Genomic DNA, 576,716 nt, shown 5'->3' with positions numbered 1-576,716 from the left:
AGTAACAATTGGGTCTGGAGCAGTGATTCTCAATCTTCCCTTCCCATTCACATACCACCTTAAGTAATCCCTTAGTAATCACAGAACACCGATGATATAGGGATTGCTTAAAGTGGAATGTGAGTTTAGGGGGGCAGTTTGAAAATCATCGAGTTAGGCACGCGAACAAAATCACTGGTGGGAGTAATCTACATGCTTCTAAATAATCACATTACGTGGCACCATGAAATATCTGATGCATGTGAAAATGAACAGCATCGTCATGGGAGACTCACTTGCACATTGACTGGACAAATCAAGTCAGTTGAGGTAGGCTTGAGGAGGAGTTCGTGGGAAGTAATTGCAACAGGTTTTTTTTGGAACAGCATGTTACAAAACCTACAGGGAACATGGTATTTTTGATCTGGTCCTGTGTAATGAGACAGGTAAAATTAATGATCTCATAATTAGGGACTCACTCAGAAAGAATAATTCATGGTATGATTGATTTCTCGTACAAATGAAGGTTGAACTAGTGAGATTTAAAACTATTGTTCAGTAAAATCCCTGGTATCCAAAACTATTGTTCAGTAAAATCCAGCACCTTCAGGGATTGCAAATGCTGGATATGCAAATTTTCGGGTTGGCTGAGATACGCTCCTACAATGCCTAACGAATGCACCTGCATTAAGAATAAACAGTTCAAAAGACGTACAAAATGTCAAGTAATTTTTTTTTTAAATTGGTATTGTAGTCCTTAATTATGTAAAGTTCACTTCAATCAAGTAATTCCCGTAACTTACAAAATGTAAATTCGAACCTGGTTACTGGCGCTGTAACAGCATTGTGCTAAACGCTATGCTATCCATGCCACTATCATAATTAATACCCCCTCCCCAAGGTGGCACAGTTGGTGTAGTGGTTAGCTGTGCCAGTGATTGGGACCGGGTTTCAAATCTTGTGCTGCCTGTAAGGAATTTGTACGTTCTCCCTGTGTCTGTGGGTTTTCCCCGGGGGGCTCTGGTTTCCTCCCACCATTTGAAACATACTGAGGGTGTAGGTTAATTGTGTGTAAATTGGGGAGCACAGACTTGTGGGCTTGTTACCATGCTGTATGTCTAAATTTAATTTTTTTTTAAATTAAAGATAAAGCCTTAATCAATATAGTTAATAATATACTACTAAAGACTCTTACTAGACAGGGATTGGGAGGCACTTTGGAAGAGTTGCCCCAGCAGCATTGGCCTGGTCCTGATTCTGAGTGCCGCCATTTTATTCAACTTTATTGAAACTTTATTCAAATAGCTGTTGCAGGTGGGGCACAAGCAGGGGGGTCCGCTGGCTAAATATTTGCTCCCATCTTCACCAAGGGGTTGTGGTTTGCTTCAGAGAACATTTACTTTTACAATTTTTAAACTTTTATTTAAATTTATGTTAATTTAAAATTTCATTTATTTCCTCTTTTTTTTGCCGGTTGCTTGAATTCTGGAAACCAGGGATTTTACTGTATTGTGCTTAAACAAGGAAGCGTACAAAGCATTGTGGGAGGAGTTGGCTTACATTGACTGGGAGCACAGACTCTATGTTAAGGAATAGTGGAAGACTCTCGCAGGGCTCAGTAAAAGTATATTCCAGTTAAAAACAAGGAGAGTAATGGCGGGGAGAGCCAGTTTTGGATAACTATGGAAGTAAAGAAAGACATCAAATGAAAAGCTCATACATACAACGTCAACAAGTATTTGGAAAATTTTAAACAGTAACAAAACTAAAAAAAACCATGAAGTGAGCATAAAGAATGTAAAGATAGATTATGAAAGTGAACCAGCTCAGAATACAAAAATATATAGTAAAAGTTGTCACAAATATATAAAGCAGAACAACTGGTGAAAGTGATCATGGCTCCCTTGGAAGATGAGAAGGGAGAATCAATGTAGGGTCATGTGGAAATGGCCAAAGTTTTGAATAACTATCTTGTGTCAGTCTTCATAAAGGAAGATGCAGATAACATTGATGTTATGGATGTGTGGGCGACAAGGTCCTCGATATGATCAGTATCACTAAAATGAAAGTGCTGGGCAAAGTATTGGGCCTAAAGTTAGCTCCAAAGAGAGATTGCCACCCTCTGAAGCCGGGAAGTTGTTTCCACTGGTAGGTGAGACAAGAGCCGGGGACAGAGCCTCAAGATGCTGAAGAGTACATTTAAACGAGATAAGGATGAACTGCTTCTCCCAGAGTAGTGAATCTGTGGAATTCTCTGCCCAAGAAAGCAATAGAGACACAAGTGTATAGATTTGTGCATGGTAGGGAAACTAAGGATTACGAAAAGGTGGGTAGGTGGAACTGATCTTGTTCAATGGTGGAGAAGGCTTGAAGGGGAGGGGGGGTGTGGGGGCTCTCCTGCTCTTATTTCCTATGTTCTTATGATAAGTAGGGCAATATCTTAACTACTGCATATAGATTTAAATTTCAAAATACAACCTAGTGTGTGAAACCTAAATTCCAAATGAAAGGGGAGAAATCGACAGGGTTCAACATGTGGATTTCCCATTTGGAAGTGTCCATCATACACCTGTCAAGTGGATGTTTCAGGCTGCAAAGTCCAGGCTTCTTTTGGCACTCTAAGTCAACTAAATCCCACCCTTAGCTAATGCATTAGAGAGGATGTTGATTATTGTGGTCCAGAGACCAATTTCTGCAGGCAGACTTTATTGACTACCATAATACAGGGGTTAATTTTCCTTCACTTATCAATAAAGACTGTAAGTAGAGTTTGCACCAGTACAAGGAGAAAAAGACCGACAGATTCAACAGGCCTGGTCCCCTTCAGTTCATAGGAGGTTGGTGACAGAATTGGACAAGGCACGCAAAAGGCTGACATACTGGTAGTTCCATTCCTACCTGGCAGTCTAAAAGAGGCCAAACCTATGCAGATTTAGATTAGTCTGGTATGAGCTGATGGAGCATACCACAAAAAGTAATCCAGGTAATAGCACCATCACTGCCACAAATCGCCGTTACCCTTACTAGTGACCAGTGGGACCAGGTATCAAGAAACTTGAATCTGGAAAGCCATATCTACCCGTGAATTTGTCGCCCAGAGGCTTATTAATCCATTGCAGATGATACTACCCACCTCACAAGGATGGAATGGGGCACTCCAAAAGACACAAAGGGTCCCACAGAGTCTGTGAAACTGAGTCACCTCAGCCAGAAATGGGAATTAGGCCTTTCTTATTTTTATGGCTTAGGTTCACATTTAACTAACTTAAACCTAAGTAAATCATCAATACAACAAGGAGTGTGTTAAATGAAGACAAAAAAAAAAATCATTATTCGGTTTATCCAATCACATTATTAGTAGCTACAATAATTTACAGAAAGAAAAATATGCAGAAACACGAAAGAACAATCCAAGACTTTCCCCACGGAGGATTGTAGATTATCAAAGGCACTGTGTAATAATTACATTGACAGTCAATACCTCAGGTCATACATGAGTAGTCAACCTACTTTTACAATTTTCCTATTGTTCTAATCACTCCTGTATGGAAATATTCTCACTATTAATTAAACAGTTGCCTGAAATAGATGTTAAAAACCATGTTATTTCATTTTTCTTCTGATTACCTTGGTAATATTTAAATATGATAGAAATATCTGTCATTCTGGAAACTGCTCGGACTGAGTGACAATATTAAATGAAATAAGCACCCTTAAAATATTCTTCCACAAACATGCTAGAAATAAGATTCCTGCTTTTAAGAGCTGAGTGAAAAGCAGGCAGAAGAGCAATAATATTTGACAAGAAATTAATTTAAAAAAAGGGTTTAAATTGGTTTAAATTGAATCTAAATGAGAAAATGTGACAAATGTTCCCCATGTTCTCTACTGATTTATGATTATTACAACCATCTTAAAATTTTCCAATTCGTATTATTTATTATACTCATTTCAATAAAGACTTGTAGAAACAGTGATCGCAGACCTTTAGGTGCTAGATCATGGGCTCAAGGACAATTTTATTTCTTGAATATAATTTTTAGAACATAGAACATTACAGCACAGTACAGGCCATACAGCCCTCAATGGTTTGCCAACCTACATATTCCCACCAAAAAAAAAACCAACCCTTCCCACCTCTTAACCCTCTATTTTTCTTTCACCCATGTGCCTGTCTAAGAGTTTCTTAAATGCCCCTAATATTTCAGCTTCTGCAACTACCCCAGGTAAGGCATTCCAGACACTCACAACTCTTTGTGCAAAAAACATACCTCTAATATCTCTTCCAAACTTTCCTCCCTTCATTTTGTACAGATATCCTCTGGTGTTTGTGACTCCCACCCTGGGAAAAAGGCACTGGCTATCCAACTTATCTATGCCTCTCAGAATCTTGTAGACCTACATTAAGTCTCCACTCATTCTTCTTTACTCCTCAAAAAGTCCAAGCTCTGCCAACTTTGCCTCATGATTTATTTTACAATCCAAGCAACATTCAAGTAAATCTCTTCTGCACCCTCTCTATAGTTTCCACATCCTTCTGATAACAAAAGTGACAAGAACTGAATAATACTTTAAGTGTGGTCTCTCCAGAGATTTGCAACATGACCTCTCAACTCTTGAACTTAATCCCCCAACTAATGAAGCCCAGCATCCCATAGACTTTCTTAACTATCCTTTCATCCTGCGTGGCAATCTAGAGAGGTGTATGGATTTGGACTCCAAGATCCCTCTGTCCCTCCACACTAAGTATTTTATCATTAACCACGTACTCAGCCTTCAAGTTTGACCTTCCAAAATGCATTGCCTCACACTTATCTGGATTGAACATCATCTTCCACTTTTCTGCCCAAATCTGCATCCTGTCTATATCCTTTAACAACTTCCACAACCTTTATAACATTCGCAAACTTATGAATCCATCCTTCCCCTTCTTCATCTAGTAAGAGATTATTTAAGGTGGTAAGTGACCGGAAAGAAAAAGGGTTAAAAACCACTGTTTTAATCATAACTAATTGACTCATTATGTACAGTTTCATAAACTCCAAAGGAAATGGGTCAATAACAATTTTTCTCAGGCAAAATATTTTAGTAATAATTGGGTCTAGAGCAGTAGTTCTCTACATTTTTTCCCCACTCACATACCACCTTAAGCAATCTCTTACTAATCCCTTACAGAGCACCTATGACATAGGAATTATTTAAGGTGATATGTGAGTGGAAAGAAAAAGTTTGGGAAACCCTGATTTAGGTATATATAAAAATTATAAAGGGTAGTGGTCCCAGAACAGATCCCTGCAGAACTTCACTTATCCAACATCAATCTAATGTCTTCATATTGCAGTCCTGAAGAATTTATTTTGGAAATTAGGAAAACCATTACAGCATTTTTTTTTGCCCATTGATTATTTCTCATTAAGCATATTTAATAGTCTTTTCATTTTTCTGTGTCCACACTTCTGCTGTCCAAGGAGCTGCCAAGTGTCTTCTGCAATACCTTGAATAAAATTCCAAACATAAAACTTCTAATCATTGTGGTCTGTTGACTAGACTGGATTATCTTGGGGAATTCATCTTCCCTCCAATTGCAAAAGTAATAATCTCAGGATTATTACCGGTGCCATGAGCTAGCCAGAGTAGAAATAGCTTGAACGGTGGTGCGGGAGGGAAGACTCAGTTTCTTGGGGCATTGGAACCAGCTCTGGGACAGGTAGGATCAGTACAAACTGATGGTCTAAAATCTACATCTTGGCAGGGCCAGGATCAATGTCCTCGGGAGATTGTTTGCTAGTGCTGTTAGAGAAGGTTTAAACTAATGGGATCCTACAAAGATAAAATGAGGAAGGTGGTACATAGACAAAGCTAGAGTTAGAAAAGAGAAAAAGAAAAATAGAGGGCAGAAAAGTTAAAGCAAAAGATGCAGAGGTCACTAGATTCTAAAAGGACAATGAGCATAAGGGAACTTTATCTGAATGCCCATAGTATTAGAAACAAGGTTAGGGAACTTGAAGCGCATATGATTTACTGGCCATCACAGAAACATGGTTGCAAGGTGGGCATGATTGGGAATTAAATATTCAAGGGCAGCGCGTAATATGAAAAGATAGACAGAAGGGAAAAGAAAGTGGGGTGGCACTCTTAATTAATGATGAGATCAGGGCAATATGGAGAGATGATATAAGATCTAAGGAGCAGAATGTCGAGTCTGGATAGAGATTAAGAATTGTAAAAGGAACAAAATCACTGATGGGAGTTGTCTATCACCTACCAAATAACAATAGCACAGTGGAACAGGCAATTAACCGTGAGATAACTGAGGCATGTAAGAATGGAGGACTTTAACTTCCTTGTAGATTGGGAAAATCAAGTTGGTCGATGTAGTATGGAGGATGACTTCATAAAATGCAACCATGATAGCTTTCTTGAACAGCATGTTAAGGAACCAACAAGGGAGAATGCTACTTTAGATCCTGTATTATGCAATGAGAAAGGTAAAATTAACAATCTAGTAGTTAGGGACCCTCTTGGAAAAAGCGATCATAGTATGATTGAATTTCTCATATAGATGGAGGGTGCAAAAGTTAGATCTAAAACTAGATCTAACTATTATGCTTGAACAGGGGAGACTACAACAGGACGAGGGAGGAATTGGTCAGTGTGGACTGGGAGCACAGGCTAGTTGGCAGAAAAGTTGAGGATCAGTGGAAGACTTTCAAAGAGATTTTTCACAGTGCTCAACAAAAAGATATTCCCGTTAAAAATAAGGGCAGTAAAAGAGGGAAGAGTCAGCCTTGGTTAACTAAGGAAATAAAGGAAAGTATAAAATTAAAAGCTCGTGTACAGAGTAGTCAAGAGTAGTGGGAAACTGAAGGATGAGAAAACTTTAAAATGCAACAAAGGACAACTAAACAGGAAATAAGGAAAGGGAAGAAGGATTATGAAGGTAAATTAGCACAAAGTATAAAAACAGATAGCAAAAAAATTTATAAATATATAAATCAGAAGCAGTGACTAGAGTCAACATAGGTCCCTTGGAAGATGATAAAGGCAGAGTGATATTGAGTAATGAGGAAATTGCCGAGGGATTGAACAAATATTCTGTGTCAGTCTTCACAATGAAAGACACATCCAGCGTATGTTAGGGATGCGAAAGGTGGTGAGGACCTTGATAAAATCATTGTTACAAAGAGATAGTGATGGGCAAACTAATGGGACTGAAGTTGGACAAATCCCCTAGTCCTGATGGGATGCATCCCAGTGTACTGAGGGAAATGGTGCACGTTTTAGTCAATGTGTTGGTAGTCATTTACCAAAATTCTCTGGATATTGGGCAGGTTCCAGCAGATTGGAAGACAGAAAATGTCAAGCAACATTTTAAAAAGGGATGTAGACAGAAGTTGGATAACTATCGACCAGTTAGCTTAATGTCTGTAGTTGGAAAGATGCTTGAAGCTCCCATTAAGGATGAAATAGCGAGGCATTTAGAAAAAAAGGGTTCCATCAGGCAGATGCAGCATGGATTCAGAAAGGGCAGGTCTTGTTTGACAAACTTGCTGGAGTTCTTTGAGGATATAATGGTTGATAGAGGGGAACAGGTTGAGGTTGTATATTTGGATTTCCAGAAGGCATTTGATAAGGTGCCACACAAGAGACTTATCAATAAGATACAGATGAATGGATATGCATGGTGGATTCCAATATGTAGGAGAGGTGCCGTTGCTGTCTTGCCAACCAAGGGTCCGAGACCTTGCTCAGCACGTTAGTCAAGGGTTTGTGGCCTGTGTCGGGGAAGTATATTGGCATGGATTGAGGATTGGTTAACTGACAGAAGGCAGAGAGTCAGGATAAATGGGTGTTTTTCTGATTGGCAGACAGTGGTAAGTGGGGTACCATAGGGGTCAGTGCTGGGCCCACAACTGTTCACATTGATGATTTGGAAGAGAGGACAGAGTATAGTGTAGCCAAGTTTGCAGATGATACAAAATTGAGTGGAAAAGCAAATTGTAGAGAGGATGTGGAGAGGCTGCAGAAGGATATAGTTAAGTTAGGTGAGTGGGCAAAGATCTGGCAGATGGAGTACAATGTTAGTAAATGCAAGGTCATCCACTTTGTTAGGTAAAATAGAAGAGCAGGTTATTATTTAAATAGTGAAAAACTGCAGCATGCTGTAGTGCAGAAGGACTTGTGCATGAATCTCAAAAAGTTGGGTTGCAAGTTATTAAGAAGGCAAATAGAATGTTGGCCTTTATCGCTAGAGGAATTGAATTCAAGAGCAGGGACGCCATGCTGTAACTATACAAAGTACTGGTAAGGCCACACCTGGAATACTGTGTGCAGTTCTGGTCTCTATACTTGAGGAAGGATATACTGGCCTTGGAAGCAGTACAGCGGAGGTTCTCCAGGTTGATCCCAGAGATGAGGGGGTTGACCTACAAGGAGAGACTAAATTGCCTGGGATTATACCACTCAAATTCAGAGGAATGAGAGGAGATCTTATAGAAACATATACATTTATGAAAGGGATAGATAAGATGGAGGCAGGAAAATTGTTTTCACTGATAGGTGACACCAGAACCAGGGGCACAGCCTCAAGACTCAGGGGAGTAGATTTAAGATGGAGATGAGGAATAACTGGTTTTCCCAGAGAATAGTGAATCTATGGAATTCTCTCCCCAGGGAAGCAGTTGAGACTACTTCATTAAACATATTCAAGGTTCAGTTAGATAGATTTTTACATTAAAAAAAAGGAATTAAGGGAATATGTGGAAAAGGCAGGTTGGTGGGGTTGAGTCAAGATCAGATCAGCCATGATTTTATTGAATGGTAGAGCAGGCTCGATGGGCAAACTTCTGCTCCTTTTTCTTATGTTGTTATGTACTGCAGACAACACTTAACATTGCTACTGTCCAACTTAGAATCTGAGCATTCTTCTACTGAGAGTCAACATTTCAGTACCATACGAGTTTATCACTGTGAATGATATTGCTTCTATATTTGCATACAGCAGCTTATGTTATCAAACTTTATCACATTAATTAAAAAAAGCTTACAACTTTTTATTTCACAAATATTACTCAAATATTTCCAGTTACAAAATTCATAATGCAAATGTTTTGGTGAATTGCGAAATTTATGAGTTTACTCCACATTGTGTAACTGTAACGTCTGTCAGAATTGCTGATGACCTGCAAACCTGAGGTTGTGCAATTTTCAGTTAGCAGAAAAATATAGGAAAGAATTTTTGATTAAAAGTGTTAATGAGAAGCACAAGATAAATGCAAACAAATTAAAATAAATCATTTCCAACAGAAGCATCTTATGAAGTTATGTACTTTATTGATATGATACCTATCTGTTATATAGCCCGAATGCACCCACTGCAACCCATCTTCAGCCTTCATTTCTCTCTGCTATTTGTGCAAATTGAACCACTTCTGAGTTTACTCTCTATTCTAGCATTATCAACCCCAAAAATGAATAACACCAGGTCAAAGATGATCAATTACCTGGTGGCTGTGGCAAATCAAAAGAATTCCTTATAGGGGGCACTTTGGACCATTTTAGCATCATCCCTTCATCCATCCATTTTCTGCAAAATTTATTTCTGTTAATGATTACCAACAACAGGATTGTTGACTGGGGATACAGAATTCCTGCATGTCAAATGAAGCATAATACATTATTCTGACCCCACTCTTTATTTTATTTCTAAACCTTGCCAATTCCACATGTACAGCGACATTAATTGTCAAATAAAGCCATTTGCGTTCACACAAGGGAATTTGCACCTTATCTCAAATACCAGCTGCAATAACTATTGAAGAATACTTAATTTAAAACAACAGGTAGGATTGCTGAATTTTAGCAGCTTATTAGTTATTCATAACATCTTTAGAGAGAAACATTAATTAAATTCACCACTAAGTGAAGCTCTCAGAAACCAAGTGTTTGTTTAGTTTATCTGCCTCAAGTTTAGAATGTGAACACAGAGGTTTAGGCTGACATTTCAGATTAGCACCAAGAGATTGCTGCACTGCCTGAGTACTGACTTTTGGATGAGACATTAAACAAAGACATTGTTTGCACTCAGGTGAAAAGATTCATGGCCCAATTTTGAAAAAGAACAGAGGAATTATCCTGGATCTCCTGGCTATTTTTTAAAAATTCCCCACTCAACATTACTGGAACAGATTGCTCATTTTCCCATTGTTGTGTGAGTGGATCTTGCTGTGTTCCTACTGTCACATTTCTTATCTTACAAGATTGGCAAACTTCAAAGGTGTTTCAGTGGAACTTTCTGAAAGATAGGTGGATGTCTACATTTGTTTAATTGATACATAGTTAAAATTGAAGCCAGTCACCAAAAGTTGTTTGAGTCCAGTCGTTTGAGTTATCAGCCTCTGACGAACTTCAATCTCAACACCCAAATCAACAGTTTGCTTTGGAAAGAATGTCCCCTTTGTTCATTACATCTTGCTCCCAATCCCTTGATTTATGCCATCTTAAAATTTGAAGTTATCTTTTCTTTTTAAGTGTATATAAATTTCTCAATCATGTAATCACATTTTATTTAATGTCTCAGTGTTGATCTCCTGACTTGAGTGTTACTTTGAAAACACACCATTATATTTCAGTCCTTCTACACAAATATGATAGGAGCCATAGGAAGTGATGGCAAGAGTAGGAGAGCCAGAAGAACAGTTTATTTCCTAGTGCTGCTCAACATTCAAGTGGCAAGATCAAGGGGAAGAGGTGTCAGGATCTAAATTTAAATCATGTACACAAGTCTGAAAAATATTACAAGCCTACAAGCTTTGCAAGCAGAATGTAAGGGAACCTCTAGATTCCCGCATGAGGGAAAGTGAAATATCCAGGGGGATAAAGAAACCAAGTTCATGCAATGCTCTGACAGTTGTTTTGATCGCTCTAGGCTTAGCAAAGGCATTGAAAATCTCCAGGATGCAAAACATTTTCAGAAGTAGGAGCAATTATGTTGTTTTAATCTTTATTACAAAGCAACACATCAGAATAGAAAAAAATATTAACTTCTTCAATCCAGTTACCAATGCAGGTTCGAGTAATCTCAGTCCCTCAGCCATAAAGTAATATAGATATCCTTTGACTCCCTGTCATTTTCTGTAAACATACGTGGTTGTCTGCAATTAAAAGGGAGTCACTGTTATCTATGCTTATCCATATTTATCAGTGAATATTACAGTATTATTGCATCAAAATGATGAAAACCATATATTTCAGAATATTAATTTGCACAAATATATAATCCAAAGATAGTTTATTATTGTGAGCAACATATTGCTTCTAATTTCTTGGAAAAACCAAAAAGAAAATGGGAAATGCAGAACTTATTAGGAAGTGAGTGCTTACAATGTCATAAAAGGCTATCCCTACTTAAAGATGCAGGGCAAAATGGTGAGGATATTTAATGGTTTTGCATCTGTTTTCTAAGAGAATGGTGAGAGCATAGCAGTAGAGGAGGTGGTAGAAGCAATGGGTGAAGTGTGAATTGATTAACAGGATGTACTGGAAAGATTAATTCTGTTTTGAGTGCATACACTGCCCAATGCAGGTGGCTTTCCTCCCAGATTGCTCAGGGAGGTGGTGATGGAGAGACCAGAGGGACCTTCCAACCTTCCCCAGAAACAGGGGAGGTGCCATACAATGGGAAGTGGTGCACATGAATTTGTTGCGTTTTTACTAACACCGCTAATTAAGCAGTCCCTTGGAATGAAAGGTGACTTAGTTCCACCCCATTCATGTGAGTTTGGAGATGGTCAAAGGGACTGATAGGTAACATGGGAACCAAAGATGCTTCTACAAGTTGGGCAGGAGGTAGGACTGTTGGGAAGAGTGGGTGGGTAGGTGGTGGTGCTCTCCTGCCACTTATATAATGGGCCTCGATGTGCTTCTGATGCACTCAGTTCTAATTTTCATACTAAATCCTCCTCTATTTTGAGAAGTCATTGTCAGTGGGATATTTCTCTCAGTCCATTTTTTAATCCCCTCCCATGATAGATAGCGCAGAGGTTAATGTAGCGTTCTTACAGCGCCAGTGACCTGGGTTCAAATCTAGTGCTGTCTGTAAGGAGTTTGAATATTCTCCCCATATCTGCATGGGTTTCCTCTGGGTGCTCTGGTTTCCTCCAACATTTCAAAACATATGAGGGCTTAGGTTAATTGGGGTATTTGGGTGGCATGGGCTAGTTGGCAGAACAGTTGAGGAATATGGAAGGCTCTCAAAGAGATTTTTCACAGTGCGCAACAAAAATATACTCCCGTTAAAAATAAGGGAAGTAAGAGAGGGAAGAGTCACCCTTGGTTAACTAATGGAATAAAGGAAAGTATAAAATTAAAAGCTCATGGGCACAAAGTAGCCAAGAGTAGTGGGAAACAAAGGGATTGGGAAAACTTTAAAAGGCAACAAAGGAGAAATAAGAAAGGGAAAAAGGATTATGAAGGTAAATTAGCACCAAATATAAAAACAGATAGCAAAAAAATGTATAAATATATAAATGAGAAGAGGGTGGCTAGAATCAGCACAGGTCCCTTGGAAGATGAGAAAGAGAGATTGATATTGAGTAATGAGGAAATGGCCGAGGCATTGAACAAATATTTTGTATCAGTCTTCATGGTGGAAGACACGTCCAGTATGCCAAAGAGTGGTGATAGGGATGCGAAGGGAGGTGAGGGCCTTTTTAAAATAATTGTTACAAAGAGATAGTGATGAGAAAACTAATGGGACAGAAGGTGGACAAATCCCCTGGTCCTGATGGGATGCATCCTAGGGTACTGAGGGAAATGGCAGGAGTTATAGTCGATGCATTGGTAGTCATTTACCAAAATTCTCTGGACATTGGGCAGGTCCCAACAGATTGGAAGACAGAAAATGTCAAGCAACCTTTTAAAAAGGGATGTAGGCAGCAGACAGGTAACTATCGGCCAGTTAGCTTAATGTCTGTAGTCAGGAAAATGCTTGAAATTGTCATTAAGGATGAAATAGCGAGACATTTAGAATGAATCGGATCCATCAGGCAGATGCAGCATGGATTCAGAATGGGCAGGTCTTGTTTGACAAACTTGCTGGAGTTCTTTGAGAATATAATGGATGCAGTAGATGGAGGGGACAGATTGATGTTGTATATTTGGATTTCCAGAAGGCGTTTGATAAGGTGCCACCCAAGAGACTTATCAATAAGATACAGTTGAATGGAATCGGGGATGTATATTGGGATGGATTGAGGATTGGTTATCTGACAGAAGGTAGAGAGTCAGGATGATTTTTTTTCTGATTGGCAGACAGTGGTAAGTGGGGGGCTGCAGGGGTCGGTGCTGGGCCCGCAGCTGTTCACCATTTACACTGATGATTTGGAAGAGGGGACAGAGTGTAGTGTAGCCAAGTTTGCAGATGATACCAAATTCAATAGAAAAGCAAATTATTCAGAGGATGTGGAGAGGCTGCAGAAGGATAGAGTTAAATTAGGTGAGTGGGAAAAGATCTGGCAGGTGGACTAAAATGTTAGTAAATGCAAGGTCATCCACTTTGTTAGGTAAAATAGAAGGGCAGGTTATTATTTAAATAGTGAAAAACTGCAGCATGCTGTAGTGCAGAAGGACTTGGGAGTGCTTGTGAATTAATCACAAAAAGTTGGATTGCAGGTACAGCAGGTTATTAAGAAGGCAAATGGAATGTTGGCCTTCATTGCTAGAGGAATTGAATTCAAGAGCAGGGAGGTCATGCTGCAACTGTTCAAGGTACAGGCGAGGCTGCACCTGGAGTACTGTGTGCAGTTCTGGTCTCTATACTTGAGGAAGGATATACTGGCCTTGGAGGTAGTCCAGAGGATGCTCACCGTTTGATCCTGGAGATGATGGGGTTGACCTATGAGGAGAGGCTAAATGGCCTGGGATTATACTCGCTCAAATTCAGAAGAATGAGAGGAGGTTTTAGAGAAACATATAAAATTATGAAAGGGATAGAAAAGATAGCAGCAGGAAAATTGTTTTCTCTGGTAGGTGAGATCAGAACTAGGAGATACAGCCTCAGGATTCAGGGGAGTAGATTTAAGACAGAGATGAGGAAAAACTGTTTTTCCCAGAGAGTAGTGAATCTATGGGGTCTGCACCCAAGATGGAGGTGCCTATGTTCAGCAGCACCCATGAGGGGATGCAGACTCCGGGGAAGCAGAGGACTGGTACAGGGCACCAGAAAACAGGGAGGACACCCACTGTTAGAGAAGGAGAAGCAGAGGAGACAACCCAAGGATGGTGACAATGGTGGCGGACGACTGAAGAAAGCACAGGCAGTAGGCTTTTGGTGACTCGAGGCGAGGAACCCCGCGCAGGCTGCGGGCGACTGCGGCCGAGGGATTCACACCAGGCAGCGGTCAGCTAGGGGCTGGCTTGAGACTCACTGAAGAGGTATCGGTTATTGGAACAGGGACGCAAGCGGGTGGCAAAGGCACTGAAGGTTTCCTGATAGTGTCAGAGGTTAGGATCTGGAGCTCATGCTGCTGATGGTTTGGACTGGACTGCGGAATCTGCAGCAGCGCTGGAGGCAAATCCACAGACACTCAGTGACTCTGAGGGATCTCTCTTTTGCTTCTCTTTCTCTAACTGTAAGAGGCGCTTCAGGCAATATTTACTGATGGTGAATCTGTCTGCCTTACAGCAGATGAAAGCAAATTCCATGTAATATTTTTATTGTTTCCATGCACTGTTTTTATTACATGATAATAATGGAATCTTGAATCTTCCAAAAGGAAATTGGTAGGCATTTGAAAGAAATAAAATTTACGGAGCAAAGGGAAGAGGGAGGTAAGACTGATTTAATTACTCTTCTAGAGGTTTGCATGGTCTCAATGAACCAAATATGTTGATATGCTGATGTGAAAGGGACAGTTCAGGTACTTGTTAGAAAAATAATGGTGGGTTCATAGTCACCACCAATTTTGATTTAGATGAGTAAACTATCCAGCAATTAGTGGCAGGATAAAATAACCCACAAGCTGAGGGCTCTGACAACTTATGGATATCTCACACCATTCATGTTAACTCCATGAAGATGGGATCTCACTACCAATGTCCAAATTATCATCAACAAATTGCTACCTTTGCACCGTAGGTACAAACAAATGTCATCACAGACAATTAGGACTAGTATTTCACAGGGCCAAAGTAATAATATAATTTACTAACCAGTCACAACATTTACCCAGTAATGGAATTCAATATCAGACTGTCACAGTCCATACAGCATTCACAAGTGCAGTCAGTGAATTAAAAAAAAAAGCCACATGATAATCCTAAACCATCTTATCTTGACAGGTCAATTCATATCTTTGACCTCATACAATGAGAATGTATGGCAGGGAAGCAATGACAATAGATGACTCCTACTTACTAAAGGCTGCTCTCTTGGAGGATACACCTTCTGCAGGATCCAGGGTCATCATCATGCTTTAGCTTTAACTCACACAGTCAGGTTTGGCTGACAAGACTGGTGTTTGGGTTGTCCATCTAGTGAACTACACATCACAGGAGGACATCAACTGATAGTAGTGCATGGAGCAGCAGTGAAAAGTTTGCAGAGGGAACAGGACTGTTCAAGCTCTGTTCAGCTGAATACAGGTGCTGAACCTTGGAGTTCAATCTCAAACAGGATACTCTTTAAGCCCAATTGTGCATTATCCCTGTGCATTGGAAATGTTTTCAAAGAGACTGATGATACACTCCATGGAAAGATCGGCCATCTTCATGGAACATTCATGTAAACCTTGAACAAGAGCGGACACGTATTATCATGTTCAACTTCACAACTATTCAGCAAGCAATTGGCCTGCAACAAAGTCATGCACAATTCATTCTGACAGGAAAGTGCAAGAGGACCTCAAGATAGAAGGCAGTGTAAGAGTCCACAGAAGAGGGATATTTACTCAAAGCATTTCTTCTTAAAATTACTCCACCTCAGCCATATGCTGTTTAATGGTTTTTTCTGAACAATTTAGGTAAAGCAATCATGGTGAGGTGCTCACAGAAAGGATGTCATCCAAAAGCATCTCACCAGCCTCAGCAGCCTCCCTCAACCTGTGATGAAGCTGTAGAGGCTGTACTACATCAATGGTTTTCAAACTGACCCCCCCCCCCCACTCACATTCCACCTTAATTATTCCCTATGCCATAAGTGCTCTGTGAGTAGTAAGGGTTTGTTTAAGGTGGTATGTAAGTAGAAAGAAAATGGTTTGAAAACCACTGTTTTAATCGTATCTAACTGACTCATTATGTGCACGGTTTCATAACTCTAAAGGAAATGAGCCAATGCCAATTTTTCTCAAGCAAAGTATTTTAGTAACAATTGGGTCTCGAGCAGTGGTTCTCAACCTTTTTTTCCCCCACTCATATACTACCTTAAGCAATCCCTTACTAATCACAGAGCACTTATGGCAAAGGGTTTGCTTAAGGTGGAATGTGAGTTTAGGGGGGCAGTTTGAAAACCACTGTACTACATTAATGTTTCACTGAGGAAAAGTACAGTACATGTTGTCATTTGCACAAGTTATGTGCATAGGTTTTTGCCATAATCTGAAAGCATTAAGTTACAGTTATTTACATATTAATTTTACTTGCTCACCTCACTCCTTATCTGAAACATTTTTGGATAGAGTCTATAATTGGCCTTTTAACTGGAGGGCAATGGCAAATGAGCAAAGGGTGCCTGCGAAATGGTTTGGCACCCCTCTGTGAGAAAGATAGACTAATGGAGCCTGATAAAACATGATTATGATGGACACCTCTCGGCATCCTAGGCAGAATATGGTTCATTCTTTACCTGCTCAACATTTATTTTCTGTCCTCCTCCTCCTGCATCTCAATTGTTCTCTTCATCATCTGAGGAGTTTGTTGTTTCACTACTGGGTCTCTTGCAGGTCCACATTATCTATTTCTCAGTGCTGTGTATAAACATCCTGCCATTCATGAGATCCTAGCAGGTATATATCAAAGAACATCTCCATATCTATTTGGACAGACAAGGTTTATTTTTAGCAATCTGGTGGCTTGTCAATGATACATCTGACTTTTCCTATACCACTTCTAGGTTTCATTGCTGCTGTTCCATAAGATATAGGATCAGAAATGGGCTATTCAGTCTATCAAGCCTGCCTCACCATTCAAACAAGAGCTGATTCACATTCCTGCTTAACTCCACTGCCCGGTCTTTTCCCCATAACTTTTAATGCCCCAGCTAATCAAGAATCAATCTGTCTTAAATACATCCAATCACTTGGCCTCCACAATCACCTGTAGCATAAGATTTACCACCCTCTGGCTAATGCATTTCTGCTCTAACTCCTGAAGTTGTGCCCTCTTGTCCTAGACTCTCCCGCCATGGGAAATAACCTTTCTACACCTACTCTATCCATGCCTTTCAACATTTGAAATGTTTCAATGAGAATCTCCCCTTCCCCCCCATTCTTCTAAATTCCTGCCTTTTCCACACAGCCGGAATGATGAGGCGAGGCCTACCAGTCTAGGTATTGTACATCAGTGTACGGGTACCTGGGGTGATTTGGACATCCTCTAGTCAGTGAGTGCTGTTCAGTACGCAGGTATGTCGGGGTCTGCTTGCCAGTGCTTCAGCCAGTGTCATGTAGTCAATGCCTGGAGCGGGGGCATGCACCACTAGTATGGCCGGTCATAATAGAGCTTTGGCTACCACGTTAGATTTGCCGGCGATGTGCTCAATGTCCATTGAGAATTCAGACATATAGGACAGATGCCACTGTTGCCTGGCTGACTACGGGTCTGAAGCCTTGCTGAAAGCAAAAGTGAATGGTTTGTGATCTGTGAAAATTTTGAACTTCCTGCCCTCCAGGAAGTAGCAGAAATGCTGAATTGCCAGGTATAGTGCTAACAGATCCCTATCAAAGGCACTGTACTTGAGCTCTGGTGGCCTGAGATATTTACTGAAAAAGGCCAGCAACTGCCACTGTCCGTTAACCAGTTACTCAAGTATCCCCCTGACCTCTGTGCTGGAGGCGTCCACAATGAGGGCAGTTGGGTGCACAAGAAGGGTGGCATTGGCCAAGGCGTATTTAGCTTCCTGGAAAGCTTCAGCCGCCTCCTTTCAATGTTCTTCTTGGGCCATAGAAACATAGAAACATAGAAGATAGGAGCAGGAGTAGGTAATTCGACCCTTCGAGCCTGCTCCACCATTCAACAAGATCATGGCTGATCTTAAAGTTCAGTACCCCGTCCCCGCCTTCTCTCCGTAACCTTTAATACCCTTATACTGAAGAAATAGATCTAATTCCCTCTTAAATATATTTAATGAACCTGCCTCTACTGCCCTCTGTGGCAATGAATTCCACAGATTCACCACCCTCTGGGTAAAGAAATTCCTCCTCATCTCGGTCCTAAATGGTTTGCCTATTATCCTCAAACCATGGCCCCGGGTTCTGGATTTTCCCATCATTGGAAACATCCCATCTGCATCCATTCTGTCCAGTCCTGCCAGAATTTTATATGTCTCTATGAGATCCCCTCTCAATCTTCTAAACTCCAGCGAGTACAATCCCAATTTGCTCAATCTTTCCTCATAAGTCATTCCTGCCATTCCAGGTATCAGCCTGGTGAATCGTCTCTGCACTCCCTCCATTGCAAGAACATCCTTTCTTAGATAAGGTGACCAAAACTGCACACAATACTCCAGGTGTGGTCTCACCAAGGCCCTGTACAGCTGCAGTAAGGTATCCTTGTTCCAATACTCAAACCCTCTTGATATGAAGGCCAACATACCATTTGCCTTTTTAACCGCCTGCTCTACCTGCATGCTCGCCTTCAGAGACTGGTGTACAAGTACCCCTAGGTCTCTCTGGGCCCTGTCATGAGGGGGACTAATGGGCTCATGATGCAGGCCACTGCTGGTATAAAGCGGTGATAGAAATTGACCATACCTGTGAACTCTTGCAGGCCCTTCACAGTCAATAGTCTAGGGAAGGACTGAATGGTGTCCACTTTTGCAGGTAATAGCCTGGCCCCATGTTGGTCAATGAGATGCCCCAGGAAATCAATTGTCTCTTGGCCAAACTGGCACTTGGCCAGATTGATGGTTAAGCCAAACTCACTTAGTCTGGAGCACAATAGTCTTAACTGAGTGGTGCAGTTGTGGCTGGCTACCAAAATATCATCTAAAAAAATGAAGACGAATTGCCCTGCATCCATTAACCTCTGGAAGGTTTAAGCTGCATTTTTTTAACCCAAAGAGCATGCAGAGGAATTCAAACAAACCAAAGGCGATTATAATGGCAGTTTTTGGAATGTCATCAGGGTGGATTGGGATCTGATGATGTCCACCTTAGAAAATATCCATGCCCCTTGCAGGTTAGTGAAGTCCTGGATATGGGGCACGGGATACCTGCAGGTGGTGGTGGCCTCATTAAGGTGGTAATAGTCTCTACAAGGATTCCAACCCTCTGCTGCCTTTGGTATCATATGGAGGGGAGTGGAGGCCCATGGGCTCTCAGAGCACTACACAATGCCAAGTCCCTCCATCTTGTGAAACTCCTCTCTAGCCAGGTTGAGTTTCTCAGGGGGAGGGCTCTCTGTGACAATTTTGTGCTTCACCACATGTTTTGGCTCCACCGAGATGAAATGAGGTGTAGTGGGAATGAGGGGAATTCTGCTAGGATTCAAGTTAATTCATTATCGACAGTACTCACCAAGACAATAGACAATAGACAGTAGGAGCTGGAGTAGGCCCTTCGGCTCGTCGAGCCAGCACCCCCATTTTACAGATCATGGCTGATCACTACTATCAGTACCCCTTTCCAGCCTTATCCCCATAACCTTTAACTCCTTTGCCCACTAGAGTCTTATCTAACTCTCTTTTGAACATAATCAGCGAATCTGCCTCTACCACCCTCTGTGGCAGACCATTCCACAGATTCACACTTCTCTGGGTAAAAAAATGTTTTCTCATCTCCGTCCTAAAGGGCCTACCCTGTATTCTTAAACTATGCCCTCTAGTCCTCGTCTCCCCCATCATTGGGAACAAGTAATCCGACTTCACCCTGTCTATCCCCCTGATAATTTTGTATACCTCAATCATGTCCCCCCTCATCCTTCTAAATTCCATCGGATACAAGTCCAGTTTTTCTAGCCTTTCAGCATATGTCAACCCCGCCATCCCTGGAACTAACCTTGTAAATCTGCGCTGCACACCCTCTATAGCTAATATGTCCTTCCTCAAAATTGGAGACCAGAACTGGACGCAATACTCCAGGTGGGGTCTCACCAGGGCCCTGTACAACTGCAGAAGGGCGTCTCTGTTCCTATACTCCAATCCCCTCTTTATGAAAGCCAACATGCCATTTGCCTTCTTCACAGCTTTCTGAATCTGCATGTTAGCCTTCAGTGACCGGTGAACAAGTACACCCAGATCCATTTGCACCTCCCCACTCCCTAGCTTGTCTCCATTTAAATAATACTCAGCTTTCCTATTATTTCCCCCAAAATGGATAACCTCACATTTGCTCACAAGTGCAGGTGAGAGGCAGTAAGTTCAGTTCCACTGAACGAGAGGGTTTGGAAAGTCCGAGCATGTACCAGCCAATGCTCGTTAATGTCCACCAGCAAGGAGTTGGCCCTGAGGAAGTCGGCGCCCAGTACCAGTTGCTTCACGGCCGCCACTGTGAACTTCCATGTGAAACGTTCATCCCCGATGTAAAGGGGAATTGTGCAGGTGCTGAACATCTGGATATTAGAGTCATTGGCCACCCATAGATTTTGGCCCACCTTCCCCCTGCTTGCCTTGAAGCTGGATGGGGGATGGATGCTGATTTGGGTCCTGGTATTGACCAGGAAGCAACAGCCCAATAGGGAATCCTGGCTCTGTAGTTGGCCACTCATTGCAGCCATCAATGATGGCCGGCTTTGGCACCTCCCTGGAATGTGTGGAAAAGCAGCATTGACTGGCTTCGGGACTTCACCGTTGAATGTAAAAACAGTATTGCTCACCAGTGGGGTCTGTCGCTTGTGTGGTAGGTTGGTTGGTGGGTTTCCTGTCTGGTCGCTGCTGTCAAGGCATCTTCACCTGTTCCAGCATAACACAGGCGTCTCTCTTTGCCGCCCATAGCATGTCCACTTGGGCATCTACCTTTCTGGGGTCGTTGAAATCCTCTTTTGCCATGAGCAGCCTGCTCCAGAAAGATCTGCTGAAGCAGTGGGCAAAAGGTGTGGCCATTGTTGAGATCAAGCATGTCGCTCATGAGGGCAGAAGAGGCCCTGTCCCCCAGAGGAACTGCACCACTTTCTTCCCTACATTACACAGAAAGTCACTGAGGATCCTCATGGTGCTCCTGAGATCCCAGCTGTTTCAATCATGGAATTCTTTGACTCCAAAGGAAGGCATCCTAAATGATAATTATGCTGATTTGGCAACAGAGACTGTCAAAACTTACAAGCAACATGACATTGTTTTCAAACTTCTCTCTCGTGGCTATAAAAAAAATAGTTCCAGTGTTTTCAAATCTTCCATCTGGAACAACTTCTATGAAGAACCATCTCACAACATAAAGCATAAAAATCGTATGGAGATTGGATACACCACGGCCCATCTTGTGATACACTTTCTGCATGGTTTCATTGATGAGTTCCAGAAAATCTATGTGCTCTTGGGTAAAGCTCCAGGCTTCTGTTAATATTGTCCTGAATAAGAAATTGTCTTATTGAAGTGGACAACTCACTCTTTCCCAGGATAGTAGGTTGACTTCAGGCTTTCATTGTGGTGTTATTTTTAAAGCATTGAACTACCCCAAATCCATGAAACCACCCTTTCCTTTCTCTTTAGATGTCCAATTCAACTTATTGATTTTATTCATCCTTAACTTAGTTTCTGTCCTAATTTAAGAAGATAAATCTTTGGATGAAGGTGGCATGGTTGGCATAGCGGTTAGTGCAATGTCTTTACAGCGCCAGCAATAGGGACCGGGGTTTAAATCCCATGTTGTCCATAAGGAGCTTATACATTCTCCCTATGTCTGTGTGAGTTTTCCCCAGGGGCTTGAGTTTCCTCCCACCATTTGAGATGCACCGGGAGTGTAGATCAATTGGGCAGCATGGACTCATGGGCTGAAATGGCCTGTTACTGTGCTGTATGTCTAATTTTTTTTAAAATCCTGAGGGTAAACTTGTAGGTTGAGTCGGTGGTGAAGAAGACAAATGCATTGCTGGCATCCATTTCAAGAGGAATAGAGTACAAGAGCAGAGATGTGATGTTGAGGCTCATTTGGAGTTGGTGAGCAGTTTTGAGCTCCTCGTTTAAGAAAGGATATTCTGATGTTAGAAAGGGTTCAGAGAAGGTTCACAAGGATGATTCCGGGAATCAAAGGGTGATCATATGAGGAACGTTTGAAGGCTCTTGGCCTGTACTCATTGGAATTTAGGAGAATGAGGGGAGAATCTTATTGAAATATTTTGATTGTTGAAAGATATGGACAGAGTAGATGTTGAAAGGTTGTTTCCCATGGTGGTGACTTGTACGACAAGAGGGCACAACTTCAAGATTGAAGGTGTCCACTTAGAACAGAGATGTGGAGGAATTTCTTCAGCCAGAGGGTGGTGAATTTGTTGCCACCGGTGGCTGAGTCGGCCAGGACATTGGGTGTATTAAAGGCAGAGATTAATAGGTTCTTGATTACCCAGGGTATCAAAGGTTGTTGGGAGATGGCTGAGCAATTGAGCTGAGTGGGAATATAAATCATTTTATGATTGAATGGTGGGGTAGACTCAATGGACTGAATAGCCTATTTCTGCCCCTATGTTTTATGGACATCCTGACATCACAGTGCCACAATCAATTCCAGTTTCCAGCAAATTACACCTCACAAATAATGCCATCCAATGGGAAAGAGAAAAACAAGACAAATGGATGACACTTCTCACAAGATGAGTTTTCTTCTTGCTTTGAGTTGAGTGGAGAAAGAAGGGCAAGATTTTGGCGAAAAACTTCAAAGGTTGTCCTCTACTGGGAACGGGACCAGTTCTTAAGTTCTCTCTGGTCTTCTGCCTCTTTCTTACTGTAGGTTACATACATTTGGGTTGGGGAACATAAGTCTTTGATAGAAAATTTCCAGGAGAGGAAACAATAGTTAACTCTAAGACAAGAAAGAAAATATTAAGAGCATTGGTTGTGACTTTTAGTTTCATTTTACAACTACCCAAAGCCACACAGAGCTTTGTTCATGTGCATATCAAACTTTGAGCATGAGAGAATTTTTTGCTGTGATGCCACTAATAATTACTGTAAAGATTTGATCATGTGCTACAGCTCATTGTAAAGTGTTTAGTCCATAGAAGTGCAACAATTTTACTGGCGAAATTGGTGATTACACATTAGCCCAGAGTTGCAGTTACAACGATAGTGTAATTATTAGTACCCACCAGTGAAATTGTGTAAAATTTATTGCAACTTCTGGCATCCATACCAATACAATTAATGCACAGATCCAATTATTGCCATCAGCAATCCCACCTTGCTCCACAGGGAATACAGCTGAAATCATGGTTCATGTGGTTGATGTGAACCTCACCTCTTATGCAGTCTCTTGAATATATTATCCCCCAGGGATTCAGATTGTTTAGTAGTACAGAGCTATTACTGCTTTATATCAGGCAACCTCCCCTAGCCCACCCCTCTGTCATTGGCACTAAAAATGATCATTCTTTCTGAAGGAATTCTATGATTTTTTTTTTTAATTGTCAACTGCAAAAATGTCTCAGCCAATGAGGGTATATTTTTAGACTCACAGCAAATTGTCAATTGTAAAGCCAAAGACAGTTTATTCAGAAAACCGTGTCCATTCAAAGAAAAGAAAAACTACTGACAAAAATTAAACAATCCTAGCCTTAAACAAAAAGCAATTTCTTTAAGAAAATGCAATGAGTGCAATAGTGCCTTATAAATAGGAATTGTGAACAATTTTTTTTTACTCACAGAAATTAGGTCAGGCATGATCGACAGAGCAATGAGCCAATCTTTCCCTGCTGCTTCATATTACCAAATTGCCATATTTAATCTTCCATCTTCATCCTATTAGCATGCACCAACCCTTAACTTGATTTCCATAAAACAATAATATGAATTATAATCCATGTTTTCTACATCTGGTTTGCAACTTGTGAGATTTCTTCACTGTATTAGAGGGGTTCTCTGTTCTGCCAATGGATGGTTAAAGTCAAAGTAATTTGAATTAATGAAAATCTATGCTCCAGAAATTGCTAAATATTTTCAGGCAGCAGTCAGTGAGGTGAATGTCAACCTCGGCTCTTAACTGTAAAATCTGAGCTATAGACAAATCATAAAAATATATTTATGTTTTTAATGTGATTTCCATGTTCTCAGTACACCCCAAAGTGCTTCACAATCACATAATTACCTTATTAACTGAATTGGCTTGGAGTATTTTTAGCCTATATAGTTTCCACTAAGTTCAACAAACACAAATGACCAGGATATTTAAGCTGCCTTGCTGGCGGTCATTGAAATCCCTGTGCTGACTGGGACAATAGCAGGATACCTTCATCTTTTAGTTAGGTGACTACAAGATGCACTGGCACCACATCACTACATTCAACAATTAGACCTAATAAGGCAGCAATTCCACTATGTTACAGTACAATTCACTTAAAGCCTTGTTTTGCACATAAGCAAATGGAAACGACTGCCTCGGTGGGCAAGGTCAACTCACTGAACCAATCTTCCGTAACTTGTTTCCCCATCCAAGATTGTCTGAACATTTGTTTAATATGTACCATTTCATTTGCCTCCACAATCCAGAATGAGATAGGATCTTAAAGAAACATATAAAATTATGAAAGGCATAGATAAGATAGTTAAGTTGATTCCATTGGTAGCGGAAACTAGAACCGGGGACCTAGCCTCAGTATTCAGGGTAGTAGATTTAGGATGGAGATGAGGAGGAACCGCTTTTCCCAAAGGGTGGTGAATCAATTGAATTCGCTGCCCAATATATTTAAGATAAGGTTGGATATATTTTTACAAGGGATAAGGAGAAAAGTCAGGAAGGTGGAGATGAGTCTAGCTTCAGATTAGCCATGATTTCATTGAATAGCAGAGTAGGCCCATCCTGCCCCTATTTCTTATGTTCTTAGGTTGTTATACCCCAATCAAATCTCATCAGTAAACAATTAATTAAACATTCAAATTGATAAGTCTGCAACATATTGTATCATGCGTAACCTCATGTTTATTGTATTTCTCATAGTTCTGGAGCATAGCTTTTCCCATTTTTCATTTTTTTATCTTTATGACACACCAATGGCATCATGAAGAAAGCCTCTACTTCCTCAAAAGTTTGCGGAGGAGCTAGTGGAGTTGTTCAAGTGAACCGGTACGGACTGAAGGGCCAACATGGCCTGTTTCCGTGCTGTAAATGGTTATATGGTTATATGGTTATAATGTAATGATTTAGAATTTCATCCCTACTTGGTAAGCTCAACTATATATTGATTAAATATTTCCTTGACAAGGCCAAAAGACAAACACAATGAAGGCAATTAATCAATCATGAACACAAAAGCTCAAATAAAATTATTTGTGATCTGTACACAGATGTTAAAGCTCAGTTTTAAATATAAAAATAGTCCAGAATAGCATAATGCAAGGAGGCAAAGACATTCATGTTATTATAGCATTATGAGGAATGGCCACAGTGTGGAGGCAAAGATACCTTCACACAGACAACATCCTCCATTGTTTTATGGGACTATTATATAGTGCAAGTAGAAAACTTTCAGAACAGATCTGCCAGATCTGAGGTGGTGTTGACTATCTACATTAGCAGAAAAATATTCCACCAGAAACTGTAACCTGATAGCCTAGCATATCCCTCACTTGCCATGACTACCAATCTGGCACAAGGGGTGCAAAAGACATGCTGGGGCCAGCATTTGACTTGTATCAAAATAAGATGTCAAGCTGGTGAGGCAGAAGCAATCCCACCACAACTGGATGAGATAAAATTCTGCCAGGCTGTCACTTCCCTCATGATTTGCACTAGAAAATAAAACAGCTAAAAGGAAGAGGAGGAGAAGTCATCGAAAACATCTGTACCCTGAGTGATCGTAAAGGCCAATACCTGAGGGCTAAAGAATTTGCAACTATGTTCAGTGGATAGATGATCCATTGCAGTTTCCTCCCAAGATTCTCAGTATCACAGAAAGCAATCTAACACCAAGGAACCTTGGTAAAACTTATGGACCCTGGACAATTTTATTTTTGGTCCAGGGACAGGACTGAATCTATGCAAGGAGAGAGAAGATCATGCGCTGCTGTGAAGCACTGGGAAAACTGACAGCTGTGTGGAAGCGCTGAAACAGCACTGGAAAAGTGCGCCAGAGCCACACTCTAGAAGCTGGCGAGTTTGCAGAGAGTGTGCCTGCGGTAGTCAACCTCTCTCTACCAATCGGGAGAGCTGAAGACAGATCCTGGGCCAGTTGAAGAGTCCAGTGCACTGAGTTTTGAACAGGTTAGTCAGATGGCCGGAGGGCAGTCAGTCAGATGGTCGGTCTGTGTGTGCATCCTCAATCAGAGCTTCAGCAAACAAAAGGCTGTGTTGCTTCATTCACTAGCGCTAGCACTGCTGTCCGTAAATGTCTGTCAGTGTTGTCACCCAGTAGTTTCAGTGGGAAAAAGGTGACTGAGCTATTTGTCTGTGGGTATCAGCACTGTTGTACTGAGAGCAGTTTGCGACATTCCGATATCTAGAGAGAGTGTGTGTGTGAGAGAGAGAAAGAGAGGGACCTGGGCTTCCCCAGTCCCCTTCCAGGAGTAACTTGATGACCCAAGACAGGGTGTTTAGAGGGGAAGACTTCTGTGACAGAAGGTCACTTGTTAACCCTAAAGTGGGCTTTGGAGGCGTGAACCTCGTGTAGTGACTAGGAGGTCACTGGGTGAAAATTCCCATGTGAAGAAATCAAAGGTAGTTGTTGCCTCATTTGAAACTTAGGAAAGTCATAAATCTACAGTAATCACGGCCATCTGTCTCCACGTCCAGCTAAAAGACCAGCGTGCAACCAAACTAAGAATCCCAAACCTAGAGACCAGACTCTGCAAGCTGTTTCTTCTTTGACTGACGGACTTGACGTGACTGACTTGAGGTTTTGTTTTGGGAGTTTTCTTTTGGGGCATTTTGGGCTTGGACTGTAATGGTCTGGGGTTTTTTTTCCCTCATACATCTGGTGTTAATGTAGAGTTGCCATAAAGGGTTAGGTTTGGGAGTTAAGTTTATTAAAGTAACTCTATTATTGTTCATTTGCTAATAAATTTTGTGTTAAACTTAATTAATCTGTTTGTACATCTCTTAATTTCTGCTGGTGAGGTGTAACAAACTAAAGTCACTGGGCATTGAGAAGAAAACACCTCAACAGTTTCAATGGATGGAGGAGAAAATGATTACAAATAAAGCAGATCATGCCTGCAAGACTTTCTTTATTTTTGAATATTTTATTTGAATTTTTTGTCCATACATGGAGTCAGTTACAAAATTGAAAAAATACGAATAGAAAAATTATAAATCCATTATACACTTCATGGTCCCCCCAAACCCCTCTCACCCTAGAAATCCCAAAAGTAAAAAGGAGGAGAAAAGAAAAAGGAAAGAAAAGACAAGAATGAAAAGGAAAAAAAAAGAAAGAAAATCAAGGAGAGCAGAAAATATTTCTAAGAAAGTGCCACTCACCACATAGATCTGCAATATTTATTCCATTTAATTCTTTGGAGAAGGTTAACACAAGTACCTAAAATTCAAAGATCATCTAAAAATTTATGCCTGAAATTTGTAAATATGGGTGCCAAATTTGCAAAAAATGTATCATAATTATTTCTTAAATTATAAGTAATCTTCTCAAGGAGAACACAACTATGCATCTTGGCATTCCATCGTGCCATACCTCAATGTGAATCAGATTTCCAGGTAACTGCTATACATCGTGCCATACCTCAATGTGAATCAGATTTCCAGGTAACTGCTATACATTTTCATGCCACTGCTAATGCTATTTTGACATGTTCAGTTTGGTATTTAGATAATTCAATTTAGGCCTCATCTCTACAATATTCCCTCATAAAAATAGTTCTGGGATTTTGTGGAAACTTAATTCCTGTAACCTGTTCTAAAAAAAATTCCTAAATCTGTCCAATAAGGTCTTATCTTGGGACATGATCAAATTCAATGTAAAAAAGTACCTACCTCTTTGCCACAACTAAAGCATTCATCTGATAAATCTAACTTCGACCTATTTAACTTCTGTGACGAGATACAATTGATGTAAAAAGTTATATTGAACCAATCTGTACCTTACATTTATTGTATTTGTCATACTATCCTTACTCAGACCAGTTTTGTTCATCAATTCTAACATTTAAATCTGATTCCTATCTCTGTCTGGACATATGAACTCCCTGTTTAGGAGTTCCTATTTGAAGTAGAAGATACATAGCAGATTCTTTATATTTTGCTTTTGAACCAGTACATTTGTAGTATATCACTACACTTGTAGTAATATTGTTGGGTCTAATTTATCCCTTAAATACACTCTTAACTGAAAATAGCAAAAAATTGTGTTATTAAGTGTTCCATACTTATTTTTTAATTGATCAAATGACATCAAGGTCCTCCTTTATAAAAATCTTCAATATCTCTGATCCCCTTACAAGACCAAATAACTAAAAATTGATTATCCATTGTAAAAGGAATAAGACTTTTTCAACATCGGAAATGATGAGCAACATTTAGACTGATAATTTCCAACAAGAGAGAATTCTAGTGCCTATCTTTGATAATCTATGACATTACTTTGACTGAGTTCCACCTCCTCTTCCCCCCCACCCCCCAACACCACTAATATTCTGGGGATGAGACATTCACAAGAATGTAAAAAAAGTCAAACCACATAAATACTTTGCCAAAAAGAGCACATTAGAAGTTGGTATACCAGACTGAGCAACATGACTCCTGACACCCCAATGCATGCCCACCATCTACAAGACACAAGTCAGGAATATGATGAATAACACTTCCAGAGGTGGAAATCCATTTACCTGAATGAATGCATTTCAACAACTCTGAAGAATTGCAATATCATACAGGCTAAAGCTGCCCACTTAATTGCCATCTAATCCAACTTAAGTGTTCACCAACTCCATCACCCTGGCAGAAAAATGTATTATTTTCAAAATATAGAACAATTACTCATCTAGTTCTTCACTGCAGCATCCTGTCCTGAGATCTCCACAAGCAAAAGGGTCAAGGGTAGCAACTGTACTGAACAGCAGAGTTCCATTCTTACATGGAATAGATTGACAATTCTTCAATCTCCAGGTGCATACGCTGGAACTTCCTCTTCAGCAGCCATTCTCAACCTGTTTTTGGCTAGAGCCCCCTTAGGACTCTACTCAAAGTTTATGGGCCCCCTTCCCTGTGAAGCAGTCATTTAATTGGTTTCTTCCATATTTCTCTCCTACCAACTACATAAAAACAAAAAAATAATTTATGATTGGTCCATACACCCCCCCCCCCCACCACCACCACCACTAAATATGCTGTGGTGCCACAGTGGTGGCAAAGGCAAAAATACAAATAAATGTAACAATGTATAGCGATGGAAATTAATGGATATGAAACTAAGGGTGGGAAAAGACTTTGAATGGTTTTTCTTTTCTAAATAATTTATTATGAATAAAGTTGGAGCTGGGTTTGAAATACTTCAGGTTGCTGTGGGAAGGGAGGGAAGAGATAGCAACAATCTTTGTCTCCTTCTTGGCCACAGGGGAGGATTAGATAATGGCAAATGTGGTCCCCTTGTTTAAAAAAAAAGATAATAGGGAGAATGCTGGAAACTATAGACCTTATAGTCTTACACCAGTGGTGTGCGAACTATTGGAGAAGATTCTTAAGGACAGGATTTATGAGCATTTGGAGAAGTACAGTCTTCTCAGGAATAGTCAGCATGGCTTTGTGAGTGCAAGGTTATACCTTACAAGCATAATTGAGTTTGTGAGGTTACATAAAAAATTGATGAAGGTAGGGCATAGATTTTAGTAAGGCATTTAGAAAGGTCCCCCATGAGACACTCATTCAGAAAGTTATGAGGCAATGGGATAGTTGGAACCTTGATTGTGTGGATTCAAAATTATCTTGCCTGTAGAAAACAGAGAGTAGTAGTAGATGGAAGTATCCTGCCTGGAGGTCAGTGGTTGGATACTTAACTGTGGGAAAGAACAGAAGGACCTTGGGTTCCAAATCCATACACTTCTCAAGGTTGAGATGTAGATCGATGCGATAGTTAAGATGGCCTATGGAATGCTGGGCTTCATTTGTAGGGGATCGAGTTGAAGAGTCGAGAGGTCATTTTGTAATGCTACAAATTTCTGGTGAGACCACACAGAGTATTGTGTTCATTATTGGAAGGATTTTTGTTGTTGTTAGATATGCAGCATGGTAACAGGGCATTTTGGTCCACAAGTCCATGCTGCCCAAATTAAACCCAATTTCAAATGGTGGGAGGAAACTGGAGCACCCGGGGAAAACCTATGGAGACACAGGGAGAATGCACAAACACCTTACAGATAACACAGGATTCAAACCCCAGTCCCGATCGCTGGTGCGGTAAAGGCATTGTGCTAACTACTATGCCATCTGTGCCACCCCTTTTATTTCTGTAATAATACCAAAATAATGTGGAAAATATGGAGAGGCTGCAGAAGAGATTCCCCAGGATGTTACCTGAATTGGAAAATAAGTCTTATGAGGCAAGATTAGCAGAGCTGGGACTTTTCTCTTTGGAGCATAGAACAATGAGAGGAGACTTAATAGAGATCTATAAAATTCTGAGAGGCATAGATAAGGTAGTCAGCCAGCATTTTTTTCTCAGGGCAGAAGTGGCAAACACCAGAGGATATCTATGCAAAGTGAAGGGAGGTAAATTTAGGAGATATATCAGGGGTAGTTTTTTTTTAAACAGGGTTGTGGGTGCCTGTAATGCCTTGCCAGGGATGATGGTGGGGAATGGGACATTAGAGACATTTAAGAGACTCTAAGACAGGCACATGGATGGAAGGAAAATAGAGGCTTATGACTTAGATAAGGGTTAATATACTTTTGGTAGGAATGTACAGGTTAGCACAACATTGAGGGCCAAAGTGCTCCAGATTGAAGATACCATGACCTTTTCAGGAACACTTATGGGCAGTTAATTAAGGAAATCTTTTAATACAACAGAAAAATGAATATCAATGAATATTAGACAAATAGTCATTTAAAATTATTTTTTAAAATTAACTTCAGTAGAGGAAAAGCTTTATAGATGCATTATAGAAGCTACTTCAGGGAACCTAGTCACTGTTCAGACAGGGACAAAAAATTGACCTTTGTTTTCCAGTGGAAGGATGTATCTGGAAGTGTTGCTCATTTATTTATTCTATATGATTACTGACGCCAGTTTGCCTACCAAGAAATTAATAATATTTATGTGATAAGGCCAACAAATGTACTTTTATTCCTTCCTAGTGCAAAGAGTAAACAAGAGTACAGAGCTAAGTAATTGGTTAGTATAAACATGACATTTCACAATAGCAGGTAAAACTATTCTATTCAGAAATGACAATCATCCATGGAAGTTCAAGGATTGCCTCCTTATTGGGATTCCCATCCGACAAGTCGAAAGGGGAATTATAGAAACAAGAACGTGCGCATTACCATTACTAATATAATAGCTTTCTTTTTTTAAATATCAGATATGACCCACGTTACATCTGAGTTTACTTCATGAAAAATAGTGGTCTTTAAGTTCTTCAAATCAATTGATTTAAAGTATTATAATTGTACAAATATTACATTTGATTAGCTCGCAATATTTCCCTCACGTTAATTATAGGGAGTTTTTTTTTCCCCCCACCTGTATTTTGTCACATTTGCGTCAAAATTCTACCGGCCAGTCAACGTTAAACAATTCAATAATTTAATAGAGAAAACAAAAAAGAGGAACATGATCAATATATAAGCATTTTCAGAACTATTAATGCCCATTTTCAATGGTATTTATAACTGGTCCCAGTTCTTCTGGGCATCATCGGTGTTCGCGATAAGGTAACCCTGCCAGATATTCAAGACAGTTACAGCTCATAGTTATTCATTACTTTTTGGAACAAGCCTTGCTAAGCTGTAGATGTATTTACAGCTATCTATTTTATTTTGTATTTTCCTGCAGTTGCCCATGCAGAAAATATGAATGTACAGATAAACCAACATGAAATTTCTTATGTAGGCTACATCAGTCATAGAGCGCGATATGGCGTCGCAGAGCTCTGGATGGGATGAGGAATGGAGGGTGGGAGCCAACTACAATGCGCACGCTGTTCTACTTAGAGTCTCTCGGCCACAAGTTATCAGGTAGGTCATTGCACCGAGTTTAGGCCAAGATTTCGGTCTCCAATAAATTATAAGTATACTAATTTGCTCAGCGATGTTAACATTCAGCTTGCTATGTATCCAGTAATCTTCCTGCTAGGTAAATGGACTCGCGAGTGCGGAGCTGTGTGGCAAAACGTATCCTTCTGCTCACTCTTTTTTAAAACTTAAAGCTGATGCTAACTGCAGTAATAAGGCAGAGGGGATCCCCCCGTTGGAACACCGTCAAATATGTCGTGTTGACGTTAATATCCATTTACATTATTCGTGTAAGAACATGAAAAATATTTTATAAATTAAGACAATCTTACCCGCTCAGAGAGGATCTAACCATTTTTAGATTACTGGTGTTACAAACTCGACCTGCCATTAACCTATTATTGGATAAAGGCGTCCATCAAATCCAATTATTAAAAGCCAATGGCTTTTAACTAAAACAACCTTGATACCTGGCAGAAAATTATTTAATATTAAATATTCAGACTTCTCAAGAAATTTCTAATATGAATCTAATCTTCCAATTCTGTTTAATTCACACTAGGATAATGAATGTATTCGATAATCAAGTGCATATTAGCAATAATTGATCATATGTTCTTTACAAAATTAAAATTTGCCATTTTAAATAACAGAAGAGATATTATTTCAACCTCAAAAAGTCATTTGGGGTCACTAAAACACAAGGAAACAATCTGCGTTGAAGAAGGTTTCCACACGACATTTCGTCCTAAAAACAATAAGTTTGTCCTAGTCTATCGTTGTACAATCGCATCTCAAACGGGGAAATCATTTTTCCTTCGACTTTAGATATACCGGCCTTTAACACCGTTCATAGTTAAAAAAAAATGCCTGTCTAGGAAATGTCTATATTTTCCAAATGGCGAGGAAACACGGGAAACTATTTCACTGAATATCCTTCCTTAACAGCGGCTTTGTTTGGTTACATCGGGGGGGGGGGGGGGGGGGAGAGAGAAACGAAGAGTCCCGTAGATGCATTGAATTCGTCATTAAAATTAATTAAAGGTGTTACCAATTTAATAAAAAAATGGGATAATTACCACAAAGAAAACATATATAAATTACAATTCAGGTAGGCAGGCAAGACCATTTTGCTATTCTGCAATCTCTTTTAGTGCCATAAAAAAATCTATATAAGGTTTTTATGCCTTGCGTTCCAAAGTTATTCCTATGCATATCCATGCAATATTTTTCCGCTTTCCCTCGATAAAATTGCCAAATAATAATGAATCATTTCATAAATAATGGCTTGGCTGTCTTATCTGGGCAGGGCGGACAGGGCTGGTTTCTTATCTCGCCTGGCCACATTGCTGTAGTGTTCCGTTCTCCATACTAAATAGGAAATCGAACGTGATGTAAAATCTACTCCACTCTCCAAGGCATAAGCTGCCAAAAAAACTTAATACAGCACAAAGATCAGTCATGGAGGGGGTTGAAAATGGCTGCTAACGCTTTTCTAATAAGCAAGGACGGTGAGTAGATTTCTGGTTACCATCCCTTCATGGTGTGTTTTATGCAGGAAGAGTATAAAAGGTCGAATTATAACTGATTTCGAATAGTGTAAATAATTGCAACATCAATGTACTTTTCGAAAATTGCAATTATAAAAAAAGCATGAAAATGGCTGCAAGCATTGTTTGCAGTAATCCCAGGAGTGAGGAGTCTTTCTTGAGATATTAATTGCCTAATGGATGAGGTAATAATGAAATCTTTAATATTTTAATTTGGTTTCTGGAAGTCGGGGTGATTTTGCAAATGGAAAGAGAAATAGATAAAGCTTCCTTAAGTTATGATCCAATAATTTCTCACAGTCACATTTCCCGATTTGCGCGTCTGAAGGATTTTTTTTCCTGGTGATAATATTTGCCGCAACAAGAATTAATTAATAAATAGGAGAAAGAACAGTAGCGACGTTCATATACAGTTATCTGGCTCATTTCAAGATGCGACTGCAATAAATTCGACGATAGTTTTTGCCAGGTTTCGTTCCAGGAATGTTTTGTCCGCTATTCATGAACCCACTCGGAGAAATGAGAACAGACTATCGTATATTTAATTAGATTGGGGGAGGGATTTTAACAAATGGCGGTGTGAATTCTTAAAGGTGATTTATGCCTGTTTCATTATTGCAACAAGTCCGTACAAAATAAAGTTTAAGTGTAGACCATTGTCCTAGCTCAGATTTTCCTTTGCAACATTGGGTGGTCTCCTTCAAGCCAAATTTATTTGGATAAAACCCAAAGGAACTATAAAATACTGTAATGACGATGTAGAAATATTAGTAACAAGGGCTGGCTGCCCTTGAACAATCAGACTGCCCTCATTTCGCCCCATTGTGCTTGGCGTGTTTATTTTGTCCTTTCCATTTTGTTGAGGCCGCATGCTGGGCATGGACACACAGCCCGGAACTGCTAAATGCGGCACCGTCAGACTGTATGTCTTTTTAATGGGACACAAGTTAGTTCACCGCATATCTGAAGGATTTTATTTAAACTGAAGCAACTACGTGATGGAAACGCTTTCTTTCAAAGGGATATTTGTATTAACTTGCACGATGTTGACAGGCAAGCTCCAAATTTTGTCATATAACGTGGGTAATTATAATGACTGATGTTGTGTCATCCTGCAGTTTTCGTTTGAGGATTTTTTTTTTCTTATCCTTGCTGACATAAGTGTGCGAATTACAACCAAACGCATTTTATGCTAAATACATTATGCGGTGGAGCAGTTTGGTCCCAACGTACAATTACAGACGTGTACTTCTGAGCTCGTACACAATTAATTTGAAAAGATTATAACGTGCCCGCAGCCTTAGCATCCAGAGGCGATTTAAAGCTTTAATTGATCAACTGTTTTAAGGATGTTGGTTGATTTTCCATAAATTGTGGAAAGCTTAATCCGCCCAAGAAGCTTTTTGCTTCTTGTGGAGAATAAAAGGGCACGAATGATGCCGGCTCTTTAGCACAAGAAACGAATCGAGTACTCGGAAAAAAACAGTAGCCCAGGACTCAACGTGAGTGTTTGACTTCGGGTATTCTAAAGGGAACAGGGTTCCATAAATGTGAACGAAAACGACTTGGCTGCAATACGATATGGATTAAGTATTCCTCAATTAAATGAGATGAAACTTGTAGCATTTCTTCCGGTCGAAGATCATCAGAAACTCCTTATTAGAGTAAAACATGAAAGAAAGTCTGCAGACGCAGTCGCCTTATTTGAGTCTTTTGAAAGACGCATCACTCGATATAAAAATAAGCCGAATTGATATTGAGAGCTCTGCTGCAGGCAGAAATAAGCTCGACTTCTATTTGCCCCTTTGAAAGCAACTTGCATTAGTTAATACCTATATTGCATTCGCTGGTACAGAAAGTCGATGGGAACTTTTAGTGTCAGATCTACATTTACAACCCCATGAAGGCTTGATGAATTGAGTTGAGCCGGTGGTAATATTCAGGTGATGCCCAATGAACTGAGACCAAACTATCAAGTCATTGCCAAAGTCAGGAGAGCGTTTATTTGATTCTGTAAACCATTTGATTGCGAGCTCGGTTGATTTTATTGCGAGAGCTGTTCTCCCCTGTGTCTTACGGCAATGTTTCTTGCAGATGAAGTTGCTTCGGTCTTTCTTCCAATCTCTGACGCGATATCAGTCAAGACGTTGACCATTTCCGCGTCTCCACACGATGATGGGAAAGGTCGGACTGGATCATGGGGAAAATCGCAGCGATGACCTGAGCCCCGCTCAGAAAGATTCCCCCAGACAAACACCGGAAAACACGAGCGAGCCTGCAGACCAGTCCGCTGAGGGACACCTGGTCCAAGCCGAGGAACAAACTGCGTCAAATGATGAGGTTTCCAAGGAAACGAGGCACGACTCCCCTGATCCCCTATCGGAAATGCCCGTCATCAACCTGATGCAAAGAGGGATCCAGCCTATAAATGAGAGTGATCAGAAAGGCACGTTCACTCATTCAGTGCCGACCACTGAGCTGTCAAGACCCCCGGTGCCTCTGACTCTGCAGAGCCCAGTCAGTGAGAATCGGATGGTCCAGTTAACGGCAGCTCACCTCACTCTGCCTGCAGCCAGAGCGATGCTGTACAACAGCACGCCCCAGTATCAGACCCTGCCTCTTCTAAGCAGGTCAGTCTCGTTATGGTTAAATTAAGCAAATCTGTTTTGTGCTGTTTTTAGATCTGAGTGCAATACGACCAGAATTAATTTTGATGGCTTCAAACTTGTTTCCCAATTCACAGTTAGCATTTGAGTTAAGACAAATTGTGATTTGTAAGATGCTATTGTTTTAGTCATTCAAAAACGACTGCTTTAGCCGCGATGACTTCTTCGTGGATCAATACAAGAAATAAGAACGTATACCATTAGATTTCATTTGCTCGAAGCATTCTTTGAAATGACTGTCGATGTTTAATATGCAAGATTCCAGATTTTCTTCACTAATGTCCCTTTCTTATTTCAATGGCTTCATCTCAGTGATCCAGAACCATTCAACATGTTCCCCAGTAACAGAGTAAAACGAAGACCAGCTCCTTACGAAGTGGAAGTCACTACTGGTATGGGCAATCAATCTTCGAATTCACTGTGTCTTAAACCGTACCCATCCATGTCCGGGTGTTGATAAGAGTTTCTAGGTACCCGATTGCAATAATTTAGCAAGTATCTACGGTACTGATAGGCGACACCTATTGTGGCCTGTAGTCATGCAGTGCAAGGAGACAAGCGTGCATTAATAGAATTGAAAAGTAGTTCAGTTAGCTCAGCAGATCTTCGCGGGTTCATGCTTCACGTACAATCACGGGGACTGTCCCGTGGCCACGTGCGTGCGGTACAGAAACACGACAGCCCCCTCCACTAGCATTGCTTTTGTTCCACGAGTTCTCTAACTGTAAGTCGCCACAACCATTTCCACGTGTTTGGTTATTTGCCCCCCCTTTTTTTTGTGCATCCAGGGGGGACGCAGCCTAAAATCGTCCGGAGAATCTTTACAAACAGCAGGGAGAGGTGGAGGCAGCAAAATGTCAACGGGGCCTTTGCCGAACTTCGAAAATTAATCCCGACACACCCACCCGATAAGAAACTGAGCAAGAATGAGATCCTGCGCCTGGCGATGAAATATATCAATTTTTTGGCCAAACTCCTTAGTGATCAGGAGCAGGAGGGCGAGCAGCGAGGGTTACAGATTAAAGAGGCGGACAGTACCAGACTGGCCAGCGATGACATCCAGGAGATGTCTCCAGACTCGAGCTGTGGAAGCTGTTTTGATGGAACAGGAAGCCCGGGAAGTCTAAGCGAAGAGCACGATCACCTCGAGTCACGACACGGAAACCACCATCACTCTATACTTCCTCCAGATGTCAATGGACAACGGTGATATCCTTGCAAAAAAGCGCCGACAGGGAGAATGGAAAATTGCAGCTAAAGATAACACGGACTATGACACTTACCACCGTCTGCCGAATCGATTAGCGTTTTAGTTTCATTATTTTCTGTATCACTCACATTTTCAGGTACAAAATAACTAGACAACTGTCCTTTTGGATTTAAATTAATCTGTTACCGGAATTATTATTGATTCTGTCTAAAGGCAGAATGTAATCTTTCCTAAAATCGTGGTACATGTAAATATTGTACGAGCTTCGAGCGCTGTATATGGAGGGAAAGGGCGCTTCCGTCATGGAAAATCTAAGAGGACCAGGATTAGTGTTATTTAAAACAGTAACATCCCCTCCCCCCACCCCCCCCCCCAACAAAGAGATGCATGTTAGACTTTCTATCAGTCCAAACACTCCAGCCGGAACACACTAATCATTTATCAAAGAAGCACTGAGTAGGAGAGGTACTTTGTTTTACATTAAAACTTGGGTTCTCAAAAAGGGATCCCAGAACGTCAAACGTAAATAAAGAAGCTCATAAATGTTAGAGGAAACAAAATATAAAAAACGCCCTTGAATTGTTGAAATATTGCAATTTAAGTAAAAGACTGAGGGTTTAAATCTTTGAAAAAAAAATTAGATTTCCTAGGATAACTATTTTGTATATTTTCGTGGTTTGAACCACTTGCTGTGTATTACCAGGATTGTTGCAGCTATTTACAGGTCCTTGTTTTCTATTTCTTATGGAGAAATTATTTATTCCATGTGCTCAATTGGAACATCTAGAATATCAGGCGTTTGTATGGGTACAGATTGTGACATTTTTCCTTGTACTTTAACATTCTGCAAAGAGAAACAGATCATGTATTTAATAATTCGATGGACAACGTGTTGTTAATTTTTAAACTGTAAAAGGCATGGTACATTCCTTATTTTCCCCGTTCGCTTTTGCCTGCTATATGTATTGTGAATACCATAAGATATAATTCACGCTGCACTTTCAGTACATTTTGCATGTGACTTTTTTTCTGCGTTTGCAGAGATTGGGTAACGAAACCTGTTAATTATTACAATTACTGACAGGGCCATTCTCATTGGTATCCTTTGTAAAGTCGAGTGAGGCTGCAAAGTTGCGTGCAGTATGTATATCACGTATTGTTGTAAAATATGCAATGTTATATTACCAAGAATTTACTTTTAATAAATTGTATACAATTTAAACCAGTAACCTCCTCTGCCTAGTTTACTATTTTTTTTTAGTCCCATTTCTAAGTGATTTTGCTCAAATAAGAAATGGATCACATCATTTATGAGTTAAGAGTTTTAAAATTTGATTTTGGATGTTTATGGGATTTAAAAACGTATAAATAACCAGTTCCTCATAACAAGTAGCTATAGCTTCAGTTCAAGATATTATCTATGTTGACGTTTAGAAAATACCAACACTTACATCCCCATCACAGAATGTAGACATATGTACTGTACGTCCGCACTGCAGACTAATATAGCAGGGAGACATGTTTCATAATTTTTGGTGGACAACATACTACAGCAGGGGAGTCTTCTTTGACAGCGAACACATTTATATGCCTGCACTATAATATAGATAATACATAGAAGGTGTGCAGATGTCTATCATTGTCCATTGATGTATGTACCATCCCCCTCCTAAATATTTAACTGATAATTAAACCTAACGTTTGCCTGGGGAGTGGAGATGAGTTGTGTGGTTCCACCATCCCCACTGCCATCACTCCAACTCCCAAAAATTAGCGAACGTGTAAAGCTTCCAAATGAACCTATACTAATATTTCAACCCTGAGAGGTGATTTCATAAAGGCAACGGATATCTTGCCGTTAACAATAGTTAGGTCATTGTATCTGGTTGATTTGATTTTTTGCATTTTTGGAGAGCAGTCATCAAAATGACCCGAAGAGTTGTTATTACTGAATTGTGGCTTTCAGAATAAGTATATAATATAAATATTTTTATTCTGCGCTTTTCAAGAATGCTTCTGAAATTCTCTTGCGTCATCTCTGATTCAATAATCCGTAATTGCTTTTCCGAGACAGTGCACAACAGAGTGAAATCTCGATAAAGCAGGCACTTGCTGGGATTTGCTACGTATACGTTGGTACATCCAACCAAACATATAGAAATGTTCCATTTGAAATCACATTATGATATCCGGTGTACGATTTCAATGAAAATCTTATCAAACAGCAAAACAAACCGATCTCTATTTCACATTCTTTCCGACCATCGCCCCTGTGCCACATCAGGTTAGCCCTTGGGAATCTAAGCACGGAATTCAAGTTGTCTAATTATGTAAATTCTTCCAGGGGATCAATCCCTATGGAGTTCTCCCACTTGGAAACTGGAAAGTATTACTCCCTAGCAGCCCAACCCTTGCCCCACCACCACTCTGAGCGGTGAACTTTCATTCTTAAGGGCATAATGTAACAGGATGGAAAATGCAACCATAAAAGTATTGACAAAATGCATACGAACATTACATTTGAATCAAAAATCTCAGGAATACTGAAATCTTTATTTTTAGCCCCCAATATAGTTCATTATTTTACTCTGATCAATTTTAAACAGTGATAAAGAATTTGCAGAGTAAATGCCAAATGCTCAAATAGAATTCATACTTTCTCTCCCAATATTTCCCTCTTATATAACCATATAACCACTTACAGCACAGAACAGGCCAGTTCGGCCCTACTAGTCCATGCCGTAGCAAATCCCCACCCTCCTAGTCCCACTGACCAGCACCCGGTCCATACCCCTCTAGTCCCCTCCTATCCATGTAACGATCCAGTCTTTCCTTAAATGTAACCAATGATCCCGCCTCGACCACGTCTGCCGGAAGCTCATTCCACATCTCCACCACCCTCTGCGTCAAGAAATTTCCCCTCATGTTCCCCTTATAATTTTCCCCCTTCAATCTTAAACCATGTCCTCTAGTTTGAATCTCCCCCTTTCTTAATTGAAAAAGCCTATCCACATTTACTCTGTCTGTCCCTTTTAAAATCTTAAACATCTCTATCAAGTCCCCTCTCAATCTTCTACGCTCCAGAGAAAAAAGCCCCAGTCTGCACAACCTTTCTCTGTAACTCAGACCCTGAAATCCTGTCAACATTCTCGTGAACCTTCGCTGCACTCTCTCTATTTTGTTTATATCTTTCCTATAATTTGGTGACCAAAACTGTACACAGTACTCCAAATTTGGCCTCACCAATGCCTTGTACAATTTCATCATAACCTCCCTACTCTTGAATTCAATACTCCGATTTATGAAGGCCAACATTCCAAATGCCTTCTTCACCACACCATCTACCTGAGTATCAGCCTTGAGGGTACTATTTACCATAACTCCTAAATCCCTTTGTTGCTCTGCACTCCTCAATTGTCTACCATTCAATGTATATGACCTATTTAAATTTGCCTTTCCAAAATGCAGCACCTCACATTTCTCTGTATTAAATTCCATCAGCCATTTCTCAGCCCACACCTCCAGCCTTCCTAAATCACCTTTTAATCTACGGTAATCTACCTCACTGTCCACAACACCACCAATCTTTGTGTCATCCGCAAACTTGCTTATCCAGTTTTCTACCCCTACATCCAGATCGTTAATATATATAACAAATAATAGTGGACCCAGGACTGAATCCTGAGGAACTCCACTAGTCACCGGTCTCCAATTGGACAAACAATTTTCTACCACTACTCTCTGACACCTTCCATCCAACCACTGCTGAATCCATTTCACTACCTCCTTATTTATACCTAATGCTTTCACCTTTTTTCCTAACCTCCTGTGGGGAACTTTGTCAAAAGCTTTACTAAAGTCCAAATAGACAACATCCACAGCTTTCCCTTCATCAACCTTTTTTGTAACCCCCTGTTAAATCTTTGCACCTTTCAAATGTACAACATAAAATCGATGCTTTGGGTTTCCAGTTGATTTTAAATCCGAATCCTATCTCTTTACAGAGAGAAACATGAACTTGTAAGTGGAGCCCTGGTTTAAATCTAATTGAAAATAAATGATTAAAAAGATACCTAAAACATTTTTATCTGTGCTTCAGGAAAATGTATCTCAACATAACAAGGGAAATCCTATTTGAGAAATTGGGAAGTAATATCTGTTGCCTAAAGGCAATACAGTGCCTAAAATTTCTGAAATAGGGGCAGAGTGAGAGTTGGGGCTGTGATCATTTTCTCCATTGGCTGAATCGTATCCTGATGCAGAAGATTGTTGACACAGTATAGAACTGTATATAAATTCCACTGAAATTAATGGGAATGATAATTAGATATTACAATGAGTTCAACAGTTAACATCCTGATAAAAGATCATCGATTTCAGAATCTTCCATTCCATTATCCACTATCTGCAGGATTTTGTTACTAATTAAAATCAAAACCGAAGATGTGTAATACTATGAAAGTGAGGGCACAGCACTTTTAGGAACTACTTAGAATATAGAATTTTCAATCAGTTTGTCTGAAAGATTAATAATAGGGTTCTCAGAGGAACAGAAATGAAAATGGTAACAAATAATGGATTTTAAAGAAGGTTATTGTAATTATTCCACATGCTGATTACATTAACAAGAATCACATTAACACTCATGCATTATTTGATTATGAATACTGTGTCATCATCAATGCTCCTGTTCTTTATTGGCTGTTCTTTAGTTGGGAGTCATGCAGGAAATTGAGCTCCAATGATATAATTTCAGATTTATTGTTAGAGTACTTACATGACATCACATACATCCCTGAGGTTCCTTTTTCCTGCAGGTGTGGTAGAATTACCACTAATTGGTAGTGCAATAAATAAACTGTACACCACTTAAAACATTTAAACAAAGAACTGTAAGCAGACTGACTGTGCAATACAGTGAGAACCAAAAGAAAATCAATAAAGTGCACAAGTAAGAGTCCTTAAATGAGTCTCTGATTGAGTTTGTCATTGAGGAGTCTCATGGTGGAGGGGAAGCAGTTGTTCCTGAACCTAGGGTGTGAGTCTTGTGGCACCTATTCCTCATTCCTTATGGCATCAGTGAGAACCGAGTGTGTGCTGGGTGGTGAGGGTCTTTGATAATTGCTGCTGCTCTCCAATGGCAGTGATCCCTGTAGATGTGCTCAATAGCGGGAAAGGTTTTGCCTGTGATGTCCTGGGCTGCAACCACTACCATTTGTTTATTTTACATTCAGGGACATTGGTATTTCCATACCAGACCATGATGCAACCTGTCAGCACACTTTCTACCACACCTCTGTAGAAATTTGCCAGGGTTTCTGATGTCATACCAAACCTCTGCAAACTCCTGAGGAAGTAGAGATGCTGATGTGCTTTCTTCACAATGTCATTGGTGTGTTGGGTCCAGGAAAGATCCTATGAGATGGTGACACCCAAGAACTTAACTTTGCTCCCCCTCTGGACCCCCAATGATGCCTGGATTTTTTTTTTTTACCTCTGGCTTTCCTTTCCTGAAGTCAACAATCATCTCATTAATTTTGGTGACATTGAATGTAAGGTCATTTAATCTCAGCCTGCAAGCCTTAACAAGGAAGATTACCCAGATTGTTATGAATTATTGTTGGGAGTATGTGGTGGAACATGGTACTGCAGGCATGACCTCGCAGGACTAGACAGGTTGGTCTGCTTTCCATACCTGTAGCTCCTCCCTGTAAGATTCCTAATAAAGGCTGATAGCCCTAGTCTCCTCCCTCCATACCTGCCTTGGACATAAGCCAGCAGCATTTAGAAGCATGCCAAGGTTTTCTGGTTAGTAAAACCTTTGAGTACTTGCTTTGTGTCTGTGGGTGGTCATTAATTGTGCCACAGAGTGCTGTAAATTCAAATTTCGTATATAGTAATGCATTCATTGGAAGAATGCAATCCAATGAGAGTGACCAATATCCCCAACACAAAGAGTGAAACTGCACTTTGTCAGCTCCATTCGGAGATCACACTGTTTGAATGCCTGACATCAGACACCCAAAAAAAAACTCTGTTCCAAGCTTTATTATAGGAGGAGGGGTGGAAAAGTTCAAGAATGTGCTCAAATACCTTTGATAAGGGGAAAACATCTCCGCTGACCTTTAGGAATTTGTGGCACACCTACCAAAATCAAGAAGGAACATTTGGGATAGCAGCACACCACTTCACATATTACCAAATCACCTGCCCTACTCTGTGGAAGAGTCTGTGGTTCGCACATTGATCTCATCAGTCACCTCCTAACCCACAAAACCAGAGTGCGTGTGCTCCATCCCAGGAGACTGCTTAAGATGGTGAAGATAGCAAGATACTGCTACAATCAGTCAGATTAAAAGGGATTTAATAATTTTGCCATCATTTAAGATTGGATGTGTTACTGATGTATAAATAATTGCCATTGATTTTATGCACAATTTATATGCAACTAATAATCACATTTCTCTTTTTGTGTATTTTCCTGTATTTGAGAGAAATTACCCTAGTTTGTTTCTGCTCTTTTTTACTGAATAAATTTACTCTGTTTGCTTTAACATTGGCTGTTTCTAATGACCCACATTCCCCAGCCCATCTCTAACTGCTATTGTTGTGGTTATAAATAGTCTGAAAGGCAAAAGCTGTCAAGAACAAGTTCAATAATCATGGTCAAATTTCAGACACTGTTATGTACAAATATCCTCATATTGTTCTGCAAAAATTAATTGATCTTAACAGAGCTGCTATGATTAACACCAGCTCCTGTGGCATCTTTAGCCTCAACAGTCACAGATCTGTTTTCACTTCAAAGACAAAAAGACAGCAGATGTTGGAACCTGAAACAAGAAATAGAACACAGGAAGTACTCGGCAAGTCGATCAGCATTTGTGGAGGCAAAAGGTAGAAGTCAACTTTCTGAGTCGAGACCTGGCCCCAGGATTGGAAGGAAGTAGGAAATATTGCCAATATGTGGTGGAATTTAGGTTGGTTGGTTGATAAGTGCAACTATTTCAGGAGGGGTTGATGGCTAGATTGATGGGGAAGGGGATGGGATAAAAGCTGGTAAATGATAGGGGGAGTCAAATAGAGAAGGGTGGCGGGCAGATAGAACAAGGCTCAGGAGGGGATGTGGAGGTGTAAAAAGGGAGAAAACTAGGTGGGCAGATGAGTGCATGTGGAGGATATCGTTGGGGAGATGGGTTACTCTACAATAATGTCCTTCCTATAGGTGGTCTTGGTGGAATAATACATGATACCATGGACAGATGTGAGTATGGGAGTGGGTTCCAGAACTGAATGGAAGTCTTGTATCCTATATGCCTCCTTTAGCACTTTATTTCCCTGTACTGCCACCTTTAGAGATTCGTGGACGTACACCAAGGCCTATCTGTTCCTCAATATCCCCTAGGACCCTGTCATTCATGATGTATAACCTATCTTTATGAGACTTCCCAAAAGGAATCACCTCGTACTTATCAGAATCATCAGCCATTGACCTGTCCAGATTACTATCTGATCAATTTAATTCTGTAACCTGACAATCCACCTCACTGCCAAAAAAAACAGAAATTATAGATTAATCTTCATTCATATCCTATTTTTTAATGTATATGACAAATAGTAAGGGTCCCAGGACTGGGATTAAACAGATCCCTTGATAAGAACAGGAAGGGTAGGACCATATTTAAGAGGAAAATCAGAAGTGCATTAAGAGGTCATAAGATGGATCTAGCTGGCATGATAGAGGAGAATCCCAAGAGATTTAAAGAGTGGCTGGAGAGAGGATTGGTCCTATTAAAGATCAACAAGACTGTCTTTGTGTGGAGCCACAGGAGATGGTGAGTTTTTTTAATGAATACATCTTACCTGTTATGCTTGGTGGATATCAAAGAAGCCAAGGAATTGGAAGAAAAAAGTGGTGCAGTGTTGAACCATATTGGTACTACTTTGGAGAAGGTGTGTATTAAAATGGATTAATCCCCAGGGCATCATTCCTCCTAGTAGAAAGCTCAGGGAGAAATTGTAGAGGTCCTTGTTGAGATATTTTCATCATGTGTGGTCTCTGGTGATGTTTCAGAAGACTTGGTTGTGGGGGGTGGGGGTGGGCGGGGAGTGTGGGTGGCCGATGTTCTGCTGTAATTTAGAATGGGCAGCGAGGTCAATCCAGACAAGTACAGGCTTTATGACAGTGGTTAGAAAATTGCTGGAGGGGATTTTGGAGGACAGGATCTACCTGCATTGGGATGGTCAGGGACTGAGTGGAAATAGTCAACAAGGATTTTCTTGGCAAACAGTGTAGCATGAAACTGATTGATTTTTTTTTTTGAAAAGGAAGCAAAGATGGTTGTTAAGGGCAGAGCGGGTGATATTGTATATATGGACTTTAGTAAGGCCTTTCACAAGGTTAGACTGGAGGATCAGATTACTTGGGATCCAAGGGAAGCTGTTCTACTGTATTCAAAATGATTTAATGGAAGGAGCCAGCATGTAGTGGTAGAAGGATATTTTTCTGAGAGGAGCCCTGTGACCAGAGTCGGTACTAAGATCATTGCTGCTTGTCAACTATATTAATGATTTGGATCACACTGCAGATAATTGGATTAGTAGGTTTGCAGGTGACACCAATTTTTGCTGTTGAGGGCAGTGAGGAAGGGGGAAAACTGAGTTTACAATGAGATCTTGATCCGTTGGATGGGTGAAATTGAATTTCTGACAAATGAGAGGTTTTTCACTTTGATAAGTCAAACCAGGGTAGGACTTGCATGGAGAATGGGAAGACCCTGGAAAGGGTTGTAGAACAGAGGGAGCTAGGAGTACAGGTGCATAGTTCCTTGCAAGTGGCATTGCAGGTGGATAAGATGGTGAAGAAGGCATTTGGCTTACTGGGTGGGGTATTGAGTATGAAAGTTGGGACCTCAAGATTCAGCTGTACAAAGCATCGATGAGACAACACTTAGAATACTGTCTATAGTTCTGATCACCCAGAGTAGGAAGGGTAACAATGAATTGATGGGGTGCAGAGGAGATTCACTGGGATGTTGCTGAGTCTGGAAGGGTTGGGATATAGGGTGAGGTAAGGTAGGCTGGGTCTTTATTTCCTAGACTGGAAGAGACTGAGGGGTGATCATACCCTCGTTCCCTCAGGTAGAACAATAACTCACTTTCCACACCACCAGCCTCCACATCCAACACATATCCTCCAACTCTTCCATTAACTTCAGGGTGATCCCACTAGCAGGCATACCCTCTCAACCTGATCCACATTTTGCAGGGATAAGTTTCACCAAGTTTCCCTAGTCCCTCTTCCCTGCCTACCCACCCTTCCACCCCCTAAGGCACTTTCTGAAGAGATCATAGAAAGTGAAAAACCTGTCCCTACATCTCCTCCTTCACCTCCATCCATGGTCACAAGCAGACCTTCCAGGTGAGGCAGAGGCTTTAGTAAGACTTAATCGACGGCATTTAGGGTATCATCCCTTCCAGACTCAAAATGTTGACCGACCTGCTGAGTTCTTCCAGCAATTGTTTGTCACTTCAACTACTTGTCTAGTTGCATTTCCTAAGATTTGGTCCAGTGCTTTCCCTTCTCCAAATGGAATGGCTGTCTGTGTACAAGACATCAACCTGAAACATTGTGTATCTTTTCTCTGCAAAGATGCTGCATGTTCCATTGAATTCCTCCGGCAGCTTTTTTTTTGCATCGGATTATCTATATATTGGCTCAAAAAGTTCTCCTGGATACTCTTTAAAAATTTAGCCCCATCTAGGCTTTTCATAATTGGGCAATCCAAATTAATATTGGGGAAGTTGAAATCCCCTTTTTACCATAACTCCATTCCTCTTATAGCCTCCACTGTTTTATCCTCATATGAGCTTCTCTACATCCTGGGATTCCTGTAAAGTGGCAGAGTTATTGCCACTTCTTTATTTCTAATCTCTACTCGAATGGCATCATTTAAAAAGTTTTCACGGATATCCACCCTCTGGCCCTCGAGCTTAAGTGGCTCAGTGGGGAAACTGATGATGCAATTTTACCCAATGGTTTGACACAACTCCTCACTGCAAATTGACTGATGTTTTCAATATCATTTTTTTTTAAATGGTCTTGAGATATAGAAAGCCACAGCCATTGACAATGGCCTAGCATCAACAGAGTTGGTGCCAGAATCTGGACAGCTGTATCAACCTTCCTGGTGGAATAGAGTCACGGGTGTATGCAGGATTTTAATTTGACCACATTCGGAAAATGCTTTAAACATGTGTATACCGTGCTCGTGGACCCAAACGCGTAGTGTATTTAAAGATAATTGGAGATGTGGGAAGGTAGGGAAACTGCATGATGACCATGCTAAAAATAACCCTGACAATATCTCTGGGCAGAGCTTTCTCACTCCCTCACTACCCCTCAGGTATCTCTCCTTGTCTTATATTCCCCCTCCTCTCTTCTTTGGCTTGGCTTCGCGGACGAAGATTTATGGAGGGGGTAAAAAGTCCACGTCAGCTGCAGGCTCGTTTGTGGCTGACAAGTCCGATGCGGGACAGGCAGACACGATTGCAGCGGTTGCAGGGGAAAATTGGTTGGTTGGGGTTGGGTGTTGGGTTTTTCCTCCTTTGCCTTTTGTCAGTGAGGTAGGCTCTGCGGTCTTCTTCAAAGGAGGTTGCTGCCCGCCGAACTGTGAGGCGCCAAGATGCACGGTTTGAGGCGATATCAGCCCACTGGCGGTGGTCAATGTGGCAGGCACCAAGAGATTTCTTTAGGCAGTCCTTGTACCTTTTCTTTGGTGCACCTCTGTCACGGTGGCCAGTGGAGAGCTCGCCATATAACACGATCTTGGGAAGGCGACGGTCCTCCATTCTGGAGACGTGACCCATCCAGCGCAGCTGGATCTTCAGCAGCGTGGACTCGATGCTGTCGACCTCTGCCATCTCGAGTACTTCGACGTTAGGGATGTAAGCGCTCCAATGGATGTTGAGGATGGAGCGGAGACAACGCTGGTGGAACCCTAACCCTAACCCCCTCCTCTACACAATTTAAAAATAGTTAGTTCTTCAAAAAAGAAACCAAAAAAAAAAATTTTTATTTTAAATGTGTAAACTCTTTACTTTGCAGCTGCCGATCTCATTCCTTTGCAGCGTGATTTTCCTTGTCCACAAATTATAGAAAAACAGGCACCTTAAGTCCACTATTGGACTTCTCACTCTGCTTAAATTAGAAAGTTGTGCTAAAAAAAATTCCTTTCAAGTTGTCAAAGAAGGTGAAAGCAGTAAAGCAATATAAAGCAATTACTGTCCTTTTCCCTAAAATCTTAACCAAATAAAAACTTAGTGCATTTGCCTGTCATTCTTCGAGCTGCTACTTAAGCAAAACTGTTTTTTTTATAACTCATACGGCTTCCACCTCTGCTCAAAAGGAGCATCGTGCCATCATCTGCATTCTCCTGTACGTCAACCATTCTTTTACTCCCACTAATGCCACTTGACCTGCAAAGTTCCTCCAGATGAGAGTGTTTAGCTTCAGATTCCAGAATCTCCTGTGTGTCTCCTTATCTCATTCTTTCTGCCTCAGCCACTTCCTCAGTACCCGTGAAGTTCCATATTTCATTCTTCAACAAGAAATCCGAGGGATTTCTTGAACTGAGGTCCCCACAGGCCGAAGACTGAAAACCTGCACTATTTTCACTGATCAACAATACCAAAAAGTAATGCAAACCATTGTTAGTTTCTCGAGTAGCTTGATGATGGTTGATGAGAGAATGACACATAGTGTGGTCTTCTTATTTATAAATTATTGGAAAAAAAATAGCATTATTCAAGAAAACAATGCATGGGCCGATGATTTCTTGAATATAAAATATTTTAATTTAAATGATAAAATAATTGTGGAAGTCACATGCAAGATTCCTACTCATATTTATTCTCATAAAATTTGATGTGTAATACCAATCCTGGAATAATGTATTAATTGAAACCACTATTACGTCCAACCTCCTTTTCTTCAACAAAGCCTTTAAACATCTTGCTGATTCGCAAATATGCCCTGATCATGCCCAGAGCTCTCTGCTGAAGGCTCTCTAATCAGGTTTTCCCAGCTGCCACAGTCGCAAAATGGCTTTGATCATTGCCATGGATGAATTGTTTGTGACCGTGGTGAAGCTATCCTTCCTCATTCTTCTTGCCTGTCCATAGTGTTTGACGTGGCAGATTGTATTACCCTCCTCTAATGCTGTTGTCCAACAAATAGAATCAGCAAAATTGACTTCAGCACCAGGTCAATAACCTTTATTTTTGGTGCTTCCTAAGGATCTATCCTTTGCACAAAATGGAGTGGAACAAGAAAATCTGCAGATGCTGTGATTGTAGTTAATACACAAAAATGCTGGAGAAAATCAGCAGGTCCCTCGGTGTCCATAGGAGGCAAAGATATAGTTTTGGGCCTGAGCCCTTCATCAAGGTAAGAGCAAAGAGCAGGCAGGTGCTTGAATAAAAAGGGGGAGGGAGGAGGGAAGAAGGGGCAGGGGAGAAGCACAGGCCAGCAGCCAAGAGGGCATAATTGGACATGGGTAGGAAGGAGGGCAGGAGAGAAAAGCTGAGAACTGATTACAGGAGGTGGTAGCTCTCTGAAAGCAGAGCTGGAGTAAAGGAGACAGAGGGAAAGAGAGAGAGTGAGAGATAGGGAGAGAAAGAGAGGAAGCACTGGATGAAAGGAGACATAGGGATAGGGAAAGGGAGGGAAGTGGGGGCCTAACGAAAACCAGAGTTGATGTTAATACCGTCTGTTTGGAGGGTGCCTAGACAAAATATGAGGTGTTGTTCCCCCAATTTGTGGTGGTCTCATTTTGCCAGTGTATGAGATCGTGGGGAGATATCTTGGAATGGGGATAGGGCATATTACCTCCATCATATGAACAACTTCTCTGAACCTGACCGCCTCATCTTCATCATGGACATCTAATTGCTATACACCTCTATCTCCCATACCGAAGGCCACAATGCCCTTTGTTACTTTCTCAACAACTGACGTGAGCAGTCCCCATACTCCCACACTCTCCACCCTCAATAACTTCTCCTTTGCCTCATCCAATTTTATCCAATTCAAAGGGGTAGGGATGGCTATCTGTATGGGCCCCAGCTATGTCTTCTTTTTTTGTAGGCTATGTGGAGCAATCCATGCTACAAACCTATGCAGGCAAATCTCTTCCTCCACTACATTGATGACTTCTTTTGTGCTGCCTTGTGCACCCATGAGGAGCTCATCAACTTTATCCATTTTACTGCCAACTGGCAGCTAAAACTCAAATCCATTTGGTCCATCTCTAGCAACACTCTTCCCTTTCTCAATCTCACTGTCTCCATCTCGGGAGACAAACTCTCATCAGGTATTTTCTACAAACACACCAACTCCCACAGTTACCTAGACTATACCTCTTCTCACCCTATCCTCTATAAGGATTGTATTCCTCTCTCATAATTCTTCCATTTCCAACACATCTGTTCCCAGGAGGAAGTTTTCCCATGTGAGATCATCCGAGATGTTCTCCTTATTTAAAAAACATGGCTTGCCCTCTACCACTGCAGCGGCCCGCAACTGCAGAGATTGGGGCGGCACATTGCACAGCAGCAGACACAGACAGAGATCACTAAAGTGACTCCCAGAACAATGAACCAACGGGGGTAGAAGCTGGGGCAGCATCAGACCAACAGCCCTAAAATGGCGTTGGTCAAGCTGCCCAGCTAACTCAGCAGAAACAGGCTGGGGAAGAAGGGCATTCATATGCATGGATGTTCCTGCCCGCTATTGTTATTCATGTGGCTGACTCAGTCAATCAGCAAAAGTGGCGGGAACTTGCACAGTATAAAAGCAACCTTTCCAGCCCTAATAAATGAGTGAGCTTAACCTGCCACATTGTCTGTGTGTTTTCCTTTGTAGCGGTAGGCTACAATTGGTGACCCCGACAGTTTAGAACGAATCTAAACCTAGCAATGGAGAACGAAGCAGCAGTCAGCGCAGTCGGCCTGAAGCTCCTGACCTTCTGGACAGTTCGACCCGGTGTGTGGTTTGACCAGGTGGAGGTTCAGTTCCAGATTCAGGGCATCACAGCAAAGACCACCTGGTACTACCATGTGGTCAGCACCTTGAATTCGCAGACTGCAGACAGAATGGCTAACTTTATCCACAGGCCATCATCGAAAGGCACTTACATTGCATTCAAAGAACTATTAACTGAGACGTTTGGACTCTCGCTGTGAGAGCGAGGAGCACATTTGCTTCACCTGGATGGGCTTGGAGACAGATCCCCGTTGGCACTCATCAATGAAATGCTGGCCCTCCTAGGAGATGAGCAGCCCGGCATCATGTTCAAGCAGGCGTTCCTGGAACAGATGCCTGAAGACATCCAACTGTTCCTGGCGGATGTGGATTTCACCGACCCCCGGAAAGTCGCAGATGGGCAGACATTCTGTGGAAACAGAAAAAGAAGTGCTCGACTACCATGGGGATCATAAAGAAGTTCCGTAATCAGACCAGACCAGTCCCAAGCAAGGAACAGCAGTCGAGAGGCAGAAGCGAGTATAGCAACAGATGGTGCTTCTACTACCATAGATGGAAAACTGAGGCCCGCCGATGCTAGTCCCCCTGAGAGTTCCAGGGAAATGACAAGGCCAGACGTCATTAATGGCCACAACGGCTGGCCAGCAAGAGAGCCTCCTGTATGTCTGGGACCGCCTGTCCGGCAGACGCTTCCTGGTGGATACAGGAGCAGAGTTCAGTGTGATACCCCTGACAGGGTTGGACACTAGGCACAAGCTAGCTCGACCCATATTGAGGGCTGCCAACAACAGCAGTATACGGACCTATGGCACTCATAGGGCCGAGCTGCAGTTTGGGGGCAGTCACATCTCGTGGGAGATCACACTGGCTGCAATGGAAAAACCATTCCTTGCAGCGGATTTCCTGCGAGCCCACAGCCTCCTAGTGGACCTTAAGGGTAAGCAACTCATCCACACAAACACCTACCAGACCATCGCACTGAGGGGCACTAGGTTTCTGGCAATGCACCTAGACGCCATCCACAGCTCGGAGGATGAGTTCTCCAAGGTGCTAGCGGGATGCTGGGTAATCCTTTCCCCTCAATTCACAGTGGAGACGCCTCAACACGGCATCAGACATCATATCCTGACCAAAGGCCCACCTCTCCATGCAAGGGTGAGACGACTTCACCTGGAGAAGCTCCGACTGGCCAAGGAGGAGTTCCACAGCTCGAGGAGTTGGATGGTCAGACAGCCCATGGACCTGTCCCTGCACATGGTGCTGAAAGAAACTGGGGGCTGGGAGACCATCTGTTGATTATCACAGGCTCAACGATGCCACCACCCCGGACCGTTACCCCGTGCTACACATCCTGGACTTTGTGGCAAACCTGCGCAGGGCAACAATATTCTCAAAAGTGGACCTCGTGCGAGGATATCACCAGATCGCGGTGCATCCTGATGACATCCCTAAGACGGCCATCATCACTCCATTTGGGCTGTTCGAGTTCCTGAGGATGCCACTCGGGCTCAAAAAAGCGGCACAGATATTCCAGCGACTGATGGACGCAGTGAGCCGAGCCCTGGACGGCACTTTTGTCTACCTCGACGATATCCTCATGGCAAGTAGAACCCGAAAGGAACACCATCAGCACCTCCAAAATCTCTGTAGTCCTCTGCAGGAGTTCGGCCTCACCATCAACCTGGCCAAATCCCAGTTTGGCCTGAACACTATCGACTTCCTGGGCCACAGGATTACAAAGGACAGGGCCACACCACTGCCTGACAAGGTAGAGGCCATCTGCAGCTTCCAGAAGCCCAGTATAACCAAAGGTCTGCAGGTGTTCGTGGGGATGATAAACTTTTACTGCAGGTTTATCCCACCAGCTGCTTGAGTGATGCGTCCTATGTTCATCCTTATGACCTGGGACAACGAATCTGCACGTGCATTTGTGGAAACCAAAGAAGCCCTGGCCAAAGCTGCACTCCTGACCCACCCCAGACCAGATGCACCCACGGCACTCACAGTCGATGCCTCAGGAACAACGATTGGTGGAGTCCTGGAGCAGCAGATAGAAGGAAGTTGGTACCCACTAGTTTTCTTCAGCAAACATCTGCGGCCCCCTGAACTAAAGTACAGTGCTTTCGATAGAGAGCTGCTGGTGCTGTACTTGGCCATCAGCCTCTTCCGGTACATTATAGAGGAAAGGGCTTTCACGGCTTTCACGGACCACAAACCACTGACTTTTGCCCTGGATAAAATCTCCAATCCCTGATCAGCCCACCAACAGAGACACTTGTCTTACATCTCGGAGTACACCACCAATGTCAAGCACATCTTGGGCAAAGACAACGTGGTCACGGACACCATGTCAAGACACAACATCCACTTCCTGATTAATGGTCTGGACTTCGCAGTACTGGCAGAAGCACAGCAGCAGGACGATGAGATCCCGCTGTACAGGACCACTGTCACAGGCCTTCAGCTTCAGGATGTTCCTGTCGGCACAGGTACTCCCACCCTCCTGTGCAACGTGGCCACCGGGCAGGTTCGACCTATTGTCCAAAAGGCATGGAGGCGACAAGTTTTTGACTCCATCCACGGGCTGGCACACCCATCCATCAGGATTGCAGATACAAGTCCCGGGGTGGGCCAAGGCGTGTATGCAGTGCCAAACAGCCAAATACACCAAGTTCCCCCCACTGCCTTTCGAGCAAATGGAACGCAGGTTTGACCATATTCACATGGACATAGTGGGACCTTGCCCATCTCTCAGGGTTTTCTCTACCTGTTCACAGTGGTAAACCGCTTCACCCGGTGGCCAGAAGGAATCCCCCCTGGCCGACGTATCCACCAGGTCCTGTGCCAAAGCACTCCTCTCGTCCTGGATTGCAAGATTCGGAGTGCCGCAGCACATCACTTCTTTCTTTCTTTTTCAATCTTTTTATTATTATTATAATTTATAAACACATACAGTTCAAAGAGATATAAAAAAATACATAGTAAGTAATGAATTAATACAGAGATATTAAATAATAATATTACAGAATAAAAATATATCATAAAAAAAAATTTTGATCAGTTTAGGGTGTGAACTATCTCTAAAAAAAAGATATAATTAATAACAATATATGAAAAAAGAGAGAAAAAAACCCCAAAAAAGAAGAAAAAACAAATCTGAATTAAAAAAAAACTTTTTAAAAAAAACTTAAAAAAAACCTACAGATATAGCTAAACCACGCCGATCACTCCGATCTCATCTTACAGCCCAATTATCATACATAATCATAGAAAGAAAACAGAGCCAGATCAACTCACTACAAATGAAAATATTGAATAAATGGTCGCCAGGTTAACTCAAACTTAGAAGGGGATTCATAGACAGAGTTTCTAATTTTCTCTAAATTTAAACATAGTATAGTTTGGGTAAACCATTGGAAAACAGTGGGAGGATTTACCTCTTTCCAATTTAATAGTATGGATCTTCTAGCCATTAGTGTAAGAAAAGCAATCATACGATCCGCAGGAAGAGATAAATAAGTCAAATCTATCATAGATAATCCAAAAATTGCAGTAATGGGATGTGGTTGTAAATCAATATTCAAAACAGTAGATATAATGGAAAAAATTTCCTTCCAATAATTCTGTAAAGAGGGACAAGACCAAAACATATGTGTAAGGGAAGCTATTTCCAATTGACATTTATCACATATAGGATCGATATGAGAATAAAAGCGATGGAGTTTATCTTTAGACATATGAGCTCTATGAACAACTTTAAACTGTATTAGTGAATGTTTTGCACATAGAGAAGAAGAGTTTACCAGTCGCAGAATTTTATTCCAATTTTCATTAGAAATATGAAGGTTGAGTTCTCTTTCCCAATCATTTTTAAACTTTTCAAAAGTCCCAGAATTTATTTTTGTAATTATATTATATAATTTAGATATCACACCTTTTGGAGGGAATTTTGAATATAGTATATCCTCTAAAACAGTCGTAGTCTCCCGATTGGGAAAAGAGGGTAAAGTCGAAACTAAGAAACTCCTAATCTGCAAATATCGAAAGAAATGAGATCGAGGTAAATCATATTTCATGGATAATTGTTCAAATGACATGAAAGAGTTATCCAAGAATAAATCCGAAAAGCATGTTATACCTTTAACTTTCCAGAGTAAATAAGCTTGATCAATTAGAGAGGGATGAAAAAGGAAATTTAGTACAATAGGAGTTTCCAAGATAAAATGACTTAGGCTAAAAAATCTCCAGAATTGAAACCATATACGTAGTGTATGTTTAGCCATTGGATTATCAATTTGTTTATATAATTTAGTAAGAGTAAAAGGGAGAGCAGCTCCCAAAATAGAGCTAATTGAAAAATTTTGTATCGGTTTAATTTCTAAATTTACCCAATGGGGATTTAGAGATAATTCTGAATAATTCAACCAATACCTTAAGTAACTAATATTAATTGCCCAGTAATAAATTCTAAAGTTGGGTAATGCCAACCCTCCCTCTAGTTTAGATTTCTGTAAATATTTTTTCCCCAATCTAGGATTCTTGTTTTGCCAGATATATGAGGACAATTTAGAATCGACCTTATCAAAAAAAGATTTAGGAACAAAAATAGGTATAGCTTGGAAGCACATCACTTCTGACCGAGGCGCACAGTTCACTTCCAGTTTGTGGACCGACATCGCCAACCTGTGGGGTGCTCAGCTACACCATATGATGGCATACCACCCGCAAGCCAACAGCATGGTGGAGCATTTCCACAGGCACCTCAAGACCATCTTAATGACCAGACTCAAGGACCCCAACTGGGTGGACGAGTTACCATGGGCACTACTGGGCATACGAACAGCGCCGAAAAAAGACCTCTACACATCCTCCGCTGAATTCATCTACGGAGCCCCACTCACAGTTCCCGGGGATTTCGTTCTACAGGCCAGAGGACAGGAGGAGGAGACAACCACCTTCCTGGACAGTCTGCACGAAAAGGTCATTAACCTGGCTTCGATCCCACCCTCCAGACACGGACAAGCCAATTCCAACATCCAAAGAGCTCAGGGACTGTGAGTACATGTTTGTATTTATGAGGACCCCACCGTTCACCACTGCAGAAGCCATGCAAAGATCCCTTTCTAGTCATCCGGAACAACGGAGCCACTTTCAAGCTGGACATCAATGGTAAATCAAAGGTCTTCACTACAGATAGACTCAAGCCTGTCCACACAGACCCAGCAGAACACGTGGAGACACCAACACCTTGACGCAGAGGCAGATCACAAACGACCTTGGGAACTATAACTACAGACACTATAGACTGTAACACTGGTACTGGGGTGGGGAGGGGTCATGTGGCGGCCTGCCATTGTGGAAATCGGGCCGACACATCATGCAGCAGCAGACGCAGACAGAGATCACTAAAGCGACTCCCAGGACAATGAACTGGTGGGGGTAGGAGCTGGGGCAACATCAGACCAACAGCCCTAAAATGGCATTGGTCAAGATGCCCAGCTAACTCAGCAGAAACAGGCTGGGAAAGAAGGGCATTCATATGCATGGATGTTCCTGCCTGCTATTGTTATTCATGTGGCTGACTCAGTCAATCAGCAAAAAACGGCGGAAACTTGAACAGTATAAAAGCAGCCTTTCCTGCCCTAATAAAGGAGTGAGCTTAACCTGCCATACTATGTGGGTATGTTTCTTTGTAGTGGTCGGCTACACCACCATCAAATCTGCCTTCACCTGCATATCCTCCATTTCCCACACATCTGTCCTGGCCCCCTCTATCATCACTCACAAGGACAGGATTCCTTGGTGTTCCAGCCTTCACATTCAACATATCATCCTCTGCAATTTCTGTCACCTAGGTCATAATCCGACTACCAGTCACATCTTCCCCTCTTCTGCCCTCTTTGCCTCATGCCTTTATGGTTCTCATTCACTCACCCCTTCCCACTAATAACTCCCTTGGAACCTAACCCTGTGTCTGCAGGAAATGCTCCACTTGTTCTCACACCTCCTTCCTCACTGCCATTCAGGGACCCTAACATTTCTTCCAAGTGAAGCTTGTGAAGATTCACTTGTGAATCTGCAGGAGTCATCTACTGCATCCGTTGTTCCCATTGTGGCTTCTTCTACACCAGAGAGACTGGACATAGACTGGGAAATTGCTTCGTTGAGTACCTTCATAGTGCCTGCAGTAATAACAGGGATCTCCCAGTGGCAACCCATTTCAATTCCCTGCCCCATTCCCATGCTAACATGTCTGTCTATGGCCTTGTGCACTGCCAAACTAAAGCCACCCACAAATTGGAGGAACAACACCTCATTTCCTGTCTGGGCACTCTCCAACCAGATGGCATTCACATTGTCTTCTCCAGTTTCCGTTAACTACCCCCACCCCTCCCCCTGCCCCACACCATCTCCCCCCATGCATCTTTTCCTCTAGTTCTGACTCTCTCTTTCTTTCCCCATCCCTCTATCTCTTTTCCTTAACTCTGCATTCACAGAGCCAGCCTCTCCCCAATCAATTGTCAGCTTTTCTCTCCTGCCCTGATGTTCATATCCACCCAAGGCCTCTTTGCTGTTGGCTTGTGCTCCTCCACCTGCCCCTTTTTCCTACCTCCCTCTGTCTTTTTATTCAGGTGCCTGCCTGCTTTTTGCTCATACCTATGGATGCTATGGGATCTGCTGAGTTTCTCCAGCACCTTTGAGTATTATCCTTTGCTCACACCCTTTTCTCATGTAAATGCTGTCTTTGGTATTATCATGATTTCCACATGTCTGCTGACTTTCTAACTTCTCCACTTCCTGCCACATTTCCATTGTCTAGGTTATTGTATATTAGATAAATATCCACTAACTATTAAGCAGAAATGACCTCTGACTGAACATTGTGAAGAACAAAGACAGTGTCTTTTGTCCTTGTCACAAATGATACTTCCCCACTTCTAATTCCAGCTTTCACCTCGACAACTGAATTTTTTAAAAAAACAAGAAAATGCTAGAAGGACTCATCAGGTCGAGTGACATCTGTTGAGGCAAAATGTGTGTGTCAACATTTTGCGTCAAGTCCTTAAAAAGTTTTGATCGAAGATGATGTGATATATATGTCTCCACAGATATTGCTCGACCCATGAGTTCTTCCAGCATTTTAATTTTTATTTCCGTTTCCAGCATTTCCAATCTCTTTCGTCTTCCTTTTGCCAATTCACTGAATCGGAATCAGGATATTATCAACCTTCATTCTATATGCCCCTGTTAAGATCTCATAATCATGCCATAATTGGGTTATTTTTCATACCAACATCATCCGATTCCATGTCAACCTCAGCTCATCTCCATCCGGGAAACATGTTCATGCAACAGCTGTTGTTTGGAAGGACAGTGTGAAGAGCTGACCACACTCCCAACATAAGGGCCAGCATTCTATTCATCTCCCTGTGTGTCAGCTGTGGTTTAGCTGCCAGTTTTTGTATGTGAGTCAGTTGGCTGTGGATTTGAGATCTGTTCCAAAAGTTGAACTCAAATCAAAAATCTAAGTTGACACACAATGTTATTTACATTAATTATCTCAATCAAGAATAGACTAACTGCTGTGACTCAGGATTTTTTGGGTCCAATGGGTATTATTGGATCTGATGCACAGTTTATTAAAGGAGTCATTAATCCACATTTTGAACCTTTGTATTGCCTCTTGCCACCCCAGAATTCATTAGAGTACTGCTTCTGCCCTTCCACTAATCACATTTCTCAATTAACCAGGCTCCAGATAATGGCTCAGCTCTCTAAGTTCTAAGCCAGAGATTTAAATAGCCCAACCTTGCAATGGCCCTAGTGGAGTCCTCTATCTCTACCCCCCAATAGCTGATCCTGATCTACTGAAAGCACCAATTGCAACAGCATGCCCCCACCCCGCTCCCAATATCTCTTCCAGGTCCTGATTCTTGGTAGCAACTCTCATCTTCAGAACCTCCTCTTCAGGTAGATAGGTCCTCTTCACTTCCACCCTGCTCTCACCACCACTAGCAACCCAATTCCCCATCCACCTTAGATCCAGCCTAAGATCTTTTAGAATAGTTTCCTTTTTCCATCTAGAGTAAATGGCAATATAATATATTTGTAACAGTGCATTACCATCTTTAGGCCAGTAACTTTTCATTTAAGTCGAGGATAAAGTCTATGAGAATTTCTGTCAGATTCTTTAATGTAATGTGGGTATTATTAATGGCACACAACATCAGAGAAGCAAGAAACCCTAATGAACTGTATCATTCCTTCTGCTGCTATACCACCATACCAAAGCTAATTCAATGGTGGACATTCCAATTAGACAAATTGATAACTGTTTCTCAGAGAAAAGCTGGTTCAGAATAACATCTTCAAATTAATCATGCAGTGAACACCATGAAGAATTTATGGAACATGAAGATAGGGGAACTTATCAGATGCTTCTCTGAGCAGTCTGTAAACATTATTTGGCAGAATGCCTCATGACTAGAACTTTGAAACAAGCTTCAAGACATTGTTTGGTAACCGGTGACATGGTCTGTCCTTGTCAGATCCTTAGAGCATAGCCAGATCTCAATATCCTTGTATATTGTCCTCAAGATGCTTGTGATGTGGATGTGACAGTCCTACATCTCCTCGTGGAAGAAGGTCGCGAAAAGTAGACAAGGTCTATCAGTGATTATGAACCAGCGGACCATGGCCATGGATATAGCATGTCTCCACATCGGCTTCTAAAAATGTTAAATAAGATTCTTTAAATTAAATAAAGATGTGTTTCTTACAGAGCTGCCTTTGACTTGAATATATTGCTAGTCATTGCCACTAGTGGGCCATGGCAGGTTAGGCAGTGAGCCAGGTGTTGCCTTTGACCAAAAAATGACTGAGAACCTCTGAGTGGTTGTGCAACTTTGGACTCTGTGCTCTGCAGACTGTTCCCCAGCTGGATTAACATAAACCTGGTGAAAAATGCCATTTGGCGATCCCAAAATGTCATCCAATGTTAGGAGTTGTCTGCAATTGAATGATGCAGCCTGGTATATTTTAAGGTATTTTCTGATGGACACATTGAAGCTTAGGATAGCTACCACATAGACTCCATCGCCACAGTTCACAGATTGATGAACTTATGTCACTGGTCTTGTGTGTAGTAACCTCCCAAACGTATCACGTGGATTACTTGGGAAAGAAAATGTTACATAATGTAAATCTTGTAAATTAATAAAATTAAATGCTTGGTGCAGTGAATGATGTTAGATGAAGGTCCAGAATTCCATCATCGTAAATTTCATGATTTTCTTTTGGGGGGCTGGTGGGGGGGTGGGGGGGGGGAGAATGAAATATCAAAGCTATGTAGCTCAGTGGGATCTGTTAAAATTAAAGGAAATCAAAAATGAAGCATGAAAATCAGCAGGCAATTAGATATTGTGTAACTTCCTAAGACAATCTTCATCTCCTGAGACTAAGTAGCAGCATCCTCAGATATATTGAAACCTGCTCACTTATGCCTAAAATATAAACAACATTGAATGCAAGGAGTCCGTCTCTCAATTCATCCGGACATAAACTATTCTAGCTGCTGTGGAGCACTGGGCATATCTTAGCACCCTCCTATCTCATGCACTCCAGACCAACCACTCCCAGTACAATGGAATTTTACAATTCACAGGACAATATTAAAGTCAGTTAATTTCTATCACACAGCATCCTAACAATTCAGTTCATTTTCTAATTTCTGCAAGAGTCCAAATTCTATGGACTTCATAATTGTTACAATTCCTTGTTAAATATATATTTGTGAAAATAGTAATTTTTGTGTGGTGTAAGTCTTGATGTCTATTAGTTTGAAATTTAAAAGTAGCTATGCCACCGGTTGGTTTAGTGGTCAGTGCAGCACTTTTACAGGGCCAGCAATCAGGACTGCGGTTTGAATCCCATGGCATCTGTCAGGAGTTTGTATGTTCTCCCCATGTCTGCGTGGGTTTTCCCTGGGAGCTCTGGTTTCCTCCCATTGCTCAAAACATGCTGGGGGTGTAGGTTAATTGGATGTAAATTGGGCGGCATTGACTCGTGGGCCGAAATGGCCTGTTACCATGCTATATGTCTAAATTTAAAGTCGACTGCAATGATTGTCTTGTATATTGGGCGTGATCGTGTGAGCCCCATCAATCGAAAATGAGGAGTGCAGGATATTGTGCTCATGTTCTCCTGTGCCCTGGTCCAACCACAAAGCAAAATAAAACGTGGAGATGCTGGGATTAAGTGCAATACATAGAGTGTTGGAGAAACTCAAAAGGTCACACACACCATCCTTAGGAAGTAAAAGGCAATCAACGTTTCGGGCCTGAGCTCTTTGTCAGGAATCTGAAGAAACAGGTAGATGGATAAATAAAAAGATGGGGTGGGCGAGGAGGAGAGGAGAGTAGGGGAAGGGAAAAGGGGAGTTGCACAGGCTAACAGGTAAGAGGTACTAGGTGGATACAGGTGGGAGAGTAAAAAAGAAAGAAGATTTTGCTTTTTATTGTTTAACATAATAATCTTACATGCAAAGTTTACTAATACAACAAAAAGCATGTCATATCATATGTAGATCACAAATTATTATAAATGTAAATTGAAAAAAAATCCATCCATATTTGTTAATTTGACATTGTTTCCTAAAAATAATTCTGGATAGAAACTAATTGAGCCAGATTATTCCAACCCTTGGTCAAAACCAAGTAATATCTTTCTAATTTGATAATATGATCTGGAAAACCGTAATTAAACTGGTAAGAAAAAAGCAGAGAAGTTATAAGGGCAGAGGCAGATGAATAAAAAGGGTAGCTCTCTGATAGGAAAAAGAAGGGAAAGGGGTGGGGACCTGGAGGAAAGGATCCAGTGGGTTAGGGAAAGAGAATGGGTAAGGGGATTAACAGAAATTGGTGAAGTTGATATTGATGCTGTCTAGTTGGAGACTACCTAGATGCAATATAAGGTGTTCCTCCACTTTTCGGGTGGCCTTGATTTGGCACGAGGCCATGAGCAGACATAGTGTGCCATGGGATGTGGAATTAAAGTGGTTGGCCACTGGGTGGTCCTTGCTGTTGCTGTGGGTGGTAAATTCAGATCCCGTTCAACCATCTTTAAAAAGACTGTGGCTGCAACACAACTCACTCCTTGGATTTGGCTCTCTGCTCAAGAATGGCAAACTTGAAAACACAGTGTAATACCAAAGTATAACATAAAATACATAAGATCATAATGAGGGTGAATGAGGTTTAAATCATAGAACTGTTTTGGACATTATGGTGTCCTGAAATGAGGGACTATGTGTAAAAAGTGCTGTAATTTCTACATGGTCAAACCAAAATGTATACAAATAACTGAATAAAATCTGGAATATGGACTTTAATTACATGTGATTTGTTTGATTATAAATTTAAAACTGTAGAGCACAGTGGCAAATAAAGGAAAAATGTTTCTTTGTCCCAAACATTATAGAGGGCACTGTATGTCTCTTTCCAAGTGCAAATCAGGAGTTTAATAGCTACTGTATTTTTGGCCTCCTTTACAAATTAGAATTTTTTGGGGGAATATTTTATTTTTTTCAAAAAATATACATAGTGACATTTTAAATATACAATATATTAAACTTTTTCTCACAAACACAACAAACAAAATCAAAAACAAAAAAGTCCCTCCTTCCCTCCTGCCCTTCCATACATACAGATCCATTCACTGTCAGAGCTTACGCATATTTTAAGTATATAAGAGTACAGTTTTTGTATATATAATAGTTACTTGTATACTCTTTTTTTTGTTCCTTTTTATTACTGTATCTGGGCCCCTATGTGGTGTCATATTTATTCTTTAACTTGTATGTGACTTTTCCCATAGGTATACAGCTGTTCATTTCCACAGACCATTGTGCTATGAGTAGAGGGGATTCGGACTTCCAGGTGATTGAGATACATTCTTTTGCTACCGGCAGTGCTATTTTTATAAATGAGATTGATATTTGGTCAATTTGTTGCTTATTTCCATGTAATTACCTAATAGATAGAGCTTCAGGTCACCTGTGAAGGCCACTCCTGTTATCCTGGTTAGCTTTTCTGTGATTTCTTGCCAAAATGGCCTAAATTTGAATATTTTTTGAAAAAAAATGCTTCAGCCAATGATATTAAAGTGGAGAGGATGTATAACCATATAACCATTTACGGAGCGGAAACAGGCCATGTTGGCCTTTCGAGTCCGCACCGGTTCACTAATTTTGTGCGCCCTCTTCAGGCATTGGTCCCGGTAGATCTTCATTCAATAACGATGGGCGAATTCAATATCCAGACCATTCATCATCCTTCCCTTTTTGAGTATATTCAGTGACTTGGCCTCCACTTACTTTTGCAATAGGGGGCTTGGTAACAGAAGCCAAAAATTGTTGTCCACAATAGAACTAATGACATAGGGAGAACGAGAAATTAGATTTCCCTCAGGAATCTTAAGCTAACCAATAACACACTTTTCATTCTTTAGCAAATAAACCCTGTTTTTTCATAAAACATATGTTTAAAAGGAAACAGTAACTACAGCAGAGTTGCCCAATAGAAGTAAGGTAATTTGTTTAGATAAAATGCAGCGAGTGGAGGGTAGTTCAGTGTAAATTACTTACATTAATCTGGAGTCAGTTATATTAGTATGGTCAGTCACAAAGCTTGATTTTCAAGAGAATTATCACTCTGGCAATCACATTATCACTGTTTAGTTAAATCTGAAAACAATTGGCCAGGTATTGCTCTAGGAGTACCTGTCGATTTATTCAGGTACAATGCAGTCAAACTTTGGTCCTTGATAGGAGCCAGGGCTGCCAGCTGAAAGGCAAGTTTAAATTATTTGAGAGTAGAGTTGTTCCTTCTGAATTTATATTAAATGGGCAAACCACAGCTGGTTACCCACTGTTTTCTTCCTGCTCATGGACTCAGATGACCCTTACTGCAACATTTACACCCCATCTGCAATGGTGAGTTAGCTCTGAGCTCACAGTTGACTGATTAAGAAAATTAGGCCAGCCATCTGATTTGCTACTTTTCTGTCCCATTAGGCATAATATCATATGCATTATACTCTGACACAGTTTCAATATATCAGCCTTAAGATTCTGAAAATATGGAGTGACTCGCCCACCAAATATTTGCGCCTATAGTTGTAGAACAGGAGACTGCCATGGAGAGCAGGATGGCAAAGAAACTCAGCATTGCAGTGCTCCTCTCACCATATTTAGAATGAGGTGTTGCGTGATTTCACCCTGAAAGTTCAGTGCAGGATATAGGGCAGTATTATTTTGCCATCAGCACAAATTAATAGAGGTAAGAATTCATAGCGTGTCAATGGAACTAAATATGTCTGCAACCAAAGGAAACAAATTCATTTTCACATATTCATTCACAAATAGGTTCTTGTTGTTAAATGATAAAGTACGGTTAGTTGTGTAGGGACAGTACATTTAAACATTCATTGCCAACTCTGAGGTACATTAGCAGTTTCAGTTTTACATTAGCAAACAGAGATTGTTGCTGCAAGAATAATTTACAGCTGTCTAAAGTTATCGTGGCTTTCCTTCTTACTTGCCATTTATCAGCTAGTAATTTCCAAAAGTGAATATTCCCAGCAAAGGTTGGGAGTTGAAACAAAAGTAACCTCCCCTCTGGTTCCAGGGTTGGGGGGGGGGGGGGGGTTCTGTTCTCAGGGAACGGGTTTTCTCAGAGGTCTTTGACTCCTGTTGCCCTTGAATCTATTCACAGGAGGGCATGGATGTTCCCAAGCTGATGTGACAGTGGAGATTGCTGCTGTTATTCAGCCCATTCTGCTGAGCTCCCCTGGGAGGATGGGTCCTTGAAAAAGCATCATTTCAGATCCTCGCTCTCACACTCAGCACTTGGCAAGTGTGTTACCCAGCTCAATGATGGGGAACTTTTTAATTTTCTTTTAGTGTATAGTATATTTTTAATTGGGTAGATAATCACCTCGGAAGCCCCCTAATGGCCATATTGAAATGCATTCAGTTTTGCTTGTCTGAAAAAAAATCCTACAACAAAGAGACTCGAAGTGATTATGTAAAACAGAATTTTATGTGTGTGAAATTTAGTTCCCATCACCTGCATCTGCCTTCTTGGTGCCTGGCCAAAGAAATATGACTTGAGTTTTGTTTAGTTGCTTGAGTTAAATTAAAAGTCCACACCTATTGTAGATTTTATTTCTTCCAGGTTAAACAGCAAGATTGTACAATTTCTTTTTCAACTCCAGTTCCCTGCAGTGTGTTATGGTAATCAGTATGGCTATTGCCAGTAACCAGAGGCAAGCTGCTTCATCAGAGTTTTAGCTGATAATTGGGGGGGAGTCTGAGATTTTTTTTGTTAAACACTTGTTGTGCTTGAAGTACCCTTGTGAGTCGAAAAGATGTGGGGTCTTTCCTATTGAAATGGAGTGAAGTATGGCTATTAGATTTTGTAACACTTTAGGCCTCTATTTTTGCATTTGAATCAATGATAGGATTTCTTCATGATGCTTTTGTGTAAGCAAAGGCCATTTAAATACATTTATACCATCATGCGAAAAGAAGAAGGAATATACTATTCCCCACCACCCCCCCCAACCCGGGTCAAAAGATACAGAAGAAAAAAGAATGACAAAATTACAGGAGTAATGATGAACTAGTTCATTTTGAGTATATTCTAAGTTAAAGATGCCAGATGAAGAGCAGTAGAAGGCTACTTGGCCACAGAAACTTTCAGTCAATAATTATTACCTACCTCTGCCTTAAAAATATTCAAATACTCTGTTTCCACCGTCCTTTTGAAGAGGAGAGTTCCAAAGATTAAGAAACAAAAATTTGCCTCAGGGAAATCTCAAAACACTTTTAGTGCATTAGGTACAACATATCTATTCCCTATTGATTGCTCAAACCATCTCATCTATTTTCTTTTCATTTAGACAAACCCTTCTTATCTCCAAATACCCTTCTTCTTAGACTTCCCTCAGAATAAAATAAAGTAACAGAGATGAGGCTCTGGTGCAGGATGGGGCTCTGGATGAGCCAGCAATGTGGACTCGGGAAAGGCCAGCAACTCTCATTGGGGGAAAAAAATACACTCCTCTTTGCTGGCAGTTCCAAAGAGAACCAGTAAATGCAGCAAGTGAGGCAACTTGTTTCTGACTTCCATGCAGGTTTTTTTTTCATGTAGTCATAGATTTCTACACCATGGAAACAGGCCCTTTAACCCAACTTTTGCATGCTGACCAAGCTGGTCCCATTTGTCAGTTTGCTGTCTATGTAACGATCTAAATTGTAACTGTTGAAACAGTTTTTGAATAATACAATTGCCCCTGCTTCTACCCTGCCCCTGAGAGCTCCTTTCATATTCCCAACTCCCTCTGTGTGAAGTAGGTGCCCCTCAGGTCCATTCTTGTCTTAACGCTACGCCTTGTAGTTTTAGATTCCCCTCATCTGAGAAAAAGGCAATGAAAACCTCACTGTTCTCACTCTCTCTCTCCCTGTGATGCCAAAGCTGGAGAACTTGTCTTCTTTGGCTTGGCTTCGCGGACGAAGATTGATGGAGGGGTAAATGTCCACGTCAGCTGCAGGCTCGTTTGTAGCTGACAAGTCCAATGCGGGACAGACAGACACGATTGCAGCGGTTGCAGGGGAAAATTGGTTGGTTGGGGTTGGGTGTTGGGTTTTTCCTCCTTTGTCTTTTGACAGTGAGGTGGGCTCTGCGGTCTTCTTCAAAGGAGGTTGCTGCCCGCCGAACTGTGAGGCGCCAAGATGCACGGTTTGAGGCGATATCAGCCCACGGGCGGTGGTCAATGTGGCAGGCACCAAGAGATTTCTTTAGGCAGTCCTTGTACCTCTTCTTTGGTGTACCTCTGACACGATGGCCAGTGGAGAGCTTGCCATATAACACGATCTTGGGAAGGCAATGGTCCTCCATTCTGGAGACGTGACCTACCCAGCGCAGTTGGATATTCAACAGCGTGGATTCGATGCTGTTGGCCTCTGCCATCTCGAGTACTTCGATGTTAGGGATGAAGTCGCTCCAATGAATGTTAAGGAGCCCATTCAGAGCCAGCTCTTCAGCGCTTGACGTCCTGTTTTGCGGAAACTGCCAAAATGTTTGGCCTGGAAGTCAGCCTGAAGAAAACTGAGGTCCTCCATCAGCCAGCTCCCCACCATGACTACCAGCACCCCCCCCCACATCTCCATCGGGCACACAAAACTCAAACAGTCAACCAGTTTACCTATCTCGGCTGCACCATTTCATCAGATGCAAGGATCAACAATGAGATAGACAACAGACTCGCCAAGGCAAATAGCGCCTTTGGAAGACTACACAAAAGAGTCTGGAAAAACAACCAACTGAAAAACCTCACAAAGATAAGCGTATACAGAGCCGTTGTCATACCCACTCTCCTGTTCGGCTCCGAATCATGGGTCCTCTACCGGCATTACCTACAGGAGAACTTGTAGAGGCAGAGAGTATAACAGAGCAGAGAAACACACTCAGAGCATGACAACCATCAAACACTTTTTTATATTGATCCCCACATTCCCATCTACTTCTTCCAGATTCTCCATTCATCCACAGACTGTGGGTAATTTACAATGGTTAATTAAACTACAGATCTGCACATCTTTGGGATTCAGAGAGAAACCTACCTCATCACAGAGAAATGTTCAAGCTCCACACAGACAGCATTAGAGGTCTGGGTTGAACCAGGGTCGCTGGAATTGTCAGGCAGCAGATCTGCCCATTGCACCTCTGACTCATCCAGAAAGTTCCCAGCAATTCAAAGTGCCTTGCACACTGGATACCTTTGCATCACACACACGCACGTGTGTATATATATATATATATATATATATATATATACACACACACATGCTTTTAAAGAGGCATTTCGTATCTATTTATTCTCCTCATGACTTAGAAGGAACTAAAGTTTTGAGGACTAACCTTTTCTTCTAATTACCACTGTACCACATATTAGGAAAAAAATATTATCCTGGCCATTGATGCCCAGATGCTTTGGAAGGAATAGGTTTTAAAAAAAACCTATTACTATGTAAGACGATGAGCTCAGGCCTGAAATGTTGCTTATACAGTATATCTTTGGCTCCCATAGACTCTGCGAGACCTGCTGAGTTTCTCCAGCACTTTTTTTTAGTGGGTGAATTTGTTTTTGATGCATGTATGCAGACAATGCATGCTGGTTGAGTGTGGTCAGGAACAAACGCATCATGAATCTTATCCTATTGGAGCACATGAGAGTAATTCCATAGTCAGGGTTTGGTAAACTCAAGGTGAAGCTCCTGACAGCAGATCTGTTTTGTAACTGATACAACAAAGTGAAAGGTCAAGGTCTCTAGTTCAAATGGAAAACATTGGCAAAGACAGGATCAGTGAAGAAAGAATAGTTAAAATTGTCCCAAACTTCCCTTTTAAAATGCTGTAATTTGTAATATGGTCGAGGAAATGAACGGAGCGAGAATGTAAAGGACGAGGGCCTAAAAACAAGACAGAAGCTTGGAAGAAGAAGAAGTGGAGAGAAAAATCTGTTCTCATTCAAATCGAAGACTAGCACCAGTAACATTGCTACCAAAAACCTGTCAGGAAGTTATATTCCATTGCAGGATAATGTGTTTCATTGAATGCAAAAAACAATGTGCTGGAAAAGTCAGTGGGTCAAGCATCATCTGGGTTTTATTGCTGTCTGTGCTATCATTCCATCTTCCTGTCCAACATTAATGAAACAGATTTTTGCAGTGTCCCAAATCATATAATTGTAGAGTGCTGGTTATAGGAAATTAAGATCAATATTTTGAAATAGGTTTTGAGGATTTCTCAGTGCTTTCAAAGACACAATGTGAGAATGAAAAATAATTAAAGTGCATTGTACAAGTTTACTTTCCTAGGTTAATACAGGGAGACAACAGTGTGAAATTGGCAGACGGGTGAAATTAATCTGCTGGTTGGCGATTTCTCCCTTCTAACATTAAAAATTGTTGTCAAGAAGATGTCACACCTGGAAATGTCAGATTAATTTCCTGATATTAATGACAGTTTGTTCAGTACAACCAACTCTGTAGATTGATACAGACACTTCTATTGCCAGCACAATGTTCAAGTGGTATCACAGGGAAACATAATTGGTATTACTTTCTAATTAGTACAGTAAAAGTTGAAAAATCTGGGCCACCCGAGAATCCGGACTTCCCAAAAACGTTCATACTTTTAAAATTTTGTGTACGTGCATGCATGCATAAGCACCACAGGTGCACAGAAGTCGTGGAAATGAATGAATACTTTTTTTGTGCTTTGTATTTTATATGAAAAGATGTTTAATTAATAAACTATCAAAATTTACCTGTTCATCTCTTCTTTATTCTCCCTAAATTTGAATTTCAAAAGTACTGCCCGAGAATCTGGAAAATCTGAACAACCCAATCCCCGAGTCACCTGGATTTTACTATATATATGTGGCAAGTTGCACATGCAATTGGTGCAGCATCCAGGTACAAGTGACTGAAACAATATTGCCTAAAAGCTAATGATATGTAAAGAGTCTGATGGAACAAATCAGTTCAACTCACTCCAATCAAGCAACTTAAAAATGTCTATTTAATTTATCAGAGTGTTACAAACATGTTTTTTTGGACAGTGTTACTGTATAATAATAAAATGGTATTTAGTTATTAGGAGCCACCACTGAGTCCACTCATCTACACCAGCATTAGAATGTGGGAAACAATAATTAGAGAGAGCACACATAATATTGCCTTGTTAAATGCGAAGTAATTTAAATTGATTTTTCCCCAGAGTGGAAGAAGCTACAATCATCTGACCTTTCCCTTTCTTTTTTTCTAATGGACTGGCATCAGCAACTGCTGGGTGAATTTTTATTGGATTGTGCCTCCGAGGTCAAAGGCAAAACCAATTTCTTCTCATGGGAAAGATATATTCAGGTTCCTAGAAATAAGTAACTCAGAAGAACTGATAAAAATTATTGCAAATTGAAATAAAGGTTGTGGAACAGGTTAATTAATTGCATTATTTACCGTTTGGAACATCATCAGTTGCTTGAGATCATTAAGGTGGAAAACATTCATCTTTTATCTTTCATAAGAATTACATTAAAACTAGGAGGATTGGATCAAAAATTGACAAAACAAGTTGATGAAAGAATTCTTTTGTACTGAATGTGTGAAAAAATGGGACAAAAGGTGAAGGTGAACAACAATCTTTTACTTGCCTGCAGAATGTCATTATCATTATAAGTAGACCTACAATTTCCTACAAGGACATGAAAGATGTCACAGAATGTTACCCATGGGTTTCAACTGCATTCTCACTGTGGGTATCCCATAAAAAAAAGCAGTACCAAAAATGATCGTATACAATTATTATCCATATTATTAATTTCAGGTTTTCTTCATTAAATTCAAATATCTTTACTGTCATTTTGGGGGAGGCCTTTAAATATTGCTTTGCCCAAATACATTTATTTATAAGAGTAGCGACTGTACTTTTTAAATATAAATTAGTTTGAGATGTGATCTGGCATTAAATAAATGCATTTTTTAATGGCAATAATGCATTTTATCTTCTCAATTACTTGTTTTTGCTCTGTTGTAATACATGTTAACATACATGATTTATCAGTTGTGGTTTTCTTAGGATTAGTTATGAATTTGAATAATTTCCAGAGGTGAATAATTTCCAGAGTTTCCTCTCTCCCGAGATGGTAATTTTCTGAAAAATAGCAAAATGTTTTTGATCACAAAGGACTCTCTTTGGATTTAGTCAGATTTTCAAACAGATATATTTGTTTACATTACACTTCATCTTAGTAAAGACAAGAACACAATTTTTCCTCCAAATTGAGAAAACTTTGAAGAAAGCTAAATTCCTAGTTCAAGATTTTCTGTCCATTTAAAAATTATAGAGCAATTACTTTTACAGGAAGAAAATGAAGCAGCAATGATTATTAACTCATAATCAAATGGGAATCAATTTTTTTTTACAAAGTATGCTGGTTCAATTAAGATTTAAGTGTTTACCTGCTAGGCATTAGAACCTTGATACAAAATATGTTGACATGTAGCATTCACGCAACGCAGGCGTGGTGAAGAACCACATGCACACCAAAGCCTTGAAGTTGAGACTGATTTATTGCATTTATATGGGCCCCAAGTGCTGATGTCATGGCACTGTGTTCCTGCTATAGCTCACTGTCTTCCTGCTGAGTGGGAGGTCACCTAGACGACACCCACTGTCACCACCCCACCCCCCCAGGTCCACGTGGTCACTGCATTCGTTGGCCAGTTTGTGGGCCAGTCCATGTCTCCGTTCGCAGGCTGCTACAGACAGATATTTACCTGATTAAATTTATTATATATATATATATATATATATATATATATATATATATACGTCATTTCTTTTGTTATGCACCATTGACAAAGAAAAGGGTCAATTGTAGAGTCTGCGGCTGAAAGATGGCATACTGCTGCCCTCTGGAGGTGCACATGAATACAAGTCAGAGGTGATGTGGAGGAGAACAAAAGTGGATGCAGATTGATCTGAAATGCAAATAATCTCATCTTCATTTCTTGTTACACTAAAAAATAATTGTCTACAAACTACACTTTTTCCACCTAATCTTAAAGTATTAATCTCACTTAAACAATAGTGAAGAATTCTCTTGAAGTTAAACAAGATAGTCTGCAGAAGCTGGGATCGAGTGGAATACACAAACCTGCTGGAGGAACTCAGCAAAATAGGAAGTAACCAGGCTTCAGGCTAGGGCCCTAAGTCAAGGTATATCTTGGAGAGATTACCTCACGCTACTGTCTATATATTGCCCTAAATGGGCAAGAGCAAAAAGAACATATTTTTTAAAAAGCTACTACTTGATTCAATTCTGGCACTAGTTTTGATTAAGGATCTAACTAGGCTCTTAAAATAATTAGCTCATGTCAGAATGAGTGTTGAGTAGTCGAAGGAATGGCAATGGACTGTGGTCACACAGGGAGAGAGTATTTTCTCTGGCAAGCCTTCCATACATTCTTGCCTCCATTTCCTGAGTCGTTCCAGGAATGCCTGACACACGGGGCTAATCAAAATCGAAGCTGTTCATTGCATTCCTTTCCCCGTTCTTTATCAACGAACTGTCAGCACGTCTTCAGTGTTGGCTCATCACCAAAGCAAAGCTCCGCAGGTCTCCAATAAAAACATAAAATCTCAATGCTACTCATCAGCTCATGCAGTACCTGTGAAGAGGAAATAAGAGTTTATGTTTTATGTCAATGAGCTTTCAACTGAACTGGAAATGATTAAAATGGGCAACATTTTTGTAACAACAAATGAGAATAAGGAGGTGGGCACCATAGAACAAAACATAGTGGTTTGTGATGGATTTGTGGACTAAACGATTAGGCTCTGGTGTTGCAAAGTAAAAAGGTAATGAATGACCAGATACTGTATACTAAGAGTATACAGAGTATACTAAGAGTAAAATTAGAGTGGAAGAGACAGATGAAACCATTGAAAATATGACAGAAAATGATGCTTCAGTTGGTACGAACACGGCAGAAGAAATGTAATTTGATCCTATGAGCCATTCATGGCTTAAGTACTGACAGATGATTCAGTTCCAAGCATAGCTCACACCTCCACCTCTTTCAGAGGATCTGGTGCAGCAGCCTCCTGTTCAAAAGAAAAAAAACTTATGCTTTAAAGTGCTAAGACATTACTAAGATCAGAAAAATGTAATGGGCGTGGTTAAAAGGAAAGTTCCTGTTCCTCGAGTTGTTGAACTTTGGATTTCGAAGTCCATGCTGGATGTCACAAACTGCCTAAATCTAGTCCTCAAGTGAAAGTGATATGTTGCTCTCCAAAGTACAAAGCCAAAGTTGGAATTTATTTTCAAAAGACATAACATGACATACATTCTTTTCCCTGCAGGCCAGGGAGAATTTCTACTTATCGGTAACTGTAAACTGTACTCAAGACTAAAGATAAGTACACAAAAGAGTGAAATATAAACAAAGAAAGAAATGGTAACAAGCTGATTGTGCAATAGAGAAAAAAATTGAATATTTAGGAATAGATAATGTGCAAAGTAGAGTCTTTAAATATGTCTCTTATTCAGTTTGTTGTTGAGCAGTCTGATGGTGGAGGGGCAGCAACTAATTCCTGAACCTAGTGGAGCAAGTCTTGTCGCTATTTCCTGAATCACTTTCTTGGTGATGTATTTATTGACTCACTGACCAATTGAAAGGCTTTATTTTGTTTTATCTTATTAGAATTAATTATAATTATAAATTTCTCCATCAAATCTTCTTAGAAGGGATCTAGGATTGTTCAAAATTGGACAGAAAAGTAAGATTTACATTCTAAACGTGGATATGATGGTCTAAAAATGGCTGCCGGCATTCTTTCTAAAAGGCCCAGATTCCTCAGGAAAGGTAGGTGAGTATCAAATGCTGATCCTTGCAAACCTTCTTGTTTCACACTGCCTCTTTGACTAGTTTTCTCAGTGAATTCAGGATAACAGCTGGTGGCATTGATGCATGATTGACATGTCCTCACTGATCTGGAGAAAACCTCCAAATAGTTTGGAAAAACTTTCATGATAATCATTTTGCAATCTACCAGCAGCCACCATGCTTTTGACAGCCATTCTCTACTGGCAAGGAAACCAATTGGCCAGCATTAAAGTTAGCCTGCTCTGTTAAAACTAGATTGCACCTCTTAAAGGAGGCACCCTGTTATTGAGTAGGTGGGGGTTGTCATGTGGAGGTGATTGATAGAGTCTCATGGCATAACATGGGAGCCAGCCAGCTCCTCAATTCTCAGATATTCCACCAGACAAATGGTGTCAAGTCCATGACGGACAGGAAGCCCTGCTGACACACTCTGAAAAAGGGAGGAGCCAAGCCACACAACTGACGGCAGCACCAGCTCTCTGGCTGCATCCACTTACTTACCTGGAGAAGGGGTTTCTCGCTGTAATTAGACGTGGTGACCAAAGATGGGGCTGAGACCTGGAAAGGGACTGAAGTCTAATACCTAAAACTTCCTCTCACGTCTCACCTACTCTTGATTCCACAATATCTTCAAAGTTGCAGTTGGCATATGGATGCAGCATTTTCTTTGCTCCCCTCTGCTCAAGCACCTCAAAGTTTACATCATCAAGTAGGGGTAGAAGAGCAAGAGATACCAACCCTGTATTACCTTTCCACTGCCTAAGTCACCCAGAGGCACAGCCCATAGATCTGATGCCTCACAGCTTCGAAATGGTAACCTTTGGTGCTGGTCAAAATAGAGTTTGCATGTTCTCCCTGTGACAGCATGAGTTTCCCCTGGGTGTTCTAATTTACTCGAATATCCTAAAGACATGCAGATTGATAGCCACTCAAACTTACCCCTAATGTGTAGGTGAGTTGTGGAATCTAGGGGATTTGATGGGATTATGAGCAGAATAAAATGAATTCATGCAAATAGTTCTGGATGATCCATGTAGATACAGGGAGCCTTGGAGCCTGTATCTGTGCTCTATGTTACTCTGACACCATAAGAGATTACTGCAGATCACCTCTCAGTTTGAAACTCTTGCCATTGTCTCTGCTTGGGTGGCTCCTGCTGGCATGTGCATGAGTAAGCTGATGACCTAAAACTCTGTTACTCTATCCATCGAGAAACTGCCTGATCCACAGAGTGCTTCCAGTATTTTCTGTTTTTATTTTAGACACTTTAAGTAAATGGTTACATGTTCTGCTTCCAAGCTGCTATCGTAATCATTTTAATGGTTGATCTATGAAATGTGTTGGTTAGAATTTAATGCTAAACGCACACGGGAAGGTTGGACATTAAACTTTGTATTTAATGAACCGATTGACAAGAATGAAACAGTTTTTTCACTCACAGAACCATGAATTAACTATCACAACCTGCCCACAGAAAAGGATAATCTGTCAATACAAGAAGCTCACTCATAAGAGTGAAAATCAAGGATGAATTTTTAACCTGAAATGTTAACTATTTTTCTTTCCACAGATGCTGCCTGAATAGTTGAGTTTAACCAACATTTTCTGACTTAATGCTTCATAAGAGTTTTTTGGAGATTAAAAGGAAATCTGTGAGCGAGATTAACATTGAGGCTGCACTAAGTTCTTTTATGTTGTGCTTGCTTTTAAAATAATTACAGGTATTTTGAATAAGTGGGCACTTAAAATATCTTCAAGTTGAATGTTCACAGTTGACTGTTCAGTGTCTGTTGGTTTAGAATCTTTCTGCACTACCATGCCCCTAAAGAGTGTATCACTGAGAGCAACTTCTATATAGTGCACAGTGTGCACACTTTCAGTTCTATTTTGCTTCCCTTTGGAAAAGTATTGCTTTGCATAGTGATTCTGTCCTTTGCACTTTAATGTCCTTTGATCTTTTTATTGTTTGTTATATCTCGTTTTTTTGTTTATGTGTGCGGACACATACTATGGCTATGGCTAAGCTTTCATTTTCACTGTCTTCTTCACTCTCACCAAACTTTTCCATGTGCTGCAGAGCTATTTCACTGGCATGGCATATCTTCACAACTCCAACTAAGGTCTGTCTCTTGCAGCAACCTCTCTCTCATTTTCTTATCAATAATCCCAAACACAATTTAATCATGGATCAATGAATCTTGCAGCAATCCAAAATTGCATGTTCTTGCTTCTAATTTCAAGTTCATTAAAAAAGTATTAAAGCTCTCTCCCTGCAGCTATGGGGGTGAGTGAAACACGTACCTCTTGAACGTTTGATTTTTCTTTGGTGATCAGTGCTCATCAAATATCTTGATAACCTTGTCGAACACTGGTCTTCTGTAAAGGTTAAAAACTTGCATTTTTTAAAATCTTAATTAATTTTGTGCCTATCTCTTTAAAAGACTATTTTTTGTAGTGTTTCCATATTGACCATGATATAATATGTCATAATATCCACCCAGACTAACAATTTGCTCATTATTCAACAACATATAGAGGAAGCGTGAGCATGAGAAACATTTCATTGAATTTTTTTGTCTCTTTAAAAATCATTATGTATCTCTTTAAAGTTTTAGCATCTTTATATATGTTTTATATCTCTATCATACAGTAAATGCTTTGCTATACCTTGTTATGAATGACTTCTTGTGAAGTTATGCAAAATATTTATCCTTTTTATCAATGAATTAAAGTTACATAAAGCAGCAGTCACAGAGTTGGATTTATTGGATTAAAGAGATTGAAATTCAGAATATCTTAGCTCACACTTTTGGAAGATTATACTTTGAAATTAGGATATATTACAATAGGGAAAGTGTCATCTATATTTTGATTCAAAGAAAAATTTAATTGTGAACTTTGTTTGGAAGAAAGGCTCATAAAATTTGTCCAAAGAATTAACAGCTTAATTTAAAGCAAGAGGCATCTACACTGTAATAATAGAATATTCCAGAAATCATGAGAACCTGTCTGTGAATTGCACAGTTTGAAATTGAGCCAAGGTCTAGCCAGACCCATGCGACCTTGAAAAAGAAAGCCAGAGCTTTGTCTGGAAAAATTGGCAGCAAGTCCAGGAAATTTATTGTAAACAACACAGATAAGAAAGATTGTGTGCATATCCACAAACAAAATTCAGCCAGCACCAATTCTCCTAAAGGGACCACGTAAGACACAAATTTGTTAACAGTTCCCAGGAACCAGGAGGAGCAAAGGAAAGCCAGGTTGCAGTGTGAAGAACCCAAGATGGATAAGAAGAAGTCTCATTGGGCTAAAGACCTAGAGCAAACAGCTCCTCTCAAAGAACTGTTTGGTTGTTAGTTGAGCCAGCAAGGCAGACCAACAATGCTTGGCAGGAAGTTGGAGCCAGTAGCCAAAGAAGAAGTGGCCTCAACTACCAAGCAAGAAGAAAACTCAGTCAAGGCACTGCAGGCCTCATTAGCTGGCTTAAAGGTTAGTGGAAATGGAATAGATGAATGTATGTTGCAAAGTCCCACTGGTGTTTTCCTAAGCGAAATGCAGAAGATAGAGACTCAATCAGCAGTATCTGAAAGTTCAGATGTGAATCCTGATAATAGTATTTCCAAGTTATGAGTGCAGGAAGGTCTTTAAACTCCTCAAAGGCATTTAGAGCAAGTACTGCTTCATGTGCTTCAAGCACATCAGCTATGCATGCTAAGGTGCAAGCAGACTTGGCTACTGTCTGTACACAACAACATTGGTTGGAGAAAAGATGTGCTTTAGAGGATGGGGAGGTTCAAATCAGGATTCAAGAAGCTGAAATCAAGAAACAGCAAGAGAACAAAGTGATTGTTGAATAGAGAAAAGACTAGATCTTGAGGAACAACCTGCTTTGAATATGGCCAAAGTGAAAGCATTAGCTCAGGCTTCTGAAAGATGTGTCACTCAAAGTGACATACCAAAGGGCTGGCACATAACCTTCTAGCAGAGCAATGGGTAACATAGTCAAGAAACAAATATACTATGAAGCCACAGGTGTCACTGCTAGTGCTCAAAAGACAATGACCAAACCCATGGAAAGAACTAGTGACATTCAATCTCTCCAGAGCACAAAATATATGGATCTTCCAAACAGGAGGATATTTCAGTAAAGTTCAACCATGTAAATTGATTATACTCAACCATTGATGTCTCTTCATGTTGCTGGAGAACCAGCTACAAGTCAAGGATCTCCACCAATGCCATCACTTACAACCCAAGGATTCCCTTCTATACCATCACTTAAAACTCAAGGTCCTACTCCTATGGCACCAGTTCAAGATCTGTTCTCTCCATTTCCCTTAAGGTACCCTGTCGCAAGCCATGCTGGACAAAACAATATAATATCACTCACAGGAAAACAAAATTAAATCACTGCTATGTTAGGGCAGCAACAAGGTTCATTTGGTTTACCTAAGAAGGAAATTCCAATTTTTAAATGGAGATCCATTACAATATCTGACGCTCATGAAATCCTTTGAACCTAACACTGAAAGTAATACTAAAAACACTAAAGATTGTCTGTATTACTTGGAACAGTATATTGGAGGGCAGGTGAAGGATTGAGTCAAAAGTTGCCAATATATGAATCCAGAACAAGGTTTTAAAAAGGCAAAAGAATTATTGCATCATTATGGAGATGAACATAAAATCACAAGGGCCCACATAGACAAGATTCTTTCTTGGTCAGCAATAAAATTAGAGGACACAAAGGCTTTACAGCATTTGCACTCTTTCTGAGAGGAAGTTGTAACACAATGGGAAGTAGTGTATATTTGAAAGAGTTGAATTTGCTTGATAATTTGTCACTTGTTTTAAACAAATTACTTTATAAGCTGAAAGATTTATGAAGAGAACCAAAGTTGCAGAGATTAAGATTCTTCCTGGAAGTCACACCACTTTTGAGGATGTTGTACAATTTTTGGAATGACATGTGCATGTTAACACTATACCAATATTTGGAAATATTAAGGATACTTCAATAGTTCCCAAAGATGTAAAGACGTCTAAGTCATTGTCTCAACAGAAACCAAAGGGATGTACATTTGTTACTGCTGTGTTAGATACAAGCACAAGAAAGAACAATGAAATAATGGAAAAAGAAGATCAGGCAGTGCAGGAAAGCTGTTTCATTGCAAAGATAAGCATGTTTTAGAAAGATGTTCACGATTGGAGAAAAAGCCACTTGATAAAAAATTAACCTTTTTAAAGAATGTTTTGGTTGCTTGTGTAAAGGACACATCAGCAAAACTTGTAATAAGTGACTCAGTTCTGTTATATGCAATTTAAAGCATCCCAGGTTACTGTATACTCATCAAAGTAGAGAAGGAAGTCAAACAATCCAAATTCAGGACTAAAGACACAGTCAGAGAGGATGCTTCAGCTTTGGTTCAGACATTCTTACAGGGACCAGTGACAAAGCCCTCTCATTAGTTCCTGTGCAGGTTAAAACTAAAAAGGGGAGCTTCATACTGAAGACCGACACATTTCTTTATGCATCATTTTGTACTGTTGAATTAATGAATAAATTTAATCTTCATGGAAAAGATCACAGTTCTTATTAAAGACTATGAATGATGAAAAGAACATTGAAACTAATATAGTTTCAGGTTTACAATTGCTGGATTGAATAGCAATGAATTTTGCGATCTTCCCAAGTGTATATACTCAGAAGACAATGCCTGTGAATAAAGAGAATATTCCACATCAGGATGATATCAGACGGTGGGCTCATCTAAAAGATATTTGTTTACCTAAGATTGATGCCAAGATTGAGATGTTAATTGGATTAAATGTACCAAAAGCTCTCAAATCTCTAGCAGTAATTGGAGTCAAAATGATGGTCCTTATTGTGATGAATGTCTGCCAAGCTGCCTGTCTCCTCTCTGGTAAACCTTGCTGTACTAACATTAGCTGTGCATTATCTCTACTGTTAAGGACACTCCCCTTGGATATAACTGTATATGCACCTATTGTCTTTCATTATTGTACCATGAGTTTCTGCTAATAAAAGCCATGATTATTGTTTGACCTCATCGTCTTTGTCTACTTCATCAACTGGCACTTCAATTTTATTAGCAGAAATGGATGCAGTGCTCAAGCCAGAGCGGCTGATAATTGACCAGTCTGCCCCGAGGGCCAGAGAAATTTTCAACCACTGGATTGCCTGTTTCAATTGCTACATGGCTCAAAACAACGTGGTCGATGAGGCGATACAGCGGGGCCACCTGAACTCTCTGCTGGGTGAGGTCCCTTTTGCCGCAACGCAATGAGCTACCACTCTGGCTATAGCCCGGGAAAGTCTGACTGCTTAATATGCAGCGCCTTGGAAAGTGGTTCAACACCAGTTGCTGACTAGATGTCAGAAACCCGGGGAAAGTGATGCTGCCTATGCACTGGCCCTCGACTCACTGGAAAACGAATGTGATGTTAGAGCGGTCAATGTGCAACAACACCGCAATGCATTGAAGCTGGATGCTTTTGTCAATGGGATTGACTCCAGTTACATCCGACAGAGGCTGCTGGAGATGGGGCCCTTAACCTATGACCGGGCAGTCACTCCAGCCAAAACACTGAGAAGTGCCATGCGGTCCAGTGAAATGCTAGAAACCAAAAAGGAAACATCCAGGAGTGGTGGAACCCCAAAGGAAAGAAAAGGGTGAACTCCTGAAAAATGCTACTTCTGTGGTAAGAGCTGGCACCCCAGACAGAAATGCCCGGCTCGATTTGCTACCTGTAGCTATTGTGGGAAACTCGGCCACTTCGCTAAAGCGTGTAAGGCAAAAAGTACTTCCACTGATAAGAAGAAGAAGAGAAGCACCATGAAAATGCATCCGAGAGCTGTAGGAATGGAAGTCAACTGTGAAAAGGGGGAATCTTCAGACAAGCAGGCTGAATCGACTTCAAGTGACGGCGAGGTGAGATCCCCTGTGATAGTTCAATTGACTCCAAAGCTTGGGGGATGTTATGGACTGGAATGGTCAACTATGAAGGGGGAGGTGAATGGTGAGACTCTTGATTGTCTAATAGACTCAGGGAGTACTGACAGCTACATCCACGAGAGAATTGCCAAAACCTTAAATTTGTGGAGATATCCAGCGAACCGAAAAATATCGATGGCTTGTAGTGAACTTACAAAAACTGTACGGGACAAGTGTAAAGTTACTTTAAATTTGCAGGGACATTGCCTGGCTGATGTGTGGCTCTTTATTATGCCAGAGCTCTGTGCCCCTGTGGTACTGGGGTTAGATATTCAATCTGTAGTGTTAAATTTCGGTGGGCCACTACCCACACTTACTATCCCCCGTGCTAGTTACAGCGGTCTGTACGCGTAAAAGATCAAAGCTCCTTCCCTTTTCAGTGATTTATCCCGAGTGTCAGCCGATTGCCACTAAGAGCAATTCTTACAGCAAAGAGTTTATCAAAGCTGAGATCCAGAGACTGCTTAAAGAGGGAGTAATTGAACCTAGTAAGAGTCCGTGGCGGGCCCAAGTAAGAAAAGGGAATGGCCCTATACGGCTTTTGAGGCTGATGGGGGAGGGTTATACCAGTTTAAAAGGGTCACTAATAGTGTGTCCGTGTTTCAGAGGGAAATGGATAAGATTGTTAGGACGTATGAGTTACAGGTACCTTTCCCTATCTGGATAATATCTCTATCTGTGGGAAAACACAGGCTGAACATGACAACTAAAAGAACTCAACTTTACATTTAACGAGGGCAAATGTATGTTCAATGCGACAGAGCTACCCATTCTGGGCTACATTGTCCGCAAGGGCGAAATCTGCCCCGACCCGGAAAGAATGGCCCCCCCTGAGAAGTTACCCCCAGACTCAGCAAAAGCCCTTAAAAGGTGTATCGGATTCTTTTCCTACTACCGGAAATGGGTTCAGGACTACGCCACGAAGGTATGCCCTCTGTTTGACACTAAATCTTTTCCTCTCTCTCCAATGGCCTTGAAGGCTTTCGAGAGATTAAAGCTGATATTGCCAAAGTTGCACTCTTGTCCATTGATGAGGATGTCCCATTCCAAGTGAAAACTGATGTCTCAGATTGTGCCTTGGCAGGAACCCTTAATCGAAAGGGCAGACCTGTGGCATTCTTCTCCCGCAGATTACACGGACCTGAACTTAAACATCCTGCCATTGAAAAAGAAGCTCAGGCTATTATTGAAGCTGTTCGCTACTGGAGACACTTTCTAGCCAGCAGAGAAATTACCCTTGTCACTGATCAGAAATCTGTAGCTTACATGTTCAGTACTAAACACAAAAGTAAAATCAGGAACGATAAGATGGCACCCTGGCAAATAGAACTCTCAACTTATACTTAGGAGATCCAGTACAGATCAGGCAGATTAAATGATCCCTCTGACGCATTGTCACGATCTGCTGCTGGTGCTCAGCTGGAGGGGCTAAAAGAGATCCATAGCAGACTGTGCTATCCAGGAGTCACGAGATTCTTCCACCACATAAGGGCTAACAACCTTCCTTCTTCTCTGGAAGAAGTCAGGAAAGCTGTCCTGTTTGCGCAGAATGCAAACTGCAATATTTCAAAGCTCCAGAGGCCACTCTCATCAAGGCAACCCAACCTTTTGAGAGGATTAGCTTAGATTTTAAAGGGCCGTTACCTTCCAACAACAAAAATGTATATTTCCTTACTTTAACTGACGAATATTCCAGGTTTCCCTTCGCGATACCCTGCCCTGACGTCTCGTCACCATCTGTCATTAAGTCACTTGACAGAATTTTCAGCATTTTTGGTTTTCCCAATAACATTCACACCGATAGAGGCTCAGCATTCATGAGCGCTGAACTGCGGTGAGCCCTGCTATGAAAGGGGATTGCCACCAGCTGTACCACGAGCTACAACCCGCAGGGCAATGGGCAGGTTGAAAGGGCTAATGCTACAGTCTAGAAGACTGTTAATCTTGCTTTAAGAACACATGGTTACCCTGTTACCTAGTGGCAGGAGGTGCTGCCTGAGGCATTACATTCTATTTGGTCTTTATTGTGTACTGCAACAAATCAAACACCTCATGAACGTATGTTTGCCTTTCCTAGGAAATCAGGAAGTGTGATGGACTGGCCAGCCTGTTTATCTGAGACTGGAGCCGTGCTGTTGAAGAGCCACGCTCGGGTGCGTAAAACAGACCCCCTAGTCCAACCAGTTCAGCTACTGCATACTAACCCCAACTACGCTCATGTCAAATTCCCAGACGGGAGTACTGACACTGTACCCCTAAGAGATCTGGCCTCGTCTGGTTTGCCCCTTCCTCGCACCCCTACTCAGAGTGAGCCTGAGAGGTTGGACTCACCCCCCCCCCTCCCCCAACCTGTGACCCCTAATAAGCTTTTAGATGGCCATGCTGAGGCTCCACTGCCTCATGCTGGTGATTCTGGAGCGGGTCCAGAAGCCAATCCTTCCCACACTACAGACCCAGGACCTGTACCAGTTCCCAAGGTTCCAAAGGAGCCACCTGTTTTGAGATGAAGCACCAGAATTGGTAAACAACCTGATAGGCTGACATATTCATAAAAAATCTCATTATATTTCGATTGCTTGCTAGATATTGGCGTATTTTGGCTGTTAGATTATCTCAAGGCCAAACATGGTATCCATGTATCACTTGCTTCAGTCTTTCCTAGCAGCTGTCCTTTTAATTTTAACCCTTCTTCTGCCAGGGGGAGACACTGGTGAATGTCTGCCAAGCTGCCTATCTCCCCTCTGGCGAGCCTTGCTGTACTAACTTTGGCTGTGCATTATCTCTACTGTTAAGGGCACTCCCCTTGGATATAACTGTATATGCACCTATTGTTTTTCATTATTGTATCACGAGTTTCTGCTAATAAAACCCATATTATTGTTTGACCACATTGTCTTTGTCTACTTCATCAACTGGCACTTCACTTATTCTGAGAGAGCATCGCTTGAATGGACAATTAACGGACCATTAGGAGAAAAAATGAATAATGATCAGGAGATGTTGTATGTGAATGTCAACAGGAATTTCCATTGTGAAACTTAATGATCTGTGGGATCAACAGTTTAAAATTGATTTTCCTGAATGTCTCAAAGATATTCAATAACCTTCAAAGGAGGATAAGCAGTTTCTGGATTTAGTTTCAAATTCTGTTAAATATGTTGGTGGTCATTACTGTATCGCATTACCTTTGATGAAAAGAGAAATTTGTATGCCAAATAATAAAATAATAGCAGAGCAGCAAATGCTGAATTTGAAGAGAAAATTAAAGAGAAATTCTTCCTTTCATTTGGAATATACTAATGTAATTTTAGACATGATAACTAAGGATTATGTAGAAAAGATATCAGAAACTTACTTGGAAAGATAAAAATATATTAACTTTAGATAAATGGTATTTGGAGATGAAATTTTGTTTGACTATGGAAAGGATATCTTTTTCAATTCAGGATAAGATGTCTTTTTATAAGTTAAAGTGGACTCCGTTTGCTAATTATATGCATTTAAGTTTGATTTAAATATATGTTTAAGCGTGATATTTTAGTATTGATAAAAAAATTTTTGTTGTTAGAATTTTTTTTAGGTTAAGTTTTATCTCTTTTTTTGTAAGTGGGTATTTTTTTCCATATATAATATTGTTAATTTTATTAACTCTTCACTCTTTATTTTGGGCGGGGGGAGAGGGCTGGACTAATTTTAAGTTAGATTACTAATATTGTGTTACAATTAATGGGGGGGTTCTTTTGCGTAGTTTTCTGATGTAATATTGTAATCATACCATTTTAATTTTTTTTTATTTTTCTTTAAATGTAATTCTCTATTGTATTCATGTTATAAAATTTTAAATAAAGTCTTCAAAAAAAAAGATATCAGAAGATATCTTGGAACATATTTACCTCTTCATAGAATTATACATCACAAAAGGAGAAACTGTGTGTGTTATTTGATTGTGGAGCATCATTTCAAGGAGTTTCATTGAATTCTACAAGGGGCAGATGTAACTAGTACTTTAATAGGTGTTCTGATAAGATTTTGTAAAGAACCTATTGTAATTGCTGCAGATATTGAAGCGATGTTTCATCAAGTAAAAGTACTATTTTTTTACGATTGTTATTGTAGCCTAATTGAGATTACAGTAAAGACATGATTGAATGCAGAATGACTATTTGGAGCAACTTTGTCACCAAGTTGTGCAAAGTTTGCTCTCAGGAAGTGTGCTGCAGATAATGAAGAGCGATTTAGTTCTCAAGCTATAAGCATGATCAGAAGTAATTTCTATGTTGATGACTGTCTTACTTCAGTAGTTTTGGAAAAAAACAAGCAATAAATCTTTATCACAAGTTGAAAAAGATCTGTAATAAAGGAGGTTTCTTCCTTACGAAATGGATTAGCAACTGCCAAGATGCGTTGGCTGTTATTCCTGAGGCAGAAAGAGCAAAGGAAATAAAACATCTTGATTTGGATTGTGACTTTATACCCATTGAAAGAATCCTAGGAGTACAATGGTGTGTTCAATCTCACGTTTACAAATTCAAAGTTATTTGGAAAGAACAAGAAGAAGTATTCTTTTGATCATAAACTCAATATATGATCCTTTGGGAATATTGACACCAGTAGTATTAACAGCCAGGAAAATTCTGCAAGAATTGTGCAAAAGAAAATTTGGATGGGATAAAACTATACCGGATTCCATTGCACAAGATTGGATGATTTGGATTGAGAGTCTTAAAATGTTAGAAAGTTTTGAAGTCAACAGATGTTTTAAACCAACAGACTTTGGAATTGACATATTTGCTGAGTTACACACTTTGCTGATGCAGGTGAAGATGGTTTTGGTCCTGTCAGTTATTTAGTACTGCGAAATAACCAAGAGTGAGTACATTGTGGATTTGTAATGGGAAAAAACATAGTGGCTCCATTAAAGTCAGTCATCATATCTCGAATGGAATTGACTGCTGTTACTCTGGTGGGCTAAATGGACACTATGTTAAGAGGAGGTGGAATTAGCAGACTCTTTGTTTTGGACTGAGAGTACATCAGTGCTTAAAGACATTAATAACAAAACCATGAGGTTTCGTACATTTGTGACTAATAGAATGAATGAAATTGAAAAGGTTTTGCATGCTAATCAATAGGGATATGTTAAAACAGTGGATAATCCAGCTGATATGGCTTCACGAGGATCAAAAGTTCAATCTTTTCTGAAAAAACCAACACATTGGTGTCTGGTCCTCAATTTCTTTCGCGATCTCTAGAAGAGTGGCCTCAAAATCCAGATGGGTTAAAAGAAATTTTAATGCAGTATCCTGAAATCCAAAACATTAATGTAAATATTATTCAAATATCTAATGAAAATGATCTGATCGCTCAATTAATTTGCCAACACTCTTCATGATTTCATTTGAAAAAGGTGATAGCATGGATTCTTAGGTTAAAAAACATGTTTTTAAATTGTATCAAGAAAGTGAATCTGAAGATTCAAAAATGCTGTTGCCTAACAGTTGATGAGTTGGCAAATGCTGAATTGGAGATAATTCATTTTTGTTAGAAAAAGGTGTTTGATAATGAGATATCAAAATTGAAGAAGAAACTGAATGTTACAACAACAAGTTATGTTTACAAGCTAAATCCTATTCTTGTAAATAATATATTGAAAGTAGGAGGAAGATTGGAAGAATACTGCCAGAAGTGAAACATCCAATTATACTTGCTAAGGAATATCATATTTCTGATTTGATTGTTCGAAAACAGGTCATGATGGTTGTAATCATGTGTTATCAGAACTGCACCAGAAATATTGGATACTTGGTCATTTTCAGATTTATGTTTCAGATGTAATAAAGAAAAATGCTCTTTTATACATTCTACTTGGCTTTGTCCAAAAGTATATATGTTTTGGTCTAAAATTTTTAAAAATTGAATAAAGTATTAGGAGTTACACTCCCATAGGATCCTGTAATATTGTTTGCTAGGAGATATTAAAAATACTTTTATTAAATAGGGATTAATTATGTACCAAATAGAATGTTTGTGAATTGCTTTAGATATTCCAAAGAAATGCATTGCTACTACATGGAAATCTAATGTAGGTTTGTGGTTAGAGAGATGGCACACAGAATTGTGTTCAAGTATTCCACTTGAAAAAAAGTACTTATAATTTATGTAATAAGTATCATTTCTTTTTGAAAACATGGAGCTCATATACAATAAATGTTGGTTTAAAAATCTCTCAATATCTAGTCTGAGTGGTGAACCTGTACTCCACAATTAAATCAACTTATATTCAGGTTTATATTTTTAGATTGACATTGTCTATATACATTATTTTTTAATCTATCCATCTATCTATACACACACACACATACAATTTATCTTTTTATAATCATTAGATTAGGAAAGAGGAGTGTTAGGGAGGAAAGTTGGGAGTGTTGAAAATATTCACATGTAAAAAACTCACAAAGATTAGCATATGCAGAGCCGTTGTCATACCCACACTCCTGTTCGGCTCCGAATCATGGCTCCTAGAACGCTTCCACCAGCGTTGTCTCCGCTCCGACCTCAACATTCATTGGAGCGACTTCATCTCCAACATCAAAGTACTTGAGATGGCAGAGGCCGACAGCATCAAATCCACGCTGTTGAAGATCCAACTGTGCTGGGTAGGTCACGTCTCCAGAATGGAGGACCATCGCCTTCCCAAGATCGTGTTATATGGCGAGCTCTCCACTGGCCACCGTGACAGAGGTGCACCAAAGAAAAGGTACAAGGACTGCCTAAAGAAAGCTCTTGGTGCCTGCCACATTGACCATCGCCAGTGGGCTGATATCGCCTCAAACCGTGCATCTTGGCGCCTCATAGTTCAACGGGCAGCAACCTCCTTTGAAGAAGACCGCAGAGCCCACCTCACTGTCAAAAGACAAAGGATGAAAAACCCAACACCCAACCCCAACCCACCAATTTTCCCTTGCAACCGCTGCAACCGTGTCTGCCTGTCCCGCAACGGACTTGTCAGCCACAAACGAGCCTGCAGCTGACGTGGACATCTACCCATCCATAAATCTTCGTCCACGAAGCCAAGCCAAAGAGGAGATATATATATATATATATAGAGAGAGAGAGAGAGAGAGAGAGAGAGAGAGAGAGAGAGAGAGAGATATAGAGATATATAGAGATATATAGAGATATATATGTGTGCGTGTGTGTGTGTCTTTCGATGGGATTTCAAGTTTTAAATAAAATATTTTAATAAAATCTGAAATCTAACTGGAATCTGTGTTTGGAATTGGATTAGTTAAGTTTGGTTATTGTTATATGTAGCAAGGTGGGGTGATAGAGGTTGTTTTGTGAGTTAGATAGCATACGAAGTATTACAAATGAGGCACAGTCCAAAAGTGCAGAATTATGAAGCGAGATTAATTGGTATGGAGGAAAGGCAACATAATTTTACTATTCTGAAGTACATTCAGGAACTTGTTAATGACAAAAAATTTGGTCCTTGTATCTGGCAGTGTGTAATATCATACTCATGAACCTTCTTTCTGATAAGAGTAGGGTGAAGAGAGTGTAGCTGGGATGAGATAAGTGGCTTCTCTTCCAGGGCAGGGGTCGATGGAGAGGTGGAAGGGCATGTGTGAAGTGCATTCACAACCTTTTGCAGTTTTGGGTGGAGCAGTTACCATACTACGCAGTGTTGGATTATGAAAAGCTTTCAATGGCGTCTTCAGAAGTTGTGAAGGGAAGATTTGGCTCCAGGGACTTCGACGAGCAGGGGCTGAGAAGAAGCTCCTTATGTGGAAAGGTAGTTTTGAAATAACATATTTATAGTAAGAAAGGAAGAAATGGAGTCAGTTGGGGTAGTTAAGTGCTCCAGTTGTGGGATTTGGGAAGTCAGAGACACCACAGCTGTTTCTGACGACTACACTTGCAAAAGGTGCATCCCGTGTAGGGAGCTTGAGCTGCAGTTGGATGAACTGAGTCAGTGATAGAGAAGAGTTACAGGGAGACAGTCACCCCCAGAAGGCAGGAGTCAGGGAATTGGGTGACTGTGAGGAAAGGAGGGAGAGTGCCTGTACAGAGTACCCCTGTGGAAGTGCCCTTCAGCAACATGTATTCTGCATTGGATACTGCTGGGGGGGGGAATAGCCTATCGGGGATGAGTCGTGGGGGGTCAGGTCTCTGGCACAGGGGCTGCCCCTGAGGTTCAGAAGGGAAGGAGGGATAAGAACAGGATACTTGTAGTTGGGGACTCATTAGTCAGAGGGACAGATAGAAGGTTTGTGGGACGAGATCGGGGATCCAGGTTGGTCTGTTGCCTCCCTGGTGCCAGGGTCAGGGATATCTCTGATCGAGTTCACAGCATTCTGCAAGGGGAAGGAGAACAGCCAGAAGTCAAGGTCCATGTGGGGACCAATGACTTGGTTAGAAATGGGGATGAGGTCCTGAAACAGGATTATGTGGAATTAGGTAGGAAGTTAAAAAACAGGACCTCCAAGGTAGTAATCTCTAGATTGCTGCTGGTGCCACGCGCTAGTGAGGGGAGAAATAGGAAGATGTGGAGGATGAATGCGTGGCTAAAGAGATGGTGCAGGGGGCAAGGGATAAGATTTCTGGATCATAGGGATCTCTTCTGGGGAAGGCCAGACCTGTACAAAAGGGACGGACTCCACTTGAACTGGAGGTTCAAGACCAATGTGCTGGCAAGCAGATTTGCTAGAGCTGTGGGGGAAGGTTTAAACTCGTTTGGCAGGGGAGTGGGGATCAGAGTGTGAGAGCAGTGTCAAGGGAGAATAGCCACCTAGATAGGAATAATAACGATAACAAAGGTAGGATGGAGATTAGGGTAAAAGGTAGAAAAGAGAATATAGGTGAGGTTCATTCTCTGAAATGCATACATTTTAATGCAAGACAAAGTGAACAAGGTAGATGAGCTTAGAGCATGGACAGATACTTGGGGTCATGATATTGTGGCAATTAGTGAGACCTGGCTACAGGAGGAGCAGAACTGGCAACTTAATATTCCAGGATACATTTGTTTTAGATGTGATAGATCAGGGGGTTAAAAAAAAAGGGGGAGGGAGTTGCTCTGCTTGTTAAGGAGGACATCACTGCCGTGAGGTGGCAGGATGGTCTGGAGGGATCGTCAAGTGAGGCTGTTTGGGTGGAATTGAGGGGTGAAGGAGGCATGAGGGTTCTAATAGGGGTGTATTCTTTGGCTTGGCTTCGCGGACGAAGATTTATGGAGGGGGTAAATGTCCACGTCAGCTGCAGGCTCGTTTGTGGCTGACAAGTCCGATGCGGGACAGGCAGACACGGTTGCAGCGGAAAATTGGTTGGTTGGGGTTGGGTGTTGGGTTTTTCCTCCTTTGCCTTTTCTCAGTGAGGTGGGCTCTGCGGTCTTCTTCAAAGGAGGTTGCTGCCCGCCGAACTGTAAGGCGCCAAGATGCACGGTTTGAGGCAATATCAGCCCACTGGCGGTGGTCAATGTGGCAGGCTCCAAGAGATTTCTTTAGGCAGTCCTTGTACCTTTTCTTTGGTGCACCTCTGTCACGGTGGCCAGTGGAGAGCTCGCCATATAACACGATCTTGGGAAGGCGATGGTCCTCCATTCTGGAGACGTGACCCACCCAGCGCAGCTGGATCTTCAGCAGCGTGGACTCGATGGTGTATTACAGACCACCAAATGGGCCAAGAAAATTAGAGGAACAAATTTGTAGGGAGATAACGTATAAGCGTGAGAATTGTCAGAAATAAAACTTCTCACACATGAGTCTCTTTAAAACTGATGACACGACAAGCTTTATTTACAAGTCTGCAGAGTTGGACTCAACTGGTTTCTCACCAGTTAAGCCCCGATACATACAGTGCATTGATTTTTATACCTTTATTATTTGCCCTTCCCCTTCTTATTAATACTGTTTTAATTGGTTAGTATTACAAAAACATTCTAAGTATAACTGCATTATTAATTATCACGTTCGTTACGTACGCTGTGAACTCTACATTCATTGAATTCTGTTTCTCACACTTCTTATCAATCCTTTGTCTCCTGCATGTCTCTCACTATGACCATGAAAAGATAGGTTTAAAAAAACATATTCAGCAGCTCCTTCTGTCCTTGACTGCTAGTAAACTCTCTGTCCGTTCTGGCTTCCCTGTTTATGATTAATCATCACATTTTAACTTAAGTCTTTTTAACCTAAATTTTCTATATCACAATCCACCCCTTTCTCTCTTTAAAATGTGTTCAATATATGTATAGATATGAATGGGGATTCTAAGCTAGGGAAGAGAAATGTTTTATGATACATTAATCTCACGCTGAAATAAAAGTCTTACAGGGTCTCCCATCCACCCTGGTTGCATAGCTTGTTCGACCATGGAAATCACCAGGCTGCGTAGACAGGGAATAATACAGGGCAAAATAAGTAGGAGGAATAAAATACCTCCGATGACCCACAGGAAGGTACGCCACCAGGTTCCTCCAAACCATTTGTCCATCCAATTAAATTGTGGGAAAGGATGCCAGGTTTGAACCGGTACATGGGACAATGTACGAATATTATCAGCGATTTTACGAATGGCTTTTCCATTATCATCAATCTGTAAGCAGCAGTTAGTCAAATTAAGTTTGCCACATACACCTCCTTCCGTGGCTAGGAGATAGTCTAGGGCTAGACGGTTCTGATATATAGCAGAGCGCATTTGACCTTGCTGGGATGCAAGTAATTGCAGGGCTATAGCTGTTTGATTTGTAACAATTTCAAGCACTGCTTGTAAGCGAATTATGCGATTTAACATATATATAGGAGTACGATAACCCCAAGATCCATCTTGAGCCCATGTAGCGGGACCATAATATTGAATTATGCGCTCTGGAGGCCAATCATCTCTCCATTCTCCCAAATGTACCGTGGTAGAGCGGGGTTCACGATGTAATGTATCAAAGACCTTCACGCCTAATTTATGACCGTGATCGTGGGGTAGAAGGAAAAATTCTGGGCGGATTATTCCTAGGAAACAAGTTCCACTCCACTGTGAGGGAAGACGAGTATAAGCTTTATTACCACATACCCAGAATAATCCATTTGGGGATACTCCATACCCCCTTTCCCAAACTCTTTTAAGAACAGGATTTGATTGGTATGGTCCTGTGATGGTGGAAGTGGTACAATTCCAAAACTGAATACTGCTATTAGACAGGGGTAGGCAATTAGTTTTAAAAACAGTGGATAAGAACCAAGTCTGAGGTTTAGGAAACCAAGTGAAAACACCAGGCGAAATGCGAATCCATACAGCCTTGCAGGGACTTTCTCCTACTGGGTATTTGCCGGCTCGTGAGAGACAATAAAAACCAGAGGGGACGTTAGAGAGAGACCAGGTTTCTCTTGATCTCGTTCGGTTAGTTGTCCAAATGCGGGAAATCATGGTCAATGAATTGAGAGGTTCTCCCCACCAAGGCCATTGTTCTGACATCCGTGGACCCCCGCAGACCCAACAATTGGTTACATTAAAAGTTCCTGCAATTTTAGTTGCCAGATCTACAAAAAGGTTATCTCCCCCAATTGCATTACCGAAACTTACATGGTTATTTGGATGGACTCGAACTAAGTCCGGCTGTCTTAAAGGGACAGGCAATTTCGAGTGTGGAGTGTAACTTCTCATTGGAACAGTACGTTGGTGTATGCAAAACCAGAGTCCATCAGGGCATGGTGGGCTTGAGTCACCTTTCCAACCGTTAAGAGGGAAAGGAGTGGTATTAGGAATCTGTATATAATGGCCCATATTATTTCCTTCTTTTTCCACACAAGGGGTATATGGATGTTGGGTGGTATTTTCTGCCCAGCATTTCTCAGGAACTGAGGTATGGGAAATGAAATTACCTTCCTTTCTTCCCCAAATGTGGTCCTGAAACAGGACCACTGTATCTCTGCATTTCTTACATTTCACACCTGATAAAGACATAGGCAAACTAAGAAAAATCAAAGAACATAACAATAACATTGTGAATTAAGTCTTTTTGCGAAATCGTAAGGTAAGAGGTTTTTCTCCAGGAATACAAGTCCAATCTGAGTTCGTATCAGGGTCCTGTGGCGCCTCTACAGGTCCCTTAAATCTGGATGCGTGTGTCCACCCCTTCTCTCTTGTTCGTGCTGCAGCTTCTGTAGTTAAGAGAACTTGGTATGGACCTTCCCACTGGGGCTGGAGTTTTTCAGTCTTCCAGGTCTTGATAAGAATCCAGTCTCCTGGTTCCACTTTGTGTAAAGAAAAGTCTAGAGGCGGTGTTTGTGCCAATAGTCCTCTCTTTCGTAAATCTGTAAGAGAGCGTGACAGTGCCTGTAAATAGTTCCTAACAAATATATCCCCTTCCCCCAAGGTGGGACACCCCTCAACTGTACTCCAGAAGGGAAGCCCAAACATCATTTCATAAGGGGACAGCCCTACATCTTTTCGTGGGGCAGTACGAATTCTCAATAAGGCTAGGGGCAGACACTTTATCCAAGGCATTTTAGTTTCCACCATTAACTTTGTCAATTGGATTTTTAGTGTTCCATTCATACGTTCGACCTTCCCTGAGCTTTGTGGATGCCAAGGGGTATGTAATTTCCAAGAGACCTGTAATGCATCACAAATCAATTGCTGGATTTTTGAAGAAAAATGTGGACCCCTGTCTGAGTCTATAGAATCCATTATACCATATCTGGGGATTATCTGCTCTAGGAGGAGGCGAGCTACTGTAGAGGCTGTAGTATTTATTGTTGGGAAGGCTTCTACCCATCGGGTAAAGTGATCTATTATCACCAACAGATATTTCCATCTTTGAACTTGAGGTAACTCTGTGAAGTCGATCTGGATACGTTGAAAAGGGCGTATGGCTAATGGTTGACCTCCCATGGTCCCTGTCCTCATTATCTTCTTATTAATTTTTGTGCATAGGTAACAATTTTGCACCTCTTGTTGGGCCAAGGTGTAGATTCCTTTACACACATATTCTCGAAGCACTGTGTCACATAAGGCTTGGGTGCCCCAGTGGCTCTGTTGATGCAGGTGTTTTAAAATATTGCGAGTTATTTCTTTATTTAGAACAATTCTTCCATCTGGTGTTTTCCATGTTCCATCAGGTAACTGGCTTGCGCCCAGCTGATCCATGTTCTTTTCTTCCTTAGCAGTGAAAATGGGAGCTGTCTTTATGCCTTGCCTTATTGGGATTAAAGTCAGCAAACGGACTTCTTGTTGCATGGCTGCTCTTTTGGCTTCTTCATCAGCCAGTCTGTTTCCAATTGCTGTCGGGTTATCTCCCCTTTGATGGCTTGGTATGTAGACCACTGCTATTTCTTGGGGTAATGTTAAGGCTTCTAGAGTCAGAGTAATCATCTGTTCGTGTGCCAATTCCTTTCCTCTTGATGTAATTAGACCACGCTCCTTCCAGATCTTACCAAAGGTATGCACTACTCCGTATGCGTATTTGGAATCTGTGTAAATCGTTCCAATTTTCTTTGCCAGTATTCTGAGGGCTCTCTGCAAGGCATATAGTTCACAGGATTGTGCTGACCAGCTTCCGGGTAGTCTCGTGGATTCTACTACTTTCCAAGTATTTCCTTCTATTATAGCATACCCATTTCTTCTCATTCCGTCAACACATCTGGCGGAGCCATCAATGTAGAATTCATATCCTTCTCCCAGCGGAGTATCGCAAAGGTCTTCTCGGGTCTTGGTCTGAAGATCTGTCAACTCGACACAGTCATGCTCCACCTCTTTCTCTGTTTCACTGCCGTATAAAAATTGAGCTGGGTTGCAGCTATTAATTTTTGCAAACTGTAAATCTTCTCCAACCATTAAAATGGTTTCATACTTTAATATGCGAGAATCAGTCAGCCATCGATGGGCAGTTTGTGTTAATAAAACACTCACAGAATGGGAGGTGTACACAGTCATCTTTCCTCCAAAAGTAAGTTTACGTGCTTCCTCTACCAACAGAGCAGCAGCCGCTACTCCCTGGATACACGTCGGCCATCCGCGAGACACTGGGTCCATCATTTTGGAAAGGAAAGCCACTGGGTGTCACTGACCACCTTTTTCCTGTGTTAAAACTCCCACAGCTGTTCCTTGGTTATGAGTGACAAATAGCTGGAAGGGCTGTTTTAAAGAGGGCAGAGTGAGCACTGGGGCTCGTGTTAGGCGATGTTTCAAGTCCTCGAACCATCCCTCCTCCTCCTGGGTCCATTTCAATGGATAGTCATTTTCATTTGTCAGTTTATCATACATAAACTTCACCAAAGCTGAGTAGTCGTCTATCCATAACCTACAGTATCCTAAGAGTCCCAGGAATTGTCTTATTTCCTTCTTATTACGGGGTAAAGGCATTCTAGTAATTCCCGCAATTCGTTCAGGGGTAATCCGTTTCTGTCCTTTACTTATCTGGTGTCCCAGATATATCACAGTTTTCTCAACAAACTGTAACTTGTTTCTGGACACTCGTAGACCCTTTTTCCCCAGATAATTCAAGAGTCTAATGGTCTCTCTCCTCATTTCTTGTTCCTTGGGTCCTGATAATAGTAAATCATCCACATACTGCATTAGTTGGGAATCATCAGATTGTGGATAGTCCATCAGGATTTGTTCTAGCATTTGTCCAAACAGGTTTGGAGATTCAGTGAACCCTTGGGGCAATACAGTCCACCGAAACTGTCTCCGTCTACCTGTCCATGGATTTTCCCATTCAAACGCAAACATATCTCTACTTTCCTCTTCTAACGGACAAGTCCAGAAGGCATCCTTCAAGTCGATAACACTAAACCACTCATGGTCTGGGGGAATCCGACTCATAATAGTATAGGGATTAGGCACCACTGGGTGGCGGGTCTGAACAATAGCATTCAAACTTCTTAGATCCTGAACTAGGCGATAGGATCCATCTGACTTTTTTACTGGGAGTATAGGGGTGTTATAAGGTGACATGCATTCTTCTAATAGTCCGTCTCGTATTAAAGTCTCAATTACCGGCTGTAGCCCTTTTCTCCCTTCCAAAGAAATAGGATACTGACGTTTCCTTACCGGCTGATGACCTGGTATTAATGTGACATGTAAAGGTGGGATGTCCAGACCTCCTCGATTTCCCTCCTTATACCAGACTCTCTCGTCAATCTGCCGTTCATCCTCTTCCTTTAAAGCGCAGAGGTGGACTCGCACTTCTCCGTCCACAGGGAGAGCACCCAAACCTAGGAGAGCCTGTAAGTCCCTTCCTAGGAGGTTAAATCCAGCCGAAGGTAATAACAAGAGGTCTTGTACCCCTTCTCTTTCTTCCAGTTTCACTGTTACTTGGGGAATTATTGATACCATTCTGGGAGCCCCTTCTATCCCAGAAATTGTCAAATTACTTTTTATAGGCTCAGTTCCGATTGGCACAGTTATTACACTACTTCGTTCCGCTCCTGTGTCCACCATAAACACCACCTCTTCTCCCTTGGGACCAATTTTTAGTTTTACCAGGGGTTCCCTCTTATATTTGGTCCCTAACATTTGGAACCCCTGACACCCCTAATCTTCTTCCATAAGTTCGAGGGCACGCAATTCCCTCTTGTATCGGGGGCATTCCCTCTTAAAGTGTCCTTCCTCATTGCAGTAATAGCACTTAACGAACCTCCGGGGTCTTCCCTCTCTTGGATATTTTGGATTGTTTAGAGGAAGGTTTTGTTTTCTTTCCCCTCTGGATTCAGCATTCATCTGTCGGATAGTCTGTACCATAACCTTTGTCGCCTTCTTTTGATCTTCTTCTTCTCTCTGCACATATACTTTTTGTGCCTTTTTTAACAGTTCACTTAGGGGTTTTTCACTCCAGTCCTCCTCCTTTTCTAGTTTCTTTCTAATGTCTTGCCATGATTTGGAAACAAATTCAATTCGAATAAGCTGTTCACCCATTGGTGTACTAGGGTCCACACCAGCATACTGTTGGACATTCTTTCTCACCCTCTCCAAAAAATCAGTAGGGGACTCGTCTTTCCCCTGGTGGTTCCCAAATGCCTTGGTAAAATTGTGACCCTTTGGCCCAGCCTCCCGTATCCCTTTAATTGTCCACTCTCTATATTGTCTCATACTTGCCAATCCCTCGGGTGTTCGTTTGTCCCACCTGGGTTCATTTAGGGGATATTTTTGTTCATGGGGTCTAGGGTCCCCAGGTTGTTCATATTCCCACATGAGGAGGGCAGCCCGTCGAATCATCTGCCTCTCCTGGGGTGAAAATAATGTTCCCATTATTGCCTGCATCTCTTCCCACGTATATGTGTTTGGTCCCAAGAATTGGTCAAGCTGTTCAGCCAGTCCTATAGGATCTTCCAATAACTTTTTCATTTCTTTCTTAAATCCCCGCACCTCTGTACTAGTTAGGGGAACATTCACATATCCCGTTCCCCCTCCCGGTCCTCCCATAGGAACTTCTCTCAGGGGATTTAGGTTTATTGAAAACTTTGATGGTCCTGGACCAGTCTGGGATCTTGTCCAGGGTCGGTTTACCGGTGGAAGTTTAGGGTCCGACTCCCTTAATTCATCCTTTTTATCCCGGCCCCCTTCGGGGCAATCAGATTCATCACCTTTCCCCTCCGGTAATAAGCTTTCCTCGGGCGCAGTAGGCACCGGGGGAATATAAGGAGGGGGAAGGTTGTCCAGAGGTTCCCATTTCTTTTCTCCTGCCACTCTCAATTTAAAACATTCTGTTAAGGATCCTGGCCAGGGAACCCAACAAAATGCATATGCTGACTCTTCTTGATTCACCTTTGGTCTCGAATTTACATATATGTTTAATGCTTGTCTAACCCAATCCTCATCAGATCCAAATTTCGGCCACCAGACCGAGGAACCTTTAATAGGTTGTTTTGACCAAAGGAGACAATATTGGACCATCTTTTTCTTGTTTTTGTCCCGATATCTTTTACTATCCCAATTTTCAAACATTCTCCCCAAAGGGCTGTCAAGGGGTACTCCCAGGAATTGTCCTGAATTTTCAGACGAGCCCTTAGATTTTGATCCTCCCATTTTCCCACCTAGATCTGTTTATCGTTGCTGAGGACCCTCTCGTTCTGGACCCTACTCCCTTCCTCTCAGACGCCTCGTCGGAGGTGCTGTCCCTCCTTCGGTTACCGCTGAGGTTTTCCTGGGGTTGACCCCTCTCTTCTCGGCACTTCGTCGGAGGTGCTGTCCCTCCTTCGGTTACCGCCGAGGTTTCCCTGGGGTCTATCCTAGAGTCCCGCGACAGGGTCCTCACACAACGACAAAAGATCTATACTTAATCTATTCCGTTAGGTTTTTATCCAAACAGGTGTATCCCGTTACACCTGTTACCCAATCCCCACACCACAATCGTAAGTCGTCACTTACCGGTGTCTTCCCGGGGATTGAACCGTCACCCTTCTCCTCTCCGTCTTGTCGTGTCACCCTGTCCGGATACCACTCGCTCAAGCCGCCCGAAGCAACGAGCAAGGGACTAGGAGCCGCTGAACTCAGCGGGGTGCACCGCCTCCGATGTCCCTCTTCTCGCCTCCCCTCACGGCCGGAGTGTAGATCCCGGACGAGCCCCCATTTGTCAGAAATAAAACTTCTCACACATGAGTCTCTTTAAAACTGATGACATGACAAGCTTTATTTACAAGTCTGCAGAGTTGGACTCAACTGGTTTCTCACCAGTTAAGCCCCGATACATACAGTGCATTGATTTTTATACCTTTATTATTTGCCCTTCCCCTTCTTATTAATACTGTTTTAATTGGTTAGTATTACAAAAACATTCTAAGTATAACTGCATTATTAATTATCACGTTCGTTACGTACGCTGTGAACTCTACATTCATTGAATTCTGTTTCTCACACTTCTTATCAATCCTTTGTCTCCTGCATGTCTCTCACTATGACCATGAAAAGATAGGTTTAAAAAAACATATTCAGCAGCTCCTTCTGTCCTTGACTGCTAGTAAACTCTCTGTCCGTTCTGGCTTCCCTGTTTATGATTAATCATCACATTTTAACTTAAGTCTTTTTAACCTAAATTTTCTATATCACAAGAATCATAAGGTCATGATCATGAGAGATTTTAACTTCCCTCACATTGATTGGGATACCCATACAGTTAGAGGGCTGGTTGGGCTAGAGTTCGTTAAATGTGTTCAAGATTGTTTTCTAAATCAATTAATAGAAGAACCGACTCCGGTAGTTGTTCAAGTGAACCGGTACAGACTTGAAGGGCCGACATGGCCTGTTTCCGTGCTGTAAATGGTTATATGGTTTAATTAGTCGAGGGGGGTTTGGGAGAGGCCAGGTACAATGGAACTCGATGAATGCTGTTCTTTTTTGCCTCCAGCGGAAAGTAGGTGGAAGCGTCGCTTCACTCAAAACAGTGAACGAGTCCACAAGAAACAAAATACATTTCCTGCAAGGACTTGGCACAGGTCGGGAGCTGCGTTATCCAGACCTGGAGAAAGCGCAAGTTCCTGACCAAAGAGCGCCAACAGAGTGAGATCTCAGGCGCTTGAAAGTTTTCCCTTGGTGTCTAAAAATTGTTAACCGCATTTGCCGCGAGGTGACACCGCGGGTTCCGTGTGAGGGGCACTTCAACTCTCCGCAGTGAAGTCCTGCACGGCTTGAGCCGTGTCAGCGGGAGGAGGCGTGGTGAACAGACCGGGAGCGCAGAGCGGAGGAATGTTGACTTTCGGCCAGTATCCAACTCCGCAGCGAGAGTCCGGAGTCCAGGGCTAACTCACCATGTTCCACAGCCTTCGCATATGCTCCATTTTTTTGGCGCTTGTCTCCGTCCAAGCCCAGAATGGTAAGTGAACATTCTTCTTCCACATCACCCACAAAGCCCGAATATTAACTTTTTTTAATTGAAACTCCGAATCCAGCTACTGGACCAGGGGCTTCACCAACAACGCAACGGTGACTTGAGACAACAGATAAATCAGCCAGAGGTTCCAAATAGGTGACACTTTACAACTATCCCCACTTTAAAAAAAAACCCTTCTAAATGAAACGGTCGGCAATTAACAGGCAGAAAATCCTTTCTCTCGCAACACGGTTCTTTGAGTTTATTTTGCGTTCAAGCCCTGGGACGGGCAGTGTGCAATGTCACCGGCGCTCTCAGGACTTCTCTGGACAAAAGGGCATCGGAATGGCATGTGGAATTGAATCCTCCTTTCGACATTTAATACTTGATCTCAACAGCAAGTAATCTTTTAGAACCAAATACTAGGGGAAGTTTCAGTCTCAGTTGGCACTGAGTGAACTCTACTTGCGAAAGCCTCACCCAACGCCAGAACGTGTAGATTTGGAGTCTCTCGCCTCGTCGCTGGTTCAGTGCTTGGTCCAACAAGACTTCGACCCAACCCACTTGTACGTACGCGGGGTGGGGGACGAGGAAATATTCCCCCACAAACAGCCAAGGCAGCATTAAAACATCAGTGGCTAAGGGCAAGCAAGAGTAGTGCCTGCTCTCAATTTCTTTCGGATTATTGCACATCAATCCTAATCCCACAGCACAACTCTCGTTATAATGGGGCAGGCGGTTCTCAGAGTGGTGCAAAGATCGCAGGAAAGCCGGCAACGCTCTGGAAAGAGCCCGGTGGGGTTCCGCCCTCAAATGTTTCGCCGTGTGATAATCTCAATGAAGGAAGAGCTGGTAAAGCTTTTGGGCGACTTGTGTAGTTCATAATATTTGGCTGCCCTGCCTGTGGGTCCCAGAACTTTACCCGCTAAATTCATGAAGGAATGTGTCGTTGAACCTTTTATTAATTGAAACATGAAACGAGCACTTACCCTGTGCGAAATTTGATGATTATAATTCGAGCATTGAGAGTTGGCGAGTCATGTGCAGCCATTCCTTTACATTCCGGAGGGGAGAAGCCACTGAACTTAAATGAGTTAAACTGGACGAACCAACCATAACACAAACCTGTGACTGAACATTATTTATTACATAACAAATATATCCGTAATCAAGAAAGGGAGGGAGAGGTGGGCACATGGACTCGCCAACTCCCATTGCTCGTATAATAATCATCAAACTTCGCACAGGGTAAGTGCTCGTTTAATGTTCCATTATTCTTCGCCAACTTGAGAGCTCGTAGCCCAGTGGCTTATCCTCTTCGGATGGTCTGACGGACCATAATCAGGTCAACGGTCTGCAGCCTTTGTCTGTCTGCCGTGTGTAGGATGGAGGCCATGAAACTCAGGTAGAACCTATTAAAGGTGCTCTCATTACTCCATCCCGCTTGCTGGAGGATATCCCATATAGAGACCGCGGCCCTACTGGCAGTCGAGGATATCGCCGCTCTTGTTGAGTGGGACCCAAACTGAGTAATATCCACAGCCATCTGACCAACGGCTGGCAGGTAGCCCGCTGATGCGGTATTCTAATAACATATAAAAAGGTATTTCTCATTTCGCCTTTGTACGTGCTCTTATTATGCTCTTTTTAAACAATCCAACACACATAACCGTTTGTCCTCTCCATATGCATACAATGAGAACTTTGTCCTAATTCTCCCTTGCCTGTTCCATTTACACAGACCTCCTCCCAATAGATATTAGGCACTTTCAGGTGGCCAATTGCCCCGCATGTTTAGGCAACGTGCGGGTGTTTTGAGGCCACCTGAATGTGCAGGAGGCGCTCTTGAGGCAAGCTACATAACCCTCCTCTAAGAGGGATCCTCAGCTCAGTGGCTCCCCCAGCCACCTGAAAGCAGTTGGCTGAAAGCGGATGTTAAAGGGTCAGGCTGCTGATCACAGCTGACACTGGGCAAGAGCCAGAGTGCGCTCAGAGCCGCATCCTGTGCAGCTGTGTCCTTCAGGTGGCCAGCGTTGAGCTTTAAATGCTGCCACCTGAACGGCAATTAAAGCCTATAGTCCATATGAATACAAGACAAAGTTTATACCCTCTGGGCTGATGTCAAGGCCACTAACATGATCAACATATGGGACAGGCTACGTCAGTCCAAACTGGAAGTTGACAACAATAGTCTTAAATAGTCCAAAACAATCTATATGACCCAAATTTCTTTATAGCTGTGTACCAGAGGACACAAGTGAAACATTCCTTTCATGAATGTTTTGATCAGGGGTTGGTTCAACATCACATGCTCCAAGGCCTGGTGCATCAAGAAAGCGGTCAATGCACTCTTTGCTGTATTCACCGCGCTGTAGCTGGCCCCCTGCACATAAAACATATTAGGAAACCTGATACACCTCCGATAGAGGCTGACTGTTCATTCAGTCCATTTTGGGCACAGTACTTTCTCCATTTCCCCACATAGGAGGCGTACTGTTTCTGTGTAGACTTCCTCCAAAACGTCCAGATTTCTAGGCTGCAGAGCATTTATGTCGATCCTCACTCCTATTTTGCAACCTAACAAACTTAAGTGAGACAATGGATGAGATATCTTTGACACCAGTTGGATTAGCAGACCTTACTTTTTTTGTGAATACTAATGGACTCCCCACCATAAGCCTTAGGATATGGGGAACCAACATTGGGAAGGCCAATTTGAAACTACTAGCAATCCCATGGCCCCATCCTCCTGTATCTTATTCAGGCATTTCACCTGAACGGGGGGGGGGGGGGGGGGGGCGGGGGCGGGGGCGGGGGCGGAAATGCATAAAAGTTATATTTAGCCCAATCTAGGGTAAAAGTGCTTGGGATCTGGTAGCCAGGACACATTCCTTGGAACCTGAGCATGCAGCCGGGATGCGAACAAATCTATCTCTGGCATGCCAAAGGTGTCTGCTCACAGTTTAAAGTATTTTTTCCCCAGAGTCCACTCCATGCTATCATTGCTTTTCCTGGACATCAGTTCTGCCTGGATGTTTATCCGACTCGGCAGGTAGGTGGCTGTAACCCAAATATTTATTTGAATGCACCAGTGCCAAGTCTAAATGGCTAGCTTGTTACAGAAGCTCATTCCTCACGTAAGCCAACGAGATATTGTCGATTCACCATGCAAGATTGGATTTGGCCTCTGGTTAATCTCATAGGACTGTCAAATGCCCCCTTTCCAGGAACCTGTAATTTAGTGGACCATATTGTACCGCTGGGAAGGCCACCACCAGTTTTCCATCAACCAACCTACCTTTCTTATGGAGGGACGATATGCTATCATTAGCCCTCTGCAGGCAGTCCTAGTCTCTGCCACTTTATCCTCAGGCAGGGTTACTTTCATGGCTTCAATATCAATAATGAAGACAAGGAATTTTAGCCTTTTAGTAGGTACCAGCACTGATTTCTCGGGGTGTATAAGAAACCCTACATGGCTTAATAATCTCAAGAAGGCTGCTACTGCCCTTTTTGTTTCCTCGAGCAATCTGCCAAAAATAAAGGTATCATCAGGTAATGCATTACCATGGGCCCCTCTTTCCTGCGCCTTGCAAACACTGGCTTCAGTAACTTGGTAAATGCCCTGGGTGCCGATTTCCACCCAGCCGGCAAAGCCTTATACTGCCATAGCTCTCCCTTCCAGGTAAATTTCAAGAATTTCCTGTACTGTGGGCAGATCATGACTGAATAATATGCATCTTGCAAATCTATCGAGGCCATGTAATAGCCATTACATAACAGCAGTATCACAGAATATATGTTATCCATTTTAAAATGTCTGTACAAGACATATTTGTTAAGAACCAATAGATCCAGTATCACTCTAGTACTGCCTCTTCTTTTAGGTCACGTGAGGATGTTCGATACAAACTCATGTTTTTCATGACTACAACATTCAATAACGTTTTTCTTTTTTAATGCCATGATCTCGGCACGTGCAGCCTCCATCAGTTGCGGTCTGCGTATGTTTGTATATAGACCCTTCCTCCTTATCGGAAGGAATTTCTAGGGATCAAATTTGATTTTATAGCCTTCACTCTCTGCCGAATAGAAGTATCAGTGGTAATATTACACCATCTGTCATAGAATAGTGTTAATCGACCGCCAACCATTAATGCCTTGCAATTATCAAGTGTACTCTACTGTTTTTGCGTAGTGTTCACTTCCTCGACCTGCCTTGTCTGCGGGCTGGTGCATTCTGGGCCCACTTCTGCGAAGCACTTTGAGTGAGAAAATTCTGCTGCTGCTGTCTCCACGGAGGGCGTTGCCTGAAAAATAACTTGCTGGCTGTAGCCATTTGGTGTGGGAAGCCACCTCGGGTTACTCGCTTAAATTCCCCTGCATACCTGCAATAGGGGTGAAACATAACAGGTTTTCTTGCCTGTGCTCTAGAACTCTGACAACACCAGCCGCTGTCTTCTGCTACTCATTCAAGTCATTCACCTGTTTGCTGAGATCTTCACCAAATATAAATTTTGTTACAGGGTTAGATGGTCTGCACAAATGAGCATATCTTACATTTAGGTTGGACTTAATCAGCTCCTTCCTGTCAGCATTAAGTTCCCTGTGACCTGAGGCACATGGCGACACCACAACTTGCAAACTCCCCTCCACATCACATCTCATCCTGACTCAGAACTCATTATCTCTAGGTCTGAATCCTGGAATACTCAAGCCAAGAACTGTGGCAACATTTCCACCAGAAGGACTGCTGCAGTTCAAGTGTATACAGACTTACATATTACGAGCCAGAGTGGGCCACTTGGCAACCAGCACAGGTTTAGGAGGAAAGCAGAGAACCTGGAGACATACTGACATACAGATAATGTGCAAACTTCACACAGGCAGCACTGATTATTCAAACCTGCACTGCTGGAGCTGGGAGGCAGCAGCTCTACTTGCTGTACCACTCACCCTATTCTGTTGAGCTTCCTGAGTGTTTTTGGAACTGTCATCATCGAGGCAAGTAGAGGGTTCCATCACATTTCTGGCTTGTGCCTTGTAAATTATGGAAAGGTTTTTTAGCAAATGTGGGTATGCACCAACTTGTATGTCTACATCTTCAACACAGGCCAATCAAACACATTCAGCATTATGTTCCTGAACAATTTGTACTTCAGGCATATCTAAAAAGCTGGTAGTTGCCAACAAGTGTGAAGTAGCTCTATTCAATACACACAAATCAGAACAAATCTCAATCAGGCTGGCTCTCAACCATCAGCTAGAAGGATGCTCATTTTGAGTTCTGCCATGCTTCAACATGTCATCAATCGAAATATGGATTAAAAACTGCACCATCTAGTGGTGAGGAGAGAATAAATCAGAATTTATTGTCATGAAATTCAGTGTTTTTGCAGAGGCATCACTGCAAATATTAATATTTTAATCATCTTACATCATTACTAGTAAAAATATTAAAATAATAGTTCATGAAAATTAAGGCAGCGTCTTTGGTTTATTGATTATTCAGGAATCTGATGGCAGTGGGGAAGAAGCTGTCAAGGTTAAAAACTTGTTTTTTTAACTCTTAGTTAATTTGTGCTTATCTCTTTAAAAGACTATTGTTTGTAGTGTTCCCACAGTGACTATGATGTAATATGTCATCTGCCCAGACTTATGACCTTGAGCAAATAGCTCTTCTCAAATAACTATTTGGTTGCAAGTTGAGTCAGCACGGTGGACTGACAACGGTTGGCAGGAGATTGGAGCCAGCCACCAAATTAGGAGCGGCTCCAACTACCAAGCAAGAAGAGGACTTTGTCAAGGCACTGCAGGCCTCATTAGCTGGTTTAAAGGTTAGTGGAACTGGAGCCAATGAGTGTATGTTGCAAAGTCCCACTGGTGTTGTACTAAGTGAAATGCAGAAGATCGAGACTCATTGAGCAGTATCTGAAAGTTCAGATGTGAATCCTGGTTATAGTATTTCTAAGTTATGAGTGCAGAAATGTCTTGAAACTCTTCAAAGGCATCTAGATCAAGTACTGCTTCAAGCTTATCAGTTATGTATGCGAAGGCACAAGCAAACTTGGCTACTGTCTGTGCACAACAGTGGTTGGAGAAAAGATGTGCTTTAGAGGATGGGGAGGTTCAAATCAGGAATCAAGAAGCTGAAATCAAGAAACAGCAAGAGAACAAAGTGATTGTTGAATAGAGAAAAGACTAGATCTTGAGGAACAACCTGCTTTGAATATGGCCAAAGTGAAAGCATTAGCTCAGGCTTCTGAAAGATGTGTCACTCAAAGTGACATACCAAAGGGCTGGCACATAACCTTCTAGCAGAGCAATGGGTAACATAGTCAAGAAACAAATATACTATGAAGCCACAGGTGTCACTGCTAGTGCTCAAAAGACAATGACCAAACCTATGGAAAGAACTAGTGACATTCAATCTCTCCAGAGCACAAAATATATGGATCTTCCAAACAGGAGGATATTTCAGTAAAGTTCAACCATGTAAATTGATTATACTCAACCATTGATGTCTCTTCATGTTGCTGGAGAACCAGCTACAAGTCAAGGATCTCCACCAATGCCATCACTTACAACCCAAGGATTCCCTTCTATACCATCACTTAAAACTCAAGGTCCTACTCCTATGGCACCAGTTCAAGATCTGTTCTCTCCATTTCCCTTAAGGTACCCTGTCGCAAGCCATGCTGGACAAAACAATATAATATCACTCATAGGAAAACAAAATTAAATCACTGCTATGTTAGGGCAGCAACAAGGTTCATTTGGTTTACCTAAGAAGGAAATTCCAGTTTTTAAATGGAGATCCATTACAATATCTGACGTTCATGAAATCCTTTGAACCTAACATTGAAAGTAATACTAAAAACACTAAAGATTGTCTGTATTACTTTGAACAGTATATTGGAGGGCAGGTGAAGGATTGAGTCAAAAGTTGCCAATATATGAATCCAGAACAAGGTTTTAAAAAGGCAAAAGAATTATTGCTTCATCATTATGGAGATGAACATAAAATCACAAGGGCCCACATAGACAAGATTCTTTCTTGGTCAGCAATAAAATTAGAGGACACAAAGGCTTTACAACAGAGATTCCCAACTTTTATGTTCCTCTGTACCCTTTGGGCATTTTTATAGGTTCCGGTGTACCCTTAAAAATTAAGGTTAAACAAAACACGACATTGTGCAATCTGACTGCAGATTACAACACCATGTATTGTACAGTAGTGGTTATTCTCTCAGATCCAATGTACCCCTGAAAAGTGCAAATGTACAACTGAGGGTACATGTAACCCAGGTTTGGAACCCCTGCTTTACAAGCATAAGCAGTATTTCTGAGAGGGTGTTGTAATGCAATGGCAAGTAGTGTAAATTTGCAAGAGTTGAATTTGCTTGCTGATTTGTTGCCTTATAAGCTGAAGGATTATGGAGAAACAAAGTTGCAGGCCTTAAGATTCTTCCCGGAAAGAAAGCCACTTTTGAGGATGCACAATTTTTGGAATGACATGTGCATGTTAACACTGTACCAATATTTGGAAATATTAAGGATACTTCAATAGTTCCTAAAGATGTAAAAAATGTTTGTCATTGTCACAACAGAAACCAAAGGGAAATATCTTTGTTATTGCCGTGTCAGATAAAGGCACAAGAAAGAACAAGGAAATAATGAATAAAGAAGATCAGACTGTTCAGGAAAGCTGTTTGTATTGCAAAGATGACCATGCTTCAGAAAGATTTTCATGATTGGAGAAAAAGTCACATGATGAAAAATTAACCTTTTTAAAAAGAATGGAATATGTCTTGGTTGCTTGTGTAAAGACACATCAGCAAAATGTAATAAGTGACTCAGTAATGATATATGCAGTTTAAAGCATCCCAGGTTACTGCATATTCAACGAAGTAAAATTGAGAAGGAAGTCAAACAATCTGAATCAGAGAGGACACTTCAGCTTCGGTTCAGATAAACAGTCTTACTGGGGCTGGTAACAAAGCCCTCTCAATAGTTCCTGTGCAGGGTAAAGCTAGAAAGGGGAGCTTCATACTGAAGACCTACACATTTCTTGATCCAGGAAGTGCCGCATCATTTTGAACTGTTGAATTAATGAATAAACAATCTTTATGGAAAAAGATCACAGATCTAATTAAAGAGAATGAATGATGAAAAGAACATTGAAACTAATATAGTTTCAGGTTTGCAGATTGCTGGATAGAATAGCAATGAATTTTGTGACCTTCCATGTGTATTTATGCAGAAGACAATGCCTGTGAATAAAGAGAATATTCCACATCAGGATGATATCAGTCAGTGGGCTCATCTAAAAGGTGTTTGCTTACCCAGTATTGATGCTAAAATTGTTATGTTAATTGGATTAGATGTACCAAAAGCTCTTAAACCTCTAGCAGTAATTGAAGTCAAAATGATGGTCCTTATGCTGAGAGAGCAACGCTTGAATGGACAATTAATGGACCATTAGGAAAAAAAAAATGAATAATGATCAGGAGATGCTGTATGTGAATGTCAACAGGAATTTCTGTTGTGAAACTTAATGATCTGTGGGATCAACAGTTTAAAATTGATTTTCCTGAATGTCTGAAAGATAATCCAGAACCTTCAAAGGAGGACAAGCTGTTTCTGGATTTAGTTTCAAATTCTGTTAAACATGTTGGTGGTCATTACTGTATCGCATTACCTTTGAAGAAGAGAGAAAGTTGTATGCTAGACAATAAAATAATTGCAGAACAGCGTATGCTGAATTTGAAAATTTGAAAATTCAAGAGAAATTCTTCCTTTCATTTGGAATATTCTTCTTTGGCTTGGCTTTGCGGACGAAGATTTATGGAGGGGATAAATGTCCACATCAGCTGCAGGCTCGTTTGTGGCTGACAAGTCCAATGCGGGACAGGCAGACACGGTTGCAGCGGTTGTAGGGGAAAATTGGTTGATTGGGGTTGGGTGTTGGGTTTTCCTCCTTTGCCTTTTGTCAGTGAGGTGGGCTCTGCGGTCTTCTTCAAAGGAGGTTGCTGCCCGCCGAACTGTGAGGCGCCAAGATGCACGGTTTGAGGCGATATCAGCCCACTGGTGGTGGTCAATGTGGCAGGCACCAAGAGATTTCTTTAGGCAGTCCTTGTACCTTTTCTTTGGGGCACCTCTGTCACGGTGGCCAGTGGAGAGCTTGCCATGTAACACGATCTTGGGAAGGCGATGGTCCTCCATTCTGGAGACGTGACCCACCCAGTGCAGCTGGATCTTCAGCAGCGTGGACTCGATGCTGTCGACCTCTGCCATCTCGAGTACTTCGACGTTAGGGATGAAAGCGCTCCAATGAATGTTGAGGATGGAGCGGAGACAACGCTGGTGGAAGCGTTCTAGGAGCCGTAGTTGATGCCGGTAGAGGACCCATGATTCAGAGCCGAACAAAAGTGTGGGTATGACCACGGCTCTGTATACGCTTATCTTTGTGAGGTTTTTCAGTTGGTTGTTTTTCCAGACTCTTTTGTGTAGTCTTCCAAAGGCGCTATTTGCCTTGGCGAAGCTGTTGTCTATCTAATTACTAATGTAATTTTAGACATGATAACCAAGGATTATGTAGAAAAGATATCAGAAGATATCTTGGAACATATTTACCTCTTCATAGAGTTATACATCACAAAAGGAGAAACTGTGTGTGTTATTTGATTGTGGAGCATCATTTCAAGGAGTTTCATTGAATTCTCAACTTCTACAAGGGGCAGATGTAACTAGTACTTTAATAGGTGTTTTTCTGATAAGATTTTGTAAAGAGCCTATTGTAATTGCTGCAGATATTGAAGCGATGTTTCATCAAGTAAAAGTACTATTTTTTTACTATTGTTATTGTAGCCTAATTGTATGCCAAATAATAAAATAATTTCAGGACAGTGTATTCTGTATTTGAAGAGGAAATTCAAGAGAAATTCTAACTTTCATTTGGAATATACAAATGATACATTGGACATGAGAGCCAAGGGCTACGTAGAAAAGATATCAGAAGGTATCTGGGAATGTAAAGATGGCAAAAAAGTGGTATTTACCTCACCATGGATTTATACATCCACAAAAGAAGAAACTGTAGAGGTTAAAACCTTGTGTTTTTGATTTTTAGCAATTTTGTACTATCGCTTTAAGGATTAATTGTTTTTGTCAAGTTACCATGGTTACTATGACATCATATGTTGTAATATCTGAGCGGACAAGGAGCTCGTTCTCATTGGAATAACCATGGAAGGAGAGTAAGCTCACTCAAGGAACTTTTCTTTGAATTCATCATTATTATTCATTATTAATCATTTATTATCATTTTAATTCATTTATATTTGTTTGAAGTTGAGTATCATTATCATTTATAATAGGCTTTGTTTTACTCATCGTTATGAAGTGCAAAACTATAAAAATGTTTATTTGCTTTTATCAATGAAAAATTAAAGCTTACAGCTGCAATTACAAAGTTTGATTTGTGTGGATGAATAAGATGCAGTTCAGAATATCGAGGATTACGTTTGCTTGAAGATGATATATTTTGATATATTTTGAGATTGGGAAATATTAGAAGCTGGGAAGTATCTATATCTTTTATTCAAAGAAGTGTTTTATAAAAGTGTGAATTTGGTTGGAAGAAAGAAATTAACATTTAAAGAAAATCTGTTACAAATTCTGGAAGCTTCTATGAGAATATGTCTTGAATTGTACAGTTAGAGCATATCCGTCTGACTGTAGACACCTGTAACCTTGAAAGAGAGATAAAAGCTCTCTGATTTGCAAGAAGCTGAATGAAAAAACAACAATTCCAGCAAGAAGAACAAAAAAAAGATTATTTAATAGAGAAAAGCCTGGAGCTTGAGGAACAACATGCTATGAATATGGCTGAAGTAAAAGCATCAGCTCAGGCTTCTGCAAGATCTATTTCTCAATACCCAAGGAGCTACCAGCAGAATAATGGGTACTGCAGCCACAAGAAATGACTATACGCGAGCAAAGAGCCACGAGTGGCGCTGCAAGTTCTCGAATATCAATGATCACAATTTATGAATCTTCCCGAAAGAAGAGCATTTTTCAGGTTCAACCATGCAAATTGATCATCATTAATGTTTCTTCATGTTGCTGAAGAGCCAGTGATAAGTTAAGGATCTCCCCTATTGTCATACAGTCATACCAAGGAACCACATCAATGCCATCACTTACATGTCAAGGTCCTACACCTATTGCACCAGTTCAAATTCAGCCAGTACCATTGACTACAAGACAACCAGTTGCAAGCCATGGTTGTCAAGACAATATATCATCACTTGTAGTGAAACAAAATGAAATTTCTTCTATGCTAGTGCAGCAACAAGGTTCATATGGTTTACCTAAGAAGGAAATTCCAGTTTTTAATGGTGATCCATTACAATATCTGATGCTCATAAATTCCTTTGAACATCACATTGAAAGTAATACTAAAAACACCAAAGATCATCTGTATTACCTGGAGCAGTATGCTGGATTTAGTCAAAAGCTACCAATATATGGATCCAGACCAAGGTTTCAAAAGGCAAAAGTATGATTGCATCACCATTATGGCAATGAACATAAAATTGCAAGGGCCACATAGACAAGATTCTTCCTTGGCCAACAATAAAATCAAAGGATGCAAAGGCTTTACAAGCATATGCACTCTTTCTGAGAGGGTGTTGTAATGCAATGGGGAGTAGTGTATATTTACAAGAGCTGAATTTGCTTGCTAATTTGATGATTATTTTCAATAAGTTCCCTTATAGGTTGTAGGACTTATGGAGAACAAAAGTTGCAGAGCTTAAGATTATTTCCAGAAGGGACGCCACTTTTGAGGATGTGATACAATTTTTGGAATGGCATGTGCACCATACCAGCATTTGGAAATATAAAGGTTACTTCAATAGTTCCTAAAGATGTAAAGAAGTCTAAATCATCAACTCAACAGAAACCAAAGGAAAGCACCTTTGTTACTACTGTGTCAGATACAAGGACATGAAAGAACAAGGAAACAATGGAAAAAGAAGATCAGATAGTTCAGGAAAATTGTTTGTATTGCAAAGATAAGCATGTTTTAGAAAAATGTTCATGTTTGGAGAAAAAAATCATATGACGAGATATTAACCTTTTTAAAGAAGAATGGTATATGTTTTGGTTGCTTGTGCAAAGGATACATCAGCAAAACTAGTAACAAGTGACTCAGTTGTGATATTTGTAGTTTAAATGAAGTAAAGTTGAGAAGGATGTCAAACAATCTGAGTCCAAGACTAAAATCACAGTCAACAAGAATGCTTCAGCTTTGTTTCAGACAAACAGTCTTACTGGGGCCGGTAACAAAGCTCTCTCGATAATTCCTGTTCAGGTTAAAGCTAAAAAAGGAAGCTTCATACTGAAGACTTACACATTTCTTGATCCATGAAGTACCGCTTCATTTTGTACTGTTGTATTGATGAATAAACTTAATCTTCAGGGTAAAAGTTCACAAATCTTATTGAAGATAGTGAATGATGAAAGGAATATTGAAATATATAGTTTCAGGTTTACAGATTGCTGGATTGGACAGCAATGAATTTTGCAATCTTCCAAGATTATGCCTGTGAATAGGGAGAATATTCCATCTCAGGATCATATCAAACATTGGGTGTTTGCTTACCCAATAGTGATGCTAAAATTGAGATGGTAATTGGATTAGATGTATCAAATGCTCTCGAACCTCTAGAAGTAACAAGGAGTCAAAATGACGGACTTTATGCCATGAGAACATTACTCGGATGGAAAATTAATGGACTATTAGGAGGAAAAATGAATAAGGATCAGCGGTTGTCGAATGTTAATGTCAACAGAATTTCAGTTGTCAAACTCAATGATCTGTGGGAACAACAGTTTAAAATGGATTTCCTTGAATGTCGCAAAGATATTCAAGAACCTTCGAAGGAGGATAAACAGTTTCTGGATTTAGTTTCAAGTTCTGTTAAACTTGTTGGTGGTCATTACTGTATCGCATTACCTTTGATGAAAAGAGAAATGTGTATGCCAGACAATAAAATAATAGCAGGACATCGTAAGCTGAATTTGAAATGAAAATTCAAAAGAAATCCTTCCTTTCATTTGGACTGTCATGTCAGATATGATAATCAAGGGTTATGTGGAAAAGGTATCAGAAGATACCTTGGAACATAAAGATGGTAGAAAACTCATCACAAAAGGAGAAACAATGTGTAATATTTGACTGTGGAGCATCATTTCAAGGAATTTCACTGAATTCTCAACTTTTACAAGGTCCAGACTTAACAAGTACTTTAATAGGTGTTCCGATAAGATTTTGTAGAGAGCCTATTGTGATTGCCTAGATATTGAAGCGATCTTTCATCAAGTGAAAGTACCATCAGAACATTATGATTTTTGATGATTGCTATGGTGGCCTAATGGAGATTACAGTAAAGACATGATTGAATACAGAATGACAGTTCATCTATTTGGAGGAACTTCGTCACCGAGTTGTGCAAATTTTGCTCTCAGGAAATGTGCTGAAGATAATAAAGAGCAATTTAGTTCTCAACCTATAAACATCATCAGAAATAATTTCTATGTTGATGATTGTCTTACTTCAGTGGTTTCAGAAAAAGAAGCAATAGATCTTTATCACGAGTTAAAAGAGATCTGTAATAAAGGAGGTTTCTTCCTTATGAAATGGATTAGCAACAGTTGAAATGTGTTGGCTGTTATTCCTGAGGAAGAAAGAGTAAAGGAGATAAAGCATCTTGATTTGGATTATGATGTGCAACGGTGTGTTCAATTTGATGTTTTCAAATTCAAAATTGTTTTGAAAGTACAGCCTTTAACAAAAAGAGGTATTCTTTCAATCGTAAACTCAATATATGATCCTCTGGGAATATTGGCACCAGTAGCTCTGAAAATTCTGCAAGAATTGTGCAGAAGAAAATTTGGATGGGATAAAACTATACCAGATTCCGTCACACAAGATTGGATGAATTGGATTGAGAGTCTTAAAATGTTAGAAAGTTTTGAAGTCAACAGATGTTTTAAACCAACAGACTTTGGAATTGCCACATTTGCTCAGTTACATCACTTTGCTGAAGCAGGCGAAGGTGGATTTGGCACTGTCAGTTATTTAGTAGTGTGAAATAATGAAGAGCGAGTACATTGTGGATTTGTAATGGAAAAGTCAGAAGCCAGAGTGGCTCCATTAAAGCCAGTCACCATACCTCGAATAGAATTGACTGTTAGTACTATGGTAAGAAAAATGGACTCTCTGTTAAGAAGAGAATTACAGATGGAGACAGCAGGCTCTGTTTTGGACCGATAGTACATCAGTACTTAAAGACATTAATAAGAAAGCCACAGGATTTTATACCCTTGTGACTAACATAGTTAATGAAATTGAAAAGATTTTGCATGCTTATCAATAGAGATATGTTAAAACAGTGGATAATTCAGCTGATATGGCTTCACGAGGATCAAAAGTCCAATCTTTTCTGAAAAGAACCAACACAGGGATGTCCGGTCCTTAATTTGTTTTGCGATCTCAAGAAGAATGGCCTCAAAATCCAGAAGAGTTTAAAAGAAATTTCAATGGAGGATCCTGAAATCCAAAACATTAAGGTAAATACTATTGAAATATCTAATGAAAATGATCCAATTACTCAATTAATTTGCCAACACTCTTTATGGTTACATTTGAAAAATGCAGTAGCATGGATTCTTAGGTTAAAAAATATGCTTTTAAATTGTATCAAGAAAGAGAATTTGAAAACTCGAAAGAGCTTTTAACAAACAATTGATGAGTTGACGAATGCTGAATTGGAGATAATTCATTTTTGTCAGATAACGAGATGTCAAAATTGAAGAAGAATCTGAATGTTACAAAAGCAAGTTGTGTTTACAAGCTAAATCCTATTCTTGTAAATGATGTATTGAGAGTAGGAGAAAGATTGGAAAAAGCAGTAATGCCAGAAGATGTGAAACATCCAATTTCATTTTTCTGATTTGATTGTTCGACATATACATGATAAAATAGGTCATGGTAGTTGTAATCGCATGTTATCAGAACTGTGCCAGAAATATTGGATACTTGGTGCTTCAACTATGATCAAAAGAATTATATCAAAATATGTTCATTATGATACGCAAGTACTAAACCTGGACAGCAACAAATGGCAGATTTGCTACAAGGCAGAGTTTCACCTAATGAATACCCATTTACATATTTATTTTAGAAAAGATGGATTAAAGAATCTTTCATTATTACAAGAACAACAAAAATGGTCTAAAGCTAAACCCAATTTTGTATCCAGAGATACTGTGATTTTCATAGACAATTCTTCACCAAGAAATTCTTGGTTGCTGAGGAAAATCGTGGATGCAGTTCCGAACAAGAAAGGTTTTGTTCGGCAAGTGCAGATTAAAACCAAGACTTAAATTTAGACCTATTACTAAAATCTGTCTTTTACAAGAAGCTGAAAGTTTGATTTCTAATCTTATACTTCTATATTTACTTTGTGTATCTGTACTAGTAATTGTATATTGCCCATTAATGTCTATAATAATAATTAGTGGCTGGAATATAAAGGTTAAAACCTTGTGATTTTTTAAAAAAACTCTTAATTTTGTGCCCTATCTAATCAAACCATTGTTTGATTATTCGACAATGTAGAGGAAACGTGAGCATGAGAGATTTTTCTTTGAACTGTGTTTCTTTTTAAATACTCTTTTGTCTTTTAATATCATTATGCATCTCTTTAAAGTTTGAGCTTCTTTATATATGTTTTATATCGGTATCATTATACCGAACTGCTTTGTTATTCATCATTATGAAAGTCTTAATAAGTAGTTATCCAAAATGTTTATCCATTTTATCAATGAATTAAAGCTACATAAGGCAGCAGTCACAGAGTTAGATTTATTGGATTAAAGATATTGAAATTCATAATATCATAGCTCACACTTTTGGAAAATTATACTTTGAAATTAGGATATATTAGAATAAGGAAAGTGTCATCTCTAGAAGCTGTCCTTGTGCCGCTGAGTGCTCATCTTTAGGCTCCTGTACCTTTTCCCCGATGGTTGCAGAGTGAGGAGGGCATGGCCTGGGTGGTGGTGGGTCTTTGAGGTTAGAGGCTGCTTTTTAAGACACCGCCTCATGTAGATGTCCTCGATGGAGTGAAGTCTGGTGCCTGTGATGTCACAGGTCGAGTAACCCAGAAACTCCAGAGTTTCTTCTTGCCCTGAGCATTGGCACCTCCATATCAGACAGTGACGCAAACAACCAGATTGCTCCCCACAGTACATTTATAGAAGTTTACGAGAGTCTTCAGTAATATACCCAATCTCCTCAGACATCTTTGTGATTGCATCAACATGGAGGCTCCAGGGCAGATCTTTGGAGATGTTGATACCAAGGAATCTGCAGTTTTTGACCCTCTCCACCTCAGAGCCTTTGATGAGGACTGGTTCGTGTTCCCCTGACTTCCTCCTGAAGTCCACAATCATCTTTGTTTTGCTGATGTAGAGCGGAAGGTTATTGTTATTACACCACTCAACAAGATGATCAATCTTCCTCCTTTATGCTTCCTCATTACTGTATGTGATTTTGCTGAAAACTGGTGTCATTGGCAAATGTGTAGAGAGCATTGGAATTGTGCCTGGCCACCCAGTCATGGGTGTATAATGAGTAGAGCAGTGGACTAAGCACACATCCTTGGGGTGCACCTGTGCTGTTTCCAATTCTTACTGACTATGGTCTTCCGATGAGAAAGGCAAGTATCCAGTTGCAGAGGTGGGTACAGAGGCCTAAAGTTTGTAGCTTCTTGACCAGCACTGAGTTAATAATGGTATTGAAAGACCTTGACATCAAAGTATTTGTGGAGTCAAAGGAAACCAAGGATATTTTATTCTGCTTGCATGAGTTAGACCTGGTGCAAAAAAAGATAGACTCTAGTGATGGAGTTCAATTAGTCAGCTATGGACAAATCTACTGAAGTTTTTCCAGGACAATATGTTAGGTCCAACCATCTTCAGCTACTTCAGTGTTTTTTCTTCTATCAAAGATCAGAAAAGAGCTTACTGGCCATTGTCTGTATTACATTCAGTTGTAACCCTTTGGATAAGGAAGCAGTCTATGCCCATGTGAAATAAGACCAAAATAACATGTAGTCTTTGGATGTTGTGTCAAGTTGCCTTAATATCTCTACATACCCTGTCATCGTCGAATTCCTCATTATTGACCAGATATTTTTCCAGACTATTAACATGAATATTTTGGGCATGAGAGGTGATAAATTCCCTGGTAAGTGATGGTCATGTCTGTCCACACTGGCTCAGGAATGAGTGCAGCAGTATTCCCTTTAAGTTTCAAAAATGGCACATAATATTTCATAAAATGTCCAGTGGTTTGGAATATGAGACACCAAAGAAGACTGTAAAGGAGCTGGATGAGGTGGCATAGCTCCAGGGATTTGAGATCGACCCTGACCTCTGGCACTGTGTGTGGGGAATATGACTATTGTGCCAGAGTCTGTACATTGCTCCTGGGTCACAAAAAGTGGGAGGCTCATCCATAAAATAGTCACTCTAAGTTGAATCCTGGAGTGGGTGTTCGGCAGGAGAATCAGTGTGGGCATGTGATAATGAACTGGTTACAGGGAAACAGCTGGTATATTGTAACTGATGGGGTTGTTCTGAGACCCTGCATTGGCTTGATCAGTCAAGGGGCTTCTTTTGCGTTCCAGGAAAACATGAATAACAACATGTTTAGAAATGCTACGTTACAACATCAACTGCACAAAAGAGGAGAACTATGGGGGTGAATAATGCTGTTTTGACAGGTGTTGCAATGGTAACTGCCTGGATTTGAGCATTTATATAGGTATAAGTTGTAGATTGCTGGAGGGATTATGAGGGATTCTAGGCCTATGGATTAGGAGACAAAGTTGAAGGTAAGATGCTTTTAAATTATTTAACATGCTTCAGGTGTTTTAATTTTGTTTCAGTTTAATATTTTTAAAATAAAAATTAAAAAAAAAATTTTGTATTTCTTATTTCATTTGTAAATTTTTATGTCAGTCATTTAAAAACTTTTGGAGTGACAGATTTCACAGGGGCAAAGCTCCAAATCCAACTCTCTGATCCTTTTCGCCTTCTGACCCACACACTCTTTTCCTGTATCCAAACGTTAGCTTTTGCTGGCTGTGAAGTCACAGGTCATGCGATCATGGCCAATGACTGCAGACAGCAGGCCCAGTGAGGCATGATTTGGCCCATTGCATGGAATAAGGAGCACTGCATACACTGATTAATGCTTTTCTTTTTAGATATCTACAAATTCTTTCATGAATAATTTTCAATATAGGTGGTTGAAAAACTGATCTGCTCTAAATATACTAATGTTTTGGTGATCTTGCTTTTGTCTACAGGTGAAACCAAAGAGCATTCAAAGAGAGGTTTGCAGCCTTGGCTTACTGCGATTATTGCAGTGGTTGTGTTCTTGAGTCTATGCTTTATTGGATTTATTGTGAATAAAATCTGGTGCAAAGATTCTGAGTAAGTTACTGATCTTTATGACTGCATGAAGTTATATCTAGAATGGTTTTGGAAATATTTCTGGAAATTGCAGGTATTTTTAATGCTATATTTTTCCTCCTTTTGCTGCTCTCTTGAATAAGGTGGAGGTTCCATGGGATTGCTCCTCTGCCTCCACCAGTGCAGTTCAGAGAGATGCATCCTAAAATGAAACCTTCAATATCTTCCTGAGCTCAGTCAACAAGATGGTCCATACATTCAATACTGATCTTTACAATTAGTTTTCAGTCTTCTTTGGCTTGTACCCCCACTCACTGAGCTAAAGTGATGGGGGTGGGGGGGGGGGGGCGGCGCAGGAAGTTTTATGCTGTGAAAATTTGCCTGAGTTGTCAAATAAGAACAAATAGTCACAATGGCACATTTTCCTCATGCCTTGGGCCAAAGCCACAAACCCATTTTCAAATTATACATTTAAACCAAAAAAAGCAGAATGGTAGCATGTTCTGCAAGAGCAATAGCATCGAGAGAGAGAGAAAGAGAGAGAGAGAGTGTAAGTGAGTAACCTTTTATCAGGATGAAGAACTAACTGGCATCCAATGGAAAAACATTGACCTAAAACATTATCTCTGTTTCCCTCCTCACATATGTTTCCTGACCTATTGATTACTTACTGCATTTTTAGACATAATAAAGAAAATATGACCAGAAACCAGTGAAAACCTCTTGGGAGAGTCACTGGATTCTTTACCATGAATTGGTCATCATGAACCACTTTGTACACACTTTAATCAGGTGTCTCTGCATAAATGAAAGAATGTGAGAGACGAAGCAGGACTAGATTATTTCAGACCGCATGTTTGCACAATTCAAAAAGTTCACAGCTGAACATTTACATCACCCAAACACCTCCCCTAAATTCACCCCATAACTCCTTATTTCTTGTTTAAAAATTCTTAATTTAGACATACACCATGGTAACAGGCCATTTTGGCCCACGAGTCCGTGTAATAAAATTTTTTTTAAAAATTCTGCCTTGAATATCTTCACCAAGTCTCCACAAGAACCCAATGGAAACTGCAAATATAAAGTTTTTTAAAAAAAAACTTGATGATCTTAAAATTAAAGTACATAAAGGTTTAAAAATTCTTAATCCACCACTGGTGTCATTTGGTGAGTGCGGATGGCACCAGGTGACACTAAAATGACCGTGTATAAAATTTTTGTGCAGTTTCAGCAGAAATTTATTATTTTTTTATAAAAATATTCTTATAGTTACTTAAAACAAAAACATTTTTCTGTAAGCCATCATTATACCTACAAGGCTAAAACTCGATGCTAATTTACTTTTTGTACCAACTAATGCACTCCTGTCAGATCTGTCATTATTACCCAATTGCAATGATGCTTTGAATCATGTGGTTTCGCTGCATGCACTACAAGCACACGCTGTTGTTTTCATGGCTGCTTGTGTTGTTTTAGTAGCTGGTTTAGTCAAATTTTCTGGTGTTTTAGCTAAAATATTTGTGGTAATTGGGATTTGTGAACTCACATACCACTTTAAATAATCCCTATACCATCAGTGCTCTGTGATTAGTAAGGGATTTCTTAAGGTGGGATGTGGGTGGAAAGAAAAAGGTTGAAAACCACTGTTGTAATCGTACCTAATTGACTCATTATGTGCACGGTTTCATAACTCCAAAGGAAATGGGCCAATGACAATATTTCTCAAGCAAAATATTTCAGTAACAATTGGATCTAGAGCAGTAATTCTTAACCTTTTCTTCCCACTCACATCCCACCTTAAGCAATCCCTTACTAATCACTGAGCGCTGATGGTATAGGGATTACTTAAAGTGGTATGTGAGTGGAAAGAAAAAGGTTGCGAACCACTGACTTGTATCAATCACTTTTTTGAGAATAAAGGAGTAATTAAAGGAAAATAAGGATAAAAATCAAAAAAGGGCTTCTGCTCAGTTACTAATAATGTTTTTACTAATAATGTAATTCAATGTAGAAAGATGATATTGTAATTTAAAGGTGTAATTTTAATTTTGCTAGTTGTTTATCTCACTACTATTGCCATTACATTCAGTGATATACGGGAATTACGATTTACAAGTAGCATTAATACAAAAAATATTATTAAGGATTCTGTAAGGAGCTTTATGGGGATGGGGGTGTGTGACACCATTAGTTACTGCACTGGGTGAAACCATCCCTAGTAACGCCACTGTAATCCATTAGTAATTAAAAATAATGTGAAACATTTAAAGGAGTATTTGCGAGCTAAGATTTATTTTTTAAAATACAAACACCTACCTGAGTTTGGAAGATAGAGTGTGGAGTTTTAGTGAGGTCACAAACAGATACAAACACTTCAAAATAGATCTCATCTTAAAATGCAAGAGTTGTGCATAAGGTGGTGCCTAGAAGTCTGCAAAGATAATAGACTCCTGTGCTGGAGATTTTCACAACGAGGTACAAATGGAAGGGCCCATCTCAGGAAACTGATAAGATCTCTCAGGAATTGATTTTGGGAGTCAGCAAGCTGTTTTGGTGGGGTTTGCTGTTTTAGGAAGGTCATGTGGTTTTGCAAGCAAAGAGAGTCAAACAGGTTTTTTTTCTCTCTCAGTGTGACGGAGAGAGAGAGAGACTGTAGGTTTTCTGCTGTGGCTTTTGGAAGCTTGTTTGAAACCCCATTTTGGAAATGGGTTGTGAGTTCTTAGTTCAGCCTGTTCAAAGCCCTTGTGGTCCATACAAGAGGAGATGGCTGGGTGTATAATGTTTTGCCTGAGATAAGGGAAACAGAAAAGGATTTCTGTGGTGACCTGAAAGAAAGAGGTTATCATCTGGAAAACCCTGATGGAGCAAGTTTCTTTGGCAAGATACTGAAGTGGCTGATCAGAAGGAATCAGTTTGTGAGTGTCCAACGAATAACAAATCTCTCTCTGAAAACCAACAAGAACCTTTCTGAATGGTAACCATTTACCTTTCAAGCATCAAAACCTGGCGAAGATTCGTAAATGTTAAATTCTGTGTAAATACAAGAATTGCCTAATACCGGTGAACTTGGAGGAGTGAGAAGTGAGATTGGACTGTGAATCAAATAACTTTTCTGAACTTATACTGTAACAATATTAATATTTGGGGAGAATTTATAAGATTTAGAGTAGGTCACATACATTCACACATTTTAAAACAGATCTTATTTGAAAGACTGAAAAATTCACATTGCAGGATCTCTGAAGAATGTAAGCACCTTTCACAAGCAGGTGTTAATTGAACTGACATCATAAAATGCTTGACCATTGTCTTGCTGGAGTCATGCTATCTATCAGTTCCCTTTCTGCAAAGTGCTCATAGAAAGGTCACCCCTGGATTTTGTTTATCTAATAACAGATGGAAGCAGAATTAAAAAACTCCTGTTGTTTTGCTGGAGAAGGTGGGGGATTTTGCAAGACATGAGTCACATGCTCTCTTTGGAGTTTCTGTTGGAAAAGAGAGAGAGAGTTGAGTTAACAGCTCAGTCAGTCAGTCAGTGTGTGGGACACTGACAAGTAACTGAAAAGTGGAATCCAAGAAAAACTGTTTGAAACTGATGAAAGCAAGTTCCAGAGCAGTAGATGGCTGGAAGTGCTATCTGTCTGATGTTTCTCTTGAAATATAGGAAGGAATGGATCTCTGTGGTAGCTTGAAGAAAGAGGTTACCATCGAGAAGACTCTGATGGGGCAAGTTTCATCAGCAAGACCCTGAGGTGACTAGTGGTGGTACCTCAGTTGTGGAAATCCTGGAGCAACAAATATCTCTCTCTACAAATATCAAACCCTTCAAGAATCTTCCTGAGTGGTAAACATTTACCTTTCAAACACCAAGCCTGGTGAACTTTATACATGTTAAATTCTGTGCACAGTATGGTGATTGCCTGCAACCAGAGAACTTGGAAGAAGGAGAAGTGAGATTGAACTGTGAACCAAAGAACTTTTCTTGAATTTACACACATATTACATACATGTGTGCTTAGAATTAGAAGGGGGTTATTTTGTTTAGTTAAGTATAGAGTTAAGTTAAAGTTTGATTCTACTTTCATGTTTGAAGTTGATTAAAAATAACTTTTGTTTTAAAAACCACTTGTCTTGGTGAATGTCTATTGCTGCTGGGTTTTGGGATCCTTTGGGCTTGTAACAAAACATACATTAAATACACATGTGCTTAGAATTAGGAGTGGGGGGGGGGTTAAGTTAGGTTAAGTTAATAGTAATAAGTTAAAGTTTGATCCTGTTTTTATGTTTAATGAAAATTAAAAATAACTTTTGTTAAAGTAACCATTTGTCTTGGTGAATTTCTATTACTGCTGGGTTTTGGGGTCCTCTGGGCCCATCACACCTTCTATTCAGCCTGCATTTCTATGTATGCAGACAAAAATACAGAAGTTCTTGGTTACATGGGGGGAGGGGGTGGAGGGAGTGCTGGTTAAAAATAGGGGAGCATGAATTTATTAGATGCGATTAAGATATGGATTTTCTATATACACATATAATATTAAAATTGACAATTTTATAAACAGAAGATGCTACAAATATGAATGAAAAACAGAAAATGTTAATGGCAGATTTTTGCCAATCTTCTAATTTGAGGAAGGATATACTGGCTTTGGAGGCAGTGTGGAGAAAGTTCACATGGTTGATTCCAGAGATGAAGGATATACTGGCTTTGGAGGTAGTGTGGAGAAAGTTCACAAGGTTGATTCCAGAGATGAAGGATATACTGGCTTTGGAGGCAGTGCAGAGGAAGTTCACAAGGTTGATTCCAGAGATGAAGGATATACTGGCTTTGGAGGCAGTGCAGAGGAAGTTCACAAGGTTGATTCCAGAGATGAAGGATATACTGGCTTTGGAGGCAGTGTGGAGAAAGTTCACAAGGTTGATTCCAGAGATGAAGGATATACTGGTTTTGGAGGCAGTGTGGAGAAAGTTCACAAGGTTGATTCCAGAAATGAAGGATATATTGGCTTTGGAGGCAGTGCAGAGGAAGTTCAGAAGGTTGATTCTAGAGATTAAGGGATTATTTTATGAGGAGAGAGAAAGTCACCTGTGTCGATACCCAGTGGAATTTAGAAGAATGAGTGAGGACATTATAGAAATATATAAAATGATGAAAGGGATAGATAGTGGCAGGAAAGTTGTTTCCACTGGTAGGTGAGACTAGATCAAGTCTCAAGATTAGGGCAGTAGATTTATGACGGAGTTGAGGAGGAATTGCTTTTCTCAGGGAACAGTGAATTTGTAGAATTCTCTTCCTTTGAAGAGAAATAGTAGAGGCTGCCTCATTGAATATATAATAAGACACAGATGATTTTTGCATATGAGAGGAATTAAAGATTTTGAGGGAAAGGTTGGTCTTGATATTATAAAATGGTGGAGCAGGCTCAAGAGGCCAAATGGCCTGCTCCTATTCTAATTTCTTATGTTCTCTTTCTACAGATGCTTCCTGACCTGCTCAATATTTCTGGTATTTTCTGCATTTATTAAACGCTCTGCATGGTACTGCACAGAATACACTGGAAAAATCTGCCATTACCAAGAGCTGCAAACAAAATGATATAATGATTTATTGAGTTGAAAGTGGAATGTTTTATGAAATTATAGTGGAATTCCAGAATTTGATATTGATGCATCAGGGCCCATCTTGCAAAGTCAAATCATTTAGAAAGGAGTTTGTGACACAGAGGTTGAATATTATTTAACTCAAATTGTAGTGTAATATTTGAAAATTTTTCTCACTTGTTACAGGGTTAGCAATCACGTGGAATCACCGCCAGCAGAAACTGATCATGTAAATGTTAATGGCACCCAGACTACAGAAACCTTGACTTTAAAAGATGTGAGGTGAGCATCCTGTTAATATTTTACTAAGTGTTTTGAATTTGGCTTTAACACAATCACAAGGGCTAAATAATGTAATTTACAAAGAAATGCCCATCACAGGAGGTTTAATGAGTAAAATAATTTCAGGCTTTCTATTGCTGGAAAATATTTATGGAATGATTTTCACAGAAACTTGACATATTTCATTTACCTTTTGTTTTAATGGTGATATCACTCTGGGCTCTCTATCCTCCAGCTTGTGAAACGGGACTGTGGTTCCTTCATGCTGTCCTGACATAACAAGTCATTATTTGCTTTTGTTTCAAAACTTGAATTAGTTATCAGTTTTATTGTATCTTTAGTGCTATATAATAGATGTTATTTTTACATGAATGGACCTGAAAATATTATGATATAGCAGGTTGAAACAAAGGGATATTCTCAAGGTCCCAGTTTACAATTTTTCCCCTGAAGGAATTCACTCTCTTTATTACTATTAACCCAAGTGGAGAGTCCATTGTGATTGTCCAAGACCCAGATTTAATTTCCAGTCACAAAGTGGGACTGTAAAACAAAGTGAACTGACTGTGTGGCTATGGTTATCAAAACCCTTCAGTATCATAGAAGATGTGTACCGTATATTTTGGCACAGAAAACAACCTTCAGATAAGACAAGTCCTCATTTTTCAGCCTAAATTTCATATCGGGCATATAAGACTATCCCCCAATTTTCTGCTCAACGCCTCAGGAACGTGCAGGAGATGGGTGTCCAGGGTCCCAGCAACTAGCTAAACTTTGTTACAACACACCAATCACCAAGTAACAAATCTGTAAATTAAGCAAGCAAGTGATTACAATAACAGTGGGGGTGGGGGTGGGGGGAGAATCCTTTTTACTTGTGGCCATGAAGATGCCAAACAGTGTGGTGTCCAAGTCTTTAGCATTGGCTGCAACCGGAGTCGGTGACAGTGACTCCATTCTCTTTATTTTTGAAGATTTTATTTTTCAATTTTTCCAAAACAGTATCACATCTGAAAAAAAACAATATTTTTAAAAGTATTTACACTTTCATTTAGTATAATGCACTTCTCAGATACAAACCCTATATCAGCTTACTTGTAATTTCATTCTCTCCCCCAGAACTTTGAAAATTAAACAAATAAAGCAATTAGTGACAGAAAATGATAAAAAGAGAGAAATTCAGTGTTCCGTCAGTCTTTATAATCTGCTTCCACTCTTTGAGGTGCTTCATTCCTGTTGTCTTTATATACTTTGTTAGCTTTTTAGAACTGTGGGCTGTTATAGCTGTGTGCCAAAGTGCTCTAGATAAAGTTGCCACATTTTGGCAAAAGTATCATATTTATTTCTTAAATGAAATGTTATCTTCTCCATGGGCATCTCCGTGATCCATCAAATGATAAGCAGGGGGCAGTCGGACTTCCAGCTGATTGCAATGCATTTATTCTTGCTCCTGACAGGGCAATTTCTACAAATTTAATTTGGAATTTAGTTAATGTTCTGCCCACACCCTCTAGGTTTCCCAATAAATACAGCTCCAGATCCAGCGGGAAGTCTGTTCCTGTAATTTTAGTTAATATATTAGATAATTCCAACCAAAAGCCTCTCACCTTCACACAGGTCCATGTGGAGTGTATAAAGGTACCAATTTATAACCCACACCTGAAGCACATTTCTGATACCTTTGATTTTCCTTTGTGTAATTTTTGTGGTGTGGGGTATAACTGGTGTAAGAACTTATATTGTAACAATCTGGTGTTGATTACTGATGTTACACTTTTCCTATGTAAATCTGACCATAGCAATTCTCAAAAGTTCAGATCCCCTTTCGAAGCCAAATATCCAGAATTTTGTTACCTAAACTCATAGACATCAGTTCGTTACATATTAAGGGTTCTTTTAGCAATATTGCAATCTCTTTAATCTCCTTCCAGATTTTTACCAGATGTTTTAGGATGGGGTTATCATTCTTTTATTTATTGATTTAGTTTTTGTTTTGTAAGTTAAATCCTTTGCCACCCCTCCTCCATACTATGTAATCCTATGTTAACCCATTTTGGTGGTTCGCGACTCCATTCTCAACATCAGGTGTGGTGCCGTACTCATCAATAAAGTTGCCTTGCTGCCCAAGTGTGCAGGAACCATGGCTATTTGTCAGCGTTGGGGGGCGGTGGGGGTGGGGACTCTGGTTCCCAGGTAGGACCTCAGGATCTCGGGCAGGAGCAGGGACCTTGGGCTCTACAATTGAAAAATGTCTGGGTGGATTATGGTGTCATTTGGGACCGGCAGAACCAGCAGTGGGAAGGTGTCACAACCAGCAATGGGGAGGTGTCGGGATTGGCTGTGGCAGTGGTGGGGAGGTGTCAAGGACTGGCAGCGGCAGTGGTAGGTGGTAGGGACCAGTCTGCGTTTCTGGCCAGAATTTTAGGGTCATGTTTTTGTATCTGACCTATAAGACGACCCCTGTTTATGGCATGTTTTTTGGGTGCTTCAAGGTTTGTGTTCTACGCTAAAATATATGGTACTTATAAACATTTACATACAGCTGAATTCTTGATCTTTAGCAGCCAGTGAAATTTCATAGTATAGAAAATAATGAATTGAAATATATGGAACTTAAAGCCACCAGATATTGAATCTTTGTGTCTTTATTAAACTAAACCAGCTGTGACTGTCCTGGAACAGATGTAGATTCCTGGCAGCGTGAGTTCTGCTGCAGCTGGCAAACTTTGCATTGCAGTAATAAAAGAGATCATGTTGTGTCTGCACCAAATATAGAGAATAAACAAGGCATGGAAAAATTCCATGTGTATAGAAATTTTAACAGGGTTTGAAATAGTTTGCATTGTCACCTGGAATTCTGAATGGACTTAAAAAGGATATTTGCATTCCAAACCAGAGGAAAACTGCGAACAATGTTAAAGCCCAGCAGGAAATGAAAGCTGGTGTAATTCAAACAAACAATGCTGTATTATGTACATTGTTCATTTCAGACTCATGTTTTTAATCATACCTCGAAAATCCCACAATAAGCGTATGTATTCTGAGATATACATAAGCAGAGATGCTTCTGCCACATTCCTTGATCTGGATAGATTGGGAATAAAACCATCCAATAAGTGTGAATTGTTATTATAAATGAAACCGAATTATCCTTTGGCACAATGGTGATTTACTTTTCCCATTTCCTTTCCTCTCCACTAACCTGCTGACTCAGATCACGAGCCATATCATCTCTGGATGTTCAGATTCTGTATTTGAACAGGTTATTCAAATAGTGTGATCAGTTTTGCCAAACACTAATCTGCTCAGATGTGTACATTCCATTAAAACCCCTGAAAACCAATTAAATATAGAACCTATGGCCAATTACAAACATAACCACTAGAGAACCATAGAATATTACCACACAGAAATAGGCCCTTTTGGCCCTTCTAGTCTGTGGCGAGCCATAATCTTTTCCTGCACCCAGTCCGTAGCCCTCCATACCTCTCTTATCCATGTACCTGTCCAAATTCTTCCTAAATGTTAAAATTGAGCCCACATTCACCACTGCAGCTGACAGCGCATTCCACGCTCCCACTACTCTCTCCCCCTAAACTTTTCCCATTTCACGCATAACCCAGGTCCGCTGGCTTATATCTCACCTACCCTCAGTGGAAAAAGCCTTTCTACATTCCCCTCAATTTTGAATACCTCTATCAAATTTCCCCTCATTCTTCCATGCTCCAGGGAATAAAGTCCTAATCCGTTAAACCTTTCTCTGTTAATCAGCTTCTGAAGTCTGGGAAACATTTTAGTAAATCTTCTCTGCACTCTTTCAATGTTATTGATAGTTTGTCTGTAGTGAGGTGACCAAAACTGCACACAATACTCCAAATTCGGCCTCACCAATGTCTTATATAACTTTACCATAACATCCCAACTCCTATATCAATAGTTTGATTTACTAAGACCAATATGCCAAACGTTCTCTTTACAACCCTATCAACCTGTGACACCACTTTCAAGGAATTATTTATCTGTATTCCCAGATCCCTTTGTTCTACCGCACTCCTCAGTACCCTACAATTTATCATGTATGTCCTTTCTTGGTTTGTCCTTCCAAAATGCAACACCTCATACTTGTCTGCATTAAATTCCATCTGCCATTTTTCACCCTATTTTTACAGCTGGTCCAGATCCCTCTGCAAGCTTTGGAATCCTTCACCATCCACAATACCTTCAACCTTAGTGTCATCTGCAAACTCGCTAATCCAATTTGCCACATTATCATCCAGATCATTGATATAGATGACAAACAACAATGGTCCCAACACCGATCCCTAAGGCACATCACTAATTATAGGTCTCCAGTCTGAGAAGCAAACATCCACCATTACTTTTTGGCTTCTCCCGTCCAACCACTGTCGAATTCAGTTCACGCCTTAACTATGAACACCAAGTGCCTGAACCTTCCTGACTAACTTCCCATGTTGGACCTTGTCGAAGGCCTTACTGAAATCCATGTAGACCACATCCACAGCCTCTCCTTTGTCAACTTTCCTGGTAACCTCCTCAAAAAACTCTTTTCAGATTGGTTAAACACAACCTACCACTCACAATCAATGTTGACTATTGCTAAACAGTTTCTGGCTATCCAAGTAACTGTATATCTGATCTCTTAGAACAGCTTCCATTAGTTTGCCTACTGATGTCAGACTCACTGGCCTATAATTTCCAGAATTACTTTTAGAGCTTTTAAAAAAAAATTGAACAACATGAGATACCCTCCAATCCTCTGGTACCACACCCATGGTTAAGGACATATTAAATATTACTGCCAGAGTCCCTGCAATTTCTGCATTAGCCTCTCTCAAGGTCCAAGGGAATATCTTTGAGGCCCTGGGGATTTATCTACCCTTATTTGTTTTAAGACAACAAGTACTTCCTCCTCTTTAATCTGTTTAGGTTCCATGCTCTAACTGCTTGTTTTCCTTACTTCCAACAATTCTGTGCCAGTTTCCTAAGTGAATACTGATGAAAAAAATTATTTAAGACCCCCTCTACCTCTTTTGGCTCCACACAAAGCCGACCACTCTGATCTTCAAGGGCAGCAATTTTGTCCCTTACTATCTTTTTGCTCTTAATAGACTTGTAGAAACCCTTTGGATTTTCCTTTACATTATCTGCTAAAGTGACCTCATTTCTTCTTTTAATCTTCCTGACTTCTTTCTTGAGGTTTTTCTTGAATTTTTTATACTCCTCAAGTACTTCATTTGCTCCATGTTGCCTATAACTGTCATACACCTTCTCGACCCTTGAAAACCAAGGTTCCCGATGCTTACTCTCCTGTCAGGAACATACAAGCTCTGTCCTCTCAAAATTTCACCTTTGATCCTTCACTTTCCTTGTACATCCTTGCCCAAAAACAACTTATCCCAGTCCCCCCATTCTAGATCCCTTCTCATTCCCTCAAAATTGGCCTTTCTCCAATTTAGAATCTCAACCAGCCTAAACTAACATTCTCCATAATTAATTTGAAACATTATGATCATTGGACTCAAAATGTTCCCCTACACATACTTCTGTCACCTGTCCTCTCTCATTTCTTAATAGGAGATCCAATAATGCACCATCTAGTTGGTACCTCTATATATAGATTTAGAAAACTCTACTGAACACATTTGACAAACTCCAAACCCTCCAGCCCTTTTACAGACTGGGAGTCCCAGTCAATATGTGGAAAATTAAAACCTCCTACTATCACAAACTTATGTTCCTTGCAGCTGTCTGCTCTCTCTCTACAGATTTGCTCCTCCAATTCTCATTGACTATAGGGCAGTCTATAATACAACCTCATGAATGTGGTCATACCTTTCCTGTTCCTCATCTCCACCCATATATTATTAATAGATGAGCCCTCTTATTTGTCAAGTCTGATCAAGTATTTTCCCTGATGAGCAATGCAAATCCTCTCCCTTTCATCCCTTCCATTCTATCATGTCTAATGAGCTGCCCATCCTGCCCATTCTGCAACTAAGTTTCACAAATGGCCACAATATCATAATTCTACCTGCCAATCCATGCTCTAGGTTCACCTGTCTTTCCTACAATACTCCTTGCCTTGAGAAAATTTCCAACACATAAAACCCATGGACTTCTAATGTGCCTGCAAGTTTCACATCATCTTTTCCCTCCTCCAGTCTTTTATCTTCTCGGGTACTCATTGTGGTTGGGACTAGTTCAGATGCAAACTGTCCATTGGAACAGGTTGCCTCTTCCCTGGAAGAGTGCTCAATGATCAAGAAAGCTGAATCCCTCCCTCCTGCACCATGTTATTTTGCCACGTGTCAAGCTACAATATCCTTCTATTTCTAACCTCACTAACACGTGGCACAGGTAGCAATTCTGAGATCACAACCCTGAAGGTCCTGTCCTTCAGTCTAGTGCCTAACTCTCCTTGCAGGACCTTCTCACCCTTCTACTCACTTCATTGGTCCCTATATGGACCACAACACACTCCCTCTTGAGAATGGCGTGAATGCCATCTGAGATAGCTCAGCACCAGGGAGGTAACATATCATCCGGCATACACAACCTCTTCCAAAGAACCTCTTATCTGTTCCCATGACTATGGGATTCCTATCACTACAGCTCGCCTCTTCTCTTCTCTTCCCTTCATAGCCACAGGACCAGGGTCCATGCCAGAGACATGATCACTGTGGCTTGTCCGTGGAGGGTCGTCCCCCCAACAGTATCCAAAATGTATACTTGTTATTGAGGGGAATGGCCCTGCACTGCCTGCCTCTTCCCTTTCCCGCTCCTGACTGTCACCCATCATTCTTATCATCTTCTTTCACGAACATTCACATTACAGTAGTATCTGGAATTTAAGCAATTAGCAGGCTCAAGCAACCAGCAAAACAAAATTGTGGAAAATATATAGATAAAAAATAGGGAAGTTTAAAATTGGCACACCTTGCTGTTAATTCACCAATCCTGCAAAATCAAACAACTGGAAAATTCACTTTTCTGGAATGTACTAATCCCCATGGGTGCTGGATATCAGTGGTTTTACTGTACTATCAGTACACCTGTCATTTGATATGTAACATAAATTGAACATTTTTTAACCTAACACAAATGAATACAATAATAGTATTGTGATTGAAGAACAGATTTTTATTCACATTTCACTATTTAATCTTTCCTGTGACTACAGATCAAGTGAACATCCAAGTGCTTATGAAAATATATACGAGGTTCCCAGTGATGAATCACCGAAGATAACTGTAACTGCAATGTAATCTTGTTAATGAGACTGTTTTCCCAGAAGATCTATTTGAAGTATTGGGTTGATTTCATGATGTTCAGCACATTCCTTTCTTTTGTTTTGATTATATAAATAGAATAGAATATATTGTAGGAAAATTTTAATGCCTTTGAGTTTTTTGTGTAATTTGAGTCATACCTTTTGATCTGGGTGCTTCACATAACTGAAATTTTATTGTTTCTTTGAAGGTAAATATTATAAAGATTTTCTCTATATTTTTCTCACTGTTCAGAGGAACAGACCGATGACCTGTTCCTGATAACACTTCAAGACTGTTCAATCTCTTTCATTCTGTGTGAACAACTTGTGCTATTCTCAGTGCTGGATTAAGGTATTGCAGCGCATGCAGCATTTATTTTAAAGGGAGCCCTAAATAGTGCCAGCTGCCGCATGCATGGTCCTAAATATTGCTGGCTGGTGCATGTGTGGTGAGGGGGCAGTGTCACAGTAACACACAAAGTGCCAGCTGGTGTATGTGGAATGAGTTGGAAATGTGACTGTGGCGACGTTTTTGGTAAGTTTGGAATAGTCTTAATTATTTTTAACAAAATGTTGCTAGCTTTCTCAGTTCACTATATATTCAGTGATTACCAGTGGCATATCTAAGGAACATAGTGCATATGGCAAGCACTGAAATTGCATTCCCCCGCCCCCCCTCTCTTGTTAAAACTTAATTACACATTTTGTTCTTATATTTACACTGAAATTACAATAACACTGAAATTGCCCCCCCCCCCCCCACCTCCCCTCCCATCCCCTATTAAAACTTACACATTTTGTTAAAACAAAACTTACTTACAGCGGCAGCTGGCTCAATGCGGGATCAATGGCCATTTTTGTTACCCATAATCCCCCATGCACCTGGAACCACTCTGCTTTTCACATTGTTATCGGCAACATGCAGCTCCCCTGACATGTAAATGAATGAAACCAGCCAGCTGACTGAGGGGCTGAGGAGAGGATTATTTTTTGTTCCGCTAAGGCAAGTTTACATTTACATTTTCATCTTTGTGCAGCGGCTATGAGATACCGATTAAAGGTGATAAATGACTAAAATTGCTAACTTTTAAGGTTAGCGATTTTAGCCAATTATCACCTTTAATTGTGGTTATTAACACAGACGATCAGTGTGGTATCTCATAGCTGCTACAATGATGAAAACAAAAAAAGTTTCTCATAATTCATAGTACATAAATACAGGGCCCTTGAAAATCCAAGGCCTGTAGCATGTACTACTTTTGCTACTATGTTAATCCGGCCCTGGCTATACTAAAATCAAGCTTTGAACCCATTGGATGAGGCCTGACAGCTATTGCAAGCAGAAAGTGTGCTTCCAAATTTTGAACAGTACTGTTGTGAACCCAGCCACTAGGAGGTGCACAGACACAGCCCAAAGTGATTGTGAGAAGATGCAAGTAAACACACAGAAATGTGGGAGGAACTCAGCAGGTTTCGCAGCGTCAATAGATGTATAAAACCAGCTTCAAAGCATTTCAGGCAACAAGATGCTTAGAATTTAAAATCAATCAATAATAACAATCAACTTGTAACTGGTATTACAAAAACATTTTTTCCTGTACTTTAGTTATACTCTGAAAGTTTATTTGCTGGTAAGCTTCATTGTAACTTGAAATGATTTTGAAATTTATCCAGAAACATCATACATCAGCTTAGAAATCAGATTTTATTCTTTTTGGTGAGCTAAACCATTGTTGCATTTTGCACTAATTAGGTTGCCTGAGTAAAGCTATGAAGATGACTAAGAATACATTCAAAACAGCTTTAGGATGGTTTACATCCAGAAATATGCATCAATACCAGAGCTGCATTGTTCTAGTTAGGACATGATTTCAGTCATTGTGCTGCACATTAATCCAAGAAGGTGCATTTACCCTCAAAGACACTTTCTTCATGGTTCCAACTCCAACAATACACTGGGGAGAGGGAGACAGCTCCCACATTCATTCAAATGATCATTCAAACCATGGTAAATGAGATGCATGCAGAAGGGTGATCACATCTTCCCAGGGCGCAGGGAAAGTAGAAAGGTCTAGGCAGGAAGTTGTTTTATTTATTGGCTCATACTTCAAAAAGCCAGTTTTAACTTAGCAAAGCACAGTTAAACCCGTTGCCCTGACAAGAGATGCCAGGCTGCGGTGAGCTGCAGACCAGCTGTAGTGAACTCTTTCAATAATTGGATCAAGGACTCATTTACGACATATCAGTGTAGGCGAATCTGAAAAGTAGGATGTGAGGGATTATTCAGGATCATCTTGGCTCCTCCACTGGATTATTGATGAATATGGAATAGGCCACTCAGCTCCTAAAGCCTGCCCTGCTTTTTGGCTCACCTGGAGCAGGCCCTCAACACCTGTTCCAGTTCACTACAGTCCCCCCATTGTTCCAGCCTTCATAATTCTCTGAGGTAGAGAATTCTAGAGATTCATGCCCTCTGTGAGAAGAAATTTTCCTTCTATACACTTCACTTTTAAATAATAGTCCTGTTACTTTGTAACCATGTCCCCTTGTTCTAGACTCCCATTTGTGGAAACATTTCAACATTTACCTTGTCATTCCTCCTTTTCAACAAAATCACAACTCCCTTCTCGGAACTCATCAAGTTTATTGTCATCTATATTGATTGTACAAGTACAGCCCAACAAAACAGTGTTCTCTGGTCCTCAGTGTAAAACACGCAGTCACACTACCAGACATAACACACACACATACATACAGACAAGCATTACATATGGAGGACAAGTATTTCATCTATACAAATTTTTAAAAATATATTGTTTTGTACATATGAGAGTCTTGGATGGAACTTCACAGTATACAAGTTTTTCAGTTGGTTGTGATACCATAATCTAATAATTAGCCTGATGAATCATTTTGGAATGACTAAAATGATATAGTGTCTCAAATAAGGGACCAAAACTGTACACAGTACTCCAGTGTGGCACTGACACCCTTTACAATACTGCCTCATTTTTATACGCCAACTTCCTAGTATTAAAAGCCAGTTTGATTCATGCCCATGAAAACATAGATCCCTCTGTACTCCACTCACTTGCAACCACTCCCCATTTAGGTAATAATCTTTTTGATTCCTCCAGCTAAATTTTAACTCTTCACAATCCTGTTGTGTTAAAATAAAGTCAATGTCTCATTTCCAATTCATTGACTTGGATAATCGATTGACATGTCAATCCATTTAAGATGTCAGAGAATTATAGGTTTAAATTCTGCTCCAGAGACTAGAGCACATATTAGGTCAATGGTGCAGGAGCACATATTAGGTCAATGCTGGAGGAACTCAGCAGGTCAAACAGTGTATTTTATACACCACAGTTTATACACCAACGTTTCGGCTTGAGCCCTTCATCAGCGTATGAGAGAAACATAGACAGGTGCCTGAATAAAATGGTGGGGGGAGGGGTAAGGGGAGGAGCACAGGCAAGAGACAATAGGTGGATGAGGGAGGAGGGATAGGTCTCTGAATGGAGAGAGAAGGGGGTGGAGTGCTGGAGAAAGGGAAACAGAGGGATGGGGAAGAGAAGGAGAATGGATAGTAGTTCAGCAGAAACCGGAGAAGTCGATGTTAATGGCATCTGATTGGAGAGTGCCTAGGTGGGATATGAGGTGGTGCTCCTCCAATTATGGGTGGCCTTGGTTTGGCAGTTCATGAGGCCATGGACAGACATGTCGGCACTTGAGTGGGGCACAGAATTGTAAGGGTTGACACTGGGAGATCCCTGTCATTGATGTGGACAGAGAGAAGGTACTCAGTGAAGTGATCTTCCAGTCTGAGACTAATCTCTCTATTGTACACAAGTCCTCTTGTATTAGCTGGAACTGCTGTATTTCAGATTGGATATCAAAATAAGTCTCTTCCCATTGGAAATTTTAAAAAACTATGAGGAGAGTAGAGAAAACCAACCATTTACCTCTCAATGAAAATTGCTCACATAGAATATTGACATCCTTGGAATGGGTGTGTAAAGATCATGGAGGGTACAGACACATCAAAAGAGGGTAGCTGTTCCTGTTGGAAATGTCAACAATTAAAAGTTGTGGATTTAAAATTAAGGCAATACAGCCACTGATCATGAGGGAAATGCTTTCGTAATGTGTGTTGTTATGATCTGAAATTCATTGCCTGAAGAGTAGCAATTCCATTGATTGTTTTCTAAAGGGATCTAAATAAATACTGCAGCTCCTTCAAACCATGTTAGGAAATTAGAGCTCGAATTGGATGAACTTTGGATCATTCAGGAGGCTGAACGGGTGATAGATGGGAGTTACTGGGATGTAATCATACCAAGGAAGCTGAAAGAAGGTAGCTGGGTGATAGTCAGGAGAGTGAAAAGGATCAGAATGGCAGTGCAGGGTACCTCTGTGGCCATTCTCCTCAACAACAAGTACACCCCTTTGGATACTACAGAGTGGGGTGACCTAACTGGGCAAGGCAGCAGCCAGACCAATAGCATTGTGGTTGGCTATGTGTCTCAGAAAGGAAGGGTGAAGTCAGGTAGAGTGATAGTCATAGGGGACTCAATAGTCAGGAGAATCTGTGGCTTCTGTGACTCCATGATGATGTGTTGCCTCTTGGGTGCTCGGGTCCAGGATGTTTCTGAGTGGGTGCACAATATTCTGAAAGGGAAGGGTGCGCAGCCAAAGGTCATGGTACATATTGGTACCAATGATATGAACAGGAGTGGGGCAGAGGTCCAGCAAAGTAAATTTAGGGAGTTAGGAAAGTGGCTGAAGAGCAGATTCTCCAAAGTGGTAATATCTGGATTACTCCCAGTGGCATGAGCTAGGGAAGTTCAAAACAGGAATATAGCAGAGGCAAATGAGTGGCTGAAGAGATGGTGGAGGGGGCAAGGTTTCAAGTTCTTGGATTATTGGAAACTTTTCTGGGAAAGGAGTGACTGTGCGAGTGGGATGAGTTGCACCTGAACTAGAGGGGAACCAGTATCCTGGGAGGGAGGTTTGCTAATGCTGTTGGGTGGCAGGGTTGGGGTGGGGGGTTTAAAGCAGATTCAGAGGGGGGTGAGAACCAAAGTGAAGAAGCAGAGGTAGAGGCAATTGGTGCACAAGTAGGGGCAGCTGATGGGGAGTATGTGTGGAAGGATAGGCAGATAGGGCAAAAGTGCTGCCTTTGAGATAAGTTACAATGCAACAGGAACATTGAGTCAAATAAAGTAACAAATACGGGGATAATGGTTTTGTATTTAAATGAGCACAGCATAAGAAAATAAGTGGATGACCTTGTCGTACAGCTACAGATTGGCAGGTATGATGTAGCCATCACGGAGTCATGGCTAAAGCATGATGTCATTGAGAACGGAATATCCAAGGATACACAGTGTATCAGAAGGTAGGTAGGTGGAGAGAATGGCATGCTCTGTTGGTAAGGAATAACATTAAATCATTAGAGAGGTGTCATCGGATCAGAAGATGTATAATCATTATGGGTTAAGTTAAGAAATAGCAAGGATAAAAATACATTGTTGACAGCCATACACAGACTTCCAAACAATGGCTGGGATGTAGACAATGCATTACAACAGCAAATAGAAAAGGTGTTTTAGAAGGGCAATTGTATGGTAGTGAAAGGAGATTTTAACATGCAAGTTGATTGGGAAAACTAGGTTGGGACTGGATCTCAAGAGAAAGAATTGTAGAAAGCCTGGTAAAAATCTCTTCTATATGTCCAACATTCATTAATCTAATTCAAAGTGGTGCATTGTGTTCACGTGTCCAAAGATAAATTGGCTAGTATTTTTTTCTAATATTAACATTATTTGTGACAGATGAAAATCTGAAATTGCAACATTGACACATAGGCTTTGATCTTGTTCATCCTTCGAAAACTATTGGAAAGAAATTTGCAATTTCTTTTCAACTATACTCCAGGTGGAGCTACGGCCCAATCCAATAACTGTTCTTTTCGGGGTTATTGACTCAGAAATAAGGAGTTTTTCTGTACCTGTTCAATGGGTTGTGGCCTTCTCTACATTGTTGGCTTGAAGAGCTAGACCTCCAATGTTTCAATGGTTTTCTCATATTATTGCCTTGTTTAAGTTTAGAAAAAAAGTAGATACTGTATTATGTATTTGATTCATAGGTGAAATTTGAAGATATATGGCAACCTTTTGTGTCTTATTTTCAAATGATGTAAATGTTTCTGATGTGATTAGATGTATTAACTCTTACAGATGAGATATATTTTATCTCATATTTACCAATATGAGATTTGTTTTATTTTTGAATTACGGTAGGAATCAAAAACTAAAAAATATAGGTAACTTTCAGGATAAGGCTGCTCAACTGTTTTTGTTAGTTTTTTTTATTAGAGTAGGTTAGGTGGGGGGTTTTAATACAATACTTTTGATTTTTCATTTTCACCCCTTGCAATGGAGGGGGATCGAGTTTATACAGTTGAAGTTTTATATTGATCTATATACTTACACATGTGATACTGTATTTGCAGTTTTGTTCCCTTTTCTTCATTCTATTGTATTTCCTATAACAACCAATTAAAAAAAAGATGGAAAAAGAAGAAAACCTGTGAGATTTCTTTTTAAAGCATTTTTTTGATGAGTATTTAAAAAGGGGAGCAGAGGAGGGATTTGGTCCATTGTAATTTCAGAACCATTCACTGGAAGAGGAGGAGCGAGGGACTTAGGAGAGCTGTGAGTGTTAAGGGAGGAATGGGACTTTGAGGCTTTGGCAAGCAGAGAAAGAACTTGTTTTTAGTGGGAAGGCCAGGTAAGACCTTTGCATTTAAACAAAGATTGTTAATGGAGGCAGCGACAGTGATAGACAGGAGCTTCAGGGAAACAGTCACCCCCCCCCCCAAAAGTCAGGAGGCAGGTAGCTGGGTGACTGTTATGAGAAGGATAGTACAGAGCATCCCTGTAGCCATTCCTTCAACAATCTATGCTGTTTTGGATATACTATTGGAGATGACGATCTACCAGCGACAAGTCGTAGTGGTCAGAGACTGGCCCCTCAGCTCAGAAGGGAAGGTGTGAGAAGAGGAGAGCAATGGTGATTGCAGACTCTTTGGTTAGGTGAACAGACAGAAGGTTCTGTGAATGAGATCAAGGCTCCTGAATGATATGTTGTCTCCCAGGTTCCAAGGTCATGGACAACACCTCTGATTGAGTTCACAGTATTCTGGGGGTTGGGGAAGGGGTGGTGGTGAGCATCCAGATGTTGTGGTCCACTTGGGGAACCAATGACATAGATATGAGTAGGGGATGGGGTCTTGAAGTGGGAATATAGGGAGTTAGGAAAGAAGTTAAAAAGCAGGATCTCAAAGGTGGCAATCTCAGGATTGTAGCCTGTGCCACACGCCAGAGAGAGTAGGAAAGGGAAGTTGTGACAGATGAATAAGTGACTGAAGAGTTGGTGCAGGGGGAGGAGTTCAGATTTGTGGATCATTGGGATCTCTTCTGGGGAATGTTTGACCTGTACAAAAAAGGACGGGCTGCACCTGAACTGGAAAGGTACCAAAATCTGGGGTATAGGTTTGCTTGAGCTGTTATGGGAGATTTAAACTAGTTTGGTGGTGGGGTGGAGGGGTGGGGGAAAGGATGGGAACCAGAAAGTGAGTTCAGGTCAAAAACATGATGATAAATCATCTGAGTTTGTGAGGAAGGACAGACAGGGGACAAAATATAAATGTAGTCAGTTAGAGGAGTTGAAATGTGTCTATTTCAATGCTAGGAGTATTAGGAATAAAGGGGATGAACTTAGAGCATGGATCAGTGCGTTACAGAGACTTGGCTGGAGGAAGAACAGAATTGGTTGAAGCAGGTACTGGGTTTTAGGTGTATTAAAAGGAATAGAATGGGAGGTAAGAAAGGGGAGTAGCATTACTGGTCAGGGGTAGTTTCACAGCTATAGAAAGAGAGGATGCTGCAGATGGAGTGTCCACTGAGATGGTATTGGTGGATGTCAGAAATAGGAAGGGAGCAATCACTGTACTAGGAGTAGTCCATAGACCCCCAACTAGCCTATAGGTCACTGAGGAGCAAATAAGCAGCCAGATATTTGGAATGGTGCAGAAAATACAGGGTTGTAGTTATGGGAGACTTCAACTTCCCTAATACTGACTGGCTCTTCCTGACTGCAAGAGGGGTAGATGGGGCAGAATTTGTCAGCTGTGTTCAAGAAGGATTCCTGGCACAGTATGTGGACCAGCCGACGAGAGGAGGTCATACTGGTTCTAATTCTGGGTAATGAACCTGGTCAGGTGGCAGACTGCTTGCTGGGTGAACATTTTGATGAGAGTGACTACAACTCTCAGAGCATAGCTATGGTTCAGGATAAAAGCAGACAAAATGGGAAAGTGTTTAATTGGGGAAGAGCTAATTACAATGGGATGAGGCAAAAACTAGCAAGAGTAAATTGGAAACGAATGTTCAAGGGTGAAAGCACAGAACAAATGTGGAGCAAGTTTAGGGACCACTTGTACTTCGTTCAGGGAAAAGATGTTAGGAAAAGGGAACCATGGATGATGAAAAGGTGAGGCTGCTAGTCAAGAGGAAGAAGGAAGCAAGAAACAGGAAGGGCCCATAATAAATCTATGGGAGCCAGGAAGGAGCTTAAGAAAGGACTTAGGAGAGCTCAAAGTTGGCATGAGAAGGTCTTGGCATATAGGATTAAGGAGAACCCCAAGGCATTTGATGCAAATGTGAAGAACAGAAAGATGACAAATATGAAGGTAGGGCTGCTAAAGGATAAATGAGGCAACATGTGCCTGGAGAGGAAGGAGGTTGGGAGGTCCTAAATGAACACGTTGCTTCAATATTCACAAGAGAAGAGTACATTGGTCAGGGTGAGGTCAGAACAGAACAGGCTTATGTGCTGGACAATGTTGAGATTAAGGAAGAGGAAGTGATGGACCTTCTTAAAAACATTAAGATTGATAAGACCCTGGGGCCGGATGCGATATACCCCAGGTTGCTGTGGGAAGTGAGGGAAGAAATAGCTGGGCCAGTGGCTATGATCTTTGAGTCCTCTTTGTCCACAGGGGAGGTATTGGAAGGATTGGAGAATGGCAAATGCAGTCCCCTTGTTTTAAAAAATATAATAGGGAGAATCCTGGGAATTATATACCGGTGAATCTTACGTCAGTGGCGTGCAAGCTATTGGAGAGGATTCTTAAGGACAGGATCTATGAGCATTTGGAGTTTCAAGTTAATTATAGATAAGAATGATCTGGTCCTCAAGTTGAGATTCTAAATTGGAGAAAGGCCAATTTTGTGGAATGAGAAAGGATCTAAGAAGAGTGGATTGGGATAAGTTGTTTTCTGCCAAGGATGTGTTCAGTAAGTAGAAGGCAAAATTTTGAGAGAGCAGAGTTTGCATGTTCCTGCCAGGAATAAAGGCAAAGTTAACAGGCATGGGAAACCTTGGTTTTCAAAGGATATTTGCAATCTGGTTAAGAGGAAAAGAGAGGTATATAGCAGGTATAGGCAACATGGAGCAAATGAGGCACTAGAAGAGTAAAGAAAATGTAAGAAAATAATTAAGGAGGAAATGTGGAAGGCATAAAGAAGACATAAGGTTGCTTTGGCAGATAATATGAAGGTAAAGCTGATTGGTTGTCTGATGGAAATTATAGACCTGTGAGTCTGATGTCTGTGGTGGGTAAGTTGATGGAAAGTGTTCTGAGGGATGGCATTTACAAATATTTGGAAGAACAGTGAATGATAGGAAGTAGTCAGCATGGTTTTGTCAGAGGTAGATCATGCTTAACAAACCTTAGAGTTTTTCGAGGGGGTTACAAAAAAGATTGATGAAGGGAAGGCTGTGGATGTTGTCTATTTAGACTTTAGTAAAGCTTTTGACCAAGTTCCCCACAGGAGGTTAGGAAAAAAGGTGGAGGCATTAGGTATAAATAAGGAGGTAGTGAAATGGATTCAGCAATGGTTGGACGGGAGGTGTCAGAGAGTACTGGTAGAAAATTGTTTGTCAAATTGGAGGCCGGTGACTAGTGGAGTTGCTCAGGGATTGGTCCTGGGTCCACTATTGTTTGTTATATATATTAACGATTTGGAAGAAGGGGTGGTAAATTGGATAAGTAAGTTTGCAGATGATACAAAGATTGGTGGTATTGTGGACAGTGAGGAAGATTACCGTAGCTTAAAAATAAATATAGGAAAGCTAGAGGTGTGGGCTGAGAAATGGCTGATGGAATTTAATACGGATAAGTGTGAAATGTTGCATTTTGGAAAGGCAAATCTAAATAGGTCATATACATTGAATGGTAGACAATTGAGGAGTGCAGAGCAACAAAGGGATTTAGGAGTTATGATAAATAGTACCCTCAAAGTTTATACTCAGGTAGATAGAGTGGTGAAGAAGGCATTTGGAATGTTGGCCTTCATAAATCGGAGTATTGAATTCAAGAGTTGGGATGTTATGATGAAATTGTACAAAGCATTGGTGAGGCCAAGTTTGGAATACTGTGTGCAGTTTTGGTCACCAAATTATAGGAAGGATAGAAACAAAATAGAGAGAGTGCAAAGAAGGTTCACGAGAATGTTGACAGGATGTCAGGGTTTGAGTTACAGAGAAAGGTTGAGCAGACTGGGGCTTTTTTCTCTGGAGCGTAGAAGATTGAGGGGGGATTTGATGAAGGTGTTCAAGATTTTAAAAGGGACAGAGAGAGTCAACGTGGATAGGCTTTTTCAATTAAGAGTGGGGGATATTAAAACCAGAGGCCATGGTTTGAGATTGCAGGGGGAAAATTATAAGGGGAACATGAGGGGAAATTTCTTCATGCAAAGGATGGTTGGGATGTGGAATAAGCTTCCGGCAGAGATGGTTGAAGCAAGGACGTTATTTACATTTAAGGAAATACTGGATAATTACATGGAGGGGAGAGGATTGGAGGGGTATGGACCAGCTGCTGGTCAGTGGGACTAGGAGGGTGGGATTTGTTCTGGCATGGACTAGTAGGCCCAAACTGGCCTATTCTGTGCTGTATATGGTTATATGGGTTTTAACAAGTATGTTAAGAATAAAAGGATAGTAAGGGACAAAATTGGTCCCCTAGAAGATCAGAGTGGTTGTCTATGTGTGGTGCCTCATGAGATGGGGGAGATCTTAAACAGTTCTTTTGCTTCAATATTTACTCAGGAAACTGACATAAAGTATAAAGAAGAAATGGAAACAAGCAGTAGTGGCATGGAACATATAGAGATTAAAGAGGAGGAGGTGCTTGCTGCCTTACAGCAATCAAAGGAAGACAAATCTCCTGGGCCTGACATGATATTCCCTCTGATCTTAAGGGAGACTAGTATAAAAATTGCAGGGGCCCTGGCAGATACATTTATAATTTCCTTAGCCATGATTGAGGTGCCGGAGGATTAGAAGGTAGCTCATGTTGTTCTGTTGTTTAAAAAAGCACCAAATGCAAACTAGGAAATTACAGGCCGGTGAGCCTGAAGTCAGTGGTGGGTAAATTATTGGAGGGTGTTCTGAGAGATTGGATATACAATTATTTGGAGAGCCAAGGGCTGGTTAAGAATAGTCTGCATGGTTTTGTGCACAGTAGGTCATGTTTAACAAATTTTAGAGTTTCTTGAGGAGTTTTCCAACAAAACCACTTCTCCGTGGATTGTCTCCTTGTCATGGTGGAGAAGCTTGTGTGGTCCGGTGACCCCGAGAGTGATCACATCTGGATCTATGCTCCTGGTAGGGTCACCCATGGCAGAAAGATCGAGGGTGAGATCCCTGACAAAGAACAATCCAACCAAGTCCTCAACAGTGGAAAAGGCAGGCAAAATTACTCTGAACTCAATGGCTGTGAAGGCAGATGAAGGCTGTATCAAATCTATGAGCTCCAATCATCATGCTTTTCATGCCATTGGAATTAATCATTTATTTGTGAAATATCGTGTGCAACATCGAGTACATATTTGTTATGAACTAATAAAATATTATTAGTACTAACACAGGAACAGTAATGGAAAATTCACCCGGCAATGTTAAATTCAAAATAATTTTTATTACTATTTAGTAACATTTATTACTTTTTAATTTTTTTAATTTCTTGCACTATGAGTCATATCAGTAACAACATCCACAAATGATCATCATCAATATATACATCGTGACATTTCTTCTTTCTCCTGCCCCCCTCCTTCCCTCCTTTCATCCCTCTCCCCTTCTTATTTGGGCTCTGTCTAATTTTAGTCCTATTTGGAATAGATATTCCACTCATGGGAACACATTCATTTTAATACAATTTACTCTTCCTATTAAAGTTAACGGCAGTTCTTTCCAATTCTCTAAATCTTCCTGTATATTTTTAAATTAATGGTTCATAGTTTAATTTGTATAAATTTTTTAGGTTGTTATCTATTCTGATACCAAGGTAATGTATTGCCTGTGATTGCCATTTAAAAGGGGTTTCTTTTTAAAATTCCGAATAATCAACTTTGTTCATTGGCATCACTTTGCTTTTATTGGTGTTAATCTTGTACCTTGATATCTCTCCATAATTCTTCCAGTTTTGAATGTAGTTTTTTTATTGACTTATCTGGTTCAGTTAAATATACTATGATGTCATCTGCAAAGAGGCTGATTTTATTTCTTTCTCTTTTATTTTTATTCCTTTTATCATAGTTTCCTTCCTTATCAATTCCGCCAGTGGTTCAATAACCAAAGCAAACAATGAAAGGGACAATGGGCATCCCTGTCTTGTTGACCTGCTTAATTTAAAATGATCTGATACATATTCATTTATTACTACCTTTGCTAACAGTCCATTATATAATGCTCTAATCCTGTTAATAAATTTTTCTGGTAGTTTAAATTTCTGTAAAACTTTAAACAAATAATTTGACTCTACCCTGTCAAAGGCTTTCTCTGCATCTAACATAATAGCTACCATTGGCATTTTATTTATTTGTGCTGCATGAATTAAATTGATAAGCTTACTAACATTATCAGCTACCCATCTTTTTTTAAAAAAAATCCAATTTGGTCTTTCCTTACTAGTTTTGGTACACAGTCAGTCAGCCTGTTTGCTAATAATTTTGCTATTAATTTATAATCTATATTCGATAATGATATTGGTCTCTATGATGTTGGCAATAGTGGGTTTTTCCTTCTTTCGAATTACTGTGATTATTGCTGTTTTACATGATTCTGGTAAGTTTTGGGTCTCTTCTAATTGATTCATTACTTCTAGGAAGGAAGAGATTAATAGATTCCTAAAAACTTTATAAAACTCTATAGTGAATCCATCTTCACCTGGTGCTTTATTGTTTAGTATTTCATTAATATATCTTGTATTTCTTCAGTCTTAAAAGGTTCTGTCAATTTATTTTGTTTTTCTATTTGTAGATGTGCTATTCAATATTAGTTAAGAATTTGTCAATTTTGTAATTTTTTCCTATATTTTCAGTTTGGTATAATTGTTTATAGAATCTTTTAAAATTTTCATTAATCTCCAATGTGATCTGGTTATCATCTTTTCTTGTTGCAAGAATGGTTCTTTTAGCTTGTTCTGTTTTAAGTTGCCAGGCCAATATTTTGTGTGTTTTCTCTCCCAGTTCATAATATTTTTGATTTGTTTTCATTATATTTTTTCACTACTTTATATGATTGTAATGTTTCATATTTTAATTTTTTCTCTGCCAGTTCTCTTTTTATCTGTATCTTCTCTTTCTGATAATTCCTTTTCTATGATTGTTATCTCTTTTTCCAACTATTCTACTTCCCGATTATTTTTCTTTTTAATTTTAGTCATATAGCTAATTATTTGTCCTCTAATAAAGGAGGACCATCGCCTTCCCAAGATCGTGTTATATGGCGAGCTCACCACTGGCCACCATGACAGAGGTGCACCAAAGAAAAGGTACAAGGACTGCCTAAAGAAATCTCCTGGTGCCTGCCACATTGACCACCGCCAGTGGGCTGATATTGCCTCAAACTGTGCATCTTGGCACCTCACAGTTTGGCGGGCAGCAACCTCCTTTGAAGAAGACCGCAGAGCCCACCTCACTGACAAAAGGCAAAGGAGGAAAAACCCAACACCCAACCCTAACCAACCAATTTTCCCCTGCAGCCGCTGCAACCGTGTCTGCCTGTCCCGCATCGGACTTGTCAGCCACAAACGAGCCTGCAGCTGACGTGGACTTTTACCCTCTCCATAAATCTTCATCCGCGAAGCCAAGCCAAAGAAGAATAAAGGCCTAGAACACTTCCATCAGCGCTGTCTCCGCTCCATCCTCAACATTCATTGGAATGACTTCATCACCAACATCGAAGTACTCGAGCTGGCAGAGTCCGCAAGCATCGAATCCATGCTGCTGAAGACCCAACTGCGCTGGGTGGGTCACGTCTCCAGAATGGAGGACCATCACCTTCCCAAGATCATGTTCTATGGTGAGCTTTCCACTGGTCACCGAGACCGAGGTGCACCAAAGAAGAGGTACAAGGACTGCTTAAAGAAATCTCTTGGTGCCTGCCACATTGACCACCGCCAGTGGGCTGATATCGCCTCCAACCGTGCATCTTGGCACCTCACAGTTCGGCAGGCAGCAACCTCCTTTGAAGAAGATCCCAGAGCCCACTTCACTGACAAAAGACAAAGGAGGAAAAACCCAACACCCAACCCCAACCCACCAATTTTCCCTTGCAACCGCTGCAACCATGCCTGCCTGTCCTGCATCGGACTTGTCAGTCCACCAACGAGCCTGCAGCAGATGTGGACATACTCCTCCATAAATCTTCGTCCACAAAGCCAAGCCAAAGAAAGAATAAAGGCCTTCATTGAGTCCCATAAAATGAATTTATCTTTTACTGATTCCATATTTATCTGAAGTATATTTTAATTCATTCTATGCACCTAACAAAGAAGATTAGGAATTTATGCAAAACATCTTCCTAAAGATAACAGATACACAGGGACATATCTTGCTAGGAGGGGATTTCAACTTCAACCTGGACCCAATGATAGACAAAACAGGGAAGACAATTAACAATAAAGTAACTAAATTTACACTAAAATCAATGCAGGATATGAAACTAATCGATATATGGAGGAAGGAACATCCAAACAAGAGAGAATATTCACATAAGACCTAGTCAAGGATAGACATGTTTTTGTTATCAGCACAGATCCAAGGGAGAGTTTAAAAAAATTGAATATAAAGCAAGATTATTATCTGATCACTTTCCCTTGTTATTAACAATCGAATTAGAGGATGTCCCACCAAAGACATATAGATGGAGAGTAAACCCTACAATGTGAAAGAGACAAGATTTCAAAGAATATACTGAGCAGTAACATTTCTTACTTTACTCTAAACTTAACTCTATCTTAAACTCCACTATGCGCAAATGTATGTGTGTGTGTGTGTGTGTGTGTGTGTGTGTGTGTGTGTGTGTGTGTGTGTGTGTGTGTGTGAGAGAGAGAGAGAGAGAGATTAAATCCCAAACCATTACAGTTTAGGCATAATTCTGTAAAGTCCTCTTTTAAATTTCAGAATCAAACATCTTATGTTGAACTTCAAGATTTTTAAATTGTAGTTCAGAATAATTATGGAGCATTTTGAGACCTCTTTAAAACTCACAACTTTCTTTTGTAGAGCCGTTTTCAGAGCAATGTTTCTTTATACAAGTGATTTCAAAAGTCCCCTCCTATCTTTCCTAAAAGTTACGGAGTCTATTTTCACAATGATTTCTTTTTTAACCAAGAGAGACCTTTATTTGCATGGACACGAGGCTGCCCTCTTTTCTTAGAGGCAGTCGGAGTGGCTATTTCTTTTAAAATACCACTTTTGGTGTTCCTCCTTTTATTAAGGAGAACACAGGCAGCCTTCCTTCATTTAAAGGAATTGATGGCTGCTTTTGCAATCCTGTCGATACAAGACGGCCTTCCCTTCTTTATCTGATCCAAAAAATGTCTGATTTTGATAATATATTCCATCCAGATCTTTCATGTCACATGGTATGACATCACATCAGCCTTTGAAATCCTTCTGAACCTTTAAAATCTTCATCCTAAAAAGCATAATTTAATTTTTGTCTTCCCAAACTTAAAATCAAAGTAAGTATCTTTATTCTCTCCTGCTTCCAAGTAGTCTAGGATTGATCAGGCAAATGCTTTTTAAGTATATCAAGAACCATCATAAAATCCTTCATCTCTCTGCTTCAACTGTCATCACAGCAGACTTCTGTCTCTGAGATGATGTCAGCTGCCATCTTGAAAGTATCTCTCTCTCTCTCTTTTTAAAATGCAAATGTGTTGCCTTTGTGCCCCTGAAACCAATCCCACAAAATAACCTTACCAAGTCATATGAATATGAAATACAGTTTAACATTAAACTAAAGATTAATTGTAGCATTTTTGTCACGTTAAACAAACACATACACAGGCATCTTCACTCTGCGGATCAATGGAACGAAGGCCATCATCTTAGACTATGAAGGCTAGTCACAACCAAGAAAGTAGTTGAATTTAAGGCTATGGACATTGTCTACATGGACTTTAAGGCCTTTGACAAGATCCCACATGGGAGGTTAGTTCAGAAGGTTCAGACACTAGATATCCATGGAGAGGTTGTCAAATGAATTTGAAATTAGCTGAATGGGAAAAGACAGAGAGTGATATTGGATTATTGTCTCTCAGACTGGAGGCCTGAGATTAGTGGTATGCATCAGGGATTGGTGCTGTGACCATTGTTATTTGGTGTCTATAATCAATGATGTGGATGATAATATGGTAAATTGGATCAACAAGCTTGCTGATGACACTAAGATTGGAGGCATTGTGGACAGTGAGAAAGACTTTCACAACTTGCAGAGGGATCAGGACCAACTGGAAAAATGGGCCAGAAGATGGCAGATGGAATTTAATGCAGACAAGTGTGAGGTGTTGCATCTAGGTAGGATATATGAAGTAAATGGTAGGGCCCTGAGGAATGCAAAGGAATAAAGGGATCTGGGAATACAGATACATAATTCCCTGAAAGTGGAATCACAGGTAGATAGGGTTGTAATGAAAGCTTTTGGCATCTTGATCTTCATAAATCAAAGTATTGAGTACAGGATTTGGGATGTCATGGTGAAGTTGTACAAGACATTAGTGGGGCTAAGATTGGAGTATGGTCGCCAATTTACAGGAAAGATATTGGTATGTTTGAGAGAGTACAGAGAAGATTTACTAGGATTTTGTTGGGTCTTCAGGAGTTGAGTTACAGGGAAAAATTAAACAGGTTAGGACTTTATTCCTTGGAGCGTAGAAAAATGAGGGAGATTTGATAGAAGTTTACAAAATTAGGAGAGATAAATATGAGGACATGGTTTTAGGGTGAAAGGAAAGTTTAGGGGAAACTTCTTCACTCAGAGAGCAGTGAGAGTGTGGAAAGAGCTGCCATCTAAGGTGGAAATATAAGCTTATTCTTAAGTTCTAAGAATAAATTGGATAGAAACATGGATGGGAGAGGTCTAGAGGGTTATGGACTGGGTTCACGTCAGTGGGACTAGTGGAATAATGTTTCAGCACAGACTAGAAGGGCCAAATGGCCTTTTTTGGTGCTGTCGTGTTCCATGGTTTTATGGTTCTAGATATGGTCCATATGGATTTCAGTAAGGCTTTTGACCATGACTCATTCAGAAGGTCCATGACCTTGGCTATGCGGATATAAAAACAACTGCCTTGCATGTAGAAAGCACAAAGTAGTATAGGAAGGAAAGTATTTTGCCTGGAGGCCATTGACTAGTGGAATTCTATTCTGGGACCCCTGCTCTTTGTGATTGTTATGTGATCCAGATGAAGAGGCAGAAGGATGGGTCAGTAAATTTGCAGATGATACAAAGGTTGGAGGAGTTGTGGATGGGGTTTAAGGTTGTTGTAGGTTACAAAAGGATATAGACAGGATGCAGAGTATGGCAGAAAAGTGGCAGATGGAGTTCAATCCTAATATGTGTGAGGTGATGCACTTTGGAAAGACAAACCAGAAGGCTGAATACAGGGTTAATAGTCAGTTAGTTAAGAGTGTGGATGAACAGAGGGATCTTGTGGTGCAAATTCATACATCCCTCAAGGTTGTCGGACAGGTTGATAGGATAGTTAAGAAGTCTTATGGGATACTGGACTTTATTAATAGAGGGTTTGAGTTCAAGAGTCAAGAGGTCATTTTCCAACTCTCCAAATCTCTGGTGAATCCACATGGAGTATTTTGTTCAGTTTTAGTCACCTCATTATTGGAAGGATGTGGAAACTGTGGAGAGGGTGCAGAGGAGATTTACCAGGATATTACCTGGATTGGAAACAAAATGTTATGAAATAAGGTTAGCTGAGCTGGGACTTTTCTCTTTGGAGCATAGAAGGATGAAAGGAGACTTATTAGATGTCTACAAGATTATGAGAGGCATAGACAGGGTGGAAAGCCAGCAGCTTTGTCCCAGGTCAGAAATAGCAAATATCGGAGGATATAAGGACAAGCTTAAGGGAGGGAAGTTTAGGGGAGACATCAGGAGTAAGTTTTTCTTTACACAGAGTTGTGGGTGCCTGAAATGCCTTGCTAGGGATGGTGGTGGAGGCTGAATCATTCAGGCATTTAAGAGACACTTGGACCTGCAGATGGATGGAAGAAGAATAGAGGATTATGGTGTACTTTTTTTAAAGGAATATATGGGTGAGTACAACATTAAGGGCTAAAGGGCCTGTATTATGCTGTAGTGTTCTATGTTCTGTGAGCCCACTAGGGGATCAGCTGCACTGATTTAGGTGTTGGGTAATGCACCAGAAGTGATTAAAGAGCTTAGAGTAAAGGAATCCTTAGGGGGTATTGATCCTAATATGATGGAGTTTAATTTGAGATTTAACGAGGAGGAACAAGTAAGATGTGGTATTTCAGTGGAGTAAAAGGAATTGTAGTGGCATGAGAGAGGAAGTGGTCAAAGAGGATTGGAAGGGGCTATGAGTCAGAAAGACAACAGAGCAGCAATGGATGGAGTTTTTGTCAAAAATGATGAAGATGCAAGATAATATATCTCAGATAAAGAAAAAATATTCTAATGGAAAAATGTCACAATTGTGGTAAAGAAAGGAAATCAAAGCTAATGTAAAAGCAAAAGAGAGTGCATGCAAGGAAGCAAAAATTAGTGGAATAATAGAGGAGTTGGAAGTTTTTCAAAATTTGCAGAAGGTAACTAAAAAACTCATAAGGAGGGAAAAGATGAAGTATGATAGTGGGCTAGCAAACAAAAGCATTCTTCAAATATATAAGGGGTAACAGAGAGGAAAGTGTAGATATAGGACCACGATATCTATAGAAAATAATACTGCAGAAATAATAATGGGAGAGAGGGAGATGGCAGACAAACTAAATGAGTATTTTGCATGTGGAAGACACAAGCAGTGTGGCAGATGTCAAAGGGCATCAGGGAAAAAAGTGAGTGTAGATACTATTTTAAGTGAGGTGGTGTTCAGACAGCTGAATGGTCTAAGGGTGGTTAAGTCTCCCATACCAGATGGATTGCACCCTCAGGTTCTGAATGAATTAGTGGTAGAGATTGGTAATAATCTTTCAGAAATCAATATGGTCCCAGAAGATTTGAATATTGCAAATGTCACTCCGCTATTCAAGAAGGGAAGGAGGCAGCAAAAAGGAAATTATAGATCGGTTAGCTTGATGTCAATGGTTGGGAAGATGTTGGAGATGATTGTCATGGATGAGGTTATGGAATACTTGGAGGCTCAAGACAAGTTAGGCCAAAACCTGCATGGTTTCCTCAAGGGAAAATCTTGCTTGACTCTTGGAATTCCAGAAAGACATGACAAGCAGGCTAGATAGAAATGCAATGGATGTTGTGTATTTTGATTTTCAGGCCTTTGACAATGTGCTACACAAGGCTACTTAACAAGATAGGAGCTCATAGTACAGGAGAAAACATGCTGGCGTGGGTCGAGCATTGGCTGATTGACAGAAGGAAAGAATCAGAAGCAGGGATGATATCCTGATTGTCTTCCAGTAGCTAGTGGTATTCTAAAGAGGGCATTGTTGGTGTCACTTCTTTTTCTGTTGTATATTAATGATTTAGATTATGGAATTAATACTTTTGTGGCCAAGTTTGCAGATCTCACGAAGCTAAGTGTGGAAACATGGAGGATGCAGAAAGGCTTAGACAGATTAGAAGAATGGGCAGTGAAGTTTCAAATGAAATATAATCCCAGAAAGTGTACAGTCATGCACTTTGGTAGAAAAAAATAAACAGGCAGACAATTTTCTAAACAGGAATAAAATTTAAATATACCCAGATGCAAAGGGAACTGAGAGTCCTTGTGCAGGATAGCCTGAAGGTAAACTTACATGTTGACTCACTGGTGAAGAAGGTAAATGCAATGCTTGCATTCATTTTAAGAGAAAGAGAATGTGGATAGGGCTTTGATGTTGACGCTTTGTAAGGCACTGGTGAGACTTGGAGTATTGTGTGCAGTTTTGGGCTCATCATTTAAGAAAGGATGAGCTGACATTTGAGAGGGTTCAGAGGAGGTTCACAAGGATGTTTCCAGGAATGAAAGTGTTATCATATCAGGAGTGCTTGACATCTCCTGGCCTGTCCTCATTGGAATTTAGGAGATTGAGAGGGGTATCTCATTTAAATATTTTGCATGGTGAAAGGTATGGAAAGAGTAGATGTAGAAAGGTTGTTTCCTGTGGTGAGAGCGTCTATGACGAGAGAACCCATCTTCAGGATTGAAGGGCATTTGCTTAGAACAGAAATGCTTTGGAGTATTTTCAGCCAGAGGGTGGTAAATCTGTGGAATGTGTTACCACAGGCAGTTGTGGAGGCCAAGGTATATTTAAGGCAGAGATTGACATTAGTCAGGGTATCAAAGGTTATGGGGAAAAGACTAGGCAGTGGGGCTGAATGGATCAACTCGTGATTAAATGGCAGGGCTGAATAGCCTATTTCTGCTCCTAAGCCTTATGGTAGGGGTGGCCAAACTTTTAATTTTTAATTTAGACATAGAGCACAGTAACAGGCCATTTCAGCCCACAAGTCCATGCCACCCAATTAACCTACACCACCGGTATGTACTTGTGGGCTGAAATGACCTGTTGCCATGATTTTTGTCAAAATCAAAAATTAGAAGGTTTGCCATCCCTGCCTTATACTCTTATTGACAGAAAACTATTGGACTGTGAGAAAAAAAAAGTTTGGAAACTGATTAGATTGACGTGGAGATCTGTGCACTTGAACAGTTTCCTCTGACATGTAACAATGCTCAACAATTCAATAACTCACAATTGGACAGTGCCAGCCTCTTTAGGTACGCTGACTGCAACACATAACTATGATGTGGGAACAATCTAAAGTCTGACAACAGGTCAGCTTTTTTCATAATGTAATTGTTGTTTGTAAGTGTTCCTTACTGATCCATCAAGTTAGTGCTGCGACTGAGACAGCCATACTCCTATTAATCATGGGAATTAAGTTTGTAAGCACATGTCATCTGATATCTTTTGAGCAACTGATTGAGTAACGAACTATGTTATGTAGGATAATATACAAATAACTAAAAAAAAGTACAGTAGTCATGAGTGAACAGAGAGAAGATGGAGGGACTCAGCACATTAGACAGTACCCATGAAGATAAATGTCAGTCAACATTTGCTCCACCATTTGGTAGAGCAGCATCCAAGGGCCTCATGGCCTGCTTATGCTCTTATTTCTTATGATATGTGAACTTCCAGGCATTTGAAGGTACTAACCTCCACCTCCATCCCATCAATTAAGTCCTAAAGTCTGAATGCTTTTGATGAGCTAATAGTACCTTCATGATGAGGGATGTAAATGATTAATAATTAGTAGGAAAAATGTAAAATGGTCCTACTTTTAGTGGGCACCAAGGTTGGCGTAGCAGTTAGTGCAACTCCTTTACCGGGGTTCAAATTCCACACTTAATGTTAAAGCCTTTCAAATGAGGTCAGGGACAGGAATTTAAATCTGGGAAATTTGTATTTTAACATTGTGTCAATGTGTGCCTAATCTGAATCAATCTAAAATGTTAAGTGTGTATCCTTTAGCTGGTGATCCTTAACTTACTCATTTCCAGCATCTACAGTATTTTGCTTTGATAACACCTTCTTTGGCCACATTAATGCGAGACACAAATCATGTCTACATGAAACCCATTGTGAGACAGAATACAAAATGGCCCAGCTGTTTTCATAAAATGATTTCCTCCCAATGGATTCTGTGCTGTTTTGTTGTTTTTGCATCTGTCTTTACACCTTCTGCTGCAGGGTTTCTTTTTTTCCCACTCATGTACATTAAAGTTGTTGCTGTAGAATCCATAGCCCATTCTGAAACATTTGGCAGCTACAGGGTTATTGCTGAGGCCTGAAGACTTCTGCCATGGATTCTCAGACTGCTGTCATGGAAACCTGGCACTCCACGAGCAGTCTCTTCTTGCATTCAAAAACTTGGGAACTGGTTACAGAGAGCCATCTGTTAGGGCTAATCTGATATCATTACATCTTCTTCTTCACAGATCAGTGACAAGGAAGCAATTCACCAACGTGATGGTATTCTTCTTTAGAATAACAGATCTGTCTTGAAAAAGATGATCACAAAGTGTCAAGTTTATGTGTCCGAACATTGTGAATACGTATCGATTCCATTCACCTGTCCATGGTGTCATACTCCATCCTTGGCCATTTACAAATACTTAAGTAAGTTTTCATTCATGGTAACATTTGTGAAAAGTATAACTAAATGGAATTTTACCCAAGTGCACTCTGGTCGAGAATATTTTACTTACCCCTCATCTGATCTCTGGTCTCCTCTCTGGCTCTATTTCCTTAACATGTGTGAATAACAAAATATTATTTACTTAATAAGGGTAGGTTTAGAAAATATAAAAAATTAGTTGAAAAATATATGATCAATACAATATTGAATTTTATATTGTTACAGGTCCAGAGGACCCCAAAACCCAGCAGCAATAGTAATTCACCAAAACAAAGTTACTTAAACAAATGTCATTTTTAATTTTCTTTAAACATAAAAATAGGATAAAACTTTAACTTATTACTATTAACTTAACTTAACCCCCTTATAATTCTAAGTGCATATGTATATAATGTGTATAAGTTCAGAAAAGTTCTTTGATTCACAGTCTGATCTCACTTCTCACTCCTCCAAGTTCACCGGTATCAGGCAATTCTTATACTGTGCACAAAATTGAACATTTATGAATTTTCACCAAGCTTTGGTGCTTAAAAGTAATTGGTTACTACTCAGGAAGGTTCTTGTTGGTATCAGAGAGAGATTTGTTGCTCGTTAGATGCACACAAATTGATTCCCTTCGATCAGCCACTTCAGTGTCTTGCCGAAGAAACTTGCCCCATCAGGATTTTCCAAATGATAATCTTCTGCAGGTCACCACAGAGTTCCTCTTGTTTCCCTTATTTCAGGTGAAACACTGTAGCCAGCCACTTCCTCTTGTATAGACCACAAAGGTTTTCAACAGGCTGAACTCAGAATTCACAACCTGTCTTCAAAATGGGGTTTCAACAAGCTGCCAGCTTGTCATGACCGCAGAACCAGTTCTCTCTCTCTCTCTCTCTCTCTCTCTCTCTCTCTCTCTTAGAGAAAGCCTGTTTGATCTCCCCTCTCTCTCCCCCCGCTTGCAAAACCACATGACCTTCTTAGAACAGTAAACTGCAACCAGACAGATTGTGGTACCGGACCCAAACTTCTGAGTTCGTTCATCTGCTGTTTTCAAAACAATAACCCATTACTCCACAGTATGTCCAATTGTGAAGACTCTATAGGCATTCTTGGAGCCTGGAATGTCTGGTTTTAGCAAAGCTCTGGCATTTTAAATCAGATCTGTTTTGTGAAGTGTTTGTGTTTGCTTGTGACCTATACTACCCCCACAATCTATCTCCTTCAAAAACATATAAATATAAAATATAATATAATCTGTCACACTCTTCCCCTACAAAGGAATTTTAACTCTCAAGTTAAAATTCAGTTATAACTAAACTGACTTTACAATCACTACAGTGATATCATACTGAATATATGTTATTACAATGTATCCCAATGTTGAGAGTATATTTCTTTGCATGTTCAATTTTAACATCTTGACAAACAATTTGCTATTAAATTATTTGTACATTTAAAACAGCATAATGGCATAACATCTTGTTTATATTTTCTATAGCTCTCTGACAAACTTTAGTCAACACAAATCTCTCCCCTTTCTTCAAAAGATTAATTAAAGGAAGAGCAACATTAGCAAAATTTCTGCAATATTTCCTATAATATCCCGCCATTTCTAAAAACTTTCTCATCGCTTTCTTGCCATTGGGAAAAGGAAATTCAGATATTGCATTTACCTTATACTTGACCTAAATATGTCACAATAGCATGTCCAAATTCACTTTTTACTAAATTGACAATTAAGTTTGCTTTGGATAATCTTGCAAACAATTTGCCCAATTCCCTCATATGTTCTTCCCATGTGTCACTTTTTTGTAATGAAGTCATCAATATAAACATCTGTATGTGTCAACTCTTGGATTACTGAATTAATCATTCTTTGGATTGTTGCAGGGGCATTATTCATGCCAAAAGGTAACACATTATACGTATAAATCAGATGGTGTCACAAAAGCAGAAACAATCCTTCCTCTGTCACTGAGAGGCACACACCAGTAACCCTTCAACAAATCCAACTTAGTAAGAAATTTAGCTTTCCCAATTTTATCAATACAGTCACCTGTTCTCAGAATAGGATAAGCATCTGTTACTGAATTAACCTTCCTGTAATCTGTACAGAATCTAATTCCATCTGTTTTAGGTACCAGAACACAAGGAGAACTCCAATCTGAGTTTGAAGGTTTAATAATATCATTTTTCAACATATATTCCACATCCTGATCCATGGTTTTACTCTTCTGAATGTTTATTCTATATGGGTGTTGACTTATGGGACTTACTTTTCCCATGTCCACATCATGACCAATCACTAATGTCCTTTTTGGCACCTCAGGAAACAAATTTGGATATTTCAAAAGTAACTGCTTTAGCTGCATCTGTTCTTGTGACTTAAGATGGCCTAACTTTTCATTCAGATTTTCCAAAATTGCTGATTTAGACAGGCACACAGGAATCATGGTTTCTTTAAAGTTACCCTCTCAAGATTCTGTTTCCATATTCTTATGATCCATAACGTCCTCAACCCTGTCAACAACTAACACCCCTGATACAGACTGTTTTCCTCTATCTTTATCCTCATAATAAGGTTTCAACATATTTATGTGACAAACCTGAGTTTTATTCCTATGATCTCAAGTGTTTATCACATAATTAACATCAGTTTGATTTCACTTTGTATGGACCAGAAAATTTAGCTCTCAAAGGATTGTTATGTGTTGGAAACAAAATTAACACTTTACATCCAGTCTTAAAATTCCTCACTTGAGCATTCCTGTCAAATAAACATTTCATTTTACCCTGAGCCATTTCTAAATTCTCTTGAGCTATAATGCACACTTTTGTAACCTATCTTTAAATTTAGAAACATAATCCAGTAAGTCGAACTGCACATCCTCATAAACCCATTGTTCTTTTAACAACATTAAAGGTCCTCTCACCTGATGTCCAAACACAATTTTAGAAGCGCTGAAACATAAAAATAAGATTAAACTTTAACTTATTACTATTCACTTAACTTAATCCCCTTCTAATTTTATGTGTGTAATGTGCATAAGTTCAGAAAAGTTCTTTGATTCACAGTCCAATCTCACTCCTCCAAGTTCAGGCAATTCTTATACTGTGCACAGAATTGAACATTTATGAATTTTCTCCAAGTTCTGGTGCTTAAAGGTAATTGGTTACTGCTCAGGAAGGTTCTTGTTGGTCTCAGAGAGATTTGTTGTTTGTTGCACACACACAAACTGATTCCCTCCGATCAGCCACTTCAGTATCTTGTCGAAGAAACTTGCTCCATCAGGGTTTTCCAAATGATAACCTTTTTCTGCAGGTCACCACAGAGTTCCTCTTGTTTCCCTTATTTCAGGTGAGACACTGTAGCCAGCCATTTCCTCTTGTATGGACCACAAGAGTTTTCAATAGGCTGAACTCAAAACTCACAACCCATCTTCAAAGTAGGGTTTCAACAAGCTGCCAGCTTGCCATGAATGCAGAAACCAGTTTCTCTCTCTCTCTCTCTCTCACTCTCACTCACTCAGAGAGAGCCTATTTAGTCTCCTCTCCCTCTCTCTCTGCTTGAAAAACCACATGACCTTTTTAGAACAGCAAACTTCAAGATTGTGGTACTGGACTCAAACTTCTGAGTCTGTTCATCTGTTGTTTTCAAAACAATAACCCATTACTCCACAGCATGTCCAATTTACACCTAATTGTGAAGTCTCTTTTGGCATTCTTCAAAGATTTTGCAAAGGCACTTGGAGCCTCCACTATCAGGCTTGAGCAAAGCTCTGACATTTTAAATGAGATCTGTTTTATGAAGTGTTTGTGTTTGTTTGTGACCCACACTACCCCCACAATCTATCTCCTTCAAAAACATATCTATGTACAATATAATATATAACATAATCCATCACAATATCGTTACCAAAATAAACTGCTAAATTGTAGGAATTGTGGCAGTTACTGAGTATGGGTCAGGCTGGCAGTGTTCTTGTTAGTTCATTATTCAGAAGAATACATGTAAAATGATCCCTCTTTAAGCTGAAGATTGGGGTAAATTGTGATGCTTATTGATTGAATAACAAAATGTTTTTTTTTTAAACTGCAAATGTTGGAAATCTGATAGAAAACAAAAAAAAAATGTTGGAATACTCATTGGATCAGGCAGCATCTGTGTAAAAAGAAACAGAGCTAATGTTTCAGGACAAAAACTCTTAGATCCTGTGAGCTCTCAGTGTTAGTTGTAGAGTGATGCACAGGAACTATTTGATGCTCTAAAAGATATTTCTGGGATTGCACATTCATACCAGACATCAAACGTGTCAAAGACATTGCATTTACTGACATATACTACTCTGATTGTCCTTTTAAAAGAATAAAGATAGTTTTATATTAATAGTAATGTTACCCAATCTCTGTGTTTTGAATTCTCATCCACTGATGTTCCTTCTGTGAATTGGGAGTCTCAGCAGATTTTGTTTTCATCTAGCATTTGTCTCTGGTCTCATTAAAGATATCACTTCTTGACTCTCTTTCAGGCATGTTTTGTGTCCTCAGTTTTTCTTTTGTTGGGTTCTACAGGTGTACTGTGGAAGGTATGTTGACTGAATCATGGCCTGGTTTGGAAACTCAAATGACAGGAACACATAAGGCCTGCAGAATGTCCATCATAGGCACTGATCCATCCCTGATTCCATTGAAGACACACATGTGAGGCATTGCTTCAAGAAAGCCGCCAACATCATAATGATTTCCATCATCCTGGTCATGATCTCTCTTCACTGCTATCTTAAGGCAGTAAATGTTGAAGCCTCAAGCCTGGCACCTTGAGGTCCAAGACAGTTTTATTTAATATTCAAGATTCAAGTTATTGTCATGTAATAAAAAGTGTCATGTTACATGAAATTACTTTTGCCTGCTGTAAAGCAGATTCACCATTGGCAGAAATTGCCTGAAGCGCCTCTTACAGTCAGAGAAAGAGAAGCAAAAGAGATTTCCCACCAGAGTTACCAAGTGTCTGTGGATTCACCTCCAGTGCTCCTGTGACCTTCCCAGCCACACAGAGTCCAGTCCAACCATCGGCAGCCTGAGCTCCAGATCCAATCCTTTGTTTCAATTAGGAACCCTTCAGTGCCCTCAGCACCCTCTTGCATCCCGATTCTGATACTTGTTACCTGTTCAGCCAGACTCGAGTCATTCTCCAGAAATCCTCAGCCTTGTGTGAATCCCTTGACCGCTGCCTCCAGCCTCTGTGGGTTCCTCGCCTTGAGTTGCCACCAGCCCTCTGTCTGTGTGGTTCCTTCACCCACAGAACCCCCTCACTGGTCTGCTGCAGTAGTCAATGTTCTGTGGGTCGTCTCCTCTGCTTCTCCTTCTCAGACTGGGGCGGGGGGGGGGGTGGGAGGTGGTCTCCCCATTTTTTTCTGGTGCCCTGCGCCAGTCCTCCTCTTCCCTGGAGTCAGCAACCCCATGTGGTTGTTGCCAATCATAGGCTGTCAGCTATCCAACAACTATCAGGCTCTTGATCCTTCCTGTACCATCATAACCATAACATTACTCCAGAAGCACACAAAGCCTGTCTGCACAACTGAAACATCACTTTTATTTTAGATTAACTGCAACTGAGAATATTTAACTAACTATCTATTTTATCATTTTCTGTTTCATGGCATATTTTGGCAACTTACTTTATACAGCACATTGTTTTAATATCTCATGTACCTGTGTAGGTGCAGTGAATAAGAATTTTGGTGTACCACATATTGTTTATGACAATAAACTCATTCTTGGACTTTATTCAAATTTAGTCCACACTATTGTTCTCTTAGACATCTCATACAGAGAGCACATAGCTCTTGTGAACTTCTATTATACATCAATGCTTGGAACAGCATATCACCACAATCTTTTTAACACACAATTTTGTCATCTCCAACATGCAGGACTTAGCAAAGGAACCCTATCACGCAATCTGATCCTATGAGGCATGTGTTTGATACATACTTGATTTCTACCATTTTTCTTCATTTTCAGCTTTGGCTGAACTGCACTCCGATAGCATTGTAATCTTCTGTGTATCAACATTGTTGCCGATATGTACCTGAAGTAGAAAGGTCCATGATTTACAGTTCAGAGAAAACTTGTGGGTCAATGCTTCACAGTGATACCTCATTTGCCTTCACGTCTTCGCTCTTTTAGTGCTTTTTTCATTATATCTAATTCTTCAACTTCTGAGACAATTCTAGAAAGGAGTTAAGAGGCAATGTTTAATTCCTTTTCATTTCTCAAACTGAAATGACCTGAATTCCAAATAATTATCTGATTTAATCTCTGCAGGAAGATAACATGCTATATAAATGGATCAGAGTTCTTCTATGCATTCAGTGACGATTCATATACCCATGTGCTATTCCTAAGACTATCTCTTTCTTCAAGTAGTCCATGTGGAGGTCATGCCAATTACTTCTAGACCTGGTGCTCTCAACAATAGTGGTCTGAAGTTCTGGTAACTTGCACACTAGCTTGCTTGCAGGTCCTGTCCTTTCCAGGCTGATTGATAAATCTATTGCTGCAGTTTTGTTTTTAATAATGCGCCAATATTCTAGGTGCAGATTTTCCTTGATGCCACTTCATAAATCTGTAACCCCATATGATAAAGCATTAAGTTGTGATAGAAAGATATATTCTCATCCAAATGTAGTTTAATTAGTCCAGCCATTCAAAGTGAGCTCATACTAGGTTCTTCTACATAAATTTTGCTTCGTCCATTGCTGTTATGTGAAAATAATTTTTAGCTTACAGGATGTATTTTCTACATTGGGATCTGCATTTTCCTGACGCAAAGCAGTGAATGCATCGGTTGTAGAGCTCTGTATTTAGAAACAAAATTATATTTGGACAGGAGGCTGATCCATTGCTCCATTGTGGACAATGTTGATTGGTGTCAAGAATGGCCAAGCATATGCTCATTCAGACATATCAACATTTTACTTGACAAGAACTGGTGTAATCCTTTTATCCAAAGAAGACTGCAAATGCCCCCTACTCTATAGCAAAGTTTGTTGTTTTGTGGTGAACATGATGCAAAGACAATACGTTATCCATTATTGGCTACATCACAAACTAAGACAAATCCAATAAAAATATGTAGATGTCAGAAATCTGAAATGAAAACATGCAATGCTAGAAACATCTGTGAAAGAGGAAACCAAGTTAATTTGTCAGGTGTAACATCCTTTATCAAAACTTTCTAATAAAACATCCCAAAACTGGATCTTTGCTGCTTCCCTTTCCTGACTTTGCCGAGTTGCTTCCAGCAATATGTTTTTATTTTGCATCATACCGCAATATGAGAAGTCTAACCAACTGCCTTTGCAAGAGGTTGGACATCTTTGTGCCTCCTTTCATGTAGATATAGCAGTGTCATCTTCTTTGCGAGGTTCAGTGACAGTCAGCTTTACCTGCTTTGATGTGCCCTCATCTTTTCCTTGACCAATTGTGGTCCATCCATGTAAGGGAGGTGGAGGAGTACTCTTAGTTAAAGATAGTATCATATAAAAGATGAGATGATACAGCTCTAAGAGCAAAATGTTGAATCAATTTGGGTAGAGATTAGGAATATTAAGGGGAAAAAGATATTGGTGGGAGTATCTGTAGGAAACTAAGTAACGACATTATGATGGCAGAGGCAATAAATAAAGAAGTAGCTGACACATATAAGAACAGAATGGAAGAGTCAAGAAAGATTTTAATCTACATTTTGATTGGTTAAATCAAGTCAGTTGAGGCAGCCTGGAGGAAGAGTTAATCTGTGATTGCTTTCTTGAACAGAATGTCACGAAACCCACGAGGGAGCATGTTATGTTTGTCTAATGAGACAGGGAAAATTAATGATCTTGTAATTAGTGATTCTCCTGGGAAAAAATGATCACAGTATGGTTGAATTTCTAATACACATGGAGGGTGAGGAAGTAAAAATCCAAACCAAAGGAGACCACAATGGGATGAGGGAGGAGTTGGCTAACGTAGACTGTGAGCACTGGCGGTTTGAGACCAATGCTCAGCAAAAACATATTCCAGTTACAAATGAGGGGATACCCAACAATGAAATTAAAGAGAGGCATGTGGACCAGGGAGTGAGTTCTGCCCCCTCCAGAAGTCTATAATCAGCTCATTGATCTTGCTGAAATTGAGGGAGAGGTTGTTATCCTGGCACCAACCCTCAAGCCCCCATCTCCCTCTTTTGTTCTCCATTTCATCTTTGTGAGTGACCCGGCCTATGAAGGTAGTGCCATCTGCGCATTTATAAATGGAGTCGGAGCTGGGTTTTGCTCACAGTCATGGGTGTACAGGGAGTATGGTGGAGGACTGAGTACATAGCCTCGTGGTGCCCCAGTTTTGAGGTTGATTCTGCAAGAGGTGCTGTCACCAATCCTCACTGATTATGGCCTTCATGTTAGAGAGTCATGAATCAAATTGCAGAGAGATTACTGAGACCAAAGTCACATAGCTTGAGGTGAAGCTGTAGTCAATAAATAGACCGACATGGCAGTCTTTTTTGTCCAGGTTTTCCAGGAGTGAGTGTAGATCCAGAAAGATGGCACCTGCTGTTAACCTGTTTCTAATGAGAATGTGACCTGGAGTGGGTCAAGAGTGTATGTCAGAGTTACAGGCTGGTAGTCATTTTCCTTTGGCACTGGGATGATAGTGGACTTCTCAAAACAGGTGGACAGTTCAGCATGTTAAAGAGAGTGGCTGAACATGTCCATAAATACAGCACAGGCTTAAAAGATGCCCAGGGGATCCATCCAGTCAGGTTGTTTTCTGCAAGTTCCCTCTCTGGAAGGCTAATCTGATATCAAAATCAGTGTCTGTGGGTACTGGTGTGCTTGAGCAGGGAGAGGTGTGTTTCACTAGGCCACTTCTTGAAGCGAACATGTCCAGGAGGGAGGCACTGTTGTTTACTATTCTGCCTGGCTTTGCTTTGTAGCCTGTGATGGCATGTCTTCCCCACTCTTATCACCTGGTATTCATGAGGTTCCTTGGGGCTTAAGTCTGGTTCGGCAACGCCTCTTGGCATCTACAAGACCATAAGGAGCAGAAATAGGCTGTTCAGCCCACCGAGTCTGGCCTTTACAGGTGGTTGTGAAGTATTGTATTAAATCCATCTTTTCAATCCACCTTTAAAGCTTTCAGCTCATCAGTCTCCAGCAGAGTTTGTCTATTTGTGTTATAAGAAGTAGGTTCAATTTTTGATTATAGGAAACTAAACATTACAGCTAATCTACAATTGTTATTTCTTCAGTGTCATTTTGCCAAACATCTTGATGAGCATATTTTTGTCCATAATTGAGTAATCAGCAAATGTATCAATGTTTGTATCAATATACTAGTCTTAATAGGCAGCTTCCTCCTTTGAAGAAGACCGCAGAGCCCACCTCACTGACAAAAGGCAAAGGCGGAAAAACCCAACACCCAACCCCAACCCACCAATTTTCCCTTGCAACCGCTGCAACCGTGTCTGCCTGTCCCGCATCGGACTTGTCAGCCACAAACGAGCCTGGAGCTGACGTGGACGTTACCCCTCCATAAATCTTCGTCCGCGAAGCCAAGCCAAAGAAAAAAAGAAATAGTACCACACTTACTATTGTTACCAAATGGCATATAAACTTCATTTGTCAGTCTGTTCATCAGTTTCAATGCTATACAAGCCTTTTCTCTGTGGCTTTCTGTTATCAGTATTACTTTTAATCTGACAGGTAAGATATATGATGTTCTAGATTCCCATTGTGTGTCTGTCTTGTCTGACACACATGCATCATTTATTTTTACAATTAAAACATTTCTCTACTCGAACTTGACCATCTCCATTGCTGCAGCAACATATTTTCCCACCTATTTCACTTTTCAGGCTAAACTCACTAATGTGATGCACAAGAAACTGCAGATGCTGTAATCTTGAGCAAACAATGAGAAGCTGTGGGGGGCTCAGCAGTCCAGGCAGCATTGTGGAGAGAAGTCTAGCATAAAAGGTGGGAGGAAGGGGCCCATTAGAGGTGGAGTACAAGACAGATGAATGTGGAAAGGTGAGGCAAGCTGAGGAGTAGGGGCGGAGATCACTAGGGGCATGAGTGAAAAGTAAGTACTGGAATGGGCTGAAAGAATGGCAGCAGATGCAGGACTGATGAAAATAGTGGAACCAGATCATGGTGGGAGCTACCTGGAATTGGGAAATTTGCACAGTTGAGTTGTAGGCTACCCAAGTGGCCCATCCCCCTCCTTTTTAGACTGGTCATCTCCCCTTCCCACCATAGTCTCAAAAAAGAGTCCCAACCCATAACATCCATTTTTCTCTTTGACTGGCTAAGTCCCTCCACCTTCTCTTTGATCAACTTGTGATTTGGGCTTCATGTCACTTTGCCACTGCTGTATGCTGATGCCATGGATGAACATGGACATTCTGTACAAGTGGAAATTGTTTGATACTTTAAATCCATCTCCACCAATGTAGCTATTTTATATGCAGATCCATGTTACATCTTGCAGATCTGCTTATTTGCTAAAGATGCACAAGAAGGTTTTGACCCAGAGTAGAAAGGTGGAGTTATAATTTGCACAGTAGGAATAGGTTTTCCATTAACTTCATTTAATCACCAACGATCTTGCCGTACCTTTGTTTTCTGGTCCCATGTTTGTAACTTTCCACAATCTCCAAGGTTGCTGCATTAATCTGTCACCCCAAAAATATCTTTCAACTTGAGTTGTCTGGGAGATCTAAAACTCTCTCTAGAATGAAGATTACACTCAAGATGGGATAGATTCAGCAGGCTCCATTTCACCTTGCCCCGATTTCAATCATATCGTTTGCTTCACAACACATTTCCTTTAATTAATAGTGAAGGTGGCCCATAGGGTTCCAGAGTTAATCTAAAGTGACAATTTGCATCATTCTCATTTTATTAGCTGGGCTAATCTAATCCTTGCCTTTAATACTCCTGTATTTATCCTAATTCAAGGACTGTCACTTCCAAATTGCACACTATCATTACCGTGACTCACCTAACCATGCAGTTGTTTGACGAGATTGATAACTTTGCTTCTTTGGGATGCTTTGATTCTTTGATGTACTTGTATCTTTGTGGGTCCTTAGGGTAATGAACAGGAAGCAAGAAGAGCTCTAAAACTTGTCTCTTGTTTATTCAAGGTTCATCTTAAACCAAACATTTGTGCACAATTGATACAATCAAATACATCATACAGTGATGTAAAACTTCATTACAAATAACTCAAAACTAATATTTGCTGTCTAGTCTCATATCTCAATAACCCATTCAGGTGAGATATCCTTAATCTGTGGTATTGATGGGATCACAGCTTAGCAAGAGCAGCAATTCTGTTGAGGGCAAAGTTAGACAAGGAAGGAATTAAAACAGAAAGCAAGCACACACAACTATTAACAACATCCTAAGAGGTTCTGAGTTGCAGAGATGACAATTCAATTAACTTTCAGGAATTCATTTATACATAAACAAATGTCCTTTGATTTCCATTAAATAATCATATAATTTGCATTGATATGAAATAAAATTCAAAATTCTAACCCATCAGAATCCATTATTGCATTACATAAAATTGATCTGGTAAACTAGTTTTGCAGTATTACATCTCATATTTATTACATTTCTTAAAGTTTTATAATTAAATGTCTGAGTGAATATGCAAAATCCATTCAGGCAAAAACTTCTTGAGATGCAGAATTGAGTGAAAACAGAGTGTTGGTCACCACTAGAAAGAATAACCAGTAGATGTATTCTGCAGTTTTTAATTAAAATGGCAGCAGTATACACACTGGGAACACAAAGTCCAGTAGCAAAATAGAACTATGTTTTTTGATTCTTTATATTTCTAGGTCACTTTAAAGCACAAAAGAGTGACTTAATATATGTGACAAAATATGGCACTGGCCTCTGTTGTTGTAGTTTTTAATAAGTAATTTAATAAATAAGTTTTTAATAAGTAATACCTTATTTGAAATTCTCATCCAAATTCACTCTTAGAAATACTTGAGCAAGATATAATGGAGCACATGGTTAAAAGCCAGATTCTTGTACAGTAAGCTCCGAACTACAGTCATTTCCTTCTGAAATTTATAAATTGAGAGCCAAAGGCACATGGTAGAGAGTCTGCCTAGCCCTAGGAGACAAGTGAGGCAATAATGGCCTCAGGATGTACTTAACATGACCACAGGCATTATCTGCTAATTTTTTTTAAAGAAAATATGCATGCTCACTGAGAAAAGCAGAAGCTGATTAGATTCCAAAAGAGTATTAACTTAAGAACAGCTGTGACGCCTAGGGCAAAGCAATCATTTAGAGAGGAGTGGGCCACAGGACCTAAGCAACATTCAATCAATTTTACTTCAGTAAAATTGAGGAAATCATTTGGAGATTGTAGATTTTAAAGGCACAAAATATTTTCCAAAGGGGCATTGTGTTACTTTGATTTTGGACAACAGATGTGGTGCATTTAGTTAGGTTCCATGTCTATTATAATTGAGAATATTGTATTTATACATTTAGTAAAAGGTTCTAACTCCATCTATCATAATCTTGAATTGTGGTAATAGCTGCAAAGTCAGGAGTTTTCAAACCTCAAATAGAGAAAGTACCAGAATATCTCAACAGGTCTGATAGCATCGATGGGAAGAGAAATAGAGTTAATATTTCAGATCTGAGACCTTTTGTCAGACTGGGGAAAAGAGAAAACAAATTTGTTGTATCTTGCAGAAAGGGTGGTGTTAAAGTGGAAAAGATAAAGACATTCCATTTTCAATTTGGTCCCCATGTAACCCAAATCACACACTTGAATTAAAACTATTATTGCATAAAGTTTATAGAGAGCATATTAATGAGAACATATGATTTCTGTTTACATGTCTGCTTTTTGAATGAGCTGACCAATTCATATTGCAAATTTATAACACCTGCAGAAAAGGTTAATTAAGCCTGCAAATTACAAGAAAATTATTCAAAATAGATAGTTAACAAGTAATATATTTTCTGTAGACATTGACAAATGTTCACCTCGGACAATTTTTTTTGAGGATCAAGAAATTTTCATGTTATTATCATTGCAGGAATGAATAAAAATCAATTCAAAAACTTTCAATTGCAATTTGAAATCAGAAACTGAAAAGATTAGTAAAATAAATTGTCCAATAAACATAATAAATGGGGGAAAATAGGAGTAAAATCAATTAATTAAATTTGAATGGTCTTACAAAGAGCAGATGATCTATTCAAACAGATATTGCCGCAGCGATGAATACTAAAATCTACCTTTGTGTATCTAACATCAGGCTCAGGCACCCCAGATTCAGCAACCTACTGTAGCTATGTGGTATATGATATGAAAGCACTTGTGAGATTTGTCAAGAAGCTACAGTTGGGTAAGATCAATAAGCTGTTCTTTCACAAGTCAAAAAACAGTGATTGACATACAGTATCAGTTATCCCTCGTGTTAATAGACCAATACTATTACTAAAATGCTAAAAAAAAGATAATCTTTGTTGAATTACATTCCTGCATTTGGCAATGCAACATTATTTCTGGACAGGATTTAGACAGATATATCAATATTAATCGTGGCCACCTTGTTATGTTCATGACAACACTGTTAAAGTAACCGTTCCCTTTTGCCGTTTTAGAATAGCGACAGCCTGTTCATGTGTGACACCTTCCAAACGTTCCCCATTTACTGCTAAAATCTGGTCTCCTCGCTTTAACCTGCTGTCATCTGTCGCTGCTCCCTGCAAAAGGACAATAAGGAACAATTTAATGTGATCCATTCCTTTTAGTCTTGAACAAATTATTGGGGTGGGGGTAATTGATAGATGAAAGTTGCACTAATCTGGCTAAAACTCTTGAAAAAGTGGCTGAATGAATCAGACTTGTTGCTGAACACCCTCCTTGGCAATAACAAATCTAAAATTTTGAGGAGTCTAATTCCCTTGAAATAATTATTTCAAGTTTAGATCTTTAAAATAATAATTAACCTTTTTAGGCTTTTTAAAAATGATACAATAAAACCTCTGGTATCCAGAATTCAAGCAAATTGCAGGCTCAAGCAATTAGCCAAAAATAGAGGAAAATAAATTAAAAAAAAGAATAAAATATAGTATGTCCCCGATTATCGGAACTTCCTGGGACCAGACCTATCTCAGTTAAGTGGATTTTTTTGATATTCGGGAATTTTCTCTAAAGCAGCCCAGTAGGATGAGGAGAATACTTTATTGACTGTCACTAATTCCTGATAACTCTCTATGGAGTTGTTGATTCCCAATCCTGCTTGGGAGCTAAAGGAATCTGCTCCTGTCCTGGAGTCCGACGTCTCAGCTCATCTGTAAATGGTAGGAGATTGGACAGGGATTGTCCTACAGCAAAATTTCAGCGACCCCACTGAAAGGGCATTTGACAGAGGGAGTGGCTTGGGTGAGCGGGGAGAGAGAGCACAGCTCAGGCGGGCAAGTGGGGAGTGAGCGTGGCTCAAGCAGGCGAGTGGGGAGACAGCGCGGCTCGAGCGGGTGAGTGAGGAGAGACCATGGGTTGGGCAGTCAGGGAGAGAGCACGGTATTCAATTCAAATTCTAAGAATGCCACAATGAAATTTATCACAAAGTTGCAGTAACTCACGGCAAAAAATGACCATTTATTAATATTCTTTCCTTCAATGTGTAACCTGTGGACAAATGTCCCTTTTGTAAAACTAATTCCCTGTAGCTCCATTTTAGCAGATTGGGTAAATTTTTTTTCAAATTTATTTCAAATTGTGACGTCATGATATTCAAAATTTTGGTTATTTTTCAGTTAGTCGGAAATGTTCTATAGTAGGTTAAAAAAATGTAAAATTGTATATGTGAATGTTCTCTGAAGTAATACAAAAACTTTTGGTGAAGATGAGAGCAAATATTCAGTCAGTGGAGTGCCTTGGTCATGCTTTGCTTGAGGCAGATATTTGAATAAAGATGTGTGAAACAGAAATGGTGTTGCCCAGGATGAAGTCGTAGTTGATGCTGCTCGCAGTTGGGGGCTGACTCTCTTAAAAGTGTCTCCTTATCCCTGGTTAGTAAGAGTCACCCCGGTCAGAAATATTTATCTGTAAACTTGGGGGGGGGGGTTAATTATCTATTGTTTGTCTTTTGGGCGGCTTCGTGGAGGGGGAGGAACATTGACAGTTAAATGTCTTCAAAGAATGCAACTGAAAATAAAAGTTTAATGCTTTAAGGTTTATATATTCATGCAAGTGAAGTTTGTTCAATGTAAGTAACTACTGTATTTTTGTCTTTTAAACTGTTTATTCTTTATTAGTTAGGTGCTGTAAGAGTTAAGTTTCAAGCAACTGGAAAATAAACTTATCTGGCGTCTACCAATCCACATAGGTGCTAGATACCAGGGCTTTTACTGTATTAGTTTTCTATTAATCCTGGTTTGCTTCTCAATCTTATGTTAAGATTTTTAAAATGAGAACATTTTCACTTTGACTTGCTGCCACTTAGAATCCCTCAATCTAATTGTTTGTTTAGCTGCTCCAGGGAAGGCCAGAGATCTCTGTATCTGATGCTTGAATGAAATTAACATTTGCCATCTGAGTGGCTGAACACCCCAGCAGCCTGTTGCTCTGCAAACACAGGACACCAGTTTAGAGGCAGAACGATCAGAGAGAGATTAGAATGAGGTTTTGGGTTGATGGCCTTTCCTAATGTGGGCGCATTGATAAAGTGCCTCCTAGTTGTTTCTCTCTCCAAGAGTGCTGCAGTCCCAATCTTTTTTGTTTTTGCTTCACATTTGCACAGCAAATGTAGATTGTATTTAAAACTCTCTAATCCCTGATAAGTGAAACATTTTTTTTACTCCACAGTTGCCTGATCCTGATGGGCTTTCCTAGCATTCTCTTCTATGTTCTATATCACACAGTCCAGGAATCCTTTTGTTCTGGACTGTTGGTCAGCTATGTATGCAGCCAGAAGAGATGGGGGAGATCTTAAAATGTTTTTTTTTTTGCATCGGTATTTACTCAAGAAATTGGCACAGAGTCTAAGGGAGTAAGGAAAACAAGCAGAGAGGTCATGGAACCTATACAGATTAAAAAAGAGGAGGTGCTTGATGTCTGAAAGCAAATAAGGGTGGATAAATTCTCAGGGCTTGACAAAATACTCCCTCAGACCTTGAGTGAAGCTGGTGTAGAAATTCCAGGACCTCTGGCAGAAATATTTAAAATGTCCTTAGCCACGGGTTTGATGCTGGAAGATTGGAGAGTAGCTCATGTTGTTCCATTGTTTAAAAAAGGCTCCAAAATTAACCCAGGAAATTATAGGTTGGTGAGCCTGATGTTAGCAGCAGGTAAACTTTTGGAAGATGTTCTAAGAGATTGGATATTGTAAGGTAAAACATCATGAGATGGGAATGTGTAGGGAGTTACCCTGTACAGGGCAGTAACAAGAAGGGGAGGTGTCCTTGTACTCCTGTTAGGTAAAACATCATGAGATGGGACCGGAGAAGGAGTCACCCAGTACTAAGGAGTAACAGAATGCATCCTTGTACTTACAAGATAAGAGAGACATTGATGGATTGAGAGGCAGGAAGCTAGCAGGGAAAGGATAGCAACAGTTTTAGTCATTGGACAAGTAATGATATGATGATGTTCTAAGCATATATCCAAGGGTATAAAAAATCACCATTTTGCTGATAACGGCAGAATGCATTCTCCGACTAACTTTGTTAGTCGCAAGTGTTACAATCCGGTAATAAAGAACAAAGAACCCTGATTTCGACTCAGCCTGGTGTTTGTCTCACTCATTCATGAACAAAGCAGACCTAACAATATACAAGTATTTGGATAGCCAGGAATTGATTAGGGATAGTCAACATGGCTTTGTGCGTGGTAGGTCATATTTAACCAATAGAGTTTTTTGAGGAGGTTACCAGGAAAGTTGATGAAAGAAAGGCTGTGGATATTTTCTACACGGACTTTTGTAAAGCCTTTGACAAGGTGCCACATGGGAGGTTAGTCACGAAGGTTCAGACACTCAATTTTTATGGTGAGGTATTAAACTGTATTTAACATTGCTTGGATGGGAGAAGCCAGCAAGTTGTAGTGTATGATTGCTTCTCAATCTGGAGGCCTGTGACTAGTGGTGCATCTTAAGGATCAGGGCTGGGTCCATTGTTGTTTGTCATCTATATCAATGATCTGGATGATAATGTGGTAAATTGGATCAGCAAGTTTGCAGATGACATAAGGATTGGAGGAGTTGTGAACTGCAAGGAAGGCTTTCAAGGCTTGCAGAGGGATCTGGACCGGCTGAAAAAATAGTAGATGTAATTTCATGAAGACAAGTGTGAGGTGTTGCATTTTGGAAGGACAAACCAAGAAAGAATATAAAGGGTAAATGGTAGGGCACTGAGGAGTGTGGTAGAACAGAGGGATCGGTGAATACAGTTACATAATTCCCTGAAAGTGGCCTATCAGGCAGATATGGTTGTAAAGAGAGCATATTAGCATTCATAAATCAAAGTATTGAGTACAGGAGCTGGGATGTTATAGTAAAATTGTATAAGACATTGGTGAGGCCAAATTTGGAATATTGTGTGCAGTTTTGGTCACTTAACTAGAGGAAAGATATCAATAAGATTGAAAGAGAGGAGAGAAGATTTACTAGCATGTTTCCTAGACTTTAGAAACTGAGTTACAGAAGAATGAGGAGATTTGATAGAGTTATTTAAAATTGAGGGGAATAGACAGAGTAAATGTAGATAGGCATTTTCCACTGAGGGCAGGTGAGATACAAACCAGAGGACGTGGCTAAGGGTGAAAGGGGAAAATTAGGGGGAATTTCTTCACACAAAGAGTGTTGGGAGTGTAGAATGTACTGCCAGCGGAAGTAGTAAATGCAGGCTCAATCTTAACATTTAAGAAGAATTTGGACAGGTACATGGATAGGAGGGGTGGAGAGGGCTATGGACTGGGTGCTTGTTAGTGGGATTAGGGAGAATAACATTTCAGCACAAACTAGAAAAGCCAAAGGGCCTGTTTCTGTACTTTAATGGTCCATGGTTCTATGAATCTGTATCCCTTTCCTTTGTTCTTGTTTTATTTATGTCCGCCTGATAAATTAGCTGCAATAATCAAGACGTTGGTCCCCTCAAACAATATTAAACTGCATAAAAAAGAACTACTGCAGGAACTCAGTGGGTCAGGCTGCATCAATGGAGGAAAATGGACATTTGATGTTTTGGGTAGAAATGCCTGTTCAGGACCAAAAAAGCAAAGACAAGACAGTATGAAAGAGAGGGAAGAGAGACAGAAGGTGATAATGGAGCAAGGAGAATGTAAAGAACGACAGACAGCTAGAGGCAGGTGGGATGGGGTAGAGTTTGGAGAAAGAAGCAAAAGTAGGATAGGTGAAAGCAGACAAAGAAAGGCAAATGAACTCAGGAGTAGAGTAGAGGGGAGGCTGAAAGTGGAGAAATCTGCTGAAGGAATGATGCGATGGTGGCATGATAGGATATGATGGGAACAATGTGTGGGTGGTAATGTGGTAGTGGAACTGGGTGACAGGAAGTTGGGGGTGGGTTTGGAAAGAAGAGGAAGAGAAAAGGACTGAAGGGGGAGTGGTTATTTGAAAATAATTTTAAATGCAATGAGAAGAGAGGTGGTAAACAATATCCATAAGCAGATATGCATCTACAATCAACTCGCTTTGGGAAAATATAACTTAAATATAAACTGAGTACTTTTTAAAGTAGTAATCCAACAAAGAGAATGATTGTTTTCTGTCCACTCCAACAGTGGTTGAATATTAGCAAGAAATTAAATATAAATTACAGAATCACCTTTGCAAATACTGTTTTCACATAGATTGGCAGATCTCCATGGGGGCTTCCATGTCCTCCAACAATACTAAATCCCAGCCCATCTGGTCCTTTTTCTAGAGTTATGATCATACACTGTGGTGGTCTGAATTTAAAAATTACAAGTTATTCAGAGCATTTCTATACATCATTTTACAAACATATCAGACTGAGATAATATTCATAGTTTAACAAATTTAGAAGAGTAACTAAATTTTAAAAAAAATACTGTTCACCCTTTATCAAAAGTAACCAGAAATAGGTTTTTACTGTGAAACTCAGTAAAGTCCAAAGTTGCTCCAGATAAATTGGAAGAGATTGAGACATTAGAACATTGCATAACATTCAAATGATTAGTAACTAAAGTGAACACTCCTAATCATGCACCATTTTGTGATTTTATTTTGTGTTCTAGTTTTACACCTTGACATGTCTAGATTGTTTTAATCCATCCATTTTGGAGAATTTTAACTATTAGACTCAATTCAATTTATTTTATAACACTAAGGATCACATAAATGAGATTTTGCTGGTTGTATTATTGTCGCTTGTAAAGTGTGGTGATACCACTGTGATGCTGTTACACCATTAGTACTGTATCTCTGTTACGCCATTAGTACTGTATCTCTGAGTACGGCTGGCCCACCTCCTCCTTGTAAGCCCTCCCCCTGGAATTCCCCAATAAAGGCAATTACGCCCGGGTCCCTCCTTCCCTCCTGGAATTGGGCCAGCAACAGGAGCATGTGTCCAGTCTCATGGTAACAAAAGTCTGACATCTAGTAACTCCAGTCTTTTGGTGTTATTGATAGCGTATCAATTTTATTACCATGAAGTTTTCTTTAACCGCAATGGACAAGTTGCTGTGGCTGGACAAGCTAGATATTGATCTGCAATCGCCCAAAGCCCCAGACTGATTCGAGCTCTGGCTACTCTGTTTTAACGATTTTCTGTATGCCTCCACTCAAGTCGTCGGTTCCAACAACAACAAGCTATGCCTGCTATGATTGCAGGTCAATGTTCATCAGTGGCTGCACGATGTACGAGGGGGCCATGAACAAGCTCCAAAGCCAGTATAGGCCCAGGACGAACGGGGTCAATGCCAGACATCTTCTGGCCACTTGAAAACAACAAACTGGTGAGCCCCTCGAGGAATACTTTCGGGTCCTGCTTGAACTTGCAGGGAGGATACTGCTGAGGTTTACACAGATGAGCAAGTTTGGGACACCAGTGCAGCAGGGAATCAGACTACATTCGCCAGCAATTGCTGGAACTGGACAAACTGACCTTGCAGAGGGCCTTTGAGGGGTCCAAAACATTGGATGTAGCCTCTGACAATGTGACTGCCTCATGGGTATCATGAGTGCCGCCATCTTGGGACACCGGGTCCCAGGCCACCTCCATGCAAGGGCGCTTTGACTTCACTTCCACTGCTGAACACCCAAAGTGCTACTTCTGCGGCCAACAGAAACATCCTCGGAAGCACTGCCCAGCCAAGGCAGTGGTGTGCGCAGGATTTGGGAAGAAGGGACACAAGGCCAAAGTGTGTAAGTCCATTCCTCCCCTCTCCCTTGCAGTGCGGTACGCTGGCAGTGGGGGAAGGCACCATCTTGACCAGTGTCATTTCTGACGTTATTTCCGCCCCCAAATGACAACACCATATGCGGGCAAAGGGGGCCACCATCTTGGCCAGTGACATTTCTGGCACCACTTCCCCCACAAGCAACAGCTCCACATGCGTGCCATGGAGGCTGCCATCTCACTAGCCTGGGAGGCAGACACCATCTTACCAGTCCAAATTGGACAGCGACTACGACAATGACCAGGTACTGGCATTGATTGTACTCGACCAGGACAGCCCCCACTAGCTCGCCCGTTCAATGATGGAGGTCAAGGTAAATGGCCAAGGCACTCAATCTCACTTATAATAAAAACAAATGTGTGTTCCACACATCACTCCTGGCCATCCTCGGTTATGTCATGGAACATGGCATCAACGGTCCTGATCCTGACCGCATGCGTCCCCATGGAACTCCCACTCGCTCACAGCCAAAAGGCCCTGAAGAGGTGCCTGAGCTTCTTCTCATAGTAAACCCAGTGGGTTCCCAATTATGCAGACAAGACTCAGCCCCGGTGAAAGCTACCTCCTTCCCTCTGTCGGCAAAAGCTTGGGTGGCCTTCATCTGCACCAAGGCCACGATGCATGCCATGGACAAATCCATCCCATTCCAGGTGGAGAGTGATGCCTCCTGACTTTGCCCTAGCCGCCACCCTTAACCAAGCGGACAGACCCATGCTTTTTTTCCACATCCTCCATGGCTCTGAAATTCAGTAGTCCTCTATCGAGAAGGAGGCCCAGGCAATCGTTGAGGCAGTGCATCACTGGAGGCACTGCGTGGCCGGCAAATGATTTACCCTGTTGACTGACCAACATGCAGTCACTTTTATCTTTAATAATAAGCTGCGGGGTAAAGTCAAAAATGATAAATTCTGAGGTGGAGAATAGAACTCTCCATCTATAACTATGTCATCTTGCACTGGACTGGGAAGCTCCACAAGCCTTCAGATGCCCTGTCCTGAGGGACGTGTGCCACCTCGCAGTCCAACCGACTCCAAGCACTTCATGACATAGAAGGCAATTGACAGATTTCTCAAGCTATTATTACTACTTGAAATTGAAAGTCAGAATATTGTACAATGTGACGGGCCCAGAGGACCCCAAAATCCAGCAGCAATAAAAATTCACCAAGACAAATGGTTACTTAAACAAAAGTTACTTTTAATTTTGTTTCAACATAAAAAACAGGATCAAACTTTAACTTATTACTATTAACTTAACCCCCTCCTAATTCTAAGCTCACGTGTATGCAATGTATGTTCAGAAAAGTTCTTTGATTCACAGTTCAATCTCACTTCTCACTCCTCCAAGTTGACTGGTATCAGGCAATTCATATTCTGTGCACAGAATTTAACATTTATGAATTTCACCAGGCTTTGGTGCTTGAAAGGTAAATGGCTACCACTCAGGAAAGTTCTTGTTGGTTTTCAGAGAGAGAACCAATTCCCTCCAATCAGCCAATTCAGCGTCTTGCTGAAGAAACTTGCCCCATCAGGGTTTTCCAGATGATACCTCTTTCTTTCAGGTCACCACAGAGTTCTTTTTCTGTTTCCTTTATCTCAGGCAAATCATTATACAGCCAACTATCTCCTCTTGTATGCTCTTTGAACAGGCAGAACTAAAAACTCACAACCCATCTTCAAAATGGGGTTTCAAACAAGCTTCCAAAAGCCACTGCAGAAAACCAGTAGTCTCTCTCTCTCTCTGTCACACTCAGAAAAAAACCCTTTTAATTCTCTCTGCTTGCAAAACCACATGACCTTCCTAAAACAGCAAACTGCCTTCAGACACACTGTGGCACCAGACCCAATCTTCTGAGTCTAGTTCATCTGTTGTTTTCCAAAACAATAATCCATGACACCACAGCATGTTCAATTAACACCTACTTGTGAAGTCCTTCAGTAAAGCAGTTTCCATTGTCCTTACAAAGGCACTGGGAGCCTAGATTGTCTGGCTTGTGCAGAGCTCTGGCATTTTAAATGAGATCTGTGTTGTGAAGTGTTTGTTTGTGACCTACACTAAAAAACCCCACAATTTATCTCCTTTAAAACATATCTATACATAATATAAAATATAACCTAATCTGTCACAGCAGGGAAAAAAATTATGCATCAGCAAGTATACAATTTAAACCCTTACAATGAGACAAATATCAATGTTTCAAGTGTCAGCCATGGAGCAAAGGATAACTATACTACATTGGAGTCAGAAATATCTTTGTTGTCACTCCAGAGCTCAAATAGAAAATTCTTTGCACTACTTTAGGAGGTGCAATTTGTCAGATGAGGGATTAAACCTGTTCTCTCAATCAGACATCAAAGCTTCAAATGCACTACTTTGAAGAATGGTCTTGGAGTTGATGCCTACTTCCCAGTAAATGTTCATTCCACAAGACTGAAAATAGGTTGTTGGACAATCATTAGATTGCTATTTGTGGGATCTTGCTTTGTATATACAATCTACATAACTGCAAATAGACTGTAAAAGTATTTAATTGGCTATAAAGTGCTTGGGATACCCTGAGCTTGTAAAAGATGCTACTGTAAAACTTCCAGTATCTGGCACATATGGCAATTGGTAGAACCATGGAACACTACAGCACAGAAAACAATGCTATTCAGCCCTTATAGTCAATGCCAAAACATCATTCTGCTAGTCCCACTGACCTGCACCAATTCCTTAACCCTCCTCCAGACCTCTCCCATCCATGTATCAATCCAATTTATTCTTAAAACTTAAGAGTGAGCCCGCATTTACCACATCAGATGGCAGCTTGTTCCACACTCCCACCACTCTCTGAGTGAAGAAGTTTCCTCTGATGTTCCCCCTAAGCCTTTCTCCTTAGATGCTGGATAAATGAAATTTCCGGCCGCTTGAGGTTGGTTTCATAATTTTTACCTATTTATTTTCCGCTATTTTTTTGCTAGTTACTTGAGGCTTCTGGTTCTTTGAATTCCAGATAATGGGAATTTTACTGTATACTGATGTAAATATTCCTTTACAGAGGCAGGTTTTCATATGGTATCATTGCTAGGTAATGGAAAATTGGATTTAAATTTTAATTTTTTTAAATTTAAATCTTTATTTTAAATTTTAAATGTAGACATACAGCATGGTAACAGGCCCTTGCGGTCCACAAGCCCGTGGTGCCCAATTACACCTAGTTAACCCACAACCCCTGGTACATTTTGAAAGGTTGGAGGAAACTGGAGCCCTCCATGAAAGCTCATGAAGCCACAGAGAGAATGTACAAACTCCTTAAAGACAACACGGGATCCGAACCCAACCCACAATTGCTGGTGCTGCAAAGATATGCTGGATTATGATACTGGAATTGTGAAGCATCTGATGCATTATTCAAAGAGCAGAACATATTCTGGCAACCTTGGCAAAATGTTTCCCTCAAATAAAGCCACCAGTTGTACCCTGTTGGATCTTTGGATCACTATGATAACTGATTACATAGGGTGGCACAGTTGGCATAGCAGTTAGCCCAATGCCTTTACAGCGCCAGCAATTGGGAGCGGACCATGGTTTAAATCTCATGCTGTCTGTAAGGAGTTTGTATATTCTCCTCGTGTCTGCGTGGGTTTTCTCTGGGGTCTCCAGTTTGCTCCCACTATTCAAAAATGTACTGGGGGTGTAAAATTAGGTGACACGGACTTGTGGGCTTAAATGGCCTGTTACCCTGCTGTATGTCTAAATTAAATTAAATGAACGCATTAAAATGATTTTATGACTAAGATAATTACAATAAATATAGGTTAGGATAACTCTAAAAAAGTGGTAAAATATTAAGCAAGTACAAATTACATTTTTTACACCAATAATCTGTGGGACTTGTTGAGATTGGCATTACAAGGTTTGAGCTGATGCATCGCTTGGCTTTGTTAATCTAGTTTGCTGTTTCCATATGTCTATAACATTTACACCTCAGCTCAGCGCGGACATTGGCGACTTCAGGGGTTTCTACGAGGCTCTAAAGGCTGTGTACGGCCCCTCACCCCAAGTCCAAAGCCCGCTGCGCAGCTCAGACGGCAAAGTCCTCCTCAGCGACAAGATCTCCATCCTCAACCGATGGTCAGAACACTTCCAATCTCTTTTCAGTGCCAACCGCTCAGTCCAAGATTCCGCCCTGCTCCAGCTCCCTCAACAGCCCCTAAGGCTAGAGCTGGATGAGGTTCTCACCCTGGATGAGACATTTAAGGCAATCGAACAACTGAAAAGTGGCAAAGCAGCAGGTATGGATGGAATCCCCCCAGAGGTCTGGAAGGCTGGCGGAAAAACTCTGCATGCCAAACTGCATGAGTTTTTCAAGCTTTGTTGGGACCAAGGAAAACTGCCTTAGGATTTTCGTGATGCCACCATCATCACCCTGTACAAAAACAAAGGCGAGAAATAAAAGTGCAGAGAACAAAACAAAGGACTCTACATCACCTTTGTTGACCTCACCAAAGCCTTCGACACCGTGAGCAGGAAAGGGCTTTGGCAAATACTAGAGCGCATCGGATGTCCCCCAAAGTTCCTCAACATGATTATCCAACTGCACGAAAACCAACAAGGTCGGGTCAGATACAGCAATGAGCTCTCTGAACCCTTCTCCATTAACAATGGCGTGAAGCAAGGCTGTGTTCTCGCACCAACCCTCTTTTCAATCTTCTTCAGCATGATGCTGAACCAAGCCATGAAAGACCCCAACAATGAAGACGCTGTTTACATCCGGTACCGCACGGATGGCAGTCTCTTCAATCTGAGGCGCCTGCAAGCTCACACCAAGACACAAGAGAAACTTGTCTGTGAACTACTCTTTGCAGACGATGCCGCTTTAGTTGCCCATTCAGAGCCAGCTCTTCAGCGCTTGACGTCCTGCTTTGCGGAAACTGCCAAAATGTTTGGCCTGGAAGTCAGCCTGAAGAAAACTGAGGTCCTCCATCAGCCAGCTCCCCACCATGACTACCAGCCCCCCCACATCTCCATCGGGCACACAAAACTCAAAACGGTCAACCAGTTTACCTATCTCGGCTGCACCATTTCATCAGAAGCAAGGATCGACAATGAGATAGACAACAGACTCGCCAAGGCAAATAGCGCCTTTGGAAGACTACACAAAAGAGTCTGGAAAAACAACCAACTGAAAAACCTCACAAAGATAAGCGTATACAGAGCCGTTGTCATACCCACACTCCTGTTCGGCTCCGAATCATGGGTCCTCTACCGGCATCACCTACGGCTCCTAGAACGCTTCCACCAGCGTTGTCTCCGCTCCATCCTCAACATCCATTGGAGCGCTTTCATCCCTAACGTCGAAGTACTCGAGATGGCAGAGGTCGACAGCATCGAGTCCACGCTGCTGAAGATCCAGCTGCGCTGGATGGGTCACGTCTCCAGAATGGAGGACCATCGCCTTCCCAAGATCGTGTTATATGGCGAGCTCTCCACTGGCCACCGTGACAGAGGTGCACCAAAGAAAAGGTACAAGGACTGCCTAAAGAAATCTCTTGGTGCCTGCCACATTGACCACCGCCAGTGGGCTGATCTCGCCTCAAACCGTGCATCTTGGCGCCTCACAGTTTGGCGGGCAGCAACCTCCTTTGAAGAAGACCGCAGAGCCCACCTCACTGACAAAAGGCAAAGGAGGAAAAACCCAACACCCAACCCCAACCAACCAATTTTCCCCTGCAACCGCTGCAATCGTGTCTGCCTGTCCCGCATCGGACTTGTCAGCCACAAACGAGCCTGCAGCTGACGTGGACTTTTACCCCCTCCATAAATCTTCGTCCGCGAAGCCAAGCCAAAGATAACATTTAGGTGCAGAAATGGAACCATTTGGCTCAAGTCTGCTCTGGCATTCAAATCATGCCTGATGTATTTTCTTTTTACAATCCCATTCTTCTGCCTTTTTCTCATCACTTTTGATGCCCTAACTAATCAAAAATGTATTAACTTCTGCTTAAATATTCCCAATGACTTGGTCTCCACAGTGATATGTGGTCACAAATTCCAGATTCACCACCCTTTGGCTGAAGAAATATCTCTTCATCTCTTTTCTAAAGGGATGTCCTTTTATTCTGTGCCCTTTGGTCCTAGAGTCTCCATGTCCACTCCATCTATTGCCCCATCCCATTCCTTCAGAAATATGGCCATCCAGTTAAACTCAGACACAGTACATCTATAAACAAATTATATTAAAAAAATACTTAACTATATAGTTAAATAGTTTCTGAACTATGTTCCATTCTTTATGCAAAGTAGACACACTTGACAGAAATAGGGTTAGATTTTTTATTGAAATAATATTTTGGTAAGATAGAATGAAAGCAGATATTTTGTGTGTTAATATCAATTTCTCAGAATAGAACACCATATTTGTTTACAGGACTTAAAATTGGTCTTAAACTTACTCTGGGTCATCTACGCGACAGTCAGATGATGAACTTAAGTTGGAGTTAGTTGTCATATTTTCAAGCTGGCTTGCAATTGCAGTAATATTTGTGTCGGCTATAACCTGAAGATAAACAAACCAAAGGAAAGACTCTAGTTAACTAAAAATAGAATAAGGTTACTGAACAGAAGCATGGGTTGACACCAGCACCTAGAGCTATAGCTTAAAATTACCTACCCTTGGAAATGGAACTCAAAGGCTACATCTTACTCAAACTTGTTGTTCTCATCACATCTCTCAGAAATATAATGACCGATTTGAAATAATATTGGCATGTAAGAAAACATGATGACCGTTTCACGTATGCAATCACAAGGAATATGAGATGAATGATAATTTAATCCTCTTTTGGCATTGTTATTTGCAAGTACATTGGTGACTGGAGAAAGACAGCACAATCTTAATGTCATGCGATCCATAACAGGATCATTGGAAAAATGAGCAAGAACTCATTTCCTAAGAATGACCGCAAACAAACAATATCGTGAACACTGGAGCTGGTAAGAAAATATCACCATTCTAAGTCAAAAATTGTGGTTAACAATAGTGCATTCAGGTTATGCTGGTGACCCATTGGCCAAAATGTGATGTGGGGCAAAAGCAGGCATTCTGCCTAAAGGTAAACTACAAGTCTTGCTGATGGAAACACCAACATTTGATCCAGTTTAATTTGAGCTCAGCAGTTGAGTGAGGAATGTTTTAACCCCTAGATTCCAACAGTACTGTTGGAATCTAGGGGTTAAAACAGGAAGCAGCAGATTACAGCAAAACCTGCGAGTGATGGCATTGGTTTTCTCAATTCACATTATTGTGTAACTCTGCCCCCAGCCTTTTTATTCAGATGGCTGCCCTACTTTCTGCTCATACTTTGAGGAAGGCTTCAGGCCTGAAATGTCAGTTATATACCTTTACCTCTTATGGACGTAGCGAGACCTGCATTCCTGCGTTTCTAATACAATCTCAGGGTCTGCAGACTTTTGTAGTTTCACTCCATGGTTTATTGTATGCATTAAAAAAATAATTACAACCTATAACTAACCAGGGCAAATATGGAAGCTCATTCAGTAACATGATACTGCAATAGAATCAAATAAATGTTTAACCCTGAGGGGGTTAACTGTAAAAAAAATTTCTAAATAAAGGAATGATTTTGTTTAAAAAAGAGAAAATGTTATTTGATTTATTCAGTTTTGATCTCATAAATATAAAGCCTGTGAGACTGGTTTCATAATAAGAAAAAATATCTTTATTTTCTCAGTTAGAGTGAGAAATGTAAAGGGTAAAAAATGTATCCCAATGGGTGAAAAAGTCCCCATTAACAGATCTGCTGTGGTTTGTACGCAATATCAACAAACACCCTCAGCCTTTCCTTATCTCATTACTACACCTGCTATACAAACAGATTAAATCATGCAAAAACCAAGCAAGAGGGTGTTAATTGTTCCCAGGAGACCATAATCTTTAGTTAACAAACAGCATTTTAAAACTCTTAACATTCTATTGAAGACAGGCAGATAATCAACTACATCCTTGTCATTTGCATGAATGAATGCATTATTTGACCTTCTGGTTAGAATATGGCCAAAAAGCTGATAGCAAATACATGTTGTTTACTAATGACAAGGTTCTGTGGATTATCTGTGCAATACATACACACCAGAACAATTGCAGAGAGAGAAAAAAAAGGCTGCAAAAGCCCTTCTGATTAAAATTCTCCAAAATGCAAGACCTTTGCTCAAAAGACCTGTGGAAGCATAACATTTTAGTTTATTTGCAGCTTTATGTAATCTCATGGTAAAAGTCTGATATTATGAGGTTCTTTCTTCACCAAGTAATCTTTTTCTCATTGTTTTTTTTTCTTTAAGAAATTGTAAGTTATATCAATTTGAACTCAGTCTAAGCAGGAGACTGGTACACAAATCTGGAGCTAGAAAATATGTATACATACATGCAATCCAGCACTGTGTGAGAAATCTAACCAAATGAAGTGTAGAGATGTATCCAGTTACAGTGCTTCTCATTCAGGAGTTCATGGATTGAGATGCCTGGGAAAACTGCGGCTGGCAGGTAGTACTTGTAAGACTCTCAGTCCATAAAAATAGAAGGCATGGTCATCCAAGTTTTGTATCTATTAAACCAATTCTCTCACTGAAGTAGCTTACAGGGTAGGCTGCAGGAATGCGTGAAGTTCTGTGGTGGCCTCATTAATACACATACTGTATATTTCAAATGCATTGGGAATGTATCCGAATTAATTTCAAATTCAAGGTCTGTTGAGTTGAGTGAAAAATGGATGCACCAAGAATGAACATTTGTGTCACAATACATTTGGAATATAAGTAGAGCTCCCTGATGTGGAGCCCTGTAATTCATGCATAAATGGCACTACAAATGTGAATAATTGTATTATTGCCTCATATATCCCCAGGAGGAGAAACAGACAAGGTTATAGTTACATCTCTGGTTCATCGTCAGTTAGTTGCTCTTACTATTGGTCTCAATGATTTGGTCTATGAATGAGTAATGAAAACAGTTACTGGTATCAACTTATAAGTTGTCTTTCATGTGTTAGAATTGTGAGGGAATATCCAATGCCTATTAAGAAAACAGACACTGACAAAACTGTCAAAATTAATAAATGAACAACATTCCTTATTGGATAAGATCCTGGAAGGAACCCAGAATACAATGACTGCTCTGAGAAATGTGAACATTTGTTTTGGATAGTGACAGAAATTCTCACAACCAAAACCTCAACTATGATTCCAAAGATGCTCAGTCAACAGCATTTCCCATTTTATTGATTTACTTGGCATAAGCTCTACTATTAAGATACAAACATGACAACATTTAAGTGACAGCATAATTTGTTTGTGTTTTTATAAGCTCTTAATTGCTTTTGATATTCTTTCCAATGCATAATAGCGCCGGAAAAATGTTTCTTGAACGGTAGCATTAACTTATGCCAAAAAGCTATGAAATTGAGCCCAGCATATGTTTATTCTGATATAGAGAAAATGCAATTGTTCCTAATGGAGTTCTAACTAGAGACTGAAATAATTTATAGTTTTATCATGTGGGACACAGCTTTGATAAACAAATATTAAGGATGCAAAATCTTTAACAGATTTCTTGTGAAATCCTGGAGGAAATATTTCTTATTTCTAATTTATTTTATTAGAGGACATCCTCTATACTTTAAAATATTGTAGCAGTACACAACCATAGTTATTATCCTTGTTTTATTTGTGTTTCAATTACTAGAGAGACCAGTAGTTATCAAAGCTGAATTCATAGGAAAGCAAGAAGCATAAATTTTAAGGGTATAAAGCATTATTGTCCAAGTGTTACAGTTACACTTGATACAATTCACATAAGTATGCACATGATCATTAGAACCGTTCCATGGGTGGCCCTGAAATATCTAGATACCAACAGATCTAAACACTGCCAAATCTTGTGTCTTTCACCCAGACTAGAATCCTTATCCCTGGTTGATGTGGTAATGCTTGCCAGCAATACTCTACTGCTTTTGAAAGAGTGTTATCTACTCCACACAGCTGTTACTGCCATTATTTCAGTACCTGAAGGATAATGCTTCCGTAGGCATTCTTCAATAGATTAACTGCTTCTGCATGAGATAGTCCATCCAGGGGCTGGCCATTAATGCTGACAATCCGATCCCCAACCTTGTATTAAAAAAAACCTCATTAATTGCAGGAGAAATTAATTTCAAACAAGCAGTTAACACTCTCAGGGCTGGATCAGCACATGACAGGTTTTTATTTTGATTAAAATTCCAATTACTTGGAGTTTTACTGTAATTATTTCCCATGAGTAGCTTTGATAGAGTTTGAAGTGGCTGCAAGTGTATAATCATGAAATCACAAGAGATACAAACCTAAAATTCTACAACGTGTACTTCCAAGATTTCAAATATCAATTTGTGCATTGAGGGAACTGTGATAAAATACACCCAACATCAACAATTTTACAAGGATGAAAATTTTGAGATTTCAGGCTGTAAAGGACAAGTTTGTCTTTGATATCTCTGCTTTGTGGCCCTTACTTGCTCTCACAATGTTGAGTTTACATGACAGAATATATTGAAAAATAAGTTCTTAAAACTTAACAGCACGATTACTCATCTTATGGCGACTCAGCAAAATGGCTGTTTCAACAGGACTTCTTCTAATTCAATCAAGAGGCACTGAGCTGTTGTCAGGATTTCCCCTCAGAGTGGCAGAAAAGAACAAGAATCATCCCTTGACACCTTTTTGCAAAGCTTCAGCATAATACTGAGGAGGTCAGAACGTAAGTCACAGACCAACCTGTTTTGCTGCAGATGGTATTTGGCATGGATTACAGAAAAACAACCACAACAGTTAAAGGTCATTTATCAGTTGTTCAGAAACCTGTGCAGGATTGTTTACACATTTTTGAACAAGAATAAATCATTATGATAATTTGGATTGTGTATAAAATAACAAAATGATTGATAATAATGTATTTGCCATTGGAAAAGGGAATTGGCCTTATATTTGGGTGCAATAGATTTTTACTGTACATAAAAGTATAGTAAGAAGTGTATGATGTAGTTAAACTTCATGTCAAGATCATACCCAATGTTCTCTTTGTCCAGCATCCAAATATGTAACAGCACAGTTTAATTGCTATGTGAACTCTTTGTTCTTGTCTTCTTTGGTTTGGCTTCGCGGACGAAGATTTATGGAGGGGTATGTCCGCATCTGCTGCAGGCTCGTTGGTGACTGACAAGTCCGATGCGGGACAGGCAGGCACGGTTGCAGCGGTTGCAAGGGAAAATTGGTTGGTTGGGGTTGGGTGTTGGGTTTTTCCTCCTTTGTCTTTTGTCAGTGAGGTGGGCTCTGCGGTCTTCTTCAAAGGAGGTTGCTGCCCGCCGAACTGTGAGGCGCCAAGATGCACGGTTGGAGGCGATATCAGCCCACTGGCGGTGGTCAATGTGGCAGGCACCAAGAGATAACCTTTCTGTTATCTATCGGGGTACTCTTTACTGTACTGAAAGAACTATAACCAGCTAAATACACAAAACATTAGCTGCATTTTAGCAGCAACTTAGAAGGATTTGATAAAAATGGAACCATCAGCAAAAGGATGATCAGAGGAAGTGACAAATACAAGAAGAAGGTAGATGTGAAAAAAATAGAAAAAGCACTGATTAAACGACAGATAGAGAGATTTGAAAGAAAACAAGGAAGTAACAAAATTGTTTTGCAAAGACTCTTTCTGAAAGTTATTTGCGGTAGCCTTTTGCAGCCTTGTGAGATATTCTGGGCAGATAAATTATTCCCTAAAATTGTGAGGTGTTCTTAAGGAACATAAACAACAAATCAAAAGCTGAAAAAAATTGTGCAGTCAATCATGGACTGATCAAATATTTAAAGAACGCTTCATACAGCACTAATAGATTAGGGCTAATCAAGCCTTTTCTCAATATTATACCTCTAATTGTTTGTGTTAAAACATTTGACTAATACACCAAGAATGAAGATCAAAAGAATGTAAAAATGAAATAAATAATTAATGCATTGAAGCAATTTCCATAATGATAAGTGTTAAACAATTTGGCTTATTGAAGATATTTAGTATGATATTTAACTGGTGCAATATGATTGCACCAAATGCTGCAGATTAGAAATAAAGCATATGTTACTTCTACCTTTAGCTTGTGCGTGCGTGCAGCTACTCCACTGGCTTGAATCATGGCAATGAAGATGGGCACATCACCGAGAGGGCTGCCTTTACCACCGGCTATGCTAATTCCAAGGGCATCATTTGCTTCCTTCATTAAAAAAAAATCAGTCTTTTCAATTACTGAACTAAAGACATATCTGAATTGGGAGATGAACTAAACAGTGCTTAATTTATCAAATGCATGGTTCCTGTGATTTGTGTAAGAGTCTGCTCAACACCAGAGTCTATGCTTTAGGTGGTCCTATCAAATACTGAATCCAAATGAGCTGCATTTACTCACAATAATGCAGTTGTACAGAACAATTCTAAACAATTCCTGTCTGTATTAAATTGAAATAACTACTCAGGGTTCAATACTACTTTCCTGAAGTTAATTGTTGCTGCCTTAATATTTGCTTCAGAAAGTTATTTATATGGTTGAAGATTTAGGAGTTACAATGGCAGACACCTCACTTATAGCTTGGTGCTAAATAGGTTGGTGCTGAAGGTTTAGGAATTTTTTTCAGAGCTTCATATAGATCTTGGTGTGCAAGTGCATAGCTCCTTGAAAGTGGGAAAACAAGTACAGAGGGTGGTACTTGCCTTTATGAATGGGGGAACTTGTATAAAAGTTGGTATGTCTCATTCAGATTGGCGCATTGCAAGTAGTATGTGACGGCCTTGGAGAGAGTGCAAAAGATGCTCACTGGCATAATGCCCAGATTAGTTCTTAGGAGACAATGGATAAACTGGGATTGTGTTCTCCACAGCTCTAAAAGCTGTGGGGCAACCTGATTGATGTATATATAATTATGATAATTCTAGATAGGGTTGATAGTCAGTAAAATTCTAGAAGACATACTGTATATACTCATGTAAGAGTTTTTTGGACAAATTTTTTTTGGGGGGGTTGACTTTTACACAGGTTATACTTTGACCGTGGTAAGTACCTGTGTTGTTCAAGGCGTTGGGAGCTTGGATGGTCGGGACTAGGTGGTAAGTCTGCGTTTGGGACATCAGGTGCTCAGATGGGTGGGCAACCGGGGCAAGAGTCCGTGGTCGGTGCATCATGAGCTCCAATGGGCGGATGGCTGGGGTGAGGTTCCACAGAAAGGCCGTTGGGAATTCTGGTGGGCAGTCGTGTAACCAGGGCGTTGGGAGTTCAGATGGGCAGGCAGTTGGGCATTGGTAGCTTGGATGGGCAGGTGGTCGTGGCGTCTGGAGCTCAGATGGGCAGTCAGTCAATGTGTCGGCAGCTTGGATGGCCAGGTGGTCATGGCATCGGGTGCTCAATGGGTGATGGCCAGGGTGAGGTTCACGGTTAAGCCATTGGGAGCTCGAATGGGGCCAAAAATAGGAGGGGGGGAGGTCGACTTTTACATGGGTCATATGGAAACCATTCAATTTTTGGGCCAAAAAAAATGGGTGGTCAACTATTACACAGGATCGACTATTACATGAGTATATATGATAGATTTTAAATGGAGAGGGGCTAAATTTATGGAAAGCATGCTTTCTTTACAAAGGGAGTGGTGGGTGCCTGGAGCACGCCACTAGGGCAAATAGAAGCAGATACGATTGTCACACAGTTAGTGCCACATGGGCTGTGTTTAAATCAGGTGGGTTTTCTTTGGGTGCTTTGGCTTCCTCCACCTTTGTAGGTTAGTTGGTTGCAATTGGGCAGCATGGGTTTCATGGGCTGGAAGGGCCTTCTACCTTGCTGTATTATTAAAATTAAAAATAAATTAAGAAGCATCTGGATGGCAAGAGGATAAGCAAGGGATGGAGTGATATAGACCATGTTCAAACAGATAAAATATTTAAATTGTATCATGGGCAGGACAGACCTGACAGGCCAAAGGGCTTTTTCCTGTGCTATACTGTTTTATACTTTATATTCCATGTAAATGTTGGAGTGGAATGTGAATGCAACAATTTCCAAGCTGAATTCTGCCACTCTGCAATACAAGATATTTCAGGCTGTAAATCATACTGTGCTGATGTAATGTTTGCATTTGATGTTAATTAAATTATTCTCTGTACAATGTCTCTGTGGAAGGTTGTCCAAAAAAAAGCAAGATAATCTTGCACTTAGGTTCACTCACAGCTGCCTGAGTGGATCCTAATTGGGTTAGGAAGCCCACTCAGTTCTCACCTCCTTCACTCCAAATCCTCATAGAATACAAGAAAAGCAGGAGTATGCAGTATGTCTCTGCATACCTGTTTTAGTGCTAAATAAGATTCTGCCTATCTTTTACCTCAGAGTCACTTCCCTACATATATCCCATATTTCTATATTCCCTTAATATCTAAAAATGTATTGATCTTTGATTTAATATCTTCTGTAAGTGAGCCTCTACAAAGTTAATGGGAAGAAAATTTCAAAAATTCACTGGTTTTTGCATGAAGAAATGTCTTCTTATCTCTTTCCTCATTAACAGAGCCCTTATGTTGAAACAATGATTCATCCACCCGAGATGGGTCAGACAGGGGAAACGTCACTCTACCTACACTGTTAAGCCTTATAAGAATTGTGTACACTTAAAAAAAAAATTGCATCTCATATTTCCCAATTCAACAGGCAATAGTCCCAATTTTTCCTCACTAAATATTTTACATCACTCTTGCTGCCACATATTCATCCTTCCTTGGGTAGGGATACCAGATCTATAGGCTATATTGTAAATACAGTCTCACCTCATATAAGACATCACTATTCTTGTTCTCAGGCCCCTATTCCTCTACTTTCTGATGCAAAAATCTGTCCAAATGCCCTTTCAACATAGTTCAGTAAAATTCCCATTATCTGGAATTCAAGCAACCAACAGTCTCAAGCAACTGGCAAAAAAATTGCAGAAAATAAATAGGTAAAAAATATGAAAGTTTAAAATCAGCTGCCCCAGAATTCACCAATCACACAATTCACAATCTCAAGCAACCAGAAAATTCACTTAACCGGCATCTACCAAATGCCATATATGGCAGATACTTTGGGTTTTACTGTACTTGCAACTACCTCCACTTCTGGCAGCTGCCTCCATGTAACCACTACCCTTTGTGTGAAGAACTTTCCTCTCGGGCACATTAGTTATCCTCTAGTCTTTTGAAACATCACTTGTGGCTAGCTATCTCCTCCCTTGCCTCCTTTTGCATGCACATCAAATCAAGCTTGGAGTTTTATTCACTCTTATGCATTCCAAGACATTCATTATCTTCACCTTTTTAATGACAGGCAGGTGCTCCTCAACTTATGATGGGGTTATGCTCCAGCAAACTCATTGTAAATCAAAACAAACCGCAAGTCGAAAAAGAATAGGTATACCTTGTATAACACTGACAGCCACAGTCCTGTATCAGTCCCCACTCTAATCCTACTGCCCCACTCTCCCCCAACAGCACTGTATCACTCACTGCAAGCTTTCTGACTGAACTAAAAGAAGTGATTGACCAAGGAGGCTACAAAGAATTCAATTTAGAGGAATTATCAATGTTTATTGGAAAAATCAACAATGCTTTCGATTACCTTTCATGTATTACATGAAAGTAAATAAACAACAGTCATACTATTGTACCATCGTAACTTTGAAAAATCGTAGGCCGGACTACCCTAAGTTGGGGAGCACCTGTATTCTGATGTTCCCCTTCTTGAATCACTATTCTCCACATCCTTATCCTTGTCAAATACAGATGAGAAGTATTTATTAAGGATTTCATATTACCTGGCTCCACACATAGATTCCTCCTTTAGTCCCTAAAGGGACCCTGGCTTTCTTTTTACTTCTGATATACTGTATTTATAGAATGTCTTGGGATTGTTCTTAATCGTACTAGCCAAGGAACGTCATGGTTCCTTTTTGCCCTCCCAATTCCTTTCTTAAGTTCGGTCCTGCAAACTGTTTATTCCTCAAAAGACCCATATTATTCCAGCTGTCTATACCAATCAAGCTTTTTTTGTCTTGATCCAACTTTTTACCTTTCACCCTTACTGTAATCTACAGGCCCTGAACTCTTTCAAACTCTTTTAAAAGACTTCCAGATGTCAGATGTCATTTTACCTGCATCTGCTCCAACCTACTTTCATCAGGCCCTTGCTGAACTGATCCTTTCCCCCAATTTGGCTATAGCTTGAGCTCCAACTTTATCCCATTCCATAATATCTTGAAACTTATGGACATTATTCTCAAAGAGTTCCCCTAATAATGTTTCCAATACTTGCTCAGTTTCATTTCTTAAGATTGAGTCAAGTATAGTCTTGTGTCTGGTAGGACTATCTATATGTTACTTACCCTTGTTATTTCCACAGTTCTCAGTCCTGTATCAGAACCTAAAAGATAAAATTTGAAACAAAATTCATGATTAGTCTTCTCCACACATCTACTCTCTGTATTAAAAAAAACATTGCCACACACGTCTCCTTTCAAATTTTCCCATCTCATCTTAAAGCAATGCTCTCTATTATTTGACATTTTGACCCTGGGGAAACGATTCTGACTAGCTATCCTACTTATGTCTCTCATAATTTTATGAACTTCTATCAGGTTGCCCCTTAAGCTTAAAGATAAAACACTCAAAATTCAGAAAACATTCAGGTGAATAGCTTCTGTACCTTCTCTAAATCTCCACCTTTCCTGAACTGTGGAAAGCAGAACTGCACACAATACTTCAAATGTGACTGAATGTGATTTTATGCAATATGACTTCCTAATTTTTATACTCAAAGCTGACCAATAAAGGCAAACGTGCCATACACCTTCTTTAACACCCTATCTACTTTTGTTGTCACTTTCATGGAGTAACAGACTTGCACCTTAAGATCTCTCTATATATTACAGGTGCTCCCCTACTTATGATGGTCTGACTTAATGATTTTTTGAAGTTACGATGGTTTGAATCTGTATTTTCAATTTCAAATTCCAATCTGTTCCTGCGCTTGCGATATGTGGTATGCTACTCTCTTGCAATGCTGGGTGGTGGCAGCATTGTGTGACCGTGTCGTACAGCATATTCTATCACGATGCTGACTCAACCACGTTCGCAGTTTCAATGCTTCAAATATTCTTCAGCTTTCAGCTGTGCATGTTAATAGTTTTTTTTCAGTGTGTAATAAAGGTATTCAAAATTTAATTATAATAAATGGTAGGTGCGATATTCTTTATTGACTTACAATTTATTTGACTTACGATAGGTTTGACAGAACGCAACCCCATTGTAAATTGAGAAGCACCTGTAATATTCCTAAGGTTCCTAATATTTATTGCTTTACTATCCTTTTGCACTTGCCCTCCCAAAATGCACTACCTTATTCTTGTCCAGATTAAATCCCATCTCCCCTTTCTCTGGCCAATTTTCAGCTAATCAACATCCTGCTCTGTCCTTTGACAACATTTCTCACTGTCCACAACTCCACCAATTTTTGTATCATCAGCCTAGTGTGATTTCCAGCAATCTCCTTTTGATTCCAGGTTCAGCAACAGCTCTCACCTGCAATACATTCTTTTACTTTCTCTCCTCGAAATGCCCTCAGCAATCTAATAACCAATCAACTCCATAAACATTGGAATCACCACACCAACTCTAGTCTCTTAAGAGATGATCCTTTTGTCCCAGACCTCCTTCCTCCTCCCTCTCTGCAATTTAAAACCAAATTATTTTCTCCTTTTTCCAATTATGCTGAAGAGTCTTTGCCTACAAATTTTACATAGGGGATGCCTGGTCTGCTGAACACTTCCAATATCTTGTCTTTTTTAATCATGAATAGTGGTCAACATTTAAACAGTTAAAGGAATTCATTTTAAGAACATCCCTATCTTCAGCGATGGCAGAGACCAAATGTGCACATTAAAGACAAGCCATGTACAACCACAAATCCTGAGTGTATGAAAACATCACCAACTAATGGCTTCCCTCCAGTTTATAAGCCATTCTGACTTGCAGTACATCTTCATATTTGCATTGTCACTGCATTCAACCCTGGAACTCCATAACCAATGGCACTTTGGAGTACCATCGTTAGAGGCACTACAGTAGCTCACCACCACCTTATGGATGGACAATACATTCTAGCTTGGTGTTTTGCACTGTATTTGCAAAAAGGAACATTGAAGGATATTTATGTGAAACTTTGCCTCAGAAAATGCATGATAAATTAGTTTACACATGTTCTGTGGAAGGATTGTGGGTTCAATGTCAAATGCATTTTTGATTAAAAAAAAATTCCCCTTGACATTAGTGGTAGTTGCACATCAGTATCCTACTGCAGAAGCAAATTCATTTCTGCTTCTTCAGGTGCGTCGATGGAATTCAGCTTTCCCTTAAGAATCAAAGATCAGTGTTGGAATATCTATTTAACCAGACAGAAGAAAACATAATATTCTACTGGAGATTTAACTTTAACGTGGATGATATGGAAGAATTTCGTTCATCTGGATGACTGTTTGACAGCATTGATCACCCACCTATTGCAGAAATTGCCAATGTAGTAAAGATGAAAATTTACTCCAAATTGATCAGAGATTACATCTGCAAACAGTGGGCATACTGTAAGGTCACTGCAGACATATTAATCACTATTTTTAACATTTTACCTGAATTCCTCTGTGAGGAGTCAGCTGAATTTTTCATGGTGCCAGTGATATTTTGTGAAGTGGTCACGGTAGCCCCAAAACTAGACAGATTACTAATGGCACTTTCTTGGCTCACCTAAGTTAGATCAAAAGAAATTGCAATTAATCTGGGGTATCCAATTAAAAAAAGAAGTCAATTTGATGTGCATCAATTGGGATTCAAATGAACACCCAATTCATTCGATTTTTGACTAATCTTTTGAGCTGTTCAACAATAACTGAGCAGTGAAAGATGAGTTTATGTTTAATTCCAGTTTCTGCTTTGTAAATCATATTTGAATCATTGTACAGATCAAGATAATGGACTTGGAGAATAACAATTAATTCTCAATTATCTGAGCAAAATGTTTGTTTCTTTCCCTTTCTCTTATCAACCACCTAACCCTATATCCCTCATCCCCACATATCACAATTTAAGTCCATAACACAGTGAAAATTATGATAGAAGAAATCAAACACCAAACCCAAAAACTTTGACAAAAAGAAATAAAACTAGTAAAGGTCAAAAATAATCATCTGGGAGTGATATTCTGAGTGCAACTCCTTCCCACAAATGGAAATTTACTTTCCTCAATCAGACCTTGATTTGTTGTATTTTCATTTTACAACTTTGCTGAAACCACCTAGCAGTGCATGTGATAATTAAGAATTTATGTTTCAATAAAATAAATCAGTGTAATTTTAATTTGGAACCAAAGTGTTTCTTTAAAAAAACTTTAATTAGAAAATAATTAAAGAGATTTAAAAAAAAATCTGTTGTCAACTAATTTGCAATGAATTAAAGGCTTGAAATTCTGCTTAGAGGATTACTTTCAGTTCGGCGGGCAGCAACCTCCTTTGAAGAAGACCGCAGAGCCCACCTCACTGACAAAAGGCAAAGGAGGAGAAACCCAACACTCAACCCCAACCCACCAATTTTCCCCTGCAACCGCTGCAACCGTGCCTGCCTGTCCCGCATCAGACTTGTCAGCTACCAACGAGCCTGCAGCTGACGTGGACATTACCCCTCCATAAATCTTCGTCCGTGAAGCCAAGCCAAAGATTTGGAAGCCAGGAATAATTATAATTTCCCCCAGTAGTTATTCTTTCCCTCATTCATGAATTTTACATTTTATCAAATTTAATTCTTCATCTATTTTCAATTATTAACAAAAAAGTTAGTGCTTTCAAAATGTCGTTCACCCCCTATTTCATGAATGGAGAATAAAACTGTAGATACAAAATTGTTCAGGTTTGTGTTGTGCAATAAAACAATTGTTCCCATGACACACCAGCATAGACATTTATTTTACTTATGCATTGGTTTTCACAGAGATTAACTGATCCCCAATATTTTGATACAATCTTGAATTTGCAATAATGGATAAAAAGGAGTCTGATATATTCATCAAGACAATGTAAATATTCAAAATGATATTGAGCTTCATGTATTACATCACTGGCAAATATCCCCAGCAGAAAGGCAATCTGATTTCAGATCTGTTCATACGTCACTTGTCACCAGTGTTCCAGACCCACTATAACTACTTTTACACAATTTAATTGAATTGCATTTTGATATTCCAATGAACTGAAAAGATATTGTCTGAGGGCCAGGTATTATTCTAATTAACATATCATTGATAAATTGAATGATAAGATATTGTGATTAACTTTCAGCAAATTCCATTGTGAAATGGACCTTAGTGTTTAAATGACAAGTGATCCTGACCTGACTGCCTTGTGATGCACTCCTCGAGGATATCCATGAGCCTGCCTTCAGACGGCCAACTTCCAACTGAACTAATCCTTGAGCACACTGAAAAAAAACATGTTTGGATATAAAGAACTCCAATGCTATGCTACCAAATTAAATGCAATATTATTAAAGGGTAATAGTCTGGAAATTCTGTCATCCAACAGGTGCTTTACATGGCCTTGAACGATCAGAAAATGATGCAGAATTTTTAATGACTTAGATTTCACAGTGAGTACTGAAGAATCAGTTCCAAACTCATTTTCTTCTCATTTGTGATTAATTACATGCTATGGGGCTGGACCAAGTGAGGAAAAGGCTTAGCAACAGGAAATATCTTTAAACAAACTGAAGAATGTTTACTGAGAGACACAGGAAGGTTAAATTGGAGTGAGTAGCAAATGTTTTCTTAAGGACTGTCTGGCCACCCGATGAAGGGTCATTGTTCTGAAGCATTAACTGTTTCTGTCTCCACAGAATGATGCTTGATCTGCTGAATGTTTCCAGCACTTCCTTCTTTTTATTTTGGGTGTGCTGGATGTTTATAACCAGAGACTATTTCAGTTATGCCTTATTCCTGGGAAATTAAGTATCCAATGACTACCAACCCCTATGATACTAATCAAAGAACATGCTTATTCATTGTTGAAAATATGCCACCCAGGAATGAGTTTGATTATTGTTACTGAATAGTTTCACTTTCAAAAATATTCAAGTTTCAATAATTGAATGTTGATTTTCATTTATTGATTCAATTGCACTATAAAAATGGATCAGGTGCATTTTTCAAGTGAAGCCTTCCATAATCTTTATGGTGGCCTCTCTGAATGTTCTGCTAATTTTTCAGACATCTATATCTGTTAGTATGATAGTCATTCAATTACAGAGGAAGTATCCACTCCCACATCCATTCCTAGTACTCAATTACACCCTAAACCACCCACAATTTACAAATCCCATTCCAACTGACAACATTACTTAAAGAGTTCCAGTGGCAGAGGGATATTATACAAGCTATTTCATGGTTTACATCCAACACCCCAAATATGCATAAAAATTCAAATGACCCAATATTGACACCGCTCATACACACCTCTGAAAATCACTCCCCAGGAATTCTGGATGAAACTGATGCAATTTTCCCAGAAAGCACTATATTAGTGCCATTTTATGTGGGCTTGAATTTCTGGTTCCCAGATTTAATGCAGTTACTCCAAGTTTACCTTTAGTACTGTTGCCACAGTTTCTTGTGAAGCCTTTCGCATATCTTCTCCATTTACTGACAAGATTTGGTCACCTTGCATAAGCCTCCCATCGAGTTCAGCAGCCCCACCTTTAACAATGTCGGAGATAAATACCCCAGTTCCAATCCTGTTAAAATATTTATAGTGAGTTCAAATATTCTAGTGATTTGACATGACATGTTGCTGAAAAACTTCAGATAAAATTGCATATACTTTGGCGTAAATATATATGAACTGATGTGATAAGATTAAAATACTTACTATTATTCTACCCATTTTTCCTTAGTTGCTCATGAATGAGGTTCCATGAGTCTAAATGGTCAGAAAATGGTTCTCAGAGGCCAAGGATGTGCATCAGGACATAAAAGGAAAACATTTTCTTTGAGTCAGTACCTGCTTCTAAATTTTTCGTCAGTCATGATTTTGAGTTTCTTTGACAACTTACTGAGGCCAACATGAAAACAAAGAGTGTTTCTGGCTGTCTGTAAAGAACTGAGATCATTATATTTGTATGTAGAGAAAGTTAAAGATGAGGCCATGACATCTGATTTGATATGCAAAATATTCATCAGAAAAACTGGACCATCACTAAAGATTGACTGGAATCCCAGGATTCCACATAATCATTAGATCTTTAGAATATTAAGAGGAGTGAGGATGGTTTGTACGGGAAAGTAAAAGACTAGTCACAATCTCAAGATTCAAGATTCAATTTATTATCATGGTAATAAAACAGTGTCACGTTTGCATGATTTTTTTTTTGCCTCTGCAAGGCAGACAGATTCACCACCGGCAGGAATTGCCTAAGCCTCTCTTACAGTCTTAGTCATACAGTCAGGCTTACAGACAGAGAGAGAGAGGCAAAAGAGAGTTGCACCCAGAGTTATTGAGCGTCCGTAGGTTCGCCTCCAGCGCTCCTGCAGCCACACAGAATCCATTCCAAACCATTCGCAACTTGAGCTCCAGATCCAAACTTCCGACATGGTCAAGAACCCTTCAGCGCCCTCAGTACCTTTTCATGTTCCGGTTCCAATACCTGGTACCCCTCTAGCTAGTTTGAGCTCGTCTCCAGATGTCCCGCAGGACATCTCCCCTGCTTCTCCCTCTCAGACAGAGCACGATCTTCCTGTCCTCTGGTGCCCTGCTCAAGTCATCCACTTCCTCGGGGTCTGCAGCCCCTCAGCCTGCCGCCAATTAATAGGCGCTGCCATCTTGGGCATAGACCCACGGTCCCAAGGTTTCAAATAAAACCACCATTGGTTCCATTCAAATGGGCAACTGGACCCCACGGGAGTACTGCATCTTCCTCGCTCCCTGCAGTTCTGCACCAGTGGCAGAGCTGCACAGCTATAGTGGCCCCGGCAGCGCCGCCATCTTTGCTATTAAATCTTATTAAATGTAGAATAGATACAAAGGATAGATTGGCCTACTGCTACTGTTATTACCCATGCTCCTTCCTGGAAAATGCCTTAAATTTTATTCAGCCCTTATTCAAGTGGTCTAGATTATTTGGCTACTAATAAGGCTGAAGCAATGCCCAGTTTCTAACCTGCCTTTCAAACACAATAAATTTTACTGTTTGAGTTGTAGAAATCCAAGCAGCTGACACCCACTTTCCTCTAAATATTCTTCAGCCACTAATATTAAAACCTTAAACTTAAAGTTATGTAGCAACAATTCTGTGGAACATACAATTCCTTAAAGATTGTTAGTGAAACTAATTAGGCTTTGCACTTCTATTTTGCTTCCTTATTTATGCAATATTCTCTATCTTTGTAAGGTTAATCTCATTGATGTGAAACAGACTCAGTTACTACAGTATACTTCCTATTAATCGAAAATTGAACAACTGGATTTCTGAATATCTGAAAGATTTTTTGGGTATGACATGACGTCACAATTTTTAAAAAAGTTGAAAAAGAAAGTGGAGAAGGAAGTCAGTGCAAATGGAGCTAAACAGGAAATAACTGCTTCAAGTAAGGGATTCAAACAGCTAGAAAATCAAAATGGATTCAGCTTAGGAGAGAGAGCAGAGTTTAAGTACTGTTCCAAACCAACATGTTTTAAGGAGCTCTTAATTACTTCTTATTTGGCAAGCAAATTAGCAACAATTTGCTTTGTTAAACTGTGCAAAGGTGTTCAAATGCTGAACACTAAATTAAAAACAAACACTAATTTTCCAAATGATAACTAATAAGAACTGACAGAGCGAAGATTTAAATCCAACGGCTCATTTCCCCCCCCATCACGGCTGAGGTGCTGATTCTTACTTACAGATACAGAGGTAAGCCACTAATTTGGCTCCATCATTGGGCACAGTGCAGTTGGGGAAGACTGGTTTGATGATGTACATGGTGGAGACTAGGGCCTCTAGGCACTGTGGGCTGGGCTGAATGATCAGCAACTCGATCCAGAGTTTGAGGAAAGCCACGAGAGAGCCATACACCTCCAGGACATATGCATAGTCCCCACCTGACTTCATGATGGTGGTGCTTAGCTCGGTGTAGCACAGCATGCTGATGGTGGAGAAGATGCTGCACACGGTCCAAATGATGAGTGAGAAGCCCACCAAGCCTGCCTCCTGCACCATGCTGGTGGGGGGGGGGGGGGGATGAAGATGCCCATCCCGTTCCTCAGTGTGATGGTTCGCTTCAGGGTCATGTCGGCTGCCTCCCCCTGCCCTGGGGCTTAGTCCCAACTCGGGCTCACCCCCTGTTCCCCATTTGCGCTCACCACCAACATCTTCTCCTTCACCTGCCCTAGCTCCTGCACTGAACCCAAGCCTCGCTTCTTTAAATTTGACATGAGGTTATGGATTCCTCGAGTTTGTGCCGGCTAATTTACACCTCATTAGCGTACATTTCGAACGGTGGGAGAAAAATGCAGCCCCTGGGGAAAACTCACGCAGACACAGGGAGAACTCCTTACAGACTGAGTAGGAGTCAAATCTTAGTCCTGATCGCTGGTGCTGTAAAGGTGCTGTGCTATCCGCTATGCCAACCGTGCTGCCTCCAAATGTCAAATATCTCTCTCACTCTCTGCATTTTCTAACTGCACTCCCCAAAGGCCCTCATTGAATTTTTATTCTTTTACTCCACAAGCAGCAGAAATATTTTTTTCTAGCCCATCCATCGAGCCTCCTTAAAAATTTCAATTAAACACTCCCTTTAACACCCAACCGAGGATTTTATTCCCTGGAATTTGTATAATTTCTTTCTTCAAAATTTATATACCTTCCCAACACTTCTTTGGAGGCCAAAATATCCCAGCGAAGGTACAGAGCTCAAGACAATGCATAGCAACTCAAGACTGCTGTAGCAAGACTTTTGACTTTGTACTCTAATCCTGTTCGAATAGTGGTTGGCGTTCCAATAGCTTTTGTGATTATTTTCAGTAGCATTTATGATGTTTAGCATCAATGATCTTCAGACCTCCACTACTTCGAGTGAAGAATAGGCCACAGATTTGGACCTTTGCTGATTGTAAATAAAGCAATTCCATTTATAATTAACCATGTTACTTCATTTTTGTCATTGGGAAGCTTATACCCCACCATCAGGTAACAAGTAACAAGTGGATGGAGCTGAAGACTGTCATGGGTTACAAAAGAATATTGACAGGATTCAGAATTGGGTGGAAAAGTGGAAGATGGAGTTCAATGTGGATGTGTGAAGTAATATATTTTGGAAGGGCAGAAGGCTGTGTACAGGGTTAATGATCAGTTATTTAGGAGTGTGAATGAACAGAGTGACCTTGGAGTCCAAATCCATACCTCTCTCAAGGTTGCTGTGAAGATTGATAGGATAATTAAGAAGGCCAATGGGATCCTGGGCTTCATTAATAGGGGGATTGAATTCAAGAGTTGATAAGTCATATTGCAACTCTACAAATCTCTGGTGAGACTACACTTGGAGTATTGTGTTCAGTTCTGCTCACCTCATTATTGGAAAGATGTGGAAGGTATGGTGAGGGTGCAGAGGAGATTTACCAGGATGTTGCCTGGATTGGAAAATCAGTCTTATGAGGCAAGGTTAGCAAAGCTGGGATTTTTATCTTTGGAGTGTAAAAGGATAAGAGGAGACTTAATAGAGGTCTAGAAGATTATGAGAGGCATTGATAGGGGAGACAGCTAGTGCCTTTTTCCGAGGGGAGGAATAGCAAACATATTTACAAAGTGAAGGGAGGGAAGTTTTCAGGGGTGTTTATTTTTTACACAGAGAGTTGTGGATGCTTGAATTGCCTTGCCATGGATGCACGTGGAGGCTGAAATATTAGGGGCATTTAAGAAACAGGCACATAGATGGAAGTAAAATTGAGGGTTATGGGTAGAGACGGTTTAGTATTGTTTTAAGGAATATATGGCTCGGCACAACATTGTGCTGTTGTGATCTATGTTCTAAGTACTGGGAATAGCAACAGTCCTAATGAAGATCCTTGTTAGACACCACTAACGACACAGTGAAATTTGAAACCTAGTCAATTATCATTGCTCCTCAGGCATTTTCCTAACTTGCTCAATAATTAACCTTCAATTCCATGCTAATTGCCATTTACAATTCCTTACAAAGAACTTGTCATCCGGAATTTTGAAGACCATATAGATATCATCCATAAAACTTGTTCATTATCATCGTCATTCTCCAAAAATTCAATCAGATTTCTCAGGCATTACTCATTCCAATCAGGTGAATATATTTTAACTTACTTCCTCTTATATCTACCTCATTTAAAAAATAAGATTTCATAATTTTTCATGCAATAAATGGAAACTTTTAGACCTCGTGGGAGATTTTGTCAAAAATACAGATTCTGAGTTGTTTGTGTTTGAACGAATGTTCAGTTATGATGAGTTTTCAGTTGAGGAATGAGTGACCTACATGTTGGTGATGACATTATGCACCAATAAAGTTGAAGAAATAATGCCTGGAAGTGCCCTGTCTTTCTTAGGGTTGGGATCTCAACTGGGAATAGCAAATATCACTTTAAATTAAGAGTAAAATTATTTGGTTTCATGCATAATAAAAACAAATAAATGATTCCAATTTCTGGGATTCTATTCTTAATTATATATGTTAATAATTTCCCCAAATCACACATTAAGCTAACTGGTCGATAATTCTCTTGTTTTTCTGTTTAAAAAGGAGACAGACAAATTCAAGTTGAACAAACACAATTTTCCATCTTCTTGAATCAAGAGACTTCACTGTGTGGAAGTTGTACAATAATAATAGTGCAATATTTGGTTTTTAACATGGGTCGGGAAGGAAGGTGATCGGCTCACCGCTTTCCTACGATACTCAGGCCGAGTCCTCTTCCAACTTTCTTCTGGAGATCCACAATGAATATATCTAAATTCTCTTCATCTTTGTACTGTGCTTCATCCCTGAATACAGTGAGCCGCACCTTCTGTGGTGTCTGTCTCAAGGCTGTGATTGCTTCTTCATGGGTTGCATTCCGTAAATCAATTCCATTTACCTGTAAGGAAGCAAAATCCATCTTTCTAGATTCATAATTTAAGATTTCAAATACAACCAATTATTCTGAGAATCTTTCATCCAGGATAGCATTTCACTGTTGTTTCCATCATTCTCATTCTCGATTTTCTCTTCTTCCTTTCTTCAATTGCTTATTCTTTGTGACCATTTTTTATGTATTTCCTCTTATATCTACCTAAGTTTTCATAAGAAAACAATAGTAAAATATTGCATGTGGAAACCTACAGTGAGAGTGATCCACCATGAAGCACAGTCTAGATTAATGGTTCTCAACTATTCTTCACCTACAGAAGACCTTTAGGTATTCCTTTACTTACTGCAGATCACCTACAACAAACCCAGTTTGGGGAAGGGGTCGGAAATGGCAGGAAACATGCTCCAGTCCCGGCGCAGACAACAGATGAGATTTGTGTTATGTTCTGGTTGGAAAATATTGTGAGAATTTTAATGCTTTTGTTATTAAAATTTCAACCCTGTTTTACTTATTACTGTTTGTATTTGTGCTTGTTGTGTCACATGGACCACCTGTACCAAACCCATAGATCAGGGGAAGATAGGTCACTGCCATGATCAGGGGCAGAGAGGCCATGATTAGGGGGGGGAGTGTCAGGTCTCAGGGGCCATGATCGGGGGGAGAAAGGGGGGCAGCGATCAGGTGGAGAGAGACCACTGCCATGATTGGGGGGGTGTGTCAGGTGTCAGGGGCCATGATCGGGGGGAGAAAGGGGGGCAGCGATCAGGTGGAGAGAGACCACTGCCACGATCGGGGGGGGGGGGGAGTGTCAGGTGTCAGGGGCCATGATCGGGGGGAGAAAGGGGGGCAGCGATCAGGTGGAGAGAGACCACTGCCACGATTGGGGGGGGGGAGTGTCAGGTGTCAGGGGCCATGATCGGGGGGAGAAAAGGGGGCAGCGATCAGGTGGAGAGAGACCACTGCCACGATCGGTGGGGGGGGAAGAATGGTGGGCCACAACAAGCTGCTGCTGCAAATGCCAGCCCGGTTCACAGTGATGGCCCAGTGCGGGAGTGTGGGAACAATAGCTGTCTTCCTTATCTATAATCCCCCACGTCACTGGAGGATTATGGGTAAGGAAAATGGCTATTCCTCCTGTACTCCCGCATTGAGCCATCACCGCCAACAGGAGTGGCACATTGCAGCAGCCACCCCCCCCCCCCATTCGCAGTAGCAGCATACCAGTGAGGGGGGGGGGGTGGGGGCGACTGACAGGGGAAGGGGCAATTGACAGTGGGTGGTGGGGACTGATGGGGGGTGGCATCTGATGGGGGGAGCAACTGATGTGGAAGGGTGACTGACGGAAAGGGGCAACTGATGCGAAGGGGCGAATGATGGGGGGCAACTGACGGGGAAGGGGCGACTGATGGGAAGGGGTGACTGACGGTGTGGGGGGTGGGGGGGGGAGAATGATCGTCGATTCTTCCCATGAATGTATGACAGGTCACTCACTGTTTCATCACACGGTTGGGATCCCCCTTAAATTACAAGGTTGGCCATTTGTCAGGTAGGTCTGGCTGAGATTTGAAAGGTGCCTTTCACGACCCAGTAATCGCACCCAGGTCCCAGGAGGGCTACCCCGGTGCTGCTATTTGAATGCACCTATTTCCTCAGGAGTTTGTAGAGGTTCAGTATATCATTGGAAACCTTGGCAAACATCTACAGATGTGCAGTGGAATGTGTGGTGACAGGTTGCGTCATGATCTGGTATGGGGGCACCAATATCTCCTAGTGGAAAGTCCTGCAAAAGCTAGTGGACATAGGCCAGCACAACAAAGGCAAAACCCTCTCCACCATCGAGAACATCTTCAGGGAGCAGCAGCAATCATCAAGGATCTACACCCACAAGGGGGGAAGGGGAGGGGATGGGGAAAGGGTAGGGGGAAGGGGGGAAGGAGAGGGGAGGGGGAAAGGGGAGGAGGAAGGGGGAAGGAGAGGGGAGGGGGGAAGTGGAGGGGGAAGGGGGGAAGGAGAGGGGAGGGGGAGAGGGGGGAAGGGGGGAAGGGAGGGGGAAGGGGAGGGGGAAGGGAGGAAGGGGAGGGGAGGAGGGAAGGGGAAGGGGAGGGGGAAGGCAAGAAGGGGAGGGGAGGAGGGAAGGGGAGGGGGAAGGCAAGAAGGGGAGGGGAGGGGGGGAAGGAGAGGGGAGGGGAAGGGGAGGGGGAAGGGGGGAAAGGGAGGGGAGGAGGGAAGGGGAAGGGGAGGGGGAAGGCAAGGGGAGGGGAGGGGGAAGGGGGGGGAAAGGGGGGTAAGGGGAGGGGGAAGGGGAGGGGGGAAGGGGAGGGAGAAGGGGAGGGGGGAAGGGGAGAGGGAAGGGGAGAGGGAAGGGGAGGGGGAAGGCAAGAAGGGGAGGGGAGGGGGAAGGGGGTAAGGGGAGGGGAGGGGGGAAGGGGAGGGGGAAAGGGAGGGGGAAGGGGGGAAGGGGAGGGGAGAAGGGAAGGGGAAGGGGAGGGGGAAGGCAAGAAGGGGAGGGGAGAGGGAAGGGGGTAAGGGGAGGGGGAAGGGGAGGGGGAAGGGGAGAGGGAAGGGGAGGGGGAAGGCAAGAAGGGGGGAGGGGGGAAGGGGTAAGCAGAGGGGGAAGGGGAGGAGGGAAGGGGAGGGGGAAGGGGAGGAAGAAGGGGAGGGGGAAGGGGAGGGGGAAGGGGAGGGGGAAGGGGAGGGGGAAGGAGGGGGAAGGGGAGAGGGAAGGGGAGGGGGAAGGCAAGAAGGGGGGAGGGGGGAAGGGGGTAAGGGGAGGGGAGGGGGAAGGCAAGAAGGGGAGGGGAGGGGGAAAGGGGGTAAGGGGAGGGGTGGGGGAAGGGGAGGGGGAAGGGGAGGGGAGAAGGGAAGGGGAAGGCAAGAAGGGGAGGGGAGGGGAAAGGGGGTAAGGGGAGGGGGAAGGGGAGGGGGGAGGGAGAAGGGGAGGGGGAAGGGGAGGGGGAAGGCAAGAAGGGGGGAGGGGGGAAGGGGGTAGGGGAGGGGGAAGGGGAGGGGGAAGGGGAGGGAGAAGGGGAGGGGGAAGGGGAGGGGGAAGGGGAGGGGGAAGGGGAGGGGGAAGGGGAGGGGGAAGGGGAGGGGGAAGGGGAAGGGAGAAGGGAAGGGGAAGGCAAGAAGGGGAGGGGAGGGGAAAGGGGGTAAGGGGAGGGGGAAGGGGAGGGTGAAGGGGAGGGGGAAGGGGAGGGGGGAAGGGGAGGTGGAAGGGGAGGGGGGAAGGGGAGGTGGAAGGGGAGGGGGGAAGGGGTGGGGGAAGGGGAGGTGGAAGGGGAGGGGGAAGGGGAGGGGGAAGGCCTCTGAATTTCCTCTTTCTTGTTTGAAGAGATGGCTAAAAGGCACAAGATGAAGCTTGTCTTAAAAAAAAAGACTTTTGCAGAAGTTTTCAAAGAACACATCCACAATCCAGAGCATAAAATGTTGTTGAAGAAGATGATGGTCATCAGAGCATTCCATTCCAGAGAACAGTGGCAAATTTGCATCTAATAAAGATGATTATGAACATGCAGAAAAATTACCTGAAGAATTCACGAGCAAAGGGACCAGTCAGAATATTAATAAAATCAGAGTAGGAGGCGACAAGCATGTGCTTGTTTTCTTTGTATTTGAGGAACACTCATAAACAAAATCTCCATCTTTACTGGGACCTTCACTGGAACCTGAAGCTGTGAAATTCCAGTAAAGGGATTAAAACACTGAAGTCATTCCTTTTGAAGAGGGTTTTAAATTCAGTAATTTTAAGAGTGCCTTGTTATGATTGTGAGTTGAAGTCTATGGTGATCAGCATTGAGTTGGTAGATGCACAAGAAGCAATGTCTTGATGGAATATCATTGTGTACATTTTCTTTGAACAATACTTGTGTTTTAGGTGCAGTAATGTGTTTTTTATTTGTTTAACTGATTTTTGTATGTTGACCATATTTTATTTTACTTGCGAGGGCTCTTCAAAAAAAACGTTAGAAAATTATATCACAAAACAAACAGTGAGATCTTTATTTAAGTTTTTGACCATATTGGAATAGAGCAGTGCAGATTATTATTTTGGTCTCTGCAGGAAAAAAATAGAAACATAGAAACACAGAAGATAGGAGCAGGAGTAGGTCATTCGACCCTTCGAGCCTGCTCCGCCATTCAACGAGATCATGGCTGATCTTAAAGTTCAGTACCCCGTCCCCGCCTTCTCTCCGTAACCTTTAATAACCTTATGCTGAAGAAATAGATCTAATTCCCTCTTAAATATATTTAATGAACCTGCCTCCACTGCCCTCTGTGGCAATGAATTCCACAGATTCACCACCCTCTGGGTAAAGAAATTCCTCCTCATCTCGGTCCTAAATGGTTTGCCTATTATCCTCAAACCATGGCCCCGGGTTCTGGATTTTCCCATCATTGGAAACATCCCATCTGCATCCACTCTGTCCAGTCCTGCCAGAGTTTTATATGTCTCTATGAGATCCCCTCTCAATCTTCTAAACTCCAGCGAGTACAATCCCAATTTGCGCAATCTTTCCTCATAAGTCATTCCTGCCATTCCAGGTATCAGCCTGGTGAATCGCCTCTGCACTCCCTCCATTGCAAGAACATCCTTCCTTAGATAAGGTGACCAAAACTGCACACAAAACTCCAGGTGGGGTCTCACCAAGGCCCTGTACAGCTGCAGTAAGGTATCCTTGTTCCTATACTCAAACCCTCTTGATATGAAGGCCAACATACCATTTGCCTTTTTAACTGCCTACTGTACCTGCATGCTCGCCTTCAGAGACTGATGTACAAGTACCCCTAGGTCTCTCTGCACTTCCCCATCTCTTAATCTATTGCCATTCAAATAGTAATCTGCCCTCCGGTTTGTATTACCAAAGTGGATAACCTCACATTTATCCACATTGTAGTGCATTTGCCATGTATCTTCCCAGTCCCTCAATTTATCCAAATCACACTGGAGCTTCCTGACCCCCTCTTCCGTGCCCACAACCCCTCCTAGCTTAGTGTCATCTGCAAATTTGGAGATATTACATCCAACCCCCTCATCCAGATCATTAATGTAAATTGTGAACAGCTGGGGTCCCAGTACAGATCCCTGTGGTACCCCACTCGTCACCGCCTGCCACTCAGAAAACGAGCCATTTATCCCAACTCTCTGTCTTCTACCTGCCAGCCAGTTCTCAATCCACATCAATACTTTGCCCCCAATCCCATGAGCCTTGATTTTGTAAGCCAGTCGTTTATGCGGGACCTTATTGAAGGCCTTTTGGAAGTCCAGGTACACCACATCCACTGGCTCTCCCCCATCTATTTTACCTGTCACCATCTCAAAGAATTCCAATAGATTTGTCAAGCACGATTTACCTTTTGTAAATCCATGTTGACTCCGTCCGATCCCTTCTCTGCTAGTCATATGCTCCGCTATTGCATCCTTAATAATGGATTCCATCATTTTGCCCACTACTGATGTAAGGCTCACCGGCTGATAATTCCCCGCTTTTTCTCTACCCCCCTTTTTAAATAGTGGGGTAACATTAGCTACCCTCCAATCCATGGGTACTGATCCTGAGTCTATCGAGTTCTGGAAAATAATTCTTAAAGCATCTGCTATCTGAATGGCCACTTCCTTGAGTACCCTAGGATGTAGATTATCAGGCCCTTGGGATTTATCTGCCTACAATCCTGTTTACTTAATTAATAATAATTATTAACATCATCTTGCTCAGTGACTGTTAAGTAATTTGGCTCTATCTCCTGATTTGTACCTTTATAGTAAATTGAGCTTTTCAGTCCAACACCAACTTGAGCATGTAGCCTCCTGATCTGCTAAGCAATTCACCATGATAGTGGCCTGTCAATGACTTCAATAAGTTTGAAAACTATTCCAGCTGATATCAGTAAGATTGAAAGGGTGTAGAGAAGATTTTATAGGATGTTGCCAGGACTTTAGGCTCTGAGTTAGAGGAAATGGTTAAACAGGTTTGGAGTTTATTCCCTGGAGTATAGAAGAATGAGGGGAAATTTGATAGAGGCATTTAAAATTATAAGGGTAGGTAAGTTTTTTCCACTGAAGGTAGGTGAGATCAAACCAGAAGACATAGATTAAGGGTGAAAAAGGAAAAATATAGAAGAAACATTAGTGGAACTAGGTAGAATATTAGTTCAGCACAGACAAGAAGGGCTGAAGGGCCTGTTTTCCATGCTGTAATGTTCTATGATATTTGCTCAGTTAATTTTCATTCCTTTCATTCACATTTTTCATTTGGATATATTTCTTTCTTCTTGGGTATCGTTATAGTTACCAATAATTAGAAATTCTGCATGGCCTGCAAGAAGAAGAATCTTAGGGTTGTATGTTTTCTTTCATAGTAAGTTGAAATATGTAGTTGCATTATTTTACTATTAATTAAATAATATTAAAATACAAATGAAACCTCTGTTTTGAATCTATTTTTACAACCTTTAGTTTTAAGTTATATATGTAAGCTAATTAAATTTCCTCAAAAAGCTGTGTACACCACAACAGGAATTCCAATAGATGGCACAATTGTCCAATCTAAAATTTCTGATGTCTATTTTGAGAAACCAAATATTTGAGCTCTGCCTATCAGGTTCAGGGCTCAAAACAGGCTTTTCAAGTGAAGCAACACTTCACTTATATATCCACAGGACTCATTTACTGCATCCAGTGCTCCCTTTGTGGTCTTCTTTACATCAGAAAGACTGGTTGCATATTGGGAGATCGCTTCGCTCAGCACCTCTACTCCACCTGCAACAACAGCGACCTCCCAGTAGCCAACCATTTCAATTCTGAGTTACAGTCTGAAGCTCACATGTCTGTCCATGGCCTTATGCATTATCTCACCCTGATCACCTGCAGATTGGAGGAACGACACCTGGGAACTTCCAGCCAGATGGCCTTAACATTGACTTCTCTGCTTTATGCTAAATTTACTCGCCTTCTTTCCCCTCCCTCTTTCCAGTTCTCCCCTCCCTTCCCCCTTACACACCCAGCCATTCTTCCTCCCCCGATCGCTGCTGTCCCCTCATTCCCTTCTTCACCTATCATCTCCTGCCTTTACTTGTCAAAATTATAACACCTTTGTACTCACCTCCAGGACCTGGTCCCCAGCCCAGAGCCTGTTGTCTTTGGCAGCTGCACCCTCTTCGTATACTTCATGAATAACTATTGCATTCTGAAATAAAAACAAAGTTATCATTTAACATGATCAGAATTTGTACACATCTGGAAATGGTTTTCCTATCACTTTTGATAAACCTTAATGGTTTTTATTAACTGTTCGATTTGTTCTCTGAAGTATGTACAGCAAGAAATAGCAAACAATCGAAAAGGGAAGATTTTCTTTCTATAGATGGATATCAAAACTGGAGGCAAAATAAGTGTTACAAGGGCACTGAAATTTAACATAAAAATAGAAAATGCTGGGAACACCCATCAACCAGTAGCTATGGATAAAGAAACAGAATGAATGTTTCAGACTAGAACCCTGCTCAGTAACCTGATAAAATGATGGGCTGTCTTTGAAACGTTTTGCATCTCTAACCATGGCTTGGCTACATGAATTGAACTGAAAATATTGCACTGTGGTTTTATGATACAGTGTGATGGCCATATATTTTTAAATAACAAAGAATTTTTTGCTACTGTGGGGTAATCAAGAGCAAACAAGAAAATCTGTAAATAGTGGAAAACTGGGACAACACACCAAATGCTGGAGGAATTTAAATAGGTTAAGCAGCATTCACGGAAGGCAGTCAACATTTTGGGCCTAAACCCTTCATTAGGACATCTAGTCACAATGGTTAATTGCTCCTGTTCTCCACATACAGGCCAAGCATTTACTTGTAAAAACATTTCATAGCTTTTTTTTAGCATAGTTTTGCAAATTCTAAAGATTTTGGCTTTCAAGTACCATCTACCCTGTGTTACCTGTAAATTAATACACCATTTACTATTCTGAGGAATAAAGAAATCTTGCATTTCTTACTAAGGGTCTTAAATAATAACAGAACTGAATTACGTGATTCTCTGTTATCTTTCTCATGTCCACAAAGAGGTTACTCACCAACAATGTGTCCCTTCCACCTACGATGCTGAGTCCAAGTCCAGATCGGCCCTTTGAAATTTCCAAGATAGTCTCTTGGCCTGGGATTATAGGACAAGTTGCTGGGTCTGGTACAGCTGTAGGCACGGAGATACTAGCTTTAGAAATATGAGAATTCTGCATGATTAAGCTGATAGAAGGCTTAGAAATATAATTTCATTTGATTGCCAGGCTCTAATAAAAACAAACCTTGCCTATGTTCCAGAAACTGGGCTCTGAATTAATCATGTTCTTTAAAGGTAAAGGTTAAGGTTCCATTATTGACACATAATACTACATTTAGAATGTAACATACATGAAAAATTTAGTCTACCATAAGGCAGAGAGAGATTCACCACTTTGTCCAGCACCCCTCACGGAAACCTAAAGCACCTGGTGTTTCTAGGCAGACTCTCCTCCAAGTACTGACCAAGTACTGCTCCAAGTACTCCTCCAAGTACTGTCTGCTTAGCTTCCAAGATCAGACAATCTCAGTCATATTCAGCCAATTAGGTTTCTTTAACATATAACCTGTAACTAGCTTTCCTAGCAGCTATTCTGATGAAAAGTATCAATTGTTTAATGAGACAATTACTGTATACTCATGTAATTGTTGCTAACATGTAAAGTCAATCCCCACTTTTTGGCCTAAAAATTGGGTGATTTTTGTATGACCCATGTAAAAATTGACCCCCTTATTTTTGGCCTCGGCTGTCCACCCATCCGAGTTCCCGGCGCTGCGACGACGGATCCTCACCCCCCCCACTGCCTGCCCATCAAAGCTCCCGACTGCGGATCCTCACCCCGACACCTACCTGACCAAACTCCCAACTGCGGATTCTCACCCCGACACCCGCCCATCCGAACTTCCAACGTTAGATCCTCGTGCCAGCCATCCACCTATCTGACGGCCCAATCATGAACTTACTCTCCAATCCCAGGCCATCTGAAGTCCCAACACCTTGAATGACGCAGGTACTCATGAGTTAAAATGTTTGACCCGTGTAAAAGTCAACCCCCCATTTTTTCCCCAAAAAGTGGTCCAAAAAAATTTAATGATTACACGAGTATATACGGGTACATTTGGATTAATTTTGCACTGACTGATGACACAAATTTATTAGTCTTATTTCTTAAGATGCCAAAGGAAGATATTTGGACCCATTTAATTTAATCGATTCTAGAGTCACCCAAGGTGTCAACTAATTTTTTTCTGCCTATTCCCTGACAAAGGATCATTCCAAAGATTGACCAAACTTTGCAGGAAAAACCCTTTTTTACTCCTGGAATTAAATTTGAAGTAATATTTGTAGTTAATGTCTTCCAAATAATGTTTAATATCTTTGTAAGATTACTTCCCAGAGAAATCCTCTAGTCAGAGAAGCCTCATTCTAGCCTAAACACATACACTGATTTTTCAAGTTGTTTGCAAGTTCTATATTCTTATGGATGTTACATCAGCAACATCAGGCCTGGATGTGATGATATACTTTTAAGCAACAAGATTTAGAATCAGATTTGATGTGATATTTCATTTGAATGCAATATTTTGATGGCACTCTTGTGCTTTGGAAGCCAGAATTGGTTCAATATGTTCTACGTGTGGCCTTAACAACACTAAATAGTTTGATATTTATCATCTCAAATGAGCAACATATTGTTTTGCAACCCTATTAACTTTGATAGATGATCTATATGATTGTTTGTATTGGCTTTAAATTTACTGAAACATTTGATCGACCCTCATTATTCATGGCACATACATATCACTTATTCTTCATAGACTTCATTTGGCTTTTGGCTGCAATTGTAATTATGTCCTGTCAGAATAACATTGCTTCCAGATTTTGCTATTTAGGCAATGGAAAATTATTTGGTGTTGATTAATAGTTTCTCTCTTCACTCTCAGACCGTATTTCACCCTGGGAATTGTAGTTCACAATGATCCACCACTCCATGATGTATTGCCTTTAAAATTTATTGACCTGCACAATATCTGTAAATCAATCAAGTTGCATAGTACTTAATGTTACTTGGACATTATGAGGGGAAAACAGGACTCTAAAAATTAAAATAATCAAAAAGTTATCCTGTATAAGTTATCCAATACATATTTATATTTGCCTTCACTCGATATGGAATTTTCAGAAATCATTTGATAAAATTTCAAAATGAATAGGCACTATATAACAGTTTAAATATAGAAAAGAAAGATAAGGTTAGAAACCTATTAAACCAGTTCCCGATTCTAGAATTCCAATGGCCTCCTCAAAAAGCGGAAAAAGGACCAAGTCTGGAGCAGAACTGCTTTGAGGGTTTCACTGAAGATTTTGCAGAGGAATTGAATTTTGCTTTGATCTCTGCCCCTGTATAGATCGTGGAAGTGATTTGGAACATTTAATAGCCTGGGGAACAACAGAAATTGTTAATGATCCTGGCTCAAAGTGCTTAATGGGAGCACATCAAAACTGAAATTTTAAAATCTCTTTGCATCATCACATCCAGGTTGATGTTGCCGATTCAACAATCCACAAGTGTATAGTACAGTAGTTGCAAAACAATTTGAATTTGATTTTCATTTTCAGGGTGTTCCTAGAAATTAGACTTATAAAAAGCAGAGCAACTTCAATAAATGTTTATCTTAAGTACTTCATATTTCAGCTACTTAAGATTGACGGAAAAGATTGTGATACAAAAGTGTAGGAAGCTTATAAAATAATTTCTCATAAATTTCAAGATGTAAATAAGTTAAATATTACCATGCAAGTAAGGAACAGTAATTGGAAAACTACAATTAATTTATAATATTCGATTTAAATGGTAACTCCAGTTAGGTTACCCCATTAGCAAATAGAAAGATTACGAGTACTTACTGTGATCTGAGAACTCAGAATCTGTGTTAAGGTATGAAAGTGGTGGCAGGGGAGATGTCTCCAGAGACCTGTCCTCACAACTGATGGTCAACTTTACTGTGCCTTTTGCTTTTTTAAGAAGGTTGATCGCCTAGAAGAAAAAAAAATTACCATGTTCAATTTCAATCAGCTTAAAATGCAGAAGAATAAACAATTGGAACAAACTAATCTTAGTTCCACAAACAGTAGTTTCACAGAGAAATGCCACTGTATGAATCAGTTCTTTGTTGATTTTGCATCCCCACTTTCAGATGTGAAAGTAGGAATGAGCTGGAGGTCAAAAACTGCCGGCTCTGATTTCCTGATCAGGCCACCATAATACCAGCCCACGAAATCTGAATTGTTATATTCATCAAATCAAATTGTTGCACTCTTGTAGTATGATGAAATGGTTTTCAATGAAATATCATGACTGTAAAAGTTTATTTCCCAAATATTCAAGAGATATAAATTCACTGAAAAAAATAAACAAATGATCTATTTACTGATTGAGTACATACAAAACTGGTAGTCATGGTGGGGAGCTGGCTGATGGAGGACCTCAGTTTTCTTCAGGCTGACTTCCAGGCCAAACATTTTGGCAGTTTCCGCAAAGCAGGATGTCAAGCGCTGAAGAGCTGGCTCTGACTACCAGCCCCCCCACATCTCCATCGGGCACACAAAACTCAAAACGGTCAACCAGTTTACCTATCTCGGCTGCACCATTTCATCAGATGCAAGGATCGACAATGAGATAGACAACAGACTCGCCAAGGCAAATAGCGCCTTTGGAAGACTACACAAAAAGAGTCTGGAAAAACAACCAACTGAAAAACCTCACAAAGATAAGCGTATACAGAGCCATTGTCATACCCACACTCCTGTTCGGCTCCGAATCATGGGTCCTCTACCGGCACCACCTACGGCTCCTAGAACGCTTCCACCAGCGTTGTCTCCGCTCCATCCTCAACATCCATTGGAGCGCTTTCATCCCTAACGTCGAAGTACTCGAGATGGCAGAGGTCGACAGCATCGAGTCCACGCTGCTGAAGATCCAGCTGCGCTGGATGGGTCACGTCTCCAGAATGGAGGACCATCGCCTTCCCAAGATCGTGTTATATGGCGAGCTCTCCACTGGCCACCGTGACAGAGGTGCACCAAAGAAAAGGTACAAGGACTGCTTAAAGAAATCTCTTGGCGCCTGCCACATTGACCACCGCCAGTGGGCTGATAACGCCTCAAACCGTGCATCTTGGCGCCTCACAGTTTGGCGGGCAGCAACCTCCTTTGAAGAAGACCGCAGAGCCCACCTCACTGACAAAAGGCAAAGGAGGAAAAACCCAACACCCAACCCCAACCAACCAATTTTCCCCTGCAACCGCTGCAACCGTATCTGCCTGTCCCGCATCGGACTTGTCAGCCACAAACGAGCCTGCAGCTGACATGGACTTTTTACCCCCTCCATAAATCTTCGTCCGCGAAGCCAAGCCAAAGAAGACATACAAAACTATATTAAAATTCTCAGTGAACAATTTTGGGAAAATGAAATTACACTGACTGTTGATAACTATACTTTATACAGGTTTAATCAAAATTCATGCAGTTCAAGATGAATTAAAGTAAAAATTGTTTAGGACTGATTATTGCAAGCATGGAAGCTCAAAATCTGAAAAAAATTGTTCCCCACTTTAATTCCATCTTCATTATTATAAAATTCACAATCTTAATTAAGAGTACATTGCTCACAATGACATAGTTTTTGATAATTTTTCACCATGAGCAGATGCTGACCTTCTTAGTTTAATCACATTCACTGTAATAAGGTACCTTTGTCTACTTGCATCGGAAACAATGCATAGTAGGCTCTGGCTTATGTTACAGGCTCCTATATCCATATTCTGAATAATCAAATGGATTTGTTATTTATGTCTTCAATTTCTGTCTGTATTCTTTAAGCAATAAGTGCTGAGAGCAAGATGCCGTATAATAACACCAGGAATTAATTATACAAGAAATATCCTGCATCATGAAAAGGTAGGGAGAACGGACTTGGAAAAGTTGAGATGTGGAGAATCCCAGTCTTTTTTTTGTTTATCTGAAGCTTCAATTTGTTCATCCCCAGAATTAAGATAGGAGAATGATGAAGTACCTGTAAAATTTTAAGTCTTTCATATACTACAGTTTACTTGGCTTTCTGCGACATTACAGCTGAAAGATTTCTTTTTCTTAGACAAATCCTTGGGATTGAATGGACTTACTTCCACTCTAATATTAATGTTTCTGATATGAGTAATGAGGCCAATATTGGAATCATAGACTCTGTCACAGATGGACCAGATCCAAAGGACAGTTAGGCAGTTTTAGGTCACCCATTCCTTCACAGCTAGATCCAAAGGACAGATGGGCAGTTTCAGGTCACCCATTCCTTCACAGCTAGATGCAAAGGACAGATGGGCAGTTTCAGGCCATCCATTCCTTCCTGGCTTACTTAAGTCCTCTGAATTCTCTTGATGTAGGCTTCATAGTCCTCAAAATCATCCTGATTGGTTGTTCTCCATGTTAAGTGAAAAGCACCCACACAGAAGAGTCAATGAGAATGTTGCATTTCTTCAAAGAGGCTTTATGCACATCATGGGCACTCTTCCTCTACTATATGGGAATCTCTTCTAATGGCGGAGTTCAAATTAGAACAGCTGTTTCAGGTGACTGATGTCAGGCATATAAGTGGAGTGAGTGGCCTGCCCTAAATAGACAACGTGGTAATTATGGGATTAATTCTAGGGATAGCACAGCTCAGGTTCTTCAGCTCATGATATTTTGTTGACCTATAAAAACCAGCTCCACTAACAACCTCACCCTTCCTTCCCTCATACCTATAACCCTTAAATTTTCTTACATCTATTTGCCTGTCAAATAATCTTTTAAATGTCCCTATTTTACCAGCCTCCACCACCACCTTCAGCAGTGCATTCCAGGCACACACAACTCTCTGTGTAAAAACCCATCTATCTATCATCTCCCCTAAACTTTCATCCAACACCTTAAACAGATGCCCTCTGCTATTGGTCATTGCTGGCCTGGGAAATGATTGTTGGCTATCCACTCTACCAAGGCTTCTCATAATCTTATATCATCTATTCAGTTGCTTCTCATCCTCTGCTACTCAAAACAGAAATGCCCTAGCTCAATCAACCTTTCTTCACAAGATACAGTATGTTCTCCAATCCATGCAGCATCCTGGATAAATCTCCTCTGCATCCTCTCCAAATCTTCCTCATCTTTCCTCGACTGAGGTCATTAGAACTGAACACAATACACTGTGGTCTAACCAGTTATATAGAGCTGCAACATTACCTCATGGTTCTTGATCTCAATTCCTTGACTAATGAAGGCCAGTACACCATATGCCTTTCTAACCTCCCCATCAGATGGCATGAAAAGTTTCAGAGATCTATGGACTTGGACGCAAGATCCCTTTGTTCCTCCATAATACTAAGATTAATCATGCATCTCTCCCTTCAGTTTCAATCTTCCAGTGTGTAACATTTCACACTTATCTAGATTGAACTCCATCTGCCACTTCTCTCCCCTTTATATAATACGGCAACCTTCTATCTATCCACAACGTATCCAACCTTTGTAACATCTGCAAACTTACTAATCCATCCCTCCACTTCCTCATCCAAGTCATTAATAAAATACACAAAGAGTAGGGGTCCCCGAAGAGATACCTGCAGAACACCTCTGGTTACTGACCTCCAGGCAGACAACGCTCCACCTACTATCAGCTTCTACTTTTTGTGGGCAAGTCAATTCTGAACTTATGCAACCAAATTTCCATTGACCCCAGGCCTCATGACTTTCTGTTTGAGTCTACCATGGATAACCTTATCAAACACCCTACTAAAATCAATATACACAACATCAACCACTCTACCTTCATCAATTTCTTTTGTCACCTCTCCAGAAAAGTCAATTAGGGTCGTGAAGTTCCTCCAAAGCCATGCTGACTATCCCTAATAAGACTTTCCTTTTCCAAATGCTGATAAATGTTGACCCTACAAATCCTCTCCAATAACTTTCCCACTATTAATTTCTCACTAATCTATTAAGATTATTCCTATTATCTTTGATCTGATGTTGACCTGAGAAAGGATACTGACCTACATTCGCTTATATTTAAGGGTGATTTTGGATGATTTTGGAATGTCAGCCTTATTGATAATTTATGTGCCTGTTAAATATGGTCCAAATTTCAGTAGCATGCGGGAGGGCATAGATAATGTTTAGGTTGCAATTCAGTTTTTGACCAGATAATGATCTTGATCATCAAACACCATTTTCTATTCCTAACCAAAGGATATATTGGTACCTTGAAGACGATTGTGAATTTCAGGATGAATGAATCTCTGACTTCATTGAGAGATAGTTAGGGTGGTATGGTTAGTGAAGCAGTTAGCGCAACAATGTTATAGTGTCAGCGATCAGGACCGGGGTTCGAATTCTGTGCGGTCTGTAAGAAGTGTCTGTGTGGGTTTCCTCCGCAGGATCTGGTTTCCTCCCACTGTTTGGAGTATACTGGAGTTGTAGGCTAATTGGGTGTAATTAGGTGGCACTGGCTCATGCGCCGAAATGGCATGTTGCCATACTGTATGTTTAAATTTAAATATAGTTCCTGAGATGTAAGAAATGCTTTCCGTGAACTGTTGCTGAAGGGTAGTGCACTGCAGCAGAGCAGTATAGTCGACGACCATTGTGCTAACATCATGAGAGAAACAATTTCCCAGAAATTCTAGATCTCAGCTCCTCTCCCATTTGAGGATGGTGTGAATGAAACACAGAAGTCTGCAGATGCTGTGATTGCACCAAAAACACACTAAAATGCTGGAGGAACTTAGCCAGTCTTTCAGCATCCATAAAAGACAAAGGTATTTTGCTGACATTTTGGGCCTGAACCCTTCTTTATGGAATAAGCAGAATGAGACAAAAGCAGGAAATCTCAGAAAATCCCAGAATTCAGAGAATGCTGGCTGGGGGAGGAATCTAGAACAAAAGGCATTAATTGGATACGATTAGGGAAGAGGTGAGAATTTAATGTGTGTGTGTGAAAGGAGACAGAGAAGGAAAAGACATAGCTGAGAGAAGGTGGGGGGGGCGTTTTAACGAAAGCCAGAGAGGTCGATATTAATGGCATCCAGATGGAGTGTGCCCAGTCAGAAGATGAGGTCTTGTTCATCCAATTTGCAGGTGGTCTCAGTCTACAATGCATGAAACCATGGACAGACATGTCAGCAAGGGAATTGAAATGTGTGGTCACTGGGAGATCCACGCTATTGCGGCGGACAAAGTAGCGATCTCCCAGTCTGAAACTACTCTCTCTGATGTTGAGTAGAACACAATGAGAGTACCAGATGCTGTAGATGATCCCTACAGATTCACAAGTGAAATGTTGCTTCACTTGGAAGGAATGTTTGGGGCCACTAATGATGGTGAAGAAGGAGGTGTGGACGCAAGTGGAGCATCTCCTGTGATCACAGGGGTATGTAGCAAGGGGATGATTTATGGGAAAGGAAGAAGTGGACATGGGAATCATGGAGGGAGCGTTCCCTGCAGAAGGTGGAGAGGAGAGGAGAGGGAAATATGTGTTTAATAGTGGGATCACGAGGTAGGTGGCAGAAATGATGGAAGAGGATGTGTTGGATACAGAGGTTGGTGGGGTGGTAGGTGAGGATAAGATGCTGAGGATGAGTGTTGGGGCAGAGGGGTCAAGGCTACCACTTTGACCTGGAGAAAATGGGATGAGTCAAAGGAGAAATTATTGAGGTTGAGGACAAGTTCTGCCAGTTGGAGGAGGGTGTTGGTGTTGGGGGACTGGTTGGGTCTATTGTCAAGAAAGAAATGAAAGGCTTTGAGGGATGAAGGTGTATAGGGATTGGATGTGTATGGTAAACATGAGGCATCGAGTTCAGAGAAATGGAAGTTGTTGAAGTGATGGAGGGCATGTGAAGTGTCCTGGATGTAGGTGGGGTGGGGAGGGTCTGGACTGTGGGGACAAAACAGATTTGGTGGGGCAGGAGCATGTGGATATGAAGGATCTGCCGGGACAATTGGATTTGTGGATCTTGGGTAGGAGGTAGAAACAGGCAGTGTGGGGTTGGGAAACAATAACGTTGTTGATTGTGCCAGGGAGGTGACTGAAGTGATAAGTTCAGAGATGGTGCATGACACTGTGGTTTTATGAGATTTGGTGGGGTCCTATTGAAGGCTTAAGTAAGAAGAGGTGTCTGAGAATTGTTATCTGGTTTCGACCAAATAGAGCAGGGGTTCCCAGCCTGGGGTACATGTACCCCCAGTGATACATTTGTACTTTTCAGAGGGTACATTGGATCTGAGAGAATAACCACTACTGTACAAAACATGGTGTTGTAATCTGCAGTCAGATTGCACAATGTCGTGTTTTTGTTGATTGTTAGGGGTACACGGGAACCTATAAAAATACCCAAGGGGTACAGAGAAACAAAAAGGTTGGGAACCCCTGAAATAGAAGTTAACATGCCAGACTACAACAGCACCACCCTTGTCTGCAGTTTGAATGGTGAGGTTCAGGCTGGTGTGGAGAGAATTGAGGGCCAGCTGTTCCAATGGTGAGATTGGAAAGAGTGAGGGGAGTAGTGAAGTCAATATGTCTGATGTCACAGCAGCAATTGGAAGGTACAGTGCAGGCAGAAGACTGGAACGAGGTGTTCTCAAGGAGGAAGAAGATTTAAAGCAGAGGAAGGGATTGGTAGAGGGGGGTGGAGAATCGTAGTTGTGGAAGTAGGCATGAAGACAAAGCCGACAGAAGACGAGTTCAGCATCATGGTGTGCGTGGAATTCATTAAGGTGTGGGTGAAGGGGGATTAAGGTATGGGTGAAGGGGGATGAAGGTGAGGTCTCTACTGAGGACAGAGCATTCAGTCTCCGAGGAGAAGGTCAGAGGTGATGGTAAATTCTAGGCAGGGAGAGGGAGGTTCAGTGCGGTGGAGGAGAGGGGAAGAGAATGGGGTGGATCAGGAGGTGGAGGGTATGAAGGGTCTAAGGGAGGGAGGGTTCAGAAAGTCATAGAGTGGAGTGAGAGAGGCCTGTGTGCTCCTAGAGCCAGGGTGGGAGTTCGTGATGGAGACTCAATCGTGTGGGCCTCAAGAGCTAAGGTGGAAACCTGTGTCTGAAGATCAGTCATGTTGAATATGTGGATCCGGGAGAGGATGAAGTGGTCCGTGGCAGATTGTGGAGAGGAACAGAGCTGTGGTAGTGAGGGTCTGCTGGTTTCTGCACATTGAGCTGAGGGTAGTCCGTAGGATACGGTGGGAGATGTGAAAGGAGCAGAATTCGATGCAGCACAGGTACCTGAGATCCCGGTAGGGGCTAAACTGAAGGCTTGGAACTTGGGCTGGAATCCATGTAGCACTAGATAGCAGTGGAGGCAAGTAGCCAAGAAATGCATGTGGTTGTGGAAGCAAGTCTGGGTGAGAACATGGTCATTGATCTTGAGAGCAGCAGGGAGTGAAGATGGGAAGCAGTGAAAGAGACTCTCATGGAACTTCCTTCGAAGAGAGAAGTTATTTTGCAGTGGATCAACTGAACTGAGTGAAACACGAAAGTCTGCAGACACTGTGATTTTGGTAGAATCACATTGTGTGAATCAAACTGGGTCATTGCATCTTTATTGCTATAATATTGCTCCAACTTTCAATGAACTTTCCAATGAAGTGAGAAGTTACACAGAAATCACAAATAAATATATTGGGATTTGGGTCAACCAAAATCATTCTGAAGCAACAAAAGAAAACCGAGAGTACACCAGACCCAAAAACTCAAACAAATGCTTACCTTTTCAGGAGGTTGCGCCACTACATTCTCACCATCCACAGCCAGAATTCTATCTCCTACTTTGATTCTTCCATCCTAAAATTATAAATTGCAATAAACTGGTATAAGATTTGTCTTACTGATGTAGTCAGAACTATATTTTTGAAAAAGAAAACTGTGCCTTTATGTGGCCTGCATTTGACAGTAATATTAACATGGATTACTGTGGGACATGGTGGGAATAGCTATGATAATCAACAATTACCTAAGTAGTAGTACGGACTGACCCAGGCTGGAAGAACAAAATAGCAAATTAAAATGGGTTGAGATAAATGACAAATAAGGATAAAAACATGGTGGAAGTAATGTAAAGACCCAGCAAGGCCCTCTGGCCCATGATCCAACACTGCCTAATTAGAGATTCCCTATTAAAAGAATTAATTTGAAAAAAATAAATGAACAGCCTGTAGTTAAGGTGATCCAGCATAATAATAGGAGATTGCATCTTCATACTGATTAGGAAAATCAAATTGAGAAAAGCAGTTGGAAGGAGAAGTTGCATTTGGACAATTTCTGGAACAAAACCTCAGGAAAGCATCCACAGAACTGCTTATTTTAGACATGATCTTGTGTCATCATATGGTTAATGGCTCCAAAGGTTGGGGTACCCTTGGGGATGAACTCCCACTGCTACACCAATGCTCTTCATGGCGTGCATCTCAAACAGCCTCTGACAACCAAGTCCAACTCCTGGCCTTCATATGTGGCATAGTTCTTATGCCCGGCAAAGCTGTTCTCACCAACAGGAGAAGGGGCAAAGGCAGGCCACTGGTGCCTTGAAACAAATTGCTCCGGGCAGTTGGGACTTGTTAACCACGGATGCTATCTCATCTATGAGAGGGAAAACTCTGATTTCAAACCTCTGCTGCCTTATGGTTAGACCCTGAGGAAAAATCCAGAGTCGGAGTCCTGAAGGTGGCTGACTGCTGTACCCAGCATCAGCCATGGCAACTCCTACAATGCTGTTGGAACCAAACTGTATTGACTTTTGTCATTCTTTTTGACCTGTCATTAGCATGGACAACAAACAGATCTCCATATCAACTCTGCCTTTGCATGCACCCTGGAAAGGCCACTTTAGCTTCGCTTTAGGCACAATACACATGGTTGGCCATGATTGACGGAGGCCACATGCACATATGGTTAATTAATTAGTAATCTTGTAGTTGGGGAATCCTTCAGGGAAAGGTGACCACAAAGTGGTAATGTTTTATATTGCAAGTGATGAATTTTTTTTTGACAATTAAATTGGTATAAGAGAAGAACTGGTTTGAGTTGATTAGGAAATGATATTAGGAGACTTTCCATCAGATAAACAATATTCAGAGAAATGTTTCCTAAATCTCAGTCTTCCGTCAAGATTTACACACTTGAAAGGAAAAATTATTGATCCACAGACAACTGAGGGTTTCAGGAAAGCAGTTGATTATAAGGCAGGTGGCATAACCCTGAGGATTGTCAGAATTTTAGGAATCAACAACAGATGGCTAAAACTGATGCAGAGCAAGACGAGATAAGGAAAGACATAGAATCACAGATGAATATAGCATGGAAATAGGCATTTCAGCCAATTCATCTATGCCAACTTGTATCTGAGCTGGTCTCATTTCCCTCTCATCTTCTCAAAAATCCACAAAATGAGTCACCAGTCCAAGTAATTGAGTGTGATAGTCTTACTCTGAACAATGTATGAGGTGATTCTACTGAGACAATATTAGACTGAGAGGGATTGATAGGAAGATGGAGAAGGGGCATCTGTAAAATATATAGTTCGGGATATGGTGTCAGGCTATTTGGTTTGGTATTTAAAATTGAATTTTCATGCAGAGGGTTGTGAATATTTGGAAATCTCCATATCAGATGCTATGAGTACTCTGTTACTCATGTATTCAATCACAATCAATACATTTTTGGACACTAAGGAATTGTAGAGATACAGGATCATGGACAAAGTGAGGAACCAACCAATACCTTGATGTGGAAGGAAGCTCAATTTCTCGTATATCCTACTCCAATTTCTATTTTATAAACTTTTATGTGTTGGGTTCCAGGACTACAGTTAAAATAAGTAAATGTAGACTAAATTTGGTGTGAGAATCTAATCTAATCACATGTCATTGACATACCCAGTCAGACAAATTCTCATATTGAGTCTTCTCAGAATTAATTTAGCTCTTAATTTCCAATCTCTAATACACAACTTAAGCACGTTTGAAGTCAAAAGTACCTTGAATAGATGTTAAATACATTTGTAGAGATTATTAAATGAAATAGACATATTGATCAAATTAAGATTTTCTATTTGGCCTGTTTATTAGGATCTTTCCTGCCTTTGCTCCTCATTATGACCTCTTTCAGTAATTCTTTTACTTTAAAAAAAAATTAAGGCATTTTTATATTTGTCTCTAATTGATCCTGAATGGAGAGGAAGTTAAAATTCAGCCTGTAGTCACAAAAAGGCCAGATCAAGTGAGGGTGGAAATAACAGGGGCTTTGTCAGAGCTGCTGTAAGGCCAGTGCTACCACAAAGTGGAGACAGAAACACAGCACTGCTCTGAATGGTTCAAATGCCCTGTCCTAATGCCAGCGGCTCTGTAAAGGCTGAGTTTTTTCATTAAAATCCTGCAGTAACAGGCTTTGTGCTTAAGATGGAGGTGCCTATGCTTGGCAGCATACCATGATGGCTTGCAGACTCTGCGGGGCATCAAATCAGCACATGACATCAAAAATGGGGAGGACACCCTCCTTATCGAGAAGGAGAGGCATAGGAGATGACCCTACAGGACAGTGACCATGGCAGTGGACCAATGAGGGGCTCAGAGGCTGCATGACCCACACAGGCCGCAGGCTGTTGGTGATATGGTCAACAGACCATTACAGGCTGCGGGCTGCTGGAGACTGGCTCACGGAAACCAGGTATCGAAATAGGGTTTCAAGAGGGAGCTGAGGGCAAGGGCTCCCGAAGGGGCCTCGGATGCTGAAGGCTTCATGATCATATCAGAGGTTTGAACCTGGAGCTTGGGTTGCCGATGGATTGAACTGGAGTCTGTGTGGCTGTAGAGGCTGCAGGAACGCTGGAGACAAATCCACGGACACTTAGTGACTCTGAAGGAACTCTCTTTTGCTTCTCTTTCTCCTATTGTCTCCTTACAGCAGAAAAAAGTTGAAGCATATCACATATATTACATTTTTAATGTATTACTGCATGACAATATAATGAACCTTTGGATGGCTGATTACCTTCACTGGAAGATGGCAGGGAACCAGATAGGTTTTCACCCATATACATTAATTTCATGGTTATTGATCTGACATTAGTCAATTTTTAATTCAGTTTTATTTACTTGAATTTAAATTCCCAACTGACATATTGGGAATTAAATTTGTGTCTCCGCACCAGTAATCCAGAACTTATCCATTATGCTGCTAAGTTCATAACTTCTACTTCCAAAGTATTGATCTAATCTTCATAGTTGGTTGAGGCTCACACTCTTCCAGCTAGCTATCAGGAAGATTAAAGGCATAATTTCAGCACCCCCCAATGCAAACCACATACTCATCTCTCATCAATGTTGCCAGTAAACCAGACTGTTTATAACCAAGAAATTTTGTAAGACAAATTATATCTCCATGTGGTTTATTGGTTCGCTATTCCATGAAATTAGCAATTATAGATTTAATTATTCCAATGCTAAACTGGGCTCCCATCCTGTATGCTCCATATATTTGTTGATCTACATTGGCTCCTTATAAAACATCTCAAAATTTAAAATTCTTAACAAGTATTTAAATTTTGTAAAATCCACTAGTGTTTGCAAGACTAAAACTATTGTACAAGTAGTGCATTTCTCACACTCAGTCTTTGTATTTGTCTACCTACCACCCCGTTGTTATACCAGACCTTCAGCTATTTTTATTCCACATTCAGAAATTTCCTTCCTAAACTTTTCAATTTCTTTCCCTTGATGAAGAAACCCCTTAAAATTCATCCCCTAAATCGGGCTTTAGCTCACTCCTCTGAATATTTCTTTCTTTGGTTCAAAATTCAGTTCTTTCCCAAAATTCATGAGAAGTGTTTTTGGATTTGTTATGTTTGATATACACATGTATGTTGCTTTTAATAAAAACATCAATCTGAATATAGCAATAAAAGGTTGGTTTTCCATTGGCAGTACACAAAACTAATTCAGTTTAATATTTAAAAAAAAATATTTGTAGTCATTCATTAGGATGCACTCTGACCACGATGTGAGATGGAGGCACACATAACGGTGTCTCCTGAAGATTAGGAATACAGTAGTAATTATAAAACATTAAAAGACTGTCATTAATAATGATTCTTGTTAACATTAAAAAACTAAAATCAACATTGCTGAAAAAAGGATGCAATCTCTGAGATCTCAATTGTCCAACCAAACACCATGCACTTAAAATACAATTGCTCACCTTTATTGCTGCACCATTGTCAGTTAGGCTTTTAATAATGACTCCTTCATTTGTGTTGTCTTCACTGACAGCTAGACCAAGACCACTCTGGTCCTATAAATTATATTTCAGCAATCCAATATGTTAGATGCTGACAATTCTCATCATTTTGTAATTCAATAGCATTATTAACTTGTCAAGTAATATGTTACAGGTTTATTCATGGCTCAAATTATAAAAATAATTGCTTAAAATCCAGTTCCATTGTCAGTAGAAAACTGCCTTACGGCACAAAGAGCTAAACAGGAAGTCTGCAGATTCTGGGGTTGCAGTACAATACACAAAAGTGTTGGGGAAACTCAGCAGATCACGTAACATCGATGGGAAGCAAAGGGTAACTAACCTTTCTTGGCCTGGGCTCTTCATCAGCATGGTTATCAGCTATCCTTAATGATGGCATTTGAAGCACTAAAATTGTTTTGGTGTTGAATTAGCTAGAGAAGGGGTTTAATTTAGTTAGTGCCGATGGAGTGATTACCTTGGATTTAGTGCAATGTTTGATTACCTATTTGGGAATGAGAAATGACAAGTGACAGAAGTATGTGCAGGGGAACACTTGGGGCCCAGTTATCATGACATCATTAGTTTCAAGCTAATTATGATGAAGGATAGGACTGGTCCTTGGTTTGAGTTTCTAAATTGGAGAAAGGCCAATTTTGAGGAAATGAGAAGGGATCTAAAAATCACAGATTGGGATAGGTTATTTTCAGGCAAGGATGTGCTCGGTCAGTGGAAAGCCTTCAAAGGTGAAATTCTGAGAGAATATAGAGTTTGTATGTTCCAGTAAGTATTAAATGCAAAGTTAACAGGAATAAGGAATCTTAGTTTTCAAAGGACATTGGGGATCTGGTTAAGAAAATGGAGCAAATTAGGAGTTTAAAAATGCACGAGGCAACAAGAGGGAAATCAGGAGGGCTAAAATAAAACATGAAGTTACTCCCTGGAAAGGGTGAGGGAAAATCCTAAGGGCTTCTACAGGTACATTAAGGAACAGAATTGGTCCTCTGGAAGATCAGTCTGGTCAGCTATGAATAGAGCCAGAAGAAATGGAGGAGATCTTAAAAAGGTTTTTTGGAGTTGTATTAACTCAGGAAACTGGCACAAAATCTATGAAAGTGAGGCAAACAAGTAGTGAGGTCAGGGAACCTATACAGATCAAAGTGTTGGAGGTGATTACTGTCGTAAAGCAAATAAAGGTGAATATAATCCCCAGGGATTGACAAGGTATTTCCTTGAACCTTGAAGGAGGTTCATGCAGAAATTGTGGGGGCCCTAGCAGATAATATTTAAAATGTCCCTGGAAGCTTGAAAAATAACCCAGGAAATTATAAGAAGGTTACGTTACCTCATCTGCTTATAATTGGATGGTGATGGACTGATTAGGGAGAGTCAACATGGCTTTGTGGATGATAGGTCATGGTGAACAAATCTTAAAAGAGATTTTGAGGTTACCAAGAAAATTAATGGAGGAAAGGGTGTGGATATTGCCTACATGAACAAGGTCCAACATGAGAGGCTAGTCAGGAAGGTGCGGTCGCTCAGTATTCAAGTTGAGGTAGCAAACTCAATTTGACACTGGCTTTATGGGAGAAGCCATAGAGTGGTAGATTGCCTCTCTGACTAGTGGTATGCCTCCAGGATTGGTGCTGGGTCCATTATTGTTTGCCATCTACATCAATGTGGTAAATTGGATCAGGAGGTGTAATGGAGAGCGAGGAAGGCTTTCAAAGCTTGCAGAAGGATCTGGAGCAGCTGGAAAAAATTACCTGATGGCAGATGGAATTTAATGCAGACAAGTGTGAGGCGTTGCATTTTTGAAGGAAAAACTAAGCTAGGACATACACAGTAAACAATAGGACCTGAGGAGTGTGGTAGAACGGAGGGATCCTGGAATAAAGATACATAATTCCTTGAAAGTGGCATCACAGGTAGATAGGGTTAGGAAGAGAACTTTTGGGACATTGGCCTTCATAAATCAAAGTATTGAGTATAGGAGTTGAGATGTTATGGAAAAGCTGTATAAGACATTGATGAGGTCATATTTGGAGTACTATGTACAATTTTGGTCACTAAATACAGAAGACATCAATAAAATTGAAAAGGTGCAGAGAGGATTGACAGGGGTATTGCCAGGAATTGAGAAAATGAGTAACAGGGAGCTGCTAAACAGATTAGGACTTTATTTCCTGGATCATAGAAGAATGAGGTGAGATTTGATAATGATGTATAACATTATGATGGGTATAGATAAAGTAGGCTTTTTACCACTGAGGTTAGGTGAGATACAAACAAGAGGACATGAGTTATGGGTGAAAGGGGAGAGGTTTTGGGGGAATATTTGGGAAAATTTCTTCAAACAGTAAGTGGTGGGAGCATGGAATGTGCTGCCATCTTAAGTGGTTAATGCGGGATCAATTTTAACATTTAAAAAATATTTGGGCAGGTGGATGGATGAGAAGGGTATGGGATATGGAATGGGTGCAGCTCAGTGGGACTATGCAGAAAAATATATTGGCACAGACTAGAAGAGCTGAAGGGCCTGATTACTGTGCTGCAATGTTCTATGGTTCTATAGGAGTTCATGTTTTTGGGACAGAGATTAACCAACAGAAATTGATGATAGGAAAGGGCAGAAGGGTGGATAGGAAAGGCAGCCTTATTATATATGTTGTTTAATCAATGGAACAAGCCTTGGATATTTGGTCAGAACAGCCTATAAAGCCAAAACGTGTTTACTGATACCAATTTGAATTTTTGTAAGAATTATGCTGTTCTAGAAATAAGCATGCAGATGTGTTGAATTTTGCAGGGAATAGTAGGTGTCCTTTTATCAAACAGTGTTATCAAGGAGAAATATGATCAACTCAATGAATGGGAATCTAGGGAAAATCTCTCCACTGGCTGTAATCAGACCAAGTAGAAAGCAACAAAAACAAACAGTTGGAAGAATTCAGTGGGTTGGGCAGCATCTGCAGTGTGAAAAGGAATTGTCGACATTTTGGGTCAAGACTTTGCAACAGGACTGAAAGTGGAGAGGGAAGATAGCTGTTACAAAGAGGAGGCCTAGCAGACACTAGATGATTGGCTTGGAGAGTGCCTGCATTCTGTCTGCCAATGGTCATCCCAAATGCGCAATTCATCTCCCTTCCCATTTGCAGAGTGACTTGCCATTTTTGCAGTTTTCCCTGCCACAATGAGGCCCAATGCAAACTAGAACAATGGCACCTCATATTCTGCATGGCTGGTCTAATAGCTGAAGTATATTTCCTTTCAACCCCATCTCCTGCTTTCTTCCTATAACCTTTGATGCCCTTGCAAATCAAGATCTTGTTAATCTCTGCTTAAAAACATTTCTTGGCCTCTTATCACCATATGTGGCAATGAATTCCTTAACAGATCCCATGGTCACCTTCCTTATTTTTCAGATTTTAGCACTTGTAATCTTTATGTTCCTACTTATCATTCTCCAGACTCTGTCTCTACCGTCACCTTTCCCCTCCCCCCACCACTTCCCAACTGGAAATTGAATCTATCTGCCTTTTTTTGCATTCATTTTCCAAGCACCAGAATATAAAAGGATGCAATACTAAGGCTTTATAAGGCATTGGTCAGACCATCTTTGGCGTACTGTGCGCAGTTTTTGGCCCCGTATGTAAGGAAGGATATGCGGGCATTGGAGAAGTTCCAGAGGTTTTCGACAATGAACCTGGGTATAAGAGGGTCAATATATGAGGAGTGTTTGATGGCTCAGGGCCTGAACTTGTACTGGATGAAGATGATTTCATAGAAACCTACTAAATATCAAAATCACCAGAGAGAGTGGATAGAGAAGATGCTTCAACATTGTTTGACTGGTTTAATGTATCTTAGATTTTGTACTTTAAATGGATGGGGGGGGTGGGGGAGGGAGGGTGGGATGGGAGGAGGGATGGGGGGGGAGAAAATGACACTGTATATATTTGAAAAGGAAAATGTAATGATGGTCAATGTGGTTTATGATGTGAAAAATAAAAAAATAAAAAAAGTGGGAGCGTCAAGGACCAAAGGGCACAGCCTTAGAATTAAAGGACGTGGCTGTAGAACAGATGAATAATTTTTTCAGCCGGAGGGTGGTGAATCTATGGAATTCATTGCCACACAGAACTGCACAGGCCAAGTATTTTGGTATATTTAAAGGGTTTGATAGGTTCTTGATTAGTAAGGCTATCAAAGGTTATGGGGACAAGGCAGGAGAATGGGGTTGTGAGGAAAAACACATTAGCCATGATTCGAGTGGTGGAGCAAACGTGATGGCCAAATGATGTCATTCTGCTCCTATATTTTATGGTTTCATAGTTGCAGTGTGTACCATTTACAAGGTGCACTGTACAACTCGTCAAGGGTATGGTTGCAGTATCCAAATCTGTCACCTCTACTCTCTGAAAGACAAGGGCTTTGGGTGAATGGGACAACTGCAGCTGCAAGTTTCTTTCCTGAAGAATAAAACTGTTCAAACTCCAGCCTAAAAGCATCATGAGAAATCCTTTTCCACAAGGAAAAGCTTTTACCCTGGCAATGGAAACTTCCAATAGAATTCTTCCATTAATATTATTAAACAGCATTTTCCGACTTACCAGCATTTTAAACATATTACGTAGTCTATAATTTAGTGTCATGGAAATCATCTCTATTTTCATATCAGTGAACTTCATTTAAAACTATCTTTGTCATGCACAAAACTGCTAAATGAAGCCAATCAGCTACTCATCTTTTTAAATGTCAGATTTATTCCTTATGAAGTCATGTACAGAGCTAATTAATTCATGACTGCTGTAACCTGCTTTATTTTGCAGCTAAATTTCATTGCAGCTGCTCTTTGCACAGATGGAAAGGAACTGCTGTTTTAATAAGTAACTAAATCCATAATGCTGCTCATTACTGATGCAATGCACATTGCTTGGGGTCGGATGCCAGTGTGCTTCAACACCTGCCTCCAGATGATGCTCGCACCTTGCGCTTCCTTTTGTAATCTCCTCCTCTTACCACTTTGGCACCAGTTCTTAATGGTTTCACATGCATTTTAAGTCTTTATAAAAGCATTTACATTTTTGATCAAATTATTATGACACTGCTTTTTAATTGGCTGCATCTGTTCAAGTTCATTGATGCAACATTTTTCACCGGCACTGATAGTTTTCAGCCTGCTCTCAAATAAATCTGCTCCAGAAGGAATGCATAATTATAGCTGCAAGCTGATCCTGGGAATCTGGGTGACAATTTTAAATGCCTTCGTGTAAATGCCAGTTTCTTTCTGTTTCAAGCTCTTTGAGAACTATACCCCTACCAGAGTCATCTCATAAATCTTCCATAAATTAAGTGAAATTTAGCAAAGGAAAAATGTGCAGTCACTGGCGCTGAACCATCTGGAGCATTTGACACAGTTGCTTTGGGACACTCTGTTGGACAAGTGTCCGTTAATTCATATCATGGAAGTAAGAACAAAAATGCAGGATTTGTGACTTTTCATTAAAATAAGTAATCCATTTTCAGTCATAAGTACTTAACCTTTATCTGGAAATATAATTTTTTTTCTTTTGTCAAATTATTTCTTCCAGTTTCAATGCACATGCAGGATGTGTTCCTGTACTCTGTTTATTAGTTTTTACTGATGCTCATGTTCCATTTCCAGGCCTCAACTGCCATTTATTGCATTTCATCAGATTTGGGGAGTTTGAGAGGGTTAATTATTCAACATAAAACTGTCCCTTCTCAACCTTTATGAATCTGAACTTCACATTCCACTTTTTTTTTTAAATTGTGGAAGTCTATGATGCAACTTTTCAGGTGTAATTTTTTTATATAATTTATATTTCCACAGACTCAGATGACATCTAAAGTCTGATATAGACAGACTAAATTATAATGCAGAATACAATATCTGGCACATTTTGGTTTTGACTGCACTTGAATTCATCTCTGTTACGTTTAAATCCCAAAATACAGAATATTCTACATAATAGATAAAAACATTTTTTTTAATAGGAATTTAGAAATCACTGATTTACACCACTTTCCTTACCTTTGTCAACAGTATATTATGTACATTCTTGAAATTTGAAAAATCTGATTGAGTCGATGACTGTTCCAGGGAGGGCAATGCTCCCGTGGTATCTGGAATCTAACCAGAATAATGGTTGTTGAAATTGCATTCCAGCATCACTTATTGCCACACAACCAGCACCTAAAGCTCAAATGCTGTTCAGAAAATATAACCAGAGGTATCTGAAGATTTTCTTTTGCAGTCAGGACTTTGGAAGATTTGTGCCTTGCCTGTTATTCATTGGTGGCAAGAGTATGACAACTTGAGAAAGAAATATCGTCTATTTCAGTCACTGAGTGTCAGCATTAAGCACTGATGGGCAATGCTTTGCTCCAATGATTACCTTTGACTCCGAGTCCTCAAGAGGACGCGCATCAACCAAACCAGCACAGTTTTGGTTTCTAGCCTGCTCACAAAGTGAATTAGATTGATACTATCCAAACTTAATTTCACATTGATAATTGTAGCCCTCAGACAGAAGGCACTTGCATTCTGTCTAACTGCTTTTGAATCAATGCAGTTCTGATAAAAATCTGACGGCACAGTACATAACATAAATTCTTCCTTTACAGGGCTTTGAGGGAATTGTGCAAATGAAAATGAAAAAAAAAGATTGAAATACCATCCTTCTCTTACCACCCAGGGTCACTTTTTAAAGAAAAGAATTTGGACCATTAGGTCATTTGATGACAATGTTGATCTGAAACTCCACTAAAAGCATTGAAGAGGATTTTCACAAGGATATTCAGGATTTACTGCTCATCCTTTGTTAGTCATTGGGTGATTGTGTGCTGACTTCTTCAACAACCAAGATCCACATGATGAGGTCAGAGGTTCCAGGATTTTCACCCAAGGGCAATGAAGGATCAGCAGTGTATTTCCAGGTCAGAAAGGAGAATGGCTTAAAAAAGAGCTTGTGCACAATGGCATTCTCATATCCTTGCTACTTTTGTCCTTCTAAGTGAAGAAAATCACAGGCTTGAGAAACACTTTAAGAACTCTTCCTGAATGTTGCTCTGTATTATTTAGTTGGGTTGCTATGTCCTGGCAAATAGAGAGCAATCCTTCATACTCTTAACTTATGCTCAACTGATGGTGGAGAGGGTTTGGTGAATTAGGAAAAAACTCGCTCACTGCACAAAACTCAGCCTCTGTCCTGTTCGTATAGTCACACTATTTAAGTAGCTCATCAAGCTAAGTTTGTTGTCAAGTGTGGTTCCAACATGTTTGAAGATTGTGAATGATAAGAGTATTCAGTAATGAGAGGTGTAAGGTAAAACATCATGAGATGGGAATGTGTAAGGAGTTACCCTGTACAGGGCTGTAACAAGATGTGAATGCATCCTTGTACTTACAAGATAAGAGAGACATTGATGGATTGAGAGGCAGGAAGCTAGCAGGGAAAGGATAGCAACAGTTTTAGTCATTGGACAAGTAATGATATGATGATGTTCTAAGCACGTATCCAAGGGTATAAAAAATCACCATTTTGCTGATAACGGCAGAATGCATTCTCCGACTAACATGGTTAGTTGCAAGTGTTACAATCCGGTAATAAAGAACAAAGAACCCTGATTTCGACTCAGTCTGGTGTTTGTCTCACTCATTCATGAACAAAGCAGACCTAACAGAGGTAGCTGTAATATTCTTTGTTGGAAGTTCCCATTCCATTGTACTTATCTGATCTGAAACATGCCTACCATTTTTTGTTAAATAGTACAGGATTTTGTGCACATAGTAGTTTGTTATCTCAGTATTACATCTGGAATGGAATATGATACAATCATCCAACATTCTGACAACTGACAGTAATGAAGACAAAATAATTAATGAAGCATGTGATGTTGAGAATACATTGCTGAGAAGTTCCCAGATTAACGAAAATCTAGTGCTTGACCAAACAATCACACCTATATTCTTGCATGAATTATTGATCTTAAACTTGCAGTCCTCACAGATGCTGCATTTTGTTACTAAATATATGTAGCATATTCTACTTTTATTTTGTATTAATAAAGGGTTAGAATTGCAGCTGTTCAGGCCCTTTGGTTTAACAAATTGCTATTCAGACAACTGAACAAGGCGAGTCTCCAGGGATAAGTTCTCAGATGAAGAAAAGTCCATTTAGTAACCCATCTTCTTACAACTGAATAGTTAACAACTAATTAGGGAAATTTTCCTTACTAACAAAGCAATCACAAAAGAAAGTAGAGCAAAACACAATTGGGAAAGAGAAATGAAGAAATGGAGGGAGTGGGATATGGAGAAAATGGGATATGGAGAAAGTGGAAGAGAGGGGGATGGAAAGTGAAGGAGATGGGGAAAGAGGGACAGGGATGAGGGGGAGAAGATGGAGAGAGAGAAGGGAAAGAGGGAGACAAATGGCTAGTTTTAATGTTGTTAAAGAAGAAATATCTGCAGATGTTGGAGTCAAAAACAATACATAAAAGAACTTGAGAAACTCAGGTCATGCAGCATCCATAGGAAGTAAAAGGTAACCAATGGCTTGGACCTGAGCCCTTCATTGGGATTCCAACTGAATTCCTCCAGGAATTTTGTGTATGGCTCCTCTTAAAATAATGTTTGGGCATGATTAATTTCACTATTTCCCATTCCCTCTTCCTTTGTTGGCACTTAGAGTCACAGGGTGCCACAAGACGCACACCACCAGGTTCAGGAACAGCTGCTACCCCTCCATCATCAGACTCCTCAACAACAAATTGAATCAAGGACTCATTTAAGGACTCTTAATTGATTATTTTATTGACAATTTATTGATTATTTTTTATTCTCTCTCTATTGCATATTTTGTTTACATTCATTATCTGTTTACAGTCCTTTATTTGTATACATGTATACATTGTGTACAGTTTCTTTTTGCACTGCCAATAAGTGGTAATTCTGCCTCACCCACAGGAAAAAGAATCTCAGGGTTGCATGGATGTCACGTATGTATTCTGATAATAAATCTGAAACTGAACTTGGCTACTGCTTGAAAGATCTACAAAGGAAACCACTCAATGGAACTTAATTAATAGTTAGCCTTGAACTGACAAAACTGATGGGCTTTTCAGCTTATTATTAATTAGTTGTAGAAACAAACTACTAGTCTCGGCTTGTATAAAGAGATTTGGCATGACAGTTTTAAACCACCTTCTCAAATGGTATATTTCATTGAATATGTCTTCTAATGCAGAGGAATAAACTGAAGAATTGCTTTGTCTATTTCTGTGTAAAATTTTCCACCATTCTTTCTACTCAGCCCACAAAGCCCACCACCTTTGAATGAATTCCTTGTAAAACAGTTTACTATCTGGTGCCATAACTAATTTCTTACTTTCCTCCAAACTGTTAGCTAAGATGGCAGATATTTTATTTATTTGAAGAAGGAGTTGAAATTAAAGCAAACAATTTTGATGAAAAATTCTTTTTAAAGAAAGTTCATGCTCACTGCTGTAACATACAGGTGGAAATTTTGTAGCTGTAGCTTATTAGTGATTTTATTCATTGCTTTCTGCAAATTCATACATCAGTTTTTAAGAACTTTGTACATTGCTTATTTTGCACTGCTAATAACAAAACATCCCCCTTTCCAAAATAAGATTCATATGTAATACAGGGACATTCAATACAATTGGTTGTATCTATAGAACATATTGAGAAAAACACTTTCCTACATAGTTGAAAAGAGATATTTCATATGATTGTTTTCTAGTTTAATAAAATTCATACCGACATTAGTTCTGAACTCTAGAATGATTGGAGTTTCAAAATAAACATGCCTGGTTCTACAAGCGTCATAATTGTTCAGTTCGTTTACTAATAACACTGAATTCAGAGAGTTTCAGGGTCACTTTTATTATGTTGAAACAATGTGCTTAAAGTCTAATTGTATTTAAAATATGCTGACTCTTAGTACTGGTGATGTGAACCAGCATTGATTGCCATCAACTTAGATTGAATAGTCAGGAACAGTTTCAGAAGAGGTCCACCTAGAATTCAACCAAGATTCAGAAACTTTATTTAGCACAACTGGTTGAAAAGAAAGGTCATATTACTTTAAATAGGTGTGTTTTGGGAAGTTTTGATTAATCATTTTAAAAATAATAAAATGAAGAGGATTAATACATATGATTTAGCTCCTAAAATATGACAACAAACTCTTATTATAAGAGCTGTCCCATTAGCATAACAGGGTCTCAAGTCATTTGAAAAGCAACTGAATAGAATAGGTCTATGTCCTTACCTCACTAGAATGGGAACTGGATGGTATAGGATAAGGGGTAACTGCCATTTGATTAACAGCATCTTCATTCCTGCATTAACAAAAATAATTATAGATCTTAAAAGAAATGTTCTTAACATCTGTCAATTGTTTTTGACAAAATATTTGGATGAGCAGTAACTGTATCATCTTGTTCAACTTTAGCATTTAATTGATGTGTAAATGGAGAAATTAAAGTTAATCACACTCAAAATTGTGCAGATATGAGATTTAATAAGAATTGGCCAACATTAAAGTTCTCTATCTTTTTTTTGCAGATTTTGATACTTGTATCAGAAATAAGAAAATGTTCAAATCCCCAGACTGGGCATCACAAAATAAGTAATGCATATTATTCTCAAAAGTTTTTTTCCTCCAACTAAGGAAGAAAGTGATAAGGGAAAGCAAAATATGATGATGACAGAAGAGTCACTTAAAGATTTATTTAACCTTGATGCTTAGTCAATAATGCATCAGCAGTTTGATTGTAGAATTAAGTGTGAGAAAACACTGAGATGATGTGATTTGTTAAATTTGGTGATAATCCCTAAATGTTGCTAAAAAATGTACCTTACATTTTATGGAAATATAAATTTGGTATATGATCAGCTTTCAGTATGCAAGTTTGAAATTTTATATCTCCTTTACATAGTAAACTGAAAAAAATTGCAATAGCACAATAGATGGAGCAATGATAGGACAATGTAAACCCGCAGACTTTTTTTAAAAACTTGATGGAAATAAATGGAACGTTGAAAAAAATAAATCAACATACAGCAACACCATGTGTAAACCAAAAGAAATAAGTTAAGAATTGAGTCACCGAGAGGTATAGCCTTCTGGCCACTGAGTCTACATGACAAGCAAGTATCCATTTACACTAATCATACACAAATCTCATTTTGTTCACCCTACATTCCCATCAACTTCTCCCAGATTCCACACCCATCAACACTCTGCAGACAACTTACAATTATCAATTAACCCAGTAATTTGCATGTTATTTGGGATATAGGGGATACTGAAACATCCATGGTCACAGGGAGAATGTGCAGAGTTCATCGGCTGTCAGGATTGATCCTTAGTTGCTGGAACAATAAAGCAGCAGGCTGGAGTGTAAATAAAAGCTCTCACGACTGGAGGGAGACCAAACGCTTTTATTAGCTTATAACTAAGGGTAGGCTCTCACAGCAGTCTTCAGAAGGGTTCTGGGTTTAGGCGGGAAACCAGGGTTATATGTGAGTAGATGGGGGTGGAGCCGGGAGGCAGAGCCAACCATCAGCACAACACACTACCAGTGAATCCCAGTTCACTGCATTCATCCCTTCCTGTAGAATTTAGGGCCTGTAAATGAAGACAGAGAACATGGGTTCAGAAACAAATGGTTAAAAAAAATACAGTTATTTACAAATTTACAGATTTAATCGGTTCAGGGGTCTGGAGATTGTGGTGGAGTGCCTTAGCACTTGGGGGCTTTGGATTCCTTAGGTCTCCTGGTCCTCTTGTGAGGGAGGAGAGGTGGGCTGGGTTTCTGGCTCGAAAGTGGAGGGGGGTGTACTTTCCTCCTGAACCAGATCCCCTGAGACCCTGACTGGGGGGCGGCGAGAATGAGCTCCGTGACTTGCAAGGCACCTGAGTCAATGGATCCTCTGCTCTGGCAGGTGCCAGATCCCTAATGGAGACAGTGTCCTTCCTGCCATCCGGGTACTCCAGATAGGCGTATGTGGGATTGGCGTGGAGCAGTTTCACCCTTTCCACCAGGGGGTCAGTCTTGCTTCTCCTCACATGGTTCCTGAGAAGGACTGGGCCAGGAATGGTGAGCCAGACTGGAAGTGTTGTTCCCAATGTCCACCCTCTTTGGAAAGTGAATAGGAGCTCATGAGGAGTAGCATTGGTCAAGGTACATAATAGCAATCGGATGGAATGGAGCGCCATAGGGAGGACTTCCTGCCAGCGTGAGTCTGGAAGGCCTTTTGACTTCAGGGCCAGTTTGTCAGCCTTCCAGGTTGCGGTGTTTTCCTTTCTAACCTGCTCGCTCCCCCAGGGGTTGTAGCTAGTAGTTCTGCTGGACGGGATGCCCCTCGCCAGCAGGTACTGATGCAGCTCGTCATTCATAAAGAATGAGCCCCGGTCGCTATGAATATAGCTGGGATACCTGAACAGGGAGAAAATGAAATCTAGGGCCTTTATGACTGATGAAGTAGATGTGTCTGGCCATGGAATAGCGACCGGGAAGCGGGAGTACTCGTTAATAACAGAGAGGAAGAAAGTGGAGGGGAAAAGTCCCTTAAAATCAACACTGAGCTGATCGAAGGGGCTGGATGACTTGTTCAGGGGTGCCTTTGGGGGGTGGTAGAAGTGCACTTGCACTCCGCACAGACCTGGCAAGACCTGGTCATTTCCCTGACGTCTTCCATGGAGTAGGACAGATTGCGCACCTTGACAAAATGAGCCATGTGGGTAACCCCTGGATGACAGAGCTCATTATGCAGAGACTGCAGTTGGCCGGTGTGTGCAGAGGCGCAGCTTCCTCTGGATAAGGCATCTGGAGGGTCATTAAAGGCTCCTGGCTGATAGGCAATGTCATAATTGTAGGTGGAGAGCTCGATCCTCCACCTAGTAATCTTGTCATTCTTGATTTTGCCCCTCTTGACATCACTAAACATGAATGCGACTGAGCACTTGTCAGTGAGGAGTGTAAATTTCCTACCAGCCAGATAGTGTCTCCAGTGCTTCATAGCCTCTACAATGGCTCGAGCCTCCTTTTCCACCAATGGGTTCCGGAGCTCGTGGCCTTGTAATGTCCGGGAAAAAAATGCAACTGGCCTGCCCATCTAGTTGAGGGTAGTGGCCAGGGCTACGTCTGAAGTGTCGCTTTCCACTTTGAAAGGCACATTCTCGTCCACCGCGTGCATGGCAGCTTTCGCAGTGGTTCTGGAAGTAGTTAGCAGCCATTTGGGCTCCAGCAGAGAGGAAGAAATTAATGGCTTTTAAAAGAGGGCAAATCTTATCAGTGTATTGAGAGATCTACTGGGCGTAATATGAGAAAAACCCCAGGCATGTCCTCAAAGCCTTTGTGGTCCTGGGGATGGGGAGCTCCAACAGGGGGCGCATCCTATTGGGATTGGGGCAAATGATGCCATTCTCCACCAATAGCTGAGGATTGATAGACGTTTAGTCCTGAACATGCACTTGTCAGAGTTATAAGTGAGGTTCAGGGCTCTCGCCACGTGGAAAAAGCTCTGGAGGTTGGCGTCATGGTCTTCCAAGGTGTGGCTACAGATGGTGACATTATCGAGGAAGAAGAAGGTAGCCTTCAACCCATACTCATCCACCATTCTGTCCATCTGCCTCTGAAAGACAGAAACCCTGTCAGTGATACCGAAAGGGACCCACTGGAATTGACAGAGACAACCATTAGTCTCAAATGTCATATATGGACGATCCTCAGAATGGATTGGCAGCTGGTGATAAGCAGCTTTCAGGTCAATGATCGAGTAGACCTGATGCTGCATAATATTATTCACCATGTCTGAAATTCAAGGGAGGGGGTATGCATCAAGGAGTGTGTACCGATTGATAGTTTGGCTATATACTAACCTGGACTTATTTTCCCCTTTTACCACTACCACTTGCGCTCTCCAGGGCCTGGTGCTAGGTTCGATGATACCTTCTTCGAGCAGACGTTGTGTCTCAGACTTTATAATATCTCAGTCTGCTGTACAGATTCGGGAAAGGGGGAGGGTCAATATTCAGTGTGGAGAGGCTGTGTGGGTTCTGATTTTAGGGGCCCTCCATTCTGAACCGTTATGGGGGAAGGGGACCAGAATACTCCCAAGGACACGCTTTTAAGGTGTCACAGGAAGTCTAGACCCAACAACACCAGAGCACACAATTCATCAAGTGTATACAAGCAAAATTTAACAGAATTTCCCCCCCCCCTTTCAAATGACAAGTGTACCATACAATGTTGATGGACACGCGTAGAATGCAAATGAGATTCGAGAATTATTCGATAATTGGAAGGATACATCTTCAGATTGTATCTTTGCATAGTCCATGAGTCTATGAAGCTTTCAGTAGAGCCTGTATCAATAAGTCATTTAGTGGAATGTCCGTTTACTTTCACAGTCACTATGAAGTTGCTGAGCTGGTGAGGTCTGTCCTGATCTAGGACCATCAAGGCTAGGTCCCTGGAGACTCCATGCTCCTTGCTTGAGTGGCCCAGACCGTCCTAGTTTGTGCTGCGTGGGTAAGATGGTGTTGACCTTGTGGCACAGCAAGATGGCCACCCTCCTTCTTCCTCCGATGATGATGGTGGCAACGTTTGAATTTAGCCTTTTCATGCTCTTTCCTCACCACCACCCTCCATTGGCGTGTTCCGCAGCAAGTGGGTTTGGGTGAATTTGGGGCAGACAGCTTGGGGCTGGAATCGGATCCGGGAGTGGTGCAGGTTGCGGCCTTCCCCAGGCTTCCCCTCGCGACAAACCCTCATCAATGCCTTTCTTGACACAGCTGGAATGCACTGAGTCTTTTGCTGGGCAACAAGGTTGTGGATGCTGGCTCTTGCTGCAGAAAAAACCACTCTCTTGCATGGGAAGTGGCAGCAGTTATGGCAGGGATAGCAGGAGCAGCTGGTCCTTGGAAGGGGTCACCTGGGTGAGCGAGTTCACTGGCTACGAGGTCGTCATTCTTGAGCTTGGCCTGTTCCAGTGAATTGGCCAGCATGACATGGCTAGCCAGGTCTTTCTTGCTCGACTCGAACAGTTGCTGCCTCATGTACCTCGAGCGGACCCCCGCGACTAGAGTGTCCCAGATCTGTTCTTCCTCACAAATGCAGCCTGTAGCTGCTTTGTACCTGCACTTCTTGGCAAGTGTCCACAAATCCAGCAGGTAGTCATCAATGGTCTCTCCTGGCCACTGGCGACGTAGAGCAAGTTGGTGCCTCACTAGGAACTTATTTTGCGACTTCAAGTACCTAGCCTTCAACACTTCAATAGCAGCGTCATATATAGAGCAGTCCCTAATAACTGCATACCCTTTTATTCCTACTCTCGAAACGAGTGAGGACCTCCTGAGTTCATCAGTGTTGAAGATGTCTCTGGTCACATTCAGGTCGGCCTGTAAACAGTCTAGCCAATATGTGAACTCCTCTGCCACGTCAGCGGACAGAGGGAATAAGCTAATAAAATTGTAGGGTGAATAACAGCTCTCACGACTGGAGGGAGAACAAATGTTTTTATTAGCTTATAACTAAGGGGAGGATCTCACAGTGGTCTTCAGAAGGGTCTGTGTTTAGGCAGGAAACCAGGGTTATAAATGAGCAGATGGGAGTGGAGCCAGGAGGCAGTACCAGCCATCAGTGCAACATACTACCAGTGAACCCCAGTTCACTGCACAGGCCCACCAGCTGCACAAATGTGTCCCAAAACTCAAATCATGTCCTTTGTACAAAATGATATTTTTGTCATAAAAGTGTCTCGGTGAGTGCGCCTCAGTAAATAAAGCTCAAGATGAGGTACATAAAGATGGGACTAATATGGATGGATTCCCACTGATCGGCATGAACATGGTGGATTGTTTGGCCTGTTCAAGCTGTATGATCCAATGACTATAACTGAAACAAGTCAGCATTAGCAGGTTATTGCTGTACAAATATATGAATTGAGCATATGCAAATGAGAATGTATGAATTGGATCTCGATAATAAAATAAAAAGAGAACATCTTTGTTTTTAAAACAATTAGAAGCAATATTTGTCAGTGCAGAAAATGGTGAATGAAAGGACCACTAGGTCCTTTAAACACTTTAAGTGATGCTACAGGCTGTGGTTTTTAATTAAATCTTTAGCACTACTGCTGCTATTCCTAAATGCTGTTTATTTAACAGAAACTTCCCAAACATGTATGTCTAGATCAGCAAAGCATCGAGTTAACTTAATATTTAGGTATGCAAGAATCCAGGAAGTGTTTTTTTTACAAGTAGGTAATCAATTAGGAAATTCTGCACAATACTCACCCATGTGCCTTGGTAAATACCATTAAAACTAAAGGTTCAATCATGAAATAACTCTTTTATTGTAGATGCCAATGAGAGAGAGAGAGAGAGAGAGAGAGAGAGAGAGAGAGAGAGAGAGAGAGAGGATGATACAATTGTATCATTAATTAAATGGCAACCTCATCCTATTGCAATTCTACAAACCTCTGGAAAGACAGAGTATTTTGTTGAGTTCTGTTCATCTCATTACAGGAAGGATGTGGAAGCTATGGAGAGGGAACAGGAGATTTATCAGGATGTTACTGGATTGTAAAGCAAGTCTTATGAGGCAAGGTTAGCAGGGGAAACTTAAAAGAGGTCTACAAGATTAGGAGAGGCATAGATAGGGTGTAGAGCCAGCACCTGTTTCCCAGGGCAGAAATAGCAAACGCCAGAGGACATTTCTACAAAGTGAAGGGAGGGAAGTTTAGGGGAGACATCAAGGGTAATTTTATTTAAACGCAAAGAGTTGTAGATGCCTGGAATGCCTTGCCAGGGATGGTGGTGGAGGCTGAAACATTAGGGGCATTTAAGAGATTCTTCGACAGGCACATGGATGGAGGAAAAGTGGAGGGTTATGGGTTAGGAAGAGTTTAGTACTTTTAGCACAACATCGAGGACCAAAGGGCCTGTACAGTGCTGTAGTGTTCTGTTCTGTTCTATCAATTCTTCCCAAACTCTATATATATTTGAATATACTGAATTGCAAAGAAATACAACTAATTATATTGTACAGAACTATCAAATCCCTATCACAAAATACTGAACTGATTAAATATATTCATCTGTTTCCTCTGACAATCTCAGGTTACTGAAAAACATGTACAACATGTTATTCAAATAACTGGAATAAATAATGATGGACTGGTATGGTATACAACCTTTCCATTCATTTACTCAATAGATAACTTTTTTCTGTATCCATGGCATCAAATGTCATTCATGGGAAATATTTCAAAGATTAAAAAATAACTTTCTTTTCAAATTCAGCATGATCTATATTCATAATATGTATATTTAATTCTTGACACTATTTTAATGAATAAAATGCTTTAATAACATATGTGTCAACAATACCAAAAGTATTTTAAACTGAGTCAAAAACATCCAACAGAAGAATTTAAACAATATATCAAAGCGTGTATGTGTATTCATTGGAAAGAAAGATCAACAGTGGTGACCAGTACCCAAATTAGAGTTATGCATATGCATTGGGAATAAAACATATCAATTAGAAGGTCAAATAAAATTACTAGATATTATACAGAGTTATCAGAGACTAGGGATAGATTTTATGTACCAAAGAGGCTTGTGAGTTCATGACAATTAAAAGTAAAGGTTCCATTATTGTCACCTAATACTACATTTAGAACGTAACACACATGAAATTCTTTAACTTTGTCCAGTGCCCCTCAAAGAAAGAAGGTCCCAGCGAGGAACTAACTTATGACCCCTGGTTTATAAGACCAGTGCTGTAACCACTGAGCTAACAGAGTCTCATCTGCTTCACTCAAGCCACATCAACATGCTTGGGTAGGTGAAGATATCAAGTTTGGTCACTTGCTCACCCATCAGTTTAATCTCAGAATGGGGTTTAGACCTTCTCAAGGTAGGAGAGGGATGAAGTAGACAATTTGTATGTCTCCTCTAGGCATTATGTAAGTTTCTTTTTCAGAAACTGAAACCACAAGTTTAAGATGAAATCTCTTTCTTTCTTCTTTGGCTTGGCTTCGCGGACGAAGATTTATGGAGGGGGTAAAAAGTCCACGTCAGCTGGAGGCTCGTTTGTGGCTGACAAGTCCGATGCAAGATGCAAGATTTCAAGATGAAATATAGACTTGTGTAAATAAAGAACCAGACCTTCCTGATCCAGCCCCAAAAATAGAATAACTACCTGTGGTCCACCATGCCACTTAACTGGCCGGTCCCTCTTGATCTTTTAATTCCAAGACACTACCAATATCATCTATGGTGAAAAGGACCTGTGGATGCCCTGTCCTGAAAAATCTTTGACTGTCTTTGTCAATTGGCAAATTTTAATATAAAATTTCCTGGAATTGACTGTTACAATGGCTGCTGGGGAATGGCTACATCTTGATGTAAATTATACAGAAATTATTTCTCTGCTGGGGAATCCACAGCAATGGATTAAGTTTTTTTTTTTCCGTATAGAAGACTGTGGATGTCAGGTCAATAGATATATATCAGGGAGGAATTTATCATTTTACTAAGTAAGGATAACAAGGAGTATAGATTTACAGCTAATTGGATTCAGAAATGATCTGCCTGGATGGAAGAATAAGTTGAAAGAGCAAAGCTCTGGCTCTCTTTTTATATCCTTCTGTATAGAGAGGCATTTAATCATGAAACTATTTTTCAGAAACAGCAGGTTCCAATTGGGCAAGTTTAATCTGGTTGATCTATTTCAGGTTTTGCTGCATTTCAGAGATTGATCTGTGTCCCGGTATATCCATGACGTGATCTTTTCATCAAAGTGTATGTAGCAAATTTAGAGTGGGAGATATAAAAGAAAAGTAGGAGGCTATTTCAAAAGGTCAAACATCCATTGTGAAAAAAAAAGTTGCTAAGAAATAACAAATTGTTAATTAAGTTTTGTTTTAGTTAATGAGAAAAATGCAGCTACCTTATCAAAACTATCTTGACATTTATTGGAGCATTCTTTATTATTGCTGATGCATTTTGATGGCTTCTTCCATAAAGTATCTGGTTGTTGATCTGAAATTACAAGCATATAATGGTTTACAATTACAAATAATTACAAGACAAAAGAACTTCAAAATGGTTCAATTTATAGTGTTTCAAAATGTAATACATCAGTAATTTTCTGAACAGTTGCCATTTTCAGCATTAGATAATGGAAATTGCTTCTCTGTACACTGACTTCTGCTCACCACCCTCACAGTTAATCATTACAACAAATACTTCTGTGTTGTCTTCTGCCTGCTGACAAATTCAACCACACAAATTTGGGCACAAGCCATCCTTGCATAACTGACAAAGTTTCTGCATCAAGTTGCATGGAATAATACTATTTCCAGGGCACTAATCATCTTGAGAGCTTTGCCACAGCATTTGATTCTCTTGAGAGCTTTGCCATAGCATTGGTTCATATTGTTCTGGGATTCGCTCTGCTGCGTTGATATCCCCATAAGCAAGATTCAGTGGTTCTCAACCTTTTCCTTTCCACTCACATTCCATTTTAAGTAATCCCTCTGCTATAAATGCTCTGTGATTAGTAAGGGATTCCTTAAGGTGGTAGGTGAGTGGGAAGGGAAGGTGAGAATCACTGCTCTAAACCTGATTGTTACTGAAATATTTTTCTTGAGAAAAATGATCATTGGCTCATTTCCTTTGGAGTTATGAAACCATGCACATAACGAGTCAATTAGGTACGATTGAAACTGTGGTTTTCAACCTTCTTCAGTCACCCACATACCATCTTAAGCACTCTTACTAATCACAGAGCACCACTGGCATAGGGAATACTTAAGAGTGGTATGTGAGTGGAAAGAAAAAGCTGCTTTAATTGTTCTAGCATCCCTCCTTGAGATTACTTTGACCTCTTCCACATTCTCCCTGTAAGATCTAGGCTTGAAATCCACACCCTCCCCAAGGTTCATGGGATCTTCTGACCCTCTGACCATTCACCCCCATGATATCCTGACGGAGACCACAGTTGCCAACACCAACTTTCACTGATTATCTCTCCTCTTCCCATGAGCTGAAGTAGCAATTAAAATGACTTTTCATTTTAATAGAGTGTATACACCTTGGGAAGATAAATCCCCTTTAAAGACTGTCCCTCGGGTCAAGGGTGTCTTGCATCTACTTCAGTTCTGTGGACTCTCAGGTGATTAATGAGGCCAAAGTGGGATTTACAGACTTCAACACAGTGACTTTCCCTGGAGATGATTTGGAGGATTTGCAGAATACAGCATTGGTAGTTCCTCTCCAGTGCTTTGAAGTATCTGATACAGGTAGTCCATGCTTCTGACATATACCAGGGGGCAGGGATCACAGCCTGTTAATAGACAATCAATTTAATGCAGGGTGTTCTATCTTTGTCTTTACTTGATTCCTCGAAAACCAAAAGATGCACTGGACTTTTGAGACAGTGGTGAACATCATCATTAAAGGGATGGTGTCCAATATATGGAAAATTGTTCACGTTTTCCAGGATCCTTTTGGGGATATTGATTGTAAGGATGGTGGAAGTGACAGATAATCTACTTTTCCAGATGTTCAATGTCGATCCCAGTCAATGGACAAAGTTTTACCTGAATGTTTTCACTTTGATCCTGACCTATTTTACTCCAAGCTCTCAACCTTTGGTCACCTGTGTTGCTCCAATAAACTCAGGTCATCTTCCAATCAGGCACTTTACAACACCTTGGATTTGACATTTTAGCTTAACAATTGCAGCCTCAGCATCTTTAATTCAGATTGTATTTTCAGTCATATACAGCAGACACAATATTTTCAGCTGCAAGTTTCAATAAATGATTTTGTTGTTCCCTTTTAAATCCCTCCAGGCAGATCTTTTGTGTCTTATGTCCCGTTACCTCTCTATTTCAACTTGCTCTATTACTTTTGGGTGAACCGTCATCAAAGGGACAGCAGCGGTTTAGAATCAGCACCACCTTCTAAAGGTAATTTTAAAATGGCCAATAAAACATTGCCTTGGCAGCAATGCTTTTGTCCCAGAAATAAAATAAATAAAAATTCTTTTTGTTATTTAACTCAATGCCTGCCATCCTATGAAAGTAATTTCTTTGGTTCTTTTTTCCTCTTCCCATTCTGTTAAAACTGATCCTCGATTATTCACAGGGCTGACAAATGTTCATTGACCTCCACTGTTAACTATTTCTCTTGCTGCAGACACAATGTGACCTGAGTGCTTTCTTTTTATTCTGATGAGGTTTATAATGGCCCAGTGTAAAATTTAAAAAAAAATAGATGTTCAGGATGTATATATAGTCCTCCAACTTTCAGTTGATTAGATGTCATGTAATATGGGAAATTTAGATCCTTTTAAAGATGTGACTAAGGATTTGCTTATTATCCAATACTTACTTGTCTTTTATTTAAGTTCTTGATATTAAGTTCTTATCATGTAGCTATGTTTTTTGTTCCCTTCACTTAACATATTAATGAAGTTAAATACTGCTTTCTCTTTTTCTTTATCTATTTGCTGCTTTATAAAGTGAAGACAATAGGATTATGCAATCAGTGAACTGAATTACTGTATGCTTTCTATAAGAGGGACTCCAAAGGAAACAATGCTATTTAATCATTCCTGCACAAGTACATCCTGGGCTTACATGGTCCCAGTCTAAGAATGGTGGACACTGATGCATCTTTCAAAGCAATCTTTTGCTGTGATTATGATAGAGAAGGTGACTTTGTAATCCCATGCCAATCAGAGTTGGTTTTAGAGTGAAAAGAAAACATACTGTAGTGGGACAACTTAGTTGTTAGTATGATCAAGCATTAAAATTGCGTAAAAACTTTCACAGGGTTGTGAAGTTCAGTTTTCCCCAGTCCTTGTCTTTCAGTATGTTCTGGAAAGAGGCTGCAACAATGCATCACCCTTGTCACTGAGACTTTGCTGGGCTTTTCCTGGTGTGGAAGGTCAGTGAGATTGGCCCTTGCATTAAGGGCAAGTAAGTGCAGGCAGTGGGGAAATATTTCAATGTCTTTATAAGTATTACAGAAAATTACAGAACAAGATAAACTTAATGCAAATAAGACTCACATGTTTTGACAGATTATACTGATTTTCAATTTATTTGCTTTTGCTTTTTTAAAACAAAAGAGGCCAATCACATAAGATTGTTATTAAACAAGGAGCAAATTGGTAGCAGAAACTTTGATTCGTCTCAGACTCCAAATCTCACGGGGGTCAATGGAAGTAGTCAGGGTCATCAAAATCCATATCCAATTACTGCATCACCATTATACGAGATCTGTTACACCGGGTACACGTTTTATCGGAATGATTCTTCAGTAAGTCATACATCTTGTTGTACAGTAAATTTTTCTAATTGACGCAGGGAGAGGATTAAATATCAAAAGTATGTCAACCATTCTGATCTTAAAACTAATTTTTAAATTACTTTCCAATTACTGGAACAGGATATGGTACACTGAATTGTAATCTGAAGAACAATATCCTGGGGTCTAGAAATCTAGGTTCATCTATAACACATGGAGATATCCTTTTACATAATTGCTCTATAGATTACACCAAAATTATTCTCAGTCCCCAGTGAATGTCAGTATCAAATGGTCATGACTTAGTTTTAGTAAGTAATTACTGATCTGAAATATATTATTTGAATGGGCGAAAGCTGATGTTTCTACCTCAGATGAAGCTGAATTGATTCCATTCTATGTTCAGCTATTACCTAGTTGGAAACATCATGAACTTTCATTAACAATATGCAATGAGTAACATTACTTGGATGCTCATAGCCAATATTGTAACTCTCCTTTAGTTAGTGATCAATTTACAATAGTACTATTATATCAAGCAAAATCCAACTACATGAAAGAAGAGCTGATATTGGCATACAGCTTCAGTCTGAATTAAGTCTTCAATTAAATTTTATTTGAGCAGCTATTAGTCAAACATGAAGTAAGCAGAATTATTTAATTGTAAAGGTTATGAGAAAGTCTTCAACCAGAAATATTAATTGATTTTCCCTTCCACAGATGCTGTCTGATGAGTTGGGTGTTTCTAGGATTTAAGAGTTTTTATTTCAGCTTCCCAAGATTCTCAGTAATTTATTATCAAGATGATGTTCAGAGTTCAATTTCCGATAGATAACTTTTCAATATTTTTTATTAACATTGAAATTTCACATCCAAAAGTACAGAGTACTTATGTTAAAAGTCAAAAAGATACAGGAGCACTTAAATCATATCATTTCATCCAAGGTACCCCACATTTTGATCAAACAGATTATATTGTACTGATATTTTAATATTTTATTATAAAAAAGGAAAATCTAAATCCACTACCAAGAAAGAAGTAGTTTGGCCAAAAAAGGAAGATAGAATTCTTATCAGACTGATAAATTACCTCACAAGTCAATGTTGTACCTTCATAACAAATCAAAGATTCTGAAACTAATTCAAAAAAAGGTCCCCACAGTGTTTGAAAATGTAGATTCAAATCGGAAATTGAGCATGTAATCTTCTCTAAGTTTAAACATGACATGACATCACGTAACCATTGAGCATGATCAGGTGGGGTAACATCCCTCCATCTGAGCAACATTGCCTGCCTAGCTGTAACAGAAATAAAAGCTGATACATGCAGTTCAGATGCCATTAAAGTTATGTCACTCTCTCTCTCTCTCTCCAACATTACCAAATAAACAGTTAAGGGATTAGGTTTAAAATGAACTTTAAGAAGTGCAGATAAAGTTTAAAATACTTAATTCCACTAATTTTGAAAACTCTGAAATGTCCAGAACATATGAATTAATGAAGCATCTCCATTGTTGCATTTATCACAACAAGGAAATACATCCGCATAAAAACGAGATAGTTTGACTTTGGACATGTGAGCCCTATGGACTACTTTAAATTGTAGGAGAGAGTGGTGGGCACATAAAGACTAATTATTAACAAATTTGAAAATTACATACAAGTTTCTTCAGAAATTAAAAGCTGTAGGTCCTGTTCCGAGGTTTTTAAAATTTTATCTGTGGGAGCCTCTCTTATTCCCAACAACATATCATAAATATTAGATATTGAACTATTATAGAAGGTTGTAAATTAAAAATTACATCAATTAAATTCTTATCAGTCCTCTTAGGAAATGCATGTAATTATGATCATAAAAAATCTTTAATCTGTAGATAATGAAAAAAATTAGTATTTAGTAGACAGTACGTAACTGAAAGTTGTTCAAAGGAAATGAGACTCCCCTAGACAAATTAATCTTTCAAACATTTAATGCCCAATCGAAACCATTCTTTAAAAGTTTCATCAATCATGGAAGGTTTAAAGACATAATTGGAAAAAATAGGATTAGAGAGAAAAAATTTCATTAAACCAAAATGTTTTCAAATTGTATCCATATCCCTCAAAGTATGTTTAATCACCAGATTATTAGTTAATTTACTTAAAGATAGAGGAAGTGAGGATCCAAGAAATGAGAGAAAATTTTGTTCCAGAATTAATTTCCAAGACACCCATATTGGACAGTTTTCACGATTAATATAGAACAATCAGAATGTAAGATTTCATACACTGGCTGCCCAATAATAGAACGTAAAGTTTTTGTCAATGGACTTTATTTAGGTGAGGATGTTTATTCTTTCATATATAAGATAATAGTGAGTCAAGGGAATTAAAAAAAGACATGAATAAAAACAGGCAAAGCCTGAAAATGGAATAAAATTTAGGTGACACTGCCACTCCATTATCAAACCGACGTCTGAGGCTGCAGGCCCCCACAGGATCAGGAGTTCATGGTGGCCAGGAGCACAAAGAACTCTGGCAGGCCCGTGACTTCAGAGGATGGGTGGTTCTAATTGCACGACAACTGTAATTATTTAAACTTCTGTGAAGATTCCATTAAACATTAAGTTTTGTTGGTTCAGCTCAGAGACAACATCTGTTGTGATTTATTTACTGCATCACTCACTACATCGGTGTCCCCGACGGTCCAAACGATATTTTGGACCTCACTATGGATTCGTAGAATGCCGTTGCGCTCAAACTTCCAGTATTTTGGACCTCGCAGCCACAGGTCTGGTTCAAGCAGGCAGAGGCCAAGTTCCATCTGTGGCAGATTACTGCTGACGTAACAAAGTACTATATCATTGCATCGCTGGACTAAGACACTGTTAGGCGTATTGTTGATTTCTTATGCCAGCCTCCAGCCGACGACAGGTATGAAGCCATCAAAGTCCTGCTCATATGTATTTTTGGCATTTCCCGATGCAACAGGATGCTGGTGATGTACAAGATGCTGGTGCTCATGGATGGACACAAGCCCTATCTGCTTTTCGAGCAACTTTTTCTCGAGCAAATACCAGAAGACATCTGTTTGCTGCTTGCAGACAAAAAATTTAATGACCCCCGTTGCTTAGCAGCCAATGCTGACAAGTTGTCGCATGCTAAACAGCATGATAAACTTACAGTTAGGCGTTTAGCGGTGCCTCGGAAAAGGGCACAAACCCTGCCACTTCGGATAACGATGTGGCATCAGACTTAACCAGATTCAGTGCAAACAGAGGAGTGGTGCTATTACCATCAGAGATGGGGACCTGCAGTCTGCCGTTGCCGTCCCCCCTTCACGCATCCGGGAAATACCGAGGCCGGCCGTCAGTTGTGGCCATGAAGGATGGCCACAAGAACAACCTCTTTTTCCTCTGGGATCGATACTCAGGCTGTTGGTTGCATGTCCTCCCCATAAGATCCCTAATAAAGGCTGAAAGTCCTACTCTCCCCCCTTGTACTTGCCTTGGACATGTGCCAGAAGCATGTAGAGGCATGCTGGGTTTTCTAATTAATAAGGCCTTTGACTCTTGCTTCATGTCTGCGGATGATCATTGATGGCGCTACAATTTATTAATCAGAATTTTAAAGTGCCATGGACAAGGCAATTTGATTGGAGAAGGTGGAGATCGATCCAAAGGAACCAGAGGCATCTGTAAATTTTGATATGTGGCTACACTGTTTGAATGCCCTCCTGAGGCGCCATGGAATCACAGTTGATAGTGATTGGTACGACCTGCTCTTCACAGCTGTGGGCTACCGAGCGTACCAAATAATTTGTGACTGCACTGGATACGAAAAGGCAATGGCCCTACTCCAACAGTGGTACGGAGCCCCAAGGAACGCGATGCATGCATGCTTGCAGTTGGGTTCCCGATGCCAGGATCCGGGTGAGTCAGTCAACGATTTCGTGAGGGCCATGTGGGAGCTGGGGCGAGCCGGCAGGTGCTGGGACGAGATTGCAGGTGCTGAGACATGACTGCAGCAACCTACCAGGAGGAGCTCATCCGCAACGGTCTAGACGCTGGCTTTTGCCTCCATCTCATAAGGGAACTACTCATGGAGAAAGGCGATCGGTCCCTACAGGAAGTGGTGCAGATGGCCTGAGCGACAGAGTCTGCCCAAAAGAACACGGAGGCCTACTCAGCGGGCTACACGGCCGCCAGGTGGGGAGAACAGGTGATGCCATCTTGGGACTCAGGGCCCCTGACTGCCGCTGCCACCGCCGAGTATGTGAGGTGCAACTACTGTGGCCAAAGCAAATACCCGTGAAACTACTGCCCGGCCCATAGCACAACCTGCTCAAACTGCCGAAGGAAAGGACACTATGTAGGGTAGGTCACTCTAAGATCTATTCTAGCAGGACCACATGAGGACCGCGACCTGTGTCATCATCTTAGGCCGACCCACTTCGGCCATCATTTCCGGTTGCTGAGAAATCAACTTCTGGACCAGGGGCATAATGACATGGAGGGACGTCACTTCTGGCTTCACTTCCAGACTCCACCCCATGTGATCCATGGGAGCGCCATCTTTGCGATCTCCCAGGTGGCCATCTTGGCCACAGACATCCCAATGACATAGCAGCAGCGACTTGGATAGCGAGCTGACATTGGCTTCATCATGCTGGACCAAAGTAGACCATACCAGCTGGAGCGATCGATGATTGACATCGAGGTAAACGGTCACACCGCTGGTTGCCTGTTCAACATGGGAAGCACTGAGAGCATCATACATCTGGGCACGGCCAAACATTATTCTCTGACCATGTCCCCAGCCAAGTGCAAAGTAGCACTAGGCTCCAAATCCCTCTCTGCGGAAATCCACGGGAGCTGCACCATGACCATAACTGAGGGGGGCACGAAATACAAGAACTTCAAACTGGTGATGATGCCCAACCTCTGCGCGCCTGTCATATTGTGGATGGATTTCAAGTGCCAGTTTAAGGGTGTGTTGATGAAGTTTGATGGTCTCCATCCCCCACCCCCCCACCATCAGTAATAACCAGTTTCGGGAGGCCCTGTCCAATCCCCCAAAGAGGCCCAATCACACGCTCAAACGCCAGGTCAGGTACCTGACCTGTGGTCTGGCCACCCTCTGGATCCCTCCACCTCTGCTGCTCCAAAACCTTACCCCGGACTGCAAACCTGTGGCCACTAAGAGCAGACGATACAGGCCCGGGGACAGGGAATTCATTAAGACAGAGGTGGAGTGGCTGCAGGAGGAAGGCAATAATAACACTGAGTAACGGTCCCAAGTAGTGGTGGTGAAGAGTCAGAAGCACCGGATGTGGATAGTCTACAGTTAGACCATCAACCGGTTCACCTTACTGGACACCTACCCTTTGTCCGCATAGATGATATGGTGAATGAGATTTTCTCTACCACAGACCTCAAATCGGTGTATCACCAAATTGCGATTCGTCCAAAAGACCGACCGTACACTGTGTTTGAGGCCAATGCCCAACTCTACCATTTCCTGCTGGTCCCATTCAGCCTCATGAATGGGGGTCGGAGTTCCAAAGGGAAATGGTCAGCATGGTGGATGACAACAAACTAAAGGCTACATATCCATACCTGGACAATGACACCACCTGCAGCCATGACCAGAAGGAAGACGACGAGAACCTGCAGTGGTTCCTCACCACCGCAAAGACCCTCAATATAACATGCAATAAGAAAAAGTGTGTGTTTAGCACCAAGTGGCTGGAAAACCTAGGGTACGTGGTGGAGCATGGCATCATCACCCCTGACCCCGAGTGCATGCACCACCTTCTGGAATGACCTCTGCCACAGAACCCCAAGGCTTTAAAAAGGTGCCTGGGGCTCTTCACATATTATGCCCAATGGATCCCCAACTATGCAGACAAGGCCCAACCCTTGGTGAAAACCACTACCCTTCCCCCACCGGCAGAGGCCTGTAAGGCTTTCAAGGGCATCAAAGATGAGATTGAAAAGGTGGGGATGCACACCATTGATTAATCCGTCCCATTTCAAGTCGAAAGTAATGCCTCCGACTTTGCTCTGTCCGCCACACTGAACCAAACAGGCAGGCCAGTGGCAATTTTTTCTTGCATCCTCCAAGGTCCTGAATGCAGGAGGGGTGAATGTAGTGGATCATGGAACTGTGGGCATGTCCTCACTGGGCTGGGCAGGGAGGCTCACCTTCGGTACCTGTAACCCCTCCCCATAAGATCCCCTAATAAAGACTGAGAGCTGTCGTATCCTCCCTCATAGTTGCCTTGGACGTGAGCCAGCAGCATGTAGAGGCATACCTGGGTTTTCTGATTAATAAAGCCTTTGACTGCTTGCTTCATGTCTGCGGGTAGTCATTGATCACACGACAAGGCCCAGACACACATTCAGGAAAGATGGGCCCTCCTCTTACGTCCAACAATAACAGCAGCATCCGATAGTACGGGTCACGGACAATTCCGAATCATTGCAGTTCAACTGGTCCTTCACCATCGATGAAGTATCACAGCCTCTCTCGGGAGCTGATTTTTTGCGAGCACACTCCCTTCTAGTAGATCTCAAAGGTCGCCACCTAGTTAATTTGAAGACTTGCAAGTCCTTCACCTTGTACCCCACAGTGTTGCTTGCACCTTGCCTTGGTAATGCTCTCAGACAATGAATATGCCAGAATCCTAGTGGAATTCCCCATTATTATTACTCCACAGTTTTCGATGGCCCAACCAAAACAAGGAGTACAACACCACATTCCGACTCATGGATGTCCCCTGCATGCGCAGAGGATGCAGGACAAATTGCGACTGGCTAAAGATGAATTTCGACACATGGAGGAAATGCAGATTGTTCGCTGCTCAACAGCCCTTGTGCATCCACCACTGCATATAATACCTAAGGCGTCTGGAGAGTGGAGACCCTGTGGAGACTATCGGTGTCTGAACAACTTCACTGCAGCAGATCACTAGCCAATTCCTCATATACAGGATTTCTCTGCAATCCTTCTCGGCACTAAGATTTCCTCCAAAATTGACCTGGTCCATGGGTACCATCAGATCCCAGTTCACCCAGATAACATTCCTAATACTGTCTTGATTATCCCGTTTGGGCTATTTGAATTCCTCCGTATGTCTTTCGGTTAAAAAAAATCATAGCCCAGACATTTCAATACCTAATGGACATAGTTATCCGGAGCCTAGATTTCTTATTTGTTTATTTGGACGACGTCCTTATCACCAGCCACTTGCGTCTGCAGCATCGGACCCATCTCCGCCAACTAAGTCAGTGGCTAGATGATCACGAGTTAGCAATCAACCTGGCCAAATGCCAGTTTGGGCTCACATCAATCGGTTTCCTCAGCCACCACATCGATCAGCACGAAGCGGTTCCACTACCTTCCAAGTTCGAGGTCATTTGCAAATTTCCAAGACTCTCAACCATTAAAGGCCTGTAGGAGTTTGTTGGCAAACTTTTACCATCGTTTTGTGCCAGCTATAGACAAGGATGTTCAGCCACTTTTCAAACTCTTGTCTGGACAACTCAAGGAACTGAAATGGAATGACGAAGCCACAGCCACATTTGAGACTGCCAAAGGAGCGCTAGTGTGAGCCATTATGCTCATGCACCTAATAAGGGTTGACGTGCCAACGGCTCTGACGGTGGATGCATCAGGCACTGCGGTAGGCGGGTTCCTGGATTAGCTCATCAACGGCATCTGGAATCCCCTAGCTTTCTTTAGTTGTCATTTGAGACCACCGGAGCAAAAGTACAATGCTTTTGACAGGGAGCTCATTGCCCTCTCCTTGGCTGTATGGCATTTTCGCCTTTTCCTTGAAGGCAGATGATTTACGGCCTACACGGATCACAAGCCGTTGACTTTTGCCTTCGCCAAGATGTCAGATCCGTGGTCAGCATGACAACAACGAAAGCTCTCCTACATTTAGAGTTTACAACTACGATAAGAACAATCGAGATGCCGACATGCTGTCCAGCACCACCATCACTTCCCTCCATTCACCTGCTCCCGATATAGACGACACGGCTTTGGCAGCAGCTCAGTAGGAAGATGAATAGGTGGCCGCATATCGCACTGCCATATCGGGACTGAAATTGGAGAACATACGTTTTGGACCAGCAAATGCCTCCCTACTTTATGACATATCCAGTGGCCAACGGAGACCTATTGTACCTGCTGCGTGGAGATGTTGGGTGTTTGATGCCATGCACCGTTTGGCTCACCCTTTGATTAGGATGACAAAAAGGCTCATGGCAGGCATATTCATGTGGCATGGCCTGCTCAAGCAAGTCGATGCTTGAGCAAGGATGTGCATCCAGTGCCAGACCTCAAAAGTTCAGCGCCACACCAAAGCCCCACTATAGGTTTTTGCACCCACGCAACACAGGTTGGATCACATCCACATGGATATCGTTGGCCTATTGCCCCAGCCAAGGGCGCTACTCACCTTTTCACAATAGTAGACAGGTTCACGAGATAGCCAGAGGTTGTCCCGCTCTCCGACACCTTTGCATCAGCTTGTGCAAGAGCCTCATCGCCAATTGGATAGTGTGTTTCGGACTACCCGTGCATATCTCCTCTGACAGAGGAGCTCAGTTTAAGTCCGGCTTATGGTCCACAATTGCACCGTTACTGGGCACGCAACTGCATCTATCGACAGCCTATCATCTCCAGTCCAATAGCTTAGTGGAATGTTTTTACTGTCATATGAAAATGGCTCTCATGACACGTCTAAAGGGACCGGATTGGATAGATAAACTGCCGTGTGTACTTTTAGATATTCGTACTGCACTAAGGGAAGATCTAGGTACATCCTCCGCAAAATTGGTTGACAGAGCCCCCCTAATGATCCCAAGTGATTTCATTCCTGCAGCAAGTGGGCAGCAGGAATCTCCCACTTCAGTACTCACACGCTTAAGAGAGAAGGTGGGTACACTGGCATCTATACCAGCCACCCAGCATGGGTCTACGACTTCATACATTCCACCTGAACTCAAGACTGCCTTTGTGTACTCCTGCACAGGGATGCTTACAAGATGCCATTGCAATGGCCATATGAAGGTCCTTTCAAGGTGGTACAGAATGACAGATCCTTGTTTGTTATAGACATTGTCGGCAGGCAAGAAAAGGTTTTAGTAGATTGCCATAAGCTGGCACATGTGGACCAAGAGCAACTGGTATGGGTGGTATACCCCTGGCACAGGGGGAGTTCACCAGCCCATTCTAGCTGTATAGCTGGGACTACGGTGTCACCTCCGAACTCCTATTCTTGGGGGGTGGGGGGGCAAGGTTATGTGGCGAATTGTACCACTCCATTATCAAATCCGTATCTGTAGTTGTGGGCCCCCGCAGGATCAGGATTTTCTGGTAGCCAGGGAACACAAAGAACTCTGGGAGGCACGTGACTTCAGAGGTCTGGTGATTGTGATAGCTAGTGCACCAATTGTAATTATTTAAACTCCATGAAAATTCCATTAAAATGCTCTGTTGGTTCAGCTCACAGACAACTTCTGTTGTGCTTTATTCACTACACCACTCGCAACAATATAAGTTGATTCAACCAACCAATTATAAAGAAAAGGCAACCAATTTATAGTATCCCTTTCACATATTTGATTAAGATGAGAAAATGTTCTCTGAATAAGTTTTTATGGTTTTCAGTAATTGTTACACCTAAAAAGGTAAATTGATTTCTTATATCTTTAAAAGGAAGGTTAATATTTATCGGTGCCAAATTATTCAAAGGAAAAAGTTCACTCTTATGAAGATTTAACTTATAACCTGAAAATTGACTGAAATGAGAAATTAAAGAAAGCATCGAAGGCAATGGTCTGAAAATTAGAAATAAAAAGCAATAAAACATCAGCATAAAGCAAAACTTTGTGGGCTGTGCTTTTCCTTAAAATGCTAGTAATATCAATTGATTCTTAAAAAGCAATAGCTAAGGGTTCTAAAGCCATGCCAAAAATCAATGAACATAGAGAACATCCTTATATGGTTCCAAGCTGAAGTCCAAATGGTTTAGAAATCCAAAAATTACTAAGAACACAGGCAGAAGGGGATAAATACAGTACAGCATAATTTTGATTCTCTCAAAGCAGATTCTCCAAAATCCTCAGTTATCCAAATTTTTTCAGAGCCAAACTGACTGGGGACCTCAGGATCCTGGCGGCGGCAGCAGCGGAACTCGGGCTCCTGGCAGCGGCAGAGACCTCAAACTCCTGGGCAGGAGCGGAATTCTCGGGCTCCCGGCATGAACAGGGTCTCGGTGGGGAAGTGTCGGTGATTAGTGGTGGCCAGCATTTTTTTTAAAGTGAGAATTAAACATTATTTCAATGCTTAAAAAGCCTTACCTTGTTGGTGTTGCTGTTTAAACACCGTTACAAGTGATTTGCTATTAGTATTGGGCTGCTTTTAAAATTGACCAGTTCTCCGAAAAAACGTTTATAGGTCCGTTCCCGACCATTTCAGATAATCGGAGCTGTACTATAACTTAATCAATTGAATAAAGCCAGCCCCAAAATTACATTTTTCTAGTCTTAAATAAATAATTCCATTCTACCAAATCAAATGCCTTTTCCACATCCAGAGATATCACACATTCCAAAACATCCTTAGAAGGAGAGTATATAATATTTAATAAATGCCATATATTGAAATGGGAGTAACAATTTTTAATAAATCCAGTCTGATCATCAAATATAATAAGTAGTAAAATATTTTCAAGTCTATGAGCCAAAACTTTAGATAGAATTTTAGTGTCAAAACTGAGTAAAGAAATTGGCCTGTATTAGGAGGCTAGATTTTAATTCTTCCCAAGTTCAATAATTTGTTTTCATGATGATATTCAGAGTGCAATTTCCTATAGATAATTGAACTTGATGAGGACAAGAAGAATCGGCTGAAGAAAAATAAAGTATAAAGCTTTAATTTCATGCACTCATTAGTAGTATCAGGAACATGATGAATGCACTGAATGTTTAAAGGAATACACATAATCCACATTATCTAAGTTTATAACTTACTTCCAAAAGTTCATCTCCGATCTTTATTCTCCGGTCTTTGCCTGCAGGACCTTCTGGATTGATGCCGACTACAAAGATGCTCATACGAGTCCTGTCCTTGTTGCCAGCAAGACTGAGCCCCAGACCTTTCTTGTCTTTTTCAAGCTCAATTATATGTAAATCTCCTGGCAAGTCTCCATATTTTTGCCTGATCTTTTCTACAAAAAAAATGCACATGTGAATTAAAATACAAATGTCCTGTTTAGTAGCAAGTACAAAATATGGAAATAATGAGAAAATTGAGGTGTACTGTCAAAAAATAGGTGAACATCATTCAATACAGAGCAAAAAACAGTGGAGCTGAAGGCATGGTCCTGTTTTTACCAAAGGTACCCAATTTCATTACAATGCTGGCACAGTTATGTCCTGTCCACAAAGAGCAAGGCAACTCTTGCTCCATCAGCCACTTCAGTTATCAGTGGAGTAATTGAGTTACACAGAATAGAAACAAGCCCTTCAGCCCAACTTGTCCATGAATTTTCATTTGTTCTTGAAATCAGTTCCTCTGGCCTCTTGACAGTATCTACTCAAAATCTTAAATCTGTATCCCTAAATTTGGTAACATAGTTAAAAGGAACAATTTTCCCAACTACCATGTCATAATCCTGTATATTCTTTTCAAGAACTTCATTTCCATAACTGGACCAACTGTTCATAGATACCTGAAGGGTGCAGCACAAGTAGATATTCTGACTTATCCCTGTTTCGTTCTTGAATAAAGATACCACATTTGCTGATTTCCAGTGATCTTGCACCTCACTTGTAGCCAGCAATGATCTCTATTATTGTCTCAGTAATCTCCTCCTTTGGAACTCTGGGATACATCTATCTGGGTCTGGGGATTTATCCACCTTTAGGCCCATTAAGCATCTAATATCTTCTCCTTTGTAATTTCTAAATACTTTATAATTTCACTGTCCCAAAAGAGATCTCCTTTATTGCACATAAATGAACAGTTTTCAATTAAGGTCTCACACATGATTCCTGCCTACAGGCACAACCTGTCTAAAGGGACCCCCATGGTCCCTCATGGGCTCCATTCTTTCTTTGATTACCTTCTTACTCTTAATACACTGAAGATAACAGGATTTTCATTAATATTAACCTGTTAATGATATTTTGTGTCCTCTAATATTTTAAGCACCTCTCTACGCTTTCTATAAGGTTAGTAGATAACACTGTTTTCAGTGCTACATAATTTTACATTTGTAATCAAATAACTCACATGCAATTAATGTGCACATTCCAGATTTTATTCAAGGTTTTTATATACATTTTGGTTTGACCATGCAGAAATTATAGCAGATTATATACATAGTTCCCCAATTTCAGGGCAGCATAAGTTTGGGACATTTAGCTTCACGGGCACTTGTGAGTACTCAGATAGGTTTAATTTCTTCATTGGTGCAGGTATAAGAGAGCTTGGCTAAGCTTTTCATCACCTTTGGAGTCTGTAGTCGCCACTTTTCAACATGAGGACCAGAGTTGTGCCAATGAAAGTGAAATGAGGCTGAAAAACAAGAATAAACCAGTAGGAGACATCACCTGAACCTTAGGATGCCCAAAATCAACAATTTGGAGCATCATTAAGAAGAAAGTGTGCACTGTTGAGCTCATTAATCGCAAAGGTATTGGTAGGCCAAGGAAGACCTCCAGTGTTGATGGCAGAAGAATTCTCATCATAATGAAGATAAATTCCAAATACCTGTTCAACAGATCACTAACACTCTTCAGGAGGCAGGGGTGGACGTGTCAATGACTACTGTCCGCAGAAGATTTCATGAACAGAAATACAAAGGCTACACTGCAAAGCACCAAACACTAGTTAGGCACAGAAACAGAATGACGAGATTACAGTTTGTCAAGATGTATTCAAAAGAGCCTGAAGAATTCTGGAAAAAAGCCTTGTGGCCAGATGTGTTGAGCTGGGAAGAGTGCCAGGTTCAGTGGGTTCACAGAGAGACGAGTCCAGACACAAGTGCTACAATTACATGAACTTTATTAAACACAGGAGAAAAACTGGGGAGAACATCAAATGATAATTAATTACTCTACTACTAAACAGCTGCATACACGTTGGACCCAGGCTGGACTTCTATACCAATGGCTGCCTATCTTCTATATGCTCACACGTGTACACTCTCAACAGACAGGGACTTTCAAACACACTCCCGGTTTCCTGCATCAACAGGGGTGCAGCTCTCTGCAAGCACTGATCTAATGCAGTACTATGGCTCAAGTTAAGTGCAGTGCACACCTTACCTGCGACTCTTCCAGCGATGTCCGCAGTAGCGACCAAGTAGCAATGTCCGGGGCTTGGACCATGAGGCAGAGATAAAGAAATGAGCTACGCATCTATGTTTTATACTGTTCTGAGCTGGTCAATGATGACCCTAAGTAATTTAAATGAGCCAATGGCAAGGTGTGCACTAATAGGAGACCAGAGTCCAACTTTGCTTAGCAGGTGATGCAACTTATGAATAAGTTTCAGAGAGGACACGTGACCTTCTGCATTCCACAATGTTCCAGACAGGGATGCCACGTGTTCATCCACAATCCACATATAAGAAGATGAGACCGAGATTAGCCTGTATCAGAGTGATGGCAAGAGCGAAGTGTGGAGGCATAAAGTATTGCCCAAGATCCAAAGCATACAACCTTCTCTGTGAAACATGATGGTGTGGATGTTATGGCTGCCACAGGTACTGGCACATGTATATTCATTGATGATATAACAGCTGATATCAATAGCAAAATGAATTCTGAGGTGTACAGAAGCATCTTATCTGCTCAAGTTTGAACAAATGCCTCCAAACTTATTGGTCGGCACGTTATCCCAATGATTCCAAACATACTGCTAAAGCAACAAAGAAACAAACTCCTTTGTTTTTCAAAGCCAAAAACTGGAAAATTCTTGAATGGCCAAGTTAGTCACCCAATCCAAGTCCAACTTAACATGCCTTCCATAAGTTGAAGAGAAAACCTCAGGGGACAAGCCCCAAAACAAGCAGGAGCTGAAAATGGCTGCAGTAGAGGCCTGCCTAAGCAACACCAGAGACGATATCCATCACTTGGTGGTATTTATTAATCACAGACTTCAAGCAGTCATCACCTGCAAATGATATGCAAAGTATTAAACATGGCTACTTTAATATACCATTGCTCTGTCCCAAATATTATGGTGCCCTGACATGTTTAAAAAGTGCTGTAATTTCTACATGGTCAAACCAAAATGTATACAAATAACCTTTTAAAAAAAATCTGGAATGTGCACTTTAACCACAGGTGAATTGTTTGATTGGAAATTTAAAATTGTGGAGCAGAGGGCAAATAAAGGAAAAAGGAGTCTCTTTCCCAAACATTATGGATAGCGCTGTATTTTGTGATTAACACTGCTCCCAGATGACACTCACCAATAACCTGCTCAGCAATGTTTAATTTTGCTTTCTCCAGGACTACCTGGGTTCATTCCCTTGATCTTGACATGAACCTATGAGCTAAACTTTGGTGATAAAGCGAGAATATCTGTCATTGACAACATGGCAGCATTTGCCAGATTGTTGGATAAAGAATCCCTGGTAAAACTGAAGACAATGAATATAAAGGGAAAACCTCTTGATTGACTAAAGTCAAATCTTGCACAAAGGAAAATTGTTGTGGTTGTTGCCTGTCAATTGACTCATCCCAGGTACAGCAGTTATTCAGAGCTGTGTCCAAGATCCAATGATGTCCTTCTACTTCCTGGGTAACTTTCCTTCCATCACTTGAAAATTAGATATGTTTCCTCTTGATTACAGTGTTCAATTCCAAATGCAACTCCATTGAAAATAAAGGGGTCTATGACTGCATGTAACAAGGCAAGATGATATTTGGCCATAGCTGTTAGGTGATAGGTAAGATTTGAATTATCCAACAAGATCAATTCTAACTACCTACCTCTGACATTTTACAGGATTATAATCACCAAGCTATGCACAAAATTATCCAGTCAGTTACCATTAACTAGGTACTTAGCAGACAAATAAAATCGCAGCCACAAGAGTGATTAGGTATTTTGTAAGAAACTCATCTGAATCGTCAAAAGTTTTTCCACTCTTTGATTTCTATTATTCAAGATATAATTTGGAGTCTTTTTTTGTCTTTACCACATTTTCTTTGTTCCATTTACATCACTTTTTTTTCTAATTTTTTTTATTTTTGCACTATGAGCCATATCAATAACAACATCCACAAATGATCATCAACAATATATACATCGTGACATTTTTTTCTTTTCCCGCACTTCCTCTCTCCCCTTCCCCACCCTCATCAAAAATCAATAAATGATTAAACACTTAAAACAAAGAAATAACCAAAAAAATAAAAAAATCGTATCGTCCACTTTCACATATTTAAATCTTATTGCGCTCATAATTATGTTGTTTTACGAGATGGAGGTTTGTGGTCGGGATTCTCCGACATATTTTAAGTATAGTTGTCTTTCAGATGGTATGTAATTTTTTCTAATGGAATACACTTGTTTATTTCTGTACCACTGATGTATTTTAAGGTTTGTTTCCATTTTCCAGGTTGTCATAATACATTTTCTTGCTACTGTTAGTACTATCATAATAAATCTTATTTGGGCTCTGTCTAATTTTAGTCCTAATTTTTTGTCTTTTATATTATTTAACAGAATTTTTTTTGGATCTTTTGGTATATTATTTAGTCATTTTGTTTAGATCTTCTCAGAAAGTTTTTACTTTTGAGCATGTCCAAATTGCTTGTAATGTTGATCCAATCTCTTGTTTGCAACGAAAGCATCTATTCGAAGCTGTTGGGTACCACTCTTTAAATTTCTGAGGAGTAATGTATAATCTGTTATATTGAATCATACATAATCTAGTATTTATCATGTTCCTCACTGTTCCTAGACATAACTTCTCCCATGTTTTGTTCTTTATCTCTGTGTTTATATCTTTTTCCCAACTTTGTTTCGGTTTATATTTTATTTCATCTTCTTCCTTATATTGCAGTTTAATGTACATATTTGTTATAATTTTTTAAATTATCATTGTGTCTGTGATTAAATATTCATAGTTGCTACTTTCTGTTAATCTCAAGCTATTTCCCGGTATATCTTTTAGATAAGTTTTCAATTGGCAATATGTAAACATTATACTTTGTGTTATTCCATATTTATCTTTTAATTGCTCAAATGTTAATAAATTATTTCCCAAAAAGCAATCTTCTATTTTCTTGATTGCTTTTTTATCCCATTCCTTGAAAAATAAATTGTCGATTGTAAAGGGGATTAATGGGTTTTGTGTTAATATAATTTTTTGTATTTATCTTTTTTTCTTTCAGGTGTATGCTTTTCCATAATTTAAGTATGTGATGTAGTACTGGTGAATTGTTATATTGCACCAATTTTTCATCCCATTTATAAAATGTGTGTTCCGGGATTTTTTTCTCCCAATTTGTCTAATTCTATCTTAGTCCACTCTGGTTTTTCTCCTGCCTGACAAAAATCTGATAAGTACCTTAATTGTGCCACCCTGTAGTAATTTTTGAAGTTTGGCAGCTGTAACCCTCCTCGTTTGTAACTCCATGTTCATTTTTCTAGTGCTATTCTTGATTTCTTACCTTTCCATAAAAATTTCCTTACTATTTTCTTCAGTTTTGTAAAAAATTTCTCTGTCAGGGGAATTGGTAATGTTTAGAATAGATATTGCACTCGTGGAAACACATTTAATCGTAATACAGTTTATTCTTCCTATTAAAGTTAATGGTAGTTCTTTACAATTCTCTAAATCTTCCTGTATTTTTTTAATTAATGGTTCATAATTAAATTTGTATAATTGTTTTAGGTTGTTATCTATTTTGATACCAAGGTAATGTATCGTCTGTGATTGCCATTTAAAAAGGGTTTCTTTATTAACATTCTGAATAATCAACTTTGTTCATTGGCATCACTTTGCTTTTATTGGTGTTAATCTTGTACCCTGAAATCTCTCCATATTCTTTCAGTTTCATATGTAGTTTTTTTATTGACTTATCTGGTTCTGTTAAATATACTATGATGTCATCTGCAAATAGGCTGATTTTGTATTCTTTCCCTTCTATTTTTATTCCTTTTATCAGAGTTTCCTTCTTTATCAACTCAGCTAGTGGTTCAATAACCAAAGTGAACAGTGAAGGGGATAATGGACATCCCTGTCTTGTTGACCTGCTTAATTTAAAGTGATCATATACATATCCATTTATTACTACCTTTGCTAACGGTCCATTATATAATGCTCTAATGTAGTTAATAAATTTTTCCGGTAGTTTAAATTTCTGTAACACTTGAAACAAGTAGTTTCACTCTACTCTATCGAAGGCTTTCTCTGCGTCTAACATAACAGCTACTGTTGGCATTTTATTTATTTGTGCTGTATGTATTAAATTAATAAGTTTACAAACATTATCAACTGCTCATCTTTTTAACAAATCCAGTTTGGTCTTGCCTTACTAGTTTTGGTACACAATCATTCAGTCTGTTTGCTAATTAATTTTGCTATTAATTTATAATCTGTATTCAATAATGATATCAGTCTGTATGAAGATGGCAATAGTGAGTCTTTTCCCTCTTTTGGGATTACTGTAATTATTGCAGATCCAAGGAAGAGTTAAAAAAAAATCAGAATATAAAGCAAGATTATTATCAGATCATCTCCACTGTTATTAACAATTGAAATAGAGGATGTTCCACCAAAGACATATATGGAGTCTAAATCCTACACTGTTAAAAAGAAAAGATTTCAAAGAATATATTGAACAACAAATTAAAATATACTTCGAGATAAATATGGAATCAGTAAAAGATAAATTCATTTTATGGGATGCAATGAAGGCCTTTATTATAGAACAAATAATTAAATATATGACTAAAATTAAAAAGGAATATAATCGGGAAGTAGAACAGTTGGAAAAAGAGATAACAATCATAGAAAAGAAATTAGCAGAAAGAGAAGATACAGAGAAAAAGAGAGAACTGGCAGAGAAAAAATTAAAATATGAAACATTACAAACATATAAAGTAGGGAAAAATATAATGAAAACAAATCAAAAATATTATGAACTGGGAGACAAAACACACAAAATATTGGCCTGGCAACTTAAAATTGAACAAGCTAAAAGAACCATTCTAGCGACAAGAAAAGACGATAAGCAGATCACATATAATCCATTGGAGATTAATGAAAATTTTAAAAGATTCTATAAACAATGATACCAAATTGAAAAAAATGACAAAATTTATGAATTTTTATCTAACATTGAACTACCACATCTACAAATAGAAGAACAAAATAAATTGACAGAACCGTTTAAGAATGAAGAAATTCAAGATATATTAATGAAACTACCAAACAATAAAACCCCAGGTGAAGATGGATTCCCTATAGAATTTTATAAAGTTTTTAAGGATCTATTAATCCCTCCCCTCGTAGAAGTAATAAATCAGGTAGAGGGACCCAAAACTTACCAGAATCACGTAAAACAGCAATAATTACATCACCTTTCTTGATCTCAACATAACAAAGTCCCACATGCTTTTCATTTTCTTAATGTTGTGAACAAGATATAATAGACCACATTGAGTAGTTTCTGAATGAAATAGCTATTCCCCAGTGTAAATATTCAAGTATCATCTTAACACATATTTGAATTAGACTAATTCAACTCAATAAGCACTAATTGAACTCTAGAAAATTAAGCCTTGTGGAAAATTGAGAGGAATAATTAAGATTTGAATGAAATGCAATCAAGAAATAAACTGCAACATTGTATTGCACATGTAGCTATAGATTCTACTTAAAGCCTGATCGTCAATTCTCCATTGCTCATCTACTTTGATCAAGTATAATAATTAGCATTCATAGATGGTTTGTATTGTATATTTTGTGCTATATTGATTCACATTATTAATTTTGTTAAGTATTTGCTCCATAAAGGTCTTAAAGTTGAAAATATCTCGACAAGTTCAGGATCATTACTAAACTATAATAAAAGATACTCTTATAGTGTTCTGTACTCAGCAAAGTTCATCACATGACACACTTAGCACAGCGGTTAGTGCAACGCTGTTACAGTGCTGGTGAATCTGGCACTGTCTGTAAGGAGTTGTTTGTTCTCTCAGTGTCTGCATGCATTTTGTCCAGTGCTCTGGTTTTCTTCCACTGTTCAAAGTATACCAGGGTCTAGGTCAATTTGGTATAATTGGGTAGCATGGGTTCATGGGCTGAAAGGGCTCGTTACCATGCTGTATGTCTAAATTTATCAATTGCTACATCAGATGTGAAAAAAAACTACATGCCAAATATAAGTAATTGTCACAGCCAATTCAACTAGAAGATCTCATCATTAAGTATGTACAGCAACTAAAAGAGGACTATGTTCTCAATAAAGATCGATGATTTCAAAAGAGTCATTGAAGTTTTCCAAGATTAGACAGCATCCACAATATTGGAAGAACAGCACCTTGTCTTCTGTTTGGCCACATACAGCTCTTAGGACTCAATAATAAACTCAATTATTTCAATGAACAGCCTTTTCTGTTTGTGTCAGAACTTATCAATTCTGATGCAAGGTTAGCCATCTGTAACACTAACATAGTTTTCTCTCTCCTTGATTTACTGATTAGTTTCAGTATTGCGTTTTATATCAGATTTCCAGCAAATACACTTTACAGCTTTTTTTCCCCCTTTCTTGTCCTCATTCATTTCATCCATTTGCACTACTTGAGACAGATTGAACATGGTTAATAAGCATTTATCAACCTCTCTAGGATTGCAAGAACAGCCTTATGCCACCTGGATAAGCACAAATGCTCCCTTTGTCCTCTCCATTCAGCCCACAGCAACACCTCCCACATCCCCATCCTCTCTGCAATTTAAATACACACTTGTTTTCTTACGTGTTCAATTCTAAGGAAAGAGTATCATTCTCTTATTGCCCAGATGCTGCTTGACCTGTAAACTATCTCCAGTACTTCCTGTTTTTATTTCAATTATCAGCATCCACATTGTTTTTTTTTGATCAAGAGTACTGGGAAGATATTTCTGGATGACATAGTCTTAGAGCCTGACAAAATGTTTTCAAGCAAAGTTCATGATTCCTAGTTTAAAGAACCATTCCTCATAGTAGCTATGACAGTGGGCTTTATTTACTTTGGAATAGGAGGAAAAAAAATAAATGAGAGGTTCAGCCAAGGGATCTCACGTGCACCAAGCACAACTTATACCCTTGTAGGATCCATGGAACTTTCCATATTTCAACCCTTTAGTCCTAGTCAAGTCAAGTCACTGAGGTTTGTATTGGTGCTGCTTCCTTAACTCACACAGAATTTCATTAACTTTGCAGCTAATTTTTTTTGCCACACTCACTTTCACATGATTTGTATTTGATTCTTCAATTTTCTTTCTTGACACCTCAAAAAATCTCTGGGTTATATGTGATGTCGTATAGGTAGTCTGACAGTAACTGAAATCAGCTCTTCAAATGGTGAGAGATCAGCTTCATAATAAGCTTACAGACTCCCACAACATATGCCCCACATTTCCTGTAGGGAAACATATCATCACATTTTCCCAGTCACTCTATCATATCTGTTCAAGTAACAAGGTTTTCCATGGTACTGCCTTTCAGACCTCTTCCTTTGCCATTTGACAGAGCTCTCGACTTTGTCTCTACTATTTCTTGCACTCTGCTCTCAACCTTCTCCCACAGCCAGAAGGAAGGAAGAGTTTCCCTGGTCCACATCCTCCACTCCACCAGCCTTTATATTGAATGGATTATCCTTTGTAATTTCTACCACCTTCAAGGAGATGCAATCATGAGACACATTTTCTATTCCTTCTCCATATAGCAATTTTCTGTTAAGCACTGGTTCAAATTTCCATCTAAAGCAACAACTCCGCTGTTCATAGCATTTTCTCAGCTAGCCAAGCAACACAAGCACTTGCAACTCTTCCCTTTTCACCATTCAAAAATGCAAACTTTCCTTTTGAATGAAGCTTGACTTTGTTAAGTGATGGGAGGGGGTGTGCTATATGTGGATTATGGAGAAATACATGACTTCCCTGCCTGTCTGTGGATTGTGGGTGGTCACATGTCCTCCCTGTCTGAAACTTATTCGGAAGTAACATCACCTGTCAATCAAGGTTGAACTCTAGCCACACATTAATGCACCCTTGCCGTTGGCTCATTTAAATTATCTAGGGTAATTATTAGCAATGTACACATTCTCTCTCTCTGCCTCATGCTCCAAGCCTTGGACATTGCTCCACACCAGGTCGCTATTGACATTGCTGGAAACGTTGTGGGTAAGGTATGCACTTCACTAAAGCTGAGCTGTAGTACTGTGATAGATCAATGCTTGCAGAGTGCCATAGCCCTGTTGGTACAGGGAACCAGGAGTGTGTGTGAGAAAATCTCTGTGTACACTTGTAGAGTATAGGCAGCCACTGGTATTGAAGCCCAACCTGGGTCCGATGTGAATGTCCATACAGTTGTTTTGTAATATAGTAATTGAGTATCATTTGACATTCTCCCCTGTTTGTCTCTCTCTCTCTCTGAACCCACTGAACTTGATACTCTTCAAAACACAATAATTGGCACTGCAAGCAAGGTTCAAAGAGTTTCGGCTGGACACACATGAAAGAGTGTGTGCACGGGTGTCCTGTCGGATGTATGTGTTATTGTGTACCTGCTTACCAACAGGGGCAGCAGGAGGTGACTACAGATAGGAAAGGAACCCTGGGGTCAGAATATAAAATCCCAAGGACTGACAGCCATCAGGTGTTCATGGGTTTGGTGGCATGGCTGGCAAGCCACGCCATGCCAGTCAACTGGATCTACAGGTTGTACCCCCACAGAGAGAAGATAAAGGCACCACGTGGTCTCCCTCCTGGAGGAATCAGGGTTTCCCAGGACTAGGGGGAATCGTGGGGCAACTCTATGGCTATTGATATCCCTCATGAGCCACCAGTGGGGTATCACACCTGATTGAAGTAGTCAGAAAGATGAACAAATTGAATACCAGCACAGAGCCCTGCAGGAGGCACCATTTACAAATTTGCCTATGATACCACAGTAGTGGGCTATACAAAAATGGGAGTGGGGGGGGGGGGGGAGAGTGGAAATGAGTCAGCATACAGGAAGGAAATGGAAAACTTGGTTAAATAGTGTGCCAACAACAACCTCTCACACAATGTCAACAAATCCAAGGAGCTGATTGTAGACTTTAGGAAGTGTACAATCCAGTGATAATTGGAGGACCAAAGGTGGGGAGGGTAAGCAAACTTAAATTTCTCAGAATCACTATCTTGGATGAACTTTCCTAGATGCAACATGCTAATGTCATCATGAAAAAAGCATGTCAACACCTCCACACCCTTAAGAGTTTGCAAGGTTCTGTTTGACATTGGAAACCTTGGCAAATTTCCATATGTGTAGCGGAAAGTTTGCTGACCGGCTAAATCACGGTCTGGTACGGGGGCACCAATACCTCTGAGCTGAAAGCCTTACAAAAGGTAGTGGACACAACCTCATACATCATATGTAAAACAGCACTGAGAAAATCTACAGGAACACTTCCATCAGAGAGCATAATAGATCCACACCACACAGGACATGCTCTGTTCTTGCTCTTGCCATCAGGGAAGAGTTATAGGTGCCAGAAGAGTCATACCACCTGGTTCAGTAACAGTTGTTACCCCTCCATCATCAGTCTCCTAAACAACAGACTCAAACAGAGTAAAAACACCAAAATGCTGGAGGAACTCAGCCTGTTTATTCAGCATCTATGATCTTTTTGATAAAAATATATTATCGACATTTCAGGTCTGAGCCCTTCTTCAGGGAAAATCAGAAAGGGCAGAAGCAGGGTATAACAGAAACTCTCAGAATTCAAACAATGGGGGAGTAATCCAAAGCAACAAAAGATGTTAATTGGATGTGTGCAAAATGAGACAGACAATGGGGTGCGGGGGGGGGGGGGGGGGAAAGAAAGCAAGGGGGTGGAAGAAGAATTTTTAATGAAAGCCAGATAATCCATGTGCCAACATACATATAAATATTATATACCCCAAAAAAACTAAACCTAATAACCCTCTATTTTTCATTCATCATGTGCCTATCTCTCTTATAAATGCCCTCAATGCTTTAGCCTCAACCACCACCCCTGGCAAGGCATTCCAGGCACCCACAACTCTCTATGTAAAAAAAACCTACCCCTAATTGTCTCCCCTAAACTTTCCTCCCTTTACTTTGTACAGATATCCTCTGATGTGGCTTTTTAAGTGTCTATCCAAATGTCTGGTTAAAGCAGTGTTTGTATTGAATTGCACCATGTCCTCTAGTAGCGAGTCCAACCACTTACAGTGTGAGAAACTCTCCCCAGATGTATACTTCTAAATACCTTCCTCACACCTCAGACTAACACCCAATGACATAAAAACAGCTTCTTCCCCTCTGTCATCAGATGTCTGAATGGACAATGAACCACAGACAAGACCTCATTTTCTCTTCTTTTGCACTAATTTATTTAATTAAAAAAATGTAATTTATAGGAACATTTAGACATGTAATGCTGCAAAACAACAAATTTCATGACATGCTCGTCACAATAAATCCTGATTCTTATTCAAACCTACGGCCTTTTGCTTTTAATATCATTTGGTTACGTGCAGAAAAATGGCTGATGCAATTTCAACCTGAAAAGTGAAACATCTTATAACATTTGGGAGGACTATAAGACAAGGATAAACACTATGAAAGGGAAGATCTGGGTTAATACAGAGAAGGAGAGTGATCCTGATATACATGTCCACGGTTCCTTGAATACAAACAACAACACTGGAAAATTGTGGCCTTCCCTACATCGGAGACTGGTCGCAGATTGGCTGAGCACCTCCACTCCCTCCACCATAACAAAGACCTCCCAGTAGCCAACCATTTCATTTCTGAGTCACACTCCCACACTCACATGTCTGTCCATGGTCTTAAATATTGTCCCACCCTGACCACCCTCAGATTGGAGGAACAACACCTTATTTTCCAACTGGGCCCTCTCCAACCTGATGGCATTAACATTGACTTCTCTGCTTTTTGCTAACCAGTTCACCTTTTCTTTTGCCTCCCCCTTTCCAGTTTTTCCAGTTCTCCCCCGCCCTTCCCCCCTCCACCTACCTAACCATCCCTCCTCCTCCTGATCACTGCTGTCCCCTCCCTCCCTTCTCCACCTGTCTTCTCCTGCCTTTGCCACCTCCCCTCTTTTGCCTCATCTTTTGTTTGGATGTCTGCTCTTTCATACCTTGATGAAACATCAATTCTGTATTTTTAAGATTCAAGATTAAAAATTCAATTTTCTATCATAGTAATAAAATAGTGTCATATTACATGAAATTTCTTTTTGCCTGATGCAACATAGACAGATTTGCCACTGGCACGAATTCCATAAATGCCTCTTATAGTTCTTAGTCAGACTTACAATCAGAAAGAAGCAAAAGAGAGTCCCCCCAGAGTTACTGAGTGTCCGTAGATTCACCTCTAGCATTTCCACCAGCCCCGCAGCCACAAAGAGTCTAGTCCAAATCAATGGCGATCCTAGCTCCAGAGCCAAACCTGGGACACGGTCAGGAACCCTTTAGCACTCTCGGTACCTCCCCACTCCCAGTTCCGATACCTGGTACCCCTCCAGCCAGTTAAGCCAGTCTGAGTTTCTCCAGCATTTTATGTTTTTACTTCAACCATGATGTCTATAGATTTTTGTGATTTACTCTTAACTCTGGAGAATGAGGTGGTCAGCAAAGTATTTGTGAGACTTGTTTTTATTATCTGGATTGGAAAATATGGTGCACCTGTAGCAGGCCAAGCGACTGCTCAGTTAGACGAGCCAAATCACTGCCCCAGTCATCCAAAAGAAGATGGCGCAGGCCTCCCTTCCCTTCTGAGGAGAAGCTTGTTGTTGGCGACATGCTTTGCTCGGGGGACAGCGCCACTCTTCCGTCAGAGGAATAACACCGCAATGTGCTGACATCACTCCCTAAGGCCGGCATGCTCCTCACAGGAAGTGGGTGGTCCCCTCAAGCAGTGCGAGGATTTCAAAATAAAGTTGTTACTGGTTCACCCTCATGCTATGTGGATGTCTCTCATTTCGGTAGCACTGCCGTTAGCAGATGCTACAGTGGTGACCTCGATGGTTCCAACATCTTTGGAACCCTTCTCGAATGCTACAAACTGCAGAGTGCTACTATCGCTAGAGTTGCAATGGCTGAGACCAACGTTGTGGCTGTGCTTTTGCCACCCTTCTGGGAAAATCAGCCCAAGAATTGGTTACAACTGGCTGAGTCACAGTTCCAGATCAGAGACATTGTCTCGGAGGACACCAAGTTCTGGCACATCGTCAGTGCCCTGGACACCGCTACCTCAGCAAAAGTAAGCTCCTTCGTGGAAAATCCTTCTATGAAATGTAAGTATGAACAATTCGGGCATTTCCTCCTCGATTCCCTGGAACTCAGCCAAACGAGTGCGTTGTCCACATCCTGAATATGCAAGGCCCAGGCCATAGGAACCCCTCCGAGCTCATGCATGAAATGGTGGCTTTAGCGGACAGATACACAAACGGTACCTTGCTCGAGGCCCTGTTCCTCTCCAAGCTACTGGTGTACATTTTCTCGGCAATATCCGACATGGATTTCAGTGTCCCACTCCTAGTAGCCAAAAAAAGCACAGACCTTTCCACACCCCGCAACAGAGCTCCATACATGTGCAACTGATCTATACCATCGATGCCGCCGGTTCAGACCCCCTGCTAGGCCCCCCCAGCAGTGGCCGTGGCCCAGCCGCAACGTAACGAGTGCACAGACAAACAGAGCGATTACTGTTTCTACCACCACAGATGGGACCGTAATGCCTGGCGGTGTGTCCCTCCTTGCTCATTCCCCAACGCCAAGTCAAGAGAGGCGGTTGGAAATGGACAGGCCAGTTGCCGATAGTGGCCTTGGTGGCTGGCACACATAAAAGGCCTACTCTACCTCAGGGACCAGCAAACAAAGAGGGATTTCCTAGTTGACACGGGCACAGAGATAACCTTCATTCTGCCAACGTATTTCAAACTCAAACACAATCCCAAAGACCTTCCCCTACAGGGAGCCAATGGCTCCTTCATTCCAAGTTTCAGCACCTGTTTAGTCACAATCCATACTGCAGACACAGTTTTACACTGGAAGTGTATGATTGTGTTCATCTACTTGAAGCAGATTTCCACCGGGAAATCGAGCTCCTGGTGGACATGAACATGCCGTTTAGTCAACGGTACCATGTTTTAGTCATTCACCCTTACTCTATGAAAATGTTCCCTTCTACCATTAGGAATCCACGCTCTGGATGGTAAAAAAATATGCCCTCCTACTGGCCAAGTATCCATCACTCTTGATGCCCAACATCCACAATGCTAAACCAGTACATGGTTTGGAGCACCACGGTGGGACCACTGAGCTTCCAGTGTATGCACGAGCACAGCATCTGCCGCAGGACAAACTCCACCAAGCCAAGACTGAGTTTGTTGCCATGGAGGAACTGAACTTTATTTTGAATTCCTCATGCTGCTTGAGACCACCCACTTCCTGTGAGGGGCATGGTGGCCTTAGGAAGTGATGTCAGCATATCGTCACTCCCTGTCCAGTGGCACACAACATGGAGGTAGCGCTGTCTCCCAGGCAGGCTTCTCCTTGGAAGGGAAAGGGGGCCTGCACCATCTTGTATTTCGGCCCATCTAACTGTGTGGTTGCTCGGCCCGCTACACCACCTCCCTCCCCACCCCAGAATCGCTGCCACCCTTTTAGCAAGTTATGGTATTGTCTTTGGGTTGGCAGCCTCTGTGTCTAACCTGGGTATCCAAGGCAGGCTGGCCTGAGTCCAGTTGCGTTGTCCTGAGGCGGCAAATGGTAAAACCTGTCCTACGGCCTGCCAATGTCCGCCACTCAAACAGCCCCTGGGCGTCCCCGTTGCACATGGTCCAGAAGATCTCTGGCAGTTGGCACCCGTGTAGCGACCATAGGCGACTCAATGATGCCACTGTCCCAGATAGATACCCCATCCAACATGTCCAGAATCTTGTTACAAGGCTCTAGGGCTGCCGGATCTTTTCCAAGGTGGACCTTGTCAAATGGTACCATTAGATTCCGGTGAATCCCAACACTGTCCTGAAAACGGCCATTATTACACCTTTCGGCCTTTTCAAGTCCATTCGGATGCCTTTCAGACTACAGAATGCAACCCAGACGTTTCAGTGTCTCATGGACGTGGTTGGCAAGGACCTCGATTTCATCTTCATCTACCTGGATGGTGTTCTCATCGCCAGCCCTGACACCAGCACACAAAGGATACACCTGATCTGCCTTTTTGACAGGTTGCAGGAGTTCAGACTCATGGTGAACCCGGCTAATGCCAGTTCAGCCCAGAAATAATTGATTTCCTGGGACACCAAATCACCCAAGAGGGGGGCCACACCATTGCTGGATAAGGTGAAAGCCATCCAACGTTTCCCCAGGCCGAGCACAATCAAAGGCTGACAGGAATTCCTAGGGATGGTGAACTTCTATCATCGTTTCCTCCCAGGAGCAGCCACCCTCATGCAACCCCTATTCGACCTCATCAAATTCAGTGACAAGGCGCTCCAGCGAACACACAAAACCATTGAAGCGTTCCAGGCAACCAAAGCAGCACTGGTGGAGGCCACATCTTTGGTCCATCCAGATTCTTCCTCCCCCCTGACCCTTACAACAGATGCATCAGACAGAGCAGTCGGCGCGGTGCTGGAGCAGTGGGTTGATGAACAGTGGTGCCCCCTGGCTTTCTTCAACAAACATGTCCGGACACCAAACTCAAATACAGTGCATTCGACTGTGAATTGTTGGCCTTGTACCTGGCAATATGACATTTCTGGTACATGTTGGAAGGAAGGGTTTTCGTCACCTATACAGACCACAAACCACTCACCCATGCACTCAGCAAGGTCTCAGATTCATGGTTGGCAAGGCCACAACGACACCTCTCCTACATTTCTAAGTATTCAACAGACATTTGCCACCTCACAGGCAAATCCAATGTGGTGGCCAATGTGCTGTCGTGACTGGCCATCGCCACTATCTCAGGAGGGCTCAATGTTGCTCAGCTAGCCAAAGACCAAGCAGAGGATGCAGATGTATGGGCCTACTGGACTGCCATCACCAGCCTAAAGGTTAGCAATTTCTGTCCTTCACCAGGGAGCCCGACTTTACTGTGCGACATGTCCATAGGTTTCCCCAGACCCATCCTACCTGCAACCTGGCAATGGTGGGTGTTCGACCAAATACACGGTCTGTCACATCCTTTCGTAAGGCCCACGATCTGCCTGCTGTCTGACAAGTAACAATGCCGTGATGTAACATTGTGGGCTAAGACTTGTTTGGACTGCTAATGCACCAAAGTGCACGGATACATCAAGGCCCAGCTCCAGAGGTTCAACCCAATGCAGCGCCATTTTGACCATGTCCATGTGGACATTGTCGGGCCGCTCCCGTTAGCTAATGTTTGGGGTATTTATTCACAGTAACTGACCATTTTACTCGTTAGCCAGAAGCGATACCCCTGCTCACATCCAACACAGAGACTTGTGCCAGAGATTTCTTGTCCACTTGGGTCGCATGCTTTTGAGTCCCGACCTTCATCACATCGGACTGAGGGGCCCATTTCACGTCCTCGCTCTGGGCCAACCTAGCCAAGTTGTGCGGCAGCCAGTTACACCACACCACGGCCTACCATCCTCAGGCAAGTGGACTCATTGAACATTTCCACAGCCACGTGAAAACAGCCCTGAAAGCTCGACTACAAGGCCTCAATTGGATGAACTCCCATGGGTGCTGTTAGGAATTTACACAGAAGCAAAAGAAGACCTACCAATGTCATCTGCCGAGATGGTGAATGGCTCCCCACTTGCTATCCCAGGGGTCATTCACTTCAACCCTCTTAGCCCACAACCCAGTGCTCTAGACGTCCTCCAGTGATTGAGGTAACAAACGGGTAGACAGAAACCTCCGCCGCCTTCCCAACATGGCTCTCCACCCTGCCACCTCCTGGCAAACCTGCAGTATACCGAATTCATTATTGAGCGAAGACAATAGCAAGGGACATCCCTACAATGCCCCTATGAAGGCCCATTCAAGGTGTTGCAGCTTGGATATTGGCAGGCCGTAGGACAGGTTTACCATTGACCGCCTCAAGACAGCGCAACTGGACTCAGGCCTGCCTGCCTCGGATCCCCAGGTCAGATACAGAGGCTGCCAATCCAAAGACAATACCGTAACTTGCTTAAAAGGTGGCAGCGATCCTGGGGTGGGGAGGGGGGTGTTGCAGCGGGCCGAGCGACCACGTAGTTAGATGGTCCAAAACACAAGATGGAGTGGGTCCCCCTTCCCTTCTGAGGAGAAGCCTGCCCGGGGGACAGCGCCACCTCCATGTTATGTGCTGCTGGACAGGGAGTGACGATAAGCTGGCGTCACTTCCTAAGGCCAGCGCGCCCCTCACAGGAAGTGGGTGGTCTTCTCAAGCAGCACGAGGAAGTCAAAATAAAATTCAGTTCCTGGTGGAAGTCTCTCATTTCAGTAGCGCTGTTAGCAGACGATACATATCTATATAAAATATTACTTAGATTACATCTGAAGTACTGTGTCCAGTTCCAATTGAAACTCGATACGAAGGATCACACTGGTGAGAGTGCAGTGGAGATTCACCAGATTGTTACCTGGGATGGGATGTTGCAGCTAAGAGAGACTCGATAGGCATCATGTGTTTTCATTGAGTAATATAGCTCCAAAGAATGGAGTAAAACAAAAATCTGCAAACACCGTGGTTGTAGCAAAAACACAGAGATGCTGGACGAGCTCAGCTGGTCCTGCAGCATCCATAATGACTGGCATTTTGGGCCTGAGCCAGTTTTCTTTAGCCCTCCACATCCTGCCCCTCCCCCCACATCTTTGCCTTTATCTCGTGTCCTCTCACTCCATCTCTTCACTTTACCCTGTCTCCTTTTACAGACCCAAAAACTACTCTCTCCTCTCCCACAATCAATTCTCACCTCTCCTCTCTCCTGTCCTTTGATCATATACAATGAACACCTTTTTCTGTTGGTCTGTACTCCTCTCCTCTCATTCTTCCCTTTCCACCAGCCTTTTAATATAGGCCCCTATCTGCTTTTTCCTCAAACCTTTACGTAGGGCTCAGGACCAAATGCCAGTAATCTATCTTTACCTCCTATGGACACTGCAAGACCTGCTGAGTTCCTCCTGCATTTCTGTGTTTTTAATTTTTTCTCGTGCTATGTCAGTGACATTTGCTGGTGTTCAGCCCATATCCCTCGAAACCAAATCTCTGTACATCTGTTTCTCCATTACAGAGCTCCATTTTCTCCAGCTAAAGAGCAATGCAGAACTAGTAGAATAACTGGACCACCGAGCCCAACTCCACTGAATCAGTATATATTAAAATGCAATCAAAACAATAGTGAGGTCATTCATATTACATTTTGTTTTACATTCATTTAAACATATTTTTTATATTTTTATTTACTACAGCCACTGAACTGAACCAGGAAAATGGTTTGAATCCATATAATTGATTCAAGGACCTCGATGACAGATACCCAATCTTGTAGTAATCAATGTCTGTCAGCTTTCACCCATATTCTGTGACCTGCTGACTTTACAGCAATGTTAGCCTGGAAATAAATTGAAGTGTCATATTGACTGGTTCAAGTCTGTCTCGATATGGTAACTTGGAAAACCATTTAATGATTTCAGCAATAACAATAGAACAATGAAACGTAGCTGCTTGATACTGACAATGCAATTATGAGCCAAAGGTCTCATTCACCGTTGTTATTTTATGGGTACTATTCTATTATGTGAAAAGAGGTCATGAATGATAAAGTTACTAATAGCCTTATTTAGGTAATCCAAGGTGCAACACTCAATGCGGTTATTTTTCTCCAAATCATCAGTAGTAAATGATTATGCAAGGCTTGCAGCAAAATTGTCATACAAAGCTTTTGGAACAGTGAAGACTGTAGGTTGCTAAGCGACAAAGTAATCCCTCAGGATGTAGAGAACTGATTAAAGTGGTGGCTGAACTGATGCCTTGCCGTCAGTTACAGGGACAAACATTGAAATGGGTAGATCAGCAGCACTTTACACCACTCATGATGTAGAACAAAATCTTACAAGTGCTGAATTAAGATTAGAGATTCAACTACAATAATTATGTAAGTATAAATAAAATGTGTTACTTTTCGATGATTTTTTAAAAACTCAATTAAGTTACTAATGAAGCACAGTATATAGCTATTGTTGGTCAAATGAAATGTAACAAGTAACTGCTGAATACAGTACAACTCCGATTATCTGAAATTGGTTTCTCCAAAATCCTCATTTATCCAAAATTTAAAAACAAATTCGGATAAATTAGGACATCCGAAACAAATCAGAAATCCTCATTTACCTGAAATATTTTCGGAGCTGAACTGACCTCAGGTTGAAAAAAAAAAGAACTTGAAATGAAATTAGAACGACAATTGTCCTTGTTTCAGGTAACTCCCTCCCCTCTCTTTCCATTTCTTCTTTACCCCCTATTGACTTTTCTCTCCAACTCTTCTTCTCAAACTGCATGCCACTACCTCCCAACCTCAAGTGGTCAGAAGAATCCCTTGTCCCAGTGTCATCAAGGAGAGCGGCCTCCTGGGCAGAAGTGGTCTTCCTCATTCAAAAGCCACTTATTCAGTGTTCTCCTTTGATGAGGAGTTACATGTAACAGCATCTTTTCTGGTTACTGTATCTTCAATCGTGTCTTCCACAGTATGGTCAACTCCTTCTGGTTTCGAAAATCTCTGGTTCCAGTAAAATCTTTCTCTGAAGATTTTCATCACATGACATGTGACATCATTTCTGGTTCTGTCTCATTTCTCCAAAAGCATGAATCATGTCAGATGGCCTTTTGAAGTTACTTCAAAGTTAATTCACATCTATATGCTAAAAGCATCTTTATCCACTTAGAGCCACTTCAAAAGTATGAATTATGACCCCACAGACTCCGGCCTGTCTGTGGACCATTGAATTAAAAGTCCTGTTTGTTTGAATAGCTGCCAGCAGAATGCTGTGTACACACAAATGCTTTTAAGCCAACACCCATTATCCTTGAGTTTCAATTAAGAATCCACGTCGGCTTAATGGCTTTGCTTTTCCAGATGCTTCAACTCCGAAAATGGCCTTTCTCTTTGAGTACAACTATGTGACCCTGAATCCAAACACATAAACTAACTTTACTAATAAATATATATTTTATAACTAAAGATTTTAACTTTAAACATTAATATTAGCACAAATCTGTTACAGTGACCTACTGAGTTTCTCCAGTGCTTTTGTGTATTCCACTACTGCCCCAGCATCTGTGGACTTTCCTGTTTAACTCTATTTTTTACAAATTCTTCATTTCCTGCAAATGAACTCTGGTGAAATCCACAAGCACTTTAAAGGATAGTCATCTAGAAATTCTTCAGTAATTTAGTTTTCAAACAAAAACAATGGGTGGGGGGGGGGGGCACAGGATGTTTTTCTTTTACATACTGTACAATTCTGATTATCTGAAATCAGATTGTCCAAAATCCTTAGTTATCCAAATTTTTTTGGACCCAGAAATGACATCTGTTCAGCTTCAAAAATGTTTTCAAATTATTGAGGATTTCATAAAAATCACAAATCTTCATTTATCCCAAAAATGTTGAAGCTGAAACAATGTCATTTCACCTCTGAAAAATTTCAGATAAATTAGTATATCTGAAACAATCAGAAATCCTTAGTTATCTGAAATAATTTCGGAGCCGAACTGATGTCATGGGTAGAAAAAATTTGGAATTTAGGAAAATACCTCTGAGTTGAATTTCGAATTTTTGGTGCTGGATTTATCTTATTTTGTTCAGGTTATGTTTTGGTGAGAATTAAGCTTAAAAATCTTTCCCTTGTTGTTTGTTGTTCCAATTTGCTGTTGCTATTGCGCTGTTTTTAAAAAATGACCAGTTATCTGAAAATATCATTATCTGAATTAGACCCGGTCCCGAACATTCTGGATAATCAGAGTTGTATTGTATATGAAATGCAGTACAGCATGAGCTTATAAATCATGAAACTTTGCTCTTCTGGATAACAAAAAGACTAATTACAGAAATTGTAAGTTGTTTCCAACATTAAAGCATCTTCAATAACTTAAAGAATGATCTCCCACTATGATAGGAAAATTTGAAAAGTAAGGCTGTCTTTGGATGGTTTAGGCTACAGGTAACAGGTGGAAGAAGGGAGAAGATACCACATGTTTCTGAGTTCAGATGGGTTATTATGGTGATGTAAGCATATGCGGCATGGACTGATGTAATTTAATTCTTTACATTCAAAAGAAACCAAAACTTCACCTGTGGCACTGAGAACATCAGGATCATGTATGGTGATTTCAGGTCTTGATTTCTGATGGACAGCATGTGTAATCAATGTTGCAAGGCCATAAGTTTATCATACACAGAAAGAACATGGCTACAGTTGTCTATGTTTGCTATTATCTAGGCCAGGGTTGGGCAACCATTTACAAACATGGGCCAAATGGTGTGTTAGTAGTTGAACAGCAGGCCACACTGATGCTACCATAAATAGAACAAATAAATACAAGGAATAAATAATAAATGGAATGCATATTATGATGCATTTCAGGTCAGGGAAGGCATCTTCAAATCTGGAAATGCACCAAAAATCACGAGTTAGTCATGAAATGACACAATAAATAAAAACATAACAATTAAAAAGGAGAAAAATTAGTCACAATGAAAACAAAATAACTAACCCCAAAACAGACCACAGTGAGATGGTGAGAATGTCATAGCGGAGAGAAGGAATGTCACACAAAGAGAGGGTGAGCCTCACACAATTATACTTTTTAGACTGCAGGCATGTAGTGGCACAATCATTGAATTTTGCCACTACACGGGCAGTCTAAAAAAGAATGTGCAGGAATTTTGAGTCAATTTCTGCACTGCCATTTATCCTGCAGGACTCCTACAACTTTTTGGAGAAAGCTTGCAGTGTAAATCGTATTGGAAACATTTGCTGACAGTCATCCACACTATTGCATGTCCAACCACCGGGACTGTTGCACTCAGGTACCTGAAGTCTAAAAAGGCACCCAGTGTGAATGACCACATGGACAGTAATTTTGTTAATTTTATCTGCGATTTTGCCAACATTGCAGACTAGAAACCATAAAAGTGAGCGTGAGGCTCGCAAAAAGAGAGGATCTCAAATGTGCAGGGAGGGGGCTCTTGTGCGCAGGGAGAGAGAGAGGAGGCTCGTGTGTGCAGGGAGAGAGGGGGCTTTTGCATGCAGGGGAGCGAGAGAGTGGGTCTCTTGTGCGCAGGGAGAGAGAGAGGGGCTCTAACAAGCAGAGAGAGGGACTCTTGTGCACAGAGGGGCTCGCACACAGAGAGAGCCGCCTGTCACAGAAAGCATGAGTCACATACAGAGAGACGAAGTGACAGAGATATGGATTTATGCACAGATAGGGGGAGCCACACACAAAGAGAGGAAGTGCAACTCTCTGAGAGGGCATCCAACACAGAGAGGCAAGTGATTGCAGAGAGACAAGGAGTCACACAGCGAGATGGTGTCATATACACACACAAGACTCATACAGAAACAGGTTGAGAGAGAGTGAGAGTGGGGTACCACACAAATAAGTTGAAGGAGCGTTTCAGAAAGAGCTAGTGTTGCAGAGAGATGAAGGTGGAATCTCACACTGAGAGGCCAAATAAATTTGAATCGAGCTGCCAGGCTTAGGTTGCCCACCCCTGATCTTGGTCAACTGGAGATAAATATACCTGGTATTCACAATGGCCATCTACAAAATAAGTGGATTTTTATTTCAAAACATTTTCTTCTTTACTAATGATTCTAAAATGTTATTTTCGGTTAAAAGGTAATGTTTTTGTGCCTCATTTTCAATGTCGCATGTGTTTTATCTCTTTCTTTGGCTTGGCTTCGCGGACGAAGATTTACGGAGGGGTAAATGTCCACGTCAGCTGCAGGCTTGTTTGTGGCTGACAAGTCCGATGCGGGACAGGCAAACACGGTTGCAGCGGATGCAAGGGAAAATTGGTTGGTTGGGGTTGGGTTTTTCCTCCTTTGTCTTTTGTCAGTGAGGTGGGCTCTGCGGTCTTCTTCAAAGGAGGTTGCTGTCCGCCGAACTGTGAGGCGCCAAGATGCAAATGTTACTAAAAGAATAGAAAGCTGTGAGCGGAGAGGAAGTACTGCTCTGGGTACTGCCCGGTCTTGGTAGTGATGACTCCATACAGGCTTTACATGGCCTGTTAAAGGAGCCAATGATATACTTTTTTTAACATCCTGGAGGTCTGTGTTCTAGATGACGGTACCTGTGCTGTACCCATGCAGACTCCGGGGGAGCATCAGGTCAGCTCAGAACACTAAATGGGGAGATCAGCCCCTGTTGAGAAGGGGAAGCATGGGAGACAACACTACAGGGAAGGTGACCATGGTAACAGACTAGTGAGGGGCTCATTGGCTGAAGGACCAACAAAGGCTGCGGCAGTTGATAACTTGTAGTTGAAGGATTCACACAGGTTGCGAGCTGCTGGCAACTTGTAGTCAAGGGACTCACATATGCTGTGGGCTGCTGGAGGCTAGCTCATGGAAAACGGGTTTCGGAACCAGGATTCGAGAGGGAGCTGAGGGTAAGAAGGGCTCCCACTCAGGCTCTGAAGGCTTCCTGATTGCATCAGGTTTGGACCTCGAGCTTGGGGTGTGGATGGTTTGAAGTGGAGTCTCTGTGGCTGCAGACGCTGTAGGAGCACTGGAGATGAATCCACGGACACTCAGTGTTTGTGAAGAGACTCTTTTGCTTCTCTTTCTCTTATTGTTAGCGGAGTCAGGCAATCCCATGGTGGCTCTTTGACTTATGGAAGACAAAAGTTGATTCATGTATATTACATTGTTACATATTACTATGTGACAATAAAAGGAACTTTGAATTTAGAATTGCATAAAAATTGAGAAAGAATTTGATGACGAGAAAATACAAAAAAATTAAGTCATCAGAATGCAGCAGAATTTACAAGAAAACTGCTGCCAATCAGATTAATCTTCAAGATTCTCAGAGAGTTTTATACATTCGTTACAGGCACCATTATCCATCTGAAAACAATGAATGGGGAGACTTCCAGACCCATCGAAAAGTTGTGGGGTTGATAGCTGTCACAGAATGTTGCAATGCAAAGGACTGGCCACAGACTTCAGAGAAATTCCATTCACAGAAAGAAATTTACAGTTCGACATTGTATGATTCTCGGTTGTTTGTCTTTGGGCTGCAGGGTGAAATAGCTGAACAACCTCGCACTGATGTTGCATTTTATACGAGTTATGATGAAGTGTGAAACCATAGAAAAGAAAGTGGAAGACTTTATTGAATCATTGTTCATTGTTTTGGAATCCAAACATCTTGATAGATCAACAGATAAATCGGGAGATAAGATTCAATTATTGTGTGTTCCATTTGAAAAGAAAGATTTTGTGGGCCTAGATACAGATAGTAGACATTACGAGAAGCGTTGCCAGGGCCGAATGCGGAAACATGTTGGTGACCTTTGCTTGCAAGCGGGCATGCTACAAGATGCTTTTGTTCATTACCATATGGCTGTAGAACTACTTCGCTCTGTGAATGATTTTCTCTGATTGGGAGCTGCGCTTGAGGGTTTGTGTTCATCTTCTGTTATCTACCATTATCCAAGTGGCACTTGGTCAAAACTAGTTCACAGAGCTTGCAGCATGGGTTTACCATCAGAGACTGGCAAACGACATCGTCATGGTGCATTGACAACAAATGGCATCAGCGCAGACACTAGTGCAGAGATTGGAAGAGCGAAGAACTGTTTGAGTCCCGAGAATATTATTGACAAATACAAGGAAGCCATTTCTTACTTTGGGAAGTACAAAAATGCTGGTGTGATTGAACTAGAAGCTGTTAGGGTGCTGGCCATTCAGAAGAAAAGTATGGAAGCCTCCGAATTCCTTCAGAATGCTGTGTACATCAATCTTGGCCAGCTTTCTGAAGAGGAGAAGATACAACGATACAGTATTCTTTCTGAGCTGTATGATTTGATAGGATTTCATCGTAAAGCTGCCTTCTTCAAACGTGTAGCTGCAATGCAATGTGTAACACCATCGACTGTTGATCCTGGGTGGAGAGCTTGCTACAAGCTGTTGTTAGAAACATTACATGGATATAGCCTGTCCCTGGATCCTCAAGATTTTAGCAAAGAATTCCAGTGGGTGCAGGGAGATGTGTGTGAAGTTCAACTGATGGTCTATAATCCTATGCTTTTTGAACTAAGAGTAGAAAACATGGGATTACTGGTAACTGGTGTTGAATTTGAATCTCTCCTAGCTGCTCTTTCCCTACCTGCTGAATCTGGACTTTATCCAGTCACACTTGTAGGTGTTCCCTGTACATCAGGACAGATCAATGTAAATGGTTACCAAACATCTGTTTTTGGTGTGACCAGTGACTGCCTGTTAGAAAATTTGTTAACGGCTATACTATGGAAGTTGTCCCAGTATTACCGCGGCTACAAATTACTACTTCTCTTCCACGATCTGCTCAGACATTGGTGCCATTGTCAGGTGATGAGATATTTAATAGTACATCTGTTCAACTCTTTAATGGGGAATTGCAACAGCTGACCATCAAACTGGAGAATATTGGTACAGAACCTTTGGAAACATTAGAGATCTCTGCAAAGAACACAAATGACAAAGAAAAATTGAATGGTGAATTTCTGACCTGGAACTTAGAGGAATTGCTATCACAGTTACCTCTGGAACCTGGGAAGGTTGCTTATTTCACTCTTAACATACAAGTAAAATTGGACTTCTCATGTCAAGAAAGTCTTCTCCAGGATCTGAATGATGGGAATAAAATCCTAACAGAATTATTGAACTGCATGTTTCACAAACATTTCTACGACTGATTCCACCTGCATTGAATTCGCCCATCGTTATTGAATGAAGATCTACCGGGACCAATGCCTGAAGAGGGCGCACAAAATCAGTGAACCGGTGCGGACTCGAAAGGCCAACATGGCCTGTTTCCGCTCCGTAAATGGTTATATGGTTATATGGTAAACTCACTTAAATATATTTCAATATTTTTGATTTTTAGTTAAGATATTCATCTGAAGAACTACCAAATGCTAGTCTTCCTGCCAGACACAGGCATTAAGCAGTTTGAAGGCAATCCCCCACAGTGCAAGCTTCAAAATCAAATTATGTTCTGCAATGCAGACAAATTTGGTTGTGGACATTGAAAGATTAGGAGTTTTTAACAAATATAAATCAATTAATCAGGGGTACACTAAAATGCTTCAAACTATTTCCCCTGTATTATTTACCTTGTAATTTTATTCCAAAGATTGAGTAACATGATTCAATTAATCATTAAAGTAATTGCAGTGATTATCACGATTAAACACCCACTCTGAAATAACCAAATCATAAGTATGACCTCCACCATCAAGGTCAAATGCAGCAGTTTGGAAAACCACCCCACACAGATAGAAAAATAATAAAATGCTGCAGATTCTGGAAATCTGAAATAAAAACAACTGCTGGAAAATCTCAGTTGGTTAAGTAGCATCTGTGGAGAGAGAAACGGTCAATGAGTCAGGTTTGCAGTAAGTTACAGTCCAAAAATATTACTATTCCACTTTCCCAAGATGCTGCCTTAGCTACTGAAACAGTTTCTGCTTTTATTTTTCTCTACCAGTTCCCCACCAAGTCAAACACATTTTGATTTTGTCCTTTATGAGAATTAGGTTGAAATCCTAGAACTCAGCACTGTGAAAGCATCTTTACTGAAACAACTGCAGCAGTTCATGAAAGGGACCAGCCACCACCTTCTATAGGCCATTAGAAAGGGAAATAAATGCCAACCTTGCCTATGATACCCAGATCCCAAAAATCTAATTTATAAAAATAGATTCAATGGCATAGGGCATATAAAGTTACAGTATCAACAGCAGGTCATACAACCTCTCAGGTCAGAATAACCTTGAATAACTGTATGGCTGATAATCTACTTCATCCATCTTCCTGCCCAATTCTCAATCCTTAAATCCCTTGGTGCCCAAAAATATGCCAGATTCAGTTTTGGATATAATTAATAGCTCTGCTTCTATAGCAGAAAATTAAAAAAAACATGTTTTGAGTAATGGAGTCAGTCTTTATCTTAGATTTAAATGGCCAGCTATTATCCAAAGAAATTACTCCATAAATATTGACCTAGAACCCTGCTCACCTTGTCATTCTTGCTCATTCTATGTTTTGATGAGAACTCTCTTATTCTTATACACATCCTACTAGGTCTCTTCAATGCACACATCTCGGAATACACTAACACGGATGTGACTACAAGGCATCTTTCTAACCTTAGGAGAGAACCAGAAATTGAACATAGTTCTCTAGTATCATCTCACCAATTCAATGTATAACTGCATTAAGTAACCGGGTATAATTCTTATACTTCAAAAGCCCTGCAATCATGACCAAATTGCTTATTTTATCTGCAGGTCTTTGACTTTTGAGAACTAGCACATCAACATTTCTCTTTACACCAACCAACTATATTAAAAATCATTGTTTCATTTTTACTTTCAAAGATAATAACTAGCAACATTATATTCCACCTGCCTATTTCTTGCTCCCTCATTTAAATTCCTTTGAAGATTCTCTTCCTCCTCATAGCTGGCTTTCCCACCTAATTTTGTAACATCAACAAACCTAGATAGATAAATTGCATACATCATTTATCAATTGTGAATGGCTGACATGTGTACTGATTCTTGTGGCACCAGCTTCCCAAACTGAAAATAAATTTTCATCCTCTCCGTTTTCCTGTCTTCATCTTAATATTACTAACAACACAAAAATATTTTATGTAACAACCTTATCAAATGTCTTTGAAAATCCAAATATTCCACACTCACTGGCTGTCCCTTTTCTGCTCTGTTCTTTACATGCTCATAAAACCTCTCAAAGAATAATGATTTTCCTTTCAAAATGGCTATCCACACTATCTAATTATTGCCAGGGTTAATGTCTCTGAATGATTGTTTAAGAGATTAAAATGATCATGGCAGCAACAACAGTATTAATTCATAGGCGCCACAAAGATTCAGGCTCAACAATGCAAAACCACAAAGATGAAGTTCAAGATGAACTTACGCATATAAACACAATATGTCAGACTGATATTAAGGCTCTAAATAAGCTTGAAGAAATGTTCACAGCAAGCATACCTAGTCAGTTTTAAGTGAAGCTTGACTGGGTTCAGAATCAAAGCAAAAATAATCTGAATACAAACCTTTATAAACTGCATGAGACCAATTTACAAATTATATAATCACGCAGATTATTACTCCAAGCAAAAATATATGACAATAAACTAAGAAATAGCATGTATATGATTGATGGAGTGGAACCAAGAAATCATCGTGCTCATTTTCAATGCAATCAAAACTGCTGCATGTTTACATTTTTGAAAACCAATGCTGCTACTGTAGAACACTGCAGAAGGGCTGGAGAAACTCAGCAGGTCATTAGGCATCAAAAGGAAATAAAGGGAACCAACATTTTGGGCCTGTCCTGCATCAAGATACGCAAGTACCTTGTCGAAGGGCTCAGGGCCGAATCACTGGTTACTCTTTACTTTCTATAGATGCTGTGTGACCTGCTGAGTTTTCCGGCACTTTTGTGTAGCCTGAAGAATGCTGTTTCTGTGCTACTTTTAGATTTTCTACCATAATTCAGGTATATCTAGTTAGCTAAAATATAAATATATAATACCATATATTGTTGATTCACAATAAATAAGTAACATTATTTGGTAGATTGTTACAAAATCTCAACCAGATTAGTATGCCATTTGAACAAGATATTTGGAAATTGCTAGCACAAAGCAAAGAAATTTAAACAATCTGAAATTCTTTGGTAACCTTGAATAATCTATTAAATACTTTATCACTGTGAAAATTCACCAGAACACTTGCTATTGACACAAGCATCATACTTTATATAATATATAGGCAGTGAGATCTAGAAATTAAACTTCACATATTCAATGCCCAAAAACCTTGGAACATTTTTAATTAAGAGCCAAATAAATAATTGAAATTACATTCATTTCAGACATCTTTCAGCGAAGTCAGTGATTACCATATTCTTTAAGTAATAATTTTATTACCTTTTTATTTTTCTCTCACACTTATTTTACATAAACAACACACCCAGACTAAATTTTATGAGCAAATAATTTAAATAAGAAAATATAGTGATATTTGAATAACAAGAACATTTCTATTGTTCAAAGTGATTCAATACAGGATTAAAAAAAACTATTTCATCAAAATATAAAAAGATGAAACAATGTAACTACCAGACATATTGTTAAAACTAAAAACTTTAAAAAATGTTGTTATTATTACTTCAGATAAACTTTAAAAAATCAGTACACTAATTTATCAAGATCAGATGTAAAAATAAATGTTAACAGAGAAGATTATCATCGTAAATAGCAATTCCCATTTTTTTTAAACCTCATGTTGAACAATGAAAATTAAAGTCCAAATATATTTTCTTCATAAATTTCTTAAAGCACACTGACCTGGCAACATTTTCCATGTTCTTGGCCTCGAACCTTTATGGTGAATGACTCCAAGCTTAAAGCCCAGCTGCTGAGTATTGTTCAATGAGGTAACAAGTAATTTCTGTGGCGCTGAAGCAAGGCAAGCTTTTCACAGAATGCTCCTACCCAAGAGACTGTGCTGCAGCAGGCAGTTTTTTTTTCCTACGTCTACTTTCAACTGCAGTCAGCAGCAGAATACAATGACAGGCATTGCAAAATAGCCTCATGTCCTAAAGCTCACAGATTTCACAAATAGAATCTTACATGGAATTCTCACATTACTTTGTATACATTGCCTGTGTTCTTGCAAATGTATCAACCTCCAAACAAAAACTAACTTAAAGTTACAAAACAGAATGTTAGGTAATACATTTTCAGGAGAATTGTAAAATCTTCTTCCCTTCCATTTATGAGATGTTAAAGACGATAATTGCATGAAGAATATATATTTTAGGAAGTTCCAGGTCAATAAAAAGATGTAAATATGGACTGGCCAAACCAAATCCAATCTGAGCCCAGTTACTTGTACTTTTTTTTAATCTACCTGACCCATGTGCCATGAACTAGGAAGGTGGTAAGATTAAACATGTAGCTTTGGAGCTGGTGCAGTGGAATATGTTTCAGATTCTGCCGGATAGTTTAAAATGAGAGGGAATAGATTTAAGGTGAGAGGAGAACATTTTTCATATTGAGGATTGCAGGAATGTAAATGAGCTGCCAGAGGAAGTATTTGAGGTTGATACAATTGAAAAAAATCAAAAGACCTCAAGACAAGTATACAGTTAGCTCAACACTATTATAATTCAAAATACATCTAGGCAGGAGGACCGTTAGCACATCACTATTACAGTACCAACAACCTGGGTTCAAATCCACTGATGTCGGTACCGAGTTTGTACATTCTACCTGCTCCATGATCCAAAAAGATGCACGGGTCAGTAGGTTAATTAGTCACATGGGTGTAATTGGGCAGCACATTGGGTTGCTAGGGCCTGTAACCGTGCTGCGTCGCTAAATTAAAGTGATAACTTTCAAAATACAAAATGCCTTTGAAACAATTGGACTATAGCAAAGAACATTCCGCAAATCTCACAAAAAGATAGATAAAGCAACATCTTTTATTTGGTGGGTGCTGCCTGTTCAACAAAGTCTGCCCAATTGTCTCTATTACTGACTATACCAGGCAACAGGAACAAGGTAAAGCTTCCATGCCACGATCACCCAAATCTCTGATGTCAACCATACAGAACAGCAGGAGCAGCAGACACATCGGAATGCGATCAACTTTGATTCTATTAGTGGATATAGTCTTGATTCTGTGATGAGGACTTCATTGTTTATTTCTAACATGCCAGTAATTAAACCTGATCTCATAAAGTAATATTGCATTTCCTTGTGGGTGCATATTTACATTTAAATATTTTGCTGATTCATTGATCTAATGTTGCTTTTCATTTACTTTGTAAAATGCAAAGCAGGTTAAAGAGATTAATTTATGATGCATTTTCTTTTTCGATCAGCTGAATTTGATTAAAAATCATAATATCAACCTTGGAATCTTGGGTAACTTTAATGATATAATTTTAGGAATAACTAAAACAGCAGCATAATGTACTTTAAGAAATATGGTAATATTAAAAATAAAAGTAAACAGTGTTGTAGTGGCTAACCTGCATGACGTGCGTACAAGCACTAGCAGCCATGGGCAAGACTGCAGCCAGTGCCTCCATGGAGATGCTCAGAACGGGGCAAAGCCATGGCCCGGAAGTTGACATCACTTCCGCCCTACTGAGGTGCTAAGGACTCTGGAACTGGACGGGCCTTTTAAGCACGCAATATGAAACCAGTAAAGCAGTTACTCCAGAACTCTGCAAGACTCAGTGTGTTCCTTTTATTTCGCGGCTTATCAGCCACATTGGTAACTCCAGTGGCATTTGAACCCGATGCAAACAACTCCAGCAGCATGGATAACGTGAACAACTCAACTTTTCAAAACACAGTTTCGCTGAAACTGCCAACTTTCTGGACCACTCAGCCCTTGTCTGGTTCCAGCAGGAAGAGGCCCAGTTCCGGGTCAGGAAAACTGTCTCAGATGAGACCTGATATTACTACGTGTAGCTGAGCAGGGCACATAATGGACTTCCTACAGCAGCCTCCGGAGGCTGGCAAGTATGAGGCACTGAAGGCCCTGTTTGTTGGCACATTTGGCCTCTACTCGGTTGCTACAAATGGATGGCCTAGGCGACTGGGCCCCATTGGTCCTAATGAGTGACATGCTGGCACTAGCAGATGGCCATAAGCCATGCCTACTCTTTGAACAGTTCTTTTTCAAGCAGATGCTGGAAGACATTTGCCTCCTACTAGCAAACAAGGATTTCTCCGACCCGTGGAAAGTGGCCTTTCACACGGACATTTTGTGGTGCATCAAACGAGACAGTGGGGCCAGGGTCAGAATAAGCGCTAAGTCACAGCTAAAGGCCCTACCACACCACACCCTTTTAGCTAAACCTGCAACGCCCACTCCGAGCAATGACACCAGATCCGAATTTCGGTGCTTTTACCATCAAAGATGGGGATCCGGGGCCCACTGACGCTGACCGCCATGCTCGTTTCAGGGAAACAAAAAGACCAGCCACCACTAATGGCTACAGAAGCTAGCCATCGTGATAGCCTCCTGTACATCTGGGACAGGCACTCCAGACGCAGATTCCTATAAGACACAGCAGCTGAAATCAGTGTCCTTCCCCCCTCGAGCCATGATAGCAGAACTAGAGGGTCAGGGCCGGAGCTCATGGTGGCTAACAGCAACAGCACATGCACTTACAGCACACGGACTGCCCCCTTGCAATTTAGTTACAGCCAATTCAAACCATTGCTGGAGGCAGCCTTCCTCCATGCTCACAGTTTGCTGGTAGACCTGAAGGGCCGGAGACTAGTCAACGCCAAGACTTTCCAAACCTTTCCCCTTGGGGAGGCCAAATTGCCAGCTCTGCATCTCGACTCTTTCAGGTGAGCAGTCAACGGGTTCACCAGGGTGTTATCAGAGTTCCCATCCATCTTCAGACCGCAGTTTTCCACAACAGCCCCCAAACATGGCGTGACACACCACATCATCCCCTGCATGCCTGGGCTCGCAGGCTACGGCTTGTAAGAGAAAAATTAAACAAGATGGAAGAAATGGGGATTGTGCGACGCTTGGACAACCCATGGGCCTTCCCGTTCTATATGGTCCCAAGTTCGTTTGGCGACTACAGGAGGCTGAATGATGCAACTGGCTCCAATAGATAGCCAGTCCCAAACATCCAGGATTTCACGGCCAACCTGCATGGGGCACGCATAGTTTCCAAGATAGACCTGGTGAGTGGCTATCACCAGGTCCCAGTCATCCTGAGGATGTCCCAAAGATGGCCATCATAACCCTGATCAGTCTATTTGAATTCCTGAGGATGTCATTTGGCCTTAAAAACACAGCACACATTTTCCAGTGGCTCATGGATGCGCTGGGGTGTGACTTGAACTTTCTTTTCATGTTACCCGGATGATATCCTGGTAGCCTGCCACACCCGCCAGGAGCATCTGACCCATCTAGATATCCACTGCCTTTGCCTCAGTGACTACAAACTGGCGGTCAACCTCGCCAAGTGCCAGTTCGGCCTATCCACCATCAACTTCTTGGGACTCTGGATCATCCATCATCGAGCGGTTTCCCTGCCGGAGTACGTGGAGGCCATTTGCCCATTCATCAGACCCAAAACAGTCTAAGGTCTGCAAGAATTTATTGGGATGGTCAATTTCTACCACCAGTTCATTCCCTCAGTGGCCCAAATTATGTGGCCACTTTTTGGTTTGATGTCGGGCAAAGCCAAAGTTGGCTGGACGGAAGAAGCGATGGCGATATTCAACCAGGTCAAGGATGCGCTAGCAACACTCCTGGTCCACCCCTGGACGGACATCCTCTCGGCCTTCTGTGGACATCCTCTGTGGACGTCTCCGAAACGGCAGTCAGAGGCATACTTGAACAAGTAATAGAAGGACACTGGAAGCCACTCACCTTCTTCAGCTGACACCTGTGGCCCCCGGAAGTCAAGTACAGCATACTCGGAAGGGAGATACTAGCCCTGCACCTGGCCATTCAGCACCAGGTATTTCCTAGAAGGGAGAGGGTTCATGATCTTCACAAGCCCCTCACCTTTACATTTGCTAAAGTGTCCGACCCTTGGTCAGCCGGCCAACAGCTCCACCTGTCTTGCGTGTTCAAATTCACCAGCACTATCAAATATGTCTCGGTGAAGAACAATGTGATGGTAAACGCGCTCTCAAGAACATCCATCAAGTCGGTGCAAGCCCCGCCCCCAGGAATGGATTACGCAGCACTAGCAGAAGCCCAGGAGGGCAGTATAATATGGGCATACCGAACTGCACTCAGCAGCCTCCACCTCGAAGACCTATCAATCGGGCCCAGAGGCAGCAAACTTCTCTGTGACACCTCCACAAGGCAACCATGGCCCATCGTACTAGCCGCATGGAGGCACCAAGTGTTCAATGCCTCACACAGGTTGGCCCATCCTTCCATCTGGGCAACCATCCAGCTAATTGTGGACTGGTTCATGTGGCAGGCCTACGCAAACAGGTCGGACACTGGGCCAGGATGTGCACACACTGCCAAACCTACAAGGTCCAGAGACACGTGGAGGCACCACTGCAACCCTTCCAGCTAACGCACAAGAGACTCAAGTCTGTGGACATCGTTGTCCCACTATCTGTTTCAAGAGGGGCGAGATACCTATTTAGAATGGTGGACAGATTCACGAGGTAGCCAGAAGCTGTCTCAATCAGAGATACAACAACAGAGACATGTGCCAGGACCCTGATCACAACCTCGGTGGCAAGCTACAGCCTCCCCGCCCACATCACTTCAAACAGAGGTGCACAATTCACCTCAATCCTGTGGTTCATGATGGCACAGCTCCTGGGAACTAGTTACATGAAAAACTGCATATGACCCCCAATCAAATGGCCTGGTATAACGTTTCAACAGGCACCTAAAATTGGCCCTGATGGCACGACTCCAAGGGCCCGGCTGGGTAAACGAGCTGCCCTGAGTGCTGCTGGGCATCCAAGCAGCACCCAAAGAAGACCTAGCAGCGTTATTGGCAGAGTTTGTTTACAGATCACTGCTCACACTGCCTGGTGAGTTCATGTCCACACCTCGTGACCAGGAGACACACCGACAGAGGTGCTGACCAGGCTCCAGGAGAAACTATAGACACTGGCTCCAATTCCACCGTCCCACCACAGAGCAGCACCCTCCTTCGTGCCCGACGACCTGCGGCAGAGTGAGTACATGTTCATCCACAGAGGAGCACACAGACCATCTCTACAACAGCTGTATGAAGAACCCTTCAGAGAAGTGCAACAGAATGGGACATCCTATGTTTTGGATGGTGGGACCAGGAGGAGACATTTACCATTGGCCGTCTCAAACTGGCACACCTGACATTGAACCATTACACCAGCTGCTAGGAGATGAGGCCCACCACACAAAACAGACAGTATACAGGTTATGATTCCCGCGCTTCCCATTGCCGGTTCTTGGGTGGGGGTTGGGGGGGGTTCGTGTAGTGGCTCACCCGCATGTCAAGCGAACTGGCACCAGCAGCCAGTGGAATCCATGGACACACTCAGAGCAGGGCAAAGCCGCGGACCGGAAGTTGACATCACTGCCTCCCCGCTGGGGCGCTAAGGACTCTGGGATCAAGCAGGACTTTTAATCGTGCGATTTGAAACCAGTAAAGCAGTTACTCTAGAACTCTGTAAGACTCAGCATGTTCCTTTCGATTTAGCGGCTTATGTATGTTTAAGTATACAAACATACACAGTATGTTTAAATATACAAAATGTCACATGCCACACCAGATGCCTGAATTGCTTTAATAATTAAATTTACTGAAGAAAGAAAAAATTGATATAGCATTCGTGCAGGAAACACATCTAAATGAAGTGGAACACAAGAAATTAAGGAGAGACTGGGTAGGGCTCGTAACAGCAGCATCATATAATTCAATGTACCAATCAAAATAGAGGAAATAGATCCAGCAGGGAGGTATGTAATGATAAAGTGTCAGATATATTCAGTATTTTGGAATTTGCTCAATGCATTTGCACCTAATGAAGAGGATCAAAAGTTTATGCAAGATATCTTTTTGAAGATTGTAGATACGCAGGGGAATATACTGATAGGAGGGGACTTTAACCTTAATTTGGACTCAAAAAAAAACTAGCAGAAAGAACAAAGTAGCCAAATTTATGGTTAAATCAATGCAGGAAATGCAACTTATGGATATATGAAGGAGACAACACCCAAAGGAGAAGGAATACATATTATTCGAGTATAAATAAAACAGACTCAAGGATTGACCTGTTCCTGTTGTCAGCCGACATCCAAGGGAGAGTTAGGAAGATGGAATATAAAGCTAGATTGTTATCAGATCACTCACCCCTGTTATTAGCAATAGAGCTGGAGGACATCCCACCAAGAATGTTTAGATGGAGATTAAACTCCATGCTACTGAAAAGACAGGATTTTAGAGATTTCATTGAGCGCCAAATTAAAATGTACTTTGAAATAAATACAGAATCAGTGAAAGATAAATTTATATTATGGGATGCAATGAAAGCGTTCATCAAAGGGCAGATAATAAGTTATGTAACTAAGATGAAGAAGGACTACAATCAGGAAATAGAACAGCTGGAAAGGGAAATAGTAAGTACAGAAAAAGAACTAGCAACAAGGGAAGATACAACAAAGAAGAGAATTGGCGGACAAAAAAATAAAATACGAAACACTACAAACGTACAAGGTGGAGAAGAACATAATGAAGACAAAGCAGAAGTATTATGAGCTAGGAGAAAAAACACACAAAATACTAGCTTGGCAGCTTAAAACAGAACAAACTAAATGAATGGTATTGGCATCAAGGAAAAAGGACAAACAAATTACATATAACCTAACAGAGATCAATAAAAACTTCAAGGAATTCTACGAGCAATTATATCGAACTGAGAACAAAGGGAAAGAAGACAAAATAGATGAGTTTCTAGCTAAAATTGAACTACTGAAATTGCAAGAAGAGGAGCAAAACAAATTGATAAAACCATTTGAAATAGAGGAAATACAGGATATATTAAAAAAGCTACCTAACAATAAAACGACGGGAGAGGACGGACTCCCAATAGAATTCTGTAAAACATTTAAAGACTTATTAATTCCTCCTCTCCTGGAAGTAATGAACCAGATTGAAGAAACACAAAACATGCCAGATTCATGTAAAACAGCAATAATTACAGTAATACCAAAGACAGGGAAAGATCCATTAACACCAGCATCATATAGCATCTCGACTGAACTCAGAGTATAAGATAATAGCTAAACTATTAGCAAACAGATTGGCCGACTAAGTACCAAAAATAGTAAAACTAGATCAAACTGGATTTATTAAGAAAAGATGAACAACGGACAATATCTGTAAGTTCATTAACTTAATTCATGCAGTACAAGGAAATAAGACGCCAACAGTGGCGGTTGCTTTAGACGCAGAGAAAGCCTTTGACAGAGTAGAATGGAATTATTTATTCAAAGTACTATAGAGGATCAACCTATCAGAGAAATATATTAATTGGATTAAAGCATTATATTAAGGTATCATTGGCGAAGGTGACAGTAAATGGATATATATCAAACCAATTTAAATTAAGCATGTCAACTAGGCAGGATGTCCACCATCTCCCTCACTGTTCACGTTAGCTATAGAACCCTTGGCAGAACTGATAAGAACAGAAAATAAAATAAAAGGGATAAAAATAAAAGAGAACGAATATAAAATCAGTCTATTTGCAGATGACATCATAGTATACTTAACAGAACCAGAATTATCAATAAAATAATTACATAAGAAATTGAAGGAGTATGGAGAAGTATTGGGGTACAAGATCAACGCAAATAAAAGTGAAGCAATGCCAATGAATAATGCGGATTTCACAAAGTTTAAGAAAGAATCACCATTTAAATGGCAAACACAACCAATCCAATACCTAGGTATTCGACTAGATAATAATCTAGGCCATCTGTACAAATTAAATTATCAGCCATTAATTAAGAAATTACAAGATGACTTAGAACATTGGAAAGATTTACCACTAACACTGATAGGAAGGGTAAATTGCATTAAAATGAATATCTTCCCAAGGATACAATACCTATTTCAATCGTTACCAATTCCCTTTACAGAGAAATTCTTCAATGAGCTAAAGAAAATAATAAGGAAATTCTTATGGAAAGGGGGGAAACCGAGGATAGTGCTAGATAAATTAACAGAATGGTACAAACAAGGGGGCTTACAGCTACCAAACTTTAAAAATTATTATAGAGCAGCACAATTAAGATACCTATCAGATTTTTATCAAACAAGGGAAAGACCAGATTAGAGCTAGATAAAATAGGGGAGAAGGTACCAGAACATATACTATATAAGTGGGATGAAAAGCTGGTGCAACATAGGAATTCACCAGTACTGCACCATCTGCTCAACATTTGGAAGAAGATTCACGTAGAAAGGAAAAAAACAAATTACCAACTACCAAAATTATTATTGATGCAAAATCAACTAATCCCTTTCACAATAGATAACCTTTCCTTTAGAGAATGGGAGAGAAAAGGGATCAAAAGAATAGAAAATTGTTTTTTGGGAAATAATTTATTATACAAATATGGTATAACTCATGGTACAATGTTTGCATATCATCAACTGAAAACCTACTTGAAGGACAAATTGGGAAGCAGGCTGAGGTTACCAGAAGGAAGCAGCTTTGAATATGTGATTCTTCTTCTTTGGCTTGGCTTCGCGGACGAAGATTTATGGAGGGGGTAAAAAGTCCACGTCAGCTGCAGGCTCGTTTGTGGCTGACAAGTCCGATGCGGGACAGGCAGACACGGTTGCAGCGGTTGCAGGGGAAAATTGGTTGGTTGGGGTTGGGTGTTGGGTTTTTCCTCCTTTGCCTTTTGTCAGTGAGGTGGGCTCTGCGGTCTTCTTCAAAGGAGGTTGCTGCCCGCCAAACTGTGAGGCGCCAAGATGCACGGTTTGAGGCGTTATCAGCCCACTGGCGGTGGTCAATGTGGCAGGCACCAAGAGATTTCTTTAGGCAGTCCTTGTACCTTTTCTTTGGTGCACCTCTGTCACGGTGGCCAGTGGAGAGCTCGCCATATAACACGATCTTGGGAAGGCGATGGTCCTCCATTCTGGAGACATGACCCATCCAGCGCAGCTGGATCTTCAGCAGCGTGGACTCGATGCTGTCGACCTCTGCCATCTTGAGTACTTCGACGTTAGGGATGAAAGCGCTCCAATGGATGTTGAGGATGGAGCGGAGACAACGCTGGTGGAAGCGTTCTAGGAGCCGTAGGTGGTGCCGGTAGAGGACCCATGATTCGGAGCCGAGCAGGAGTGTGGGTATGACAACGGCTCTGTATACGCTTATCTTTGTGAGGTTTTTCAGTTGGTTGTTTTTCTAGACTCTTTTGTGTAGTCTTCCAAAGGCGCTATTTGCCTTGGCGAGTCTGTTGTCTATCTCATTGTCGATCCTTGCATCTGATGAAATGGTGCAGCCGAGATAGGTAAACTTGTCCGTGAACTACTCTTTGCAGACGATGCCGCTTTAGTTGCCCATTCAGAGCCAGCTCTTCAGCGCTTGACGTCCTGCTTTGCGGAAACTGCCAAAATGTTTGGCCTGGAAGTCAGCCTGAAGAAAACTGAGGTCCTCCATCAGCCAGCTCCCCACCATGACTACCAGCCCCCCCCCACATCTCCATCGGGCACACAAAACTCAAATATGTGATTACAGACACAATAATAATTAAAAGATTTATAACAAACATGTACATCAAACTGCAAGAGAAAGAGAATGATGAAATAAGCTGTAAACCCAAATAAAAGTGGGAACAAGATCTAAACAAAAATAAAAAATGAAACATGGGAAAAGCTATGCTCTGGAACTATGAGAAATACAATAAATACGAGGTTACGCATGATACAATACAATTGGTTACACAGGCCACACATCACGCCCCAAAAGTTAAATAAATGGGACCCAAGAGTATCAGATAGATGTTTTTGCTGTAAGAAGGAAACGGGAACAACAGTACATGCAATTTGGGCATGTGAGAAAGTGGAAAAGTTTTGGGAAGATCTAAATCAGGTATTAAATAAAATCACAAAAAACAACGTACCAAAAAATCCAGAGATCTTTCTTCTAAGTAATATAAGAAGTAAAGAACTAGGACTCGATTTGGATTAAGCACAAAAAAGATTTATGATGATAGCCTTAGCTATAGCAAAAAAATGTATATTGTCAACCTGAAAATCAGAAGAGAGCCTGAGAGTACAGCAATGGTACATGGAAATGATTAAATATATTCCACTGGAAAAAATAACATATAATTTAAGAAATAACGTCACAGTATTCGAACAAATTTGGGAACCGTACAGGGAACATAACAGAGAGGGCCTACCGCTGACCTCCACCCCCTAAAATGACAGAATGAGAAGACGACGAAATGAACTCACCCAGTGTGTAAAAGTAGATGACACAATTTTCTTGTTTATTTTCATTGTGTGATGACATTGTTTAATGGGTTTAATGTATTGTATATGTTGAACGTTTAGTGGGTGGGAAGGAGGGAGGGAAGGGAGGGGGGGAAAGGGGAGAAAATGACACTGTATATTCAAGAGGGAAATGTTTGTGTGTATTTTGGTTAATATGGTTCATAGTGTGAAAAATTAAAAAAAATTTTAAAAATTGACAAGAATATTTCAAATATGTATTAATCACAAACTCTTTTCAGGTTTCCTAATTTCACGTTGAGGAACAAAAGAATTGCAAGTCAATCTCATATACTTCAGATCAGAAGCTAATTTTGATAGAAAACATAGAACTTGCAAATAGACAAGTTCCTAAGGTTATGCAAATATGGTGACAAACTTACTGTCATTGTTTTGAATAAATATAAGGTTAGATACTGTGATTATTATTTTCACTGGCTTCCCATCAACTCTTGGGTAAATACAAGGAAAATACAGTGATGAATAGAACTAGCTATAATTAACATGGTCACAGCATGGAAGTGCACAATAATCAGTAAGCATGTGTGTGTTTAATATATTCCTCAAAAAGAGACAACTTCCTGTGCATTCTCCTGAATCAAAATATTTTCACTGAAAAGTTAAGGTTGTTATTTGAAACCCTTGCCACCTCTGGACTGAAAAGTTTAGTTTTCTATTTATCTTTTGTTTCTAACTTTTGCAATTTTTAATAGGACCAGAAATATGAAAATAATATAATACAAAACCTTCTGCAAGCTGGAAATATGGAACAAAATATGATGGAGAGAAAACTCGGTTGAACAGGCAGCAATTTATCTTTTTGTGAGGTACATTGGAACTTTCTTTGGTCTCAGCCTACTTATGTCACAGAACTTTTAATATCAAGATATCATTTAAATCCTACTCTGATAGTTTGAGAACTTGAATTTGTTAAAAAAAAAACTAGAATGATGAGTTGCTTTCAGGTAGGACTGGTTGGACTGTCAGAAAATACAGACAGTACACTAACATGTTTTGGGGAAGACCACTTGCTATCCTTTACCAAATAAGTGATGGGTATAATTCATATCAACATAGTTGACTCTTAACTACTTAAACCACTACAGCAAAGAATAAAAGCACAGAGACCAAGGTACTGAGTTGGACATGGAACCCAGACAGTGATTAAAGCTGAAGTATTTCCTATCATTTTCACTTTGAAAGTCAATTTAATGAACCTTGCTCCCATCAGAGGACAACTAACCAATTTGATTCATAACATTTGACATGTTATAACAGTCATGTAAAGGAGGAAATACCCAACCCCAACCAACCAATTTTCCCCTGCAACCGCTGCAACCGTGTCTGCCTGTCCCGCATCGGACTTGTCAGCCACAAATGAGTCTGCAGCTGACATGGACATTTACCCCCTCCATAAATCTTTGTCCGCGAAGCCAAGCCAAAGAAAAGAAGAAAACTACAGTAACGGCATCTCATGTAGAAATTTGCTAGGTATGTTCTGGCCACAAAAAGAGCAGAAATCAATTCATGCCAAAAGCAACACTTCAATGACCCTTGCAATCACCATTTCAAGCTTGACAAAAATATGGGCAAAAAGTACTTCCCTCGCCAGAGTAATCCATAACTTCCAAGGTTTATCTGCAACCTTGAATTTTAATTGAAAGCTTTTATGATTCAGCTATAAAACAAGAGCATGTTCAGTTTTTTGAAGTTAGGAATACCATCAAGACTTCGACTGGCAAGATTTCACTCAAGAAACTTCAACAAGATGTAGAATATGTAAATGAGGCTGGGGCATTATCAGCAGGCAATCAATGTGTTCTTCTTTACTGAACACACACACACAAACACAGTGGTTAAACAGAGGGCATGTAAATTTCTAATGAATTCTCCCAATGCTTAAAGAAATAGGTGTAGTAACAAGATGGATACATGGAAATAAGATTACTGGTCAAATGATTAGACTAAGTTACTCATTTTCATGTGTTAATTCATTTCAAATGCAAACTCAATTAGATAATCAAAAATATATTAGAGTAAGAATGAATTTCAACAGATCTTTTCACAAGGATGTGGCAATATCATGGTAAATTACCCAAGCTAATTAAAATTTGCTCCAATTTATTGCACCATGAAATAAAACTCCTGCTTGTGCATATGAATACATATTACCAAAACTTTACCACAGCCTTTAACCAAGTCCACTACCAAAATTTTGCTGTGTAATTCTATAATTTTAAGAAAGATTAACACACTGAAGTTTCTAATTAACTCAGGGGCAACACATGCATTTGATATATTAAAAATAAGATCTCTGATACACAGAAAACACTTGCACAAACAGAATCATAATCCAAATACTGAATATGTAGTAATCACACAAATTAATTAATTATTTTCAGGCTATATGTCCACACATGGTTTACTTTACTGAAATCAAAGTGGAGTTTATCACATTAATAGGCAGTGAAAATTTGTTGCTCCATCAGAATTTATACTTAACATTTATCTTTGAACCATCTGCTCTTAAATGCTATCAATATATTGTTACTTATTCTAGCGGAAAATTAAATGAATTGTATCCATTTATAACAGGGAATCATGAAATTTTGTTGTGTGAATGTCAATGAAATTACTTAAATATCTGCATCAATTGGGAATCTGGCATTAAAGTTCAGGAGCCACCAGTACAGCTACCACTGTAGCCGAGACTTTTAACTGAATAAAGCCTGTTGCATAGTCAAAAAAAAAGTATAAACTTTAAAATAACAGAGTCTTTATTCCCTTTAGAAAAAGAAAGGCAGAGACATTCTGGTATAAGTGGTGTCACGATAAAAATAAATTAAAAGTATAAGAGAGTAATTTCAAACTGTCACACATCCCCCACCTTCTCCATCAACAAAATTATTAATTTATTCAAGATCTTTTTCATTACTTATATTATGAGCTCCCATTTTAGTAACATGGGATTATCACTGTAAGGTATAGTACAGACAGGAGGGACTGAATGGTCACAGTTAACATTTCACACAAGCACAACACAAGTCACAGCCCAGTAATAATTTGATACACTGGAAGAACTGAAGGAAGGCTTGAAAGAGTCTGTTCCAGAATTTGATACATTTGCAAAGACACTGTGATTTTGCAAGGGAGAACCATTCTGATTGCTGAAGAGCAAGCAGCCTTTTGAAAGCAGCTCTTGTGCCCAACCATTTTTGTGGAAAAGCATGCTCTGTGAATGACTAGGCCTTTTTGGTGGATTGAACTGTGCCAGGAGGGTCTTTTTGGGAAGCAAGATGCTTCATTTTGATTGTAATTAACAGTGGAGGTCACTTCGAGAGACCGCTTCATTTTAAGTGTGACTAGCAGTGAAGGTACTTGGAGAGACCAATGTCAGGGTCTTGGAAGCTTCATGTAGGCCACTCAGTTTGAGCCTTGCCTACAAAAGGACCTGGAGTGTTGTGACCACAACTCGTGTGTTAATGGATATTTCTTCAAAGGCAACGCAAGAAGAAATCGTGAGTCCGTAGCAGCCACAACTCCAGTTCAATATTAATTCTGGGCATCAAACTTCAAAGGCCTACACTTCAACACTGAATTTAAAAGACTGAACTTTGAAGTAACTTTCTAGATTTTGGCCTGGACTCTAATGGTTTGGGTATATCACACATATACACTAGACACCTGCATATAGCTGGGGATAGATTAGTGTTAAGGGTAGGTTAAGAGTTAAATCTATAGATTAAGAGTAAGAAATAAAAATAGTGGTTATAAAAATTAAACACTGTCTGTTTCATTATCTATTGCTGCTCATTACAGGTGATTTGTAACACTTATTGTATAGTATTTATTTAATATTTAAAATGTACTGCATTCTCAATAGTCAATTTTGATCAGTTTAACATTATATAAGGTGATTATTTTATTCAAGTAATCACCTTTCCAGTATGTTAAACATAAATATCATATTCTGGAAACCCATCTTGCACCATATCTGCTTCGTTAATTGTCAGACAATTACATCCCTGACATAAAACGGGCAGTTGCTGCTGAGCTCTGAAAGTCTGTCCCTCCGTTTTCTAATCATTCATGAGAAATCTCATGAGATTTTTTTTTCCTTAAGGCCAAGCCGTCCTGTCTTAACTCATCGCAAACAATTAATTATTCAAATTTAATACCAAGTGGTATGGCATGGCAGCACATTTAATTGTGTTCCAAGTAAATGAAACAAGTAGAAAATAGTGGAGAGAACAGCATCAAAACACTGCATTGGTCATCTACATTGAATCCAGTCACAAACAATGTTTCTAAGGCCTTACCCTGTTCTAACAATGTTAAACTAACAGCTCTTTTCAGTTCCCTGGAATGATACATATTCTGAAACAAACAATGATGTCATAATTATGCTGCATTTTATACCATGTTCACAGACAGTACTCCTGCTCAATTAATGTCAAGAACCTGTATCAATGATATTTTATCTTCCGACTGGATATCAGAACAAGAGTTAATTTTGATAAATATTATATTTAAAACTCAAGTAACAAAATTCTGACAAGTTAATTGAGGAAAATCTAATCTTCCTTTAATGTTTGATGAGTCTTTAACAAGATTAGTGACTTTAATTTCTAGGACAGTGAGGGATGACCTTAAACATTTATGATGGCATTAACTAATAAATATGTATTTGAAAAAAAAAGATTTGTTTTATATTTTAACTCATTGCATTAACTTTGGCAGTTTTCCATTGCAAAATCACGGTTTTAAACAAATTCCGAATAATTATTTATATATAAGATAATGCATCTTCTATGCGTTGTCAGGATATATACAGCTGTAATGGAAGATTCTAACCTGTTTTTTTTAAACTTGGCTGAGAACCTGCTTGTGTTTTAGAATCAGCAGACATCAGCTAAATTCCACCAAGGGGCCAGAGATGCTGTTATCTGAAGAAAGGACATCTGTGTACCGAGAACATTTAATCTTCCTGCTTGTTTTGGTCACAGACTGTCAGAGGCCTAGCCTTGATGCAAAATAAACCATTGTATTCAAAGTGATAAGCTGAAAATTATGTTATTCGTTAATAGCCTAGCATGCTAGCTTGCTTGCTTATCTTTCTTGCTGTGCTGGGAATAGGTGCTTGGGAAAGCAGTTTTTGGGTAATATAAGTCATGGTCCCGCTGCTGAAGTTTGAGGCTCTCTGAGAGGTGGCAACATCTCTCAGCAAGAAGAAGAAGAACTTCTGGAGTCCAGCCAACGTCCCGGTCAGGGGAGGTGGAGAAGCTGCTACCGGCGCCCTGACAACCTACTACAAGTGTGCAGTCGTTGCCTCGCTTCGGCAGTTGGGACCAGTCCAAGCGTTGATAAGTATAGTTGGGAAGGGCTTGCATATTGTAGTGTGAAATCAGCTTTTGAATTTGTAATAAACATTTGTATAATCTGAACTGCTCTCGGTGTGTGTGTCTATTTTCTTTCGGTAGTTCAAACACTGTGACCAATCTAAAACGAACAAAATGAGAGGTATAAGTTTACCCAAGACAACAGCAAATTCAACAAATTTTTGAATTGTATTGCAGTGATTTTGAATAAATATTGTGACTGCAGCAAATATTTATAGCAGCTCAATACACTGTGCAATAAAAGACGTTCACAAATGGAAAAGAACAGATATCTAAACCAGTGTAGAACAGGTTTATGGAGATAGGGATGGGGCAAGGCCATGAAAGGATTGGGAAAAAATGATTTTTAAAAGCAAAGCATTACTTCTTTGGGCAAGGTTGATCAGCATGCACAGAGAAGATTCGTGATCTGGGCTTGTATAAATGCTGACATCAGAGTTTGGATGATTCAATCTCTTAGATGATTGACTGTAGTGGAACGGCAAGCCTGAAGGTAATAAAAGCACAAATGGATGGATAGTTAAGCCATAGATGAGCTTGATTAGGATCTTAATCTGGAGAAGTGGATGTGAAAATATGCAGTCTAAGTGGGTGCCTCGATTTGCAGTGCTCAGGTCATGTAAGGGCTTTTTGCAATGTTGCAAACTGTCTGGTTCAATTTCTGGTTCTTTAGGAGAGAGATGGAGTTGGTGAGTAGTGAAGGAAAAGTGTAAATGCTTGAAATCTGCAATAAAAACAGAAAATACTTGAAAGGTTCAGAAATCAGAAACCCTATGTAGAAATAAACTCAGAACTTATGAAATATTATAGACTTGAAACATTAACTGGTTCTTTCTCTGCAGATTTGACGAGTTTTCCCAACAGTTTCTATTTTCGGTGGAGTGAAAGGTTGTGACAAGAATCAATGGTCTTCTTCTTATTTAAGTAAATACACACAATGCTGGAGAAACTCAGCAGATCAAGCAGTGTCCTTTATGTAGCAAAGGTTAAAAAAAAACTGATGTTTCAGGTCTGAGCCCTTCATCAAGGTATTGGGTGTTTTTCTTCAACCACCTTGTCTACAGATATTTGTATTTTACTTCTTCATATTAAGATGGGACTAGCTTTTTTAAAAACTATTATCTGGTACTGCATTGACAATGTGATCGTGACATCAAGAAAGGTGGTTGTGAAACAGGTAAGACATAAATGACAGACATTTAACCTATCCAATATCAGAGGTTTCAAAAATCTTCTCCAGACATTCAATGATCAAAGCTTTCAATTATGCATGAAAACAGGCAGTATGGTTTTGAGTTAAACAGCAGGAGCACATGGATAAATTGCTGAGGATAAATTCTTGAGGAAGTTCAGAGTTTAATGTGCAGAATAAAGGCCTGTTTTTTTAAAACTCCAAATGAAAGTAAAAGAATGGAAACAGGTGAAGCAGAAATGACAGGCACTTAACATACCCAAGTAAAAACAGTGCTGGAGAAACTCAGAAGGTCAACATTGTACTTTATATAGCAAAGATATATGATCAACATTTAGGGCTTGAGCCCTTTATCAAGGAATGGAAAATTGTTGACAGGTGCCCAAACAAAATAGTAGGGGGATGTGTCGGGGAGGAGCAGGGACCCAAAGGCAGGAGGTAATTGGTGAATAAGGGAAGGAGGGCACAGAAGCAAGCAGAGGGGAGGAGGAATGGCTCTGTGAATAGAGAGGGAAGGGAGTGGAGACAAGGGAAAAGGGAAAGGCTGGAGAATGGAGAGTAGGTCAGCAGAAACTGGAGAAGTCGATGTTAATGTCATCTGTTGGAGAGTGCCCAGATGAAAAATCAAGTGCTGCTCCTCCAATTTACGGGAGGTTTTGGTGGGATAGTACATGAGGCAATGGGAGTGGGTGGCAGAATTTAAATGGTTGGCTGGCCATTAGGAGATCCCTGTCACTGATGTGGACAGAGCGAAGGTGATCAGCGAAGCGATTGCCCAGTCTATGTCCAGTCTCTCCAATGTAGAGAAAGCCACAAAGAGAGCACCAGATGCAGTAGATCACTCCTATGGTTGGAGAGGACTCAGAAGGAAAATCAAGTGTTGTTGTTATTACCTCCTGCTTTTGGGTCCATACTCCTCCCCTAACCCTCCCCCTACCATTTTGTACGGACACCTGCCAACAATTTTCCTTACCTTGATGAAGGGCTCATGTCTGAAAGGTTAGTTATGTATATTTTGCTACATAAAGTACAGTTTGACCTGCTGAGTTTCTCCAGTATTGTGTTTTTACTTCAACCACATGGTCTGCTGACTTTCGTGTTTTACACTTGACAGACCTTATATGAGAGGTTTAAAAAACCTTCTCCATGACATTCAATGGTATTACAATAATCAAGTAGCCAACCAACAATATCCTGAGGGTCATCAAGTACTATACCTATAAGCTGAGATGCTCTAGCAATTGACCTAATTCTTAAATCCCCTTGCATTTTTGTCATCCATAAACTACAAGTTCGAGGAGTAACAACATGCTCTCAATTACTCTTGAGTTTGGAGGTTCCAACAATTCTCAAGACTCACAAAGTCATCTAAGACAAAGCAGTACTTTCCATATAGTGTGCACCACTGTGAAGTCAAGATTCAGTAACCCACCAATGTTTCAAATACATGTTTCTAATCCAGAACCTTTCTTCCCTTGAGTTTCAAACATAGCAGGAAGATGGGTAAAAAATTATCTGGTACTGCATTGACAATGTGATCGTGACATCAAGAAAGGTGGGTGTGAAACAGGTAAGACATAAATGACAGACATTTAACCTATCCAATATCAGAGGTTTCAAAAATCTTCTCCAGATATTCAATGATCAAAGCTTTCAATTACTTACCTGGAAATATTTCACTATTACATGTTTACTTGGGCAAATCCTACCCATCAATATTGCTGGCACATCTTACTTATGCAGACGACTGCATTTTAAGTATAATGGCTTTATCTGCAATGCCCAGATCTCATGAATGACATAGAAAATGGAAGATACTGTTTTAACTATATCTTCTTGAACTTACGGTCACTGTCAACTTCGTCCTTTGGAATCTTGCCAAAATCCAGTAATTCCTCCTCCTCATCTAGTGCTGACAAGTTCACACTTGTAGATTCTTTGTAAGGTGGAGGCAGTCGCATGGGTGGTGGTGGACCACCTCTATTAGGGCGCGGAGTCTGAAAGAGGAACATCAATATTAAGATATTAAAAGGCTCAATTACTTAAAACAGTATTGCATATGTGGAGCAATTGTTGCCACCATGCTCATAATTTAAAAAAACAATACTTTACAGAACTAAGAGAATAAAGCAGAATACAGATTAAAGAAAAACCTTTGTATTCTGCACAATTGACTGAAGCCAGTCAAGCATATTCAGGACATTAAGTTAGGCATTGAGTAATCCCAGAAAGAGGTTCAATGTTGGAAACTTGCAGTCAGACGTAGTGAGAGGAAACTTCCCGGCAAACCTCCAAGCAAAGCTCGAGGATGCAAACTGCCTCATGGACACATCTCCTGAAACCCTCTGGGATCAGCTGAAAACGGCCATACTGCAATCCACTGAAGAGGTACTGGGCTTCTCTTCTAGGAAAAACAAGGACTGGTCTGACGAAAACAACCAGGAAATCCAGGAGCTGCAGGCAAAGAAGCGATCTGCCCACCAGCCTCACCTTGCAAAGGCTTCCTGGCCAGAGAAAAAACAAGCCTTCCGTTTCGCATACAGCCAGCCTCAGCGCAAACACCGGGAGATTCAAAATGAGTGGTGGACTAGCCTCGCCAAACGAACCCAGCTTAGCGCCGACATTGGCGACTTCAGGGGTTTTTATGAGACACTAAAGGCTGTGTACGGCCCCTCACCCCAAGTCCAAAGCCCTCTGCGCAGCTCAGATGGCGAAGTCCTCCTCAGCGACAAGATCTCCATCCTCAATCGATGGTCAGAACACTTCCAATCTCTTTTCAGTGCCAACCGCTCAGTCCAAGAATCCGCCCTGCTCCAGCTCCCTCAACAACTCTTGAGGCTAGAGCTGGATGATGTCCTTACCCGGGAAGAGACATATAAGGCAACTGAACAACTGAAAAGTGGCAAAGCAGCAGGTATGGATGGAATCCCCACAGAGGTCTGGAAGGCTGGCGGCAAAGCTCTGCATACCAAATTGCATGAGTTTTTCATGCTCTGCTGGGACCAAGGAAAGCTGCTTCAGGACCTTTGTGATGCCATCATCATCACCCTGTACAAAAACAAAGGCGAGAAATCAGACTGCTCAAACTACAGGTGAATCACACTGCTCTCCATTGCAGGCAAAATCTTCGCTAGGATTCTCCTTAATAGACTAATACCTAGTGTTGCCGAAAATGTCCTCCCAGAATCACAGTGTGGCTCTCGCGCAAACATAGGAACTACTGACATGGTCTTTGCCCTCAGACAGCTCCAAGAAAAGTGCAGAGAACAAAACAAAGGACTCTACATCACTTTTGTTGACCTCACCAAAGCCTTTGACACCACGAGCAGGAAAGGGCTTTGGCAAATACATGAGCGCCTCGGATGCCCCCCCAAGTTCCTCAACATGGTTATCCAACTGCACGAAAACCAACAAGGTCGGGTCAGATACAGCAATGAGCTCTCCGAACCTTTCTTCAATGACAACGGCGTGAAGCAAGGCTGCGTCCTCGCACCAACCTTCTTTACTATCTTCTTCAGCATGATGCTAAAACAAGCCATGAAAGACCTCAACAATCAAGACGGTGTTTACATCCGATACCGCACGGATGGCAGTCTCTTCAATCTGAGGCGCCTGCAAGCTCACACCGAGACACAAGAGCAACTCGTCCGTGAACTACTCTTTGCAGACGATGCAGCTTTAGTTGCCCATTCAGAGCCAGCTCTCCAGCGCATGACGTCCTGTTTTGCGGAAACTGCCAAAATGTTTGGCCTGGAAGTCAGCCTAAAGAAAACTGAGGTCCTCCATCAGCCAGCTCCCCACCATGACCACCAGCACCCCCACATCTCCATCGGACACACAGAACTCAAAACGGTCAACCAGTTTACCTACCTCGGCTGCTCCATTTCATTTGATTCAAGGATCGACAAAGAGATAGACAATGGACTCGCCAAGGCAAATAGTGCCTTTGGAAGACTACACAAAAGAGTCTGGAACAACCAGCTGAAGAAACACCTGAAGAAACACACAAAGATCAGCGTGTACAGAGCCGTTGTCATACCCACGGTCCTGTTCGGCTCTGAATCTGGGTCCTCTACCGGCATCACCTACGGCTCCTAGAACGTTTCCATCAGCGCTGTCTCCGCTCCATCCTCAACATTCATTGGAATGACTTCATCACCAACATCGAATTACTCGAGCTGGCAGAGTCCACAAGCATCGAATCCATGCTGCTGAAGACCCAACTGCGCTGGGTGGGTCACGTCTCCAGAATGGAGGACCATCGCCTTCCCAAGATCGTGTTCTATGGTGAGCTCTCCACTGGCTACCGAGACAGAGGTGCACCAAAGAAGAGGTACAATGACTGCTTAAAGAAATCTCTTGGTGCCTGCCACATTGACCACCGCCAGTGGGCTGATATCGCCTCAAACCGTGCATCTTGGCGCCTCACAGTTCGGCGGGCAGCAACCTCCTTTGAAGAAGACCGCAGAGCCCACCTCACTGACAAAAGGCAAAGGAGGAAAAACCCAACACCCAACCCCAACCAATAAATTTTCCCTTGCAACCGGTGCAACCATGCCTGCCTGTCCCACATCGGACTTGTCAGTCACCAACGAGCCTGCAGCAGACGTGGACATACCCCTCCATAAATCTTCGTCCGCGAAGCCAAGCCAAAGAAAGAGTAACTTGATGTACATTTCGAATGCAAATATAATCAATGCAGCAGAATTCTCAGCTGCAACTCGTCAATCACAAGATCTTTCTCTGATTTCTTCAGCAGCTGAAAGTGTATAAATGAAGTATCTACCCAGCAATAAAATGTTTGCATTGTCTTGACTTGAAATAGTGGTATCATTTCTATCTGAGGTGCATTGGTGTGCTGGTGCAGTTAGTGTGATGCTATTACAGCGCCAGCAACCTGGGCTTGAGTCCAGTGCTGAATGTAAGGAATTTGTACGTTTTCCCCGTGACCTGTGTGGGGTTTCCCTGGGTGCTCCAGTTTTCTTCCATCCTTCAAAATATATGGGCTTGAGGTTAATTGGAAGAAATTGGATGACACAGGTCTCAATGGTCATAATTGATTTCTACTGTGTAGTAAATACAATTTAAATTGTTTTAAAAATCAGTGTGCCTTAGTTTCCTAAGGAGATGGTGACAATATTCGAATGAGAAGTTGACCCTTCCTTTCCCCTCAAATCTAAAAGCAACTGTAGAATTAATTAGAGAAAATAGAGTTTATAAAAGCTTATCTGGCAGTGGGACCGTGTTGCATGTAGAACCTTGCTGTATGTAATTTGTTTTTTTACATTTCCTTATAAGCAATGCAGTGACTAAAGTTCAAAAGTACTTCCTGACCTTTGGTGCTGCCTGTGTTTGTTTGATCCAGATTTCCACTGGGTACTCTGATTTTCTCCCATATCCTAAAGGTGTATGAGTTTTGGTAGGACAATTGTCCACTGTAAATGAACCTAAATTGTGGATGAGCAGTAGAATCTGCAGGAATTAATGAGAAAGTGGGAAGAATAACAAATGGGATTGTTAAAAATGGGTGGTTACTGGTTGGAATGGAATTGATGGCTGAAGGGTCTATTTCCATGATGTATTTCTCTGGGCTATATAATTGTTGCTGCTTTGGCATAATTAAGAAGTGAAGGAAAGGTGCTCCATTTTCCAATTGTAATTAAATCTTTATTGAGAAGCAAATTTGTTTTATTCTGATACAGCCAGAGATTTATGGATGCTATTATATTCAAGACTGATATCTATAAATATTTGAACACTAAGAGAATCAAGTAATGATAGGGTGAAAAAGTAATGTCGATAACTAATGATTGACACATTCACTGGCAGCACAAATAAAAATATAAAATGCTGGAAATTTTCAGAAGGTGAGACATTTTTGGAGAGTGAAAAAGAGCTAATGTTTTAGATTAATGACTTTACATCAGAAATGAAAGGCAAGAAATACATATCTGTGGTATGCAACTTGGGAAGGGGGGGAGAGAATTCGCAGGTGTTAGTGTTCCTATCTGCCTGTTCCATTGCCCTTCTTGCTGGTGGGTTAGGAAAGCTGCTGAAGATGTTGAGGTGAGTAACTGCAGTGCACTTTTTACCCTGATGGCAGAGGGTAAAATGTTTAGGTTTATGAATAGTGCACCAATCAAATGGGCTCTTTTGTTCCAGATGTTACACACCACTTGAGAGTTGTCTGAGCAGCACTTATCCAAGCAAGTATTCCACTAGGCTTTTTATTTCTGGCTTGTAAATGGTGGAAAATAGGTGAGTCACTCGCACTGTTATCCTGCTTTTGACTTATTGTTGTAGCAATGATTTTTATGGACTATTCATTGTGAGGGATCAATTTATTTGAAATTGTCTTCTTTAACCAGGCTCGCATCTATCTAGGCAGCCAATGGTCAAAGTCATTGCTGAACTGTGCTTTTGGGGATCTAGTCTTATCACCGGATCTCACGAGAGACTGCTTATTTCAAGTCACAAGTTAAAAATAAATCTGACGTGGCTTTAAACTGGGATTTGATGAAGTGTTGTGGATTCATCAGCAAATGCACCGTTGTTTCTACACCAACGTCTGTCCTCAGACTCAGTCCATTCCTTACTTGATCATCATCATCAAGCCGAGGACCAACTCTGATTCCATGAAGAGTTTAGCATATACCAAGAAGCAGCACAAGGCATATTTCAAAAAAAAGATGTTTAAATAAAAAGTAAGCCTCCACTATAGTATCAATAATTTATTATCATTACTGTTAGTGCAGAATAAATGTAAGGATATGCAATAAATACCTTATGACTTGAACTATGCATTAAATTTGAACCTTTGAATTCTATTGACTTTTCTTGAAGAGCAATTGAAAAGGAAAACATTGCAGATCCTGGAAGAGCATGTTAGAAATAGATAATTTTGCAAAGAGTTTGTGGAAAGAAATTTGATGACCTTTCACCAATTCTGAAATATTGACTGTTTCTCTCTCTGCATTTGTTACCTTTCCTGCTCAGCATTTTCAGCATTCCATCATTTTATTCCTGACCTTTCTTTAGGAATACATGATAACCATGAAAGAAATTACAATAAAATTACAAATGAGGTGATTAATAATGTTCGTATTTCAACATACTGCATTTAACCAAAGTGCACATTAGCAATTGAAATACAATTAACATTTCAATATCTTCTTCAAGAGATTTACTTACTATTTTCTTTTCTTTTTCTTGTCTTTGTTTAGGTTTGCTTTGATATATGGAATATGGCTGTTAAACAGAAATTTGAGATAAATTCCATTTAAATGTGAATTTGCATTTTACTGTAGGGAAAACTGTATATAACTTTGTATTACGCAGCTTGTGTTCAACTGCAGCAACGTAAACATAAATAATGCATTTTGCTTCTTTCTGATGCAACTGTTCTACTGGTATATCAAAAATGAGAACAAGTATCAATAAAACACACAGAATGGTAAATATAACTAATTCAAAAGTAGAAGAAAATACAAACATTTTTCAGCAACATTCTTTAGATACACAGCACTGATAGTACGCAAAAATTTTCCTAATTAAAACACCATGTAAAACTATGACTTGTTATTATGGCCTGTATAGTAAGGCTTTGCTGTTCATTACAAAATTATATTCTTGTCAGTGTCATGCAATTGAAGATTGATTCCCTTCCAGAGACAGCTTAATTTCCAACACATTTTGCATTGATCTTTATACTTGCTGGAATGTGTATTACTGCATAAGTTGATAACTCTCTTCACCATGTAACACTTCTCGTGGGCCATTACAGAGAAATACAGAACACATTGTCCACAGAATGTTGGTCCCTCCTTGGAGAACTGGATTTGCTATAATTACAAGAGCACAAAACAATTACAGTAAAACCCTGGTGTCCGGAATTCAAGAACCGGCAGCCTCAAGCAATCAGCAAAAAAAAAAGCTGAGGAAAATAAATTGAAGAAATTAAAATAAATAAGACTAAAATAATAAGTAAAAAATACCTATTTAAAATTGTAAAAGTAAATGTTCGCTGAAGATGGTGAAGATGAGAACAAATATTCAGCAAGCGGAGTGCCTTGGTCATGCTTTGCTCATAGCAGCTGTTTGAATAAAGTGGTGTGAAACAGCAATGTTGTTATCTAGGAAGAAGAGCTGGATGATTCTGCTTGCCATTGTGATTTGTTTTCTATTGTTATAAAGAAACTTGGGTTCTTTTGTATTACTTATTAACTCATGACCTTTGGGGGGGGGGTCACATCCATTTTATACATCTAACCCGAGGTGGAACATTCTGTCTCCAATGCCTTCTAGTGGTCAGGAGGATCACTAACTCCAAAACATCGCATCCCAATTCCTTAAGATGTTCAATCTAGCAACATTACATGGTAATACAGTATTCATTTGAATTAAAGTTAAACACACACATAAACACAAAATCAACAGCGCAAATTTTTAAGTGTGCAGTTCTTTTTCTTTTAGCGATTTAGCCTGTCAGATGAAAATGCGTGTGGATCTTCTCAACAGATGCATGTGTCGGCTCTGCTGGTCCACTACTGTCTCGCACTGGTGGTGTTTCCTCTGTTCTTGTGCAGGCTGGATCTTTTGTCTGTTCTTGCAAAATCACTTGCATTTTCAGCAGACTCTTTCGATTCCTCCTCAAGATTTGACCATCCTCTGTTCTGACTGTGTAGGATCCTGGATTTACTTCCTCCAGAAGAGTGGCCTTCTTGTCCCAGGTGTTGAAGACTCTGAGCCTCACTATGTCATTGGCCCTAAGCTTCTTGCTGACTTGTCATAATTTGCCCTTTGTGCACTTCTACTTGCTTTGTGTTCTTTGGAAAACATTGTTTTGCATAGTGATTCTGTCATTTGCACTTGTTAGAGGCTTTTCTACAGACTGAGCATTGTATAGGTGCTTGTTGAGTTCCACATCATTTACAATTTAATGTCTCTCCATCTTTTTGTTGTTTCCTATGTCTTGTTTTCTGTTTATGTGTGTGCTCAGAAACTGTGGCTAGGGCTGTGCCTTCACTTTCATCAGGCCTTGCACTCTCACTGAACTTTTTCACATGGTACAGAGCTAATTCACTGGTGTAACATATCTTCATAGCTCCAGCTAAGGTAAGCTCCGTCTCTCGCAGCAACCTTTCTCTCACACACTCTTGTCAATAATTCCGAATATAATTTGATCATGTCAACTTGCAGCGATCCAAAATTGCATGTTCTTGCTTTCAAATTTGTGAAAAAAAGTATCATAGCTCTCTCCCTGCAACTGTGTGCGTGAGCGCAACACATACCTCCTGAATATTTCATTTTTCTTTGGTGAGTGGTGTTGATCAAATATCTCAATGACCTTGTCAAACTTGCCATGGTCATTTGCCTCGGCAAAAACAAACATGTTGAAAACCACTAATGCTTGAGGTCCAGCCACAGTAAGTATCAGTGCAATCTTCCATGCAACCAGTTTGCTATCGAGTCCAATGGCTTGCAGATTCAGCATGAATCATTGTTTGAATAACTGCCACTCGTCGACGACATTCCCAGTCCAATTCACAGTGTCAAGCGGCTTCACACTTTTCATGCCTCCTGCTGATATCCACTCCTGGTACACTGTGAGGCTTCTTCTATAGTGATAAAAGAAACTTGGGTTCTTTTGTATTATTTATATTTTATTATCAACTCGCTACATTGTGAGACACATCCACTTTGTGCAACTAACCCGAGGTGGGACATTCTGTCTCCGATGCCCTTGAGTAGTCAGGAGGATCAGCAACAGGCTAATGTTTTCAAAGAATGTGACTGAAAAAAGTAAAATGCTTTAAGGTTTATTTATTTGTTCCAAGTGAAGTTTGTTCAGTGCAAACACAGTGTAGTATTTATGTAATTTGTATTTCAAATTGTTTATTCTTAATGAAGGTGTACTAGGCATTGTAAGAGTAAGCCTCAAGCTTATCCAGAAACTACCATTCCATATATGTACCAGATACAGTGGCATAGCTGGGGGTGCAAGGGGAGCAACCACTCCCTCTGAGCACATTCTTCAAAGCTGGTTCCTTTTGAACTGGGTGCTCACTGCTCAATGAGCAGTGCTCATTGTCCTGTGATGCACTGGTGTAACTAATACCATTTGCCTCTGTGTCAATTCCTGACTGGCGCTTTTCTCAAGTTTTGGGGACGCGTCTTTGGGAATTTAGCTAAACGCCAGCTGGTTGGAACGTGGGCTCTGTGTTCACTTCCACCCAGCCAGCGATTAAGCAGTTCCGTCCTCCTTCCCCATCTTGGGGACTTGCACACCTCTGCCTCTTGAAGTTTAATCTCGTTCTTCCGTGTCTCCAAACAGACAGCCGGTCTGAGCCCAGGCCCGCGAGGGTGAAAGCGCTCTAACCCCTGTATTCATCTTGGACCAAATCTGGGAAACAACATATCTGAATCGCATCTCTGTGGCATTATGAAACTGTGCAGCAGAGAGTCCAGATGGACGCTCAGTTTGTTCAGGAATCAGGAGAACGATGAGGTCGAAAACAAGCCTTTCAGCCCATCATCTTCGGACAGCAATCTAATTCACATCTCCGCTAATCCCACTGACCAGACTCAGTCTAGTCTTGGCATGTTTGACGATGCCAGGCTTCTTCATGTACTTGTGAAACTATCTGTCCCCCCACCTTCCTCTGAGACCCCCTGCCCACCTCCTCCCCTGGTCCAACGCCACTGAATAATCAGTGCGGCTCACCATTCAACCACTGACTCACCAACTGGCATGTGTTGTAGTGCCTTTTTTTAATGTGATCGCTCCACCTAATGTTAGAACCTGGCTTTGCTCCTGAACAGATACAGGGGGTTTTATTGTATATCATCTGAACAATCATGACCTTCCTTTCACAGATATTTCTCTCCCCAACTCTGCAATTTAAATCACTGTTCCTTAGTCGCTATGCCAGTATTGAGCAAAAGCCATTCACCTGAAACATTACAACTGCTTCTCCATCCACGGATGAATTACTCCAGAATTTTGAGAGTTCATTTCAACGTTACTTTGCTGTTTTGCAACATTACTTTGCAAAGGTTCATGCTCATCATTTTCAATACTAGATGCTTAGTTTATTACACTAATGTTGCAGCTGGCCATATAAGCTCAGGCTGCAAGCCACAGCCTTCCAATGCCAAAGTGACCCAATCCTTGATCGTTATCTGTCTTCTTTTCATCCCAATCCCAGGAACAGCATGTATAATAATCCTGCACCACTGCAACCCTGACAAACAGATGCACCCAAATCAACCTTATTTCCATCCCCATCTGCAGGTAAAAACTTGGTCCTTTTTTCCTTCCTGACTGCTGTTTTGGCCTAATTTTTTTTTCCAAGTATTCCCAAACAAAGGATAAACCCCATCCTTCTTTATTTCCTGATCCCAATTCCAATACGAGCAAAACTAATGAACAGATCCCTTTCAAAAGGATGCAGAGCTGAGCTGAGAAGTGGCAGATGGAGTTTAACACATAAAAATGTGAGGTGATTAATTTCAGTGGGTTAAATTTGAAGGCAGAATATAATGTTCATGGGAGGATTCTGAGCATTGGGGAAAAACTGAGAGAATTTGAAGTCTGGGCCCTTACGACATTTAAAGCTGCTGGAAAGATTGATGGTGTTGATAAGAAGGTATATGGTATGTTGGCCTTTATTAAATGTGGAATCAAGTTCAAGAAATGTGAGGTAATGTTGGGAATATTGTGCTCAGTTCATAGAAACATAGAAGATAGGAGCAGGAGTAGGTCATTTGAACCTTCGAGCCTGCTCCGCCATTCAATGACATCATGGCTGATCTTAAAGTTCAGTACCCCGTTCACGCCTTCTCTCTGTAACCCCTAATTCCCTTATACTGAAGAAATATATCTAATTCCCTCTTAAATATATTCAATGAACCTGCCTCTACTGCCCTCTGTGGCAATGAATTCCACAGATTCACCACCCTCTGGGTACAGAAATTCCTCCTCATCTCGGTCCTAAATGGTTTGCCTATTATCCTCAAACCATGGCCCCGGGCTCTGGATTTTCCCATCATTGGAAACATCCCATCTGCATCCATTCTGTCCAGTCCTGCCAGAATTTTATGTCTCTATGAGATCCCCTCTCAATCTTCTAAACTCCAGCGAGTACAATCCCAATTTGTGCAATCTTTCCTCATAAGTTATTCCTGCCATTCCAGGTATCAGCCTGGTGAACCGCCTCTGCACTTCCTCCATTGCAAGAACATCCTTCCTCAGATAAGGTGACCAAAACTGCACACAATACTCCAGGTGTGGTCTCACCAAGGCTCTGTACAGCTGCAGTAAGGTATCCTTATTCTTATACTCAAACCCTCTTGATATGAAGGCCAACATACCATTTGCCTATTTAACCGCCTGCTGTACCTGCAAGCTCGCCTTCAGTGACTGGTACACAAGAACTCCTAGGTCTCTCTGTACTTCCCCATATCCCAATCTATTGCCATTCAAATAGTAATCTGCCCTCCGGTTTGTATTACCAAAGTGGATAACCTCACATTTATCCACATTGTAGTGCATTTGCCATGTATCTGCCCAGTCCCCCAATTTATCCAAATCACACTGGAGCTTCCTGACCCTCTCCTCAGTGAACACAACCCCTCCTAGCTTAGTGTCATCTGCAAATTTGGAGATATTACATCCAATCTCCTCATCTAGATCATTAATGTAAATTGTGAACAGCTGGGGTCCCAGTACAGATCCCTGTGGCACCCCACTGGTCACCTCCTTCCACTCAGGAAATGAGCAGTTTATCCCAACTCTCTGTCTTCTATCTGCCAGCCAGTTCTCAATCCACATCAATACCTTGCCCCCAATCCCATGAGCCTTGATTTTGCATGCCAGTCATTTATGTGCGACCTTATCGAAGGCCTTTTGGAAATCCAGGTACACCACATCCACTGGGTCTCCCCCATCTATTTTACCTGTCACCATCTCAATGAATTCCAATAGATTGGTCAAGCACGATTTACCTTTTGTAAATCCATGTTGACTCTGTCCAATCCCTTCTCTGCTAGTCATATGCTCCGCTATTACATCCTTAATAATGGATTCCATCATTTTGCCCACTACTGATGTAAGGCTCACCGGCCTATAATTCCCCGCTTTTTCTCTACCCACCTTTTTAAATAGTGGGGTAACATTAGCTACCCTCCAATCCATCGGTACTGATCCTGAGTCTATCGAGTTCTGGAAAATAATTCTTAAAGCATCTGCTATCTGAATGTCCACTTCCATAAGTACCCTAGGATGTAGATTATCAGGCCCTTGGGATTTATCGGCCTTCAATCCCTTCAATTTCCCCAAGACCATGTCCTTAGAGATACTGATTTCTTTCAGCTCCTCCCTTGCATTCGTCTCTATGTTTCCCAACATCCTTGGGAGGTTATTTGTATCCTCTCTTGTGAAAACAGAACTAAAGTAAGAATTTAATTGGTCTGCCATTTCCTTATTCCCCATTATATATTCCCCTGATTCTGACGCAAGGGACCTACTCTGGATTTCACCAATCTTTTCCTCTTGACATATCTATAAAAGCTTTTGCAGTTGGTTTTTATGTTTGCCGCAAGCTTACTTTCGTAATTTATTTTTGCACTCTTGATTAATCCCTTTGTCCTCCTTTGCTACATCTTGAACTGTTCCCAGTCTTCAGATTTGGTACTTTTTTTGGCTAATTGATATCCTCTCTCTTTGGACCTAATGCTGTCTCTAATTTCCCTTGTTATCCACGGTTGAGTCACCTTTTTTGGTTTATTTTTATGCCAAACCGGTATTAATATTATTTCTGCAATTCTTCCATTAGATCTGTGAATGCTTTCCATTGTCTATCCACTGTCATCCCCCCCATAAACACCACCCAATTAATCTTACTCAACTCCCATCTCATACCATCATAATTCCCTTTATTTAAATTTAGGACCTTAGTCTCGGTTTTAATTTCTTCACTCTCCATGTCGAGTGAGAATTCGATCATATTGTGATCGCTCCTACCCAAAGGGCCTCGTACAACAAGATTGCTGATTAGCCCCTTTTCATTGCATAATACCCAGTCTAAAATGGCCTGCTCCCGAGTTGGTTCCTTGACATATTGGTCTAGATAACCGTTCCGTAAACTTTCAAGGAATTCCTCCTCCTCAGTATTTTTACTAATTTGGCTAGTCCAATCTATATGTAAATTAAAGTCTCCCATGATGACAGCTGTTCCCTATTGCACACTTCTCTAATTTCTCTTTTTATGCCTTCCCTCACCTCTACATTACTATTTGGAGGCCTATATACCACCCCCATTAACGTTTTCCGCCCCTTGCTATTCCTCAGTTCTACACATATAGTTCTGGCCACCTCATTACAGGAATGATGTCGATACTACAGAAAGGGTGCAGAAGAGATTTACAAAGATACTACTTGAAATGAAGAGCATGTCTTATGACGATAGGTTGAGTGAACCTAGTATTTTCTCCTTGGAGCAATGGAGAATGAGGGGAGGGCGGGGGATGGTGGGGGGCTGGTGATCTGACAGAAGTGTACAAGATGATGAGAGGCATTGATCATGTAGCTGGCCAGGCTTTTTCTCAGGGCTGAAATGGCCAACATGAGGGAACATAGTTTTAAGATGCTTGGGAGTAAGTTGAGGGGGAAAGTAAGCGGCAAATTTTTTTGCACATATAGTGGTGGGTGCATGGAATACACTGTTGGTTATGGTGATGGAGGGACGTACAATAGGATCTTTTAAGAGACTATTAAATAGGTACATGGAACAGAGAAAAATGGAGGATTATGCAGGAGGGAAATTCTAGGCAGTTGTTAGTTATTAGGTCAGCACAACACTGGTGTGAAGGGCCTGTTTTGTACTGTAGATTTCTATGTTCTAAGCTCTATTCCATTTTTCTCCATATCTCAATACCACAGGCCTGATCTCAAGTCCTTCTCCTCCCAAACTTCAGCAAAGATCCCATTCCATCTTCTCTAAATCACAGGCCAACAATAAAGGCCAGAATCTTTCTCCTTTCCATACCCCACTTCAGATTAACCCTCATCATTCTTTTTTTTCAGTTCTGCTGCAGTCGAGATCTGAACCTTCACTTCTCCCATTCCCAATTCTATCATTACAACTGAATGAGCCTTACGCTACCAAAACTGTTCTCAGCCCCCACTCTCTAGTTACTATTTTAATTACAATTTTTTTGGACCTCAGGTGCGACTGAAATTTGCATTTGATTATACTGCCTTGTGTCTCACCCATTTCTAGTCCCATTCTAAAGTCAGGCACTATACAATGGTAATTGTGATACTCCAAAATTGAAATTAATCATATTTGACTTTTAAGTGGAGGGTTTTGTTCAAATGAGATGATCATAGAAACTAATATTTTTGACTTTCATTTGCTTTGCTTAGTTTGCATGTAACTCTTAGATGAGGAAAGAAACTTGCTTAAGAGCAGCATGCAGTACAAAATTCAGAGAAATGTCACCACCTCTTTACAGTCGCCAAGCCTCCAATGTGACAGGTAGGGATCTTATAAAGTCATAGAGCCATATAGTAAGGAAAATGGTCTTTTGGTCCTATGTGCCCATGCCAAGCAAGATTCCCATCAAAGCTAGTCCCATTTGTCTGCATTGGTCCACATCCCTCTAAACCAGTGGTTTTCAAACTTTTTCTTTCCACTGACTTCTTCTTTAGCTTGGCTTCGCGGACGAAGATTTATGGAGGGGGTAAATGTCCACGTCAGCTGCAGGCTCGTTTGTGGCTGACAAGTCCGATGCGGGACAAGCAGACGCGGTTGCAGCAGTTGCAGGGGAAAATTGGTTGGTTGGGGTTGGGTGTTGGGTTTTTCCTCCTTACCACTGACTTACCACCTTCAGTAATCTCGATGCTGTAGGACCTCTGTGATTAGTAAGGGATTACATAAAGTGGTATGCCAGTGGGGAAAGAAAGGTTGAGACCACTGCTCTAGTCCCAATTTTAAGAAAGGTTGAGACCACTGCTCTAGTCCCAATTGTTACTGAAATATTTTGCTTGAGAAAAATTGTCATTGGCTCATTTCCTTTGGAGTTATGAAACCGAGTCAATTAGGTACAATTAAAACAGTGGTTTTCAAACTTTTTCTATCTACTCACATACCACTAAGCAATCCTTTATTAATCACAGAGCACCTATGGCATAGGGATTACTTATGGTGGTATGTGAGTGGAAAGAAAAAGTTTGAAAATCACTGCTCTAAACCTTCCCTGTCCATGTACATGTTCAAATGCCTTTTAAATGTCATAATTGTACCCAACTCTACAGTTTTCTATGACAAGTCATTCCAGTGAAAAAGTTGCCCTCAAGTCCCTTTCAAATCTTTTCTCTCTTACCTTGAACCTATGCCCTCCCGAGTTAAGACACCCCTTCTAAAGAAAAGACTGTGACTATTGACCTCATCTCTGCAGCTCATGATTTTATATATCTTTTAAAAATCATCTCTTGGCCTCCTATGATCCAGGGAAGAAAAAAACACGCCTAGCCTATACAGTCTCTCCTTGAAACTCAACCTTCCAGTCTTGGTAACACCGTATGCTCACGTTAAGCCAACATATTGTTAGTAGTTGTTTTCACATGACTGAACCAGAAGTTAGACTTTTTGCATGCAACAATAATGTCTAGTTGAGATTGATAAAAGATCAGTTTCACCCTTTGTTCATATTAGCCCCTTTTACACAGAGCTCTGAAGCCAGGTTTTATCTGCCTTTCAAGCTCTGTGTAAAAAAAATTGAAGGCAGATTGGGTGGTCCAGACTTACTCTTCTTCAATGCTCTAAGGGGGTTAGTCTCAGTGGTGAAGCATATTTGACTCATAGAGCTGGCTTGTTCACTCAGTTCTTAAGATGGGTTATGTCTACGGGAATACTGTGGCTATTAAAAACTCCATTTCATTCTCTTGCTTCAATTGCTTCTGCGTCTTCTGCTCCTCCTTCAGGGCCCCCTCCTCTAACCCCCAGATACTGTTTTTCTTTGTTTGCTTGTTATTAGCAGGTGATTATAGAATACACAAGTGCAAAGTATTTTTTGTTTTCACAGTATCACTTCACTTTCTTTTGCAACTTATACAATTTTAAGTTAATATTCGTGAAAACTGAAAAGTGGCAAAGCAGCAGGTATGGATGGAATCCCCACAGAGGTCTGGAAGGCTGGCGGCAAAGCTCCGCATACCAAACTGCATGATTTTTTCATGCTCTGCTGGGACCAAGGAAAGCTGCCACAGGACCTTCGTGATGCCATCATCATCACCCTGTACAAAAACAAAGGCGAGAAATCAGACTGCTCAAACTACAGGGGAATCACGCTGCTCTCCATTGCAGGCAAAATCTTCGCTAGGATTCTCCTTAATAGACTAATACCTAGCGTCGCTGAAAATGTCCTCCCAGAATCACAGTGTGGCTTTCGCGCAAACAGAGGAACTACTGACATGGTCTTTGCCCTCAGACAGCTCCAAGAAAAGTGCAGAGAACAAAACAAAGGACTCTACATCACCTTTGTTGACCTCACCAAAGCCTTTGACACCATGAGCAGGAAAGGGCTTTGGCAAATACTAGAGCGCCTCGGATGTTCCCCCCCAAGTTCCTCAACGTGGTTATCCAACTGCACGAAAACCAACAAGGTCGGGTCAGATACAGCAATGAGCTCTCCGAACCCTTCTCCATTGACAACGGCGTGAAGCAAAGCTGCGTCCTCGCACCAACCCTCTTTACTATCTTCTTCAGCATGATGCTGATACAAGCCATGAAAGACCTCAACAATCAAGACGGTGTTTACATCCGGTACCGCATGGATGGCAGTCTCTTCAATCTGAGGCGCCTGCAAGCTCACACCAAGACACAAGAGCAACTTGTCCGTGAACTACTCTTTGCAGATAATGCCGCTTTAGTTGCCCATTCAGAGCCAGCTCTCCAGCGCATGACGTACTGTTTTGCGGAAAATGCCAAAATGTTTGGCCTGGAAGTCAGCCTGATGAAAACTGAGGTCCTCCATCAGCCAGCTCCCCACCATGACCACCAGCCCCCCCCACATCTCCATCGGGCACACAGAACTCAAAACGGTCAACCAGTTTACCTACCTCGGCTGCACCATTTCATCTGATGCAAGGATCGACAAAGAGATAGACAACAGACTCGCCAAGGCAAATAGCAGGAAGACTACACAAAAGAGTCTGGAAAAACAACCACCTGAAGAAACACACAAAAATCAGCGTGTACAGAGCCATTGTCATACCCCCGGTCCTGTTCGGCTCTGAATCATGGGTCCTCTACCGGCATCACCTCCGGCCCCTAGAATGCTTCCATCAGCGCCGTCTCCGCTCCATCCTCAACATTCATTGGAATGACTTCATCACCAACATCGAAGTACTCGAGCTGGCAGAGTCCGCAAGCATCGAATCCATGCTGCTGAAGACCCAACTGCGTTGGGTGGGTCACGTCTCCAGAATGGAGGACCATCGCCTTCCCAAGATCGTGTTCTATGGTGAGCTCTCCACTGGCCACCGAGACAAAGGTGCACCAAAGAAGAGGTACAAGGACTGCTTAAAGAAATCTCTTGGTGCCTGCCACATTGACCACCGCCAGTGGGTGGATATCGCCTCAAACCGTGCATCTTGGCGCCTCACAGTTCGGCGGGCAGCAACCTCCTTTGAAGAAGACCGCAGAGCCCACCTCACTGACAAAAGACAAAGGAGGAAAAACCCAACACCCAACCCCAACCAACCAATTTTCCCTTGCAACCGCTGCAACCGTGCCTGCCTGTCCCGCATCGGACTTGTCAGTCACCAACGAGCCTGCAGCAGACGTGGACATACCCCTCCATAAATCTTCATCCGCAAAGCCAAGCCAAAGAAAGAAATATTTGTGTACATATGCAGCTTCCATTATATGTTAAAAGACAAGCTATTATTTTGTGCACAGATCTAAATGACAGGCAGTCACTAAACTTAATTATTCATATTATAAATACAAAAGTAGTGCATTACTGACATATTTCATGAATCAAAATTTAATTATCTCGAGAAATAAACTATAATTAAGGACCAAATGAACATACAAAATCCCTAGGCTAAATCAAATTGGGTTTTGAACACGTTAAAAATGACTGCTTTAAGATACTCAGAAGTTAAAGAATGAACAGTAAACCTCATACAGATAATGAAATTACTGTAATACAAATAAATCCTGCAGCTATTTTTTGTTGCATAAACTTAAATTGCAACCAGTCTATTATAATGCAACATAAATTATGAACTTGTATGTCAACTTTCAGCTGAAATCATGAATAGTTCATCAATTTTCAACTGGAAAAGAGTTGTACATAGAAAATAACATGAAAATCAGATTTTTTAGAATGTGAATAAAATCTGATTATATTAAAGAAATAGTGTTAACATTTTCATAGAATGTATTGAAGTATCTTGAAAATGAACTCATATATAGAGTCCAGCAATATAGTATATATAATTGAATTCTATGATTGCAAAAAAAAACATTAGTATAATAGGACATTTTCAGGCTGGCAAAAATGACTCAGGCGCTCCTAAAATGAAGTTATTTACAATTTACCCTCATGATTAAATGAAGCAATGAAAAATATCATAGCCAAATGTTCTACTGATACAAAAGGAAAGCAAGCTCTTAAGAAGAAACAAAACGTCTGTGAGGGACTATAGATAGGATAAGTGGAATTGGCTACGCATTTCACAGGAATGATAGAATAACAGTTTTCTTAAATGGAAAAGCAATATAAAATGTAACTTTATGAATGGATCTGGGTTTCCTTGAAAATGAAACAAAGATTAACTTTCACATTTGAGTAGCAATTAAGGCAGAATATAGAATGTTGATGATTTTTATATGGGGGAGGGGGGTGGAATAGAAAAGTGCAGAAGGCTTAATACAACTGCATCGAGTACTGGTTACACCACACCTGCAGTACTGCAAATCTATAGCATCAATGGAAATAGAAGGAGAATTAACATTTCAGCCTTCATCTATTCAAAATAGCCTTTGATCTGCAGCCTCATTTCCTAATCTGAGTAATATAGAACGTACCCCTGTGTGTTATAAAGCAATTATGTTCCTAGAAAGCCACTTGATTACAAATTTCCATAACACGAAGCCCCTTTTGCCCATTGGATTCCATGTTATGAGTGGAGATGATTTCCTACAAAATGTGCAGATGTGAGCTTTATTGGCATATGGAAATTCTGATTGTAGAGTGGATGGAGAGCTGTTGCTTCAATTAACTAGAAATGAATGTTGAATCGTTTGGTAAAGTAGCATTGTACAAATATGAATAGAAGAGATTGCCTTGTCAGCTTCTGACATTTTGTGCACATTTATTTATCTTTTTCACACACAAATTTGATAAGAGCAAAATGTTATTCCTTATCTCAACTTTTTTTTGCAATGATTTGTGAACTCTGAGCATGAATTTCCATGACCCTAACTACTGTAATATGGGGGTTTGCTGCAATCATTTTAGTCCATCAAATAAATCCACATTCTGGCAAAGGCCATCATAAAAGATTGTTCTGCAATCTTAATCTATTCCTTATTTTTACTCACTCGTGGAGTAGGCAATAAACTTTGAACCACAAAAACAACTGGATTTCCAACATTTTTTATGGCATCCACTGCTTCATCATGTGTAGCATTTTGCAAGTCAAAACCAGAAACCTATAAAATATAATAATATTTAGTGAAGATTAGAATTACTTTTTTAATGCATGTTATGGTAAAGTTACAGTAGATTAATTGCTTGCAGGATCCCCTCCCATCAATTATGTTTTTAGTAATGATAAATGTAAAAGCGGATGTTGATTTCCACCCCCGCAACCCATGCAGAAAAGCAATGTGAAGCATCTAGATATTTCCAATTGGTTGGAGGAAGAGGTGGGGAATGCGGCAGGATACAAGTCGGAAAAGGAGAACCATCATCAGTGTTAGTGTCCTAAAACAACATACAAGTGCAGATTATCCATCATACACGTTGGGGCTGCATATATTCAGGTAGTGCAAGGGAGCGAGTGAGTCAGGAGTGGGTCTGGGAAAGGGGAGGGGTCATTGGTAGTGGTTGGGGAGTGGCAATAACTTACTCTGGAACTTTAACTGAAGAAAATGTTCCATGTATATTCTTGACAAAATCAATAAACACTGATGTGTTTCTTTTACAACTAAATTAACTACTCACACTAAACATTTGAGACTCCACTATTTATTAAATAATATTCATTGATTTCTATACATATATATTATATGCACACACACACACACACACACACACACACACATATATATATATATATATATATATATGTCCTGCATAAGTATCGCTTGTCTATATGTGTATCATGTCTGGTTGTATGATTGCATGTTTCGCACGAAGGATCAGAGAACACTGTTTCGTCAGATTACACTTGTGCAATCAGATGATAAATAAACTTGAATTTGAGCTTAAACAAATGATAGATGGGCTAACAGACTGAAAACACACTTGAATATAATTTAAGGCTTTATGTTGATGCTGGATGTACAATTGAAATGGGTGTTGCCAACTGCTCCTGCCACTTCCAGACAATATAGGTTGTGATTTGTGATGAAGTCAGTGATATATTTCAGCCAAGAAAGTGATATATCAAAATCATTAAGGAAATGTTTTTAAATAATAAAATGCCCTGAATTTCTTGTTGCACCTTAGAGTACTGTATATTATTATTTATTAACTTATTTGCCTATTAGTTGGTAATAATTACATAATTTCCTACTGAATTTGTCTTTAATGATGATATTTACAAATTAAAATATTATCATTAAAATGTTTAAACAGAAAAAAACAAATATTTCCATGTTGATACATCATATGAGTTCGATTGAATGTTTCAATGCTCATGTTTCTCTTTGCTGCTCTGAACATATTAAAGGAAATCTTCAGTGGCTTAATACAGCCCCTATCATCAACTATGGCAAAAGTTACTACAAACATTTTAAGCATGGAAGATAAAGTGATAAGGCAAGATAAAATCATTTACCTCAATAATTTTGTCTCCTGTCTTCAAAGCTTTGGATCTTCCAGCTGGACTATCATCCAAAACATGTTTGATAAAAATTCCTCTCAATTCCTCTCCATTTTTCAATCTTTTTATTACAGTGTTACCACCAACAATACTGATGCCAAGTGATTCACCTGGCAGTCGCCAAAGTTCAACCCTAGAAGGAAGAAGCTTGCAAATTAGTTGGGAAGGTGAATCAAAACTGTTCCCCCTTGGTAATTCTCTCATCAAATTCAAATCCATCTTTTAATTTATGCCCTCAGCAAAATATCCATCAATACATGCAGGGCCAAAAGATTTTTGTTCAAAAAATCTGAATCAATATTCCTATTCTCAAGTAGCCATAATCTCAAAATCTAAAATCATGTTCTGTGAATTCAAACTGTTAAAGCAGAAAATCATCCAGAACCAGTCATTCTTTCAGATACTGTTGTCTCGTTTCTGAAAGATACATCAAAAATCATGAAAAGGTAATTGCACGTCTTAACTCGAGAAAGCATATTCTCCAAATAGAAGAGGATAATAGATCTAAAAAAATGGCCAAAAATGTATACATTTTGATGATTAGGTAATGTTTAGATCATGCTTTGGATACAAATTCAATGAACGTGGACATAGTAAAGAAGGAAATAAAAATATCTGTAATCTTTGAAAAACATGCAATTCAGTGACAATTTAGAAACAAGAGAAAGTGACACTTGGGATCCTCATTCACAAGACATCATTGTCCTCTTAAGAAAACAAAGATAGTTATCAAGATGATACCTAAAAGTTTCAAATCCTTTCCTTTTGTCCAATAAAAACCCCTTCAATCTGATCTTAAATACTTTGCATATTCACAACATTACTGCAAGATTATAAAATCTCTTCTTGATTAAAAAATGTAAAAGCCTAAATGTGGATCATACTTCTCATTCAAGCTTATACTGAATACAGGTATACCCTCTGCTTTATGAATACCTGCTTTACGCAAATTCACTTTTACGAAGAAACCTGTGTTCGCTTTTACGTAAGGATTTTCACTTTTAGGAAAAAGTGGCCAGCAGGGTTGTCACAGGGCTGCCAGTGGGGGCTGACACAGAGTAGCCGGCGGGGCTGTCAAAACTCACTGTCTTCCCGATTCTGGTAAGTGAAACTACACTGTACCTACATTATTTCTACTTTATATAGGCTGTGTACTTATCATATCATTCCTGCTTTTACTATATGTTAGTGTTATTTTAGGTTTTATGTATTCTTGGTTATGATTTAGTGGGTTATTTTTTGGGTCTGGGAAAGGTTCCGTAGGAACGCTCTAGTTTTGTAAAGCAGGGTATTCCTGTACAGACTAACTGATATTTCAAAAGGGAGAATTTTGAAAGGTTAAATCACTTTCTTTTAAGAATCAGACTAATGGTCCAACTGGAACAAATGTTGGAATCAGATGGAATTAAATAGAGGTTTAATATAATGTACAAATATGTATCAAGCACACATTTAATGCTTTGATGAATTATTCACAATCAAATTAGATTACAATTCAAAAAATTCAAAAATAATTGTCAAAATATTAATTTTTAAATGTTACATTTTAATTTTTAATATTTTATTTAATTTCCATATATGCAGTAACTACAATTATTATAATGATACAAATATCAAAAAAATTGATTACATACATGATCATTTTCACCCACCCCAAAACCCTTGCCTCCCATCCAATCTCCCCCTCTAAAGCAAAAAAAATATACAAATTGTAAAAAAGTTTAAAAAAAAAATATAGGTACAAAAAGATAAGGAAGAAAAGAGAAAGTAAAAAAAAATCTTTGGATTACAGAGAAAGATGTCGTGCAGAACAATTCATCAGTTCTAACATAAACATACAGAGGAGAATTCTGTAGGGCTAGAGGGATAAAAAGGATATCACTACAAATTTAATCCCATTATTTGAGTGTACGGTTGTCAGATTTGTAAAAACAGAATATTTATTTATTAAATAATAAGTAATTTTTTCCAAAGGAATACAAATTTGAATTTCAGCATTCTACCGCTAATGCTAATTTATCAAATTTCAATTGATAAATTGATAATTTCAGTTTAGGATTTGTACCTTCAATGTTTCCTAGTAAAAATAAATTGGGATTTAACAGAAAAACTGCTCCTATAACTTGTTCCAAACTACTACCTACAGTCCATTAGGACAAGACTACATTGAATGTATAAAAGATTCTACATCTTCACCACATCTAAAACATTGATCTGACAAATCTGATTTCAATCTATTCAAATTCTGTGGTGTAAGATATAATTGATGTAAAAAATTGTATTGAACTAATCTATATTTTACATTGATAGTATTAGTCATACAATCTCCACATACATTTTCCCACATTTGTTGGACTATTGTAATATTCAAATGTTTCCCATCTCTGCCTAGATCTAGTTCTTTCTTGCAATAATGAATATATCAAAGAAATAACATTTTTAACAATCCCTCTCCTAATAAGAAGTTCTACCCCAGTACTGTTAGACAGTACTGTTGGTCCCAACTTATCTCTCAAATATGCTCTTAATGGAAAGTAACAAAAAAGGGTATTATGTGGTAAAGCATATTTGTTTCTCTGTTGCTCAAATGACATTGATTGACCTTTTTCGTAACAATCTTCCACATTAACAACTGATTATCTCTTGAAAAGACCAACAGAGGATTAATCAATAAATTTTCTTTTAAATTTAGACATACAACACAGTATCAGACAATTTTGGCCCATGAGCCTCTGCTGCCCTAATTACATCCAATTAACCTACAACCCCCGGTTCATTTTGAATGGTGAAAGGAAATCGAAGCCTGCAGGAAAAACCTATGCAGACACATAGAAACTCTTTATAGACAGTGTGGGATTCGAAACCCGGACCAAATTGACAGCCTATAATGGCTGCCCTGGGCATTAATGGGCATTTATTATCAACACCTTCTCTAAATTTTAGGCACGTCCTGTTTAATACAAAATTAAATTATTTTCATATCTGGATATTACTTTTTGGATGAAATGGATATGCAGAGGTAAATAAACTGACAGGAAACAGAATAGGTCATTGAAGAGAAACAAACAATTCATCTGTTTGACGGTCTCATACCTTCGCGGTGCCTCCCAATGACTCAGGATTGGAGTTTCTTCCCCTTCACCTTCTTCTCTTTCAGGTAAATCACTAATCAAATAATAACTCCATGATAAAATCAAACTAACATTGTTTTTTTTAATATATTATATTAATTCTTAAAATTCCAAACCAATATATATTTTAACTTTGAAATCCAAGAGCTCAGAATGGGCAATTGAGGTCAGATGACCCAAGCATCACTATAAAAGTGAGGGACTGTGTAGCGGAGTGGTTATTGAGGAAGCAGTCACTGTTGGAGCAGTTTGAGTCAAAGTGGCAAGGCCTTGGCTCAAGAGGCTTCAGTGAGTAGGGGCTGAGATGGTGATGCAGGTGCATCCCAATTGAGGAACAAAAGGATTCAGCAGGAAGGCACAAGTAAGGGCAAGTTTTATTTATCTTATATATTTTTTCATGTAGTCATCAACAGTGGGAATAGCAGCCAAGGCAGGAGAATGCTCCTCTTGCAGAATGTGGGTAGTCAGGGAAGCCAGTAGTACCCCTGATGACTTCATCTGTGAGGAGTGCATCCAGCTGCAGCTCCTTACAAATGGAGTTAAAGAATTGGACGTAGAGTTGGATGAACTCCAGATCTTTCACAAGGCTGAGGGGGTGATAAACAAGAGTTTCAGGGACACTATAACACATAGGAGACAGATGGAGCTGGGTAACAGTCAGGAGAGGGAAAGACAGACAGAGCAGGACACTTCTGTGACCCTCAATAACCTCAATGACAAATATATAATTTTGGATACTTTTGGTGGGGGAGATCAGGTCTCTGGCATGGAGTCTGTGACTAAGAAGGGAAGGGAGGAGGATAAAAGGCAAACTATATTGATAGGGATTCAATACTTAGGGGGACAGTTAGGAGGTTCTGTGAAAGACAAAGAGTATCCCAGATAGTATGTTGCCTCCCTGGTGCCAGGGTCCGAGATATCTCAGATCGAGATCACTGCATTCTCAGGAGGGAGGTTGAGCAGCCAGTTGTCATGGTCCATGTTGAGACCAATGACATGGGTAGGAAGGGTGAAGAGGTCCTGCAAAGAGAGTTCAGGGAGTTAGGTGCAAAGTTGAAGGACAGGACCTCTAGTTTAACAAGTGGCTAAAGACATGGTGCAGGAGGGAGGACTTCAGGATCATTGGGCTCTCTTCCCAGGAAGGTTGGGCCTGTTCTGACAGGACTGTTTGCAATTGAAATGGAAGTGAACTAATATTATTTTGGGAAGATTTACTACTCCGGGGAGGTGGTTGGGGGGGGGGGGGGGGGGGTGGAATGTGGAGTTAAGCAAAAGAAACAAAAGAGATGGGGGAGATTTTAAATTATTTTTTTGCATCACTATTTACACTGGAAGCTGGCACAGAGTCAAGAGAAGTTAGGAAAACAATTAGGAAAGACATAGAACCGATACAGATGAAAGAGGAGGAGGTTCTTCTGTCTTAAAGCAAATAAGGGTGGATAACTCCCCAGGGCCTGACAAAATATTCCTCATATATTGAGGGAGGCTAGTGTAGAAATTGCAGGGACTCTGGCAGAAATATTTAAAATGTCCTTAGCCATGGGTGTGATGATGGAAGATCGGAGGGTAGCTCATGTTGTTCCATTGTATAATGAAGGGTCCAAAAGTAACCCTGCAAATTATAGGCTGGTGAGCCTGATGTCAGTAGTAGATAAATTATTGGAAGGTGTTCTAAGAGATTGGACATTCAAATATTTGGATAGCCAAGGACTGATTAGGAACAGTCAACATGGCTTTGTGTGTGCTAGGTCATGTTTAACCAATTTGATGGAGTTTATCGAGGCAGTTACTAGAAAAGTTGTTGAAAGAAAAGCTGTAGATGTTATCTACATGAACTTTGGTAAGGCCTTTGACAAGGTCCCACATGGGAGGTTAGTCAGGAAGTTTCAGAAGCTTGGTATTCATGGTGAGGTAGTAAACTGGATTCGACATTGGCTATATGGAAGAATGCAGAGAGTGGAAATGGATGGTTGCTTCTCAGACTGAAAGCCTGTGGCTTGTGGTATGCCTCAGGGACCAGTGTTGGGACCATTGTTATTTGTTATCTATAACATTTAGGGGAAATATTAGGAGTACTTCTTCACACAGAGAGTGGTGGGTATATGAACAAGCTGCCAGCTGAAGTGGTTAATGCAGGCTCAATTTTAATATTTAAGAAGAATTGTACAGGTACATGGATGGGATAGGTATGGAGGGCTACGGGCTGGGTGCAGGTCAGTGGGACTTGGGAGATAAATATTTTGGCACAGATTAGAAGGGCCAAAGCGTCTGTTTCGGTGCTGTAATGTTCTATCATTCTAAGAAATTAAAGAATTTAATATTTGCACAATTATTAATAATCAAATGTATTAACCATTCACCATTCATGATCTCAGTGAAAATGATTTGATTTGTCAATTTATCAATAAGAAATAATTTTAAAAAAGTAAAGAAGATCTGGCTTTATTTCTCTTTAATCTGAAATCCAGAAGTTGAAAAGTCATACAACCACCATATATTTCAGTATTTTATTAAAATTTGTGTAATATTATGGTGCTGTCAGTGCAATTCATGCTTTTATTAAAACTTTAAAAACAATTAGATTTTAACTGTTGATTATGAGTCAATGGTAATTTAATGAAGGGTTATCACCATTTGAAAAGTAGAAAGATGCCTATTTTATTTTAATTGAAGACTCATCGAAATTGGCAGGAATGTGAATTAATCTCTTTTCAAATGTTGTCAGTCCTGATGCACAGTATTTGGTTTTTTTTTCTGGTTCAGATCTTGTTCTATTATATTTTGTTTCTTACAATGCAAAACCTCCTTTGAAATGTGAACAGTGGGTGAACAAGACTACCACAGTGGGACAGCAAGTCGGGCAGTTGCCTCACCACAGCGACCCAAACATAAACCTGATCTGCAGTGCTGACCCTGTGGAGACTTCACTATCACACATGGGTTCCTGCTGGATTTCTTCCTGCATCCCAAGATGAGGAGGTTGGTAGGTTAATCCTTCACAGTAAATTTTCTGTAATGTGATGGTGAGTGGTAGAATCTGAGAGTGAGTGATGGAAATGTGGGAGAATAAAATAGGTGAGGGCGAGATTATGGTCAAAATGGATGCTTGATGATCGGTTATTTTTGCTTTAAAATTTATATTGCAGCTTATAGTCAGATAAAATGGTTCGTGTAAATAACAGCAGTTATATTATTCAGTAATTAATTTTTACATGAAAGCACCTTGCAGTTCCCAATCACAATAAAAAATATAAATTAAAAATTGAAAGTATTTTAAGGAAACATTTTCAAACTAAATGTAGATAAAATATTTCAAATAATTTCTAAAAGACAGGTATATCTAATCAATTAAAATTACTATGGTTACAACAATCCAAAATAGTGCCCCACAGTCAGCATGTATTTTTAAAAAACTGGTCTCATCCCACCCTCATTTTTATCAGTTATCAGTACATGGCTGTTGAAAACATTTACATCATGACCACCAAGAACTCAAGGCAATGCATCAGTAGCCACCCATATTAATCATTGAACCAACCATTATTTGTTCTACTACAGTTTAGATTCAAAGCCGGATAGGACATAAATTTTGTGTTTAGATTTTGATGTGCAAATTAGATGTTATCATCTGGTGTGAGAATATGGTTACTGCTACTCCAAAGGTAATCTTAAATATCTATGGTTTGTAAAAATATCAATGTTCAGGTGTGGTAAGGAACAAATATCAAAAGCTCAGATATGTATTCAATTTTGCTTCATTCCAGATATTATGACAAATTAAACAATTTCATAAAAACAGTGCTGAAGGATTTAGAAAACATTGGGAAAGGACTTTACCTATTTCATAGTATATAAATTATACAACTCCTTGAATCTGTTCTGAAGGCACATTACACAAAAATTAAATAAAAACATGAGCTTAAAAAGATGGAATGACATTTGAGTATCCTAGATGTGCTTTGCTGTCTATCCTTAACCTGGCGAAACATTTCCATAATATTGCATTTAAAAGGAATTGGTGTAACTTCCTGTAAGTACCATGCTGAGAACATTGGCAGTAATTCAGAAGTTTGTGTGCATTCATCTCATTAACAAAACTAATAAAGCAGAAACTACAAGGTGGCTTATTACCAGAGAAAAAGTGCTTTCATTGTTTATATTTTGGAAATAAATCTGTTCAAATACATTTTAAAAACCACATAATTATACTGTAAAACTTGTGTTGTCCAGAATTCAAGCAACTGGCAAAAGAAAAACATGGAAAATAAATAGGTTAAAAAAAAAATGGAACTTTAAAATTGGCACGCCTCTGTGTTAGTTCACTAATCCACGCAACGTGCAATCTCAACCAACCCTAACCCTATCCCCATAGATATCAGGTTTTTTACTGTACATAGAACACATACCTCACAGCATCTTTCATCCAGGCTTCTGTTGACAATTTTGCACCACTGCTAGATTTGGTTTGCTCTGAAGCAAAACTTCTCTTGTAGTGATCCACATCCTTTGCTGGTATGTAAGTAAACCTAAATTCCCCATATACACAAACAAAGAATGAAGAGAAAAGAATTTTAATCAAGCAAAAGATGTATTATGCCAGTTGCAAAATACTAATTTTCACAATCTTCATTAAATAGCTCAGTTATGGAGTTTGAATTCTGATGATTAATGTCAAGAGATACAACATAAAGCCCCTTTGGCCCACAAGCGTGCGCAACTCAAATATACCAATGTGACCAATTAATCTAACAAAACCCTGAACATCTTTGGAAGGTGGTAAGAAACCAGAGGATCTGGAGAAAACCCATGCAGACACATGGAGAATGTACAAACTCCTCAGAGACAGCACCAGATTTCAACCTGCGTTGAAGTTGCTGTAGTAGTGTTGTGGTAACCATGATACTAATCGTGGCATGCATTAAGCATATTATAGAGTAGAAAATTGTTATAAAAGCTATCGTTGATTGCAAAAATTCCTAAATGTCTCTGACATCCAAAGATATTTAAGAACAATTGCAATTCAAGTAAGTGATTTTAAAACTATTTAATAAAAAAAAATTCTAAAGACTGACAAATAGATAAACTTTATAGTAAAGCAAACTAACCTCGAAATAAAAGTTTGCAGATGCTGAAATTGAGGTATAAAGTGCTGGAGAAACTCAGCAGGTCACGTAGCATCTATAGGAAGTAACATTTTGGGCCTGAGCCTTTCATCATGTTATGACCAAAACGCAGGTATGTGCCTGAATAAATAGGTAGGAGAGGAGAAGACAGGAGGGAAAAAGGGGTGGGGGATCACAAACCAACAGGCAAGAGGACAGGATGCATATGGACATAAAAGAGTTGGGAAATTATACTGGGAGGGGGTAGCTCTCTGAATCTATGCTCCCATTGTGCCTCCTCTACATTGGAGATACTGGACTCAGACTGGGAAATCATTTTGTTGAACACCTTCACAATGTCTGCTGCAATAAAAGGGACCTCCCTGCAGCCAACTATTTTAATTCCACACGTCATTCCCACACTGACAAGTTAGTCCATGGCATCACACACTGCCAAGCCGAAGCTACCTGAAAATTGGAGGAACACCACCTAACACTTGTTCTTGGCACTCTCCAACCAGACTGCATTAACACTGACTTCTTGAGGTTCCGTTAAACTAGTTCCCCACTTCTCTCTTTCCCTGTCCCTTTCTTTTCCTCCAGATCCCCACTCTCCCATTCCATTCAGAGAGCTATCCCCTCCCTACCACCTCAGCTTTTTTATATTCTGCCCTCTTTCTCATAACCATCTATGACTACTTGGCTTTGCTCCTCCCCCTCCCCCTCCCTCTTCTTTCTTCCCCTCCACCTTTTTATTCAGGGACCTGTCTGCTTTTGCTCATGCCTTGAGGAAGGGCTCAGCCCCAAAACGTTCCTATTGATGACCTGCTGAGTGTCTTCAACACTTTTGCACAATTGATTTTCATCCTTGCCTCAAAATATTTATCCAAAATTTCTCAATGTAAATAATGCTGTCTTGGATCCTGCATCAGGTCTAACCTTCCACAGGATACAAGAGACAATTCCACATACAAACTCAGGGTTCCCAAGTCATTAGGAACTCCACAGGCAGAATGAGATATAAAATTTAGCTTTTAGAAACTGCAAGGCCTTGATTTTCATGTTACATGTATGGACATCCGTGACTTACTTTAGTTTCCTAACAGTGGTTCCAACAGAAATATCCAATGCAGAACAAGAAATCACAAGTCGACTGGACAAAATCGTAAATAAATGAAGCAAAATGCATGATCGCTTTCGTTCAGTATTATTTTAATCAGTTTTTAATTTAATTTAATCTCTTCACACTTGACTCGCCTTTGCAACTTCTAAATCAAATTTATAATATCCAAATGACTAGCGAACATAGTAAATTCATTTGTCTTGGTGCTCAAAATATATACAGAAAATATATCTTCAGCTAGAGTGTTGTGAATCAACAGAATTTATTGCCACAGATGGCTATGGAGACCAAGTCACTGGGAATATTTAAAATTGAGGTTTATAGTTTCTGGATTGGTAAAGGTGTTAAAGGTTATGGGGAGAAGGCAGGAGAGTGGGGTTGAGAACCATGGTTGAATGGCAGAGCAGACTTGATGGTCTTATAATCCAAAAAAATCCTTTGCCCAAAGCAAACAGTTTTACAAATAAAACGAGATTAAGAAACATAATAATTCACAAAATAATGTATTTATCTTGCAGACAACATTTGATTAAATATCAATAATCTGATCTGAGGTGAACAACAAAATCAGATTGTGAAACTGTGGCCATATATAATAGAATGTTTCAAACCATATATAGTTTAACTGGCAACAAATATATAATGAGAACAACTCACATGATTTCCTCATTTATGGCTTGATTGGCAAAAATTAATTGCTTCTGAGTAGAATTTAGACCAGCAATAGGCTCCATATTCAATGCAACAATATAATCCCCCTTCTGGAGTCGTCCATCTCTTCCAGCTGCTCCCTCACTATCAATGTTTTTGATGAATGCTCCAGGTTCTCTTTGATCACTTTTTATGGTCAATCCTAGCCAAAAAAATAATAATAATAATAAATGCAAAAATGCTGAGGAAGGATATACTGGCTTTGGAGGCAGTTCAGAGGAGGTTCACCAGGCTGATTCCAGAGATTAGGGTATTACCCTACCCTATGAGAAGAGATTGAGTCAGCTGGAACTATATTCACTGGCATTCAAAAGAATGGGATAGGTAAGATAAAGACAGAAAGGTTGTATCCCCAGTAAGTGAGATTATAATGAAGGGGCTTAGACTCAAGATTCAATGGATGGAGATGAGGAGGAAATTTCTTTTCCAGAGAGCATTGAATCTGTGTAATTCTCTGCCCAAGGAAACAGTAGAGGTTATCTCATTAAATACCAGCCATTCTCAAGATTTATTTGTCTATGGTCCCATTAGGACTCTGCTCAGTTTATGGGCCCCCTTCCCTCTTAAGGGTTTCTTCCATACTTCTCTCCTACTGACCAAATAAAAAACGAAAAATATTTACGTTACGCGAGGTGAAAAAAAAACAAGGCATTTACTTAAATCTGCTGTGGCCCCCGAGTCATAGTTAGATTTTTACGTAGTTGGGGAAATTAAGGGTTATGGGGAAAAGGCATGTAGATGTTGCCATCCATGGCCAGATCTACCATGACCTTATTAAATTGCAGAGCAGACTCAATGGTCTTAATGGCCCACTGCAACTTGACAAACTATGCACTGAGGTTAACTGTTCAATAAAATGATTTATACAGCTAGCATGGCTGCTGCCCACAACGGCAGGGTTCAATCTTGACCTCTGATGTTATCTGTGTGGCATTTGCACATCTTCATTATAATGGCATGGGTTTCCACTGGGTGCTCCAATTTTCTCCCATATCTCTAAAATGTGTACAATTGGTAGGTTACATGGCCTCTGTAAGATCCTATCTTATAAAGAAAAGTGGCAAAAGAGGTGTGTTAATAGATATATGGTGAAAATAAAATGGATTGGGTCAAGTTCAGTTCAAGTTTATCAAATGTATTGAGATTGCAGAGATAGAGGTTGTTCTGTGGACAGAGCAGTAGACATCTCAATACATAGTGCAATAAATAAGACAAGGTACAAAGGTGCAGAGTTACAGAAAGAAATCCGTTAGTACAAAATAAAGACAACAAAAGTTTCCTATATTGGGATGGAATTAAGTGTAAAAATGGGTGCTTGATGGTCGATATGAACTCAGTGGCCTGATAGGTCTGTTTATGTGTTGCATATCTCCATGACTTAATTATATTGCATGTGGCCAGAAGAGCAAATGTCTACGATCTACACAAACATTAATATTACACCAAGCACAAGATATGGTTTGCTGCAAGGACAATTACACAGAAGTGAAAGTAGAGAAACACATTCATAAATGAAAAATGACCCTTTACAAATAAGTAGGCCAATGTCAGAATTAAAATAATCGCAATGAGAAATCCAGACTCTTTGACAAACAAAAAGAAAACTCGAGAAAAAAAGTAGGTTACCTGTCAAAATTAACACGGACCTTTTTTGCTTCTGCTGAATCTAGTGCATGGAATGGGTTTCAATAGTCATTGTATCAGCTCGGCACCTTCAAGGTGCAAGAATCAGGCTGTTTCTCATTAATGAGTCACTGGGAGTGTGGTTATGGAACCAAGAGGTTTATCAGGAAAACAAAATTTATGTTTATTGTAAATGATAATCTCAGGGTATCTTATATCTAACATCTTTCTTTGCTATTGCAATTAGTGCAAGATATCGAGAAACAAATAATTTGCTTGTACCCCATCACCTGAAGATTTTTTTCTTTTTGTTCCTAGTCATTTAATTTGAGCAAACATATCCCAACTTAATGTTTTGCATAAAATGCCTAAAGTGACAATGAGGGGGACATCTCTGAAAGAATGTACACCCCCATTCCATAAATGATTTTGTTGAAGTATAGAGTACCTTCAAATTCTACATGAGACTTGCAAAAATGTCTGACAAATATATCAAAATACATTTGAATACAATAAGAAGGAATTAAGACAAGATAAAACAATGAAGATCTTTGCAATACAGAACACAGCAGATATTAAGGTGGTAAAGGTTCATGGTTGTGCCCTTTTCCCTCAAATTAGAATGGGACTCTGATCAATTTTACAAATTCATGCTTTATCTCACAAGGCATGACTCCGAATTTTTTCCATTGATTCAGTTAATCAGTTACACCAGTTCAATAGTTTCAGGGAATTTGATTATTCCTAAATTGAGTAAATGCTATTGCATGCTAATGCAACCTGTGAAGGCACAGTTAGCGCAACGCTCTTGCAGTACCAGTGACCCAGGTTCGAATCCAATGCTGTCTGTAAGGAGTTTGTATGTTATCCCTGAGTCTGTGTGGGTTTCCTCCAGGCACTCCAGTTTCCTCCCATCTTTCAAAAAAGTACGGAGGTTGTAGGTTAATTGGGGAATTTGGGGGGCATGGGGTCATGGGCCGGAAGGGTCTATTACTGTGCAATATGTATGTCTAAAAGTTGGGAACCAAACAGCACAGTGTATTATCTTAAGAAAAGAAATCACCAGAAGTTAGAGGCAACTGTGAGCTGCCCTGTTCCACATGTTGCCTAACAGCTACTCCAAGCAATGACAGATATCCTCCTCACCTAAGCACATATCCAAGGCTCAGTACTGGTGAGACATGACTGAAATTCACTTTCCCAAATGCACAATCAGAGTTATTTACATGCCTAGATGATGATACCAGCAAAGGAAAATCAGCCCAAACAAGTCTTTACCCCAGCATGTCAGCTACTCCACTTAACTGATACTTGGTAGAATACAAATGTTTTTGCTTTTCAATTCATAAACTATCAAAGGTTTTTCTCCCCAGAGAAGAATTTGGTAACGGAAGAACAAAATTATTCATTCTTTATGGCTATGTTGAAGAAATATTTTTAATTTTCAGAAAATGTAATTTAATTTAGAAATACAGCACGTTAATAGGAACTTTCACCCCATAAGCCCGTCCCACCCAAATTCACCAATTAACCTACAAACCCTGCAGGTTTTAGAGGATGCGAGGAAACTGAAGCATCCAGAGAAATCCCATGCAGTCATAGGGAGAACATACAAACTCCTTACAGAAAGCACCAAATATTAGCAACTTACAATGCAATATATCATAATGAAGTAAAGATCTTATTAAATTCATAACAATGCATATATGGATAGAACCTGGGAACAAGGGAATAATTTACTTTGATTGTGCTGTATTATAGCTCCCACTCCTCAAATAGTCAAAAGGATTTAGAGGAGCAGATGTGCAGGGAGATCACAAATAGCTGGAAGAATAATTGGGTAGTATTACTGGGGGAATTATAACTTTTCTAACATTGATTAGTAAAGTTAATAAGATTGTCAAGTTCTACATAAGTTAGAGGTAGCGCCAATGCAGTCAGTGATGGATGAGCTAAGGTCAGTACACGAGTTGAACTGGAACAGGGACAGTTCCAGATACCCAACAAAAGCCAGGCATAGCTGGGGTCCAGACTGTACCTGTGGCTACATCCTGGATTTGGAGGAAATGAGAGAAGTCAAAGGAGAAGTTGTTAAGGAGAAGTTAACTTCACTGCCAACATCCACCCAATCCTTCAATTTACCTAGAATATTTATGACAACTTTCTCCCCTTCTTTGACCTGTCTCCATCACGGGGGACAAATAAGCCATGGATATCTATTACAATCCACTGATTCCCACTGCTTCCTATATCTCTTTCCAATCTGTCACTTGTAAGGACGCCACACCCTTAGCTCTTTTCTTCAACCTCCACCCTATCTGTTCCTATGATTACGCCCTCCACTCCAGAACACCCCACCAGCCTCCACATCTGACAATATCTGTGTGATGCTAGTACCAGGAACATCTTGAGTTCAACAAGAATATCTGTAGATGCTCAAGTCAAGTAGAATATACAAAAATGCTGGAAAATCCAGCAGGTCACATAACATCCATAGGAAAAAAGGCAACCAACATTTCGAGGGGGTAAAAGAGAAAGATGCTGAGAAGTGAAGGGATGAGGGGAGAGGGCTAAGAAGGGTAGCTCTCTGAAAGAAAATGGAAGGGAAAAGGGGTGGAGACGAGGAAAGGAGACAGAGCGGAAGGGAAAGCGAGAGTGACTTGGGGAGAGGATTATCCAAAATTTGAGGTCCATATTGATATCATCTGGTTGGAAAGTGCTGCAAGAACAGAAAGTGCAAAATTTATCCCTTCATCCTTCATCTATCTCTATCCAGGGCCACAAACAGACCTCCCAGGTGAGGCACAGCTTTACATGCATGTCATCCAATCTAACCTAGAGCTTTGGCCTCCTCTATATTGGTGAGACCAAAAGCAGATTGGTGACCATTTTGCTGAACACCTACATTCTATTTTGTGGGTCTAAACTTGAGCTTCCTGTGGCCAACCATTAAATTCCCCCAACTACTCTGACAATGACATATCTTGGGCACATTCACGGTCAGGGTGTGGGTGGACATAAATTTGAGGAACAACAGGGGTGATCTCACAGAGGTTTACAAATTATGAGTGGAATAGATTGGGTCAATACAGAGAATCTGTTCCCCAGAGAAAGGAAATCAGTAACCAAAGGTTTTAGGTTTAAGTTGAGGGGGAGAGATTTAACAGGAATTTGAGAGGTTGTAGTGGCTACTACGGTAGAGCTACTGAAGTAATACAAAAAACACACGCCAGACTAGTCTACTCAAGACTGATTTATTCAGGGTTTACAGGCTTCTTTTATATCCTGCATGTTCCGGGCTCCACGGGACAAGGAGGGAGATCACTATGAGATGGCTGCCGATCCACGGGACCGACAGGTTTAAATTTAGCCTTGTAAGTGTCCCGCACCTTCCGGCAGGAGACTCAGTATCTCAGCGCACCATTCCTCGGCACTCAGTATCTCTCCTGAGCGGTCCATTAGGTGAGTATGCAGCCGTCCGTAATATGGTTTCGCACGCCTGCAGAACCGCACCGGTGACAGTTTGCAAGGTTGCTTTTTTTATTTTGCACAGTGGGCATGGGTGCATGGAATAAACTGCTGAAGGAGGTGATTGAGGCAGGTACAATTGCAATGTTTAAGAAAAAAATTCAATAGATACAAGAATAAGATGGGTTTGGAGGAATATGGGTCAGACACAGGCAGGTAGGACTAGTGCGGGTGGGACAATTTGATCAATGTGGATAATTTGGGCTGAAAGGCCTGTTTCCATACTGTATGACTCCAGGACTCTGTAACACATCATATGCCTCTCGAGCAGCCTGAAACTTATCAGCATGAACAGTGTTATTTCTAATTTTAGGTAACCCTCCAATCCACTCTGAGTCCATTGTTTCCATTTTTTATTTTAAAAAAATGTTTTAAAAAATCCCCTATCATCCTGATGGTTTCTCCTTTTATCTGATTCTCCATCTCTCTTATCTTCTATGCTATCACCTTTGACTGCCCTCTAATACTGTCTCTCATTTATAATTGTAATATTTCTTCTTCATGATAAAGTGTCCAAACACAAAACATTTCTACCCATGGATGTTGTATGACCTGCTGAGTTCCTCCAGCAGTTCTTTGTCAGCTTTAAATAGGACATTTTAAATCCAAGAGTACTTTCATCCTCCACATAATGTGATGTTGTTAAGAGGTTTACCAATGACCATGGACCAGGATTGGGAAAGTCAAATGTTTGACCAGTGTAAAGCAACTTGATTGGACTAAACTCAAGGATAGTTTTATCGAGGACAAATATATTTTAGCACTTCTAAATATTGTGTAAAAAAACATTTCCATCTTGAGAATTCATATATTTAACAATTTCTGGAGCCATGTTGTCAGAGACAGTATCTTGACTCATTGGAATAATTTTTAAAAATGAAGTTATCGTTTTAACTTTGTTCTGGTGTTCGCTGATGGCCCTGTTATTTAACTTTGTTCTGGTGTTCGCCGATGGCCCTGTTATTTAACTTTGTTCTGGTGTTCGCCGATGGCCCTGTTATTTAACTTTGTTCTGGTGTTCGCCGATGGCCCTGTTATTCAACTTTGTTCTGGTGTTCGTCGATGGCCCTGTTATTCAACTTTGTTCTGGTGTTCACCATTGGCCCTGTTATTAACTTTGATCCATGCATGATTTTAGTCTTTTTACCACCAGTATTTTTCAGTTCCCACAAGTCTACCTTCCTTCCATAATCAACTGAATGTGCCAATTTCCTTTTATTCCCCTTTGCTCTGCATCTTACGCCAGAAGGAGGGCTATCCTAACTTATTCAACTCTCACTGATTTGCAGAATTTGATGCAAAACTTGAAACAAAACATTCCACTGATAATTCCTTCTGAGCTGGAAAAAATAGCCCATGTACATAAAAAAAATTATCAATAAAGTCTACATCCTGATAACAAATGGCATAAACTCTCTCATGTGTATGGAAAATTTGTTACATCATCCGATTAATGTGACTTTCTGCAAGTGCAGATCCATTTCTTGGTGAGAATTTGCTCGGTAAGATGATGGAATTAAACATTTGGGGATTAAAGTTGATAATGATTTAAATAACTTAAATAAATTGGTCTATTTACCTTTACTAAATAAAATTAAAGAAGAATTAAGTAGGGGAAATAACTTGCCTATAACTTTAGTAGGTAAAGTGAAATGCATAATGATGAATATCTTTCCAAGGGTTTGATATCTTTTTCAGTCAATTCCTTGTTGGATTCCTCAAAATTTTTTTAAGGATTTTCATTCGAGTATTAGGAAGTTTTTATGGAAAGGAAAAGTGTGTTTGGAAAAATTGACCTGGACATTTGAATTAGGATGTTTGCAACTTCCCCATTTTAAGAACTATTATAAGGCAGTTCAATTGAAATTTATTAATGGGATATTTGATGAAGATAAATCTCCAGCCTGGGTTAAAATAGAATTGAATAAAATAGGAGAAAACTGTATGCAGAACTTTATTTACAAATGGAACTCAAAATTGTTAATAGGAAGTAGAGATACGTCTATTTTGAAACATTTGATTGAAACTTATTTAGGACTCTTACTTGTGCACTTTATTGATTTTCTTTTTGTTCTCTCTGCATTGCAGAGTCATTTTGTTTACATTTGTTATCTGTTTACTGTTCTTTGTTTGTTTACATTTAGGTTTTCTTGCACTACGATTTAGTGGTAATTCTGCCACGCCTGAGTAGAGGGCTTGGAAATCCATCCTATTTCACATTACAAGGATGTAATGTAGTGAGGTTGTCAGTGAGTTATTAGGTCTGTCTGACATAATGCAGGAGAGGACAAGAAGCATGGACAATTGCTTATGAAAAATAGGTGTAAATGGATTGAATTTCTAGTCTAATCTTGTTTGGAACATGACTGCAATATCTGAAGCAGTGAGTACATCACCAATGTTGGAAAATCTTCAGAGGATTTTTTTCAGAAATTATCTGCATGCTTTTAAAACATTGATTGATTGAGGATATGGTAACATTCTACAATTCCATGCGTTAATTAAAACTGGTCATACCTAGATCATGACCATTTCTCATTATTGCGACAGTTCTTTCATAATCTTGCGGCATCATTTCTTGCACACTGGCTGCCCCATTTGTTGAAGACAATGAACCTCCATTGAACTTGTCTGCATTCTGAAAGAAAACAAAATACTGTACATCACAAGCAAATTAACATGTCATTCAGATCTCAACACTTGCATCTGGATAATTTCAAAATGAAGAAAATATTAATTTTAAATACCATTCATCGCAATCACTTCATTCTTGATTCACAGTACTCATAACTATACCATACAGAAGTTTCATATACCCACATAGGAACAGTGAAAAAGTTGAAATAATTATGCAGACCACTAAATCACATACACTTTATTAATAAAATAAAAATGTTCAAGCAAGATTTATTCTTCATGACAACATTGTTAATTTTTTAATATTATTCTCAGGACCTTAATGAGGTTTTGCACCACAAGTTTAAAGTGTATTTCAATTCAATAATTTGCATAGTGGTTAGCCAATGCTATATCAGTGCCAGTGACCTGGGTACAAATGCAGCACTGTCTGTGAGCAGTTTGCATATTCTCCCTGTGTTGGCGTGGGTTTCCTCCTGGTGCTCCGGTTGCCTCCTACCCTTCAAAGCGAATGGGGTTGTAGGTTAATTGGTGTATTTGGATGGCATGGGTTCATGAGTTGGAAGGGCCTGTTACGATGCTGCCGATGAATCTTCAAAAAAAACGTAAAGGCATAAAGAATGGACACAAATGTTGTGGAGCCCAAGAAGGTCCCTCATACTTAACTGCATAGAAAATCTCATCAGTTAATAAACTTCAGAAAAAGGTTCATGCAGTCTGCATCACCTCAGAATTCAGAATTCCATTTTATTAACTTTATGATGCTACATCAGTTTGTGTGGGCCAAGATAAGTGCTTACATATGAATGAAAAATTAGTCAAGCAATTGGCAATGAAGATAAAGCCTTTACACCTGAGGAAGCTATATATGGTCCAGCAAACTGAGCAGAATAGTGAGAAATTGATGGTTAATCTAAGGACTCATGAGGTCTTGCATTCGGGTGGCACAACAAAACAAGTTAGGGTAAGGGCAGAATTACGAGAAATAGAGTGGACATGGGTGCGGACTTTATCAATGATAGTAAGGGGAAAATTCACGTTTATTAAAGGGCATTTCAGACATCCCAGAGTGGAAGGCCTCATCAATGTTGTGGAGGCAAAGGAATTCCAATAAATGGATGGCATCCTTACAGAAGATAGGATGGGAAGAAGTACAATCCTCTTTCATGCTTCAGAGGTAGCTGTGTGAGTCAGTGGGTTTGTCATAGGTATCTGTGGATCATATAGCCCCTGAGATAGGGAAGTCAAGGAACAGGAGAGAGGTGTCGGAAATAGTCCAGGAACATTTAAAGCTACGTGGAAGTTGGGAGCGAAGTTAATGAAATTGTCAAGTTCTGTCTGACTACAGGAGGTGGCACCAATGTAGTCATCGTTGTAGTGGAGGAAGATTTGGAAGGTGGTACCCGAGTAGATTGTTCCACATATCTGTCAACTTGACAGGCAAAGCTTGGGCCTATGCATATGCCCATGCGTATACCCTGGCTCATAAGGAAGTGGGAGGATTTAAAGGAGAAGTTGTTGAGGGTGAGGATGCTCTGCCAAGCAGAGAGGGTTAGCTGATAGGGACCGAACGGCTCTGCATTCAGAAAGAAGGGGATGACATTGAGGCCTTGCTGATGGGTAATGGATTTGTAAAGGGATTGCACATCAATAGTGAAGGGAACGCAGTGGGCCAGGGAATTATAATTCTTCAAAGCGGTGGAGATCATGAATGGTGTGCAGGATGTAGTTGAGAAGAGACTGGATGAAGGGGGAATAAGATAATGTCAAGATACGAGCAGACAAGTTCAGTGGGGTAGGAGCAGGCAGAAACAATGGATCTTCCAGGGCTGTTATGTATGTGAATTTTGGATAGGAGGTAGTTTCCCAACTCCCCATCTGCCAGTTCCTATCAGGTTGGGGTGGTGGCAGGGAGATCCTCTGAACTGACGTCAGGAAAATAAATAAAAATACTCAACAAAAATAATGTAACTTGATGCATTCTTACATATTGGGTAGAATAAACTAGGCACATTCTGGAATCTGTAAATTTAGAGAACCTCATCCTTTAAGAACATATAATTAAATGATCCTTACCTCATTTGTATTATAATGATATAAAGGTGAAGTTCTAAGAAGTTGACTATTAGTTGTACTTGCAGTTGTTAATTGAGAGGGTTCATAATATTCCATCTGATCATTTATCCATTGCTGATTAACTGTTTCACAAGTTACTGGGTCCTCCTCGTTTTCATTGTCCACTAACATTTGCTGCTGTTTGTAATTTTGGGACCATTGATCTTCTGTTATTGTTTCGGTTACCAAAAATTCAACTTCATTGTCAACCTTACTGGACTGCAAGTTCAAGAAATTTAAATCCATCTCAGGTTCATCAACTAGTTCTTCTTGGGAAAACAAAACATCTTCAAATTCCTGATGGCAATAAGAACAAATGTATTGTTAGTTTTAGTTTATATGAAAATATTGAATATTTTTCCTCGGCATTAAAACAAACAAAAAATTTAAATCAAAATTATTTTAGTCAGAAAAATATTGGGTGGAATTCATATTCTTCCTTAATTGTAACTCTACAATTCATTTTAAATGGTGTACCTTATTTCTATTTTTGATTATAAATATTAAGAAAGTTCAAATGACAATTCCAATGATCACTTGTTTCAGAGAAATCTGTTTGCTAAATCATTACCCTTTATAATGCAAGTTTAAATTTAAAATTGAATTTTGTAGAAAAATATTTAAAAGCAAATTTGCCTCAGGTCTGGCCTATGGGTGGGTATTTTGCAAGGGACACACAGTGGCAGCCTGCAGAGCTGCTGCTTGACAGGTCCAAAGATATGGAGCTCCATAGCTCTCTGGAAGTGGCAACACAAGAAGGAAAGAAAAGAAGACATATGGCAAACTCACCTTCATCAGCAGTATAAAAGTTGACAAGACATTTACCACAGATATCACATTTGGAGTATTATGTGTAGTTTTAGTTGCCACATTACAGGAAGGATGTTGGGGTTTTGGAGAAGGTGAAGAAGAGGTTCTCCCAGAATGTTGCCTGCATTAGAGAGTGTTTTTCAGAAGAGGGTGTTGAACAAACTTTTGTTTGAGTGTCAGAAGCTGAGGGGTGACCTGATACGAATGGCAAATGAAATTTTGTTCCTTAATGTGGACACACCAAATACTAGACTGTGAGAGGGGAAAGTTTAGGGGACATGTCAGGTGTAAGATTTTTTTAAATAAATAGAGTTGTGGGTGCCTGAAATGCATTGCCAGGCATGGTGGTAGTAGCTGGAACAATAGGGGCATTTACGAGACTCTTAGACAGGCACATGGATGAAAGAAAAATAAAGGGCTATGAGGTAGGGAGGGTTTTCGGTTTTTTTTTGTAGGTATATATGTCAGCAAAACATTGTAGGTTGAAGGACCAATATGACTTTGCAATGTTCTATGTTCAATGTTCAATGTTAAAGGCAAGATGGGTGGGCTCCTGGGGAGCTTTTGGAAGCAGAAATGATAGAAATATTTTAAATGCATTTGGACAAGCTGAAAATGGAGGGATATATTCCCATGTGCAGGCAAATGGAAATGTTTTAAATTGCCATTATTGTCAATATAGATATCATGAGCTGAATGATACCCTGGCAAATTTCTACAGATGTGTGGTGACGGTCTGGTTTGGGGACACCAATACCCCTGAGCGTAAAGCCCTCTAAAAGAGTAGTTAGTGGACACAGCCCAGGACATCACAGGCAAAATCCTCCCCACTATGACTTGCATCACCAGATTCAGGAAAACCTGCTACCCCTCTACCATCAGACTCCTCACCATAAAATTCAATCAGGGACTTATTTCAGGTCTTACTTATGCACTTTTTTGATTTTTTAATTTTTTTCTGCATTGTTATCTGTTTACACTTCTTTTTGCGCTGTCTGCAGTTTTTTTTGCACTACCAGTAAGTGGTAAATCTGCCTCGCCTGCAGAAAAGGAATTTCGTTGTATGTAATGTCATGTATGTTCTCCGACAACAATTTTGAAATCTGAAGGGCCCATTCCTTTGCTGGACCGTTCTTCATCCTCATGCTTTTAATTTACATTTTAGATATCTTGCACCCTTCCTTTTCTGTGAGTTGCTGTATTATCTTGCCTTTACCTCACTGCCCACATTTCTTTCATTATTTTAGCAAGACAAACTTGTTTTTTCTAAAATATTTGCATTATCCAATGATTTATTCTGCATATGATTCACATACTAGCAATCAGACCATAACTACATATCACCTTTCTTTTCCAACAATCCTATTCAAAAGTCATCTTATCTTTCAGTCCTGACGATGATTTACCTCTGAAATATTACAAGTGCTGACTGGTCTATTTCTACATGTACATGTATTATAGATTGATGAGACTGGTGCCTCATATTTAGATTGGTTTAGTGTTGCTCCTGGCAGGTCTTCCATATTCCTCATTGACAAGTTTTGTTCCAGTAGAGGCAGAGTGAGAGAAATAGTCAATTATCATGGACTAGAGTTCTGTCGCTGAAGGCCTACAATATTTCTCGTATTTGAACTGCTAGTGCATTCTGAACATTCCATTTAGCACGGTGGTATTGCTACACGTGATGGGGGATATTCTCAGTGAGAAAATGGACTTCATCTCTACAATGCCTGTGTTGCCTGGGATAGAGGCATCTGCTATATGCAGACTGATGAGGACAGGCACCTTCGTTCTCCTATCACTTGCGGCAGCCATGTTCTTCAGCTTTGTCATTGCTGGTTCTTCTACAATGAATGTTGGATGCTGAAGTATCCAATTAAAAGTGTTCTCCTCTAAACTCCTCAGTCTTTTCACTGTACTTCCAAATGGTGATTCATCAGCTGAGGAAGTGAGATGTTGGATTCAGGAACAGGGTTCCTTGTTTACACTGAAACAATTCTTGATGTTTAGAAACCATATTAAGTTTTCCTATGGCTACTCCTTGAATGCCAATTACTATGGATCTAGCCCTGTTAGGTCTGCCCTATTGGTGAAAATGGACATACACAATAATGGAAAGGTTAAGGACTTTGGTTCAAAGATGCAACTAGTCGTGGCAGAAAACACATGTTTATCACAAAGACTTAGGACTGAAACTATTGAGTTTTGTTAGCATCCATGGCTTGGTTGATGCCGAATGTAGCTTTTATTACATGTTATGCTAGAATTTTGACACTGACTAGTTTGCAATGTTTATTCCAATCACGCTACCATCTCCCCCACTTTGCCCGCCCGACTTGCACTCCTGGTTCCCCCCCCCCCCCGCTTGTCTGACTCATGCTGCCGGTCTCACCCCCTCGCGCCCCAACTTGCAGTGTCGTCTCTCCCCATCGCCCACCACCCCCCCCCCCCCCCCCCCCCCCGACTCACGCTGACGTCTCTCTCCCCACTTGCTGGATTTTGGAGCTTTCCAGATTTCAGATGTCCGGATAAAGGATAGTGTACCTGTTCTAGCATGTTCTGGTAGAAGTCTGTTTCACTGTCTTTTGCCTTGTTTATCAGTCTTTTCACAGTCTGTACAGATTTTTCCACTAGACCATTGGACTGTGGAAGATGAGGACTTGACGTGGTGTGTACAAAGTCCCACTCTTCGGCAAACTGTTGGAACTTTAAATTGCAAAACTGGAGTCCATTGTCAGAGAAGACCTCACTTGCCATGCCATGACTGGAGAATTTGGCTTTCATACCTGTTATTATAGCATCTGCAGTGGTGGTGTTCAGTTCACACACTTCTGGATACAGGAAGTATTAGTCTGTGACTACAAGATAGTCCTTCTCTTGACATTCGAATAGGTCAGTGCCTACCATCTGGTAAAGTCTGTATGGTGCTGGATGTGGCTTTAGTAGTTCTGCAGGATTGATTGCTTGATATCTCCAGCACATTGTACAGTTTGACACTTCAATTGTTATATCGTTCTTGATTCTTGGCCAGTACATCACCTCTTGTGCTCTTAAACTTTTCGATTCCAAGTTGTCCTTCATGGATCCTTTTTAGCATCTCTTTTCTCAGACTCTTTGGGATAAGGATTTTGCTTCCTTTGTAGATGATGTCTTCAACCACTGATTGTTCCACCCTGCAGTTCCAGTACTATGAAACATCAGGTGAGCAGTCCTGCTTCATGTTGGGCCAGCCATCCACCAAAGATGTTTTTTCTCAGTTGTCTCAATGTTTCATCTTTGTTTGTCTCTGACTTTATGAGTTCCATTTTTGCATCTGATATGGGCAGTGCACTTGTGATCATGTCCACGAAGGCATTCATGTCTTCATCCATTTTGGTGTTTGCAGATTCTCTCATGTCAACAGCTCGAGACAACGTGTCTGCTGTGTACATTAGCTTACCCAGAGTGTATAGCATTGCAGTCTAATCATCATTCTTCGTATTCTCAGTGGATATTCATTTAATGGATTTTGGAACAATGCAATCAAGGGCTTATGGTCAGTCTCTATACTGATTGCTTGTCCTGACACAAACTGATGAAATCTTTCACAGGCGTATGTGATGCTGAGCAGCTCCTTTTTAATTTGAGCGTATTATGTCTACGCATCAGTCACTGAGCGTGATGCATATGCAATGGGTTGCCAGTCATCATATTTTTGTAGAAGAACTGTACCAAGGCCCACTATGTGATGCATCTGATGATATCTTGATGGGTCTCGCTGGGTCATAAAACCTCAGAACTGGTTCCTCTGTGAGCAGTTTCTTTAGTTCCCTCCATGACTTTTCATGCTCAAGATTCTACTCCCATTCAATGTTCTTTTCTTTTAGTCTTCTCAATGGAGCCATCTTTTCTGAGAGGTTGGATATGAATTTACCCATACAGTTGACTATTCCATTAAACCTCTATACGTCCTATTTGCATTTTGGCCTTGGCATGTTCCCATTGGCGGACACCTTTCTGGGATCTGGTCTGATGCCCTCACTGCCAATAATATCTCCTATAAATGTTAGTTCCATCACCCCAAGTTGGCATTTCTCTCTATTCAGCTTATGGTTTGCTTTCCTTGTTGCTTCCAGCACTTTCTTTAGTCTATCACCATGCTCCATTCTCATGGTTCCCCATACCATGATGTCATCCATTGAGGTATCAACTCCGTCCAGGTGCTCATAGACCATATGGATAGTTTTGTGATACACTTCAGGAGCTGAGGCAATTCCGAATGGTAACCTTAGGAATCTGTATCTTCCAAATGGACGATTGAACATGCAGAGTCTTGAACTTGCTTTATCCAATTTTAGCTGTCAAAATCCTGATGATGCATCTAACTTGCTGAAATACTTTGCATTTGTAAACTGTGACATAATTTCTTCACACATTGGAAGCTGAAAGTAGTCTTTCTTATTGCTTTGTTTAGATCTCTTGGATCCAGGCAAGTTCTAAGCTTTCCATTCTTTTTGTCTACGACAACGAGTGAACTCACCCATTCCAGTGACTTATCTATCTTCTGAATCACGATTAGGCTTTCCATCCTTTCCAACTCTGCCTTTAGTTGCTTTTGAAGTGCAAATTGAACTTTTCTGCATGGATGTATTATTGGTGGCACACATTTATCCATTCTGATCATGTGTTCTCCTGGAAGGCAGCCTAGACCTTGAAATAGGTCATTGTCCTCTTTCATGAGTTCATCATAGACTGTCTCTTCTTCGCTTTCCACAACAAGGAGTCTTTTTACCAGGTTCAGTTTCTTACAGGCTGTTAAACATAATCTGGCCAGTACCTCCTTTGGTACCATGATGAATGCTAGCATGTGCTCTTTGTTTTTGTGTTTCAATTTGACCATGCATTCTCCTTGCACTGGTATATCGATACCTGAATATCCTGTCACTTTCACTTTTGTTCCATACATCTTTGGTCTGGGTCTAATCTTTTTAAAATCAGTCTCTGATATTACATTAATTTGTGCTCCAGTATCCACTTTAACCGAAATGTATATGTAATTCACTTTTAATCTCAACATCCAGACTGTTTTCTTTCTTGTTTTCAGTCACATATACATAGAATTCCGCTATCTTCCTTTCATCTACTGCATGAACCTTCCTTTGTTTCACTTGGTTCCTACAGCAACGGGCATAATGGTTGCTTTTGTTGCACATATTGCATGTGTTACCATATGCTGGACACTTTTTTAGTAGATGACATGGCTTTCGATTGTCCCTTTCATTTATGTTTACTGCCCACGTCTCTCTTACCACTTTGGCATGCTTATTGTTAAACGGTTTATGTCTGTTCTTGCTCACACCAAACATGTTGCATCTAGTTTCACTGAACAGCAGTTTTACCTGTAATTTTACAGTTTATGCAGCCCTACAGAGTGCTATGGCTTTTTCCAGGCCTAGATTTTGCTCACAAGCCTGTCTTTTATCAGCGAGTTGATCAGTCCACCAAATTCACACATTTTGCTTCTGTTTCTCAATTCAGTCCCATACTGTTCAATACTTCCTTCTGTTTTCTAAAACACATGTGTAAAACCTGTGCCTCCCAAATGTCACATCACATTTAGGTAAGCAGTATACCTCTCTGTTCCATTATTTTTTTCCAGTTTCATTTTGTCTCCTTCAGCAGCAAATGTGAAGTTATTATATACCTTCAGGGCTTCATTACCCACAACATGTAAGAAAACTGATGTTTTCACTTTATCACTTTTCTCGTCAGCTCTTACTGCCACTAAATACAACCTAAAATGTTGTTTAAATCTGTTCCAATTTTCCGCCACATTACCTGTCAACTGACGTTTCGCTGGTGGATGTAATCCTTCCATTTTTTACTGTTTTAGCCTTTCCTCATTGATCAGTTATTGACTTTAGATTTTACCTTTTAAAGTATTTCCTTCATTTCATTTCTGATTGCATGTTTCATCTTGTATTCGCATGTGTGAGTTCTTGGACAGCACATGAGGCATGCCATGAGGCTGCAACCTCAATTACAGCTCTGCATACTGTGTGTGTCCTGCTTTGTTTCAGCCCCTGGTGGCAGCCAAGTATAATCAAACAGTAAGGCATTGCAACCACGATCACTATCATTATAGATACTTTCAACCTTGTGCTGTCAGTGCTTCAAACCCCAGATCCATTTGAGTGACAGATACCGTATTGGAACAGAAGAACCTTTGCAAAACAGACTGAAACTGTGTGATGTCAGGCTGTAATGCCCGTGCTTCGTCTCCATAGAAGCAAGTTAGGTGGATGCATCATTGGACTTGCCAAGAGGCATGTGTGGAAAGTCTCTGCATGAACCAGCCATCTGCCCTGGAGGTCAATTAGCAGAGAGTGCGCCTGGAGGAAATTAGCGGCGAGCAGGTGTTTGTCCACTGATGCAAGCGTGAAGGACCATTTGAAAGTGTTGTCGCTGAAACGTACAGGAATCTGCCTTTCACCAAAGGTTCGAATGGTGGTGTTGTTGGCAACTTGAAGGGCAGGGCCTGAGGACTTTATGAATGTTTCAAGCACCGTAGGGGATATGACCTTTATCTCCACAACCATGTCCACGAACACGGCTGGTGGCACCTGCAGGCAGACGCCCCCCAACATTGGTGATAGAAACACCATTTGGGATCGGACCTCTCTGCCTTCAGGCAGGACATGGTCTGCTCACTTGGTGGACTCGACTTGGGCATTGTCCTCGGTGGTGGCCACGAGACACTCTTGAAGGCATCTACTGCCTCACATTTCAAGCTGTAGATGATGTCCACACGTGCCGCAACCTTGCACGGGTCACTGAAATCTACGTCGGCCAAAAGGAGCCTGATGTCCTCAGGCATCTTCTCAAGGAACGCCTGCTTGAACATGAGGCAGGGCTTGTGCCCTTCTGCCAGTGAGCGCATTTCATCCATGAGGGCTGAGGGAGTCTTGTCGCCCAGGCCATCTAAGTGCATGAGCCTGGGTGCTCGCTCGCTTCATGAGAGGCTATACATGCTAACGAGGAGGTTTTTCAGAGCCACATATTTACCTTCCTCTGGCGGCACCTGAATGAGGTCCTTTAATCATGAGGTGGTTTCCTGGTCGAGCAAGCTGATGGTGTAGAAATATCTCGTTGAATCAGAGGTTCTCTGTTTGATCTGGAACTGGGCCTCCTTCCGCTTGGCCAAATCAAGTGTGGGGTCTGTTCATCCAAAACGTCGGCAGCTTCAACGTAACAGCACCTACTGCTGCTTGTTTCAATGTGTCGAGTCTTCAGGATTTGTAGACTCGTTGGGGTCGCCAATGTAGTGTGTTGTGAATGAGCATCTCGCGTGCAACCTTTAAGCACGACTCTGTTCTGTCCCTTATGCACCAGTGCTCGCATCACGATGACACGAGCGCATATGCGCCCATCCGGTCCGTACCGGAAGAGACGGTCCCACGACACCATCCTTGCCATGGCTGTCCCGCTGTCCGCGCGTAACAAGCAGGGCCAGTCGCCGCTGTAATTAAGTGCATCGCCACAGTTCCATACTTCTACAACAACTTCTAGAACATAATTTAAAGAAAAGATCCTGGTATTTGACAAGAGATTTATTATGGGACTTTAAATCTGACGTTTCCAGAAGCAACCCCTTGTAATGATCTGGATTTTGAAACCACACACACATTTTATACTTGCACATAGTGGGAGTTAATTTAGAGTTATTGAAAGATGCTATGTGAAGAATAGTTTAATTAAAAGACTATCTTTTTTTTAAATTTACCATTGTCTGTAGACTTTTCCATTGCTGTTCCTATGCTAGAGCTAGTTAAGGCCTTGCTAGTTCATAACAAGTAACATAACTATAACACTTCATACATGCATCACAAGCACCCATATAGAAACACTTCAACATTAATTTTAAACTCCTAATATAAAGGTACTTACATGGGGTACCGGCAGGTTTGTGGAATAGGCTAAATTAAATACATCTGATTCATGTTTTATAATCTCTCCAGTAAAGTTTGAAATTTCTTTGTCATTTGCTTCAGTCTGAAAGGAAAAATATAAGTTTTGGTAATGAAATGAGCAGTTATCACCCTATTTTCAGCAATGGATTTTTGTGAGACTATTTTTTTCCTTTTTCCCCAATAATTTCCACAGATTGCAGTAATGTTTAAGGATATTTACAAATGTAATGGGACTTCAACTTATCATTTGATGTAGCAAACAATGTGCTCACAAGTGAAGATCTAATAATTTCATACTGACATATAGCTGACTCTAAAGGGAGAGACTAACGACATATATTATGCCTGTAATAAGCTTCCTTTGTTTTTGTACAGGGTGATGATGATGGCATCACGAAGGTCCTGAGGCAGCTTTCCTTGGTCCCAGCAGAGCATGAAAAACTCATGCAGTTTGGTATGCATAGCTTTGCCGCCAGCCTTCCAGACCTCTGGGGGGGGATTCCATCCATAACTGCTACTTTGCCATTTTTCCGTTGTTCAATCACCTTATATATCTCTTCCCGGGTAAGGACCTCATCCAGCTCTAGACTCAAGGGTTGTTGAGGGAGCTGGAGCAGGGCGGATTCAATGGAATCCTCAACATTCATTGGAATGACTTCATCACCAACATCGAAGTACTCGAGCTGGCAGAGTCCGCAAGCATTGAATCCATGCTGCTGAAGACCCAACTGCGCTGGGTGGGTCACGTCTCCAAAATGGAGGACCATCGCCTTCCCAAGATCGTGTTCTATGGCGAGCTCTCCACTGGCCACCGAGACAGAGGTGCACCAAAGAAGAGGTACAAGGACTGCTTAAAGAAATCTCTTGGTGCCTGCCACATTGACCACCGCCAGTGGGTTGATATCGCCTCCAACCGTGCATCTTGGCGCCTCACAGTTCGGTGGGCAGCAACCTCCTTTGAAGAACACCGCAGAGCCCACCTCACTGACAAAAGACAAAGGAGGAAAAACCCAAAACCCAACCCACCAATTTTCCCTTGCAACCGCTGCAACCGTGCCTGCCTGTCCCGCATCGGATTTGTCAGTCACCAACGAGCCTGCAGCAGACGTGGACATACCCCTCCATAAATCTTTGTCCGCGAAGCCAAGCCAAAGAAATAAGCTTCCAGTTTTTAAGTTGTGAATTTGTTGCAATTCATCTCAATGATTCATGTCATCTATGTTGATTAAATATGACAACCATTCTTTGTGTCTTTACAGAAAATAAATCAGATTCAGTGGAATTGCATGACCATCACTACCCTTTTTACACTGAAAAGCTGTGTTACTGCCATATACTCGACCAGTCTCTGGAAACCGGCTTGCTTGTTCACATAGAACAGAAGAAAAGCTGGGTCAGTGAGTCCTTTTACACAGTAAGCCAGCTTCCCAAAGCAAAAGAGGCGAGACATCTAGCAGAGCCCTGCTTCGCCTCTGACACGACCTATAGCCAAAGCGTTCTAAAGGCAGATAATACCCTGCTTGAACCCTCAGTAAAAGGGTAAATGTTATGGATCATAGTTGTACTTCATTTAAAACAAAATAATTCTCTGGTAACTTAGTGACCCAAGGCACAGTCTGTTATTAATCTGAGGTGTGAATCCCTACCTACTACATTTTCAACCAAAAGCAGTAATTGGAGAATTACAGTTAACCACTGTTAAAAGAAAGCAAACCCTCCATCAGATTTTTACTTTGTAACCATTCTGAAGCTATTTATACAGAGAATGTGAAAAGTGGATCTAGCAAAATGGGGGCTGATTATCTCAGCTTGATACTTCGACACTGTCACTTTTTGACTTAGAACCTTACAGCACAGAAGTAAATCATTCAGTCTATCCTGTCCCTGCGAGCACATGGTAAAAGCTACACCAGGAGTTCAACTTTTAGCTCCTTTCCTCCACACTCCAACCCATCCCTGTGATATTTCTCTTTTGCAATTACCATCCTTCTTGGCAGTCTATTTGAAACCAAAATGATTTGATGCAGAAAAAACAATCAAATTTCATCTCTCTTCTAAATGTTTTCTTAATTGCCTTGAAACTATTGTAACCATTCTGTTTCAGTGTTTCAAACTAGATCAGATAAAATAATGTAAATATAAATACTTTAATGAAGGGCTCAAGCCCGTAATGTTGGTTATGTACCCTTGCCTTTGCTACGTAAAGGACACTCTTTGACCTGCTGAGCTTTTCCAACATTTTGTGATTTTACTAAATATAACCGCATTATGCCTAATGCAAAAGTGTACTGAAACGACTTCAGTAAACTTCATAAGCCTCCAAATAATGAATTTGCGCACTTTCTAATTTTTGTGCTCAAATGTGTAATGCTGGATTTCTTAAAGATAAGGAAGCAATATAACTGATTTTATTTTTAGGTTATCTGACATTGAAATGCTACAATCAGTCTAAAATGAAAATATTTGTTGGTCTAATACATAACAAAAATAAACTTATGTCATATTTTAATTGCACTCATACTATGAAATAAATAAAGAATTCCACAGTAAAATGATAACTTTAATGTTATTTTCTTGCATATGTAATTTCTTGGAGGCTGAGATTGGAGGTTATCAAATTTTACAAGTCATGGACATTATTGGTGCTTACCACCATTAGTTTGCAGATGCCAAGGCGAACCTTGCCAGACGGAGTGTCTTTCAAAGCCCGAACAGCCTCCGCCAAAGCAGTATTCTCTATATTTTGGTCATTGACAAAGACGAGACGATCCCCGGGTAGCACCCTGCCATCACATTCTGCAACCCCACCAACCACCAAAGAGCGAATTACAATAACAGTGCGTGTGGGATCTAAAGGATCCTGCAGAGGGAGCCAGAGACAAGGAGAAGTAGATTAGACAAAGCAAGATCTTTTGCAAGCTGAGACAAAGGTATGCAGTACACAAAGCTATCACATTCATGAATCTCACATGCTTTCTGCTTAATCAAATTTAACAAACTTCCAATCCAGAAATATGACATGGAAAAAGGTCTATTTTCAGGGAATGTTCTTAAAACAAATAGATTAACCAATATATATTGATCAGAGTAAAATAGCTTTTAAGAATAGAAGAAAATGCATGCAAGCTTGAGATGCCACTTTACCCACAGAGTATTAACAAATAATAATACAAAACTCAACATTCAATTTGCCACAAACCATGGCAACATCATTGTGGAAATTAACTGCTTTCTTTCAGGAATGATGGGGAAGGGGAAGGGCACAGTTGCCAGCTTCCTTCTATTCGGAAAGGACAGTAAAGTCAGCAAAGAATTACTACATCTTACAGAGGGACAAGTATATGAAACTGAGTGAATAATTAAATTCTGTTGCTAACATTAAGTGCTCATTAAGGTTCTTTTGAGTTACAGTAAGACAGAGTTATTGAAGTTAATAACACAGCAGAGATAAATCAATGATAGCACGAAACACTTGGCTCTGCTGGCTGCCAGCTCTGCACACCATTTGGGAGGACGTGGGGCTTTACCTCGTCGGGACTTTGATGAAAGATCCATGATCTGATTCCTATCCTGTCTCACAATAACAGCTAATAAAACATAGAAATGCTGGAGGAACTCAGCAGGTCTCGCAGCATCCATGGGAGGTAAAAATATATAACCAACTTTTTGGGTGTGAGCCCTTCATCAAGGTATGCATCTTTACCTCCTATGGATGCTGCAAGACCTGCTGAGTACTTCCAGCATTTTTATGTTTTTACTGCAATCTCATCTGCAGACTTTCATGTTTCACTCTCACAATAAAAGTACCCTGGTTTAATGAGAGATTGTGGTAGAAGTCGAAATCAAGTCCCGATAATAAAGTGATATGGAACAAGTGAACAAGTACATTATTGTGTAGAACTGTGTCATTCCTTCAGTCAACAGTATTATAGAGCTAACATGCGTTAGTACATTTGAAATTGACTTTGGAAGATTTTCTGAATGACACACTGAATTACTGATCCATCAGATGAAGATTACACAAGCATTTCCTTAAATGCCATCATTACTGCATGCAAAAGATTATTATGCAAGCCGTGAAAAATTTTTTTTGAATATTCAATTTCTTGAAATGACTTTTTTTAGTTTATTCACTGTGAAATGATTAGCAAAAATAGAGAAAGCAGTTCAAAATTACAACATTGTAGTTGATGAACACAAAGTTGGCTAAGTAACACACAACAAAGGGTCATAGATAATGGTTGGTTTCAGACAAGAAAGATGAATAATGAGATGCCCCTGGGAATCTGCTTTTTCTTCATCTATATTATTGGCAAAGATTTTGAGGTCTATGACAAAATGACATAAATTGCTACAAAACCAAATCCAGTGCTGTAGGAGACAGCAAAGCTTTACTTCCAGATGAATGTAATGCCTTATATACTCGATTTGACCACCAGAACAAAGAGTAACTACTGCACATCCCCATATCCCCTGATGATCCTCTACTGTAAGTATTTGAGAATGACTGCTTTTAGGAGAATTAATCCAAGGAAGGCATTCAGTGCAGACAGAGTACCTGGCTGAGTATTGAATTACTGTGCTGACCAACTTGCCAATGTATTCACTTATATCTTCAACATCTCACACCAACAAGGCATGTGCCAACCTGTTTCAATTGTACCAGTGCCCAAGAAGAATGTGCTTAAATGAAAATCAACCAGTGGCACTCCCATCCAGAGTGATGAAATGTTTTGAGAGGTTGGTGCAGAAGCATATCAGCTCCTGTCTAAGTGGCAACATAGATCTGCTCCAATTTGCTCACTACATCAAAAGGTTTATGGCAGTTGCCATTTCACTAGCTCAATGCCTGGAACACCTGGACAGCAAAGATACATACATCAGGATGCTCTTTATCAGCCACAGTTCAGCATTCAACACCATCATCCCCTGAAAACTGATCAGCAAACTCCAAAACCTGAGTCTCAATACCCCTGTGTAATTGGATCCTGGATTTATCTCCAGACCTCAATCATTGAGGATTGGTAAGAACATCTTATCCCCTCCCACAATCTATTCTTCTTCCTGCCATATAGGAAGAGGTACTGTAGCGTTTGGGTCCTCACGACTAGATTGTGAAAATGTTTCCCCCAAGCCATGAGGCTTCTGAACTCTGGGAACACGGCTAGCATATGACACATGTTATTTATAAAAGGTTTCTGATGTAATTTAGCCATGTAAATAGCCAGCTCCACGGTCCAGAGAAACACTATCTCATTGTCACTGTACACTGCAATGATTAAGGTATGAATGACAAATAAACACTCCATATAGTATTTCAGATGTGGCCTCACTAATACCTTGTACAGTTGCAGTACAATTTCCCTGCTCCTAAATTCAATTCCTCTGTCAATGAAGGCCATTGTTCCATTTGGCTTCCTATAGCCTGCTACATCTGCAAACCAACCTTTTATGATTCATGCATAAACACTCCAAAGTCCTAAGTCCTTCTACATGGCAACATCCTGCAATCATTTTCCATTTAAATCATAATCTGATCTTACATTTTTCCTTCCTTTTATGTTTAAACTATTTTTATTGAGTTTAATATATTAATCCTATGTACAAAGTCTACTAATATAGCAAAAAAGCATGTCATATCATAAACATATCACAAATTAATATAAATGTAATTTAAATCCATCTATATTTGTTGATTAAACATTATTTCTTAAAAATAATTCTGGATAGAAACTGTATGAATTACAATATAGCAGGTCTTGCTCATACACAGAATAATATGTCTATGATCTGGGTCAACCATAATTAAACCTGTATATAATCCATTAATCTAAAAAAAGAATACAAAGGAAAAAAAAACAAAGCTAAATGAATTCTAATCTACTGCCTCCCGCTAATCAAGGTTACCTTATGGAGAAAAAAAAACATATGAATCGAATAGCAACCTTCAGAAACGAGTCAGAGAATCACCGGAGCATCCAAATTACTTAAATCTGCCAATCATGATAATATTCTATGAATGGGCCCCACATCTTTTCAAATTGAAACTTTCTATCCATAATGTTATATATAATTTTCTCCAAGTTTAAATATAACATTACATTATGTAACCACTGTGCATGAGTAGGTGAAGATTCGTCTTTCCATTTCACTAAAATTGCTTGTCTGGCTATCAATGGGCTAAAAGCTAAAACTTTCTCTTGAGGTGTAGACACAAGTATTTCCAGTTTGCCAGATAAAACAAAGAAGGCATGGTTCATGGTTCTATTTTGATCTTAAAAATCATTGATAAATATTTGAAAAATCTTCCTAAATTGGGACACTCCCAAAACATACATATCAATGATGCTTCAAATATTTTGCACTTCTCAAATTATGGATCCACATCTGAATAAAAATGAGATAATTTAAGTTTGGACTTGTGTATTCTATGTACAGCTTAAATTGTAATAAACAATGTCTTGCACAAAATGAAGAAACATAATCAAACTAAGAGCAGAGTACCAGTCTTCATCATAAAATTTTATATTGAGATCACGCTCTCAATCATTCTTAATCCCAGTCATTGAGGCTAATTTTATATCCAATAAATCATTATAAATACATAATATTAAAAGCCACCATGAACAAACTGTAAATTTTAAAATGTATCAAGAACATTTGAGTTTGAGCTGCTTTATAACAATTTTTAAAATTTAGCAACCGTAATCCTCCCTGATCAAATTTCCAAGTTAATTTTCCCAAAGCCATCCTTGGCGTTTTATCATGCCAAATAAATTTTCTTACACTTTTATTTAATTCATGAAAAAACTTTATTGGTATAGGAAAGGCTAATGACAGAAATAAATATTGCAAACTCTGAAAATATTCATCTTTATACAATTTATCTTTCCTATTAAAGTTATTGACAAATCTTTCCATCTCTTCAAATCTTCATTGATATTTTTTGTAATGGTAGATAATTCAATTCAAATAAATTATTTAAATTTCTAGCAATATTAATTCTGAAATATTTAATTTCTTCCTTTTGCCACTTAAACCTCATCAACTGCTTACTTAATGTATAGTAGTCCCCATTATTCATAGGCATCACTTCACTCTTTCCTACATTTATTTTATAACCTGATATCAAACTATATTCTGCCAATCATACATTTATTTTCTTTAATTATATTTCCAGTTCTGTAAATTATATTATAACATCATCTGCAAACAAGCTAATGTTATGTTCTCTATCTTCTATCATAAATCCCTTAATCTCATTATCTCTTCTTATCACTTCTGCCAATGGTTCTATAGCCAATGCAAATAAAAATGGTGATAATGGGCATCCTTGTCTATATGACTTTTCTAATGGAAAAGGTTTAGATATTTGCCTATTCGTGACCACCTTAGCTATTGGATAATTATACAAAGTTCTTATCCAATTTATAAAATCATTTGGAATTCCAAAAACATTCAATAATTTAAATAGAAAGTCCCATCCTAGTCTATCAAATGCTTTTTCCACATCTAAAGCCACCACTACTGTTGGTATCTTCTTTCTGGGCTACATTTAATAAACATAAATTTAATTATATTGTCTGCAGATCTTCTATGTTTAATAAAGCCAATCTGATCCATATTTATCAATTTAGGTAAATATCTGTTAGCTAATAATTTGGATACAATTTTATAATCTGTATTTAATAATGATATCCATCTATAAGAGGATGGTAATAAAGGAACTTTCCATTTTTTTGCAATAACTGTTATTAATGTTGTTTTAAAAGATTCTGGTAAGTCGTTAGAGTCTCTCATTTGATCTAAAACTCCCAAGAAAACAGGAATTAACAACTCCTGAAATTCTTCATAAAACTCCAGAGAGAAACCGTCCTCTCCCGGAGTCTTATTATTTGGCAAAGACATCAAAATATCATATACTTCAACATCGATAAAGGAATTGGATAATTTCATTTTTTAATCAAGATTTAATTCTGGCAATGTAACATGATAGATATTCATCTAATTTTTTTCTCATCCTTTAAAGATAAAAAATCCTAAAATCATCGTTAATTTCTTGCGTTTTAACCATATAACCACTTACAGCACAGAACAGGCCAGTTCGGCCCTACTAGTCCATGCCGTAACAAATTCCCACCCTCCTAGTCCCACTGACCAGTACCCGGTCCATACCCCTCCAGTCCTCTCCTCTCCATGTAACTATTCTTAAATGTAACCAATGATCCCGTCTCAACCATGTCTGCCGGAAGCTCATTCCACATCCCTACCACCCTTTGCGAAAAGAAATTTCCCCTCATGTTCCCCTTATAATTTTCCCCCTTCAATCTTAAACCATGCCCTCTAGTTTGAATCTCCCCCACTCTTAATTGAAAAAGCCTATCCACAATTACTCTGTCTGTCCCTTTTAAAATCTTAAACACCTCTATCAAGTACCCCGTCAATCTTCTACGCTCCAGAGAAAAAAAGCCCTAGTCTGCACAACCTTTCCCTGTAACTCAAACCTTGAAATCCTGTCAACATTCTCGTGAACCTTCTCTGTACTCTCTCTATTTTGTTTATATCTTTCCTATAATTTGGTGACCAAAACTGTACACAGTTCTCCAAATTTGTCCTCACCAATACCTTGTACAATTTCATCATAACCTCCCTACTCTTGAATTCAATACTCCGATTTATGAAGGCCAACATTCCAAATGCCTTCTTCACCACACCATCTACCTGAGTATCAGCCTTGAGGGTACTATTTACCATCACTCCTAAATCCCTTTGTTGCTCTGCACATCTCAATAGCCTACCATTTAATGTAAATGACCTATTTAGATTTGCCTTCCCAAAATGTAACGTCTCACACTTATCTGTATTAAATTCCATCAGCCATTTCTCAGCCCACACCTCCAGCCTTCCTAAATCACCTTTTAATCTACGGTAATCTTCCTCACTGTCCACAACACCACCAATCTTTGTATCATCCGCAAACTTGCTTATCCAAATCTCCACCCCTACTTCCAGATCGTTAATATATATAACAAACAATAGTGGATCCAGGACCGATCCCTGAGGAACTCCACTAGTAACCGGCCTCCAATTGGACAAACAATTTTCTACCACTACTCTCTGATACCTCCCATCCAACCATTGCTGAATCCACTTCACTACCTCCTTATTTATCCCTAATGCCTCCACCTTTTTTCCTAACCTCCTGTGGGGAACTTTGTCAAAAGCTTTACTAAAGTCTAAATAGACAACATCCACAGCTTTCCCTTCATCAACCTTTTTTGTAACCCCCTTGAAAAACCAATCAGGTTTGTCAAGCATGATCTACCCCTGACAAAACCATGCTGATTACTCCCTATCAATCCCTGTACCTCCAAATATTTGTAAATACCATCCCTCAGAACACTTTCCATCAACTTACCCACCACAGACGTCAGACTCACGGGCCTATAATTCCCAGGTTTACATTTGGACCCTTTCTTAAACAGCGGAACCACATGCGCCTCCCTCCAATCCTTTGACACTACCCCCGTGAGCAGTGACATCCTAAATATCTCTGTTAATGGCTCCACTATCTGTCCACAAGCCTCCCTGAGTGTCCTTGGGAATATTTTGTCTGGTCCCGGAGTTTTATCCACCTTTATCTTTTTCAAAACAGCCATCACTACCTCCTCGGTTATCCTTATATGCTTCATGACCCCCCCCACTATTTTTCTTTACTTCAACTGGTTCAATATTTTTTTCCCTAGTGAATACCAAGGCAAAGAAACCATTCAAAATTTCCCCCATTTCCTCTGACTTCTCACTCAGCCTACCTTCGCTATTTACAAGGGGTCCAATTTTATCCCTCACTAATCTTTTACTTTTAATGTATCTATAGAAACCCTTTGGATTTATTTTTACTCTGTCTGCCAAAGCCTCTTCGTGCCTTTTTGTGGCCTTTCTAATTTCTTTCTTAAGATTCCTTCTTCACTCCTTGTAGTCTTCCTTCAAACTCTCAGCTCCCTGCTCTTTATACCTCTTGTACACCTCCCTTTTTCTCCTAACCAAATTTCCAATATTCCAATATTCCTCGAAAACCAAGCCTCCCTATGACTTCCAGCCTTTCCTTTGATCCTCACCTGGACATATATGTAATTTGACCAGTTTCACTTTTGTTGCTATTATTGTTCTTGACAATTGCTCTGCTTTGAGTTGCCATGCTAAAACTTGGGCTCTATCACCTAATTCATAATATTTCTGTCATGTGTGCAGTACATCTCTTTCTACTTTATAAGATTGTGCTATATTAAGTTTCAATTTTTTTTGATACCAATAATCTTCATCTCTCTTCATTTTTATGAACATGCAATTCCTTTTCTAAATACAATATATCTGTCTAATTGATCTACTTCTTTCATATATTCCTTCTTTATTTTAGATGTTTAACTTATTATTTGTCCTCTTAAATAGGCTTTCATAGAGTTCCATATAATAAATTTATTTGCTACTGAGTGTTCATTAATTTCAAGAAAAAACTTTAACTGTTGTCTCATAAATTCACAAATGTTCATCCTCTTTAAATGTACTGTATTAAATCTCCATATATAACCTACATTTTGTTCTTCTTCCAAAGCAATTGACATCACTAAAGGTGAATGATCTGATAATATTCTTGTTTGATATTCAATCTTCTGAACTCTAGCTTGTAATTGTGTAGAGACTAAAAACATATCAATATGTGATTGTCTTGTGTCTAAAAGAATAAAAAGAATAGTCCTCATCATTAGGATGATTTTTTTCTCCAACTATCAATAAGTTTCATCTCATTCATTAAATCTGTAATGATTTTAACTATTTTATTTTTAACAATATTTCCACCTGATCTATCTAGTTTTGAATCAAAAGTAAAAGTAAAATCTCCACCCATTATTATTTTCCCCTGGAGACTTGATAATTGTATGCAGCTTAGTTTAGTGAAAAAGTGAAAACATTTTGGGAAGATTTGAATATATTATTGGGCCAAATTATGAATATACAGATACCAAAATATCCCAGAATATTTTTGCTTGGTGGTTTATATGACAATGATACTAAATTGAAGTTAGACAAATATCAACAAAAATCTTTGAATGTAGCAATAGCGATGGCACGGAAATGTATGGCAGTAACATGGAAGTCAGTTAATTTTATGCAGTTGGAAAAGATTACATAATTTAAGAAATCAACCTGAGATTTTTTGTATGATTTGGAAACCGTATATGGATTTCATTAGTAAGGGTCCATCCACAACACCCACTTCTCCCAATTAATATGTACATGATAAAATAATATGTTAGGAATATATGAATAGCTGTTTTCTCTTTATTCCCTCTTTTCTTCTCCTTTGGGAGGAGGGAGGGGGGTACATATTTTTAAAAAAATATATATCATTTTGTACCGTTTTTATTATATTGTATTGTTATATGATGAAGAATTTATATGTGTGTTTTAATGCAAATGAAAAATAAAAATATTTGGACAGAACAAAATGTCTAAATTGTATATAACTAAAGAAATGCCATAATAGAAAGATTAAATTTACTGACAATTGTTCAAAGAAGGCAAAGATATCTTGAATAAAAAAGATCGTTATAACTTTTTGTACCTCTGTATCATTCCTAAAGACCGGCATCTAATACAGAAGGGTGAAAAAGATAGTAATCTATAATGAGACCAGCAAGAGAAAAATTGATATAACCAAAAAATTTCCTAAATTGAGCCCATATTCTCAATCTATTTCTCATTATCGGATTATATGTCAATTTAGAAAAGGAAAAGGGTAAAATGGAATCTAAAATTAACGACATAGATGATTTTTTAGAAAACTTCAGTTCCATTTCTACCCAAGAATGATTCACTAATTTATCAAAATATAATAATAATGATAATAGTAAATTACATATAATAATCACCCAATAATAAGAATTAAAATTTGGAAGTGATAATCCCCCATTCCTTTTAGTTCTTTGAAGAGGGGCTTTATTTATAACTGGTTGTTTCCTCTTCCATATATATATGTGGAAATAACTGAATCTAATGAGTTAAAGAAAGATTTAGGAATGAAAATTGGTAAGGCTTGAAAAAATAACAGAGATTTAGGTAAAATTGAATTGAAATGTCCAATCATTTATAATAGATAATGGTGACCATGCCAATAATAATATTTTAATCTTATTAAGTAATACTAAGAAATTTTCTTTCAATAAATTTTTATAACCTTTTTGTAATTTTTCCTTCCAAAGTGAATAACCTCACATTGTACTCCATATGTCCGACCCTTGCTCATTCACTATCTATATCTCTCTGCAAACTCTCTGTATCCTCTGCACAATTTAGTGTCATCAGCAAACTTAGATCACTACACTCTGTCTCAAAAAACAACCCCTTTCCATTCTCCCCATCACATGTCTGATGCCCTCATACTGATTCTGGCTTGTATTAGTTTATGGGAATGTACTCATCCCCCTGCCCCCACAACCACCACCATTTTGTTCAGGTGACTGTCTACATTTTGTTCATATCTTGATGAAGGGCTCAAGCCCAAAATGTTGGCTATGCATTGCTATATAAATTCCAAATAGAAGAAACAGTTTTAGAAACCCATGGCCAATTTTGTAGTAAACCCTTATGATGAGAACTGAATAATGATCATTCTTCAAAGTACAGTATGTTGGAGCTTTACTGTAAATTCTGTCTATGAATATGTTGGAATTGCCAATTGACATGCATGAGTGCCATGATTGAACAAAGTGCACCACGATGCAAGGCAAAGACTGAGGACAGACATTCCAGCACAGGCCGGCAAGCTCCACGTACACCTTTCATACTTAGTGAAGCTGGAACAAATCTTTAGAGGTGTTGAGCACATATTAATGATGCATAAAAATATTGTCTGATCTTTTTGACCCAGTATTTAGAATAAAGATGAAAAAATTGCTGATATTTAAAAATCATATTTCAAATTTAGTTTGAGAAATGATCTTTCATTTAATACTAAATTATTCCTGTGAAAATAAAGAATGACCTTGATTTGGAAATATAGTAAAAAAATCAAATTCTACAGTAAAAGACCTTTTGAAGATGCTAAGTTACTGCAATTCATTTTCCCTCTTCTCAGGACGAAACGATTTTCAAATCTATGCAAGTTCCATCAATAAGAACAGTAATTACGTTCCTTCCATCCGAATTAATGACTTTGAACTGTACATTTAACATGTCAACACAGGATAGAGAGCATAGAACAGAATAGCACAGGAACAGGCAATTCAGCCCAAGACATCTGTGTCGACCATAATGCCAATTTAAACACTACATTTGCACGTAGTTTATCTCCTTCCATTGCTTGATCCGGTATCTATCTAAATGTCTCTTAAACATTGCCAATGTATCTGCTTCCATCACTTCCCCCGGCAGCATGTTCCTAAAAAACTTTGCCCCGTAAGTCCCTTCAAATTTTCTTCCTCTCATCTTGTAGGTATACCCTCTAGCATTTGACATTTCTACCAATTAATCATATTGACTCTTCTCATAATTTTCTCGTAATTAGGTTCTGATATTCCAGAGAAAATCATCCAGATTTGTCCATCCTTATAGCTATGGTAAAGCCCTTCTATCTCTTCTTATAACCAAAGTGTTGTATACCCGCAACATGATGTCCCAACTTATATACTCAATTCCCTGACTGACAAGTGTGCTCTAAAGCCTTCTTTAAAATCTTATCTACTTGTCTTACCACTTTCAGAGAGCTATAGACTTGCTTCCCAAATTCCAACACATCAATGCTCCTATCTTTCTCTGACATTTGAACTCCCAAAGTGCAACACCTCAAACATTAGACTTTGAGACTCTTAGACAGATAGACGGATGAAAGGAAAATAGAGGGTTAGGGGGTAAGGAGAGTTTAATACTTTTTTAAAGGAATATATGGGATGGCATAACATTGAGGGCTGAAGGGCCTGCACTGTGCTGCATTGTTCTATGTTCTATTATCTCTGCGTGCATCTCTAATGTCGATATCCTGCTGAATCTGTTGACAATTGTCCTCAATATTCACAATTCTGCCAAATTTGTATCATCTGCAAATTTACTAATTAGCCCACCTACATTTATGTCCATCACAAATAGGGTTTCAGGTACTGATACTTGAGAAACACCTTTCCCACTACTCATTGTCTTCAATGGCCAAGAAAATTTTGAATCTAATTTATCAAGTCTCAGTGGATTAGTCTACTATGAGGGACGTTGTTGAGAAGTATAGCACGGAAAGTATACAGATATTCACTGCCCTACCTTCTTCAATGATCTTTGTCACCTCTTAGAAAAAACCCAAGTCAAATTTGTAGGACATGACCTACCCTACCCTATCCTACACAAAGTCTTGCCGACTATCCCTAGTAAGTCCTTGCATTTCCAGATCCATTAGCTCTTATCCCAAAGAATCTTCAATAATTTCCTTCCCACTAATTGGCCCAGAATTGCTGGAAAATCATGACATGATTAATGTGCACATGGTTATTTGTATGTATAAGACACAAAGATTTATGGCAAGAAAAAAAGTATTAATCTGCAGGAAATGCAGAATAATTTCTGTCGCTAATTTTATGTTAATCTTCTGAGAACAGCTACTTACATGTTTGAAGAAACTACTGCATTTATACTGCTAAAGCAAATAAAAAAAGTATTTCAGGAAGGTATATATGTAAAACTTATTGACATAGAAATCCCTTTAACAAGAAGATTTATGCTCCAAGCATGTCACTCAATCTTTTCACCTGAGTCTGAAAACAATTGGAACTGTAAAGGCTCAAGCCAGCAGTTAGCAATTATTCTTAGAATTTTCTAAAATCTTGGTCATCGGAAATCTTATATTTTGTTTATTTTTCTTTTTTTTTCCCTTCTGCTCTCTTCCAACTGATCTTTCCAACCTACTTCCCATCCTACTTTTAATGCACCCAACGTCATCGAACATCCTATTTCCCTCCTTAAATCTCATCAGTTAAAATTTCTTGTCATCAGTGTTTTAACAAAGTTCCAGATGACCCATTATCAGCCCGTACTTCCAGCAATTTGCGTTGCAAAGAAAAATGTTGAGGTGAAGAATGATGAAGAAATTGCACCATTCTATGTACAAACCAGGAAATTCCACCCCATACCAATTACTGATCACAACTCCAATTACTGAACTTAAAGCCCGAGGTAAAACAGTTGAAAAATCAAAGTAGTCTGTTGTAATTGCACCTTTAGAAAGTTCAAAAAATTGTCAATAATGTGCACAACTGATAATAGCAGTTTTATTTGTCAAACATATTTAATCTTAATAGAAAAAAATGAAGTAGTTTCTGAAAAGTATCTGAATAAAGCTTGCAAATATTCTTTAAATATTTGTTTTAGTAAATGTAATACGTTATTATTCAGCTGTGAAATAAAAAAAGGGAAGTACATATGTTCCATTAAACAGCTGGTGTCAATCTCAGTCTCGAGAGCCTGGGGAAAATAACTGTTTACAGAAAGGCAGCATTTCATTTGGCAGCATGCAGTTACATGCAAATTTCATCATCATTAAAAAAAATACTTTATCCTGTGGTAAAAAATAAATGCAAAATTGATTTGAAATATCTTACTATACTGACTAGTGCTGCAGAAACTAAACATTTTTCAATCTATGTTAGATTATTGTGAAAATACTCTACATTTGCAGGATCTTTAGATAAAAAAAAATTATGGCAGATTTTTAACTGAGATTAAAATGAAAATAAAGCAAAATCGTAACTTCTATCAGTGGTTAGTTTCTAATTCTAAATGTATGTCTAGCTTCACTAGCTCATATATTGATAATGTTATTCCTAAAAGTTATCACATGTTCTATTCTCTTTCAGCTTTTCCCCTTTATCATGTTATAACAATATTTTGTAAAGTTTGATTCACTAATCCGAGATATTGTAACGATTAAGGATTCGTTGTATGATCAAATGTATTTATTGTTCCTCATTTTAAATAACTTTCATTTTATTTGTTATAACTGTAAACATGAAAAATATCTTCATGTTTGAACATTACACAGTCGGGTCCAAAAATTAGATTTGAATACAGCAATTTAAACCTTAGGCTTAAAATAAATTGGAACTTCACAAAAATAATTCTATAAACAAAGTGAATAAGGCAACGTTAATCAAATGTGCAGCTGACTTCATTGTTATGATCATGTTGTAAAAGCTAAAAAAAAAGTTAAGCATTTGTGAACATACTAAATTAGACAAACAACCAAAATTTGCATATACCTCCCTTAATTTAATGCCTGCTATTCAGATATATCATGAGAAATGGTAAAAAGGCACTTTTCCATTTAGAGATGAGTAGAGACACCCCCCCCCCCAAACATAAAACTTTAAACAAAAACTTTCAATACTTCTCCTGAATTAACACCATGAAGACACAAGAGACTGAAAGATGTTGGAATCTGGAGCATAAAGCAAACTGCTGGAGGAACTCAGTGTGTCATGCACCATCCATGGAAGGGTGCATTTTAGGTCAAATCTTGTCCACTCTGCCATTCTATCATGAGCTGATCTATTCTCCCACTCACCCCCACTCCCTTGCCTTCTCCCCATAATCTTTGATACCCTGAGGGAGCAGGAAGGATGGAACTGAGAGACAAGAGGAGGGAGAGCAATTGGTGGAAGGAGAAGAAGAGCATGACAAAAGGCAGATGGAGCCAGGAAATTGCTATCAATTTCAGAATGGACTGGATGGTGCTAGATCTAGCCCACTAACTGAATTTGTCAACTAAAATCATTGTTTTTTTTTCATAAAAACAACTCTATATTTAATTTTTATGTGCTGTTTTGTTTTGTCCTTTTCATCCACTGAGTTCCTATCACATACCTTTCCTTTCCAACTCCATTTCATCCCTTGTCCAGTGCACAAAATTGATGGAAAAACTCAGCAGGTCCAAAGGAAAACCAAAGACAGGCCTGTGTCCTTCTTCAGGAATGCCATAAATTAGGCAGAGATGAATATGGTGGGGGGAGGGATGGTGGTGGAGTACAGGCTAGCAGAGGATGAAGAAAGATAGCTCATAGGAAAAGGAAAGGAAAGGGGCTGGCGAGCTGTATGAATGTAGATAGAAGGATGTGGGAAAAATTGGAGACCGAGGGAGAGGGTGCCATCTAGTTGAAGGCAGCATAGATAGAAAATAAGGTGATGTTCCACCAATTTACAAGTGGCCTCAACAATGGGGTGTGGTATTGAAGTTATTGGTCACTGGGAGGTCCCTGCTGTTGCAGCAAACAGAGCAAAGGTGCTAAATAAAGTGATCCCTCAGTTTGCATCCCGAGAATACCTGAGAAGGCCGCCAGGAGCATCAGATGCAGTAGGTAACCCCTATAGATTCAGCATTGATGTTTTGCTTCAATTGGAAGGACTGTTTGGGGCCCAGAATGGTAGTGACGAAGGAGGTGCCAGTGTAAGAGTAGCACTTCTTGCAGTCACTGGGGTAGATGCCAAGGGTTGGGATAAGTGGACAAAGAAGTTGTGGAGAGAGAGAGATCCATGCAGAAAGCAGAGAGAGGAGGGAAAATTAAGATTTTCTAGGAGTAGGATCCTGGTAGAAATTGTGAAGAGCAATATGTTAGATGCAATCCTGGCCACCCATGTGTCCAAATTCATGGAAGTGTCGGCCAGAGCTTGACTTCAGTGAGTACATCAGTGTAACAACACCTTAGGCAAACAAAGAACCTGGAAGGAACCCCCGACATCTCAGAACTTCCAAAGGGTGCTCAATTTTCCTTTGTAATTGAAATGGAATCACATAGAGCACAGAAAATAGTGTTTATGTAATTCAATTTCTTGGCAATTATTCTCTTTCAAAAATAAACTGGAAGCAGATGTGAAAAATCAAAATCTTTCCCCCAAGGATGGAAAAAATATCTTGGCCTAATATTTATCAAACTATTGATGCTCGACATTATGGAATTGTGGACAACTTAACAAGTTAGAATCAAATTAGGATTATTAGAAATGCAAGATGAAACCAATATCTTTCATATCAAATCAATTTTATCTAATACCAAGCCAGAAAAGTTTAATCCAAAATCTAGCAGGAATGTAAGTGAAATGACCCCTTGAGCCAGCTTTGTCATTAAATCAGATCATTGCAGCTTGGCCAGTTCAGGGGTACATGCCTTTAATTCTGGACTAGATGTTGTCTGGTCTCGTAGCATTTTCTTTAACTAGCATTCCCAGCCACTTCTGGAAATCATGTGAAGTGAACTGAAGTGGCGTGAGAATAGGTTTTGTGTTGACAAGATTGCAGGAAACAAGGCACTTCTGGCTGAAGATGGTGGCAAATGTGTCCGCTTTGTGTCCAGATGTAAATCACAAAAATCTGTAAACAGATGTATATGGCGGATTCTGCCATCACTAAAGTTTGATGGTCTTTAAAATTTTCTCCTCCCATGAATGTGTTAGCAGTTCGCATTATTCATGACAGACTGTTAATAATCAGGTAAATGAGGATGCTCCAATTTGACTTTTAGGATGAAATAATGATATAATGAAACAAAACTTGCTGGAGAAGTTCCATAGAAAATAAAATGCAGTCAGAGTTTCAGGTCTGAGCCATTTATAAGGGATAGAGAGAGGAGAACTTCCTCAGTTTAGTCATCCTTGAAGAGACTTTGCAGGGGAACCACCAAATGGAGACAATGTAAAATTAGCCTGATATCAAAACCTTCAAAATTATATTCACTACTTTAAAAAATGGTTTTTAGTCAATCAAACATATGCAGATTAGGTGACCGGTTCAGCGAACAACTTTCTGGTTGAGGGTCTAAACTTGGGCTTCCTGTAGCAACTCCAACAACCATTCTTACAGTGACATGTCAGTCCTTGGCCTCATCCATTGTCAGGGCGAGGCTAAATGAAAGCTTGAGGAACAACACAGCCTCCTAGACAGCCTGAAACCTCTTGGCATGAACAACTGATTTTTCTAACTTTACACACCCCCTACCCTTATCTGATTCCACTCTTTCCTTCCTTACTCCTGTACTTACTTTTGTCTCTTTCTATTTAGCTTTTCTTCCTCCCCTCCCCCTCAACTGCCTTCTAAATGATTTCTCCCTCTACCAAGTCTCTCCACTTCCCTTGCCCTTCGTGCAATACTGTGTCACTTCTGGGTCCCTCCCACAACTTCTACCCCCCCCACCTTTAAAAATGTTATCTCACCTATTCCAACTTAGTCTTGATAGAGGATTTCAACTCGAAATGTCGACTAACCATTTCTACCCGCGGATGCCATTTGACCTGCTGAGTGCCTCCAGCAAATCTTTGTTTGCTCAAAATATTCCAAAACTTTTTTGTTTACAATCTGCAGGTTACATTCTTTTATCCATTGTTAAAAAGTGTGCATTGTACATATTGGAAAATACCTGATAATCCAGGATGCTGAAACCTAAACCTTCAGAACCTTTTTCCAGCTCAATCATTTTCACTTCTGAAGTCCATAAAGCCAGTTCCTCTTCTGCATTTGTCTCAGTCTCCTCATCCTCCTTTGGAGAATAAATAAACATAAAACATTTATACAGGTCCTCACTTAATATTGTTGATACTTGGAAAGTGCTACTTTAAGTGAAACAATGCTAAATGAAACCAATTTTACCAAAGGCGCTTTGATAAAACAAGTTCCTACAGTTTCTTTCTGATCACAAAAGCATCACCAAACCTCTCAATAATGACTCAAAACACTTCTAATATTAAACATTGAAAGAAACATGCTAATCAGACATTAAAGAAAGATTAATAAAAACAAATAATTATTTAATCAATTTTGGTGAATCAGTGAGTGACAGCAGTTGTAGTGGTGGTGGCTCGTACGGGGACGGAGACTACGAAGACCCTGCAATTATCACCATCACTGAAGCCATCATCACCACAGAAGGTGAAAGTGGGAGTGTTGCCTCAGGTTGAGGTGGGGTGATAAGTGGTGTTGATGGTCATGGTATTGCTGGTGCTGTAACTGCTAGAACTTGATTAACTGGGGTGTTAAAGTTAGGCATTTTTTTTTCTTTTGTTTGTATAAATACTTTGGAAAAGTTGTACCATTCATTATTAGTAAAAACACAATGCTGGAGAAACTCAGCAGGTCAAATAGTGTCCTTAATCTCTTCTCTTTGGCTTGGTTTCGCGGACGAAGATTTATGGAGGGGTATGTTCACATCTGCTGCAGGCTCGTTGGTGACTGACAAGTCCGATGCGGGACAGGCAGGCACGGTTGCAGCGGTTGCAGGGGAAAATTGGTGGATTGGGGTTGAGTGTTGGGTTTTTCCTCCTTTGTCTTTTGTCAGTGAGGTGGCCTCTGCGGTCTTCTTCAAAGGAGGTTGCTGCCCGCCGAACTGTGGGGCGCCAAGATGCATGGTTGGAGGCGAGATCAGTCCACTGGCGGTGATCAATGTGGCAGGCACCAAGAGATTTCTTTAAGCAGTCCTTGTACCTCTTCTTTGGTGCACCTCTGTCTCGGTGGCCAGTGGAGAGCTCGCCATAGAACACGATCTTGGGAAGGCGATGGTCCTCCATTTTGGAGACGTGACCCACCCAGCGCAGTTGGGTCTTCAGCAGCATGGATTCGATGCTTGTGGACTCTGCCAGCTCAAGTACTTCGATGTTGGTGATGAAGTCATTCCAATGAATGTTGAGGATGGAGCGGAGACAGCGCTGATGGAAGCTAATATAGCAAAGATAAAAATACATAACCAATGTTCCAGGCTTGAGCCCTTCATCAAAATTGATACCTTGATACATTGTTATGTATTTTATCTTTGCTATATAAAGGGCACTGTTTGACCTGCTGAGTTTCTCCAGCTTTGTGTATTTCTCCAGCTTCAACCACGGTGCCTGCACTTTCATGTTTTACATTCATTATGATCCTGTTTGCTTCTGTACTTCTCTCTCTTTGAGGATCTTTCTCAGTGAAAATGACCACTACTTTAACTAACAACTAGAAAGTCTCGGACAAATTTTTGTTGTTAAAATTTGTGGTTTTTCTGCTTCCTCGGTTTCATTATCTTCCTCTTTTTCAGGATGTTGCTGCTCCATCTCCATGGTGCTCGTTAAATAATTCTTCACCGTGTGATTCAAGTAACTCCGCTACATCTTCTTCATTTATTTTATTAAATCCAACCTGATATGCCATCCCAGCAATCGCCTGATGAACATTTTGTATTAGCTCCTCAAAACCCAAGAAGTCTGCAAAGCATTCTGGATAGATTTTATGCCACACAAGATTCATTGTGGTTGTTTTCACTTCCCTCCATTCATCTGTCAAATTGTCAATAGCATTCATGATATTGTAACCATGCCAAAATTCCCTTACAGTAGACTTAGTTTCACCATCTAACAATGTAATCAATTGCTTAAAGGTGCACCGTGAATTAACCCCCTGATCCATAGGCTGAATCAAGTTGGTTGCATTTGTAGGCAGATAAGCTACTTGAACATTATCTGTCAGATCATCCAGGTTAGGTTGGTGACTTGGAGCACTGTCCAAAAGATGGAAGGCTTTATTTCAATGTTCTTAGCCTGAGAATATTCTTTGACAATGGGCAGATATACAAAGAAAACTAATCGAGGGCTATTCCAATATCCATAGCTTGCTGTCCATTATCAAATCTCCTGCTTTCTACAGGAGATTGCAACAGGGATAAATCAAGGAATAAAATGTTTGAAAAGCAAAAATTGTAAGAGGCATCCAACTACCAGCATTCGGTGCAAACCCAAACGACAACAAAGTGTGGCGTGGCATTCTATTTTTTCTTCTCATCAACATCGTAACAAAACAATATTATTCAAGGACTTACTGTTTTATTGACTTCTCTGTATTCATGATAACTATTTTGTCAGTGAAATATTTTAAAGGATTCCGAGATGGTGGCTGCATTAGAGAGGATGAGGAGGAGATTCACCAGAGGAAATATTTCAACTATGTGGACATACTAGATAGGTTGTATTCGTTTTGTTTGGATTGCTGAAGGCTGAGGAGGGACATGAATATATATTCAAATTACGAGGAAGCAAAATTAGTAAATAGTGAGAAACAGATGTGTATAATCAGATAGTATAGACACAAGATCATGGAAAGGAGATATAGAAAATTGAAGAATGTTGTAGAAATCTGGAACACATTGCTTAAGGGTTGATGGAGGCAAATATTTATGAAGTTGCCCATTCAGAGCCAGCTCTTCAGCGCTTGACGTCCTGCTTTGCGGAAACTGCCAAAATGTTTGGCCTGGAAGTCAGCCTGAAGAAAACTGAGGTCCTCCATCAGCCAGCTCCCCACCATGACTACCAGCCCCCCCACATCTCCATCGGGCACACAAAACTCAAAACGGTCAACCAGTTTACCTATCTCGGCTGCACCATTTCATCAGATGCAAGGATCGACAATGAGATAGACAACAGACTCGCCAAGGCAAATAGCGCCTTTGGAAGACTACACAAAAGAGTCTGGAAAAACAACCAACTGAAAAACCTCACAAAGATAAGCGTATACAGAGCCGTTGTCATACCCACACTCCTGTTCGGCTCCGAATCATGGGTCCTCTACCGGCACCACCTACGGCTCCTAGAACGCTTCCACCAGCGTTGTCTCCGCTCCATCCTCAACATCCATTGGAGCGCTCACACCCCTAACGTCGAGGTACTCGAGATGGCAGAGGTCGACAGCATCGAGTCCACGCTGCTGAAGATCCAGCTGCGCTGGATGGGTCACGTCTCCAGAATGGAGGACCATCGCCTTCCCAAGATCGTATTATATGGCGAGCTCTCCACTGGCCACCGTGACAGAGGTGCACCAAAGAAAAGGTACAAGGACTGCCTAAAGAAATCTCTTGGTGCCTGCCACATTGACCACCGCCAGTGGGCTGATAACGCCTCAAACCGTGCATCTTGGCGCCTCACAGTTTGGCGGGCAGCAGCCTCCTTTGAAGAAGACCGCAGAGCCCACCTCACTGACAAAAGGCAAAGGAGGAAAAACCCAACACCCAACCCCAACCAACCAATTTTCCCTTGCAACCGCTGCAATCGTGTCTGCCTGTCCCGCATCGGACTGGTCAGCCACAAACGAGCCTGCAGCTGACGTGGACTTTTTACCCCCTCCATAAATCTTCGTCCGCGAAGCCAAGCCAAAGATTTAGATGGGCACTTGAACCGCTGTACTGAAAATAGGCTTAACATACAAAGTTGTTTGATAGAAGTCACAAAGGGCCGAGATGGCCTGTTTCCGTACTGTAATTGTTATATGGTTATATATGGACGTAGTAGACACAAGAGCTCATTTCCATGAGGTGTAACAACCTTTTCCAAGTCATTTACATTAACATTAGAGAATACATGAACAATGTTTATTCTACTATAAACCATTTTAGCACCTACCTTGGCACAATACTTTATATTTTATCTCCATTTCCAGCACCTGTTATTTTAATGGCAGTCTGCATAATTCACTGTATCAATGTGTCAAATATGGTTTACATGTTTATATGGTAGCTGATTCTCTGAATTCTAATTGCAAAATCTATTTCACATGGGCTTGCCGCATTGATAATAAAATCAAATGCACATCTGTACAAATCAGCCTGGTGGAATTGATGTTCATTTAAACAGCACAACACTACTTTTTCAAAGTTGGTGTCTGATATAAAGCCAAGCTTAGAATTAGCTGTGTTTTTGGCTGCAAAAATGCTGCATATTTTCCACATCATTCAAATGTTAAGCATAATTCGTAGGATGTCAAAATGCATGAGACTTGGCAATTTTATTTGTTCAGTGGCGTAGCCCATCAGTCAGATGCGAAGCCACTGTTCCTCACACAGTAATCTCAAGATCATAAAAAGAGCGCAAGTCAAGTCCTATTGAACTACTCTTATATATCTTATTATTAAGTATGACATGGAAATTCTATGGGACAAGGACAAAATATGGGAGGAAAGAAAGATAATGTGATATGCCCATGCACACATACACAACTCATTTGATTCTCATTTCAAAAGTTAAACTTACCTGGTGGCTACAATTTTCACTGCACCACGGAGAAGGTGGCCGAATCAACTCATACTCCTCAAAAGCCTAAAAATAGGAGCATACAAATATTTAATGATAGTACAGTTGATTCTTATAGAACCTTAAATAATTTTAGAAAATAACAGGTTGAACATACACAGAAAATTAGCTACAAATCTAACAGAGTGAATTACAGAAGCTTAAACTTTTCTCAACTATGTACTTCGCATGAAAAATGTATTTTGAAAAAGGCAAAATTCAGCCACTGAAGCGATTATTTTTCCAGATTACAAAATTGAAAATATAAAGCACTGAGAAATTATATCAGCAAGCAAAACCTGAGAAGTGTTAGGGAATCAGCAAGTGATATTGTTTCCTTCAAGCCCTAATGTAAACATATGTCATACAGTGCCATACTGAACTTTTTTGACAGAAATTATGCAGTCATTCAGGTTTGAATCATAACAATACCAGTGTCATAATTTTCAATGTTTCAAACAAGTTGAAGCAAGGCAATAGTTTAACAACTAAACAGAAAAGCAGACATTTTGGAATCTAACTGCACCAGTGTAAGTTATGAAGTTCCATATATTAATAAACCAACTGTATTTAATAAAACCAATTTAATAAAGCTGAACATAGTGCATTTTTCCTGGAATATTAAATTTTACTCACATTTCTTGGAAAATTACATTTTCCCCACATTTTCTGGAATATTAAATATTAAAGATGAATTCCATTGAGGTCATCTCTCACTTTTAATATGTCTAAATATTCAAGGCTGAGCTTACTTGATCTTTCTTCAGTGGACATACAGGAGGCAGTCTGGAGAATATCTACAGCAAGAATACCCATCTTTGGTAAAGGGACCAAAATTCTCAAAACACTTCAGGCATGGTCTACTCACATTCCTATACTCATGTACCATCATCCACATCTTTGACAAAGAAGTCAGGAATCTAATGTAAAATACTTCACTTGCCAGGATGAGCACAGCAGCGATGGCTGTCAAATAGCTCATTTCTACCCATTATAAATCAACTTACTTGATTTATCTCCTGTCTGCTGCCCTCAGCATTCATTCACTTGACCATTATCACTAAATGTACTGTAGATACTTTCTACTTTGACAGTACCTCCCAACCCACAACCACTAATACTATCAAAGTCAATGGGAATGTGAGCAGTACTGAAGTTAGATGTGGCATTAGTGAAGGAAAACAAATGGTTTTAAGGTGTTATAATGGAGGGAAGACAACAACTGCTTTTCAAAAGGTAAGTGAAGTTTCCTTAACTTTTAAGATGTCACAAGTACATTCAAATAATTTATTTAGCATAAATATTTAGTGCTTATGTTGTTGTGACAGAATTATCCTTCTATATTTAATGTAAATAATATAGTAACATGGAATGGTACCATAGAATGAGTGCAACTGTCAGATATTTTACAAACATTTCATCACTATGAGAACACTGTCTTCATGCAGCTAACATATTGACCCAGCCTTCAAGAACAGCTGTATGAAGAAAATGTATTTGTCAATCACAAAAAATTGATCAGATGACAATCTGAGTACGAATGAACACGTTTAAAGAGTAGCATGAGCAAGGAGATTTTTGACTCTCAAATATCTCAACCAATATGAAATTCTGTAACTTGGATCATATCAATATAGTTTCCCTGAACTCTACCTGGGAAGTTTTTCTTGCCATGACAGTTGGTTCATCTACAGGCATCTCATTTTCCTCCTCAAACATTCGTCGACAACAGACCAAAGTGAACGGAGGGCACATGTCTTTCAAAAATAAAAGCACTTCACGGCGCGATTTTCCATATAATTGTTTTCTATTCACCTGAAATAGAAATGCAAATATTGGGATTACAATGAGGTATTTTAAACAATTATTGTGAAGAATTAACAAAACATTTTTACAAATTTTACATGCTTTAATTCTTGCATGATGATGGATTTTCTAATATTCTTCACCTTGTGTAGTTCATGAAACAATTAGATGATTGATCAGGCTATCTGCAATTTTAATTTGGGTACTTGATTTTAAATTCATTTGTGGGATAAAGACATCAGATCAGCATTTATTGCACTTCCTACTTGTAAGAACTACTCTCCTATTCCAGCAGTCTCTTATTTATTTCTCCTCATTTACTTTCATAATTTGCCAATAATTCATAACAATTTTCTCTCCAGAATGCATTAATTATGTGGAATGGATTGGGTAAAATTCACCTTTAACGACAGTTAATGCTTAAGAGAGAGCTTGACAAAGCAAAAGTTTCTAAATGATCAACTTCAGGTCTCCATTTCCATAAGTCACAAAATAATTCTCGATATAAACTCTGACCTAAAGGTTACACACAAGTCACAACCAATTAAAAAAAAAATGTTAAACTGCGGAAAAAGACAAAAATAAAACCCCAAACAAGTGTCAAACTGAATCGTGATCTGTAAAGCAGTGGAAACTGAAATCACTTTCATTTATCCTCACAAGATTCTTTGATTTGAAAATGTGAATCAGAATCATAATTTTATGTGATTAACATGTACAAAATTTGTTGTTTTGTGGCAGCATTACAGGTACAATATTTATGGCATATGCAAATATTAAAGCTATAAATTATATATTTAAAATAAATAAATACAAACAAAAAAAAGAAAGTGCAGTAGTGTCTGTGGGTCACTGTTCATTCAGAAATCTGATGGCGGGGGAAAGAAGCAGTTTCTGTGCTGTTGGGTGTTTTGTCTTCAGGCTCCTGAATGGTAGTAGAGTGAAGAGAGCATGGTCTGGTGGTGAGGGTCCTTAAGGATAGAGCCTGCTTTCTTAAGACACTCAATGGGGTAAAGACTGAAGTAGATGATGGCACTGGCCAAGTTCACAATTCTCTGTGGTCTTTTTCTGTCCTGTGCATTGACACCTCCATATCAGACATTCCGCAGCTAGTCAGAATGCTCTCCAGGATACACTGGTAGAAATTTGAAAGAATCTTTGGTGATATTCCAAATCTCCTCAAACTCCTCATGAAGTAGAGCCATTGGCGAGCCTTCTTTGTGATTGCATCAACATGGAGGCCCCAGGACAGATCTTTAGAGATGCTGACACCCAGGAATCCGAGGTTCCACTGCTAACCACTTGAGGAGGACTAGTTTGTGTCCTGGTTTCTCCTCCACAATCAGTTCCTTAATTTTGCTAATGTTGAGTGCAAGGTTGTTGTTAAACCACTCAACTAGCTGATCCATCTCATTCCTGTATGGTTCCTCAATGTCATCTGTGAGTCTACTGATGACCATGGTGTCATCAGCAAATTTATAGATGGTGTTTGATTTGTACCTAGCTATAGAGTCATGGACGTAGAGTGAGGAAAGCATTGGGCTAAGAATGCTTCCTTGAGGTGTGCCTGTATTTATTGTCAGTGAAGGAGCAGACATTATTTCCCATTCGTACTGACTGTGGTCTTTTGATGAAAAAGTCAGTTGCAGAGCGGGTTGCAGGGGCCCAGGGTTTGGAGCTTGTTGACCAGCACTGAGGGAATGATGGTGTTGAAGTCTGAGCTACAGTCAAAGAAGAGTAGCCTGATGTATGTGCAGCTGTCATCTAGGTGATCCAGAGCTGAATGGAGATATTGCATCTGCTGTGGAGTGATTGTGACGGTAGGCAAATTGCAGTTGGTCCAGATCTTTATTTCTAAGGTACGAGTTAACTCTGTTCATGACCAACCTCTCAAAGCATTTAATTACAGTAAATCTAAATGCTAATGTGTGATAGTCCTTGAGGCAGCTCACTCTGCTCTCCTTGGGCACAGATACGATTATGCCCTTTTGAAGCATCAATAAGAAAATGAAAATGTCCGCGAACACTCAGGCAAGCTGGTTGGCACAGATTTTCAGTACCCTATCAGGTATGCCATCAGGACCTGCCACCTTGCAAGGGTTTATCCCCTTGAAGGGTGTTCTGGCATTGGCCTCAGAAAGAGATATTACAGGGTCGATAGCTTCTGCAGGGATTCTCATTGGTACCATTGAATTCTCCTTTTCATTATTTATACCAAATAACCAACAATCTCAAAAATCAACAAACAAAATCATATATTTCTTTACAACGATTACCTCATCCTGTTGTGGTTGTTGTATGAGTTAATTCATCTAAAGAATAATTTTGGCATGAATGAATTTTGTTACGAGCCCAGAGGACCCCAAATCCCAGCAGCAATAGATATTCATCAAGACAAATGGTTACTTAAACAAAAGTTGCTTTTAATTAACTTTAAACATGAAAATAGAATCACATTTTAACTTATCTCTATTGACTTAACTAACCTAACAACCCACTTCTAATTCTAAGTGGACATGTATGTAATCTGTGTCTAAGTTCAGAAAAGTTCTTTGGTTCACAATCCAATCTCACTTCTCATTCCTTCAAGTTCACTGGTTGCAGGCAATTCTTATACTGTTCACAGAATTTAACATTTATGAAGTTCACCAGGCTTTGGTGCTTGAAAGGTAAATGGTTACCGCTCAGGAGGGTTCTTGTCAGTTTTCAGAGAGAGATTTGTTGTTCGCTGGACACCCACAACTGATTCCTTTTTAATCAGTCACTTCAGTGTCTTGTCAAAGAAACTTTCCCCCTCAGGGTTATCCAGATGATAACCTCTTTCTTTCAGGTCACCACAGAGTTCCTTTTTGCTTCGCTTATTTCAATAAAACATTACACAGCCAGTCCTCTCCTCTTGCAGGGACCACAAGGGCTTTGACCAGGCTGAACTAAGCACTCACAACCCATCTTCTAAATGGGGTTTTCCACAAGCTTGCCAGCTTGTCCTGTTCCAGTCCCAGCTGCTGCTGCTTACTGTAAAACTGTAGAACTGATCTCTATCTGTCTCTCCCTCTCTCACAGAGAAAAACCTGTTGACTCTCTCTGCTTACAAAAAACCACATGACCCTCCTAGAACAGCAAGTTCCACTCCAGACAGAAAGCAGCTCCGACATAATCTTTCATCTTTTGCCTTTTTGTAAACAATAATCTATTAGTGAAGTCTCTTGGGCACTTCCCAAAGCCTTTGCAAAGGCTCCAGGGCTGACATGTCTAGAATTAGCAGAGCTCCAGTATTTTTTTAAGTGTTTGTATGTCACATACACTAAAAAACCTGCCCCAATTTATCTCCCAAAAACATATCTATGTACAATCCAAACACAACATAATCCGTCACAATATTTAAATAGAGGGGTTACTTTCAATTTCTTTTTTTAAAGCCATACCTCTAAAAGTTCATCTTCTACTTTAAGTAATCCAGTTTTGCCTATTGGTCCATCAGGAATGACTGATGAAATGTAATGATGTCCATCAAATGAATCTAGTTCCACTCCAAGATTCAAGGTATGAACTGGTAACAGCTATATTAAAACAAAATTCAAGTTGATTATAATGAATATGCAATATTTTCTTTGTTTTAATTTTTCATCCAAATGATCTCTTTCAAACTATCCCATTAATGAGTGATATAAAGCTTCAGAACAATATCAGTATCAGCCTTGGTTCGGGGAGAACTCTCCTGCAGGAATTAGAAGCCTTCAATAAAGCTCGAGATAATGCAGTTGGTCACATTTCACTGCAATACTGAGGGAGGGTACAATGACTGAGGTGCTTGCTTTAAAGGTCAATGCTAATCAGAGACCAATTCTGCATGCCAGGGGAAGTAAAAGCTCATTGAGGGCACTTGGGAAGTGCCTTTTGAAATGAACACCATTATGTAAATACTTTTCCTTTCCAAGCAGAACTTTGCCATAAACATTATGGGCAGTGCCGGATTATCGTAGTAGCAATAGCAGCATATGCTACGGGCTCTGCATTTTCAAGGGCCCCACGCTAAATGCTTACTGACTTGCTCTATTACTTTATGTACTATGAATTATGAACGACTGACTGGATGTTTAATTTAAACATTTTCATTTTCATCTTTGTGCAGCACCAATGAGATACAACACTCCCATAGACTGTGTTAATACCCCTGGTTAAAGGTGATAATTGAACATATTGAAGTCTTACGCTTATGTCAATGGGACGCTTTATGAATTGTAGATTCGCGGGGTCACTCTCAGCTGTGCGTTGAAATTTTGCTCAGTTCTCTGAAGGTCAAACCATCATTTAGAAATGAGCAACTGAATAATCCTGAAGGAACCATCACAAGATTAATTGGCTCGAGCGGTGTAAAAATTATTGGCTCGTTGGTATTTGTTATTGCCCCACAAACTAATCAATTTGATGAGCTATTAAGAAGGTGATGCAGAAGATGTATAGACTATCTTGGGTATGAATGAAAAATCATCCTTCAAATTCCCTTTCCTGGAAAATCATTGCTGAATCAAATGTTATTCCTCACCAAAACTGCAGGTGACAAGTCATATTGACAAGGCTGCTAACTGGTTGAATAATTTGTGCAGCAGCTATGAGATACCACAATGCTACACTTTCGTGTTATATCAGTGGATGAATGTGATGGTGTAGGGTATATTAAAATATATTTCTATGAAAGTGTAAATAATGCTATCAGTGTTATATAATGGCTGTTTGAGTATGGGGGGGAATGGTGGGAAATACAAAAGCTTAAAGGGATGACAATGAAAATTACTATAACTTTTAAGGACATATAGTGATCTGAGAAAGCTAGCATTATTTTGTTAAGAATAAGTTCAATCATTTCGAAGAGGTAATAAATGAGGTTGGCACGGTTGGATGAGTATAAATGTTATTAATGATGATTTTAACACAGGAATAAAGGAAAATTTCTGTTAAAAATTTGCATACTTACTCCCAGAGTGGTCGTTTACACAGCACTTTTCCTAAGCACTTTTATACTGCCTTCCTGTGTTGTGGAATTTGTCAGAGAGTGAACATCGCATTCATTAGCCCAGTCTCTTACAGAGTGCCTGCGGTCAATTTACACTGCAACCACTCTGTTAAAATGTGTAGGGGTCTTGGTGGGGTGGAAAATTGTGGGATGGAATTTAGCAAATAAATTCCATTGAGACATTTTTACACTGCCAGTGGAGCAGAAAATTTCTGCTTCACAGGAGCTGTGTAAAAATGCCTAGAGTTAACTCGAAATAAAAATCATTGAGATTCCATACAAATGAATGCTTGCAAAAATAAAAATTTAATTGAATGAGTTGCATTCTAATTCTCTCTCTCTCTCTCTCTCTCTCTCTCTCTCTCTCTTTCTCTCTCTCTCTCTCTTCACTTGTTTCAAAGAAGCTAAAAATTATGCAGTCACCTAAGGGGAAACAATTTATCCATCTACTGCCTGATGAACTTAAAGCGCATGCCCTCAGTCCGCCATTCTGAAAAAAAACAATAGCACACGGTTTGTTATGCGCCATCCCATGTTTAGAATAGACAATGCCAGACTTTCTCCAAGTCACCAGAAAACCGGGCCCAGGGGACCTACGTCCTCAAGTCACTGACACCCACGTTAGTTTATATCTATTCATAAAATCCAAGAGGCTGCTTGCTGCATTTGCAAAGTTTTATCACTTTAAGTTCATCTCTCAACCTGAATTTAGATTCCCCTGGCATTTGATGTCCTATTTCATTCTCTCTTTTAAACTACGAGATGCTTTAATATTTATGTGCGTTTTTTTTAAGAGCCGGGGGTGGGGTTCTTTATAACATTTGCTACAGGCCCCGCATTTGCTTAATCCGGCAGTGACGAGAGGTTGAGACTCCTCGGGAGTAGCGGACTGATGCAGAGCACCACTAATGGGGAGAATACACCCAATGAGAACCAAAAGAGAGAAGACAACCTTAAGGACGGTGACCATGATGACAGACCAGTGAAGGGCTATGAGTCTGAAGGACACACACAGGTGGCGAGCTGTTGGCGAGGAACCCACAAAGCCCGTGAGTTGTTGGCAACAAGATCAAAGGATTCATACCAGGCTGTGGACTGCTGGAGACTGGCTCAAGAGAACCAGGTATTCGAGAGGATGATGAGGGCAAGGAGGGCTCCCGAAGGGCCCTGGGCGGTGAAGGCTTTTTTTTTAAATCGTGTAGGAGGTTCTGGGCTCAGGTTGTTGATGGTTTGAACTAAATGGGAGTCTTGTGTGGCTGCAGAGGCTGTGAGGGCGCTGGAGGTGAATTCACAGACACTCAGTGAATGGAGCAACTCTCTTTCATTTATTTTTCTCTGACTATAATGGGCGCCAGGCAATGCTAATGCTAATTGTGAATCCTTATCTGCCTTTTGGCAGACTAACATCAATTTTGTGTCATATTACCTTTCTGTTTTATTACATGAAATAAATTGTATTTATCTACCTAAACCGCTTCTCTTAAATGACAGTAACAATAACAGAATTACCTTATGATTTAACTTAGAATAAGGGATACATATTTGGTCAAATTTATCATTCCTATTGGAGAACCTTCCAGAAAATTGTATGTTTAGTCAGATTGGCATATTTTAATGGCACTTTAGTCTTCAGATAAATCAGTTCAATAAATTCTCTGCTCAGCCATTTGATATCACATCATTATTCAAAACAGTCACAGTAATTGCAATAAAGAGAGAATGAAACATAAAAATCTGCAATCTTAATTTCTATCATGAAGATATTGCTGATTACTGAGTCATTACAACCACAACAGGATCTTCATCTATTCAGTCTGCATCCCTGATCTCCAGGAGCAATCCTGTCGGTCCCAATGTACGGCTCTTTCCAAGTTGATGGAGCAATTCAGCAAATAAAATATTGCTCTGCTTTCAGATTTCTCTCTGGTTGTACAGAAAATCAACCTCATGAAAGCTTGTGAAGTGAAAATCTGCTTTTTTTCTGGCTTCCCCTTGGTGTTGAGAATGCCTTACAATGGATTTTGAGATGACTGCAAAATCCAAGTGTGAGTGGCAGGGACAAGTGAGGAATGATGGGCTTGTTGTATGAAAAGTGTTATACTCCTTCTACTATTTTCACTAGGAATTTGTGGGCTCCTAACAAAGTAAATTTCAAGATTTTTGGTATAATCTTGGATGATTCTTTTCCGTTCAAGATGAACCAGAAATTCCCATAGTTGATGATGACATTCATTTTTTTCAAGAAAACTTTGAAGCTTCATTGAATCAATTCTTCTGCCTGCTGACAATAGTTTACCTGAATCATATCTGAACTAAAATTATTGGTGTCATTCTGTGACACACCTATGGGAATCGGCAGATTGCAATTCGAGACTTTGATGCTGGGTATGTTGACCTGGGGGAGAACGCTGATGCATTCATATACTAGTGGATTGCTTTAGGAAAACCTTGCATCTGAAGCATCATTGCCATATTGTAAAACGTGAGCTCTAAACTGGGCTAAAGGTCATTTCTAATCTGTCTAATCATAATATAAATTTGTGAGACAATGACATTCTTTAGCATTTACTGAAACCTCTCACTCAACTGATATGAAGTCCAGGATTTCTGTGATCATGGAAATCCTGAAATTGTTTTCTGTTATTTGCATCTGGTCTAATACTGGGAGTCCAGAGGGATCAGGTCATTGCACAACTAAGAGTAGAGCTTCCCTCAACATCTTTTGTGCAAGATCAGAAGAGGTGAAGACTTCTTCAGTGATTTGAATGGCAGGAATTTAGCAAGCATTTTGACTTTTTTTTTGCTTTAAAACTTGTGTGCTTTAAATTTCTCGGTTTCAACTTCTTATTTTTGAGCATCTCTGAAACATTCAGAAATACTTCTGGCTCTCTCCAAGGACATGACTGCCAATGCCAGAATGGGAAGGCTGACTGTGGTCAGACAACTAATGGATCCTTTACCACAATGATTCCTAATAACTTAACCCCGAAACTTCACAGTGGAAAGATATTTTTTTCTCCATTGACAGTAAAGTGAGCAATTTGGTGAAATTTAATTTTATGTATCTTTTGGAGCACAGGATTCTTCCTCATTAAAATCTGAGCCAAGAGTTACTGGACCATTTAACAAAAAAAACTAGAAAATTATTTGAGCTTTTATTCGCCTGCTACTGGAATTGACTAAAACACCTTAGTTCAGTAAAAAAAAGTCGACAACAGGATTACATTTCTTCAGTTCGACATGCAGAACAAAGAAGCATGGTCTTAAAATTAAGAATACATTGTTTAGGAGCAAATTCACGAAACCCTTATTTGCATTAAAAAGTGGAAAAATGGAAATTGCACTTTCCACCTGCTCCACATCTCCCCTCAGCAACTATGTGTTGGTTAAGAGAATAGAGACAAGTTGAAATAAAGATTCAACTATTCAGTGAAAGAGGCACAAATTGACTGACCCACTGTTACGGATTTAAAAAAGCAGACAAAAGCATTCTGAACCAAGTGTTACTCTTCCTAATTCCATAAATTCTGCAATGTCAGAACTTTTTTAAAAAAAGAGGAATAACTCGTCTTAAAAATGTCATGGGAAATATTGGAAGTGTTGCAGGCAATAAGGATCATTAATGTTATATGCCCCCTAAGTGAAACAGACACACCAGCGTACGTAACATTCTGATGTAAAAGTCAATGTGAAAACAAATAAAGTCTTACTGATTTTGGTCATTAATGTCTTAACAAAGACCGAGCTACATACATTACCTTAGAATATTTCTTCATATCTGCATCATTGAAGAACTGAGGGTCAACATTTACCACCTAATCATGAATAAGGACCATATTAAAAGTTAGTTGGAATGAATGTACCACAAGATCAATTTGTTTTCACTTAAATATCAATTCTACAGTTTAACATCCCTGTCACAAATTAATAGAGCAAATATGAATATGCCAACTTAAAAAAAAACTTTATTTGGAGGCCATTTTTCTCAATTCTGAAAAATATGGCCGTGCTTTTTATCGGGGATAGGGGAGGGGCGGGGCGGATGTGAATGTAAGTCCTCCATAATGTTGCAATGAATTCAGAAGTGCATTTCATCAAACCTATTAAATTTCCATTCTAATAGTCAAGGATACTCCTTAAAATTGAACATTAGTTCTATTAAATGTATTTTACATTTGAAAATGGACACTAAATTTTACGATTAATGCAAATAAAATTAAGTTATTTATTGTCAAATATTTATTGCTCACAGTAGTATTTTTCCATTAGAAATACATACCATCACTTCATACTCTGCCCCCAACAAATTTTCCCATCTGCCCTTCAATTCTTCATTTTCTGAAGTAGGTCTTATAACTAAATGTTAAAAATGTCATGTTAAAATTATAAACTATAATTCAAGCAAAATTATTTTAATAATTAACAGTAAGCAGATTAATCTGTGCATCATTACAGCCATGTCTATCAATTCTATACTGGATGCATTATTCATTGCTCAGGTTCATTTGAGTCATGGAGCACAGAAACAGGATCATAGGCCCAGCTTGTCTGTACCAAACAACATTTTCCCCTGCTTTAGTCCCACTCCTGCATTAGGACCAGACCCTTCCAACGCCCCCGATCCACCCACTAGCCTAATGTTTCTTAAAGGAAGTTAACATAATTGCCTCTACCACTTTGACTGAAAGTTTATTCCATATGCCCACCACCTTCTGAGTGAAAACTGTCTTTCACATCACTTCTAAATCCCACCCATCATCTTATAGTTATGTTCCCCCAATTTCAATATGATGTCCAATATTTGTATTCAATGCCCAATAGATAAGGCAAGCATCCCAAACACACTCTACTACTCTGTCTTCCTGTGTGGCCATCATCAAAGAGCTTTATACCTGTACCCTGAGGTTCTTCTGCCCAATAACACTTTTTAGGCCACCATTAACAGAGCAAGTGCTGGCCTGGTTCAATTTATCCAGATGCAGCACCTCACACATGTCTGAGATGAGCTGTATCTACAATTCCTCAGCCCAGTTCCCCATTTGATTGAGATTCTGTTATAAACACAGATAACCTTCTTTACTGTCCACCATGACACACTGACACATATTTTTATGTCATCAGCAAATTTAGTTATCTTCACACAGACATATTTATCCAAATCATTAATGTACATAACAAACAACAAGGATCCTAGTACTGACCCTGAGGTACTCCACTGGCCACAACATTGATAACTGGCCCACTATTCCATGTGCTCTAATTTTCTATACCAACCCACCATGTGAGACCTTATCTAATGCTTTACAAACATCTAAACAGATAACATCAACTGTATTGCCCTCTTTAACAGCTTTTCAAAAAAAATCTATTGTAGTGTGGATTGTGGAGGGTCATGTGGCCTCTCTGTCTGGAACCTGCTGTGAATGTGGATTGTGGAAGGTCATGTGATCTCTCCATCTGGAACCCTGTCAGAAGGTGCATCACCTGCCAATCAATGTTGGACTCTGCCCAGCCATTAGTGCACACCTGACCAGTGGCCCCTTTAAATCACTTAGAGATTACCTGACCTTGACTCCCCAGCTTACCGCACTTTAAAAGCTCTCTTCATGCAGCAGCTCATTCTCTTTGTTCCTTGGTCCTGACTACATATGATGCTCTATGCCAGGTCACGAACTGTGAACATTGCCAAAGGAGACATTGAGAGTGGGATCATAGTATTGTGTGGAAATACTTAGCCATGGGAACAGGGAACTGGGAGTACGTTTTGAAGTCCCTGTATAGTAAGAGTGTGCTAATTACTGAATATTTCTGCACTTGTGTGAGAGAGAAGAGAGTAAGCAGCCATTGCTGTCAGAGATCGCAGTATCTGATGTGACTGATTACAATGTTTAAAGTTCCCCATTACTATTACCCTGTGTTGCAATAAATATTATCTTTTGTTTGATTTGCCTGTGTCTGGACTTGTTTTTCTGTGAACCCACTGAACCTGATTAGATCACACAACATCTGTCAAGTTCATGAGACACTATTTCCCACTCACAGATCCATGCTGGCTCTCCTTGATTTTTCCTGGACCATCGTAATGTTGATAGATTCTGTCTCTCAGGATCCTTTCCAGCTGACATCAGACAAACTGGTCTGTAACTACCTCAATTATCCCAATAGCCTTTTTAAAATATCGGCTCCACATTTCTCATCTTTCTGTCTGCTACAACTTTTCCTATCCTCAATAAGGAGTTAAAACAGTCTGTCAGGCTCCAGCAATTTCCATCCTACCTCCCCACAGTGTTCTGGGATGCACATGATCTGAAACTGGAGATTTATCGACCTTGATATGATAAAAGACCACTAACACCTCTTCCTACAGATACAGACATACCCTAGGGTATCTTTAGTTACCTCCCTCACCTACCACTTCTGTTTATCTTACTCCACAGTAACACGTTTTCAAAATACACATTTAAGATCTTCCCCAATCATCTGGCTCATAAACACCCCTCCTGATTCTTAGAGGACCTATTATTTCAAGTCAAGTCACCTTCATGCCATGCTCACACAGTAAAAACAAGATAGCGTTTCTCCAGGATGACACAGCATATTTACATAAATATAACAATATAAGTTAGAATAGAAATTAAACACAATAAAATATTTCATGTAATCCTTTTGTACTTAAAACCATTTTTGATTCTCCCTTACACTGTTTGCTGAAGCCATCTCAAAACCTCTTCTGGCCCACATTATTTTTCTCTTCACTGTGCTCCTACATTTCTTATATTCCTCAAGGGATTCCCTTGAACCTGTCTGCTTGTATCTGATATATGAGTCTGTTTTCTTTCTGTTCTCTGCCCCCATATTTCTTGTTAACCTGTCATTCTTGAACTTTACCCGACTTGGAACATGTTAATCTCCTGGACCTTCACACTCTTAAATGCCCCCATTTGGCAGTCATGGTGTTACTTTCTAACATTTGCCTCCAGTCAAACATTGTTAACTTCGGCCTAATCATGTTGAAATATCATTATGTTGATCTTTAGCATGGAACATTCTGGATTCTTTACAAAGTTTGTAGACCCTTTATTTTAAACTGACTGTCACTATTGATTTATCGAGTAATAAGAATCTATTGATCTACAAACAAACACAAAACAGCTCATGTTATTAATTCTTTTTCTAGGGCACTGTGTTGACTTATCTCCTGTTTTATTCAGTTTCATGGAACCACTTTTCAGAATGTAAATGCAAATGCAAATAAATTGGTTCCCTTACTGAAAACTTTACAATGAATAAAATATGGGAGATAGAATATGTTAAGGATGAAAGGGGAAAAGTTTAAGAGAAACATTTCAGGGAACTTCTTCACACAGGGTAATGGGAGTGTGGAACAAGCTGCCAGCTGAAATGGTGAATGAGGACGATGTTAATATTTAAGAAAAATTTGTCTAAGTTCATGGACGGGTGGGCTATGGAGGGATATGGTCTAGGTGCTGGTCAATGGAACTAAGCAGAATGATAGTTCAGGACAGACTAGAAGGGCCAAAGGGCCTGTTTCTGTGCTATAATGTTGTATGATTCTATGGATCAGTAGGCATTTATGGGAGGAAATTATCCAGCTTATTTTTCCTTTAATAATCTTTTGCATAGATCATTTCAAGCCACAATTTCAAAACATCAACTGAAGGAAAGTCATGCATCTTTGGTCTCAAGTCCTGTAATATCAGCTGACCTTACCCATCACAGCAACTTGGTGGCTAAAGGTCTTATGCATGCCTTTCAAACCACCATACTTGACTCCTGCAATCAACTCCATACTAACACCCATTTTCTTCCTTTTTCAAGCATGTTGATTGCTGAGAGGAGACACAAAAGTCTGCAGATGCTGTGATTGAAGTCAAAACAGAGAAATGCTGGAGAAACTCAGCCAGTTTTGCAGTATCCATAGGAGGTAAAGATATGTTACCAACAATATGGGCCTGAGCCCTTCCTCAAAACACCTCTTCTCTACACTGCAAGACTGGCTAGTTCCTCCAGTATTTCTGTGTTTTGACGTATTTTGCTGTTCAATTTAAAAATAACTTCCTATATATTTTCATATGAAATATTCAGGGGCTCAATCAGTTGATGAATCATAGTTCAGTGTTTATACATGTTAAATTTTAACTAGTCGATGAATAAGTCTTTCATTCTTTGTTTCTATTTTGGAGAAAGGATAACTGAAGCGATCAACAGGCCTATTTTTTAAAAAAAGGACTGTTCAGTAAGATGGCTTGGATTTATCAATTTTCACTTCTGCACAATTCTAAAATGAGATGTCACAAATTTAAGAAAGTTTTTAAAAATTAAATAATGAATATAGAAAACATTTTTTGACTGAACAATGAGAATTTAGAAGACATGAAGAATTATTTATGTAATTTTGTAAAGGGGAGTCACTGATTTTCTTAATCTTTGAACAATGTAAATGTGCGCTTTTAAATAGAGAGCATTAATAATACTTAGGGAGGATGGAAATAAGAAGCATGAAGCATAGTGAAAACAGATTTCTATGAAAGTACCCTTGCACTGCCTATAATTACTAACACAGCTTCATAGTTTGCATGATGAGAAAAAGTAAACAGATGGGAGATCGAACCACAAAGACAAACAAAGCAAAATAAGTATCAAGTCTAAAAGGAATAAACCTAGTACAGGTATACAATCCTTTATCCGGAGATCTAAAATCCAGAAAGCTCCAAAATCTGGCAAGTGGGGAGAGACACAGCAGCGTGAAACGGGCGGGCGAGAGACTGGCAGTGCGAGGCGGGTGGGCGAGAGACTGGCAGAACGAGGTGGGCGGGCGAGAGACCGGCAGGCGGGAGACTGGCAGCGCGAGTCGGGCCGGCTGGGGGGGGGAGAGAGACCAGCAGTGCGAGTCGGGCAGGCAGGAGACCAGAAGCACGAGTCAGGTGGGCGAGGTGGAGGAGGTAGACCGGCAGCGCCATGGGAGGGGGTGGGAGTGGATACAGCAGCACAATTCGGGTAGGCTTAAATCTGTCTTTCCGAAATCTGGAAAAATCCAAAATTCGGAGCACACTGTCCTCCAAGGGTTCCAGATAAAGATTGTGTACCTGTAATAAAAAAATGGTCTTTAATGCAAAACTGTTCAGACAATGGAGAAATTCTCTTAAACTTGTTTAGTTTAATTTTTTGGAGCCCCCTCTTAAAGGAGGAAGGGAAACAAAAATCAGGACACTATAGGCCAGTTAGTCCTACATCTGTCATTGGAAAATACTAGAGGTATTATTATGAAAGTAATAACAGGACAGTTAAGAAGATAATCAAGCAGTCAGTGGATTTATGAAAGAGAAATTGAGTTTGATAAATTTGGTGGTTATTTTTGTTATTAATGAAGAAGGAACTCTAGAAATTGAGCATTTGTGACAGATTACGTTATGTTTTTTGGAGGTGATAGATTGTGTGGTTTTTAATTCGGTCACAAATAGAGACAAACACTTCAAAACAGATCTCATTTTAAAATGCAAGAGTGATGCATAAGGTGGTGCCTACAAGTCTGCAAAGACTCCTGTGCTGGAGATTTTCACAACAAGGTGCAAATGGAAGGGTCCATCTCAGGAAACTAATAAAATCTCTCTTGAATTGATTTTGGGAGTAAGCAAGCTGTTTTGGTGAAGTTTGCTGTTTTAGGAAGGTCATGTGGTTTTCCAAGCAGAGAGAGTCAAACAGGTTTTTTTCTCTAAGTGTGATAGAGAGAAAGAGAGAGAGAGAGAGAGAGAGAGAAAGAGAGCTAGAGACTGCTGTTTTTTTGTAGTGGCTTTTGGAAGCGTGTTTGAAACCTCATTTTGAAGACAGGTTGTAGGTTTGAGTTCAGCGTGTTTAAAGCCCTTGTGGTCCATATAATGTTTTGCCTGAGATAAGAGAAACAGAAAAGGAACTCTGTAGTGACCTGAAAGAACGAGGTTATCATCTGGAAAACCCTGATGGGGCAAGTTTCTTCAGCAAGACACTAAAGTGGCTGATTGGAAAGAATCAGTTGTGGGTATCCAATGAGCAACAAATATCTCCCTGAAAACCAACAAGAACCTTTCTGAGTGGTAAACATTTACCTTTCAAGCACCAAAGTCTAGTGAAGATTCATAAATGTTAAATTCTGTGCACAGTATAAAAAATGCCTGCAACCAGTGAACTTGGAGGAGGGAAACGTGAGATTGGACTGTGAATAAAATAACTTTTCTTAATTTACACACCCATTACATACACGTGTGCTTAGAATTAGGAGGGGTTTGAGTTAGGTTAAGTTAATATAACAAATTAAAGTTTGATCCTATTTTTATGTTTAAAGATAATTAAAAGCAACTTTTAAGTAACTATTTGTCTTGGTGAATTTCTATTGCTGTTGGGTTTTGAGGTCCTCTGGGCCCATAACACATCTGAATTATGACAAGCAGGGAGGTTCTACTGCTACTGTTACGGTACACCTGAGTACTGTAGTGGCAGCATAGATAGACTACAACTCCCAGAAATCTAGTGAACGGGAAGTCAAAACATCATGGCGTGGCGCGCACGTTTCAGTGTTTTAAAAGAAATACTATCTTTATTTGTCATCTTACTTGAGAAAGGATATACTGGAATTGAAGAGCTGCAGAGGAGATTCACCATGTTGATTCCAGAATTGATGGGGATAGCCTATGAGAGATCAAGTAGCCCAGGATTATACTCATTATTATTTCACGTTCATCAGCCACCACTGCATTATCAGTGGCTAGAATTGGTGACCCCAAAGGCCCCAAAATGAACTTTTGGACCATATGGATACTGCAGCTGTTACTGTTAAGCGACTACCCTTCTGGCAGAACCAGAACTGTAGTTTTGACAGGCTGAGGCACAATTTCACCTCAGGATGATCAAGGTGGACGCGACTCGCTATTATCACCTCATCAATGCCTTGGACCAAGCCACTGCCAAGTGAGTCAATGACGTCCTGTGTGATCTACCACAGCCTGCAGAGCACAAGTATGACACTCTAAAAGCACTCCTGCTGCAAATTTACACCATGTCCTGCAGAGAGAGGGCTGCTAGACTGTAATATATGGAGGAGTTGGGTGACCGCACCCCATCCGAACTAATGGATGACATGCTATGCCTGACATCCGGCCAATGGCCAGATCTTGTGTAGCTTGTCAAAAAGTTAAAACCCATCGGCATATGAAAGGACCACTACAACCCTTCCCACCAGTAACTTGCTGATTCGACCGTGTCCAGCTTCACGAGGCTACTGCTATCTCTTCATGGAGATTAATAAGTTTACGAGATGGCCTGAGGCAGTCTCCATGGCAGATGCTTCTATGGATTCTTGTGCACGAGCATTCCTTCATTTCTAGGTGGCTCACTCTGGCCTACCAGCATGCATCACTTCTGACAGAGGACCTGTTTGTATCTTCATTAAGGATGGCCTTATCTTGGCTGCTCAGCTCTCGGCTTCAACATATAAGCTCCTATCACCCACAGTCCGACGGGATGATTGAATGATTCCATCATCACCTTAAATCAGCCCATTTGGACAGTCCCATCTGGGAAGACAAATTACCATGGGTGTTGTTCAGCTATAGGACAACTCCAAAAGAGGATCTTCACACTTCATCTGTGGAGCTTATATACAATACACCTTTGGTGATCCCAGGGAAATTTGTTCCACATGGATCTAGTAAAGATAAAGATCCCAAAGAGCTGCTGAGTAGACTAAGGGATACTGTAGGCAAAGTATCCCCTGTACCACCATCATCACATGGCAAACATATTTCTTTTGTACCACATGAACTGAAGGACTGTGAATATGCATTAGTACGTGGAGGAGCACATGTACAGCCCTTGCAGGCCCCATACAAGGGATCATACAGGGTGATAAGATAAACAATATCTTGGACATTGCTGGGCAGCCTCTGTCATTCACAGGCTCAAACCTGCCCATGTTGACAAAACTGCCCCTATTCAACAGCCAGCAGTCCAATGCAGGGGTTGACTTCCCAAAAAACTACCAGATGATAGAGCCTGTTCTTGGGGGGGGGGGGGGGGGGGTGGGAGAGGGGCGTGTAGCGATGCTATAGATAGACTACAACTCCCAGAAAGTCTAGCAAACAGCACGGGACATCATAACATCATGACGTGGCGAGCATGGTTCAGTGTTTTAAAAGAATGCATTCTTGACATGAATAGACAAGTTCTGATTTACCAGCAATTGTGTGTATCATTATTTCGTGTTCATCAGCCACCACTGCATTTTCAGTGGCTACAGGACTATGTTTATTTGTGGTCTCCTACTGGAATTGAGGAGCTGCAGAGGAGATTCACCATGTTGATTCCAGAATGGTAGCCCAGGATTGTACTCATTGAAGGATAAGGGGTGATTTTGCAACAATGTATAGAGTTATGAAAGGAATTTATAAAATAAAAGCAGGGAGGTTGTTTTGATAGGCAGGTACATCACTCAGAACCTCCTGAGAGACAAAGGCTCAAGACTCAAGGGAATAGTTAAAGAGGCATTGGGTCTCCCAAAGAATAGTAAATTTGCAGCACTATTTGCACAATGAAGCAATAGAAGGTGCTGTTGAGTATAAGCCCGCCCTGCTGTACATCATGACACCCACGTCATGATGTCACCCCTCTATATATCTATGTCTGCAGCCATGTTAGTCTGATGGTATTAAAGAATGAGAAAAGCACCATGTCTCCAAGTCCTAATTCTGTAAGTGCACACACAACAGTGGCGATGAGGAATGAAATGAACCCTACACATGTTCCATGCACCAACTGGGGTGAGGAACCAAAAGGATAAAGGTTAAATGTGATTATCTAATGAGCTCCACGAGTTCCCACCGAAAGATTAAAGAGAAAGCGCCCTAAGAGGGAGAATTTAACGAAGTAGATGAAAGTTAGGGTAATTATGTCGAACGGTTTAATCACTACTGCATAGACTATAATATTATTGAAGCCCTGGTAAACCAAAAACGTGCCCTATAATGGGCAGCAAAACATTTGATCTCCTCAGAACTTTGCTTTCCCCAAGGACGAAGACGATACATTGAGTTATGCACAGTGCTGGGGAACCACTTAAGCCCCAGAAAGGCAATGATTTTATGAAAGGAAAAAAATGCCGGGGAGGCAGTAAGTGAATACCTGGCAGCATTGTGTAAACTGTCCAAGCACTTCCATTTCGAGCAATTTCTGACCCAAGCACTTCGAGACAGATTGGTGATAAGGTTGGCAGATCACCAAGCAAAGCAGAAATTACTGGCAATGGATGACGAAGTAATTATCAAGGTCACTTATAGAACTGCCTGCAGCTCAGAAATGGCAGATAAAAATTTGGATGTGGGCCAACAAGACCTTCTGGTCAGGAGGTTTTCTGTTGTGGGAAGTACAACCATCGCCGAGAAAACTGTTTCTTTAAAAATTCCAAATGCCACCGTTGCAACAAAAAGGGACATATCAAAGCGAGATGTCCAATTAAAGAAACAGTAAAATGCAGGTGGACTCAAAATTATGATAACTGCCCAGCCGAGGTCAAAACTCTGGCAGAGAGAGAGAGAGAGAGCAGTCCTAACACCGAGCATAGCAACAGATCTGAAGACGACAAAACAACAGCTGAAGTCATACACATCCGACAGATAAATGAGAAAAGAACATACTTGGGGTTTACAATCGACAAGGAGAGGGTACAAATGGATCCGGCTGCCACAGAAGCCATTTGCAAAACCCCATATCCAACAAACAAGTCAGATTTATATTCAGCTGAAAATAAAGAATTATCCTCTGAAAATGGAGCTCGACACGGGGGCTGCAGTGTCTCTAATGCCATTATATTTAAAGCAATGCTTGCTACCACACTTTCCGGTAAAAACAACTGAAGTAATACTGAGCTTTGTTACTGGAGACAAATCAAAGTGTTTGAAAAATGTACGGACAAGGTACAATACAAGCAACAAAAATCAAAAAATACTATCCCTCCACATCGTAGATACCCAGGAACCAGCACTTTTTGAAAGAAACTGGCTGCAACACTTTCCCCAAGACTGGCTGGAAATCAGTTCAAAACTGAACATAAGCCATGAAGACAACACCCAGCCAGAACTCAAACAGATTCTCAATGACCACGCCATGGTCTTCCAACAAGCCGAACTGCAATTAAAAGAGAATGTGGAACCAAAGTTGATCAAAGTCAGAATGGTTCCATTTGCAAAAAAAAAGAAAATTGAAGCTGAGTTAAATAGACTAAAAGATGAAGGCATATTAGAACCAGTAGAATACAGTGATTGGGCAGCGCCCATCATGCCTGTACGGAAAGTAAATGATGAGATTCGCATTTGCATTGATTACAAAGTCACCATCAACCAGGCTCTAAAAGTACCAGAACACCCCATGTCCAAACCAGAAGAAGTATTCCAAGCACTAAATGCAGGGCAAAAGTTTACAAAACTAGATTTGTCAGAGGCAGACCAACAAATAGAGTTGGACAAAGAATCAAGAAAATAGGTAACAATCAATCCCTACCTAGGACTGTTCACCAGTACATAGAACACCTGCCCTACAGAATCTCAGCAGCACCTGTGATTTTTCAAGCTACAATGAACAAATTACTACAGGGAATAGCAGTGGGATGTAACTTTGATGATATTATCATCACGGGCTGAAACGACAAGGAACACTTACAAAACCTTGAAAAGGTCCTAAACAGACTACAACAGGGCAATGTACGATTATGACGGGATAAGTGTGTCATCATGCTGCCCAGAGTAACATACTTGGGGTTTACAATCGACAAGGAGGGGGTACAAATGGATCTGGCTGCCACAGAAGCCATTTGAAAAACCCCATATCCAACAAACAAGTCAGAATTACAGTCCTTTCTAGGGTTTATAAATCACTATCACAAACATATCTTTCTCCATAATTAACTTGAAACTAATGGCATTGGAATTGTTTTGTAGCTGGGATAATGTGAACTATTTTGTAACTGCTTAAGAATACACCCTTCTTACTGTAGTAACTGCAGTGCACCACTGTGTGGCATATGTAGATCAGCATATGAACAGTTTTTCCTTAGAAAGTGGAAGGCATGAGTACGTAAAGTCTTTTCTGATAATTAAATCTCGCATCTCTAAGTTATTAAATAAGCCTCTCAAGTAACTCAAGAGACATAATATGGTGGCAGAAGTATAAAGGATTAAGAATAAAGAATAGAGGTAAAATACTGGATTCTGTTGACACTGTGGTTTAGTGGAAAAACACACAAATGTTGGAGAAACTCAGCAGGTCAAACAGTGCCTTTATGTAGCAAAGATACATCACCAACGTTTCAGGCTTCAAACATTGGTGATGCATCTTTACTTTGCTACATAAAGGTACTATTTGACCTGCTGAGTTTCTCCAGCATTTGTGTGTTTTTTTCAAGACTAAAGAAGAAGTCACTGAAATAATAAGTGGAAGAAGAAAAAAAACTATTATTGGAAAAAAAATGGCTGGAGCAACAGCAGTTCACCCAGTGATGTACTGGGAGGTTGAAGACATTGTTGGGTCATTTAAAAGTTTCAGCAGAAGTGCAATTTAGCTTTCAAAAACTACTTTAAAAATGCAACAGCAGAGGAGAAGGTCAGTCTGGACAGGGGAGAGAGTCCTTGACTTATCTCATAGCTGGGAGCTGACAGAGGTGGAGAAAAATGATCCACAGCTGATACTTGCAAAGTTTGCTTCTCACCTTGAACCCAGGTCTAATCATAGAATTAAACACTATGAATTTCAAGGCTTAATGCCAGAGCCTGATGAAACTGTTGATAACTTCCTCGCTAGACTTAAAATTGTTGAGGCAAAATGCAGATTTAAGAATAAAGAGGAAAGATTAGCTGATCAACCAATATGGGGGCATGCCCATCCTGAAGTCCAAAAGTCTCTTATAAGGAAGGATAGCTCGAAGCTGGCCAATTCTATAGATTCAGTCAGAGCCATTGAAGCCACGAGGATGCAAACCCCCAAGACATGCAGGAAATGCAGCAAATAAAACAGCAATACCAGTGAAAAAAGAAGACATCAAAGATCCATCATATAAAAAACATCATTGAGGACTTCAACACCCAGATACTGGACATGCAATCCATACACCTTCACAAGATGTTGGTTGAGATGAAAGAAGAAAGCCATATAACCATATACAGCACAGAATAGGCCAGTTTGGCCCTACTAGTCCATGCCAGAACAAATCCCCACCCTCCTAATCCCACTGACCAGCACCTGGTCCATACCCCTCCAATCCTCTCCCCTCCATGTAATTATCCAGTCTTTCCTTAAATGTAAATAACATCCTTGCTTTAACCACCTCTGCTGGAAGCTTATTCCACATCCCAACCACCCTTTGCGTGAAGAAATTTCCCCTCAAGTTCCCCTTATAATTTTCCCCCTGCAATCTCAAACCATGGCTTCTGGTTTGAATATCCCCCACTCTTAATTGAAAAAGCCTATCCATGTTGACTCTCTCTGTCCCTTTTAAAATCTTGAACACCTTCATCAAATCCCCCCTCAATCTTCTACGCTCCAGAGAAAAAAGCCCCAGGCTGCTCAACCTTTCTCTGTAACTCAAACCCTGACATCCTGTCAACATTCTCGTGAACCTTCTCTGCACTATTTGTATTTTGAAATCTATAAAATTATAGATTGATAGTTACCTGAATATTTTGTGTGCAAGCACAGTAATTATACAAGAGCAAATGCATAGTTAAACACAAAGTTATCCAATATGTTCCAGCACTTCAAAAGCACTATTAAAATGACTCCTTTGTATTGGCTTCACAATTGGAATATTGTGAGTGGCTTGACTGTTGCATTTATGATCAATATGAATAAAACACCTCAAGGAATTAATGTTCAGGTGGTAGAGGAACATGGTTCGGTAAAATTTAAACTCAGCATCTGTAATCAGGCCTGAATTTGGTATAATAGATTATTTTAACCAGACCATGTGCTGAATGCCATTTCATCTCCTTGGCACTATAAATTAATAAATGTGATGGCTCATTCTTCCCTGTTTTAATTGCTGATTAAAAAAAAAATTCTTGTTTTATTATGTCTTCCTTCTTTGCTCCCTTCCTTATGCATTAAATCAGATTTTCTATATTTCATTTCCATTCCCTTCTCAGTATTTGTCCTGCTAGTTTCATAATCCTTCAATGTGATTGATAAAGGACATGTACAATTATGTTCTATCTGCCCAGATGTTCATTCAGCTATTTTCCCTTAATGTTCTTAGCTCACACCTTCAATAATTTGTAAAGGTATACAATAAGGGCAAGAATGGATCTAACAAAATGTGGCTGCTTGACAATAACCTTCTGCAGTAAGTTCAAGCCTATAAATCCTCTGAATATATTTTTAAAAAAAACATTTCAAATTGTTTGCCCCCAAGGGAAATAATTAGTGACAATGTGTTATCTGAGCAACATTTCTGTACAATTCAAAAGAACACTGTTTTTTTAGATTTGGCGGGTATAATAGCTTGTCTTGTTTAATTAATCCAGAATGTAATGAGCTTTAATATAGCCTTCAGTTCCAAATCATTCTGCTTAAATAATACTATCTTGACATCTATATCAATTCAGATTCTAACAAGACCATAATAAGGCCCTAGTTGCAAGTTAGACAGTTTGATAAGGTTAGATGACACAAAATGACTGGTTTCCCTGATGACGACCTCAACTTGGATCTGCATCTTAAATATTAAGTTTCTTTGCTGAGTGATTTTTATTTTTTTTGAATGCACAGATTCAGAGCACCAGACATTTTTGTTGTAATTGATACTCCAATCACATTTCAGGTTCACTCATGTTCAATTTTTTAAACCTTTTCCTTGGTATACATCTCCCTCTGTATCCCAACCCAGTCTCTTTGGTCTCTCTTTCCCTTTACCTCAGTTTCTCTCTTTCTCTTCCTTCCTTATCCTCATGAAATAAACATTTTCAACAAGATAGCTATCAAAGAAATAGCTGTTCCCTTGTCATTTCATTCTGTTTAGGGCTAACATACAAAATTTAATGATTAATTTTTGAGGCAAAATAAATGTTTATATGAAAGTAGTGATATATGGAAATGGTTAGAGCAAACTTTCATCTTTTTGCACCTATCTATACACAAATAAATATGTATTTCAAATAGAAACTGGCCTTCTGAATAATTCTTTTTCTCCTGATGAGATTATGAATCACTCTGAAAGTTTAGCAAATTTAGGACATTAGTTGAACTAATCCTTGCCATTTCTTTGGTCACCCAAACACCACCAAAAAGTATATACTTCTCCCTTAAGTGATTGCTTGAATTCAGTAATTTTTCCACACCCTACTTCACCAAGTCAAAGTCATCAATGCTCTTCTCTCTTATTGAGTCTCTGATTGCTTGTTCTCCCGTTAGTTTTCAACAGAACTCTGCATCACTACTTCTTTTTGCATCCCATCTCACTACCACTGCCATTTTAATTAATTAACACCAGTCTCAAAGCAGCCTTCCAGCCTCTCATTATGACTAGTTCTCCGGCATCCAGAGTATCATCTTCAGAATCATGCAAGAAACTACGTCCTTCTATCCTTTCACATCTGAAAGCTTCCTTTCAGCAGGTTCATTTATGATCAAACAATCTCAAAAAATTAACTAAACCATTGAATAACCAGTAAATGCCTTTATAAATGTATCGGCTCAGGGAAGAAAGTTTTCCAAGAATTATGAATTTGCCTTTCTCTTCTCATAGCTCTGTAAGATTAATTTCCTCTGCTTGCCCAGATTTGAGGCCCCAGTTCAATGTCTCATTTTGTGGACAGACCTCCAATTGTACTTCCTCCCTGCTGAAATGAATTGTTACACTCAGATTGCATACTCAAGTATGCAATGCATCCATTTCTGCAGGAAATACAGTACCATTCTCTTCCAATTTGGTCCACTTGGTCAATCTCGTAATTTTCCCCATCTAATTATATCAGTATGACCTTCTGCCCCATGTTTACTTTGTATTCCCTACAGTGATTCTCAACCTTTTTTGGTGAAAGGCCCAAATGGCTTCTGGCCTAACAGGCCACGGCCCACTAGTGGCAATGAATGAGCAAAATTTTTGTCAAAGTCAGCTCTGTTACAAACACATCTTTATCTAATTTTAAATATTTTATTTAACATTTTTAAAGACCCACATGGAAACCAGCTGTGGCCCACCAGTGGGCCATGGCCCAGTGGTTGAGAACCACTGCCCTGCACTGTTTGTATCAACTGCTGCATCATTCTTTTGCAATAGAGATGGTCTCCTGAAGTCCAGATTGGGCTTGGTCATATTTAACCTTTAAAAATATAGTCTCCATTAAGAGAAATTGGATTTTCACATTCATTGTATATAAACTGTTGCTTGTTGGTATTAATCACTTACAAAATGAGTATTAAAGCAACCAAATAAAATAAGAGAGATTGGTTTATTCCAATAATGATTTAATAGAGTTTCATAATTAAAAAATCCTGGAATATTTATTCAAATACCGAGCAATAGAGGAGCTGGCATTTCAATCTATCAAGGTTATTCCACTATTCAATCATCACTTATCAACATCTACATTCACTCACCTTTGATCGATATAGTTTAATACTTCCTGCTGAATAAAAACATGTTAGTCTTATCCTGAACATTTCCTCTGCTTGCCCAGATTTAAGAGGCCCCAGTTCAACTCATTGGGCTTCTCAAGCCCAATATAGTTCTCAAGAGAACTATATTTTCCATTTTGCTTTTGTAAAAGTGTTTCCTGTTTTCACTCCTGAACAGCCAAGCTCAAGCTTTAAGATTGTAACCTCTTGTTTTGACTTTCTTCAACTAGAAGAAACAGCCTTTCTGCATTAAAACCTTTCATTTCTATGTATTTCAACTACAATTAGTTTGCTTTCAGATCTTCCAATCTCAACAGAATACAAGTCATATTTGAGCTGATAACAATACTCCTAATCCCAGGTGAATTCAGATGACTCTGGGTAGCAATCAATTTTTCAGGCAGATAATACATAGAAAACTGAATAAAATAAATCAGATATCATGTAATTATTTAACAGTTGAAAATCTACATTCAAAGTTTTGCAATTCTCCCAATGGACAGATAGGAAGAATGTTCAGCAATTTTTCCTGCTACACATTATCAAAAGACAAGTTATTTTATTGGGTGTGGTTTTGCATTTTGACCATTCATAAGTCACAGTGAATGGCAAAATGTAAAATAAAGACAAAATAAATCTGCTAATTTATGGTGTCGCAAATAAAATGGTAATGAAAGCAGTCAAATTGGTCCACTAATGCCTTTGCAGAAAAGTGTGCAACATTGCTGCCCAGTCACGCCTGTGAAACTACAGTCCCTCATTCAGTAATTACTTATCTTAAATTAGCCAGATTTGGAAATAAAAATATAGTCTCTTAAAAGTGTTAGCAATTTTATCAAAATAAAATTGGTATTCAAATTCTCCAAATCACTCTCTCCTAATCCTGACCATGACATTTAATGATACATTCTATCTGCGCCCTTCTTGGCTGAGGGCTTTTTATACATTCCCTGGCTGCAGGGAAAGTTGTTGTTTTTTTTCCCCGAGGCAGATCCTCAGATGATTTGCTACAATTCAATTCTGTGGGTTCTGAGATGACTGACGAGTCCAACATGAAGATTCGCTGACTCTGCCACAGAAGATAGTAAATTGGGCACTGGAAGAGTAGTTCGGGAAGTGGTGAGCTGTTTCGGCTATCCACACTAAACTTCTGCATACTCTCAATGAGGGCACTAAAGGTTCTCAGTGCCATCACAACTGCTCTTTCACTATTTTGGGTGGTCGTGGACCAGGGAATCCCATGATTTGTGTTACATTTGTTTCCTTATCAGACCTCTCCATTTCCTCTTGTGCTTGTATATCTTTTTCATATGAAGACCACAACCCTGCAAAGTTTACATGTGAGCTATGCAATTATATAAAAATGTAGCTTCTTTTTGTTTTTACTTTCCTCAAGAAGTTAACTCTAGCGGTTTGTGTGCATATGCTTCACAGGATTGTTAACTGCGCTGTTGCTTATAAAGAAGTGTGAAAGAGTGTTCCTAAACTCCTTAGTATTCCCCAATATTGCCCTCAGACCACTAAACAGCACATACCATCAACTTTGCTTCCCATCTTCTTTACATGTGCACGTTCTTCCTCTTCAGTGTTAAGTGCATTTGTCATATGTGTCACTTTATCAACTTCAACTGCAAAAGAAGAATATACATGGAATTAATTTTACTTCCACATTATGAATCTCTAAATATGGTGAGAATATTTCAAATAATCCTTAATGAATATGTTCACATTTTTTTTGTATGACATCTCTGGTGAGTGACATTTTACCAAGATACATTTTGTTTGAGTTGTCTGCAACCTACAACATCATTTGGTGGAATATTATATCGGTCACGTCTTATGATACATTGATATTTTCTGAAAGTAATAGTTAAAACAATCAGGTGTAATTAGAAATACAATTTCATTGATGATATCAGGGGGAGAGTGAAAGCTTGGCTGAATGGTGCACCAACAGCAACCTTGCACTCAATGTCACCAAAACTAAAGGAGATGACTGTTGACTTCAGGAAAAGAAAGCCAGAGGTAAATAATCCAGGGATCACTGGGGGATCAGAGGTGGAGAGAGGGAGCAAATAAGTTCCTGGGAGTCACTATCTCGGAGTATCTTTCCTGGACCCAACACAGCAATGGCATTGTGAAGAAAGCACATCAGCACCTCTACTTCCTCAGGAGGTTCAGTATGGCACTAGAAACCCTGGCAAATTTCAACATGTGTAGTGGAAAATGAGCTGACTGGCTGCATCACAGTCTGGAATGGGTATATCAATACTCCTGAGCATAAAGCCTTCAAAATATTAGTGGACACAGTCCAGGACATCACAGACAAAACCCTCCCCACTATTGAGAACATGAACAGGGAATGCTGGCGTCAGAGAGCAGCAGCAATCATCAAGGATCCACACCACCCAGCACACGCTCTGTTCTCGCTGCTACCATCAGGAAAGAGGTATAGGTGCCACAAGATTCGTACCATCAGGTTCAGGAAAAGCTGCAAAAGCTCCACCTTCAGAGTCCTCCACAACAAACTCAATCAGTGACTCATTTAAGGACCCGTTCTTGTGCACTTTTTTAAAAATCTCCCTATTTTGCAGTTAGTTTGTTTACATTCATTATCTATTTACAGTTCTTCATTTGTTGACATGTATTCTCTGCGTACAGTTTTTTTTGCACTACCAATAAGTGGGAATTCTGCCTCGCTTGCAGAAAAGAGAATCTCATGGTTGTTTGTGATGTCATGTATGTTCTCTGACAATAAATCTGAATCTAAAATCTGATACTGTAACTAAGGTGTGTTAGATATGTTAAATCCACACTAAATGGACTTTATATGTCAAAAAACTAGATGTAAGAGGGTTGTCAGAGTGGGCTGAGTCAGAGTGGTAAGGCTTTGGCTCAACAGGTTTCAGCAAGAACAAGTATGAGGCTAGGAGTTGAAAGGAGAGGTAAGAAAGGGCCTCCCTATTTAAGGAACAAAAAAGATTTAGCAGGTAAGCACAGATAGGGGCAGGTTTTAGATATCATATGTTTTATTCCTCTAATCATAAACAGTGGCAGCCAAAGCAGGAAATGTGGGTCTTCAGGGAAGCCAGCAGTATCCCTGACAACTTCATCTGTGAGAAGGGCATCCAGCTGCAGCTCCTGACAAGACAAGTTAAGGAATTGGAGCTGGAATTGGATGAACTCTGGATCATTTGGGAGCCAGAGGGTTAAAGGGACACAATCAACCTAGAAGGCAGGAGGAAGGTAGAAGGATGACAGCCAGGAGAGGAAAGGTAAACAGGCAGGCATTGCAGGGCACTCCTATGGCTGTTCCCCTCAATAACGTTTACTATTTTGGATACTGTTGGGAAGGATGACCTACCAAGATCAAGCCACAGAGATGAAGTCTTTAGCATGGAGTCTGGTCCTGTGACTAAGAAGGGAAGCGAGGAGAAGAGGCAAGCTGTACTGATAGGGAATTCCATAGTTAGGGGAACAGATAAGAGGTACTGTGGAAGAGATAGAGTATGCCGGATGGTTTGTTGCCTCCCTGGTGCCAGGGTCTGATATATCTCAGATCGAGTTCACGGCATTCTCAAAAGGGAGGGTGAGCTGCAAGATGTTGTGGTCCATGTAGGGATCATTGAATGGATAGGAAGGGTGAGGAGGTCCTGCAAGGAGAGTTCAGGAAGTTAGGCGCAAAGTTGAAGGACAGGACCTCCAGGGTTGTGATCTAAGGATTGCTACCATGCAACATGTTAGTGAGATTAGAAATAGGAGCTTAAAATGTGGCTAAAGACATGGTGCAGGAGGGAGGGTTTCAGCTTTCTGGATTATTGGATCTCTTCCAGAGAAGGGGGGACCTCTTCCGATGGGATAGTTTGCATCTGAGCTGGAGGGAGACTAATATCCTTGCGTGAAGGTTTGCTTGTGCTGCTCTGGGGAGTTTAAACTCGATTTGAAGGGGGGATGGGAACCAGAGTGTCTGAGAAGATAAAGGAGCAGAGGAGGGGAAAGATGATGTGAAAATTTCATGCACTGTTAGAGTCAACAGGTTGTACTGTATGTGATGGAAATTTTCTATGGTGCATCTATTTCAGTGCAAGGAGTATCATAGGAAAGGCTGACGAGCTTAGAGCTTGGAATTATGACATTGCGGCAATTAATGAAATTTGGTTGCAGGAGGGGCAGGACTGGCAGCTCAATGTTCTGGGCTTCCACTGCTTTATAACCGATAGAATGGAAGGGATGAAAGGGGGAGGAGAGGCATTGTTCTTCAGGGAAAATATCATAGCTGTACTCAGGCAGGTCAGGCCATAGGGATGGTCTATTGAGGCTATATGGGTAGAGATGAGGAAAGGGAAAGGTATGATCATACTCAAAGGGTTGTATGAGAATCAACAAGAGTCAACAAGAATTGGAGTAGCAAATCTGTAGAGATATAGCAGACAGCTTCAAGAAACATAAGGTTGTGATAGAAAGAGATTTTAATTTTCTACATATTGACTGGGATTCCCATACTGCAATAGGGCTGCATGGCTTGGAGTTTGCCAAAAGTATTTCAGGAAAATTTTCTAAATTAATATATAGAGGAACCAACTAGAGAGAGGGATTGAGACAGGACAAGTGTCAGAAGTATTTGTAGGGGAACATTTGGGTCCAGTGATCAAAATGCCATTAGTTTCGGGTTGAGATTCTAAATTGAAGGCTAACTTTGAGGAACTGAGAAAGGATTTATAATGCATTGATAGATAAGTTGTTTTTGCACAAAGAAGAGCGAGGCAAGTGGAAGACCTTCAAAGGTGAAATTTGAGAGTATGTTCCTGTTAGGATTAAAGGCAAGGTTAGCAGGCATAGGGAAACTTGGTTTTCAAGGGATATTGGGGATTTGAAATGGAAGAAGAGCGAAGGGGATAGCAGGAAAAGGCAACATGGAGCAAATGAGGTACAAGATTAGTATAAAAATGCAAGAAAAACCTCAAGAAAGAAATCAGGAGGGCTAAAAGAAGACATGAGGTTGCTTTGGCCAACAATGTGAAGAAAAATCCAAAGGGTTTCTACAAGTATATTAAGAGCAAAAGGATAATAAGGGACAAAATTAGTCCTCTTGAAGATTAAAGTGGTTACATGTTGCCATAAGAGATGGGAGAGGATTTAAATGTTTTTTTTTCATCAGTATTCACTCAGGAAATGAGCACAGTCGTGGAAAGTAAGGAAAACAAGCAGTGAGGTCATAGAACTTATACAGATTAAAGAGGAAAAAAGTGTCTTAAAACAAATTAGAGTGAATAAATCCCCAGAGCCTGACAAAATATTCCATCAGACATTGAGGGAGGCTAATGTAGAAATTGCAGGGGATCTGACAGAAATATTTAAAATGTGCTTAGCCACGGGTTTGGTATCGGAGGATTGGAGGGTAGCTCATGCTGTTCCGTTGTTTAAAAATGGCTCTAAAAGTAACCTGGAAATTAAAGGCTGGTGAGCCTGATGTCAGTAGTAGGTAAACTATTGGAAGGTGCTCTAAGAGATTGGATATACAATTATTTGGATAGCCAGAAACTGATCAGGAATAGTCAACATGGCTTTGTGAGTGGTAGTTCGTGTTTTACCAATCTGAGAGAGTTTTTCAAAGAAGTTACCAGGAAAGTTAACAAAGGAAAGGATGTTGTCTTCATGAACTTTAGTAAGGTCTATGACAAGGTCCCACCTGGGAGGTTAGTAAGAAAGGTTCAGACACTAGATATTCATTGGTGAACTGGATTCGACAATGACTGGATGGGGGAAATCAGAGAGTAATGGTGGATAATTGCTTCTCAGACTGGAGGCCTGTGATTAGTGGTGTGCCTCAGGGATCGATGCTGGGAGCATTGTTGTTTGTCATCTATATCAATAATCTGGATGATAATATGGTAGATTGAATCAGCAAGTTTGCAGATGACACTCAGTCTGGAGGTGTTGTCGACAGCAAGAAGATTTTCAAAGCTTGCAGAAGGATCTGGACCAACTGGAAAAAAAATAAACTGCAAAATGGCAGATGGAATTTAATGTAGACAAGTGTGAGGTGCTGCATTTTGGAAGGACTAACCAAGAGAGGAAATACAATGAAAATGGTAGGGTACTGAGGAGTGTGGTAGAGCAGAGATCTGGGAATACAGATAAATAATTCCATGAAAGTGGCATCATATATTGGCCTTCATAAATCAAAGTTGGGATGTTGTGGTAAAGTTGTATAAGATATTGGTGAGGCCAAATTTGGAGTATTATGTGCAGTTTTGGTTACCTAACTACAAGAAAGATATAAATAAGATAGAAAGAGTGCAGAGAAGATTTACTAGCATGTTGACAGAATTTCAGGAACTGAGTTACAGGAAAAGTTAAACAGGTTAGGACTTTATTCCCTGGAGTGTAAAAGAATGAGGGGAGATTTGATAGAGGTATTTAAAATTATGAGGGGAATCGACAGAGAAAATGTAGACAGGCTTTTTCCACTGAGAGTAGGTGAGATACAAACCAAAGGACATAGGTTAAGAGTGAAAGGGGAAAAGTTTAGGGGAACATGAGGGGGAACTTCATCACATAGAGAGTAGTGGGAGTGTGGAATGAGCTTCCAGTTGAGGTGGTGAATGTGGGCTCAATTTTAACATTTAAGAAGAATTCGGACAGGTACATGGATGGGAGAAGTATGGAGGGCTATGGACTGGGTGCAGGTCAGTGGACTAGTCAAAAAAAAACTTCGGCACAGACTAGAAAGGCCAAAGGGACCTGTTTCTGTGCAGTAGTATTCTATGGTTCCATGCCTCTGCTCTCAAATTTCTCATGATAGGGTATTTCTCATTGTCATCTTCCACCATGAACCACTCCAATCCAATAGTCCAATCTCTATATACATTATATATAAACAACTGATAAAATGGCTCTAGGTCAAAATGTGGTAAGTAGAATTAACCTAGAATCTACTTTTGGCCTGTATGTTACAAGGGGCTGAATGATTCATAAATGTATTTAATTATCTGTGATATGGGATTATAGATTACACCAAAAATTATTCACCTGTGTTTTCAGGTAACAATTCTCAATTTCACCTCCTGAAGAAATCCAGGTATCTAATGTTTCCTTTCTTGACCCATTACCAAGACTTTTGCTTTGGCCATTGAATTTCTTCTGCATTCCATTCCAACACAGGCTACCATTTTATTATTTCCTCTGCTTTGCCTTTTCTCTGCACCATGAAAGTTAGTTACTAGCTTTTTCCAGTTCGAACATCATCAAGCCAAAATGTTAACTCTGTTTCTATCTCTACAAATATTATCTGAACATACACCTGTATAATTCTTTAATTCATCATATGTAGATAAATAAATAAATCTGCTTTGGTAAGTTGAAATGCTATTCATAAGCAAAAAGGCAAAAGATAAATCAGACTTTTTGGTTTACATTTTTCTAATCTGCAATAAAGTATTGTATATCATAATGAAAAAAACATTCCAGTTCTCTCAAATCTTTTCTACTATAGGTACAAGATAACTTAAATAATTCAACAAATGCGACATCTTTAAGGTATGATAAATTTTTCTAAAGAATTTCAAAACTGGCATTTCTCTTTTTTTGATGGGAGGTCATGGTCAATTGTATTCTTTTGCGACAATAATTCAATGATGATATTTTGACTTTAAATTTATTTTCTTTGCAATAACAATACTTCATTACAATTCAATATAAATGGTGTGTTTTTCTCCATATATATCTCTTAAAAAAGTAATAACAAAATAGTTTGAATTCTTTAAACAACTACATCTTATTCAGGTTGAAAGTACAATATAAATTACCTTTCTCAAAGGATTCATCGATTTTACAAATCTTCCTCCTTGCTAGTGTAAGGTTGACAGTTTTTCTAGTGTTTCGTAAGGCCTCAATTGCTTCTTGGTTAGTAAATCTCTGAATATCAACTCCATCAACCTTCAAAAGTACGAATGAAAATGAGAATAAAACTCCATTTAACTCAGAAATTAAAACTTTCCATGCCAGATAGCAAAATCACACAATCTTAGCCAATGACATAGATTTTGACATTGTAATATGATCAAATTTGCCATCATATACCACAAGCTACACAGCAGCTTCTGGAGTATCCACAGGTAATTGAAGAAATCCAGACATTGCTGGTTATAATTCCATGCTCCCCTCAAATATTTCAAGATGCATTGAATTTAAAAATAATATGAAAACTATTTATTTTGTCTTTTTTTTTTACACTGGTAATGAAGTTACAGTAAGAATCCTTGGCGGAAATGTACATCTGTAGTGGCCCACGCACGGAGAGGCAGACCGGCCCGCAAAGTGGCTGACGAACATGGTGACTGTGTGGTCCTGGGGGTGTCACTAACCGTCATCCCAGATGAGCTCTGCACATCGAGAAGACAAGGAACTCTGGTGGGAGCACCAGTCAATTCCAGGCCGGCGCTCTGTTGACACGGGACCCTGAGCGCTTGGGGTCCATATAAACGCAACAGCCAGGGCAATAACTAGTTTTGTTACCCAAGGCTTTGGTATGCTTGTCATTCTTCTCCATGCTTGCACAGCGCAAATGCTACACATCCACCTCCAGTGACTACATGCGTAAATCTTGGGAGATCATTCTGCACAACGTTATGTCCACTATGCAGACTGAACGGAGAATCACATAGACTGGCTAAAACTAACTTCATTCAAAAATAAGAAAAAATATCTGATGGAATGGCTAATTCACATTCAGATGAGTCAATGTCCGGATACTTGTCATTTTATTTTTAAATGCTCCGAATGTTTCTGAGACAGTAAAGAACATGTTATTGCCATAATTCATGCAAATTCCAGCCTGATACTACAATTTGGACCTTAAGTTTATTTTCCAATATTCATCTCTTGCTCTGTTCAGCAGAACTCTAGGATGAATGGATAAGGTTATTGTCATTTGCCTTGTACAATGTGCATGTGCACCAAAAGTCTTTCTTGCTGCAGCCGAACTGGTACTTTGTAAAAAAAAACACAACTGAATTGAGAAGAGACAATAAAACAAAAAAATTGATAGCTGATAAATATTTAGTTACCCTCATGTAAAAAAAAATGACTTAGCAGTGGTGCCAGGTCAGTCCATGGTTAGTGTAAAAAGAGGATGTTCAAGAGATCGATAGCTGTTAGAAAGTAACTGTTCTTGAACCTAGGGGTGCTGATACAAGGCTCCTGTACTTTCAGCCCGAAAGTAGCAGTGAGAAGTGATTGTTACCAGAGCCTTGGAGGTCCTTTATGATGATGGATACAGCGCCTCACATAGATGTATTTAATGAGCTTGTGATGGACTTGGCTACGTTTACCACCTTCTGGAGCATTCTGCACTCAAATTACCAAACCAAATGTGATGCAACCTGTCAGTATATATTTCATAGTATACCTGTAGATGTTTGAGTAAGTATTTAACTACAGGCCATATCTCCTCAGACTCATTAAGAAGTATTGGCTACTGTGTTTTGTCATGGGTGCCTCAATGTGTTGCCTTTGAAGAGGACTTTGAAAATCTGGACTCCTTGGAACTTGAAGTTCTAACTCTATACCCCTCTATCCTACCATTGGAAACAGGTGCATTGTCCTTCACACTCTCTTTCCTAAAGTCATGGTGATGTTGACACGAAGACTGTTGTTCTGACAACATCCAATCAGATTCTTTATGTTCATTATGTATTCTGACTCATAATGTCCAATTATTTGGCCATCAACAGTGGTGTTGTCAGTGAACTTGTATGTTGAGTTGGAGCTGAACTTGACTATACAGTCATGACTGTAGAGGGAATAGAGCAAGGGACTAAGTAGGCATCCTTGGGGTGTTCCTATGTTAATGGTCAGCATGGAGGTGGTGATGTGGCTGTTTCACATTGATTGGGGTCCGCTGATGAGGACGCCAAGGATCCAGTTGTGGTGGGAAGAATAGAGTCACAGATCTCTTAGTTTAGTCATATGTTTTGCTGGAAGGGTGACGTTGAGGGACGGCAGGCTCCTGGCAACTCAAGGCAAGGAACCTGCAGAAGCTGTGGACTGCTGGAAACTGTTGTTAGGTGACTCACACCGGGCTGCTGACTGCTGGAGACTGGCTCGAACTTGCTGGAGGGGTACCAGGTATCGAAACCTGCGAGTAAGTGCCAAGGATGCTGAAGGGTTCCTGACCATGTCGAAGGTTCATGTCTGGAGCTCGGGATGCCAATGGTTTGGATTGGACTCTGTGTGGCTGCAGGGGCTGTGTAAGTGATGGAGATGAATTTACAGATACTCGGTGACGCTGGGGGGACTTTTTTGCTTCTCTCTCTCTCTCTCTCTGACTGTGTGTCTGACTGTAAGAGGCACTTGGGCAATTCATGCTGCCTTGCAGCAGGCAAAAAGAAATTTCATGTATATGACACTGTCGGCTGCACCATTTCATCGGATGCAAGGATCGACAACGAGATAGACAACAGACTCGCCAAGGCAAATAGCGCCTTTGGAAGACTACACAAAAGAGTCTGGAAAAACAACCAACTGAAAAACCTCACAAAGATTAGCGTATACAGAGCCGTTGTCATACCCACACTCCTGTTCGGCTCCGAATCATGGGTCCTCTACCGGCATCACCTACGGCTCCTAGAACGCTTCCACCAGCATTGTCTCCGCTCCATCCTCAACATTCATTGGAGCGACTTCATCCCTAACATCGAAGTACTCGAGATGGCAGAGGCCGACAGCATCGAATCCACGCTGCTGAAGATCCAACTGCGCTGGGCAGGTCACGTCTCCAGAATGGAGGTCCATCGCCTTCCCAAGATCGTGTTATATGGCGAGCTCTCCAGTGGCCACCGTGACAGAGGTGCACCAAAGAGGTACAAGGACTGCCTAAAGAAATCTCTTGGTGCCTGCCACATTGACCACCGCCAGTGGACTGATATCGCCTCCAACCGTGCATCTTGGCGCCTCACAGTTCGGCGGGCAGCAACCTCCTTTGAAGGAGACCGCAGAGCCCACCTCACTGACAAAAGACAAAGGAGGAAAAACCCAACACCCAACCCCAACCAACCAATTTTCCCCTGCAACCGCTGCAACCGTGTCTGCCTGTCCCGCATCGGACTTGTCAGCCACAAACGAGCCTACGGCTGACGTGGACATTACCCCTCCATAAATCTTCGTCCGCGAAGCCAAGCCAAAGAAGAAGAAGATTACTATGATAATAAATTGAATCTTGAATCCTGAGTTGTAGTCGATGAGCAACAGCATGATGTTGGTGTGAAACATGAAAGCCTATATTTGCTGTGATTGAAGTAAAAATACATAACTGCTGGAGGAACTTAGTAGGTCTCACAGCATCCACTGGAGATAAATATACATTACTGATATTTCAGGCCAGGTGTAGGTGTTCCTGAGATCCAGGTTATCTAATGCAGAGTGGAGGGCCAGTGAAATGGTATTTGCTGTTGACCTGTTGTGATAATAAACAAATTAGAGTGGGTCCAAGTCTTTCTGAGACAGGAATTGATCTGCTCTACAATGAGCCTCTTGAAACACTTCCCTCCTCCACTCAACTCTTACCATTAATCACCCCCTTGGCAACTTCCCCTGAGGCCTCAGTAAGTGCCTCATGTGCCCACACCTTCTGCCTCATCACAATTTGAAACCCCAACCAGTCCTTTCAAGTGAAGCAACACTTTTCTTGTGTATCCGTGAGAGTCACCTACTGCATCCGGTGGACCCACTGTGGCCTTCTCTAATTAGGAAGACTGGACGCAGACTGGGAGATTGCGTCGGTGAGCACTTTCACTCTCTCCACATCAGTGTTAGGGATTCCCCCAGTTGCCAATTGTTTCAATTCTGCACCCCATTCCCATGCTGACTTGTTTGCCCATGGCCTCATATCCTCTCAAACCAAGGTCACCCATAAATTGGAGGAGCAACACTTAATTTTCCCTTCCGGGCACTCTCCAATTTCTCTGGTTTCTGCTAGCCTACTCTTCATTCTGTCTCCCTTCCCATTCACTTGTCTTCTTTCCTCCAGCTCTCCAGCCCACTTTTTCTCCATTCACAGAACCACCCCCTCCTTCCCTTATACCATCTATTACCTCCTGCCTGTGGACCTATGCTCCCCCCTCTGCTCCTGCTCTCCACACCATTTTGCTCAGGCACTTGCCCACATTTTGTCATATCTCGATGAAGGGCTCAAGACCAAAATGTTGGTTAAGTACAGTATCTTTTTCTTTGTAAAGTACACTGTTCGACTTGCTGAGTTTCTCCAGCATTGTGTTTTTACTTCATCACATTAGACACTAGTTTCACTGCCCGACTGTCTTTAAGGCCAGTCACCATGCTCTTCTTGGGCACCACAAGAATGGATGTCTTTTGGAAGCTGGTGGGAACCTCAGAGTTGTCATGAGAGGCTGAAAATGTCTGCAAAAACTCCACCCAGTTTGTTTGCATGGGTATTAAGGATGTGGCCAGTACACTGTCTAGGCTTGACACCTTTTGAGGATTCGCCCTTCTGAAAATTCTGTTCACATCTACAAAAACTAAGAGCACTGAGTCACCAAGGATGGTGGGGCTCATGCGAGTTCTTCATCATTTTCCCTTTCGAGGTGAGCTCATTCAAAAGAAATGTTTTACAGTTAATGATACTACATTGGTTCATCTTAATAGGATGTAATGGCGAGCAGCTGTCTAAAATTCTAGCTTGGTCCAGAATTGTCTCTTTGCATTGGTAATGGCCTTCTGGATGTTGTACCTGGTCTTTCTATAAATTTCCAAATCTCCTGACCTAAACATCACAGGTCTGGTCTTCAGCAGTTTATGGTTCTCTTGATGCATCCACTGGGATGCACTTCGATAGTCTCAGGGGGAACACACTTGTCCAAACATTTTGTGAAAATGTCAGTAACCACTGTGGAATATTCATTCAGATCCTGAACTGATAACTGTGCTTCGCTTTTCAAAGAAGCTGCCTTCCCTGCTAGGTATTTCCACAATTTTTGTTTCTATTTACCTTTGAACTATAGCCTGCTTTCATTTCCAAAGCTATGCACAGGTTGCATGATTCGCAGAAAAAGCACCACTGAAATAATTAATTGTGACCACAAAGGTCATCATACCTGTTTCCCCCCTTTTTAAATATGCATAGAGACAACCCTACAAATGAATTAACCACTGAAAAATAAAGTACAAACAACATCTGTTCTGTGGCTGCAGATCCATATTTACCATACTTGGAAAAGATTTTTATTTTTTGTAATACTTTGTGGTACAGAAATGCTCCTACCTCCAAAATCTAATCTTCAAAATATATATTGGTTTTGTTAAACATCAGGGAAAAAGTTTAAGGATTTTAAATATATCACAAAAAGATCATGTCCTTTGATATTTAAATGAAATAAAAATTCCTAACCAAATATGAGAATTAGTGAAGATGTCTAGCCAATGTTGGGCAAACTCCAAACTAAATGGTGGTGCCATTAATCACACCTCATTCAACTGGAATGGGAATTAAAATCACAGATCAGAATAACAAGCACTGGAACGAATATGAGTGACCTCTGATTAAAAGTTTTCAAGATCCTGACAGTATCATAGGAAATATCATATGGCTAATAATTTACCACAAATGATGTAATTCCATTTGTATCATGTAATGTCTAACAATTTAATAGATTTTCCACCAAGGGATTAAATTCTAGAAGAATTCTGCAAACTAGCTGAAAATAATTAATAGGCTGGATCATACTTAGCTCAACCATGCCTCACATTGTCAGTCATACAACAAAGGAAAAGGCCTCTCGGTAAACTCAGTCTATGCTGATCATTTACACCTGGTCTGATTTTATTCTCCCCTCACTCCGAATAACTATCCCGAGCATCTACCACTCACCTACATGCTAAGAGAAATTTACAGTAGCCAATTAATCTAACAATGCACATGCCTTTGGGGTACAGAAGGAAGTGAGATCACCTGGAAGAAAATCACACTGACAAATTCAAGATGAAATTTATGACATCACATGCAATCCTAAACCTCTTTTTTCCTACATGTCAGGCAGCTATCATTAGTATAAATTGTACTCAAAAGAGAAATGTAAACAAACTAACTGTACAAATACAGAAAAGATATTCAGTAATAAATAATGTACAAAATAAGAATCCTTAAATGAGTCTCTGAGTCTGTTATTGAAGAGTCTGATGGTGGAGGGTTACAACTGTTCCTGAACCCGTTGGTATGAGTCCTGATCGCAGCAGCGAGAAAAGAGCACGCCTTGGGTGGTGTGGATTCTTTGACGACAGTGTTCCATGAAGATTCTCTCAATGGTGGGGAGAGTTTTGGCTGTGATGTACTGGACTGCGTGCACTACCTTTGCAGGGCTTTCTACTCAGCAATTGGTCTCCCCCATACCAGGCCATGACGTAGCCAGTCAGCACATATTCCACGAAACATCTGTAGAGGTTTGCCAAGGTTTCCGATGTCACACCAAACCTCCAAAAACTCCTGAGGAAGTAAAAGTACTTATGTGCTTTCTTCACGTTGCCATTAATGTGCTAGGTCCAGGAATTTAAATTTGCTCACCTTCTCCATCTCTGATCCCACAATGATCACTGGATCGTACAATTTGGCTATTCCTTCCTAAAGTCCACAATCTTTGGTTTTCGTGATATTGAGTGACAGGTTGTTGTCAGTACCCGATTCAACCAAGTTTCCAATCTCCCCGCTGGATACTGACTTATCACCCTTTTTATACAGCCCACAACAATGGTATTGTCAGCAAATTTGTAAATGGCATTATCATACCAAGCCACGCAGTCGTAGGTGTCAAGCAAGTTGAGCAGCGGGCTAAGTAGGCAGCCCTGTGGTGCTCCAGCACTGATGGAGGAAATGTCCATTGGAAGCACTTGCAAACTCACACTAACTGTACAAGAGATCCAGACAGAACTACTGGGTGAATCACATTGCCCACATTTACTCTCCAGATGATTCCAGCAATTACCAAATTACCTTCTGCCCCCCTGCTGTAAGCAGAATGGTCCGCCTTTGATGACTAAGCTTCATTTCTTGAATGCTTGAGGCCCAAGACCACCTGAATGCCTTTCAATGGATTTTCAGTGTTTCCACATATCTCTGATAACAAGAGACAACTATTTTTTTTTCAAAAGAGTGCTGGAAAATGGCTTGAGACTGGCAGAAGGGGTACCAAGTATTGGAACCGGGATGCAACAGAGTGCCGAAGGCACTGAAGAGTTCCTAATCGTGTCAGAAGTTTGGATCTGGAGGTTGGTTTGCCAATGGTTTGAACTGGACTCTGTGTGGCTGCAGAGGCTGCGGGACCACTGGTGGAAAATCCATGGACACTGAGGGGACTTTCTTTTGCTTCTCTTTCTCTGACTGTAAGAGATGCCAGGCAATTTCTGCTGATGGGAAAAGTGTCTGCCTCACAGCAGACAAAGGGCAATTTCATGTCATTGTACACCTTTTTATGACATAACAATAAATTGAATCTTGGTTAGCACAAAAATGTTACAGCGCCAATAAATTTGAATTTTGTAAGTTATGGAATTACCTGAACTTTACATAATGAAGGACTATAATAATGATTTTTTTTTTCAAATTACTTTACATTTTGCACTGTCTTCTGACTTATTAACTGTTTATTCATAATGCAGGTCTATTAGTTAGGCATTGTAAGAATATATATTAGTCAACCTGAAAATGTGTGTGTCCGGCATCTGCAATCCCCCTAGATGCTGGATACCAGTGATTTTACCGTTTAACCAGAGATGGCACCAAGCCAAGTTGCAGACTGAAAAAATTTATTAACCCACAGCTCACTAGGGACTCACTTGACATCACCATGAAGTCCCCCGACATCAACAATCTGGAGTCACCACTGACCAGGTGCTCTACTGGAACAGCCACTAAGCATGCAATGACATAAAAAGGTCAAAGGTTGGTATCCTGCAGCAAGAGACTCACTTCAACACTCCAAAGTCTTTCCCCCATCAATAAAGGCAGAAATTAGTGGTGTGACGGAATTCTTCCCCTGTATCTGTGCAACTCAAACACTAGTCCAGAAACTCAACATCATTCAGCAGTCTGGTCGATTGGTACTACTGTCTGCTTTCCTCTTTATAACAGTGCCGATATTGCGTGATTCACTGAAGAATGCTCTCAAGCATCACTGAAATCATTAAATGTGAGAACTAACATTGGCATACCCTTTTCCCCTTCTTTAAATTCACTTCCTACACCAATAACACACAGTGGCTGCAAAGCATATCATTAACAAAAGGACTGTATTTACTCACCTTGGCTCCTTCCATATCACCTTCTAATCCTGCAACCTCTATCATCAAGACAGACAAAGGATTTGGGTGCATGGGAATATCACTGTCTCACTGCTCCTCTCCAAGATACATTCAGATCAAATACTATTTATCATTATGTAATAAAACAGAAATCTAATATAACATGAAATTGCCTTTAGTCTGCAATAAGGCAGACAAAGATACATCATTACATTGCCTGATCTCCCTTATAGTCAGAGAAAGAGAAGCAAAGGACTGTCCCCCAGAGTCGCCAAATGTCTGTGGATTTGCCTAAGGCACTCCCACATTCAACTAAGTATATTGAGGGAAAGAAGATGAAAAATATTTCAGCCTTTTCCCATCGTTTTGAAAATATATTTGGCAGATCACTCCTAACCCAAAAATCTTTTTTAAATTGATTGATCTTAAGGCGTGCAATTATATCACTCTGAACATTAATCAACATTTCCTGAATTTCTGCGCCCATGTGGATTGTTGCTCAAATGGATCAAACATTAAAAGCAGATAATGAGGCATAACTAGTCATTAAATATTTCCTGCCGATCTCTGTGTATTTGCTTTAGGTGATGTCATCGTCCTTCAATTCTGCGTACATGTTTAAATTTGGAAATTGTAAAATTCCCAACATCTAATTTGCTCCAATGTTTCAAGCTTTTTAAGGAAAGAAAGAATGGCCTCCTTACTATTAATAAGGCTATAGTGTTTACCCTGTGAGGTCTTGTTAAGAGTATGTTAGATATTTGGCAAGTAATATCTATTCGCCTTTGCATCAACAACTTTTTTCTCCATGCTCGTTATGAGAATGAAAAGAAACCATTTTGTCCCAGAGTGCAACAAAACAACAAGGTGAGTAAATACAGTCCTTTTGGACAGCCAATCTCTCCTTGATATGCAGCAGGAAATGTTTGTCACTTTCTTCTCACACAGCTGCCGGAATAGACCACCTTGAAGGGGATGTGATTTTAAAAACTATGACAATTGAAAGCAAAGCATTTAAAACTCCTCCTAAGTTTTTAGCCACTAAGTGCTTCCTATGAATGACACAATGAACAGTAATGACTGAAGGTATAACATTTCTCAGGTATGTAATCATCCAACCATTGAAGCAGTATCATCAGTTGCACAGGCAACTATGTTCTCGAATGGAATACTCTTCTCATTTATTTAATTCTTAACTTCCTCGAAAATAGTTATCCCCTTAGTTTTGATTTTAATCCTTCTGGCAAACAATTTCTCTTCCATCAGCTCGTTTCCATTCCAGAATCTGATAGGAGCCATGAGAAGAGCATCGTTCTCTTGGATTTATCTAATGGTAAACAAATTCTTTTGGATTGTAATGAAATGAATAATTTTTCTCCCTATGTCCCTTGCCATCTCATCAATTCGTCTAGAATTAGTGGAATTCCCTGAATAGTTTCTTGGGCATTTAAGTTCTTGACATCAAATATTGTTATAGGCACTGAAAAGAAAAATAAGTGACTCAGTGATATTATGATGCGAGAAGAGTCTTTTGTAATTTCCATGACATTTTAGTCATCATATGTTTGAGTGTTGGCCTTCTTTTGAAATTATCTCGAAGAGTTTTGAAGTAACCAAGGGTTTATCTTTATGTATGGTATCTACATGCTGTTTAAGCTTGCTTGGCCTCATGCCTTTGTTTGAAAATGTATCCAAACAAATCAAACACATGGGCAGAGAAGGGTTTTGAGCAGATGTAATGAAACCAGATAATTTTTCCATCCAATATTGCCGACACTTATGTTTCGTAAAATTATTTCTGAAAGCAAAAAAAATTAACTATTACAAGCGTTAGCTTAACAGTTGGTTTAAATTTTATAGAAAATAATGAACAATACATACCTTCTTCAATAAAAGCAAATAGAAGGAAATATTCACAATCTGTCATGAAAACTTGAAACAAAATGAGGGTGTCTGAAGTCACAAGAAATATGGAACAAAACTTTTCAGCCTGCACACATTTCCACAGATTCAAGGCAATAGAATAAGAGGAAAACTATATAGAAGGCAATTCACAGCCAAAGCTGGTTCTATGTCAGCCAAACAGTCATGTTGAAGCAAGAACACTCTGAAAACATTGTTACATTTTTCACATTTATGGAGGTCATTCTAAACTGTTTCCGGATGTCTCCAACATTAAAAAAATCTTGCATTGCTTGGCAATTATACAACAAAGCCCAGCAGCAAAGTCCTTTCCTTCTCCAAAGAAATGTTTAATTCTTTCAGTTTCCATGCCCCCTATACATCTTGAAACCTCTTTAAGAAGAATATCAGTCTGAGTTTCCCCCCCCCCCAACCCTTAAATGTGTTGTGGCTCCAGCGGGGGGCCGTATGGCCCCTGTTGAGAATGGCTGATGAAGACATTTACTGCCCTGCCCTCTTCAATCTTGGTATCCTCTCCGAAAAATGCATATTTGTGAGATGTTTTCACATGCAAAAAGCCATGTTGACCATCCCTAATCAGTCCTTGAAAGGAAGTAAATAATCCTGTTCTAACAGTGAAACAAGTGAAATTCAGATACAAGTTTGATGGAACAGAATGCTCGTTGATGTAATGAACCAAGATTGAACAGTAATTTACACAACGTGTGAAATGTTTCAAAACGTTATATCTGATGTTGCCTTTTATTAATTTGGGTGACTATGAAGAATAATCCACAATTAAATCTGAGAAATATTGGCAACTATGAAGATTACCAATGCAAGGTAAAATGATACTTACAGCAATGATCCTGTCTTGAACCTGAATACATCCACTTTGTTCCGCAGCACTCCCTGGTATTATGCTTTTCACAAAAATTCCAGAGGTATCTGCAAATGATAGTTTTGAATCATTATGTTTATTAAATCACCAGTCACAAGCTTCCTGCACATATCTGATTTTTTTGTTGTTGCAGCCACTCAAACTTCAGTACCCCCAAACCTAAACTTGGGAATTCTCATAATTCAGTGCTTCTCATTCTCTCCTGTTTTGAAATTCTTCTAAAAGTCCAGCTTATTGACTAAATTTTCAAGCATTTTCCTTCATTTAACCTCACACAACCAAGAACACACTGGGATATGTATGATTGTTTTTAATAATATTTTGGTGGTGTATCTTGACATGATTTATTCTATTAAGGGTATGATACAAAAGCAACATAGTATTTTGTATTACTGCTAGCTCGTGGATAAACATTTCATGAACTGGACTAGATGCCTAAACATTTAAATTCTGAATCTGCAACTGCCAATGTACAACCTCATTTCCCTGCTTCTTCATTATTTAGCAATGATTCAAAATCCTAATTCCTGAAGCTCATGTTTTGTGAATAATTACCAAAGTCATACATGGAAATGTTGCTCTGAGAGAGCAGCATCAATTATCAAGGATCCGTTCTATCAGGTCATTCACTGTTCTCGCTGCTGCCATCAGGAAGGAGGTTCAAGTGCGACATGACTTGTGCCACCAAGTTCAAAAATAGTTGCTAGTCCTCAACTATCCAACTCTTGAACAACACTTATTTGAGGACCTCTATTTTGCTCATTATTTATTACTGTACATTTATACCTACATCTGAATTTTCACCCTTTATTTACAGTATTTTCTTTTAAGTACAGTAACAGTTACCAGTATAGAGATTACTGAGCCTGGCCCACAGAAAAATAATCTCAGGGTTGTATGTGATGTTATGCATGTACTCTGACAATAAATGTGAACTTTGAATTTTAGATCCATTTCAAATAGCTAGGTTCCAGTATACATATTTTGAATAAAATCTGTAAGATTTAATATAATGTTACGAAAATGCTCTTTTTAAACTTTCATGCCGTATTTATCATAGGTGAAGATTTCACAAAGATAATAGGCAAATGGGAGTTTAATGTCCAAGGATACATGGTACATCAAAATGATAGGTAGGGAAGCAGAAGGCAAGGGCATATCTACAGAAAACAACGCCTATGGCAGGGGTGGCCAACTTTTGGAGGTCCAGCGAGAGCCGGCTTTGGTGGCCGCCATGTGGTATTTGGCTTCAGCCTTTTAATAAGTTGAAAGCGAATGGGAGGATGAGGAAGGGTAGGCAGAGCAGAGAAGAAAGAGGTGTATGGTCATTGTACGTCAGGGGGTTTGGCACTGGCAGGAGAGGGGAAAAAAACATTGGCCTCCATCTAGGTGAATCGGGCCTCTGTCCATGCTAATTGCACCTCCTTCCATGTGCCACTTCTCATCATTGGGGGGCCATCAGGGGCCTGGCTGAAGAAAATTATTTTTTTCATTTCTGAGAATGGCTTGTCTGACTTTAATAGAAACAGCTCAGTGACACCCCCCCCCCCCCCCCTTCATGTGGCACCCAGGACATGTGTCATGGAGATGTAGCATCCACCACCTGGTGGTGTTGCTGTGCTCCTGCTTGGAGGACACGCTACCTGCCAATCAAGATCAAAGACTCACCCTAAGCCATCAAGATGACCCTTGCGATTGGCCCACCTAAATCACCAGCCTGCAGTCCAGGCAGCCTGCCCTGACCTTCACCCAATTGACCCAGGTGAATCAACTCAGCTGATCCCTGCTGAGCCCCTGCACTTGGCTTCGAGCCATTGGGCACAGCAGCCAACCGGGCCCAACCTGCCCCAAGTGATTGGACCCCCACTACTGCCTGCAGAACTATAATGGACCACGTGCCCCTTTGTTCTGTCTCTTTTGGAATCCTCGTGGCACGTAAATAGCACCTTTCACACTGGTTTGGGGCAAGTCCTGAGGTTAGGTAGTAAGGGTCGTGTCCATGGGGGCATGTAGTATCACCTTGATCCTGACTGTTGAATGTTTGTATTCATGTAATTTCCCCCAGTCTTCTGTGGGTTTCTCCCTTGTTATCTGAAGTGTACATTTGCCTCTTGTATATTGTGTATAGTGTAGAGGTTTGCTTACCATATTGACCCTGTTGTCCCATTTGCATCCCCAAAAATAAAGGTGTGCTTTGTACCTCAACTTTGGTCTGGTTCTTAACCTGGGGACCCACACGAACCTGAACAACAACCTGCAATTCCTTAGATATGCCATTGGCAGAGGGGATGGTGTGGCTCTGTTGGTAAGGTACAACATTAAATCATTAGAGAGGTGACAGGATCAGAAGATATAGAATCATTGTGTGTTGAGTTAAAAAATGGCAAGGGTAAAAAGGCTTATATGGCACTGGTGAGGCGTCACTTATACTATAAGCAGTTTTGGGCTCCTCATGTGACAGGATGTTACAAAGGACTCAGAGGAGGTCACAGGATGATTCCAGGAATGAAAGGGTTATCATATGAAGACTGTTTGAGAGCTCATGGCCTATACTCGGAATTTAGGGGATTGAAGGGGGGCATCTCGTTACCATTTTAAATATTGAAAGGTGTAGACAGAGTAGATGTAGAAAGGTTGTTTCCCATATTGGTACACTCTGGGACAAGAGGGCACAACTTAAGGTTTGAAGGGCTTCGACTTAGAACAGAGATGCATTGGAATTTATTCAGCCAGAGGGTGGTAAATCTGTGGAAGATATTGCCACAGACTGTTGTGGAGGGCAGGCCATTTTGTGTATTTAAGGCAGAGATTGGTAGGTTCTTGATTAGACAGGGCATCAAAGGTTATGGGGAGAAGGCTGGGCAGTGGAGCTAACTGGGAAAACGGATCAGCTCATGATCAAATGGCATGGCAGACTAGATGGGCTGAATAGGCTATTTCTGCTCCTATGTCTTATGGCCATATAAATGTAAATACTCGGCAGAGGAGTCGTGGAATAATAACACTTTTAAAATTGTAAAAATCTTGGCCACTTTCAACTTCAGAAAAATCTGTGCATGTGTGTCTTGATCGTCTTGGCCATTGAGATCACTATAATGGGCACTGTTGATCAGTCACTGTGTTCATATCCTGCTGGGGATGCGGGGGATTCTTTATGCTAATGCACTGCAGTGGCCATGTTCTGTTACTTTGCATCCTCGATGTATATAGTTAATAAACTAGGTTTGAAGTTAACTCGACTTGCTTTCATTTATCTAAACACTTTATATTTTCAAGATCACTCCAAACTGTTGCTGAAAAGTCTGCCACATATCTGTTTGCTGTTCACTGATGTATTAGAGATTCAGCCAACTCCACAGAAAAGAACTGGAGACTTCATGCACTTTTCCTTCAGCCAACCAGAGCAAGCACTAGCATTTGTTTATGTGTATTCACTTTTGTATACTGCATTTTCTTCTAATACAAACTTTCTCAAAGTTTCTCCATGATGGAACATGGTATTGCGAACACGTTCCCCACTGAGCTGGGCAGGCTGGCCCACCTGCTGAACCAGTACGCCCTCCCTTCAAGACTCCTAATAAAGGCCGAGAGCCCTAGTCTCCTCTCTCGTACCTGCCCTTGGACTTAAGCCAGCAGCATGCTGAGGCCTGCTTGGATCTTTAGATCAATAAAGCCTTTGGCCCTTATTTCGTGTCTGTGAGTAGTTATTGATCACGCTTCAGACACATTTATAGACTTTACCCTACAGAGATCTTCCTGGCAAACTCCAAAAGTGCCTGATAATTGCACTGAAGGTTTCTGCAGCACCAACAACCTCCCCACTGCACAAAAATCAGAATCAAAATTTATTGTCATGAACGTGTCATGAAATATGTTGCTTTTGCAGCATACAGTGCAAATATTGCAATAAATTACACATAAAAAAAATAGTACAAGAAAATAGGATAAAGTGATGTAGTGACTGTGTTTCATTGTCCATTCAGAAATCAGATGTCAGAGGGGAAGAAGCTGTCCATGTGCCGCTGGGTGCTCATTTTCAGTCTCCTGTACTTCCTTCCCGATGGTATCAGAGTGAACAGAATGAAGAGGACATGACCTGGGTGATGAGGGTCCTTGAATTTAGAGGCGGCTTTCTTAAGACTCCCTGATGGAGTTAAGACTGGTGCCTGTGATGACATTGACCAAGTTAACATCTCTCTAGAGTTTGTTCCTGTCATGTGCATTGGCACCTCATGCCAAATAGTAATGAAACTAGTTAGAATGCTCTCCATGGTACCCCTGTAGAAATTTGAAAGGATCTTTAGTGACATATCAAATCTCCTCAAACACGTCATGAAGTATACAGGACAGATCCTCAGAGATGTTGACACCCAGGAATTTGTTCTTGACCAAATCCACTACTGACACCTTGATGAGGACTGGTTCGTGTTCTCCTGATTTCCTCCTGAAGTCTACAATCAGCTCCTCGGTTTTGCTAATATTGAGTGCAAGGTTGCTGTTGTGACCCACCACTCAACTATCTGATTCATCTACCTCCTGTACGGTTCCTCATTGCCTTCTGTGATTCTGCCGATGACTGAGGTGTCATCACCAAATTAGTAGACAGCATTTGAAATTTGAATTGTGCCTTGCCATACAGTCATTGGCGCAGAGTGAGTAGAGCAGTGAGCTAAGCACTAATCTTTGAGGTGCGCCTGTGTGATCATCAGTGAGAAGGATACGTTGTCTCCAATTTGTACTGACTCTGGTCTTCTGATGGAGAAGTCAAGGTTCCTGGGGGGAGAGAGGGGAGCATAGCCTCAGGATTTGGAGCTTGTTGACTGGCACTAAGGGAATGATAGTGCTGAATGTAGTCGATGAAGAGTATGTATGTGTTGTAGTTGCCAAGGTGATCTAGAGCTGAGTGGAGAGCAAATGACACTGCATCTCCTGTGGAACGATTATAAGGGTAAGCGAACTGTATTTGGGACAGATCTTTACAAAGGTACATGTTAATACTGCCTAGGACCAACCTCTAAAAGCATTTCATCATCGCAGATGTGAATGCTTTGGGCGATAGTCATTGAAATAATTCACTCTGCTTTACTTGGGCCCATGATTAATGCCCTTAATTTGCAATCTATTAATAGAGAGTACTGGACTGAGACCAATGTCAACTTCATTGTAGCATTCCCCAGGAAAATCCAAGAAAACTGTAGTTTTAGCCTCATATATGAAATTTTCAATAATGTAACTTGAACAAATAGCACTATGGCACCATATCCGAGGATGATGTGCATGCTGCCTTGAGGAGAGAGAATCCGAGGAAAGCATCCAGCCCAGATGGAGTATTTGGCCAAGTGCTGACCAACTTACAATGTTCACAGATATCTTCAACATCTCACTCTGGCAGGGCATGGTACCTACCTGTTTCAAAGAGGCATCAATCATACCGGCCTGCCTTAATGGCTATTAACCAGTCACACTTATATCGACAGAGATTATGTGTTTTGAAAGGCTGGTGTTGAAACATATCAGCTCCAGTTCACCTATCATAGCAACAGATGGATGCCATCTGACTGGCTCTACACAAAGCCCTGAAACACCTGGACAGCAAAGATGCATTCATCTGGATGCTCTTTATTGACTTCAGTTTTGCATTTAACACCATCATCCCCTCAAAATTGATCAGCAAACTCCAAGACCTGGGATTCAACACTCCACTGTGTAATTGGATCCTTAATTTCCTCACCAACAGACCACAATCAGTGAGGATTGGTAAGAGCATCTCCTCCACAATCTCCATCAGTAGTGGAGCAACACAGGGATGCATTCTTAGGCCTCTACTCACTTTACACCTACGAATGTATGGCTCGGAACGACAATAAGACCATCTGCAAATTTGCCAACAATACCACGGTAGTGGGTTGTATAAAAAAAGGTGATGAGTCAGCAGACAGGAAGGAGATTGAAAACTTGGCTGAATGGTGCACCAACAATAACCATGCACTCAATATACGAAAACCAAGGAGTTGATTGTTGACTTCAGGAAGGGAAAACCAGAAGTATACAATCCATTCATCATTGGGGACAATCAGAGGGGGAGAAGGTAAGCAAATTTAGGTTCTTGTGAGTCACTATCTTGGAGGATCTTTCCTGGAGCCAACACACTAATGGCATCATGAAAAAAGCACGTCAGCGGCTCCACTTCCACAGGAGTTTGCAGAGGTTTGGTGTGACACCAGAAACACTGGCAAATTTCTTCAGGTGTGGTGGAAAGTGTACTGACCGGCTGCATCATAATATGCATGGGAACACTAATACTCCTGAGGCTAAAACCCTCCAAAAGGTAGTTAACACAGCCCAGGAAATCACAGGCAAAACACTCCCCACCATCAAGAACTTCTGCAGCAGGAGTGGCCAACCTTTTAATTTTTAATTAAGACATACAGCACGGTAACAGACCATTTCGCCCCACGAATACGTACCAGGGGTGTAGGTTCATTAGGCAGCACGCCACATGGGCCGAAATGGCCTGTTACCGTGTTGTATGCCAAAATTTAAAATTAAAAGTATTCTCTGCAGAGAATACTACCATTGGAGAGCAGCAGTGATCATCAAAGATACACACCACCCAGCATACACTCTATTCACTATACTACCATCTGGAAACAGGTATAGCTGTCACAAGACTCATGGCACAAGACTCACACCACCAGGTTCAAGAACAGCTGTTACCCCTCCACCATCAGACTCCTCAACCACAAACTCAATCAGGGACTCATTTGTGCAATTTATTGATTTTTTTAAAAAAGTCAGTCTGCACTGCACAGTCATTTTGTTAACAATCATTATCAGTTTACATGTGTAGGTTGTGTGCAGATTTTTTTTGCACTACCATTAAGCGTAATTTTACCTGGCCTGCAGGAAAAAAGAATCTCGGAGCTTTATGTGACTCCATGTAAGTGCTCTGACAATAAATCTGAAATTTGACTATAGAACACCATGGAGCATTTTCTAGACATTTATACTTTGTGGAAGAGTAAACATTTGAATCTAAACAAGGTGCAGAGCTAATAGGAGAGCAGCAGAATTTGTTTTGGACTGCGCCACAGTCTTCTACTTTCTCATCTGAATAAATTAATGGCTCCATGTCATTTTTAATCATAAATTTTTGAACCGTGACTTACCAGTTTGAGAAGGACCGACATAACCAACAACTGTAATGCCCAGGCTCTGTCCGTCTCTCTTGAACTCAATATTATTAATTTCATAATCATCTGGAGATACCTAAAAGAAAACATTTTACCAAAAATTAATCTTAACTTAAAGGAAGAACAAAAAAAATCATTGCTAATTGTGTTTTATTATAAATGAATCAAGTATTCAAAAATAATTAAACATATTTATTTTATATTATATTTTTATATATTTATATATTTATGTGATTATTATATATTGCGTATAGTGTGTCTGGTTGTATATGCATTGTCAGATGATAATAAACTTCCCCATTTGGACTCCATGTCCCTGTTTTCCAGAACAACCAACAAGCTGATATACTCCATGTTCCAGTTTTACAGGTTTGGATTTATACCGAACCATGTACTGTACTTTACTACTGTAAAGCGTTACCCATGGGCCCAGTCTGAAGAGCCAGAGTCCAAAGTGTTGAACTTACATTCAACTTGACTGTTTGGAAGTTATGGACTTTATGAGTTACTTGAATGTGAAATTCAACAGGCAGATGGAGATTTTAATTACATTTTAATTCAGATCAATTGGTTTTTGTTGATGACAGTAAAAGGATACGAAACCAAAAAGAATGGATGGAATTAAAATTGATCTGTTATCATCTCAATGTATAGCAGAATGGGCTTGGAAGATTAAATGCTCTATTCCTGCCTCTTCCATTACATATACAAGATTTGAAAATTATGGAGGAGATTTGGGTGTGTTAGGAATTATTTATTCATCTAAAACTTTTATCCTTTGTGGAAAAAGTCTGATCTATGATATGCTGTTCAATAGCTGAACACCTGAATCCCTTTTAGCTGAATATTTATCTTTATTTGAAGAGGCACCTTGGGCAACATTAATAAATGAGAAATTGGATAAGGGTACTCATGGTAGTTGGAGAAGGCATCAATAAATGAGCTTTGGTACATGGATTGATTCAGTATCCACAGCATTACAGAGTAGAGAATTCAAGAAGAGACTTTTATTGTATATGTCTTAATATTTTAACTTCTATTATAATTTTACTGATGTAAATCTGCTCCATGGTTCTTTACCGCGCAATGCATGGTACGAATGACAAGAAAGGTGACATGACTTGACTTAAAGTCATTATAATGCTCAATAATCAGTGCTGTTAACCAGCTTCATTTCCCTTGTCTTATGCTCAGAATCTAGAGTCTCTCATGAATGTCACTTTCTCATAAATGTCAAGTAATAGACAGCACCAATAAATGTGACAATTTATGTAAACATTCGACACTGATAATTCCAAGTGGGTGTCAGGCTGCTCATGTAAATAAACATAAATGGATCCAACTGGTCAAAGAAGATCTTGCTTCCTGAATACTTTTGGGTATATTTTATGTATTTTGGGCAGCTGATAACAAAAGCACCTTAAAATTTTCCTAAAATATACCGTTTTTTAGATATAACCGATTTTGGTAATTTCCGGTCATATTTTAAGTCTACTTCAAGCATACAAAACAATGAAGTACAATAGGCCTTTGAAAATTCATTTTCTGCATTCACACTTGGACTTATTCCCTGCTGATCTTGGCGCAGTCAGTGACGAACATGGTGAAAGGTTTCACCAGGACAGTGTGACCATGGAAACGTGGTGTATGGGCAACTAAAATCCACCAAAGCTGGTCGACTATTGTTGGATGCTGACGCAAGAGGCATCAGATGCTGAGTACAGACAAAAATCAGCAGCCAAACATTTTTAGGTCAGTTGAACTAACGCAATGTGTCAGCATCATTATGCAATTAAACAGGCTAAATTCAATAAAAGTTAATTTAATATTTCTCCAACCTCCTACAACAAATCTGAAATGATCTTTGTCTTCAGCTTGAAGATGTCTCTTATAATACCCAATTTTTTCCCAGAAAGCAAACCTTTTGAAAAACTTTTGTTGTCCAGTGTTATCAGTTTAAGTAATGAATCTGGTCATTTCAACCTTATAACTTTTTCACTGTCATTGAAACCCTCCCAAGCTACTTGATGAATTGATACAAAATTACATATGCAATTACTGTATGTTGATAAAAATAAGTTCATATTTAGATTCTTACAAGTTTGAAGTTGCATTACTACTCAAATGGTATTAGTTCTATCAAGCTATTTATAAGTGGAAGTACAGCATTAGTTTTGACCTTAATCATAAGCCCATATACTTCCGATTTCTCGAAATGAGCGACTGGATTGGAATACTGTTCTTTTATCTCTGGGCATTGAGCACAAATTCAATGTGAATAGATAAAACATAAGCAAAATTCACAGCATAACTCTACAAAAGTGTGCTAAACTAATCCTGAACCACATCAAAGGTTTGGATAATGCAAAAACCTTTTGCAAATACTCTCACATATGCTGAATTTTGCAATGGGCATAACATAGCTCCAAGAAAACATAAAGGCACTGAACAATTTCCAATCCTGATTTTGAAGCAATATGAAGATGGCAACTAAAGCTAACTAAACCAGATGCAGGACTCAAATTCACCGTGTAATTTGCAGCATGCAGATCCTGAACAACATCATGGTATCAATAGTAAAATTTCACATAGTCTTATTTCTTAGAAATACATTTGTAGACATCACGTTAAACAAACTTAGGAAAAGTGGTATGTTTCTCACCAATAATGGAAAAAGCATGCTATGCAATTACAATCTTGATTGTTTAATATGCTTTGAATCCTCAAAACAACCAAAGGAACATCATAGCAATGAATTCCTTTGAGTGCAATCATTTTATTTTATAGATAAAATTAATTATCTTATTTCTAAAAAAAACCCCTAGAATAAACATATAATAAATTGAAGAGAATTCTCTAAAAATTGGTGATGATCATTTTGATGGTATGTAGCTATTTCCTTCTATCAAAATGAGAACTTGGGGAAACAAGTGAAACTGCTTCACAATTTATCCCAGTCCTCTAATTAATTGCAACCAGTGAAAAAGATATCCAGCCTCAAATTACATGGCTAATACAGTATATCTTACGAGGGAGTCAAAATACTTCTACCACTCACTATGGAAGATATTCATGCAGCTACAAACTTCACAAGATCTACTACAGAGCATAGCCAATGCTAATCTACCATAAAGATACACCATTGAAATCAGAAAGAATGTTCATTTTCAGAGTTGATATGTCTTGGAAAGACAGAGCTGATGAATCTGAAGTAGGTCTTAATTATTCAAGAACAATGGAGTCTTTGCTTTATTGAAAACTGAAATATCTAAGTACTCAATAAGAACTGCTGAAGGAAGCCACCTGTTTTTAAATTAAACCACTTAAGCTTCTTGAACAGAGATGAGGTCAGAGATTGTAATAGATATGAAGTAGTTTTGAAAAGGACAGGAGGTTGGTAGAAATAAAACTGATAGTCATGTGGTTTCCAAGAATTGGGATTGACCTTATTGATGATGTAACTGTCACACGGCTTGGAGAAATATATTATCGAATTCAGACATTTTTGCATCAGAGTTTTACAGAAGTCAAGACCCTGTGTTAACATACACAGGACTTGGAATCTTGTGGAAGACAAGGTTGAATTACAGTAACCAGAATAGGTGCTGTTTATGTGTTTCTTCTAAGGGGAACACAGAATAAGTAGATTTCAAAAGAGAAGCTACTTCTAACTGACTCTAAGATAAAGGGACAGTCTCACCATTTGAACAGCATATTCTAAAATCTTCATTCAAAAGAAGAAGACATCCAAGGAAGACAGGAATTGTATTCTCCTTTTCACAGGAGTACATTGGTGGCTCAGAAGATGGTCACTTCTATGTAAAGAAAATCTCTCAATATCCTGGAAAGACAGGACATTTATCATCCTTTTCATAGGAGATAAATTGTTGGTTCGAAAGATGATCACTTCAATTTAAATATCTCAAGGACTGGTCATTAGAAAGAATTGTAAGTTTAAAGAGATATGATATTTAAAAGTGCTTTATAATTATTTCTGAACTGAAAATTTAAGACCTTCAAGCAAGATTAAAATGATGCTGAAGTTTTAATTATTGGCTTTTTCAGAGTTGGACTTTATTACACACAGACACACACATATTACATTTGTGCATCGTGGGGTTACATTTAGAGTTAAGTTTAGAGATAAATAAGAAATCTTATGTATTACTAGTTTAATTTAAAAAACTATTATTATGAATTTACCATTGGTGAATTTTCCATTGCTGTCCCTTTGTTAGTGCTAATAAGTCCCTTTAGTCCCAAACAAAATTAAGAGGGTTGTTACTTAGTAACACTTTGAGATCCAAACACTCGGATTAAACATTAAAAGAATAATTTGAGACTCATGTCCATCAAATCAAACCATTCACACAAGTAACCCATGTGATGCTCAATCTGAAAAAGTAATAAGTGGATTCATACATGTAGCTGAACCGACTTATTTTACCCATAAGGGAGACTCTTCTTTTAAAACTCATATCCACAACCAAAAAAATACTGCTATGCTATTCATGATACTGTCATGGCAACAGACTTCACAGATTAACCAACGTAAGTTTACCAAATTCCTAACACAGGAAAACAGAAAACTCCATGAAGGCTACCTTAAAATACAGGGGGTTCCCCTGTTCCAGAAGACCTGACTTATGGAAATTTTGTGGGAGAATATGCATAAAGAATTATTCAAGGCAAACAGTTAGTCACTGAAATGCAAAGTAGTATTTATTAACACCTGAATACCGTTTCTGTTCAATTAGTTTAATTATAGGTTATGTAAAGGTGAACACAGAGGATATTCGATGAAATGAAAAAAATAGAGGAATTGTACGCTGACCAATACAATATGGAGAGTTACACATATAATGTTTGGGATAAAGATACTTTTTATCTTTTATTTCCTCTTGGGCTCCACTGTTTTAAATTTGTTATCAAACAATTCACATGAGATTAAAGTCCACATTACAGATTTTATTTGAGGTTATTTGTGTATATCTTGGATTGACAATGTAGAAATTCCAGAATTTTTTGTTCATAGTCCCCTCATTTCAGAGTTCCATAATATATCGGACATAGCAATGGTATGTATATTAAAGTAGTTATGTTTAGTCAGGGATACACAGAGCAGTTCCAGCTGCATGGGGGATCATGGGTGAAGAAGACAGCCATTGCTCCTGCATTGAGCTAGCCACCGCCTGCTTCTCTCCCATCAGATGCTTGGGGCCAAGTCACCTTTACACTGAAAATAAGAGAGAGTGCCCACAAGGGAGAGGTCGGGAACAGGGGATGGGGGCCACAAGACCACGTGGGTTGGGGGGCCGGGGATGACGCAGGGACAGGGATGACAGGGGATGACCTACTCCCACCTCAGCCTACCCCCATCTCAAACGGCCAGCCTTCGAAAACACCGCAACTCCGAAATCACCGCAACTGCAGTGTAAATGTCCTGCCTGTGTGAATGACCACTCCAGAAGGAAGTATACTAAATTCTTTTTGATATTTCTCCTTCATTTCTGTGTAAAAATGCCAAATGATTCATAGAGATTATCAGGTGCTGACTATCTTCTTTGGTGATGCTCTCCCAGGCCTCTAATGCAGCCATCTCAAGCTCCTGCTTTTTTTCAGGGGCTTGTCCCTTGAAGTTTTCTTTTCAGCATTTGGAAGGCATGTACAATTGGATTTAGATTGGGTGACTGATTTGGTCATTCGAGAACTTTCCAGTTTTTAGCTTCAAAAAACCCCTTTGTTGCTTTTGCATTAGTTTAGGGATCATTGTCTTGCTGTAGGATGAGGTGCCATCAAATGAATTTGGAGGCATTTACTCGAACTTGAGCAGATAAGATGTTCTCATACTCCTCAGAATTCATTTTACTCTTGCCATCAGCAGTTAAATCATCAATGAAGATAAATACACCAGTACCTGTGGCAAACATACATGCCCAGGCCATTACACCACCCCCCCCCCCCCCCCACCCTCACCACCTTTCACAGATTAAGTGGTATGCTTTGGAGCTTGGGCAATTCCTTTATGCCTCCAAACTATGCTCTTGCCATCACTCTGATACAGGTTAATTTTGGTCTGATCTGTCCACAAGACCTTTTTCCAGTATTCTGCAGGCACCTTTAAATACTTCTTGGCAGACTGTCATCTGGCCATCCAATTTCTATTGCTTAACTAATGGTTTTCATCTTGCAGTGTCACCTCTGTATTTCTATTCATAAAATCTTCTATGGAAAGTAGTCACTGACATACCACACCTGCCTCCAGAAGTGTTCCTGATCTGTTGGACAGGCGTTGAGATTTTTCTTCATTGTGATGAGAAATATTCTGTCATCAGCGGTGGAGGTCATCCTTGGCCTAACAGTCTCTTTGCGATTGCTGATCTCACCAGTTGACTCTTTCAGATTTATTGTCAAAGTGAATACATGATATCTCATACAACCCTGAGATTATATTTAATGCTGGCAAAGCAGAATTTCTACTTATTGGTAGTACAAAAAAATAAACTAAACACAATGTACGCATGTTAAAAAAAAAATGTAAACAACTGACAGTGCAATACAGAGAGGAAAAAAAATCAATAAAGTGGAAAAGTAGGAGTCCTTAAATGAGTCCCTGATTGAGATTATTGTTGAGGAATCTGATGGAAGCGTAGCAGCTATTCCTAAACCTGGTGGTGTGAGTCTCTTTTCTGATAATAGAATTGAGAATAGCATGCTGGGTGGTGTGGATCCTTAATGATTACTGTTGCTCTCCAACGGCAGCATTCCATGTAGATGTTCTCAATCATGGGGAGGGTTTTGTCTGTGATGTCCTGGGCTGTGTCCACTATCTTTGCAGGGCTTTTCACTTAGGGGTATCAGTGTCCCCATACCAGACCATGATGCAGCCAGTCAGCACACTTTCCACCACAGCTGAAGAAATCAGCCAGGGTTTCTGGTGTTATATCAAACCTTTGCGAACTCCTGCGGAAGTTGAGGTGCTGACATGCTTCCTTCATGATATCATTAGTGTGTTGAGTTCAGGAAAGATTCTCCAAGATGGTGACTCCCAAGAATTAAAATTTGCTTGCCCTCTCAACCTCTAATCCCCAATGATCACTGGATCGAATAGCTCTGGTTTTCCTGAAGTCAATAATCAGCTCATTGGTTTTGGTAACATTGAGTGTGAGGTTGTTGATGGTGCACCATTCAGCCAAGTTTTCAATCTCCCTCCTGTATGCTGACTCATTGTGTTTCTTTATACACCCACTACTGTGATATCGTCAGCAAATATGTAGATGGTTTCATTCTCGTACCGAGCTACACAGTCGTAGGTGAAAAGTGAGTAGAGCAGGGGGCTAAGAATGCAGCCCTGTGTTGCTCCGGTACTGATGGAGATTGTGGAGATGTTCTTACCAATTCTCACTGATTGTGGTCTGTAGGTGAGGAAATAAAGGATTCAATTACACAGTGGTGTGTTGAGTCCCAGGTCTTGGAGTTTCCTGATCAGTTTTGAGGGGATGATGGTGTTAAATGCTGAACTGAAGTTGATAAAGAGTATCCTGATTAATGCATTTTTGCTGCCCAGGTGTTCCAGGGCTTTGTGTAGAACCAGTGACATGGCATCTGCTATAGACCTGTGGCTACGATAGGAAAATTGGAACAGATCCATGTTGCCACTCAGACAGGAGCTGATATGCTCCAACACCAACCTTTCACAACACTTCTTCACTGTTGATGTGACTGCCACACTTTTCTTGGACACTGGTGCAATTGACACCTGTTTGAAACAGATAAGTACCCCACCCTGACAGAGTGAAATGTTAAACATAACCATGAATACATTTGCAAGTTGGTCAGCACAGATTTTTAATACTCGGCCAGACTGAATGCTTTCCTTGGAATCACTTTCCTGAAGACAGCCCGTACTTCATTCTCGGATATGGGGAGGAAAGGATCATCATGTGACATGGGGGTGCACAGTGGTGATTCTTTCTTGTTCTTAAGGTCAAATCGAATCATTTAGTTCATCTGGGAGTGAAGCTTTTCCATCTCCTACTGCACTGGATTTGGTTTTGTGGCAGATTATGTGATTTAGGCCATGCCTTAACTGTTGGGTATCCTTCGTGGTTTCCATTTTTGTCCGGAAACTCCACTTCAACCGGAAGACAGCTTCTTAATAATGTTCCAAACAGTTGATTTTGATAATCCTAAGGTTTTGGGCAATGTGTGACAGATTATATTGTGTTTGTATTGTATATAGATATGTTTTTGGGAGATAAATTGGGGTAGGTTTTTTTAGTGTAGGTCACATATAAACACTTTAAAACAGATTTTATTTAAAATACTGGAGCTCTGCTCATGCTAGACAGGCCAGCACCAAGAGCCTTTGCAAAAGCTTTGGAGAGTGCCGAAGAGATTTCACTAATGGATTGTTGTTTACAAAAAGGCAACAGATGAAAGAACTCTTCAGAGCCACAGGATGTCTGGAATGGAACTTGCTATTCTAAGAGGGTCATGTGGTTTTGCAAGCAGTGAGAGTAATGCAGTTTTACAGTCAGCAGCAGCAGCTGGGACTGGAACAGGACAAGCTGGCAAGCTTGTGGAAAATCCCATTTGGAAGGCAGGTTGTGAGTGCTTAGTTCAGCCTGGTCAAAGCCCTTGTGGTTCATACAAAAGGAGAGGACTGGCTGCCTAATGTTTCACTTGAAATAAGGCAAACAAAAAGGAACTCTGTGGTGACCTAAAAGTAAGAGGTTATCATCGGGAAAACCTTGATGGGGTAAGTTTCTTAGGCAAGACATTGAAGTGGCTGGTTACAGGAATCAGTTGTGGGTGTCCAGCGAACAACAAATCTCTCTCTGAAAACTGACAAGAACCTTCCTGAGTGGTAACCATTTACCTTTCAAGCACCAAAGCCTGGTGAACTTCATAAATGTTAAATTCTGTGAACAGTATAAGAATTGCCTCCAACCAGTGAACTTGGAGGAATGAGAAGTGAGATTGGAATGTGAATCAAAGAACTTTTCAGAACTTATACACACCTTACATACACGTGCGCTTAGAATTAGAAGGGGGTTAAGTTAGGTTAGTTAAGTTAATAGGGATAAGTTAAATTGTGATTCTGTTTTCATGTTTAAAGATAATTAAAAGCAACTTTTGTTTAAGCAAACATTTGTCTTGGTGAATATCTATTGCTGCTGGGCTTTTGGATCCTCTGGGCTCGTAACACTACAGACTCTTACTGTTTTATTTTTGTTTTACAGCCTCATAATGGCTTATTTGACTTTTATTGACACAACTCTGGTTCTCATGTTGTGGCTCCTCGAGCTCTGTCTCTTGGATCCCACTACACGCCTCACTCACAGTGACTTCCTCTTGTTCCTAACCACAGAGAATTTGAGACAGTTATTCTACCTCCTGAAACAAAGTGGACAGATACCTCTCCCCCTCCCTGATGTGTCGCAGTATTTGAAGCTCAGATTCCAGGTCATCAATTTTGAACCTGAGTTCTTCAAGCAACCAACTCTTGCTGCAGATGTAGTCATCAGGAATCATAATGGGGTCCACCTGCTCCCACGTCACGCAGCGGCAACACATCACCTAATCCTGCATGCCTACATTCAGGGTGATTAAATGGGATCTTAATTCAAGTATGCTCCTTTGTCCTCAATGGGATAAAGCTTTGTTGGTTCTGCTGAAGCTGCACTCATAAACCAAATGGAGACCAATCAATTACACTCAACTTGTTACTGGCGTCAAAACATTGAAAAATTGGGTGGAGGAATTTCATCATAGAATACTGTATATCTGATAAAAACTTGTTGCCATTTTTATGTGGCAGTCCCAAATACATTTCTGGTCAGTTGTAACCCACAGAAACTCAGTGCTGGGAGATTTAATTTTAATTTTTAATACATTTACACTACAGTAGAAGCTGATTTAAACCCATGCCCCCCAATTTCACTGATATTAACACATGTTTGCCAGGAGGGAGAAAACCAGAGCACCTGGAAAAAACCCATGTAAACATGGGGAAAACATACAAACTCTTTACGGACAGCGCTGGATTCGAACCAGGATTGCTGGCACTGTAGCCTATCCACTAAGTTGACCGTGATGCCCTTAGTGAGAAATAGTAACAATGAATATTAAAGAAAGATAGCTAGATGCTCTTTTATTGTCTCCTTTCACAGAACCAAAATCAATTCTCACCTTTCCTCATCACATCCAATTAACAACTTTTGTCTCTTGGTCTGTACTCCTCCCCCTCGCATTCTTGCCCTTTTCTTTCCCCAGCCTTTAATTCAGATGCTGTGTTTCTTCATTTGTACCATGAGGAAGGGCTTCAGCCTGAAACGTCCAGATTATATATCTTTACCTCCTATGGATGCTGCGAGACTGGCTGAGTTCCTCCAGCAAGTTTGTCTTTGACTACAATCACACCGTCTGCAGATTTTCATGTTTTACCTCAAAATGAGCTTTGCACATTTTCTGAATCCAACAATACATGGAAACGGAATAATCATGATTAACATAATTATAAAAGTTGAGCTTTGACTTCTTCACGTTAGTTCCCTATATTCATAATTTAAATAAAAGCCTTTTTTAAGTATCAATAGGAACAAATTTTACCACACAAATTCAAATCTTAATTTGCTCTCCATTTTATTTCTTTATGTATTTATGGAAATAATTGCACTCTCCTTATAAAGTTGGGTTGTCCCCCATGTTTTAAAGTGGGCTAACCTTCAATTTGATAAAAAATTCACAAATGACAATGGAAAAATAAACATGAATTTAATTTTATCGCAGAGAATCAATATTACTCACAGCATTGGAATTTCCCGGAGTTAACAGAGATAGATTCACTGTTGAAGACTCAGAGGAAAAATCATTACAGAGATCTCTGGCCACTACCATTCGGACTCGATTACCACACTTTCTCAACACCTGCGCAATTTGTTCACTTCCCATTCCCTGGACATCAGTCCCTCCAATCTCGAGTATATGATCGCCGGTCTTAAGCCGTCCATCCTATAAATATGCAAAAACATGTTCATTGTCAGACATAAATAAATCTTACCACTTGAAATTTAAAAGTATATGAAATAGTTAATGGAAGGGAAGAGACTTTCTTTAAAATACAAAATGGTTCTAAATAAGACACTGATAACAAACACATGATCTCCATCCTCTGCGCTCATTTGATCTGTTGTTGTTTAACGAGCACTCGATTGCCATCTATTGGCCCCCTTCTTAACATCTAGCTCCTCAAATTCAATTAATTAAATATCAAGTAGAAAAATCTAATTGGTAACCAAATAGTGCAACATTCATTTAGAAAGAAGGGCGAGAGGAAAAGCTGTCTTAAGTTTAATTTAAAAGATTTTTATATTTGCAATTTTGGTTCAGAAGAAGCCACATCAGTAATATAAGATGTTTTGTTTCAGACATTTCAATGCAATTGTTAATTCCTGGCTATTAACTTAACCTTTTCGGATAATAGAGAATCAGGTTGGGATTTATTTAGCTCATAACAACAGATCTCTGGGATTTCACTCAAATAGCTCTTCTTGATATACAAGCCTAAAGAGTGAATGTTTGGTAATTATTCAATTTAGAACTTGAGCCATTATTACCAAACTCAATGCTGTCCTTCACCTACGTTTCCAGAATTGTACAATTGTGAGTAACAAATACAATTATCTAACAAGCAAACTGACAGCCATCATATTTTCTACTGCCTACTGACCTCAAGGATTGTAATCTCTGAATTGCTGACTGTACTGCGAGCCAGTGAAAGGCAAGAGTAGAACATTACGGCAGATGAATGCATGACTGTGGCATGGTGCGGAGGTTCAGATTTGTGCATTACTGGGATCTCTTCTGGGAAAGGTATTCCCCGAGCAAAAGGGATGGGTTGCGCCTGAATTTGAGAAGGACCAATATTTTGAAGGCAAGATTGCTAAAGCTGTTCAAAGAGTTTAAATTAGCTAGGCAGGGAGATGTGAGGCAGAAATATTAGATCAGATGACACAGGATTCTGTGGAAAGCTAGATCAAGTTCAAAGTTCAAATTTATAGTTAGACTACATACATGACATCACACACAACCCTGAAATTCTTTTCCTGTAGGCCAGGCAGAATTTGTACTATCGGTAGCGTAAACTGTACTCAAAAAAATACGTATTCAAAAGAGGAATGTAAACAAATGAACTGTGCAAGTATAGAACAAAATAAAGTACGAGTCCTTAAATAAGTGATTGAGACTGTTGTGGTGGAGGAGTAGCAACTGTTCCTGAAGCTGGTGGTGCGGGTCCAGTGGCACCCATACCTCTTTCCTGATGGAAGCAGCGAGAACAGAGCTTGTCCTGCTGACGTGTATCCTTGATGATTCCTGCTGCTCTCTTACGGCAGTGTTACATATAGATTTTCTCGATGATAGGGGTGTTTTGCTTGTGATGTACTGGGCTGTGTCTACCTTTTGCAGGGCTTTCCTCAGAGATATTGGTGCCCCCATACCAGGCTTTGATGCAGCCGTCAGCATACTTTCTACTACACATCTATAGAAGTTTGTCAAAGTTTCCAATACTACTATAAGGAAAGACAATACAGTGAAAGGAGCAGAAATGTCATCAGTTGCATGGGCTGAAATGTGTATACTTTAATGTGAGAAGAATGAAGAATAAGGGCGAAGAACTTAGAGCATTGATCAGTACATGAAAGTACAATGCTGTGGCCATTAAAGAGATTTGATTGACAAGGATAGGAATAGAGACAATGGGAAAGCTGTTTAATTGGAGTGGGCTAATTAAAATGGAATTTGGCAGAAATTTGGATTCTGCCGGAGTTGTTGTATCAACAGCGCTGCCGCTGGGTGGACCATACAGAGCAGGGAGCAAAGTCTCAGCGCTTCCCTATGGGTTCTAAGTGCCCATTCACTACATTCCTGCAAATTATAAAATCTTGATTAAAATTTTTAGATGAAAATTGCACTGCAAAGCTGCTGTAATGGAAGCACTGCTGTGGGGAGAGCAAGAAGTGCACCCACAGTGTCCAACTGCCTAGGCTGACTGCTGTCAGATCTGAACAGGCTTTAAACTGCTTCCTAATGAAGCCGATGATGCTTCATTTAAAAATTCTGTATCAGCAAGGCCTGCGCCCAAGATGCTGGTGCCTATAACTGGCAGCAGGCATGAAGGGTTGCAAAGACCGTGGGAGCAGAGGACCGGCGCAGGGCACCAGAAAATGGGGAGAATACCCCCATTTAAGAAGGAGAAGCAGAGGAAATGACCCATGGGATGGTGACTATGGCAGCAGATCAGTGAGGGATTCTGCGGCTGAAGAACACACAGGCTGTAGGCTGTTGGCAGCTCAAGGTAAGGATCCTACGCAGGTTGCAGTCTGTAGACTGGCTCGAGACTAGATGAAGGTGTACCAGCTATTGGAACTTGGATGCGAGAGGGTGCCAAGAGCATGGATGGTTTCCTGATTATGTCAGAGGTTCAAATCTGGAGCTCGCGCTGCTGATGGTTTGGACTGGACACTGTGTGGCTGCAAAGGCTGCGCAGTGCTGGAGATGAATCCACAGACACTTGGTGTCTCTGAGTGGACCCTCTTTTGCTTCTTTTTCTCTGACTGTAAGAGGCCCTTCAGTCAATTCCTGCCAATGGTGAATCTGTCTTCCTCATGGCAGATGAAAGAAAATTCCGTGTAATATTCCACTTTTTTTTTTAAATTACATGACAATAAAGGAATCTTGAATCTTGGGAAGTTCTCTGGGTAAATGCACAGGATAAATGGAGGATGGGAGTATGTATCCTTTTATACTCAAGAAACCACTTGCATAGCATTCTGGATGAGATCTACCCGAGGTTACTACAGGAAGTAAGGGAAGAGATTGCGGAGGTATTGTCAATGGACACAGGAAAGGTACCAGAGGACTGGAAAACAGCAAATTAAATTCCAATGTTTAAGAAAGGTAAGAGAATCCAAAGAATATAAGAGAATCCAAGGAATTATAGACCAATGAGTCTTACTTCAGTGGTGGGTAAACTATTGAAGAGGATTCATAGGAACAAGATTTATAAGGATTAAGAGTAGCATAGCCTTCTTAGAGATAGTAAGCTTGACTTTCTGAGGGGCAGGTCATGCCTCACAAGCCTAACTGTGTCTTCGAGGAGGTGACAACAAAATATATGAAGGGTGGTTGGTGGATGTTATGTATACGATTTTAGTAAAGTGTTTGAACCTTGGCTGTTTGGATTCAGGCTTACCTGGAGAAGGCACCAGGAGTTAGTTTATGGAACATATTCCACTTTTACTTTTCAAAAAGTGAATTTTCAGTCATTTAATTGCTGCTTTGCTCTAATTAAGTAATTAACAGTTTTAAGATGTTGTAATGTGGATGACCTGCCCTGCCTAAGACGACAAGAAATTGCAGGGTGTGGTAGAAACATACACAATAGAAAAGAAGAAGGCCATTCAGCCCTTTGAGCCTGCTCTACCATTCAGTACAATTATGGCTGATCAAATGAATTCAATATACTATTCCTGCTTTCTCTCCAAATATTCGTGATTGCTTTAGCCAAATGGGCACATCCAATTCATTTTTGATTATATATAATAAACTGGCCTCAGCTACTTTCAGAGGTAGGGACTGAACAAAGGTCAAATCATGAAGACCAACCTCCCCTCCCTGGACTCTTTCTTTCCGTCCCACAGTCTTGGGAGAGTTGCTAAATAATAAGGAACTCATCCCATCCCAGTTATACTTTCTTCTCCCCCTCTCATCAAGCAGAAATATACTTATCCTTGAGAACTCAAGCCTCAAGATTCAACTGTTATCAGACTCTTGAATGGATCACACAATGGCAAAAGATGGTGTCCTTGCAATGTTTTAGAACTGCGCTTTTCACTATTCCTTGTCCTGTTTTCATATTTTTCTCCAGTTTTTCCCTTATTTGACGACAGTAACACTGCTACCCACACCATTGTTCCTAAAGGTTTTCACTGTATTTCAGTTCATGTAATGAAAAAAAATTCAAAATACAGTACATTGAAGGGAATGGCCGCCCTAAAAAGCCCAAATCTTTCCTGGCATGTTTAATATTCACAATTTCCCACCGCTTGGTGCGAGATATTTTTTAAATGAGATTTTTGAAGGAACATCATATTTTACAAGCACCAAATTTAGGATTTAAAGTGGAAGGTGATGTCTAATTTCCACAAGGCAAGTTGTTAGCCTGACTATTATTTATCCAAATATTCAACCAGTATGATTGACACACCTTAATCCAGCAGACGGGAATGAAACTTGAAACTCTGTCAATGTGGTTATTATTAGATTATGGTATAGTGTGGATTTTCAAAATTAGCAGCGAAGCACAGATCGAGAAAATGTTCCATGCAATAATCAAGATATTTAAATTGCTTTCCTGGTACCTAATTTCTGCAAGACTGTTCATTTAATGAAATATACTATGTGTTGTCCTGACTGAAAAGAAAATGAAAATGTCCATCATGAAAAAATAGGAAAATTATATCCATAAAAAGGATTCATTGCATGACAAAGAATAACCAAGTCATATGAACAATGGAAACAGTAATTTACAGAATTCAAAAACTAGATTGAAAGAGCATATGTATGTACACCCTTATACTCCCATCATTCCATGTTGACTCGAATACAAATTGAACATTCGTTTATTCTGGATGCACTAAAAGCAATGTTAGCACTTCACCAGAGATAAGAAATTGACACAATACTTCTGACAAAAAAGTAAAAAGAATCAATAGCACTATCCTATATCAACACTCTCATTTTCTTTCCGCAAAAACAATGTAGGCATCGACATGAGAATACAGTTCCAATAAATATTAATTTAGCTTATTAGACTTATTATCTATACCAGCCATTCTCAATGCGGGACCCACAGCACACTCCCCACCACCCCCCAGCCCAGGCAGCCACAGCACATTTAAGTAAAAGTCTTGCTTTCTTTTCACCTCACATAACATAACCATTGTTTATGGTTTTATCAGTTGGCGAGAACTATGGAAGAAACCAAAACTTGACTGCTTCAAAGGGGGCTCATAAAATTTGAGCAGGTGAGGGGGGTTGGGGCCATAGCTGAAAAAGATTGCGAATGGCTGATTCACAGATTTATATAATATCTGTGTGACAAATTGAAAAAAAAGAAATACTTGATTGATAAGCATTATTTTAACTCATTGTGGAAATTCAAAAACCTGAAGGCTAGAATAGAAAAACATTTAGTGGTTTTCATTTGGTAAAATCTTAAAGAGTAGGAATAAAAAATGTTCACCTTTCCAATCTTAATGCAACAGTAAATTTGGGAAGGTCTACTGGGCTTTGAATTCTTAAATTAAATGACAATAAATAATAAATCTGCCTTAAAAAGATCATCTGCATACAATTCAAAATATTTGATCAGAAGTTCAGTCAGTACGAATTGGAAACAACACCTCCTTCTCATGGACTATCAACACAGGCACACCTCAAGGATGTGTACTTAGCCCACTGCACTACTCACTATACACACATGACTGTGTGGCCAGGCACAATTCCAATGTTATCTACAAATTTTCCATTGACACCACGATTGTCAGCAGAATCACAAATGACAATGAGGAAGCGAACAGAAGGAAGATAGATCAGCTCGTTGAGTGTTGTCACACCAACAACCTTGCACTCAATGTCTCAATGTTAGCAAAACCAAGGAGATGATTGTGGACTTCAGGAGGAAGTCAGGAGAGCACGATCCAGTCATCATCGAAAGCTCAGTAGTGGAGGGTCAAGAACTTCAAATTCCTGGTTGTCAACATTTCCGAGGACGTCCTGGAGCCTCCATGTTTATGCAATCATGAACAAGGCTTGCCAACGGCTATACTTTGTGAGGTGCTTGAGGAGATTCAATATGTCACCAAAGACTCTTGAAAACTTTTACAGGTGTACCATGAAGAGCATTCTGGCTGGTTACATCACTGTGTCTGGTCAACGCTCAGGACAAGAGAAAACTCTAGAGAGTTCTTAACTCAGCCTACAACATCATGGGTGCCAGATGTCATTTTATTGAGGATATCTACAAGAGGTGGTGTCTTAAGCAGCCTCTATTCTCAAAGACCCCCTCCACCGAGACCATGCTCTTTTCACTCTGCTACCATTGGGAAAAAGATACAGGCATCTTTAGCAGCATAAGGACAGCTTCTTCTCCACTGCTATCAGATTTGTGAATAATCAATGAACCAAAAACACTGCCTTACTTTGACATTCCATGCACCATTTTTATTTATTTTTATAGTGGTTTATATGAATGTTTGCACTGTGACGCTACCACAAAACAACAAATTTCATGACTTGTTCATGACAAATTCTGATTCTGATATTTTCTGTGATGGGCAACAACATATAACTTGAAAAACATACAAGTACTCAAACTTCTGTGATAAACAAATGAAAGAAAAATTTACCCGATCAGCTAATCCTCCAGGAACGACGGTTTTCACAATTACTCCAGTCGGCTTTCCTCCTACAATTCCAAATCCTAAACCAGATCCATCATTGACCAATTCAATTTCTTCTACATGCCCCCACTGTATCAAGGAAGAACAAACACAGGTTAAAGTTAATCCTTTCACATGCAAATGAACTGCTGTGGGCCTCAAGTGCAATTATTTACCAAAATTACTTTCTGAGACAGTTTCTCTTACTAAGTTATGCAAACATATGAACTTATTCCATTTATGCTAAAAGAAGTATTGGTGTTATCCAAGGTTCAATAACAATGCAAATGTGATAACACTACCAGAATGTTCCAGTCTGTATCCAAGGATCTGCTTTCTCTTTAATGAAATAATGTCATGTTTAGTTTAGTGATGCCACTTCTGGTTAAACAAGTGATTAAATGAGAGCAGATTTGGCATTCAATACGCTGGTATAATATTCACTGATACTTAATTATCCAGCACATGGTGAACAGTTAGCAGTTAAACAAATATGCATGTTAACCCAATCTGCATTTAATATTAAATTGTCAGTATGATCTTCCACAGCTTTAATTTTGATCAATTAAACTCATTATTCATTAATGTATGCAGAACTATCAGTAGTTGATCAGTGTTTCCTTTTTGTGTATCATGGATTCAGTTCCAGAAATAACATTCCTTCTAGTCAACCACATGTGCAGCACCACATGAACATTTACAATACAGTCCAAGCACAGAGCAAGTAATTAGATTCAGCTGTGAATGAACAAGTGATGAAAGAACGCAATCCACTTTGTGAGAAAAAAGTAACAACATAAATATGTACAGCACACTATTCAGCAGAATAAAATTTCACAATGCAGTTTCACTAGAAAATTTTGACACTGAACCAAAGAAGGAATAACATGTTAAATGGGAAGAGGTTATTCTTATCCCTGAGAGGGAATGCAGTTGGTGCCTTGGAGCCAGCTATGGTGCGTTCAAGAAAGTAAGTCTCCCGACGTAAGGGCAGAGAACCTCCGCCTTTACAGTCAGGGTTTTTCTTTGAATGAAAGGCCCTTTAGTTTAGTCTTGAACTATCTTGTTTCCTTCCTCTCTATTTTCTATTTTTCTTAATTTTTCTCAGGGGGAGGGGAGGTACAGTTAATTATAATTAGACATGCAATGGCTATTAATGGATGTATATTACTATTTTTTTTCCCAGAAACTTATTTTGTCTTTTGAAAAATTATAATTTATAAAAAAGAGTGAAAGATGAGGGATGCATAAAAATTTCAAAATAGAAATAGAGATTTGAAAGGCCAATATGGGTCATTGAATAGAGAGGAGATAGGTTAATGGCACGGATGCAGCTATGGGTATCGATAGCAAATTAACACATTTTATGCCTAGGAAAGACTGAATGCCAGACAGGAGAGTATTGGTACAGTTCAGTCCCAAGGCAACAACAGCAAATGATGAACTGGGCATGAAGAGTGGTGATAAGACAGAGATTATAGTAGGTGGTCTAAATAATGGACCAGATACTCAGTTGAGGCTCATCATGTGTTTTAATTTGGTGCCAAGGCTGACATCAGTCTAATTCAATATCTGAAAGTTAAATAAGGAAGGGAAAAAGAGTCAAGAGACTAAAGAACAGACTACATGTTGGGAACTAAAAACATTCCAATGAAGAAGTCATGTCTTATATTTAATTCTGATTCTATGCTGGACAAATTACTTTGGCCTGACCTAAAGAAATAGAGAGAACAATAATTATGTGATTACTACTTCTGAACAATGAGTAGTGAAATCTACTGGAAGTAAAAGCAAACACCAGCTTAGTTAAAGTCGAGCTTATTGTGGTGTCACGATTAGGTACAGATTAAAAAAAAGAAATGGAAGAATGTCCTTCATCCATGTCCATTGATCAAATCTATGCCTCTGCATGTGAAAGTATCTGCAACTTAGTAGAAAGAATGCCCAATTTTGAGCTATTCAATATGCATTTAGAAATTAAATGACCAATATATAATTTTGAAATGTCAGGAAATTCCAAATTTAATGGACTACACACTTTCAAATTGCACCTGATACAAGGTTTGGTGACTCAAGAATAACATTAATGTGAAACTGACAGACTATCATAAAAATTTCGAGACACAATAGAGCGTGGAATCTGGAAGAACCCATGGGTAAAACAGCATCTGTGGAGGTAATGGGTTGGTTAACACTTCGGGTCAAGACTGTGTCAGGACTGAGAGTATAAGAGGAAGACATCAACTCCCTACACTCTCAGTTCTGATGCATGGCCTCAACCCAAAATGCCAACCATCCTTTTGCCACTACAAATTCCGATTTACCTTCTGAATTCTTCTAATAGTCTGTTTTTGTGGATCATTAAAAGTTATCTACTTCATTATGCTCTTCAGGAAAGTATCTTTGACCAACTTGGCTCCATGTGACACATGACCCACAGATAAGATTGTACATGAATATGGAAGAAATTAAGGACCAATGCCAGGATTTCTAGCCACATCTTTGTCCTCATCCTGTGAATTAATAAATTAGAAACTTTTCCCTTAACTTGTCCCAATTATTTTTAAATAGATATCCCACCCATCCTTCAAAGTAACTTTGGCTGTAACTTCCCATAGGTAACAAGTGCTTCAGATAGTATTTAGTAGGAATCACACTATTATTTAACAAAATTTATGAGAGAAATTTCAGAAATCAAAAGAGATTTATGTCAAAGTTATGATCTCTATTTTTATATTTACTAATACTTCTATAAAACCAAACAGTACTTACTGATTGTGAAGAGAATGGTTTAGTATATACACTATGAAGCAATCCTTTAGCAACCACCAAATCCACTGATCCTTTGGTCTGCTGGAGCATTGCAATAGCTTCTTGGTGGGAAATGTTCTCATCCAATGGAATATGATTCAAGGCTAATATCTGATCTTGTTCATGTAACCTGCCATCCCTATAAAGAAAACAAACAAAATAAAATTACTTTTGACCAGAAAAAGTTACAATTTTCAGCTAATGAGAGGAAATAACATAAACGCAATTTGTTTTATTTAAGAAAAACTATAAATAGAGTAGTTATTAACATGGATGCACTTAGCATGTGAAAGGGAGGCTTTGAATCAAAGGATTTCAAGCGTTCATCCCAGCCTTAAATAATATTAAAAATCACGACATTTAAATCACTGCAGAAACAATTCCATAAAAGTATTTGATAAAACAAGCTGCGTTTATCAAGCATTGTAAAATCTCTAAAGGCACTTAACAGATGCCGAATGAGGAAAAAATGACACAGCAGAGAAATACAAGGGTAGGTTTAAAGGTGCATGCTTCAATAATGGGGTGAAGAAAATGGCATGTACATGTCCCTGTACTTTGAGAAACAGGTAATCTGTGAAGGGTTAGCGACCTGGAAGATATCACAAATTTATTCACAAATGTTCACAGATTTAATAATTTTCAATATAGAATTTAAAAATGATATAAGTACAATGTTCACAATGAATCATAATATTGATGTGTTCAATTTTTCCACAACCAACACAATCTATCAAAAACTTTTCCAACAGGTCAGAAATACAAGAACTCAACTCAAGTACAAATAGAGTTCACTGCACAACAAATATCACGCACCTAACTCTCAGATAACCATACATATTACAACAGCATAACATTTCTGCTGTCTGCACAGACTCTATTTGAAGCCTCTAAACAAATGCATTATCAGATTATGAGGCACTTGTGAATTGGATTAATGGTATGAGACACCATAAAGTTGGTTCAAAACTTACTCCAATGTGCACGTGACATTCATTAGATTGATTTCTTCATTGCACATAGGGGGAAAAAATTGGAAAGACTGCTGGAATTGCTGCAATGACAGCACTGCCACTAGTGTGGACTGGGGAGAGTGGGGAGTGGAGACATAGTGCTGCTCCGCAGGGTCCTACAGCATGGTCCTGATGTCAACAACATCGTACAGGCTTTAAACAGCCTGTTAAAGGAGCTGACAGTGGTTTTTTAAAATCCTGAAAAAACAAGGTCTGTGCCTAAGATGGCAGTGTCTGTGCTGGGCAGCATACCATGAGAGTTAAAAAAACATAGAAACATAGAAGATAGGAGCAGGAGTAGGTCATTCGACCCTTCGAGCCTGCTCCGCCATTCAACGAGATCATGGCTGATCTTAAAGTTCAGTACCCTGTCCCCGCCTTCTCTCCGTAACCTTTAATACCCTTATACTGAAGAAATATATCTAATTCCCTCTTAAATATATTTAATGAACCTGCCTCTACTGCCCTCTTTGGCAATGAATTCCACAGATTCACCACCCTCTGGGTCAAGAAATTCCTCCTCAACTCGGTCCTAAATGGTTTGCCTATTATCCTCAAACCATGGCCCCGGGTTCTGGATTTTCCCATCATTGGAAATATCCCATCTGCATCCACTCTGTCCAGTCCTGCCAGAATTTTATATGTCTCTATGAGATCCCCTCTCAATCTTCTAAACTCCAGCGAGTACAATCCCAATTTGCGCAATCTTTCCTCATAAGTCATTCCTGCCATTCCAGGTATCAGCCTGGTGAATCGCCTCTGCACTCCCTCCATTTCAAGAACATCCTTCCTTAGATAAGGTGACCAAAACTGCCTCCAGGTGTGGTCTCACCAAGGCCCTGTACAGCTGCAGTAAGGTATCCTTGTTCCTATACTCAAACCCTCTTGATATGAAGGCCAACATACCATTTGCCTTTTTAACTACCTGCTGTACCTGCATGCTCGCCTTCAGAGACTGGTGTACAAGTACCCCTAGGTCTCTCTGCACTTCCCCATCTCTTAATCTATTGAAATTCAAATAGTAATCTGCCCTCCGGTTTGTATTACCAAAGTGGATAACCTCACATTTATCCACATTGTAGTTCATTTGCCATGTATCTGCCCATGCCCAGTCCCTCAATTTATCCAAATCACACTGAAGCTTCCTGACACCCTCTTCCGTGCACACAACCCCTCCTAGCTTAGTGTCATCTGCAAATTTGGAGATATTACATCCAATCCCCTCATCCAGATCATTAATGTAAATTGTGAACAGCTGGGGTCCCTGTACAGATCCCTGTGGCACCCCACTGGTCACCACCTGCCACTCAGAAAACGAGACATTTATCCCAACTCTCTGTCTTCTACCTGCCAGCCAGTTCTCAATCCACATCAATACTTTGCCCCCAATCCCATGAGCCTTGATTTTGGAAGCCAGTCGTTTATGCGGGACCTTATCGAAGGCCTTTTGGAAGTCCAGGTACACCACATCCACTGGCTCTCCCCCATCTATTTTACCTGTCACCATCTCAAAGAATTCCAATAGATTTGTCAAGCACGATTTACCTTTTGTAAATCCATGTTGACTCTGTCCGATCCCTTCTCTGGTAGTCATATGCTCCGCTATTACATCCTTAATAATGGATTCCATCATTTTGCCCACTACTGATGTAAGGCTCACCGGCCTATAATTCCCCGCTTTTTCTCTAACCCCCTTTTTAAATAGTGGGGTAACATTAGCTACCCTCCAATCCATGGGTACTGATCCTGAGTCTATCTAGTTCTGGAAAATAATTCTTAAAGCATCTGCTATCTGAATGGCCACTTCCTTAAGTACTCTAGGATGTAGATTATCAGGCCCTTGGGATTTATCTGCCTTCAATCCCATCAATTTCCTCAAGACCATGTCCTTAGAGATACTGATTTCTTTCAGTTCCTCCCTTGCATTAGTCTATATTTCCCAACAACCTTGGGAGGTTATTTGTATCCTCTCTTGTAAAAACAGAACTAAAGTAAGAATTTAATTGGTCTGCCATTTCCTTATTCCCCATTATATATTCCCCTGATTCCAACTGCAAAGGACCTACTCTGGATTTCACCAATCTTTTCCTCTTGACATATTTATAAAAGCTTTTGCAGTCGGTTTTTATATTTGCCGCAAGCTTACTTTCGTAATTTATTTTTGCTCTCTTGATTAATCACTTTGTCCTCCTTTGCTCCCAGTCTTCGGTTGTGGTACTTTTTTTGGCCAATTGATATGCTCTCTCTTTGGACCTAATGCTGTCTCTAATTTCCCTTGTTGAGTCACCTTTTTTGGTTTATTTTTATGCCAAACCGGTAGAAACGATTTTTGCAATTTCTCCAATGAAGACAATGGTGGAGCAGCTGTCCAGCACAGAACATCAGAAGTGGAGAGAACATTCCCCCATTCAGGAGAAGCATAAGTGATGATCCTACAGGCCAGTAACCACAGCAGCGGACCAGCAAGGAGCTCAGCAGCTAAAGAACCCATACAGTCTGCAGGCAGTTGGTGACTTGCGGTCAAGGACTCACACAAGTTATGGGCTGCTGGCAACTTGCAATTGAAGGAGCCACACAGGCTGCAGACTGTTGAATATTACCAGGTACCGGAACCAGGATTCGAGAGTGTGCTGAGGGCAAGAAGGGCTTCCAAAGGGCTTCAGGTACTGAAGGCTTCCTGATCATATCGGATGTTTTGGTCTGGAGCTAAGGTTGCCAATGGTTTGAATTGGAGTCAGTGCAGCTGCAGAGGCTGAGGGAGGGCTGGAGGTGAATCCACTGGCATTCAGTGTTGCTGAAGGGAATCTTTTTTTGCTTCTCTTTCTCCTATTGTTGATGGTGACGCTTTGTTTGCCTTAAGGCAGACAAAAATTGAAGAATATCATGCATATTACATTTTTAATCTATTATTACATGACATAAAAGGAACCTTTGAACATTATGTGAACTGATAACTGGGTAGCCATGCAAATCATTTCTGAGATCTCTTGAGCTGTGTGCCTTGTTTCATTGATATATCAGTGAATGAAAAAGAAACAAAAGGAACAAATGGAAGACAAAGAAATTAGATAGATCAGAGTCAAGTAAATATTGAAAAGTAAATACAGAAGGAGAGACCTGGGACTTCGAATCTTGACTGTTTATCTTTCAATAGATAATGCAAAACACAAAAGTCTGCAGACACGGTGATTGTAGTCAAAACACAAATGTTGGAGGAACTCAACCGGTCTCACAACATCCATAGGAGGTAAAGATGAACACTTTTTGTCTGTTGATCCGGACTCCTTCCCCTCTCATTCTTCCTTCTTTCTTTCATTCCCCAGCCTTTAATACAGATACCTGTCTTTTTTTCACTCACACCTTGAGGAAGGGATCAGGCCTGAAACATCAGTAATATGCAGTATCTTTACCTCCTATGGATGCTGCAAGGAGTTCCTCCTGCATTTCTGTGTTTTGATCTTTCCCCAGATGCTGCCTGACCTGAAAATTATTTCCAGCATTTTCTACCTTTATTTCAAATTTCCAGCAGCTGCAATTATTTTTAGAGCAAAATTCTGCAAAGGTCTTTGGACTAGAAACAACAGAAAATCACATTGCCACATTCTGCAAACCCTTCACCTTCTCGGTTATCACATTATTATCTCAATTTGCACTGCAACTATTATAATCCCCATTGATAACTACTCTCCCACTTTTGAACTTTTCAATAACCTCTCGTGGTTCCAATTGTTTTGTGGATTCTGAGGTGACCAATGAGGACATCTTCGAAAAGTCGGCAGGATAGGTGTGCCGTTTATGAGGTGAAGTGCTTAATCTGTCATCTACTTAGGGTACCTGAAGTAGGGACTCAGGTTTCTGAATATTATCTCAAATGTTGCTTCTCATTTTGAAAAGTCAGAACTGATATTTTCCCAAGAGTCAGTGGGAATATGGTGTTCCTTCAAGTAGACATGAGCATGAATATAATTTTGTCCACTAATTATGTCTTCCCATGACAGATCTTGGAATGGACTCTCTTATTCAGGAATTTTCCCCCCTTTGACTTTTTTGTTCTTTTTAACTCAGAGGGTTAAAAAGCTGCTGACAGAATACCTTAAATTTCTATCCATGTTACAGTATAGAAATGGGTACAATTAGGATGTTTATAAGACATTTGGACAGATACATGTTTGGAAGGGTTTAGAAGGATAAAAGCCAAATGCAGGCAAATGGGACTAGCCAAGAATGGAACTCAGTCAACATGGAAGAGTTGGGCCAAATGGCCTGTTCCATGCAGCATGGGTTTAATATTGGGGGGAAAAAAACATCAGCTGGCCAGTTGAGTAAAATGAATCCAACAAGGGCCTCAGTATTGGATATGTTGGTATGGGAGAAGCAATTGACTTAGGTTCACTTATTCTTCCAATGGATTTGGAAGATTTTTGAAGAGACCATGTTGGTAGTGTCTCTCCAGGGCCTTGAGAAATCGTCACTGTCTGCTAGACCACGAGCTCTATGCCAGACTTAACGTCTTGATCTTCAAACATCTTTTTCATCAATCAAAGTCTATGATGGTTCTGGTGTCTCATTTCCCTCATGTAAAATAATTCAGTATTTTAGATGTAATAGGAATCTAGGTAATTATCAATTACAACAAATGTACTTCCACAACATCAAAATCCATTTGCTTTTAATTTCTTCATTTTTGGGGGTTCAAGAAGATCATTTTCAAATTCCGCATGTTTGACAATCCTATTGCATTATTTTAGGTTTGAAAATGAAAAAAACGTTTCCTTTTCTTTCTCTCTTAAGACAATTCGTCTTATCTTCTTTAGATATTAGACATAATATCTCTTTCTGAGCAATTCCACACTAATTGATACAATTGTGTTGTTCATTGTTGGTTTCATTTCACAGACTTCAGTTCAATTGATTAAGAAATTACACAGGAACATTTTCTGTTCACTTTGGTCCCCAATACTCAGTTGATCAAGAACATCTGCAGATTCTGGGGTCAAATGCAATACATAAACGTGCTGGAGAAATAAAGCGGTTATTCCAATGGAAGTAAAAGGTAACAACGATTTGGGCCTGAGCCCTTCATCCTCAGGCCCAAAACAATGGGTACCTTTTACTTCCTATGGATGCAGTATGACCTGCAGAGTTTCTCCAACACATTTGTGTACTGCCCAATGTTCATATTCCTTGCTGCAACTTTATCAACTTGCACTCTAGCAATGCATGGCTAATATTAAGCAGGCAAGGACAAATCTATTCAAAGATACAATATTTAACTCTGGTAAAATTATAATTCTGTAAATATTTTAGAGTCAAATCATCAAAAATGCAAAAGGAGGTTATGCTTCCACAAGAGAACAACAGATTCACCAAATAAACAAGATCAGTAGTTCTCAACCTTTCTTCCCTCAGACTACTTAGTATTTGTTTACATACTGTGTACCACCTACAACTAATCCACAGACCACCAGTAAGGGTAGGTGGTGCACAGGGCTTACTGGCAGGCTTAAAACACTCCCCAGACAACCAATAGGATTTTTGTTTTATTTTGGTGGGAACATTTTTTGAAAATTTTCCTTTTATGTCATCAAATTTACATCAGCAATAATTTTCTTTGTTGATTAAATGCAGATTACCTATATATAAAAAAACAACCTGGGGTTCATAGATTGAGAAATACTGAACTAGGTTATTTAAAAAAAATTGTCATTGGAAAATTCTTGTAAATAAAAACAATAAAGCAATTAGAACACAAGAGCTTAAAATAATTTCTCAAAAGTTTCAGGACTTTTTTTTCATTAAAAGTTTCAGGAACATATGTATGAAACTGATGTATTATAACATAATTTTACCTTTCTGCTATGCTTCCTTTCTGTATTTCCCTGATAAAGATGCCAAGTTCATCCATACTATTATTTTTGAGACCAACCACACTGAATCCTAGGCCTCCAGTTGCAGGTTTGTTCAATTCAATATGTTCCACTTGTCTTCCCTAATGAATATTTTCAAAAGTATAATTAATAGAGGCAAATATGTATTTGTAGCTACAATACATAAATATCTAGTTAGCCAAACAACTGATTTTAATGTATGGTTGCACAATCGCATGCATTTATCCACATGGACAATAGATCATGTAGATTTTCTTTAAAAAATTGAAACTTTATAATTATGGTTAAATTCATCAATTGTTGAACATTGCGCTGAAAGAAAAAAAATATAAAAATGTATTACTTTCTGTGATACACTAAAGCACTTCTCAAGGTTCACATAAAGGGAACAGTTAAAATTGTTTCAAAATAAGTATATTCTTGCAATTAAATTCTGTGTTTTCTTTTTATTAATTTTCTTGAGAATGTTTAAAATGTCAAATTCCCAAGGAAAGCTGGTACCATCATCATTTTACCCACTATCATTTATCAGTATCAATGTTACTTTACTATAACATTTTAAAAATAAGCACTAACCTGAGCTAAACGTTGAATAACATTATCAAACTCCAGTTGTGTTCTTTCATGTGCTTGCAATATTCTTGGCTGGTCATATATTGGAATAGCTGGAAACATTTTTTCATCTTCTGCTAAAGCCAAATTACTAACAGAGTGTTCTGTGTTGAACACCAAGAGTCCCGTTTGTGAAAAGTCAAAATTAGGAGATACATTTGTAGACATGCGGTTTAGCTGTGGATAGACAGGTACAAAATTATGTTTGAGGTTTAACAGCAACTAGACTCATTAATAAAACAGGAAATCCTTAAAATATCTGTAATGGGATAGTTTAAATACTTATTCCAAATCATAGAAGACTCCATAAAACATAAAAGTGAAGGGGAGATTAGATTGGCCTGTGTTCTATCCACTCTAAAGTGATTGTTGCATGATATGGGGCACTGTTACAACAGAATAAATATTTTAATAAAAAATTTAAATAAAATTTTTAAAATATAAAAATTCATACCTCCCAATCTGCTTTGTATTTAATGACATCATGGGAAATCTGATATCTGTACATCAGAAGGCAAACTAATCTTGCTTCTTTTAAATTTGGAATTCAAAGAAACATAATTTCACATAATTTAGATCAAAAATCTTACAAGAAAATATATTTTTCCAGTGGATCTTATGAAGAAAGAACAAAATATGGAGTGGCATAAAACACTTTAAGCACTTGCCTGTCCCTTCAGCTGTTTGATGGAATGCTGAAGAGTTATTATTTGATTGAACAATGGACTTTCAATTGTATCACGAAAACTATTTAGCTTCTCGTGTTGAGATGAATCTCTTCTCTCACGTAATCGTGTCTGCAAGCGAGCCAGTGCTTGCAATACATGCTGCTTATCAACTGTACAATGAAAATTTAATTGAAAAACATTAGCATTCTCTAATTACAACATTGTAAATATTTGTAACAGCACATATTATAATCTATTGATTGAGTGGTAGAGTAAAATATTGGAGTGAAGAAGGCATGTAGAATTTGGCCATATTTAAATGTGGCCATGGGAAACGAGGAAGCAGTCGAGGGATTGAGAAGTGGCCAGTATGATTGGCATAAATTGTAGCTTTGTGGAAGCATAGGTATTGCAGCACAGCAGACGTTAAATTAGTTTGGATTGGGGGCACTAAGTTGTAGATGAAAATGTTAGGGCAAAAGGGCAGAATTAAAATTAAATTAAAATCAATGACAGGCATAAAAGTCCTAGTGAAAGAAAACAGTTTATAGAATTCAGGGGGTCAGTTGGTTTCTTGACTAGCAAAATAGCTCAGCATTTTTTAGATTATGTTGACCTCAAAGAAATGATGCTGGATCTTTTGAAGAGTGTTAATGTGGAGAAACCCCAGGACCTCTCAAGAAAAATCTCAGGTTATTGAAAGAGGCAAGTGAGGAGATTGTCAGAACTTTGACGAAAATGTTTGTATTTTCACTAGCTGCCGGCAAGGCTCTGGAAAACTGGAGAGTAGCCAATGTTATACCTTTGTCAAAAAAAGGAATTAGGGATAATCCAATAAATTATAGGCCGGTGAGCTTCATGTAAGTGATATTAAAATTATTCCAGAGGATACTTAGAGATTGGATCTACATACATTTGAAAAGGTATTAGTCAGTTAATATCAGTCAGCATGGTGATGTGAGGGGAAAATCATGTCTTACAAATCTGAATGAGTTTTTTTGGAAGGTGATCAAGATGGTTGACAAGGATAGAGCAATGGATGTTATTTATATGGACTTATATAAGTCATTTGACAAGGTTGCTCATGTTAGGCTGATTCAGCAGGTGCAGATACATGGGATTGATGATGAATTGACAGTTTAGTATCAGAATTGGCTGGCCATGGAAGACAGAGGATAGTGGTAGAAGGATGCTATCCTGACTGGAGGCCCATGTCCAGGGGATTGGAGTTGGGATCCCCATTGTTTGTGGAATGTATAAATTATTTGGATGAAAATCTAGATGGGTGGATTAGTAAGTTTCCAGATAACACAAAGATTGGTGGAGCTGTGGACAGTGTAGAGGGTTATCACAGAATACAAAAGTACAGATAGGCACAGAGATGGAGTTTAATCCAGACAACTGTTGCACTTTGGGAGGTCAAATGATGGGAAAAATATACAGTTATTTGCATGATTCTTAAAAGCATTGATATAATTAGGGATCTGGGTGTTCCAGTCCAGAGATCCTTGAAAGTGGTCACCAAGTAGATATGTTGATTAAGAAAGTGTATAGTATGCTTGCCCTCCAATTAGGTGGAATGGGGCTACCACTTGAGGGACAAAGAAAAGTGAGGACAATATATTCAACCTGCTGGATATGATACAGAGAGTATAAGTATAGAGCAGTACAGCAAATCACAAAAGTGCTGAGAAACTCAGCAGGTCATGCAGCATCAAGAGGAAGTAAAGGGTAACCAACATTTTGGACCTGAGGCCTTTGTCAACATACATGCAAAAATCAGGCAAGCACCTAAATAAAAAGGTGGAGGAGGAGTACAGGCTAACACACTAGAGATCATAGATGGATAATAAGTGGGAGAGTAGAAGAGAAGAAAGCTGAGAAGTGATAGGATGAGTCATAGCTCTCTGAATAGAAAGGGGTGGGAGCTGGAGGAAGAGACAGATAGGGAAAGAGAGAGACTCGGAAGGAGGGGTTTAATGGAAACTGGAGAAGTCTATATTAATCCTGTCTGATTGGACAGAATACAACCTGTTGTTCCTCCAATTTGTGGGTATCTTCGATTTGGCAGTGCATGAGACATGATGGTCTGGGAATAATGTCTGGAATTAAAATGTTAGGTCACTGGGAGCTCCCTGGTTATTGCAGCAGACAACATAAAGGTACTCAACAAAACGATCCCTCAGTCTGCGTCTAGTCTCTCCAATTTAGAGGAAGCTACAGTGGGATCACTGGATGCAATAGAAGATCCTTGCGGATTCACGTGAAGAGTCCCTCATACCTTTCCCTCTCCGACCTATCTATCCATGGCCTCATGCACTGCTAGACAGAAACTACCTGTAAATTAGAAGAACAGCACGACATATTCCATCTGGGCACTCTCCAACTGGATGGCATTAACATCAACTTCTTCAGATTCCATTAAACATTCCCCCATGTCCCTCTGTTTCCCTATCCCTCCATCACCTTTTCTCCAGCTCTCCATCTCTTTCTCTTCCCTATCCATTTATAGAGCTACCTCCTCTCCCTATCACTTCTCAGCCCTTTATTTCTCCTACCATATCATCCATATACACCTCTTACCTGTATTCCTCCCCTTTCTCCTTCCTCTCCTCCCTCAACCTTTTTATTAGGGCATCTGTCTGCTTCTTTCACATACATTGTCGAAGGGCTCTGACCTGAAATGTAGGTTATCCTTTATTTCCTCTAGTTTCCTGAGTATCTCCAACACTTTTATGTACTGCATTGCAACCACAATGTCTGCAGACTTTCCTTACGTAGAGCAGTTCAACACTGGGACAGTGCCAAGACATTGAGTATAAGCGTAAGGAAGTCGTGTTGCAATTTCATAAAAATTTGATTTGATCACACTTGCAATATTGTGTGCAATTCTGGTCGTCTCCAATGTAGAAGAAATGTAGATGGTTTAGAAGGTGTACTGAAGAGATTTGCCAACATGTTGCCTGATATTTTTTAGCTAAACTGCACAGTCAGTTTCTTAATATGTATTTATTTCTTTACATGTGTACATTGAGCACAGGTTTTTTTTGCACTACCAGTATTAATTCTGCCTCACTAACAGGAAAAGGAATCTCAAGGTTGTCCATGGTCATGTCTGTACTCTGACAATAAATCTGAAATTTAGAGAGGTTGAGCTATTAGAAGAGGTTGGACAAACTTGGGTTGTTTTCTCTGGATCACCAAAGGCAGAGGGGTTACCTGGGAGACATTCATAAAATTATGAGAAGCATTGATAAGGTAGAGAATCAGAATCCTTTTCCCATGATATAAAATTCAAATACAAGAGGGATATGCATTTAAGCTAGGGATGTGCTTTTGAAGAAGATGTGCGTGTAAGTTTGATTTTTACATGGATAGTGATAGGTGCCTGGAATGGGCTGTCAGGAGTATTTAAGAAGTTTTGATGAACACACTTACGCAGAGAATAAAATTATATTTATGATATATAAGCATCTGAGTTTGATTGCAACTTGGGCATCACGTTCAGCGCAGACACATAGGTCAAAAGGCCTGTTCCCATCTGGAGTGCTCTATATTCCATGCATCACATTTTGCAAACTGATTATATCATATTTTCATTTTTTCATCTCTCAAATGATAGCCTCATTCCCTCCTAATCCAAACCAAGTCTGAGTGGCTAAAAATAATGATTTTAACATGTCAAGTCAAATTTATTGTCATCTGATTGCACAAGTACAACCTGACAGAACAGTGTTCTCCAGTCCTCTGTGTAAAACACACAGTCACACAACCAGACATAACACACATAGAGAAAAAATACATATGTAAGACAAGTATTTCATCTATACAAATAAATAAATAAACATTGTTTTGTGTATCTGAAAGACTCAGATGGATAGTGTGAGCAGATAAAACAATCATAAAAAATAAAACTCCTCAATAATTTCAAGTTTAAAAATTGAAATATTTTAAAGGGTTCAGTAGGGTGAAACAGGCATCAGAACCATCCAACCAGTAAGGCAGTGTTATTAAACTGGTTGACAATAGATTTTCTATGTTCATGTGTTGAATAATGAAATGAGAAACACCCAAATGGACTAAGAGCATACCTGTTAAAGGATTTTCTCGCATGATTATATCTTCCGTTGTTTATTCTATTTCAAAGAATCTATAATAATGAGAGAGTTGTTACCAATGTGAGATATAATATGCAGAACACAAGAGTGTTGTAGAAACTCAACAGGTCATGCAATGTGCATAGGAAGTAAAGGCACTCAACATTTCAGGCCTGTGCTCTTCCTCAGGATTCCTGATAAAATGTGCACTGTCTTTTACTTCCTATGGATGCTAAGTGATCTGCTGAGATTCTCCAGCACCAGACCCCAGCATCTGCAGATTTTCATGTTTATCTGAAATATAATATATGCAACTAACTCCAATCAATTTCTATTTTTCCTTACTACACAGTTTCTGCTGCATGACAGCACTCCAAAGTTTGAATAAATTGATTATACTAAAGCTAATAAAATTAAGATTAAATATTGGAAAAGTTACACTTTGTTTCAAATCATCTTTCTGCCCACCACATTCAAAATTGTTATTTTCTTTTCATGAGAGTGCATTTAACCACCTTCTTCTCTTATCCAGACATCCGCTCTCCTCTCTGATACCATTCCATGCAAAGCCCCATTTACCCTACCCATAGAGAATCACATATACATTCCATGTGATAGGGCAGTCAGTATCCATTTCCTCCAATTATTAATTCACTTCAGCAACCCCAGCTCTGTTCATACTAGCTATTGAACTGCTGGCGGAAACCATTTGGCAGATTCCAGACATAAAGGGGTTCAAGGTGGGCCAGGTGGAACACAAAATCAATCTATTTGCTGATGATGTGTTAATGTTTTTGATGGAACCTGGGGGGTTGTTGGTCAGACTGAGGACCATACTGTAGGATTAAGGGAAGGTATAAGGTTAATCTGGATAAAAGCAAAATCATGCCTTTATCTAAAGGAGATTATAGACCCTATCAATGGGAAAGCCAATTCACGTGGCCACAGGAAGGCATTAAACACCTAAAGATAAGAGTGGATAAATATCTAAGCAATATATGTAAATTAAATGATCTCCCTTTGCTCTAGAAGATCAAGACATAGCCAGATGGAAAATTCTGCCCATAACATTGGTGGGCAGAGTTCACTGTGTAAAAATGAAGGTGATGCCAAGACTACAATAACTTTTTCAAACACCATCCATTTTGTTGCCCCAGTGCTTCTTTAAAAAAATGCTCAATGGATGTGACAGAAACTCTTTGTGGAATGGTAAGGTGTCTATAGAGTCTCCATGGAAAAAATGACATAAATTGGGGGTCTTAAAACTGCCAGATTAAAAAAAAAATACTGGGGGTCCCAAGCGAGGTTTATCGCTCACTTTTTGAGGGGTTCCCCCTTCTTGGGCACTAATTGGGTAACATGTGGTAGGGGAAAAGATAGCAGGAGAATTTATATAAAAATGGGATGCCAAATTAGTTTTAAAAAAACAGATAACCCCATAACAATATGTGTGTGCCAGACGTTACAAAGAATAAATCAATGATTGGGTTATCTCCTAAAACATCCTTGATCTAGAACAATTTAATACCCATGACTCTGGGCAATAAGATCCTGGACATCTGGTGCCAGAGGGGATTGGATGTATCAGATTGTTACTACCAAGGGCAGCTCAGGTCATTCAAGCAGATGAATTATCGAATAGAACATTCTTCTGTTTTCTGCAATTAAGATCTTTCCTAAGGGACAAACTGCGACCAACAATGACTCCGCCTAACTGTAGTGACATGCAGACTCTAATTCGAAAGGGGAATGTGTGTAAATAAATCTCTAGGATGTATTCCATAATCCAAAGTGAAGGCCCAAAATCAGACTTACTTTGATCAAGAGAAAGATGGGAGTCAGATATGGGCACAACAATTGATGAACAACGGTGGGAAGATTTGTGTGTGAATAGCCTGACGTGAATTGTTAATGCCAGACATATGCTGGTAGAATATAATTGATTGCATCAGTTATACTTCACACTGATAAAATTACACGTCAAAGCCAGAAATTTCAGAAATGTGCTTGAGGTGCAGTGTGGTTGTTGGAACCTTTATCCACTCCACTTGGCTGTGCTCAAGGATGATATCCTTCTGGGAAGACCTGGGGGACACTCTGAAAAAAAATTACAGGTGGATTTTCCAAGGATATGGAGTTGTGCCTTCTTGGGGAAGAGCAGTTTAGACTCTCCAAACACCAAATTCAGTTTGTGAAGGTCACCTTGTCTAGCCAGGAAGTGTATAGTGGTTACGTGGAAGTCCAACTCCCAGCTAGATATTGCACAATGGAAATACAGTGTTGCATTCCCCTGGAGAAAAATCACCTACAATTTACAGAAGAGATATGATAAATTTGTTGAAGTGTGGCAACCGTATTTGAGGTATATAGGTGGACAGATAAAATTCACAACCCCTCCCTCCCCGAATAGAAACAATTCGTCCCAGCAGGTAAAGGATTAAGAGTATGAAATAGGGAATGTGGCGCAGACAACATGTGTTTTCCCTCTACCTGTTTTTATTTAATATTCGAGGACCTCTAGCTTCAAGGAGGATCATTGTCTTTGTCGGTATTTAGGAGTTTTTTGTATGTTTGTATTTTTATATTTTGGTATTTGTATAATTTAAGGGATTGGAATGGGAGGGTGTAAGGAGGAGGAAATAAGGACTCTGTAAATCATATTACGTGGAAAGAAAATGTAATATTTTGTTCATTAGATTTACATGAGTCTTTAGAAAATCAAAATAAAATATTTTTTAAAATTCACTTTAGCAAGTCATCATCTTGCAATGGTCATCATTTTACCCTATCATGGGGTTTCTAGTACTTACATTTTCTTCTGTGATTTTGGGTGCTGCTACCTCTCACCATTTGCCAGTTCATCGTCTTTTTAATCTGCTTTATTTTGTGTCATCTCTTATTTTGTCTGTGCGTCAGTTCTGGCATTAATCATTCTGTTCACCATCCCAGAACTTGACAGTTCACTGCAGTTATTTTTGTTATACATGTTTGATTAAATGAAAGGTTAAAATGAGTCCCAATCTGCTCTTTGGCATTGTCAAAAAAAAATCTTAAAGTATTACTTTAGGGATCAAGTTACCCGACACAAAAAAAATGGCGTCACTGCTTTAGTTGCTGTAATGGCTGTAAAAGGTACTGACAATGCTTTATTTAAAATCCTACGACCATGAGATCTTGGCCCAAGATGGTGGCGCCTGTGTATGGCAGTGGCCTCAAGGGGTTGCAGGCTCCGGGGAGCAGCAGACTGAAGCAAGGCACGCAGAGCACCAGTAAAAAGGACAACAGACCCTATTGAGAAGGAGAAGCAGAGGAAATTATCTCAAGGACAGTGATGGACCAGCAAGGGGCTCTGCAGCTGAAGGACACAGAGAGGTGAGATGTTGGCTACATGCGGGTGAGGAACCCATATAGACTACGTGTAACTTGAGGTCAAAGGATTCACACCAGGCTGTACGAGACTGTCTCATGAGAACCAAGTCTCGGAACCAAAATTTGAGAGGGTGTTGAGGGCAAGAAGGGCCCTTCCTGGGTGCTGAATGCTTCCCCATCGTGTCAGAGGTTTGGATCTGGGCTCAGGTTGCCAACGGTTTGAAGTCTTGTGCGGCACCAGGGTGGAGTTCTGGAGGCAAATCCTCAGACACTCAGTACTCTTCTCTTTCTCTGACTGTCAGGGGTGCTGGGGAAAGGTAATTTTGTGTGATGAGACTTTTCTGTTTTATTACATGACAATAAATAGTATCTAATCCAGAGGTGGCCAACCTTTCAATTTTTAATTTAGACACATAACAAGGTAACAGGCGATTTCAGCCCACAAGTACTTACCGGAGGTATAGGTTCATGGGTGGGATGGACTCGTGGGCCAAAATAGCCTGTTACCATGCTGTATGTCTAAACTAAAAATTAAAAGGTTGGCCACCATGGATTCGATACTATTTGTTGTCATGTAATAAAATAGAATTCTAATCTGATTTTTCTTAACATTGGAATATTGACCAAAATGTACTGCTTTTTACTATTAGCTACTTTTGATATTTAATGCTGGGTAGGCATACAACATAGATATGCTATTTTTAAATAATGTTTTGCTGCAAAAGTTTTTTTTTAAATTAAACCAACTAATCTTTGCCTGTTTAACATATGCCTTTTGACCTGGTGAGCATTTGGCAATTTTGTTATTTATTGTGATCTATTACAAGTAATTGTTATGAAATCCTTCTGTTGTTTTTTTTTAAGATAAATATAGATAGGTATCAATAGAGGTAGTGGTTTTGTTTTCAGATTTACTTATGAAGATGGAGATCACAACAATATAAAAACTATTTAAAATGGAAAAAGAGTTCTGCAGATGAAATGTAAATCAGAAATGAGAGAAGCTGTAAATCTGGTATTAACATTGTTTTCGACTGACCAAGTTAGCTGCCAGATACTTGACCTGATGAATACTTCCAGCATTTCATGCACTTTTCCTATAGTTTAGTATAAACTCCCTCCAACACTTTAATTCAATGCTAATGCAATTCAATTTAATACAATTCATCACCCCCCAACCCATCCCATACGCAGCTGAAATAGACTGAGAATACAGTCAACACCAAAGAGATGCATTGAGGTTCTGAATGACATCAGGTCGGGACCCTTTCAAGCCTCTATTTTAGCAGAAATTGACAACCTGGGCAAATGTAATTAAACAAGGCGAATAAACCACCCACGGTCGGATAGGAGCATCTCACTTCCTCGTCCATGAGCAAACTTTCCCCTCTGTCTCATTTCGGGAGCCAGCCCTTACCGCAGCCGTCAGCTGACACAGGCCCAACGCTCAGGTCCCAGTCGCAACTATCGCAGGCCGAGCTCCGGACATCGGCCCACAACTCAGGTCCGCTCAGCAGTCGCGGCCTCACCTGCCCGCACGAGCGGAAGTGACTCACCCTCACCTGAGACAGGAAATAGTGCGGACAGCGAGTCACCTCCTCCGGGGCCGGCCGAGCAGGGGGTGCGTGGCACCTCCGCCGGGACTGGGGAACGGGAGGCGGGAGGGGGGGGGGACAGGTCGGGGTTAAAGTCGCCTCCGCCGAAACTGGTGGAAAAGGGACCGTCGGGGTTGAAGTCGCCTCCACCCCCCGGGACTGGTGGAACCGGAGTTTCAGTCGCCTCCCCGGGACTGGTGGAGCATGGACAGGTCGCGGTTTAAGTCGCCTCCCCAGGTGTGATGACACACTACGGTACATCACTCGGCCAACAGGTGGCCTAGAGACATGGCAGCCAGTTTAATGACATTCGACCACCAGGCGGGCCCATGGTATAAAGCCGAGGTCCTGACCGTGTTCTCTCTCTCTCTCTCTCCCCTGGGCGATCCCACCCAAGCACAAGGAGAAGATCGAGGAGGGGGACGAATCCTTCATGGTTGAGACATGTGCGAGCCCCCCCCCCCCACCACCAAAACCTGGTGGAGACTGGCTCAAACATGGGGATGAGAGCAAGGACTCTGAATCCTCAGCGGACGCCTACCAGGTAACGCCGGTCCCCGAGGAGCCCCATGTCCACCAGTGGAGGCAACAGTCCCCAGCGCCAGTGCAATCACAGCACCTTGAAATGAATCAACAGCAGCACCTCTCAACGATGCTACGGCCAGAACGCCTGGAACTGGACCCCCGGGCCCCCAGCACACACACGGACTTCAGCCGCTGGAGACTTTGTTTCCTGAACTACGCTTGCGTGATGATGCTGGCTGCGCACCTGAAAGATCTTTTCATGCTGCTAGTGGCCCAGCTGGGAGACCTCCCATACGCGTTAGTCCAGGACTGTGCCTCATACATGGAGGCTATGGACATGCTCTAGTACCACTATCTTCAAGGGGGAGATGAGGTACATGTGAGACACTGTCTCTTTGAGGGACCTGGCGTCGGCTGAAGAAGAGGAAGAACCCCAGCTCAATGTACCATCAGTACCACTCCAAGCATCCACACCCCCTCCCCTCTGCTAGCCGCACTGTGGAGGCCAAATGGCTCTCCCCTGGGGATCCACAACCCACACAGTATACCCATAACACCTGACCGAACAACGGCCCATACGCGTTAGTCCAGGACTGCACCCATATAGGGAGGCTATGGACATGCTCCAGTCCCACTATCTGCAAGGGGGAAGCGAAGTACACGCGAGACACTGTCTCCTGACCAGGGGAGTCCTTCTGGGATTTCATTCTATCAGTAAGAGCCCTGGCATGGGCATGCAACTTTCGCGCTAGTACCCCAGAGCAAATAGCGCAGGACCTGATGAGGGACACGCTGGTGGCGGGAGTCTGGTCAAACAAAAGCATGATGTTCCTGGAAGAGGCTGTGAGGGTGGCAGAGGCGATGGAGACAGCTAGAAACAACTTTGGGGGATACCTCCCCGACCACAGCACCAAGCCCACCAGTCCAACCCTGCTAGACTCGCTGGTACCCCACCAAGATTGGGCCGATAACGTGGAGACGACAACGGTTGCAGCAATGGCGGCTCAGCCAGATGCGACCCATAGATGCTGTTTCTGAGGCCAAAACCCCCACCCGCAGGCACACGGTCTGCTCGAAATGTAGAAAACAAGGCCATTATGCTCGAGTCTGCAGGAGCCCGGGGGCGATCGCCAAGACCCATTGTCATGTAAATGGGTGATGAGATAGCTCTGCTTCTTTCCTAGGTCAGCCAGGAAGGAACGCCATGTGCGCCCAGAGGGAGCAGCCAACTTAGACCCAGAATCCAGAGGAGGAGCGCCACTACTATGGAGACCATGAGGAGACCGAGGAGTGCATGCTGGCTTCCCTCAGGACCAATCAGGTGAGTCCACACAATTTGTCAGAGACTATGGTCTCTGTGCGGTTGAACGGGTTGAAATTTAAATGTCTGTTGGATAGCGGTAGCACAGAGTGTTTCATAGAGCTGAAATTAGCCAAAGACCACACAGATTCCCCATATACCCCAGCAACAGGCATATTTTCCTATCGTCCAACAACCACTCCATGGAAGTAAAGGGGTACTGTGTGGTGACACTAGAAATTAAAGGGAGGGAGTATAGGGACTTCCATGTGCTGGTCCTGGAACAGCTCTGTGCCCCGGTGCTGTTGGGATTAGACTTCCAGTGCTAGCTGGAGAGCCTCACGGTAATCCACAACGGACCAGAGCCCCTGCTAATGCTTACGAGCCAAAAGTGCTGTGCGCTATCTCCTTAATATTGAGCCCCCCCCTTATTTACCCACCACACCCCAGACTGTAAACCCATAGCCACAAAGAACAGGAGGTACAGCCCCAGAGTCAGAGCTTTTATTAAAATGGAGACACACCGATTGCTGCAAGAGGGCATCATTGAACCCAGCAACAACCCATGGCGAGCCCAGGTAGTCGTAGCAAAGTCAGGGGAGAAACCTCGCTTAGTGGTCGACTACAGCCAGACCATTAATGAGTTCACACATCTGGACGCATACCCTCTCCCCTGGATTAATGAGATGGTGAGTACGATAGCCCAGTATAAGATCTTCACTATCGACCTCAAGGCTGCGTACCACCGGTGCCCATCAGAAGGAGCGACTGGCCCTATACAGTGTTTGAAGCTGATGGCCGACTGTATCAGTTCGTCCGACTCCCGTTTGGAGTCACTAACAGGATATCACTGTTCCAGAGGGAAATAGACCGACTGGTGGATGACTACTGCCTGGAGGCTGTTTTCCCGTACCTGGACAATGTTACCATCTGCAGGCACTCGGTAAGCGACTACAACGCAAACTTAAAGAGATTCCTGGAAGCAGCCAAAGAACGCAACCTGACATACAACAAAAGCAAGTGTGTGTTCGGGGCTAGGAAACTGACTTTGTTGGGTTACGTAGTACAGAATGGGGAGGTGGGACCAGATCCGGCTTGCATGCAGGCCCTCATGGACCTACCCATCCCCGCTACGCCCAAATCGCTCAAAAGATGCCTGGGCTTATTTGACTATTATGTGCAGTGGTATAAAGCTGAGGTCCCAACTGTGTGCTCTCTCTCTCCACCAGGATCACTGTAAGCGCAGCTAGCAGCCAACTAGATATGTATGTGAGTGGAATAAAGCTGTGTTGCCCCAAACAGTATGGTGCTTATGTTTTCCTTTGGCACAGCCTAGCACACTGGAACTGGTGGAGCCGGGGTTGTCACCTTCCTGGGACTGGTGGAGTTGAGACAGGCCGGGGTTTAAGTCGACTACCCAGGACTAGTGGAGCATGGACAAGCTGGGGTTTAAGTCATCTCCCCGGGTCTGGTGGAGCGGGGACAGGTTGGGGTGTGTGTCGCCTCCCTGGGACTGGTGGAGCGGGGACAGGTCGGGGTGTGTGGCACCTCCACCGGCACTGGTGGACCGGGGACAGGTCAGGGTGTGTGGCACCTCCACCGGGACTGGTGGGGGTGTATGGCACCTCCACCGGGACTGGTGGAGCAGTGACAGGTCAGGGTGCATGGCACCCCCCGGGACTGGTGGAGCAGGGACAGTTTGGGGGGGGGGGGGGGTGTCGCCTCTGCGGGACTGATGGAGCTGGGACAGGTGGGAATGTATGTTGCCTCCCCGAGACTGGTGGAGCCGGGACAAGTCAGGGTGTGAGTCCCTTTTCTGGGTATTGGAGGGTCCGGGACTGGGTAGAGGCAAATGTCGTGCCTCCTCTGGGGTGATAGATCAACCAGGGTGAATTTTCTTTGGTTATATCTATCAAGCCAAGCTATTTTCCAAATTGAACAGTCTGGCAAAGTAAAATTTAGCTAGTAACTTTCCCACTTAGTTGAAAAACGAATTGAGAAAATGGAGGATCATCTTGGAGGAAATTTTTTGGCAGTTGTACGGCACAACACTGGGGTTCTGTATGGTGTTCTGTACTATGTAGATTACTATGACTGCAATAAAACGGTGAAAGACAAGTTTGGAGTCGGGATCATTATAGTCAAATCTTGTCATTGAACTACCTTTGTAAAATTCCCAACAAAACCACATGGATCTCCCAGCGGCAAGCAATGAAAGTAGAATTATATAAAGAAATTAGATTACTCGATAAAGATTACATGCAAACACAATGAAATCAATGATAAACACTTTTATTAATGTATAAAGAACATAAAGACATCTCAGAGTATAAACACCAAAAAAAGGTGTATGCTTGCATTTGGAAAAGTAAGATTTTAACTATGAAATTCTATGAAATTTTAACTATGAAATTCACATTTTTAATGGATTGACCTTAAACTGGGAATCTTTACATTTTCTGTTCAAGAAGACTGCAAAGGATGTATAGGTGTTACAGAAAATTTTCAACATTGGACAAGCACGAGGAGATTAATTTCCTACGCACTTCAGAGTTAAAAATAAAGGTTGGTCACTTAGAATTATGTATATGACATCTCATAGCTCAAGAATAAATATAATTAGATTAACTGACTGCAAAATATCTATTTCAATGAGCAATTAATTGATAAATTAGAGGATATAGCTCCTCTGTCATACTGGGACTGGACTTCCAGTGCCAGCTATAGAGCATCCACATGCAGTTCAATGGCCCCCAACCTCCCCTCACGGGCTGCAACACCAACCTACTGAAACTACTGACCCACCTGAATACGACCTGTGGCTTCTCTACTCTCCAGATCCCACCACCATCACTATTTCAGAACCTCACCCCCAACTGCAAGCTGACAGCCACTAAGAGCAGACGGTCAAATGGCTTCTAGCGGAAGGGGTCATGGAACCCAGCACCAGCCTATGGAGAGCTCAAGTAATGATAGTAAACAACATATGGTCATTGACTACAGTCAGACCATAAACCACTTCACCCTGCTCGATGCCTACCCACTTCACCACATCGCTGACATAGTCAAAGAGATCACCCAATTCCAGGTTTTCTCGACCATCAAGTCAGCTTTCCACCAGTTACCAATCTGCCCAGAGGACAGCCCATACACTGCCTTCGAGGCAGATGGTCACCTTTATCACTTCCTCTGCGTGACTTTTGGAGTCACCAACGGAGTCTATCTTCCAGAGGGAGATGGACCACATAGTCGACAACTATGGACTCAAGGCCACATTTCCCTACCTGCACAATGTGACCATCTGCAGCCATGACCAGCAGGACCATGACACCAACTTCTACAAGTTTCTGCAGGCAGCCAAAAGACTCAATCTGACCTATAATCAAAAGAAGTGTATCTTTAGCACTTCATGGCTGGCCATCCTGGGCTATGTGGTGGAGAATGGTATCATTGGGCAAGATCCGGATTGCATACACCCCCTGTTGAAACTCCCATTACTCCAAACCCTTAAGGTCCTGAAAAGGTGCTTGGGCTTCTTTTACTATTATGCCCAATTATGTGGACAAAGCGCGCCCCCTGGTGAAGATGACACTTCTCCCCTGTCGGCAGAAGACCAAACGGCGTTCACACGCATCAAGGGCAACATTACCAAGGCAGCGATGCCTGCTGTAGATGAATCTATCCCCTTCCAGGTGGAGAGTGATGTGTCCAAAGTCTGGTCACCAGGCAGGCAGGCCCCTGAGCTCCAGCACTCAGCCATCGAGTAAGAGGTGCAAGCCATAGTGGAAGCTGTATGCCATTGGAGGCACTACCTGGTCAGAAAACCATCACCCTGCTGACTGACCAATGTGCAGTCACTTTTATGTTCAACAACAAAGAGCAGGGAAAACTTAAGAAGAAGATCCTGAGGTGGAGAATTGAGCTATCCACCTACAACTACAAGATCTTGCACCAGCCAGAAGCTCAACAAGCCTCCCGATTCCCTGTCCCAGGGGACATGCGCTGATGCGCAGCTGGATCGTCTCCAAATCCTCCACAACAACCTCTGCCACCCAAAAGTCACTAGGCTCTACCACTTTGTTAGAGGCCACAACCTCCCCTATTCAGTCGAAGACATCAGGGAATTGACACACAACTGCCCAGTCTGTGCCGAGTGCAAACCCCAGTTCTACCAAAACCCACCTTATCAAAGCCACCCACCGCTTTGAGCAGCTGAGCATGGACTCCCATCTACCAACAGGAATGCATACTTCCTTAACATTGTGGATGAATACTCCTGTTTCCACTTTGCCATTCCTTGTCTGGATATGACCATGGTCACAGTATTAAAAGTGGCATCTTCACTCTGTTCAGGTACCCCTGCTCTATCCATAGCCACTGGGGGTCTTCCATTATGAGCAAAGAGCTGTGCCAGTACCTGTTGGCCATAGGCATAGCCATGAGCAGGACCATGGGCTATAATCTCTGGAGAAATAGGCAAGTAGGGATGGAAAATACCACTGTTTGGAGGGTGGTCCTGCATGAAAGGCTCCTCCTTCCTCAGAAAATTGGCATCCAGAACCACACTACCATTCTGGCTGATGAACCCAGGGCTTTTTCTGCTTCAAAGGCACATCAGATACCACAAAATTAACCATCTGGTCGAGAAGGTCCACCTTCTCCATACCAACCCCCAATATGCCTACGTGGAGTATCAGAATGGTCGACAGGACACTGTCTGCATCTGGGACCTGGCGCATGAAGGATTCCCCTCAACCAACCGGACAATCCCCTCCCCTGGTAACTCCAACCAACCCAAACAGTACCACGGTACTGTGGTGATACGACCACCAGCCTGCTGCAGGGGGCAATCTCTGTACCTCCAGGAAGACTATCTAAGGGGCTGACTCCACCTGGCCAGCTGTCAATCAGCCAACCTGAATATAAACCTGAGATGGCCCCTCCTGAGCCAGTCACATGGATGTTCAGACTTTTACTGGAATAAAGCCTGTTAACCATATAACCATTTACAGAGCGGAAACAGGCCACGTCGGCCTTTCAAGTCCGCACCGGTTCACTAGAACAACTCCACTAGCTCAAACCTCCTGCTATATGAGGGGAATAAACAGAGTAAATGTAGACAGGCTTTTTCCACTGTGGGTCAGTGAAATACAAACCGGAGGACATGGGTTAAGGGTAAAAGTTTAGGGGGAACTTCTTCACACAGAGTGGTGGGAGTGTGGAACGAGCTGCATGGATGTAAGAAAAACAGAATCATGAGTGTGAGGTAGGGAATGATTAGTTTGATGTGGAGTGGGTTTTATCTAGGTCAGCACAACATTGTGGGCTGAAAGACCTGTCCTATTCTATGTTCTCAGCTGTAAAAGGAGGAGAAGAGATTCATGAGAATGTTTCCAGGACAGGAGGGCTCGGGTTATATGGAGAGACTGAATAGGCTTGGACCTTTCCCCCTGGAGTCTGAGGGAGATGTATAAAGTACGAGGAACAGGGATAAAATTAATTATCACAGCCTTTCCCCAGGGTCGGGAAGTCTAAATCTTGAGGGCACAGTAGAATTTTGTTCCTCTCTACCTCCCTTGGTTTGACCAGTCCCTGAACTCCAAGTCCCACTTCTGCTGTTGGATTGGATTCCTCAATGACCTTGAACCAATCCGTAACATTACACTGCAACCTTCCCTGAGGTGAACACACCCCAGCTCCTCCGCTCTCTCCCATCACTTCCAGTATCCATTTCAAGAAAGCCATCATCCACCACTCCAATAGAAACAATCTGTATGTAAGTAGTGGGGCAGATAGAGTCATGTGGAAGACAGGCACTAAAGATTTGGATTGTACAGTCTTTTTGAGTTTTGTGTTTGCTTGCTGCTACCTCAGCGCATCACATGTACCAACCCCCCCACCCTCAGCCACTGGAGACACTGCTTATTGCACAAGACACTGCCTGGGAACCGACAGTCGCAGTGACAGACGAGACAACTGGACAGGCTGAATCTGTAAGTATCACGAAGCTGCAACGAACACTAATCCACACCACCCTGCTGGACTTTGTTGAAAAAAGAGGGGTGAATGTGGTGCTATCACCATGTATATATAAGTATTATATGGACAGGCCTGCCCCTGAACCTGTGACTCCTCCATCCCAGATATCCCTGTTATGCCCGAACCCCTCCCTTAGTACCTGCCTTGGAACTAGGCCAGCAACATGCAAACTGTACTGACACTTTAAGGTGATTAAAGCCTATTCATTGTGATTCTCTGTCTGATTGTGGTTGATTGGTAGTACAGGAAGTTTAGGGGAGATGGCATGGGTAAGTTTTTTATGCCGAGAGTTGTGGGTGCCTGGAGTGCCTTGCCAGGGATGATGGTGAAGGCTGAACCATTAGAGTCATTTAAGAGAGTCTTAGACAGGCACATGGATGGAGGAAAAGTGGAGCATTACGGTAGGGACGGATTAGTACATTTTCTTTGGAAATATATGGGTCGGCACAACATCCGAGGGCTGAAGGGCCTGAAGTGTTCTATGTTAACCTAGCCATCCCTCCTCCCCTGATCGCTCCTGTCCCCTCCCTCCCTTCTCCACCTATCAGTTCCTGCAATGAAATCTCCCCCCCACCCCCCACTCTTTTGTTGGACTCCTGCAGACGTTTTTCCATACCTTGATAAAGGACTCAAGCCTGAAACATCGGTTATGCAGTTATGTATGGAAGTTCATATGGCACCGAGGCACCGACTCTCAGGACAAGAATAAATTCCAGAGGGTTGTAACTCTGCCTGCGACATCACAGGCATCAGACTTGACTCCATCGAGGACACTACATGAGGCAGTGTCTTAAAAAAGCATCCTCTATCCTCAAAGACCCCCACCACCCAGGCTACTCCCTCTTTACTCTGCTACCATCAGGAAAAAGGTGCAGGAGCCTAAAGATGAGCACTCAGCACCACAAGGACAGCTTCTTCCCCGCTGCCATCAGATTCCTGAACAATCAGTGAACCAAAGACACAAAAGCCTTTTTATTTTTACTAATGTCGTAAGATGGTTATATGATTTTTTTTCACAATGACGCAGCTGGAAAACACTAAATTTCATAACAATACATGTTGATGTATTCTTAGCCTTTGCTATCTAAAGGACACTGCTTGACCTGATGAGTTTCTCCAGCATTATGTCTTTGCCTGCCCTGCCAAGTGGTCTACCGTCCCGCAATAGGCCATTAAGTCATCTCAGAATAGAAGGGGGAGGGAGTCGAGCAGAGACGGGGAGCGACGACACAAGTGTTCACAATAAACGCTGTCACCGTGTCGGGGTCCGTCGGGCAAATATCCAATGAACTGCCTGTATCGATGTCATGTGATCGGGCTTCAAGATGGCGCTGCCCAGGGAGCGGCGGCCCCTGTGGCTTTTGGTTGTATCGCTCTGTCCCTGTTTCTTAAATATTGTTTCTGCTGATGTCGAAAAATGCGAGGAACTGCGACTCGGACAATATCCTTGACGTTCCATGATACTTACAGGTGTTTTGTTATCGACCGGATTGTCGATAAAGTACTGCGGTTAGGAATCTTTTCGGCCGACACTGTGGAAAGGATAGCTTTGCTGTTTAAAGTACATTTACAGTGCTTTCTTGTCTCACCCTCCCCCCACACCCTCCCCCCTCCCCCCCTCCCCCTCACCTCCCCCCTCCCCCCCTCCCCCTCCCCTCCCCTCCCCTCCCCCCCTCCCCCTCCCCTCCCCCTCCCCCTCCCCCCTCCCCCTCCCCTCCCCCTCCCCCTCCCCTCCCCTCCCCCCCTCCCCCTCCCCTCCCCCCTCCCCTCCCCCCTCCCCCTCCCCCCCTCCCCCCTCCCCTCCCCCCCCTCCCCTCCCCTCCCCCCTCCCCTCCCCCCTCCCCCTCCCCTCCCCCCCTCCCCCTCCCCTCCCCCCCTCCCCCCCTCCCCCCTCCCCCTCCCCTCCCCCCTCCCCCTCCCCTCCCCTCCCCCCTCCCCCTCCCCTCCCCTCCCCCCTCCCCCTCCCCCTCCCCTCCCCCTCCCCTCCCCCCTCCCCTCCCCCCTCCCCCTCCCCTCCCCCTCCCCTCCCCTCCCCCTCCCCTCCCCCTCCCCCTCCCCTCCCCCTCCCCCTCCCCTCCCCCCTCCCCCTCCCCTCCCCCCCCTCCCCCTCCCCTCCCCCCCCTCCCCCTCCCCCTCCCCTCCCCCCCTCCCCTCCCCTCCCCCCTCCCCTCCCCCTCCCCCCTCCCCCTTCCCCACCTTCCCCCCCTCCAATAAATGGGTCATATTGTAAAGTGAGAGGAGTAAAATACCTACGGGGAATGGGAGGGACTCCGTGGGCAGGCAGGAATCGTGTTTCGGGTCTCGATAAACGCTTCCGACCCGCAGCGCTGACTGGCCCTTTCTTCCCAGGAATGGTTTTTTTAAAAATCACTAACTCCCAATTTGTTCACAGTCCCAACATCTGTCATGTGTGCTCTTGTATTTAGATTGTTAGCTTACGGCTGCTTTGGTGATCTTTATGACTGTATCCTAAAAGTCCAAACGGGTGTATTGACTCGATTTATTCCATTATTCAGCCAAGTGATAGAGAATTGAAGGCATTCTTGTTTCTCGAAACTTACTATGGTTTAGTTGATAAAGTGATGCGGTTTTTTTTGTGGGGAAGTGTTTTATGAGATGTATCTAATCAATTAAGGTTTATATTTATTGCCAGAGTATAGACATGACATTGTGAGAGATGAGTAAAACTGATATAAAAATATGAAGATGAGGAAACTAATATAGATATATGGGTAAATGAATAAAGCCAGTATGAACAGGATAAGAAATGGATATTAGAATGTAGGAAGTAGAGTTAGTCTGAATAAGATAAGGGTCTTCTAGCCCTAGATAGAATTAGAAGGTTTTGCATATGTAATTAGTAAGAAGTTGTAGCCCTGAGAGTTGGGAAGGTGTAAATTAGAACAAAGACAGGTTTGTGAATAAGGACAATGAGGATAATGACGTGATGAGACACCGACAGGATACCCCCTGGTCCTCCAAGTTCACAGAAACAGCACGTAGGCAGGCAGGATTGCCTAATGCCAAACCTATCCAGGAGGCAGAAGAATGTAAGGGGGAAGGTATTCCTATACTGAAATAAACTGTATAAAAGTTGGGTGAGCCCCAGTGTATGTGTGTATTTCCAGGGTAAGGGGAAGCACCCAACTTTGCATTGTTGCATAATAAGTGTTCTTTGTTCTCAATTTTTGTCTCGAGCAATTTCTGTGAAGGTACTTCTGTTTCTAACAACATCAAATACAACTCAGATTGGTTTTTTTTCCCCCGTGGACCAGCAGAATTTTTACTTATTGGTAACTGTATTCAAGAAAAAGGTACGTGTACAAAAATATAAAAATATGTGCAATACTGAAAAAATAAAATTCAGTAATAAATAATGAGCAAAGTAAGAGTTTGATGGAGGAGAGGTAGCAACTGTTCCTGAACCTGGTGGCAAGAGTCTTGTAGCACCTATATCTCTTTACTGATGGCAGCAGTGAGAACAGAGCGTGTCCTGGGTAGCATAGATCCTTGACGATTGAAGTTGTTCTGTAACTGCAGTGTTCCGTATATATTTTCTTGATGGTGTGGTGAGTTTTGCCTGTGATGTACTGGGCTGCATCAGCTACCTTTTGCAGGGCTTTCCACTCAAGAGGTATTACCAGGCCGTGATGCAGGTGCTCAGTGCACTTTCCATTACGCAGCTGTAGAAATTTGCCAAGGTTTTGGATGCAATTCCAAACTTCTGCAAACTCCTGAAGAAGTAGATGTGCTGATGTGCTTTCTTCACAATGATATTAGTATATAGAGTCCAGTAAAGCCCCTCTGAGATAGTGACTCTCAGGAAGCTCATCTTCTCCACCTCTAATTCCCCCAATGATCACTTGTAGACTTCCCAAAGTCTATAATCAGTTCCTTGGTTTTTGTGACACTGAATGACAGGTTGTTATTAGTATACCATTCAGCTAAGTTTTCAATCTCCTGTATGCTGTTTCATTGCCCAGTTTTATATAGGCCACGAGTGTGGTATTGTCAGCAAATTAATAAATGGTGTTGTACTAAGCCACTCAGACATAGGTGTAAAGAGTATTGATATTTTTTTGTTGTTAGTAATTTTTTTTTTGTTGTTAAGTTTTATCTTTTTTTTGTAAGTGGGGTTTTTTTATTTTATTTACAACATTGTTAATTAATTCTTCACTCTTTATTTTGGGGGGGAGGGTTGGACTAATTTTAAATTAGATGATTAATGTTGTGTTATAATTATTGGGGGGGTTAATTTGTGTAGTTTAATGATGTAGTATTCTGCACCATTTCATCACATGCAAGGATCGATAATGAGATAGACAACAGACTCTCCAAGGCAAATAGCGCCTTTGGAAGACTCTGGAAAAACAACCAACTGGAAAACCTCATAAAGATTAGCGTATACAGAGCCGTTGTCATACCCACACTCCTGTTCGGCTCCGAATCATGGGTCCTCTACCGGCATCACCTACGGCTCCTAGAACGCTTCCACCAGCGTTGTCTCCGCTCCATCCTCAAAATTCATTGGAGCGACTTCATCCCTAACATCGGAGTACTCGAGATGGCAGAGGCCGACAGCATCGAGTCCACGCTGCTGAAGATCCAGCTGCGCTGGGTGGGTCACGTCTCCAGAATGGAGGACCATCGCCTTCCCAAGATCGTGTTATATGGCGAGCTCTCCACTGGCCACCGTGACAGAGGTGCACCAAAGAAAAGGTACAAGGACTGCCTAAAGAAATCTCTTGGTGCCTGCCACATTGACCACTGCCAGTGGGCTGATATCGCCTCAAACCGTGCATCTTGGCGTCTCACAGTTCGGCGGGCAGCAACCTCCTTTGAAGAAGACCGCAGAGCCCACCTCACTGACAAAAGGCAAAGGAGGAAAAACCCAACACCCAACCCCAACCCACCAATTTACCGCTGCAACCGTGTCTGCCTGTCCCACATAGACTTGTCAGCCACAATCGAGCCTGCAGCTGACGTGGACTTTTACCCCCTCAATAAATCTTCATCCGCGAAGCCAAGCCAAAGAAAGAAGATTCTAATTTTTATTATCTTATTTTTTATTATTTCTTTAAATGTAATTTTTATTTTATTCATGTCATAAAATTTTAAATAAAGTTTAAAAAAAAGACATAGGTGTAAAGCAAGTAGAGCAGCAGGGGGCTAATTACTCAGCCCCATGATGCTCCTCTGCTGATGGAGAGTGTGGAGGAGATATTCTTGCCAATCTGCACTGTTTGTAGCCTGGAATCTTATGAAAATATTTTGAACTCTTGTGCAACTTCATGTAATAATACTTAATGACTTGAAGTAGTAACATTAAAAAAAGTATAAGTGCATATTTCTGCAGATATTAAAGGAGAAAATTACCCCTCCATAAATCTTCGTCCGCGAAGCCAAGCCAAAGAAAAGGAGAACTGTATCCTTAACTTCTGCACATATATCTGTGAAACTCCCAAGATAAGTGATATAACGCAAGAACCAGAAAACTGCACAAATAATACTGCTTTTGGTACATCAATTATACATTTTTCTTATTATTTTATAAAAAGAATGTAAAAAGCATTAGCTCTGTATAAATTTAATGAGGATCTGTAAATAACTTCTCTAAAACTGGTCTGAAGTAGGGTCTTAAAAGTAGGAAAGATGTTCTTCCATCAAACTGTTTTTTAAAGAAATACATCTCTTGTACATTTCACTTTATTCTGAGTTCAATACTGTTTCATGATTATTCAAATAGATGACCAAATATAAGAGATCAAGGTTATTTACACAATATATTTGTTTTCTTAAGTAATGCCTTTGTGAATCATCTTTTGATCTTTTCATTATAACAACATGCTTGTCTGCTACCTAGTTACCAATTTTCATTTCTTCACCCTTGAACCTGAACCTTAAAGTAATAGCATAGAAATAAACTACCTGGTCTTTGTTTTTAAAGCTTCTTTATGATCTTGTTTTGTACTTTCACATGCAGTCCAATTAATTTTTAAGTTCTCTGTCGTCTAATTCAGAAAGCAGAGAAATGGGCCCTTTGTTTGTATCTTCCATCAGATTCCTATCAATATCATTTTCTCCTTCACTCAGCTCATAGCCCTCTATACCGTAACTTTTCAACTGAAGTCCTGTGAGAATACAAGTTCCACCGTCCTTTCAGACAGTGCATTCCAGATTTCAATCATCCTCCAGGTGGGGGGAAAAAAACATCTAAATCTCCTACACCTTAACACAAGCCTATGCCCTCTGATTATCACACCTTTGGCAAGAGGGAAAGCTTCTTACGATCAGTTTTGTGTACCTTAATCAGGATCCCCCTCAACCTTCTCTCCCCCAAGGAAAATTAACATCTCAGACAGGATCTCTCTTAGTCTTTCCAATGCAATCAAGTCCTTCCTCTCGTGTGGCAGCCAGAAATGCACATAATACTCTTACTATGACTTAGCCAATGTCTTCTAAAATTGTACCATAATTTCCCTGTCTTACATTTTCTACCCCAATTACAAATGCAAGTATCCCATATATATCCTTATGTTTTATTTACCTGTGTTGCTTTCCTCTAAGATTATTGGAAATGTATGCCAAGATCCTTCTGCTGATTAGTTCTTTCTTGGTTTCTACCATTGATTGAGTGTATCTAGATTGTTCATTTATATAACAAATTGTAGGGGTTCTTTTATTAGACCTTCTAATATGCATTATCTCACATTTTTTTCCAGGATCAAATTTCACCTGCCTGTCTTCCCAACTCATTCTGCAGTAAACTTTCATGTAATCTGTGAACTTGTTAATCATATCTCCTACTATCACATCAAGATCATTAATATTTACAACAAATAGGTGGTGATCCTGTAGTACATTTCTGTCACAGGTTTTCAACCACAAAAAAAAACTGGCCTTGATCATCAATCTGTCTCTAATCAAAAGAGCAATTTAGATCCAAATTGTCAGATTCCCAGGGAATTTTTTGGGCTAATCTTTCATATGAGACATTATCAAGAGACCATATTAAGGCTATATGGACTATATTAGATTAGGTGGACAGGAACCCCTCTTAAAGCCATGCTGATTGTCATTGATTATCCGTGATTAATCACAGCATTCCAACTGCAGATTGATCCAATCAGAGTTTGTTTCCAATAATCTCCTTCCCACTGATGTTCAAATCTCTGACCTGTAATTATCTAGCTATTTTTATTAGCCTCCATAAATAAGAGGAATCACATTCAGAGGCCTCTACTTGTCTAGCCAAAGAAGATTTGAACACTTTCTGTTAGTCGTAGCAGAGCTCTCTTTTAGTTTACACCGTAGACTGGGATACAGTCAGGCAATGGCGCAATGACTCGCCTATCAGAACCCTTCCTAAACTCTACCTCAGACCAAGCTTTGGCCCATTTTTTCTGATGTTTCCTTATGTACAAAGGATGTTGTAATTTGTTTGATACTCCTGTGGAGTGTTATGAAGTATGCTACGTTAGAAATGCTTTTAAGTCCAGATTATTGATACAGGTACACTCCTTTATCCGGACATCTAAAATCTGGAAAGCTCCAAAATCCGGCAAGAGGGGAGAGAGACGGCAGCGCGAGTTGGGAGGGGTGGGGGGAAGCAAGGGGGAGAGACCGGAAGCACGAATTGGGTGGGCGAGGGCGAGAGACCGGCAGCGTGACTCGGGCGTGTGGGGGGAGACCGGCAGTGCGACTCGGGCTGGTGGAGGGGGCTGGGGGGGAGACCAGCAGCAAGAGTCAGCGGGCTTAAATCTGACTTTCTGAAGTCCAGAAAAATCTGAAATTCGGAACACACTGTCCCACAAGTGTTCTGGATAAAGGATTGAGTACCTGTATATGTAGTTTAAATTTATAAATTGCGTATCTTAAATTGACTGTATTGGTATTCGTAATCTGCATAGCATATCTGTTTGTTAATTGTTTGCAATTCTCACTTTAAAAAAGTGTTTGAATCAATCAGTTTTTATACATTTAGCCCTGTATGAAAATTGAACATGACAAAGATTACAGAACTTAAATTTTATTTATGATGTAAAGTGAAATTATCCAGAATTAAGATAATTTTTATTTTATTATTAGTTCCTTGCATGCCAGCACCCAACATCACCTGTAGAAATTATAGTGGAATGATGAACACTTTCAGTGGAAAAGAAGTTGGTTTCTTTAAGCCTTTTTCATGTCGCAATGTGTAAGTATTCGAGGTCTTTTTATTGTGCCATGCAGTTTAAAAAGCTATTAATCTATTTCATTAGTCTAAGAATGATTTGGTTTTCAAATATACAGTTTAGTTTTCAAATATTTGGTCTGTGTACTACCTCGTAATGTTTCAACCAAAATAGGACTTTTTTTTTGTCAGATAACTATTTGAAAAAAGTGTTCAAATTTACAACTAATCTTGGTTTGACTGGGAGAAAAAATTATAAATTATTGATCAAACAGTTGTTTCATTGTTGTAATTCCATTAAGTATTTTGGAATGCTACATCGTTAACTTGCGTAGTTAAAAATTGTTACCATAGTGTTTCAAATGAATTAGTTTCAGATGATCATTTTGTGATGGCGCACATCCTCATGGCGAACTGGCCCCGTGTGTATCGCCGCGTGGCGGGGCAGCCATGGGGAGATGGCGTCGTCAGGGGTTCTCTCTGACTCCAACCTCCCTTCTAATGCGCGCCTTGGGCAGCGATTATGACGTCACCACACATGTGACTGAGCCCGAGCTGCCCTTAAAGGGGTGCTCGCTGAATTTGAATAAACAGTTGTTAATGATCTTTGGTGGGTGACTGGGTTTTTCTCCAGCTGCTCACAGCACCACAGTGGTGACCCCGACGGGCCCAGACGTCAATCTGGACCTAGTTAATGATGAACGCAGCTGAGGTAAACGCCGTAGCCCTCAAGCTTCCCCTTTTCTGGCCCCATCGCCCACGAATGTGGTTCGGGCAGGCGGAGGCAAAATTTCACCTGTGTCACATCTCAGCTGACGCCACGAAATTCTACCACGTTGTGGATGTGCTGGATCAGGAGACGGCAGCGAGAGTGGACTACCTCATTGGCAAGTATACCGCCCTCAAAAATCTGCTCCTGGGGAAATTTGACCTTGCTCCCCAGCAGCGTGCTTCCAGGCTCTTACACCTGGACGGGTTGGGAGACTGCAGCCCTTCAACCCTCATGGATGAGACGCTGGCTCTGGTGGAGGATCATGAGCTGTGTTTCCTCTTCCGCCAGATTTTTCTAGAACAAATACCAGAAGATATCTGGCTACGTCTGTCTGAAGAAGATTTCACTGACCCCCATAAGGCCACAGCTCGGGCAGATGCCCTCCGGCACACAAAGCAAGGTGGCCCTCAGCCAGGTTTCCAAGCTGGGGCCCCGTCGACCCCAGGATGCCCCCAAGCACAAGCCAGAGGAAACCCAGACAGCATGGTGTTTTTACCACCAGCGCTGGGGAGCGCAAGCCCGAAAGTGCCGCCAACCCTGCAATGGCTGCGACGGTTGGCCACATGAACAGCCTCCTTTACATCACAGTCAAATCCATGGGTCGCCTGTTTCTAGTGGACACAGGCTGAACTGAGTGTCCTCCCCCTGACACCGCTGGAGACTCGTACCCGGGCCCCCATTCCAACCCTGCGGGCTGCCAACAGCTCTGCAATCAAGACCTATGGCACCTGTAAGGCGCAGATACGGATCGGGAAAGAAAAGTTCACATGGAAATTCGTGCTGGCCTCGGTACCGGGCTGTTGGGGGCCGACTTCCTGAGGGCTCAACGCCCGCACTTTTCACTCGGTGCGATGGGCACAGCGGATGACGGCAGACCCAGAATTGCCACAGTAGCTGCCGCCAGGGACTACTGTGGTACACCGAGATCCTCAGTGAGTTTCCCGTCATCCTGGAGCCACGTTTCGACGTCACTTTCTCCCGACACGGAGTCTTCCACCACATCTCCACACAAGGCCCCCTGTTGCACGCCAGAGCTAGATGGCTGCCACTGAAGAAATTGAAGCAGGCAAAGGAGGAATTCTCCAGGAGTTGGGCATCGTCCGGAAATCGGACAGTGCCTGGTCGGCGCCTCTGCACGTGGTCCCGAAGTCATCTGGTGGTTGGAGGCTCTGCGGAAACTACAGGCGGTTGAACAATGCCACGACTCCAGGACTTCGTGGCCAACCTCCACGGTGCGCAGTTCTTTTCTAAAGTCGATTTGGTGCAGATCCAAGTTCACACTGACGACATTGGAAAGACCGCATTATCACCCCTTTCGGCTTATTAGAGTTCCTCCGGATTCTGTTTGGGTTGAAGAACGCGGCCCAGTCGTTCCAGCACCTCATGTACGCGGTGGGTAGGGATTTGATCTTTGGACTACCTGGATGAAATCCTGGTGACCAGCCGCAGCTGTGAAGAGCCCATCCCCGTACCCTGTTCGCCCGTCTGGCAGAGTTCGGCCTCACGGACAACAAGGCCAAATGCCAATTTGGGAAACAAACATTGTAGTTCCTGGGGCACACCATCTCAGCGTCTGGGGCAGGTCCGGCACCAGAGAATGTGGCAGCTGTCCAGCGCTTTCCCCAAACCCTCCACCCTTAAAGGCCTACAAGAATTTGTGGGAATGGTAAATTTCTATCATAGATTTATCCCCAACGCCACCTGCACCACGCGCCCTCTATTCGCATTGAATAAACAGTCATTAATGATCTTTGGCATGGTTACTGAGTTTTTCTCCATCTGCTCACAGCGCCACAATTTAATCTTTTAAAATTAGAATGTTGGTTATCTTATTTAAAAGCATGTTGCTATTCTTAGGTTTGTACTCCTCAACGTTGATTTACGCAATTAAATGGCTTCTCTTGTCATCACGAAGGATTTTCTGAAAATGTCTAATTTACCCTGAATTTCTTATTTTATTTTATTGACTATCAGCTGTATTTAATAACTTTTGGAAAAATACTAAAATCTGAGTTTTCTGTCTGAATGTGTGAATTCTCTGGCAGTGAAATTCTCTACATTCTATAATACAACATTTATTTATTAATTTATTGTTTGTTACCTTCAGTATTTTTCATTTTGAATGATATTGTTCTGAAGGCACTTTCTTTACCTTGTTCTCTTTTATTTTATATTTTTTTCCTATAGAAACTGCCAGAGGGAAAATTACAGTTGTAATTTAAAATATGTGGATAACATATTGATAAGCATATAGAATTTTGGACTAGGTGTAGGATCAGACAAGATGTCCTGACCTGATCACCAGCAGCTTTGAGAATTAATTTTGCAAACACTTCCTAATCTTTCTTACTCATTTTTAATTTTTTTATTTTTGCTCATAGTGTCATAGTTTGGGAGTACTGAAATGGTATTGAGCATGGGGGAGTATAAATTGAACAAAAATTTGATTCAAAGTCAGAAATGTATTGCAAGGTGTAATTCAAAGTTTGGTTAGGCATTATGTTTTGAGGTGCTTTTTGTGGAGGGAGAAACAGACAAGCCTGTTTAGCAAGGGAATTCTGGGGTTCACATCCTCTACAACTGTAAACTTTGCTGGCAACGTTGGAATACCTAAATGTCTAGATTGAGAGGACGTCAGAATACTGCAGCGATAGAGAGGGGTGTATATAAATAATTTCCATATATGTTTGATTTTTAACTTGGAGATTCAGAAGGCAATTTTTGTTCCATGAACAGTACTTTTCTGAATTGAGAGTTGTTGGCATGAACTATCATTTCAAATTGCTTTGTTATTCGTTTTTAAATAAAATCAGACTATAATGTAAAATTAAAGTCTGAATACAAGGTGTTCCTCCACTTTACACATTAAATTAGAGTTACACTGCCTCGTATTACATCTTGGTAGCCTCCAACCACGTAGGAGGAACAAAATATAAACAATTTCTCGTGACCCCCAACCCTGGTTCTTTTTTTCTTTGCCCAACCCCTTGTTATGAGTCCCTCATCCTTCTGACTCCATTCCTTCTCTTTCCAATTCCCATCACCTAACCCCAGCTCCCCATCCCCTTCTATCCCTCCTTCTCAGCAGTCTTTTCTCTCCCCTATCACCTTTTGGCTCCTTTCTTCCCACTCCCACTGACATTCACTTATCACAACCACCTCTGCCTTATTCAGGTAGTTGCCTGACTTTTGGCATTCCTGATGAAAGACTGAGGTCGATGGACTATTGCTTTCCATGGATGCTGTCTGCCCTGATGTGCTCTTTTGTGTATTGTTCCAGTTCTCCAGCATCTTGGGCTCAGACTTCTAATATCGTTGGGTTTAACAGATGCCTGCCTTAATGATTCCATCCATCTAACCAGTTCTAACTTCCACAGTTGTTGCTTCCAAAGCCCTCCTTAAAGGCTAACTTTGTTTTTGTGCACTGACTTCTCACCCAAATTCTGGTAACAGATATGAAAATGTTTGCAAAATACAGCACAAACAGACATAGATCATTTTTATGTTTGAACTAAATTCGCTTAATCTGCATGTTGTCCACAATAAACTGTAGTGGTGAGGTGATTAAGATTTTTTAATTGTATGCAATTCATATCCAGTTCAACTTGTAGTCCTGTATGCTGGTACTGAAATGCATTATGATGACTTTGCATCATGACATGTCTTTTTAAATTGCATGTTTGTTAAAGATTAATGCATACAAAACACCATTTATAGATTTCAATAATGACTTAATATGAAGTTACTCACAATGCATTTCATTTTAACATTTTTCTTTAAGGACTGGCTATTCGTATAAAGTAGCAGTAGCCCTTTCCTTGTTTCTTGGATGGCTGGGAGCAGACAGATTCTACTTGGGATATCCAGCTTTGGGTAGGACAATTTGTTTTTCAAATTTCACAAAACATCTGAGAGCATTTCAAAAAATTGTTATACATAATATTTCTGTTATTGCCAAGAAATGTTCCATTTCCCTATTTAAGTGCAAGAGTTGTATTTACACAAAATGAGCACAGTCTAATTGCACCACTTACACTGATTTTATTAACTTTGCAATTTTGGAATGGCATTCCTGGATATGCTTGTTTGCAAAACAAATACTATCACATTTGTTTCAATTAACTGCAGCACCTGTAAGTTGCGACATCCTTTATACTAAAAAATATTTACTTTGTGTTAAAAGTTTGTTTGAACTTTTCTGGTAAGTATACATTCAAGCAGTTAGCCTTCCAGTACCAGTCAATGTATAAATTTTCTTCCTCTGTCTTGAATGTGGTAGATTCATTTCTATTCAGATCAAAATTTTAGCAAATAAAACTCCAGCTTCATTTGATTCTTACTGATTAATGTCTTGCATCTGTATAATTTATATCTTTTGTGAATAACATGCATTGTTAGAATACCTTGTTTTTTTTTCTATTGGTAAAATGTTCATTTGAGAACAGGAACTCCTTTAATTTTAATAGTGCAGACATGGTGACATCTTCTCTATGCAATCTAATGACACTGTTTCAGCTGGAAGAGCAAATCTCCCTTTCTGTTGTGTTCATTTTCTAAGAACATACTCCTGCGCTAATGCTTTCACTTCATTTAAGTCACAGCAATATCTGACATTTTCAGACACCCAAACAATTCCTCTGGCAGAGCCAAATTCAGAAAACCATTAATAATTTATAGATATTGTATGTATCTTCATTCATTGGTAATTAAATAACTCGTTAGTATTGGAACTTTCATCATTTGTATCTAATATTTGGTTGGCTAAAGTAAATATATTTTCTTTACTGACATATTTTCTTAGATGTGAAATAATCCATTTCAGCTGCAGAAAGGTAGATGTAAAATAGGTGCCCTATGCATTGCTGTAACATGGACTTAAATCCCCAGTTTAAGAATAATGTCTTCTAGATCAACATTTTTGTTTTCCTTAACCACATTACCTCAGTGAACTGTGCTTTAGAAGAGTTGTATTATTCTTGCAAGACTTTCAAGGTAATGGGTAGTATTGAGTCAAGGTTTGAGAGGTGAAAGGGAAATATTGAGTCACCCATTTTATGTTTTAATTTGCCCCTAAAAGCACAATTTAAAAAAAAAATTGATTTAAGTTTATAATTACAATTTAATTAAAAATTGCAATTGAATTTGCAGCTTCTTGGCTTATAAAGCAGCCCATGCCTACATGCAGCATGGTCCTGGCAACAGGCAGGCATAAGGTTTTGAGTGGCAAGTAATAATCACATCTCCTAAAGTATTGCTCATCAGTGAGAGTGAACTACTTTGTACTGGTATATGACATGCTGTCACGAACAAGTCAGCAATTATCATTGTACTAATGAGAAATTGAACTTGAACAACACAAACATGTTGCCTTAAAAGAAAATGGAATCTAAGAGCCTATTGTGTACTGTATAGCTGGGGTGAAAGGTTAGGTGTCCTATGACTCTGTCCATGACTCTCCAAGAGCTACCACCTGGAAGACTTTAGCCTGGATAAGTGCAGGATATTAACTTCAATGGTAATCACCATCTGGAACAAAGAAAACTATTAATGTTTCTTTGCACGCCTCACATGCCATTGTTGTAGTGTAACCAATCAGTAAAGTGTTTTCCTTTGCAGGAGCCTGATTATGTCTGTTTCTCCTTTGAGAAAACAGTCTTAACTTGGAAATGGATTGCTTTCCTTTATCATCTAAATTCTGGACCTTCCCCTCTTACCCACAAATGCTATGTTTGTGCCTTCATTGTTGAGAAGTGCATCCAATTGCTATCTTCTGAAGGGCAATAGGTATGGGTTATCAATGCTGGTCTGCTGAGCAATGACACCTCCAAATTGTTTTTATAAATGTCAAGTCTGCAGCTGAGATTAATTTAAAATCTACAGGATGGTGGATTAGCTGCAGGGAACCACAAAGAGTTATCGGCAGGTTAAAAGTATGGCAGATGGGATGCAATGTGAGATTTTGGATCGCTCGATGACAAATCGGTACATTTATCGGTACATGAATGGCATGACTTCAGGAGCAGTGGGACAAGCAAAATAATTTCGATATTTAAATCTCGAACATCAATGTAGATAATCATGAGGGTGAATGGGCAATTGTCTTTTTTTTCCTCACGAAGTTGGCATTCGAAAATGAGGACATCATGTTTCAGTTATACTTTTGAATTGATCTGGATTACATAACATAACATAACAATTACAGCACGGAAACAGGCCATTAGGCCCTTCTAGTCCACACTGAACCAAACACCCCTCTCTAGTCCCACCTCCCTGCACAACGCCCATAACCCTCCATCTTCTTCTCATCCATATACCTGTCCAACCTTTTCTTAAATAATACAATTGACTCCGCCGCCACTATTTCTCCCGGAAGCTCATTCCACGGCTACCACTCTCTGAGTAAAGAAGTTCCCCCTCATGTTACCTCTAAACCTCTGCCCCTTAATTCTTAACTCATGTCCTCTTGTTTTAATCTTTCCTCCTCTTAACGGAAAGAGTCTATCCACATCCACTCTGTCTATCCCTTTCATAATCTTAAATACTTCTATCAAATCCCCTCTCAACCTTCTACGCTCCAAAGAATTAAGACCTAATCTGTCCAATCTCTCCCTATACTCTAGATGCTTAAACCCAGGTAACATTCTGGTAAACCTTCTCTGCACTCTCTCCACTCTGTTTATATCCTTCCTATAATTAGGCGACCAGAACTGCACACAGAACTCCAAATTAGGCCGCACCAACGTCTTATACAGTCTCAACATCACTTCCCAACTCCTATATTCCATGCAATGATTGATAAAGGCCAGCATACTAAAAGCCTTCTTCACCACCCTATTCACGTGAGTTTCTACCTTCAGGGAACGATGTACCGTTACTCCTAAATCTTTCTGCTCTTCTGTATTCATCAATGCTCTCCCATTTACCACGTATGTCCTATTCTGATTCTTCTTACCAAAATGAAGCACCTCACACTTCATTAGTTTAAACTCTCCAAAGCTGATACCTTGCAACAAATGTAAAAAATGAATAGCAGTGTACAAAGGGCTAAGTTTGCACTATTTTTCATTGGATTTAGATGGATGAGTGCTGATCTGATTGAGATGTTTCAAATTGTGGAAAGGTCCTGTAGGTTAAATCCAGAGGGGAAAAAAAAAATTGTTTGCTAAGGATGTTAGAACAACCGAGATAACCTTAAGATGAGAGTTTAGCTGTGAAGTAGTAATATCAAGAAGCATATATTAAACATCTGGAACTTGATTGACTAGGTAGATTGGAAAAGAGCATCAAGAGAATTTTGCAAAGGGAAAATGAGTTGAAACATGATGGAGCATTCATCGTCATTTCATTGATTCAGTAACTTTGAACCATTTATTGTGCTTGTAATGGTGGGTATTAAAAATATTGAAGAGGAATACTTTTTGTTTTATTGCTCTTTGATTTGTTTGCAGATTTCCTTCCTGAAATTTAGAAGTCACAAATAATATTCGCCCTTTTAACAATAACAATCCTCATTTCATGCTTTTCCTGTTTGTTCTTAATCAAATAATTCACATCAGCAGATGGAGGTGTGGTTCACGTAAAGTTGGAAAAATCATTGTTCATGTCATTAGGTTTAAGATTGTCCAGGAGAATATGATGTTTTAACATAGTACAGCACAGGAAGAGGCCGTTTGCCCCATATGTCTATTCTGAACATATCCCAATCAAACAAAGACCCAGCTGCTTGCACTTTATAGATAGCCCTCCATCCCCTTCATATTCATGTCTATCAAGAAACCTCTTGAACACTATTGTAACTGGTTCCACCACCCAGCAGTCTGTCCCAGGCATCCATTGCTCTCTGCAAAAATTTGCTCTGCATATCTCTTGCCTTAAATTGATGTGGAGAAGATATTTTCATTAGCAGGAGAATTTAGGACTGAGGACACAGTCTCAGAATAAAGGAGATTGCTTTAGAATAGGGATGATGAGAAATTTCTTCAGCCAGAGTGTGGTGAATCTGGGGAGACACAGATGGTTGTGGAGGCCAAGTCATTTGGTATATTTAAAGTGGAAGCCAAATTGTAAGGGTGTCAAAGGTTATGGGGAGGAGGCAGGAGAATGGGCATGAGAGGAAAAATACAAGAGCTATGATTTGAATGAGAGAGCAGACTCAATAGGCCAAATAGCCAAATTCTGCTCCTGCGTCTTATGACCTTGTTCCCCTAGGGTGTGCCACTTATACCCAGGGGAAATTATTCTGACAGTCCACCCTATCAATGATTTTTTAAACTCATCGGTCACTCCTCAGCCTGCTACGCTCCAGAAAAAAAAACCCAAGTTTGCCCAATCTTTCCCCATAATTCATACCCTTTAAATAAAGCAACATGTTAAATCCGTTGTCACTTAAATTTATGTTTGGCATCACCCTGACAATGGATTAGGCTGAAGACAGATGTGGGAGTTGAAATGGTTGGATACGCAAACTTGGATCCCCATGTGATGTGGTCATCCAATCTGTGTTTGGTCTCTCCAATGTAGAGGAGGCCACACCAAATACATTCAATCCAGTTGGATGATCTGCATGGAAAGAAAGCTCTCTCTCACCAAGAAGGTGTGTTTGTGACCCTAAATGGAGGTGAGTGGGAATGTAGGGACAGGCTTTACTCTTTCTACTATTTTGAGAAGGAATTGCAAAGAGGCTGGAAGGGTGGGTGGGAAGAGTAGAGTCGGGAGTTTCAGAGAGGGGGTGATAGGCTGGTGGTGTGAACCTGATTTCTGAATTGTCACATTCTGTACATCCTTTCTTGTACAGTGAAAATTTGATTGGAAACTCTGTCCACTCTTAGCACCTTTAGCAGACTATAAACCTTCACTGACATGCCCATGTTATCATTGGTCAAACCCTTCACTGCTGCTTTCAACTCTATTTACAAATCAACATTCACTGCCTTTCTCTCCTGAATGTTCATTTCAACAAGGTCCATGTTATTTTCTTTTTGCTACATCTTTCTAATTTTAGATGCTTGCATCTTTTTGGAATATCTGGCAAAATCTCATAACAATGATTTAATTGTGTCCGTGCATTATCTGCTTTGGCTTCCTTGGTATCTTTATCAGTATGTTTGTGTTAGCAATGTAGAGCACCACACGGTACGCCATGGTCTGCGCTAACTGTGATGCCGTTCTGAACTAATCTCAGCTGCTAGTATGTGATCCATATTGTATTCTTTGCCTGTTTATGTCTGTCTAAATGCCTCTTAAGCATTGCTATAGTATCTGTATCTACTACCTTCCATAGCTGTGCATTCCAGTCATCAACCACTCTCCATAGTGAGGGAAATAAACTTGCAAATCTTCTTTAAACTTTTCACCCTTTCACCATGAACTACTGTTCTCTAACATTTGACATGTCCATTCTAGAATGCTCACTGTAATCCGATCTGTGCCATTCATAATTTTATTCACTTGTGAATACTCCTTTGATACTCCAGAGAAAACAGTTTGTTTGTCCAATCTCTCTTTGTAGCTAATAGACTCCAATCCAGACAACATCCACAGTAAATCTCCTCTGCACCCTCTCCAAAGCCTCTGTGTCCTTCCTATAGTGTGGCAACCAGAATTGCACACAACTGTGATCTCGCCAATGTTTGGTACAGCTAAAACATAATTTTCCAACTTTTACACTCAAAAATTAATAATGAAAGATAAATCCATGGACCATGTGGAAATTGTTTTCCTTTGATGCCAGCTATTTTCTCTGAGAGTGAAGGCTCACTGATTCCAAAGTAGAAATTAAATAATTTGTGAGTCTCGAGGCTAGGTAGTAGAGCAGTGTCTATACCGGTCAAGGAGTGGAGGCTCATAATATCACCTTGATCTGATTGTTGAATATGTGTGCTCTTGTAACTACCCCAGTTTCTGTCGGTTTCCCCCTCATCATCAGAAAGTGTATATTGTGTATGTGTAGAAGTTTGCTTCACATATCGACCCTGTTGTCTCAATTCCATCCCTGAAATTAACGTGTGCTTTGTACCTGCACCTTGGTCTGGTTTTTAACCTGTGGGACCCACACGAACCCTAACAACAGTTGGCAACGAGGCTGCTCTGGCGGATGTGACTGTGCCCGAGAAAGTCAATAGTGTCCTTATTGAATTTGCACTTGACCAAGTTGACAGTAAGACCGAAATCCCGGAGTTTCCTAAATAAGAATCTGAGGTGCAGGCTGTGCTCTTCCTCCGTAGTGCTGGCCACAAGGATATCTTCAGGTAGATGAAAATGAAGGGGACGTCTCTGGAAACTGCATCTATTAGGCATTGGAAAGTTTATGCTGCATTTTTCAAACCAAAAGGCATCCTCAGGAATTCAAAAAGTCCAAATGGGGTTATTAAAGCTGTTTTTGACACATCATCTGAGTGTACATGGATGTGGTGGTAGCCTTTCACGAGGTCTACTTTGGAAAAGAGCTGTTTCCTGTGCAGGTTTGTGACGTAATCCTGCATGAGGTATTGGGTAGCAATCTGGTACCATTGCACTGTTCAGCCTCTGGTAGTGGCTGCATAGACGCCAACCCCTGTTTGCTTTAGGGACCATATGTAAGGGAGACGACCAGGGGCTATCAGAATGCCTGATGATGCTCAGCTCCTCCATGGTTTTAGTCTTCAGCCTGCTGTATACGGTTGGGGGGTTGTTTCTTTGCCTTGATGTGGATGGACAGTCCCTCTGTCGTCACGTGGTGTTGGACATTGTGTGACAGGATGTTCAAATGAAAATCTGGTGTGAGGATTTCGGGAAATTCGGTTAGGTATTTCGTGAATTTGTCTGCAGCTAGTGTTTGTACACACAGGGCTGGCGGCATACCAGGCGAGAGCGGGCATGTCTGGAAAGTGGAGGCATGACTAACCGGCGGCCATGCACATCAACCAGTTGGTTGTTGGCTCTCAGGGAATCTGCCCCTAGGATAGTGAAATCCCACAGGTAAGCCGAGTCTCCCAGTAACAAATGGACTGACCTGGTGCCGTAGCTGGGTATAGGCATCTGTTTGCCGCAAGTAGGTTGAATTGTTTGGCCGGTGTTTCCCATTCAAAGGTGCTCAGTGGCAGGATGCTGCGTTCAGCTCCCATGTCGACCAAAAACCTTTGTCCGGAGATCCGGCCTGTGTGTTCACCAACTGGTGTGACGATTACTGGTGGATGACGGTGCCAATTCCCTGGTTGTTGGCCAAGTAGGTACACAGTGGTACATAATGGCGGGCACTCTGGCCACACCTTCTGTGGTAGAAACATCACCCGTCTTGGTTGCTGACCTTTGGGTCCCCCTGCCTGTCTGGGTTTGTGAGCGGATGCAGAGGTCGACGAGATAGTCGCTCTGTTGGTTGCAGCTACCTGTTGGACTGTTGGGACAGAAGTCTTGGGAACCCTGTATAATCTGTCTGCCTCAGCTGCTACCCCATGAAGGTCAGAAAAATTCGCGTAGGACAGAAACAAGGCGATATCACAGGGGTGAAAAAAGGCAGCTTTGAACATCAGGCACTTGGAGTGTCCATTGTCTAGTGCTAGCATTTCAGTCATTAACTTGTCCCCAAGTTCATCTAGGTTCTTTCCAGCTCAGTCATGGAGAAAGTTCATAGGAGTTGGGTCTTGAACACCTCGTACTGACTTTCTGCTGGAAGGTCACTCAGGAACAGTTCGACTTTAGTGGCTGACTCCTCGTCTAGTGACGCAATGACATACCAAAACTTTGTAGCTTTGCTGGTAATATTGCGGAGATGGAATTGTGCCTCCACCTTGATGAACCACGCACGTGGTCTGTGTGGCCAGAGCGCTGGCAACCTGATGGCAACTGCACTTAGAGCTGGTTCATCTGCCATTGTGCAAGGTTCACATACGTCTGAACTGTCGGGTTCACCAATGTGGCAACTTGAGGGCAGAGCTACAAGCAAAACATCTGACTCAAGTTGTGGTCAGCAAAAAATTGCTTTAATCAGTTTTTCATGCAACTTCCAAAACCGGAAGTGATGTCACGACACTCTCGATGCACTCCCTAGTCTGCTGACTTCATCCCTGAGATGAAGGGGGTCCAGCGCCATCTTTGAGCGGACTCCCAGAACTTGTGGTCGGCCGGAATCACGGGAGTGATTCAAGCATGAAGTCCTACCCCTCGGCTGCCGCTACAATGAATCCAGGAATAAAGATTATGATTATATACTTGTGGTGAGACCACACCTGGAAAAAAGTATTCAATTTGGGTTCTCCTTGTGTATAACTAAGATATATCAGAGGATTCATCTGCAGATCTTGTTTGCACCAGGGGATTCCTGAATGGTTAGGTCTATTGTATAAGGAGAGATTGAGTGGGCTAAGTTTTCATTTTTGCAATGTTGAATAATGAGAGCTGTGTCCTTGAAATGTATAAAGTTCTTAGCAGGTGTTTCAAAATAATGGAGTTTAACGGAAATGAGAAATTTCTTCACCAAGTAGGTTGTAAATCTGTGGAATGAAACAAGAAAGACTGCAGATTCTGCCTTTCGTGCATGTTTACATCCATTCAGCTGCTCCTCTCTGAAGCCTCTTCGAGGGATCCCTACCCTGAAGAAGTTCTCCTCCTGTTTTTGAAGAGAGTTCTATGAGAGCCTCTCTCATTGCTTCCCCTATGTTATCCCTGCTGCTCTCAAGCTCGATTTCCATGTAATCACCCAGACTAGTTTCCACAGCAACTAGTTGCCTGTCTTCACTGCCACCTTGGACTACACGGTTTCCTCTTTTTTTTTTCCCACACCCATATCTTTTTATTCAGGCAACTGCCTGTTTTTACAAATACCTGACAAAAGGCCCAGTCCTGAAATGTTGGTTACCCTTTGCTACATGTAGATGCTGCATGACCTGCTAAGTTTCTCCAGCACATTTGTGTATTGTAGTAAATCTTTAGCATTCTCTATTCAAGGACTGTTAAGGCTCTGACATTGATTGCATTCAAAACCTAGATCAATCGTATTACGGATATTAAAGGAATCAATTAATTTAGGGATGTGGGAGTAAAAAATTATGTTCTGAATCGAATATTAGTAATGGGGCAGGATCAAGAGTCCTATTCCTGATGTAGAATTATGTACACAAATTTAACAGGATGTAATTTAAGAAGGGAAATTATTTATTTTCAACTGTGATATTTTTTTAAAATTTGATTTAAAAGTTTTATTATTTTGCACAATAAATCAATGAATCACAGTTGTTTAAGCAAACAATGTACTGGTAGTTTAGGATTTCTTGAGTGAATACAGTAAAAAGTGTCTTCCAAGTAAAGAAATAACCTTCATGCAAATTTCAAGGGATTAATGTGGTTTGTTATAAAGCTTGAATGACCTGTTGAATAACTGTTGTTCACTGTCAATGCATGAATGCAAGTAAAAAAAATTTCTGCTGCTTGGACAATCATTTAAAAAAATACTTTTTTTTATAAAAAACAAAAGCATAAATATCTGCAAAGTATCATAGAAGTGATAATTCCATTTTCATTCTTGTAAAAAGAATTGTACAAAGACCCTGGTACACCACTGGTCTGCCACCTCTCAACTTGGTGTTGATTTTGGAAATTTTACATTTGCCTTATTTCTCGTTTTTACTGAAATTGTCTTCCTCATTCTAGATGTTTAAAAAAAAATACAAATACTTCACTTCCAATCTGCTTCTGATCGTTCATTTCCCCTCCCTCCCCCACTTCCATCCACACCCCATTTTCATTCTTCTCCTGGTTCCATTAACCTCTAATCATAGATTTCACCCAGAATCCCCTTCCCTTTCCTGTGCCATCTGGTCCCATTTGTCCATTTCCCTCATATCATCTCCTTTATCAAATTCTATCAAAGTATAGCCTTTGTTCCTACTTGTCAACCTCTACCAGCTGTCTTCAGCTTCATTCACCTGGATTATTGTTTTTTTTTCCCACTTTTCCTCTATGAGGAGCTTCAACCTGAAATATCGCAATTTTTTTCTCCCTACAGATGCTGATTAGTTCCTCCAGCAGATTGCATTTAGCTCCAGATTTCACCATCTGCAGTTTTTCATGTCTCTATCAAAGATTGGTATCTGCTTTCAAAGAAAAAGAGCTGGAGAGGGGAATAAACAGTTTGTTCTTTGCATGATACTGCCTGACAACTGAAATTCCCTGGATAACTGAATTGGTATTTGGGCAATCTAACAGAGTTGTATAGCTGGCAACCTGAAATCCAGGATCTGTAGTGGCCTGCCTGGGTGGCGACGGCAACCAAAAGCCAGCAGACTGTGCTGTTCCCAGCAAGCAAAATGGCTAGGTCAGTGTAAGGGCCAGTGACCCCAAAATGGCACTGGGCCTGCTGCACAGCCAACAGACAGGGACAGCGTGCGGGAAGAAGGGATTCTCATGTAGGAATATGCCTGTGCACAGAAAACCCGCTTTTGTTATGCGGGCCATTACATTAGCAAGAGGGAAATGGCGAGAATGCGAACGGTATAAAAGTTGGCCTTGAGACTACACTTATAAAAATCAAGGGGAAACTTCACTGATCAGAACCAAATTCAACACAAAGGAAGATGGTTACATTTATTGAGAGGTGATTGTTCTCAGTTCCAGTTCGTATTTATGTTCACTAGAGCAATATCTTCATAAGTTTAGTCAAAGGAATGTTGGAGTTGGAATACTTACTCTTTCCATAAAGTTCAATTTAATTTGCAGCTTCTCAGCTAATAATGCAGCAAGGACCTGAAAACAGGCAGGCATGAGATGTTGAGTGGCAATTCATAATCACACTTCCTTATGTATTGACCATCAGCGAGAGTTAGTTGCCTTAAATAACACATTGTCACTAACTGATTCAATTATCATCTGATTGTACATGTACAACGGACAAAACAGTGCCTCTCCAGACCATGGTGCACACAAAAACACAATACATAGTATACAATGATCACATAACCAATCAAAATAAATGTGAAATATTTGGGATAATTTATATGGTTATAGGATTCATCTTACAGCCTGCAGGAAAAAAGCTGTTCTCAGCCTGACGGTCCTGATTTTGATGCTCCTTTACCACCTTCTTGATAGTAGAGGTACTATGCTCTGGATGGTAAAGGTCTTCTCCAATTCCTTGAGCCTTATTTGGACATTGCTCCCAGTAAATGTATTCAATAGAGGAAAGGGAGACCCTGTGATCGTCTCAGCTGTTTCAATGATATTTTGTATAGATTTTCTGTCTGATGCTTGGGAACTAACATACCACTCAATGATGCAACCAGACAGGACACTCAAATGGGGTTGGTAGCTTTACCCTCCTCAGTGTCCTTGAAAAATGCAGAGGTTGCTGTGCCTTTCTGACTAATGAGGATATGCCATGTCTCCAGTATAGATTGTTCCTTTATGCACGCTAAAGAGCTTTGTGCTCTCCGCTCTCTCCACGACAGAACTATTGATGTGTGGTGGAGAGTGGTCAGCCTTCATCTTCCTGAAGTCCATAATCATTTCCTTCGACTTGCCCATGTTAAGACTGTTTTATTCGCATCATTTTAAAAACCTTTCATCCTCCTTCCTGTAATGTGACTCATCATTATTGCTGAAGAGGCCAACTACTGTTGTATCAGCTGTAAGTTTAATGATTCTGTTGGAACTGAATCAGGCAGTGCAGTCGCGAGTCAGCAGCGTCAACAGTAGCCGGCTGAGCATACAGCCCTGAGGTTCACCAATGTGATGGGATTTGAGGTTTTGCTTCCAACCCTGATAAGACTGTGGTCTTTTCATCAACAAGTCCAAAATCTAGTTGCAGAGAAGGGTGCTGAGTCCCAGTGAGGATAGTTTATCCACTAGCCTCTTAAGGTATGATCATGTTGAATGCCAAGCTGATGTCAAGCCTTACGTGGGTCAAGGCTATTGCATTGTCAGTGGACTGATTTGGACAGTAGGCAAACTGGAATGGGTCCAATGTTGCTGGAAGCTACTCTTCGATGTGTTCCATCGCCAGTTGCTCACAGCACTTCATGATAATGAATGTTAGTGGCAATGGGCGGTAGTCATTTAGTCCGGTTACTTTTGCTTTCTTGGGCGCAATTATGATGGTGGCTGCCTTGAACCCTGCAGGGATAGTGAACTCCTGCAGTGAGATGTTGTGAATGTCTGCTACGACCTCCGTCACCTGGGCCAGACAGTCCTTCAGCACATGACCAGGCACGTTATCTGGACCTGCTGCATTATGTAGTTTCATCCTGGATATGATCTTGAAGATTGGCCCTTGCTGCCCTGAAATGAGTTCTGAGTAATGCACGAACCTCCATGTCTAGCCATGGGTTTTGATTTGCCCTGGCTGTGAAGTGTTTGATCACTTTGATATCCTCAATATTCTTGTCTATGTAGCTAGTCGCTGTGGTCATCGATGTTGATGTAGGCGTTGTAGGTGGCTGCCTCCCTGAATCCACTCCAGTCCTTAATTTTTAAACAGTCTTGCAGAGGTGTTGTGGCTTCCTTTGGCCAGGACCTGATCTCCCTGTGAACTAATTTGATATGTTTTGCTAGTTGCCTGTAAGCAGGGTTTAACAGGATGGGGGAAAAATGGTCCGAAGTATCAAAGGTGAGGGCGAGTGACAGCTTGTATGCTCCAGGGATATTTGTGTAAACCAAATCTAAGACATTCTCTGCATCAGACAGACTGGGTGCAGATTTGGAGGTCGCTTCACTGAGCACCTTCGGTCTGTCCACAACAGTGACTGAGACCTCCCAGTAGCCAAACATTTCAATTTTGTGTCACACTCCCATATTTGCATGTCTGTCCATGGCCTTGTGTATTATCCCACCATGACCAGTTGCAAATTGGAGGAACAACACCTGATCTTTTTGTCTGGGTACTCTCCAGCCATATGGCTTTCCCTGTAATAATCTGCTCTCCACTTCCCCCTTCCCTCCCCTTCCCAATTCTCTCTTTTCCCCCCCCTTCACCTAGTTATCCCTCCTCTCCCCTCAATTCCTGCTGTCTCCTCTCTTCTCCTTCTATCAGCTCCTGCCTTTGCAACCACACCTCCACCCTACTCTTTTGTTCGGCCACCTGCCAAAATTTTTCCATACCTTGATGAAGGGCTCAAACCCGAAATGTCAATTATGTATTTTTACCTTTGCTTTATAAAGGACACTGTTTGATCAGCTGAGTTTCTCCAACATTGTGTTTTTACTTCAACCACTGTGCCTACAGATTTTTATGTTGTACCAAGGACCTATTTCTGTACAGTTGTTGGTTGTTTTTCCAGACTCTTTTGTGTAGTCTTCCAAAGGCGCTATTTGCCTTGGAGAGTCTGTTGTCTATCTCGTTGTCGATCCTTGCATCTGATGAAATGGTGCAGCCGAGATAGGTAAACTGGTTGACCGTTTTGAGTTTTGTGTGCCCGATGGAGATGTGGGGGGGGGGCTGGTAGTCATGGTGGGGAGCTGGCTGATGGAGGACCTCCGTTTTCTTCAGGCTGACTTCCAGGCCAAACATTTTGGCAGTTTCCGCAAAACAGCACGTCAAGCGCTGAAGAGCTGGCTCTGAATGGGCAACTAAAGATTAGCGTATACAGAGCCGTTGTCATACCCACACTCCTGTTCGGCTCCAAATCATGGGTCCTCTACCGGCATCACCTACGGCTCCTAGAACGCTTCCACCTGCGTTGTCTCCGCTCCATCCTCAAAATTCATTGGAGCGACTTCATCCCTAACATCGAAGTACTCGAGATGGCAGAGGCCGACAGCATCGATTCCACGCTGCTGAAGATCCAGCTGCGCTGGGTGGGTCACAACTCCAGAATGGAGGACCATCGCCTTCCCAAGATCGTGTTATATGGCGAGCTCTCCACTGGCCACCGTGACAGAGGTGCACCAAAGAAAAGGTACAAGGACTGTCTAAAGAAATCTCTTGGTGCCTGCCACATTGACCACCGCCTGTGGGCTGATATCGCCTCAAACCGTGCATCTTGGCGCCTCACAGTTCGGCGGGCAGCAACCTCCTTTGAAGAAGACCGCAGAGCCCACCTCACTGACAAAAGACAAAGGAGGAAAAACCCAACACCCAACCCCAACCAACCAATTTTCCCCTGCAACCGTTGCAACCGTGTCTGCCTGTCCCGCATCGGACTTGTCAGCCACAATCGAGCCTGCAGCTGACGTGGACTTTTACCCCCCTCCATAAATCTTCGTCCGCGAAGCCAAGCCAAAGAAGAAAGAAAGAAGAAGAAAAGAATTTCTGTACAGGTGGGGTGGAAGGTTTGGTGTCCTATGACTCAGTCCCTGACTCTCCAAGAGCAACCACTTTGAAAACTTTAGCCTGGGCTAAATCAATTTAGATGGCAATCACCATTTGTAATAAAATAAACTCTATGATTGACAATCTATTTGTGATTCTTAACACTACTTCTACCACTGACGTACCTTTACTGTTGTGTGACAAATCAGTAAAGTCTTTACAAGAACACTTACTAAACCCAGGAGCCCTATTATGTCTATTTCTCCTTGAGAAAACCATCTTGACTTGGAAATGGATTGCTTTCTATCTTCATCACTCAATACAGATTCTGGACTTTTCCCCTCATACCCACAAATGGGTAAATAGACAGAAAAATCAGGTGTTGTTCCTCCAATTTGTATCTGGTCATGGTGGGATAATACACAAGGCCATGGACAGACATGCAAATATGGGAGTGTGACACAGAATTGAAATGGTTGGCCACTGGGAGGTCTCAGTCACTGGTGTGGACAGACCGAAGGTGCTCAGTGAAGTGATCTCCAAATCTGCACCCAGTCTGTCTGATGCAGAGAATGTCTTAGATTTGGTCTACACAAATATCCCTGGAGCGTACAAGCTGTCACCCGCCCTCACCTTTGATACTTCGGACCATTTTTCCCCCATCCTGTTAAACCCTGCTTACCTGGCAACTAGCAAAACATATCAAATTAGTTCACAGGGAGATCAGGACCTTGCCAAAGGAAGCCACAACACCTCTGCAGGACTGCTTGCATTGGGTGGATATCAGAGATTGAGGAGAGTTTCTTCTGAAGGGCAAAAGGGGAGGGTTGTGAATGCTGGTCTTCTGAGCAATGACACCGACAAAATAATCTTTCTTAATTCAGTTCAAGTTGGTGGAAAAGAATTCCTCACTTAAATTTAGCAAAATTATAACCTCTCTCAATGTAGAGAAGGATTCAGCAGTCTGAATGCAGAATTTTGCAATTAAAACAGTGATGGAAGCACAATGGGACAAATGTGAAATGTAGGGGGATTCATAATCTGTAAAGTAATTGGGATGTTTCTATCCAGAGATTACCACAGCATAATCCTCTTAAGTATATACAGTAAAATCCCCAGTATCTGGCACCTATGGGGATTGTGGATGCTGGAAATGTGAATTTTCCAGTTAGAGCAGATAGGATAAAGGTTGTGTGAGGACAGCATAAAGGAACAATCTATCCTGGAGACATGGAGACATGGCATTAAGAAGTTTAAAACATCAAATACAATACAAAATATAAAGTATTTTTTAAAAAATCAGTATTGTTATCCATAATGTAAAGTTTACTTTAATTAGGTAATTCCCATATTTACAAAGTTTAAATTTGAATCCCAGTCGCCAGCACTGTTCCAGCATTACGCTTACTGTTGCACTAACCATGCTGTCATTATACTAAACCCTCTTTCCTTCACCACTCCACCGCCCCCCAAGTTTACAGATAAAGCCTTGCTAATATTCATTCAGGTGCCTTGTAGTTCGGCGTGGGCTATCATGTTTCTCCATCTGACACGATCTTTGACCCTCGGAATTGAAATTGTTGCCTCCCCGGTTCTTCATCGGTGAAGGCTCCATCTGTGAGCTGAAACCCTAGTTGATGTTGAGTTCATGATTATACAAGGGAAAAATACTGAAATGGTTTTCTGTTGCCGCCTTTAGTTGCAGTGTCCATACTGGATGGGTAATCCTGGCCATTGATCAGCAGATTCATCTGCCCAGTGTTTTTAGTTTTACAACCATAAACTCCAAATTGTAGAATCTGCTTGTAAAAACCATCCACCATTGCCAATCTGTGGCTTCAAGTGATCCTGATTGGGAGGCTCAATAGGTACGACACCTTGCCCAAGGTTGACCTATTGGCTATGGGACAGAAGGAGTGCCTTGCACCTCCTTTTGATGAGCAATTGCACAGCAATCAGACTGCATTGGTAATGTATTTTATACTAATAGACTCATACTAGGCAAATATAGGGAGACACTTTGAGAGAGTTGCCCCAGGGGCAAGCAGCCTGGGCCATCTTCATAAAGCACAACTTGTTTTAAACTTTGTTCAAAGAGCTGCTGTGGGCAAGGTACAAGACAATTTAAGAGAATCACCCTAACGACTAGCAACATCAACCAGCTCTTCATCCTGGATGATGCTATTTTATTCAATCACAACTTTATTCAAACATCTGCTATGAGGAAAGCACAACCAAGACCTCAGAACATTTCCTTTGACAATTTTAACTTAAATTTTCATGTGTTCTTATTTATGTTTATTTTAATTTATTTATTTTTTGCTGGTCGCTGATCGAAATGCATATTTTCTACTGTGAAATATAAGCAACTATTTTCTTCATGAATCACAAATTGTTGAACATTATTTTTAACCAATAGATCCAATTTTCAAATGGGAAAGTATACTGGTAATGAGTAACTGTGTGAGAAGAGGAACAATGGCATACAAGGGGAGAAGGGAGAGAAATTCACAGTGCAGCTGAGTTGGAGTATCTTTTTTAACAATGGGAATTATCCCCGTGGTAATTTAAAATGTGCGGAAGGGACTGTTGCTCAGAAAGGACGAGATATTACTATTGGTATGCATAGTATAACAAGAAATAAGGTCCAGTTGATTAGAGGATGTGGAGCAAATGAGAGAAAGATAGCACTGCAGGTGAGGTGGGTGGTATAGGAGGATATAGTTTTGCAGATAAAAACTATTCTGGGGATAAAAAGGGGACAATTTCATTTGAGATCTTTTGGGTTCATGTTCTAAAATGTACAATACTTTAACTCATCTTGATATTCCTTTTTGCTAGTCTGTATTAAATCCAGAGGATGCCATGTCAAATGTCATCATCCTTTGCCCTTGATGGTTCAAGTTAATTTATTATCACATTATACTTGATAAAGTGGGAAATGCTGCTCTGGGGGAGAGGGTTAACCTAGATTTGCAGGGGGATGCAAACATGGAATGTTAGAGCAGATAGGATAAAGGTTGTGTGAGGACTGCACGTATAGACAGACAGAAATCAAAGGTTTGTATGTGATAAAAATGTTCAGGTGTATTTATTTCAATGCAAGGAGTATTGTTGGAAAGGCAGACAAGCTTAGGGCATGGATTGGCATGTGGGATTACAACATTATTGTTATAAGTGAGACTTGACGGCAAGACTGGCAGCTAAATGTTCTGAAGTTCAGTTGTTTCAGACATGACAGAGGAAAAGAGTGGTATTGCTAGTCAGGGAAAATATCACAGCTGTGCTTAGACAGGACAGCCCAAAGGACTTGTCGACAGAGGCAATATGGTGGAGCTGAGGAACAGGAAAGGTGTGACCACACTGATAGGGTTGTATTATAGACCGCCCAATTGTCAGAGAGAATTGGAGGTGCAAATCTGTTGTTATGCATTAACAACTATTTTAATTATGTTTGGTACTAAAGGGAAGCAGAGGCAGTGATAGAGAGGAGTTACAGGGAGACAGTCACCCCTAGAAGGCAGGAGTCAGGGAATTGGGTGACTGTAAGGAAAGGAGAGAGAGTGCCAGTGCAGAGTATCTCTGTGGAAGTGCCCCTCAGCAACATGTATTCAGCATTGGATACTGCTGGGGGGAACAGTCTACCAGGGATGAGTCGTGGGGGTCAGGTCTCTGGCACAGGGGCTGCCCCTGAGGCTCAGAAGGGAAGGAGGGATAAGAACAGGGTAATTGTGGTTGGGGACTCACTTGTCAGAGGGACAGATAGGAGGTTTGTTGGATGAGATCGGGGATCCAGGTTGGTCTGTTGCCTCCCTGGTGCTAGGGTCAGGGAAGTCTCTGATCGAGTTCACAGAATTCTGCAAGGGGAAGGTGAGCTGCCAAAAGTCGTGGTCCACGTGGGGACCAATTACTTAGTTAGAAGTGGGGATGAGGTCCTGAAACAGGAATACATAGAATTAGGCAGGAAGTTAAAAAACAGGACCTCTATGGTAGTAATCTCTGGATTGCTGCCGTTGCCACGCGCTAGAGAGGGTAGTAATAGGAGGATGTGGAGGATGAATGCGTGGCTAAAGAGCTGATGCAGGGGACAGGGGATAAAATTTTTGGATCATTGGGATCTCTTCTAGGGAAAGTCGGACCTGTACAAAAGGGACGGACTCCACTTGAACTGAAGGGGGACCAATATCCTGGCAAGCAGATTTTCTAGAGCTGTGGGGGAGGGTTTAAATTAGTTTGGCAGGGGGGTAGGGAGCAGAGTTTGCAAGCAGTGTCTAAGGTACATGGCCACCTAGTTAAGAATGATAAAGATAACAAAGGAAGGATGGAGGTTAAGGTAAAAGATAGAATAGGGAATATATGTGAGGGTCATTCTCTGAAATGCATGTACTTTAATGCAAGAAGCATAGTGAACAAGGTAGTTGAGCTTAGAGTATGGATTGGCACTTGGAATCATGATGTTGCGGCAATTAGTGAGATCTGGTTACAGGAGGGTCAGGACTGGCAACTAAATATTCCAGAATACAAATGTCTTAGATGTGATAGAACAGGGGGTAAAAGAAGGGGAGGAGTTGCTCTGCTTGTTAAGGAGGACATCACTGCCTTGAGGTGGCAGGATGGTTTGGAGGGATCATCCAGTGAGGCTGTTTGGGTGGAATTGAGGGGTGAAGGAGGCATGAGGGTACTAGTTGGAGTGTATTATAGACCACCAAATGGGCCAAGAAAATTGGAAGAACAAATTTGTAAGGAGATAGCATATATGTGTAATAAACATAAGGTAGTGATCATGGGAGATTTTAACTTCCCTTACATTGATTGGGATACCCATACAGTAAGAGGGCTGGATGGGCAAGAGTTTGTCAAATGTGTGCAAGATATTTTTCTTAATCAATACGAAGAGGAACCGACTCGGGACGGTGTAATACTGGATCTCCTGTTAAGGAACGAGATAGGTCAGGTGTCTGAGTTTAATGTTGGAGAACAAATTGGGTCTAGTGATCACAACTCTATTAGTTTTAGGGTAGTTTTAGGGTAGTTTTAGGGAAGAGCAAAGAAGGGTCTAAAGTTGAGGTTCTGGATTGGAGAAAAGCAAATTTCGAAGGAATGAGAATAGATTTGGGGAGTATTGAGTGGGACATGATTTAAATGAAAAATGGAGAATATTCAAAAAAGAAATTTTGAGAGTACAGAGTAGATATGTCCCAGTGAGGATCAAAGGAAAGGCTGGAAGTCATAGGGAGCCTTGGTTTTTGAGGAATATTAGAAATTTGGTTAGGAGAAAGAGGGAGGTATACAAGAGGTATAAACAGTAGGGTGATGAGAAATTGAGAGGACCACAAGGAGTGTAGAAAAAATCTTAAGAAAGAAATTAGAAAGAGCAAAAAGAGGCACGAAGAGGCTTTGGCAGGCAGAGTAAAAATAAATTCAAAGGGTTTCTATAGGTACTTTAAAAGTAAAAGATTAGTGAGGGATAGAATTGGACCCCTTGTAGATAGCGAGGGTAGGATATGTGAGAAGTCAGAGGGGATGGGGGAAATTTTAAATGATTTATTTTCCTTGGTATTCACTAGGGAAAAAAATATTGTACCAGTTGAAGTAAAGAAAAATAGTGGGTAGGTCATGAATCATATAAGGATAACTGAGAAGGTAGTGATGGCAATGTTAAAAAAGATAAAGGTGGATAAATCTCCGGGTCCAGACAATGTATTCCCAAGGACACTCAGGGAGACTAGTGTACAGATAGTGGGGCCATTAACAGAGATATTTAGGGGGTAGTGCCAGAGGATTGGAGGGTGGCTCATGTTGTTCCGCTGTTTAAGAAAGGGTCCAAATGTAAGCCAGGAAATTATAGACCTGTGAGTCTGACGTCTGTGGTGGGTAAATTGATGGAAAGTGTTCTGAGGGATGGCATTTACAAATATTTGGAAGAACAGGGATTGATAGGAAGTAGTCAGCATGGTTTTGTTAGGGGTAGATCATGCTTAACAAACCTTATAGAGTTTTTCGAGGGGGTTACAAAAAAGATTGATGAAGGGAAGGCTGTGGATGTTGTCTATTTAGACTTTAGTAAAGCTTTTGACAAGTTCCCCACAGGAGGTTAGGAAAAAAGATGGAGGCATTAGGCATAAATAAGGAGGTAGTGAAATGGATTCAGCAATGGTTGGATGGGAGGTGTCAGAGAGTACTGGTCGAAAATTGTTTGTCCAATTGGAGTCCGGTGACTAGTGGAGTTCCTCAGGGATCAGTCCTGGGTCCACTATTGTTTGTTATATATATTAACGATCTGGAAGAAGGGGTGGTGAATTGGATAAGTAAGTTTGCAGATGATACAAAGATTGGTGGTATTGTGGACAGTGAGGAAGATTACCGTAGCTTAAAAAGAGATATAGGAAAGCTAGAGGAGTGGGCTGAGAAATGGCTGATGGAATTTAATACAGATAAGTGTGAAGTGTTGCATTTTGGAAAGGCAAATCTGAATAGGTCATTTACATTGAATGGTAGACAATTGAAGAGGGCAGAGGAACAAAGGGATTTAGGAGTTATGGTAAATAGTACCCTCAAAGTTGATACTCAGGTGAAGAAGGCATTTGGAATGTTGGCCTTCATAAATCGGAGTATTGAATTCAAGAGTTGGGATGTTATGGTGAGGCCAAGTTTGGAATACTGTGTGCAGTTTTGGTCACCAAATTATAGGAAGGATATAAACAAAATAGAGAGAGTGCAGAGAAGGTTCACGAGAATGTTTGACAGGATTTGAAGGTTTGAGTTACAGGGAAAGGTTGTGCAGACTGGGGCTTTTTTCTCTGGAGCGTAGAAGATTGAGGGGGGATTTGATGAAGGTGTTCAAGATTTTAAAAGAGACAGAGAGAGTCGACGTGGATAGGCTTTTTCAATTAAGAGTGGGGGATATTCAAACCAGAAGTCATGGTTTGGGATTGCAGGGGGAAAATTATAAGGGGAACATGAGGGGAAAGTTCTTCACGCAAAGGGTGGTTGGAATGTGGAATAAGCCTCCAGCAGAGGTGGTTGAAGCAACGACATTATTTACATTTAAGAAAAGACTGGATAATTACATGGAGGGGAGAGGATTGGAGGGGTATGGAGCAGGTGCTGGTCAGTGGGACTAAGAGGGTGGGGATTTGTTCCGGCATGGACTAGTAGGGCCAAACTGGCATGCTCTGTGCTGTATATATGGTTATATGGTTAAGGGTTTTTGTTAATATTAACACAGGAACGGTAATGGAAAATTCACCAGAGAATGGCAAATTCAAAATAATAGTTTTTATTGAAGTATTAATAACATGACATTACTTATTTAACTCTAAATTTACTTAACTCTAAAGTTAACCCTACTATCCATAAATGTGGGGGTATAATTTAAAGTTCCACTCTGAAAAATCAATCTTTTAAAGTTCAGCATCATTTTAGTTTTGCTTTAAGGTCTTAAATTCTCAGCATTTTTAAACATTTTGTCTTCAGGCCTCTTTTACCAGCAATTATTTTCTTTAAAGAATTTGCCCTCTTCTCAAAGATAGTGAATGTGGCTATCTTCTTTCACGATGAAGTCACAAACCATAACAATAGACCCAGTAGAATTCTTTCCTCTTTTTCCTAAAAGACAGCATAGTGGTCTTCATTAATTTAAAACCCACGGATGTTGTGTTTTCCCCTTCTTCTAGGAATAACATACAACTCAACCCTGTCTTTCACAAGGTTTCAACCCCTGCATGTCACAGGGTTTTGATTTCTGTGCACTCCAAGCTGAACTGTTCCAAAACTGAAAAGAAAATATCTAAATTTGGTAATCTATTTCTCCAAATCATGTTGCCGTTACATCATCACAGAGATGAGCCCCAATTCTTGGAAACCACATGACCACCAGTTTTTCCCAAAATTCTGTTCCTTTTTCAAAACCATTCTATATCCATAACAAACTCATCTGTTCAAGAGGCTTAAGTGGCCTTGATTAAAAACAGATGGCTTCCTCAGAAGTTCTTGAATAATTAAGACCCACTTGAAATCCATTAGCTCTGTCTGTCCCAGACACATCAACACCGAGAATGAACACTCTTCTCAAAAAACAATGGTTCTCTATAAATGTTCTGTGACCTGTGTGTGACCATGTTCCAATCCATCGCGAACTTACTAAGAATACAGATACAATATTTTAACACTATACTTTAATAAGACATTTTTATAAAAGAACTATAGTTTAACAATAAATTAAGATTAAGAAAAATATGTTACACTGTAGAGAAATAGCAGATTGATGTTTGAAACAGAAAGTTGTGAGTAGTAGCAGATTTTAACTTTCCACATATTGACTGGGACTCCCATACTGTAAAAGGCCTGGCTGGTTTGGAGTTTGTCAAATGTGTTCAAGAAAGTTTTTTAAATGATGGATTTTCTGTGGAATTTTATAAATTTTTTAATGATGATTTATCTAATGTATTTGGAGATGTGTTAAAACAATTTATTGAAGATCAGATGTTACCGGAATCTTGTTCAAGTGCTTTAATAACTGTTATCCCAAAAAAAATAGAAAGTGTCTTCATATAGGCCTATTTCCTATTAAATATAGATTATAAAATTTTAGAGAAAGTATTAGCTAAGAGACTTACTAAGTATTTACCCAAGTTGATACATACTGATCAAACAGGTTTTATTAAAAATAGAAATGCATCAGATAATATTCTTCGATTAATTACTTTGGTCAATGCATACGGAAACCAGCCTAACCATCCTATGGTGGTTGCACTAGATGCAGAAAAGGCTTTGGATAGGGTTGAATGGGATTTTTTATTTAAGGTGTTAGAAAAGTTTAAATTCGGCCCTTTTTTACGGTTGGGTTAAAGCTTTATATACAAACCCGATTGCCAGGGTGGTGACAAATGGTCAGGTTTCTTTACCATTTAAGTTGACTCATTCAACTCGACAGGGCTGCCCATTGTCACCATTGTGTTGGCTATTGAACCATTAGCTCAGACTATTAGGCAAAATTATGAAATTAGAGGGATGAAGGTTATGAATGAAGAATATAAGATTAATTTATTTGCAGATGATGTTTTGATATATTTGATGGAACCAAAACAGTCGTTGAAGCAGTTACAAGAGTGTTTGTCGAAATTTGGAGAATTGTCCGGATATAAAGTTAATTGGGATAAGAGTGAAATTTTACCAGTTGGAATAGGAGATTATTCTGAATTTAAAACTATTACAAAATTAAAGTGGACAAATAAAATTCAATATTTGGGTGTGTTTGTAGATGCTATCATTCATTGTATCAGTTAAATTATGTGCCTATTCTAAAATAGATCAAAGCAGATTTGATTAAATGGAAAGATCTTCCATTAACTTTGATTGGCCAGGTCAATTGTATTAAAATGAATATTTTTCCCTGAATTCAATATTTATTTCAGTAAATACCTTGTTTACTTTTAAAGGACTTTTTTCAGGATCTGAATAAGGCAGTGCGGGAGTTTTTATGGAAGGGTAAATTAGCTCGAGTGGCATTGCATAAACATGCATGGAAATGCGCATTGGGTGGACTTCAGTTACCACATTTTCAAAATTATTACAAAGCGGCCCAGTTGAAATTTATTAGTAGATTGATGGATTTAGATCAACCCCCTAGCTGGGCTAGGGTGGAAATGGCATGTATATCTGAGGCTGAGGTACATCAATTTATATTTCGTTGGAATTCAAATTTGTTACAGGAACATAATATGCCAGTATTGAAACATTTGTTAAAGATTTGGATTAAAAGAAATATAATTTTGGGATCAAAAGGTAAATTATCAATTTTAACCCCATTATATAATAATCAGCTTATTCCTTTTTCAATGTTTAATAATTATTCAAAGAGTTGGGATTCTAAGGGTATAAACACAATACAGGATTGTTTTGAAGAGGGACAATTTCTTTCTTTTAATCAATTGAGGGAAAGATTTGGTATATCTGTAAATTCTCTGTTTGTGTATTATCAACTCAGAGCCTTGTTAAAAGATGATTATGGTAGAGAGATGAATTTACCTACTTGGACGAGATTTGAATCTTTGATTTTATTTGTACCAAAGAAGGGTTATATTTCAGTTATGTACCATTTGTTACAGGATAATATGGATAAACCGGATTGGGAAAAATCTAAACTTAAATGGGAAAGTGACTTAGTGTTTATTTTCCCTGAAGATGATTGGGTGGATATGTGTTAGGATAATGTAATTAAAGATATGAAATGGTTAATTATAATTTTCTACATCAATTATATTTGACCCCAGAGAAATTGAAAAAATATGGGTTTAGTAATTTGGATTCTTGTTTTAGATGTGGTTTCTGTACTAGAACTTTTTTACATGCTGTTTGGTCTTGTGTTAAAGTTCAACCATTTTGGCAAGGAATTAAGGTAGTTTTGAAAAAATTATATAACTTTAAATTACCATTAGATCCAACGATTTTTTTGTTGGGTGATGTGGTTTCTCTGAGAGGAATGGGGCTGGATAAAATTCAAATTGCTTTTGTACGTTTAGTGCGTAAATGTGTAGCTAGAACTTGGAAAGATTATATAGAGATTAATATAGCACGCTGGCATAATGAATTGAAAGCTTGTATTGTTATGGAAAAAAATACTTATAATTTACATAATAACTATTCTTTGTTGATAAATGGTTTCCATATTTGGAGTATATGCATTTAGATATACTTTGAATTGCTATTAATACTTATAATTGTTTTTATCATTCACATTTTTGGCTTTCCTTAAGGGAGCTGGTGGATGGGTGGGATGGTTTTTATTTTGTTGGGTTGTTGTTTTTTTAATATATCTTAAAAATTAATTTTTGATTGTTATTAGACTGTATGTTATGCTTTTATTATCTTTTAAATAAAGTTTGGGGAAAAAAAAGTTTTCTAAATCATTATATATCAACAAGAGAGGATGTGATATTGGATCTCCTTTTGGAGAACGAGACAGAAGCACATGTAGGAGAACATTTTGGGTCCGGTGATAATAATGCCATTAGTTTCAAGTTAATCATGGAGACGGATGGTCTGGGCTTCAGGCTAAGATTCTAAATTGGAGAGAGGCCAATTTTGTGGAAATTAGAAAGGATCGAGGAAGAGTGGATTGAGATGAGCTGTTCTCTGGCAAGGATGTGTTCAGTAAGTTGAAGGCCTTCCAAGGTGAAATTTTGAGAGTGCAGAGTTTGCATGTTCCTGTCAGGATTAAAGGCAAAATTAAGAGGCATAAGGAACCTTGGTTTTCAAGGGATATTCCTGATCTAGTTAAGAAAAGGAGAGAGATGTACGAGCAGGTATAGGCAACAAGGAGCAAATGAGGTACTAGAATAATACAGAAAATACTTAAGAAGGAAATCAGGAAGGCAAAAAAAAAGACACGAGTTTGCTTTGGCAGATAATCTGAAGGTAAACCCGAAGGGTTTCTACAAGTATGTTAAGAGTAAAAGGATAGTAAAGGACAAAATTGGTCCCCTAGAAGATCAGAATGGTCATCTATGTGTGGAGCCTCACGAAATGGGGGAGACCTTAAACCTTTTTAAATTGGTATTTACTCAGGAAACTGGTATAATGTATAAGGAAGGAAGGTGAACATGCAGTAGTGTTATGGAACATAGAGATTACAGAGGAGGTGCTGGCTACCTTACAGCGAATAAAGGTAGATAAATCCCCTGGGCCTGACATGATATTCCCTCAGAATTTGAGGGAGACAAGTGTAGAAATTGCAGGGGCCCTGGCAGAAATGTTTAAAATGTCCACAGCCATGGGTTTGGTGATGGAGGATTGGAGGGCATCTTGCATTGTTTAAAAAAAAAAGCTCCAAAAGTAAACAAGGAAATTACAAACTGGTGAGCCTGATGTCGATAGTAGGCAAATTATTGGAGGTTGTTCTGAGAGATTGGGTATTCAAATATTTGGACAGCCAAGTCTGATTAAGGATAGTCAGCATGGATTTGTGCGTGATTGGTCATGTTTAACAAATCTTGTAGTTTTTTGAGGAAGTTACCAAGAAAGTAGATGAAGGAAAGACTATGGATGTTGTCTACATGGACTTTTCAAGGTCCCACATGGGAGGTTAGTTCAGAAGGTTCAGACACCAAGTATCCATGGAGAGGTTGTAAACTGGATTTTAAATTGACTGAATGAGTGAAGGCAGTGGAGTGGATAATTGCTTCTCAGACTGGAGGCCTGTGATTAGTGGTGTGCCTCAGGGATCGGTGCTGGGTCATTTGTTGTTTGTTATTATATCAATGATCTGGATGATGTGGTAAATTGGATCAGCAAGTTTGCTGATGACACTAAGATTGGAGCCATTATGGACAGCAAAGAAGGCTTGCAGAGGGATCTGGACCAACTGGAAAAATGGGCCACAGAATGGTAAATGGAATTTAATGCAGACAAGTGTGAGATGTTGCATTTTGAAGGACAAACCAAGGTAAGAAATACACAGTAAATGGTAGAGCACTGAAGAGTGCAGAAGAACAAAGAGATCTGGGACTATAGATACATAATTCCATGAAAGTGATGTCACAGGTGGACAGGGTTGTAAAGAAAGCTTTTGGCATCTTGACCTTCAGGAGTTGGGATGTCATGGTGAGGTTGTTTAAGACATTATTGAGGGCAATTTGGTTAATTGTGTACAACTCTAGTCGCCTAACTACAGGAAAGATATGAGTAAGATTGAAAGAGTGTAGAGAAGATTTACCATGCTGGGTCTTCAGGAATTGAGTTACAAGGAAAGATTAAACAGGTTAGGACTTTACTCCTTGGAGTGTAGAAGAATGAAGGGAGGTTTGATAGAGGTGTACAAAAATTATGAGGGGTATAGAGTAAAAATGAGTAGTCTCTTTCCATTTAGATTAGGAGAGATCAGTAGGACAGGACATGGCTTTAGGGTGAAGGGGGAAAGATTTAGGGCAGTGATTCTCAACCTTTTTCTTTCCACTCACATACCACTTTAATATTCCCTATGCCATAGGTGCTCTGTGATTAGTAAGGGATTGTTTAAGGTGGTATGTGGGTGGAAAGAAAAAGTTTGAAAACCACTATTTTAATCATACCTAATTGACTCGGTATGTGCTCGGTTTCTTAACTCCAAAGGAAATGGGCCAATGATAATTTTTCTGAAGCAAAATATTTCTGTAACAATTGGGTCAGGAGCAGTGATTCTTAACCTTCCCTTCCCACTCGCATATCACCTTAAGCAATCCCTTACTAATCACAGAGCACCGATGGCATAGGGATTACTTAAAGTGGAATGAGAGTTGAAAGAAAAAGGTTGAGAACCACTAGTTTAGGGGGAACCTCTTCACTCAGTGGTGGGAGTGTGGAACGACCTGCCATCTGACATGGTAAATGCGAACTCAATCTTAAGTTTTAAGAATAAATTGGATAGATGCATGGATTGGAGAGGTCTGGAGGGTTATGGGCTGGATGCAGGTTAGTGGAACTAGTGGAATGATGTTTTAGTACAGACAAGAAGGCCCAAATGGCTTGTTTTCTGTGCTGCAGTGTTCTATAGTTTGTGCATACAGCTGTACAAATTAGAAAAGCAAGTGTACATTTACAGAGTATAGTGTTACAGTCATCATTATCATTTAGCTTTATTTTGCTGCTTCTAGTTTACAAATTTCTACTATTGAATCCAATTTCATAAACTGCCATTTAAAACATTGGATTGTATTGAAGCTACCATGCCAAAACTGTAATCTTTATCTGAATGATTAATTTTACTGCTTTTTCTTCTGTGTATGGGGAAATGAAAAATACTCTGGGCTTAATAGTTTATGCAATGGGAGATATTCATTTTTTATGATTTAAAAACTTTAGTAGGGATTTAATTTTGAGATATTGAAATTTTTGCTTAAAGGAAAGTTTAGCCCTCTAAGTATCCCTCATTTATGATCTACATGCAGAATAATGTTTAAGGACACTACGTCATTTGATTTTTCTCTTCAGGTTTGTTGAAGTTCTGTACAGTTGGATTTTGTGGAATTGGCAGCCTTATTGACTTTGTTCTTATCTCTGTGCAGGTGAGTTGATGCCCATCAGCTTAATATACCTACTAATGCATTTGCAATCTTGAATTAGATAAATTATGTTTGTGTAAAAGTATGTGCTTATATAACTAAGTTTAATATGTGCATTCTAATTGCTATATAAGAACAATTAAGTGGATAAACTTGAAATTTTATTCAACTTCAGCCCAAGTTATATCTGTACAAGGTAAAGTGTTTGTCATGTATATTACGTACTTAAACACAAATATTTTTAGAATGGTTTACATTTAAGTGAATAAAGTACTTAAAGTTGGGAAACTAATGCCTGACCTATTTGATTCATTGTGTGTAGTGCAGTTATCTGATGATGCAATGTTTGAGAACAAGAAGTTTTGCTCAGATAATCAATTGCCATTTATCAGTCCCTTAACTTTGCATAAAATACTTTATAAACTGTAAAATATAATTATAAATAGAAAGATTGTTTACACTATGTGCAGGTTTCTTGCACTACCAATTAGTGGTAATTCTGCCGTGCCTGCAAGAACAAAATCTCAGGGTTGTATGTGATGTCATGTACAATGAATCTGAAATTGAAAAGTAGAGGTGTGAAATAGATGGTAGAAGTAGATTCAAAAGTAGGTCATTTGATGCTACAAGCTTCATTTTTTACTCAGTCTAGTGGCCATTTTAGAAAGATTAATAGAAATAATTTGTAATATGATTTGCAATTTGCACAAGTAATAAATTTGACTAAATTTATGTATAAAATTGATTGCTTTTCTGAGTCTGTTCATTGAAAGTAAAGTGAGAAATGGGTTTGGTGCATTGTCTATTTAACAGGTACACTCTCGCAAATATGTTAGCAACATTTGCAAAATTGGAATTAAAATATTTGCTTAAAGTCAATTCCCATGAATCAGTAAGCAATACTACAAATGCACAGTGGATCATTCAGCACATGAAAGAGAAACCTGTTGAATGAGATCCTTTAGAATTTCCTATTTTTATTTCAGTTTTAAAATTTATATTTTGCATCAATGCATTTCATTATTCGACTTGAATAGTTATCCAAAATAGATCCTTTTCCCCTTCCTTTGTTCATAACCCAAATATAAATTTTGATGCAATCATGAAAAGTAGGGATCTGGTTTCATCATTTGGCCATCAGGTGTTTTGCAGAAATACAACTTCAAATTTCACATTTTGGATTAAAAAGTTTGACATTTTGTCATTGGCACATATTATGGCAGAGTAGAATGATGCAAATTGGCGTGCAGTTCAATAAGTAAGAGACGACAGGATGAAATGTGTAACCCTTCTCACTGTATCATGTATAATGTGACAAAGATTAAAACATAGAATGTAGCAGGTATGTGGGAAATGTGCAATAACAGTTATGGGCGGCTTGATCAGCATAGCAGTTACCACAGTGCTATTGCAGCACCAGCAAGCTGGGTTTGAACCTGGCACTGAGTGTATCGACTTTCTCCCCGTGTCTGCATGGGTTTTCCCCTGGTTTCCACCCGCCCTTTAAAAATATATGGGGATTTTAGGTTATTCGGGGCACACGGGCTTGCAGGCTGAAAGGACCTTCTAACTGTACTCTCAAAATTATAATCTCTGCATTTTTAGAACAAAGACCGAATACTTATCCAAATAGCAAAGTTTATGAAGATAGAGTATTCCTTCTACAGAAAAATAGACCTGTAAAAGAATTGAAGATGGAGGAAAAAAGTTTTTTTTAAAAAAAAAAGTGGTGTTTTGGATTTTACACCAAAGAGCAGAGTTCATTTCTGCAAGTACCAAAGTTGGGAAGAAGTTTATGGTAGTTCCAGATGACACTAAGGTTGGAGGTGTTGTGTTGTGGATAGTGTAGTAGGTTGTCACAGGTTACAACAGGATATCGACAGGATGCAGTTTGGCAAAAAAGTGGCCGATGGAGTTCAATCCTGTTAAGTCTGAAATGATGCATTTTGGAAAGAAATTTGAAGGGAGAATAACAGGATTCTTAACAGTGAGGAAGAACAGAGGGACCATGAGGTCCAAATCTATATCTTTCAAGGTTACTGTGTAGATTGACAGGATATTGAAGAAGGCTTATGGTATACAGGCCTTCATTAGTTGGCGTTTTGAATTCAAGAGAAGGAAGGTAATGTTGCAGCAACATAAAACTCTGGTTAGACCTCACATGGAATATTGTGTTCACATCTGGTCACCTCTTACAGGAAGGATGTGAAAGCGATAGAAAGGAGATTTGCATGTATGTTGCTTGGATTGGAGAATGTGTCTTTTGAGGCAAGGTTAGCAAAGCTAGGGTTTTTCTCTTTGGAGTAAAGGAGGATAAGAGGTAACTTAATAGAGGTCTACAAGATTATGAGGGGCATAGATAGGGGTGGACAGCCAGCTCTTTTTTTCCCAGGTCGAGAGGAGCATACCCCAAATGACATCTGTACAAAGTGAGAGGAGGAAAGTTTAGGAGAGATGTCAGGGTAAGATGTGTTTTTTTTTTAAAAACAGTGTCATGGATGCCTAGAATGCATTGTTGGGGTGGTGGTGAAGACTGGTACAATAGGGACATGAAAAATATTCTTGGACAGGCACATGGATGCAAGAAAAATAATAGGTAGGGAAGATAGAATTTTTTGTGTTGGTTTATATACGTCCTAGAACGCTTCCACCAGCATTGTCTCCGCTCCATCCTTAACAACGAAGTACTCGAGATGGCAGAGGCCGACAGCATCGAGTCCACGCTGCTGAAGATCCAGCTGCGCTGGGTGGGTCACGTCTCCAGAATGGAGGACCATCGCCTTCACAAGATTGTGTTATATGGCGAGCTCTCCACTGGCCACCGTGACAGAGGTGCACCAAAGAAGAGGTACAAGGACTGCCTAAAGAAATCTCTTGGTGCCTGCCACATTGATCACCGCCAGTGGGCTGATCTCGCCTCCAACCGTGCATCTTGGCACCTCACAGTTTGGCGGGCAGCAACCTCCTTTGAAGAAGACTGCAGAGGAGCCCACCTCACTGACAAAAGACAAAGGAGGAAAAACCCAACCCCAACCAACCAATTTTCCCCTGCAACCACTGCAACCGTGTCTGCCTGTCCCGCATCGGACGTGGACTTTTACCCCCTCCATAAATCTTCGTCCGCAAAGCCAAGCCAAAGAAGAAAGAAAGATATAGGTCAACACATCATTGTAGGTTGTGCTGTAATGTTTTGTAAGATGCTCATGAAAAACTTTTGATATCTTCTCTCAAATGTAAATTGGAGTGAGATCTATTGTATTATAGTAACATTAGAAATTTTAATGATTGGACTATGGAATTATGGCACATTTATTGAAAAATATTGAGAAATCTGGAATTACACATGCATTTTAATAATGTTTTATTATGAGAATTCCAGTTCTGATAATAGTTTGATGCATTAAGGTGCATGGTTATTAAGTGTAGGCCTGAACATTATATATTCTGAAGAAAAATTTAATAAATAGTTCTAAAAGGCTATTAAAGTGTGCACATTGACAAATTGGATGCATGTAATGTATAGTAAAACATTGTTAATTACTGAGTTTCATTGATTCAAGTAGTGACTTAGCAAGGTAGATAACTTCATTGGCGAGAACAGAAGTAAATAGAGGTAGGGTTACGCCAGGTGTCTCCTTGTATATGGTATTTTGCCCCAAGTTCCCTGCAGCTCTCAATTCCATGACCTTTCATTAATGTATCTACTTCCTCTTTAAATATCCCCAATGACCCGATCTCCACAACCATGTGGAGTAGTTTCAAATGTGCGCAACAGGTAAATTGTTTCAATCAGTCCAGTAAATTTTATTTTCCTCTTCATAATCATTTGATAGTTTGAAGTGCAATAACCCAGTACAAAGAAAAATCTATGGATTTTGACAGTATCCATTGTAGGCCACTTCAAAAGGGCTTTGTCTATTAGTTAGTTTTAAAAAGATTTTCAAGGCCAAAATGTCATTTACCGTATGCATTTTTTTTGTTATTAGTATGGTTGTTAGAAGTGACTTTTTTCAAAATCTTCCTAGATTGTTGGACCTGCTGATGGCTCAAATTATATCATAGATTACTATGGAGCAAGGCTTACCAGATTATCAATAAACAATGATACGTATAGAAAAAGACAAACTGATATGTGAACATGAAGTATATAATTCTGGTAAGTTTTACTGCCACTGCTAGAATAATCTTTGCTAAAGTAATTTTAGATGGATGCCAGTTAACAACTTTATTTTTCAGTTTCTCTTTTATTTTTATTCACAGCACGGTAATAGCTGATTCTGGCCATTTAAAACTGTGCTGCCCAATTACACCCAAATTAACCTACAACTCCATACATTTTGGATTGTGGGAAGAAACCAGAACACCCGGAGGAACCCCATACAGACACAGGGAGAATGTACAGACTCCTTAGAGACAGCGCTGGATTCCAACCTGGGTCACTGCTTCTGTCATACCATGGTGCTAACCACTGCACTAACTGTGCTGCCCTTTGGACACCATGTGAGATGGTTGATAACAGCAGAGTTTATAATTTGGCAAACAGTTAAAACCTGTGCCTCATTGCAGGAAAATGCATGTTTATTGTTCGATGTTCAAATGTCTTGTAATTAATGTCTTTGAAGAATATCAGAATATTTGTACAAATCCTTTTTAGTAAAAGGTGTAAAACATTCTTATCAAAGGTAAGTATTCTCTAGAATCTGATTAAAATTAAATACAAACGTTTTCTGTAAATAGAAATAATTTCACAGGCTTTTCCAACAGTGTAATTTTGGTATTATTCAATATTGTTACAGAGTGATTCAATTATATCAGTGGATATTAAAAGTATTTATTCAATTTTATTTTGGATAGTTTCTAAAGTGAGAAACAATGAATGAACACTTATGGGTGTCATGCTGGACTCCAGCTTGAGTTTTATAGTCAGCATCCATCAGAGGGTACAATGTGGGCAAATCACTAGTGGTATCAATTTGAGGTCAATCTGTATAGTTTTTTCTACTCTTCACATGTAACTATACATTGAGCAATGCGCCCCAATGAATTTTAGACTGTGCATCAATTCTATTGAGGTTATTTGCTGGTTGCTTTGACAATAATTTTTCAGATTTGCTGAAGTTGAGACTGTGTCATTCTTGGAGTGCCAAAGAATTTTTTTACCCATACCGGTTGCCCCTAAACATGGGGCAAGGCATTCCTCCCTGCATGGTGTAATGTGAGCAAGAGAGAGATACATAGAGCAGGACAAACCATTTGAAGAAAATAAATAAGTTCACCTCAGTGAGGCATCTTGGGTGCCTACACTTGTTTAAGGAAGCTCACTCTGCGATCCACCACCTGCTTCATCTACAACTCCAAACTTTATGCAAGTTGAAGACTGATTGATGTTAAAACTGAAAATGCTAGAAGTACATAGCAGTTCAGTCAATATCTGTGGATACAGAAACAGTCAACATTTTGGGTTGAAGGCCTTTGACTTGGATCAAAAAGGTGAGATCTTTGTAGAGTGGGTTGGATGTGGATGGATCAGACAAAAAGAATACCTATGATGCAATGAGGGTTACTTTGGTAATAACCTATTGATGGTAGCAATTAAAGAGAAAACACCAATGGACGTAAAATTTATGAAATGCAGAGATGTTGAAGATTTAACATGTTACTGGAAAAATAGCATTATAGAGGATCTTTCGCACAACTGGCCAGTTCTGAAACAAACAGAAGGTTGCCTGTTCTGTTTCAAGCATGTGAGAATTAATTGAGTGACAAGCTAATTAATAACATCTCAACACCAGGCTGAACACTCCGATTGTAGTAATTAGTTGGTAATTCAACTATGATGCACTGACTGCATTAGAACAATTGGGAATAGACTCATTCCAAATTGGTCTTCTTGACCAGAGAGAAAACCTTGCATTTATTTATTCACTGGATGCAGATTTGGCTGGCGTTGTTAGCATTTATTGACTTTTGTTAATTGTCCCTGAACTGAGTTTCCTTGAGGGCAGTTCTGTGAGGATAATTAAGCATTAATCACATTGCTGTCTATCTGGGGTATTAAACAAACAGAGATAATAAGCAAAAGAGTTCTCTTGGAGAGCATTGGAGTCTTAACAACAATATGGTTGTATCATAGGCCCATGAACAGTATATCCCATTCACACAACTAAGAGTTGGCAGAAATTAACATTTGTCCATGAATATTTTTGAAAAGTACATGTGCACAAAGACACCTTTTTCATTCATTGGTGCACAAAGTAAAGGCAAACTTTGAATTGTTCTTATCATGTACATTGACCAACTGTGAATTGTAGAGGAACACATGAACACCCTGTCTGAAACTTAGAGGTGACATCACTTGGTAATCAAAGGTGGACTCTGGCCACCCATTAGTGCACACCTTACCATTGGCTCATTTAAATTATTTAGTATCATTGGCCAGATGCACAGAATGCCACATTTCTTTCTCTCTGCCTCTTGGTCCAAGTCTATGATATCACTCCACACCAGGTTGCTACTGTGGGCATCACTGGAGGATTTGCAAGTAACGGGTGCACTACACTGAGTTGGTACAGGGAACCAGGAGTGCGTTTGAAAGTCTTTGAAGTGTTTACATGTGTGGGGTAGGGTCAGCAGCCACCAGTATAGGAGGCCCTTGTGCCCACTTGCACCATTATAGTTTGTCTCTTACTGTGTAGATGGGTGGCCACCATTACCAGAGTCCAATCTGGGTCCAATATGAATGTCTATAGTTATTTAGTAGCCAAGTAATTAAGTATAATTTAATGTCTTACCCTTTGTCTCCCGTGTGTTCAATAAAGTTGCCTTTAATTGTAACCCTTGTGTCCAGACTCATTTAAGAGCCCACCAAGCCTGATACTTCCCAAACACACCAAGCTCTGAGAAAGGGTACAGACAGACATACCTGTGTCATTTCTGAGACACTTCTACCTTATTTTGAATGAGCTGGCCAAACTTTTAATTTTAGACATGTGGCACAGTAACAGGCCATTTCAGCCCACGAGTCTATGCCACCCAATTAACCTACACCCTTGGTACGTACTCATGGGCTGAAGTGGCCTATTACAGTCCCATATGTCTAAAATTTAAAAAGTTTTAGCCACCCCTTAATATTTGCACTGGTCCAACATCAAGCAGGTAAATGATTAAACTGTTCAAACTAATTTTGGATTGTTCCTTACAGATAACAGGGGAGACTGATAAAATCCAAATTGGCAGTACTAAATCAGTGAAAAAATTGTGTTCAAATTTAAAAAGAACAAAATTTTAAATAAAATTAGTAATCTGCATATCAATGAAATTATATTAACATTTCAGTTTGACCTTTCATTAGAAATGGACCTGAAATTTTAAACTTGGTTTCTATCTGCATATTTCCAACCTGATCAAGGAAAACAAAAATTTGGATAACTTGTTCCTTCTGTTCAGATTGTTTGCTGAAAATGGTAAACTGTCAATGAATGCAGCCAATGTCTGGAAAGTTAAATCATGTGAAAACTTTTCTAAATTATTCCTTATTCACCTTTTTTTCCTGACTATTTGTTGTGGTGCCTAGAATTCCTCCTCAGTGTTTAGCACTAGTCTCAAGAATTAAATCCTACATTTTATTTTCTTTTTCTCCCAGTAATCCACAAGTTATATTTGCTTTTAGAAAGAAGATTCTGTTTAAGCATGAAAGTAAAAATCCAAAACACTTTAAGACCAGCCTGTCCTCTTGCTGTGATCCAATTCATAGTGCCCCCTATGAACTTCTCTTTTATTCCACAAAGATTCTTTTTACTTTATGAAGAGCATTATTTGGCCTATATTATGGATTGTTAAACTTTGTTGTATTTGTGCCTTGCATTCCAGGAATCCTACTGGTAAATCTTTGTACCCTCTCCAACATTATCCTTTGTAAGATAATGGACCTAAAATAATATGATAGAGGAATTAGGAGATATGGGGAGAAGGCAGGTAGGTGGAGTTAAGTCATAAATTAGATCAGCCATGATCGTATTGAATGGCGGAGCAGGCTCGATGGGCCATTTTTGGCCTACTCCTGTTCCTACTTCCTATGTTCCTAAAACTTAACACAGTATTCCAAATAAGGTTCCACCAGAGCCTCATCAACACCTACTCCTAGACTTATTCCCCTTGAAACAAATACCAGCATAGCATTTGCTTTCTTCACTGCCTATCCAACCTGGTGGCTAACCTTCAGCTTATCCTGCAAGAGGACCCACAAGTCCCTTTGCACTTACAAATTTAGACTTTCCTCCCCATCCAAATAATAATCTGCCTGTTTATTCTCTCTTCCAAAATGTACATTTCTTAACATTGCATCTCATCTGCCATTTCTTTGCCCACTCTAAGCAGTCCAAGTCTCTCTGCAACCTTTTGGTTTCTTCCACACTTTCTACTCCACCACCTATCGTGCTGTCATCTACAAACTGCCACAAAACCATTCACTCTGTAATCCAAATCATCAATTATATATTGTAAAAAGAAGCAACCCCAACACTGACCCCTGCAGAACACCACTAATAACCAGCAATCAACTAGAACAGGATCCCTTTGTAGCAGACTTCAGCAGTGATTTTATCTGAAGGCTGCACCTGGCAATTGAAGTCAGGTGATTCAGGCAGTTGGATTTGAAAAGCTCAGGTCACCAGGAAGTTGATTGAGCAATAGAGATCAAGTGATCCAGGGAACTTGTGATACAGGGTGGTATTAATTCCCTTCAACTCAGCAGTCTTGAGAGATGGTCCTTTTTGACTGGAGTTTACACAAAACATGCAGCAGTGAGTCAGAAATTTACAATTTTTTTTTCTTACATCTTTATTCCTACCCTTTGCTTTCTGTCTATCAGCCAATGCTCCACCCATTCTAATATCTTTCCTCTAATTCCACGGACTCTCATCTTATTAAGCAGCCTTTTATGTGGCATCTTATCGAAGGCCTTTTGAAAATCCTCTCCCTTGTCCATCCTACTTGGGTTTTCCTCAAAAAAATCCCATTAGTCTGGCCAGGGAGGATCAATGATGGACCAATCAAGCCATGCACTTTGAAGTATTTCATAGCCTCATCCTTGACGATGTACTCCAATAAATTTCCAACTACTAACATTAGATTAATAGGCCTATAATTTTTTTCTACCTCCTTTCTTGAATATCAGATCTACATTTCTGACCTTCCAATCCTCTGGAATCATGCCAGAGGATATTGATTTCTGGAAAATCATTTCCAATGCCTCCACAATCTCTAAAACCATGTCCTTCAGAACCTGTGGGTGCATCCCATCTGGTCCATTCAGCTTACTAAGCATGCTCTCTAGTAATTCTTAATTCTATTCCCCAAGATCTCCATCAAGTACATTGCTATCGTCTTCCTCAGCGAAGACTGATGCAAAATATTTATTTAGTTCCTCTGCCATCTTTTGTTACCCATTATTTCTAAATTTTTTGAAAATGTTATTTAACTGTTTCATAAAATTAATGATAAAATACAAAATATCCCTCCCCTTAACTAAATTAAACTGAAGTATTTCCCCCCCACCCCCTTCCCTGGAGCTTTAAACACACAAAAATAGATGTGTATTAAATACTGTTTTGTGTGCCAACTCTACAAATCATTTACTTAAGATCTATAGCCATACATTCTAAATATAAACTCATTTTAACAAAAAAATTTTGCAAATTATTGGTCATTTTTTCCAAATAGACATGATTGTAATCCATTATGCCTTCTTTGTACACTCAATTCCACACAATTTTTCCATGCAACGCCTATACATTTTCACTACTGCTAACCCTTATCGTACAAAAGCTAAATATGGTTTATTCACCTGTAACCTTGCATTTAATAGATTCATATAACTCAATAAACACATCATTGGATCCAATTATAAATCGATTTTTAACAAATCTCAAAAACTTTACAACTTTCTCCCAAAAAGGTTCAACTTTTCCACATGACTAAACTGAATGCATAAAGTTACCTATCTGTTCCCCATGTCTAAAACACAAATCAAACTAAATCTATATTTCTTCAATTTCTCAGGAGTTAAATACAATTGATGTATAAAATTATAATTGACCATTATACCTTACATTAAGTAATTTTGTAACACTATCAGTACACATATTTGACCATTTTTACCAAGACAAAACAATGTCTAAATCTTTCTCCCATTTCTCCTTCATTTTATATACATCAACTATATCCATTTTCTCCTGTAACAACCTATACATAACTGAAATAAACACCTTTTCACCTTTATCTTCAATTAATAACTCAAACTTCATTTGACCTGGCAAAACCAAATCCCATCCAAAATTTATTTGTAAAAAAATTCAGAACTTGATAAGGAAATAAAGAATTTGGCGAAATACCAAACTTCTCCCATAATTTATTAAATGTAGAAAATCTTCCTGCCTCAAAACAATCCTGCACCATACTGATTCCGTTCATTTCCCAATCTTTCAAATAGGAATTATATAAAGAAATTTATTTTGATAATCGGTGATTTTATAGATATTTTTCCTTTAGAACCTATAGATTGATTTTGCTTGTTCCAAATATTCATTATATGTCAGAGCAGAGGTAATTTATATGTTTGTAACAATAAAGTATTCCATTTATAAATAAAATGACTAATTTTCAAAAATCTGATCCATCTCAATTTTTGCCCATCTAGGCAGTGGCTCAATATCAAATAACCAATTAATAAATTTCAATTGTGCTGCTTCACAATTTTGAAAATGTGGTAATTTTAAACCACCTAATTTATAACACCAAGTTAATTTTTGCATAGAAACCCTTGATAATTTACCTTTCCACAAAAATAACCAAATTACTTTATTTATTTCCCAAAAATCTTTAGTATTACACTCTGTATAGATTGAAAAAGACATTGTATTCGGAGATAAATATTCATCTTAATACAGTTCACTCTCCCAATTTAAGTCAATGGTAAATCTTTCCAGCTACATAAATAAGCTTTAATCTAATTCAATAACAGTATATAGTTTAAATTATATAAATCTTGATATTCTCTATTCACAACTCCCAAATATTTAACTTTACTAGACCATTTAAAACTAGAAATTTGCCTATTCTCTGTAATAATCATCAGATATAGATAATCTCACTTTTTCCCAATTAACTTTATATCCTGATAGCATTCCATATCTATTTAACACATTTTCCAAAGATTTTAAACGAATCCTTAGAATACATTAAGTATATCAACACATCTGCAAACAAATTTTATATTCCTGTTCTCCTACTGTAATTCCCTTAATACTAAAATCCTGCCATATAGCTTGGGCCAAAGGCTCCATTACCATAGCAAACAATGCCAAAGAGGACAATCCTGTCTAGTTGAACGAGACTAATAAAAGGCTCTTGAAATCTGACCATTTGTCATCATTCTTGCTGTGAGAATAGTATACAAGGCTTTAACCCAACCAATAAACCGAAATTAAAATTTTCTAATACTTTAAGCAAAAAAATTCCATTCAACTTGATCAAACACTTTTTTCACATCTAATGATACCATCATTGATTGATTGTTTTGCAAAATTTACTAATGAAATTTAACATCTGCAGAATATCTACCTCTAATAAAACCTACTTGATCAACATGCACCAATTTTGGCAAAATAATTGCTAGCCTATTAGCTAATACATTTGCCATAATCTTCTAATCCACATTTAACAGATATTGGTCTATATGAAGCCACTTTTAAAGGATCTCTATCTTTCTTTGGTATAACAGTAATCAATGCCCTTAAAAGATTCTGGAAACAAACCAGTTTCAGTTGCTTGTTTCAATACTTCTCTATATAATATATAACAAATAATAAAACTGTTGTAAACCCATCCTCTCCTGGGGATTTTCCACCAGGCATCAACTGCAATGCTTCCTTTATCTCTAATTCAGTAAATAAACCATCCAAATCTTTAATATCAATTTCACTCAATGAAAAATTTAAATTAGATAAAAAGGAATCAATCTGATCAGTTTCTTGAATACCCTCTAATAGATTTTTTAAAAACTGATAAAATTTTTTAAAATCCTCATTCATTTCTTCTTGTTTATGTAATCTGAATTCTTTGTAATTGCATTAATCGTTCGATACTTGTTCAGTTTTCAATTGCCATGCTAAAACTTTATGCACTTTCCCCAGTTCATAATGTTTTAGATCACAAAATCATTTTTTCATATTTATAAGTTTGCAAAGTATTATAACAACTTTAATTTAGATAATTGTATCTTGTCATCTTCAGTAGAATTCTTCTGAAATTTCTTCTCTAACCCTTCAATTTTCTTTTCCAAATTTTGCCTGTCTAATATTGCTTTTTAATCTTAGTAGTACAACTGATAATCTGACCCCTCAAATATGCTTTCAAAGCATCCCATAAAACAAATTTACTGTACTAAACCTTCATTCATTTGTAAATAAATGATAATTTGATCTCTTATAAACTTAAAATCATAACTTTAACAACATTTCATTAAATCTCCAATGATAAGCAGTCTCAGTTACCTCAGTAACTGAGCATGCAGCTAATAATAAAGAATGATCAGACAATAATTACTTTTATATACAGCATGAATAAATCAACCTTGTAATTGTGCTAAATCAAAAATAGATCAATTCTAGAAAAATTATGACAAGCCAAATAAAAAGAAAAATCTTTCTCAGTAGGATTCGACTTCCTCCAGATCTCAACCAAATTCAGATCTCTCATCATCTCAAGTATTCTTTTGCCATTTTAGTTCTTTTCAGTTTTCAGAGATTTATCCAACAATGGATCTAAACAGCAATTGAAGTCTCCCCCAACCAAGAAATTTTCATTTGATTGATTGAAACTTTAAAAAAATCAGTAACAAATACTTCATCTTCATTTGGTGCATATACATTCATTAATGTCCAAGTTTCAGAGAAAATTTTACAATCAACAGTCAACACTCTTCCAGCATTAGCAGAAAAAGAATCTAAAACAAAAGGCACTTTTTTTTTTAATTTACCAAAATTGCAACCCATCCCCCAGCTTTTGAATTAAAAGAAGCAATCACATGCCCTACCCAATCCCTCTTCAATTTCAAATGTTCTTTCTCTGTCAAATGGGTTTCCTGCAAAAATTAAATATCCGCCTTCAACTTCTTAATATAATCCAAAACACGCTTCTGCTTTATTGGATGGTTTAACCCTTTAACATTAAGAGTCACACAATTTAAATTATTCATTACATTTTATAGGGTGGCTCCCAACAAAGTCAACCCTTATACTAAATATGGCTCCTTTCTAACACTAAAACTTCAAAGGAAACCTCCCACCCCAAAAAAACTGCAGAAGCAGTACTTCCCCTCTATTAATCAGGTGTGGTTAATACCAAGTGGCAGACAACTTCAGATTCAATTGGGTTGTCATCCTCTCCTCAACCAGATAGGTCAACAACTGAATACATAGTACAATCAAGGTTCAGATGTGACTGGAAGTTCCACCTGCAGGTCAACCAATTGTTCAGATGCCAGTTTTCTACTTTCCTGTCAGTTTCTAGCTTTATGGTCACCTGCAGTTTAGTAGAAAGATCTTGAGTCAACTTGGAATCTGGCAAAGAATTAGCAAAAGTTAATGTGTCTTGTGCTCTTTCAAAAAACTGACTGATACTGCCCATAAAACACCTTCAAAATTGCTGGATACCAAAAGGTAGATTTTTAACCCTTCTTGCACAGTACCACTTTAGCAGCATTAAACTCCTTCCATCTCAAAACGACCTCCTGACTCAAATCAGCATAAAAACAGACCTTATTATTCTGTACCATCATTGAGCCTTGATTCACAAGAGCTTGCAAAATTGCTGCACGTAAAATAATCTCTTGATCCTGAGACCCAAGACATCTAACCAGAACTGACCATGGTGGTTGACCTGGTAAAGGTTTTTTTTTCCTTAACAAATAAATGAGCTCTCTCCAATTCCAAACCTTCAGGAAAATATTCTGGACCCCAAACTTCAACAATCCAAACTTTAAAAACACTAGGATTGGTTCCCTCAAACCCCTCTGGTAGCCCTACTATTTTAATATTATTGCGACAACTAATTTTCCATTAAATCCATCTTCTGCAAAAAATATCTTCTCCATTTGCCATCCAGCAACAGCTTCTTCAACTTGATCAACTCTATCTTCAACATTCTTCATTCCATCTTCAACCACATCAACAGCTGTCAAGCATTTATTAATGTCCAACTTCATTAAAGCAATTTCCCAAGACATATCATTTATTCTGAGACTAATGTCAGCAAATTGCACATCAACATTCTGAAAACTGAAAGTCGTATATTCCATCATACTTTCATTTTGCTTAGTTATTGTTTTCAACATAATCATCACATCAGGGCCAGACATTGTCTAGGGGATTTATACTACTAGGGAATTTATATGGTGAAGGTAATTTGAAAGTTGTAGGCGTACCTTCCACTTTAGCAGCAGCCATTAAAAGTTTGCTATCTTCTTCCTCCAAATAATAATCTATTCCTTCTTCCACTTCTTGTATTAGGTTGACCTCCCTAGCGACCTGACTGCAGGTCTGGACACCTTTCCATGTCGAGCTGACATTTTCAGTGCAATGGTGAATGGGTCCCCCCACAGCCTTGGCTCGCTCAAGAGACTCACGCATGTGCACTGCAGCCCACATCCCGGCAGCAGCGGCAGCGCAAGAGCAAGTTTCCAGAGAAATCACTTCAGCATGCAGCATCACTGCACACTAGCGTGCTCAATATAGTGTCCCCTGACCCCCCCCCCCCGCACTTGGCCACGCTACCCGAGGTGCTCAACGCAGCGCCACCACACAACTCCCAGAGCAATGCTATGGAGGTCACGATGGCACCATCTTGTGTCACTACACGCACAGAGGACGCCGCCGCTACATTCAACCTGGCTGGAGAAGTGAGCTGAGGCTCGGATCCATTTGAAATCGATGTTGAGGCTTCAAATCATCAGTAGGCCCAGAGTCTTCATTTTTTTTCTAGTACTTTAAAATGAAATTTTTTTGATTGTTTAACTTTCCCTCTTCTCACCACTTTCATTCTCATGTCATAAACACTTTTTCCTTGAAATTTTCAGATGTTTATTAAATTTGGTTTTAAACTATCCAGTTGAGGAGAGACGAGTTCCAACGTCTTCACCCTATGCCATGTTGCCACACCCCCCCAACCCCATTATTTCTCCAACATAATTTTCCAATTGGTCCCATATCTACCCATGTCTTTTTTCACTTTTTTTGTTTAAAGACTTGGTATCCTTTTGTATGTTATTTGCCAACTTCCTTTCATAATTCATATTTTCTTTCCTAACGACTAAGTTTTGAAGTTTCCCAGTCCTGTTTTTCCACCAATTTGTTTCCTTGTCTGCTCTTATTTTAGCCGTAACCTCTTTTAGCCACATTTGTGCAATTTTTCCATTCATAATTTCACTTTTTTGTGGAATATATCTATCCTGCACCTATGTCTTGCAGAAATATCATCCAATTCTGCTGTCATTTCCCCTCCCCACCTCCAGCTCACTTTTCTAGTCAACTTGGGCCAGTTCCTCTCTCATACGACTGTAATTTCTTTTGTTCCACTGAAATATTGACACACCTGATATCAGCTTTTCCTTTTCAAACATGAAATTGAACTCTCATGTTATGACCACTACTCCCAAGGGCTCCATTACCTTTAATTCTCCAATTACCTCAGGTTCATTACACATCACCCAATCCAAAACCACTGATCCCTTGGTGGGCTTATCAACAAGCTGCTTTAAAAAAAGCCATCCCATAAGCCTTCTACTGATCTCTTGAGATCCAGTACCTTCTTACCTTTCCCAATCCCATTTCATGTTATAAAATCCCCCATAATTATTTTGACATTCTCCTTCTAACAGGCTTTTTCTATCTCTAGCTGTAACTCGTAGTCCACTTCCTGGCTGCTGTTTGGGGCCTGTCTATAACTGCTAATAGGGTACTTTTACCCTTGTCATTTCTTAACTCAACCAGTAAGGATTCTACCATTTCTGACCTTGTGTCCCTTCTTTCGAGATATTTAATATCATTGCTGACCATCAAGGCCACACCATCCTCCCTACCTACCTGCCTATCTTTCCTGTACACTTGGACATTTAGCTCTCAATCACATCCATCATTAAGCCATGTCTCAGTGATGGCCATAATGTCATATCTTACAATTTGTAGCTGTACAACAAGGTCATCTTCTTTATTCCTAATGCTCTAAACAGTTAGGTACAGTACCCTTAGACCACTAACTGATTTCTGTATTTCAATTCTACTGGAAATTGTCTTTTCACCTGCCTGTCCTTTTTGTCTTTGCTGCACATTTTTGACTTTTTTCCATTTTCCTCAATTTCTCAACCATAATGCTCTGGTTTCCTTCTAACCGATCTCTGCACTCAGATTCTGATTACCACCCTTCAACCAATCTAATTTAAACCCTCCCCAACAGCTCTAGCAAACCTGCCTGCCAGGATATTGGTCCCCCTCCAGTTCAGCCCATTCTTTTTGTAGAGGTTAGATCTTCCCCAAAAGAGATACCAATGATCCACAAATCTGACCCCCTGCCAAACTCTTCAGCTATGCATTTATCTGCCACAACTTCCTGTTCGTACTCTCTTTTTTAAAAAAAAATTCCTCCCTAACTCCCTCTATTCCCTCTTCAAGACCCCATTGCTACTCCTTTGTCATTGGTCCCCACATGGAACACAACATCTGGCTACTCATCCTCTAGAATTCTAAGAACTCTATCAGACCTCCTGGACCCTAGCACCTGGGAGACAACATACCATCTAGGAGCCTCAATCTCATTCACAGAATCCCCTATCCACATCAAACCAATGAACCCCCAATCACCATCGCTCTCCTCTTCTCCCCCCTCCCCTTCCCTTCCCTTCTGAGGCAGGGTGGTGTTGGGATACAGCCTCTACACCAGAGGCATGTCCACCTTGACTTATCCCTGGTCGGTTGTCTCCACCAACAGTATACCTGTTTTTGATTGGAATGGCCACAGGGATACTCTGCACTGTCTGTATCTTCCCCTTCCTGACAGTCACCCAGCTATCTGCCTCCTGAATTTTTGGAGTGACCACATCTCTGCAACTACCTCTATCTTGTAGTTCATCCAAATCCTGTTGCCTAACTCTGGTTGTAAGGAGTTGCAGCTGAATGCACTATATACAGGTATAGTCAAAAGGGACAAGTACGCTGCCCCAGATTTCCCACATCCTGCAACCAGAGCAATCCACTCCCCTAGCAGACTCCATTATTTAAATTTAATTAAAGGATTTAATCTACCTCACCTGGCCTTGCCTTGCCTTTCTGGTGGTAAGCAAGCTCACTCTTTCTCAGCTCACCAAAGCATTCAGCTCAACTCCTTCACTAGGCCACTCACACACAGGGCCACTACTTCAGCTACACCTCCTTTATTGGTCCCTGCCAATTAACTCAATTACCCAATTACTCACTCCCACAAATTCCATTTTTAAGCAGTCAAACACATGTACTCACCAATTAATCACTAGCCACTCGCCCCACCTCATATTCCAACTGTGAGGACCTAACAGTAGGCTGTCTTTTAAATCAAAATCAGAATTTATTTTCATGAAAGTGCCACAAAATTCATTGTTTTGTGGCAGCATCACAGGTGCAAAAATTGATATAGATTAAATTTTTCAAAAAATACAGCAGGATCCCCATTATCTGGAATTTAATCAACCAGAAATTCAAACAATTGGTGGAAAAAAAACGAGGGAACAAGTTAATAAGTAAATTCAAATAAATAAGACTGGGTGGATGGTCCCCGCAGGGGAACATTGAAACTTCATTGGACACATGCAGGTTTTCCCCACTGAAATTGCAACACCCCTCAATGAGCCCTCATTGTTTTAATTGTCATCTCTTGCGTGGAGGTGAGCTGGATTGTCAGCGCAAGGAAGGTGAGCAGAGGGCCTAACCAGCGCACTTGTGTGGAAGTGAGTCGGATTGTCAGTGCAAAGAAAGTGGTAGAGTGCACTTAGGGCCTGGCAGGGACACTTGATTCAGGGCCTGTGGGATAGGATAGGGAGGGGGATGATGGCTGCGTTGTTGAGACTTTGTTGTCAAAGTTTGGATTTTAAACCCAGTGTACAAGACCACTTAATTTTGAGGGGGTTAATTATGGCAGCGGCACAGTTAGCTCAGTGGCTAGCGCAACAAGACAGTGACCGGGCTTGAATTTAATCAGGAATTACTTGATTAAAATGAACTTTACATATTTAAAACATTCAATACTGATTTTTAAATTCAAATTACATGTTGCCTTGTCTTTTATCTTTTAAATGTGTGTTCTTAATGCAGGTGTATTAGGCATATGAAGAGAGAGACTCGGTCATTCCCATAGGTGCCAGATAAATCAATTCGTGCAAAAGAGGAAAAAAATAAGGTAGTATCTGTGGTTCATTGACCATTCAGAAATATGATGACAGAAGGGAAGAAGCTGTTTTTGTACCATTGGGTGGGTGTCTTCGGGCTCCTGTACCTCCTTCCTGACAGTCACAATGAACAGAGGACATGACCTGAGTGGTGAGGATAATAGCTGCTTTCTTGAGATCTAATCTCTTGTTGATGTCCTTTATGGAGTGGAGACTAATGCCCATGATGGCTTTGACCATGTTCACAACTCTATAGCCTCTTCCTGTCCTGTGCCTTGACACCTCTATACTAGGCAGTGATACAACCAGTCAGAATGCTCTCTACTGTAGACCTATAAAAATTTGCAAGTGTCTTTGGTGACATACCAGATCTCCTCAAACCCCTCACTCCCTGGAAAACCACCTTCATGATTGCATTGACAAAGGTCCTCGGACTGATCTTTAGAGATGTTGGCACCCAGGAATTTGAAGTTCTTTGCCCTTTCTTGATGAGGACTCATTTGTGTTCTCCTGGTTTCCCCTTCCTAAAGTCCACAATCAGTTCCTTAGTTTTGCTCATGTTAAATGCAAGTTTGTTGTTATGACACAACTCAACTAGTTGACCTATCTGACTCCTGCAGTCTTCCTTATTGCCATCTGTGATTCTGCTGGCAATCCTGGTGCCATTGGCAGATTTGTAGCTGATATTTGAATTGTGCTTACCTCGAATCTTGGGTGTAGAGAGAGTGGAGTAGTCGGCTGAGCATGCATTCTTAATATGCGTTGGTGTTGATTGTCAGTGAGGAGAAAACGTCAGGGAGGAAATATAAATTATCACCAAAAAGGGCTTATTTAGTTAGTTACTGGTGTGGGCAGAATATCTTTTAATTATGTATTATTTTAAATAATAGGATTTGGAAGTATCACATGCCAATGCACAAAAGTGGTCTCTTGCTTTTAAATAGCCAACAGCTAAGCAAGTCTTAGATGAAACAGCAGAGGGCACTCACATTCTGTTCACAAGAATTACTGTGAGGATGAAATTTTCTCCCCACAGTGCCATTCTATAGTTTTATGCCACTGTTTGTTTTACTCAGTTGTTCTGAGAGTGCTCAGAAAATCATCTTTATTAGAACAGAGGTCATGGCTGTACCAAGGCCTGGACCTTCTTCAAATCTGTTTGAGAAGCTGAAGATGTGAATTAGGTATTGACTAAGACATTCTAACATTGACTGGATAGAACACAGTAGCATCTGCAAGGTGGCTGCAGTGATCAGAGGGCACAATAGTGATGCAGTGGTTAAGTTACTCTCATAGCATCCCAGAGCCACAAAGGTACTTTGCGGTCACCTAGTAAATAAGGAAAAAAAATTAATGTCTTTGGGGGGGGGGGTTGAAGGTTCTTAAAAGTCTTGAGTTTTTAGGATCCTGAAATTGTAATGACACCAGGTTCCAGAGCAATTTGCAAAAGGTAATTGGCCTAGAATTAAAGGGTCATACTTCAGGGTTATGGAAAAAGTGTTTTGGGCTTAAATAGAAATTTCTTTCCAAGATCTAGTGTATGGCAAGATGGCTAAATGGTTGTCTTCAGTGTTGTAAAATTCTGTCTCTAGGGATATTTTACTCAGTAACCACTATCCTGGCTTTCTCCACATTAGTTATGAATGAAAGCACCAACTACACACACACACCCACATATATATCTATTGGACCCCAAACACCAGCAGCAATAGAAATGCACCACAACACAGGGTTACTTAAACAGAAGTAGTTTTTAATTATAATTGAACAAGAAAACAGAATTAAACTTTAACTTATTACTTAACCTACCTAACCCACTTAATCCCCTCTCTAATACTAAGCGCAGGTGAGTGTAATAACCATATAACCATATAACTATTTACGAAGCGGAAACAGGCCATGTTGGCCTTTCAAGTCCGCACCGGTTCACTGATTTTGTGCGCCCTCTTCAGGCATTGGTGCCAGTAGATCTTCATTCAATAACGATGAAGTGATAAAATTGCCAAAGTGAGACATGAAAGTCTGTAGATGCTATGATTAAGGTTAAAAATATCTACAAAGGCCCGACGCATTTGTAGTGGCTGAACAGTTTGAATTCTCCATTACTGCAATGAATGAGGTCTCAGGAGGAGTGGAAGGTGAGGTAAAGACCAAGGACAACCAAAGTTCTGCTCACGTGTACGACAGTGTCTCCACACAATCCAAAATATTAACAGTACTGCTTCACCATTTTAAAGCTAATGGACTGATCCAGCAGCACATAATTCGAAGTCAAGCTGCTGAATACAATATGTATTTTGGCACCATGCTCCAAAAATAACTCTTTTAGGATTGGCTTTATTGCATCTAGCAAAAATAAAGATCTTGCCATATTAACTTAGCCTTTAGCCTAGCAAACACAATGATTTTATATTCTGGGCAATTTCCAAAATGTTCTTCAATTAAAATTTAATTTATAAAAAAAAACAATTTTAATGAAAAAAATCTTAGGGTAGTTCATCATGAAATATTTTTAAATGGATTACTAAATACCAAAATTCACAGATTCTACTACAAAAACAATTTAAATTTTACAAATGATCCCAGTTCATGATAAATTATTGGAAAGGGCTGAATCTAATTCCTATTATTCCATTGTGTAAAAAGAGATTTCCAATATGAGATGGAAGGACATGGAATCCTTGTGTGCATCTTTATCACTCCCTGAATATTCTTGCCACACACTCTAAACCTCCTTTTTCTTCAAGATATTTTATTCCGTTCCAAGTTTGAGCTCAACTAAGTTATGGGAGTATTGCTTCTGTGTGCGAAACTTGCAGGTTTAAGTTGTATATTTAAGATTGGAAAAGTTCTTTGGATTACAGTCCAATCTCACTGGTTGTAGGCAATTCTTGTACTGTGCACAGAAGTTAGCATTAACAAATTTCACCAGGCTTTGGGGTTTACCACTCAGGGGTTTACCACTCAGGAGGGTTCTTGTTGGTTTTTGTTGGTTTTCAGAGAGAGAGATTCCTTCTGTTCCAGGACATTCACACCTGATTCCTTTCCAATCAGTCATGCTGACGAAACTTGCCCCCGTCAGGGCTCTCCAGATGATCCTCTTTCTTTCAGGTCACCTTTCACACCGCCAGTCTTCTCCTTTGACCAGGCAGCCTTCCAAAATTTGCCAGCTTGTCCTTCTGGGACTGATTTCTGTGTCCCTCCCTCTCTGAGAGCAAAACTGTTCTGGCCTGCCTGCAAAGATCACATGCTCTCCCAGGCAACCTGTATGTCGATACATTGTTGCCTCTTGCAAAAAGCATTCTGCAAAAGTCCTGTAAATACTCTGTGTTTTAAAATGTGTGTGTGCAAGCTGCTCTAGCAATTCCTCCCAAGCCACCTCTAAATGCTCTGTCTCACCATATACACCCATGCATATATTTTATATTTTGTGTGTGTGTGTGTGTCTCTCTCTTATATTTACCAATCTATCTATATCTCTCAGTGTGATAGAGAGGGAGAATCACACTTCCCTTTTGTCTTCATAAAGGGTCCAGTCCTGAAACATTCACTGACCATTTCTGTCCATAAATCCAATGTGACCTGCTGAGTTCCTCCAGCATTTCATTGTCTGTGGTTCTGTAAAATTTGTCACCTATTGGGTTATCTTACACCCATGCTTTCTCAGTGAACATGTCCACTAAATAAAGCAGGATGTAACCAAATTGGCTAATTTGGTGCTTTTGTGAAAATAACTGTTGGACAAGATCGGTTGTCAGTCAATGTGGGGCAAGTAGTACTTTGTATCTTTTTTTTGCTGACTTTCATTACATTATAGACCAGCAGCAATAGAAATTCACCAAGACAAGGTTATTTTTAAAACAATATTTTGTTAATAATTACTATTAATTAGTATCTTACTTAAATCTAATCTAAACCCCAACTATGCACAAATATAGTGTTTGCGTGGATTACCCAAACCGTTACAGCTTAGGCACAATTCTGTAAAGTCAGTTTCAAAACTTCATTCCTAGAAATCATCTATTGAAATCCAAAACTTTTAAACTGGTGTTCAAAAATAGTTATGAAGTAGGTGAGACACTGTCATCAAATTGCTCAAAAATCACAAATCCTTGTCAAGTTGCTTCCAGGGAAATGTTCTTTCATACGAATGATTTGTCACAACTCCCGTGTTCCTTGCATAGGGGAAACAAATTTGTGACTTCCACGATGCTGTCAAAAACCACGGCAAGGGTCAGACAAAATGACCATTTGAATGGTCACAATCCAAATGCAAGAATGATCTAGTTCTCTTTACCCAGATATGGGTCAATCAAACAGGATCATTATAATGGTCACAGTAGATCATTGTTTTCCCCTGACAAGGAAAAACAACAGAAGTGCCCTTTTCACACAAAGTTATTTCATTTCTGTGTTTTTAGATCACTTGCTTGATCAATACTTGTTTCAGTTTCAATTTCCTAAAAAAAATGACTCAATAATCAGATAACTTCTCTCTGAACAGACGTCTTTTTCTTGGGTAAACAATCCATTGTTCTGGTTCTTAGTAGTGACCATTAACTCTGTTTATGGCTTGGACTCTGGTGCTTCTGCATCTGTAAAAATGTTGCTGTGAAATCTGAGTGTTTTTGTGCCCAGTTCCAATGCCCAAAGTAACTCACTTAAAAAAAAACAGGCCTGCAACACTTTGGTCAGACTGACCATAAACGATGGCTGCTCCATCTCTTAGCCTTCATTTAGCTGAATATTTCAACTAAAACATAGCTTACTTTGGAATTTGCATCAAGCTCTTTGAAATCTGGTTTCAACATTAGGAAAAGACCTTTTCAACAACTTAGTTATAAAGTGTATTTTATAATCGTTAGAGTTTATTTTTCATGAGGCAAAACTTGGATAAGTTTTTTATAAGATGTTTGATGCAAGTCCAAAATTATTTTAGTTTGGATTTGAATGTTGTATATTTGTTAACAAAAGCTGTTGAGAATTTTCCATGAATCTGTCCTTTCAGTTGACTATCATATTTAGATCTATCTAGATCAGTGATTTTCAAACTGCTCCCCTGAACTCATATTCTACTTTAATCAATCCCTATGTCATAAATGCTCTGTGATTAGTAAGGGATTGCTTTAGGTGGTTGTGAGTGGAAAGAAAAAGCTTTAAAAACCACTGTTTTAATTGTGCCTAATTTACTCATTATGTGCATGGTTTCATAGCTCCAAAGGAAATGGGCCAATGACAATTTTTCTCAAGCAAAATATTTCCATAACAATTGGGTCTAAACCAGTGATTTTCAACCTTCCCTTCTGAGTCGCATCCCACCTTAAGCAATCCCTTACCAATCATAGAGCTCTTATGGCATAGGGATTGGTTAAGGTGGAATGTGAGTTCAGGGGAGCAGTTTAAAAACCGCTGGATCTAGAAGATGAACTGATTGGGGACAAAAGTACTTATGGAATGAACAATTTATACATGTCTTGCAATGGATGACATAACACAATGCAAGTTTCAAAATGATGCTCTCAGGGAATAGAAGAAAAGCCAAAAAATAGTACAATTACTATAAATAATGTTTACTGACTGTTGACATTGCATTGTACCTACTTTGGAAATTTCTACGACCTTGATCTGTTAATGACACAGCAATACCAATGTCACTGCTGGAAACTGTAAAATATTTGTCTAACCCAAACCAAATAAATAAAAGGTAAAAATTATGAACGAAAAATAGCATGAAAAGTAAATCAAACAAAAAGTTTAAAAATAGTAAAGGGAAAATTAGTGGTAAACAGAAGGTAAACATTGTAAATTGTTTTGTTTGGACATAGCTGTATTGGCCCTTGAGAAATTAATGAGAAACTGCCATGACATGCTAATGTTCTTGATTGATGGAGTAAAGAGCTCTCCATAATGATTGGAAACAGTGGTTAAATCATTGCATTGTTTTCATTTGAACATTGGAATTGTTAGTTCCAGGGTCCATCTAGCTTTGCCCTTTACTGTTCGGGGGTGGGGGGGCTGGTTTCAGTGATGACAATGGGATTGATGACTAGCCATAGCAATCAATCATATTGGTTTGGCTGGGACAGACCCTGAATGAAGATAAAGCCTCAATGTGGAGCATTGAAAACCACTAATTTAGATATTTTTTTTTTTAGCCCTCAAGCATGTAACGCTTGTGTCCCAAATGTTATTTTTGGCAAAAAAAATCTAAATTGTTTTTCTACTTTTTGGTGAAATAGCTTTGCATCCTGAAATAAATGTGTCCCTGCATTAACAGTTATATGAATAGAAAGTTTAAAAATACTGAAAAAAGTTAATATAGAATTACTTTGGAAATGATTCACATCATGCTGTATTGGAACTCGATCACATCCATGGTTGCAATCAAGTCCAAATAGGGAGCCTCGTGGCAAGAAGGTAATTATTGGTTTTGGTAATCATAACAGTGGGTTAGTACATATTTTTCAGCAATTTTATGTGTTCAAATATATGGTTTATCTCTTTCAAATCTGTCTTTTATAAAGTAACAATAGCAAGAATGTAATTAATTTCTGATAGGTTCTTGTCCAATCTCTTCACATTGATGAGTGTTTTTTTTAGTGGACAGGCCATTCAAAATTAGATATGTATGAAATGTGGGGCACCAGAACTGTATTGTGACCCAACATCTGCATCTTCCTCACCCTGCCCAGTACCTATGCATTTGCAGTTCAAAGTTCTGAGTGGATGATTCAAGTTGGCTTTGCATTTAGGTCCTCACAATCACAGTTATCAGCTTTCTGTTAAGTGAGTTCATTGTATGTGACATCAAGAAAAATACAAATGTTCCAACTAAGGGGCTTGACAATCTGCCAAGTGTAATAGTGAAAATTTGTACAGAATTATTGTACCTCTAGCTATATTTCATTGCAACTGCATTGGATATAACTGCACAGATATAACCTGTCCAATGTGAGTATGGTATAATAATATTTGGATAATTACACTGGCACTCTGCACTGCCCTGCAGAGTGCTGCATCAGTATAAAAAGTTTGCTCAAAACAAGAATAAGACTGACATAACAGCTCAACATTTGACAAGCTTTCTGAATCTGTCCGGCTTGTTTGCAAATCCCAGCTATTTTGTTCACATTTGCCCAACCAGTGGAAAGTAAAGTGCTTAGCCAATGAGAATAGCGTACAAATTCTTGCTCTCTTAATGGGGGGCGGGGGGTGCTCACATTGTTACTTGCCTACGGAAAATTTAGTAACATTTTTGTGATGTTGCTATAGTCCAAGCAATGTGAACTGGGGGCAAAAGATGAAGGAATAAGGGTGTTACCTGTCAATCAGCATGCCACAACATTAATTTTTGGCTTTGGTCTGCACCGTGCAAACAACAATAAAAGCTTATTTGCAAAACAGTCAGCATTGATTAAAGTGGTGGTCAGAGTTGAGGGAAGCGAAGACAGATTGAGAGACAGTGAGTGCTTCAAAGATATTAAGCTCAAATGTCAAAATTGGCTAAAAAAAAAGAGATATTGCTGTTCAAAATCATGTGTCAAATGTTCATGTGGAGGCCAATGACGTTGAAATTCTAATTGGAAGAATCCTCAGCAACAGCAATTTTTTTTGGGGGGGGGGGAAGGGAACACAATGATTGAGGAAGTAATCGAGCTATTTTCTGAGAATAACCCAGATTTGGAGCACAATCCTCAGAAGAAAATTGTGCTTGAATAAATCTCCTTCCGCAGAGAAATGCTTTGAGAGTGGAAGGTGGGCAACACAATTGTGAACCACCTATTCAAAGCAGAAGAGAGGCGACCTGGCCCATTTCCCTCCTCATGTGAGCCATAGCTTTGCTTATCCCTCCAACTGTCGCCTCTTACACTAGGTCTACGACTTCTACTGCTGCTCTAATGTGTTCATTAGTTCATTTTTGGCAATTTACATTTGAAATCTCATTGTTTTACTTTTTAATTTATTTTAAGTCTCGTGTTCACCATAGTAAATTCTGTAATATTTTAATGAAGCCCATATTTTTATAAATCTGGTCTTGTTTACGTTGTGTACAGTATTTTTTTCACTACCAAGAAGTGGTCATTCTGCCTGGCCTCCAGCAAAAAGAATCTCAGGGTTGTATGTGATGTAATTTACGTATTCTGACAATAAATCTGAAAATTTATACTTGTAGCTAGAAAAATAACACTGTTAGTAATGCATCTACATATACTGTATAATGGTAGAAATTTCTTCAATGACTAAAGTTATATAAAACACTAAGGACAATGATTGTTGCTTTAGTACTTCATGGCAGAAGTTCCTCAAGGCAGGCGCCTAGATCCAATCACAGAATCTCTCTGGCCACCATGTTCATGCTCCCCATCAAGTACCTATTTATGCTAATATTATTTACTAGCTCTATTTTTATACAGAGCCGTTGTCATACCCACACTCCTGTTCGGCTCCGAATCATGGGTCCTTTACCGACATCACCAACAGCTCCTAGGACGCTTCCACCAGCATTGTCTTCGCTCCATCCTCAACATTCATTGGAGTGACTTCATCTCCAATATCGAAGTACTCGAGATGGCAGAGGCCGACAGCATCGAATCCACGCTGCTGAAGATCCAACTGCGCTGGGTAGGTCACGTCTCCAGAATGGAGGACCATCGCCTTCCCAAGATCGTGTTCTATGGCGAGCTCTCCATGTATGCAATCATCATCACCCTGTACAAAAACAAAGGCAAGAAATCAGACTGATCAAACTACAGGGGAATCACGCTGCTCTCCATTGCAGGCAAAATCTTCGCTAGGATTCTCCTAAATAGGATAATACCTAGTGTCGCCAAAAATGTTCTCCCAGAATCAAAGTGTGGCTTTCACGCAAACAGAGGAACTATTGACATGGTCTTTGCCCTCAGACAGCTCCAAGAAAAGTGCAGAGAACAAAACAAAGGACTCTACATCACCTTTGTTGACCTCACCAAAGCCTTCGATACCGTGAGCAGGAAAGGGCTTTGGCAAATACTAGAGCGCCTCGGATGCCCCCCAAAGTTCCTCAACATGGTTATCCAACTGCACGAAAACCAACAAGGTCGGGTCAGATACAGCAATGAGCTCTCTGAACCCTTCTCCATTAACAATGGCGTGAAGCAAGGCTGCGTTCTCGCACCAACCCTCTTTTCAATCTTCTTCAGCATGATGCTAAAACAAGCCATGAAAGACCTCAACAATGAAGACGCTGTTTACATCCGGTACTGCACGGATGGCAGTCTCTTCAATCTGAGGCGCCTGCAAGCTCACACCAAGACACAAGAGCAACTTGTCCGTGAACTACTCTTTGCAGACGATGCCGCTTTAGTTGCCCATTCAGAGCCAGCTCTTCAGCGCTTGATGTCCTGTTTTGCGGAAACTGCCAAAATGTTTGGCCTGGAAGTCAGCCTGACGAAAACTGAGGTCCTCCATCAGCCAGCTCCCCACCATGACAACCAGCCCCCCTACATCTCCATCGGGCACACAAAACTCAAATCGGTCAACCAGTTTACCTATCTCGGCTGCACCATTTCATTGGATGCAAGGATTGACAACGAGATAGACAACAGACTCGCCAAGGCAAATAGCGCTTTTGGAAGACTACACAAAAGAGTCTGGAAAACCAACCAACTGAAAAACCTCACAAAGATTAGCGTATACAGAGCCGTTGTCATACCCACACTCCTGTTCGTCTCTGAATCTTGGGTCCTCTACCGGCATCACCTACGGCTCCTAGAACGCTTCCACCAGCATTGTCTCCGCTCCATCCTCAACATTCATTGGAACAACTTCATCTCCAACATCGAAGTACTCGAGATGGCAGAGGCCGACAGCATCAAATCCACGCTGCTGAAGATCCAACTGCGTTGGGTAGGTCACATCTCCAGAATGGAGGACCATCGCCTTCCCAAGATCGTGTTATATGGCGAGCTCTCCACTGGCTACCGAGACAGAGGTGCACCAAAGAAGAGGTACAAGGACTGCCTAAAGAAATCTCTTGGTGCCTGCCACATTGACCACTGCCAGAGGGCTGATATCGCCTCAAACCGTGCATCTTGGCGCCTCACAGTTCGGCGGGCAGCAACCTCCTTTGAAGAAGACCGCAGAGCCCACCTCACTGAGAAAAGTCAAAGGAGTAAAAACCTAACACCCAACCCCAACCAACCAATTTTCCCTTGCAACCGCTGCAACCGTGTCTGCCTGTCCCGCATCGGACTTGTCAGCCACAAACAAGCCTGCAGCTGACGTGGACATTACCCCTCCATAAATCTTCGTCCGCGAAGCCAAGCCAAAGAAAGAAGAAAGAAGAAAGAAATTTACTAGCAATTGATCTGTAGCTTTCTATGTATTGGCTATTGAAGTGTTCACTCAGTTAATTATTGTGGCAGTATACTCCACCCATTTAGGAGGAGTGTTCTAGATTTCACTCTCTGACCACACAAAGAAATCCTCAGATGCTCTCTTAGCATTTGCCCTAAAACTCTCCCATTTAGTTTTGCCCTGAAGGTGAACTAGCCACCTTCCGTACAAGCCAGAAGATGGGTTTTCTGCAGCCACTTTCTCACCTTTTCACTTCTAGAACTTTTCCACAAGTTGGGAATTGGGTGAAATGCTTTCCACTTTCATGAATGAGTGCAATTTCAATCATCAAGCTGTCCATCTTTCAGATGTTTCATCTCAGAATGGTAAAAAGTGGTTTCTGTGTGGTTTACCGACAAGATCTATTTCTGTTTCTTTGAGAAATCTGCAGCTTCTATAAGCTGGAAGGATTCAAGCAAATGGGAACACCAATATGTACAAATTCTCTTCCAAGTCACAAATATTCAGCCTTAGAATTGTGGTGTTCTTTCGTTGTCAACAAATTCTGAATCTCCTTACCTGATTACCCAGGGCAAGTATCTACCTTGATTAGCAGATAAGGGGTTTCGGGAGAATCACCTCTACCTTTTCTGGGAAGATGGCAAAAATACAATGAACATAGGAGTTGCTGGACACCCTTGCATCTTCTGAATTAAAGAGATGCATCCCTGAAAGAAATGGATCTTTAGAATTTATGATAGTCATATTAGTGCTAAATCCTCTCTTCCTAGGATGCATGGCATTACGTAAGGGATATGTAATGAGATAATCAACATAACTAGTGCGGATGCTAGTTATGTTAATTTCCAAGGATTTTATAATGGACAATAAGATATTCAGTGTATTCATATCTACCACTGAACTTGTTTTATCTTTAGATCTGAGTGCAGATGTTCAATTGTAGTGAACATTGATTTTGTATATTTGTTCACCTAGTTCAAATCTGGTTTCTCAGTCTGCTCACTGTTCAACCTTTGCTATGTTTTTATATCTTTGATTTTCAATTTGACGCAGAGACACATGTTCATTGTTTTAGTTCACACAGGAAGCCTATCAACAAAATAAGGACACAATATGAAAAATGCAGACATATCAGTCAGTGGCAAAAACTTTGGACAAATGAAGATTGGTGTACATAAGGCAAACAACAGACTTTGAAAAGTATTATGTAGGAGTTAAACAGCTTCCTTTCATAATGATAAGCACCTGGCAACCATCAAATAGCTGAACCAGGCTGACAATTTTATAATATCAGTTTGCTTATACAACCTGCATATATCTTTATTTATTTTTTGTAATTCTACCAGCAAAATGCTATTAATGTGTTTGAAACAATTCTACTTATGGTGACATTTTACTTACTGACTGTACTTAATTGTTTGGTCAAACTTAGAGTATTTGTGTATCTTGTAATCATTACTGCATTTCACGATGTTGATATACGCAGTTTTAAGTTACTTCATTTCATGTTCTTTGGCTGATTGATTTTCATGAAATGAGTTAGATGTTGTCCTAGGTATGGTAACACTCTTACCTCTGAGCTTGAAGATTCACTTTTATAAAATAACTGAAATACAGATGTCATAAATTATATCTTTTGGCCAAATCATTAAGCCATTTGAATTAAAGATCTGGTGACATGATTCATTGCAGTGAAAGTCTTTTCCCTGTTGTTTAGGCCAACAATCAACTAAGACAGATTATCCAGTTATTACTTCATTACTATTGTTGTACGCTATGCTAAATGCAAAATGGTTACTATATTTGTTAAATTGCAAGTGGCTACACTTTGACAATATTTCATTGGATGTAGCATGTTTTGAAACTTCCTGAGATTGTAAATGATTTTTGTATCAAAGCAAATTTACTCTTAATGGTTATTTGTACTTCAAAGTGATTGATTGTGCTGGTTTTATTTAAAAGAAAATGGCACTTAGTTCAAAAAGTTCATTAGAACTTCTGTAAAATATTTAATTACTTATTTTTATTTTGGTCTTGGCATCCTTTCTGGAACTTTAAAGCGAGGTTTTATTGCAAGTTAATCTTTTTGAAACAAGAAATGCTATCAAAATACCTACAGGCCAGCAAACTGATAGAGTAAATGTTGTGACATTGTCATTTATCTAAGATTCTTCCCATAGTAATTCAAGCGATTTACTACTAAGTTCTCAGAGGGAATTTTTTTTTATATGTAAAGTGGCTTCAGATTTGTACTACCTCAAAAGCATTCTCACTCTGTTTATTTTGACTTGCAGGAAATTTGGAAGAAAGTTAGCCAGATAAACATAAAGCCAAGGCAGAATGCAGTATTTAAAAAAAAAACTGACTTTAAAATAATCGAGAACAATATCAGAAAGAAAAATCATTTTTGGAGAAAATCATTGTAATTGATGGTGACACCAACTACTCTATATGCCGTTGTATAGGATGACCTGTGTAAAGATGACCCCGATGACCCCGATGACCTAGAAAGAAGACTAGTTTCTTCTGGAAGACATTCCTGTTTGGGATGTCCAACAAGCAACAACCATCTCTCTGTAACCCTCCACAACTTTCCTGCCTGGTAATTCTAAGTAAAGCACTGAAGTGTGCTTGAATGTAATGACTGTTTGATCCTGTGCACAGGATTGAAGATGAATGGAAACTAGCCTTGAAAACATGGACAGTGGAAGATTGGCCAGTAAAAAGGTCTTTCTTGAAAACTCATCACACACACTTGCACTTAAATTAGGTTGGGGGATGGATTGTGTAAATAACTTAGTGTTGATCTTGTTGTTCTATACTCAGAGAATTAAACTAATTTTGTTTAAGGAACCATTGCTTTGGTGTGTTTCTATTGCTGATGTTATATGGGGTTCACTGAACTCGTAACAATATGCAATACAATCTTTTCAGAATTATACAAAAATAGTACTGACAGAATATAACTGAATATTTGTCATGTGGTGAAGACTCCAACAAGAGGCTCTGATAGCTTAGTGGTTAGAGCACTGGTCTTATAAACTAGGGGTTGTGAGTTTGTTCCTTCCTTACGGTAGACAAAGTTAAAGAATTTCATGTCTGTAGTAGTAAATGGAATTTATAGCTGCAGGAAGGTAAGATGGCTAGGAGAAGTAATTAAGTTGTAATTTTCAGGGAAACCTAGACAATTTGTGAATATTATCACCCTAAGTCTGATCAGAATCATATGTTTATATAATCCAGGTCGATTTGTTTTTTTTTAAATGTTAAGGCAATCAAGCGATGTATGGTCAGTATAGAAAAGGGGCTCTCGGATAAATGATTAGCCATGATCTAATTAAATGGCAGAACAGGCGGCATGCAGTGCAAATGGCCTATACCTGCTTCTATTGCTTGTCTTCTTGAGCACTAAAGAGAAAATATGACATTCAATAACTGTAGGAATTTATAGGCCTAATCTATAAGTAAGTAAAACTGTACACTGCATTTCTTAAAGCACTAGTAAAAGAATATCAATCCACATAATAAATGGATTTTGGTTCATTTTATTGATGGGAAGTCATTATTTAATTACACTGGCCAATGAAGATGTTGCTTCCTGAATCCTTTTGGGTGCATTTTATGGATTTTGGGTGGCTGATCACAAAATTCACCTTAGCATTTTCCTATCATGTACGGTTTTTTAAATATAACCTTTTATTGTGATTTCCTGTCTACTTCAAGCCTACAAAAGTATGAAGTGCAACATGTCACTGAAAATTCATTTTCTGCATTGTAAGGTAAAAACATCATGAGTTTGGACCGGAGAAGGAGTCACCCAGTACTAAGGAGTAACAGGATGCAGGTGTGACCTTGTACGCTCAAGATAAGTGTGGCAATAACAAGATGATGTGCAGCAGACTAACAGAGAAGGGTAGCAACAGCTTATTCATTGGACAATGTAATGGTATGATAATTTACTAGTGCGTGTCCTGAGGTATAAAAAAAACACCACTTGCTGATATCGGGAGAATGCACCTTCTCCAACTAACACTGTTAGTTGCAAGTGTTACAATCCGGTAATAAAGAACCTTGATTTCGACTCAGTCTGGTGTCTGACTCACTCATTCTCGAACAAAGCAGACCTAACAATTTGGTGACCCCGACGTGATGGGTGAGTGGACACTAGACGACGGTTTCTGTTTTTCTTGGCAATCAACTCAGCCAGCTGACAAAAAGGTCCAGAGAAGCCTGTTTTAACAAAATTCTCTCTCTTAAAATCTTTATGATTGTCAGTAAGAACTGGAGATTGGACAAATTAGACGATCATAATTGAAGGTCGTCACCTGCCAGGATTGTAACACGTAAGTGTTTACAGACAAAACTATAAAAGTCCTTAAGGTGTTTTAGTGACATTTGATAAGTGCTTCGCTGACAAACTACTAGAGTTTAAAAAGTCTTTATTGTGACGTTGCAAAGTCCAATGGAGTGAGAAGGAGGTCTAAGAACAATTGGGGACCTGAGTTTTCTGCCCTAAACCGGTTATTAAGAGGAGAAATCTCCCACGTGAAGGTTGGGCTTTGAAAGAAAATGAAGGTTCAGGCTTATTGGTCTCCATTGTATAAGACTCGCTTATAAATGTCCGGTAGGTATGATAATGTCTGTACACTTGAAAACTTAACAATTTATTTCCCAAATTCGCTGTGGTGGAATACCACAGCGGACATTAGAGACCTTGAGACGACAAAAAGAGTACTCAGAGATGCCTGCCTGGTGAACAAGGGCGACGACCAAAGACTGCAAAAACTGTGTCCGGATCAGGTAGGAGATATCAATGAAAAAGTTGACAGAATCTTAAGAGACACACGTTTTATTCGAAATATTTTTGATAAGTTCAATGAAGGTATTCCCAGCATCACCAAGGAGATAAAGTTACGTAAATTCATAGATTAGTACAGGGAAACTGGACAAAAATATAGCCCAAAAACTTGGTTTCCTAGTTGTAACCTAACTTTCAGACCTCTTTGGGAAAACAGAGAGTGGAAGACGAGCAATCAGAGTATACAGGACAGTCTGAGGTCCACCAGAGGACCAGACTTAGAGACTGTTTCACTAAAAAATTTTTGTCATCCGGCCTGCAAAGAGACATTTTTAAAGGCGATTTTTGTTAACATAGATCCTCTAAACGGACAAGAACCTAAATTAAGAGAGGCATTAGGATGTGACCCCGCAGCAATGGCTGCACAGTTGCCTGCTAAGTTATTAGGGAAATTAATCAGGAATTAGAGAAGCGAAATACCAGTAAAGAAGCATTGGAGAAACAAAGAATTCTCCGAAAATGTGTAGATCGCTGGAGGAAGATGGGGTGGTTACCCGGGAGCGCCGAGATGTTCCTGACAGGTGAGGGAAACAAAATTCTAAAGCGTAGGGTCTTAGATAAGCAGGAAGAAACAAAACGAGACCTAGAAAGGAAAATCTTTAATCGAGTGTCTGCACAATAAAAGATGAGAGACAAGGAGATGCGTTACCGTGATGTCCTAGCTCTATTCGAGGAATTTAGTCTCCCTGATAACCCACCTATTATGGCCCTTGTAGAAATAGCTTGTAGACCCCCGCCCTATGCATACGTTGAGTCACAAGGTACCCCTGACACCCCAGATGGGACCCAGGAGTCACATTCCTTATATCCAGATATTGAAACACTGGGACATGACGGGAACATCGGGAATGGGGACAGGCCCCTTTACTTAAAATAAAAGGGGGATTAATAGACATCAAGACCCCCGCAGGATCCAAGAAAATAGAAGAAGACTTAGAGACACAGAAAAGGAACATGAAAAAGGTTCAGGATAACGTTGAAAACTTAAACAAAGATGTGATTGTGCTAGGGCAGATAAGTAAGGAACAAAAAGAATTAATGGTAGATGTATTGAGAGAAATGGAAAAGATAACTACAACACTGTCAGCAGAACTCCAAGCAGGAGTAATAGTAATAGGAGCAAAGGACGAAAAGTGTAGTACAGATGAGGAAACGAGATACGGCCCACCATGGGAGGGAAGTAGCACAAGAGAACTCGGGAAGGAGAAGAGTAGACATGCCCGCCTGGACATAGTTAGGACGAAAGAGAAAGACGTGAAACCACTAGACAGTGACCGAAGAAATTATCTTAGAGACGAGCGTGAACGATATACCTCTGACTCTGAGACATCAGGACCTGACGGGGACAGTGACAGTAGTGACGAAGAGGTGTCTGAACAGGGAGGACTAAATAGATGTATTCCAAGAGTAAAGATGGAACAGAAATCCCCAAAATTGAGATATCAATGCCCATTGCTGATCACGGGGCGGGGAAATCAAAAGTATGTACCCTGGTCACGAATGGACTTAGAGAGTCTAATGAAAAGACTTCCTCCATTAAGTAATGGGGCTGGTCCATGGATTTCTTGTTTTGAGCGAGAAACCTGTCAGGAACAATTAGCACTTGCAGATGTCAGAACTATCATGATAAAAATGAAGGCAGAAGGAGCCCTGAAGCAAATAGAGAGAACACTCAAAAGCGGAAAATTGGGGGATGAAATAGAATTTGACCCACTTCGAAATAGATTTTAGGAAGCACTTAGAGAAGCATTCCCTACACCCTATAGTCTGGACGCCTTGGTAACCCTCAAAGAAGGAGAAGGTGCGCATGAGTACCTCTCTCGAGCGTGGGACTTATGGGAAACTGGGACTGGAGAAAGACCGGACCATAGCCCCCTAGGAAATGCTCATTTTCGAAATGGGACAATAAACGGACTACCTGGTCCAGTTCAAGCAAAATTAAGGGACATTGTGGGGTTAGAGACGATGCCAGAGGACTTGTGGAAATGACACCTGACACATGCACTCAAACGACATCGTCAATCAAAACAGGCTAAGTCAGAAAGTGCATCCCAGAAGGGAGTGGACAAGACAACCGATAAATTGATGAAAGTCATAGAACAAATAGGGATAAAACTAGCAGCCCAACAGATAGTCCCACAGGCTATGGGGCCAGTGATAAATCCGGGACCCCAAGAAAGGAATGGTTGGGAAAGACCACTAAGTACCATGTATAGAGGAGAACATACCCTATGCTGGCACTGCCACAATCCTGGACACTACCAGCGGGACTGTCCAGAGGCTGGGAGAGGAAGGGGCATAGGATTACCTCTAATAGAGGTAATAGAGGAAGAGGAGGAAATTTAAGAGGACAAGCAAGGGGTAGGGGTGGACACATCGATCGGCCCCAGAAAATTGGGGGATGGCGGAGTGATCAACAAGTACAGGCACCCCGGTATGACGACGATATTTGGGAAGGTGCTGAATTAGATTATTGACGGGGCCCTGGAGAATCAAAAATCACGCCTCCCTGGGAGCCACCGAAAATTTTGGGGACGGTGAATGGAGAAAAAATTGAATTTATGATTGACACAGGGGCAGCAGTAATGACCGTAATTAAACAACCCCCAGGGAGCACATATTCGGGCAAAACATTATCTACAAAAGGATTCTCCGGGATAAGGGAAACACAGCCCTATACCGATAACATCGACGTGACATTTGGACGACAAAGGGTCAGAGCACCTGTCCTAGTTGTGCCAAGCTGCCCCATTAATTTATTGGCAAGGGACGTTCTTACTAAACTGGGGATAACCATACAATGTTCTGAGAAGGACCTTCGGTTAACATGCCCAGGGGACACAATACAGAGGGAAGGACATTTTGTACTAATGACCCCAACCAATGCTTCAGAAGACTCTGTGGAGGTTATTATTTTATGGAGTCGACTACTGTATGACGAACCAGGCCCAGGTCTGATTAAACATTTTTTTGAGTGGAGGGCCAGTATTCCCCAGTCTGGGGAGTACCAATACCCACTGGATTCCATGCATGTAACATTAAACTATACCATCCACCCGGACCTGGAGTATGAGGAGAGGTGGGACTCTCTAAAAGAAGGTGGGACTCTCTAAAAGAAGGTGGGACTCTCTAAAAGAAGGTGGGACTCTCTAAAAGAAGGTGGGACTCTCTAAAAGAAGGTGGGACTCTCTAAAAGAAGGTGGGACTCTCTAAAAGAAGGTGGGACTCTCTAAAAGAAGGTGGGACTCTCTAAAAGAAGGGAAGACAGAAATGATACATTGTCCATTTATCTTTGTGGGAAAGGAGGGAATAGCTGCTATGGTTATCTTGTCGGAAGAACAAATGGAGTGGTTCCACTTAGGAGTAGAAAGTGTACCGCATGTAACCTTGGGAATTGCCAAAGATCACCACGCCCGACAGTTGGGACTGATGGTGAAGGAGGCAATGGGGTGTGAATACAGGCAAACGGAAGTCCCGCGATATTCCACCTCCGAGGGAGGGAAATTTGTCAGACTGAATATTGAAGCATGGGACCGGGTAGTAAATGAGAAAGTAGAAAGAGACCGACCCATAAAAGGAGAAAATATTGATCACGGGGACTCAGACAAATATCTTTCTGATCTGAGCCCACAGATATGGACAACGAGGCCTTACGATGTGGGAGCAATAAAAGGGGAGGTATTTCTGGAATTAGCCAACCCCAGGCAGAAACCGATATGGAAAAAACAATACCGTTTGTCACCCAGCCAGGAGGCGGGTATTAGGGGAACAATAGGAGGGTTAATGGAGACGGGGGTTTTAAGGGCGGCACCAGACAGCATGTGGAACACGCCCATCATGCCTGTCCCCAAACCAGGTAGAAAAGACTGGAGGATGGTACACAACCTCCGGGAAATTAACTCTGCTACCAAGACCATTGGGAGACCAGTCCCAGACCCATACGTTGCACTTAGGGCTCTGAGTCCAGATCACGAATACTACACTGTCATTGATCTGGCAAACGCATTCTTTTGCTTAAAATTAGCCGAGGAATGCCAAGACTGGTTCGCTTTCACTTACCAAGAGAATCGGTACACATATACTAGATTACCTCAGGGTTATAAGGACAGTCCAGGACTGTTCAATCAGGCCCTTAGTGAAATCCTAGTGAAATTGAAGCTCCCAGAAGATGTTACGCTGATTCAGTATGTAGATGACCTGCTATTAGCAGGAAGAACGGCACATGGGTGCCTAATGGGGACAGCAGTATTTCTCAGGGGCCTAGGTGAGGCAGGGTTTAAAGTAAAGACGTTGAAATGTCAGATCGGAAGGAGGGTGGTAACTTTCCTAGGAAGACTCGTCGGTAAAAATGGTACGGCCATGTCCGAGACACATCGGGAAATGATACTAGGTTATCGAAAACCGACAACAGTACAAGACATGTTAGCATTTTTAGGGCTCTGTGGATACAGTTGAACTTATGTCCCAGGATGTGTGAGTTTGACCCAGGGTTTGGGGGAAATGGTCACAGAGATAGGTCACCGGAGGCTTAAGGAACCAGTCAGGTGGAATGTAGAATGCGAGGCGGTTTTCCTGCGTGTTAAACAGGAACTGGGGAAAACGATCAGCCTGGCTAATCCGGATTATAGTAAAGAATTCCACTTGGACGTGGCTGAAACTGGGGGCATTGTTAGCTCAGTACTGTATCAGAAGGATAGAGGACGAAGGAAGGTATTGAGTTACTATAGTTGCAGACTAGACAATGTAGAAAGAGGAAAGGCCCCATGTCTCCGATATCTCGCAGCAGTAGCTAGAACGATACAAAAAACTGCACATATTGTCCTCTGTCATTCCCTGGTTATTAATACAGACCATAGTGTCTCAGCCCTTTTAATGTCTAGTGCCTTCAGCTTCTCGGCCAATAGATCTATTAAGATGGAGGACGCCCTTAAGGGTCCTCACATCACCTTCAGGTCGCCAAGGGACAACTATTCCAACATGGCTAGAGGATTGAACTCGGGATTTATGGAGACGCATGACTGTGTAGCAAGAGTCAAGATAGATTCCAAGCTGAGGGAGAAGCTATTTGAGGAACCCATGGAGGAGGTGGATTGGGAGTTATTTACAGACGGAAGTTGCCATAGAAGTTCAGAGGGTAATGTGGCGGGATATGCAGTGGTAGGATGGGTGGATGATGCACCCTATCTAGTAGAGTCCTCTATCATTCCCCAACCGGCATCAGCACAATTGGCAGAAGTGATAGGGCTCATAAGAGGATTGGAGCTGAGCGAAGGTAAATCGGTTAACATTTATACTGACTCTGCGTATGCTTGGAGTGCAGTCCATATTGAAGCACCAGGCTGGATAAGAAGGGACTTTCGGACTGCAGCCGGACAAAACGTCCGACATGATCTGGTTTTACGGAGACTTGTCAGGGCAGTCATGCTTCCCCGGGCTCTAAGCCTAATTAAGGTGGCAGGCCATTCCCTACAAAACACAAAGTAAGGGAAAGGAAACACGGCGGCTGACAGAGCAGCCAAACAGGTTACTGGATATCAAGAACCTATGCAGGGGATGATTCTGAGGTCCCATGGCAAAAAAGAGGAATTAGAGAGAAGAGAAAATAGTAGCAAGTTAAGTGACCAAAAAGAGAAGGAGGGAGATGGACCTCCACCAAATATTGAACACCTGATAGAAATACAGGAAAAAGCTAGCCCAAGTGAGAAAAAGGAATGGATGAAACGCGGTGCTACACGACAGGAGATCATCTATGACAATCGGACAGTACATGTCTGGCGCTCCCCAATTGGTACGATAGTTGCCCCCCGCCAATTACTTCTGCTATTATTTGAAGAAGCACATGGGCCGACTCACATTAGCGCCACCAAAATTTATAATACGCTTAAACAAAATTGATGGAATCCCCACTTATGCGAGCACATTGACAACTTTAGAGCTGAATATACTATCTGCAATGGGCATAACCAAAGGATCACCTGACCCCACCCGCTTTTACGATTTCCAGAACCGACAGCCCCATGGAAAGAGATCTATATTGACTATACAGATATGGGTACTGACCTTGGGACAAAGGAAGGATACCGATATCTCTTAGTGGCGGTAGATAGGTTCTCACGGTGGGTGGAGGCTGTCCCAATGAAGAGAGAGGATGCGGATAGTGTAATAGGCTGGCTGACACGAGAGTTGATACCCCGCTACGGGGTCCCCAGCAGAATATGCTCTGATAATGGGTCCCACTTTAAGAATGAGCTGATCCGACAGGTTGAAGAATACTTAAGGATCAAACACCGTTTCGGTAGTGTCTATAGGCCTGAGAGCCAGGGGCTAGTAGAAAGGGCAAACAGGACGATAAAATCCAAATTAGGAAAGGTTTTGGGTGGGACCAGGTTGAATTGGGTCGAGGCATTGCCATTAGTACTGATGTCTATGCGACAAGAGAAGGCCAAAGATACCTTCCTGTCACCACACAAGATTCTAACGGGTCGACCCATGCCCGGTCCAAAGACTGATCCAGCCTGGGTAAAGAATTGGGAAGAAAGGGAAGTGGAACTGGACCATTATATGCAGATGCTGGGTAATATGGTTGCTTTAGTTTCACAACAGGTGGCAAATGCAAATAAGGAGAACCCGGACACTGAAGGAGTTCCAGTGAAGGAGGGAGACCTGGTGTATATCCGTAAACCAGGGAAGGTACATTGGACTGAAATTAGATGGACTGGACCATACACTGTTACCGCCGTGACAGATAGGTCGGTAAGAATTGACAAACCAGGGGATAATAATTGGCATCATTTTGCCTTTTGCTCCAAGGCAAAACAACAAGTAGCGAGTATTGGAAAATATGATGAAACTCATGTGGACAATGCCAAGAGCCCTATGGGCATTCCTGCTGATGGGTTGCCAAACAAGCCAACAGAGTAGTTCGGATCCATGCGGGGCCAAAGTTATTCTGAAGATAGATAAAGACAAGGATAGCACCTTCCACTTCGGTGTCCTGGAGAGGATATGATGTTTACATGTGTAACTTTCAGAGAGGCTATCCGGAGTGGGGCCTATATGTATGTCCATCCTGGGGTGAGGTTTGGTGGTGGACAGGACCCGACACTAGATGGATAAGAAAGCCCCTTAACAAAGGGGTCCAGCAGACCCCTTTATAATTTTTTCACTAAGGTCTCCCTGATACGTGGTGCCGTTACCCATACTATGAAAGGCAAAAATCCCCTGATTTTGGCAGTAAAAGCGGGGCTAAACAACCCGTGGAATATGAAGGGATGGAGCTCTAAGACATGCAAGGGGGGCACAGGGAGAGAACCGGGAGTTGGAGATCTCCTCTACCTAATGATTGGAGTGTCTGTAAGTGGAAAAGACCCTTGGGGAGTGGTGAGGTTTGACTTACAAACCCACACAAAGGACATACCCAAACCCACTTCTACAGAGGAGGTAGTGCGAAAATTTGATGTAAGAAGCTGTCCAGGGGAGAGAAGATAGCAATTGAGACAGGTATAGATGAGACAAACTCCTGGATAGAACAGATGGGTAAATATGCGGATCAGGCAAGGTATGGAAACTGCTGGATCTGTGCCCGGGGAAGGCCAACGTTACGGATGAGCAGATCGATTTTTGAGGAGACAGATGCTATGGACTGCGCCTTGAACCTAATGTCAGAGTCTAACCCACTGAATAGGTGTCTGACATGGGAACAGGCGTTTCCCATAGCTCTGGCCAATGTGACCCCCCCTATCTTTAGATCCACGGGCATAAGTAATGTTACTTGCTTCGCCAATAACAACACAGCGGCACACGCTTTCCACATGGGTTGGCTACCCAGTGACTCGTGCAGGACTCATGTTGCTCTCACGGGCAGCAGAAATGCTACCCGATTGACCCAGGCTAGGGCAGATATTTGTTGGTTTTGCGGAGGTAGAGTGCTGTATAACTGGCTCCCCTCTAACTGGAATGGTCGGTGTGCTTTAGTAACACTTAATGTGCCAGTCCTGATTGTGGAAAGGCAGGAGGGGGACGAGGATGCCCTAGATCTACACCACACAGGGGGTTGGATGTGGAGAAGAAGGAGTGTTGGACTCCTGGGGCCAGAAGGAAGGAACTCTGTCGGGGTGTGGATTGATGCAATTGGCCAAGCCCGGAATATACCGGATGAATTTAAACTAGCTGATGAGATTGCAGCTGGGTTTGAAAACTTTCCTATATTTAGTGCAATCTTTCCCATCACAGCAAATAAAAACGTAAATAGGATCAACCTAATTCACTATAATGTCCAGCGCCTTACAAATTTGACCAGGGACGTTGTTGAGGCAGTACACCAACAACTGTCAGAAACTTCCCTTATGACGCTTCAGAATAGGATAGCGATTGATATGATACTGGTGGAAAAAGGCAGAGTGTGTGCCATGTTTGGAGATCTATACTGCACTTCTGTCTCTAATAACACAGGGCCAAATGGGTCACTCACTAAGGGGCTGACAAAACTTAAGGCATTGGCGAAGGAATTAAAAGCCCAATCTGGAGTCTCTAACCCTGTTTTGTCCTGGTTACATGGAGTGTTTGAGAAATGGGGCACAATGTTGGGACAACTTTTCCTAGGATTGTTCATTTCTGTATCCATTTTTATCACTTGTGGCTGTTGTTGTATTCCATGCATTCGAACACTGGTCACGAGGACCATTGAGAGAGCCTTAGCCAACCGCGATGAGCTGCCTCCAAAATATCAAGCTCTACAAGCTACGGAGCGGGACTATCTCACGTCACAGAAGGCGTCAAAGAATGCTGAGATCGATCCGGAGTCTGATGGAGAATGCGACAGGGAGGAGGGATTATAAAATAGATTGTAGAACAAATATTATAAAATAGATTGTAGCATGTTAACTTTTATCTTAACTAATTACAAATACTTAGAAGGGATAGCCAATTATTTGCTTGGGGGAAAACGGGGAGGAAACTTGTAAACGGGCAATGGGATCGGGGAAATGGATGGAGGGTATACGCTAAAGAGGGTTGGGGGGAGCCCTCGCCCACCAACCGAAAAACCCCGTAAACAGAACCCGTATAGAGCTTGGCAATAATAGGCGAACTAATGTAACATGGTGGTAGTATAGTCAGGGCAAGATTGTCCTCTAAAGAGGACAAAGGAGGGATTGTAAGGTAAAAACATCATGAGTTGGGACCGGAGAAGGAGTCACCCAGTGCTAAGGAGTAACAGGATGCAGGTGTGACCTTGTACGCTCAAGATAAGTGTGGCAATAACAAGATGACGTGCAGCAGACTAACAGAGAAGGGTAGCAACAGCTTATTCATTGGACAATGTAATGGTATGATAATTTACTAAGTGCATGTCCTGAGGTATAAAAAAAACACCACTTGCTGATATCGGGAGAATGCGCCTTCTCCAACTAACACTGTTAGTTGCAAGTGTTACAATCCAGTAATAAAGAACCTTGATTTCGACTCAGTCTGGTGTCTGACTCACTCATTCTCGAACAAAGCAGACCTAACAGCATTCACACTTAGACTCCTTCCTTGCTGATCTTGATGCAGTCAGTGACGAATATGGGACATTGTGACCATGGAAAAATGGTATTTGGTCAACTGTAATTCATCATTGTTGGCCGTATATTTGTCTCCTATAGATGCAGAAAAGACCGATGGTGTTCCTTCAGCATTTCAGTGAGTTTTTTCTCAGCTTCCACCCTGACCTCAAATTCACTTGATCCATCTCTAGCAACACTCTCCCTTCAATCTTTCTGTCCCCATTTTGGGGGACAAATTTTCAACAGACATCTTCTATAAACCCACCAACTCCCTCACCATCTCAACTACACCTCTTCCCACCCTGTTCCCTGAAAGGATTCCATTCTCTCAATTCCTCCATCTCCATCACATCTGCACCTAGGATGAGGACTTCCATTACATATCATCAGAGATGTCCTCCTTCAAATAATGTGGCTTTCCATCTACCACCATCAACTAGGCACTCACCCACATATCCTCCACTATCCACACATCTCCACTGGTCCCCTCTCTCCCATGTGCAACAAGAACATGATTCCTCTTGTCCTCACCAGCCTCCACATCCAACACAACACATTTCTGCCACCTACTATGTGATCCTATCACTAGACATATATTTCCCTTTCTTCCCCTCTTTGCCTTCCGCAGGGCACCACTCCCTCTGTGATTCCCTTGTCCATGTTTCCCTCTCCAAGCATTGTTTCCTTGGTATATACCCCTCTACCCCCCCATGACCACAGGAGATGCTCCACTTACACCCACACCTCCTCTCCCACCACCATTCAGGACCCCAAACAGCCCTTTCAAGTGAAGTAACATGGCACCTTGGTTCTGTCTGCTGCAATAACATGGGTCTCCCAAGGGCCACCCTTTTCAATTCCCCATCCCATTCCCTGGCTGACATGTGTGTACATGGTCTCATGCTCTGCCAGACTGAGGGCACCTGCAAATTGAGGAACAATGCCTCATATTCCGACTTGCACCCTCCAACTGGAGGGTGTTAATATCGACTTCTGCTTATTCCTTGAAGAAGGGGTCAGGCCCGAACATCAGCAATATATTTTTGTCTTTTATTGATGCTGAAAGGCTGGCTGAGTTCCTCCAACATTTCGGTATTTTTTATTATTATGCAATTAAACATGCTAAATTCAATAAAAGTTATTTTAATGTTTCTCCAACTTCCTACGTGATACAACAAATCTGAAGTAATCTTTGAGTTCGTCTTGAAGTTGTCTATCGTAATCCCCAATTTCTTTTCAGAAAGCAAACTTTGTTTTTAAAAAAATTGTCCAGCTTTGTGCAGTAAAAGTTCTGAAATCTGGACTTCATGGGGATTGGTTCAGTGAATTTTCTGGATACTTGGGCACTACTTTTAAAATTCAAATTTAAGGAGAATAAAGAGATGAACATGTACACTTTGATAGTTTATTAACAAAACAATTTTTCATACAAAATATGAAGAAAAAATATTTATTTGTTCATTTCTGATATGCACACACATCCTCACAGCATCTTTTAGCTACTCCTGTCAGGGAAGAGATACAGGGGTTTCGGAGTCAGGCTGAGGAACAGCTTCTTCCCATGAGCAGTGAGAATGCTGAATGATCAAAGGAACTGCTCACACTAACTATCCGAGTCTCTCATTTGTACAAAACAATATTTATTTGTATAGATTAAGTACTTGTTCTGAATATGTATTTTTTTTATCTGTATGTGTGTTATGTCTGGTTGTCTTTCTGCATATTTTGCACAGAGGACTGGAGAACCCTGTTTCATTGAATTGCATTTGTACAATCAGATGACAATAAACTTGACTTGACTTTGGTAGTTCTTGCCACTATTTATGAATGTGCTTCTGCAGTGTATTTCTATAATCCATCTTTGGTCCCATCATTTATGTTTTATGCCTTTGGGATTTTCCAGATACTGTGACAGTAATCACATCATAAACGGCACAATTTCCCCATTAAACTCAGAGCAACTTTAGGATTAATGAGCATGTGCAATGTAATGTTGAAATTCCAAAGTTTCTTGTCAGTGATTTAGTGGATCTTATCAGGCACTGCAATTTGCAAGCTTTTCCATTGCAATCATGAGATTTCATGAGGTCTCAGATTAAAGTTCTTTCAAGCCAGTGGCTGCTGTTGGTTATCCATCTTTATTGGTGGTGTCTTGCAATAAAGTCATTGAATCTACACTGCAGTTCATTGAGCAGCTCTTGGCCTTTGGGAAAATCTTGGAGACGATTCCTGTCGGAGATGGCAGGCAAAACCCTGTCTCCTTGTCGTTACCACTGTGGAATTTGTGTCCTTTAGTGAAGATTGCTGTGATTACATCACCAGAGGTTCCCTCTTCTTCGTCCTGAATGTGGACAATGAGATTGTGAATTCAACACTGAAACTTTTTAGCATGAGTGAGAGAGTTTTTTTTTGAGTGAGGATGCCATATGCTCCTAAATCTTGCTATTTTTAATTTGAAATATATCCTTGTCGATCAGGAGTGAATGTTATTTCTGGGAGGAGTCTTGAATGCAGACACGAAAAACTGAGTTGTAGTTCAGGAGACTTTCAAAATATTCCTTCCAGCCAGTCATGCAGCTTCTATTTTTGATTGAAGAAAGCAGTATTTGAAGATTTTAGATCGAGCACTAAAATCACGCGTCAACTTGGCAAGACTGATCCATATCCTCCTTTATGCAGCTGAATCCTAGACTAACTGTAGCAGCATCGCAAGGCACGGGAAAAATGCCCGCAACACTGTCCCTACAAAATCCCTAAATTCATTGGAAGAATTTAAAAAAAATCAATGTGAGTCTCCCTCTCAGGCCCACATCGCCAGCATTAAAGCCCGAGTGTGGACTCTCTCCTGTTGGGCAGGTCATGACATTTACATGCCCAATAGAAGACTCTTGAAAGAGACACACTATTGAGAAATTTGTCGTGGGCAGAGATTAGTAGACAGACAAAGAAAAAGATTAAAGGATGAGCTCCAAGCTTTGTTGAATAAGTTCAACATGCGCCCTGATTCTTGGGAAGCTCTGGGCCATGATCATTCAAAATAGAAAAGGAACACCTGGGATAGTATTGCATCAGAAAAAAAAGACTAAAGCTTCTGTGAACACACACTGCCCATTAGTGCCGAATCGATGATGGAGTCTGCAGATTCTTCAGTAGCAACAATAGCCATCTCAGTGTAAAAAAAAAGGTCATCCTCAGTCCTCAGGGACTGTCACAGAAAAGCAAACAAATCCAGCTGGACCATCTGAAAATCACATGATTAACCATATGAGTATGATTTAATGGTATATTAATGCACATTTGCAGCTTTAATGAAATGCCTGTCTCCCCTAAAGTAATTTATTCATATATTGTAATTTTCTCATATCATTCACAATATAAAGTATTATTATTATTCTTTTTAAAATTTGCTTAAAATATTTCAGATTTTATTAAAACCATATGTAAGTTCCAATCATGTATTGTTTAAAACATTAAGATAAAATTTATGCCTTTTACTTTCAATTATGCCTTTGGGTGAATTATTATGTGCTTGGCTGAATCAGAAAGTTTAATGACATCCCAACTGCTGAGGCTGGCATCAGAAAAGAAGGATTTCTCACCCCCAAATTGTAGGAACTGTTTTCAAATTCACCTCCAAGCTTCGCTGTTTTACCATTCATTTTTAAGCCAGTAATTGCAACCAGTTTTACCTTTACTCCATTTGGTTCAATTCCACAGGAACCTAAATGTTGAAGTTTTTCTTCTGACACCAAGTTATGGATTAGACGCATTTTCTTCCCTTTGCTGATTGATACGGAGGAAGAGGCAAATATAGTTGGAAATTCTTGAGCTTGGTTTGCATAAGATTCAAAGTTTAGATATATTGTCTGAGTACATCTTGTTTTCCAGGCATAATTTATACTTATCAGTAACTGTACATTGTACTCAAAAGAAAGATATTATGAAATGCAAAGAAATGTAAATAAACTGACTGCAAATACAGAAAAACAGATATTTCATAATAAATATTGTGCAAAGAGTCCTAAAATGAATCTCTGATTGTTGTTTTGGAGTCTGATGATGGAGGGGTAGCAAATATTCCTGAACCTGATGATACTAGTCTTTTGACATCCACTGTAATCCTCTTTCCTGGTGGTAGCAACAAGAACAGAGCATAGGTGGTGTAGATCCTTGATGATTGCTGCTGCTTTCTGAAGTCAGCGTTCCACATAGATTTTCTCTATGGTGGGGAGAGTTTTGCCTGTGATGTACTGAGCTGCATCCACCACCTTTCACAGGGCTTTCCATTCAGAGGTATTGGTGCCCCCATACCCCAGGCCTTGATTCAGCCAGTCAGCACACTTTCCACTACACATCTGTAGATGTTTGCCAAGATTTCTAGTGTCATTCTGAACTTCCAGAAACTCCTGAATAAGTACAGGTGCTGACATGCTTTCTTCATGATGAAATTATGTGTTGGGTCCAGGAAATGTCATCCAAGATGATGACTCTCAGGAACTTAAATTTGCTCAACCTCTCCACTTCTGATCCCCCAGTGATCACTAGATCGTACACCTTTGGTTTTCCCTTCCTAAAGTCAACAATCAGCTCCTTGGTTCTGGTGGCATTGAGTGCAAGGTTGCTGTTAGTATGCCATTCAGCCAAGTTTTCAATCTCCATGCTGTATGCTGAATCATTACCACTTTTGATACAGCCCACTACAGGTACCGGATCCTTTATCTGGACTTCTAAAATCCGGAAAGCTCCAAAATCCGGTAAGTGAGGAGAGAGGTGCCCGGCGCTTGGGGGAGGTGACTGAGGGACCAGCAGTTTGGGGAGTTGGCCAGGCGACTAGAAGGTGTATACAGCAGCACAATTCAGTTAAGCTTTCTGAAATCTGGAAAAATCCGAAATTCAGAACACACTGTCCCCCAAGGGTTCCGGATAAAGGATCGTGTACCTGTACCATGGTATCGTCAGCAAATGTGTAGATGTTGTTGTTGTAGCAAGCCACGCAGTCATAGGTGTAAAGCAAGTAGGCTAATTTTGCAGCCCTGAGTAGCTTCAGTCTTGATGGAGATTGTGGAGGAGATGTTTTTGCTTATCCACACTGATTGGGGTCTGGAGGTAAGAAAATCAAAATCTAATTACACAGTGGGGTATTGAAGCCCAGGTCTGGGAGTTTGCTGATCAATTTTGAGGTGATAATTATACTGAATGCCAAACTATAGTTGATAAATAGCATCCTGATGTATGCTTCTTTGCTGTCCTGGCTTTCCATGGTTTTGTGCAGAGCCAGTGAGATGGCATCTGCTGTGGGCCTGTTGCTGTGGTAGGCAAATTGGAATGGATCCATGGCACCATTCAGACAAGAACTAATGTACTCCCACAGCAGCCTCTCAAAGCACTTCATCACTATAGATGTGAGTGCCACTGGTCAGTAGACATTTAGGCAGGTTGCCTCACTCTTTGATATATATTTGAAAATTTACAAGCATTAGTATATTGCATCCTTGGTAAATTGTGAAAAAGTCTATAAAAACAAAGGAAACAGGAGTAGCCAACTTAGCCCTCAAGCCTTTTGCACTATTCAATGAGATCATCAAGGTTGATCCAATCTTGGCCTCAACATCACTCTCCCTCTGTTATTCCCTCAATGACCACCAGATACAACTTATCTCCTTGTTGTTCAAATGTCTATATTTCTCCACATTGATTATATTCAATGACTCTACCTTGGAAGTCCCCACATCCTTGAGGTCTCTTAATGATTTTTACAGATGTACAACAGAAAATATTCTGCATCACAGCTTGGTATGGGAACTGCAGAGGGACCATCATGGAAAACAACTTCCATTCCATGGACTCCATCTATATATCCAGTTATCTTGAGGAGTTGCTAAAATATTAAAGGACTCAACCCATCCCTGTCATTCACTCTTCTCTCCTTTTTTCTGTTGGGCAGAAGATGCATGTACTTGAGAATGTGAACCTCCAATTTCAAGGACTGGTCTCATGTTCTTGAATAAATCTCACACTGGCAAAAGCTAACATCTTTGCGCTGTATTTAATAATGACTTTTCTTTATTCCCTCTACTACTTCAAATGCCTTACACTGTTTGAATATTGTAGCACTAGACTATCATATGTGTTTATTTGTTGTCATTAGTCGCTTTCAGGTGGAATCGCCTGGAGAATGGGGCTCCAGAGCAGGCTGTGGGTGTCTGCAAAGGGACGTTCAGGTGGCAGCGCCGAAGGAGGTGTTCTGCCACCTGAAAGATCTGAAGCTGGAAGAGGGGCCGCAGAGCAAACGCCGGCTCCTGTGTCCAGGCAGGGGCAGCTATCTGACAGCTCACCTCCCCGCTGCCTGATAGCCCCTTCCACTGCCTGACAGCCCCCCGGCGCGGGACTGCGGGGCTGGGGTGGCCGGCAGGGAACTGTGGGTTTCAACTGACCCTTGTGTTCGGCGCTGATGTGGGGGCTGAGGTGCCTGAATCTGTGCTGAACTGCACTATTTTAAAGCCTAATTTTCAAATGATCCAGCACTGCTGCTGTTGGAGAGGTCAGCGTCCAACTGCTGAAACGTGACGGAAATCTGTGACCTTGTTTTTCATGCTGAAGCGAATCTGTAGAAGTTGACATTTCTCTTCCACTGTCCCCTCCCAGCCCTGCAGTCCCCCGCCAGCCACCCCAACCTCGTAGTCCCACGCTGGTTAACTGTCAGGTAGCGGGGAGGGTAGGTGTCGGCAGCGGGGAGAGTAGGTGTCGGCAGCGGGGAGGGTAGGTATCGGCAGTGGGGAGGGTAGCTATCAGTGGGTCACCAGCTGACTGTCAACAGCCTGCCCACTGCTAGGCACCTGAAAGCTGCTAGCAGCTTTGCCCAGAGCTGCTTTCAGGTGCCTAGCAGTGGGCAGGCTGTTGACAGTCAGCTGGTGACCCACTGATAGCTACCCTCCCCAGCTGCTTTCAGGTGCCTAGCAGTGGGCAGGCTGTTGACAGTCAGCTGGTGACCCACTGATAGCTACCCTCCCCACTGCCGATACCTACCCTCCCCGCAGCTTTGCCCAGAGCTGCTTTCAGGTGCAACGGGGGATTCTCGGAGCAGGATATTATACTTACAGGAGAATGGTTAGGTAGGTAAACTTCGTGACCTGGTTCTCCACTTTCAGGTGGTTACCTGACAGCCGCATTGGAGTGCTTTACTGTCAGGTATTGTGGCAACCTGAAAGTGGCTACTATGTTACCTGCCGTATCAATCATATTAGCTGGATAGCACACAACCTGAAGCTTTTTACTCTATTTCAGTACATGAGATAGTAAATTAGTTTGTCAAAGTTCACCATGCTAGAGAATTGCAAAGATTTGCTACCTTTAGAAAGACGAAATTCCTACTTGTCTCTTTTTCAAATATTGACTTCTTATTCAGCACTTTTCTTCCCAAGTTCTTGATACTCCTTCTGAGGGAGCATCCCTTTAGCATCCACCTTGTCAAGTCTCTGGGAACATATGTTCTCAGAAGGAAGCACAAAACTAATGTGGAGGATGTTTAGGAACTGCTTATGTGGGGTTATGGATAGGGTTGTCCCACTGAGACAGGGAAAAGATGGTAGGAAAAGGGAAATGTGATTGACCAAACAGGTGAGGCTGTTAGTTAAGTGGAAGAGGAAAGCACATATTAGATTTAGGATGCAAAAAGCAGGAAGGGCTCATGAGAGTTATATGGTAGGCAAGAAGGAACTTAAGACAAGATTTAGGAGAGCAAGAAGGGGGTCATGAAAAGACCTTGCTTGGCAAGTAGGAATGAGGACAAACTTCAGGCATTCTAAGTGAAGAACAGAAGGATGACAAGAGTAAAGGTAGGGCCAATGAAGGATAAAGGAGACAATATGTGTCTGGTGGTGGAGGGGTCCTAAATGAATACTTTGCTTCAATATTCACCAAGAAATGGGTCTTGGTCAATGTGTGGTCAGAATAGAATAAGTTTATGTGCTGAACCATGTTGTGATTAAGAAAGAGGGACCTCTGAATCTTCTTAAAAGTATTAGGATTTATAGATCACTGGGATCAGATGAGATGTATCCCTGGTGGCAATGAAAGGAAGGGAAGAGATTGTAGGGGCTTTAGCAATAATCTTTGCATCCTCCTTGGCCACAGGGTCAGTGCCGCAGGATTGGAGAATGACAAATGTGGCCCCCTTGTTTAAAAAAGGTAATGAGGTGAATCCTGGGAATTATAGATCGGTTAGTCTTGCATCATAGTGGGTAAACTATTGGGGAGGATTCTTAAGGACAGGCTTTATTAGCATTTAGAGAAGTACAGGCTTCTCAGAGAATAGTCAGCATGGCTTTGTGAGGGGAAGGTCATGCATCATGAACCTAATGGAGTGTTTTGAGGAGGTAACTAAAGAAGTTGAAGAAGGTGGGGCAGTAGATGTGTGTATGAATTTTAGTAAGGTGTTTGACAAAGTCCCCCATGTGAGACTTGATCAGAAAGTCATGAGGCATAGGATTCATGAAAACTTGGCTGTGTGGATTCAGAATTGGCTTGCCTGTAAAAAGCAAGGAGTATTCTGCTTGGAGATTAGTGATTAGAGGAATTCTGCAGGGATCTATTCTGGGACCTCTGCTCTTTGTGATAATTAAATGACCTGGACAAAGATGTAAAAGAATAGATCAGTAAGTTTGGAGGAGCTTAGGTTATTATTGAAGTTTTTCATTGGTTACAACAGGATATAGACAGTTTGCAGATTTTGGCAGAAAAGTAGCAGATGGAATTCAGTCCAGATAAGTGTGAGGTGATGCATTTTGGAAGGATCATCTTGAAGGCTGAGTGCATGGTTAATGGAAGGAAATTTAACAGTGTGGAAGAACAGAGGGACCTTGGGGTCCAAATCCATAGATCTTTCAAGGTTGCTATGCAGATTGATAGGATAGTTAAGAAGGCCTATGGTCTGCTGTGCTTTAGTGGTCATGGGATTGAGGTCTATAAGATTATGAGAGGCAGAGATAAGGTAGACAGCTAGCATCTTTTTTCCCATGGTGGAAGTAGCAAACAGCAGAGGAGATCAATACAAAGTGAAGGGAGGAAGCTTTAGGGGAGACATCAGGGGTATTTTTTTTACAGAGTCGTGTGTGTCTGCAATGAAATGCCAGGGGTGCTGGTGGAGGCTGGAACAATGGGGATATTTCAGACACTCTTAGGTAGGGAGAGTTTAGTTTTTTCAAGGTCAGCACAACATCGTGAGCCAAACAGCCTGTACTGTGCTGTAATATTCGATGTTCTACTTTGACATCTTATGTTTCAATCATATAACCACTCATTCTTGCCTTTGGAACCATGCTTCTCCCCCTACCCCCCCCCCCCCACCACCATTTTGTTCAGACACTTGCTGACTTTTCTCCATATTTTGATGGAGCTCAAGTCTGAAATGTTGGTTATGTATCTTTATCTTTGCTACATAAAGTATACTGTTTGATCTGTTGAGTTTCTCCAGCACATTGTGTTTTTACTTCAACCTCAGTGTTTGCTCTTTGGTGTTTTACTTCCAACCACTTATTCTTGTATATTCTGATGAACATAGGAATATAACCCCAATCCACAACCTTTCTTCATAACAGCTACTTAATCCCAGAAATCAACACAATTAACCCTTACTACATTACCTGCAATGCAAATACATAATTCCTTAAACATAAAGATCAAAACTGTATGCAGTACTCCAGATGAGATTTCTCCAAGAATAACTTTACAGATTGTAAAGTTTATTTTATATCCATATCCCTTGCAATAAAATTAGCCTTCCTAATTACTTGCTGTATCTGTACATTAAAATACTGTGGTACACAAGACACAAAAAGTTATAGTCTGGCCCTATTTAAATAATGATTTGTATTCACATTCTTCCTTCCTGAGGGGATAATCTCTCATTATATTCCATCTGCCAACTCTGTCTATTCAGTCAACCAGCCATCCAGATTTTGTGTCCTTGCCACTTGCTATCACATTTTTGTTACAACTTATTTGTCTACTGTACTCTCACTCCATTCATCCAAATTATTAATATGGATTTTAAATATTATGGGCTTCAAACTGATTTCTGTGGTACCTTACTAGTTACTGAATGAGAATATGAAAATAACCCTGATTCTCTGTCCCTCTCCTGTCATCCCAATATATTCCGCTCAACCTTGTGCCCATTTATATTGTGCAGTGATCTTTAGGCACTGCCTTATTGAATGTCTTCTGGAAATCTAAATATCCATCCTGTTTAATTATAACTTTGTCAAAAATGATTTCCCTTTTATAAAATAGCATTGACTTGACTTTAAAATGATTTTCAAACTGTCCTGCAATTGCAACATGTAATGGATCACAACATTTTCACAGTGACAGGTGTCATGCTAACTGCCCTAAAGTTTTCTTCTGTTTCCCTGCGGTGTCATCTGTGAGTTTTAATTTGCCATTTTACCTGTGATCAAAACAAAAATGCAGACAGAGAGAGATCTAGATTTTTGAACAGAGAATTTTAAATAGTTTGGTCATTTTGCTCGTTTCAACATTGAAGTCCCCTGAAAGCTGTACAGTATAACTGTTCATTTTTCACATGTGGTTTGAAATTCATTGAAAATAATAGATGATTAATCAAAACTCAGTGATCTTACTGGCTCACCGCAGGCACTAATTCCAGGTTGAGTTTGAGATTCTTAGCACATAATTAAAATATCAAACTATCATGAAGAATATTATCCACAATTGAATGTCTAATACTTTCTAAAATAATTGTTTTGATGCAAGGTTTCAATAATATTTTTCAGATTTTCTTTTTGAGTTCCTGTGGAATTTCATGTTGGTTCCACAAAAAAATTTCAAATATAAATTTTGTGATTGTTTTTCATGCAAAGAAGTAAAAAAATCAAAGAATAGTGGTATTTCATTGTACACACCATGTTTTGAAAAAAAAAAGCCTTAGAAATCAAACAAATATTAATGATTCCAAGATGGTGATCATTATTCACTGTGGTTGCAGTGTGATTTATTAGCTAACATTTAAACAATTTATCACTGTTTGGTTTCTGGTTCCACCCATTCCCCAGAGGGAAACAATTTGAAGCATTGCAGTTAATAACTTCTAATTTTAGAGGCAGCAGTTGAGAATAAGGTACTGAGGAGAATTATATTGGTTTTATATTTCACTGTTGTGAATCATTACCTCTGTAGGTCATGGAGAAGTAACATCAAATATTACACAAATATTGACAACAATTGAGGACAATAAAAATGAATTGTTCAACAAAAGGTTTTTTTTTGTGTGTGGCAATGATTAAGCCATATGATATTTCAGTCAATTCTTGTAACCCAAGGAGCAGTAGTTAAAAAATACATTCCCTCTCCTAAGTTAGTGAAATGCCATTCATTGAGTTTATTTTGTCTGAACGAACTCATTTACTGTACTTTGCACCAGAAGCTGAAGTTTGCCAGCAGAACACCAAGAAACTGGAGCAATCTACAAGTTTGTTGAACTTGCAGGAAAGTATTTTATGAATTAATAGGAAAGGGATAATAAATATAACTGACATCACTGCAAACACATCATTTGTGGGATATAATGAGAGTAATCCAATTTTATCCATTAAAAGTTGTCAATAATTATCACAAGGTGAAACAAAATAAAGATGAAAGCTAACATGAGAAATGTCAATACTTTAGCACCTGTGCTCACTCTCTTCGATCTTGATCAAAGGATTGTGGAGTTTCACTTAATTCGAGAG

General features: G+C 40.3%; 4 protein-coding genes, 2 long non-coding RNA genes and 1 pseudogene across 18 annotated transcripts; 6 read left to right on the top strand and 1 right to left on the bottom strand.

The window, feature by feature from the left end:
* Positions 1-32,376: 32,376 nt before the first annotated feature.
* On the top strand, positions 32,377-39,111 carry LOC138763801 (T-cell acute lymphocytic leukemia protein 1 homolog). Of its 3 annotated transcripts, none has more exons than XM_069938565.1 (4): positions 32,377-32,459; positions 36,101-36,636; positions 36,985-37,064; positions 37,461-39,111. In XM_069938565.1, the coding sequence occupies exons 2-4, from the start codon at positions 36,179-36,181 to the stop codon at positions 37,880-37,882; spliced, it is 960 nt and encodes a 319-aa protein (XP_069794666.1). In that variant the 5' UTR covers positions 32,377-32,459; positions 36,101-36,178; the 3' UTR covers positions 37,883-39,111. The 3 variants fall into 3 exon arrangements, with proteins under 3 accessions (XP_069794666.1, XP_069794664.1, XP_069794665.1); XM_069938563.1 differs by lacking the exon at positions 32,377-32,459 and adding an exon at positions 33,789-33,967; XM_069938564.1 differs by lacking the exon at positions 32,377-32,459 and adding an exon at positions 34,098-34,191.
* Positions 39,112-99,890: 60,779 nt separating this feature from the next.
* Positions 99,891-132,117, top strand: LOC138763799 (PDZK1-interacting protein 1-like). Of its 2 annotated transcripts, XM_069938557.1 has the most exons (5): positions 99,891-100,263; positions 103,244-103,312; positions 118,710-118,836; positions 124,606-124,701; positions 131,903-132,117. In XM_069938557.1, the coding sequence occupies exons 1-5, from the start codon at positions 100,200-100,202 to the stop codon at positions 131,985-131,987; spliced, it is 441 nt and encodes a 146-aa protein (XP_069794658.1). In that variant the 5' UTR covers positions 99,891-100,199; the 3' UTR covers positions 131,988-132,117. The 2 variants fall into 2 exon arrangements, with proteins under 2 accessions (XP_069794658.1, XP_069794659.1); XM_069938558.1 differs by lacking the exon at positions 103,244-103,312 and having other exon boundaries at positions 99,897-100,263.
* Positions 132,118-165,909: 33,792 nt separating this feature from the next.
* patj (PATJ crumbs cell polarity complex component) lies at positions 165,910-472,959 on the bottom strand. Of its 10 annotated transcripts, XM_069938548.1 has the most exons (52): positions 472,523-472,657; positions 467,731-467,789; positions 463,640-463,809; positions 462,936-463,148; positions 462,321-462,460; positions 455,420-455,597; positions 452,615-452,737; positions 445,953-446,156; positions 435,117-435,216; positions 427,906-427,994; positions 416,645-416,774; positions 410,372-410,464; positions 393,466-393,542; positions 392,945-393,001; positions 387,598-387,732; positions 384,020-384,181; positions 383,119-383,163; positions 383,003-383,035; positions 382,328-382,393; positions 377,704-377,823; positions 360,912-361,121; positions 358,239-358,343; positions 349,464-349,799; positions 347,268-347,388; positions 339,546-339,741; positions 337,070-337,189; positions 332,626-332,697; positions 329,488-329,665; positions 328,025-328,135; positions 315,161-315,247; positions 314,598-314,654; positions 309,253-309,403; positions 259,279-259,475; positions 244,881-244,972; positions 236,183-236,252; positions 231,916-232,014; positions 225,819-225,911; positions 221,334-221,408; positions 213,447-213,576; positions 210,556-210,671; positions 209,581-209,664; positions 202,293-202,486; positions 196,991-197,138; positions 195,744-195,830; positions 193,994-194,108; positions 191,696-191,733; positions 187,396-187,518; positions 185,282-185,386; positions 181,657-181,760; positions 173,623-173,746; positions 168,384-168,540; positions 165,910-166,124 (listed from the first exon to the last, which is right to left on the bottom strand). In XM_069938548.1, exons 2-51 carry the CDS (start codon positions 467,750-467,752, stop codon positions 168,394-168,396), a joined length of 6,042 nt encoding a protein of 2,013 aa, XP_069794649.1. In that variant the 5' UTR covers positions 467,753-467,789; positions 472,523-472,657; the 3' UTR covers positions 165,910-166,124; positions 168,384-168,393. The 10 variants fall into 10 exon arrangements, with proteins under 10 accessions (XP_069794649.1, XP_069794648.1, XP_069794646.1 ...); XM_069938547.1 differs by lacking the exon at positions 472,523-472,657 and adding an exon at positions 472,668-472,959 and having other exon boundaries at positions 165,910-168,540; XM_069938545.1 differs by having other exon boundaries at positions 165,910-168,540.
* LOC138762996 (trafficking protein particle complex subunit 9 pseudogene) lies at positions 284,489-286,450 on the top strand (annotated as a pseudogene).
* On the top strand, positions 411,622-431,586 carry LOC138763798 (uncharacterized). Its single transcript, XR_011357819.1, has 3 exons — positions 411,622-411,826; positions 416,332-416,375; positions 431,224-431,586. It is a non-coding gene; the product is annotated as an uncharacterized lncRNA (long non-coding RNA).
* Positions 472,960-481,648: 8,689 nt separating the features above from the next.
* Positions 481,649-528,596, top strand: tm2d1 (TM2 domain containing 1). Its single transcript, XM_069938555.1, has 7 exons — positions 481,649-482,005; positions 486,009-486,082; positions 488,653-488,761; positions 493,291-493,382; positions 521,692-521,765; positions 525,788-525,918; positions 526,023-528,596. Exons 1-6 carry the CDS (start codon positions 481,890-481,892, stop codon positions 525,896-525,898), a joined length of 576 nt encoding a protein of 191 aa, XP_069794656.1. The 5' UTR covers positions 481,649-481,889; the 3' UTR covers positions 525,899-525,918; positions 526,023-528,596.
* A 7,553-nt stretch (positions 528,597-536,149) lies between these two features.
* On the top strand, positions 536,150-553,388 carry LOC138762765 (uncharacterized). Its single transcript, XR_011357127.1, has 3 exons — positions 536,150-536,771; positions 540,158-540,242; positions 552,861-553,388. It is a non-coding gene; the product is annotated as an uncharacterized lncRNA (long non-coding RNA).
* The last annotated feature ends 23,328 nt before the right edge of the window (positions 553,389-576,716 follow it).

Source organism: Narcine bancroftii, chromosome 5 (assembly GCF_036971445.1).
Source record: "Narcine bancroftii isolate sNarBan1 chromosome 5, sNarBan1.hap1, whole genome shotgun sequence".
Classification (NCBI taxonomy): Eukaryota; Metazoa; Chordata; class Chondrichthyes; order Torpediniformes; family Narcinidae; genus Narcine; species Narcine bancroftii.
This window is presented reverse-complemented; position numbering and strand designations above follow the sequence as displayed.

Coding starts and splice junctions, on each gene's coding strand:
- LOC138763801 (XM_069938565.1), top strand. CDS start 36,179: ATGATGGGAAAGGTCGGACTGGATCATGGGGAAAATCGCAGCGATGAC. Junction 36,637..36,984: donor ACCCTGCCTCTTCTAAGCAG/GTCAGTCTCGTT, acceptor GCTTCATCTCAG/TGATCCAGAACCATTCAACA. Junction 37,065..37,460: donor CGAAGTGGAAGTCACTACTG/GTATGGGCAATC, acceptor TTGTGCATCCAG/GGGGGACGCAGCCTAAAATC.
- LOC138763799 (XM_069938557.1), top strand. CDS start 100,200: ATGTTCCACAGCCTTCGCATATGCTCCATTTTTTTGGCGCTTGTCTCC. Junction 118,837..124,605: donor ATCTGGTGCAAAGATTCTGA/GTAAGTTACTGA, acceptor CACTTGTTACAG/GGTTAGCAATCACGTGGAAT. Junction 124,702..131,902: donor TTGACTTTAAAAGATGTGAG/GTGAGCATCCTG, acceptor CTGTGACTACAG/ATCAAGTGAACATCCAAGTG.
- patj (XM_069938547.1), bottom strand. CDS start 467,752: ATGCGAGAAAATCCTTTAACAG. Junction 393,002..393,465: donor GGGCAGAGTATGAAGTGATG/GTATGTATTTCT, acceptor ATTCATGATTAG/GTGGTAAATGTTGACCCTCA. Junction 244,973..259,278: donor TCGGAGATGAACTTTTGGAA/GTAAGTTATAAA, acceptor TTGTAATTTCAG/ATCAACAACCAGATACTTTA.
- tm2d1 (XM_069938555.1), top strand. CDS start 481,890: ATGGCGCTGCCCAGGGAGCGGCGGCCCCTGTGGCTTTTGGTTGTATCG. Junction 482,006..486,008: donor GAGGAACTGCGACTCGGACA/ATATCCTTGACG, acceptor TAACTTCTGCAC/ATATATCTGTGAAACTCCCA. Junction 488,762..493,290: donor CCTTTTTCATGTCGCAATGT/GTAAGTATTCGA, acceptor TTTTTCTTTAAG/GACTGGCTATTCGTATAAAG.